We start from the raw sequence: 576,716 nt of genomic DNA, 5'->3' as shown, positions 1-576,716 counted from the left end.
TTCTTCCTATTTTTGGACATTTAGGCTATTTTCCAGATTTTTAAAGAATGTAAAGAATACTAGCATGCACATTTTCATGTATTTAACTGTTTGCTTTTTTTTCGGATGAATTACTTAGGCTAATTCTAGGAAATATTACCAGCATGCTGAATACTGTGAACATTTTTACAGTTCCTAAGACATATCACCAGTTGCCATCCCAGAAGGTCTTATTTATTCACTTGCCATGAGCACTGAAAGAATGCACCTCCACAATGCTATGGGTTATCATTACCTTTAATTTTTGTTATTTCATCTACACAAAATTATTACTTATTTATTTATTTATTTATTGAGATGGAGTTGCTCTCTGTCACCCACGCTGGAGTGTGGTGGCACGCAACCTCTGCCTCCCAGGTTTAAGTGATTCTCCTGCCTCAGACTTCCGAGTAGCTGGGATTACAGGCGCCTGCCATCATGGCTGGCTAACTTTTGTATTTTTAGTACAGATGGACTTTCACCATGTTGGCCAGGCTGGTCTCAAACTCCTGACCTCAGGTGATCTGCCCAACTCGGCCTCCCAAAGTGCTGAATTACAGGTGTGAGCCACCACACCCATCCATTACTCATTTTATTCCATTTCCTCCATAATGAGTACAATAGAAAATTTTCGGTCTGATTCTTATCGTAAAATCATCTTTATCAATATTAGATATTATCCTTATTTATAATTTTTGCTACTATAGAGGTATACATTTATTTCTCATCTATGCTTATTTCTTTTTCTATAACTGCCAAGATTAACCCAAAAGACAAATACAGGGTGATAATGGGTTTAGTAATTATTGGAGCAACATTTGCTATTCATTTGTTATTCATTTTTAAGGCTATGTGTTCATATTTCAGAGACATGATACCTTGTCAGAGGAGACCAAAAAAAAAAAAAAGATATCAAAGATGTGAAACTCCTGCCCGTTACGGAGATGTTTGGACCAGCCCTTTGTGACTTGACAGGTGAAGGTTGTTCATAATAATCTGCTATCTCGTTTTTTCTGTTTCCCCTTCCTCCTCTCCACAGCTCTATTATTGACACATTTTAGTACCTAGTGGCTTTCCATGTTGTGCCATGGCCATTAAGCAACTTTCTTAGGGATACCTTGCACTTGGCATCACTTCATACCACAAATACTCTTCTCTCTTCATTAAGCAGATTTGCTGGGCAATAGGTTCTCAGTTAGCAATTAATAAAAACACTTCAAGCTCCGTCTCCTTAAGATCTGCATGACAAATAACTCTAATGGCACATGCATTTAAAAACTGGACACGTGGCCGGGTACTGTGGCTCACGCCTGTAATCCCAGCACTTTGGGAGGCCAAGGTGGGCAGATCACGAGGTCAGGCGATCAAGACCATCCTGGCTAACATGGTGAAACCCCGTCTCTACTAAAAATACAAAAAAATTAGCCAGGTATGGTGGCACGCGTCTGTAATCCCTGCTATTCAGGAGGCTGAGGCAGGAGAATCACTTGAACCTGGGATGTGGAGGTTGCAGTGAGCCAAGATCGCACCACTGCACTCCAGTCTGGGTGACAGAGTGAGACTCTGTCTCAAAACAAACAAACAAACAAAAACTGAACAGGTAAATGTGAAAGACTGAATGAGAGATAGTGAAATTTCAGACAGAGGGGAAGAATTAGGGCACAGAGTTGAACTAACCTTGAAGTAGGACTCAGGAAATATCCACAAGCTCATTATACAACAGCTGGCAATTCTCTCTCTTTCTCCTTCTCTTTTAAACATTTTTATTTGCAAATAATTTCAAACTTAGGGAAAAGTAAGCATACCCATTAGATTAATCTATTGTTAATGTTAACATTTTACCCCATCTGCTCTTTCTCTCTTGGCACACACACATGTACATACACACAATTTCTTTTTCTGAGACACATGAAGAAGTTGCATACATCATAGTCTTTCATCCCTGAATACTATGAGCTTCCTAGAGAGAAAGATATTCTCTCACATAATCACAGTAGGGTTATCAACAGTCTAAATTCAAAACTGATACAACTCCTTTTATCTGATCTACGATTTACGTTCCAATTTTGTCAGTTGACTGCAAAATATCCTTTATAGCATTTTCTCCTTTAGTCCAGTTTCCAGTCTATGATCAGGCTTTGCATTTAGTAGTCATGTCTCGTTAATATCCTTTAATTTGGAACATTTCCACGGTTCCCTCTCTTGACATCAGCCTCTCTGAAAAAAGAGGGCATCAGACATATGTGGGTTTCAATCCTGACTTTATCACCTCGGAGCTGAACAACCACAGGCAAGCTACTTCACCTCCCTGAACCTCAGTCTTCCCATCTGCTAGATGGGAATAGTAATATAATGAAATGTGGTGAGAAGTCAGTGAAATCATGCACGATCTGAAGGCACCAAGCAAGGTGCCTGGAACCTAGTAAGTAATCACCAAATTCGATTCATGTAATAAACGTAATATAATTAGTTCTGGTTCTGTCACTTATTTGCTGTATAATCTTGTGAAAGTTGCTTTGCCTCTCAGAGACCTAATGTCCTAGGTTGTAAAAGTGGGGCTTTTAATACCTTCTTCCTGGGATTGAAGGAAATAAACCAGGTAAGGCATCCAGCTCAACGCTGGTGCATGGAAGTGTGCAGTCAATGCTAGTTCCCCTTCCTCTTGCAAATGCTGACTAGCTTCTTAGCAATAAGGCCTCCATTTCCCTTATCAGTGTCCCTTTCATACAGAATTCTCAAAAGGGAAATACACACTTTCTGAACATTAACTACAGGGGCAAAACCCTTACAGGAGGTGATAGCATGTGAGAAGCTCTGAACATCCAAAGATGATAGCTCTTTAAAGGGGAAACCAGAAACTTCACCCTCCCCATGGATGTTTTTACCAAGTGTATTTTGGAATAATCTTTTCTCTGTTGGTCAAACAAACTGCCCTTGTAGGTGTGGTGGGTGTGGTGGAGGTTTGGGGAGTGGGGTGCTGGTGTGCCCAGAGTGGCCATGATTCATTGTTGATTGAAATTAGACTGTGGGCATCCATGTGACCTTTGTGTCATCATGGAAACTCTGATGAGAGTGACTGCCCAAAACAGAGCTCTCCAGGGCTCAGCACCCTCCCTCCTGGAATGTGTCCCAAGGTCTTTCCAGGGCAAGTCAGGCCTCAGCTCAGTGTCACCTCTCCAAGGAAGGCTTCCCTGGGCTCTGCATTTGATGTTGACTTCCTTGTTTTAATGTCTGCTTAGCACTCTCTGGTCTGGCCTATCTGTTTATCTGATTCTTTTGTGTTTCCTCCATCATCTGTAAGCCCCAGATGTCAGGGAAGTTGCCTGTGTTACTCTCCACCGAATGCCCAGTCTAGGTCATGGTGGTCATCAATTTCATTGGTCACCACTATCTGTTGCTTCAATAAATGAGTCCTCTTCACCCTGTTTGCTCTGCGATAATGAAGCCCAGTGAAGGTCTTGAGCCCCATGATGACTTGAAGGGTGGATTGTGAGAGCTCAAGAGTATGTCTGTGGAGGATGCATTAGGACTGAGTTGGGGGGTCGTGACATTTGATCCCTGAAAGCAAGAAAACAGCTTCCACTCTCGGATATGGTTTCCTCTTTTCTTTGATTGCAACTGGTTGTCATGATCCCTCCAGTCCATCTTGGGTGCAGAAACCCTGGGGATTGCCAAAGGCTCCTTTCTGAACCATCTTTTCAAACATGCGGGACATTCCCTGTCCAAGTGAGCTGCAAGGACAAAATAGAAATTTGTGGATGCAAAATGAGATTACTGATGTGGTTGCTGAAACTTATAAAACTCCCTCAGTGATAGGGGGTGTGGTGGCCTGTAAAGGGGATAATGATGACACCTTCAAGCTCTCCTTTTATACCACACAGCTGGTGGAGTCAGGACTTAGGTTCAAATCCAGTCAAGCTACATACATCTGTGTGACTTGGGCAGACACTTTTCCTCTTTTAAGTATCAGTTTCCTCACCTGTAAAATAGGAGTGATAAAACCTACCAAACCTGTGAGATGTCCCCATGACAGAGCACCCAGCACAGGCCACGTAAGGACTTTCCTGATGTAAGCTTAAGCAGGACAGGCTCGGGCTCAGGACTGAGGCCTCTGGAGCCACCCTCCTACAGGCTGGGTGGCCATGGATAATGTGCTTCACCTCTCTGAAGTCTCGGTTTTCTCACCTGTAAATTGGCCATAATAACACCTAGGGTATATTTCCTAGGGCTATTGGGAGAACCAGTTAGAATATATTTTTCACATAAAATGTCATTCAGGTAATTATGGCTGTTTAAAGCCTTATAAACTTAGATCTTGCCCTTGTAGACAGAAATGAGACAATTGCTGTGACTGGGTCTGATATCATAGCCAAACCCCTACACAAAACAACAGACTTATCATTCAAACAAATCAGTGAAAATAATTGGTCTTGTAAGTTGTCAATACCCTGTGCAACAAAAGCATTGGTGGAATGACCTTGAGCATTAAGGGGGAGTTGTAGGGATACCTTCTAGAGAAAAGATGGAGTTGTCACCTCCCATGTGCTCTGCTACATCTTCTCTTTAAGTTTTCCCTTTGCCCAAAGCAACATGGACCATCCGTTTAATCAACCTCCACCACAACTCCATTCCCCAGTAAGCCAAGTCAGCAACTACTCAAACGCCTCATTCTAAGATGTGCTGAAGGAGTGTGGCCTGACTCAGAGGGTCTCTCCCTTCAAATAGGTCTATATTGTCTGGTTTGTGAACAGAGCCAGGTAGGTGCCGTGTGGCTCAGAGAGGTGGCTAGAAGTGACCTTCCATGACTCAATTCCACAGGTTTGTTTGTAAGAACACAGACACACGAGTGGCCACTGACAATATGTGTTCCAACATTATATACGGGGTATATTTTGCTCAGAAACATGCCCTGTTAGTTGTTGAAACCTTTTTTGCATTCCCTGAAACAAACGACACTATGGTGTATTTTCTTTTGGGGGGCAGTAAATAAAAGTTTTTTATGTTGACAATGATAATATTATATTCTACAATCTATTTGCATTTCTCTATCCTGTGGATTTTATTGCTTAGTATAAATCCCCAGGCTGAGGTGCATTAAGCTTCACTCAGAGAGAAACAATGCATTTTATCATAGGGCCGGACAGCTACATGCACAAGATGCTACCTGCAGAGATTGGTTTTTGCCCAGATGTGCAGGAGAGATGCACAGAGAGGAAGAAATGCATACATGTGTGCAGATTTTGGCATGTGCACAAGAAGCCTGGAAGGATTTTCTTTGGATCTACAGTCAAAATGGATTTCCGAGAGGAAGCTGTCTGAACACACACCTCTTCCCTGTGCTACATACGGTCCCATCTCTGCCAGCCAGGTTGTCAGGAAAGTGATCAGCACTGGCTTCAACTCTGGCTAGAGCTCTTTGGCCAATGTGACGGGCAGAAAACTGGAATGAGGACAGAAAAGCACCTCAGAGGTTTGAAGAGTCGCGTCTCTCACCACCTTGCTGTAGGTTTTCTGAATACTTCTGAGTTTAGGAGCATTTTTTCTCAACAGGCAAGTCAGGAGCTGCTAAGATAAACCATGGCAGTAAGCTCGAGCCAGTGTTCGTATTTGCCATTGATCGGCCACCAAGTGCTTGCTATGTGCCATGCATTGTGCTAAGCACTATCTCATTTAATATTTACAGCAATCTTATGAGGTAGATGCTACTGTTATCTCCATTTTACAGATGGGGAAACTGAGGCACAGAGTTCCACAGCTGGTAACTTGAGGAATAGGAATTCAACCACTGGACAGTCTGGCTGGAGTTTTTTGTGGCAGGAGAAAATATGCTGTCTAAATTTGCCTTGGGAAACCATCATGGTGGTCGCAAAACCACTTCTACGGCTTGCCTTGACCTAGCAGGAATGAAGATATAAAGAAAGAATGAGCGCGTCATGGTTATGATGGGATGATGATGTCTGTTGTGTTGTTTGGTGTCAGTTTCTGTAACGCCTTTCAATTTCAATCAAGGCTATTATCCTTTCCTCTGTTTTAGTGAAGTTTCCTAGAAGTAGAAAATGGGAGTGTATTGGGCATCTCAGAGTTTTCAGCTGAACTGAAGGGTCTGATGGTAACCTTACCCCCAAATCCCTGAGAGAAAAGCAGGGAGTCCCTGCTTCAGCTCTGCTCAGAAGAGCCTCCCTCACATGGTGGTTTCTGTGTCACTAGACTGGTTAACCAAATGGTTCTTCTAAATACCCAACTTTTAATAGAAACTTCTGTGGCTTGGATTATTAAAGTCCAAACATGCTTATTTAATCGTGTTTCAAGTCCATCTATCTTTTTTGAGTCTAAGGAAGACTCACTCGGTCAGAAGGAGTAGAGGGAAGAGGATTAATACATGATTTTCTTTTTCCCCTTTTTCTTTTAACTTAGGCTGAGACTTATTTGAATGCCTGTTTCATATGGAGCTTTTAAGTGTAACAGTTGTGAGTGAAATTGCCCCTTTTATTTTCAAGGTAATTGAATTCCATTTTTCACTTTCCATTTCCCTCTAGAAAAATCAAAACGTTTTCAGAGCTTGGCTTCTTAGTGGGTGATTTTCTAAGGTGGGAACTTTAGAACCGTAAAACATTCTAGTGTGGCAAAGGCATTCAGGAACCGGATGACCAGGCCCCTTCTCCGCAGGTGAACAGCCTCCACCAGCCGGTCTTAGAGAACATGTTGATTTCACTGTGTTTTTATTTGAAACACCAAAGAAATGCCCATATCTTGTCCTTGGGCCAGGGCTGTGGGTTAGGGGAGCTGGGTTTCTGTCCAGAATCTTGTCATCTGTAGGGCAGCTGAGGGGCATTATTACCCAGAGGTCCCTGGAAACCTGTGCTAAATTGGTTTGGATCAGTGTCCGTGAAAATGTTGGACAAAGGAGAGTCGATTTTAGCTGACACCTGGACACGACTTTAAATAACACTGTATCACAGAGTGACATAATGATTGTCCTCCCAACTCTTTTTCGGTCTTTCCGATTATGTTAGGGACAAAGTCTCAGTTTGGTGCTGTTGTGGTCGAACTATCTTCTCATCTCTGTTTTTTAAAGACAGGCAGATCAAGCCTTACTCCTAGGGCTTTAGAAGGTAATAGTTTCTGATTTGGATTTAATCACATTGTTTTATTTCCTTTTTAACATTTTTATGACAACTTTTGCTTTATAGCAGTTTTAAAGGTAGGAAAAAATTCTCATTTGAAAACAAGTTGGTTTGAGATGTTTTTCACTCTTACATAAAAGACCCACCTTCACAGCGTATGAGCTTCTAAAGTTGGGGAAGCAGTGGCTTAGGTGGGCAGGCAGGAAATTCAAGGAGGTTGGTTTCTGCCAAAGTCAGAGATGATTGCCACTTACTGGAAGGCTGTGTTGGAACAGAGTGGGCACAGGCATTGGGAGCAGAGCTGATTTCCAATCTTCCTGCTGCCCTCACTGCCTGTGTGTGCCGTGGCCTTCTTGAGCTTTAAGTTTTCTCACCTGTGGAACAGGTTTCATGAGCAGTTGGAAGAAAGCAAATGAGCTTCATTTTCTACAACAGGGTGGGTGGTGTAGTTGATATTCACCCCAAAGGTGCAGGATCCCCACTTCTGTTTATTGCCAGCACTCTGAGTTTGCTTCTGGATGGAAGGGGAAGATGGACTAGAGCTGATGCCTCCTGCACCCTGGTGAAGAAATGCACCCTGAGGCCAGAAAATAGTACAAACCCATCTGGCTGCAACAGCCCAGCAGCATGAAGATCAAAGTCACGTGTGAGTTTTGTGCACGGGCAGCCTTTCCTCTTCTCAGGCTGCAAATCTTTGGCAATCGGAGGCAGGCTCTGAATTAAGCTTAATTAAAATTCACTCTTAATTAGGGCCATTACTTAAAATCAATTCTACATAATAAAGCTGTGTAATCGTAATTAAGCCCCAGAAATGGGATTAGGAAGCACAGAATGCAAAAGCCAAACATGGGTGAGCCTGGTGCTGGCAGAGGCAGTGGCAGAGACTTCTCGAATTAACAGAATTTTTAAATAGCCAAGGCCCCGTGAGTGCTCTGATGAGAACCTGGGTGGCAGGCAGCACAGTGAGCTAATCAGAAAAAGGATTTGAGATGAATGCGCCCCGAGAGGCAAAGCTCCGTGGTGTGGTGTTACGGGCAAGAGAAAGGAGCGGCATAAAACAGAGGGGACCAGATGAGTCTCCTCTCCAGGCCCTGTTTCCCCAGCTGTGAAATCAGGGTGGAGGGCAGCTGTTTCCCAAACAAGGATGTCTCTAATGACTGTCTGCAAACTCAGGACCCCTGATGTGGGGCTCTCTTGAGGGGATTTCATGGCAGCAAAGTCAGGATCGATGCCATCTGCTTGTAGCATGACAGGGGTCCTGTGGAGTTGAGTTTTGTAGTTGTTGGCATCATTGAGGTGGTGGTTGTCTATTTTTTAACTAATGAAGGGGGGGGTGTGAAGTAATATTTGACAATCTCTTACTTCCACACTCATGAGCACATAACAATTAGGAGCTTGGTTTTGGAATGAGCCAATCAATTTTGAATTTTGGATGTGCCAATTATTGGCCAAGTGGTCTAGGGCAATATTTACTTCACTTTTCAGTTTATTCAACTGTTGTATGAGATTATAATAATAGTAGATACCTTGAAGTTTGTTCTGAGAATCATGCATATGTGTATAGCACAGTGCCTGCCAAATAACAACTAATTTTATATTGTTTCAATGTATTTATAGTGTTAATTATATTTACATTTTGAATTTGCTGTGCATCAAGCACTGTTCTGTTTTATATGTATGAGCTAATTTTATTTTCACAATGGCTCTGAATAAGCATTATTATTTTCTCTGATTTCTAGATAAGGAATCTGAGGCTCAGAAAGGTTAAGTTCCTTGCTTAAGGGTGCAAAGAAAGTAACTAGTGAATAATAAGAGCCACATAAATAATATTATTATAAGGATACTATCTATCTGTATGTGCTCAGAAGCTACAGTGAAATCCCCGGGGAAGTCGCTTACCTGCACTCATCCCCCAGAACCCAAGCCTGTGCTTCTAACACTGCCAGAATAAGGCCAGGCATCTGAGTTCAGAGCGAAAGGGTCTGCCAGGTGCGGATTCCGGAGCTGTGGAATTGGAGCCGGGAGGGAAAGCCAGAGAGAGCTCCTCCCCATATCTGTTTTTCTTTAATTATTTTATTTTGTTTTATTTTATTTTATTTTATTTTACGTTACGTTACGTTACGTTACGTTACGTTATGTTATGTTATGTTATTTTAGAGATGGAGTCTCTCTATGTTGCCCAGGCTGAACTCAAGCTCCTGGGCTCAAAGGATCCTCCTGCCTCCGTCTCCTGAGTAGCTGGGATTGCAGGTGCACGCCACCATGCCCAGCTCCGTATCTGTTTTTTGATTTAGTGTTTTAGTTCAGAGGGTGCCTCACACCTCTCACGCCACATATGTGAGTGCTAACTGTGTGCCTAATGCTGAGTTGGCCTGGACATACACTATCTTATTTAGTTTTTACGACAGCCCAGCACGTCAGGAAGTATCACTCCCATTTTGCAAATGAGGAAACTGAGGCTCAGAAAAGCAAAGCTCATTGACAAAAGTGAAATATATCATTTGACCCCAAATTGGCACAGAGCTGGAAATTGGGTTTTCAATCCATTTCATCAAACACTATGCAGTTCCAGAAAAGTTGCTCAGGCTGGGGTGCCTCCCAGACTCTGCCTCTGCTCACAGCCAAGTCAGCTCAGCTCAGCAGGAAGGATCTTTTTTTTTTTTTTTAAGATGGAGTCTTGCTCTTATTATCCAGGCTGGAGTGCAGTGGTGCAATCTCGGCTCACTGCAACCACCTCCTCCAGGGTTCAAGCAATTCTTCTGCCTCAGCCTCCTGAGTAGCTGGGATTGCAGGCGCACACCACCACACTCAGCTAATTTTCTCTATTTTTAGTAGAGACAGGGTTCCACCATGTTGGCCAGGCTGGTCTTGAACTCCGGACCTCAGGGGATCCACCCGTCTCTGCCTCCCACAGTGCTGGGATTACAGGCATGAGCCATCATGGCCTCCCAGGACCTCTCTACAACTAGATTTAGAACCAAATATGCCTTGGTGCTGGAGATGTCCTGCAGTTCACATTTCCCAGACAGCCTCAGGCCTATGCAGGGATTGCCTCAGTGGTATCCATTCTGCTTACATGCCTCCAGTGAGGAGGACATCACCTCTTACTAAGCTAAATTCTCACTTTCTTTGACAGAGTAGAGCCAGAGAGAAATTTGCCCTGGGCCTAATATTCATGAAGCCTTTCCAATTCAGACTCGGTATTATTGCCAAGTCGGTGTGTTTGGGTGAGTATATGTTGAAAGCATTAAATTGTTAAATGCAGAAGTTTCAATTGTATCACAATTTTTGCAAATCTGTATTAGAATTTCCTCATTTGTTAATATGTCAGGAACATTAATTGAGAAAGAAAATAGGATGGGGTCTGGTCCATTGTCCATGCCTGGGGGTCCTGAGAGTTAGCAAAGACATTCCTCGTTGAGCTCAGATTTGTACGTTTGTGACATTTCTGCTCCCTGGCAAGGGTCCAGAGAGGACTGGCTCAGGGAAGGCATCTTGTGCCACTGCCACCTTTGACTCAGCTGTGTGGGAATGAAGGGAAGTCTTACTCGGATAAGGAAGAGTACACCATTACTGCCCAGTGCCAGCCTGATGCAGCCAAGGGCCCTCCAGTGGTTGGGAGGAGGGCAAATGGTGGACAGTAGGGGACCTGGTGGCCAATTCAGGTTTCCTAGGATCCCAGAGGGTCTGCTTTGTAAGCAAATGGTGACCACTTCCTTGTGCCTGCACCAGGCACCCTGCTACACAACTCCAGGGGGCACCATTCCCATGGTATTTTATGTCCATGCCTCTCTGTGGGGTTGTGCTACACGAAGCCCCTGAGGCAAACCCCAGCTCCAGAGAGCTGAACCCCACATGGAAATGCTGGGCTCCCAGTGCCCACAGACCTTGACTGCTGACCAGAGGAGGCTGCCGGCCCTCTCCCTGCACAACCTCTTTGTCCTTCAGCAAAAGAGTATTTGCCTCTATTTACACTAAATAGAGCCAGCTCCGCTTGCTGGTTCCTGTATTTTGGGCAAGCCGAGCTGGAGGCCCCTGAAGCCGGTCTGAGCAGGCAGCCGGCGTGTCCTGGTGGTGGTCATGCGGATGGCTCTCCAGGCCAGGTCCTCCTCCAACAACGTTTACTAAACACCTTATCTCCCTGAAAACACGTGACGTAATGTTTATGAAACATCACCCTGTCCCTTCCACCAGGCGGTGGGGGAGCCGGGGGGCACTCCCTTACCTTCCTCGCTTCCCTCTGCCTTCTTCTGCTCCCCTCATTTGGGTGAAAAAGTACGCTGGGTCTTCCCTCACTGCAGGCCTGAGCAGAGAGCAGCACCCTCCACGGGCCTTTCCAGGCCTTTCCTTTGGCGCCATGTCTCCACTTACCAGGGCACATTCACCGCCCCCGGAAGTGTTGTCGGCCTCATTTTACACAGGAGGAAACAGGCTGAGAGCAGCAGTGGGTTGGTGGTGAGCTGGGGACCCAGGCTCCTACCTCCTAAAGCCCCCTCTGAACTGCTGTATTTGGGATAACTACCCATTTAAACATTCCTGATTTTTCTGCAGATGGATGACTGGGTGGATCAACAGCTAGTTACATACACACATAGAAAAAAGATAGCTGAACACACGAATAGGTGGATAGAGATGATTGTGTGAGTGGATAGATAGAGAGGTGACTGGGCAGACAATTCTGGAAGAAAACAGGAGAAACGGTGGGCAACAGCTGCCTCTAGAAGGGAATAAGGCATCTGAGGAAGAGAGAGAGAAAGAGAGATGGTTTTTTTCTTTTTTGCTCTCTCTAAACTGTTGGGATGTTTTTTATGTGCATCAATTTGTTTTTAAAAATCTCTTTTTCTATTTTTTGCCCTCTATTCTTGTGTGTCTACCTACAGGAGAAATCAGAAGCCAACACACTAGAAAAGTTGCAGGAGATTCCTAGGGGAACCCACAAAGTCAGTTCCTTGCCAGAAACCTGCTCCTCCAGGTGAATCCGGTGCATCGGATGGGCTCAGATGCACAGGTGGCGCAAGCAGACCTCTACTGAGAAGAACAACAGTGGAAGGCAGATGAAACTCACATTTTGGAGTCTGAGAGCCATGCGGGCCCACCCCAGTCACGTCTACCCCTGGTCGGTGACCAGAGAATCCTTTAGCAGCAACAGCAGGGATGTTTATTTCACTGGTATGTATAAAGCGACTGATTGAAAACAAGCTGTATGCCCAACAACTTGGAACTGGTTAAATGATTTTTGGTTCAGCCACACGGTGGAATATCATGCGGCCATTAAGAATAAATAAAAAATCCTATACTTTCCATATTCAACTTTAGACTGCAAACAACTGAAACAACACCTTCACAATTAGGCTTCCTCAGATTAGAACGTGAAGTCAAGTCAACGTGTGTCAGAAAGCTAACAACAGCTAACTGTTTGTTGTGGTGTTCTGAGTAACTTGTATTATTTTTCAGTTTTTTTTCCCATTCCTAATGTGCAAATGTACTATTTTTATTGTAAAAAAACACACACATTTGTAAAGAGCAATAACATAAATCTCTGCATAGGCAAATTGAAAGGAAATCAGACAAAATGATATCTTTTGGTAGTGGAATTCTAAATCATTTTTTTCTTCATTAGAGTTTCTGAATTTTCTGCATTTGATATGTTTACCTTTATAAAGCGTCAATCATATTTAAGATGATTTTTTAAAAGACAAGTAGACAGGGAAAGAGAGGTCTGCTGTTGCAAAACCAAAGCTGGAGGCTCTCCAAAGCCCACTTATGTTAGTCAATTGATATTTCATGAAACTCTAGAATGTGCAAATCACTTTCCACGGGGATTGGAGGGGTGAGAAATACAGAGATGAAGGAGATGCAAACACTTTAATCAAAGAAATCTGTCCAGTTGGGAAGAGAAGGTTCTGCGTTATATAAGTTGCAAGGTCTTATCCAAGAGGTTAGTCTGTCAAGAGTAATAGCAATAATTACACAACAATATGTCAGAGTGGCTGGGAGCTCCAGCTTCAAAGCCACCTTGCCTGGGGGGAAACTCATTTCCATTTCTTAACCATATTGGGCCTGAGCCTCAGTTACCTACCTCTTCTGTAAATGTAAACTACCTCTTGGGGTCCTTGTGAGGATTAAATGAAACATGAGCCTAAAGGGGCTGAGCTAGGTGCTTTGCAAATAATCGAACCTTAGCATGAGGCACGTTATCATCATTATGGCTGTGGTGTTTGTGGTCACCTATCTGCAAGTCATGCTTTCATAGATATGGCTGAGCTGGGATTTGAACCCACATTGATCTAATTCCAAAGCCAATGATTCCACCCCAACCAGACACTGCATTTACTCTCTATGCCTAACTGAAATTTGTTCTAAACCTCACCCTAAGGTCTTGCCAGAAAGAAAAGCTAAATTTTCATTAAAAGATGAAAGGAGAAATGAATCTGTTTCAAAGGACATGAGAGGAAGAAGGAAATATCCCTTCATGAAGGATTTTGCAACTTTGTCCATGCTTCTGCAGGGTGTAAAAGTAAAAATCCTATACTTCCCATATTCAACGTTAGATTTTAAACAACTGAACAAGCACTTTCACAATTAGCCTTCCTCAGATTGGAATGCGAAGTCAAGCCAACGTGTACCTCTTACTGCAGATTTCTGCACTGTGAATGTGATAGGATTTGCCTCCTTAACCAGAGGGTGCTGGTTTTTCCTGGCTGAAGGGTAGAAGGTCATGAATAGAGGACAAAGCACAGGGAAGGGGCAGCATGTGGGGAAGAGCCCCAAGGATCTCAGTATGAAAATAAAGAGGTGTGAGCCAACTGCCCGTAGGTTTGGGCTATGAGTCTGGGGAAACTGTTTTAAAATCAGTGGAGGCCCAAAGGCAGAGAGAAAATTCTGTGTATGGACTTCCATGTCATTCAGAAATGTTAACTCCTTGAAAAGAGTTAATATATTTTTTTCTTTTTTAAACATTTCAATAGGTTTTTGGGGAACAGGTGGTGTTTGGTTCCGTGAATAAGTTCTTTAGTGGTGATTTCTGAGATTTTGGTGCACCCATCACCTGAGCAGTGTACATTCTACCCATTGTGTAGTCTTTTATCTTTCACTCCCCTCCCACTTAGAATAACGGTCTCCAATTCCATCCAGGTTTGCTGCGAAGGACATTATTTCATTCCTTTTTATGGCTGAGTTGTATTCCATGGTGTATATATATATACCACAATTTCTTTATCCAATCATTGATTGATGGGTATGCAGGCTGGTTCCATACTTTTCCAATTGCAAATTGTGCTGCTATAAACATCCATGTGCAAGTATATTTTTGGTATAATGATATGTTTCCTCTGAGTGGATACCCAGTAGTGGGATTGCTGGATCAAATGGTAGTTCTACTTTTAGCTCTTTAAGGAATCTCCACACTGTTTTCCATAGTGGTTGTACTAGTTTACATTTCCACCGGCAATGTAAAAGTGTTTCTTCCTGTCCCTCTGGTCATCTGTTTTTTTAAGGGATCTACCTGAACTCAACCATAACCCATTCCATCCACCTCATCTTGCCTCAAGCTAAGAAATAGGAGTGCGGAGAAGAAAACAGTACAGATAAGAGTGCTAGAAGGTTGTGTGTTTGAATAAGAAGGAACATGGATCAGGTTTCAAGTACAGTACCTGAGGCAGGTATGAGGTAGTAGCTAATGGGGTGAGGTAGGCAGAAAAGGCTTCTAAAGAAGCAGGTACTTGAGTTGGGTCTTCAAGGCCATAGTGAGTGGTTTCCCGGTGGATCTGAGAAAGGAAGGTGAGTTTAGAGAGAGGGAAGAGCCCGCAGTGAGGCATGAAAATGTACACTGTGCCTTCAGCGAGCTTGGTGGGTGGCAATGTCTGGATCCAAGTGTGTGTGGAGGAGACTTTGCACAATAAGGCCACTAGGCAGGTAGGATGGCCCCCAGAGGGTTTTGGCTGACAAGCTGAGGGACATGCTATAAGGGTAGGGGCCAGGGGAAGAGATGGCTCCCTGGCAGTGGGTCCCCTGTGTGCTCAGCAGCTCATGGATAACAGAGGATAACAGGCCCGTACCTCCATATTGCCCAACATGTTATCACATCTTCAGTTTGGAGAGAAGAATTAAATTCGTCTGAGTTTATAATTTACCAGATGACTTTGGATAAGCACATATTTGGAACCTCAGATAATTCATCCATTCATTTGCTCATTCAGAACAGTTCTTGCGCATCACTTTATATTCAGTGCTGCTGAAGTTTCTTTGGGGGCTACACAGGTTAGTAAGGCTTGGTTTTCATCTCAGGAACCTTATAGCCAGAATGAGGGAGAGGTGAGTACTAACTCCACAGTGTTATCCCAGTCGCTACTCATTTCCCTTACCACCACCCCTTCAAACACTTCAGTGTACTTTCAGCTCTCAAGAAAAATGCAAACTTTCATCTGGGCCTAAGAATCTCTATATGAACTACCCCTGCTCACCTCTGGAGAGGCATCCCCTTCCACCACCCTCCCCTCCTTCTTCTCTATCCTTATTGCTCCTTTCAATAGTCCTGACAGGATCCCTTTCAGCCACAGGCCCTTAGCAAATGCTGCTGTCACGGCCCAAGTCATCTTCCCTGGTTCATGCCTACTTCGGATTAAAGTTACCCCTCCGGAGAGTGTTCCCGATCAATCTGAATTGACCAAGTCCTTATTACACACTCTCGAACTCCATGAGATGTCCTTCATAGCTCTCATCCAAGTTATAATTAGTTTGCATTTATTTACACAATGGCTGTATTAATGTCTGTATTCTCCACCAGAATGAGAGCTTCATGAGAGCCAGGATGTGTGTTTTCTCAAAATCTGCTTTATTGTGGTCTAATTTGTGTATAATAAACACACCCATGTTAGGTGTACCTATCAATGAATTTTTAGAAATTTATTTAAAATGTCTATATTTGTGTAACCACCAGCACGGCAATCAAATACTGAACATTCCCATCACCTGAAGAGGCTCCGCAGTACCTCTTCTCAGTCTGTCCCCACCCTCAGACAACCACAGATCTGCTTTCTGTCCCTATAGACTAGGTTTGTCTTTTCTGCTGCGTTGTATGAATGGAATCATATGGCAGGCATTCTTTTGTGCCTGGCTTCCACCACTCAACATGGGGTTTTGAGCATCATCTGTGCGGTGTGTATTAGTAGTCTGCTCCTATTTATTGCTGAATGATACTATTTTCTGAGTGGCTCATGGGGGTTACCTCTGTCTCTTCATGCAGGCCATCAGCTTCCTGGGGGCAGGGGCCACATGTGCTGATACTCTGACACTTGTTATGAGTCTGACACATAACCAACCTTTGAGGGTGGCACAGTCCATCTTCTGTGACCCAGGGTGTGGGAGTGACTCTGTCCCCACACTCAACAGTCACACACAGCAGCCCTTCCCCCTTCCCTCCAAACCTCACAAGTTAAACCGCTGGGCCCAGCAAGCCCAAGCACATCTGCCTCCCTTCAGAGTCATACTGATGCTTCCAACAGCCACAGGGAGAAGTTCTGGATCGGCCATGGTGATGAGGGGGCAAGGCCGGGTGATCATGGAGGATTCCCTCCAGCACTGTGAATTTTGATTTCCTTCTTTGTCAAGTGGAGACACCAATATCCACCTCACAGGATCATTAAGGGGGCCCATGTGTGTGAAGGTGCTGTGCAGAGTAGGAAATACAATGTGGTACATTGATGGTCAATTTGATCACTTAATTTCACCCCGTCCTGAGTTAACTGCCTGTGTTACCCTTTCTCTCCTGGACCTTCAGTTTCTGTTCCTGTCAGGTGAGGGGTTGAACTAGAGTTCTCTAAGCTGCCTTCCATCTTGGACCCTCTTGGATTCTAAGTTGTGGAGCAAGAGAGAAGGGGCCTGTCTGGTTTTCCAGCATTGGAAAAATTGGGGTGATTTTTTCGAGAACAACTGACTGCTTTGAAAATTCTCTTCATGGGTAAAGGAAGTCAGCCCCTAGTTTCCAGATCAAGCCAGTGTTTTGCATCCATAGGCCTAAATCTGTAGCTATTTCCAAGCCCATTAGGGACAATAATAGAGCTCCTTATTTCCGGGTGTGCTGGCTGGTGCGACAAAGCATGTGTTTTGCTGGGAACTGGAGCGTTACGGGGGATAAATGTGTCCCAAGTCACTGGCGGAACAGGAACAGCATTTCATTTTGGAAGCCAGTAGTTAAGTTAAAACCACCTCTATGTGGGTCTATTCAACAGAAGATCCCTGGATACCTACTGTGTGTTAGATGCCTTCCATATATTGTCATTCTCAAAAGCTCTATGATAAGGACATTGGGCCACATTTCAAGATGGAGAAATGGGCTCAGTGGGGCATGCCTTTGCACATTCCCTCAGTCAGTAAATGGCCAAGTAGGGGCCAGAATACCAGGTCCTTTCCACTGTAATAGGCCCTGGACTGGACACAGAGGCTGTAAAAATAATTCAGAGACACTTGAGTTCTTTGTGGCCAAGAAGAAAAGACAATAGTTTAATATTTACTAAAGAGAAATCCAAGAATGTCAGGACATCCATAACTTGACCATCTAATTTAACTCCCTCATTTTACTGAAGAGCAGATGGAGGTCTAGAGAGGTGATCTGACCTGCCCAGGTGACAGGTGGCTGGCCACAAAGCCAGAGCTGTTACCCAGGGCTCCTGACTCCCAGGTTAGAGCTTTTCACTGCTGCAGTGCCTAACTCCAGGGACAGACTGGGGGACTGTTGCCAGAACAAGGAAATGGAGAAGTAGGAACAAGGCTAATTCCAAGTCATCTGTCTCCGTATTCAGAGTTCAGAGTAAAGAAAAACAGAGTTCCAGGAAACCGTCAGTGGAGACAATTTCATAACCACACTTTTAAAATAGCAAAATACCATGTTCTTTTCCTGTGACCTCCTGCAGACTCAAGGACAAATTTCAGAACAGCCATTTAGTGAGATTCTGGTTCCTTACTCCCGACCCTTGGACACCCTCACTTATTAAGACCCTAAGAGATCCTCACTCACTAAGACCCAAGTACTTCTGAGCAGAAATTCCCATTTTGGAATTTTCCCATTTTTATTCCCAGTGGCACCAAGGACTTCATTTACTATTTTGCCCCAAACACCCTTTGTTTTGAAAGTGTAATCATTAAGTTGTCTTTATTCATCAGTCACAAATCGTTTTTCTCCATTTTATCTTAAAGACAAATAGAAACTTTGGATCAGTGTGAGATGGTCAGGGAATTGATGGTTCTAATGATAGCTGCCCTTGACTGAGCCCCAACCACCTGTCAGGTGTTCTGCTGAGAAAGCATCTGACTGCGCTTAGCTCATTTGACCTTCCCAACAACTCTTGGAGGTTAGTACCATTATCCTCATTCCACAAATGTAGGGACCAATGTTGAGAGAAGGCCATCTCAATAGGAAGTTGCAGGGCTGGGGCATCTGAGCCACTGAGCTATACTATACAATTTTCTTAGTCTCTGCAACTTGTTGAGGCCAAAAGAGCACTTGCAGACACATTTGGAACCTAGGGCCCTTGACTGCCTCTGAGCATCCTGAAAGAGTAGGCCTCCTCTGAGAAGCTGAGGGGGCTTAGTTGCTGTAGAGGATGAAGGTAAGATTCAGGTGGATCTCAGCCATCCTGGGAGCACTTGGCCAGGGCCCACTGGGCCCCTTAACATTGTGCACAGTGACTGCTCACTAAACCAGGACCCAAGCATCCCACAAGTGGGAAAGGTGGGTTGCACGACACATGAGGCAAGATAGATGGGTTTGCATGCCAGGCAGACCCCCATCTGGTCTGAACCCCAGATTCTTTTACTGGAGAGCTATGTGATCTTGGGCAAGGGTTTTCATCCTTCAAGCCTTGGCTTTCTCACCTGTCCAATGGGGCCAGTACAACCTACCTCAGTGTTACTGCAGGGGATTCAATGACAGCAGACATTGTCCGATGCTTGGAAGACAGCAGGTGCATAATAATTGAGAGCTGCCATCCGTGCTACTTTCCAGGTGGTGCTCCAAGAGCCCCCTTGACTCCACACCTGAAATATTCTATGTCTGCCTCACCCAGAGTCTGTACTGCACTGAGACTAAGCTGCGACTTTAGTCATCTCTTACACCAGCATCCAGGGCCAGAGCAGCCCTCTGGGCATCACTGTTCCCCACTTCACAATCTGGGTAGTAGCTTGCCTCCTCATGCAAAGACTTGGGGCTCTGCTGTCCAGGACAGTGGTGCTGGACAGTGACCTGGAGACGCTGACAAGCAAATCAGTTGGAGGCAACAGAGAACGGAGAAAATATGGAAGAGAAGCATGGGAGAGAGATGTGGGGAGCAATCTGAACTCCGGGAGGCAGGACACTGTGGTCAGTGAGGGACAGGGGTCTGGTGTCCTACAGACCTGGGTTGAAAGTCTGGCTGTCCTCTGCATTAATGTATCTCTATGGACAAGTCACCAGCTCTCTCTGAGTTTCAGTGTTCTCATGTGTAAAATGAGGATACTAATAGTTCCTCCTTCAGAAGTTTGTTTTTCAGGAAGATTTAATGAGATAATGTATGCAAAGCACAGTGCCTGGCTCATAGGACGTGCTCAATATGACAGCCATGATCATCACAATGATGATTATCTCCTACTAGTCCAGTGATCAGTCAGTTTTCTGAAAGGCTGTGTGTGGGCGGTATCATCATTCTTCCCATTTTACAGATAGGGAGGTCAAGGGGAGGGGCAGAGCCACTCGAATAAGTAGATCCTTTTGCTTGCACGTGCTGCCACCCAGGTGGGTTCTAGCTGGGCTCTGGGTGCTTGTTGGCCAGAGGTGCCATGTGCAGGAGCAGAGCCATTCCCAGCCTTTTGATCCCCTTCCCTCTGGGACTGTCCCACACTGAGAAGAAAAGCTGCAGGAGCTGACCTCAAGGGGGCAGCATGAGCTCTGGAAACTCCAGGCTGGCTGCAGGGACTGGGCTGAGCCGGCTGCAGGCGGGGAAGCAGGTGCATCCAAAAGGTGATCCAGGGAGCCTGGGTAGGGGCTGGCTGGCTGGGTCCCAGGCTGCTTGTGCTGGGAGCTGAGGCCAGGGCTGGGCTTTGAAAGAGAAGGAACCAGAGGGGCACTGAATTAGGATGCTTGGCCCCCTGCCTTGCAACCCTCTCTCCCCACTATTTCTGTTCGGTGAATAGAGGCTGAACATGGCCAGGCAACATGGGGGATTGAGTGGGACGCATTCCCAGACCTTCAGGGAGTGAGGGAGCCTGGTGCAGCCTGGGAAGTGGCAGGGCGGGGTGTCATGCTAGATGGAATCTGGCTGAAAGAGTATTTCCCAAGCCACTAAGGGCCACGCAGAGCCCAGGACAGGTCTTAGGCCTGCACTTGGGCCCCTCTGGCCTCTGCTCACCTTGGGGCCCACTGAGTGCCCTGTTTCTAGGCCCTTCCCAAGTCCCTGAGTCAGAATTTCTGTCTTTTTGGCCAGCAGTCCAGAGGATTTCTGTACAGGTTCCTATCTAATAACTGTGCTGATGACAAAAATACCTGATAGAAGGGCCAGGAGGGAATATTGGGACTATGTATTGATCACTCCTTGCTAGGCCCTGGGATAAGTGCTCCACAGATATTGCTGTTTGCATTTTCCCCTTCATGACAGTCCTTCACCTGCTCCTTATGACGATGGAATGCACTGGCTCAGAGAGGTGAAGTAACATGTACAAGGGCACACAGCTGCCAGACCTGAGGCAGATCAGAACCCAGGGCCATCTGGTTCTAAAGCTTGGGAGCTTTCACTCCGAAGTAACTGGGTATGGGGCTGGAGAGGGCAGCAAGGCTGGCATCTGGCCCACGGCCTAGGAAAGAAGCTGGGATACCCCTGGCCTTCAAGAGCGGTGCCTGTCACGGACCCTGCCCCTTGCATCCTGGCATTTGTTGAACACTGAAACACGTAAAACTTAAAAAAAAACAAAAAACAAAACAAAACAAAAAAACCCCAAACAACAACAACAAAAAACTGATTAGACAGAAGAGCTGAGCCTTCTGTTTTCCCCTCCACCCTGGCCTCTTCCAGAGATGGCTCAGCCCCCCTGTTCAGACCAGAGTCCACATGGCTCTTGTACCTTGAACATTTTGGCAGGAAAGGGGCTGGGAGTGGGAGGAGAAGGGCTGGGTTTGAGGATCCCTGGTAATTCTGTCTTCAGACTCCTTCAGCCTGTCAGATGCTGGGCCTTCCAGTTCTGCTTCCCTTTGCCCTTGGATTTTCAACCGTAGTCTCCTTATTAGTAAAATGGGTCTCCTGCTTCTGGCTGCAAGGGCAATTTGCAAGGACTCTGTGAAATCATGTGGGAGAAAGGAGCTCCGGGAACCCGAATGTGCGGTATGAACATCAGTAATTACTTGGGACAACTGCTGAGTGCGTCTGGCTTTCAGAAATTGTGATCAGTTCAGGGCAATTCTCTGCACTGTCTCTGGATCCTGCTAGTCAAATTAGGCTCAATTAGTCTATTTAAATGATCCCTGTGCACGCTCTCTCTCTCTCTCTCTCCCCCCCCACGCACCCCATTGTGTCTCCCCATCCTATTCCATCTCTAATCTGTCTCACTTCTTCACTATTCAAATTAGTGATTTGAATGACTAGAAGCCAGCAGTTTCTTCCCAGGCCCTGTGGACCAGAACTTGTTGAATTTTCAATCAATAGAGGCCCCTCCTTCAGGCCTCTATTGATTGAGAAAAGCCAAAGTTCTCCCTGCCTTCTTTCCAGTGCTTGCACCACCTGAGATTTCAGCCAGTTCATGCAGCTTGTCTACAAGGCATCAGTGTGCTCTCCAGCTTGCAGAGAGAGGAGAGAAGGAAAGAAGCCTTATGAGCATCCCTCAGAGTTGCAGACAAGCAAATTGCTTCTTTTGGTTAAATGTGCCATTTAGCCAGAATGTTGATGGATTAGTAACAGGGAGAAAAAAAGACAGCACCGTTAATAACACTGACCATTCCTGAGGAGGGGTGGCCCTCCAGTGCTATCTACTTGCCCTGACACCAGACACCTCTCATTTTTAAAACTGCTCTGGTCTTCCCACACAAGATATCATCAGCATATGGCTCAACCCACAGCAGCAGCTGTGAGATGGCGATGGCTTTTCAATTCCATGGAGTCAGGCTGAGCTCTCAGAATCCCCCAATTTGGGCAAGCGCTTTCCTCTCTCTGAGCCTATATTTCCACTATATCTGTATAATGGGCACTTCCCATCCCTGTTCCCTAAATTTCAGGGTTAATGGAGGATTTGATGAGATAATCCTTAGAGGCAGGGTGCTTGGCACTCAGTAGATGTGTGGTCTTCCATCCTCCCGACAAACCTCCAGGCTCCCTAGAATGTTGTTGCATTGTAGGCAACAAGTTTCTGACTCCTCAAATAAGGGTACAAGTGGTACTGACATTTTCACTTGAAATGGCACTTTTGGGACTCTAACCAGAAAAAAATGAAAGCTTGTAAGAATGCATGTACATCGATGATGATAATTGCTGCATTGATTGTATTTGTCAAGAGGGAACTGGAAAATCTCCCCAAGACTAATATGCCTCAATAAGGGAGAGACTGAATAAGCTGAATACACTATGGCACTCTACTGTATTGGACTAAGCAGTTATGAAAAATAATGAGGTTTTTAAAATTGATCTGGAGAGATGGGCATGATGCATTCAGTGAAAAAGTATACAAATAAATATATATTTAGTGTGATTTTTTTAGAAAAAGCAAACCACCTTTTGTCCCCTTCTCTCCTATGTGTGGACATACATGTTTCCATGACCCTAAAGAGAAGTACGGAGTGATTCACACCAAGTGTCAACCTTGCTTATCTCTGAGTGGGCACAAAAGGAAGAGATGAATGGGAGAAAGGAGGTTTAAGAGTCTATTGAGACCGGGCGCGGTGGCTCACACCTGTAATCCTAGCACTTTGGGAGGCTGAGGTGGGCGGATCACGAGGTCAGGAGATCAAGACCATCCTGGCTAACACAGTGAAATCCCGTATCTACTAAAAACACAAAAAATTAGCCGGGCGTGGTGGCGGGCGCCTGTAGTCCCAGCTACTTGGGAGGCTGAAGTAGGAGAATGGCATGAACCCGGGAGGCGGAGCTTGCGGTGAGCCAAGATCGTGCCACCGCACTCCAGGCTGGGCAACAGAGCAAGACTCTGTCTCAAAAAGAAAAAAAAAGGGTCTATTGAATGTATTTTTTGTCTTTGAATTGTTCACTTTTTTCTAAACACATACATCATTTTTTTTTGTAATGAAACGAAGTTGTTAGAAGGCCACTTCACAAACAAGTCCTCAGTGAATGAAATGAGTAAATGAATGAAATCTGATAATCCTACCATTTGCAATTCACTCTTTTGAGACAGGAGGTGTTTTCCTGTTCCAGATTCTTTACCAATATGCAAATACCCCTGGGTGGAGCTGATAAAGCCGAAATTGTCACTGATCACTAATCTGCGGCTTGTCAGCCTCAGGCCAAGATCAAAATAAGAGTGTGTGAGTGTGAGTGTGTGTGTGTATTTGCGGGGAGGAGGAGAGAAAAGTATCAAGGTAGACATCTCTGTGTGCCTGGCAACATGCTGGGTGTCTTCACACACACCTGTGCACTGAATACAAAAACAGTCCTGCAGGGATTCGATTCACTTCTTTTTATGAACAAGGGCACTAGAGCTTAAAGGGTTTATGAACATCTTGCCTAAGGTTCCATAGCCAAAAGCTGAGCTGGATGTGAATGTAGGAATCTTGGAGCATCAAGACAGAGTAGAAAGGTTCCAAAGTCCCCTGATATGAGCAGACTTCTGTTTAGTAAAACACTCATGATCATCATAAACGTAGTGATGACAGCTCATATCCATTGAGTCTTAGCTTTGTTCCTTGCTGACCCTCTGCTGAGTACTTCAAATGATTTATTTTAATTAATCCTTACAAGGACCCAAGGATGGGAACCATTATTATTCCCATTTTATAAATGAGGAAATTGAGGCACAAGAAGATAAGTAATTTGAGGAAAGAAACAAACTCAGAAAGTGAAGAGAAGGATTTTGAACGCACACAGTCTTAACTGTACCACCTGCCCTTTCAACCCCCAGGAGGACAGAGCTGTTCATTACAACAGCCCTGACCCTGGAACTGAGGCCTTGGAACTCTGGTCCAGGGCTCTTTGCACTACACCAGACTGATGTCAGTCCCCAGGTCTTGCTCAGAAACAACAGAGCCATGAAGAGGGAGGCTGAGAGACTCACTCTGTGTCCTCGAGTTTGCCCTGACCGACTTTATGGAGATTCCAGGAGTGACTCTGGTCTTGTCTGGGTCATCACAGGGCATTTTGGTTTCACATTCTCCTGGGCTTGCTGCTGCTCATTCCTCATAAATCCAGCCACTGTGCAGCTCAGGCCTGATGCCGCGTGCCTCCAGGGTGGCTGGACAACCTCTTTCAGGGCTTTGTTAAGAAGGCCATCCTCAATACAAAAAATTAGCTGGTCATGGTGGCAGGCGCCTGTGGTCCCAGCTACTCAGGAGGCTGAGGCAGAAGAATGGCGTGAACCTGGGTGGCGGAGCTGGCAGTGAGATGAGATCACGCCACTGCACTCTAGCCTGGGCGACAGAGTGAGACTCGGTCCAAAAAAAAAAAAAGAAGGCCGTCCTCATGTATCTAAGACAGCATGTGCCGGAATCCAGCCATCTCCTTCCCAACAGAATGATTGTTGTCATTTCTGTCTATCACCTGAAACATTATTTATTTACTATTTTAATTTAAACTGAAAAAACCCTCAAACTTTATTTCTAAGAGGAAATCTCTATCACTGGTTATAAATGGACAACCAGCATGGCCATAAATAGAAGGCTACTGTAAAATGAAGATGATAAAAACAGAACAAAGACACTCAATTATAGCTAGGCATTGCGGCTTGCAGAAGTGCTATGACTTAGCAGGCCTGCCCTCTGCTTGTTAAAATGAGAGAGCAAGAGTTGCAGAGGCATTGAGACATCCTAGCAGCTCTCAAGACTTTTCAGCTTGATACTACCTGAAGGCCTGAGAAAGAACTAGAGACACCTCCCTCTGCTTGGGGCTGGTGGTTCCGACCTAGCCGCAATGGGAAGCACCGCCTTGGGACTTCTTCCTTCCTGATCCTCGGGTGTTATCTACGCAGCTCTCGCAACCTCTTGAAGGCCTTCTATGGTCATTGGCTTCTTGGGAAATGCTCTTGGCCAGAGGGCTTGTCTTGCCCAGTGATGGCCGGCTCAGCCGCCCTGTGTCTCAGACCAGCCCAGGCCCTCAGCCAGCTCCTGGGGCAACTTTGAGAGCTTTCCAAAGGAAGGGTCCATAAGGGCCACACACGGTGGCTCATGCCTGTAATCCCAGCACTTTGGGGGGCTGAGGTGGGCGGATCACCTGAGGCCAGGAGTTCGAGACCAGCCTGGCCAACGTGGTAAAACCCCATCTCTACTAAAAATACCAAAAAAAAAAAAAAAAAAAAAAAAAACATCAGCCAGGTGTGGTGGTGGGCGCCTCTGTAATCCCAGCTACTTGGGAGGCTGAGGTGGGAGAATCGTTTGAACCTGGGAGGTGGAGGCTGCAGTGAGCCAAGATTGTGCCATTGCACTCCAGCCTTGGCAACAAGAGCAGAACTCCAAAAAAAAAAAAAGTGCGGGGGTCTATAAGGAGGTGGCATTACCACTAATAATAGTATTGCACCTAAGAAGGGAGTGGAATTAGAGACAAACTCTTTATCTTTTCTGTCACTTGATTTTTTTATAATGACAAAATATTTATATATTGCTTAATAATAAAGACTTTTCTAAGAAAGACAGCCCGAGATTCTTTCTTGTCTTGCAAGGGTTAAGGTGTCCTCTTTGGGCATTTGGGAGACAGTTCAGGTGAGCAGGCAGGAGCAGTGGCTGCTCTCCATGATGTGGCAGAGTGGGTCTCATGACAGCAGTGCCATCCTCACGGGGCAGGAAACAGGTGTGGGTTCCAGTTTTTTCAGTGCTAAGGAGACAGTGTGACTTATCCTGGAATTTGAATCCAGGCTGGGAACTTGCCAATGGGTGACCTTTGGCAAATTGCTCGACCCCTCTGAGTTTTCGTGGGGATTATACAACCTACCTTGAGGAGTTGCTGTGTACATACATGATGCCCTAACCCACAATGCGTGTTTTGGTGTCTTGGCAGTCAGTACTGTGCCAGGTTGGGCAAATCACTTTTCCTTCCTGGTCCTCAGTCTTCTCATTAACGAGCTGAGGATGTGATTAGATCTGTGGTCCACAACTAGGGCCACTGGTCAAACCCAATTGCCAGACTTGTTTTTTATAGGCCACAGGGTGTTTTCTGGTTAGCTGCCAACATTTACAAATCAGGAGATTGTACATAGGAATCTAGGTTTTGTGTGTCTCCTGAGAAATCTACAAATCTGGCAGTGTTAGGCCCACATTATGACATTCACTGGGAACTGGCTAGGGGCTGCCCCCAAGACAAGACTCACCTACTTGAGCTGTTTAGCTATTTAAGTTATTGGGTGTTCAATATTCACAGCAGCTGCAATTAGGAATGAGGTTAGATAGCTGGCCCCAGGTCATACAAATGTGAACAGGAGAGCCGGGACTTGAACCCACGCATTCTGGCTTTGTGTGTATTTATCTCCCCATGCTGCCTCCTGGTCAGGAAGCCAAGAACTGTACCAGGCACTGCAGAGACAGAGGTGGAGGCAGCCTGAGGCTCTCGGGGCTTTCTGCAGTCCTTTCTGTGCTGGGGAGGTGAGGGTTAACCTTACCCTCCTATCTCAGGCCAGAGGCTGCCAGGATGAACTGTGCAAGAACTTGCTGGAGGTGGATGAAGCAAAGCCTCCTTTTCTAATGACAACTGGTGTTCACCCTGATAGCAACCGCTGGCCCTCAGCGGCCCCCCAGGGTGTGCGGGAACCCTGCACTGGCTCTGTTTTGCTTTGGCAGTGGAGCACACCTGCCTCCCATTGCTCCAGCCCTCCTGTTTACCCTGCAAACAGCCAAGTGCTCCACACCATCATTTAGAGGCCAGGGGGTGGCTGCCATGGGGCACCAGGCAGTCCAGTCCTGTTTGAGCTGTCCTGGGACCTGAGGGCTGCACGCGCCCAGAGCCCATTTGCCTAGGATTTAATGGGCCCCCACACCCCTGCTAGCTGCCGGCAGGAGGGAGGTAAAAGGGGAGGGTGCTGCTGGGCTCTGGGTGACTTGGCTCCTACTGAGCCCCATGACCTTGAGCCTCTGGGTCTCAATGCCTCAGTTTCCCCAATATAATCTGCCCTTCCAGGGCTCCAGAGAGCAGCAAGCTCCTGGACTCGGAAGATTCTGGTGCAGCATCTCTTGGGAGCATGGCCGTAGGACCCTGAAAATTAATAGCATTCATTGTTGTTAGCAGAGCTCAACAAGAGGCATTGGACTAAGGCTTTCAAAACTTGTCATTGAAGTATAACATACTTTCAGAAAAGTGTGCATATCATAAATGTGCAGCTCAATGAATGTTCACACCCCAAGCACACCTGTGAAATTAGCACCCAGATCAAAAAGCAGAATACCCCTAGCACTCCAGAAAAAGACCTCATACTCACCCTCCAGCCACAGCCACCATTTGACTGGCATCGTCTCTTTAGTGCTCACCACAATTCCGTGAGGTTGATACCAAATCACTCCCATTTTATAAGTGAAGGAACAGGGCCGCAGAGTGGTTGACCACACCTGATAGTGATTGGGCCAAGATTTGAATCTAGGCCCTTTATCTCCAGAGTCCACACCTGAACCACTGTGCTGGGAAAAGGGGCAGGCCTGGGTTAAGGTACAGATAGGGCCTTGTCACACACCCACCCTTGCCTTCTAGGAACTTCCACGTTCAGGGAACTGAGGTAGAAACTCTTAACCACCCCTCACGTGTGTCAATGTTGTGTTATTTCTCACCTGTCTGTTCACATTAATAGGACAGGGACCGTGTCTTGTTTGTTTGCCACTCAAAGCCCTGCCAGATGCCTGGAATGCAGCAGGTGCTCACTAAATATTTATCACACAAGTGAATGAATGAATGAATGAGGGAATGAATGAGAAAGAAGGGAAGGAATGATGGTAGAAGGGAGAGAGGAAGTGGGGGAAGAAGACTGAGGGCAAGCTCTTTCTCCAAATTTTAAGCTCTGCCTCTCTTACCCGCCCGATGCTCGTTACCGCAAGTGAAACTTTGTTATAGGCTTCCATTTCTAAAATGTCTTCTCAGCTCAGCCCTATGCCCCCTAAGCCCACAGTGGCTATTATAATGTTTTCTCCACCTACCTGATGGTGGGCATGGGTCAGAGAGGGTAATGGAATCAAGGTCACCTCCAAGGGCCCCCTGAGCACAGTCTCCCCATTGCCGCCCCCACACTTAGGCCTCCCTCTTCCCTAGCTGTACCCCAGGCGTCGCATCCCTCACCTTTGCTCCTGCTCTCCTTCTGCCTGGAGAAAACTTCCCTCTGGTCCTTACACTTGGCAGGAAGGGCCACACTTCTTTTTGTTTTTCTTTTCTTTTTTTTTTTTTGAGATGGAGTCTCACTCTGTCGTCCAGGCTGGAGTGCAGTGGCACGATCTCAGCTCACTGCAACCTCCGCCTCCCAGGTTCAAGCAATTCTCCTGCCTCAGCCTCCCAAATAGCTGGGATTACAGGCATGGGCCACCACGCTCAGCTAATTTTTGTATTTTTAGTAGAGACGGGTTTCACCATGTTGGGCAGGCTGGTCTCGAACTCCTGACCTCAGGTGATCCACCCGCCCTGGCTTCCCAAAGTGGGGCCACACTTCTCATCATTTGAGATTCCACTTGTGTCATCTCCTATCTCTTTTAAAAATATATATTATTATTATTTTAATTTAGTAGATTTAAGGGGTAGAAGTGCAGTTTTATCACGTGGATGTTTTGCATAGTGGTAAAATTCGGGCCTTTTGTGTAACCATCACCCAATCAGCATACATTGTACCCATTAGGTAATTTCCCATCCCTCACCCCCCTCCTCAAGACCATCCCACATTTCCTCTCTCCTTGATTCCCTTCTTCTATGATCTCACCTCCCCAGAAGCAGAATGCCTCCCTCCTGCACCACCTTCCTCTGGTGCTGTAAACACACCCCCATAATCATTCACATCTAGTGAGCTCCAGTGATGGATTCCTGAGTCTCTCTCCCTCATTAGATTCTGTGCTATGACGGCAGGATGCGGAATCAAATTAATTGTCTTTACGCTCTGTGTTTCTCATAGTGCTGGGCATAGAGCAGATCCCAATAGGCATTGACTCCACCAAGTAATTAAAGAGTAGCTATCTGACTCAGATCCTTGATGCATCAACTTCTACCATTCAAGCATATTCTTTGTAATACACAAAATTCAAATGCCCACAATCTCTGCAACTCAAATTTATTCTTTTCTAAGAACAGACATTAGAGGGTGCATAGGGAGAGGATATGGGTCATTTAGGAGAATGGAGAAATTGACACTAAAAGGGCAAGAAGAAGAGAAGCTCATCTTCACATCTTCCCCAAGGACTGGCCCCAAGATAGGCTTAGTGTTCTCCACCCCCTCCTTCTGCTTCTCTTCCCAATGTTTTACAGCCAGAAAACCGAATTGTGTCTATTCCTAACTCTTGACACTTTTGTGTTAGGATTGTATTACCTGGGAAGTTAGGAGATCTGGGCCCCTGTTGTGTGACCTTGGCCAATGCCAAGCTCTTCTCTCTGACCTTCTGTTTCCCTGTTGGTGAAATGAGGGGGGCAAGGATCAAGATGCTGTTTACAGGGCCCTCTGCTCTGACATACTGACTCCCCTACAGTTTCTTTGGATTGTGGAGATATTCCTTCCTCCGCTACTGGAAGGTATAAGTGTGTCTAACTCTTAAGTTAAAATAAATTGTGTCAGGAGGGTTTTCTGAGGCTTTCATAGAAGATGTTTCAACAAGACTGGAGATTCCCTAACAGTGACAAAAACAAAACAACAATAAAATAGCTATTATTTATTGTTTGCTCGTGCCAAGAGTTCACCATAGCTAAGAGCAGTGAATCCTGATAATGCCCTGTGAGATGGGTGCTGTGTGTTCCCAGTCATACGTGTGAATACTGAGGGCCAGAGAAGTAAAGTCAAATTTGTCCAGATTTACTCGGTAAACAATTGGCAGAGTCAGCATTCCAAACCAAGTCCGCTGGATTCCAGAACATGGGACCTTAAGGATGAAGCTAGACCCCAGCTTAGACCTCCCTCTGTGGTAGCACATTTCTTGAGGGAGGGCTTTTAACACCATGACTGCTTATTGATTCTTAGCCAGAGCCAATGAGGCCACCTGACGAAATTTAACTAGCTGCTGTCTCAGAGAAGGAAACTGAGACATAGAAAGATTTAATGACTTGCACAAATTGGTGGTTCCCAATATTTCTGCATTCATGGACTACTTCGGAATATTGAAGCCTGAAGGGCATATTCAGAAGGATGACAAAGCAAACATCACATTTTATTAAAATAAGTTTGGGGGATATTGATGTTTTGGGTAAGTGTTAATTAAATACATGAATGAACACATGAGCAGAGACATGCATTTTTAGCTCTGCCTCCTCACCACCTTCTCCAGCGCTGGCCACTCTGTAGGCCCCAGAGTCTACTTCGTTGATGGAAGAAGTGACAAACACACTGAACGACACCCGAGATCTCAGTGACTCACCAGTTTCTGCCTGGAGGCTTGAGATGCTGGGATGTGAGGTGTGGCTCAGACCCAGCAACTTTCCATGACTTCCTAAGATTTGCAGTTACCACCAGGGCCAGAGAAAGGCAGTGGGAGGCCCTAAGAACACCGGTTTCAGAGCCCCAGACCCACAACTTTTCAAAATGTCTTTCTCAAGTTTAGAAATGCTGGAATGCTTTTTGCTTCAAATAACAGAAGGCCTGCCTAGAAGTGGTTTAAGCAGTGAGTTCATTTACCCTCCCACGTTACAAGAACTCTGAGCTACGAAAGTTCCAGAATATCCCTTCCATCTTTCTGGTCCTTTGCACATTGGTGTGATCTTGGCTTATCCCCTCATGGTTGCAACGTGGCAGCTGCAGCTTCCAGCATCACATTCCCATGTCAGTGTCTGGCATGGGAAGGTTGTTGGGAAAGAAACAAAGAAGGTTGTTTGTTTCCATGAATAAATTACATGCCCATGTGTAAGGAAGCCTGGGCAAGACAGCATCTACCGTTTTCAGCTTCTAAGATGGAAAGCGAGCTCTGTCTGCAAGGAAGAAGTGCTTTGAGTTGCGGGAGGGTGGCTGTTGGTTGGGTAATCAGTTGTACCCACCACAACTGACAAAGAGGAGTCTATTACCCACTCCTCCAGTATAGCTCTGCAGCCACCTCTCACATGGGACAAGGAATGATGGAGGCAAGCGAAGCTCCTCCTGGGGTCACATGCCCCAGCAGTGGCTTGTTCTCCGTTCTCCCCACTTGCCGCTCATTCCAGGCTGCCCACTTCTCCCTTGTCCCTACTCTGTGTGAAGATGGGGAGTGCGGGCAGGGATGATCTCTTACTGCAAAGACAAAACAATCCATAACATGCCAGGTCCTGGGCTGAACATCTAATCTGTTGTCTCATTCATCTTCACAACAATTCCCATTTTACAGATGAGGAAGCTGAGGCTTGGAGAAGTGAAGGGACTGGCTCAAGGTCACACAGAGTAAGGGAAGAAACTGGGGTTGGGACTCAGTTGTTGACTCCAGAGCCTGCCCTCTCAGAAGTTATTATTGAATCACCTTCACTTAAAGGCTCCAGGCTCCGATTCTAGAACCAATGAGCTGGAGCCCTAATTTTCATTCTGCCAGCATCTCCTTGGCTCAAGACCAAGCTGGCAGTGCCCCTTCTTTCCCCACCTGGACTGGCCTCAGCTGGTCCCTAGTCTAGGCTCTGTTGCTGGCCTGGCTCCTTTGCTCCTACCAATTATGTCTTTGTATGTGTCTGTCTGTGGTGGGGAGGGGGGCTAAATGGGAGTCACATCCACCTGCCAACTTCAGGAGAGCTCTCTCCAGACACCTCAGGCCCACAGCCTCCCCAAGGCCCTGCTCTGCTCCCAGGCAGGCCTTAAAAGGTATGCAGGCAATCAGACCCGATCTTGGAACCACCAGTGTGGAAAATCCAGGGGAACAAATCCTGTTGACTCTGGGCAGGTGCAGCTGTCACCGTCCCCAGCCCCAGGTTCTGGCTGGCTGGTCCCCTCCCTCAGGCTCAGGGACAGGCAGGGGAGGGCAAGGGTGCTGCGGGAGGATGAGGAAACAGGGTGCTGTGTGCCCTTAATGGCCATCGCCATGCCAGCCCCAGCAGCCCCTCTGCTGGAATGAACCTGTCCCCCACCCTAGAGGGAAAACCCACTGAACAGAGTGATGTTGCACCTGCCAAGTAAACACAGTGAAACATCTTGTCACTGTTCCTTTAAATAAAGTCCGTCAGATGCTCCCAGTCTCCAGGGTCTTGTTCTTTGGGAAGTGATCCCCTCCTCTAACTAGTTCCTGTAAGAAAAGTCTGGCTCAGAGGAGAGCTGTCAGGCACATAGCAAATAATCTACTGTATCCTGTCCATCTCACTGTGCACATCCCTGCCTCAGGATGTGAAATGCCCATATAGGAAGGGCATTGATCTTCCTCTTACAGTGGAGAACCCCTTGAAGTTGAGGATAGGAATCTGTCTCCCCACAAATATTTCCGGAGCCCTTGCAGGGGGCTCAGGATGTCCTCCCTAGCTTAGAGCACTGCACAGGCCTGCACCACTCTCCATCCATCTATCCATTTATTCATCTGTCCACCCAGTGAGTGCTTGCTGAGTGCTGGCTGTGTGCATCCCATGCTGCACACTGAGGGTCCAGGGACCAAGACATCCCTGCCTGCACAGGGTGTACCATGCAGTAGAAGAGACAGACAGGGCAACTCATGATCAGGGTGCTAAGAGCCTGGAGTGAGGCTTATCCCCAGCTCTGCCTGGGCTTAGAGTTTAACTGGGCTTTGCAACATTTCAACGCTTTCAGGAGTGGAGGATGCTCTCAGAAAACACCCAAGGTAGGGAGTGATCAGATTTGTGTTTTGGGAAAACCACCCTGGACTTGAGAGGCGGGGTTGGAGGCAGACATTGTCTGAGAAGCTGATCCAGAGGTGAGACACGGCGGCCTGAACCGAGGTAGGAGAGGAGAGGGAGGGAGAATGGAGGGGATGGATTTGAACAATAATTAGGAGATAGTGCCAATAGGACTGAGTGAGAGATAATAAGGTGAGGGTGGTGAGGAAGAGAGAGGGTCAAGGGTGATGCCCACATTTCTGAGTTGGGCAGTTTGGTGGACATTAGTGCCCTTTGCTGATGAGAAAAGGGATCCTGACAGAGGAGGTTGACTCACCAGGTCATTCTCAAGTCAGTGGAAATGGGACAGAGCTCAGGCTTCTTCCCAAGGTACTCCTGTCTCAGGAGACGATGGCCTTGGTATGCCCATGGGAGAGGGCTCCTGTGGGTTTGGGAGAGGGAGAGGGGAAAGGTGGTTTTCAACCCAGGGGATGTTTGTCAGTGTCTGGAGTCATTTTTGGTCATTGTGACTCTGGGGGCATGGGGAGGTCATGGCATCTAGTGGCAGAGGCATGGATGCAGCTACACAGCCTACAGTGCATGAGACAGCCTCCCACAGCCAAGAACCATCTGGCCCACAAGGTCAGCTGTGCTCAGGCTGAGAAACTAACCGGCCTTAGGGAAGCTGAACAGTGAAGATCAGTCGTGGCAGCAGTGGAACCAGATGCTTGCATTCAAATCTCAGCTCTACTGATTAGTAGGTGTCTGATCACGGGCAAGTTACTTGCCACTTACAGGAGCCCAGGCAGGTCCTGGTGTATAAGAGGTTGGCACTTAGTAAACGGTAGGAAGTCTCCAAGCTCATCCATGAATCAGCTCAGATGGCCACACCCTGGGAGTATGTGGAAGCTTACCTGCAAGCCCTGGACACTGGGTCAGAAACCTTTATGTAAAGTAGTTATGATCACAGTTGTCATAATGGGGCCCTTACGAAGGCAAGGCACCATGCAAAGTGTTTCACATATGTTGACTCATGTTACCTTCAGAAACCCTGCCAAGTAGGGCTTCTATTTCTAAATAGGGGGAATAAATGGGGGAAACAGGGACTCAGAGAGGTTGAGAGTGTGCTAGGCACTGGGAATACGTGGAAGAATAAGGCTCATCTGTGTTCTCTAGGACCTCAGTCTAGTTAAGGAGACAGGAAAATAAACCACTACTATTAACATTACAACAGTGAGTGTCATTTCCACTCAGCCTTGTCTGACACGTCCTCAACAAATAACTGATGAGCATCTACTACGGGCCAGGCCCTGTCTTGGTCACCCGAGTTCCTGCCCTCGAGTAGTTCACAGTCTAGTGGGCAAGACAGATTATAGGATGCCCAGGCGATGCGTGCCCACCAGCAGCTGTGTGACTTTGCATTTCCCAAGCACCAGATACTCACAGGCTTTGGCTCATTTAATCTAAAAATGTATCATGATGAGACATTATTGCTAGGCTCATTTTGTAGTTTGGGAACTGAGGTTGTGAAAGATTAAATAACTTGCCCAAAGTCTTACAACTGGTTTGTGGTGGAGCCAAGTTTGGGCCCCTGAACTTTTATACCCCAGTGTTCAAAGTCTCAACCCCTCCAATGGATGCCTGTCCTGTTCTGCTGGGAGACCCTGCTCATGCTGCACCCAGCAGCTCGCCTGCCACCCGAAGTCTGTTTGCTCCAGATGTCCCTTTGAACTCCATCCTTCTGGAAGTGACTGGCAATCAGCCCTGGGCCTGCTTAACATTGGGGAGAGGAGCTGTTGCAAGGTCCAAAGGCTGTGAGATCCTAAGAGATGGCAGCCAGAAGCTTGCTCCTGTGGGGCCCAGACGCACGATAGACATCTCCTGGGGCACTTTCTACTCATCCAGACAGGATGTCCTTGCACTGATGTGATCTTCAATGAGGAAAATAGGGGTTCAATCTGTTCTCTGAGGGAGGCTGTGGAAATGTGTGAACTAAAACAAGAGGAAGAGGAAACTCGAAATGACAGTCTCATAAAAGGTGCTCTCTGCAGGAAGCCAGGGAGGCTAATTTGCCTTCCCCAGTTTCCTTTTTCAAATGTCCTTCAATGAAACCCAGTCAAATGGATCCAGGGAACTCATCTTTTCACAAAATACAGACCAGGGGATCCCGCCGTCCTGGAAACAGACCCTAGGGCCACATAAAAGTTGTTGCTGGGCACCAGCATCCCCCTGAAGCCCCAGTGTTGCCTGCACACAGAAGAATTAGCAAGTCCTGCACATTTATGTTCAACTCTTTTTGGATTCTATTCATTCCACAAACAGTTATTGAGCATCTCTCGGGTGCAAGGCACCCCACAGCAAACTGAAGACACAGTGGTGAGGCAAGGTGGTGTCTGTCCTCAGGGGCCACACTGAATGGAAGCTATTTTCAGGGCTCCTGTTATTCTGGGGTCTTGGTCTCTTACCTCCAGCAATAGGCGGTGCTTTTAGAGGAGCTAAAGAACGGGTACACCTAGCTAGGACGTGGAACGTTCTGGAATGAAAGTGTCAGGCAGGTCTCTCCATTCAGCTGCTGGGTTCCCACAAAGACTCTCAGAGTTGGTGGCCATTGGCCAGACAGGATTTTCACTAGTGGAGTTGGAGAAGTTCTTTCAGTGAAGAAAAATTCTCAGGCTGATATCATGAAGACTGATGGAAACTTGGGAAACTTGGCACACTCTGGTGTCAATATGAGCTCCACAAATCATGGATGAAATACAGAGTTTTAAATGGGGCTGGAGCTGAGTTGCCTCCCAATCATTCATTCCTTCACTCACTCATTCATTCAAAAAATGTGTTGTATGCCTGGCACCATGCCAAGTGCTTGACGTGGGCTATCTCACTGAAGCTGCAGAGCATCTCATGAGGTGGTATTTTTAGTGCCACATTGCACAGATATAGAAACTGAAGCCCAGAGAGAGGAAGGATGTTACCCAAGGTTGCACAGCCAGAAAGTAGTGAGCAGAATTGGGTCAAACCCTGACTCTGCCACCTTCAGTGGTGTGACCTTGGAATAAGATAACTTTACAGGGTCTTTTTCTTTTGCTTTTTTGGTGCAAATTGGCTATAATGATCTTTACCCCAAGGCCGCTATGTGGCTTAAATAAGATATTGTTCCCAAAGGACCTGGTCCATAGACACCCTTACTACACTTTAATTCTCCTTCCCTCTTCTGTCTCCAAGGGGTTTGAGCTGCAACTCCCTCTAGAATCAGGCAGGGTTTGCTCTGTCTCTGAGAATTGGCCCTCGGACCTCAGCCTACCCATTCCTGGCCTTCTGGGGGAATCTGGGACAGCTGCTCAGAGAGCACTGAACAGGCCCGGTTCCCTGCTGGGTAAGTGCTGGGGGTGCTGCCCTACAGAGCAGTGTGTCGGAAGGGCGGAGGCTTCCCTCAGCTGAGAATGTAAGGACCCAGCAACTCTAGTTCCCATATCTCTGTGCCTGGGCACTGCTGCCAGAAACTAGCAAGGTGATACATGTTTTAAATGTAAGATCATCAAGATTTGGGGAAAAAAAATTTGGAAATCCTGCCTAAGTGCTAGCTCCTGAAAGGGCCTGCTTTTCCTACATGGAGCCCCATGAACTGGTTTTCTTGGAAATGCTGGTGTCAGTCAGAGACTTGGCTGGGCCAGAGAGGGGCCCAATGGACCCCTAACTACTGGGGTCTCAGTGTCCTAATGTCAGTCGGGAGATGGGGTGGGGAAGGACACCTTGGGTGGCAGGAGGAAACCTCCCTGGGCCCTTTTGGGCTAGAAGACTCAGAAACCCAGCTTGCAGGGCAGGAATCAGATAAAGGGGTAAGAGATGAAATCAGGAGGTAAAAAGTTTCCTGTGACTTTGCACTGTCTCTTGCCAAGTGTTGCACTGGATGCTTTAATAAAAGCATCATCTCAAATCCTTGCAGCATCCCTGTAAGAGAAGAACGTGAATTATGACATAAACCACACCTGATAAAAGTTATTAGCTCTCTGATGGGACTGGCAGGAGGGTGAGAGAAGGAGGGTACCATGACCACCATTTAATGAGACCTTTGCTCTCAAGATTGTGTTATTACCAGGCCATTTTACAAATCAGGAAACTGAGGCTTAGAGAGAGAGATCACACAGCTAGTAGGCAGAACTAGCTTTGAAACCAGGCTAGCATGAGGAGTTTAGAGTGAGATAGGGATGAGATGAGGCCCTTGAATTGAGGCCTGGAGATAAGGTGAAAAGGTAGGACAGCTACAAGTTGGCTTGGACTAGGTTGGCAGCAGCGTTAGAGCATTACTGTCAGCTTCTGGGTCTGTCATGAAGGTATAGTGAATGTCTTTGAGAATGTGATGGAAGCTAGCAACCATCTCCCCAAAAACTGCACCCTTCACACTCACATGACCTGTTGCATACAATCTCAGGGTGCTTATGAACCTCTCTGGAGCCGTCCTTGGTCTCCACATGAAAGACGCTCATGAGTTTAGGTGTTTTATATTGCGTGGGTGCAGTGCAGCGTGAGTCCTGGCCCATCACTTTTTATGCCCAGCTGTGCTCACAATGTATGCCTATTGCCCCCTCTCCCTTCTCTTCCCCTTGCACTGCCCCTTATCTCCCTGCTTGGATGAGACATGCTTGGATGGGAAGGCAGAGCCACTGGAGGTGCCTAGGGTTTCCCAGTTCTCCTTGCTCCCTGCTTGGGACACTGCTTCAGTGAGCCGAAATGGCCCAGTGGAGATTCCCCTGTCATGAGCTGCACCCTGGCAGCTCCTCCTGCTACGGGCACTGCACACACTTGTGGGTCAGCTCAGGTTACAGAAGTGGAAGTGGGTAGTGTAGAACTGGCACGTACCAGGAACCCAATAAAAGTGTGTAGAATCTGCACATACTTTTTTCCATGGTCCTGATAATAGAATGTTGTAGCTATTGGTATATACCCTATGCCTTCCTCATTAGACTGTAAGATCTTTGAGGACAAAAGATAGCAACCTTACCTTATTTACATTGGAATAAGAGGTGGAAAGAGGGATCTAAGGAAAGAGAAAGTGTGTTGTGGACATCACAGTTTCATTTGGTTCAGGTAGAACCTTTTTTTTAACAGGTTAACTAGGCTGAGAAAATATAAAATTAGAGCTGAAGACTCTTAGATGCAATCTGGTAGGAGAGGATGATTACAGCACAGCGGGATGGAGAAAGCAAGCATTGACCATATCATTTGAACCCCTGGATCTAGCCAAACCTGAAGCCCCTTCTTGGTTTTGTAAGCCACTAGCTTTTTGTTTTATTCTTTTTTTTTTTTTTTTTTTTTGAGACGGAGTCTCGCTCTGTCTCCCAGGCTGGAGTGCAGTGGCACAATCTCGGCTCACTGCAAATTCACGCCATTCTCCTGCCTCAGCCTCCCAAGTAGCTGGGACTACAGGCACCTGCCACCACGCCCAGCTAATTTTTTGTATTTTTAGTAGAGACGGGGTTTCACTGTGTTAGCCAGGATGGTCTCGATCTCCTGACCTCGTGATCCGCCCGCCTCTGCCTCCCAAAGTGCTGGGATTACAGGCGTGAGCCACTGCACCCGGCCTGTTTTATTCTTTTATATTTCCTCCTAATGCTAGTTTGTGCAGTATATCTGTCACTTGTAACTAAGAGTGTTGACTACTACAGAAAGGTAGAAGAAGTCAAGTGAACAGGAGGGAGGGAGAGCAGGAGGAAGGGTTGTCACCAATATGGCACAAGAAAACTTGTGTCAGTTCAGATACAGCAGATCCATCCTAAGACCTCTGCAGCTCCCCTTCTGAGGATCTGGGGCAGCCTCCAGGGTCAGCCCTAGAAGAGGGCTTTAGGGAGAGAGGGAGGCTGAAGGTGGCCTCCAGGAGCTTTGGGCCAACAGAAGCCCTGGGAGGTGGAGAGAGGGTTAGTGGAAGCCCGAACAGCAGCTCCTTGTGTTTATAGTAAACAGAGGCGGGTGGCCCAGCCTCCCCTTGGCCCTGAGAGGGGAGGGGAAGAGTTGACGGAAAACTCCTCCCTCCCGCCTCCTCTGGGTAATTGAACAGGGGTTGGGTGGCGGGGTGGAGGACACATGGGGCCATGAGGTGGTGCAGATTCTACAGTAGGTAAGAGTCAATGGGGCTGGAGCGTGGGCTAAAGAAGAAAGCACCCACTCAAAGGCAGGCACTAATGACAACCACAGAGTGGCTGGCAAAAGGCTGCCCCTCCTCCCTTGGCTTTTTTATGTTCTCTTGCTACTCAAGGTATGGTTCCTGAACAAGCGGCATCACTTGGGAGCTCATAGAAGTGCAGAATCTCAGGCATCATCCCACACCTAGTAAATCAGAATCTGTCTTAACAAGCCCCAGGGGGTGATTCTTGTTTGAGATGCACTGTTATACTCCAACGAACAGCATGAAGTAAGGACAGGTGGTTCTACAGCAACACAAATTGGCCCAGGGTATGTATTCAGATGGGTTATGAAATATTTGGTGTCAAATGCATTTTTTTGCAAATTAGATCTTATTGGAAATCCACCAAAGGAATTAACTTGTTAGAACAACAGCCGCAGGAACAAAGAACAACTTCCTCTAGGAAGTTTATATTTTTACAATTAAATTTACTTAAATCGAAGCATGACTGTCGTCTAATGTTCCTCACTTGTCATATAGTTTGCATTTGTGGAGCTCTCGTAGTTACAGGAGCCACGCTACGCATTTTACATGCTTGACCTTAGGAAATCCTCACCCAGCCTTAGGAGGTAGGGATTATTCCCATCCAGCAAATGAGCAAATTAAGGAAGACACAGGTGACGTCACTTTGATTTTTGCATTTCATTTTCCCTTTCACTTTTGTTTTATAATCCTTTCCCTATCATCTCCCCCTGACTCCCCACCCTCATCACTGCCAGGTCCTGATACTCAAGTCTTAGGGCCTGCAGGGCTATTGACTTCTGGTGGTTACCAGAGGCTGATTGTGCAGTGCCTACCACATGCCTGGTGTCTGCTGGAATAAGAGGCCACTGTACTCCCTGTTCTAAGGTGCTCCCAGGACCTTGGTTGTCCTGGACTTGGACAAGGTGACATATCCAGTTAGGTGATGTGTGTAAGTCTGAGGAATTCTAAGCATTAGGAGACATTTCTCCATGGGTCTCTTGTGTCTCTTACCAGCTGGCTGCCTTTGTCTTTTCAAGGATGTTTATGTAAGGAGCAGCCTTGGAAGACAGAGACAGATACAGTGTCTTTCTCCAGAGCAAAGTGCAGATTTGTTTACTATCCAGAATGTCTCCCTCTGGGGTAAAGGTCAGATAGGCTTACTGCTCAGTATAAAATATTTGGTTTCTCTCATCTCGGTATCCTCTCCTGGAACACACTACCCTCTGTCACCTATATGTGCAAAGTCACCCGGCCCTTTTCACTTCATTCTGTGGGAATTGGGGCAAGGGAAACTGACATAAATATGAACTCATGCTACTTGCTGTGCTTTGAATAATTGTCTTTTGTCTCTGACCCAGGAGTCTTGTATCTTCTGACAGCATCCGTGAGACTGAAGTAGATCAAATTATTAGCATGAAAGCAGGTTAAAATCTTAGATCCTTCACAATTCTTGACACTAGAGTCTTTTGGTTCATGGACTTAAATATATAACCCCTACTTGGAAGACCAGACTCAATCCTCTCACTAAGAAGGCTAAAGAAGCTGTCATGGTAGTAGAGAGTAGAAAAGCAAGGAGTCTGGAGCCAGATGGCCTTGGTCGGAAATCTGGCTCCTGACTTAAGGTGGTGTTTCAGCCTCACTGAGCCTCAGTGTCCTCATAGTAAAACAGGGCTAAAAATTACTCCTGCTTTATAGGACTGTGGTGAAGAATAAGTGAGATAATAAGATAATATTAAAGAGTAAGTGATCTACAAATGCCGGATGCTGTTGTTGCTATTGTCATGATCATTTGGAATCCTCTAGCCAGCCATTCCCCTAGAGGCAGTTACTGAGGGTGCATGGAGCTGGGGACAGTGGCCCTTGACCATCAAGATCCATTCAGACCAGCTGTGAGGCGTCACCTGCTGCGACCCCAGTTGGTGGTTCCAGGTTATAGTAAACCACCTCACCTCTGTGCTAGGTGTTCTCTGTGGGTCCCTTGCCCCCGTTTTTACCATACATATTAACCATCTCAGCTGCCAGAACAAAATACCATAGACTGAGTGGCTTAAACAACAGCCATTCATCTTCTCACATTTCTGGAGACTGGAAGTCTGAGATCAGGGTGCCAGCATGATCAGGTTCCTGGCTCATGGTGCCTTCTCATGGTGCCCTCATATGACAGAGAGAGCACGCACTAGTGTCTCTTCTCATTAGGGCACTAATCCCAGCCTCATGACCTCAACTAAACCCAGTTATCATCCAAAGGCCTCACCTCCAAATACCATCACATTGGAGGTTAGGGCTTCAACCCATGAATCTAGGGGGACACCATTCAGTCCACAACATTCTCTCTGCTTCCCCATCCTGCTCAAGCCCCAGGAGGCCAGCTTCCTTGGACTGCACTGTCAGGATCCTTTCCCTCTGGCTTCTGGCTGGGTCCAGCCAACTGGTGGCACCAAAAGGAGCTTGAAGGGCCAGAGGAGAGAGAGTTTGGTGCATTTATTATCTGAGGATTTTCTAGGCTACAGGTTGATAGCAGTGGTGCTTCACCATTCAAGGCCACAGTTGTGGCACTGCAGGTCCATTCTACAGCTACAGACCTGGCTCGGTTCAGGTGATCACCCCCTCCTTTGCCCATTCAGGTCCTGGGGGGGTGGCAATGGCATCACACAATTAACAACCTGGGTGCCTTCTTACCTTTCTTGGTGTCTGTCCTTAAGCCTGGTCCAGACTTTAGTATGTAGGCCATTAGATTTTCCTGAGTGAACTCTTCTGAGTCTGCCATCTGTTTTTGGCCGGGACTCTATGCAAAGGAGCCTCCAGGTGCCCCCATCACAGCCTAAGCCTGGAGAGACAGACATTTACAATCCTGAAAGGGTCTGGGCACAGCTGGGCAATACCGGAGCAATGCAAGCCTCCCTTCTTTACCGTTGGCAGTGGTTCTCAAATATTTTGGTTTCAGGACCCCTTTACATTCTTAGAAATTATTGAGGCTCTCAAAGAGTTATTAAGTGAATTATACGAATCCATAGTTACTATATAGAAATAAAATTGATAAATTTTAAAATATGAATATATTCATATGAAAAATCATAAACATGATACATGTTAAGACAGTGTTTTATGAAAAATAACTTGATTTTTCCAAAACAAAACAATAACATTGTTTTACATTTTGCGGATCTTTTTAAACATCTGGATTACCGGAGGGTAGCTGGATTCTCATTGGCATCTGCATTCAATCTATTGTAATATGTGGCTTTGGTTGCAGTATAAGAGAAAATATCAGTGGTGCTGCACTGAGTTAGTTTGAAACACTGCCTTGTATAATATATTTTTTTAAATAGTTAAGAATACCCATAATGTCATCAGGAGACTTTAAGTACAAGCTTACAGTGGCAGAAAAATTTTTCCAAAAATCTATATATATATTGCACAAAAGCTCAAATTTTGTCAATGCAACAAATTCTGTCAGGTTTTCTTGAGTTGGCAAATTTATTTTGTTTCATTTTCAGAATATGTCTGGAATACTCAAGACTGAAAAACCATCGTCATCTGCCAGTTGTTCTTTCAAAGTAAAAATGATGTTCCGCTGAAAGAAGTAGCAAGTCCAGCTTGCAACTCAAGTCATGGCAAATGTACTTTGCCTACAGCCAAGCCAAGTATGCAACGAAACTTCATATGCAGCACGAGTGCTTTTTGCACACTTCCTGTTTCATTACACAGAATATTAAAAACACATGAACTCTGACTGCTTCGTTAAGGGCATTCTAGAGTGAAACTAGCTTTTTTCCCATTTGCGTGAATGGTGAAGAATACAGTGATCACTAGTGCAGTTTGGTGCCACCACCTTGATTCCTGCTAAGGCTTGGCAGTTTTACCTTTCATTGCTTTTGCACTGTTAGTGCAAATGTCAGTACAGCAAAAAAATCTTATTATTATCAAAATAACATTGATCCTGCAGATCCTCTGCAAAGGTCTTGGTGCCCCCAGAGGTCCTAGAACAACGTTTTGAAAACAACTGCTGTACAGTATAGAATATGAAGTAATAGGGAGTGTTGAGCAAACCTTTATTTTGCCCAAAGACCTTTTCTAATCTGGAACTCACTTAAGCCTCTGGAATCTAAGCTCTATGAGAGCAGGAAGTCTTCACTCTCAGAATTTGTCGGTGCTTGGATGTGAAATGTCAAAAAAACTTATTGACTTAGAAAGAGGATTTAAATTCAATATAAACCAATAAATAATATGGTGCTTCTTATTTTTTAAAGGCTATGTATCAGCTAAATGGACATAACAATGCTTAATGAAAACAGTACCTCTGAGCCTCAGTTTTTTTCATCTGCAAAATGGACTTGATTTAATCCACTGCTTATCACAATTTTCCATTGAAGAACTTTAAGGAGCAAAAGGAAATGAATGAATATTTCTTGGGGGAGCCAGGAGTAATCTGTATCCAACCTATTTTCTTTTTTTGTTGGAGTACATGTGATAATCTAATACATTCATATAATTTGTAAAGGACAAATCAGTGTACTTGGGATATCCATCAGCTTGAATATTTGTCTTTTTAAAATGCCAGAAACATCCCCAACCTATTTTTTGAAATCGCTTGTATTTTAATTTCTACAATTTGGGGGACCTTGTAATTCTAATCCATAAAATATCAGTGTTTACGTTAATAGAAAGCAATGTTTTAAAATAGCAACAGCAAGTTTAAAAAGATCGATGCTATATTTATCCAGATGCAAGGTTGGGTCTCAAAGGTTATGGTATGTGAATTTAAGTAATAGTCCTGAGTTCTGGTGTTGGTTCTGCCACTTCCTCTTTGTATGACCTTGGGCAAATTATGTTCTTTTCAGTCTCAGTGTCCTTACTTCAAAAAATGAGAATAATGCTGATCGCAATTACAATAGTAAAACTGTAAGGCAGGGCACGGTGGCTCACACCTGTAATCCCAGCACTTTAAAAGGCCGAGGGGGGCAGATCACCTGAGGTCAGGAGTTCAAGACCAGCCTGGCCAACATGGTGAAACCCCATCTTTACGAAAAATACAAAAACTAGCCAGGCGTGGTGGCACATGCCTGTAGTCCCAGCTACTTGGGAGGCTGAGGCAGGAGAATCACTTGAACCCAGGTGGCGGAGGTTGCAATGAGCTGAGATCACACCACGGCTCTCCAGTCTGGACGACAGAGCAAGACTGTGTCTCAAAAACAACAACAACAACAACAACAACAAAAATAGTGCTTTCAACATGGTGAAACCCCGTCTCTACTAAAAACACAAAAATTAGCTGGGCATGGTGGCGTGTGCCTGTAGTCCCAGCTACTCCGGAAGCTAAGGCAGGAGAGTCACTTGAACCCAGGAGGCAGAGGTTACATGAGCCAAGATCACACTACTGCACTCTGGCCTGACGACATAGAGAGACTCTGTCTCAAAATAAATAAATAAATAAATAAATAATAATAATAATAATAATAATAATGCTTCCAACTCCACAGGTGGAATTCCTGAGAGAAAAAGATAGCAATGTACCTCTAAGTGTGTACAGAAGTTCTAAGTGCCATGAAGTCATCTCATCCCTGGCTCCCTACCAAAACCCTTGGATTCTCAGAGCAGGAAGCACCCAGAGATTTTCGCACAGTGTTGCTGGTAGCCTAGGATTCCTTAGAGATGTGTCAGAGTCCTGGTGAGCTGTGTTAGAGAAGAAAATTATTCTGACACATTAACGTGGTGAGGAAGACTTAAATACAGCAAAGACAGAGAGATTTCTAGCCAATGAGCAGAGTGAGGGGTCATTGAATGGAAAATTACTAAGTGGAGACATCAGGGATAGGGGATTCTTGCTAAACCAACTTAACAGAATTTCTGCTGAAGGCAGGCCAAAGACTTAAACATCAAAGATGGGGAATGAGGAATTTGAACAGATAGTGAAGGTGTCCAAATAGCAAGCATGTGGAGATTCTAGGAAAACTGACTTAGCAGGATTTTTGCTACAGTTGGACCAGGAAGGCCAAAGACAAGGCCTAAGGATGAGGCCTGGTTTAAAAGAGGGCACAGAGGAGCCTGTCCGAAGTTTGGTCAAGGACAGAGTTTTAATCAGCTGGGCTTGGACACCTCTTCTCGCCACCTCCCATTCATATGCACCTGATCAGCTCTGTTTGAATCTGTTTTAATTTGAATTCATGGTTCTTCAGGGAAAAACACATTAATTACATAGAGAGATATTCTATGTTCATTGAAAGAGCGTCCCAATATTATCGAAATACCAGTTATTGCCAATTTGATCTATAGATTCAATGCAATCCCAAACAAAATTTCAGCAAGTTGGCCAGGCACGGTGGCTCATGCCTGTAATCCCAGCACTTTGGGAGGCCGAAGCAGGTGGATCACCTGAGGTCAAGAGTTCGAGAACAGCCTTGCCAATATGGTGAAACCCCATCTCTACTAAAAAAAATACAAAAATACCTGGGTGTGCTGGTGGGCATCTGTAATCTCAGCTACTCGGGAGGCTGAGGCAGGAGAATCGCTTGAACCCAGGAGGCAGAGGTTGCAGTGAGCCGGGATTGTGCCATTGCACTACTGCCTGGGTGACAAGAGCAAAATTCTGTCTTAAAAAAAAGATCAGCGAGTTATTTTGCAGGTATCAGCAAACAGACTTTAAAGTTGATATGGAGGAGCAAAAGGCCCAGAATAGCCAACACAATATTAAAGGAGAAGAGCAAATTCAGAGAACTAACACTATCCAACTTCAAGACTTACTGGAAAAGGATCATAACATTGTGGTATTGGTGAAAGCACAGACAAATAGATCAACAGAACTGAAAAGGGGATCACAGAAATAAACTCACACAAATATAGTCAACTGGTCTTTGACAAAGGATCACAGGTACTACAAGGGAGAAAAGATAGCCTTGTCAACAAATGGTGCTAGAAAAGTGGATATTCACATGTAAAATAATAATAATAATAATCTAGATGCAAACCTTATACTCTTCACAAAAATTAACTCAACCTTGATCATAAACCTAAATGTAAAATGCAAAACAATAAAACTCCTAGGAAATAACACAGAAGAAAATCTAGATGACATTGGGTTTGGTGATAACTTTTTAGATATAACACCAAGGGCTCATGGTAGGGACTACATGGCTATCTATTGGGAGCAACTGTTATTCAGGGGCTCAAAATGCAGGCCTAGTCTTTCCAGATCTTCTAGATATGTCTAGATCCTTTTCAAGCAGAAGCAGGAAATCTCTTTTGTTATGTGAAACCCCTTGATTTTTGAATCATGACAATTCATTAAATATATTTAAAAGACCATATGGGTCAAAGGCAGTGTGGGGGCCGCCATAACGCCTGAACGTGCCTTCTTCTGAAAAGTAGGAAGGATTTATGAATTATGCTGTAGAGATAAATGAAAGCTCTTGAAGATTATGACAGTCCCAGTAAGTGAGGAGTCTTTGGTCCAAAGCAAACTCCGGCTTTTCCTTCTCTAAAAGTAATGTTCAAAAACATTTAAACAAATTTAGTAACTGGGTATGCCCAAGGGGATAGATTTCAATATTCAGGCTACATCAGACTACAAACTAGGCTTTGATCTAGATAGAAATAGGAAGAGCTTGAGAAACTCAAGTGAAAGTTAAAAGGCCTTTAATTTAGGGTAGAATTAAAGCTGAACAGCAAAGGATCCAATGCTGAGGATTTTCCACTCAAACCAAAGCAAATGGCTGAGAAATGGCAAACAAAAGCAAGTCAGTCTCTGAAAGTATTGAGGAAAGTCCATAGAAATAAACCCACCAAAGAAACTTGAACATGAAGAAGAAAAGTTGGGTTGGTGTAGCCCCTAATTTAGCCAAGCAACTCCAGCAAAGCTCTAACCCGCTTCATCCTGGCTTTTAGGGGAGGAAGGTTCAAATCCCAGCTCCTCCATCTAGTAGCTGTTGTGATCTATGGCAGTGTCTGAATCTCACTGACCTCTGGTCTCTAGCAGACAAAACGGGAAAGATAACACCTACTGCAAGGGCTATGATGAGAAAGAAGTGAGATAAACACTGAAACTCTCCATTGCTGCATGCTTACTGTATGTTAGGCACACGATGTCTCACTTAAGCTCATTACATCAAGTCATCGCCATTATCGTTGCCATCAGGATGTGTAGAAGCCCGCACATACAAGAGAAACTAAGTTAATGATAAGTGTGATGGTGTCATTTATGGCATCACTATCATTTCTATTACAGGTGATGTGCACACCTCACAGTCCTGGGGTAGGTGGAAGCTTCTCTGAATCACATTATCAACCATCTCGGGTAGCCTGCCGTGAACAATTCCATGACACAAGAATCATCCTCTAAAACATATATAGGCTTTCTTGTCCTTATTCTCTAACCCTTGAATATATTAAGCAGTTTGAAATGAAAATGGATTGTCCTTGTTTTGTAAGCAGATTTGAATATTTTTCTTCCATATCTATTACCTCTCACACAGTGCTTGCCCAAGTACTGGGCATGTTAATATCTCATAAATAAATTTTGTATAAAATAAGTTTACTGTGTTTTCCCATTCGAAAAGCAATTTAGGCTAGTTATAATGAGCTTGGAACCTATAGGCAGGCAGGAAGTGGAAATAAGCTCTGAAGGGCGGTGGGCAATGCTAAGTTGTTCAAGGGTCTTTGGAAATCAAAATGCAAATCCCAACCTGCAAACTATATGACTGGAGGGGTGGCTGCTTTCTTCACAAAACCCCAGCAAGCTGGAACACGTGACTTATTTGGTTTTCAACTACATCTTGCTCTGCTCAGCATGACCTGGGCCTAGCAGAGCAACTGGCAGAAAGGAGATATTTGGTCTGAGCTAACCTCCCCAGCTCAGGGTGAGTCCAGAAATGCTGGGAGCAGGGGAGCTTCTGGTTGCCATAAGAATCTGAATGTGACACTGGCAATTCATGAGTAAGAGGTCACTATGTGAGGGACAGTCCTACACACCCAAATGCCAAGAATGCTGCCCGTGGAGAAATAGCACGGTTAGTGAAAGTGGCAGTAAAAGGAAACCAGTTGCCCGGGTGCAGGGGCTCACACCTGCAATCTCAGCACTTTGGGAGGCTGAGGTGGGTAGAACCCAAGGTCAAGAGATCATGACCATCCTGGCCAACATGGTGAAACACCATCTCTACTAAAAATACAAAAATTAGCCAGGTGCGGTGGCGCATGCCTGTTAATCCCAGCTACTCAGGAGGCTGAGGCAGAAGAATTGCTTGAACCAGGGAGGCAGAAGTTGCAGTGAGCCGAGATCTCACCACTGCACTCTGACCTAGCAACGGAGTGAGATTCCATCTCAAAAAGAAAAAAAAGAAAGAAAGAAAGAAACCAGTTAGAAAGCAATGTGCTTGAGAGTAAAACAGAGTTCCATGTGTATGAATGCACGGAGTGAGTCTGGAAGATCTTACAGCCCCAAAAGTTAATGGTGGTAACCCTCTGGGCAATGGAATTAGGGGAGCTTCAGAATGATTTTTTTTCACTTGGCAAATCTCTATTGTAATTATTTTTCCTGCAAAGATGTTTTGTGATGCATATGATGTGATAAACAAGAAAATAAAGATTGTATTTACTTTCAGATTTTTTTTCCCTAAAGATAGGTATTATTTGTAAAGACAGTTGAACTATTGAAGGAAGAAATGACTGAATGGAGTGCTTAATGATTAATGGAGTAATGGATCCACTGAGGGAAACCCTTTTTAGGGGCAGCAGCACCCTCACCCTTCTCCTCATGCTTGAACTCCCTGGGATCTGGAGGGACATAAAGAGTCCTCTATCTTTCTCCAGGCCCCACCAAGTCTCCGAGTTTCTGCAGGTGGCTTGTTAGTCACAGAGGTGCAGGTGAAATGGAGAAAGCTGCTTATCAGCCTGGGCCAGTGCAGATGCTATCACTGAGGTCCAGAGCCACACAAGAGCCTCAGTCTGACCTGTGTTTCTCTCCTGTTCCCCCTAAGATCCCCCCACGGCCATCTGATAAGACACATTTAGCTGTCTAGTTTGCATGGTCCTGACAATTTTCATTCAAAACATATGCAAATACTGAGGGCAGGTTGCTGAGGACAGAGGTTGTGGTGAAATGCTTCTAAACTTTTAACCAAATCATTCTATTAACCCCAAGAAGAGGAGCCTTTGATTTAGGCCTCAATTTGCATCAAAAGGACAGTTAGGCCTCTGTTCATTTCTACCTCCATCTGGCGGCTTATCTCCTCTCTGGGAAAGGGGAATTAGCAACGAGACACAGTGACTTTCCCAGAAGCACTGGGCTTGTTGACTCCTGGCGAGGTGGCCACTAAAGCCTCCTTCACTCACCAGCTGGGCCCTGTATGAGATGGAGCCTGGGCAGGCTCCAGGCAGGTTCCCAAGCCACAGGCCATTGGTCAGAGTCTGCACTTGCCAGAGGCAGTGGCAGGGTCAGCTGGGCGGGCAAGGCATTAGCAAAAAGTGCTGCACTAATCCAGCTGATGAATGAACGCTCTGAAAACAGCACCTTTGGAGTGGTAACTGGATACCTTACCAAGGGAAGCATGTGATCTCCAGGAAGGCCACAGGGAATTCTGCAGAGGCATTTCCTGCTTCCTCACCCAGGCCTGGTGGTCTCAGGCTACCTTCTTCTAAATCCCAGACAGAACATCTGTTCAGACCAGTGGTCCTGGTGGCACCTGCTTCATGGGCACACAATTTGTACAGTCACATGGGGACCTATGTTTACAAGAACTCTGTCCCCAGTTTAATGCTCTGCTGTTGCTGTCTTGAAATTCCTAATAATCTTTTTTTAAAAGGAACTCCAGATTTTTAGTTCGCACTGGGCCCCATGAACTATATAGCCAATCCTAGACCTGGGTTACAGCATGGCACTGACACGGTCCTCCGCAGTCCTGGGGAAGGCTGAGGTAGCTGCTGTGCCTGAATTTGGCATTCAAGGCCTTTTCCAGCTTAGTTTTCTGACTGCCTTTCCAGTTATCCCCATATCCCACACTCTTGGGGACATGTCACCTTCTGCCAAAGATTCTGCCCCGCTCCTCCCTGCCTTTGCGCTTCTTATTCCCTGTGCGTGGTTAACCTGTCCCTCTTATCTCCGTGCAGACCCTCTCTCAGCTTTCTTGACCACAGAGGAGAATCTTTTTCTTCCTGAAGATTTTTTTTGACAACCTGCAGGCAGAGTTAGTGGCTCCATCTTCTTGACACCTCCGGTTGGAGCTCTTAGTGAATTCCAGAATGATCGTGCATCTGTCTCCAACGAGTCTTATTAAAAGTATTTAACAACTGGTATGGCAAAAGCACCAAACAATCAGAGCCAGTGGAAGGAGGCCAGGCACAGCCCTGGAGCAGTGTCGCTGCTGGATTTGGGGAATCAGGGTGCCCTCAGGGCCCAGAGTAGGGGCTGTATACCAATCATTAAGGAGTATTTCAACTTTGAAAAGCAGGTCCCACTCTCCGGGTGTGGCCTGGCTGACTGGAGAGCGCCCCACTCCACCATGACCCTCAGCAGGGGTCGTGTGTGGTTCCTCTGTCTGTCCTGGTGTCTAAGACAGGGCTTGGCCAGAGTCAGTGCTCAGAAAAGGAGGATGGATGGGCTGGGGAAAGTCTATGATAACGGGTTTCTTCCTGGCATCCTTCACAGAGGGAGGGAATGATGAGACTGTTTGGAAAATCTGGAGACATTCGTCTCTCCAGTTTTCCCCAAGGGCCCTTCTCAGCTAATGAACCCAGCATATTGCAAAGTGTCCTGCAGTGACTGGGAGAAAACAAAAGGAAAAGGAAGCAGTCCCAGGCCACACGCATCCACACAAGACACATAAACACATGTTCACACACAAGCATGCCCAGTATGCGTGCAAACTTGTATGTACATACCACTCAAACCCACCACATACTACACACACCACATACTCCCCAATACACCCTCATGCCTCCTAAAGCCAGGAGCAACCCATGGGAGCCAGCATGTGAGCCAGGTGGGCATCTGTGCTGGGTTAGGAGAATGGCCAGGGGGTGGGGGCTGCATGGATGCTCTAGAGGGAGAGAGGCCGTGGTGCTGGGAGGATTTGGAGAGGAAGAGAGGAGGGAGGCCAAGGGCACAAAGGAGAGAATGGGGCAGCAAGGCTTCATCTGGCTGGGGCAGAGAATGGGTCTTAGGAGGCCAGGAAGAAGGAAGGTACAGACAGGCAGGTTCTTGTAGGGGGAGGAAGGAGGAGACTCATGTGTGGAGAACCTTCTGCGTGTCAGGCATACGCTAGAGGTACTACAGGTATCATCCCTGCTAATTCTTCTACCTACCCCATGAGGTAGATGTACATCCCTCACTGCAAGGGGGATGATCCTCTTATTTCACAAATCAGGCTCAGACCGATGAAGTGACCTGCCCAGGGCTCCACAGCTGAGGAATGGAGCCCAGGTGTAGACCCAGGTCTGCAGGATTCCAAATCCCCTGTTATGTCCCCCTTGCTGTCCATCTGGTAAAAAGGTGTGTCTTTTGGCCTTTATTCCCACCTGCACTGGGCCACACTTCTTGTCTTCCTAAAGGATGCACCTGAGCAGCCCATCCTCCCATTTTACATTTCCATGAACTCTAGCTGGGAAAGCGTGGGCACTCGATGCAGGGCAGGGGATTGAGGCCAGCCCCCGGCTTCTCAGCCTCAGCACTACTGACAGTTGCAGCCAGATCATTCTTCATTATGAGGAGCTGCCCTGTGCCTTGTAAGATGTTTAGCATCTGTCTTAGGCCATTCGGCTGCAATACAAAAACATATTCGGCTGCAATACAAAAACAATATAGCTGGTGGCTTCTAAACAACAGAAATGTATTTCTCCCAGTTCTGGAGGCTAGAGGTCTGAGATCAGGGTGCCAGCATGGTCAGGTTCCCACGAGGGCCCTCTTCGGGGTTGCAAACTGCTGACTTCTCTTTGTATCCATACGTGGTGGAGAGAGAAAGAGAACACTCTGGCCCTTTCTTATAAGGGTACTAGTCCCAGTTATGAGGGCTCCTTCTCATGACTTAATCACCTTCCAAAGGCCCCACCTCCTAATACCATCACATGAGGGGTTGTTAGGTTTTCAACACAGGAATTTTGGGGGGACACAAGCATTCAGTCCCTAGCAACAGCATCCTTGGCTTCTACCCACTAGATGCAAGTAGCACCTTCCCTTTTCTAAACACCCAGTTGTGACAACCAAAAATTTCTCTAGACATTGCCAAATGTCCCCTGGAGGGAAATTCACTCTCAGTTGAGAACTGCTAGGCTGGATAGATAGCTGGTTGGGAGGACACAGAGGGGATTTCCAAGTCTTTGGCTCCTTCTACAAAGATTTGTCAGCTCTCAGATAAGCACCTGTCCTTCTGGCCTAGGTGCTGATGAGTCAGGCCGAGTGGCAGGGGCTGGACAACGTGACCTCTGGAGGGCCTTCTGCATGGGCGCAGCAGATCTGGCAGGGGGCCAGTCCCGCCCTCCCCCAGGGGTGACTGGGGCCCCATAGAGATACTTTGTCCAACAGCTCCCTTCCGCCAGTATCCCCAGGACATGCAGACCCAAGGGCCAATTATAAAAATGAAAAATCCAGGTCTCGGCCTCAAATGAGTAGTTTCCTTTGGCACTTTGATTCTCTTGTAATAAGTGCCTAGTCACCAAGGAATCCCAGGAATGTGGCCTTGATAATGAAAATAGGCGCCTGGCCCAGAGGGGCCCACTCACTGGACTGGCAGGCAGGCCTGAGCAGGTAGCCTCCAAATCTCAAGCAGCAATTCCCCTGCTGGGCAGGGGCACTTGCTGAAATTGGCTGTCCCCATTCGGCCCTGGGACTGTTTCCACATCCCTGTTTCCAGCTGCCTGGCTGCAGCACCCGCCTCCTGAAGAAAGCAAGAATCCTTATGAATGTCTGGCTCCGTATCAGGAAAAACAAAACATAACCCAGCCTCCAACCTAACATTTTTGATTGTTTACTCTTTCATTTAATATCCCAACAATGATACTATTATTATCCCCATTTTACAGACAAAGGAGTTGAGGCACAGAGAGGTTAAGTCACTTGCACAAAGACTCTACTCTGGAAAGTAGAGTTGCTGAGATCTGAACCTGGGCAGCTGTCTTTGGAGTTGGTGCTCTTAAGAATTGCACTTCTGGGATTACAGGTTTGAGCCACTGAGGCGGGTGGATCACCTGAAGTCAGGAGTTCGAGACTAGCCTGACCAGCATGGTGAAACCCTGTCTCTACTAAAAATACAAAAATTAGCCAGGCGTGGTGGCAGGTGCCTGTAATCCCAGCTACTCGGGAGGCTGAGGCAGGAGAATCGCTTGAACCCAGGAGGAGGAGGTTGCAGTGAGCCAAGATCATGCCATTGCACTCCAGCCTGGGCGATAGAGCAAGATGCCATCTCATAAAAAAACAAAACAACAGACCTCAGTGTGTGACGTTCCCCTTCCTGTGTCCAAGTGTTCTCATTGTTCAATTCCCACCTATGAGTGAGAACATGTGGTGTTTGGCTTTTTGTCCTTGCGATAGTTTGCTGAGAATGATGGTTTCCAGCTTCATCCATGTCCCTACAAAGGACATGAACTCATCCTTTTTTATGGCTGCATAGTATTCCATGGTGTATATGTGCCACATTTTCTTAATCCAGTCTATCGTTGGACATTTGGGTTGGTTCCAAGCTTAAAGTATAATAAATATATGTATATTTATTATACTTTATACATTACATAAATATATGTTATATTTTACATTATACATAAATATATGTCATATATATGTGCATATACATGTGTATATATGTGCATATACATGTGTATATATGTGCATATATATGTGTATATATGTGCATATATATGTGTATATATGTGCATATATATGTGTATATGTGTGTATATATGTATATATATGTGTGTATATATGTGTGTGTGTGTGTGTGTATATATATATATATATATAAAACTAAACTAAACAAAACTGCACTTCTACTGCAAAGTGACCAAGGTATTTGGGCCCCCAGGGCTAAAACCTTACTATATCCTGTGAAAAACAAGGATCTTGGAGGAATTGAGGAAGAAGAAGTGCTACTTGTCTGGCCTGGTCAGGGAAGCCCACCTTCTTTGGGGCTCCTCCTGAGGCCCTGAATCTTTTGTTTTACTACAAAACAGCGTGTCCCAATTTCAGGATGCCAATCCCCAGAAATCAGTAGAATGAGGTGGTTTAGGGCACCGGCTTGAGTCCCGAGGGACTAGAGATGCAGGACCACCTCTGCTAGCCAATGTGTGCCGTCAGGCAAGTGACTGAACACATCAGCGTCCTCATCTATAAAGTGGAGAGAACAGTACCGACTTCATAGCATCGTGACACTTAATGAGAGAGTGAACATGAAGCCTGGTGTCCGGGGGCTCTGCAGACATCTTGACTACTATTTTGGCGAATGATGTGGGGGATCACCTAATGCCCTTGGCAGTGAGATGCTACCGCGTCACCTAGGGCAGGTTGTCAAACTTCTCTGGTACTCAGTTGGCTCACCTGTAAAATAGAGGCAAGAAGGAGATCCCATTTCAGGGCCCAGGGCTGGAAGTGGAATACGCAGGGAGCGTCAGGGGGTGAGGATGGCAAGAGCAAAGGCTCAGAGGTGAAAACAGCATTGGCTGGCTCAGGATTCCAGGCAGTTCAGGATACTCAGAGAGGGCAGCAGTTGGGCACTCGTGAGAGCTGAGACTACAAGATGGGCAGGCTCCAATTTTGAGGATGAATCCTCTCCTGGCTTCTGAAGCGCAGGGACGTTGGAGGGACAAGAGGTTCTGACATCAGCTGAAATGATTATTGACGGTGCCCTTTTGTTCCCAGCACCCCTGGGGCTTACAGCTGGGTTTTCAGAGGACTGAAGGTTAGCAGAGGGAAGGAAACAGCTTGACTGGGCTGGGAGGAAGATAATTCGAGGGTGCAAGGCCCCAGGGCAGTACCTCCTCCTCCTCCCCTGTACCCTGGTCCCTTCTCACACACACACACACACCATTATGTGGCACTTACAGTGGGCTGATTGTGAGCGCCAAGGTCCCAGGGCAGGGGCTGGGCTAGAGCAAAATTCTACTAATAATAACCTCTCTTCATTAAGGGCTTGCTGCACACCAGCCGCGAGGCTAAGGACTTCCCCAGCTTTATCTCACTTAATCCTTACCAGGGCTCTGCAAGGTATGGATGATGCTCCCTCTTTCATGAGGAACTAAGGTTCAGAGAGGCTGAGCACTCTGCTCAAGGTCACACAGCTGCCAAGTGGCAAACCAGGGTCCAACCACGGGTGATCCAATCCCAATGCCTTCACTAGTGTGCTCTCTGTAGCTCTTTCAAAGGGCTGTTCCCCTTAAACAGGCGATGGAAGTAGGGTGGGAACTCCCCAAACCTCCTTTTCAAGCTCCCTTAAGAGTTGATCGCTTTTCAAGTCCAGTTAGTTCAACATTTAAGTGAGTGATTTCCATAAACACGGTTTTTTAAGTTCAGTCCTCTAAGATACGTCACCTATTTGAAGATGCACCATTGGTTTAATGATGACTTTCAGAGAGGAAATATAAAGGAAGAGCACATTAGCGTAATGTGCTCTGATTTCTCCCACTTTACATCATGGGAACACGAGCATCTTAGAATGGAGGAAATGTTGGGTCAGACTCTGTTAAACACCAGCGACAAAAATACGAAGAATGAGACTCATGGGCAAATTCATGCTCCAGCTGTTCTTTCAAATAGCCAATACATTTGGTATCTACTTTTTATTAAAATGTCATTTACATAGAGTGTAATCCACACATATTAACAGAGTTCTTTCATATGTCTACACCCACGCAGTCACCATCTCTTCATTGAATATTTATTAAGCACTATTCTTCAAAGGCCAGAAATACAATTAGGAGCATCATTGGCAAGGTCTCCTCCCTCAATGCAGTGGAAAATGCAGGGAGGCAGAAGGGTGAAGTACACAAAGACCTCCACAAAATTATTGCAATTGTGCTGGTATAATGAGAAAACCAAGCAGTGCGCAGAGATCGAGAAGAAAGAAAAGGAGCCCGCATTTTAAATAGGGTGGTCAGAGATAGTCTCTCTTGTGCAGGAAGCTGGAACCTGAAAAATCAAAGTGTGGTGTCCCCAGGAAAAAACATCCCAGGCAGAGAGAACAGAAAGTGTGCAGTTGCTGAGAAGGCAGAGAGCTGACGCTGGAGAAGACTTGTGTAACTGGTGGACATGGGCAATGGTGAGAAGCATCTAGAGAGACGGGCATTGGCCAAGTCAGCCGGATACATGGGGGCATTGGGATTTGCTTCTCTGCCAGGTGTGTGCCATAGGGGCATTGGTGTTACGGGCAGGAGATCAGAGAAGGCTTCATTAGGTGGTCACTTCCCACTGCCAGGTCAACTGGACATGGGAAGGGCATTCCAGGGAGGGCACTGTGTGTCTGAGGGCACAGTGGTAGAAAGTAAGGATGCTTGTTCAACTGCCTCCCCAGGGCCCTACCTGGCTGGAACCCAGAGGAAAACGGGACACAGAGGGGAGCCGGGTGGGAAGTGTGACCAGTGACGCAGAAGCGGCACCCACAGACCTGTCCCTGGTGGGTGCTAAGGGAGTTCAGATATTATCCAGAAAGCAGTGCTTCAAAAAGATCCTCCATGCAGTATGTAAAGCGAATTGGAGACATCACAGATGTGGCATAGGATTAGGCCCTAGAGGCACCAGGGGGTCTCTGAAAACTGCAGTGGATGGGTCTCCTGTGAGCATCGCAGTGTGTACAAAGAGTCCCATAGCACTTGTGTCTGTTCCTGCTGCCCTATTTGAGGAAAGGTACTGTGTTTTCTTTTGAGATCCATGGTGCCTGGACATAGCAGGTGCTCAGGAATAACTGAATGAGTGGATTACCATCTCACATGTGCTGTTACCATCCCCTCTCCCCAGTCCATCCCCAGATGCAGTGTCTCCTCCCTGAAAGCACTCAACACCCCAGATGCCCAGCCCACCCCCACCTCACCCAGGTGTACAAAAAACCCTTACTGGCCACAGCGTTTAGACACACTTCTGCTCAAATCTTGGCTCTGTTGCATACTTGCAAGGTAGTGAACCTCTCTGAAGCTCAATTTTCCTATTCTCTTAAGTGGGGGTAATAATAGTGCGAACTCCCAGAGTTGTGGAGAAGATTCGACAAGTGAATGCACACTTCCTGGCCACAGCGAGCTCTTGTTAGGAAAGAAAGATGCCAGGGTGAGTTGTAGGCCTCCCTGTCCAGTCCTGGCCTCCCACTGCCACCCATAACAGAACAGAATCCACCGGAAAGGCAGAAGCACAGGCTGTGGACATTGGTATATGATATCTCTGTCTCCTGTGTCTAGTACTACAGGCTGGCAGTTTTTCCAAAACTGGTATTAATCTGCAAATCAATCCAAGTGATATAATAAGAATGAGACTATCTATACACCCCCAGAAGCCAGGACTTAATCAAATCCTTCTGTTTTTGAAAGAAGCCCTCTGAGCAACTTTTCTTAAGACTATATTAAGACTAACAGGCTGGTCACTCCTCACCATCACCTCCCACAAGTCCTTGAAAGCCTCCCTGGCCTGAGGTGCGTGATCCAAGATGTGTGGGTCTTCCTTGGGCCAGTAGGGGGGCCCAGGGCTGAGCTGCGGTCACCAGAGATCCAGAGGTGGGAGAGAAGGTGGATCCTCACATGGCTTCTGCATACAAGTCACATGAAGGGTCAAGTGATGGACTGGTGCTAAAACCCTCAAAGCTGAATCCCCAGCTCATCCAAATACATGTGCACATTACAGAGAGGGACATTTAAGCGTCCTTTGGGATGAGAGAGGCAGGGTTTAAATACCAACCTTGCCCCTTATTTGCCACCTGATTTTGGAGTATCAGTTGGGATTAAGGTAATGTGCAAATTAAAAGAGGCCCCAAATAATAGTGACTAAATAAGATAGAAATAAATGTCTGACGGGCAGCTGTCCATGACCAATATGGCAGTCCTCAGTGCCAGGAACCCGGGCTCTGCCTTGCATAGATCTTTCCAAAGATCTTGCCCTTCACAGAGCATGATAGCTGCTGAAACTCCAGCCCTTATGCTCACAGTCTAGCAGGCAGAAAGAAGTAAGGAACAAGAAAGGGGAAATCTTCCCCTCCTAGCTCCTTTTAAGGATACTTCCTGGAACCGTATACATCATCTCAACCCAAACCCCATTGGCCAATCTTAATCACATGACCACACGTGGATGCAAGAGAGCTTAGGAAAGGTCATTATTCTGGTTAGCCATGTGTCCAGATAAGAATCAGAGAGTCTAGTCCTAAGGAATAGGGAAGATCATATATTGAGGGACAGCTGGCAGCCTCTGCCACCATGGGGCAAAATCACATCCTCTCTGATCTCTGCTTTTTTAATCTGTAAAATGGGATTAATAATAGTATTCATAGGGTCATTATGAGAATTAGCTGAGATTCTGTAATGTGCCAAGCACATTGCCTGGACTATGGTGAGTGCTCACTATCTTTCAAGAGATACTCACCTTATTGAGTCATGACTCACACCTTTGAATATCTGCAATAAGAACCGGCAGAATTGCTCTTTCAAAACTCATCTCAGGCTGATTTAATGTTGTGTTATCTTAATGGCAATACCTGGTTTGCAAGAGGGAAAGAGAAGGAACTCACGGAGGCATCACTGCTGGGTTGTCATTATCCCTCTTTTACAGATCAGCACAGTGAGATGCACAAATGTAAAGGACAGATGCAAGGTTACCTAGTTAAAAGAAAAAGCTAGACTTTGAGCCTGGTCTTCTCTCAAGCCTGGGCACCTAACACTGCATTATACTGCCACTCTTCTGTGAATACCATGGGCAAGCATCCTTGTGCCCAGGAGATCCCAACGGGAAAGACTTGTCTTGGAAGACCATGTTTCATGCTGCAGGAACTTTCATAGCCAACCCTGTGGGCTCTAACAGGATGCTGCCCAAACACCCTCCACCTGCAGATGAGCTCGGGCGCCACATCCAGCATTCTCTGTGGAAGCCTGCAGCCCCTAGGCCATGGTGGGAGCTGCGCCTCCCAGTGGGATGGGGGTCTTCTGGTGGTCACCAGCCACCATGCTCCTTGGCACACAGTGCTGCAGTGCAGGTTTGCTCCAGTCCCAGCCTGAATCTTGTGTGGGTAATTGCTCAGCACTAATGTTAGGGTGTGACATCACAGGGCCTTACTTTTTCACAATTGCTACCTGTGGGTGCTGGTGCTGTGGCTGAAGTTCCGGGTTGGCTGAGATACCCAGAAGGAACCACAATTGCTCAGGGGCCTTCCACCTACAGGAGCCAAGGAAGCCAAGCCAAGGAGCTCTGCCAAGCCTGGCACCAACTCTGTCCACGAGGAGGGTTTGGTTGAGCTCTGGACACTCATGCGCCATGAGACCTCAGCCCGAATGCAGAGGGTGTGGGCCCAGACTCTCTTTGCAGTTGTGGCCTAGAAAGCTCTGAAAGACCTGCAGGGTGGTGGGTTAGAGGGACTGTAGGGGTATGGAAGGAAAGGTCTGCTTCTGAGAGTCCTTCCTTGGGCTCTTGTCCTCAACTATCTCCTGGCAGCTCAGCCCGGCTGAAGAATAAGGTGCCAGGAGTGGGAGGGAAGAGGAGTCCCAGGGAACTGGGGAAAGCTGAGGCTGAAGCATCCACCAGGATTCCATTGTGTGTGTGTGTGTGTGTGTGAGAGAGAGAGAGAGAGAGAGAGAGAGATGTATTTAGGCAGGATTTGATGCTGCAGGCTTGGGGCAGGGAGACATCTTCTATATGCTATGATGTGTACCCACAGTCCCTGGCATCTAGAGCTGGTCATGCTTCTCAGCTGTGGGACAATTTCTATCCAAAGCCAGCCTTGGTCCGGGCTTACCTACTCCTTCTGTGCCCCCCATCCCACCTCCTTTCTGTGTCCTGCACCCACTCTGGCCAGCACTCATCAATGTGTCTTCACTGACCTGGTTAAACTGCAAACTCCTTGAAGGCAGAGGCCATGCATTAGTGCAGCACCTGGTGTGTAGTAGCAGCGGCTCAACGATGGCAAAAGAATAAATTATCATCTGGAGGCTGTCCTGGTGTCATGTGTATCTCTCTTCACCCTCACCCTCTTGACCCTCTGGCAGATCACATACCCCTGCAGGACAGTGGTGCTGACAATCTTTGGTACAACGCAGGCCTGGGGATGAATGGTGGTTCTGACATTTGCATGCAACCTGTTTACAAAAAAAAAGTCGTGATTGATTGATAGTGTCATTCACTTATTTTTTTTCTTCACTTGCCCATTCAATGAATTTTCATGAGGTACCAATGTACCCAGGCTCAGGTGCTGGTGCTGGCTTCACACAACAGAGAACAGGCTATGATCTCTGCTTGGAATGAATTCGCCATCGGAAAATGACCTCACAGCACATCTCAAGGGCAGCGACTGCAGGCTATGAGACGAGCAGGGCAGGGACATCTAACCCAACAGGAAGAGGAGCATGTGGCTTCTTGCTAGACATGGCAGCTGAGCTGAGCCTGGACGATGTGTGAGAATCATCCAGGTCACGTCCAGGGAGCTGAATGGGGCTGGCAGGGAGAAGACAATATGGGAAAGCGGTCTGTTCAGTCCTGTCAGGGCAGCCCTGGAGTCCAGTGTATGGCAGGGGAGAGATGTCCCAGTGGAACAATTCTTTGACGCTCTGGCTGGGAATTGGGTATTTTTCCTCCATGACTTTTCAGCAACCAGGCCCCCTGCTCATCTGGTTCTTGCCATAAATAGTTCACCTTGTGCCAGGTTGAAATGAGGCCTCCCTCCTCAACTCCCCCCATTCCTTCCCTCTTTCCCCCTGGTTTGGCACATACCTCCTTCAGGGAGCCTGAGCCGAGTAGGGAGGGGACTGAGGGAGGCAGGAATAATGGTGTGAACAACCACAGCAACCTGGGAGATGCCAGGTTCTCCTCGTCCACAGAAATCCATGCCTGTCAAATGCAAGCTTAGGTGTTCTGCCCTGCTGTTCCCATCTGTAAAATTGGGGTTAGATAACCACACTGCAATTAAATGCAATCTAACACCTATTTATTGAGCTCCTTTTACATTCTAGACACTAGGTTAGTTTCTGAGGGTACAGAAGTGAACACAGACGTAGTTTCTACCCCACCGAGGTCTCAGTGTATCTTCTCCTAGCTCACTGCTTGGCCAAATCCTATCATCTTTCAGCTTAAATGTTTCTTCCTCAAAGGGGCTTCCTGACCTCTAATCTACAGTAAAGCCTTGCTTCTCTTTGGCGGCACTCCTTCTTCCCATCAGAGTTTGTAGTTATATCTTGATTTTGGTTGAATATTTTTACAATCCTGTCCCCTTCAGTAGGCCATGTCCCATGGGACATTGGTTTAACATTTCATTTCTTGAGCTTGGCACATAACTGATCCAGCTAAAAAATATTTGTTGAATAAAAGAAAGAATTGGGGAAGACAGATGTTAAATATGTGATTTCAAGTGGGAAGAATGTTCTCTCTGCAAAGAAAACTTCCCTCAGGCTGCTTGCCTTTAGGATCTCCTGAGGTTATGTTCTCACCAGTGCTGTGGCTAGCTTCTTCTTTAGGGCAGGGACTGTCTTATGGGACCCAGCAAGGTGCCTAGAAGAGCCAGTATTCAGAATACTGACTGAATGCCAACATGTGCCAGACACCATGTTATGCCCTTTTTGAAACATTCTGTCTTTTAGTTTTCACTCAATGGCCCCTTGCACAGTTGAGATATTGAGGATTTTCCATAACTGGCACTCCATAGAAGTTTACAGTTTGATGAAATCACTAGGGTTGATCTAGTCTCGAGATTATAAAAAGTTTGGTCGGCAAAGCCTGAGTGCTGTCCTCTCAATCTCCTTCCCAGACAGCACGAGATTCACCACTCGCTTCACCTTCTCCACCAACTACCGGTCCCTGGGCTCCGTTCAGCCTCCCAGCTATGGTGCCCAGCCGGTCAGCAGCGCAGCCAGCGTCTATGCAGGCGCTGGGGGCTCGGGATCCCGGATCTCTATGTCCCGCTCCACCAACTTCCAAGGCTGCTTGGGGTCTGGGGGCCTGGCTGCGGGGCTGGCCGGGGGTCTGGAGAGAATGGGAGGCATCCACAAGGAGAAGGAGACCATGCAAAGCCTGAACGACTGCCTGGCCTCCTACCTGGACAGAGTGAGGAGCCGGGAGACCGAGAACCAGAAGCTGAAAAACAAAATCCGGGAGCACCTGGAGAAGAAGGGACCCCAGGTCAGAGACTGGGGCCATTACTTCAAGACCATCGAGGAACTGAGGACTCAGATCTTTGCAAATACTGTGGACAATGCCCGCATTGTTCTGCAGATCAACAATGCCCGTCTTGCTGCCGATGACTTTAGAGTCAAGTATGAGACAGGGCTGGCCATGCGCCAGTCTGTGGAGAGTGACATCCATCGGGTCTGCAAAGTCACTGATGACACAAATGTCACTTGGCTGCAGCTGGAGACAGAGATCGAAGCTCTCAAGGAGGAGCTGCTCTTCATGAAGAAAAACCACAAAGAGGAAGTAAAAGGCCTACAAGCCCAGATTGCCAGCTCTGGGTTGACCATGGAGGTAGATGCCCCCAAATCTCAGAACCTCACCAAGATCATAGCAGACATCCGGGCCCAATACAAGGAGCTGGCTCGGAAGAACCAAGAGGACCTGGACAAGTACTAGTCTCAGTAGATTGAGGAGAGCATCACAGTGGTCACCACACAGTCCGCCGAGGTTGAAGCTCCTGAGGTGACACTCAATGGGGCTGAGACATACAATCCAGTCTTTAGAGATCGACCTGGACTCTATGAGAGATCTGAAAGCCAGCTTGGAGAACAGCCTGAGTGGAGGCCGGCTATGTCCTGCAGATGGAGCTCAACGGGATCCTGCTGCACCTGGAGTCAGAGCTGGCATAGATCTGGGCAGAGGGGCAGCTCCAGGCCCAGGAGTACCAGGCCCTGCTGAACATCAAGGTCAAGCAGGAGGCTGAGATTACCACCTAACGCTGCCTGCTGGAAGACGGTGAGGAATTCAGTCTTGGTGATGCCCTGGACAGCAGCAACTCCATGCAAACCACCCAAAAGACCACCACCCACCATATAGTGGACGGCAAAGTGGTGTCTGAGACCAATGACTCCAAAGTTCTGAGACATTAAGCCGGAGAAGCAGGGTCCACTCTGGGGAGCAGGAGGCCAATAAAAAGTTCAGAGAGCAAAAATAAATAAATAAATAAAAGGCCTGCATTTCATGGGCCATCATCTTTTTGTGTGTGTGCATCAACTAATTTGAGAACTGTGCTGAGAAAGATTCTGTGGTTGCAGTGGGCTGGAGGTGGCCCCCAGGACATATGTCCATGCCCTAACCCTTGAAGCCTGTGAATGGGACCTTATTTTAGTTTATGAATTGGAAAATGTGAACACTCGCATTTGCAGATCTAACTAAGTTAAAGATCTTGGGATGCACTTATCTGGGTTACCCAGGTGGACCCTAAAATCAATGACAAACATCCTTTTAGGAAACAGAAGAGGAGAAGACACGGACACAGAGAAGGGGAGAAGGCCACGTGAGAAACAGAGATGGGAGTTATCAGCCATGAGCCAGAATGCTGTGAGCCACCAGAAGCTGGAAGAGGCCAGGAACAACTCCCCGTGGAGCCTCAGGAGGGAGCTTGGCTCTGTTGACACCTTGGCCTTCAGAACTATGACAGAATAAACTTCTGTGTTTCAAGCCACCCAGTTTATGACAGTTTGTTAAGGCAGATCTAAGAAACTAATCCAGTGGCCTCTCAGCTTGATGGGAAGAAGCGCCCTGGTAGATTCTATGCCTGAGTGGGCAAGGGAGGCCACATGACAGGGCACGTGCTAAGGATCGAATGTGTTTGACTTGGATTGACCAGGTCTTCAGGCTGGGGCTTCCTCTGTGTAAACAGACACCAGATCACTCCATCACCGAGTGATTCAGCATAAAATGGTGCATAGATGGAGCAGGATAGAGTTCCTTTGTGGGAGTGGGAGGAGGGGTGTGGGGAGCAGTGGCAACACCAGTAGCTTTGTCATCATTGGCTGAATAATAATGAAGGGGGACAACATTTGGGGAACTTGGGGAAAGTAAAGATGGTGGCTGGTCATCTTTTTCATCCCCGTGCCTGCTGCCTGTAGGTAGGATCACAGTGAATTGTGACTCATCCAGGAAGATGATGGGGAAGTCATCCTGGCTAGGGCTTCTGCTTCTGTTGGAATCGCCCATTCCAAGGTTTAACGACCCTTCCCATCAGGGCTTTCCTATCACATTTGAGCCATTCACTGCCCCATTTGAACCTTGGTTTTCCTGCCCAATCTACAACCAAATATCAACCAAATCCCATCCATCATGTAACAAGAGGGAGCCCAGGGAGGAGACAAGCAGCCCAGGACGCTGGCTCACATCCTTTCTTGCTGTGTGATTTTGGAGAACTTCGTATCACTGGTCCTTAGTTTTCTCATCCGCAAGATGGGAAGAAATTAACAATGCCTACTCCAAGAAGTTGCTTTGAGGATTCAACTAGATCACAGGTATAAACAAGACCAGTGCACACATTTAATAACTGTGCAAAATGTTCAATTTAAAAGCAAAATTTTGAGACAAACAAACAAAAAAAGCAAGCAAAATTAGCTGTCCCATTGAATCCCAGACCCTTTAGCCTTTCCTCATGGGTTTTCTTTAGTAATCACCATTTATTGAGCACTGACTGTGAGCCAGACACCTTCCATGTCATCTCATTCAGTCCTCGCAACAGCCCAGTGAAGTCAGTACTATTGTTATGCCCACTTAGCAGGTGAGGAAACTGAGGAGAGTGACTTGCCCAAGGCAAAGTATTAAATGGAAGGTCCACCTCTTAGCTATCATATAACTGAATCTCTGCACAGAATACTTCTCTCCTAGTGTTCCTTTGCTGTGTTGGTTTGGAAAGTGGACCCCATTGAATCCCCTTAGACCACAGACTCTTCGAGAAAAGGGAACACAATCCTTGGGGTGTTCTTACACCCCAAGCACTGGTGTGAGAGTCTCGTGCAGGATAAGTATCACTGTGCAGAAAACATGAATAAGTGAGTCAATAAATTAATAAATAATGGAGAGTTTTTAAGGACAACTTTATACTAAGATGAGGGATATTGACATTATCGTCTACCTTCCTGTGTGACACTGTGTCTGACAGCTCTTTCCTTTGTAAAATGGGGATAATAATATGCCCTCTGCCCTGTCATGGACCCTGGGTCAAGGGACTGTTCAGCTTGAACACAGCCAGATGACATGGCTTTTGCCTGTGTATATCTCCATCAGTGACTGGGTCAAGGGAATGTTCAGCTTGAACACAACCAGATGACGCGGCTTTTGCCCAAGTCTATATCTCCATCAGTGACCAGTGTAGAGTAGGTATTCCCTGGTTATTTGCTGAATGAGTAAATGATTCAGTACTTCCTCCCCCCCACCCCCAGCCATTTCTAAGTTATTAAAAGCTGCCAACCCAACTTTACATTGGATACACAATGAAAAGGTGGAGTTGTCCTGGTTTGGAGCAGGGTTCTCCCCCATCCTATAGGAATCAGCTGAAAATTGTGGTTTGGTTAGGGCTGGCCCTTCAGTTGGAGCCATGTTTATGCATTCACTTGCTGGAGCCTGGAGCCTAGAGAGGGTTAAACATAGGGCAGCATGGCCTGAGTGTTCTCCAACCCTGCCTTGCCCCATTACCTTGCCTCCAGCTGAGATTAGGCCATTAGTTTACTCATAAACATGTGGCACACTTCACCTGTGCATCTGGAGATAAGGGCCACTTTGAAGCTGTAGCTCTGAAAGCCACACTCTGCACCCCCAGGCCTACCCACCGCCTTGGCCTCAGCAGTCTAGGAGGTTGTTCTCTGCAGGCAGCTCTGCCCTGTCCTTTGGAAACCCCTGTGCTTGTATCAAGACCTTAGGGGCTCAGAATGGCCACACAGACAGAAATGGAATCCATGACGGGGCTTAAAGAATATAAAGAGTCTTGGACCAAGAGGGCACTGGTCAAGTCCTGCAAACCCCAGTCAGGGGGAGGCTGGAGAACCCTCATTCTAGGACTCAGGCTGGAGTCTTCCAAAGGTGAAACTTAAGTAACACCCTATTTCTAGTCCCATCTAAACTCTTTGGCCTTCCTCCTAGGTACTTCTTCCTCACCAGGCAGATATTAGGAATAACCAAACAACACCAGATTTCCTTTGACAACCCTGACTATGAATGGCTTAACTTGACTCACTAAGACACACTAAGCCCGTGGGACAAATCTGGTTTGCTCCTTGTTTTTGGATGGCCCATGGGCTAAGAATGGTTTTCACATTTTTAAATGACAGAAAAAAAAAGACCATTTTTGACTTGTGAAAATTATGTGAAAGTCAAGTTTCACGTCCATAAATAAAATTCTGTTGGAATAAGCAAGGCTCATTCACTTACATATGGTCTATGTATGTAAACGATACATACATAAATGTATGAGTAGATCTCATTGCTTAGCACTTCTTCCTGGTGCACTGAAAATCACAATGATGCCACAACTATCAGCTATCAGTGTGAAAGACATTTTCAGACACAAAATATGGTAAATCCATTACAGATCAGCACTAACAGATAAATATTTACAATTGATTTTGATGTGACAAAATACTAACTTTGAAATCCAATTAAATGAAATATTATTCCCCCGCCAAAAAGAATTCCATCTTCTCATTAGCAGACCTTTATTTCAAAAAAAAAATTGACTCAGTTATTATTTTTAAATTTTCATCAATAAGAATTTTGTGGACTTTTTTTTCTCTCTTGCATCTTCATAATATCCTAGATTTTGCCTCTTGGTCTACAAAGCCTAAAATGTTTACTATCTGGACTTTTACAGAAAAAGTTTGCTGGTTTCTGACCTAGGCCGTTGAACTATGTCAGAAATTTCATTATTTCAGTCTCCCAACTCCATGTCCTCGATGATCCTATATCCATGGAGAGGCTAGAAATCCTTTAAAGACCACGATCAAAATTTTTGGATTTCCTGCCTCATCATTCTTAGGAAACCATGAAAAATTAACAGGAAGACCCATTCAAATGCATTTCTTGTCCTGGTTTCCTGGTCCACTCATCTCCCTTCCTGGCATAACGAGTGCCCCCTTGATACTCTCAGAGAAGTCTCTCTGATCCATCTAGGGCTCATTAATTTTCCTCTCCTCTGCTCTAACTTCCCATAGGAGAAATTTAATTAATCCTGGCCCCTTGATGGATCAACTGATACCAAACCAATGGAAAATTAACTCTCTTATTCAAATATTTATCAAGCATGGTGCTAGGAGCCAAATCAGTGACAGATCCTACTTGGCATACACCCCAACCCCCAAGAGCAGGATGGCTTGGGGGCACTGGACTGGAATCAGGAATCTTAAGCCTACGTTGAGCTTGAACTCCACACTTACTGTCTGTGTGACCTTCTTAAGTGGCTTGATCTTTCAGCCTGCACTTCCTCATCTGCAAAAGACAAAGCTTAGGCACAGTTACCTCCAGGCTAGCTTGAAGATTTATTTTAAACTGGGTAAGTTGGCAATGAGGCACTCATCAGCAGGAAAGGCACTGAGGGTTGCCAATGGCGTCTTCCCTACCAAGCACTGAAACCCAGTCCTCTAGATTTCCCCATCACCAGTCTGGGACAAAATGTCTCTTTAAGCCTTTGCAGACACCATCCCCCCTCCTTCCTGCTGGCCCTTCAACCACATGCCCCCAAGGAGTTCTGGAGCAGGACTTACCTCCCACAGCCCTGGGCTCAGCCAAGCCCCATTTCTTCATCCAGGATCAATTATTTTTTTTCTCCTTAACTTAAAGAATAATAATGAATCATACTGCCAACCCCATAGTCCTTTCTATTATTCTCTCTGTCTGACTTTGGATTTCCTCTTGGGTTGTGTAATTTGGCCTTTACAATATCCTTTCCATGCTAACAAAAACGAAGCACTTGGAAGGAGGTGTTAGAGGAAGGTTTGGTCTCCAAAGCCAGGAGTTTGGTGATTTCTTGCCTCCCACTCAGCCACTTCAGTCACCAAATCCTGCTGCCTTTTTCTCTCTAAATTTCTCAAGTCTACCCACTCCTTCCAAGGCCCTTAACCATTGTCTAGATTGATTGAACCAGCATCTGTCTCTTAGTTTCTTGGGACTCCAGTTTCTTCTCTGCTCCTCTCAGCAGCCACAGATATCTTTCTCAGTGCAGGTCTGGTCACATGTCTCTTCCCTACTGCTTAAATCCTTCATGGCTCCCAATTACCTAAAGAATAAAATCTAAGTTTCTCATGTATTGGTAGCTTACAGCTGAATCTCACATGGTTCGTCCAAAGGAGTACTTTGTATGAACTTTATTTAGTAGGACTCATGCTCAGCCGGCCCTGAATCTGAGTTTAGAGTCCCTGTAGATTGTTACTCTGCTCACCTCTTGAAATGGACATTTGTCATGTGTTTGCCAGCCATTCAAGCCCCATTTTCTTTATTTCTTTTTTTTCTTTTTGGTAAGAATTCCATGTGAATCTTAAAAAGAGTCAGGGCTCAGATACCACCTCTCCTTACCCAGGCAGAGTGGAGGTGTAGGACCTCCACCAAATCAGTTGGATGTGGCACCTTGGGCTTTGAGTCTTGAGGGCAACATGCAGGCACATGTAGAGAAATTTCTGCTGAAGGAGTGAGAAGAAGCCAACACTGGGGTTCTAACCACAGTGTCCCAGTGGTGTGGTGCAAAATATAATTCCTGCACCTAGTCTTCCTTGGCCCTCACCTTTTTCTGAACACTGTTTTACAGCCTTACCTTTGAACCCACGAGACTCAAGAGCCTTCCCTTCTGTCATTTTCCACTTATGATTATCTAGAGTGACTTTCTGCTGTTGCAAATAGATGCTGCCATCTCTGTCTCCTCTGTTCCTTGAGCTCAAAGCTCTGACCATCCTTCTTTGCATTGCTATAGACTTCTACCTACTGTTGTTGGTGGGAGAGCAGCCAACCCCATCATAGAAATGTTTTGTTACATGAGTCAATTAAATTCTCTTGGGTAGAAGTTTCTATCATTTGCTACCAAGAGTCCTGAACTAATACAGTCATTAAATAATAACTGTTGTTAAATTTAGCAAACATCTGCTGAGTACCTACTATAATTTAGGCTCAAGGAGAGGCCAACACTGAACCTCATTGGCCATGAGTAATTTGCTCACGCTGGAGCTGTTTCCTAAGGGAAAAGTCAGGGTGCTGTTACCACAAAGAGGAGGTGGGCTCTAGACGCTGAGCAGACAAACAAAACAATCTCAAAAGCATGTTATCGTCATTGTTATTTTATTAATTTTGAAATGAAGAAAATGTGCTTTCATCCAGAGATAAGGAACCCTGGAGTGGTAGCAGATAGAAGCCAAGCTGTGGATGAGTTTTAGGCGTGTGCCTTCCCCAGGGGAGGTTAATGCCAAATTCTCGGTGCTGGGAAGAGAGGATATGCTTGGTAATTCACTGTGAGGTCTGTCATCAGCCGACTTTCTGCTCACATCTACTTGGATTGCCCCACTGTAGGAATATTATCAGGGAGGTTTGGGAAAAGAGAACATAGGATTGCTTTTAATATCCACTTCCTTATACACCTTCCCACACTCCATTTATTCATTGATAGATTCAGGTTGCTCTCAAGGCTGAAATGCAGAGTTAAAGACCTTGCCCTGTCTGGCCAAGTGGCTTTTATCAAGCCTTCCCTGTGTCCCTGTGCCTCAGTTTTCTCATCTGTTGCCTGAGGGAGAGTTTGAACTGCACTATTGACCTTGCAAGATTGCGTGAAGATCAAATCTGAGATTTCAGTTTTGAACACACTGAAAAATATAACAGCCTCATAGAAACATCAGCCAAAGTGATGTCTAAGGATAAATGTACTCCTGTCTCCACTGGCTGAAACCATCTGGATGGTATCACATTGTCTGTAGAATGAATATGAGTACTTCCTACGGTCCACAAAGCCCTGCCTGACCTGTCCCCTGCCAAGCCTCCAATATTGTTGTATGTCTCTTTCTCCTTCATCAGCCTCCTTTCTAATCTTCAAGAAATGCTACTTTCTTAGGGCTGGGTCTTGTGCTGGCTGCTCCCTCTGCCTGGCTCAGAGCTTTTCTCTGTTCTCATCTCTCAGGCTCAGCTGAAACCTTGTTCCCTCACAGAAACCTTCCCTGACACCTGAACCAAGTCAGATGCCCTGATGGACATACTCGTAGCATCTGTGCTTGTCCTTCTTAGCTTTGATTTCCATTGCAGTTAATTATTTGTATGATGAGTTAATGTATGTCTGTCTTTCCTACTAGAATTTAAGTTCCTTGAGGAAAGGGACTGTAGGTGACTTAACCAATGTTGAGTCCCACCTTCCAAATGGAGATTCTCAATAAATATTTACCAAAAATTAAATAAATGCATTACTTAAGGACATTAATTTAATTCCTTCTCCATAGTAAGTATTGGGATAGATACTAGCCAATGTCATCTATCTTGTCCAAATTAATAGATTGGGTAGAAAATTCAAAGGCAGGTGGGATGAGTTAACAGGTTCACAGTCAAATGTGCACATTCAGAGAGAAACTGACATGGAAATAACCATCCCCTACTCACCTTCACACAGACAAATCGTGCAGTAGCCATTTGGGCCTGACAGAGAAAATTCCTTTCTGGTAACATTCAGAAACTAAAAGTTCCTGAAGCCATATCCAACATTCTATCTGCAGATGGTGAATAATCAGATGCTCTTTATTAATTCAGCAAGTGATTATTGAGCACATCTACTGGGTGCCAGGATCTGTGTTCTGTCCTGAGGTGGCTGCAATGAACCAGATGGACAGGACCCTGGTCTCACGGAGTCTACAGGATGGTTGGGAAAACAGAAAACAAACAAGTAAATACATTAACTGGTCCTGAGCAAAATGTTTTCAAACAACCTGATCTTGATTAATTATCATGGGCCTCCCTGTAAATTAGGCCTGGGTAGCCCCCTTGTACAGAGAAGGGTCTGAGGCACAGAGAGGAGAAGGGATTCATGCAAGGGAATGGGTGAATGGCAGGGCTGGAATTTGTCCACTTTGTCACTCAGGGACATTGTTTCCCTCTTTGTCCAGCACATCCTACAGCCTGAGATTCAGATAGAATGAGTCAGAGGCTTTGGTGACTGAAATGGAGCTGAAATTTTGCATAAGCAGGATTTATTGAAAGCAGACCAGATGTCATCACCATCCTGCTGGAAACCAGGCTACTGCCATCTGTATTTTGGAAATAACAACCACAATTAGAGCACTGCTGCCTGCACTTTAATTGACACACTATTCAGAAGGGTTGCCGGCTGCTCCTGGGGTTGAGTGCTGAGCCCTTTGGTTGCCCTTCAGAGAGCCCTAAGCTTATTGTCTCCCATCTCTCCTGTGCAAATTCTCATTCCCCAACCATTATCCCCATTAGATGGAATAAAATCAATCTCCTTCCCAAGGACTGTGAGGTCCTACCAGCTTCTTCTCCTTCATCCTCCTGACCAGAATAGTCTTTTGGTCGTTCCTCAAATGTGCCCAGCTCATTTCCTCTCCAGGGCCTTTGTACTTTGCTGTTCCCATGGCCTCCAGGAATGCCTTTGTTTCAGATATTTCCATGGATGGCTCCTTCACATGTCTGGCTTCACATGGCTGGCTGCTCAGATGTCACTTTTTCAGAGTGCCTTCTTGGACCTCCCTATCTTAAATAGTGTCCCCAGTCACTGTCTGAGTCTTTACCCTGCTTTGGTTTAATTCATAGTAATGATCATCACCTGGCATCAGATTACATTTTTATATAATTGTATAACCTGCTTATGTTTTTATTGGTTGTTTCTCCCATTCGAAGGTAAGCTCCATGAGGGCAGGGAACGTTTTCATTGCTGTATCTTCTATACCCAGATCAGCACATGGCATAAAGTAAGTGCTAAGAAAATGTTGTCGAATGAATCAAATCAGAGCTAGAAGAACCCTCTCCCCTCACTCCGCAGATGAGCTATTTCATCCTTTTTGTTTTATAAGGAGAAACTTTCCCTAGTTAGCATAAAAGGCCGCCATTTGCATTGTAGTGAATGCAAGTGGCAGCTCCTGGAGCCCACACAGCTCAGGGGACTACAATGTGAATGGCTTATGGAGTTGTGCAGAAGGGCATCCTTGGACAAGCACAAGCCCTAAAATCAGACAGTTCTAAACTCAGGCAGTTTAGATTCTGACTCCACCACTTATTACCAATGGGGTATGAACTTCACCTCTTTGTGTGTCAGTTCTCTCATTTACAAGATGGGGGAAGTGGTAGAACTTGTTATGTAGGATTGTTCTAAGGATTTGATAATATACACAAACTGCTTTGCAATGCAACTTACACATAGTAAGTGCTCAAATATAAAAATAAAACTATGTGTATCTATGCCTGATAAGAGTGTAAGTCAGATGCTGAGAGATGCATGTAGAAGCAATAGCAGGTAAATTAGTAAGTGGTAACCACTACTAACCCTCTAGCCAAGTGGTCACAAAAACCTTCAGGGCCAGATGGGTCACTAAGTGAGGGAAGCAGGCAGAGTGGCCACGGGGAGGGAGTGCTCCACTGAATGGGTTAGCTGCTGCTCAGCTCCTGCCATAGTTTGCCAGGGGAAGCTTTGTTCAGCATGGCCAGAGCTGCCTACTTTTCAGAGATGCCTAAGTCCTGAGAGTTGCCTGAAATCTCACAGGTTTGAAATATTGGCGGCTAATTCATTCAGTGCTCTGGACCAGCCCCAGCAAATGTTCTAACCAGCTTTGTCACTTCCTAGTGTGAATTCCAAACATCTGCTTTTATTTTAATCAACTTCACTGAGGTGTAATTTACCTGCAATAAAATGCATCTACTTTAAGTGTACAGATCCGTGAGTTTTGGCAAATGTATATACTCATGTAATCATCAAAATAATCAAGATATAGAATGTTTCCATCATTCCAGAAGGTTCAGCAGGGTCCTTTCCCAAACTATTTTCACCTTTGCCCCCACCCCAGCCCCAGACAACTACTGATTTACTTTCTGTCACTATAGATTTATTTTGCTTACTCTGGAATTCAATGTAGATGGAGTAATACAGAATGTACTTTTTGTGTTTACTTTGTTTTACATAGCATGATGTTTAAAAATTATTTTTTGATCTAATAAGACTTGTTTTATGGCTCAGCACATGGAGGATATACCATATACCGTCGAAAAGCATATGTATTCTGTACTGTTAGATGTAGTGTTCTATAAACACTAGGTCAAGATGGTTGCTAGTGTTGTTCAGATTCTCTGTCTTTACTGATTTTTTGAGCTATTTTTGTTCTGTTGATTGGTGAGAGAAGGATGTTAAAATCTCCAAGCAAGTATGTGAAATTGTCTACTTCTCCCTTTCATTCTGTCAATTTTTGCTTCATGTATTTAAAGTTTTTCTGTTTATGAATATAGGCCCACCTGATGAATTGATCATATAATCATTATGAAAGTCTCTTTTTGGCTCTGGTAATACTCCCGGTCTTGAGGTTGATTGCACTTGATGTTAACATGGCCACTTCTGACTTCTTATGTTACTATTTACATCGTCAACCTGTGTCCTCTCTGTTTAAAGTGTGTCTCTATAGATAGTATACAGCTGAGTTGTTTCTAAAACTCTATTCTGAAAACCTCTGCCATTTAATTGTATTGTTTAGTTCATTAACAATTAAGGTAATTATTGATATGGTTGGATTTAAGGCTACTATTTTATGGTTTCCTCAAATTTTGTTTTTTTACTAAATCATTGATTTATCATCAGTTTTTAAAAAAGATTATTTGGATATTTTTAAGAATTCTATTTCCATTTATTCATTAGCTTTTTAGTTACACTTTTTTGCCTTATTTTTCTGTGGCTCTTCTAGGGTTTGCATCCTTAAGTTTTCACAGTTTATTTAGACTTAAGATTGTACCGCTTTACAAAATATGTACACAATAACCTTGCACTCATAGAGATCCTTTTACCTTCCCACCCCAGCCCCATGTTTTATGAAATACCATAATTTGTACTATATCTACATACATATAGTGTATGTAATTTGTATTTTATCTACATACATTATAAATTCTATGATATGATGGGTTTGTTGCTTCAGTTTGTGTATTTTTTAAAAATTAAAAAGAAAAAGTAGACTTTCATATTTACCCAGACTTTTTTTTCCATTTCTGATGTTCTTCATTCCTTCTGAAAGATTTGAGTTTCCATCTAGTATCATATCCCTTCAGCCTAAATAATTTTCTGTAGTTCAGGTCTGCTGGTGACAAATTCTTTAGTTCCTTTTATCTGAAAATGTCTTTATATTATATTCCTTCTTTTTCAAAAAAATCTTTATCAAGATATAATTCACATAACATATAATTCACCTATCATATAATTCACCTATTTAAAGTGTACAATTCAATTTTTTAGTATATTCACAAATACGTGTAATCATCACTATAGTCAATTTTAGAACATTTTCATTACCCCAGAAGAAACCTAATTCCGTCTAGTTATCACCTCCACATCCTTCCAACCCTCCTCAGTCCTAAGCAACAACTAATCTCTTTTCTATCACTATAGATTGCCCTATTCTGGGCTTTCATATGAAAGGAATCATAAAATATATAGACTTTAGTAACTGGCTTCTTGCAGTCAGTATAATGTTTTCAATGTTCATCATACAGGTTGTAGCATGTATCAATGCTTCATTTATTTTTATAGCTCAATAGTCCATTGTGTGGATATACCACAGTTTGTTTAACCACTTGCCCATTAACGGAGATTTGGGTTGTTTTCACCATTTGATTATTATAAATAATGCTGCCATAAATATTGGTGATACAAGTTTTTGTATGGACATGCTTCATTTCTCTTGTGTGATATCTAGGATCTCGTTCATATGGTAACTCAATGTTTAATCATTTGAGGAACTGCCAGACTGTTTCTCAAAGTAGCTACACCATTTCACATTCCCACCAGCAGTATATGAGGGTTCTGACTTCTCTACATCTTTGCTAACGCTTGTTATTATCTGACTTTTTGAACGTAGCCAACTTAGTGGGTATGAAGTAGTACCTCACTGTGATTTTGATTTGCATTTCCCTGATTACCAATAGTATCAAACATCTTTATGTGCCTACTGACCATATGTATATCTTTCTTGGAGAAATGTCTGTTCAGAGACTTTGCTCCTTTTTAATTGGTTATGTGTCTTTTTAGAATTGAGCTGTAAGAGCTCTTCAGATAAGCTACATGCAAGTCCTTTATCAGATATATGATTTGTGAATCTTTTCTCTCCTTCTGTGCATCGGTTTTTTGCATTTTCTTTTTGTTGTCCTTTGATTCACGCAAGTTTTTCATTTTGATGTTGCTCAGTGTATTAATCTTGTTGTTATTTCTTGTCCCTTTAGTGCTGCATATAAGAATTCTTTGCTAAATGCAAAGTCATGAAGATTTACTCCTATGTTCTCTTCTAAGAGTTTAATACTTCCAACTCTTACATTTAAGTCCTTCTTCCATTTTGAGTTACATTTTGTACATGGAGTTATATAAAGGTCAAATTTTATTCTTTTGCCTGTGACTTTCCAGTTGTCCCAGCACCATTTACTGAAAAGATTATTCTCCCCATTGAATGATCTGGGCACCCTCGTCAAAAATCAGTTTCAATTAGATGTATAGGTTTATTTCTAAACTCTCGATCCTATTCTTTTGGTCTTTATGCCTTTCGTTGTACTAAGAGCTTGCTGTCTTGATTATTGTTGATTTCCAGTAAATTTTTCAATCAGAAAGTGTGAGTTATTCTACTTTGTCTCTCTTTTTTAGAATTGTTTTGGCTATTCTGAGACCCTTGCAATTGTGTGTAAATTTTGGGATTGGCTTCACAACTTTTACAAAGGAACACCTAGGATTCTGGTAGCGAAGACATTGAATCTGTAGTTCAATTTGGGGAGTACTGGCATTTACCAATGTTAATTCTCCTGATCCATGAACATGGGATTACATTCATTCTTGAAGGAAGGATAGTTTTATTGGTTATAGAATTCTGAGTTAACGGATTTTTTTTTTCTTTCAGAACCTTAAAGATGTTGTTCTACTATGTTTTGGCTTCCATAGTTTGTGCTCAGAAGTCACTATTCATGGCAGGGTGCAGTGACTCATACCTGTAATCCCAGCACTTTGGGAGGCCGAGATGGGCGGATGACGAGGTCAGGAGATTGAGACCATCCTGGCCAAAATGGTGAAACTCCGTCCCTACTGAAAATACAAAAATTAGCCGTGCTTGGTGGCACGCACCTGTAGTCCCAGCTACTCAGGAGGCTAAGGCAGGAGAATTGATTAAACCTAGGAGGCAGAGGTTGCAGTGAGCCAAGATCGTACCACTGCACTCCAGCCTGGCAACAGTGAGACTCTGTCTCAAAAAACAAAACAAAACAAACAAACAAACAAAAACAAAAACAAAAAAGAAGTCACTATTCATTTACATAAAATGTGCTATTTTCTCTGGCTAGTTTCAATTTTTTTGTGTGTCTTTAGATTTCCAAAGTTTGACTATGATGTGCATAGGTAAGATCTTATTTGTATTTATTTTGCTGAGGTCTAGAATCTGTAAATTGATGTATTTTACCAAACTGGGGGGAAAATTGGCTATTATTTTTTCAAGTATGTAGTTTTGGATCTACTTTCTTGCTTTTCTGCTTCTGAGACTCCAGTTATACACATGTTAAACCTATTGCTATTTTTCCATAGGTCTATAAATCTGTGTTCATCTTCTCTCTTCACCTGTTTCTTTAGATTGGAAAATTGTCTTCAACATTGAATTAGATAATTATCTTCAAATTGACTGATTCTTTCTCTGTCATCTCCATCAGATTGTTATGCCCAGCTAATGATTTTTAAAAGATATTTTATATGTTAGTTCTAGAATTTCTAGAATTTTGGTTTTTCTACCGTTTCTCTTTTTTGTGTGTGATGTCCTAACTTTCCATTCATTACAGTCATCTTTCTTTTTACTTGAGAAAAATTACTGTATTAGTTTTCTATAGCTGCTGTACCAAATTACCACAGACTACTTGGTGTCTTAAGAACACAAATGTATTATTTCACAATTTTGAAGGCCAGAAGTCTGAAACCAGTTTCATTGCACTGAAGTCAGTGTTGGCAGGGTTGGTACTTTCTGGAAGATCTTGGGGAAATTCCATTTCATTGACTTTTTAAACTTGTTTAGCTGCCTGCATTTCTTGGCTCATGGTCCCTTGCTTATATCACTTTAATCTCTTGCTTCTGTCTTCGCAGTTCATACTCTCTCTTCTGTAGTCAAATATTCCTCTGCCTCTCTCTTGCAAAGATACGTGTGATTGCATTTGGGATGTACGTGGGCAATCCAGGAAAATTTCCATATTTTGAGATTCTTTACTTAGTCATGCCTGCAAAATTTCTTTGCCAAATAAGTGATATTCAAAAATTCCATGGAACAGTCTTTCCGCTGGCCCCTAATAATTCACATTCATTCCACATGAAAAATACATTTATGCCATCTGAACATTCTCCCAAAGGCTATTATAACCACAGTTACAACAGCTACTTATCAATTTCAGTTTAATAATTCCATTATCGAGTCATATTGGGTCAGCCTTATTTAATTATCTTTTCTTTTTAGAGTGAGTTACATTTTCCTGTTTCTTCATGTGATGAGTAATGTTGGATTGTGTATTCTGGACATTGGAACATTGTGAAAACCCTGCATTTTGATATATTCCTCTGAAGAGTATTGAGATTTTGGTTTTTGTTGTTTGTTTGCTTTAGCGGGCAATTAACCTGGTTTGGCTCAAACTGCAAATTTTGCATCTTGGGCTGCAGCTAAAATCCAAGTTCAGTTCTTTTATTCTCATCTGTCTAGAGCCCATCCTGTACAAACGTGGTTCAGGAACCAGCCAGAGATTTGGGTAAAGATAAAAGATAGAGTAAAGGCCTATGAATACACCACAAAACAGGTAACTCACCAAGCAGATCCCTTTTTAAAATTACTAACCCCACTTGAGAATTTGCCTGTTGTTTACTCTTCAGAGACTTTAGATCGTGGTGTTGTTTTGTTTTTGTTTTTCTCCACAGAGTTTATAGTTTGTTATCAATTCAAAGGTAGGATCTGGTAAGAGCAATTTAGCCGAAGCAGAGGTGCGTAGTGTTTTTATAATTTATCCATGTCATTGCAAATATCAGTATTTTATTCCTTTTTATTACTGAGTAGTGTTCCATCATATTGATTTACCAATATTTGTCTATTGTCATTTACCTGTTGATGGACATTTAGGTTATTTCTATTTTATGGGGCTGCAATGAATACAGATACTCTAAATATTTGTTTACAAGCCACTGTTTTTGAAAACCTACTCTTCTCCAAGCACTTTGCATGATAATTTGATCTTACTAGATATGGGAGGCCAGGATTATTACTCTCAAGTTACAGATGAAGATCCTGAACTCAGTGGAGTTCTCATTGATCCAGGCCACACCCTCATGCTTGACAGAACTGGGTCTACCTGGTTCCAAGGTTCATGCTATTCCTGCCACATCTTGCCGATCTAAACGGCAGGTTATTCTCTGAGCTTTCACTTCATACTTTGCAGGAAATGGAGGGGTTGCAGAGGAGGCAAGAGTAACAGGACCAAATGCGATATTTTCATTTAAACACTAAATAGTATCTAGTGCTTAATATTAGGTTGGCAGAGAAGTAATTGTGGTTTTTGCCATTACTTTCAATGGCAAAAACCACAATCACTTCTGCGCCAACCTAATACCTGCTAATTCCCTTCCCCTTTCCGATTTCTTTATGTAGTGGGGCCTGGGAGTTTCACATTTCTACTATACTTGTACACTGAAAAACTCTCTTCTGGAAATAGGTAATCCTAGCTAAGGAATCAGGACACAAGAATTCTTGTGCTAGCTCTGCTGCTAACTTGCTGTGTGGCTCTGGGAAGTCCCTTTCCTTCTCTGGGCTTGGATTTTCTCCTTTGCACAGAGAGGGCGTTGGAAACCCTCGATAGTGCCTGCCAGAAACTGTGTTCTGTAATTCCTGGAGACTCCATTTTTTGGCCTCTGAGGGAAATCTAGAGTCAGGCAAACCTGCTGGGACAGTGGGACAGGTGGCCCAGCCACCCAGGCCTTGTCTTTTCAGTCCAAGCAGCCCAGTCAATAATGCCAATGGTGTGCTTTGCCTGGACTGGTCAGAAAATGGTGAGTGGGGCTGCTGCAGACCTTTGGGGTGGTTAGAGTCCTTAGGGTGGTTTGAGCTCTCAGCTTTGAGCATGGCCAGGAAGACAAGGTCTTCTCTGTAGTCTCTTACTGGGGACAATGTAAACCACTTTACTCAGGCCAAAGGTAGACTCTCTACAGGTAACAAGGGACCAGCCTTGCCTGAGGGGAGAATCTAAGCAGCTTCATTCCCCCTTACCTCTGTCAGCAGCATCTCCCATAGGTGCTGGTCAACCAACTCCTTCCAGAATGCAAGTCTCTCAGCAGCCCTGATGGAGCAGACACCCGGAAGGCCTCACAGGAGGGACCAAATGCTCCAACAGAGGCCGATGGTGCTGTCTCCCATGGAGAAGAGAACAGGCGGGATCTGCCTTTTCCAAGTAACACACATTACTCTTTCTAGTAATTTTTTTTTTCTGGCTGCCCATGAATTTTTATAACAGGAGAGAACACTGTTTGGAAAGCATGGGATTGAATGGATCGAGGACTGGATCTTGAACACAAGATTATAACTCCAGAATAGAAACTGTTGGCTGAGCAGTATACAATTGTATATACGGTTGTGTAATGTGCTTCCATTTCCTTACTACACCCTCATGAAGTCCTGGTTGCTTGCAGGGAGACCAGCCTGGCCTTAAGAATTTGCTTCTGCTAGTTCAGATGTGAAGTGATTAATGTCTATCATATACTTAAAACCTCTTTACAGTGACTGATACAGGCAGTTGTTTTCCTATGTACACAGAATGTATCAAGAAGATCAAAGAAGTCTAACAAGAGACCCCATTTCCAGCTAACAGGTCTGAGTCTATTTGTGTTTAGATTGTAAAACTTCAGGAAAATCTAATGTGCTTGTTTCCCTGAACAAGAAAGGTGACTTCCTAGTAATATCCCATGATTGCTAAGTGACAATTAAGGTAGCCGAATACATCTTTTACTTATGCTTTACTTTAAAAGTTCAAAGAGAGGTGTGGTCAGATTTATCAATGTGATTTCCTCTCTAAGATTCTGTCTTCCAGGGGAGATTCCTTTCTCCTGTGATTTTCTGCCTAGGGGAACCTCAAGATATCTATGGTACAAAAACCAGACATCTGTTTTAGCAAATAGCTAGATATCACAGTGAGGAGTATGTAAATCATCTTGATTATTTTACCATTCATCAGGGCAGAGATGGAAACATTGTGAGTTGGGAACATTGTTTTATTTTTACCAGTATCCTTGCCTTTTAGAAGGTATCTCTTAGGAGTACTTAAAGTAAAATGGATTGCTTCTAAAATTGTGAGATGAGCTACAGGGCAACTTTTCTACTTAATTAGCTTTTTTCATTTTGTATTTTCTGTTGAGAAAAGCTGAGTGGGACCTAAGCTATCCATTCATTGAAGCATGCAGGTTGCTTAGAATCCTTTTAGAAGTTAGCTAAGAACACTGTCTCTAGCCATTCCAAAAAAGTATAGCTAGATAATTTGTAAATTCGTTTTCATGTTAATTATGATCAATTTCTTGTGTTCCTTTCTGTACTATGGGTATTTACCAAGCTCAATCATAGTTTATACCTCCAATGAAAAGATTAACAATTAAATTTTCTATGTACAAGTGAGGGTAAAAACCTCATTTTCTTCCTTACTCCACCCCCAGTGCACCCAGGCTTCAAAATCCAAACTCATCTATTCATTCTCCACTTCCAATCTAATATTAAATCATATTGATTATGTCTCAACAATATTTTTCTATTTGTTCCTTATTTTCTATTACCATTGTCATTATCTTAGCTCAGGCTCTCTTATTTCATTAATTAAGCATTTCTTTATTATGCATTAAGTTATTAATTCAACAAACATTTATTATTCACCTAGTAGGTACTAGGTATTAGCAGCTGGGAATACCTGCAGTAATCAAGATGAAACCTTATGTTGGGTATAGTCTTCTCACCCAAGTCACTGAAAAGCCTTTAAATAGGTCCTTTATGTATTTTCTGTCTCTAGCCATTCCAAAAAAGTATAGCTAGATAATTTGTAAATTCAATGTCATGTTAATTATGATCAATTTCTTGTGTTCCTTTCTGTATAGGTCCTTTATGTATTTTCTGTCTCTAGCCATTCCAAAAGTATAGCTAGATAATTAAATACCATACATTAAAAACACTATTGCAAAATTAATGTTATTTAATGCTTCATTATAGCTTGAGATAACCTAACAGTGTGGTCATAGTCTTCTTTCTAAGGTTATCTCACATTATTTTCTTAATTTTCCTACATTTTAAATAAATGCATCTGCTAGGTATACATCACCATGATCCCCGGCCTTTCCTTCAGTAGTTATGTTGTTTTTCTTCTTCTTCTTCTTTTTTATTTCAATAAGTTTTGGGGAACAGGTGTTTGGTTACACAGATAAGTTCTGTAGTGGTAATTTCTGAGATTTTGGTATACCCATCACCTGGGCAGTGTACACTTTAGGTAAGGTTAAATCCTCCTTGGGTGATCTGGATTTTCAAGTTCCCCAGTGAGGATGTGTGTTCGGAGGTGGGCTTTCGCCCCTCACATTTCAGGCACTCACCGTTTTTCAGCTATCTCATGGCTTTTGCAGTGAGATAACTGAAAAAGGTCTGTGTATTCTTTTCATTTTTCTGGTATGCTCCTGCAGTAATTGGAGCAAAAGTTCACGACATGAGTCTCCACATGCTGTTCTGTCTGTCCAAGTGGGAGCTGCTAGTCAGTCCTACCTCCCATGCCCATTTTTTTCTCTCTGGGTCTGGTACTTTCTCTCCAGCAACAGAGTTGACCCAAATTCAGTCACTCAAGCTTTGCTTTTGCTGAGCAGTTTCTATTGGTTTGTTTGCTTTAACCATAGTCACATCTTACCTGCACTATCATTCATTTACTATTACTCATTTAAGTCAGCTCTTTCTTTCTAAAATAAATTTATTTGAAAAGGAAACTTTATGTCATGACTTTAAAAAGTAAACCAGCCTCACTTGCTATATAGAAAAGATAATCGTAAAAATAAATGCAAACTGTTCTTCAGTTATTGTTGGATACTATTTCCTGCAAAGGGCTTGAAGCCTTTCTGGAAAAGGGAGATTGGCAGGTATTAGGGGGTGCTGACGACATGTGTGCATCAAACTGGACTTTTCTCTTTGGATGAAAAGAGAAGGCCTGAACCCAGTTAGAAAAGAACAACTTTCTTCTCTGAGTCAGTGTTGTCTAATACTTTATCCACGAGTCACCTAAAATTATCTGTGTATGTCAGTGCCGTGTGCCCCACATGCTTGGAAACTCGGCCGTATCTCATTTTGTCTTCACAGCTGCTTGATGAACCCGTAGGGAGGGTCTGAATACCTCTTATTTTAGACATGAGAAACCCAAGGCCTCTCGGACACTCGCCCAACAGCGTGGTAGTAGCCAGGGTTTGAATTGGGAAAGTCACTCTCCAAAATATGTGATCTTTTCATTGTCTGCTATGTCCTGTTTCCCCTAGAAGTCCAGTTTTTGGGACTTGCACACAGAAGAGCTGCATTCAAGAACTTCCTCTCAGGTCTGTTGGCCCTAAGTTCATGCAATGTTTCTTTTGCACTAGTTCTTTCTCTCCTGCATAGCCACATGCTGTAACCTGAATGGTGTCCACTCCCCCACCACCTTGGCTCATTCATCTGTTAAAGCTCTAGCCCCAGTGTGACCATGTTTGGAGACAAGGCTTCTGGGGGGTAATTAAGGTTAAATGAGGTCATAAGGATGTCCTCCTAATCCCATAGCATTGGTGGCCTTGTAAGAAGAAGAACTCTCTCTCTCTCTCTCAGCCATGTAAGGACATAGCAAGAAGTCTGCTGTCTTCATGCCAGGAAAAGATCCCTCACCAGAACCTGACCATGCTGGCATCCTGATCTTGGATTTCCAGCTTCCAGAGCTGTAAGAATATACATTTCTGTTGTTAGGCAATCTGGTCTGTGGTATTTTATTATGGCAGTCCAAGCTGACTAACATACCAAATTTGGGGAGTTTTTAAGTCTACGTGAGCACTGACTTGCCCTCACTGGCACTCCATGACATTGGAGACAGCTTACAGAACTACACCTGGTCCCCAAACCTGCTGCGTCACTAACATAAGGCCTCAATTCTGTGTCTGTCACCTGGGGAAGGGAGATATTGCCTGTCCTCATTTACTTCTCAGGGTTCTTTGGGGCATCAAAATATGACCACGGGCATAAAACAGACGGTCAACGCTAAAGGAAGCCCAGCTTTCATTTTATTCTGCTGTTTCCTCTTCCAGTCAAGTCCATAAGTGCCAGGACTGCATTAAATAGTGATAGGGTCAGCACTCAAACACAGGGCATTTGACTTCCAATCCAATGCTCTCTCCAAGGCACCAAAAGAAAGGAAGAGCCACTGGAGAAAGCGACATGTGCCCACGCACAGTGGCTCACGCCTGTAGTCCCAGCACTTTGGGAGGCCAAGGCGGGCGGATCATGAGGTCAGGAGTTAGAGCCCAGCCTGCCCAATATGGTGAAACCCTGTCTCTACTAAAACTACAAAAATTACCAGGGCGTGGTTGCAGGTGCCTGTAATCCCAGCTACTTGGGAGGCTGAAGTAGGAGAATTGCTTGAACCCAGGAGGCGGAGGTTGCAGTCAGCTGAGATCGCGCCACTGCGCTCCAGCCTTGGTGACAGAGTGAGACTCTGTCTCAAAAAAAAAGAAAAAAAAAGAGAAAGTGACATATGACTAGTTTGTTTGTGGTAGCTGAAGAAAGATCATCTATGTCCTAACTCACCCTCCATACATTAAATAACGCATGGTATATTTTCACATATCTAAGACATTTGACATCCTGTTTGGTGTCTTTCTCCCTGTCCTCTGTGCAGTATATCATTGATACCGCTTCGGTTAGTTCTGCTAAATCTCTTTCATTCCTTTTAAATAGCTACATAGTCTTTCATCAGAATTATTATAAACCATGTCATGCTTTATTTATTCCATTTTATTTCATGGTAGACATTCAAGTTATTCCTGCATTTCACTAATATAAACTTTGCATTAATATAAACGTCTCTGTGAGGCACATTCTTGTACATACATCTTGGCATGCCCAGCCTCAAAATTAAACTTGTAGTAGAGAGATCCTTAAGTCAAAAGAGATAGACATTAGACATTTCCATGGTCATTATTGAATCGCTCTTAAGATCATTTTGCCTTGTTCTTCATCCGAGAATATATGAGACAAGGGCACCTATTCCCTCCTATCCTTGACAGTTCTAGGCTTTGCTGATGTGTCAGTGGAAAGGATATAATATCATCTTGGTCTATTTTCTTTGATCATTAGTGAGACTAGGCTTCTTTTCATGCGTCTATTATCTATTTGCATATCTTTGTTGGTGAAAATAGATTTGCCCATTTTCTACTGGGAAAGTCTTTGTCTTACTAATTTGCTAGAGATCTTCCTACAATACAGTTATTAAATTTTTGACATGTATGCGGTAACATTTCTCTCCCTTTGTGTTTACTTCCCTACTCTGTTGATGGAGGCTTTGCCGTACAGAAACAACTCATTTGTATGTAGTTGACTTTGTGAATTATTCTTTCATAGTTCCTGCCCCAGTTGTAAGCAAAGAAGGGGCTTCCATCTCAGCTAGCTTCTAGGAACTCAGATTGCCCCTGAAGGCAGGAGGGGTGAGGCACCAGCCTTTCAATGTCATCAGTGTGACTCTCAGTTTTGTTACCCACCTGCTTGCAACTTTTGCAATGCTCCCTGATGCCTTGGGAAGAAGAAATGAGCTTCTCTCTGGGATTTAAGGCTACTTTGCTTCCTGCACTTACTTAACTCCTGCCATCTTGAATCACTTGCATTTCTCTCTCATCTCCAGGCATTTGTGCATACTCTACCTCTGACTGCATTATTCAGCCCCTCACAGACCTCTCTCAGGTGTCACTCCAAGGAGCCTTCCTTGCCCCCTCACCTGTGACAGGTGCCTCCTTTGTGCTGACCCATCAGAGCGCATGCCACAGGGAGCCATGCTAAGATGTTTACCTTTCTGTTTATCTAACAGACTATCAGCTCCTGGAGAATGGGACCATTTTTGTCTCACCAGTATACAGTGTCTCTAACTCCTAACACAGCGCTGGGTACATCATAGACTTCTGATGAACAAATGAATACTTGAATGAGTTTTCAACCCACCTATTATCAACGTCCTCCAGCCAAGGGCTACTAGGGACACCCCTGTTGTTAAACAAGTTGGGTTGGTCCCTCACTGCAGTGATGGGGAACATGTAACATAAAGAACAGTGAGCATTTCAGTATAAGGGTATCAGAGAGGACTTTAAAAATGTGGGCTTATGTTAGGTGTTTGGAGGAAAGCTTAAGGAAGAAGGGCTTTGCTTGGATTGAATGCTGTTGGGAAGTGAAGAAAATTCTAGAATTGGGCACCACAATAAATCATATTTGGAAGGAGGGAAGCATGGAGTGAGGCTAAATCTGGAACAGGCAAAAAAGCAGCAGCCCCTCATATTAGCTAGGACTGGGGCCATGTGGTCATATTGCAGCTTGAGGAATGCTTATGTTTTCATCTGTGTTCACATATGATTGTGGAGTGGTCTTGATTTTGTCTTGATCCATGTTGATGTTCTGAGAAATTGTTCGTGTCCAACAGACCAAAGGCCTAGCTGTGAGGGCCTAGCTGGCCCCTGGATTTCTCCCCAGCTGTTCACCGGGTCACCCATTCAGTCCCCATCAGCACCTCTACCTTCCCCCACTGCCATTCCCTGCCATCACCTCCACTCACCTTCTGCTTCTGCCCACATTCAAACCTGCTCCCCGAGGGGGTCTGTTGAACACTCTCCATGGGCAGTGTTGAAGTACAAAACCCCCAGGCCCCTTGGGAAGCTGGCACATTTGTACCTGATTGTATGTCTGGCATTAACAATGAGACTCTGGCCTAGGCCTCTTCACTTTGTGAGATTCAGTTTCCTCGCCTTTGAAGTCATGGCCTGAGTTCCAGATTCCAAGAAGCCATTTTGCTTCACTCCTGAGGGATTGAAAAACTGTGTCTTGCTCTCACCGTGGGTGTAAGTTCTTATTCCCTGTGAAAATGAATCGCTTCTGGCATATATGGACACATGGTGAGTGTGTGTGTGTGTGTGTGTGTGTGTGTGTGGTGTAGCATGACTTCCTGGCACTTCCAGACCCCACCATGTAGATTACCACTGCCCCTCCCCCTGTCCCGCCATGTTATCCACTCCTAGGACCACTTCTCTGTTTGGGAGTTTGGGAGCGTGAGCATGGGAGGAGGGAGAAGCCAAGTCTTTTCATTTCTGGGAAGGCACCATGTGCTTGTTACCAAATCATGGAGCTCTCAGGGAGGTCAGGTTAGGACAGGTGTGTTGGGTAGAGGGCAGGGAGAGACCTCATTACCCCTGTAAGCTGTAGTTCTCCCAGGTGTTGTGTGATTAAGCCTTCGTTTCTGAATATACTTTTAATTTTTTTTCCAAGAAGAATCTATAACAATGACCCAGTGAGAGATCAATGGCTTATTGATTTGCATCAAATTGATAATTAAGAGGCATTTCCTCTGGGCAAGCTGCTTGGCAGGCTTTTTCCACATATCCTAATTGATGCTCATCAAAATCCTGACATTGGCTATATTCTTTATCTCCATTTAATATATGATGAATTGGAAGCTCAGAGGGGTGATGTCACAGGCCCAAGGTCTCCAGCAGATAAAAAGCCAAATCAGGATTTGAACCTTGCTCTGTCTAGATCCAAAACCTGGGTTCTTATTCTTATTTAGGGAGAGGGGAGTCTAGGGACAGAGAGTTTATACCAACGGTGTCCTGGAGCTTGCTCAAACTGGCTCAAAACAGCTGATTGTTAGCTTTTCAGGAGCTTTATGTTAAGCACAGCTGTTATTAAAAATTAAATAAACTTATAGTTAAATAAATTATATTATAAACAAAGGTAATAAATAAATATTTAATTTTTTTTCTTCCAAAGGCTGGCAGTTTGTTACAGTATGAATTTTTTGTCGTGGCTCTAAAAATAGGGCAATCCTTCTTCTCCTTCCCATTGCAACATAACTTTACCTAAACCAGCCAGGGCCTGGGATCAGGACAGTAATCAGTAGCTTTTTATTATTTTTGTCTTTGATCCTCTCTCTGAATCAGGGTTAAACCCAGTTATCATTGGACAAAGGGGCACTTGAGCATCACAAAGAATAGCTGGGAGTAACTGGGGAGTGACCAAGGTTAGTCTTGAGAGTGCCACCCACCCCAGTGCCTTAGACAGAATTAGGAGTGCTAGACCAAAGTCTGCAGGGATGGGGGCTGAAGTGCTAAGGTCTTAGGAATTTCTTCTGGGGATAAATAGGTGCAAAGATTAATGACTTGTACGAAATTGTATCCATCCAACCATCCATCCATCCATACATCAATCCATCCATCCACCCACCCACTCATTCATCCATCCATCCATCCATCCACCCACTCATCCATCCATCCATCCATCCATCCATCCATCCATTCATCCACCCACTCATTCATCCATCCATCCATCCATCTATCCATTCAACATTCTCCAAGCACATTCACTATACCAGGGACTGTGCCAAGTGCCAAGGGAGCCACTGACACCTGGTTCCTGCCCTCAGAACTCAGTCTACAGAAAGCCAGACAAGCAAAGAGAAAATGGCAACACATGGGTAAGTGTCCCATACTGTAAGAACACACATGATTGGACCTTTGCTAGCCAGGAATGGCTTCCTGGAGCAAGTAACTTCTTAGATGAGAATTGAAGGCAAGGGTAAGGAAGGAAGGCCTTGGGGAAGAAGAAAGGAGACCTGGCAGAGAAAACAGCCCCTGGAAAGGCCCAGAGATGAAGATGGCAGTAGCAGGAGGGTGTGACAAGTAGTATTTTAGGGAGAGGGGAGTCTGGGGACAGAAATTATGGGTGTTTATACCAATAGTGTCCTGGAGCCTGCTCAAACTGGCTCACAACAGCTGACTGTTAACTTTTCAGGAGTTTTATGTTAAGCACAGCTGTTATTAAAAATTAAATAAACTTATAGTTACAATTATATTATAAAGAAAGGTAATAAATAAATATTTAAAACTCATTGCTTCTTGATTATTTTACTACATTTGATTATTTTCCATGCTCTGGGTGTTATTTACACCAATTGTGTGTATATGGTGGAAATATGATTTAATGTTGTGCTACTGCACGTATCTTCCCAACTCTGTCTTCAGTTACAGTGCATGGGAAGCTTGAAATCAGTTGTGAAGGGAGTATTTACACCACGGAAATGGGCAGACATTACAAATCTGGGGGAGCCTTTTTTCTCCAGCAAACCCATTGTTAAACATTTATCAGCATATGACTGAGTTAATGTGCATATATAAAAATGCAGAAATCACAAGTGTAATCTCAATACATTTTCCTAAAGTGAACACATCTGTGTGACCAGCACTCAGATAAAACAATAGGTGATTACCAACCCCACCTCATGCCCTTTTCCAGCCAGTAGCCTCTTCTTCCCCCAGAGCTAATCACTATCCCCACTGCCTCCATGCCTCTTAGAAACTCTCAGGAAGGCTTCTCCCTGCCCCTCATTCTCATAGCCCCCCCTTCTGAATTTTGGTGCTAGAATCTGGGTATTTATTTTCTCATGATCTTGTTTTAAGTATTTTAAAATTACGCTAAGAATACAGCATGATTGGGGAAAAAAAATAAAACATGCTAATATGATTTGGCTGTGTCCCCACCCAAATCTCATCTTAAATTGTAGCTCCCACAACTCCCATGTGTTGTTAGAGGGACCTGGTGGGAGGTAATTGAATCATGGGAGTGGGTCTTTCCCATGCTGTTCTCATGATAGTGAATACGTCTCACCAGATCTGATGGTTTTTTAAAGGGGAGTTCCCCTGCACAAGCTCTCTCTTGCCTGCTGCCATGTAAGATATCCCTTGCTCTCCTGCCATGATGTTAGTCCTCCCCAGCCATGTGGAACTGTGAGTCAATTAAACCTCTTTCCTTTATAAATTACCCAGTCTCCAGCATGTCTTCATTAGCAGTGTGAAAACCGACTAATATACAGGAATATGCAGGACATCTCTTGAGGCCACTTCCTGCTTACATTGACTCCTCTGGGCAGGTAGAGGGGATCTGAATCCAATTGAGTCTGATGCTAAGCCTGAGGCCCTAGCCAGAGAGATGATGCCAGAGCACGGGCTTCGAGAGCCATGCACATTAGTGTGGACCCGAAGGATAAGAGGCCAGTGAGGGGCTCTGAGGAGGGCAGAGGCAGGCGTGACCAGCTCTGTCCCTTAGGAAGTTCACACTCTGTAGTGCGGAGGCAGAGGCTGGAGGCAGAGAGACCAGCCTGGAGGCTGTCGCTGATCAGGAATGCAGAGATGATGGTGCCCCGAGCTGACACAACATCTTCCTGATAGCATTATCCCACATTTGATTGTTCCAAAATCTGTGGAAAAGGAATTGTCTCCTTGTGGGGATACTGTCTCCAAATTCCCAGTTCAGGGGTTTTCTCCTAGCATTTGGGTTAAGAGCACAGGCTCTGGAGATGGGGATACCTGTGTTTGAGGTCTACCTCAGGTGATAGCTGCATAGTCTTGGAAAAGTTACTCAATGTCTCTGAATACTGGTTTACTTCCATACCAAATACAAATAATGATAGTGTCAGCTTTAGTAGCATTGAGATTGTTAAGCAATCTATAGGAAGTACATAGGCCTGGCAAGGTGGCTCACACCTGTAATACCAGCACTCTGGGAGGCTGAGGTGGGCAGATCACCTGAGGTCAGGAGTTTGAGACCAGCCTGGCCAAAATGGCGAAACCCCATCTCTACTAAAAATACACAAATTAGCCAGGCATGGTGGCACACCAGTTACTCGGGAGGCTGAGGCAGGAGAATCGCTTGAACCTGGGAGGCAGGGTTTGCAATGAGCCAAGATCATGCCACTGCAGTCCAGCCTGGGTGATGGAGCAAGACCCTGTCTCAAAAAAAAAAAGAGAAGTACATAGTTCATCCTAAGCATGCAATAAACGTTAAATGCTGCTGTTACCTCATCTGCCTGAACCGAAAGAAAAGCAGGAGAGTTCCCCCCAAATAGTTATACCACTTTCATGACAGACCCTGCATTTTGGCCTTCTGCTTGGGATTCCAATGGCTTCTGCAAGGGAGGAGCATATGTCCAAGGGGTCATATGGGGGCCCACAAGTAAAAGGAAGCAAATGGTGCCTTCAGCATTGCAATATTTCCGCCCCACAAGAACCTCAAAGAAACACTGAATAGAGAGAGTCAGAGACAAAGGCCAATTTCATTGTGTTTTCACAGCAGCTCCTAAGGAGAATATCAAAAGGCAGGTCAGCAGAGAAAGCAGCCCAGGTCTCTCTCCTTCGGGGCTGAAGGAAAGCAGGGGGCAGGCAGGAAGTCGGTGTATAGGGCAGGGGGCTGAGCTAAGCCTTCCACAGTGACAAAGCTTGGGCCTCCTGTGATGTGCTGGCCGACACAGCTTTCCTGATATGGATGCTATGTCCCTGTGCTCTCTCTAGTAAGCAGACTGATGGTTCTCTTGATGGCAGGCCTCACAGTGCCCATTTACAGGGGAGTGGGGGAGCCTGATATTTAAAGCATGTAGACTGTGGTCTGAGATCTTGAGAGGCTGCTTAAACCCTGGGTGTCCCAGTTTCTGCATAGGTCAAATGGACAAAATACTCCCCAGCACCCACAGCGTTGTGAAGATGACAGGAGATAAATGCATGCTCCAGTCCCAAGGGCCTGGTGCATGGCAGGGGGCTCATAAATGCTGGCTACTTCCCTGCAGCCCCTCCGCTCTCTCCTCAAACTCCCCTTCCTTTCCAGTCTTGTGCTTGATCTCTGCTGGACTCTCCAGGAACTCCGAGGAGAGCTTCTGCCACCTTTAAACTCCCATTAGCTTTTCAACAAGTCTGAACATTTGTTTTTCTGACTCTCACGTTTTATTTTATTTTATTTTTTTGGAGACAGAGTCTCACTCTGTTGCCCAGGCTGGAGTACAGTGGCACAATCTCAGCTCACTGCAACCTCTGCCTCCTGGGCTCAGGTGATCCTCCCACCTCAGCCTCCTGAGTAGCTGAGACTACAGGCACACGCCACCACACCTGGCTATTTTTTTAAATTTTTTGTAGAGATGGGGCTTCATTGTGTTGCCCAGGCTGGTCTCAAATTCCTGGACTCAACTGATCCTCCTGCCTCGGCCTCCCAAAGTGCTGGGATTACAGGTGTGAGCCACCACGCCCAGCCTGGACTCTCACGTTTTAGATAAGTTGTTGTTCTCACATTGATTCCCCTTTCTTTCAATGGTGGCTGCCTAAGAGCCATGTCTGTGCTAAGGGAACTCATTCCTCAGCCATAGCAGAAAGACCTCAGCTTGGGTCAGGGGTCCCTCAGGATCAGTCATCTGTGCTGGCGGGGGGATCATGGGACAACATAGCAGGTCTCTTGCACCCCTGTCATTGGAAGCAGTGGTATGTAGCTGCAGTGGCCTGGGATGACAATATGTCCACTGTACACAGAGATAAACACAATGACCAAAAACCACACCTAATATTTTATTAGCCACCAGACAATGACTGCTAGTATTTTATGTATAGTATTTCCCAACTTTTCCTCTTGCAACTTTGCCTATTAAAATAATGGGATTATGAAATGTATTTATATTATACATATATATTCTGCTTCCAGGCATACATCCCCCAGCCTCCGCGTCACTTGGAAATGGAGGCACGCTAACTCAGGGTTTGGGGGGGATTAGAGTTTGGCTGTTGGAAGGTGAGGGTATAAACTAGTGGTTTGAATCAGCTCACTTTCGCCATCCTTCAGCTCCAGTCGCATCTCCTCCAGGCAGCCTTCCAGGTGGCCCTTTTCTCAGACCCTTTATGGATGCTGGACACCATGGCTTCAACGTGGAGCCAAAGAGCAGGAGGCTAATCATGGAGTGTCCATACACAGCACGGCACACAGGATTAAGTTCTTGGTAAATAACCAGTCCTTTACCCCTCCCTTCTTCCATCTCACCTTCTCCTCCCTCCGTCCCTCTCTCCAGCTCTTATTTCTTTTCAGAGGAAGTGAACAAAAAGAGGGACAGGCAGCCGCCAGGGAAGCTGCTGGGAGACCCCCTTCTTGGCCTGCGACTCCCCTCAGCTGTGCCCTTCTGGGTACTTGCAGAGTCATGCTTCCCATGAGCTCCTGGCGCTACTACCAGGAACTCCCTGCAGGACCACAGGCAAGAGTTGGCAGGGTCTTTGTGTTGTCAGAGCCCTAAACACTTTCTCCTTTCTGCTTGTGCCCATCATTGAATTTTGTGCTGAAGAAGACTGGAGACTTGAGGTTGTGGGCCTTGGTTCTAAATGGCTGGCTCCCCTCCGGGTTGGCTTGGGCTCTCCCTAGGCCCCTTCACACCTCCTTCCTGGCCCAGGCCCTCGCCCATTGCAGACCCGCCTGGGGGAAGGAGTAGGAGCTGAAGAGCAGGCAGTGAGCTGATCAATGGAGAGGGTGGGGTTTCAGGGTTTGTTTGGGCAAATTTGGTGACAGAGGGATCTAGTGTGATAAAAAATCCTAGTCTGGGCTTCAGGGACTTGCATTTTAATTCTGACTCTGACCTCACTGTCCTGGTGACATTTGTGGAGTGCCTTCCCTCTGAGCTGTAGGCTTCCTTTCTCTGCAGAAAGGGGCAAGCCTATCTTGTGTTTTGTAACAGTCTGACAGTCTGACACCATGTCCCATCCTTTTACTTTCCTAGGCCATGTGGAATCTGCCAGAAGTCTCTCTGCAGAAAAGGACTCCCAGGGAAAGGGCCTGAGGGGTTCTCAGGCAGCCCTGCTTCTTTTACTCTTGGTTGTCATGATTTTGCTGTCCTGTGGTAAGTCCTGGGCTCCCCATTGCTAGATTCTGTGGAGAAGCACTTTAGCCACGGCATCAATGGATCTGCTTGAGTCCTGGCTGTGACTGCTTTCTATCAAGGTATGACTCTCCCCAGGCCTCAGTTTTCTTACCTACACAATGAAAATAATGGTATTGAGTGCACTGGATTATTTTGAGGATTAAATACAATAATGCAGTGCCTTGCACATGGTCAACCCATGATGAATGCTCTTACCATCATCATCACCATCATCATCATCATCACCATCACTATCATCATCATCATCATCATCATCATCAATAATCATTGCCATTGTTGTTGTTGTTATTTACCAGCTCCCTCTGTCACTCTGTCACAAGGAAAGAGAGCCCCCAGGGTTTGAGTAGGCCGCAATGCAAGTGGCCAGCTATTCCTGGTTTAAGCCCTCTCTGTGCACACCCAAAGAGAGAACCCCTAACAAAAAATCCAGCTTCAATGAACAAGTCCTGCAGCATGCATTGTGTCAGGGACCCCAGGGGATCACCAGCGTACACACTTATAGGCTGCTGTAAGGATAAAAAATGTCCCACCTACACAGCACTTGACCCAGGAACTGCCCATAGCCCTCAGTGAATCGCAGCCCGTAGTACTGTTGTTACTGCCTCTAGCATTGGTTGCATCTGAGACTACACTGAAGCATGATGAGGTGCAGGGTCAGACAGATCTAGGTGTGGACTGGATGTGGACTTCACGCGAATCTCTCAACCACTCGGACCCTCAGTTTTCTCTTCTGTATAATGAGACTAGTACCCCCCTCTTCGCAGGGTTGTTAGAATTAAATGATCATAGCACAGTTAGGAGGTTTGCATGAACTGTAAAGACTGGGATACGCCAAGTCCATATTGTGTGTTCAGTACCAATGGATTCCTTCCATGACCCTACCCCCCCTTCCCAGACTCCCCTCTTTTCCTTGGGGGCTTTTGTCTGGGCTCCACGCCAGTGAAGAGGTGAAAAGAGTCTTGATATGCATTCTTTCTCTGCCTCCTGTCCCAAATGCCTTCAGCTCCAGGCAGCAGTTGGCCCCCTGTTGAACGCACCAGGCAGCCGAGAGACAGAAAATCTCATAAAGAAGCCCCACGCTTCTGCACCACATGTTTGTTTGTTTTTTAATTAAAAAGAAAATAAGAAAACAACACTTCCCAGGTACTCACAAAAACAAGGAGAAATCCCAAGAGATCACGCAGAGACCCCCTGTGAGGGTGGGCCCAAGGCCCCTCCCTTGAGGCCATTGTTTTCTCAGACAAACATCCACCTCTCCCGGGCTAAAAAAAAAAAAAAAAAAAAAAAAGGAAGCGCTTATCCAACCTTGTTTCTCTTGGAAGATTCAGCCATCTCCAGCTCACTGGTCCATGACATGCACGCAGGAAACTGGGCTTTACAAGATTTTACAGATGGGCAGTGCTGGGGTGGGAGGATTTAGGGGTACACACCACTCCTCTCACTGATCCCTGGATCTGCTCAAGGTTTCTGGAGGGCTGGGGAGCAATGCTGTCTCTCCATGGGGATGCATTGCACATGTCAGATGCATTGTTCTGCAGGGCCACCAGGGCTGAGTTTCCTGCACTAAGGCCACTGGTGACTTCCTTCCTTGAGTGGTAGCAAAAGGAGTGTCTGCAGGTAAGTTGGGGCAAGCAGAATAAGGACTTGGACCAGGACAAGTTGTGCCTGGGCTGGCACTAAATGTTGGTGGACAGAAGGCAGTGGAGAGATTTCACTATATTTGCCATAGCAAGCTTTTCACACTGACCTTCCTTGACTACTCAACCAATTCTCCATCCTGGCCTCCAATCTCTGAGGATCACATAGACCTGGATTTGACTCTTAGCTCTGCCATTTACTAGTTTATATAACCCTGGAAATGTTACTTAACCTCCTTGAACCTCAGTTCCTCATCTGTTCAATGGGGTGGTTTGTGAACCTTACGGGGTGACTGTCAATAGTAAGTGTGGCCAGTACAGAGCCTAGTACAGCACCTGCCACTGTTATTGCTGCTCTGCAGGCACCAGTATTTCTATTGCAAAGTTGGTGAGTCTGTGTGTGGGCCTATGTGTGATAAACAGAAGCCTTAACCAGTGTTCTAGAAAGAGGGTGGATTCCTCGGAGGCTCCTGCTTATGTCTGGGCAGTTCCACAGTCATGGACCACCGTGGGGCTGGCATGGAGGACCTCTACTGCTTTTCTCTCTGGCATGTCCACCTGGCTCAGGAGCTGTTCTGTACCTAGACCTCGGTGCCCTCCCTGGGGTAGAGGACACCACTGGTGTTGACACTGTTGTAGAAGTGAGGGCTGAATTGGCTGAGCACAGATCCTCCGTAGCTGAGCGTGTTGGTGGGCATGGGGTTCGCCCAGTCACCCCCACCGCTGTGGTTGCTGAGGTTGGTGAGCGGGGAGAAGGAGTTGAAGCTCAGTGAGTTCTGCCCTGTCTTGTCACTGGGCTCAGGGCTCAGTCCTGGTGTGACCAAGGGGCGGCTCGTGGGGCTCCCCCCGCTCACATAGGCTGTCATAGAGGAAAGGAAGCTGTTAAGGCAAGGGGTGCCTGATGGGGGAGGGGAGGGCCGCTTCTCTGGGGAGCTGGTGGTGCCCCCTGGTGAGGCTCCATCCAAGATGTCCTGAGGCTCCGTGGTCTTGGGGCTGTCCACCAGGAGACTGCTCTCTGTCTTCTCTAAGGCCAAGGAGCCTGTGCTGGAGGAAACATCTGATTTTCTCTTCCTTTTCCTGCGGAAATTTCCATTGTCGAACATTTTCTCACAGTTGGGGTCCAGGGTCCAGTAATTCCCTTTGCCTGATACAAAAGTGAAAGGGGGTAAATAGAGAGGTGGACAAAATGCTTTGCTTCTGTTCCTCCTATTGTCATAAACTAAAAGCCAAGGTGACAGATGCAGGAAGACAGAGACCGACAGGCAGGGACTGAGAAATGGAGGAATTCCATCAACTGATGAACCACACCACCTCCATCTTTAATTAAGTAGCCCATGACAGGGCCCTCTGGGACTGCAGCCAAGAGGCATGAGCATTAAGGAGTTTGCAATGTAGGTCTCTTTAAGAAGGATGAAGAACTGGGAGCAGGGATGCTGAGGGATTGGGGGGTTGGGGGTTGGAGGGATTGGGAGGTTGGGGCTTGGAGGGCTTTCAATGCTGAAGGAAAAGAAGACTCAGGAAAACTCCCTAATAGCCCTAGGCTTGGAGTCTGAAGACAGACTTGAGTCCTGGCTTTGCTCCTCACTGACTGAAGGGCTTTGGGAGAACCTGTTTTCTAGTCTGAAAAGTGGGCCCATTGCCCCTGTCTTCCTCAGGCCCACTGAGAAAGGATCCACACTGGATATGGAAAGGAGCGTTGCAGCTGGAAGGTACCTTCCCGAGGGAAGGCCTGAACTCTTCCTGCTACCGTCTCTCAGCCTGAGGGTGATGGCAGTCCTTGGACAGGACACTTGCCCTCTTCTGGGGACAAACAGGCCTGGTGTTTGCCACCCTCAAATGGGGCAGAGTTGGGGTTCCTTTGAGCTATACCTTGGCTTCCTGCGGTGGAACAAAAGTGGACTTTAATTCTGGGAAATGGATGCATGAGTATTTAATACATGCCTCTCTGCAGGTGTCTGAGTTTTAGAAATGCATCATTGAAAAGGAAAAGCTCACAATTTCTGATGTTAGAGAAAACTGAGTTCAAATTCAAGCTCCATCACTATCACTTCATTCTGTGTCACCTCTGAGTGTTATTTTCCTAATCTGTAGAATGGGTTTAATAAGAGCTACCCTGCAGGGGTGTCTTGGGGTTAAAGGAGGTTACATAAGTAGAAACAAGGCAGGCAGCAAAATGGGCCATTAGTGGCTGTTTAACCCAGGTCAGATCCTCTTCCTGGCAGTCTTGGGATGCCCTTGGGCTTTGGTTGGTCCAGTCATTCATTCACCAAAGACTTTCTATGTGCTGGGTGCTGGAGATGCAGATGAATCGTAATTACTGCCCGCGATTAAGCGCTTGATAACACCAAAAACCTTGTGTACATTATCTCATCACCTCCACTGCAGCCTGCAAAGCAGATGCTGTCACTATCCCTGGTTTTCCGATGAGGGAACTGAGGCTCTGAGGTCTAACCTGCCGGAGGTCACTGACTGGGCAAGAGTACAGCCAGGGCTGAAACCCAAATCTTCCCCCAGGCCCATGCTCTCCTTCACTGCTGAGCTCCCCTCTGTCCTGCCTGGTAGCATCCCCAAGTCTTGGGGGGCACAGCCCTAGTCAGAACTTTCTAGAATGGGGTCTTGGGGAGGAAGGAAGTGAGTCTTCCTTGGGGACACCCCCCACACTCAAAGCCTCCTTACCCGGGTCGTCCTCGTCGCGGGGCACCTTCTTGAAGCAGTCGTTGAGCGACAGGTTGTGGCGGATGGAGTTCTGCCAGCCGGCCTTGCTCTTGTTGTAGAAGGGGAAGTTGTCCGCCACGTACTGGTAGATCTGGCTGAGAGTGAGGCGCTTGTCGGGTGCCCCGTGGATGGCCATGGCGATGAGAGCCGAGTAGGAATAGGGTGGCCGCACCAGCTTCATCAGCTCCTCCTGCGAGGGGATGGGCAGCCAGCCCAGGTCGCTCCCCCCAAGCCCCGACACGCTGGGCAGCAGCGGCCTCTGCACTCCATAGGCCTGGGGCAGGAAGGGGCTGGCGTTGGGGCCGGGCAGGTAGGGTGGCGGGGTCATGGTGGGCCCGTTGAACCAGAGGTAGGGGTTGGGGGTGGCCCCATACTCGCCGCCCCCCTCGAAGGAGGGCCGCTGAGGGCTGGGCACGCCCTGTGGGTGGAAGAAGTTCTCATAGTAGAGGTTCATCTCGGGGGGCTCCTGGCCGATGCTGGGGAACTGGGGGCTGCAGCGAGGTGGGGAGGGCGCCGGCAGGTCGAAGGAGCTCATGCTGGGGCTGGGCTGGCCAGAGCCACCTGCCTGGCACCTGCACCCCGGAGCTGCCCCTGACAGGTGCTCAGCAGGCCGGGCCTCCCACTTATACCCCTAGGGCTTGGCCGGGCGGCCCCACCCAGGGGCGGCCACCTGCCTGTGGATCCCAGCCCAGGGCCCGCCCTCCCTCAGCCTCCAGCCCACGGGGAGGGGACTTTCCCGCTGGCGCCTCAGGTCCCCACTAATGACATGCTAGACGGCTTACCAGAGCTGACACGCAGCGCAGCAGGAACGCCGCTCTATCCTCTCTCCCGGCTTTCTCTCCTGTCTTTTCTCACCATCCTCATGATTCCCTTCTTCTTTTTCTCCTTTATTCTGTCTTGCTTCTCTCATTTTTTTTTCTGTCCTTCCCTTTCGTCACATTTTTCTACCCACCTCGCTTTCCTTCTCTCTCTCCCTCCTCTCCTCTCTGCATCTCATTCTGTTTCTTTCCTTCTTATTTTCTTTCCTCCCTTCTGCTCTGAACTGTGTTTCTTTTCTATGAACTGATCTGGCCACATCACAGCTGCTCATTCCCGTTCTCTCTCTCTCTCTGTCTCCCTCCCTCCCTCCCTCCCTCTCTCCCTCCCTCTCTCCCTCCCTCTCTCCCTCTCTCCCTCCCTCCCTCCCTCTCTCCCTCTCTCCCTCTCTCTCTCTCTCCCTCCCTCTCTCCCTCCCTCTCTCCCTCCCTCTCTCCCTCTGTCCCTCTCTCCCTCTCTCTCTCTCTCCCTCTCTCCCTCCCTCCCTCTCTCCCTCCCTCTCTCCCTCTCTCCCTCCCTCTCTCCCTCTCTCCCTCCCTCTCTCCCTCTCTCCCTCCCTCTCTCCCTCTCTCCCTCCCTCCCTCCCTCCCTCTCTCCCTCTCTCCCTCCCTCTCTCCCTCTCTCCCTCCCTCCCTCCCTCTCTCCCTCCCTCCCTCCCTCTCTCCCTCCCTCCCTCCCTCTCTCCCTCTCTCCCTCCCTCTCTCCCTCTCTCCCTCCCTCTCTCCCTCTCTCCCTCCCTCTCTCCCTCTCTCCCTCCCTCTCTCCCTCTCTCCCTCCCTCTCTCCCTCTCTCCCTCCCTCTCTCCCTCCCTCTCTCCCTCCCTCTCTCCCTCCCTCCCTCTCTCCCTCTCTCCCTCCCTCTCTCCCTCCCTCTCTCCCTCCCTCCCTCTCTCCCTCCCTCTCTCCCTCCCTCCCTCCCTCTCTCCCTCCCTCTCTCCGTCTGTCTCTAGGCTTCCAGTTCTTCTTTCCACTTCCGTCTCTCCCTTCCATTCTCATTGTCTTCCCGGCTTCTCCCCTTTCTCCTTCTCTTCCACTCTGTCCCTTTCTCTCCACCTCTCATTTTCTCTGCGCCTCTCTTCCCATCCCCTCATTCTCCCTCCTCTTCCCCCCAATGTCCCTTCATTCTCTAACCAACTGCCCCTGCCGGGACTGGGTGGGACACTTTATCAGAAACCCTGTTTCTTGGTCTTTTGAGGTGAGGAGGCACTTTCTGGAGTTGCCAGGAGAGAAGCGGCCCTGGAGACTCAGAAGAGGGCACAGAGGGGCCTGGGCTGGCTTCTGGTGGGGTTCAAGGGGGCAACCAGTCATAGGCACCGCAGCCTCCCCCAACACACACATACACGCACACACGCGTACGCACACACGCGCACACGCACACGCGCACGCACACACACGCAAACACGCCCACGCACGCACGCGCACACACGCACGCACACACACACGCATATGCATACATGCTGCAGACGGGCAGAGAACCTGAGAATTTGCCTGGAGAGCAGCAAGGCTCTTAAAAATAATAGCAAAAGGGGAAAATGGGGAATCAGTCTTCAGGGAAAAGTGAGAGAACTTGAACAATTCAAGTTTCTTTCCAGCTGCAGGGCAAGCAGGCTCCCAGCTCCTCTCTGATCCAAAGACCTTTCATGTTTCAGCTCGCAGAGGCCCCTGGCATGGAGGCAGCCAGGGCACGAGGAGAGCCCCCGACTCACCATGCCCCAGGCGTCCTCTCTCTCTCTCCCTCAGGCTCCAGAAGCAGGAGCTGCAGCCCCTGCTGGCTTCTCCCTGTGGCTCAGCCAGCTCCTCTCCTATCTGGGCTCCATCCTCCATCTTGTCCCAGCCTCCCCTGGTGCCCCAGGTCAGGCCCTCAGCTTGGGCCATGGGTGATGGTCTCCCTACTCAGAGGGTAGGCGCTGGCCCCTGACCAGGTTCTGGTAGCAGCTGAGACTTCTCTCTGTGATGAAGCAGATGGGAGAAAAGTTGGGGTCAGCCCCTCTGGTCACCACCTCGCTCCCGCTTGCCTCCTTCTACTTCTTCTTCCCATCCAGCTTCCTCCCACTTCCTGCATGCCCTACTTTCTTTGAGGCAAGAGAAAGAGGTCACTGACTGTCCCAACTGGAGAGGATGCTCCCCAAAGAATTCTCCCCCTCTCTGCTCCTCTTTCATGGTTATGTGGGGACACATGTGGCAAACATGAATGAGACTGAATAAACTTCATTTTCAGCATATTGGTGCCCAGAGGATGAGTTCCAGGTAACTGGGTAGGAGGGGTCATGTTAGGCCCAGAGGAACCTGTCCCCACCATAAAACAGTGATGAAGTGTGACTCTCTGAAAGGCTCTGGCTGTCCAGATGAGGCTTAGAGTAAGGCACACTTTGCAGAGCCAAGCCAGAGGCAGAAGTTTTGTTTGGTACAGTTTCTGTATGAGGAGGCCTGGCTTGCTGAAGGTGGAGCCCTGACTTTTCAAAGAGCAGTCACATTGGAGTCCCCTAGTACAGACTCAAAGCCTTACAATTAACCTAGCAATTTCACTTCTCAAAGCTTATCTTACAAAATTCAACAGAGCAAAGAATTAGCCACAGGGATGCCCACCACAGCATTGTTTATAGCAGTGAAAAATTGTAACTAATCTAAATGCCCAACAGTAGGGGATTGGCTAAATAATCATCCAAATGATGTAATATTATGTAATATTATGCAACTATGAAAAATAGATTCTGGAAGAATAACTAATGATATGAAAAGATGTTTATGTTCTCATGATATTATTTGGAGAAACAGGTTGCAAAATGCCATGAGATTTTTTTTTAGTACAAATATGTATTTATAATTGTATATGAAATCTAGAAACATAAATATCAAACTGCCAATTATTATTTCTGGATGAAGAATTGGATGCAATTTTTGTTGTTGTTTTTCCGTAGTTTCTGATTTAAATGATTAGAGAAAGGCAAGCACACAGGTGACTTGCTTTTGGGGTTAAATTTGAAAGGCTAAAAACAGATAATATAGCAGAGACGTAGCAAACACGGGCTCTGAGATCAGGAGGAGCTGGCTGCAAATCCCAACCTTGGGATTGCAAATCCCAACCTTGGGATCACTGCAGGCCCTGACAAGTGATCTAGCTTTTCTCAGCCTCAGTGTTTTCTGGTGAAAAAGGGAACGATGCCAGTACTTAACTCACGAAGTTGCAGTGAGCATTCAGTGAGGTAGTCAGTGTAATCAACGTCAATCGTTTCACATGGCACATAGAGGCTCACTCAATAAATATTAGTTATTATAGATTATAGTCAGTATACATTTGCTGTGTACAATCAAGCACACCTATGTTTGCTACACTGAGAGTTAATCGCATGCAGCGGGGATGTGACAGGGATTATGATGCAAAAACAGAGGGAGAAATATTCAGCGTAGACACCGATTCTATAACCAGACTCTACATTTACAGATGACAATCAGAGAGGGCCCAGAGTCACACAAGTTCATGGCTGGGTCAGGACCCACTCTGCCCCACTTTGGCGTCTCCTGCTTTAGCGGCATTTTCTGAGGAATGCTCACCTGGGTCTCCCTAGCTGCACGTGGACCCTAGTTCCTTTCCCCCAGTAGATCAGAGAAAGCCTGGCCTGTCTTAGGAGGCCTTATTCACCGGGAGCCTCTGGCACCCAGAGCCCAGTAGCTGGGGATCACAGCTTCTCTGCACTTGGTCACAAGGTTAAACCTTCGGGCCAGGGTGTCCAAAGCATCCCAGAGGACCCTTCATTCCAGATTTGTAGGAACACTGGCTATAGCCCTTGGGGTGGACAACAGGAGCTAGCTGTTCCCACCCCACAGTGAGGTTTGAGAGTTATGGTCCTGCAGCCCACCTTGACCATCCTAGGGCCTCCGGGAAAAGAATCAAATGTCTCTAACAACTAGGGTCATTTTGTGAATGAAATTATTTTAAACTTTTTGAAATTTCTAGAAGTGAAAATTCAAACCTGAGAAGATGTGCTCTGCCCAGCTTCAGGGAAATAATAATAGAATAATAAATAAAAAATAAGAGTTGGGTGTGTGAGGGCCTGAGCCTGCCTAGGGAATGCTTGGGATGCAGTTTGCATACTACAGTCCAGAGGGAGGCCTTCTTGGACATGAAAGACCATATATTCTGTATATTCTGAACCCCAAATTGTGACATTTGGGACAAAGCAGTAAAACATGAAACACGTGGGCCTGAGGATTGCATAGAACTGGGTTCAAATCCCAGCTTCGCTCTTTGGTAGCCTTGTGATCTTGGCCAAGTTTCTTAATCTTACAAGGCCTCCGTTTGTTTATCAATAAAGTGAGGATGAAACTAGAATCTGTCTCATGTGGATTTGGAAGGAAAAAGTAATATAAATGTGTAAGTAAAATGTGGAGCCCATGATCTGCAAAAGCTGCAGATCATGAGGATGATGATGAATGCAAGGGTACCTGAGGCCAGATATTGACACGGGAGAGGGCTCTGGGCAGGAGGCCTGGCATCATAGCCTCCTCCAAGCAACGTTCAACCATTTGCTTTCCCCTTGGGAAAATCCTGCCATCTGGGAGCCATGCCCCCGAGGACATGTCCCAGCAGTCAGCTGTGGATATTGCTGGGTCCAGAAGCCAATGCTGACTCAAGTCCTGCAGAAAGGGTAACTGTACACAGGCCCCCAGCCTGACTGTGATCAACCAGCACTGCCACTTCTGGCCTTGACTTTCAAAGGTGGAGAATCATACTCTTTTAGAAGTCAGATCTCAGTTCACCTGTCTGGTAGGAGGTGATGCACATTTTCACAAACATGAACTCATGTAGGACCACAGTGCGGTAAGGATTCAGTTTCCCTGTTGAACTTTGAGGAAGCAGGTACAGAGAGGATGATCAGCCACCGAGATGAAGGAGGCAGGTGGGAGCCAGCCTGGCTGCTGCTCCACTGTGGCTGGAACTGTATCACACAGGCAGTGCCAGGAGCAAGGAGCTCCGGCCCTGGAACCAAACTTTCTGGGTCTCAACCCTGTCTCTACTCCTTAGGCACTGTCATACCTTAGACAGCAACCATTTGTTTTGGACCTCAGTTTTCTCATCGGTAAAACCAAGTACTTCCTGGTGCTGCTCTGGGCGCTTCATGTCAGGCTTTACTGTACAGTATCGTACCTGCTCAATACAGTTAGCTCTCATTAGGGACTCGGGAGTCCGAGGTGATGGGAGATGCTGGTGGTTCACCAGTTGGGGCTACAACATCCCCAGCTCTTGGACCCTACATACCTCCCCCAAATTCACATTTGATTAGAGGCTTGGCTTCATGGATTCTTTCCCCCCTCTCCACATAATACACAAATAGTTTCTAAGTTCCAGGATTCCCAGGAGCCTAGCACAGTACAAAGTTGTCTGAGGCGGGGAATCAGGGGATTAGGGACCAGTTGGCCTCTAGCTTAACTCTCTGCACCAGGTTCCTAACCTGTAAAATGGGGATAAAAATTGCAGTACTACCTACTATCTATGATGGTTCTCTGTGAGCGGCAATGAGCCCTCGTCTGTCCTGCCTGGGCAACAGGGTTCACGAGAGTCATGTCTTGGGGTATTTGGGGCTGACATGGGGATGGCTTCTTCATCCTGAGCATGGGCTTTGTGGAAGTCTGGCTGGCTGAGGCATTAGCCAGGCTGAAGGTGGTCTTGGTGCTCTGCGGCTTTTTGGCTTCTGATGTGCTTGTCTGAAGAAATGTAGATCAATACCCCCCTCTGGCGGCCGTCTCTTTAAAAGCGGGAAGTAGATTGCAGGGCTTGGGTGAAATTTCAGGGCAAGCAAGAGTTTTCTCTCGGTTCCTTTAAGGACAGGAGACAGAGAGATTTCAGCGTCAGGTTCCCGGGAGAAACAGTGGCTTAGAGAAAAAGACCTTACTTCTGCTGCAGTGGGAATAGTGAGAGCTGGGTTGGAGATGGGGAAAGGTGTCTTAGAAGGCAGCCCAGCAGCAGCAGGCAGACTGACCTGAGTCAGAATCAGCCTCCTCCAGCTGTATTTTCTGAGTGCCTTGATGTTTAATCTCTGAGTCTGTTTGCGCTTATGGAAAACAGCTGCTGCAGGGACTGGATGAGGTACTATAGGAAATGCTTCTGAAACAATGCACGGCTGTAATTCATTCCTTCATTTATTCAGCAAATACCAGGCTGTCTTCCCAGTACCAGTTCTGGGCTGGTGTTCAGGACACAGTGACAGCCACACAAGCTGAGGCTCCCTTTGCTTGTGGTGTTTGCCATCTCTGTGTGGCACCTGAAGTTTTGATATACCATACTTAAAAGTTCTCATGGGCTTTCTTGCTCTGTTTCTGATTTTTATTTAGTGAAATTGTTTTAAAGATAGATTCCTTATAAGTTCTGGAAATGGATCATCAGTCGTCAGGATCACTTGCTATAAATAAAATAAGAAGTTAGTATTTATTTAGTGCTTACAGTGTCATGGGCACAGCCTGAGTACCTTACCTGTGTTATCTCATTCAGCCCCCACAGCAACCCTAGGAGGCCCGGATTGTAATTGTCCCCATTTCATAGATGAGGACACTGAGGTGGCATCAGTTGTCTGCTGAAGGCTCTGGCCTGAGTGTGCTCACTCTGCTCAAACATGAGGTCAGCAAGTATTAGCAAGGTGCCAAAACACTCTGACCAAGAACCGAGACTTTCTTTTTGGAGAAGGCAAAAGGATTGAAACAAAATTGGAAAAGAAGAGATGTTCTGATCCTGAGGGTGGTAGGTAGAGTAGTGAGCCCCTCCCTCTCCAAAGACTTCAGTCCAAATCCCCAGAATCTGCCAATAGGTCATCTTCCAAGGTAAAAGACACTTTACAGAAGTGATTAAATCCATGACCAGTTGGAGAGGTTATTCTGCATTATCCAAGTGGGCCCAATGTCATCGTAACTCTCCTTATTAGAGGGAGACAGAGGGAGATTTAGTGACAGACAATGAGCTGTAAGAGTGAAAGCTGATGAGTGATGTGGCCACGAGCCAAGGAAAGCTGAATGCCTTATAGCCTTTAGGAGTCAGAAGAGCCAAGGAAACAGATTCTTCCCAGAACCTTCAGAAATAGCAAGCCCTGCCAACACCTTGATTTTCACCTCATCTTATTTTAAACTTCTGAACTCAAGAACAGTAAGAGAATACATCTGTCTTGTTTTAAGCCACTCAATTAGTGGTGATTTGTTACAGCAGCCATAAGTAACTAATACAGTGGGATTCAATGTTGTGTGTGGCTGTGATACCATGCACTGAAGGTCCCCTCCCACACCACCAGTGGCCTTCATCCTATACCTAGAGAAGGTGTCTGCTCCATAAAGAGCTCCTCCTCCCTCCCCTCTTCCCCCTCCCTCTCCCCGCTCTGGGTGAAGAATGCTGGCTGGGGACAGTGTCTCTAGGCCGGGCACCATTACTTTGTCCTCAACTCACTCACGAAGGCTTTGGTGGGCTGTGGTGCCCCTCTGGGTCTCAGTTTCTTTGTCTGGCAAATGGGAGGCAGAGCTGAGTGGTTTTGAAGGACCTGCCCAGCAGGCCCCGCCTTTGGAGCTTATTAAAACACACTCTCCTGGACCCAGGCCTCCAAGATTCTGACTTGTGAGGCCCAGGTGAGGCCTGACAGGGGCTCCAATGCACAGCCAGCTTAGAAACCAAGTGATATGGGGATCCAGGTTCTGTCCCCAGAGTTATCCCTTGGAAACATGCCGCTTGATTGCCTTCTCCTCAGAGCCTGCAGCGGGAAGTCCCTGTTCCACCACTTCCAAGCTGTGTGACTTGGGAGAAGTGTCTGTGCCCTCTCTGTGCCTGTGTCCTCACCTGTAAATTGGGAAGAACGATAGTCTATACTTCAGAGGGTGGTTGTGAGCTTTCAGAAGGTGTTAAGTGTAGCTTGCTAATGACAGTGTCTGGCACACAGTAGGTGCTCATAGGTGCTGCCTGTCAATGTGCCAGCTTCTCAGCCTGGCATTCCAGACCCTTATGCACTAAGCCCCAGCTGGACCTCTCCTATCAGTCTCCCATCGACCCTCTGCACCCCCCAGGTCGTGGCTGCGTGAACTTCTCCCTGGTGCTCCGGTCCCTGCCTGGCCCCTTGCAGGACATCCTTTGTCAGGAGTGCCCTGCCCCCTCCGCTTCCTGGAGGACTCTCGCTTATCTTCAATGCCTGCTGAAACGCCACTTCCCCAAAAGCCTTCCTCCTGGTTTCCAGGCCACTCTCCGCATTTCCTCCCTACTCTGAACACCCTTCGGGCCTGTAATGGGTTTCATTTTGCTGCTATCATCAGTTTCTTGCCTGACTTCACAACTAGATCTGGAGTAACCCTGAGGGCAGAGGCAGTATTTTCTCCCAGGCTTTGGACAATGCTAGGAGCAAATTTTAAGTTCTTAGTGCATTTGTGAGGGAGGGAAACAGGGCTGTGTGCTGTTCTCTTCACTCTGCTTTGTCCTGTGGAAATCAGGACCACAGTGGTGGCTATCTCATGTGTCTCTATTCACTGGACGTGGGAGGCCATCTCTGTGAACCACAGTCAACTGCGCTGCCCCATGTCCAGCTGGGTGGATTTCCGTGTGACCAGCCCTGTAGGCAGTTCCCAAGATCATGGGAATCACACCTATTCCCTTGTAAATGTGCTCAAAGTTGAACGCCAAGCAGGGACAATTCATAGAAGCCGATTGATTTTTCCAAATGTTCATTGGTTTGCACTTTTTGTAATTACTGTTAGATTTTCCACACATTTAACACCAAATATGCTTTCTATTTTTAATTTTAAACTTTTAAAGATCAAAATGAATTTTGGGGGTCTGTCATAGGGGCATGCATTTCATAAAATTTACTTTTCCCAATTTCATAAACAGTCATAAAATAACTGTGTATGCAACTCTCAAGGATTTTCTCACCAGAAACATAAAGAGTGCAATCTAAGAAAAACAATATGGTTAAATGTGCTAACTATAAGGGTTTGAGTTATTAACCCTTACTATTATATGGGTCAATTATTATAAACTTCTAAGCATATGATATTTGATAAACCATGATTAAAGTCTTCCAGAATAGTACCTGCTCTGTGTATTGGGTGGGTTTCAACTCTTGCCTTTCCTGTGCTCTGTCCTGACTCTCAGTGAACAGAAGCCCACACTAAACTCCCTGCCTCACGCCCTCAAAGGGGACGGTTTCCTTTACTGCCAATCCCTCTATTCTTCACCTAACCTGCACTCTGCCTTCTAAAATCTACCTCTGGCAAGAATCCTCTGGAGAGAAAATTTGGCTTTGGAACTGGTTTCTTCCTCTGCTATCAACCCTCATTAACCCATTTTGAAACTTCCTCATCTCATCCCACCAAAGCATTTAAGCTTCTCAACTTACTATTCATGGTACTGCAATAGCGTGTTCCCCATCTTAGGGACATGGAACACATGTCCCTATGTGTCCCCATGGAACACAATAGCGTGTTCCCCATGTTAGGGACATGTGCATTCTGGAGACCAAACTAATGGATGCTGTGTATGAATAGCTCTGATGTGTCAGATTCCGAGCAGGAGGTTTTCCATTCTTGAGCCCTAAATCTCAGGATGATTTATAGGTGCAAGGATGGGGAACTCTCCATGGACTCTTTCTGGATTATCTTTCCTTTGGAAAAGGGAAAATGACAATTATTCTGGACCCAGTGGCCTTGGCAGTACTCCACTTTGCATTGGCCAATAAATGCTTTCAGAAAAAAAAATGTTTTAATTCCTTCCATTAGTAAACATTGTCTCCTTAAGCAAAGGAAAGCAGTGGAACCAATGGCAATCTGGAACCCCTTTCTACTGGGTGGGTTTTAGGAATGAGTCAACCAATGATCATTAAGCTCTCACTTGTGCTTCAAGTGTGAGGATAGAGATTGCCTTGGCTGTTGTGGTATCTCTAGCATCTAATACAGCACCAGAAAATGACAGGTGCTCACTCAATGTCTGTCAGTGTTGGAGTGGCAAGGCCTGGAGTCGTGGACCTGGGGGGTACAGTGGGGAGGTAGCATACACTGTGATAGTCTGGGACCTCTGAACAGGACACACTCCTCCTCTTTGCTCAATGCCTGAGATGTAATACGTCCCTTTAATGTTCTCTGGAAAATGCCTCGGCTGGGACTCGGTGCAGACAGGTCTAGAGCTAAGGTCTGTGTGTGTCTATGTGGGTGTCACTGATCATGAAGCTGCCACCAGCCATAAGCACCCTGAGGGAGACTTCTCTACCCCAAGCACACGCCTCCTCAGGATGAGGGTGGGAGACTTGGGAGGGCAGGGAGTGGTGCCACTTCCAGGGCTGTCCACTATAACCATTACTAGAGAGCCCCTTATTATTAAGAGAGCTCAATGTGATCAGTCTATGGGGCTGACTCAGGGAGAATTGGCAAACACCATTGCCCCACATCCTTAGTTCCTCTGGTTGGCTTAATGCCCATCTGTCATTGTCCTTTTTCGCATATGAGGAAATTGGGCTTAGAGAGGTCACATGCTTTTCCAAAGGTCACAGTTATCTGATTACATCTCTGCAGGAACTGGAGATTCTTCTGAAATGATATGTCCTCATTAATGTCTGCAGGGATTTCTGGGTGCTTCCTAGGTAAAAGGCAGAGAGAAAGGAGGTTGTCTAAGCCATCTTCAACTTGGGGACTGTGTCCCTCTGCACATCAGTGGGAATTTGCCCTCACTCTGCAGAAAACAAATCACAAACAATCAAGCAAACAAAACATGGCAGTGGGGATGGTCTACCCAGCCTCTTAGACCTCAGTCAATGCTCTGAACACAGGGCTCAAGGCAAAGAGGGAAAGAGCAATGAGGTATGAGCCTGGAGGGGTCATGCCTGGCTGGGATGATCCAATGCGTTCCAGTGAGAAGGGGTTGAAGCTACTTTACTTGGGTCTTCGTGGTGCACTACCTAGGGCCAGTGAGTCATTTGGGTGAGAAGGCTGGACCACTCCCCTGCGGTGCTGCTGCACAGCCAGGCCGACCAGCTGCATTCCCTGAGTTTCTTCCTGAACCTGATTTGAGCAAAAGATAGAAGATCTGACTTCCCAAGTGATGCCAAAGGGGCTGGAGGATGCAGCCTGGAAGTGTAGGGAATTAGTTAATTCTCCCTTTGGCTGTAAGAAATAGGAGATAGAATACTCTATATATCCTTTCCAGGGATGTCAAGAGTAGACGAGCTGGCACCTCTGTGACCAACCAGCTGGCCCTTTGCAGCTTGTCATGAAACAGTGTCCAGCACCATAATGCGTCACCTTCAATTGCTCAACACCTTTCCCTGCCTCACTTCCATTTCCCCTCCGGACCTGCACTCCCAAGTAAGCCATCAGCTTGTAATCTTTGGGTTGTGTTTTCATGGCCAGTGCTTTCAGATCTTTTTTTTTTTTTTTTTTTTGCAGAGTCTTGCTCTTGTCACCCAGGCTGGAGGCTGGAGTACAATGGCACAATCTCAACTCACTGCAACCTCTGACTCCTGGGTTCCAGCAATTCTCCTGCCTCAGCATCCTGAGTAGCTGAGATTACAAGTGCCCACCACCACTCCTGGCTAATTTTTGTGTGTGTGTGTGTATTTTTAGTAGAGATGGGGTTTCACCATGTTGGCCAGGCTGGTCTTGAACTCCTGACCTCAAGTGATTCACCCGCCTGAGCCCTCCAAAGTGCTGGGATTACAGGCACAAGGGCTGTAGAGGTTTTGTTTGTTTGTTTGTTTGTTTTTGAGACGGAGTCTTGCTCTATTGCCAGGCTGGAGTACAACGGCGCAATCTCGGCTCACTGCAACCTCCGCCTCCCGGATTCAAGTGATTCTCCTGCCTCAGCCTCCCAAGTAACTGGGACCACAGGTGCCTGCCACACCTGGCTAATTTTTGTATTTTTAGTAGAGATGAGGTTTCACCATGTTGGCTAGGATGATCTCGATCTCCTGACGTCATGATCTGCCCACCTCAGCCTCCCAAAGTGCTGGGATTACAGGCATGAGCCACCATGCCCGGCTGGGCTGTAGAATTTTAATGTGCATTTGAATCATTTGGGACTATGGTTCAAATGCAGAGTAGGATTCAGCAGGTCTAGGGTGAAGCCTGAGATTCCGTATTCCTAACAAGCCCCCAGGGGAGGCCCACAGTGATCTTCTGCAGACCACTCTTTGAGTAACAGATTCTAGGAGACCCAGGGTATAATCAAATTGGAAACGGAAGAGAATTTAGAAAACAGGCTCTCAGGATGGGATTTTGGAGTTGCATTGCTCATGTCCCAAGGCAATAGAACTCCCTGCTGCTAGTAGTAAGTGGGATGGAAATAGCTCCTCACACATGGTGACATCATCGTTCCTTATGCTTCTACCTGCAAAATGAGGTGCAGCATGCACTGGGTGATCAAATAGCTGAGGTGCTCAACTGGTTACAGGATAATAATAATTACAACAACTGTGGAGTAGGATGGCTACTTGGATTGTCCTGGAGGTCTTTCAAATAGAAACTGCTAGGCTGGGACAGCCAAAGACACGCTGTCAATATCAAAGGGTCTCTCTGTTTCCTGTTGCCGTATTGTGCTACAACAAATGATCACCCACTTCATGGCTCAAAATAACACAAATTCATTATCTTAAGTCTGCGGACCAGAAGACTGACATGGATCCCGCTTGGTTAAAAACAAAGTGTTAGCAGAGCTACGTTCCTGTCTAGGGCTGAATCTGTTTCCTTGCTTTTCCCAGCATCTAGAGGCTTCCTGCATCCCTGGGCTCATGACCCCCTTCCTCCGTCTTCAAAGCCAGCAACAGGCAGTGACTTCCTCTCACATGGCATCCTCTGATTCTCCTCTGCTGCCTCCTCTTTCCGCTTTTAAAGACCCCTGTCATTACGTGGGACCAATCTGGATAATCCTGCATAATCTCCATGATCTTAAACTCAGCTGATCAGCAAACCTTAATTCCATCTGCAACCTTAATTCTCCTTTGTCAGGTAACCTAACATATTCACAGGCTCCAGGGATTAGCATACAGCCATCACTGAGGGGTTACTATGGTGCCCGTCACAGCTGGTTTGAAATATTTTAGAGACCTCATCTCATGCAGTTGCTGAGCAGACTCTGCTGAAATTGGGTTAGAGTCTGGTTAAAAGGGTGAAAGACTTGCAAAGACAGGAATGCAAAGCTTCAATAGCCTCCTCCAGTAAAGTCAGCGCCCTCACAGGAAGACTGCAGCCAAAGATCTGATGTAGAAACCTTCAGCCCTGTAAGCCTGAACATTTTGAATCCCCTAAACATCCTGCCTGGCAGAAGCAGGCCCTTCTCTCTTATCAGAAGGGAATGGCCTCCCCTTTCTTGGAGCTCTTGCTTGAAACACATGCTCTGCAAGTGGATGCTTGTTCCTCTGGAGAACTGACTCCACCGCCCCTTACTGCCTCCACCCAGCAACCAGAATCCGGTCTGAGAGGGGAGCACAGCCTGGGAGGGGAGCTGTGTCTCCTGCCTTGGGAAGATACAGCTTACATAGAATTGCAGGATCTAGCTGGTGGCACTGGGAATATGCATGGGAGTGGATCTGAGGGTGCCAAGGCTTAGGAAGTTTTTGGAAATAAGATCAGATAGAGGAGAATTCATTAGCATGGGGCGCATGTTCCTGGCTTGGGATTCAATGTTAGGGCAGACGCCCAGTGCTGGTTTTGATAGTTTTCCAAGATAGTTCCTTGAAGCTGGGACTGAGGGTGGCCTATATTGAATGGAGTAGACACACCGGAACTTGGTTTATTCAACACTGTTAGTTCAGAAGGGATCAGGCAGCTTAGGGAAGTGGATGTTTTAGAAGAAATTTATTATGCCTGACTTGAGATTATGTTCCCTGGGAGAGCCTAAAGGACATATATATTTTTTTCATTTAGGACAAAAAGTAAAGGGTACCTGTATTATGGGTTGAATTGTGTACTCAAGAATATATGTTGAAGTCCTAACCCTGGGTAACCTGGGAATGTGATCTTACTTGGAAATAGGGTCTTTGCAGAGGTAATCAAGTTAAAATGAGGCTATCCTGAATTAGGGTGGTCTAAATCCAATGACTGGTGTCCTTATAGGAACAGGGAAAATTAGAAACGGAGAGACACGAGACACAGGCACACACGCAGAGAAGGTGGCCATGTGAAGTTGGATGCAGAAACTGGAGTGATGCCGCTGCAAGCCAAGTAACACCAGGCATCGCTGACCGCCAGAAGCCAGGAGGAGGCAAGGGAAGATTCTTCCCTGAAGCCTTCAGAGGGAGCATGGCCCTGCTGACACCTGGATTTCAGACTTCCAGCCTCTGGAACTGTGAAGGGACACATTTCTGTTGTTTAAAACTCCTGAAGCTTTTTGTTTGTTTGGGTTTTGTTTATTATTTGCTATAGCAGCCACAGGAAACAAATAGAGACACCAAGCATGGGAGTGGCCATCCTCTCTAGGTCAATGTTAATGGCAGGTGATGTCAGCATGGAACTGGGCTCCCTCATGTCAGTGGGGATGATGGACTGACGGACTCCTAGTTTAGGAAAGGCAGGTACCTACATCTGACTTTCAGGTCCTAAGTAGAGGTAATTATCACAATGAGCAACAGGGTGAGAGAGACAATCAGCGTGCCTTAACCCACAGGGACCTGTAGGATCTGTAACCCACACTGACCACTGTAGGTGATGGTATTTCCAGAGGCCAAATAGATGAGAAGCTATGTAGATTGTTGCTTGGTTTACATAATCAGAAAATCAGCCATGGTTATGGGAAATTGTGACCCCTCGCTCAGCTTTCAGATCTACATCAAGGCCCATTGATTGAAGGGGAGGCTGATTCTTTAAGACAAAACCCTGCAATGTACTCACAAGTATCTTCAGGAAATAGTTCTCTAAATTTTCCCAAAGGGACTTATGACTATTTCCAGGGTGACTGTGAACCAGGGAAAAGGAAATATCTGGATCCCTCAAAGCCAAGTAGATATGAGATCTGAATTAACACCAATATCAGGGGATGTAAAACTCCATGATGGTCCTCAGGTTGGAGTGTGGACCATTGGAGAACAAGTGATAGGGGTCTTGGCCTGATTCCTGAATGTAGAACACACTCACTTATGCATCTGTTTGTTGACCTGGGCAGTTAGACCCATTACAGTAGGAAGGTCTGAGTGGAAGCCTGTTTTGTCAAGATCAGACACAAGAATTGCAGAGATAAACACAGCTGTTGAAGATTTGAAGAACGTAGGGCCAGTGGCCCCTATAATATTCCCATTCAATTCACCTGTCTGTCTCTAAATATGAATCGAATCTTGACAGATGATAGTGGACTACCATCAATATCACTAGATGCTAGGTGGACTTTCGTGTCTTTACAGGAATGGGTCAGTACCGCCTCTGCTCCTTGGGATGTGGTTATTCGTTTCATGAATGTTTTCTTCTTAGCATTCATATGAAAGGAACATGAAAAGCAGGTTGCTTTGCTATGGCAGGACAACAGGGTATCTGCACTGGGTAGACTCGGTGCAGTGTCAACTCTCCTTTTCTCTGTCCTAAGATAGTCCATAGAGACCGTGCTTATACTGGTATTTCCAGAAACATCACACTGTTCCTCTACATGCATAACATCATGTTCATTGGCTTGGTGATCAGGGAGTGTCAGGCACCCTAGATTCCCCACCAAGACACATACATGCTACAAGGGTGGGTTGATAAACCTGAGTGATTTAGGGGCCTGATATATGTCACCAATGTGACTGTTACCAATTTTTGGGCTCCAGTTGTTAGGGCATGCTGGGACATCACCTTTAATATAAATAACAAGCTGTTGCATCTTACTTTTTTTTTTTTTTTTTTGAGATGGAGTCTCGCTCTGTTGCCCAGGCTGGAGTGCAGTGGCATGATCTCAGCTCACCACAACCTCCGCCTCTTGGGTTCAAGTGATCCTCCCAACTCAGCTTCCTGAGTAGCTGGGACTACAGTTGTGCACCACCACACCTGGCTAATTTTTGTATTTTTTAGTAGAGATGGGATTTCACCATATTGATCAGGCTGATCTCGAACTACTGACCTCAAGTGATTCACCTGCCTCAGCCTCCCAAAGTGCTGGGATTACAGGCATGAGCCACCGCATCCAGCCTGCATCTTACATTTTGTTTTACTAAAAAAGAGACATAGAAGCCGATGAGTCTTTTTGGATCTTGGACAAAGAAAATGTGGACTACTGCTTCCAATTTGTTATCAGGTGACTCTGGAGTATGCCAGTTTGAGTGAACCTAGAGACAAATGCTCTGAAGCAGGTCTAGGCTGTGGTTCTAGCTGCTCTGCCTCTGAGGCCATATCTGATTACCGTGGAGATATTCACGGCAGATGTGGATGCTGAGTGGAGATGCTAACAAGACCCTATAGGATGATTACAGCACATACCTCTCAGAATCTAAATCAAACTTATGTTCTCCTTGACTCTCTGTCTGAAAAATAGCTCTCAGAATGCTACTGGGTCTCCTCAGAAGTTGAGCTCCTCACTATGGGACACCAAGGGACCATGCAACCTGAGATGTCCATCATGGGCATCATGGTTGCATCCACATCATAAGGCAGAGCGTGGCAGAAATCCATCATATTATGAAAGTGGTATCTTTGGCATCAGGCTCAAGCAAGTCTTGAAGGCAAGAGTAAATGATAAAAACTGATGACCCAGAATTCCAGGGTACCTACTTTTGCTTAATTCATGCCTGTCCTTCAACCCATACTTTTGGACTTATGGAGGGATTCTACAAGGCCAACTTATGGAGAAGGCATACTATGTTAATGCTAGCTGGAAATGGACTGCAGCTGTGTTGCAGCCCAGTGATAGGGCTATGAGCAGTACATTTGGCTGTCTTCCCTAAAAAGAGGGGAACATGAACTGAGATAGACATTTATTCTCCTGGGCAATAAAGAATGGCTTTGTTGATTGGTCAGAGGACTGAAAAGAATAATACTGGAAGATTCATTATTGGGGGTCTGGGCAAGAAGTATGTTCATGATCCAATGGGAGCAGACTCAAAATTTGCAGATCTGTGTTTTACTGCTCACCAGAAAGACCACAGATCAGTCTTTCAACCATCAAGGAAGTTGGATGATCAGTCCTGTAGCTCAGCTTTGCTCCTCTGCCATCCATTGCATGCGCAATGGGCCTGTGATCAAGTGGTCATGGTGGCAGAGACGGAGGCTCTACCTAGGTTCAACAATATGGAATTCCTCTCACCAAGTGTGGTATAGCTATTTCTACTGCAAAGTGTCCACCTGCTAGCAGCAGAGACTGACACTGAGTCTATTACATGCACCATTTCTTAGGGAAACATGGGTCACTTACACTGAGACCTTTCCACCCTGCAAAGAACAACAATTCATGCTTATCATGATCAAAACATCCTCTAGATATGGGGTTGCCTTCCAAGGCCCATGATGTTTCTGTCTGCATTATCATCTAAGGGCTTACAGAAAAACCTTATTCATTGAGTTGGGATCCCACAAACCTTCAGCTGGAACAAGGGACCCATTCTCAGCAAGGAACTTAACATAATGGGTTCAAGGCCGTGGGATTCATCAGCTTTACCATGAAGCCCATCATTCAGAAGCAGCCAACCTGATGGAACAGAGCACAGCCTTTTAGAGGCTCAGCCAAGGTTCCAGTGGGGGACACTACCTCCCAGGGAGCTGTCCTCCAGTCTGTAGAAAATTCAGTGGACAGTGGGTGATGTATAATACTATGGGCGGTGTATAATACTATGTCTTCAAAATCTCCTAAAGCTGGGGACCTGGTGTGAGAGTACAAAAGCCCTTCTCACTCTCACACCAGTGACCTACTCATGGGATTGATGCCTCCTGTCCTTGCCATCTTGGGCTTTGTAAGATGTGAGGTCCCGGTCTGTGTTTGTTTGCTAGGGCCACTGCAACAAATACCACAGACTGGGTGGCTTAAACAACAAAAGTTTATTGTCTCACAGTTCTAGAGATCAGAAGCCTGAAATCAAGGTGTTGGCAGGACTGTTTTTTTTTCCTAGATACTGAGAGAGAGAATCTGTTTATGCCTTGCCCCTAGCTTTTGGTGGTTTGCTGGCAATCTGGTGTTCCTTGGCTTGCAGATGCATCCCTCCAATCTGTGCCTTTATCTTCACATGGCATTCTCCCTGTGTGCCCATCTTTCTCTAAATTTCCTCTTTTTATAAGGACATCAGTCATGTTGAATTAATACCCACCCTAATGACCTTGTTTTAACTTTATTACCTGTTTAAAGACCCTATCTTCAAATAAGGTCACATCTTGAGGTACTGGACGTTATTATTTCAACATGTGAATTTTAGAAGGACACAAATCAACCCATAATATGATCACAAGGTAGGGCCAGAGTGATGCCCCCATTGAACTGGAGGTGTGACGACCACTTGGCCACTTTGGCTTATCATGCTCATGGAACAGCAACTGACCCTGATTACATGAGGACCTCGGATGTTGATTCAATAGGCGCAGAGAGGAGCGTGCCTGGAACCAAGGGGGTCACTGGGCCCTTTCTTAGTACACTCATGCCCACTGGTAATGATCACTAGGTAATTACAACAACCACAAACCAAGAAGGGTGGAGCAATTAGACTCAGACCCTTTGGGGATAAGAGGTCTGAGCAGCCCAGCAGGCAGGCAACCCAGTTCAGATGAAGTGTGACCTGTGGGTCAGAGACACTTAACTGGGTGGTGGAGGAAGGAGATAATGAGTATCTATTATAGTCTTGGTCCAGCTGCAGTAGCTATCATGGCTTCTTTCACAAATCTTCTTGCTGTAGGTTGTGTGGGAGATCACAACTAAATGCCACCTTGAAATGGACTCTGTGACTGCTTGGACTGGGACATCCCTTCTTGGGAAAGGAGAAAGCACATGAATTTGGACATCTCTTATTGGGAAAGAAAGCATGTGGACTTGGACATGTGGAAAGGAAAAAGCACATGGACTTGGACATCCCCTCCTAGGAAAGGAGAAAGCATATGGATTTGTTCATCTTTTTGTAGGAAAGGAGAAAGTACATCTTATACACACACACACACACACACACACACAGAGAGAGAGAGAGAGAGAAGATTCACAAGCTATAATAGGAGCAGGAGATAACAGAAGGGGCATGTGAGGGTCTGAATGTCTCAGACAATCTCATATGCCTTTTCGGCTCCTTCAGAGGCCATGGTTTCCTGGGCCGCCAGCTGTCTGCTCTACCTCAGAAGCCACTGCAGCCAACTTAGGTTCACATGGTCCTCCCACCTGGAGTCCACCAGTTGCTTGTCCATAAGGCCTTGCTCTTCCCTTTTCTTGCTGCAACAGAGCCCAGACTACTGGCTTATTCCCTGAGTTGCTGGTTTCTTACACAAATTCTGCCCTTGGATGGAATGCCACTTTGTGGGGCATGGGATCTAGCTTCCCAAGCAGCTACTGAAAGGGCTAAATGATGCAATCCACAGGTAAAACCATGAAGGGTTTTACCATACCCAACAGGAGGAACTTACTACTAGAAACAGGAGACTGAGGTAGGGGCAAGCTGGGCAAATACATTCCCTTTTCTTCCTCTTTTTTTTTTTTTTGACAGAGTCTCACTCTGTTGCCAGGCTGAAGTGCAGTGGCACAATCTCGGCTCACTGCAAACTCCACCTCCCAGGTTCAAGTGATTCTCCTGCCTCAGCCTCCTGAGTAGCTGGGACTACAGGTGCATGCCACCACACCTGGCTAATTTTTGTATTTTTAGTAGAGACAGGGTTTCACCATGTTGGCCAGGATGGTCTTGATCTCTTGACCTCATGACCCACCCACCTTGGCCTCCGTAACTGCTGGGATTACAGGCGTGAGCCACCACGCCCGGACTTTCTCCTTTTTACAGACTCTTCTGGGGTTTGATTTCTCTATTATACCCTGCCCAAAGATACCCTGCTCAATGCTGCCTGACAAGTTGAGTCTCTTTGTGGCTTAGTGTGAACCAGAGACAAGTAGAGTTAATACCTCAACTTCCATTGCTTCCAATCCCTTTTCCCTCTTTCCTTCACCCTAAGATTGCACACCCAAAAGAGCATGGCATTCAATCATTGCCTGAGGATCTGTTTCCTAGGGAACTGAAGCTATGGCAGGGAGGCAGAAACACCCAGGTTTCAGCCAGGAGAGGCATACAGATGTGTTACAGGTTAGCATGTCTGGAAAGCAGAGCCCAGCCTGATTTTGGATGCTGGGAAGGCCATTTGTTTCCCTCAATTTCTCTTCTACTTGCTGACATAAGCCTGAAAGCCTAGAAGAAAGAAGGAAGACTTCTACTCCATGCTTAGGAATAAAGGCTAAAAATACCCCTCCCTTAAGGAAAGGAAGGGAATGTAGTGCTCTAGATCAAACTAAAGTATGAATGGCAGATATCAACCCTGTCTTGGAGACAGAGAACAAGGGTCACTGGGTGCTTAAAGAGAAGGTGAGAGAGTTCCACTGATGGGAGATTACCTGGAAGAAGACCTGGATTCCAGATTGGGTCCTGCTGATCACAGCCATTGGAGAGATCACTTAACTGTGTAAAATGAGAGCACTGGATGAAGTGGTCCCTAAGGGTCCCAGAAAACAGCATCAAGAAGGGAAGACATATAAAGAGATCCTTCCTCCAATCCCATCCAATGCTACCTCCTGGAAATTCTGAGGCATACACCCTTCCTTGAGATGACTAGCTTGTTTTGGACAGAACTTGTATACAATAAGGGAACATCGGTGGTACCAGGAGGGCTATGCCAAATGCCTAACCCCACCTTCATTTTTCCCAGGTGCCACCATTGGCATTGTAGGAGAAGACTTGCAAACAATCATGGACGGTGAAATAGAGTCTGACATTGAGCTGAGGTCCCAGGTATAAAGTGAATGTGTGGATTAAGATCACGAGGCTTGGAGTGCATAGAGATGGCTGTGTCCCTTACTAGTCGGGTGACAAGGCCACATCACAAACTCCTCAACCTTGGAATTGAGTTTCACATCAATGTGATTGGGACCGTAGTTTCTAGCTCATAGGATTGGTGTGAGGATTTAAGGAAATGACATATAGAGTAAGTGCCTGGTAAGTGGCAGCTGTATTATTATTATTGCTTGTTATTGTTATTACTACTGGCATTGTTGTTCCTGCCATGTAATGGCAGCATCTAAAATTTTTCTGGCAAAGGATTAAGTGGGCTGTCAACCTGATGACAGTCTTAACTGAAATGAGATTTGACTTTCAAACCCTGTTTATGGGTTTAACGTCTTGCTCCATTTATATAGGAAAACAGGGAAGTGCCAATGGTCCCCTTCAGACTTAATAAGAAAACTCATAGATATTGATAATCTTCAGAAAATAGAACTCAGAAATATTATTACCAGGGTCACACAGTGTTAAGCGAGAAGATCAATCAGTTACAGAATTTTTAGGGGTTAAAGCTTACTTTCCCGGGACGACATAGCAACAACCTCTGAGTATGGGTGTTTTTCAGTACTCCCGAGTGAGGGTAACATCTGTAGTTTCAAGGCACAGGATCATATCTGTTTTTCTGTAGTTGTGGGAAAAGGGAGAACCATTTTCTTTTCCTTGTTGAGATTTGCCCCCTCCTCCCTGGCCCCCACTGCCCACTGGTATTTGGAAGGGCTTACATGTCAAAGCTAAACAGTAGGATTTTATCAGTTCATAATAAGAGAAAAAGCAGGCATGAGAAGCCCACGCTTGTAATAGAGTCCAATCCTCCAGGTGCTGCCTACTCACCTTAGGGAACCCAAAGGTGTTTGTTGTAGCCCAAACCCCAACAATCATCGCAACAGGACTTTTTAGACTGTTGAGGAAACTAGAAGCTGAACTAGGCAACACGTCTTCAAATGGGGCTTGCAGCAGGGACATAGAGGCCACCAGGGACAGGCTGGGGTGGATAAAGGCTACCAAGACTCAGGATATTCTGTGCACTAAGGTGTCCCAGAGACAATGTAGGGTGGTGCCTAAGAGTCAGGCTTCCCACCCAGCTGTCTGGGTTTGAATCCCAGCCATTCCATTACTAAGCGTGTGATCTTGGGTCACTTCATGCTTCTGTGCCTCCATTTCTTCATCTGGGTAGCAATCGTATCTACCTCCTAGGGCTGCTGTCTAGACTTAGGAAGTTCATTCTTATCATGTCTATAACACTGTCCCAGAGACAGTCAGGGCTCAATAAATTTGAGCTACCATCATCATTCTTTCTCATCTCTTACTATACCCCAGGGACCCAGCCTGTAAACGAGCATCCACCCCAAGGTTTCCAGATGGCTCTAGTTCTGAAACCTGTGTTGTCATGCACTTACCCAGTATTAATTTCCTTCTCAAATGCAGTCCTCTGCCTCCTTCTGGACCCCTCCCCTGCACAGCTCCCTGCTCTCTGTAGGATCCAGACGTGGGGACTTTGCTCCCATCCTCTCTTGCTGCTGCCTGACAAAGCTACTCACCTCCTTTGGGCCTCATCTGAAAAACCTGAGAATTCCTCCAAGAAAAGCCACCACTTGGGAGCCGGTGACAAGATCCAAGAGCTGGACCATAAGTCCACTGGACCTCAGACCCCTCTTTTCCTAACTCTTTGGCATTATGTTTGGTCTTTACTAGAGTGACCTGGCTTGGGTGGTCTTGCCATCTCTTTCTAAAGGTGGAGAAAGGAGGTATGACACTCCACTATTCAGATTCGTGAGGAAGACCAGGGCAACTTTTTTAACATGCTGGTAGCCCAGGGTTTGGCTCCTAAGGAACAAGAGTCATGGAGATTCTTGAAGAATCTTCTCATAGATGAGGTGGGGAAATTTGGCATTGGGCAAGGGCATCACCAGGCTCCTTCACATCACTGCAGCCCCTGGGCCTGCCTTCCTTCCAGGGAGCTTCCTGCCCAGTCCTGGGCCCAGGAGAGTCAGCCAACAGAATCAGGCAACAATTATTCGAACCAAGAGAACATTTTTTATTGTCAGTAGGAAACAGCAACTCTTCAGAGATGATTGGCTAGAAAAGAAACTGGTTGGTTGTATAAAAAAATGTAAAGTACAAAACTGTTAATCTAAAATAAAATTAAAAAGAATATTTAAAAGGCTTCCTTTTCTGTTAAGTTCTGAGACTTAATAAATGAGATAAAAACAGTTTCTTACACCTAAGAAACTGGGTTATGAAAGCTGTGCCTAGGATGTTGGGGAGAGCACACTGGGAGAAGGCATTCTTGCTGGTACCTTGAGTTCAGGAATCTACATTGAGGCTTCCTCATCCACCATGATCACAGCCCCAGGGGATGCTGGGCTTGTTAGCACTCAAGCTCTGGGACCTGATTGGCCTCTCTGTCTCCTCTAAGTAAGGACAACTGATGGGGACAGTCTCCCACTCTCTGAGGCTTCGATGTTCCACGCATGGCTTTCCTCTTCCAGAAACTCCCCTCCCTGGCTCTCCCATGCAGCCCTAGTCAGCAGCAGCTCACAGGTCCGTGGACAGCGAGTCTGGGATCTGTTTGCCTTCTTCAGCCGATTTGCTGGCCAGCTTTTGAGAGAAGAGAATAAACAAGCACAAAACCAAGATGCGATTATCAGATTAAGCACCAAAATGGAGCTTCCCAGTCCTAATCACAAGGGCCCCAACACTGACCCCTGCCCAAAGCCCAGTGAATGTGAGCTGCTATGTCCTTGGCTTTGGCCAGAAAGGCAGTGGTAGACAGTAGAGTGAGCCCAGGCTCACTAGCCATGTGGACTTGGGCACCTCACTTACCAAACCCTGTGAGCCTCCCATATAAAATCCTAAGAGTGGGAGCTCAAATGGCACCATGCTTGGGAAGTGCTTAGCATGGTGCCTGACTCATCGTGTGCTCACGGTAAACTTGAGATATTTGTAGTAGCAGAGTCCTGATTTCATATTACCTTGAGGATCAGATGTGTTATGGTACCTTCTTGATCTTGAGCAAAGGCCAACAAGTAACAATAGGAGATGGGACTTGCAGAATCAGCGCTTGGAAACTAATGTTCAATTTGTAGGATTTTGTGATATAGGTTGAATAGAAAAGTGCTGGAGCACTAAGGGGCAGTTTAGGCGAGGGTAGGCCACCTACTGCTTCTGAGGTCCCTGGGTCCTGCACATCCCTAGCTGGGGTCAATCCTGGTCAGAGGAGCTGCCTGAGGCCCCAGAGGAGAACTGCCCTCTGGGCATTGCTGCACAGTGTCCCAGAACTCAGGGCCTCCTGACTATGCCTCCCTAGGAATGACCACATATGCACACACAACCCCCCATTTTCTTCTCTCTGCATTGCTCTCTTCCCCTTCTCCTCCCAATGCCTTCCTTTCCTTCCACCCTCAGTGTCCTCACCATTGTCTTGAAGAACTGATTGACCTTCTTCCGTGTGAGTGTCTTCTTGTCACCATCTGAGAGTTGGAGGAAGGTCTGGCTGAGGCGGGGAGATGTGTTGGCCTCATCCAACCCAGGGATGCCTGCCACTGAGAGCGCCAGGGCTAGAAGGAGAGCAGAGCTGGGGTGTGAATGGGTGGGTAGAGGAGGGGCAGTGCCTTGGGGGAGGTAGACAGGGGGAGGGCTGGGGGACAGAGCCAGCATCCAGGGATCACACATTGTATGTGCCAAGCAGGAGGCAGGATGCCTATTTCCTGCCATGCCAGGGGACATTGAAGCTGTCCTCTTGAAGTGAAGATTGCCCACCCTACAGACAAGGGTTCAGCCTCCTGGCTCCTGGTCAAAACCTTGCCCCAAAGCCCTGACATCCCCGGGAAACAGAACCTTCTGCTCCAAGGCAGGGGACAGTGTGAGCTTACTCTTCCTCCAGCTCCCAACACCAACACCCTGGATTTCTCTCCCCATTGCAGGAGACAGTGGGAAGAGAGTCTCAAACCCACGTGTCACCTGGTGGAGGGGCCAGATGACCTAGTGGTTACAGCCCCAGCTTGGCGTCACAGAGACATGAAAAATTAGTTACTCTCTGACTGCTGGTTTTGACATTGGCCAAATGGGAGAAAGAGCCCAGACCGCCAGGGTGTGGTGAGACCTGCTGAGCAGATACCAGTGAAATGGCTTGGGCCAAATGTTGCAGCTGTGTTCAGGCTATCCTGGGGGCGGTGGCGGGGCAGTGGGTAGGTGCCTGTTCCAGGGAAGAGGGCCTGGGTCTGAACTCAGCCTCTGCCATTTGCTGGCTGGTGATAGGCAAGAGAGTGATGTTCTCAGTGCCCCAGTTTCCTCATCCATACAATGGGGTGGATAACATGAACTACTTCCTGGGTATGCGCAGTGGAGTAAATGAAATAATGAAGGAGTAGCAGTTGGCGCAGGGCCTGGCACCCTCAACGTTCAGGAAACAGCAAGCGTCTTCACCATGATCGGCCTGCTGAGTTCCACAGGGCAGCACTGGTCCTGTCTTGTTCCCTTCTGACCTGGCCCTTAGCACACACAGCCAGGCACATAGCAGCAGACGTCAAGGACTTCTGCCTGCCAGATGGAGTGCTCTCAGGCATGCCATGTCCCCTGTTAGGGCCTCAGATTCCCTTCTGTGAGTTAGGACCATCGGTTGTGCTCTAACCTCCTCACTGGACAGTGAGTGAGTGACGACGGTGGCAGATAGGTAGCATCTATGCACCCAACACTTTGCAGCTATAAGATGTGGTGGCCATTTTCGTAAAGCCAGAAAGAGTCTTCCAGGTCCACAAAGAAGCCACAGGTCTTAGGGACATACCAAGGGCAAACTTCTGGCCCCTGGGGAGGCCTGGCTAACTGAGAACAAGGGGCCACCTAGTGTGACAAATGGATGCTCAGTGAATCCTGAGGGCCCAAGGGACAGCAGGCCTCTCCCCTGTCCCTGCTGGAGCTTGCTGGGATGGTGTCACCCCCAGGAAGTGGTGGGTGTGGGGAGAGATTAGAGGGTGGGTGGCTATGAGCAGAGCCTCTCACTCCAGGATGCCTGGCCCACTTTGTTGTGTAGACACAGTTCCCATCCATCCTCCACCCACAAGGCTGGTGGCCTGCACTATCTGTACTCCCTCATGCTGGTGGCAGCAGGGGGCATACCTGGGATGGTAGGCATGGACTGGCTGGCAAAGCTCATTTGAGAGAGGACAGACGCCTTGAGGGGGATGGCCGCATGCTCCGAGAGGTTGGTGTCACTCATGAACTCATGCTTCCTGGAAAGCTGGAGGAATACACCAGACACACACACACACACACACAAAGACAGAGGCTTAGCATGAGGCAGATCTGGGCTCTGAAAGATCAGTGAGGAGGGCGTGGCATGGTTTCTATGAAGCTGGCTCCAAGTTCATTTATTCTGTATTATACCATTCCATGCCAGCCTGCCACATATGGTTGCACAGGTTGCGCACTACACAACTACAGGCGGGGGTGGGGGACATTCATTTAGACTATCATGTAAATGGTGTCCCCTAGAATCGACAAACACAGAAGACATTTCCATTCTTATCCATCCACGCAAGAGTAGCCTGCGAGGCCCACTGGGAAGTTTCTGGAGGGCCCTTTCTTCACCAAGGCATCTTGGTTGGCCCCTTGCTCTTTCATCTGGTACCCCTCCCTTGCCAGGGCAGTTAATCCATCTCCCAGTCCCAGGTTCCCAGAACACTTCCAACAAACCTCTTTTCCAGGGGGAAACTAAGATTGAATCCAGGGCTGTCTGAAACCAAGTCTCATTTTAAAATAATCGTTAGTTTACAAGACCAACACTCTCAAAGCCAGGACAGTGAGATTTCATCTCTGTATCCCCACCTGGACTCCTGGCACACAGGAGGGGCTTGCAGGGGTCTGAGACGTCAGTGGTTAGAATAGGCCTGGGGCTGGAGGCTATAGAAACACCTAGCTCAGTACCAAGTGGGCTGCTCTCCCTTTTGATGGGAGAACAGGTGGATTCTCCCCAGCCTGGAAAAGCCCTGTGTGATGGTGGAAAGGATACACACAGGCTCTGAAGTGCAAAGGTCAGGGCTCAACTCCCAGCTCTGTCATGTCCCAGCCACCCCAGCTGCCTGGGCACGAGTAAGCACTTCACCTCTCAGCTCCTCAGGTGCCGCCTCTGCAATACCCATAGCACCGCAGTGGCAGGCTTCAGGAAGCCCATATCTGGAAGCCCTGGGTTTTGTGCCCAGCATGTAGTGGAAATGTGCTAACAGCGCTGGAGAGGCAATCTGCCTCAGCCACTCACCCGCTTCAGGTCCGACTCTGCAGCTGCTTTCTCATCCGCAAACACTACGCTGCTTCTCTTTGTCCTCTTCTTGGACCTCCGCAGCTTGACCTCAGGCAGGGTGCTCCCCGGGGAGATCGGTTCCTCCTGCTCCACTCTCGGCGTCTTGGGTGATGCTAATTCCAGGTCAAAGCTGAAAGGCCAGAGGGGCAGCAATAGAAACTGCAGTTAGAGCTTCAGTAGAACTGCCTTGCAAGGACCCAGGAAGCTGAAGGGGACCTTTGGGCTGCCTGAGCTGTCACTACAGGGTCTGGAGTAGATCAGCAAATCTGGCAGAGGATTTGGGGAGCAACTTGCTCAATGCACAAACACTTAAATGTGATGAGTAAAGTTCACTTTATTTTATTCGTGGTAAAATGAAATTGAAAGAAGTGAGCCATAGAAAAGAAACTGGTGGTGAGGAGAGAAGACTGGTTGAAAGCATGAATGTGGATTCAAATCCAGGCACGGCCAGTTCTTAGCTGAATGAATAACTTTGGGTAAATCACTCAACCTCTTCAAGCCATCATTTCCTTTTCAGTAAATGGGGGTCTTCGCAGAGACCTTGCAGAGTGGCCATGAGATAATGTCTGAGGAACCCTTGGCATATTCTTGGCATATGGTAAGTGCTGGGTTGCTCATGTATCTATGATTAGAACAGATGAGTTGGACAGGGTGAATGGTGCCCCCTAGAATTGTGAATGATGCCCCCTAGAACTGTGAAACAGAAGACGTTTCCATCCTTTTCCCTCTGGGCAAGAGTAACCTCTGAGGCCCGCAGGGAAGTTTCTGGAGGGTCCAACAATGATGGCCAGAGGGCTCCAGGAAGGTGGAAGGGGCAAGGGAGGGAAGACCCCCGACAGAGGGGTGGGTAGGTGGTGCAGGAGGAAGAGCTCTGCAATGGAGACATCCCATCGTGGTTGGGAGGAGCTTCCTTGAAAGGGAACAGATCCCTATGAGAGGTGACAATATTCCAGAAGGATGCAGGCTTGGTGAGGAGCTCTGCCTGGCTGACAGAGATCACTGGACTAGAAGTCTGGGGGCTGCAGGTGAGTCCTGCTGGGTCCTCAGGAAAGCTGCCTTGCCTCTCTGAGCCTCTGATAATCCCCTAAAAATGGTACTAACAATGAGCCTCCTAGGGTAGTTGTGAGACTCCAGATGGGAAAAGGCTTTTAAACTGAAAGGAGGAAGGGAAAGGTAGAAGGGATGTTGCCAGAGAAGAGAGAGAAGGAGGGGGATTGAGCCAGGGAGGCAGGGGTGTGGGGGGCTCCTTGGGGTGCAGGGACTGACCTCTCTGAGTTGGGCTTGCTGGGGGTGCTGCAGTCAGAATTCATGGAAGCCAGAGAGATGATGGACATCTGTCTGTATGAGCGCAGCATAGACCTGGGGCGGCCCACTCTCCTGTCGTCAAAGTCAGGCTGTGGTGGGAGAACAGGGTGGTTAGCAGCTGTAGCCTGGGGAAGGTGGCCCCAGCCTTCCTGTCACCTTCTTCCTCCACCTAGGCAGGGCAGAGTTGTGGAGCTGAGTGGAGCATCAGCACAAAAGTTCCTGGCTGGCTGAGGCTAGGGGGTTCTTGTAGAATAAAGAATGTGGCTGACCTTTACTCCTGGTTCCTGGAAGGTAATATCTAAAACTTTGGAGTTTCCTATGTGATAGTAGTATCCTCGTTATTATTCATGGTGGCCCCCTTGACCATACTTGATTTTATGCTAATAAGATGGCTCCTGATGGCCAGAAAGACCAGCTCTATGATTATAGGGCTGGGCTGGGGCTTTAAGCCATGTGATACCAGCTCAACCTCTAGGGAGTGGACAGGCCCAGAGACTGATTTCCATCACGTGGCCAATGGTTCAATCTATCATGACTACATAATAAAACCCCAATAAAAACTCTGGACATTAGGCTCTAGTGAACTTCTCTGGCTGGTAATCATACATCAATGTGCCAGAAGGGGGATGCATCTGGAATACGTGGAAACTTCATGTTTGGGACCCTCCTGGACATCACTCTGTGTCTCTTTACCTGGCTGGTCTTGATTTGTATCATAAACTGAAATCATAAGTATCATGCTTTCCTGAGTTCTGTGAATTATTCTAGTGAATTATGAAACCTGATGGGGTAGTGGGAATCTCCCAGTTTGTAACCAGTTAAGCAGAAGTGTGGGTGGCCTGGGTCCCTGAAGCTTATGGTTGGTGTTTGAAGTGGGAAGTGTCTAAGACTGTGCTTCTAACCTGTGAAATGTGACCTAACTCCAGGGAGTTAGCACCAGAATTGCATTACAGGGACTTCATGTAGGGAGTATTGAAAGTGACAAACTGCCTCATGGAAAAAAATCTTTGAATCAAAAGAGACCTGAGTGCACCTGTAAGTTCTTCCAGTAATTCACTTTTCTTCTCTGGGTCTCAGTTTTACCATCTGTAAAATGGGAAGGCTGGACCAGATGGTTTTAAAGGAATTGCATGGCCTTGACATTTTATAACACCAGTTAATAAGGAAAAGGATGAAGAAGCACCCTGTAAGCACCAGGCTCATGGCCTCTTTAGGCCAAGGAGCTCAGCGGTCAAAATCACTGGCCTTGAACTAACAGAGCCAGATGCAAATTCTGCCCCACATTCATTTGCCACATAGCCTCTGGCAAGTTGCCTGACCTTCTGAACCTCAGAAGAAATACAAGGGATTAAAAATCATTCCTGCCTCTCAGGCTTGTGGTGAGGATTAAATGACCTAGTAGATGTCAAGTGCTTAAATCAGGCCTGGCACATAGTAGATGCTGCATCAATGTAGCTTTCATTATTATTACACAGTCCCTTGAGTAGTTGGTATCTGCACAATCCAGTTGTAACTGGAGTTTGTCTGGGGGTTACTTTTGCTGGACCAAGTTTCCAGGAGGGTTCCCCTGGATGGGATCTAGCAATGCTGGCCATCATTATCTTCTCTTTGGAAGCAGCTTCCTTTGCTGGATCCCCTCCAACTTCAGCCTCCAGCATGCTTCCCTGCCCCACCCTGCCCAATCCCACCCCTCCAAGCCATAGGAACCACCCATACCATCTCTCGGACACCGTACTCCTTCTCCACCTTCATTTTCAGGTTCTTGAAACATTCCTCCATCCGGTCATGGAAGGGTCGCAAGTTATCTGACACCCTTTTCTCATGGATCTTAATCCCAGCTCCTAAGAAGGGGATCTGGAGAGAAAGTGGTAAAGAATGAGCCAGAGGCTGACCGGTGGGCCTCAGCCTGGCACCCCGCCCATCAAGGCAGCTACAGTCAAGTCTGCCTGCTAAGAATTCATCAAGGGCTTCAGGGTCCTCAGAAACCTGCACACAGGGTCCCCAGCCATGGGAAATGGGGAAAGTTGCAAACATGAGGTTTGCTCTGGAAAGGAGAGAAAGACCCCCAGCTTCCCTTGCCTCATAGGAGGGCTGGACTCCCCTCTTCCCCATGAAAGGCCACATGGTTGGGAAAATTGCCCCCTTAAAGAATTTACTTGGGGGCAGAGTGTGGGGATCAGAGGAGGGGAATCTCGGTTGCATTGATTGAAAACCTTGCCTAAGATGTTCTTGGCAATACTAAAGTGAAAGGATGAATGTCAGAAGCTGAGAGATAGAGGAAGGCAAGAGCTGAGAGAAAACAGAGGAGGGGGCATAGCCTCATCTTACCACATGGAGCCAATTGCACTTCATACAGCTGCTGAAGAAGGATATGAATGTGCTAATATCATAAAGTTAACCCCCCAGTAGGGAGCTCTGAAAAATGATAATAAAAGCCTTAGGAAGATGAGGGAAGAAGAGAGGATTGATGTGAGGGAGTTGAAGTCTTATTTGTCCCCATAGGAGGTCAGTGGATACTGTCTAAGTGGCAGCTACCTTAAGGGAGAGTAGCAGAGCCATGGTGGGCACTGTTAGAAAGAGAACTGAGAACTTTAGTTGTGTGGTCTCAGGGAAACATAACCAGGGGAGCAAAGGGGTAGATTATGAATTACTTGGGGGAAAAAATGCCTTCATGATGGTGACATAAAGATATTTCTGCTTACTTCTATTGGAGGTCTCCCAGAAATGACAAGGTGAAGGAGAAACTGAAATCTTCAGTGAAACTTGGAGACATTCATAAACCTGCCACACAATATGTGTGCCAGGAGGTGGGAGGACATAACTGACCTTCCAGAGCTTCCAGAGCAGAGGAGGGAGGTGGTGATAAGAAGCCAATCTGCCTACATGAAGCCAGGAGGGCCTCAGAGATTGGAGGCACCAGGTACTACAGAGAAGGCGGGTGAGCTGAGGGGCCAAACACAGAGGAATGTGTTGAAGTTCTGTATCAGGAGCAGTTAGATTGCCTGACTGCCTCACCCTGCAGCCAAGTGTTCTTTTTTCCCATTTTCCCAAGAAGGAGGAGCTTATCCTCTAGAACAATTAGAACAAGGAGCTCTGGGCTTAGGGGCATCAGGCACAACAGAAGGCAGAAGCAGGAGCCAGACTGCAAATAAGGAGTTGAAGAGAAAGTCTGCATTTGGGTCCTGAGAGCTCCACTTTCCAATTCCCAAATGGCCAGCAGTGTAGCAGCTGGGATTATCTTTCTATATAACAGCTTGAAGGGTCTGACTCTGGAGAATGTGAATGGTCCCATGTAGAGAGAGACGTCTGTGGGTCATTCCGTTGCCACACAGCAATGCTACCCAGTTGCCAAGGCCCTCTCTCATGTACTCAGATTTTCTTTTTCTTTAGCCTTGCTCTTAACTATGAAGAGAATGCCAAGTATCACCAGACACTGGAGGAAAGTCTCCAATAGGAAAGACAGAGACCAGACCAACAGATAGGGAAGAAAGCAAATAAGGAAGAAAAGAAGGAAAGAATAAAGGAAGAAAAAACAGAATGAATTTGGAAGAAATAGAATAAAGAGAGCCTAAGAAAACATGTTTTTCTAAAAAATTTAACTAATATATAGGAACAGAAAAGATCCTTCATTCATGAAAAAGACAAAGATTTTATATACAAAAGGAAGCTAATGGAAAAACTACATATAAATAGTAGTGAGATAAGGTTGTAAACGGAGATACATTTATGGCTTTAGTTTTACATATTAGAAAACACAGAAAATAAATTAGCTAAGCATCCATCTCAAGATATTAGTAAAAGAACAGCGAACTAAATTCAAAGGGAGAAAAGGAATGAAAATAATAAAGGTGAGAGTGGACACGAATAAAAATAGAAAACAAATTTACAACAGAGAGGATCAACAGAGCCAAAATTTGTTTCTTTGAAAAGATACAACATTAACAAACTCCTAAGAAGACTAATCAAGAAAATACAAGGTACTAATAACCAATATTAGGACTGAAAAACATAATTACAAGAAGTACAAACATAAAAGATCATAAGATGAGTGTATTACAAAAAGTTAACAAACAGAAAATAAAATTTAAAAACAATACCATTTACAATAGAATTTAAAATATCAAATACCAAAGAGCAGATCTAATAAGATATATGAAAGAAAATAAAATATGTGAAAACCACAAAATTTTGCTGAGAGAAATTAAAGAACTATATAAATGGAGAGCTGTTCCATGTTCATGGATGAGAAGATAGCCATTCTCTCCAATTTAATCTAATAGTTAATGTACAATTAATCCAAATCTCAATGTGTTTTGGAGGAGTGTGTAAACATTGGCAAGGTTATTTTAAAATTTATAGAGAAATACAAAGGACTTAGAAGAGGCAAGACACACTTGATGAAAAGCAACAATTGGGGTACACTGACTATTAGATTTCAAGACTTAAGATGGTGTGGTATTGGTATAAGCATGGACATAGACCGATGGATCAGAATAGAAAGTCCAGAATAGAAAAACACATATATGGTCAATTTGTGGGGTCAAAAGTGGGGGAAAATAGTCTTTTCAACACATGGTGCTAAAGAAATTGGAAATCTGTGTAAGAAAATAATCTGCCTCTTACTTTACGTCAGTCAAAATGGATCATACACCTAAATGTATAAGACAAAACAATAAAAACTCAGAATAAAACATAGGAGAATATCTTCATGATCTTGGGGTAGTTGCGGTTTCTTAAAGTGGACACAAAAGCACTAATCATTTAAAAATATGATAAATTAAACCTGACCAAAATTACAACTGCTGTTCATCAAAATACATCATTAAGAAAGCAAACAGACAAGCCAGACTAAGAGAAGATATTTGCAATACATGTATTTGACAGAAGATGCATATCTACAATATATAAACTCCTATAAATCAATAATAAAGAGACAACTCAATTAACAACATAAGTAAAAGATTTGAAAAAGTATTTCACAAAAGGGTAATCCAATTAGCAGTAAGCATATGAAAAGGTGCTGAACATCATTGCTCATGAAGGAAATGCAAATTAAAACTAAACTGAGATATCATTACACATCCACCAGAAGGACTAGAATTAAAAAAGACTCCCAGTATCAAGTGTCAGGGAGAATGTGGATCAACTGACTTAGAAGTTGTGTGGGAGTGAAAATTGATTTAGCCACTTTGAAAAACTGCTTCTTGTGTCCAGTAAGGTTAAATGTGCATGGCCCAGCAATTCCACTACTGCATGTATACTGAGGGAACTGAGTGCTTAGGTACACCAAAAGGCACAAACACGAATGTTCATAGCAACTTTACTCATAATATACAACACCTGAAAACAACCCAAATGTCCAACAGAACGGATAAATAAATTGATATATTATTGGTAATTTAGATACACATACAATAGATGACACTTAGAAACAACAAGAAAGTCAAACCTCTAGTATGTGTAACAACCCAGAGGAATCTCAAAGGCATTATATTGAGCCAAAGAAGCTACAGATACAGTAGTACATACTGTACTGTATAATACAATTTATAAGAGGTTCAAGAACAGGCAAAATAACCTAACCTATGGTGATAGAAGATTGGCAGTACCTACGAAAGCTGAATATCCTCACATGCTATGTCCAAGCAAATCAATGCATAGGTATATACCCAACAAAAATTTTGCATATGTGTACCAAAAAAACACACAAGGTATTTCAGAATAGCATTACTTATAATAGCCCCAAACTGAAATAAACCCAACTCTCTATTAGTAGAAAAATAAATAAATGCATTTTGGTATAGTTACATAAGCCAGCTGTATGGACTACTATATAGCAATGAAAATGAATGTGAATCATAGTTATGACTCACAAACAAAATGAATGACTTTCACAAACATAACATTGGGCAAAATAAGTTAGATACGAAAGACTGTATATTATGTGATTCTGTTTATATGTAGGTCAAAATTAAGCAAATCTAAACTATAGTGTTTAAGAATGAGTGTTTGGGTGGTAAAGTATTTTTTTTAAAGCAAGGAAATGATTACTATAAAAACAGAACAGTGCTCACTCTTAGGGAAGGAGGCCTAAGATAGGATTAGGGGAGCTAGCAGAATTCTATTTCATCTGGGTGGTGGTCAAACGGATGTATGTTTTTGATAAATCAGTGGGTTATATATTTTTATGTGTACTTTTCTGTACATAATATTTCACAACAAAAGCTTTAAAAGAAGAGCATACTATAGACATCTTTTTATGCCAAAAAATAGAGAGAAAGTCTTCACAAAGAAAATAAATTAACATGCTATCGATCTTGAAATCTGCAAAAACGTTGAACACCAAATGTACTTTGAAGGCTTCAGCATTTGTTCGGTTGCTAGAGGTACAAATACATTCACTCCCCTTGAAATCTAACCTTCTCGTGTTTTAAGTAAATTCAAAGTGTATTTGGCTTTGCAAAACCAAAATCCAATCTAGAATTAAGCTCCAAGTGAGCAGGGAGCAGGCCCAATTTTGTCCATCACTATTTCTGTTGCCTAGGACACAACAGAGGCTCAATAAATGTAAGTTGCAAGAACAAACGGAATGAAACAGGTAGGGACGAGCTGACCTGCTGCATGTGATCATGTTAAAAGGCTGCCTTCACTATGAGCAGGGCTGCATCTTTTGCATGCGGGTGCCCATAGTTAGGGTGCCTGGGCTCTGGGTGGGAGGGATATGGCTGAGGTCAACCTCGTTTGGGGGTTAGGTGGGCCTCTGTATAGGTGGTCTCAGGAGCAGCGGGTGGTGCTGAGGAGAAGGCGGCCACTAGGGGGCGGTGTCTGAAGGCGCCTAGCTAACGGTTCTCAGAAGCCGTCACATCTAATAAGAGTACGTGCTTTCAAAGCCTTCCGGCTTTGTTGGTAATGTCCCTCTAGTAAGCTCCAAGACAGTAGTAGAATTTTCTTGGAAGGTACAGCTTGGTATTCGCTGTGCTGTGAAGCTGCAGTTCATTCTTTGGGTACAGCAAACACAGCATGGAGAAGCTGTTTCCAGAGGAGAAGAGGTCCCCAGTGGAGAGGACCAGGGCAATTGTATATATTCAGAGTGACATCCAACAACTAAGCAAATCTGTATGACATGTGAGCCTTCCCTGAGGCCTCCCAGCAATATCTGAGGATGGGAACGAATCAAAGCCTGGCCTTCCTGCTTCCCAAATTGGGGATGCTAAGGGAGAACATCATTATTTGAATAATAAAGGGCATGATGACCCCAGAAGGCTGGGGACCTGGGGGATATTTGGGCTTCACAGGTGGCACAAGGTAAAAAGAAAGAGAAAATTCCAGACAGACACACAACATGCATTCGGGAAAAGCGCGTCTGTGCAGTGCTTGGTGTTTCATTTTTAAAGCCCCACTTTGCATAAATTGGCAGAGGCAGAGAAGGACCTGAATTAGGAATTCTTATTTTAAGAAAAGAGGCTGCACCCAATGCTTCTCATTCCCTGATTTCCCTAGAGTAACAAAAACTCCCAACCACAAAAGCTTGCTTTTCTTTGCACAGTGACTGGCAAGAAGAAAGCGAGGGAGGGCAGGCAGCTGCAAGCTGCTACCACCTGCCCCTGCATCCACTGCTCACCTCCCGCCAGCTCCTGCCCTCCGGAGCCCACCCCTGTGTTCTGCTGGGTGGTTTGCTGAGAGTCCAGAGTGGGCGAATGTCTGAGGAGGGGGCTGCTCTGGGCCTGGAGGGAAGCCTAGCCCTGTGTAAGCCTCTATGAGAGGGATCTAGCCGACTGTTGCTTCTGCAGGGAGATGGAGAACGAGACAGAAGAGGAAGAGAAGCCAAGAGAGGAGTAAGATGTGTGGGGGTGGGGGGCAAAAGACAGAGAGGCAAGGAATAGAAGTGCAGGCTTCTAAGAGAGAGAGGGAAAGACAGACAGATGCACAGAGAGAAAGAGAGAAAGGAGGAAAGACAGAGTCCACAGGAAGAAGAGGGATGCAAACAGAGAATGGAAGGAGAGGCAGGTAAGTGGCCAGCCCGAGACAGCAGGGTGGTACCTTCTAAGCCCGTGGGCTGAGCAGCGGCTTGTGTGGGATGTAGACCCTTTGACTCACAACCACCCACACAAAGGCCTCAATTATTTTCAAAACCTGATATCCATCTGAGCATTATTGCAACAAAGTGGGTCAGTTCTAAAAGGAGAGAAGTGGGAGTAGGGGCTCAAGTCTTCTATTATCAGATTGGCCTGTGCTGGGTGTCGGGGGAAGGTGCTGGTTTGGAGTGTGGGGGCCTGGTGTTCATTTGCATCCTGCTGTGAAAAGCCATCCCCTGAATTCAACATCAAATAAGATAATCTTAGCACCATCCAGCATAGCATTGCTGCCTGGCACCATGCAACACCCAAGAGTGTGGTGCCCCAAATCTCTGTTCCAGGATGAACCTGCTCAGGTGTGATACAGAGTTGGAAGAGGGGCTGAAAAGCAAGGGACAGGAGGGCATGTGAATTTAGGCTGTCTCAGCTAGAGCCTAGCGTGGGGCAAGTGAACTACGGTGGGGGGAGAGGAAGGAGGGCAGCATGCTCCCCTGGCCAGCACTGCCTTACCTGCCATGCAATCAGGTCCTTGAGGTGGGTCAGCTTGTCCTGGTCCTCAGGGTGGTCCCTGACATACTCTTCAGTGAAGAAGGCCTGGGGAGGACAGACAGGAGGTCAGGGTTTCCTGTTCATGTGGCATTTCAGAGCCAATCTCTTTGGCACTGGGAGAAGATTCAATTTGAGAGGGGCAAGGATGAGGTCACAGGCATGTGGATGGAACAAGAGTGACAGGTCTGGAGAGACTGACATTGTTTTATCTGCTTTGAGGCTCAGATCAGCACTCAGTGGGAATGGGCTGCAAACTCTGGGGAAGCTGTTCTCAAAGTCAGGTTCCTGAGCCAGTAGCAGCAACAGTACTTTGGAACTTGTTAGAGATGCAAATTCTCTAGCCCCAGCCCAGACAGCCTGAATCAGAAACTCTGGGGGTGGGGTGAGGACCCGTGTGTCAGGAAGCACTGTAGGGGATTCTGATGCTCCTTTCAAGTTTGAGGACATTGCTCTGTGGAAAATAATTCAGTAAGGAATCTCACTGGTGGGTGTTCCAGCTCACCTCATGGCCTCCCTCATTGCAAGTGACCCTGGCAGCCCCTTTCTGGGGCCCATGTCCTTAGTGTGTGCGCATGTATAAACAGACATATCCCATCACTGCTCAAGGCTGAGCAAAGGGTTACCAATGATGACTGCATGGGTATCTGAGGGTAGCTGGAAGGATTGATTAGGTGACTGGAATTATTGTCCCCAAATTATACTACTGTGTGGTATTCTTAGTTTTACATCAATGGATAACATAGGAAAGATAATAGGGAATTCATCAAAAGATTTGTTAGAATGAGGAGTTCATTTTTCCTTCAGTGTCTGCTAGGTGAAAACCAAGTAAGAACTTTCTACTCTATTTCAATGCCAAGAAAAGCTACGTCTCCTTACTGAGAAATGGGTATTTTTCCTTCCAGTGGATAATGTAACTCACATAAGTGATGCTATTTCCTTTTTTGCCGTGAACACCAGGAAGCTCAAAAATAAATCTGTGGCTCAAACATATGGGGCTCTCTGGAGGGACCTTATGACCTTGATATCTAGATTATAGCTCCCCTTTTGGAGTTGATCTCTTAGTTTTTATGGCTTTTCACAGATTCTGAGTTTCATTTCTTTCCATTAGTATACATCATTTCACATCCTCTGTGGAAGAGGTGGGTTTATACAACTGGCACGTACTTTTATGGTCTGGCTCACACTCATCCCAGAGCCTTTCCTTAATAGAGCCACCTGAATCTGCCCAGTGAGATAAGGGGACCTTATGACCCCTGCCCCTTCCTGCCCCTCCCTGCCCCAGCACAGGGTATGGAAAAGAGGCTGGGAGGAAGACAGGAGTTCAGCTAAGACATGAGGCTATAGAAACACGAGGGCCAACCAAGCTGAGGGTCCCTCTGGGGACAAGGACAGTCAAAGTAGGATAAGTGACATGTAGCTGCATCTGCCCCCTGGGTCCTCCCACCACTGCTCTGCTCACCAAGCTCCCCTAGACTTGGAGAACAGAAATCCTCACCTTCTCATACTTGGCGAAGCCTCCCATGACAGCAGGGTCCACAATCCCATTCAGGAGCATGGAGAGTGGGTTGATGGGGAGGGTCTCATCACTCTGGTACTGGTTGATCATCATCAGGATCTTCTCATTGGCCGTGGACATGGTTTCTATGGCATTCTCCAGAGGACTAATTGTGGTCTGTTGAAAATGAGATCACCAAGAAGAAAGGGCCTTAGTTAAGTCACTTTAAAAACAGATATTATTGGTATTGATTTCACTTGGGGTGGGAATTCAAATGAGGCAATGCTCCCTAAGGGGCTGTAACAGGATCTTGTAATTACTGAGCTCTGGGGGCTGTCTGCTCTCTGGGGAGAGACAGGCTGGCTTTCTGCTTAGTGAGAAAGGGATTTCTTTGGGGAGGCAGAAGCAGGAAGTGTCAGGTACCTGCTGAGGCATCAGATGCTGAGTGTGCCCCAGAGAAGGTTTTCTCTTCTTATTATCTGGGTGAAACACATGCCAATTCAACCCTTTCAGTATTGGTTGGGCAGATACTATGTGTGAGTTATTGGCCAGAGAGATTAGAGCAGCTTGCGATGTGGGCACCCAGCCTGGCACATAGTAGGTCCTAAGACTGGTTGTTAGAGGGGTTCACTGTTCCAAGGTAGATTCACTTTAGTTGGGAAAATTAAACGGAACACCTGTCCAACACCTCTTAGAAGGCGATATAAACAGAGTGCCATCAAAAGCTAACCGGCAAAAAGTGCAGTTTGCAAGAGCATGAGATCTGGAGTAGAAACCTAAAGTAGAGGTCGGCAAACATTTTCTGTAAAAGGGCCAGATAGTAAATATTTTAGGATTTGCAGGCCAGATGGTGTCTGCTGCAACTACTCAACTCTGTTATTGTAGGGCAAAAGCACCTACAGGCAGTATGTAAATGAATGAGAATGGCTGTTCCAATAAAACTGCAGAAATAGGTGACGGGTAGAATTTAGTCCATGGGCCACAGTTTGCTGACCCATGAACTAAACAGAAACAAACTAAATAAAAATCTTAAATTTGTTAAGACTTGTTTTGTGGTCTAACACACGATCTATACTGAAGAGTGTTCCATGTGCACTTCAGAAAAATGTGTCTGCTGTTGCTGTGGGGTGGATTGTTCTGTATATGTCTGTTAGGTCCATTATGATCTAAAATGTAGGTTAAGTTCAATGTTTTCTTATTGTTTTTCTGGCTAAATGATCAGTCCAATGTTGAAAAGTTAGGTATTGAAATACCCTACTATCATTATGTCTCCCTCCAGATCTCCTAATGTCTACTTTATATATTTAGGTGCTCCAACATTGGGTGTATATGTGTTTACAATTTTTATATCCTCTTGATGAACTGACCCCTTTGTCACTATATAATGACCTTGTCTTTTGTTTTTTTTTTTTTAATAGTTTTTCATTTAAAGTCTACTTTGTCTGAAATAAATATAGCTGCCCCTACTCTCTTTTTAAAAGTTTTCATTTGCGGGAGGCCGAGGTGGGCAGATCACGAGGTCAGGAGATCGAGACCATCCTGACTAACATGGTGAAACCCCGTCTCTACTAAAAATACAAAAATTAGCCAGGCGTTGTGGCGGGCGCCTGTAGTCCCAGTTACTCGGGAGGCTGAGACAGGAGAATGGCATGAGCCCAGGAGGCGGAGCTTGCAGTGAGCTGAGTTCGCGCCACTGCACTCCAGCCTCGGCGACAGAGCGAGACTCTGTCTCAAAAAAAAAAAACAAAAAACAGTTTTCATTTGCATGGAATATATTTTTCCATCCCTTTACTTTCAGTCTATGAGTGTCTTTAAAGGTGAGGTAAGTCTCTTGTAGGCAACATATCTGATACAGTTTGGCTCTGTATCCCCACCCAAATCTCATCTTGTAGCTCCCATAATTCTCACATGTTGTGGGAGGGACTTAGTGGGAGATGACTGAATCATGGGGGCAGGTCTTTCCCATGCTGTTCTTGTGATAGTGAATGGGTCTCACAAGATCCCTTTTTTAAAGGGAATTTCCCTGCACAAGCTCTCTCTTTGCCTGCTGCCATCCACGTAAGATGGGACTTGCTCCTCCCTGCCTTCCTCCATGGTTGTGAGGCCTCCCTAGCCATGTAGAACTGTAAGTCCAATAAATGTCTTTCTTTTGTAAATTGCCTAGTCTCAGGTATGTCTCTATCAGTAATGTGAAAACGGACTAATATACAATATCATTAGGTTTTTTGTTGTTGTTGTTCAGTCACTCTATTCCTTTTGATTGTTGAATTTAATCCATTTACATTCAAAGTCATTACTGATAGGTAAGGACTTACTAATGCCATTCTGTTCATTGTTTTCTGGTTGTTTTATAGATCCTTTGTTCTTTTTTTCCTTTATTGTTTTCTTCCTTTGTGATTTGATGGCTTTCTGTAGTGATAGGCTGTGGGTCTTTTCTTCTATCTTTTGTACATCTATTATAGGCTTTTGCTTTGTGGTTACCCTGAGGCTTACATAAAACATACATGTAACTGGCTATTTAAAGCTGATAACAACTTAACTTTGATCACATACACAAACTTCAATTTTACTCCCTCTCCTCCCATGTTTTATGTTTCAGATGTCACAATTTACATGAAAAATAATTTCTATCTTTAACAAACTGTTAGAGCTTTAGGTGTCTTTTTATAATTTTTTTGCCTTTAAATCTTTATATTAGATAATTGATTTGCCCACCATCATTAAAGTATTAGCATGTTTTGGATTTGACAATGTACTTATTTTTTAACAGTAAGTTTTATATTTTCATATTTTCACGTTACTAACTAGCATCCTCTTCCTTCAGCTTGAAGAACTACCTTTAGTATTTCTTATAAGGCAGGTCTAATGGTGCTTAACTCAGCTTTTGTTTGTTTGAGAAATACTTTTGGGTCTCTTTGGATTTATCTGATTTGTTGTCCTTTGGGCTTTCTGGATCTAGATTTCTAGTTTCTTTTCTAGATTTGGGAAGTTTTCTGTCATTTCTTTGGATATGTTCTCTGTTCCTTTCTCCCTTTCCTATTTTGGTACCCCAATAATGTGTATGTTGTTACACTTGATGGTGCCCCATAATTCTCTTATACCAGTCTCATTCTTTTTCATTCTTTTCTTTTTCTCCCCAGGTTATATGATTTCCAGTGATTTGTCTTCGAGTTCACTAATCCTTTCTTCGCTTGATCTAGTCAGCTATTGAACCCTTCTATGGCATTTTTCAGTTCAGTTATAATATTCCTAAGCTCTATGATTTCTGTTTGGTACACTTTATGCTTTCTCTTTGTTAGAATTCTCAGTTTGTTCTTGCATTGCTCTCCTGTCCTTGGTGAGCATCTTCATGAGCATTACTTGGATTCCCTGCTGAGTAAATCACATGTCTTGACTCCACACATTTCGGTTTCTGGAGATTTATCTTGCTCCTTTACTTGGAATATATTACCCCGTTTCTTCATTTTCCTTCAGTGTCTGTGTTGGTTTCTCTGCATTAGATAAGACAGCTCTCTCTCCCAGTCTTGTCAGACTGGCCTTGTGTAGAAGAAGGATCTGACCAAGCCATCCAGTGTGAAATGTTAGGGTTCCTCTCAAATCTCTCTGTTTGTCCAGACTGCTGTCTCTGTTTTTTATAGACCCCTATAGTTTAGGATGTGCCACTTCCTGTCAGTACCCCATGACAGATAAGGTAGGGGCTAGACTCTCTAGATGTAGCTGGAAAGGTGGGGGTATTAAATGTGTGTTCCAGTCTTTTCCATCTTCATGGTGAAGCTGAGCATGGGCGATTACCTCTCACTCTCTCTGCCCTAAGCTGGGGAGAGAATCTGTGGCAAGTGACTAGACTCAGGTTCAGGCCGCACCCTCTGATTCTGGGGATATAGTTGTTGAAATTGGACCCATTGTATATCCACCTCTTTTTGCTGTGGTCTAGGGCCACTCAGGAAGACAAAGTCCCATTGACTCCCAGAGCAACATCCTTAAGAGGACAGTCCCTTGGGTGGGAGCTCTAGTGTGGCACTTGGTATGTGGCCAAACTCCTTGCAGGAAGAATGGATAGACCTGGATTTATCACTAGGTTGAGACAGAGGAAAGGCTAGTGAAGTGCCAACCTCTGGCTCTGGCTGCTGGAGAGCTATTGTTTGTTTGCCCTATTAGCTTCCTGATGCAAGTTTGTTAGCTGCCAGGCCATCAAGTAGCCACTGGAAGTGTGTGCCCCTTCCAGAAAGAAAATGGGAGCTGTTAATTTCTGCCCACTTTCTGCACTGCTCCAAGGGGATGTAACCCCTGGAAGTGTTTGTGCACCCATTTAAAACCATCTCTCTGTTCTGTGATCTGGGGAGACTTGCATATGCCTGCTTCCTTCTGTTCCCAGAGCTAAGAGGTTTATATGGAGTCCTTTTAGAAATAGATCTAAAAGTTGGGATACTCAATGCATAGCATAAACCTCATCTAGGGAGGAATAGGGGGTTGCAATTTTTTAAGCCCTTTCTCTGCACCAACTCTCAGGGAATGAAGCCCTGGAAGTGCTTTCATGCCTGTTTAAAACTGCTGCTTTTTTTTCCCGTGGTCTTTGGCGACATGCATATGCCAGTCCCCTCTGCTCCCAGAGCTAGGGTGTTTAGAATATAGCCCTTGGGTGGAAGCTGTAAAAGTTGGGAAACTCAATGTGTGCACAAACTCCTTCCAGGAGGGATTAATAAACCTGTAGTTATTGCTAGGGTGAGCCAGGAGGCAAGGTTTGAGAAGTGACAGCCTGCTTCTCAGGCTGCCAGTGGGTTAATATTTGTTTGCCCCTTAACTCCTCAGTGGAAGTTATGTAGAAGCCCGGCTGCCAAGTAGCCACTGGAAGAGTGTGTCATAAATGCCTTCTGGGGAGAAGCAGGGGATTCCATTTTTAAAAGACCCTTTACTACACTCCTCTCAGGGGATAGGATGCCTGAAAGTTCATGTGCACCCATATAAAACCACTGATTTTTCCTGTGGTCTAAAGAGACTTGCATATGTCTAACTCTGCACAGTCTCAGAGTTGATAAGTTAAGAGCCAACCCATGAAGAACCTCAGAATTAGAATGGTATATGTGAGGTCCAAGCCCTCCTGGGGAACCTTAGAATTAGGGTAGTATATGTGAGGTCCAAGCCCTCCTCTCCACAGGGAGAGAAGATGAGTACTGGGAATTTCTTTCCTGATTTTATAGCACAGTGTCAGAGCAGGGTGCATGCCTGAGTGTGCCTCAGCTTTTCATATCGGTTCAATGTGGATGTTTACTCAGTGCCTGGTAGGTAGAAGTCCCTCACTTCATCTCTGAGTTTCTCTCAGAGGGAATTGATCCATGAGTAGATATTTATCTGGTGTGTTTGGGGGTGGAGGGAGACCCAGGAGCTTCCTAGTCTGCTATGTTGCTAATTGTCTTCTTGGTCATCTTTTAAAACCATTTCTGTGAAATTATAGCCTCCTTACTCCCTTACCCTGCGTCTGGATGTTTCTGAAGATGACTGATCTCTACAGTGAGAAGGCCCTGGGAATTGACTGACTCACTCTCTCTGTCTCTCTCACACACACACACACACACACACACACACTCATAGACATACACACATAGATACACATATACATGCATCCACACATGCACACCCTGGGCACACCCACACACCTTACACCTGCACATGTATGCACACACATAATGTTAACTGAAGGAGAACAATGTCCAGCTTGGCTGCAGCCATAGTCCTCCAAGGTGAAACCCACGGTCTAGTATCTGTCAAGTACACAGACCAACTCTGTGGGGGCTCTGAGGGGCCAAGGTGTAGACTGAGTTGTGCTGAAAATCTATCACCACCGCTCAGATTGAGCCCAGCAACACACCTGCATTTGAACAATAGACTGCCATATCTGAAAGTCTCAGGCTTTAAGACAAGTCATTAAAAATGGAAAGAGCAGTTGATTGGCTTTCCTCCTTGCTTTTGAAACTATTTTTAGATTCCCAAAGTGTTATCCTCATTATAGCCATTAGGAACAGAGAAAGAGAATGAAAATAATTTTGGCTTCTCGCCTACGGGCATTTGTATAAACCAAATATGTAACTTTCAGGTCATTACAGGGGTTGTATAGTTGGTGGAAGGCCTAGATTTCAGAAGTTAAACCCACGGTTTAGCTAATAACAGGAATACAAGTAATGATCATGATAATGAAGATGACTTCACTTATCAATTGCCTCCTATGTGCCAGCCCATGCTGGCCACATTACACCCGTGCTCATTTCATTCCCCCAGCAATATGTTAAGTCACTTATCCCTGAGCCAAGGGGCAGAGCTGGAAAGACAACTCGGGTATTTGTGATTCCAAAGGCAGGCTTCTTCTACTACACGTAAATCAAGCTTTGATACCACACTTGCTATCAACGGGCTGTTGGGACTTAATCTAGCCCTCAAATCTCTGGTCTTTTCCCTAAGCTGAGCCTCAGTTTCTTTATCGACATAGTAACTCTTGCCAGGCTTGCTGTGAAGAGAAAATGAATTATCAGGGGAGGGTGCTTTGGAAAAAAATGTAAAAGTGTGTGTGGATGGGCGAGGGAACATAAGATGAAAGAGAAAGTGATCTCAATCCCTGGCAATTACGTGGCATTTCATATTTTTCTTTTTTTAATTTTTTTTTAGATGGAGTCTTGCTCTGTTGCCCGCGCTGGAGTGCAATGGCATGATATCGGCTCACTGCAACCTCCGCCTCCCGGGTTCAAGTGATTCTCCTGCCTCAGCCTCCTGAGTAGCTGGGATTACAGGTGCATGCCACCATGCCCAGCTAATTTTTGTATTTTTAGTAGAGACGGGGTTTCACCATGTTGATCAGGCTGGTCTTGAACTCCTAACCTTGTGATCCGCCCACCCCAGCCTCCCAAAGTGTTGGGATTACAGGCATGAGCCACCACGTCCACCCCAGCATTTCATATTTTTCAAAGCCATTTTACCAATATTGCCTTCTTAAGTCTACCCAGGAATCCTATGAGCTGCACAGGACAGGTGCTCTCTCATTACCTCTGAGTTCTGCCACAAATTGCTTTAGCAGTTCAAGTCCCATTGCTAGGCCTCAGTTTTCTCATGTACAAAATAATGCAGGTAGACAAGAACCAGGAAGAATCAGGACAAAAAACTTGGAGAACTGCAAGCCAAACCAGGCTGGCGGAGGTCTGTCACTTAGCTAGCACATTGATTCTAGCCTTTAAAAATGTAATTCAACAGAGATGGAGGAGGGGGCTGTTGCTACTGCACTTTGCCACAGCCCTTACTAGGCTATGAAGGTATTCCAGTTTATAGCTTTAGGACTAAAAGACACCTAAGGTCCCTTTAAGCTCCCTAAAGTTCCATCATTTTGCAATTCCTATTTACAGATGATTAAAACTAAGACCCAGAGATATACAGTCCTTATCTAACATACATAGCTCATTAGTGACCACGTTGAATTTGGATCTCTGACCCCTAGATCAGGGTTCCTTGTAAAGTCTCCATTTCTCAGGGCCAAGAACAAGAACAAAATAAAACCCCAATAGGCATAACTTATACTTGAAGCTCATCAGAAAATGCCTCTCTATATAAACATTACTGTAGTCATGATAATTTATGGAGGAAATAACCAAGAACAAGATACAAATTCATATAACACAAAAACAATCTTTGGAAATGAAGTCACTTAGAAGAGCATTCAACTTTTGCATCTGAGACACCCTGAAATTCCTGGTAACTCATCTGAGAGAGGCCATTAAAGATAAATTCACTCTGGCCAACTTTTTGAAGGTTTCCCCAATGCCATCTATGAGAAGGCATCGGGATGAAAGAAACAAGCCAAAAATCTTGACTATTTCTTTCCTAACTTCAAAATGCTGAGTTTATAAAATAAGGTAACCGGTTTAGACATTACGGGTGTCTGCATATTGATTGACTGATTAATTTATGTAAGTATTCTTTAGTTAGCATCAGTTGTGGGCCAGGGACTATTCTTAGCACTTGGAGGTATGGCAGAAAATAAAATAGACAAAATATCTGTCTTCTTGGAATTTATATTCTAGTGGAGCTTATGGTCTACTGTTATATTTAATATTCTCTTAATATTAAAAATAAACAAGAAAATTATGTAGGCTATTAGGAGATAAGTGCTTTGGGCTGACACACAGTAGCTGAGGGAATGGGAAGTACAGGGATGGGCTCTCTCAGTTTGCTACAGTTTGGCAGGAATGACTACAGAAGAGGCGCCTTGCTGAGCACCACCAGGTGACAGGGCTCAGTCAGGGCTAATGGGCAGAGGCTACAGATTGACAGAAAGTTTCTGATTCCTTACCTCCTAAATAGGGCTCATAATAGTATGTACCTCACTGGGGTCTATGAGAATTAAATGAGATATAGCTATAAACCTTTGACACAGCACCTGGGGCACTTGTTGAAACTTATGTGCCATGAAGCAAGGGCACAGACACTTCCTTCCTTTTTGGGGTACTACTTGCTGGGGTGGGCTGGGGTGGGCTCTTCTTTTTCTTAAGGAAAAAAAGATAAAGAGTCCAAGCCAGGTGCCTGACAGGGGAGGTTAAAGTCATACCCTATCTCTTTTACTAACCTTGAACAATGCACTAATTAACTCTGCATCTCAGTTCCCACATCTGTAAAATGGGAAGAATAATAATATCTACCTCACAGGGTTGCTGAGGGGTTGAAATGAGATCATGCATATGAACAGTTGAGCCCATACTCAAAACAATGTTTTTTGCCATCACCATCATTGTTATACTTTTCCAAGGTCTAGGTCGTGCCTATAAAAAGGAGGCTGAAGGGCTACTGAGCTGCTGGGTTCACTGAAAAGAGAGGGGCATTAAGGGTAGAAGTGAAACGGTCTCAATGCTATCGTCTGATACAATAGCTTGAAAACGCAAGTCAGACCACGTCCCTCCTCTGCTCATGGCTCTGTGTCGCTCAGTGGGAAAGTCAAAGTCCTTATGGTGGTCTACAAGGTCCTACATGATCTGGTATCAGATGACTGTTACTCACCCTCACTTGTTCTGATCTGGACACAAGCATACTCTGGGCCCAGGGCTTTTGCACTTGCTGTCTCCTCTGCTGGAATGTCTCTCTCTTCAATGTCAGTATGGACCCCTTCCTCATTTCCTCCAGGCCTCTCCTCAACAGCCAGTATAGAGGGAAGCATTCTCTGACTACGCTACTTAAAATAGCAATCCCTCATACATCACCTTTCTGCTTTAATTTTTTCCATCACAGTTATCACCTGTCATATATTTACTTTGACTTTTTAGTCCGTCTTTCCCACTAGAATGGAAGCTCCATTGCAGAATCTCTAGGTCTTACAACAGTGCCTAACATGTTAGGTACACATTAAGTATTTTCTGAATGAATAAATAAATAAATAAGACATCCTAAATATGTCCATTTACAAGGTTTCCTCACAACCACACTGACCGTTCCTCTGTATCTTGGGGACTGCAAGATCTTTAGCTGTCTGAGGACGTGGAGACCCTAAGCTGTGCTGAGAAGCAAAATAGGTGTTATCTGCACAAAGGAGATCAAACATTTGGATTCTAGCCAAATGATCTCTCCCTTCTGAGCCTCAGTTTTTCCAACTATAAAATGGGTTTATATTGGGATACTGCACAGGTGCCCCCAAGGGGGTGCTGTGATGAGAGGAGTATGAGGGGGAGATGGAAATGATTGTGTTCCAGGCCCTCTGCTACACCCCACCCACCCAACAGAAGCTCCCCATTCGTCAGCTTTATTACTGGAGGCCATGGAAAGTTTCATTTGCAGGGAACAAAAAGGTTATCTGATGCTTAAAAAAAAAAATCTGAAAGGCACTATTCTGAATGCTGCCTGCATGGGGATTCTGGGACTCACACAGCAGCTTCAAAGAAAAACATGTCTCCTTTTTAAAGTCAAAGGGGCCTTTGGAGACTGGCTGTGCCCTGCCCATCGGAGGAAGGGTGGCCCTGCCATGAATGTCCCAGACTCACCTGCGACATGTGCACCACCTCAAACCAGCGCAGGATCCCCGGCAGCTTGTATGCAGTCACGAAGGAGGTTCTCTCAATCCACATGGACTGTCCGTGGGCAGGGGGGTGGCAAGGGCAGGAAAGAAACAAACACATTTATGAAACCTGGGTATCAGAGAAGCTTGGCAGAAACCCAGCCAGGTCCCCAGGCCTCCCATCTACCCGAAAGCAGAATAAATATTGCAAGACCCAGAAACACGCTCTCACCTTACCCTTAAGAATTCTTTCCCAACATTAAGTGTAAGCTCTCCCTGGACTTAGGCCAAGTAAGTTTTAACCTGGGTTTATTAGCAGTCTGAATTTTTAGGCAATATTGAATGTGTCCATTTGTTTTCTCGGGGAAGGGCCCCCAGTGTTCATTAGACTCTCAAAGAGGCAGTGGCTCCAAAAATATTAAGAATTACAGTCCAAGGCAAAGAGCTGAGACTTGGAGACACCTCCTTAATCCAGTCTTGTTTGAATCCTAGCTGGACACACACAGAGGAGACTAGCACTCAGGGGACAGTGATGACTAAATTGCTGTGGCTTCTTACTGGTGTTTGCTGGAAGGTTTGATTTTATCAACACCCCTTCTTAGCCTGAGGGTTTCTACGTGCTGGCAATGCCTGAATGCCCTGTGGTTGAAAAAGTGCCTCTGACATGAGGCCTGGGTTCTGTATTAAGGGGAAAAAGGCTCAAGAAATAAGGACACAGGCCCTAATGGAAGAGATTGGGGAACGGACGTCATGGTATCCATGGAGGTTGGCTTTATTTTCTCTGGCTTTCTATCAAGTTCCTTCCCATTCTGAGGCTGGCCGATGCATGGTCTGGTTCCTCCAGGTGGCCCCAGGGAATGATCAAGGGTAGGGAAGATACTCACAGCAAACTCATTCTCTGGGTCTACGGTCCCCCTGCGCACGGGCCGGGAGTAGTGGAACCTTTGCACGTAGTTGGATTTGTAGAAGCTGAAAGACAGGAAGAGGCTGAGGCTCCTGGTAGCCATCCCCGGCTGCTGACACCCGATCTGACCCTGCACTGTCCAGGGAGGTTCATTACAGTAAACTTCAGGCCTGGCAGAGTCCCTTGTGGTGCATTTAAAATCAGGGTCTGTGTTCTGGGCTCCATAAGAGTGGCTTTTGCACAGGCTTTCCTGACAAGGCAATTTAGAAGGTAGACTGGTCTTGTGCCCCTTTGAGAACATAGTACCCCTAGAGTATCCAGGCAATTGGAATTCTAACATTGATGGCCTAGGTCATGATTTCCTGTGATCTGCAACAAAGGAGCTGAGGTCTGAGCCTAATTTCCCGGAGGTGTCCTCAAAGGATTTCTTTAGGTGTCCCAGCCAACCCCCTAAATCAGTCTCCCTGAATCGCTGGCGAGATTCTAACTTCAGGGCCAGCAGAACACCGTGCTAGCTGCACAGTTATTGTCCCCTGCTCATGGGTGCCTGTCTGAGAAGGTGAGAAGGTGAGGGGAGGCTGAGACCCAAGCTGAGCTCCACCTGCTCTGCTGTGGCACTTCGTGAGGCTGCTGGGAGGGGCTGCCTCTCCCTGAAGGGTCCTTCATCTTGCAAAGCAGATCCTGTTTCTGACTGTCCCATCCAGAGGTGAGGACCTACTCTAAGACACTCAAGTACTCCATTACAACCTGGGCATGGGGTAGGGGGAATGAGCTGGGCAGCTGGGAGGCATACAGCCTTGGGTCCCACAGAGGCCCCACCTTGTGGCCTCATCGGTGACTTTGCAATCTGATCTAGAACAGGTGGACATCAGCCTTCACGGCACTTCCTCTACTGTTCCTTTATCAGAGCCTGAACACACCATTGTCAATGTACAACCTTCACAAATGCTGAGGAGATGTCCCTCTGGGAGCATGTGCTCAGCATGGACAAGGCCCCCTGTCTCCACTCTGCCTATCACTTGCCCAGCCACACTCTGTCTGTGGACTCCCTGGGGCCACTCTGAGATCAACCTGAGCAACAAATAGGCTGACTGCATCCAGTTGAGCAAATGCTTGATGCTTGCTGAGGATTTGCTGAGCCATAACCCTGGCTCTCCCATCCTTCCTGGCTTCAGCCTTGTCAGGGGCAGAGCCCAGCTAATTGGAGGGTGATTCTTTGCCCAAGAGGAAAAGGGGGGAAAAACTGGCTAAGATAGAGAAGGAACTAGAAAGACACTGGGGTCTGTTCTGCCACCAGCTCAGTTTGGTGGCCCCAATGAGTTCTCTTCCCCATCCTTCTTCCCTGTGGACAACGAGTCTTACTTTATAATCTGGTCAGGCACTGGCTTATTCTTGAACCTGGGATGTTCATCCAAGACAGGCTGGACAGTGAAGCACTGGATATCTGGAATCCCTGTAGTTAAGGACTTATATCTGTTGGCTGCGGGGACAGTTTTAAGTATAGCTGGTCCTTGATGAGACCTTCCAGGCCAGCCTTTATGGGGCCACATTTTTACTGAATGATGAACCTCAGGTTGCTGGCTGCCCACTAGGCACTAATGACTAGTTAGTCACTGAGGTCCTTATCAGTGCTGTCACCCTGCAACCTTATGCCAGGGCTCAGCCCCTACAAACAGAGTTGTCTAGTGGTGTTTAATCATCATCGTTGCTATATTATCATTAATAATAATACTATTGAATGAATTTATAGCTCTCAAATCAATTGCAGAGTACATCTTCCCATGATCTCATTTGATCTCCTCAATTCCACTGAGTTGCCTTATTAACCTAAATTGTCCCCTTCGAGGCCAGAGAAGCCAGGCCACTTGTTGAAGGTCACACAACTTGTAAGAACAGATCCAAGTTTGTATTTAGGTCTTCTAACTCTAAGCTCAGAATTCTTTCACTCTGGACTCACTACTCAAAGGCGGCCCTTTGACCAGTAGTGTCAGCATTACCTGTAAGTTTGTTAGAAGTGGAGACTCTGGACTATCTGAGAACCAACTGAGTCCGGATCTGTAAAAGATCCTTGGGTGAAACATATGCATGCTAAAATTTGTGAAGCACTGCTATAGAATATGCAAATAAATGTCATTTTGCACCCCAACTCTGAAAATTTGAAAGCAACTGCCTATGGCAGGATGGTAAGGAGCTGTGTTCAGACAGTGGAAAAGAGTCCCATGGTGGATTAGTGATGCCTGCAACAGGCATAGATATTGGAGAGGCACTATGTGGGTCAGACCCTTGTCATGCCTCTTCTAGATCTGTCTTTAGTCCTTTTAAGCTGACAATATGGCAAACTGAATGAAAAAAGTCAGCGGTCACTGGTCCCACTCCTGACCCCTCTTCCCTTTCCCTACCTCCCATTTCTTCTTTACCCACGTCTTTTATTTAGGTATTCAAGGTCTTTCCTCCCTCTATTCTACCCAATGACCACCATGACTCCAAAAAATCTTTTCCTGGGCCTGACATGTCTGCCAACTAAGGAATCAAGAACTCCTCTGGCTAGCATTCAAAGCTAGGCCAGTATGGCCTTCACCCATTTTTTCATCATTATCTGGATATCCAATGGATCCTACTACTTCCTTTCCTTGGAACATTTTCCCTTATCAGCATCCCTCTCTTGTGAACCCTTTGGACAGATGTCAAATACCACAGTCCATGAAAACAAAACTCACCCCCCAGTTAGGAGTTGTTTTCTTTCCTTTGGCTTTCCACAGCCTTCGTCTGTGCTTCTCTTAGGATCCACCCTCCAGCTCCCTGTAGGCTTCCTCATCCCCCCAGCCCACCTCACACCCTCCATCCTGCCCAGATTGTGAGCTTTTTCATGGCAGAGGCTATGGTTCTTTCACACATAAGAAATGACCAAAACCTAGTTCCAAATTAAATTGAATTGCCTCTGTCTGATGAACTTATTCTATGCTAATAAGTTAGGTGTTTCATTGATTTACTTCTGATGCCTATTTCTGCCTTAAATAGATTTCTCTTCTTAAGAGATAGCAATGTTTAACACGAATGAATAAATCTCAATGAAGGTATTTCTATGATTTTCAGGAAAACCATTTTCTTTCTCAAGCCATGTGGCCAACAGCCTGCTCTGGGAAGAAAATCACTCTGGATTAAGTCTAGGGCAGGGGTTGGCAAACTATGGCCCTGCGGTCAAATCTGGTTCACTGCCTGTTTTTGTAAGGCCCAGAGGCTAAGAAGAGTTTTCAATGGAGGGAAAAAGAGTATTTTGTAACGTGAAAATGATAGAAAGTTCAAATGTTAGTGTCCATAGAGTTTTATTGGAACACAGCAATACCCGTGCATTTTTGGATTTTCAGTGGCTGCTCTCCCACTACAACAGCGGAGCTGAGTAGTTGTGACAGAGACTGCATGGGCCACAAAGACTCAAATACTGCCCATTTGATCCCTTCCAGAAAGTTTGCAGACCCCTGTTTTAGAGAAGGTTCTAGGTCATGTTTACTGATCTTAGCCACTGGTGTTGGCCCAAGAGGAGAATCCAAACCTGTCCTAGGGAAGCCCGTGACACAAGTCCCCTGAAGTTGTACCAGGAGGATGGCTGGTGAGGTTGTTATGCCACAGGCTGAATGTATGCGCAGAACTGGGGCCCCAGAGGGCTGGGCAACTGCAGACTCCCTACAAAGAGACTTTGGCTTTCAATTATCATTTCCTACTTGGATACCTAAGTGAGAAATGAGATCTGTCACCCTCTCAGACTGCTTATCAGCTTTTTAACAAGTGAAGGCAAGAGAAGAGAGCATTAAGAACTCAATATTTTGTCAAAAAGTAGGCCTGAGTTCAAATCCAAGCTCCATCACTTCCTAGTTGTGACCTTGTGCAAGCTGCTTAAATTCTGTGAGCCTCAGTTTTCCTATTAGCAAAATGCAGGAAAGCAATAATACCTAACTTGTATAAGTATTGGAGGGTAAAACAACAATGCGTGTAAAATGCCTAGTACATGGTAAACAGTTAATAAAGAGAATGCTGTTCATCAATCTTTTTAAAAAGGATGATGTACTAGAACATAGTTTTTGAAACAGACAGATCATGGGGTTCAAGTACCAGTTCCATCACTAACTAGCTTTGTAACCTTAGGCAAACCACTTTACATCTCTGCCCCACATATTTCTTGTCCATGAAATAGGGAAAATTAACACTCCCCTTAGAGGGTTTTATAGGATATAAAGCCCTCAGTCTCAAGAAAAGGACATTTAGCAAATATTAGCCCTTCCCCTTTTCTTTTGCACCTGCCTCCTGGCACTGAACCAGGGGAGATGTTATGTCCCAGGAACACGTACTCTCTCCCTTGCCTCATGTTAAAAGGCCACAGAGCTGTTCAATCCCAGGAGGTCCACTTAGAAAAGCCTTAGAACTAATCCTATGTCTCGCCTATAACCAAATTCATATTTGTAACCAGCCCAGCCCACCACCAGTTGCATTTGATCCTGCAAATAACCATGGTAGAGCAGGTACGCAGGGCAGGCAAGCATAATGAAAAGGTTACAGATGAATATTTACCACCGGAGAGAAGAATATTTGGATTAAAGTACAGCAGACTGAGCAGACCAGACTTGCAACCTGTCAACCCCATTTTAAAGGCTGTAACTTAATTTGTGCTAAACGGTGCAATGCTGGGAGCTAGGCTGAGTTAATGTGCTCCCTGGCTCAGCAGTTGGCCCTATCCTTGCATTTATATGCTCCCTGCCATGCGAATCCTGTCTGTTGCCCAGCACTGGCTGCTGGCCCACTAAAGACCATGCTTGGCCACACTGACACCCACTTATACGGCACCCTAATATCACCCCATGTGACTTCTGTGTACTATGTACTTCAAGTGAGCTGGCTACTTCTCTGCCTCCTTCCTCCCTTTCTCTATTTATTTATCTCTTTTCTTCTTTCCTCTTTCTGTGTTGTTTTCTTTTTATTTCTATTAATCAACAAATATTTACTGGGAGTCACTTTGTACCAGGCACTAGGGAGTGGGGGACTTAACTGCAGGGAGCAAGCCAGGGCAAGCATCTTCCCTCATGGAGCCGACATTCTAGCTCACCTCCATGCACGTTTAAAAAGCACCAGAGATAATGGCAAATTGAGACAGATTTTCCAAAGAAAACGGAGCTTGAGATACCAGGGTCATGAAGAGTTCAGAGAAGGCCACATTAGACAATAGAAAGGCCATGGCAGGCCTCTTCCAGAAGGTGACGCCAAGCTAGGATCTGATGGGTAAGAGACAGCTAGTCATGTAAGGAGCTGAGGAAGGGCATCCAAAGCAGAGGGAACAGAGAACATGAATGCTCAGAGGCAGGAACAAGCTGGGCATATCGCAGGAACAGAAACAAGAACCTTGTGGTCAGAGGGATGTGAGAAAGGGAAGGAAGGATGGGGGTGGGGGTGACGTTGGACAGGCAGGCAGGGGTCAGATCATGGATGGCCTTGCAGGCCTTGCTTAGCAGTTTCGATTTTATTATGATGGCAATGTGGTGTCATTTCAGTTTGTGGAGCCTGCTATGCTCCTTCCTGCCAAAGGCCTCTGCACACAAGTGTTCTTCCTTCTGTCTGGGATATTCTCCCCACTTCCTGCTAAGCTTTGGTTGCTTGTAATCTCAAACATCACCTTCCTCAAGGAAACCTTCTCTCCTTTCCCAACCACAGTACTCTGCATGGCTTCCTCAAGGCACAGATTATATTTTTGTAAATAAATATGGAATAGTGCAATTAGTCACTTAACGCCTCTTTTACTTGCTACACTGTAAGCTCCCTGAATGTAGGACCACTTTGTGAATGAAAATCTCCAGTCCCTTGCACCTTGCTTAGCATAGAGTCAGGGCTTGAGAGTATTCAATATAAGAATGAATTAGTGAGTGAGTGAATTAATCAATGCATGCAACATTTACAATGTATTGAGATAGGTTCTTTGGATCTCATCTCAAATATTTACTGGGAGTCACTCTGTACCAGGCACCATGGGAGATGGGAACTTACTGCAGGGAACAAGTTGGAGCAAGCCAGAGCAAGCGTCTTTCCTTATGCAGTTGACATTCTAGCTCACATTCATGCACTTTTTGAAAAGCACCAAATGGAGACAAATTTTCCAAAGCAAACAGAGCTCAAGATGCCAGGATCATGAAGAGTCCAGAAAAGGATCCAAAGAACATGGATCCAAAGAACATGTTGCATGTTCCTGCAACATGGCGCCACTGCAATGATTCTGGCAGCAGCCCTGAGCTCTAAGGTGGGTCTTTGTGGGCTGCAGCCCTGGCACGGCTGCTCAGGTCTGGCCCCTTGGCTAGGGCATTCTCCAAGGATACACTGGCCTGGGGCATTCTTCACATCATCTCCCGGGGCAGAGGTGGTGTTCATCTTCTCTGCATTGGGGAACTGGGTCATCAGCTGCATCTGGAAATCTTCTCTTCGCTCATATTCCTTCCCGCGGTAGATGAACACTTTGTTCTGCAGAGAAAGGATGCTCATTAGAGATTTGGGGACCCAGGTGTGAAGAAAGGGGCCAAGCAAAGCTGGGGAGCTTGTAAAATGACCACGGTCCATGGGGATGTCCAGTGCATCACTCTCCTCTTGGTTGCCCCACAGGGAAAGGAAGGGCTCAACTCACTGACCTAGCAGAGGCCATCACTACTTTAAAGGGTCTGGGTCTAGAGGAAGGGAAGATCATGGATGCTGAGAACTTTCTTCTTCTTACCATCCTATGTACAGCTTCCAGAATAATTACTCACTCAGGTTTCACTGTGTCACACCAACTCTCCTATATACATGGCCACAACATTTCCCCGTTGCCTGTAATGGGCCATGTGGGCTGGACCTGTGGGCTGGAAGGGCTCAGCATTCATATCCTCATCACCTGGCTTCTGGCTCTAAGCCTGTGAAAACACACTATTTATCCTTCCTGACCATGTTAGTCTCTATAGATCAGTGGTTCTCAACTAAAGGTGATGTTGTCCCCCAAGGGACATCGGCAGTATCTGGAAACATATTTTGGTTGTCCCAACTGGGAATGGGAGATGCTACTAGAACCTACGGGGTAGTGGTTAGGGATGCTGCTAACATCCTACGATGCATAGCACAGCCCCCACAATGAAGAATTTTCAGGCCCAAAATATCAATAGTGCTGAGGTTGAGAAACTCTGCTCTAGACATCTGTGCCACCCATACTGCCTAAAATGGCCCCTAATTTCTTCTGTCCAAACACACATCTGTCATACATCTCTACATATCAGTGCTTCCAAACCTGGCTGATCATCCAAGGAGCCTAGGACACTTTTAAAAATTAAGATTCCCAGCTGGGCCTGGTGGCTCACGCCTGTAATCCCAGCACTTTGGGAGGCCGAGGCAGGCGGATCATGAGGTCAAGAGATGGAGACCATCCTGGCCAACATGGTGAAACACCGTCTCTACTGAAAATATAAAAATTAGCTGGGCGTGGTGGCACATGCCTGTAGTCCCAGGTACTTGGGAGGATGAGGCAGGATAACAGCTTGAACCCAGGAGGCAGAGGTTGCTGTGAGCCGAGATCAAGCCACTGCACTCCAGCCTGGGCGACAGAGCAAGACTCCATCTCAAAAAAAAAAAAAAAAGAAAAAAATTCAGATTCCCAGGGCCCATGCCAGACCTGCTGAAATGGAATCTGTAGATCTGTGGGAGTGGGGCCCAGGAGTCTGTACTTTTAACAAGTTCTCCAGGGGATTCTGACATACAGCCGGGTTTGGGAAGCCACCTCTACTTCCTCCATGAAACCTGCACCCCTCTCCGCGGCTCACGGTAATCACTCCTGCAGGCCCACTCTCACTTCCACATTGATTGTTGATTAATAATTGTGAGTGATTTATCTCCTTGACTAGACTAAATCAAGTGAGGTTGGAGATCAGATTTGCCATTTCTTTTGTATTTCCCTCACCCCAGAGTCGAACCATAGGCTCACAGACTGAAGGAAGCCTACTGGTGACCTAATCCAATTCGTCATGTGATGGGTAAATAGGCCACTACAGTAGCGGTTCAGAAACTGTGCTCCAGGGACACCTGAGGTTCCCAAGACCCTCTCAGGAACCACAAGATCACACTGTTTTCACAATAACATGAAAGCTGTTATTTATCCTTTTCATTCTCATTCTCCCATGAGTGTACGATGGAGCTTTCTGAGGCTGCATGATGTGTGATCGCAACAGATTGCAGAAGCAGACATGAGAATCTAGATGTCTTCTCTTAAGTCAGACATTAAAGAGATTTGCAGAAATGTGAAGCAATCTCATGATTTTCACCGATTTTTTTATTGGAAAATAGAGCTATTTTTCCTAAAATTGCAGTTTATGTTAACATGTAATGGGTTTATTAGTGCTATTTTTATTTTTAAGATTTTATTTATTTTTTGAGACAGGGTCTCTCTTTGTTACCCAGGCTGGATGGAGTGCAGTGGCCCCATCATGACTCACTGTAGCCTCAACCTCCTGGGTTCAGGTAATCCTCCTGTCTCAGGCCCCAAATAGCTGGGATTATAGGTGCGCATCACCACGCCCAGCTAATTTTTGTATTTTTTGTAGAGGCAGGGTTTCACCATGTTACCCAGGCTGGTCTCGAACTCCTGAGTTCAAGTAATCTGCCCACCTCAGCCTCCCAAAGTGCTGGGATTACAGGCATCAGCCACCATGCCTGGACCATTATTGTTATTTTCAAATAAATGAACACTTCAAAAAACATTTTCTTAGTTTTAATTTCTCATGTAGTAAATGTAGATAGAGATTATCTTTATACACACAAGTTCTTTGGGATCCTCAATAATTTTTAAGAGAGAAAGAAGGTTCTGGAACCAAAAAGCCTGAGAACGACTGCTCTACAGTAACTCCTGAAAGCAAATCTCTGCCAGCAAACATCCTCCAGCCTCTCTTTGAACACCTCATTCCAGTGACGGGGAACTCACTACCTCACGAGGCAGCTGTAATTGCTGTGTAGTTAGAGAAACACAGTAGATGAGAAATGCTGGTGATTATGATGAGGGCTATTGACTGGGGAGTCTCCTGGGGATGGGGGCAGCACTCAGACAGAGAAGAGCACCGCTTCTGAGCACAAGCAAATCCTCAAAGCATAGAAGGACCGCTGAGATGCCGAGGCCCTGGGGCTCTCGCCTGGTGTCCAAGTCACCCCCAAACTCACCCGCAGGAAGGAGGGGAATCCCTGGCCGTAGTATCCAACAGCAAAGTAGTCTGGTTTGGGCCTGAGGATTTTCATGATGCTTTCATAGAATTTTGCCTGCTGGATCTAAAGGAAGAAAACAAGGTTTGTTGCAACACAGATGTGTATCAAAGGCACATTCAACTCAAAGAGGCCTTGGTGAAGACATTTTCATTATACCAGAGCCAATGAGCCATGTGCACATATTTACATATCTGTGCTATGTCTATAATCACAATAGTAATAGCTATATTTACAGTATACCAGGGACTGTGTTAATCACTCTACCTGCACTAGTGTGGTTACTTGAATCACCCTTGTAATAATCCCATGAGTATCTCCATTTTGCAGATAAAGAAATGGTATCTCGTAAAGCAGCCAGTAAGCATGGAGCTGAACCCAGTTAGTTGCATTCAGGGTTCCCATCATTGCGTCTCTGCTCCCACCTCCATGCACACTTGGGCATGGATTTGTGAGGCTATGGAATGAATAAATGCCCCCTGATACAGATGTTTTCCTGTGCATGCATACCTAAGACATTTCATCTATTCTAAGAGGTGTGTGTTTTTCGTATTTTAACATCTCTGGAAACAGTCTGAATCTTACTTTACACCTAATGGCATCTTATAACTGCAGTTGGCCCTGAAGGAATCATGACATGGCACAATAAAGAGAATGGTGTATGATCGATGGCATCTTCCATTTGATACAATCTGGAAGATATATGTGGATCTAGACGGGGGCCTGTGTGATGTGGACTCTGTGCAGGCAAGTGCACATACATTAGTGTGTGCTTGAATGTATCCTGTGTGTGTGTGTGTGTGTGTGTGTGTGTGTATGTGTGTGTGTCTTGGGCATAGGCATTGGCAAACATCTATGTGGAGGTACACGCGGGGCAGGTATCAGGTGTCTCTTGGTGCAAGCACATGTGCGTGTATTTGTGTATTATCTTACAAACAGTGAAAACAGTTAACAGCTCAGCTGTTTTTAACAAGATCACTATACCTTCCCCCCACCAAAAGCTATCAATCCTCTCCTAACATTCTGACTCTGTAAGTCGCTGGCCTGGCCTCTCTAAGTGGGCTAAGAGGGGTCCCTGGGGTCCTGCTGCTCAGGCAGCCAGAAAACATGTGGGGAGGATGGGCGGGAGGGAAGCAGCCAAAGAGTTCTGCATTTCCCTGCAGAGTCCAACTCCCCGCCAAACCCAGGCTTCTGCAGTACAAGCAGGATTGGCTGGGCTGGCTTCCCCCACTCTCCACTTCCCCCACCAAATCCTGAGCATGGAGATGCTAATGGGAGTAACCAGATGGGGAGCATTTTAATGTGATCTATCTGTTAATCAGAAAGCACAAATTTGTGTTTTTATTTAATTGGTTTAGTGATTTGTGGAACTTTTACTGCAAACGTAGCACAGCGTTTATTGGGGCTGCAGCAGCGGCGGCAGTTGCAGCCCCTCGCAGGTACTCAATGCTCCCTCTGAGGAGCTGTCACCGAAGCATTTCCCCACGACATTTCTCTTTGAAAATACTCCCCACAGGAAGGGAGATGCTCAATACAGCCTCTCTCAGGTCCTACTTCCGTTCATTTTCTATTTCCCTAACCCCGCCTGGCCCTCATCCCCATCTCCCCAGGATCTGGGGTGAGCTGAGGCCCTGAGCACCCAGCCTGCAGGGCATTCAGCCTTCCCAGGGGATGCCTTACCAGGTTCTGGCTGAGCAGCTCATAGTCAAAGATCTCCATCTCGTACTGTTCCGCCAGCTCCTTGCACAGACTTATGGCCTCTTCCCACATCTACAGGAAGGTCACAGGGACAAAGGTGAGGTGGCACCACCGGGTTTGCAGAGCCCTTGCTGAGGAAGGGACTCAGGCGTAGCTGTGCTTCCTGGGACTGAGGGGAAACCTTGCTCTGACCCAGATCCACCGCCATACGGAGGGGCCGGGGGCTTCCTAGAGAGGACGACCTTCCTCTGGCCTCTCACCGGAGTTTCTTGATAAACAATTGAGTAGGCACAGATGAGGCTAAACCCTTTATTTATGTGCTCTGATTCTTCACAACCACTCTGAGAGGTAACTGACAGCATCTTCATTGTCCAGGTAAGAAACAGAGGTTCAGAGAGGCCCAGCAACCTGTCCCGGGTCAAAACGCCTCACTAAAAGCAGGGTCAGGATGTAAGCCCCCGTGTGTGTCTCCAGGGCCTTGCTCTTCAGTCCCTGCCTCCCACGTGCTCATGTTTAGTGAATGAAACCTTTGATTCCCTCAGCCTCCTCAGGGAGGTGTTGGCCCCCTTTTCCAAAGATAAATGGTTCACAGAGAAGTGAGCAAGGTGGCTCAAGGTCAGAGTTTCCAGGGACAAAGTTGGGACCAGGCCCCAGTTCTCCTGATATGCAGTCCTGGGATTCTTCTACTCTGCCAATCCTGTCACTTTTTAATGGGATTATTTGATGTGTGGAAGTAGAGTCAGGTAGCACAGAGGTGGAAGGGGTGGTGCTAGAATATTAAAAAAAAATTAAGACTTTTCTTTAATAGTAGGTCTTCTCCATCTTGAGAGAAAAAATTCTAAACAAAGAAACCCTAGACATAGTGGATAATTCTCTCCTCTGTCTTAGACGAGAGTCAATAGATCACCTCACTCTCTTAGACTGAAGGAGGTCAGGACGGTCTGCAGAGTCAGGGGAGATGCAGGGTGGACCGGAGGCTGGCAATCTCTAGGGATACCCATTACATTTCACCTTCAGTTTAAAATGGAAAATGCACCTAAATGGAGAAGCTGGGGGAGGTAGGAGGAGGAGAGAGGGGAGGTTGCCAAAATGCAGTGTGAGCTGTGTAGCAAAAGTGCTCTCTCTGCATCCAAGCATAAAAATAAATAAAACCAAGTGCCGAGTGGAGAAGCCACGGCTGTAAACCCACGGACAGCTTAGCAAGCAGCATAAAAACGCTTTATGTGCTGGGAGGAGGAATCAAGTATATGGGCCAGGCTGGGGTTTTCTCTTCACCTTGAACCTGAAGTTTGGGGTAATCCCCCTGGGCTGGGCCAGGGGACTGTTGGGCTCAAGTATAGGTCTTTGTCTACTTCTCACCATAATGTGAACAGAGAGAAGAAACGCTCTCCCCATGGGTTAAGAGATCACTAAGAGACCAGGGAAAGGGCGGGGCAGGAAGTCAGGTGCCTGGGATTTCCTCTCAGGTCTGCCTGTGTGGCCACTGGGACCTCCAACAGTCACTAATTTCTCTGAGTCTTACACATTCATTACTAAGCACACGGTGGGTTCTGGGCATGGTGTGGTGTGCAGTAATGAAACAGATATAAAGATGGACGAGACACAGACTCTACTCTCATGGAACATAAGTGGACAAAGGATATACATCAATAGATGAAATCGTTTGGTTTTGAGGAATTTAGAGGAGTCTATCGGGTGATGGCAAGATGAACTTATGGAGTAGAAAGCCAGCATGTGTGCCTGGAGCAATGAGCCTCCCTGAGGAAGTATAGGGAACGAAAGCTGAGGGGGCACTGAGGAGTTTGGGCTTCCTTCTAGAAGCTTCCATAGCAGTGGCTTTCAGGGTAAGCTGTACCCATCTGCTCCCTCCTCTCTGCTCTACTTTGGCACCACCCTGTTCCTTTGCCTTTTTCCCCATTATTGCACAATGCCAAAGGGCAATGCAAAAAATATTATTATTGGCATGTCTGTTTTGCCCACTAGACAGTAAGTTTTTGAGGTTGGGGATCATGCCTTTTTCCTCTCTGCTTAGCACAGAGTGGGCTGAATTGAATATCTTGCTGAGGACAAAGCTCAACGTGTACTTTTAGGCTCTCACACTGCAACATACTTAATCAGCTGATAAACAAATAGTAAGCTCTGACTTGACACCCAGCAGGGCAGGAGGTTCAAGGGATGGCAGCATCTCTGCCCTCAAGAGGCTTATAATTGTAAATTATGAAAACAGTGCTCTCCAACTGCTTGAGCCTTGGGAATTTATAAGCCCTTCCACAGACATTACCTCATTTTATCTTTCCAGAGAAGGTAGAAGGGTCCGACTAAGACAGATGCAATAAACTACAGTGACAGGACAGGCCCAAATTAAGTGCTAAATTATGTCCTGATGAACTGTAAGAGGTCTTGCATTGCAGAGGAGAGGGAGGGCTGCAGGTAAGCCAGAGGACTCAGGAAAGGCTTGAGAAGGAAGCGGTGGAGTAGGATAATGATGACGGTTACTGACATTTCACCAGCTATTACTACGCACTAGGTCCTATGCAGGGTGCTCTACGTGCATTTTCTCACTCTATTTTCACAGTACAACTAGAAAGAAGGTACTATTAGCATCTCACTGTTATGGGTGGGGAATTGGAGTCTCTTAGGTCAAGGGAAGAGTAGGTGGTAGAGGAGCAAGGATTGCAGATGGGCCATCTGGCTCCAAAACTTGAGCATGTGGCCACCGAGCAATGTTCTCTATAGGGTGCATGGCAGTTTTGGGGCTGGTACTTCCTGAAGGTCCACCAGAGGCTGGAGCTGAGCAGCAGCTGGTCTGGCCAATCTCCCGACCAAACCCAGCCAAGCATCCTTGCTGTTTAAAGATCAAGGATGACACTGCATGTCATTTATCCATTCAGTTCATTCATTTATGAATGCCCAGTGATTAGAACAGAACCTAGGACATAGGCCTACATATTCACTGGGAACTTCCTAGGTTCTGTCCTAGTCACTGGGCATTTAGCAGTGGGCAAGACAAGTCTCTGCTCTCATAGCATTCTAAATTGGGGAGCCAGAAAATAAACAAGTAAAAAGAAAATGAACAAGATGATGTCTTATAGGAACAAGTGCTTTGAAGAAGCCATAAGGGTAACCTGGGGCAGTGGTGCTGCTGGTTTGTCTAGTGGTGGTCAGGGAAGGCCTCCCTAGCATGTGACATCTGAGTGAAGCACAGCGTTCCAGTGGGCAGCTATGGTGGAGGAATGCTTCCAGCTGGGAAAAGCAAGTACACAGTCCCTGAGTTTGAAAAGAGCTTGGCATAGAGCACGTGAGCAAGAGGGACCCCAGCAGGGATGAAATGAGAGAGGCAGCCAGGGCACAGCTCATGTGGGGCCTCATGGGCCATGGGAAGGATTGTGTAATTTGTTTTAAGTAGATTGGGAGAGCCATTGAGAAACTGCGAGTGGGGGAATGGCATAATCCAATCTATGCTTTATGATCATCCTATCTGCTATATGGAGGATGATCTGTTGGGGGTAGTGGAGGAAGCAGGAAAGTTGTTTAGGATCCATCGCAGTGCCCAGGTGAGCAATGTCGGTGCCTTACATGGAGGTGGAAGGAATGGAGATGGAGAGGAAGTGGAGAGAAGTGATCAGAGTTAGGATTTGCAGGGATATCTGACAGAGCTGAGGATGGATTGGATGTAAGGTATGGGAGAGAACCATCCTTCCAGTGGCTAGGGTCCCCACGGGGGGTGGGCAGGGACAGATTACCTTTCCTTTGTCAAAGTAGCCTATGATGGTCTCGTAGAGCGTCTCCTTGAGCTGCCGGTGTGTCTGGGGGTGCTGCTGGCCTGTCTGCATGACCTGTGATGCACACTGCTCATCCGACCACTGTGAAGAGAAGACACAGGAAGTCACACAGGGCCGAGAGGCTGCCAAGAGCAGGTGTCTTCCTAGGATTAAAGGCAGGAACCACCCCCCCCAACACACACCCTGTCCTTTCCATCTCTCCTCCTTTCTTGAACTCAGCTTATTTCTGGAAACTTGGGGTACCACTGGAGAGGCTGCCCTTTTGAGGCATGAGTACTCAGGATATTTGGAGGTTGCCCTCCAGGCAGCACTAATGTCCCAAGTCCCAAAACAGACAAATGAGGGAACATGAAATATTAAAACCACAGTGATCAGGAGTCAGATGAAGCCCTGCAAACACCCTCCCCTCTGCTAGCTTCCCCCTGCCTGTCCTGGGTGCCAGTGTCAGTCAGAGAGATGCTGGGCTGCAATTTCCACTTGTGAAGCCTCCTGGTTTTTGTTGAGTTGCACTTATCTTACTCTTTATTGGCTCTCTGTGTGTTGTTTGTAGATATTTACATTGAACCCCTAAGAAACATGCTCCCAGCTCTCCCAAAGCCAAAGGAAATCATTCTGATTTTTTTCCCAGCTACAGCTAAGTTCTCAACAGAAGGAATGCAGCTCAGTGGGCATGCCAATGATTTACCGTTAATAGCAGTTTGGATATTATATAAAGCTGCAAAATGTATCTCGAAGAGGGGTTGTTGTTGCTAAATGTAAAGATCACTCAAAACCACATGTGACCAGGGAAGCAGTGCAAAAAGTATCCTGCCAGCTCAAGAGTTTGGAGACACAGGGCAAAACAAAATGTTTGGATTCTTTTTCTTTTTTTTCTTTTTTCACTCTTCAACTTGCTGTGAGGCCCTGTCAGGATCCCAGCATAAATGCCCTTCACCCAAAGTGACTGTACCTTGAGAAGCCAGGTGTGGAGAAGGAGCGTGTAGGCAGCCTCTGTGTAATTGTCACAGTCCAGGTGAAGATCGCGGAGTTTGTACAGGTACCTGTTTGAGGGAAAATATGCAGTAAGCTACCAGGTGCAGTGAAAAGGAGACACCTGGCAGGGACAAGCAGGAGCCCAGAGAACAACTGGGCACCTCTCTGGGTCGCAAGAAAGTCCTCCTTCCGGGATAACCAGAACTTTGAGTGGGTAATGACAGCGCCTAGTGCATGTTGGTTACTTAGTGCATGACAGGTACTAAGCTAACTATTTTAAATTTCTTAGATTACTTAATATTTATGGCAACCCTATGAGATTAGTCTCAGGAATTCCTCTTTTCAGATGAGAGAACTATTGCCTGGATAAGTTAGGTGCCATTCCAGCTAACATGCAACTTGATAATGAATGGTCTGGCCAATGCAATATGACAAGCAAGAGAAATAAAGGAAGGAGAGAGAGAGACAATTTATCAGGAGTTCTGTGCTAATAAACAGAAGAGTCAGGACATGATGCCTGCTCTTAATCACTGTGTCATTGAAGGAGTATGAACAAGCCACGGCAGCTATAAGGGGCAGTTCCTACCCCTCTCTGCAGAGTTCTCTGGGTGTAAGTAAGTGCATTTTTTGGTAATAAAAGGAAATGGATCAGGGGCTGGAGAACAGATATTCATATGTAGACCTTGAGCTGTCAGTAGGAAGAGTTAGCTATTTGACTGCAGTCACATTTTAACTTCCTGTCCCTTTGAAAAGTGAGATCCCAGTTATGAACCATGAGATGGCAATATAACTGACGGGTACTGAGGATGAGAACAAGGACAAAGGAAGGGCGCTTTGGAAAATTCTTAGATAACTGATCCATAATAGGTATTAAGGGGCAGTGAATTAACTTCTCTGTGCCTTAGTTTGCTCATCTGTAAAATGGCAACATTCACAGAACCTATCTATAAAGTGACTGGGCATATAAAGGGCCAAGGAGACCATGTGTGTCTTACAAAAGGCTCAATACATGACAGCTTGCATTGCTGCTAAGAAATGCAAGTATTCACTGAAAGTGATTAGCCTGTAGCCGGCACTGAGCAGTGACAGTTATTACCTATTATCACTGTGAACTAGATTCCTCTACAAAACATTCTCTCCTGCCACCGTTGGAAACAGAATCCAGAGGCAATGAACCACTGCATCGGTGACCTGCATATCATTAGCAGGATTTATTGAAACCCAACTCTAAGTAATGTGGTGAGGGGATATGCTGATTTCTTCCTGTGAGAGGAGAGGCAGGGAATGCCTGCCATGGTGCCAGCATTCTACCCTGACCCACTGTCTCACACCAGGGAACACAGGGTTTCTCGGGCATCTCCACTCAATGCGTGTCTCAATGCTCTGGTTTATTTTCCTTTTGGGAAAAAGGCTTTCTGCACGAAGCTCACCAAAGGAGAAGCGAATGTTCAGTGTTCCTGCCACATAAAATGGGTCAGTGGGTCAAATGTAGGCTGCCTGAAATCAGGGCAGGGACCGCCAAAGATTTTGAGGCGAGGAAAGGTCACCTAGTGGTGATTTGATAGCTGCTGTGCTGGGATGCCCTGGCAGTCTTTTGTTCATTCACTTATTCATTCAGCAAAGCTGTACCGGGCATCCAGGCTATACCAGGCCTTAGAGATAAACAGTGACAAACGCAGGCACTGTTCTCAGGGTTTGGGATTAGAGTCTAGGAGAAGAGACAGGCATGAATCAAATCATCAGATACATAACAGCAAGAACACAGCGATGATATGTGTTGTGAAGGAGTGGTCTATGGTACCAGGAGAGCACGCTTTATCCAGGTGGGGAGAAGAGGGGCTTCTAAAAAGGTTCCCATGGCATAACAGTTGATCTGAAGGGGAAGGGGATGAGTTGGGAGAGCTTCCCAGGCAGAAACATTTGTTCATTCATTCATTCAAAAAATGGGTGTTTTATTATCATGTATTTTTATCAATTCATCCTTCCAATAACTCTGTTAAGATGAGAAAACTGAGATCCAGGTTAAAAGAGCCAGAGCCAGAAGCAGATTTCAAGCTCAGTGATTTCTGCTTTCACAGACACAGCCTTTCCACTCTCCTCCCGCCTAATGTTCTGCTAATCAGAGTTAACCGTGAAATTGCACATGACCTCCATGTAGAGAGTTTGGAATTAAGAAACACCTGTGTGTGCACACATGGCTTAATTCTGCCTTATCTCCTCCTGCCCATCCTCGATGCCTTAGACCCCTAGATGGCTGAGTTCAAAAAACTTGGGGAGAGCAGCCCAGGGGAGAGCTTCCCTGCTACTTTCAACTCCTCCTTTGGCACCCTCTCCTCTTCCTTGTTAACTCAAGGGTCTGATGATCTGCTACAGAACCCAAAAGAAGGCACCCTAGTAAAAAGAAGACATCCCTCAACCAGGGATACCAAACTCAAGCACCTCCAGATGGCAGGTGCTTGAGCGAGGTGGACGGGGAGTAGCACAGTAGGGAATAGAGATGATGTCCTGATGACAGTGCTCCAGGCCTGTCCAGAATGGCTGCCACCACCCGGTTCGGCTAACAGTCGTCAGAATAGGACGAGGGCCCAGTGTTGTCACACCTTCTGAGTTTTCCAGGAGAAAAGGGAAATTTTGATTTTTATGTAAAATCTCCAGATTTTTAAATGTTGGCAGCCAATTAAAAATGTTTTTAAATATTCTGCCTGCCAAACAGAACAGATTTTCAGACTATACCCTGTTTGCAGTCTGGTTTAGATAAATATGGTTTTCTTAGATTACTACGGGCCTCAAATCTCCAAAGCTTGTGGAGGTCTGGGATTTGCCGTCTGTGTTTCTAAAATGAGAAGGGGAGAAACAAGGTTGGAGGGAGGAAACCATGTGGCAGCCATATTACCTATAGTACTTCATTTAATCCTCAAAACAGAAGGTAGGATGGAAACATTCTACAGGTAGGAAAACCTCAACCCAGAAAGATTGAGTAATTTATCCAAGGTTACAGAAAAAGTGAGGCGAGGACTGAGGTCCTTCAGACCCCAAAGCTTTGTGCTGCTACAATAAGGTATGACTAGTGATGTTATAAATATCCCAAACTCAGGACAACCTATAAAATTATTTTTTCTCCAAATGATAGCTCCTATTTCTGGAGTAATGCTAAACTAGGTACCTAGATATATCTGCCGTAATAGCAGAGTGAGTGTAGACTTGAAGTTTCTGCCCTCTGACAGAATGTGACAAAAGCCCTGTAAATACCTTGCTCCTCAATCTTCTGGTTGACTCTACCTCAAGGGCTCCAGCCTCATAAGGATGTGCATAAAGGTATATGTCCAAGAATTTTGTTGTTGTGGCCGGACGCAGTGGCTCACGCCTGTAATCCCAGCACTTTGAGAGGCCAAGGTGGGTGGATCACCTGAGGTTGGGAGTTCGAGACCAGCCAGGCCAACATGGTGAAACCTCGTCTCTACTAAAAATACAAAATTAGCCAGGTGTGGTGGTGCAGGCCTGTAGTCCCAACTACTCGGGAGGCTGAGGCAGGAGAATCACTTGAACCCAGGAGGCAGAGGTTGCAGTGAGCTGAATAGGCACCACTGCACTCCAGCCTGGGCAACAAGAGCGAAACTGTCTTTAAAAAAAAAAAAAAAAAAAAAATTTGTTTTTGTGCTTTTTATTGTAGAAAAAGTTGGAAACAATCTAAATGTTCAACAATATAGGATTGGCTATATAAATGATGGTATATTCTGGAAAAAATTTTATAGTTTCATTAAAAATGATGTTGATATACATCTGTCAACATGGAGTTCTTGTCAAGTTAGAAAAAGCAAAGAATAAATTACAAGTAATATAAACCCATTTTTGCAAAAAATACGCATGCATAGAATTCATTGTATATATAAATATTAAAAAGTCCTGGAAATATGTATGGATTATGGGAATTTATTTCATTTTTTGTGTTGCTTGCCCATATTTTATAAGTTTATTTTTGTTTTGTAATAAGTATATATTTTTTATTATAAATAAAAGTAACAATAATTTTTAAATTGCAGAAAAAAATATGAGATTCTGAGAAAAATTGGCAAAGGAGTTCTTTGCTTCAGGCTAATGTCCCCAAAAAACCTTCATGATATATTCAAATAATATCATTTAAATGCCTACAAGGATGCAGATATCATGCATCTTAGTATCTTTTTTTTCCCTTCAAAACTGGGCTAGTCAATGGTCTTACTACATGTCTGGACTCAGGCTTCACAGTAATTTATCCAAGGTCAGGCCCGCAACAACGCAAATGCACCCCAACAGTTCAAATCACAAAGTATTCACTCTTAAGGAAAATATGATCTGTGGGAACAACAGGACAGCATGGAAGGCCAGACGATTTCACGTGGTTTTATGGGGCTGACTGTGGGAGAATGAAAGGAATTGAATCTGGAGAAATTGACAGGAATCAGAACACACAGGGCCTGAATGTCAAGAAGAGAAGTTTAAATTTTATCCTGAAGGCAGCAGGGAGCCATCGATGGATACTGAGCAGGAAAGTGACACAGCAGGTCTGGATTTTAGAAAATATGAATCTTACCTTATGTACATCTCCTCCCTGTTGTTATCTTTGTAGAAATTCTAGGTAGGGGAGGAAAAACAATGATGAGTGTTGTTCTTTGCAATATCACAGAGGTCAAGGGTGTGGTGATGAAGATGAGAGGAAGATTGCTGTCTACTATCTGGGTACCCTGAGATAGGAATAAGAAACTTATTTTCCTGGATGCACCAAAGATGCATCAAACAGCCTAATTGGAAGATTCTGCTTTGAAAATCACTTCCCTGACCCTTAGACTATAAAGGAACAGAGAGGACTTGATGTGTCTCAGCCATCACATATCAGGAGGTGCAGTTCAGTGTTTTGCTGCATTGAGAGGTGGGCTGCCAAGACTGGGGTAGTCTACTTTGACCAAGCCCACATTGAAAGGCAGCCCAGCTTGATGTTTCAAAGCTCAGGCCTTGCACTGGAAAGAACCTGAGTTGGAAAGTGAGTGGTAGCACCTCGGTAATAGTAAGAGATCAGAATTCCTGATAGTGCAGAACTATCAGGAATTATACGGGATTCTGTCGCCAAAACATTTAAACTTGGCAATACGTAGGAATCTAGGTCCCTATTCCAGCTCAGGGGCCATTTAGATTAGTAGCTGCCCTGGACTTCACCACCAGAGATCCTAATCCTGTGGCATTTTTTAAACAAGTCCCTACAGATTCTGAGCCAGGTGGTCCTGGTCCAATCCATGAGCCACACCAGGTGTATATCCTGGTTTAATGCAGCACACCCACGTGCACCTGAGGGTCAGAGAAGGGCGGTGACATGTTCCAGAGCACACAGTCAATGGGTGGCAAATCATACTGGACATCATTTGTCCTGATACCACCTCCATCCCCACCCTCCTCCTTGACACCATATTTAAGCAATGCACTAAAAACTAGTGGTGTCTCAGTGCTTGGAGAACTGTCTGTCCCAAGCATTCTCCCTGATCTTAGCTGGCTGTTAAAGGTCACTTTCCTCAACCAACTCTGTCTCTCCTTAGAGAGAAGCTTCTCAGCTCATGGAAAACACCTCTTCATGATCTTTATGTAAACTGGGCCTGGTGGAGTTATTAGCAATGAATTCCTTTCTGCTGTCATCAGGATTTTTAAACTCTCCTTGGCATTCTGGAAAATCAATGGCAATATCTAGGCTGTTGAAAAAAAAAGTCTATTTAGGGTAAAGGGAGGCCACACAACACAGCTCTGGGGACAGGTTTTGTGTTTCAGGAGCCTTGGGAATGGTAGGGAGGTTGATGTGATGGATGCCACATGGCCTTTTGGTCAACTTCATTCTTTTAAACCACTTTAAGGTGGGATGACACGGTGAATATGAAGCATTATGGCTGCTTACCTACCTGTCTCCTGATCGAATCACAGAGCATGTGAGAGAGGCTGCTTGGCAGCCAGCCCATGGGAGCTCATGGAATATAGGGGTTAAGAACTTGGGTCTGGGGTTAGCTTCTCTGGTTAACCTGGTTCATAGTAACAGCAATTCTAGTTATTAGTGTGACTCCATTCTATAAGAAGAAGGAAACTAATACATAGTGAGCATTTAACCATGGGCCAGGACAACACAACCTAATGAAATTGGAACCATTATTTTCTCCATGTAATAGATAAGCAAACTAAGACTTCAGAACATTTCCTTAGCTTGTCCATCCTATTAATTATCAGATATAGGATGGAAACCCAGAGGCTGTGTGACTCCAAAGCTCATACTCTTAGCCAGTCTATACTGTCATCTTCCTTCCATGTGATGTGTTGAGTGCTAAAGGGAATATGCATTAATTTCATGTTATAAATAAGGAGGCAGGCATAGAAAGGTGAAGTGACGGCCTCAAGACACAAAGCTAGCAGAAAGCACAGCAGACGTTCCATTCCACATTTGTCTGCTTTCCAAAGCCCTTAAGCACTGCTTCCCTATGAAGAACAATCGTGAGACCCAAAGCCAAGCCCAAGCCCCCCCACAGGGTTCTGGTCTGACTTGGACCCGCCAGCCCCACGCACCAGCAGGTTCACAGTGCAGCTCATGCGGTTGTCTTTGCTCTCATCTGTCATCACACCCCGGTAATCCAGCAGCTTCTCCAGGAGGCCTTTGACCAGGTTCACGAAGTTCTCCACCGACTTGGCAATGGTTGGGTGCTCTGCAGCACACTCCATCAGGCTGTGGCAGAGACCAGAGGGCAGTGAGCTCATGGCTGGGGAGAAAGACTGTGCTGGGGCCAGTGGGCGGTGGGATGGAGCACATGCAAAATCAGTCAGTCAACCCAAGTTCCCTGACTGCTCCTTTTGTTCATTTATTCGTGTATTTATCCATATAGTGCAGCAATTTTTTTTCTAACATCAGAATGGGAAAAAATAAAAATAAAATAGTTTCCAATATAGGTAATGATGGTGGGGGAGATGGTCACTTTTACCCACCCCTGCTGAGAATAAATCAAGAAAACTTTTTTGGGGAAGCAATTTTCATAGTATCTGTAAAAATTGTAAATGCACATATCCTCTGACCCCACAACTCTACTTTGCAGAATCTGTTCTACAGAAATATTCTCAGAAGTATGCAAAGATATAATACTCACAAATTGTGTCTAATAGTGAAATAGATGGAACCATCTTAAATGTTCATCAATTGGGAAAGGCCTAAATAAATTACAGTATATTCACCAAATGGAATTCTATGAAGACATTAAAAATATTGGAGAGATTCAATATGTCTGGGCATGAAAAGCTCTATAAAATATAGAGCTAGGTGAGAAAAGTAAGTCTCAGAACAATATTTGTTTTTCACTTAGCCAACTAACATAGAGCTTAGCATGGCCAGGGTGTTATTTTAAACCTCATGCAAATGGTAACTCATTTAACCTCCTGTCACAATTTTATGAGATGGGACTTTTGTAGATAGGGAAACGAAGGCATGGAGAGGTCCACTAAGCTGTCCAAGGTCACTTGGTCAGGAATATCAAAAAGTCTGGCCCCAGCATCTATGTCTCTACTGCCAAACACTGCATGTGTGTGCAAGTGTACATGGCCATCATGTGTCTCTATGTGCTTATAAAGTGCCATGTACAGTCAGCAAGGATAGACACCAAACTCGTAGTGATGGCTGTTTCCAACAAGGCTTTAGGTGGGAAAATAGGAAAGAAAAGCCTCCATTTTTCTATTTAAGTATGTGTAAATTATTTTTTAAAATTATAATATTTGTTTTAGTATTTATATTCTAAATTTTAAAAACAAAAATAAAAATATAACATCTTTAAGCATCTATTAGTTGCTAGGCATTGTGTGGTAGAGAGAAAGACATCAATATAGAAAAGAACCACACCTACTGTCTGGCAGCCCACAGACTAGGTGGGGAGAAACAGATGGGTTAAAATTTTGTTTGATGACTATTTCTTCTTAATTACTTATTCTGTGCCAGACACTGTACTAGTCACTTTTCTTAAGAAATCCTCACAGTAATTCTGATAAGTGAGAATTATTTCCCCCATTTTGCAGGTGAGAAAATGAAGGCTGAGAAAGATTAAAGGACCTTCCCAGTATCAGTGTGATAGTAAGTTGAATCAAGCCAATCATTGTTAAATTTAGGGGAGATATTTTTCCCACAGAGAAACACCACAGTGTGTTCCCAGGCATCTCAAGTAGACATTATGCAGACCACATGATTTGTATCTGTCTCCTCTCCCCATGGAACTGAAACTCTCCAGGGGCCCTTAGGAGGGTAAAGGTAAGAAAAGCAAGGACTTCTGAGGGTCATTTCCTCCAAGAAGCCAAGCCAAGCTGCAAGAAGGCGACGTCTCAAACTGTTGCTGTGATAAGACAAATCCATCTTCACTCTGGGAGAAGCACCTGTTCCCTGGCTCTCAATGGGAGATGCAAATGGCCCTGTGACTTAGACCTGTCTGGCTCAGCCACAGCTGTGCATGCCTCCTCCTGGGACAGTCACTTCTAGCCCTGTGTGCCACCCTAATGACAATGCAACAAAGCTTCTTCCTAGTGTTTGGTGTGTGATTTTTTAAAGCTTTCCAGGGCAGGAGACATCTCGGGGTCTAAGCTTGGCCAGACCTGAGGTTCTCAGCCCTGGTCACATGATAGAATCACCAGGGGAGCTTTTACAAAGCCCAATGCTCAACTTAGGTCAATAACCTTAGAATCTTTGAGGGTGGGACCCAGGCAGCAGTACTTTATTATTTACATTCTCTAGGAGATTCCAACATGGAGCTAACATTAAGAACAACTGGGGCCAGGCGCGGTGGCTCACACCTGTAATCCCAGCACTTTGGGAGGCCGAGGTGGGCAGATCACAAGGTCAGGAGATAGAGACAATCCTGGCTCCCACGGTGAAACCCCATCTCTACTAAAAATACAAAAAATTAGCCGGGCGTGGTAGTGGGTGCCTGTAGTCCCAGCTACTTGGGAGGCTGAGGCAGGAGAATGGTGTGAATCCAGGAGGTGGAGCTTGCAGTGAGCCGAGATCGTGCCACTGCACTCCAGCCTGGGCGACAGAGCAAGACTCCGTCTCAAAAAAAAAAAAAGAACAACTGGTTTTGTCCAAGACTTTGCAAACTTCCATGTGCATGGGGATCACTGGGGCATTGTGTTAATAGATTCTGATTCATCACATCTGGGCTGGTTCCTGAGCAGCTGCCTTACTAACAATCTCCCAGGTGATACCAGTGCTGCGGGTCAATGGACCACACTTGGAGAAACCAGGGTTTAGAAGAAAAAGGTCTTGGCTTGCTTTCTTTTCCTATTCTTTATGCATGGAGCAAGAAAGGTGCTCAAACCATCTAGGATTGGTGAAATGGATGGGAAAATTGGCTAGAAATGACCCATCCATCCACTATCCATCCTTCCACTCAACATGTGGCATTCTAGAAACTAGGGATTCAGAGTTCCAGGAGATCACAGTCTAGCATGGGAAACATAGATAAAAATTAATCATAATATATAATGATACTACCACTTATTGAGTACTTCCTGTGTTCCAGACCGCATGCTAAGCCTGTTTAATTGTTTACCTTGTAATCCCACAACAGAGTATGACAAAAGCTTTGGGAATCATAAGAAAATATAGGTAATTCCTCACGCAGTGGAATGAAGGGTGGTGGACACTTGCCACACTGCTTCTGCTCCTGTTGTGGGAGGACTAGAGGGGGCTCACTCCTCCCTGCAGTTGATTTTCACTTGGCATTGGAGGCTTTTAGAGGGAGGATCCCAGACTCCCCCTCTCTGTCAGTGCTAATGAAACTGGACTTTCTTTCATTCCTTGAAATGAAATGAAATGAAATGACCTGTGACAGGTCCTTTTCCAGGGATTGAAAGGGTCTGGGTAGGATAAAGGCCCAAGAACATACATCTATCTGCTTCAACCTTCCGATTCCCTCACCACTTCTAGAACTATTCGCAGGAATAAAATACAGAAAGGCAGGGGTGTGTCTTATGAATCCATTCAATGTGAGACTTACACTTTCAGATATATGTGGATCAATGAGCGTGGGCTCCAAAGAGAGCTCTGAGGGTAGGGAGAACTGGAGTGCTGTGTAAGGTTATATAGCTTGCGCACTGCACAGAGCACATGAGGACTGAAATTCAGCCCCACTCCATGCCTTAAACCTTGTGTTCCTATGCAAGGCTGCAGTTGCCACAGGGAGAGTAGCTCTGTTCTATTCACCAAGGCCCCATCCAAGCCATGTGCCCACAGGACTGTATCTGCCCAGTGGGGGCCCTATGTATCAGTGAGGCCCTGAAAGAGGGGCTGGGAGGAAAGGCTGGAGGAACTGAGATGACTAGCCTAGGGGAGAAAAGATAGGCAGGCTTATGGCTTCAAAAAACTACAATGCTATCCACCTGTAAGTAATACAAATGGACTGTCCTCTATGTGAAAATGTGAAATTCATACTTTCTGAGCACTAACATGACACTCAAAGGAAATGCTCACTGGAGCATTCTGGATTTTGGATTTTCAGATTAGGGACACTTAACTATTAAGTATAATTATTTCAAAATCTGAAAAACAAATCCCAAATCCAAACTACTTCTTATCCCAAGCATTTCAGATAAGGCCTAATCAATCTGTACTACTAATAATTAATATTGCTAGACTCCCAGCAAAAACTCTAAGGGCTCGATAATATTTTATCCCCAATTTTCAGATAAGAAAACTGAGACTCAGAGAGGTGAAAGGAAGGAGCAGGCACAGGGGCCCCATGGATGTTCTGATGGGGACCTGGCTCCCTGTGTCAGGCTTGATTTGTTTTGTGTAAAAATCATTCACACCTCTGTTTCAGGAGAAAAATAATGAGCTGTCTTTAATTTCTTTGACCTCTAAGGACTCCTTTTATAAATAATCACTCAGGAAGGATTTGAAAACCCTGCTGATCATCTGAAGACCGCCGCAGAGCCCCATCTGCTTATAAAAATGGAAATTGCCAGCACTGTACATGGCTTCACTTCTGGTCAATATTTTGATTTTCTTGTTTAGAACTTTAAGATAAACACTGACTCAGCCAGAACATTGTTTATTCCCCCCAGATACATCAGTCTCCATATCCACCTGAGGGGCAGACAGTGGGTTTCTCCTTCTGGCCAAATGGCATTTGCATTCTAAGTGTTTAGTGAGGGCCATGCACGGTGACAGGAAGGGGACAGGGGCCAGCTGAGATGGCACTACCTGGGGTGCCATCCTGTCCTCTGGGCTCTGCCTGGTTGGGCAGGGTCGAGAGGCTCATTGTAGGGGGTCAGAGCAAGGCCTTCAGTTTGCCTTTCTTATTGAATTTAAAATATTCAAAAAGGATTGAAGAAAGAATCCAAACCAGAGTGATCTCAGAGAATTATAGAAATCAGAGAATATACACTTAGCGAGAAGTGGGGATGTCTGGGTCACGTTCCTAAGCCTTAGGAGAAGGTCTCGCGGGAGAAGGGGGCAATTACCAAGCTGTCAAAGACAGAAACTGGGAGCAAGTCCTGGAGATGGAAGAATATTTATGAAGCATTTACCTGCTGTGTGCCAGATGCTTTATAATTATTCAGTTCTCACAATAACCACAGGAGCTTATTATTCCCATTTCAGAAATGGGGATACTGAGGCCAGACTCATGTGATTTGTGTGAAGTCTTGCAGCCGCTAAGTGGTAGAGCCAGGATCAAAACCCAATGTCTTTCTCCAAAGATATACAAGCGACCCATAAGCACATGGAAAGATGCACAGCCCTGTGAGTGTACTGAAAATCAATGAATTCTACACATCGCGGAAATGCAATTCAAAACCACAATGAGATATCATTTTACACTCGCTGGGGTGGCTGTAATCAATAAGACAGATATTAACAAGTGTTAACAAGAATGTAGAGAAATTGGAACCCTTATACATTGCTGGTAGAAATATATATGGAGCTGCCACTTTGGAAAATAGTCTGGTTATTCCTCAAAAGGTCAAATATAGGTGCCGTATGATCCAGCAATTCAATTTCTAGGTATATACCCCAGAGAACTGTAAACGTTATGTCCACACAAAAACTTGTACCTGCATGCTCACAGCAGAATCAATACTAATAGTAAAAAAGTAGAAACAGCCTAAATACACATTAGCTGAGAGATGAATAAACAAAATGGGGTACATCCATATGGTACCAAATATTTTAATTACCAAATATTATTTGGCAATTAAAAGGCATTAAGTACTGAAACATGCTACAACATGGATGAACCTTGAAAACATTATAGGCAAGACAAAATGCAGAGTAATGGTGGCCTAGGGCTAGGGGAGATGGGGGAGTGTTTGGGTGTGTGTGCGCGCACGCGTGTGTGTGTGTGTGTGTGTGTACGTGTGTGTGTGTGTTGGCAGAGCAGTGGCTAAGGGGTGCAGGGTTGCTTTTTAGGAGTAATGAAAATGTTGTAAAATTGATTGTGGTGATGGTTACATAGCTCTGTGAACATATTAAGAGTCAATGATTGTACACTTTGGGTAAATTGTATGGCATGTAAATTACATCTCGATAAAGCTGTTAAAATGATGTCCTGACTCCAAGTCCAGTGGTCTTGGGCACTGTTCTCTGTCCACTGTCTGCCCCTGGCCTGGACGCTGGAGTCAGGCAGAGCCAGGTTCAGGATGCAGCTTGTCCACCCCACTAGCTTGTCCTAGTTTCCTTGAACAATGTGCTTACTTCCCTCAGCCTCAGGGCCCACCTCTGTGAAATGGGCATCAAAGGGAGTAAGTGTGATTAAAGGAGGGATTACACAGCACATTGCACAATAGCATGCTAAGTTATTAAGTGTGCTCAATAAACGTAGGGCATGACCAACATCTGTCAAAAATTTAAATAGAAGGAAAAATAGCAACCACATTCCACAGTTAAGACATAATGAAAGTAGACATTTTGGTAAATTATTTCCCTCTTCCCAACACAGCAAAGATTCTTTTCACCTGGCCCATTCTATCAATTCCAAAGAAATGGCCACTCCAGAGAGAAATGTGAGGTTTCTTCCAAAAATGGAGTTTTGCCAATACCCATGAGCCTCTAGATCCATCTCCAGGGGAGGACAGAGCCACTCGGAGCCCCCTGGAGTTCTGAGCCCTCCCGCCTCACCTGACCTTCACAGGCTGTTCCTACACACAGGGCACTGAACTTACATTGACTCCAGCAGCTGCATGTACTGCTCGTCGCCTCGGCCCCCTTCTACCTCGTGGTCCAGCTTCAGGATGATTTCGTTTTCAAACTGAAGATGTAGGAGACAAAAATCAACAATAACGTTAGAAGGCTGAGGGCTGAAATTAGTCAATTCATTATTTCAACCAAAGCTTTAGGGAGCGCTCTTTATCTCCCAGGTTGAGTGCTGGGATCTGGGAATGCAAATTGGAACAGAATACTATGTCTGCCTTTTTGGAGTGCCCAGAGAGTGAAGGGGAGCCATGGGTGATAACTGCTAGAGAGAGAGAGAGAGAGCACGTGCGAGAGCGCGCGAGTGCAGGAGAGGGAGAGAGGGAGGAGAGTCAGGGAAGACTTTTCACAACTCATGTTATTTGAGCTTGTTTTCAAAGGTTAAATAGAAATTTCCCAGAAACAGAAAAAGGGAAAGGACATTCCAAGAAGACAGCACCACATGTGCACAGGCATGGAGATATGTGACGGAACACAGAATCTTCAGGGAATGCCATGTTTCCTGGACAGCTATTGTTTCTGCCCGCTTGGCATTCCTTCATTCCTTTCTCCATATTTTGGTGATCACACCAGTCCTAACCACAGTCCTTGGGGCTCTGGTGGGCTGAGCATCCCTCCCTAGTTCCAGATGTGGAAACCTGACACAGGCCTAGCTCCTAATCAGTATATTTCATTGCCCAGGTCCCAGAATTAATAAAGGTCTGGACTGAGACAGTGAGACTCTAAATCTGAGGCTTTATTGGACCTCTTAGCAAAATGAGTTGCTCATTTTGCTCAACCTGAAGATGGAAGTTCGTGAGCCTCAGGCTGCTGCTGACCACAATGAAATAGTCTGTCTGAGAATTACACCAATACAGAGGCAAGCAGAGAGGGGAAGATACAGAGAGACAGAGACCTGATGCCATTTGTGAGCCCCTGCATTCAGCCACACCTGACACTTTCCCATTCATATGAGCTCATCTGTGTATATATCAGCCAGTTTGAATTGGAGTTTTGTTCCCTGCAACCAAAGAAATGATGAAAAATACTCATAAAACATGGAGCAAATGTCAGGTCTCAGAGAGTCAAGACTGGTGACAACGGTAATGATCAGAGATCAGATTAGGTAAGTGATCTGAAAGCAAGTATCCATTTACAGTTCCACCAAATCTTGTTGCATTGAAGCCACAGAATGTTTTGTCTCCCTACTTTCCATGTTAAGAAGCATTTCACCCACTGGAGTGCATGGCTTATTCAACACATTGTTTTGAAGTCACCCAACGTCTTTTTAACATGATTTTGTTGCAAAATGGTTTGTACTGTTTTAGTATTATACCCTGAAGAGTCCATCCAAATTATGCAGTCCACCCTTCCCTCATTTTACCATTAAAAAATAAACTGGCACCTGGAGAGGGAAAGGGGAGCTTGGCAAAGGTCACCAAGACCAAAAGAGGACTTGGGGAGTCCTGACTTCTAACTTGACCTCTTTACACCCGGTCTTCATAATACTTCATGAAGTCTGGAGGTCACGGATCACCTTTAAATGTGACAATGCATGAAGAGCAGCCAGCCCTTGCTTGGTACAACCCTCGGTGCCAGTTATTATTACAGATGAAGAAGTAGAGGCTCAGGGAGTTTAAGTGACCTGTTTAAAGTCTCAGATGAATGGCAGAGACCTTTGGCAGGCTCTTTCCTGGGCATAAAGGATAGAGCTCCATGGAGTTGGAATCTTTAGGTGATGAAAAGGCAGGGACCACATTTGCTCTTCCCTCTGGTTCACACATCATCCATGATGCCATCGTTCCCTCACTTTTGTGCACAAAGGATCTAAGGGAGGGACCAAAAGCTTGTGCTGATACAGCACAAATGCCAAAGAATTTCCGGTGAGTTGCCTCAGTTGGGGAAGACTTATTGAAGGAGATATACCGGGCCTGGAAAAATGGGTAGGACTGTGATAAATGTGAAAAGGAAGGCATTCCAGATGGGGGAAATGGTGTGAGCAAAGCTGTCGAGGTGGGAATGTGGAGAAAAATGAAGACAGCAGTTCAGCTTGAGCAGAGAAGAATGGATGGACGGACAAATGAAAGGAAGGAAGGAAAGAAGGAAAGAAGGAAGGAAGGAAGGAAGGAAGGAAGGAAGGGAGGGAGGAAGGAAGGAAGGGAGGGAAGGAGGGAGGGCGGGAGGGAGGGAACAGACACCTAGATGAGACCCAGTGTGGCAAGAGTCTAGACTGCCAGTCTGCAAATGAATCACGTCCCTTCTATGGTGCATCCTGTCAAGCATTATGTCTGTGTTGAATATTATCCAATGTCAAGGGTTGGGGACTATCATGCTTAGAGATGTCTTCTCTGCCAAGCCTAGAGCAGGAAGAAATACAGCTAAGGGGCTATACAATGAGTCTGCTGTGCGGCTGTCTGGCTTTAAATCCCTCACCGCTTCCCTCTGCCATCTTGGGAAAGCTGGTAGGTCTTTCTAATCCTCAGGGTCAGGATTTAGATCAGGGACTGGCAAACACTTCCTGTAAAGGGCCAGACAGAAAATAATTTAGGCTTTGCAGGCCAGATGGTCTCTGTGACAACTACTCAACTCTGCTGCTGTAGCACAAAACCAGCCCTAGACAACACATACACAAATTGGCATGGCTGTAGTCCAATAAAAGTTTATTTACAAAAGCAGGTGGAAGGATGGATTTGGCCTGTGGGCCAGAGTTTGTCTACCCCTTATCAATACAATGGGCATAACAGTAGCACCTACAGTGTGGAGTAGCTATAGGGCACAGAGATTTTATATGTAAAGCACTAGCAAAGTGCCTAACATTAAGTGTGTGCTGTGTCCCTCGACTTGTCATCACCACTAATGTTATTGTTATTACTGCCGAATGTTACTAGAAAGCAGCGCAGGGGGAGAAAAGTGCATTTTTTCTTGTCTGAGTGGTTCACTGGGAAATGCTGGCATGATTCTTCCTGGTGAGCTGAACTTTTCTTTGGAGCACAGAAGTGGTTGAGGTAAATAAGCACTTGTCTCAGGGTCACAAAAGAGCCTGCCAGGAGGGAAATTACAGGGTTCCAGGGAGTGTGTGAGACAAATGATACCATACCACCATGCCTGAGCCCTTGGGGTGAGCTGGAGGGGTAAGGTCTCAGTCAGGCATATCCTAGGGTCAGTACTGTGCTCAGAAATGGCTATGATCACAGTCCGTGGCATTGAATAGACTTGGTTTGAGTCTTGCTTTGACTTTTTTCCCAGCCCTGTGACCTTAGCCAAGTTAATAAACATTTCTAAGGCTTAATGTGCTCATCTATTAAATGGAGATTTGAAATAGCATCTCCTTCATAGTGGTACTGTAACAAATTAAAGGGCAAACACACGTATAAGGCACTTGGCACATAGTAAGTGCTCAATAATTGTTAGCAAAGCTCATCATGCTATTGTCATTGTCATCATCACAGGCATCATACTCTCATTTAATCTTTACAACAGCCAAGGGAGAAGAATGTCATCATCCCCATGTTACAAATGAGGAGGCTGAGGCAACGTAGGACCTTGGGTGCCAGAGTGTAAGACTCTGTCTCAAAAAAAAAAAAAAAAAAAAAAAAGGCTCTCCCAAACATACACTCCATCATGATGCTGCAACAGTCCTTACCCCCAACACTGTGACCATCCAGAGTTGAGGATGTAGCTCTGGCTTCTCCAAATTACTTCCATTTTCATCCACAGCTACATGACTGCATCACATCATTGATTCCTTACCCCACTGCTGCGAGGTGGATGTTTGCTAATGAGTATCCATAGATTTGTATTGAGCCACTACAGAAGTCAGATTCTACAGAGGCCCAACACAAATCTTGAGAAGCTCTAATCGAGAAAGGAGGAGTGGACTCCAGGAGCCCAAACCTTCTGCCTGGGCCTCCCTCTTCCAGGAGACTGGCCTGATATGGGCCTCGTGTTTGCTTCATGCCTTCCCTGCATTGCTTCTCTTGCCTCTCCTGGCTGCTTTAGAACATCTTGGCTATTTTTATCATCTTGTTTTCCTAGAATGTTTTCTGATTGGAGTCCAGCCCTGTAGAAGTATGAGATTTGGGGAATGATTGCTCTTCCTCACACGTCTGGTGCTGACTTTGACATGGGAAGAGCAGAGATGTTATTAGAGGTCTGGATGTCAGGAAGATGACAAGGATGACATCAACACCAGTAAGTCTGCCTTTGACCTCCTCTGTTATGAAATGCCAGTTATCCTGGGTGGAAAGAAGTAGAGTTGGGAGGAACCTGGAAAAGAGAATGTCACGTGAGAAGGGGTGTCTGGAAGTCAGCGCAGCTTTCTAATTTTGAGTTGTCTCTAATCGTTCCAATTCATCCCCCAAAAGAGCTTGGGATGGGAACCTCTAATGGCAGTTGGATACCCACTTTACAGATGAAGAAGCTGAGGCTGAGAGAGGTTAAATAACTTACCCACATTGATTCAGCTTATAAGTAGGTCTATCTGAATCCAAACTACAGTACTGAGAACGCAGCAAGCACTCAGTACAGATTTATTGAATTGATGTAATCTTTTCCACATTATGTTCTAAACAATTTAAATCACCAGCTTACTCCATGCCAAGATGCAGTCTCAGCGGAATCTGCTAACATGGCTATCTCCGTCTATTAAGTAATTTAATGAGCAACGATTGAGCTCCTACGGTGTTCAGGCACTGTTCTAGGTGCTGCTGTCAGATGCTATCCCCTCTTCTTTCTCTGAGAGAAGAATTCTCTCCGGGATCTCCTGCCTGCTGAGGGCTCAGATCCCCATGCTGACTGGTACACAGTCCTGTTCTACAATCTGCATCTAGCCAACCAGTCTCCAAGGTCTCTATACCCCAGGACTCCCACTCATTCCCACCAATAGCATCCAGAACACCTACATCCCCTCCTTCCACAAAGAATTGGCCAGCAAGACAGCTGGTCTACTCGGGGCAAGGGGATTACTCAAGCAGTCATTAGCAAGCCCCATTATTCTAGGTTATAAAAACATTTGCTGGAATGCACCTCCCTGTGCCAATGTGGTTCCCCTGAATGACATGGGATGGGGGTCTAAATGCCTCCATCCATTCATTCTGGGAACACTGACATGGTGCCCACCACGTGCATCTCAGGCACTTGACAGGGACTGGGAGTTCAGGACTGAGAGACCAGCTTTGGCCCTCAAGAGCTCACAGTCTGCTGTGGAACACAGACCTATGAGCAGGTAATTGTGCTGTGTGGGACAAGTGTGATGACCGCTCAATCCAGGCAGGATAGGATACGTTTCACTCTGACTAGCATGTGTCCTGGCCAAGCCGGCCACAATGGGGTCCACCTAAGGCCCTCTTGCTGAAACTGTCCTTCCACAACCCCACCAAGGGAATCATGTGGTGTACCAGGGGTGGGACATCCAGTCCTAGACAATGGACAGAGACCCCCGAGATGGTCTGGGATGAAGTGCTGCACTCATGAGGCATAAATGTCATCAGTCAAACCCATCAGCTGTCTATGAAATTTGGGTGAGAGGTGAGACAGGGAAATCTGGCACAGAGCTTATAAAAGAAACCCAGAGCAGAGAAAGAGATTGCCCTGGGGTTGCCTCTTGTTCAGCCCCCAGAACCGTGAGCCACTGAGAGTCTAACACCTTCCTGTCCTAGTTCCAGCCTATGTATACTTGGCTTGAGAAAATCTTTGTCTCTTGTACCCAGATGAACCACTGCCCCAGGAAGCAGGAAAGCCTTTCCCAAAAAGTAAAGCCTCAGCTGAAGGGTGTCTAGGATCTCTTCGGGCAAAGATATAAAAGGAAGAGCCCATACAAAGGCATGAGAGCTAGAGAACTTCAAGAAACTGGCATCAGGCCAGAGGGTTTGGTATGACCTGGGAGCAAAGCCCCTGCTCAGTTTCCTCTTGGCTCTGCTATTTCCCTTAAGCAACCCACATTTTAGAAAGGGAACAATGTGGTCTTCTGGGGACCTGGTTCTTCTCTCATGGGATTATTTTGGCATCATGTACTAATGCCACTTTGCACACCAGCCCTCCTGGATTCTAGACCCCAGTCCTGGGGTTCACTCTCGTTCTGGCCATCAAGGCTGCTTGGGATTCAGCAGGGTGTCACCACCTCCCTTTCCTGGAGACACCTTCCATGACTGCTTACTCTGAACCAAAAACCATGCCTGGGCCGGCATATCCCCCAGCTGAGCTCCTATGAAGCATGCCGGCTGGTTTTCACATGGGCATCTGCCTCATTAGTCAGCCTGATTGTCCTGTCTCTTTTGATAAGGGAGCTGCGAGGAGAAGTGATTAGGGAACATGCTCAGAATGAATGCACACTGGAGTGAGGAGCCCAAGGAATGACTCTATACGGAGAAAACAGGTGGGTGCATGCCACAGAGAAACCAAGATACGAGAATCCTTTAGGGAAGGAAAATCACACTAGAGTGAAACTCTCTGAGGCTGCCAAACATCTGTCAGGTCACAATCCAGGCAACGACCAGGTCTTATTTCTTTTTGGGACATTGTACACCATCAGGCACTTGGTGTGTTTCTTTTGCACACCTGTTCCCAGGAACTCTTCTAAGGCACCCGCTGGCCTCAGAAGTGGGTCTGAGGGTAAGTAAACTGCCCTTCATCTCATGGCGTGTGCCCTTTATGTGGTCCCAAGCTGCACAGACCTTGCTCCCACTTAAAAGGCAGCAAATTCCAAGCTGCCTTCAAACACTCAATCCAAGCTTTCACCTTCCACTCCCCTTATCCCAACTGCTCAGATACGGCCTCTTTCTCCATTTGACCTACTCAGCTAGATTTCTTTTCAGGCTCTTCACAAAAAGGCAGCTGGCCACTAGCCCTTCTGGCACTAGAGTCCCTATAATGCTACCTCTCACAGTGATATCATCATAGCAAACTAGTCTCTTATTCCTCTCAGAACAACTTTCTCCCATGTGAGATTAATAGGATGGAAAATCCAGTAGATGTTTCTTGCACAAATAAGTTTAAGAAATGACAGATCTGTTTGCCATGGAATGTCTCAGTGCCTTGACTCTATTAATATGCACTGGGAATCTCTAAGATGGGTTCCAATATGCAGTGATTTCCAAAGGTATTTAACCTTGAAACCCTCTTCCCTGGAGCATCTTGTTGGATCAGTGCTTCATGGACATATTTAGGGAAAGCACTGCTCTAGCAGATACCATTCAGCCAGTATTACTGGGAGATACTGGTGGCTGGATAGTACGGGTTGCAGCATGGGTTTAGGAATCGCAGTGACCTGCTTGTTGCAGCCTTTGTTCTGCTACTTTCTTGATTGTGACTTTCAGCAGATGACGTCAGCTTTCAAAGTCTCGGTTTCATCTTTAAAGTGGGTAAGATAAGATAATGTTACCTACTTCATAGAGTTGTAGTTTTAAAAGACTGCATGAACTAATACATAGAAAATAGGTGTCATATGCCTGATATGTAGTAAATATCTAAAGTCAGTCATTATAATCATCATCATCATCATCATTAGATGCAGATGAGGAAGATGAAAAATGCACAGAAATGAGTATAAAGCAAGGCAGTAGATAATAGTCATACCTTAGACATCAAATAACAGGAATGGGGAGAAAAGACCTTCTAGGTGACATGGCATTTGGATGGGCTTCACAGGATCAGTAAGAGTTTAGAAGGTGTTGAGAGGCAGGGTTGTGACTGTGCAGAGACGTAGCAGGAAGAAAAAAAATGCCCGAAGGACACCCACAGAGGCAATGCCATTCAGGTGGGCTGTGGGGATGGTGGAGAAGAGGTAAGGTGGGGAGAGTTGGAGAGGATGGCTGAGACATTCTTCAGAAGGCTGGAGCTGGGAGGGCCGGGGATGCTGGCTAGAGGGTGTGAGCTTTATTCTGTGGGGATTAGGGTATTAATGGGTAAAGGAAGGGAAATATCCCTGAGGATCTTAAGGAAAGGCAGTTTGGAATCTGCTGCCTTTTAAGTACCCATTTTAAGGCAGGATATGGTAGGAATAAGAGGTAGATGCACTGGGGGAGAGAGGAGGGTGAGAAGCTCAGTTAGAGGTAAAACTGAGGATGTGGGGCAGAGAGGACAGGGGGTGAGACCTGAGGGAACGGTTCAGGCAGCCTTGATGGGACTTAAAGACCAACCTTCCTAAACAGGGTAATGTCACTGAGCAGTGCCGGGAGCCAATTGTGGCAACTGGTGCTTCTTCCACTGCCAGAGCTCCCAGTGTGACCAGGCCCGGGAAATGGACCTCATTGTCCAAGTTTGACGAAATATTCAATGACAGTATTTGGCCAATGGCTCTTGTGTTTCACAGAGGTTCTGGAGCCCTCCATGCTGGGGCCAGTGTCCCATTCCCTCACAGATCCACAGGTCCCTCCTGAGCAACACGTCCCTAACTCCATCTGCTATCAGATTTGGTGTGTGGACAAGTAATGACACTCAGCAGGGCCGGCATTTTCTAGATAATGTAGATCCGCAGAGTCAGCCCAGAAGATGAAGTACTAGACAAGAGTGGGTGAGAGAGTGGGACAGGTGGGACGGGTGGGCCCTGGGAGCACATTTTTAGAGAATCATTAGGTAGAGATGTGGGGTTCTTAGATTCTTGAGAAAGAGGCTAAGCAAATACACAGCCAGAAACTGCATTTTAATCTTGTCCTTGGACGGAAAAGCTTGATAGAACACCGACCAAATCTGATCTGCCAGCTCATTCCGGACCCATGAATAAATGTCCCTATCCTGCCGCCGAGCCTCTCAATGAAGCTCAGGGAGATGGAATGAGGATATCATTATGGGGAAATGGGCTGGGGATTAGGCATGCTGGCATGAGTTTCCGGCCTCATTTTTTACCTTTTTGAAATCCCCACTTCTTTGATATTCACACAGCATCATGTCGAAGAAGATTGGTATGGTGGCTTTCCGGAGCTCAGCCTCAGGGATAAGTGTCATCTCTAATATAGGTCCTACCATGCCTGGGATGAAGCAGATTTTGTTCTGACCTGAAAGAGAAGAGGAACATGAACACATAAAACAGTTCGGCGACGCACAGGTCCTCCTCTGACCAAGCCTGGGGAAAGAAAAAAAGGCAAGCATAATAGTAAAAACAATAGTTAACACTTATATAGTTGTTTACCATGAGCCAGGCACCGTTTTGAACACTTAACATATATTAACTCCCGTTAGAGCGCATGCATTATCCAAAACAAGCCCGATTATTAAGGCTAATAACACGGGCGTGCGTGTAGAAAGCACTTCACTGTTTACAAGGGTTTTCACCTGCAGCGTCTGCTCTGCAAATAGGGCCATGATTGAATATGTTAGAGATGGCAAAGCACAGCACATTTGAAATTATGTCTGTCTGAAATACATGCCGTGTTGCTGAGAGTTTTTAAATGGGATTTTACCAACTGTTTTATGAAATGAGAAAAGCAAAATTTGCTACTAAGGACCCGCTATAATAGTGTGGTCAGTGGAACGTGGAGATTTAAAACATAGCTTGAGGATCAGATGAACCACAACTTCTCGTCTCTTCTGCCTCATTTCAAGGCATTCCCTCCGTCCCCTCCCCTGGCTCCTGGCATTCTAGCCTAGCTGGGGTGGCTCAAATGTCACAATTTCACCTTGCTTCCCCCACAGCAAGGCTTGTGCACGTTATGCCCCTTTCCTGAGAATACTTTTCCCTGTCTGCTCCCTAACCCAATACCCATTACCACGCAGCCTCCCCCAGATGGGTGCTATCTTAGCTTAAACACTCCTTCCTCTGGGAGAAAAGCCCCCTCTCTACACCTCCCACCCTTAGCTAGAAAAGATTCCTTGTACTGCCTCTATATGTTTTGCCAGTTTTGAAATGATATCTTTATATGTCAAATCGTTTGATTAACATCTGCCTCCCCCACTAGAGACCGTGTCTGTTCTCCTCACTGTGTCTATAGCACTGAGCACAGGACTTATTAGATGATCAGTAAACACCTGCTGAATGAGAAAATAAATTTTCCAGCTCCTACATTCCCTGGCTATGGGACTTGTATAGATGTCTCATAAAAATGCAAAAGTGATACCCAGCTGTTGAGAAGATCTTGCAAAAATATGTCCGCATGTACTTAGCACAGAGTGCAGAAGAATCAGTGCCAAGGGCAGTGTTGCCCAGTGGTTAAGGGCACCAAATCTGGAGCCAGACGGCCTGAGTGTGTAAATTGACTCCACTATCAATTACAGCTGTGTAATGTTGATCAAGTTTGTCTCCCTTCTCGGGGCCTCGGTGTCCTCATCTGTAACTTGGAACAATAACAGTATTTATCTTATAAGGTTATTGTAAAGAATCAAAGAAAAAATGAGTGATTATTTAGCAACTGCCCAGGACAATGCTTGGTACATAGCCCACTCTCTACAGCATTAGCTATTAATATTTTCTTTGTGATGTTTGGTCAAAATGAACCATAAAGGGGAGCCTTATTGAGCAGAACTGAGCAGAATCTTCAGAAAATATGCATCAGAAGTAGCAGACAGGGAATAAAGAGGAGCACTTAGGAATTGCAGGGATTTCCTGGGAAGTGAGGGTCAGCATATTCAAGCAACCCTATTATTGAAGCTCACACCTCTATATTTCATCAGCTGCTGCCTCCTTCTCCTTCTGAGTTTTGGCACCCACCCTGGTTTCATCCATTGTCAGGATGAACATTTGTGGTCTTCGCCTGGGGCAGAGAGCACCTCAGGGTGCAGAAACTCAGGTGGTATGGCGTGTGGCCTGGCACAGCTGCTTGCGATTAAAGCTCAGAAAAGGAGCTGAGAGGGAAAGCAGTAAGAAAATGAATTTTCTTTCAACCTAAATGAGGCTTAATGTTGGAGTAGTTGCCCAGGATTCAGATTAAAATAAAATAAAAAAGGCATCATCCTAGGAATATCCTCAGTTAGTGAGAATGAAATGGTGGAGTCAGGCAGAGTGGAGTGAAAAATAAAGACCCTTTTCCAGGATATAAGCTTCATTATATGATGCATTTGGATTACACTTAAGCCTCAGAGTCTTTGCTTTGGCCCAAATAGAAAACAATAACAACAACAACAGCTTCCTTTCTGGCAGGTTTATAGTAATTGCTAATCTACGTTTCTGATTTCATCCTTCAAGATCCTTTAAGCCTTTTTCAAACCACAGTGGGGTTTTAAAATTCAAAATCAAGTGCAAAAATAGGTAGAAGGTAAATGGGAAACTGTCAGATAAGCCACCACGGAATGGAGAAATTGCTTATGCAACAAAGGCCTTTAGAATACTGGAGGGCATTGGGCATGATAAGGATAAATTTTAGATGGTTTAAAATAAAGGGCAGACATGCTGTAGACCCGTGATTTCTTAAATACTTTTGATCTGCATTCTTTACAGTCAGTTGAGGAGATATTTGGCAGAATAGGGAAGGCGGAGAGAGAGATGGTGATCTCCAAATACAGTGTGACCTCAATGGCCCTTACAATGCTCCCTTCAGAAATGTTATTCATTTACATAAAAGTGGAATTTCAGCACATTGGATTTTGTGTTCAAGTATCCAAATGCATATGTGTTTGCATATCTTTACATACATAGATGCATACACGTGCACGCAGAACACATTTGTGGCTAAGTGAATACAAACTCATTTGGGAAAAAAAGTGCTCATGCAAGAGACACACCTGCTGCTGTATTCGAGAAAAGCCAAGGAAGGGCATTTACTAAGAGGGTCTTTTTCATGTAATTGAAGCTGAACTTCACTGGGAACAGATACCAATGAGAAAAGGCTATTAAAGTGCCAATAAGCCAGCAGGAAAAATCCAAATGCCAGATTACACAGGCTTTGGGAGAGGATCTGCTGATAATGCAAGCACAGAGAAGAGCTCAGGGGGGTGTGGGTGGAAAGGGGTCCCATGAATTCTCTGGTCTTGGTTTCTCATCTGTACAGTGGCCTCCTCCATCACTCCTCCCAGGAGTGGACTGTAGGGTGAAATGCAAAGGATCTGAGGGCACTGAGGAGATGACCTTGAAAGAAACAAGAAGGAAGGAGGGAAGGAAGGAAAGGTGAAAGGAAGGAAAGAAGGAAGAAAGGAAGGAAGGAGGGAAGGAAGAAAGGAGGGAGGGAGGGAAAGTAGAAAAGGAGGGAGGGAGGGAAAGAAGAAAAGGAGGGAGGGAGGGAAGGGAGAAAGGAGGGAGGGAGGGAGGCTTTTGTGAACTTGGCTGAGAATTAATTTGGGCAAGCCATGGCCTTCTGAGGCTGACATGTAACAGAAAGGTCTCTCCAAAGGCTGGCACAGACCCTACAATGAACAAGGATGAGGGCAAGTTACGACTCCCTGGATTTCAGAGTCCAGCAAGCCTCCGGGGGAATTTGAAATAAAGCTGAGCTGATTAAAAACAAAAAAAAAACCTAAAATCAGTTCAAAAGGGGAAGACAGAACACAGATCCACCGATCTTTGCTCCTCTGTCTTAGGCTTGGAAAAGCTCCCTCCTGGCAATGCTCTGAAACAGGCAATCAATTCTCTCCTCATTATTCAGGACTTGCCCAGCCTCAGCTTCCTTCCAGGCCCCATAGAGTCTTCAAGTCTGACAGCCTGGGTCAGGTCCTGCCACTGCCACTCCCTGGTTGTGTGGTATTGTGCTTGCCATTTACCTTTCCTGAGCCTCCATGATCTCATCTGTAAAACGAAGATAATAAAATCTGCCTAATAGAATTGTCGAAGCTTAAGAGTTTGTGCAAACGAAGGGCCCTGCACAGTGTCCGGCACATTGCAAAAGCTCAGGAAGTGTTGATGCTGTCGCTGCTGCTGCTGATGGTAAGTACTTTGGGTTCAGCTCTATGCCGAGTTTTAGATTAAGCAATATGAAAAGACAAGGCCTAACCTCATGGAGCTCCCTGAAGCATTTCATGGAAATTTTCAGGCTGGTCATTTTATTTGTTCACTTTTAAAGCAAACAGCTGAACTGGGGAAAGGGTCAGATGGATTTATCTTCCCTATCATGGCTGACACTCACAACCCTCCACTCTTCTCTGTCTCATTGAAATATTTTCTCATTTGTCCTCAAAGATGTTTGAAAAGCCCCAGTTGGATCATGTTTATTCACAGCGTTTTTTCCCTATGACTTTCCTTGCTCTCAGGATAAACTACTGGGAGCATGTCTGGTCCTGTGCTGCCTCCCCATACCCACTGTGTGCCTCTCACCTAGCCACCCTCCCTCCACCTGCCTACCGCCCACTCCTCCAGGGCACACTGCTTTTCCTGCCTTGGGCCTTCCTCCGCCAACGAGCTCTTCTTCCTTCCCTCTCCTGGACGCCCCCTCCAAAGTCTACCCCCCCACACGTGTCTCTGCAAGTAAACCCTTTCTCATTTTCTAGGGCTGTGCTATTCTGTATGGAAGCTGCAAGCTGCATGAGTCTTTTGAGTCCTTGAAATGTGGCTAGTCCATTAGAAATGTGCTGCAAGTGTAAAAAATCCACCAGATACCCAAAAAAGGAAAACAAAATCTCAGCAATATTTTGTATTGATTACATGTTTAGTATAACACTTTAGAATAAGGTGTTAAATGTATTGTTAAAATTAACTTTATTCTTTTAATTTTTGAAAAATAAAGACACTAAAGCATTTATAATTAGAAGGCTTGTATCCTATTTCTAAACAACAGGTAACATATTCCACAGGTTCTGGGGATTAGGACATGGACATCTTTGGGGAGCCTACCACAGTGCTCGATGTTGGTTATTACATGAATGAGTAAACAAATAGATGGATGGCCACTCTAATCCCATTTCCTATTTATTCCCAGCAGCCTCTCCCCAACCCCAGGAAGCCATGCTTGCTTGCGCTGGTTGCTCCCTTGTAATATCTGCCCTTTCCCTGTCTTTCCTTCAGCCCTGACATAGTCCTCCTTCCAATTCAGGGGTTCTGGCTCTTCCTCATGGAGGCCATCCTTGGCTTACTCACTAAGTAGGAGTGTGTCACCAATTCTCTGGGTGCCCCAAGTTTCCATTCTACAGCTATTTCCCCTTCGCAACTGTCATTAAATAATGCTGCAGTTAGTATGTAACTATTCAGTGCAATGATCACCAGTCCATGAAGTCAGGGGCTATATCTCTAACCTGATTCGGGTATTAACCCCAGCTACTGGCATAGTACCTGGCATGTAGAGGATGTGTGTGTTAGTTTCCTACAGCTGTTGTTATAAATCACCACAAACTTAGTAAATTAAAACAGCACACATTTATTTTGTAATAAGTGTAATACTTCTGGAGATCAGAAGTCTGAAAGGGGTTGCATGGAGCTAAATCAAGGTCTGGGCAAGACTGAGTTCCTTCTGGGGATCTAAGGAAGAATCTGTTTCTTTGCCTTCCCCAGCTTCTTTTTCCAGCCTCTAGAGGCTCCCTGCATTCCTTGGCTCGTGGCCCCTTCCTCCATCTTCAAAGCCAGCAACACAGCTTCTTTAAATTGCTCTCTGACTCTGATTTTCTCCAGCTTCCGTTTTTCATCTATAAGGATGCTGTAATTGTACTGAGCCCACTTGGATAGCCCAAGACACTCACCATCTTCAAGATCTTTAACTTTATCACACCTTAAAGTCTACTTTTCTGTGTCAGGTAACATATTCCACAGGTTCTGGGGATTAGGACATGGATATCTTTGGGGAGCCTACCACAGTGCTCGATGTTGGTTAGTAAACGAATGAGTAAATGAATGGATGGATGGCCACACTAATGCCATTTCCTATTTATTCCCAGCAGCCTCTCCTCAACCCCAGGAAGCCATGCTTGCTTGGCTGGTTGCTCCCCTAGAATACCTGCCCTTTCCCTGTCTTTCCTTCAGTCCTGACATGGTCCTCCTTCCAATTCAGAAGCCATTTCCCCACATGGAATCATCCTTATAGTCCTCACTTATATCCCTTTTGCCTGAACTCCTGAGTCCCCACTACACATTTCACTTTGTCACTTTTCCCTACTAGATAGCTCCACTCCCTGGACCTCCGCACCAAGCTGAGCACTCTGTAGATGCTTAAACAGTAATGGACAAATTGCCCTCGAGGCTTGGCCAGGCCAACCTCCCTACATGGGAGGCCGAGATGCCAGGCGCTAGAATGTGTCCTTCTTTCCCACAATGAATGTTAATACAGCAGCTCAGTGTTAACCCAAGTGAATGTGGGAGAATTAAGTGCAAAGTCTTTTGAGCAAAATGTGCATTTCTTCATGCCGAGCAGAAATCAAATGTTACGATGCTACACTACTGGGAAAAGTAAATTCCATTTGGCGTCCGCCCAGGATCCAAAACAACAAATGCCATTAACCCCTGAGTGGCTGGCTCCTTAACCACATGTTGTCTTTCTCCCCATGAAGACCTCCCTGCCCATACCTCCTCTCCACACACACACAATTTGTCTAGATTTGCCCCTGAAGAATGTTAAATAATCTTCAAGCCTGAGATTATAGCTTTGCAATTAGCTATCTTATAATCACAGGGTTGCTCAAGTTATTCTTGATGAGAAGAAGAAGATGATGATACTGATGATGGTGATGATGATGCCCTGATTGCTTCTGGCCTTAAAACAAAATTTAGAAAACTAACATGCATTATGATTTACTCATTATCAGTCATCTTTGAAAAAACGTAGATCGTTGGTTATTTCACACCCTTTGAAACAATATGCATACAATTTGAAAAAAATTATTTGTAAGAACATTGCACTTGGGATCAAGAGACAGGCTCTTTTAGCCTCAATTCAGTCACTGGCTTGTTTTTGACCTTAGGAATGTCCTTCTGCTTCTCTTGGCCTCGTTTGGCAACTTTACCTACAAAATCAGCAGGGTTGAATTAGATGATGTATCAGTTAAGGATGCAACAGAAATCTGACTACCATGACTAAACTGAAGCTTTAATTTTCTTGTTTAACAAGAAGCCAAAAGATGGCCAGTCCAGACCTGCTCCTTCATTCTCAGAATGTAAGTTTTGTCCTCATGGCTTTAAGATGGCTACTGCCCCTCCAGCCATATTGTCCTTTTCCAGAAAGAAAGAGAGGGGAGGGCTGTGGGCAAAAATGCGTTTTGTTCATTCAATCTGTCCTCTCCTTGCCTCTTTTTTGTCTTGTTTTGTTTTTAATTGGAAAAAAATACTTTCCTGTAGCCCTAACAGGTATGTTTCTGCTGATTCTCATGGGACAGACTTGGGACACGTGGCTGTTAACTGCTACAAGGCATTGTTAATTGAGCAAATTGCAATCCTAAAACACTGAATCCTGGGTTCAGGTAGCCAGGAACAAGAGAAGCCTGGTTCTTCAGCTCTTTCTTGCCCTTCTAATAAATACCTTCTCTGATTAAGGCAGCTGCAGTCAATGCCTCTTTTTTGCAACCAACCCTCAACCCTTGACAGATATATCTTTTAATTGCATTAATTCATCCTACAGGTTTTTGCTAACAGCAGGGAGTCTGTGATGCTTCAGAGCAAACACTCTGGCTAAGGTGCTTGACCAGTTTCTGCCTCTAACCCACTACATGATCTTGTACAAACCCCTTCTCTATGGACTTCAGTTTCCTCATTAGTAAAATAGTGAATTGGACCAGATCAGTTGCTTCCAACTGTTCTCTGCAGTGCTCAGGGCTTCCCCCTAGAAAACCCTCTACAAGAGAAGTTCAAGAGCAGCTTGTTATAATGGGCTCTGGGTCTCCCACCTCACTTCAATTATAATAGTTCTGCTTTCATCCAATTTACTTATTAAGCATAAGAATTTTTTTTATTGGTCCTCAGCTAAAAATAAATGTTTGAAAAATGCTGGACAATATGATCTTTGAAGGGCCCTTCCAGCTCTGATGTTCTGTGATTCTAAGCAGGTGGAATATTTGGTAACATCTTTTCATTCATCAGCATAACTGGGAGTGCAGGAATGCCTGCCAAAACATAATCTATATCTACATAAAATCTTCTGTGTGCAAAACAATGGCAATGAAGGACATTCAGAAAAGAGCAGGCCATGTGGAAGGACTTGAAACAAACAAAGCACAGATCCCTGTTTTGCAATTCTGGCAGTGCCTGGGGTGTCGAGCTGGGGAAGGAAGCCCGCCACAGCTTTCTCCAGCCTCTGCTGTTGTACAGCAACGAATGCAAACTTGGAAGTGAACTGAATCTGGGTCCATCATGTGTTGAGCACATCTGATGTTTTGAAAACTTTCAATTAGTTTTCATTAGTATTCATAAATTGGAAAATACATTGAAAAACCCAGTCTCCTGGCTTCTTTTGAAAAACTGAAAGGTATGACAACATTGGGATTGCATTTCAGTAGGACAGCTATTAACTGGAGAGGAACAGTGACTGTCTTTTTTCTCTGCATGGGCATGTCAGCTTCACTTTGCTGCAGGCCCTTATTCCTTCTCATATTCCTGACCCTGAGGCCAGGTGCCGGCTGTCATGTGGGCCTGTGCTTGCACCATGTTCCCCCATTCCCCTACCATTGCAAAGCAATGGTAAATGAAACGTCAATTATTTCCTATATCCCAGTCCTTACCCAGAGTGGAGAAACAAAAGATAGACTGAGAAAGACATGCCTTTCTAGAAAAACAGGGTAGACGTGGCACCCCCTTCTCCCAGGGGATATTTGGCAATGTCTGGAGACCTTTTTGGTTGTCATAACTAGGGAGGGTGCTACTGGCATCTTAGAGGGTAGAGGCCAGGGAGAACAGAAACATTAGGTTCCATCCTGATGGGGCAAGGATGATAATAATGATAAAAACTCTGATGTGGGTGTGGTGGCCTCCATGGCTCCACTTGCCCCAGCTTGTGCTCTGATGACCCTCATAAGCCCCCTGTGAGGGTGCTTATTTCCCCAACTTAGGCCTGGTGATGCTAGGCCTCACAGCCTGTAAATGTCAGAGCAAGGCCCAAAGCAAAGATGTGGCAGTCTGTTCTGGGCTTGGGTCCTTGGCTCTGCCTTGGGCTTTGTGAACCAACCTGCAACCTCCTTGTTATCCAGCATGTACTTCTCTTAGTTCGAGTCTGATGCTATCAGCAATCACAGAACACAGACTGATCATCTATCCACTGCTCTATGCTTCCCCCACAGTGGATAGAACTCGCTGGAAGGGGCATGCAACTGCTGCCTAAAAAACCCATGGGAACTGGGAGATAATAAGAGGTCTGGGGAAGCAAGAAGCGTCGTCTGAAGAGGGAACAAAACTTAAATCCAAGAGATGGGCACAAGTTAGTACTTGTAGGAAAGTCAATATCCACACCCAGGGCAGAGCAATTTAGAATCAGAGAGTCAAGGAGGGACAGAAAAATAAAAAATTCATTACTGTTCGTTCATCCATCCATCCATCCATCCATCCATCCATCCATCCATCCATCCATCCTTTCAGCACATATTTATAGAGGAGGATTCAGGCCATGAGCAAGGTTTATGGCCCCTGTCCTTGTGGAATCAAAACCACACTTGGAGGCTTCCAGCTGTTTGATTTCAAGCAAGTTACTTCCTCTTCTGAGTTTCCTGATCAGTAAAAGGATGGGGGAACAATTCCATCTTACAGGAGGTGATGTGAAGATTAAATATAATCTTCTTAGCGTGGGCCTGACTCAGACTCTCAATAAACGTCTCCTTCGTTCCACCTCTCCCTCCACAGGTATCATTCAGGTAATCACACGGAATTCCTGCAGCTCCCTGAGGCAGAGACAGCTTCTGGGGTCACTTTTCAGCTAAAAAGACCCTCTCATCTTTCAGAGAGCCAATTCTCCTCATGAGGTTGGAGTATGTTTTGTGGACCACGCTATACAGGATGCAGAATGACCCTCCAATCAGCAGCAAGCATCCGTGTCATGTGTGAGCACGTGAGTTCCCATGACAGTCCTGGTCCCTCTTATAAATTTCCATTTGGATCTGTAACCCATTGGGGGCATCAAGCGGAAGCATATTCACAGCTGCTTGCAGGGCTGGGGGTAGAAGTGGGTATGGGGACCCCCTCTTATTCAGAGTATAATCAGGCACTTATTAGGAACTGGGGTACACACAGTAATGAACTGTTATTTCATGCTCCCACTGCTAAAACCCCTGTGGCCCTCCAACAGATGGTCTTTAAGAAGGAGTTTGGTGCATGCAGATGTGAGTATCTGGATGTGTGTGCCTACTCACCAAGCTTGTACCACATATCACGGATGGAGAAGCCAATTAGCCGTCTCATGTCCCCATACCTAGGAGGAACAAAAACCTCTGCTTCAGGCACCATCTCAGAGGATCTCATGGACCTCCCCCTCTTCAGGAAATCCAAAAATGCAACCTACTTATTCAGGATTTTGTTGTACTTGGCGTGTGAGAACTGCTCCAGCTGCAGAGAATCCTGGGTGATAAAAGCCACTGCCAGATGAAAATAGTTGTTCCACAGCTGTAAATGAAAGAGCAGAGAACAGTTATGGAGAGGGTCTGAAGTGGGAAGGCATAAGCGCTAGGTAGTGTGAATAATTTATGAAGATGGCAGAAGACAGAGGCAGAACCAGTTTAATTGTGCCCACTGCAATTTTCTAACTGGCACTGACTCTGAAATTAACATCCTGGCCAAAGTGAGGACAATGGATGGATTTCTCTAGGCGCTACCACATCCACTCTCAGACAACAGGATTTGGGAGAGGAGGAGAATTTTAGTTTTGTTTTGTTTTGTTTTGTTTTTTGTTTTTTGTTTTTTTTGTCCTTGTGCTTTGTTCTGTTTTTTGAAAGACAAATAACTTGCCCTAGCTGGGTGCTGTGGAGAGCTGGTTCTTGCCCTGGAATTAGAGGGTGACGAAGGGTAAGATAGTTCAGGGATTCACAGACTCTCTGGAAGTCCTCCCTAATTCACCTGACAGCTTGGAGGACCAACCTGCAATCCATTCTGTCTTAAAATATTTTGCCTTTACTTTCCCCTTAGTTGAATGGTTTCAAAGTGTGGTTGCCAGATCAGCAGCAGCACCTGGGAACTTGCTAGAGATACAAATTCTCTGGCCCCTGCCCAGACCTACTGAATCAACCTCTGGGGGTGGGACCTAGAAATCTGCAGGTTAATAAGCAGTCAGGTGATTCTGATGCACGTTTCAGTTACAGCCCCTGCTGGCCCAGCTGAGATGCAGGCTTGTAAGGATTTTTGCATGTACCTGATATGTTGGTGCTAACCCACTCCATCAGCTTGCAGTGAAATCGAGCAGGTAAAGGGGTCAGCACATGGTGACTGCTCAAAAGATTAGCCACACTGATGGCAATATTGATACAGGCTACAGAACCAGAGATATTATAGGTCCAAACCATGGATCTACAATCCATGGATTCATCATGGAGCCTCGGTAAACCTGTCTGCAAAACTGAGGTGACTCTGGTACCCACTGCAGAAAGCTGTGATAAAAATGACACAAAATGATGTGTTTAAAGACATGAATCACAGTAAGACCTCAAAAATCCTTGCTAGCCTTATTGCTGTTGTGCTTTTCCTTATTCCAGTGGTTTCTTTGGTACCAAAGCCAGTGATACAGCCTAGGGTTTTGGTGCTCAAGGGCAATTGTTGCAAGATGCCAAGGTCCTGCAAGGAGCATGTGGGAGACAGTTTTGCTGAACAAAGCCCACTCACTTTAGGCCCCTCTCAACAGTGTATGTAGCAAGAGGATAGGCAACATTAGCCAGAGAAATCATACTGCCATTGAGACCTTCATCCTTAACTCAAAGACGTTCATTCGTGTTTGCAGATGGCCAAGACTATGAAAGAGGCAACTCTTCCACTGATAACATAACATCATCATTGCTGCCCAGAGTATGACTTTCAAATCGGTTTGCGGTTCCAGTCTTTGAAAGAAGCAAAACAAGCACTCTAATTTTACTATAGGCCAGGAACTTTCTCATACATCTTCCTTTCATCTCTCAACACTTGACAGCTCTTATTCCTCTATTATAGATGAGGAGACTGAAGCTTGGAGAGGTTAAGTATTTTGCGTAAGTCTCTCGTCTTGATATATACACAGCAGAGCTAAGATCTGCACCCAGACCTTCTGATTGACATTCGGGGTTCTTTTAACACACCATGGTCAGTATTCAGCTGGGGATGCATTTAACAAATATTTCTGGAACATCTGCTAGGTGCCCTGGCATTGCCACAGTGTGGTGACAGAGCAGCGGTTACACAGACAGTGATCCCTGGCCTCACACAGTTTACATTTTGTTGAGTGAATGCTTTTTTCTTTACTTGGACCTTTATCACCCAGGGCCCAAAAAAACAAACTGCTCTAGGGATGCAGTTAAGTGGCCTCTTGGCTCATGGCCCCCTTAAACTCAGCTCTCCATGCAGAGACCAGAAGAACCTTTTAAAACACATCAGATCATTCGAGACCATCCTGACCAACATGGTAAAACCCCATCTCTACTAAAAATACAAAAATTAGCCGGGCATGGTGGCACACACGTGTAATCCCAGCTACTCAGGAGACTGAGGCAGGAGAATCACTTGAACCCAGGAGGCGGAGGCTGCAGTGAGCTGAGATCACGCCACTGCACTCCAGCCTGGGAGACAGAATGAGACTCCATCTCAAAACAAAAACAAAAACACATCAGATCATGCCACTCCCTTCCTCAAAGTCCTCCAAAGGTTCTTGTAACATTTGGAATCAAATCTCCTTGTTTCCGTAGCAACGTTGCTTATGTAAACACATGTGGCAGGTTGGGTCTCCTGTCCACATCCCCTCAGACTGCCTTTCCTCCCGGCATCCCAGTGACTTAGCAGTTTCTCCAGGGCTTTGCTTTGAAAATGTGCAGCTTTGGTCTGCTTATGTCCGGAGCTTACACCTTCTCACATTTAAGACGGGAATTTGAAACAACAAGCCAGGGCAAGAGAAAACCGTGGCCACAGGACATGGAAATGAGTGTTTCCATGAAAGTGAGAAATCTCTGATTTTAGGGGATAGCAAAAGAGTAATTAAGGTACATGGGAAATAGGTATCCAACAAAGCAAGTCAATTTACAATTACTTGTGAGAATAATTTCAGAAATGCCCCCTAACACATAAGACACGTCAAATATGGTTGAGCCTCTTGCCAGTATCTATTCTACCCTGAATGAATCCATCGAAAAAGCATTTTCTCTGTCATCCCATTCCTGATTTTCTTTTTTTTAAAAAAAATCTGAGATATAATTTATGTACCATAAAATTCACTTTTAAGTGTATGATTTAGTGTTTAGTATATTCACAAGGGGTTCAACCATTACCATTGTCTAATTTTGGAACATTTTCATCATGCCAAAAGAAACCCTCTACCCGTAAGAGTCAGTCCCTCTTCTCCCCACCAACACCTTCCCCTACCCTGTCCCTGGAACCTATACAAGCATGAGGCATCCACCACAGGCTTGGCACACACTGAGCACTCAGTAAATGTAGTGGTGGTGTTGATGGTAGCACTGGGTGTAGAGTATTTGTATGCCCTGTCTTCTCCAACTGTAAGCTCCACAAGTACCCAAATCCTGTCTAGCATTTCATTGTATCCCTAATGCCATGCTCAGCACAATGACTTGAATACAGCTGGGTTCCAGAAAATATTTGTTTATCAATTGCTATATTGTCACAGAAATTCTTCAAAAGGTCCCAGATTTTTCTGTCTGCCCTGCTACAAACTGCCCGGAAACTGTGAATACTAATGTACTGTCTGTCTCTGTGGATTTGCCTATTTCGACAGTTCATATAAGTGACATCATAAAATATGTGACCTTTCACGTATGATTTCTTATACTTAGTGTAATGCTTTCAAGGTTCACCCATGTTGTAGTATGGATCAGTACTTCATTTTTTTATCGTTGAATAATATTCTATCATATGGATATACTCATTTCGATTATCTATTCATCCACTGATGGTCATTTGGGTTGTTTCCAGTCTTTGACTATTATGAGTCATAGCATTGATGCTATGCTGCTATGAACATTTTTGTACAAATCTCTGTGTGGACATACGTTTCAATTCTCATGGAGTGGACCTGGTTTTGTTTTGGTTTTGGCTTCCATTCTGGAAGACCTTTATGAGCCATGAGGCCGTAGCTGTGCCTCATCTTCTTAGTGGATCAGAAATGGCACATCCAAGTACCTCACCCACAGCCCCTGCCCAGTTTTGGCCATAGGGCTCTGTGGGAATGACTTCTGGAACTCAGAGGAGGTTGTCACAGTATGTGGCTCTGTGCAGCGCTCTTAGAGGCAAGCAGTGGTCACAACTAGATATTGCTGAATACTTATAAGGCCTCTGCCCCAAGCCTTTCTTCACTCTTGTTCCCAAAGAATCAGATCCAAATGAACCCACCTGGCTTTTAAAGTCTCATACAATTTCCATGGTCCCCAGTGCTGTCTCCTTCAACAACTGCCCACCTAGGTGGCCTGGTCTGCTCAGACTCCACGGAGATCACAGGAGCATTTTGGTCTCCATGGCTTCACTCACTGTGGTTCTCATACCTGCAGGGACTGTGTCCTATTCTTACATCCAAGCTGGGTTCAAGACCCGCTTCCTTCATGAAGCCTTCCTAGACTGCAGGGCATATTGGGTCTGCCTGATCACTTCCTGATTTGAGGAGCACTTATTGTGTGCAACCATGGATGTTAGTCCACTGTTCTGCACCTGGCCTTGTGCTCCATTTGTTTCTCATGACAGCACTGTCTGGTAGTCAAGAGCACATGTGTCAGTGTCTTGCAGACCAGGGTGTGAAAACCAGTTCTATTGCTTATTAGCTGGGTTGCCTTTGGCTAGTGACTTGACCTTTCTGAGCCTCATTCTCCTCACTTGTAAAATACCCAACATAATGGTACCTACCATAAAGGACTGTTGTAATTACTGGATCAATAATTTGAGAACGAGGCATCCACTACAGGCTTGACACCAAGTGCTCAGTAAATGGAATGGTGGTGTTGATGGTAGCATTGGTTGTGGAGTATTTGTAAGCCCTGTCTTCTCCAATTGTAAGCTCCACAAGTACCAAGATTTTGTTTCCCATTTATTTGTATCTCTAATTCCATGCTCAGCACAATGACTCGAAAACAGCTGGGCTCCTGAGAATATTTATTTATCTATTGCCGTATTGTCAAAGAAATTCTTCAAAGGGTCCCAGATTTTTCTTTCTGCCCTGCTAGAAACTGCCTGGTGATATTTCTACTAAGTGCCTAGCTCAGCTGACTAGGGGAAGCTACAGTGTGTCTTTAGCAAAATGCACAGGTCTCTTTGCCCTGGGGAAGACATGAGGTGATCTCCGATTGGGAATTTAATATTTTGAAATTATAGGACAATAGAGAGTTAGAACTGGAATAAATTTAAGTGTCATCTGTTCTGACTACCATATTGCACAGAGGTAAACAGTAAAGTCCAGATAAGGTAAAAGACCACCCAAAGTCATACTGCTAGTGGGTGTAATGAGAATTTAGTTACTTTTAATTAACTCTCAAAAAATTATAAAAGCAATATACACACATAGTTAAAAAAATAAATGATAGAAAAGATTAAATGGGAGAAAGTTATTTTCCATCCTACCTTGGATCCAAGTCTAATTCCTCAGAAGAAAATGTTAACAATTCCTTGGATAGCCTTTCAGAATTTTTTTATGCATAAACAAATGTATGTACAGACATCTTTTTTAAAAGTCTGCTGCACTTGGCTTTTTTCTCTTACCAATATATCTTGCAAATGTTTCTATATTAGCATATACAGATTGCTTCATTCTCTTTTATTGCTACATTGTATTCTATGAGGATGTACTTTAATTTTAACCAAATTCCCTATTTATAGACATTTAGCTTGATTCCAATTTTTTTTTTTTTTCGCTAGCAACAGTGCTGTAATCAACGCCCTTATTTAAACATCTTTATGCATGGGAAACTACATTTGTAGTATACATTCCTAGAACCGGAATTTCTAAGACACAGGGTCTATGCATGTTTAGTTGTTGTTTGTTTTTTGTCTTTGTTTGTTTTTATAGATACTGTCAGGTTGCCTTCCAGGGTTTCAGTTCAATGACCAGTTCCATTATCATGGACAAGGTACCCTACCTTTCTGAGTCTCAGTAACTTCATCTAGAAAATGAGGACAATAGTATCTAAAGGGTATGGTTGTAAGGACTAAATGAGGAAATCACTGGCTAGCAAACTCTCAGTCTTGCAAAAGCCTTCTCCATTCATCCAAGCAAAGTAGATTCACCCATCATTCACCCATATTATACCCTGTTCACAACATCTATGTCATATTTTAAACAAAATTAATTTATTTTCTGTCTCCTCTACTGGCTGTCAGCATCAAGCAAGCAAGAACCTTCTTTTTAAATTCACTCTTGTTTACACAGTATCGCACATCACGTCTGAGCCAGCACGTGCTTGGGAAATTATTTTTTGAATGAGTTCATTAATGAACCAAGCACACTGCATGCATTCTGGTTAAATCCTCCCTAAAAAAAAATATGAGATTTGTATAATTATTCTCCCCATTTTAGAGATCAGGAAACTGAGGCCCAGAGAGGTTCAATATCTTGCCCGACATCACAGAGCTACAAAATGGTGAAGGTGGCATCTGAATCCAGTTTATCTGACTCCAGGACTTGCATTCTTCACCACCCTGCTCTTCTGCTGAAATCGCTCTTCTCCTTTCTCAGTGTCCTTTCAGCTTTGTTGTTGGTTAAGGTTGTCACTGGTCCATCCGATGTTTATAAAGACTATAGTCTTTATAGCAGAGAGATCCAGGATTTTTTAATCAGAATCAGGATTCTTTCTCAGTGACCTTGAATCATTATTTATCCCAAATTTCAATAAAAAAAAAATTAACCAGCACGCAGTGGTGCTGAAATGCAGTCAGCCTGCCCTCCTCTGCAGAGCAGAGGCACAGCTGTCATGATCACTCTGGGGATGCTTCTGATTTGGGGAGTGGAAGGTCCCAGGTGTGGACTCAGGTGAGAAATATCAGACAAGAGAATGTCTGGGGCCTAAAAGCTGAAGCAGGCAGGGCTGGGGAAACTGCACCCAAGCATGTTCCCACCGTTCTGCCTGGTGGAACCAACCATCCCACCATGAGTCCCCCTGTGGTGGCGCTATGGGCAGTTGCAAGGCTTTGATGACTGCTCCCTCTGTATGTGTCTCTCCCTCGCCTGTTTTTGGCATCACTGTTTACATTTCCCATTATAAAGACCAAGGTGGCCCTCATGCCTCTAATAATGGCTAGAAATAGTCTAGAAGTTTTTCATTTCACAGGATATCAAAACTGGTTCCCAGGATAGGCTGGTAATCCAAAAATGCCTCAAGGCCTAGGCAGAAATGGCCACACCTAGAGCCAATTAGAGCATCCCCAAGGAGAGAGAATGATCTCAATACCAAACACAGTGCTGCCTAACACAGAGTCTTTCTGGAGCCCAAGTATAATCTCTGATTCCAGGGCCAATCAGAGATTTCAACATGGAGAGTCTCATCTTCCAGCCAATCATCTCAGCGCTCTCTATCCCAGTGCCAGTAAGAACTAGAAAGGGCAGAGAGTGCTTCTGGATCTAAATAGAGCTGTCTCCTGGAATCCAGAGGCACCCGGTTCCTAAGAAACAGCAGAAGAGTGAAAAGAGGATGTGCTTTGCAGACAGGCCTGGGGTTGAATCGCAGCAGCCCCATTTATTGGTTAGATGACCTTTAACAGAAAAGTCAATCAATTCTCTGAAGCTCAGTTTATTCACCAGTGAAATGGGTATATCACAACCTGACAAGATTATGATGAGAATCAAAATTTTCTAAGTAGATGCCCAATAAAGTTAGTCACCCTCTTCAAAAGCCTGGATGCTGGAAGATGGATTTGTACAGCCTTCTATCAAGATTCCAAGATCCTTGAGGGTAGGGCAGTGTTCTTTGCTTCTGAGTTCCTTGAAGCATGTTGCAATAGTCTGGGCCCATAAGAATTGCTCTTAAACAAAAATACCTGCTGATTTGAATTTGAAATCCTCTCTTGGTCTTCCCTGACCACATGAACTGATGCAGACACCAAGGACCAGCATCCTGAATAGGGCCTGGAATGCAAGTGATCTTAGCCGCAACCAGAAAACACCATTTTTATAATTCCCAGTTCTTGTCACCTACAGAGTGGCAGTCACCAAGCTTCTTACTTTCTGCCCTTTGAATCACAAAACCACAGTTCTGGGAAAGATATTAGGGATAATCTCATTGCACCTGCTGCTCCTCTGGTCAGTGGCTGCCAAGACAGGCAGCAGTCAGTGATGGATGCTGTTCCTGCTGATATTAAATGCATAATTAATGAGCCCGTAAGAAGGAGACAAGGCGTGTTCCAGGCAGGGTACAGAGAACAAATCCATTCTTACACAGGGGGAGGAAGAGGTAGGAGAACAAAGATAAGGTTGGAAAATGATCCTGTTCTTGGGTACTTTTCAATAAATAGCTATGGAAGCCTCATTAGGAAAAGAGACTTACTTTATTTTGTAATGTTGGCCACTCTTCTGTTTTACAGAATCTCGTGGGTGTGACAGCCCCAGGCAATGTTGTGGTGACCAGAAAGAGGCCTCCTGTCCTGTTTATCAAGGACTGACATGCATTCCCAGCCCTGACACATTTAGGGGCATGATCATCATAATCATTATCCAAATAATAAAATTACTATTATTATAATGAGCTAACACTTACTAAATGGCTGCTATGTTCCCAGCACTGTTCTAAATGCTTTACGTGAATTCACTTAATCCTCACAACAATCCAATGATATAGCTGCTATTAGTATCCTGATTTAATATTGAGGAAACTGAGGCACATAGAGATGAAGTAATTTGTCTAAAGTCACTCAGCTTGCAAGCCCGTACTTCTCATGTATGAAACCCTCAATCTCTGAGCATCTCTCAAATACAGATTTTCTTTCAGGAAAACAGGATATAAACCTAAAGGAATGCCCTGAAGGACTGAAGTTGAGCTTTTCTTGGAAAATATCCATCTAAGAGCATGGAAAAGAGTGAAGTCAGGAAAGCAAGTTTGAGGCGCAATTGCCGATACCCACGGAAAGAGATGAACAAACTAGCTCGCAGTTATATGGACCAAACCCTGTCACCTCTGGCCCCTAGGTATGGTGTTCCAAGTTGCCCCTCCCAAAAAGCAGAAACTTCCCTAAACATACCCGTGACCAGAGCCTGCAGGCCTCTCGGCCACATTTGGAAGGGAATCAAATATCTCTCCTAATTCAAACCAGCTAAAGAGATATGCTTTGTTCCCGTGTCGAAGATTTATAATGCCAGGAGAAACTCTCACCCAGACCCGGTCAGGCAGTCAACCCACTGCAAGGGTGAAAGTCTATATCAGGCACGTGGCTGTAGTCATCTAGGTGGGCTTTGGTGTCAGCCACCACTGAGTTCTGGTCCCAACTTTGCATTGATGTGCTCGGTGACACCATGCTATCTCCTTATTATCTCTGAGTCTTACTTCCTGCCTCCTTAGAGCAGAAAAAATATTAGTAATAGTGGCCGACTTGTAGGGTGGCTGTAAAGACTGCAAAAGAGAATGCCCTTAAAGTGCTTCTCGTGAGATCTGGCATGTATTAACCATCAGAAAATGGCAGCTACTCATTTTATTATCGCTCTCATTGTCACTCAGTTGCCTGATTTGAATGCAAGGTAGTTCAAGAGACTCTTGTTCAAAGATCCTGTTCATCCTCTCAGCAAATACTCATCTACTCATAGGCTGGTGCTCTCAGCAGGGTGAATCTCACAGGCCTCAGCCCAGACATCACCTCCTCAAGGAGACCTACTATTTGCCAGGTACAGAGCATAGAGTTGTTGTGTGTTCAAGGTCTTTATACTCACGAGGCTTAAGTTCTATGGGAGGAAAGAGAAAATACGCACGTAGACAAGAAAGATGAGTTCTAATGATATTTAGTGCCATGAAGAGACTCCAGGAAGCCACATGGTTTTGCATAATGACTGTGGAGTGAGTGGGGGTGATCCTCAGGGAGGAGTCAGGAGGGGAGGGCTCTTTAAGGAGGAAGTATTTGAACAGAAACTTATGGGACCTTACAAGTGGATTCTCCCAGCAAGCCCTTCATCACATTCCAGTTCTGGAAAAACCCTATGAAGTAGAAAGGGTAGTTGTTGCATTTTACAGATGACTCACTTGAGGCACGGATACAGTCCAGGCCTTGCCTGAAGTTGCTCAGCTTCTGAGAGGCGAAAGCCCAGAGAGGAACTGAACAACTTATATGAGCAAGGGAAAAACATCATCATTCCAGTTCATGAGCTCAGTGCCTCCTACCCCCTAAGCCCCCACTGGAAGAGATACTAGGGATCGGAGACTTCCCTGGAGGGGATCCTTTTGTGGGGGGCCTTCCCTCACACATCTCCAGGCAGAGGAAGCAATCGGACTTTCCCACAGAGTTTGTGCTTCTTGGGCCTGGACCTGGGGCAGGTATGTCATTCTGTTTGCCCCAGGCACATACTTTTAGGACCCTGAATCTCTTAGAGGTCCCAGTTCTTGGCTGAGCACTAAAAATGACTTTCGAAGGAATCAGGAAACCACAAAGTTGTACTGGAGAATTTGATTGTAAATCATTTTTCATTGTCAATGACTGGCTGCCCTTTTGGTTCCAGAGAATAGAAAAGTAAAAAAAAGGTGATACATTTTTAAAAGGTGGTACAGACTCTGACAATGAATGAATGCAAATCTCCTTGTTAATATAAGAGGCCATTATACAGTCACATTTGCATATGATGATCAGTTGATGACTATTTAATCAAGGCCCTGGTTGAAAGCCTGAGAATTTTCTCCCCAGCCATAACCCCCTGTGGGAATCCCTGGAGAGACTGGGACAGCTTCTGTGGCCTTTGGGATGTGTCTGATGGAGCAATCAGCCCAGGATGTCAGAGACGCCCTGGGCAGCTCCAAGGGTAGCTCTGGTGGCTTATACTCACCTGGAACTCAAAGTTCGTGTGTTCTAGGAACTTCTGGTTCATGGTTTCTGCAAACTTGTTGATAGCTCTCAGGAAGACCCTGGAAGAGGGCAGAAAATTACCAGACTGTCTGAGCATGATCCCTTAAGTTCCTTCGTCCTTATGCCAGACTAAAATTCCCTTACCCTCTTTGGAGAGAGGCTCAAAGGCCAAATTACTGATTTAGAGAGGTCAGCTAATGCAGATTAACAACTATTCACACTCTAGACCCGGGGCTGTTTGCCTTGCAAGAACTCAATAACTGTTCAACTTCTTTTTGAAAATTTGCATTGTCTTATGTTTAAGATATTACAAGCTTATGGAAGAAAATTCATGCTATCCAGAAAAGATCTAAAGAGAAATCACCCCCCCCATCCCCAAACAAACAAATAAACAACCTACTACCACATCGTATCACCTAACGAAAACTGTCATCCACGTTTTGATGAACATAATTTCAAGGGTCTCCCTACATGTATATACATGAATGATATTTTAGGGTATCATTTTGATAAATGGGGCTAAACAACAAATGCTGTTTCACAGCCTGTCGTTTTTACTCAACAATAAATTGTGTGCTTCTTTCAGGCCAATGAATGTAGATATATATCATCCTTTTTAATCACTGAAGAGCATTCCACTGTATGGATGTATCACAGTTTGTTTAATCCATTTCTTATTGATGGATCTTTTTGGTTTTTTTCTCAGTTTTTTCTGTAATAAACAGTGCTCCAGTGATCACTCTTCTCTGTATATCAAATACCTCCTATATATACCCCTTCTCCACTGTTCTCCTCCAAGTAATAATACTGTTCAAATGGACCGGGTGCGGTGGCTTGTGCCTGTAACCTCAGCACTTTGGGAGGCTAAGATGGGTGGATCACTTGAGGTCTGGAGTTCAAGACCAGCCTGACCATCGTGGTGAAACCCTATCTCTACTAAAAATACAAAAATTAGCCGGGCGTTGTGGTGCACGCCAGTAATCCCAGCTACTTGGGAAGCTGAGGCATGAGGATCCCTTGAACCCAGGAGGTGGAGGTTGCAGAAATCTGAGATCATGACACTGCACTCCAGCCTGGGCAATAGTGAGAGTCTCTCTCAAAAAAAAAATAAAAAAATAAAAAATAACAATACTGGTCAAATGTCATGCATGTTTAACATTTTGGTACTTGTCAATTTGCATTTCTCCTTAAGTGTCTTCCTCTCCATGTTGTTCTCTCCTTCCTCCTTGCCAAGCCCTTCTGACTGGTCTTGCAGCCTCCAGTCTCTTCATCCTGAAAATCTCCTTCCCCTAAAGCAGCTCCATCATATCAGTCACTGACTTCATGGCTCTCCACTGCTTACAGGGTGAGTCCAAGCTCTTTCTCTGGACAGTATCTCCCCTCATGATGGGACCCCAACCTTCTTTTCTAGGCTTATTTCTTGCTAGTACCCTGTGTTTCTGGTATTTCCCAAATCCCTCTCTATGTTCTTTCTTTGTGTAGAATGTCCCTTGCCTTCTCATCTCTGAAAGTCAGGATTCTTCATGGTCATTATCCTTCATGGTCCAGATCGAGAGCCTTCTTCATTTAGTTTTCCACCATCCCACCAGCCTTAAGTGACTGAGACCACCCCCATTCTCTGAGGTTATTTCTGGCACCCCTCCTATGAGCACACTTTATATCCAGCTGTCTGTGTGCAGCCGCATCTCTAATTTCAGACTATGAGCTTCTGCAAGGAAGGGTCTGCTGCACCCATGTGTACCCCAAGGGATCCTCATTGCAACTCCCTTTCCCAACGTTCATCATGGTCTAGGATGATTTACTTGTATGACTCAGTAACATCTCTCTCCTTTGGTAGATTCTACTCTTCTGGGAATCACAGACTCCCTCTATGCTCTCACATACTCCCCAGTCCACATGACTTTAACTCCTAAATTTGTATATCCATCCAGGCCTCTCCCCTAAAACCAGCTTGTACTCCAGCTCTGTGATCTATACCCATACTTGAGTAACTTTTAGGCATCTCAAACTTACATGTCAAAAACTAAACTCTGGCCACCTGCCCTCCCTACACCCACCCTGAAATACTGCTTTCTGTAGTCTTCCCAACTAAGTTAAGGACAATTCTATTCTTCCAATTGCTCAGAGTGGGGGGAAAAAAGGAAACAATTTTGGTAACGTCCTTGACTATGTCTTTCTCTCATATCCTACACCTGGACTTTACAGAACACATTTGCATATAAGAAGTGTCCCCTCCCAGGGAACAAGAAGGTTGGGTTATTTACACCTTAGCTGCAGCCCCTCACTGATTGAAAGTTGCTCCAATGAGCAGGAAGTCCCTGGTACTTCTGGCCTGTCCTGCAGGTGAGCTGAGCACTCTGTAGCCAGACAAAGCCCAGGGAAAGAAAGAAGTAGGAAAGCCTCACTGAAGCTGCCAGTGGATTTTGGGTGGTCCAAGAGTCGGTGGGTGGAGTATCTGCAGCATTTGCTACAACAGGCACTGCAGGGCCAGGTGTTCATTAAAATACTTTCATGACTATTGAACACAGAAGACAGTGTATCCTGGCACTGGAATCACAGGATTTGGACACACACACACACACACACACACACACACACACACACAAATGGATGTGATTTCTGGCTTTGTTACTCTCCAGCTGTGTGGAATTGAAGCATGTTAATATAACCCCTGAAGTTTCAGTCTCCTCCCTTGTGAAATAGCAGTAATGTAACCTTTTTCACAGGGTCACTAGCTGAGGTGGCTTCAGACCCCTCTGGACTGCTTCATTCTTCTAAAGGCAAGAGCCAGACAACAGGGCAGACAGAGGACAGGGATCAGTCAGCAGACAGTTTTGAGGCAGGCAGCACCATACAAAAACAGAAATAAAAATCCCACAAAATCTGCCACCCCATCAGGCTGTCACAAAGTGAGATTTCTTTGGTTTTGTTAGTCTGTTATTCACCAATATGTCTTTGAAACAACATTGTATTTTGTGTTCTCTCCTTAAAGATTAGTTATCTGATCCCCCAGATGGAAATGCACTGAGTGCCTGTCACATTATATGTAAACATCTCAGAAACTTGAATACAATACCAAAGAGGGGGCTTTCACACATTCTCAGCACCAACAAAGCTATCAGTCATTCCAGTAACAGTCATTATTTTGGTTGTCAGCTTAAACTTGTCTCCAGCCTCAAAGGCCAGCCTAATGACCACGAATTGATTTGCCCCTGTGCTGATGATGGGGATTAGTAGCAGGTAAATCAAAGTTCCTCCCTTTCTCTAGAGTCTTTCATAGCCACACACTGGAAATCAGAATATCACTTAACTTTGGGTGCCCATGTTTGGGTTTGGAAAAGTAAGGCATTTTTCTTCTCATTTTTCTTGTTTTTTTTTAAAAACAGTAATTGGCCGGGCACGGTGGCTCACGCCTATAATCCCAGCACTTTGGGAGGCCGAGATGGGTGGATCATGAGGTCAGGAGTTCGAGACTAGCCTGGCCAACATGGTGAAACCCCGTTTCTACTAAAAATACAAAAATTAGCTGGGCGTGGTGGCGAGTGCCTGTAATCCCAGCTACTCGGGAGGCTGAGGCAGGAGAATTGCTTCAACCAGGGAGTTGGAGGTTGCAGTGAGCCGAGATCACACCACTGCACTCTAGCCTGGCAACAGAGCGAGACTCCGTCTCAAAACAACAACAATAATTGTACTTAAAGCCTAAGCACTCATATGGTAAAGTGGGTTAGGACGAAAACACACTCAACTCTATTACTCTCAACAATGAACCTGAATTGTTGAAAACAAAGTTCGTTATCAGATCTCAACCTAGCACTTGCTGTGTCTCGTCTGTGTTGCTTAGTGGCTGTATAGGAGGAAGAACAATCCCAACCATGGTTTTCAACTGCCTGCCAGGCTCCATGCTAGGGCTTTGCATGGATTCTTTCCTCTGTTGCTTTTGTTTTTCTAATGCTCACATATCTCTGAGTTAGATATGGTTTCCACTTTAGAGACGTGAGTTTAGGTAACTTTCCCAATAGCCCAGCCAGTACATGTAAAATCAGGATTTACATGAAGTTACACAGCCTGCAGAATCTAGGTATTTAACCACAGGGCAGTTCTGTCCACAGGGACATCTCTGTAGTTCTGTTCAATCCAAGCCGTGAGCTCACTTTATTAATAATGACAATGATGGAAGCATCAATTGCCATAATTCATATGGCCTGTGCTAACAGTTCTACAAACATTATTTCATTTAATTCTATAAACTGAAATAGGAGCTACTGTTATACCCATTAAACATAAGAGGAAACTGAGTCTTAGAAAGAGCAAATAATTTCCCCACATTCAAACAGCAAAGAAGCAGAAGAGTCCAGACCCAAACTCAGGTTTGTCTTTCTCTAAAGTGTTTTCAGTTAACCAGAAGGACACACTGGCTCCTTGAACTTCCGGCACTGGCATGCTTCCACTCATGCCTGCCATGCACGCAGCCCTTCACACTTTGTCCGCATCATTCTGCTGCCTGCCTACAGCTGACTGGGTCCAGGGCCAACACGTGACTCAAAGCAGTCTTGTATGGGCTGGCCAGCAGCCCATGGGTGGTCTTATGGATATAGCACTGTGCAATGGAAATACCCAAGCCTGGACAGAAGTAGATCCATCCTTTCAAACAGCCCACAAGGAGGGAGAACGCAGTCTGATCCTTGAGCAGAAGCCATGGGCAGATGATTCCATGAGGAACCAGAAGCCATGTGCAATAGAGCAGGGAACAGATAAGTCAGCTGTTGTGAGTAGGAAGAAGCTGGCAGAAAGAGGAGCCAAACCCAGGCTTGCTACCCTCAAAACTGTTCCATGTGAGGCCTCACAGAGCCTGCTGGCTCAAGTCCCCAGTTTCCTACTTCTCTTCATGTGGCAGAACAAATCCTGGTGTCAGGAGGCAGCCGAGAATAAGCCTATACACACTACATGTACTACTCCCTGGCCCAGGCCCAGGAATGGAAGGTGCACACAGAGTCCTACAGGCGCTGCAAGCCTGCCAGGGTCACCTTCCCACTCAGCCACTCTTCTGAGCTGCGGCCGTGGGCTGGGTGGTTGACCTCTGTGAATCTCAACTGCCCCATCTGTAAAAGGAGCCATGTGTGAAGACTAAATGAGCTGCAGTACATGAAGCAGGGGCCCAGTGACAGGGCACACAGATGTCCTCAGTACATGTCAGCTGTTGTTGTTATGGTTATCCTTAAATGCCCATGGCCTCGAAGTTCTGGGGCAGGAGGATATGAGGCTGATAATACTCCCATGTGACAACACAGCGTGGACCATGCCCACAGGCAGTATCATGTGAACAAAAGAGGGGAGAGGAGGCGGACATGCCCTATCTGGTGAGATTCACCAAGGGAGAGAAAAGGCCACTCCAAATCCCAATCCCCTGTCATTCACGGGATGTAGTTGATTCTACTGGTTAGAACTAAAGATAAAAGCATTGGCTGGGAGACACAGACATCCCTCCTCTTGAGCCGCTGGGATACCCATTCTCCCACAGAGCATTTCAGTGCCTCCTTTACAACACACAAAATGCTCCATGGGCCAAAAGGTTCGAATGAATCAGCATATTCCAGCTCAGTGACAGGACACGGTTCACCCCAAGTGCCCGGAAACATTTTCTGCATAATTTGGGATTCCAGTTAGGGATGCAGCAGGCTCCTGGGATCGGGATCCTGCAGCCAGCTGGATGTCAGGATTAGGTGTTCTTTGCTGATTAATGAAACCATGAAGAGGTAAGCTGGGCATAGTGGCTCATGTCTGTAATCCCAGCACTTTGGGAGGCTGAGGCAGGTGAGTCACCAGAGGTCAGGAGTTCGAGACTAGCCTGGCCAATGTGGTGAAACCCTGTCTCTATTAAAAATACAAAAATTAGCCAGGCATGGTGGCGTGCACCTGTAATGCCAGCTACTGAGGGGGCTGAAGCAGGAGAATCACCGGAATCTGGGAGGTGGAGGTTGCAGTGAGCTGAGATCGTGCCATTGCACTCCAGCCTGGGCGACAGAGTGAGACTCTGTCTCAAAAGAAAAAGAAGAAGAAGAAAAAAAAAACATTAAGAGGGTTCTTTCTTTCTGGATTACATGGATTGGAGGAGGTGGGGACCCCAAAAATGAATAATCACTACAAATTAAGGTAGGTAGGATGAAGGGAAAATGGGTGTCAGTGATTCATCAGCACACTGATGGAACCACCATATGAAAAGGTAGACAAGATCCAGCCCAGATTTGCTGCTTCAGTGAAGTAGTTTGGCTATACCCAAACCATAGAAATAGAAATATAAAATAAAAATAACTAACATTTATGAAGCGCTTGCTATGTGTCAAACACTGTTCTAACTACTTTCTACATATTACTTCATTTTAGTTCCCACAAATATCCTTGTGGTAGGTATCATTATTAGCCACATTTTACAGTGAGGAAAACAGAGTCTAGAGTGGTGAAGGATCTTGCTCAGATGGAATTTGAATCCAGGCAGCCATAAGTCCTAACTGCCCTGTTCTGCCTCTGGTCTCTGTCTGAGCTCCAAATTCATGACAGCAACTGCAGCTTGCATTTCCATGGGAATATTTATTGTTTCCCCAGCTAGACCGTAAGCCCTCTGCCTTCTGGGACCACAGCTTAAATTGGCCTGTCCATTGCCTACAACCCTGGATGCCCATGAAATTCAATAAATATTTGGTGGTTGGCTGCATTTAGGGTAACTTTAGGGATGTGCATAAATCCTAAGCCTCCTCAAAATGTTGGATTTCTAGAGTGAGGTGCAGATGGAAGAGAGGTAAAAGAGGTTTCTAGGCATAATCTTGTTCATTTACAACATTATAAAGAACTTGATCATTTAAAAATTAACAACATCATGTAAATCAGATCTTACTCAGTGTTGCAGCTCACCAAAAAGAAAAACGCTCTAACAGGAAGTATTTCTTGCAGGAGATGTGTCACTATGTCTGCATACACAAACAGTACACAGCTGGGGAGACATTAAAATCTAGAAAACTCCACTCCCTTTTCCAACAAACAGATAAGTAAATAATAGACGACTAATGCATACATAATACAGAAATCATAAGTGATAATAGAAAAATTATAAAAACAAGCCAACTATCATAACATACAGATCATGGAAGGAAGGAAGAAAAGTTAGTTGGAATGTCCAGACATACTGACAAGTGAAGTTGGCCCTGACCACATGAATAAGTTGCACCTTTTTGGAGAAAAGAAAATGGTATTCTGGGGAACACTGGCCTGGCATAAGTCATGGTACCTGTTCTGTTTATCTAAATTGGGTTGAAATTGTTCACTAGTGGCATGACCTTGGAGAGTCATTTCACCTCTCTGGGCAAAATGCACTTAATAATATGGAGATTACTTTGGGAGGCCGAGGCAGGCAGATCACCTGAGGTCGGGAGTTCAAGACCAGCCTGACCAACATGGAGAAACCCCTTCTCTACTAAAAATACAAAATTAGCTGAGCATAGTGGTGCATGCCTGTAATCCCAGCTACTTGGGAGGCTGAGGCAGGAGAATCACTTGAACCCAGGAGGCGGAGGTTGCAGTGAGCTGAGAGTATGCCATTACACTCCAGCCTCAGCAACAAGATAGAAACTCTGTCTCAAAAATAAATAAATAAATAAAACAATAATAATAATAATAATAATAATAATACAGAGATTAAGAGCATTGGTTTCAATGAAATGGCTTCTGTTTCTTTTCAGCAATGCAACAGGAAGTATGTTACTTATCTATTCTGTACCTCAGCTTCCTCTTATATAATATGTGGATTATAGTTGTTCTACATTATGAAGTTGTTGGGAGGATTAAATGAACTAATTTCATGTAAAGCCTTTGCAACAGTGATGGATCTCGGTACTTAATAAATGTTATCTATTATAATATACAAAATGCAAAAATAGTGAGAACATTTCATGTGTTCTATAAACATAAGAGATCATTTTGGCCAGAAGATGCAGGAAATCTTCGAACTAAGCTATGTGCCTGCAAGCAGAAAAAAGTAATCTTTTCTGGTTGACATTAACACATGCTTCTTTAGTCTAAGGCTAAGTTTGTTGTCATCACCTAGTGATGGCAACGCTATTATTATTGAGATTTTCCTTGATCCTGGCACTGTGCTAAGGAGTAACTCATTCTATCCTTGTACACACAAAGCAGTTTTCATGAAATAGAAACTACCATTGTCCCCATTTTACAGACTAGGAAACTAACACTCCAAGAGGTTAAATGACTTCCCAAGAAAGAGAAAGTGGCAGAATTAAAGAGTCTGAAGCCCAGGCTGTATTCTAGAGTCTAACTTTTTTCTTTAATGTACAAAACATAAGTACTTGGCTGACCCTTAAGAGATACAAATCTATGATTTCTATTTAGGAGAGATTTCCAATGTATTAGGTCTGTTAGGAAATTACATTCTACTTTTCTAGGTATAAAGAAATAAGGATTATTTTTGGGGGGCCTCTCCCAAAAATGACTAAAATTTGAATGAAGCTGGGATTTCAGGAGGAAATATTCCTTCAAAGCACTCCCACGGGACCCAGCACATGTTTCTTCCAGAAGGACCGTGTGGACAGCTCAGAAGGGGAAGTTGCCTGGCCAGGGCTCCAACCCCAAGACCCTGGATCAAGGCTGGACATCTGTGCATTCACTTGCCTATTATTTAGTCCTCTTTCTGATAACAACTTCTAGATTTTCCTTTGAAGGACTACTCTCTCTGCTTCTTTCCTTATTCCCTGACTTTGTGGTTTTGGTAGAACTGACCACACCACCCACCCCCAGTTCCAAAGGCGGGTCATGAAATCCAAGCCTGACTTAATAGCACATTTCATTTGGCTGGCCGCAGAGGTCTATGGATGGGCATGTAGCTCAGGCCAGACCTTTGAAGAGTGGCCTCAGTATTTTTTCTGTACCTATAGGAAAAGAAGCCTTTTCATTCTATTGTGGTTGAAAATACAACAAGGAATATATCTGCAACTTCTAGAGCCCATTTTCCCCACTAAGAGAGCATCTGCCTGAGAATCAAGTAAATAGAAAAAGCAGAGAGAGACACACACACAGATTCCCTACATTGCTATCTGAGCACCTAGATACATCCATGCCTGAAGCCACACGTCAGGGCTCTTTCAGTTATCTGTACCAATACATTCTCTTTTTGCTTGGGCAAGTTTGAGTTAGTGTTTGCTCTTTCCCTTCCACTTCAGAGAATTCTGATTTCGTCTTTTTAACTTCTCCCCTTATTCTGCCCTCTAGAGATATTTCTATCTTTGCCAGACAATGCTTAGTTTTTTGATATAAAACAAGAACAATAGGTAGAGGGAGATAAAACTAGACACCAGTATAAGATGAAGGGCTTTCCATGAAAGAATCTAAAACAAATAAAATAAGCCAAAGGAAAGCAGGGAGAAAGAAAAGAGAAGAACCAGAAAGATGCTGTTTTAAAGGAATTGATAGGCAGGATTTGAGAATCAGGTTCTGAGAGAGGCTTGGGGAAATCCAAGGAATATTAGAAATAAACCCAAGGGAATATTAGAAAAGATTAATGAATGTTATAATTTGGATTTTACTTTGGTGAAATGATATAAGAAACCTAGCAGCAGAGACTGAAATTGTTTAGAATTACTTTTATCTCTTGTTGTGTTGGGCCACAGGACATCTAAGCTATACTTGGGTTACACTGATAGTCTAGGAGATGTTAACGGGTATTATAGATACACACATAGACACACCAAATGCACATCCTATGTGCAAATGGATGGGCAAATGGAATGCTGTACCCTAAATCCTCCTCTTAGAAAAAAATCACATTAGCATATTAAAAGCTTGAAGAAGTCCTGCAGCATGGAAATCTGTTCAAATCTGTTTAATTTAATGCTTCCTAAACTTATTTTACCATGTCACAGAATATATTTTATTATTTTTTAAAAATTAAAATAATATATTTTTAAAATGCTTTTCTAAGATCTCCTGTCCCAAGAGTGAACGAAAGGCTTCAGAGACGAAGTATGATATTCTAACTGGGATCTGAAAAATGGAGAAGTTGGAGATGATTTTTTGAGTAGCTTCAAGATTGGTGAGGAGTCCTTCCCTGGGTTTAAAGATAGAAAGAAAGCATGCCTTAACACTTTAATTTCTTTTCAGCAAGGAGAAATTGTCCCTAATTTAACTCGAAATAAGTGATCTTTGAAGTGAGGGCTGGGTAAGGTAGCTTTACGGAAGCAGGTAGCAGCTCACCTGTTTTGAACCATGCTCATGGCCATCCAGTCTCCAGGGTACACGTTCTTTCCAATGAGGTCCTTGAACATGATGAAGGTCTCCATCAAGAAGTCCTGAAACAATGAAGCACAGCACACATGTCATCCTGTTTTACAGGAACTCAGAGCTCGTTGGCTCTTTAAATCTTTTTGCTATTCTATTTTGGAGGGAGGAAAAGGAAGAGACACAGCCTTTCATTAACTAAATTAAATGGAAGCTTAAAGATTGAATGCTGGAATGCTGTTTCCCAAATGTCAGTGGAACATGAATATGGGATGTGAAAATGCTCTCAAAATAAAGCACTATTAATTCCATCTTTGGGAATAAAGAAGTAAATGTACTCATTGATGTGGCAATTTTATAATCATTTTCCCAAATATGTATTTGAGAAGGAAATAATCTCACTGTATGAAAGCATCTCAGGTCATTGAGCAAATAAACTCTTATTAAAATGAACGTCTAATTAGCAGTGCTGTAAATACAGCTAATTCATATGTCTCACACACACACACACACACACACACACGAGCAGATTAGCTGAGACACAATGACAGGAACTCTTCCTCTCCTTTGAAGAGGTTCTTAGTGGACTTCAGCACCCTTCACTAGATTTTGCAGTGAGCCATACTTTTTCTCCATCTTTGGAAAACACAAATTAAAGCAAAATCCGGAGGCCAGGCACGGTGGCTCACACCTGTAATCCCAGCACTTTGGGGGGCTGAGAAGGGTGGATCATGAGGTCAAGAGATTGAGACCATCCTGGCCAACATGGTCTCTACTAAAAATACAAAAATTATCTGGGCGTGGTGGCACACACTGTAATCCCAGCTACTCGGGAGGCCATGGCAGAATAACTTGAACCCAGGAGGCGGAGGTTGCAGTGAGCCAAGATCGCGCCACTGCTCTCCAGCCTGGTGACAGAGCGAGATTCTATCTCAAAAAATAAAAAATAAATAAAGACAAATCTGGATAGCTAAGACCAGAACCACTGGCACTGAGACCCTTTTGAGCTGGAGGTAGTGAAGACATACCACCAGTGTGCTTTAGGCAAAATTTAAAATCTAGAGGAAATCTGTTCAGAGTTGTTTCCTTAAGTTGGTGGTTTTCAAATTATTTTAACAGCAGAATTCTTTGTTCAAAGAAAGCCTTACCTGGAGCCCAATATATAAAATATATAAAGGTAGAACAGCTCTGGTGGAATTGTGTGTGTGTGCACGCGTGTGTGCATGTTTATGGTAAAGCATAGTGAGGATAGGAGGAACATAATTTGAAAATCACTGCTTTTAGCTAAGTTGCAAAATTCTGGAAATAAAATTTGTTCCTTTCCAGCAATCTTTGTTGCTAGGGAAAACTACCTCAATACTTTAAGTCCTAGTTTCCACATCAGCAGAATGGGAATAATATCTACTTCAAAGGGTGACTGTGACGGTTAAGTGCATACTGCCAATCGGATGCTTAGTACAGAGCCTGGTCTCCTACAAATTCTCATTACATGTTGATGATGATGGTGAGTATTGTTATATTATTCATACTTGATGTCACCTGCGGAAGTGTGGATATCATCACAGGCACATCCCCTTCCTATGGAAATGAAGAAGGCTCCTGGCTCATAGATGGGAAGAGTGGCTTCTTAATGAGGAGATAGTGTGGTATAAGGGTTACAGTCAATGTCCAGACCTTACCTCCACCACATACTAGCTACGGGACCTTGAGCAAGCAGATTGTAGAGTTGTGAAATGTGACTCCTAATTTCCATGTCATACTTTTGTGAGGGTTATGTAAGAAAATGTGTATGTTCAATCATTAAGAATTCCATTTCTTACCTTCTTTCCCCAGAAACCTTTCCTTCCATACAGGATCAAAAATTAGGAGTCCAGTTTTTCTATTTCCATGTCTTAAGACATAGGGAAATTGGAGGTTGAGGGAAAAGTTCCATTTCTTGCCAATCTTACTCCAAGGGAGAGAACATCTCACTACTGAATGGATGAAGGGGTAGGGCATTAGTTTTCTAATGATTCCTTTTTTTATGGGCCTCTCTCTGAGGTTGATCCAATTTTGGTGCCCCTGGTCTCTCCAGGGAGAGTTGAGAGTGACCTTCAGCAGTGGGACTCCTGAACCTGGTAGCAACAAGACAGAGAGAAAGGAGGCCACACTGAGGGCAAAGTGTGCTCTGCTCCACCCTTGGGGCAGTAACAGCCTGGGCTGGGCTCTATGTTAATGAAGTCATCAGCTGCAGAGATACAAGCCACAGGCCACGGGCAGATGCTCTTGCAGCAAATGCATCCTGAGAGGCTAGAAGAAGGTGGCCCAGAGACCAACTTCCTCTAGGCATTTGTGATCTTAATAAGAGCTATATTTTACTGAGCACTTACTACGTGAGAGCTATTGTGTTCTCGTGCAACCCCTTCTTAGCCCTATGACATAAATGACATTATCCCCACTTTACAAATGGGGAAACTGAAGCATAAAAGGATTCACCTGACCATGGTCACACAGCTAGCATGTGACAAATCCTAGATGCAAACCTAAGAATGTATGACTCTAAAAATCATGCTCTTAAACCCCAAAATGTCTGTGATTCATCAACAAATATTGGTTAAGTCATATCTAGATTATGTGATAGACAAGCAGGTCTCTCTGACAGGGACAGAAGCCATGTTCCAGAGATGGAAGAGTTCTTCCTCACCCCCAGCATCCTGCAGACTCACCACAAGTTCAGAGCTGGTCTGGAAGGTCTCAATGTAGAAGGAGTAGTGCTGGTCACCCATCTGGTTTAAGATGGCTGTCATACATGCCACAAAGTGACTCTGCAAGAAATGAAGAAAAATACTATAAATAGTTGAGAGAGGACCATGGAAAACTTCCCTGTGAGAAAATGTCTCCTTATGGCTCATTCATCAAAAAAGTATTTACCGAGTACTATTATGTGCCTGGGACTGTAATAGCAGTGCCAAACATAAACATAACACCTGATCCATTACCTCTCCTGCTGTTTGCACATTGGGGAAAGAGCACTGTACTTGTGTCAGGAAATCCAGCCTATTTCAAAATCATGGAGACAGTTTCATTTTATGACAAATAATTTTACATGTGTAAGTCCCAATCGTCTCATCTGTCAAATGGGACAATAATTCATCTGAATCTACCTCTAGAGCAGTATCAAAAGAATCAGGTGGCTCCTTTAGCACCTTGAAATGCACTAAAGTTCTCTGCAGTAGAATCTGTAGTTGGATCACCAGGAATCAGCCAGTGGCAACCCAGCACCTCCTGGGACCTGCCACTTGGTAAGAGCTGAGAGGGATGAAAGAAGTGAGAAGAGATGGCCCTTGCTCTTTGTGAGTTCATGATCTAGTTGGGAAAGCGAGATTAATCATGAGAGAAAAAGAGTAAGACCCTCAATTGGCAAAGCCAACTAAGTACCAGAAAGATTCAAAGAAGAGGGAAATCAAGGCAGGGACACAGAGAGGAGACCCTCTGAGCAGAGGGGGAACCACACCCTTTCATGCACCGGAAGACATCAGCATAGCCTTTTCTGCTTCCTCTTTCCCAGATTTTATCAGTCCATATCAGAGTAAGTTTTCTGTGTCTGCAAGCAGCATTCAGGGAGATCTATTCTGGAACCTGGTAAACAAAGCACTGGCCACGAATCCACCAGGGGTGAGAAGTCATTCTTGACTGTCTCTTGCAAGTTTCCACTGGGGCTGCCATCTTGGCCAAATGAAGTTCCACTGTGGTCCAGCCAAGCCCGGGCTTGTGGAAGATGGCCTGGCTGGAAGTATTATGTTTGAACCAAAAAAAAAAGCATTTTTACCATAAACTGCTGCCTTTTTTATATAAAAAATTCCTCTTTTGTTAATAAAATAACAAATATGAAATATATACAGGCATACCTTGAAGATATTATGGGTTTGGTTCCAGACCACCGCAATAAAGTGAGTATCACAATCAAGCCAGTCGCATGAATGTTTTGGCTTCTCAGTGCATATAAAATTTATGTTAACACTACATTGTAGTCTATTAAGTATGCAATAGCATTATGTTTAAAAAAATACAAATTTTAATTTGAGAACATAAACCTTAATTTAAAAATATTGCTAAAAAACTCTAATGATCATCTGAGCCTTCAGTAAATAGGAATCATTTTGCTGGGGGAGGGTCTGGGCTTGATGCTGATGGCTGCTGACTGATCAGGGTGGTGGTTGCTGAAGACTAGAGTGGCTGCGGCAATTTCTTAAAAAAAGACAACAGTGAACTTTGCCATAGTGAAGTTTGTTTATGGTGCGCTGAAACAATTATAATAGTAACATCAAAGGTCACCGATCACAGATCACTATAACAGGTATAATAATAATGAAAAAAGTCTGAAATATTGCTTGGATTTCCGAACTGTGATGCAGAGATACGAAGTGAGCACAGGCTGTTGGAAAAATGGTGCCAAGAGACTTGCTCAATGCAGGGTTGCCACAAACCTTCAATTTGTAAAAAACAGTTATCTGTGAAGCATTATAAAATGAGGTATGCCTGTACGTATATCTACATGTGTATATATTTCCTCCCAGGTTTACAATTTCGTTCCAGTGGTAGAGAAACAGGAAGCCTTTTGGAAAACTGTTTCTTAAGTTTACACTCCCAAAAGTAGCTCCCATGATATGGATTTTCATTTGTTTCTAGGTTCTTTTCAATTGGGAAGTTAGGGATAGCATGCTTTCCTTGTCAGCAGGAACAGCTATGTAATTAGTGAGTCCCAGAACAAAGTACAAATGCAAAGCCCTTGTTTAAAACTATTCAGAATTTTGACACAGCCACGGAGCCCTTCTAAGCAAGGGGCCTGTCATGACTACGAAGCTTACAAACCCAGGAAGCTGGCTCTCCCTGCCAAGTGACCACCACACCCGCACACCATAAATGACTAGAAAACATGCAAATCCGGCGGAGATCACAAAGCTGGGACTCTCAGGGACAATGGCTGATGATGCTTTGTTGATGGGAACTTGTAGCCTCTACACTGGGTGGCAACTCCTTGAAGAGCCAGAGTCAAATTCTTTTTCCTGCTCAGGCCCCCAGGGGGTGGTAGTGAGTGTGTGAAATTATCCCTTTCAAACTAGGCAGAACACCGCTGTCACTGCTAATTTAACCAGCTCCCACTTAAATCAAGAAATAACCATTATTCTCGTTTCCACCTCCAGCCAGGCCAAATGCAAGAAAGGAGAAACCTTAGCATTTGTGGGGTGTAGGAGTGTGTGTATGTGCATGTGTGTGTGCCTGCATATGTGTGTGTGTGTGTCTATACACACACAGGAGCGTGTGTTTCCTCTGCTCCATCTCTCCTCTCCCTTCCTTAAAGAATTCAGCCTGTGGCCACTAGAGGTCTTTTCTTTTCACATGGTAGCTGCCGAGCAGTTTGTTCGGCTTTTTATTTATTCCTACGTGAGCAGACCCACTACACTTCTTGCATATAAACAGTGAAAATTACAATATGAAGGACTTATTATTCCTTCTTTTGGAGTAATTTTGCTGCTGGTCAAAGCCTGGCTCATTGTGCAAGGAAGGGGGACCATCCTCTGCAGGTAATTCCACTGCTTCAAGGTAAGAGATGTGGGTAGGTTTTATTTTTTATGATCGATGATCCTCTAAGAGAAAATGCGATCGTCTCTTGGACAATAGTTTACTTTCAAAGCTTTGGCTTAAATCAACAGTGAGACTGGGAGCTTGTATGTGTGTGTGTGTGGTGGTATGTAGTGGAAAATCCACCATTGTCAGAACTGCAGGCTGCCCCAAATGCATGGATATGGAATGCTTGTTATTTCAAATGGCTTGATTTGAATTTGAAGGGGGAAAAAAAGCAAAGAAAAACAAACCTTGGATCTCAAGTTGCCTGGAATTGCCTTGAAAAGGATGAATTGTCTTAAGCCTTGTTTAGAGAAACTTCCATTCTTCATTTTAAAAGATAAAAAGGGAGGGGGATTCTAGTCCCCATCTAGAGAGAGTGGCTGTTTTACGAAAAAAACCATTATCTTTTCATTAGGAGTTGGTCGGTGTGTTGTAGTTCACTGGTCAATCAAAATTACTTTTACCAGCTTGTTAATTTCTTAGTTCTCACTACCACGTAGAAAAACCCGGTTGCGTGCCTTTTGGTACGATTTGTAGTGCAATGTGACTGAAGTTTGGACAAGTTACCTGCATTTGGCTGTTAATGAAAAATGACAGTGTTTTACTTCTGACTAGAAGCATCTTTCTTTTCTGCTATGGTGTCTAGCCCCCTTTGGTATCAGATCTGTGGGAAATCACACCAATGTGAATGATTGATAACCTGAAATGGAGTGAGAAACGAGCAGCAGCTTCATATTCAGAAAAGTCTCCTTTCTGTCATTTGGATTTTAAAAACCACCTCTTTTGTCATACAGCGATAGAATCATGGAATAACATTTTGCTTCTCTGATGTGTGTCTCTTTTTCAGTAGTTTCCTTAAAAATGGCATTTGTGTCCTGCCCCTCTGTACAAGTTTGAGACCTTACTTCCATATCCACCATGTCTTAAATTTTTAGGGGACATAGGAATAGGGGTGGGGGAATGTTGAGCAGACTGCATTTGCCCTAGCAACTTAGACAGCCCTAACACTGACGTTGTTCAAACTTTACAGTGTAGGAGCTCAAACTCCCAGCCCTGTCAGAAACCTGGAAAAGCCTGAATACTGCATGGGGAACAGAGGGGTGGAGGGATCCCTTGCAGTCTCCAGGCTAGCAAGAATCCCCCTCTTTTCATCCCTGGCAGAAATTCTGTAATCGACATATTTACTACCTAGGAATGAGGCAGCCACTCATCCATATCCAAGCAGCATGCCAGGATGGGAAATTGCTTCTTAAAACAGAATTCCAGGGAGACTTGCATATTAAATTCCAGTGAGAAATTGTATCCGAGACTCTGGCACAAACCAGACAGTGTCACCTCGCTCCGATTGGGATGGTTTAAAATGTGGCTAATGAATCACAGCATGAAGAGACACGGTTTGAAACTAGGTCAAACGTGTAAAAATAAGTGCAATCATCGCAGGCACTTGGCTGATGAGGGACTACTTAACACCTTGAGTGGCAGGGCTTATTTGCTGTACAGAACCCTCTTCAGTGATCCAAGACAATCAATCCTCTTAATTAATTCAGCCCATTGGGACGTAGGGAGGTCTTGCACACTTGGACGCTCCAAAGGAAAAGAGTGAGGGTCTCTTCACTGTGTGATGGTGAGAGAGAAGAAGAGAAACCCAATATTGTGTGATCAAAATTAATTAGCTGGGATACTAGGTGATTGTGATCAGGAGATTAGCGCTCCCCAAATCATTCCACTCTTTTGCATTAAAAAATTCATCATCATCATCATCATCATCATATTGACAATGCCAATAATTTTAGTGTACAACATTCAACTTAAACATATCTATTTAACAACCTCTAATGCAAACACACCTACACACACACACACACACACACACACACACACACACACACAGAGCCAGGACCCCTGCAGTGCCAAGTGAATTGAGGGAAAGGCTACCAGTTTGCCCTGCCTTGGGAAACAAACAAAATAGGGGCGAGGGGCATGGGTGCTGCCTGCCCATGCAACCCCCACTCACCTAAGATTAGTAGGAGTGATGAGATCGCAGAGGGAGTGAAACAGCCAACTTCGGAAGCTTGCTACCTAAATGCCAACATTACTATGTGATACCAGCTGGTGAAACGTTGCTATAGTAACTTCAAATAATGCGCACGACCAAAATAAAATAAAATATAGAAAGCACCAGCGAGAGGAGATGAAGGAAAGTTTGCCGAGGGAGGCTCAGAGACAGATGAAAAGTTCTTTCTAGGAGCTGTCCTTTGGAGACTAGGAGTGGCCGAATGCACTCACAGGTTGCTTCTCTATTCACCCCCATGTCTGCCATCTGGTTATGTAACAGATTTTATTCTTGGATGAAATTGGTGCTGTCTGTGTGGTGGGTCCAGGACTGGAAGTGGGAGGCTTTGGTGTCAGGAAACACAGGGACTCTAAAACCCATTCATTTTTGAGCTTTATCAGGCAGTTCAGAATTGTAATTGGGAGCACTCTTTGGGAAAACTAAGGTGTGCCGTCTGTCCTTGCGTTCTGGGCTCTGTGCTAGGTGCGAGGCGTGGAGCAATGAGCAGGATGGATAAGGCAGTACTCTAAAGAGCTTACATCTGGTTCTGCCAGGATGCAAGCATGAGAGTGGGGGCTTAGGAGCCAGAAAGCCTGAGTTCAAATCTCAGCTGTATCTCTTACTAGTTTTGTGACCTCGAGCAGGGTCTTGTGCCTCAGTTGCCTCATCTGTAAAAGGGGATAAAAATATTCCTTACTTCACACGGTTTTGGTGAGGGTTCAATTAATTTGTGTAAAGGACTTAGAATACGGAAAGCCCTCGATAATAGCAGCTATTATTAGTATTGTCTTGTTGCTGACTCAAGTCCAGAGAAGCTATGCAGATTAGCTCATTGAAATTCCTGACCTGGACAGAGGAAATGATGACTCCGCCTACCCGTGACTATCTATGGACACATCAAGCACTCCCGATCACAGCTTGGGATGAACAGCTAAGAGCCTCTGCCTCTGAACATGCTTTTGGTTAACAACATGCCACTGTTCAGTAAGTCCAGTGTGTGCCTCTTGGAACAGAGCATGCTGGGAGGGTTCTTTTATTCAGGAACAGTTGCTGGCAGGTAGGAAAAGTGACAACAGTGTCCAAATTGTTCAGAAGCCTGAAAAATAACTGACTTCATCGAAAACTTAGTTCCCCAGTTGTTTGGCTTTAAGAAGGTGTCTGTCTTTGCGTGCAGTGACATTCTTTGGTTACCCAGGACATCCTGCTGTGCAATAGAATAAACTGAATCACCTTCTTTCCTAAGAAGCTTTTTGATCCACAAGGTTCATGTGGCCTGCTACATGTCAAAGGCATAGCATCACAGGAAAACAGAAAGATGCCACTTGGATGTTGCATATGCTGGGTGTGCCCTGACATGTTCCATCTGTACAACGTGGCAACTCCGGCAGAGTCAGCCATGTGCACCCCTGCCTGACGCTGTGGGCATTAATGACAGATCAGCTCTCAAGCACAGACAAGGGGCCAGAAGCGCAGGCTGCTTTGAATCAAGGCTCGAAGAGGGACCTGAATTCATTACACACTCTTCATTTGAAACTAACACCTTCTGATCCTGGTTGGAGCCTGTGCTTGTGGCTCTGTGATGTGAAATCACTTTAAATTTTCTTCTTTTTTTTCTTTTTGAGATCACTTGAAAACTTCTAAAGTATATGATGAGATGTTTAATCACAAGGGGAAGTGGAAGGAAAGAAAATTCCATTCATTCATTCCTTTTGCCCAGGGCCCTACGTTCATCATCTCAATAGCGACCACCAAGTGCCAGGTGCCAGAGGCACAGCAGTTACTGAATCCTGTCAGTAATCTCATGAGGTCAGCTTCATGCCCATTTTATACAGGAGGAAAGTTAGATACCTGGAGGTCAGGTAGCTTGCTTATGCAGACTTTTAGTATATGGTGACATAGGACCTAAAATTTAGGCCTTTCCGACTCTAAGCCCTGTGTTCTCTTAAAAACCCGCCATGTCTTCCACATCAGCACCCTCATGGGCAGAGATTTGTGTCCATTTATTCATTGTTCTTTGTCAGAAGCTAGAGTTGAACTTGCATATTGCATGGGTTCAATAAATATTTGTTAGATGGGAGATTGAATTTATTATAGAATTTCCCATCTCCAAAAGAAGGTTATAGGGACCACCCCCTCCATAAAGGCTGAAAAGTTAGGGTCCTGTGTTGACTACCTTTGCCTTAGGAGAGGCCAGAAATGAAAGAAGTTTTGTTCTACCTCTGAACACATCCCATCTTAAATTATATTCTAGCAATCCAGAGTGAGATAATTCTTTCACCCATTTCTTAATTCAACAAATATTTCTTGAACACCTACTATGTGCCAGGCATGGTTTTAGATGCTGGGGATACAGCTGAGGTTACCAAAGGCTTTGTTCTTAAGAAGCTCACATCCCAATTGGGAAGAGCCAGGAACAGAGGGAACACACTTTAAACAAGGAAATATATATGTAAGATCATTTTAGATAGTGATATGTGCTACTAATGAAATATTACAAAGCAATAGCATGGAGATGGAGTATCTGCCCTATTTTCAATAGGATGGATCATAGTGGCCTCTTTAAGAGTTGACATTTGAGTAGAAACCTGAATGGTGAAAATGGGTCATGCAAAAATCTGGCAGAACAGTAGATGCAAAGGTCCTGAAGTGGGATGTGCTTGGAGCATCGGAGGAGCTGAAAGAAGTTCAGTGTGGTAGAAAGGTATGACTGAGGGAAGCCTCCATATATGATGAGGTCAGAGAGACAGGCAGCAGTCTGATCCCATGGGCCCTTGGAGGCCCATGGGATCAGTGCAAGAATTGGGATTTTCTTGTAAGTACAAAGAGAAGCCATTGATTTGGACTTTGAGAAACATGCTGTGGCTGCTGTGTGCTGGAAAGCTCTCCTCTTTAGAGAAGCATTTTCCAGGTCTTTCTACACCAGCCCATCTTCAAGGCACTAGACTGGAGTTGTTCCTAGGGTCAGGAGTTTGTGAAAAGCACAAATTATGTTTTAAATGTTGACTCTTCCTCATTCCTGATGGTTGTCACTCTTCAGCAAGCATTTCTTGCTAAATGATTATTTTCTAGCAGAATCTGGCCCTCCTTCAGCAGGTGTGGGCATGGACTTTAGTTTTACATTGATTCCACTTATCTTTGAGTCCAGTGGGCTCATCTCCCTGTCATGCAGAGTTGAATGAACAGAAGCCTACTTTTGGAGGCTCCCAGTCTCTGGTTAAAGCCATTCAAGTCTGGGGGCCTACCTGAGAAGCCTGCTTGCCAGGAGAGGGGTTATCATTCAGGATACCCCAGTTTTTAATGGCACAGAACATAATTATCCTGTTTCTAACTCTCTCCATGGAAACATGTGTGTGTGTCGGGGGGAGGGGGGTCACAAATATGATTGCAAAAAGAACAGGTTCAGAAACAAGGATTTATTCTCCATGTATACAACAACGATGGGCTTCTGTGCCTCACACTGAACATCTCAGGAAGGGCTGTGCAGGAAAATACGGTATATTCCTCGGTTCACAGCTCCCTGAGAAAAATCAAAACCAGGAGCATTGCTAGGATATGGAGCTCTGGATAAGGATCCTAAGCAGCTCCCACTCTTTCCTGCAAACATGTGCATCCAGGGTAAAATGACACCAAGGTCAACCTTCTATGGTTAAAAGTGTCCCAAAAGGATGTGAAGTCTCTGACAGGAGGTACTGTGGGCTAAACAACAGTAATAATAATCACCATTTCAAGGGCTAAATACATGTTAGATACTATGCTAAGCCTCTATTTCCCATCTGAAAGGACTTTTTATAGGGTCATAACAAGGGAAGAAAAAACCAGAAGAAAGAGAAGTTAGTATTAGTCAGATGTTTATGTGTTAGACGCTGTTAAAAAGTACACTGATGATCGTAATAGCCGACAGTTATAGGATACTTACTATGGGTCAAGCACTCACCATGTATGCTTTATCTTAGGTAATCCTCCAAACTTTCAGTAGATGTTGGTAATACCATTTGTATTTTAAAGAAGAGAAAACCAAGGAACAGAGAGGGGATATAGGTTGCCTAGATCAGCTTGACTTCAGAATGCTTTCATTTAATTTAGAAAAAAAGGAGACTATAGTTTTTGCAAACATGATGTGATCTTATTATCATTAAAATTAAGCCATACCTCAAAAGACAATGAAGAAAGGAAAAGTGTGTGATCGTTCACCTCACCACCTCTCCCCCTGCTGAATTAACCTTGAATATTAGGAAACATCATTGACATCTCTTGTGCCTATATAGAAGAGGAGGAATGGATGATGGACGGATGGACAGATGGATAAATTAACAGATTGAATGAATGAATGAATGAATGAATGAATGAATAGATGGATATATGGACATGTGGATAAAGCTAGCTAGATGATATACACAGATAGACCAATTGGTAAAGTTACACAGTTACATAGACAGAACCAGCCCTCTTAATGACTATTCTCTATGGCTGAGGACACCCCTCCTGTTTTCTGCATTACTTGGGATTTGAAGGCTAAGAAGGGTTCTGTATGAGGTACCAATATCGCATACTAGGAAATATATCTAGTTTCTCATAGATGTAGCTTTTCCGGCAGGCACTGGACACATCCTAAGTCCTGGGATCAATGCCAGCTCTCCTTGACATGCTCTGGAACTCTGGACAAATTGTTTTACCTCTTGGACCCTCAGTTCTCTCTTTGTAAATGGGGATAACCATGCAGGCTCTGTAGGACTGTAGTGAGGATGAAGGTAGAAGACACATGCAGAGGGTCCATTAAAAAGCCTGGCACACACTAGGTATTCAGAAAGACTTCTTGCAATGCTCAGCCTCAGTTCCATTCCTGATTCACCAGGAACAGTCTGTGATCAGCCGGAGATGTGTAGAGTTTGCTTCTGGTTCACTCGTAGAGGATGATTTAAACCCCCCTGTGGAAATGAGGGCAGCTGCATTGTGGGTGAGGATTTATAGTTTCTTCCATTTTTCTCCCTTTACAAAGCCTCTATTGTTTAAGGGAGTGGAGGGGGCAGGCAGATAAATATGTTCACAGAACATCAGGTGACCAAGCCAGAGAGCTTCCAGGAGGGAAGATTACTTTGTGGATAAAAGGATTTCTTCAGTTTACCTTGTTTTCCTTCTTGAGGAGTGAAGAGGAGTGAAGGTCTCTCACATCATGTATTAAACTTCAAGCCAAACCTATCATCCAGGCCTCTTTTAGCACTTCCTCCCTCCTCTAGTTGTTTCTGCTGCAAGAGATCTGCTAGTCACAGCACACTCAGGTATTAGGATCTGCTAACAGCTTATTGGGGAGGGGGGTGGTTGCTTGGAGGTGGCCCCTTTGCAAACTCTGCATTGCTCAATTCCGCAGTGCTTAACTGCAGCAAGGACACACTGAAGGTGTAATTCTTAGTCCACATTGGAGAACATTTTTCCCGCTTCCTAGACAATTCCTCAGTCCTCACTCCCAATCAATCAATCAGTTATCAAATATTTATTTAGCACTTATTGTGTGTAAGGAGTTATGTCAGGTATGATGATGGTCCACACGGTGAAGGTCTCAGACTTACAGGGGAGATTTTATCCACCTATCATCTATCTATCTATCTATCTATCTATCTATCTATCTATCTATCTATCTCACAGTGGCTCTTAACTGGGGCAATTTTGTCCCTCAAAGGGCATTTAATAATGCCTTGAAATATTTTTCATTGTCAAAAGTGATGGAGAGGTTGCTACTGACATCTATTGGGTAAAAACTAAGGATGCTGCTAAAATATCCTACAATACATAGGATAGCCCCCACAAAGAAAATGATCCAGCCCCAAATGTCACTAGCACTGATGTTGAGAAGCTCTGATCCATAAAGAGGAAGATACATTATGATACTAAATGATAAGTGCAAAATGCATGCTATAGGTAAGGTTTGCACTAGGCTTTTAATAAGCAGGAACAATCTATGAGGGTAGAAATATTCAGGGAAAATTTCATAGAGCATGTAGGATTTGAGAAACTACAAGATTGATAGAGATTGAGCTAAGAATGGGAAAGGACATCTTAGATCAATAATAGAAAATACATTTTATTTTATAATTTGATTAATTTAATTGATTGGTAGTGACTCTCTGGGGAGTTGTGTTGGAAATAACTCTAAGGCCAAGACCTAGCTCAGCAGGAAAGAGTGTGGCAATGAATTAGTGATGTCTGCCATGGGCAAGGGCAGGGAGTGGTAGTATATATACTGAGAAATTGCTGCTTCATATTTATATGTTGGAACAGGATGAGGAAAGTGGCAGAGGTGGAAATGAACGAGGTGCCTGGGTACAGCAGAAGTTCATGGGTAACTTCGAGAGATATTTAGAGGGGAAGAATATGGAAGGGCCTTGGATGCCTAGCTAAGGGCTTTGATCTTCAATTTGTAGGTAATAGGATGCCATGCAGGCACCTGCCTACTGTGTTGCCTTCAGGCCAGCTCTGCTGACGAGGTCTTGAGAACTAAAGAAAGCTACCCAAAGTCCTTGCTCTTCATTTCTATAAAGGGAGTACTATTTCATCTGTTAACAGCAAAAACTGGCAGAATCATCACACTCTGGCTTTTATGAAGCTGATCCCCATGATGAGAAAAATCCTATGAGGCTGAACTCAGAGATAACTGTTTGAAAAGCTGACCCCGAGGGTTCACATTAATGAGCTCCTGTAAAGCCCTTTTGGATAGAGCATTCCTTCTGATGTCTTTCGTTTAAAAAAAAAAAAAAAAGGCTCTAGGAGGAAAGGGGCAGAAGGAAGTGGAAGTCCATTCCTAGGGCTCACGTGCCAGCTGTGGCTGACCCCTGGCTAGGGCACTGCATAGCCAACCCAGCTTGTGCTTCCTGTCAGGCCCCAGCTCCCCGGCAGGCTGGCTCCTTCTCTGGCAGCTTCCTTCCTGCTCTGGGAATGATACTTCATTGATTCATTGGTTTGCAATTTTCCAGATGATGTCATACTCATTTTTTTTTTTTTTTTTTTTTTTTTTTTTTGCCTTTCTTTCCCTCTGTTCACCTCTTGCCTCTTAAATTCCCATTTGTCCCACTTCCCTGTCCTCTGGAATGGTAGCAACACCTCCCGATTACCATCCTCTGCAGTCCGCATTAGCTGCTGCTGACTCCCTCTCCCCGTCATCATTAATAAAGGTGACACTGCAGCTTGGCATGAACGCAGGTCCTCCCCCACCTGCCCCACCCTCCCCTGTCTTGAAGAGGATGGCTCCCTGACTGCAAAACCCCTGCCTTTGAAGGTTTCTTCCTGCACCCAGCTCCCATACGTATATTCTGATCCACACTCAATTAAAGAAAAATCAACTGACACAATGAAAAACGCCATTCAGAGAGCTGGCCTGGTGGAGCCCAGATATCAGATCAACTTATTAAAGCCCCATATCTACTAATTCCATCTAGAAAAGAAAAAAGATGTCACAGTTGTCTGGACTGATTTTTTCTTTAAAATCTCCCCTGACTATTTCACCCTGGCAGGGCCAGAGAAATCCCAGCAAAAGTCTAATCAAAGTTAAAGCTTAGAGTTAGAGAGCTGATGGGGAGGATGATTCTTGGGAACTATCCTGCAAGCCAGCCTCCCTGCAGCACAGCTGGGGAAACCATGGACCAGAGAGGTTGGGTGGTTTCCCCATAGTCACATTACAACCCAGTCATATGATCACAGTGTTGAGTTGACTCTATCACCCTCCACCACCTTCAAACAGCAGTCCCCTGACCTTCCAAGTTTCCTACAAACAAAGTGATTGTTCTTTCCCAGCCTTATTTCAGCCAGGGGGCTGTCCAGATGCCCAGGATAAATGAACCTTAAGGCTGATATTTGAGAAATACATTCTTCTTTACTTTTCTGACCAAATAGGTATCCAGGTTTGGGGCAGAACAAGCCATTGAGCAATTATTTTGTCTTTCAAAAAAAAGATGGAATGCATGTCCCTATTACCACTATTCATTGCCACTTTGATCCATTACATTCTGTGCACGGCATCCAAATCTGGTTAAGAACATCAAATTAAAAACCAAATGATTGATCACTGAAGTCACTCTGCATAATGAAAATCATCTGAACATGCCTTTAAGGGGCCTCAGGGCAGTAACAGGGTGGGACATGGGAGGCTTCACTTACATCACTGTAGCCAGAGATCCTCAAAAAGGCAGCCTGTAGGCCTCACATAGCCCACAGAAATGCTTGGTTTGACCGGCATCATGTTTTTAAAACATTTGAATTTGTTGTCAACAATTAAAAACCAGAAGAACTTGCATTGAATTTTGGATATTCAGTTTCTCTTGGACATTTGGAAGATCCAGCAATCCCAGTCCATATTTCCAAGGAGCTGCCCCCTGAAGAGAGCAGGCCCTTTCTAGGCAGGCAAGGCCTGGCCTCATTCTAGGGTAACCAACTCATCTTGGTCTGCTGGGAGACTTTTCCTGGGAAACCCCTCAGTCCTAGGTAACCAGGACAGTTGGTCACCCCACCTAGTTCTCTCACTGTTGTTATCTGCCTGGACCCTGTAGGCACTGCACGTGTGACCTCTTTCCTACAGCCTCCGCCATTCCCCTCTAGGGAATGCCTCTGCAGAATGGCATGCAAAGCTGTCCACTCTGAATTCTCCCCACTCTCCTACATACCACCTACTCTCAACTTCTCTTCACTATTTGGCATTTGCAAAAGCCATGGATGCTCTCTCTGACACAAATGAAGTCCAATTCATTTTTTTCTTTTTTCTTTGTTTTTTGAGATGGAGCCTCACTCTGTCACCCAGGCTGGAGTGCAGTGGCGTGATCTCGGCTCACTGCAACTTCCACCTCCCAAGTTCAAGTGAATCTCCTGCCTCAGCCTCCCGAGTAGCTGGGAATACAAGTGCCCCACACCACACCCAGCTAATTTTTGTATTTTTAGTAGAGATGGTGTTTTACCATATTGGCCAAGCTGTTCTTGAGCTCCTGACCTCAGGTGATCTAACTGCCTCAGCCTCCCAAAGTGCTGGGATTACAGGCATGAGCCACCACCCCCGGCCATTTTTTCTTTTTTGAAACAGAGTCTCACTCTGATACCCAGGGTGAGTGCAGTGGCATGATCATGGCTCACTGAAGCCTTGACTTGCTGGGCTCAAGCAATCCTCTCACCTCAGCCTCCAGAGAAGCTGGGACCATAGGCACATGCCACCACATCAGGCTATTTTTCAAAATTTTTTGTAGAGGCATGGTCTCACCATGTTATCCAGGGTAGTCTCAAACACCTAGACTCAAGTGATTCTCCTGCCTTGGCCTCCTAAAGTGCATAATTCATTTTTAAAGACTCACACAAGTGCCATTTCTTCCCCTGGGAAGACTTCTCTATTCTCCCTGTGCCAGGTAGAACAGGGCAGTCCATCTTTGTGTTCTAACCACACTCAATTCTTCCTCCTTTTATTTTGCTCATCACCATTAACACAGCATCAAGTGAGCTGACCCAGGGAGTACCCTTCCTAATAACTAGCAGGAGTCAAAATTGTGATAAAATTGAAAAATGTGAAGATTTCAAAGCTTAAGTTGAAGCCTCAGTCTCTCTGCAGTTGTGAGCTTTGCAATCATTCATCAAAATGAAAAACGGAAACCATCTCACAAGTATCTGCACAAGCTCCATAGCGATATTTACCATGCTGAAGTCAAAGAACACTTGGGCCCCCTGAACACTGACCCCCCCCCCCAATGTTTGTTCCACCTGTAATGTGGTATCTTAATCATATGCTCATGTGTCTGCCCCCACTGGCCCTGGAGAAACTCAAGGGCAGGAACCTTCTTCCCAATCCTGTATCCTCAATGCCCGACACATAGAAAGCACTCAGTAAAAATATCTCAAGGAGGGGAGTGGCTGGACTCCCATCAAAGAGGTTAAAAGGACTGCCTCATTTGCTGTGATTTTAAAGGACAAAGGTCTTCTCAGCTATCCCAGTGCCCACAGGGCCACTGAAGCTTAGCTGAATGCCTTGAGCCATATTACAAGCTGAAACAACCAGCCCATGACTGGGGTCAAGCTGTCATTCTTTTGGCCATTTCTCATGAGATTACAAAGTGTTGTCAGCTTTGGGATCTTTTCTGATAAGTAAAGAGAATTCCAGGAAGGTTTTCTCTCCTTGAAGTTTCAGACTTATGCATCCAGCATCCAACTTCCTCCTGGACATTTCCACCTCATGGGCAGCTCATATTAACATGTCAACATGATCCTTCCCCTCTCAGACCTTTCTTCCTCCTCCCCCTGTGCTCCTTCTCAGAACCAGCCGCTTTGGCCAGGACAGTAATCCAGCCATAGTCCTTTGTTCCACCCTTTCTCTCGCTCCTCCCACATTCAATAAATCACAAGCCCTGGGGATTTAGAAATTTTTCTTGAAAAAAAAAAAGAAAACAAATTTGTCTTGAGTTTGTTCAATTCTCTCCCTACACTCTTACTGCACTGATTGACGCTACCATCATCAGTACCTGGATTATTGCAGTAGCCTCCTAAACGCACCCCCTGCTTCCCACTCTGGCCCCTCTAATCAATTCTCCCTGTTGCAGTCAGAGTGTGATCTCTCTATAACGGAAATGAGACTAAGTCTCAATCCTACTAAAATAGATTCCACTTACTCACAGAGTCAAAATCCAAACCTCTTAGCATGGTGTTCAGTTCCCTGCATGACCTGGTCCCTCTTCCCTTTTCAGCCTTATTTCTTCCACTCTTCCTACTCTTCCCTTTAAACTTTATCATCCAGCCACACAGAACTTATACTAATTCCCCTCCAACCTGCACATCCAGATCATATTCTGATCACCTCTGACAGCCTGACCACATGCTGTTGCCTTTACCAGAAGCATTGTTCAGCATCTGAGCCAACACATGTATCTACCTACCTTTTAAACAATTGACATAGTCACCTCTACTGAACTTCAGGTCCCGTATTTGAAATCACTTCATCTGGAAAGGCTTCTGGGATTCTCTCCACCACTAGCTGGGGTCAGGGCCCTCCTCTGAGTTCTCATGTCCCTGTGCATATCACTTTCATGGCACTGATGGCAGTTTACAGGAACCCACTTTATCTATCTCTGTCCACCTCTGGACCAGGAAGGCAGAGACTGGCTCAGTGTCCTACTTTCTCCTTATCTCTTTATCCCTAGCACCTGGCACAGTGCCTGGCACATAGGAGGTACTTCACCATTAATTGCTCAATGAATGGATATATAATATGATCTCAGATGGAAGAATCAGTGGGACACAGATTGGGAAAGTAGCTATCTACATAGCATGTGTTAATTTAAGTCTAATTTGATGGGGCATGGATTGGTGAAGGGCTCTCTTTCATTGAATAGGTTCCTCAAAAACATTAGACCAAAGTCTGGTCTGTATGGAAAGTAGCCTCCTCATTGCATGATGGCTGGAGCCTGAGTAGGGAGGGGAACAGCTCATGGAGTCCTGGCCATTCTCTCCGGCCTCATTTTCCATGGAGGTAGTAGGAAACAACACTTGTCCCAGAGTGAGGAGACCAAAGTCTCAGCTCTGTCCTGCCACTTGCTGTCCCTGTGTGCCAGGATTGCTTTTCCTTCCTCTTCCTCACCTGTAAAATACGGGTATGGAGCCAGGTCCTATGCTGAGTGTGGTGATTTGAATTCACCCACAGGTGAATTTGCATCCCAGCTCCTCCAATTATTGCTGTGCAGGCCTCTGTAAGTAATGCTGACTTCATGGGGATCTTATATAGATTGAATGTGATTACATTCCCTAAGTGGATAATGCCATTCTGCTCACAGAATAAGTGCTCAATAAATGGTTACACTTAAGCATACCAGCACATCATAGGGCTAAGTTATCAATGGGTTATATGGTAAAGCTACACAGGCACAGCTAAGATTTGGGGCTTTTAAACTCTGAGTCATGCCATTTCCTCAACCCCCGCCCCCCCAAAAAATCTTACTGTACACATTTGCAGCCCATTATATCTTCGTTATGAAGCAACCAACCAATGTACATTATGTTATGATTAAAACAATAAATCCTTACTGTACTAAATCAAGCCACCAATTATGCTCCTACCATAATGGGACTATATATTTCATCTTGGAATTTTAAAGGCCTTACAACTTCAAAGTATGTTCTGTTGCACACTGCCATTTCAAGATTGGCAGAATATTGCAAAGGAACACTTCCTGCTCTTCTGAGGGCAGTGGATGTTTCCCTGGTTCATCCTAGGGAAACCTAGGTCTCCTTTGAGTCTCCAAGGTCCCAGCTGATGGAGGAGCATGGAGAAGCCTTTTTCCAGTGGATACTCTGTTCCTGGATTCCTCCTCCAGCACAGGAACCACGTCAAAGGTGAGAGCCCAGAGGCCTGAGTTCTAGTCCTAACTTTGCCATCAATGAGTTAAATGATTTTGGGTGAATATTTTAACCTCTATAGGCCTCAGTTTCCTCATCTGTAACATCAAAAGAGGCCTAGACCTCCAAATTCTGAAAGTCTATAATTGGTTCCTGAAATTAGAGAGATGTCAAAATTCTTCTCCTTTCCTTTCTTGTTCCTTGGATGAGGTTGGACTTTGAGGCCATGGTTCCTAAACTCTGCTGCACATTAGAATTACCTGCCACCAGCTCTCCCGACATTGGGATGTTTAACGCTCCCTGGGTGATCTTAATATGTGGCAAACATTGGGAACCACTGCTCTTAAGGGTGAGTGAGCTCAATAGACAAAAATGAGCCATGCTGACCTGACTCCAACACTAGCCAGCTGTGTGATCTTAAGCAAGCTATTTAATCTCTATGAATTCTCATTTCTAAGCTCATCCCATAATGTTTTGCAAACAATAAGTGACATAATGCAAAGGAGTGTCTATCTTGCTACTCAGAGTGTGGCCTGTGGACCAGCAGCATTAGCATCACCTGGGAGCTTCTTAGAACTGAAGAATTGCAAGCCCCAGCCCACAGCTGAAGAATCAGAACGTGATTCTAAGATCTGCAGCTGGGTATTAGGCCCATGGAAATTTAAGGAGCACTGCCTTAGCACACAGTAGGTATTCAAGAAAACGTATCTTTTGTAAGCCTTCTCTGCAATCCTCCCCTTTCACTCATTAACCATCAAGTAACACTTACGTACTATGTGCAGCAATGGATGATGAGCCCCTAGCACAGTAAGTGGCACACAGTAGGGCTTCAACAGATGTTTGGCGATTGAATGAATTGATTCAAAAGGGAATCAGACCTGGCTCCTTCTCTCAAGGAGCTCAAAGTCCATGAGCAAAACAGATATGAATGCCAATATGCAGAACAGGATAATAGTCATGAGCGACGGAGACTCACCTTTATTTGCACATGTGCTATGTGCCAGATACTAGCTAAGCAATTTACATGCAGTTCCCCTTTGAATCCTCCAAGCAACATTGAGAAGTAGATGCCATTATTATACACCTCTTACAGATGAAGACACTTTTGCTCAGAGGGGAGAAGCAGCTCATCTGAAACTACACTCAGCTACTACATGGCACCAATAAGATTTGAAGACAGGGCAGCTCCAGCCTGATCACCTGGTATAGTACTGCTACTGGGAGATGAGGCAGAAGGGCTGACTTTTGGCTTACCAACTTTGACCACGGCCCCTTCAAGGGCGGCCCTTTCTCTGGGCACTGAGAAAAGTGGCAAAAGGAAGCCCCCCAGGTGGAGATGCTGGGTTTCTATTCCAGCAGAAGAGCTGGCCAGAGGGCCGCCAGCTCCCATGAGCCAACTGTCTGACACAGTTTACTGCATCTAGCTGCCCCCTCCCAGCCCTCTCTCCTGCTGCTTGAACATTTTACTTGCAAATACATGCTGCAAATGATGCCAGTCTTCTCAATGACAGGCCCAGGCAACAGAAAAGAAATTTATAGTCTGAGCTTGGGGGTGGGAGCGGAGCAACTTTCTGGAAACTGCCTGATGGGGGCCAGAGTCCTGGAGTCCCAATCCAGAAGTCCTGAACTCCAGGCTAAGAAAAGGCCTGTGGTCACCGAGGATAAAGCACAGAATGTAATTCTCCTGGGTCTTCCTCTGCACACAGATGAGTTCCCCCAAATCTGCATCTGAATCATGTTCTGGTAAGTAGAGTTTCATCATTCAACAGGAGGTGGTGGATGGCAGGGAAGCTGGTGGAAATATTTATTTGTACTTCAACCTTTCTGTAATTCTCCTCCCCCTTCTCCCTCCCCTAATCCTGCCACTTCCATGGGGGTAGGACTTTTGCTCCCTCCCCTTGAAGCAGTGGTTCTCTCTGTGTGGGCCCTGGAGCAGCAAAAGCAGCAGCAGCAGCAGCAGCATCTGAAAACTTGTTTGAAATGCACATTCCCAGGCTCCACCCCACACCCACTGAATTAGAGCATCTAGGGGTAGGCCCAGCAGTCTGTTTAACCAGCCTTCCTAGGGACTCTGCTGGGTGCTCAAGGATAAGAGCCAGGGCCTTAGAGAGCATCTGTAGTGAGTGAATGATGCTAGGGGGAAGGAAGAGGGAAAAATGCTGCTGGTAGGGAGGAAGAGGCAGAAACTGAGGCAAAGAAAGGGTGAAAAGAGACTCCCAAGACTGGGTGAGGGGGTGGGTTAAGATTCTGGGTAGCAAAGATCAGTAACTCCTGCTTTGATGTGCACCGGAGGGGAACGGCTGTGTAAGTGCCCCTGTGATGGCTGGTCCCTGGGCCCAGCACTACCAAACCAGCAAAGCCTCCAGCTCTAAGGGACATGCACAATTGTACAATGAGAATATCAGCAGTGACCACAATGGGCCTAGGACCAGAGGAGTCACCATGAATGCACTGCTAAGCATAGGTCCCCAGGGACTTTTGTGTGACTCTCTGGATGGGGAGGGAGCAGAGAGGGATGGAGGCCTAATCAAAGGCTGAGATTGAGTTCCTGTCAATGCCAGCCAAGTCAGGTCGGGGCTGCTGTGGGTTGGATTTAATTTGATTTAGAGAAAATAAGGGATCTGTCATCATCCATCTCATCAGTTCATGGACATAAACTGATACCCACCCCATATGGACCATTTTAAAGAGGCAACATTATGAAGAGCATCCTCAGGCCTTCCCAAACTCTCTTTTGGTGGCAGCACCTTATGAACACAGAGCAGAGGGATGGAAGGTGTCGTTTCCTGATACACATATTCCAGGGGAACCCAGTAGATATTTCAGGGATGGGAGCTGTAACTGTAAAGAGAGTCCCAAAGCCCCACTTAAGCATCAAAATGTCAATTCTTCCACCCTTGGCTTTAGCCCAGCTAGAGCTTCCACCCTTACCCTTCTACTTCCCATCCTATACCTGGCCTAGGGGTATTTGCAGAATATAGCCAGGCAGGCACAGGGGAGCTAAGGCTTTCTCTGTTCTGGGCAAGGAGAATTCTGCCTCATCCCCAGTCTGGTCTCGATACCCTTTCTCCTTATTTTGACGTCTACTTTGACACTTGCCATCCCAGCGGGAAGTGCTCTCTTCCCCTTTCAACTCCTATGGTAGGCGCTATTTCCTTCTCTTTCTCTCTAAGAGTTATCATTCCCTACTTTTTATTGCCATATTTTCCAGTACGTCATTTCAAGCAACAGACAATACATTCCTAGAGGTTAGGAATCTTGTCTAACCTCTTTGTCTAACTCACCATGGAGCCTGACACAGATTAGGCTTTCAGCACATATTTGCAGATCTAGTGATAGACACAACTACCTGTCTGACAACTCCAGGTGAATGTTTGCAGGCATCTCAAACTCAAGATGCTCAGTTGGAATTCTTCATCTTCATGCCTTTGCTCACCCCAAATCTGGTTCTCTTCTTTCTCTTGGGAAATGGAACCTCCATCCTCCCCCAAACCTTCCACTTTCCAGTTGCCTCTATGGAAACCTTGGCATCTTTACCACTTTCTCCAACTGGCCACATCCAACTCTTGACCAAGTTCTTTCTGACTGCACCTATAACATATGGCCAGACTCTCTCCTTTTCTCTCCACCCCAGGTCAGTCCACCATCGTGTCTCCCTTACACTACAGCAATAGCCTCCTAACTTTCCTCTGCTTCCAATCTTGCTCCCTTCCCTCCAGGGAGCAACCACAGTAGACTTTTTACTCCTATTACTCACATCTCTACTTAGCCACAATAAAGCGTGAAGCCCTTAGCTCAGGTTCATCAGCCACCACTCTGCTCAGACACACTGGCCTTCTCCAAGTTGGACAAATTGGTTTGTTCTAGTAAGTTCTGGCCTCTATTCTTTTTCTCCATTTTTTTTTTTTTTTTTTTTTGAGACAGAGTCTCACTTTTTCACCCAGGCTGGAGTGCAGTGGCGCGATCTCGGCTCACTGCAACCTCCGCCTCCTGGGTTCAAGTGATTCTCCTGCCTCAGCCTCCTGAGTAGCTGGGATTACAGGTGCCTGCCACCACACTCAGCTAATTTTTTGTATTTTTAGTAGAGATAGGGTTTCACCATGTTGGCCAGGCTGGTCTTGAACTCCTAACTTCTAGTAATCTGCCCACCTCGGCCTCCCAAAGTGCTGGGATTACAGGTGTGACCCACTGCACCTGGCCTGGCTTCTATTCTTCTTAAAAAACTTTATACTTGTCCTTCTTAGCACTTGTCACAATTTTAATTAGATATTTATTTATTCAAGACTTGTTTAGTGCTTGTCTCCTTTCCTAGGTGGAGCTCCTCGAGGCAGAGAAATGTCTGCTTAGTCCACCATGTTTTCCCAGCATCCAACACAGGGCCTGAATGTAAAACGTGCACAGTCAATAGTTTTAAAATGAACACATGTTTAAATTTCAAACATTATGCTCAGCATGCTATACTTATTCTTGCACTGTTGTTAGAGTTGATTAGCAGGCAAAGGTAATACATTCCCCTGATGCAAGGCAAGACTAGGCAATTCAATTTAATTCTGTTCAGTGTAGTTCAAGTCACTTCAATTATATTCCATTCATCTTAATTTAATTCCACAAACCTTCACAGATACCAGAACTCTGACAGCCTTTATCCTAGGTGTGGAAATGTTAGAGATGATGATGATCCATTAATTGCCCTTGGGGGGCTACCTATTTATGCCCCCTCATCTGTGGCCAATGTCAATTGTAGGACATATGACTGATCTCCCTACATGCATGAAATTGCAAATGGGCAACAGGTTGACCTAAACAGTGTCTCACTACCATCACTCACTCATGCAATATACTGGGGTGTTTACCGTGGTAGTTACAGTCGTCTTTCTTAGTCCTCAGGGATATGTTCCAAGACTCCATGGATAGTGAACCTATATATACTATGAACCCTAGTATATATATTCAGTTCATAGCTTATACTGAACCCTATATATACTATGATTTTTTCCTATGCATGCATACTTGTACAGTGTGAATATACTGGACAAAGGGATGATTCACATCCTAGGCGAAGAGAGTAGGATTTCATCACGTGACTCAGAACAGTACACAATTTAAAACTTATGAATTATTTATCTGTGGATTTTCCATTTAATATTTTTGGACCACAATTAACTGCAAGTAACAAACCATGGAAAGTAAAACCATGGATTGTGGGAGGAGGGGACAACAATATAGAGACCCGAATATTAGCACACCAGTACAGGTGACTAATGATGGCCAAGAATATTGAGTCAAATGGCTGGCCCTCCATTATTGGTCATTTTAAGTGATAGAAATCCTCCAATCCATCTTGAAAACCTATCTTAGAACCTCATGTTTCTTTCTAATCAATAATTTTCCTTTTTATTCCATTTCATCTTGAGTATATGAGATTTGAGCCTACTCACTTCCCAAAAGATGTGAGATGAATGGCAGGCTGAAAAACAAGACATATTAATATTATCAATGGCCTGAAATGAGTTCATCTGCTACAAGAACCAGAAATAGCACCTTTCAGGCACCATAAATGAGCAGATATAAATACCCAAGGATCTGTCTCTGAATTCTCTAACAGCTAAGAAAACAAAGATACCCATGTACAGAGGTTTTATCTTTTGACATGGAAGGTATACATAGCTTTCTGTAGGAACCACATTATTTTCTCCTCTGGAACTATACACTGGTGGAAATTTATCATGGGTACTTATAAAAGAACTCAGAGAGGCAGGGTAGACCTTGCCTTAATCAGTTTCACAAAAGCATAAAATGCTCCTCAACCTGACCATTCCCTCATCCACCTTCAATAAAGGCAGTTCTTTGAGGGATTGATAGCCTGAGATCCGACACTCTGCCTCTGATGATCTAGCTTTACATGGTCGAATTTAATGTAACCTATTTACTCTTATCTGGACCTCAACAGAAACCAAACAAGCTGTTTGCACCCCTTCCAAATATTGCAGGCTTAGCTCTCTAAAGTGCTTCTGTTTCCTCTTTTCCTGGCCAAACCTCTTTTCCATCCTATTGTTGTATTTCCTATTTCGCCCTCTGAGCATTCTACCTGGTTTCCACAGAACTACTTCTAGATCTTTCTAGATCTACGATGACTCTAAGGATGTGGAATAACTAGGATGGCACCTGTTAGTAAAATATCTAGTCAAGGCCAAGTAACACACAGTCGGGGACCTGAGAACTGGACGGACTCTCTAAAGTCCTTTAGTCCAACACTTACCCTTATGCATGATCCTCTGTGAAGCATTCCCAATAAAAGATCCAGTGACCTCTGCTTGCAAGATTCCAGAGAGAGAAATCTCTACCTAATCAGAAATTCCGTCACCCTGTGGACTATTAGAATTGTTAGAAAGTTCTTCCTTATGTTGAACCATAAACTTCTTTTTGGTAACATCAAGCCATCAAACCAGTTCTACTTCTGCAGAATGATCTTTTGGATTCCCCTAAAGTTGTTGGGAATAGTTTGTGCCTTTTTTTTTTTTTTTTTTTGAGACGGAGTCTCTCTCTGTCACCCAGGCTGGAGTGCAGTGGCGTGATCTCAGGTTCAAGCGATTCTCCTGCCTCAGCCTCCCAAGTAGCTGGGACTGCAGGCGTGCACCACCACGCCCAGCTAATTTTTTTGTATTTTTAGTACAGACAGGGTTTCACCATGTTAGCCAGGATGGTCTCAATCTCCTGACCTCATGATCCGCCCCCCCTCGGCCTCCCAAAGTGCTGGGATTACAGCCATGAGCCACCATGCCCAGCCAGTTTGTGCTTTTTATACATGATTTCTACTCATCAGAATATTCTTCAATGCTACCTACATTTTCATATGTTGTTTCTGCCCAGTCCTAGGCTTAAATACTTTATAAGTTAGTAATTTACTAACGGGAGCTGTTTGATTTGGATTCTAGGAACCTGCCTCATTCCTTAACCAACTATGAGTTGCTAATGCTGATAAAACACATTGTCTTTGAGAGACACAAAGCGTACTAGGTTTTTCCCCCACTCTCTTAAGTAATTTTGGCAAAACAGAGAAGCATGAAAAGGTGAGACCCCTTTGCCCTGAACCAATTATGAGGGTGACTGGGTAGCTGATGAATGACAGCCCCTCCTGCCTGAATGCCCTCTATTGCTGGGCATTGCTGCACACCAGCTTTTTTCCTGGCCTTAATACATACTTAACCATCTTCAAGAGAGCTCCACGCCTAACACTGAATCTTAAAATGTGACATTGTTCCTATACAATCAATATTTAAACTACATTTTGTAAATTTATACCAAAAAAAAGAAACCCAGGAAAAGAAAGCACCCCTTTTGTCCTCTATTTTAATAATAAGACGGAAAGGGGGCTGGGCTAATGGTAACAGCTGCCCTTTCTGTGTATGGAAGGCTGTAATTTAAATATGCACACCAGCTTTTCAAGCAGAACATTCTAAACCATCAGCCCTGTTATTCGGATGATGGAGTTTGCAGATTTTCTGTTTGCCCTCCTCTTGCTTTTCCCACCTTTGGGGCTTTTCACTGTCCCCAGAAACCCAAGCTTAGAATGGAGAAGGAAGGCAAAGACCATATCTAATAGATTCATAAGCTTCTTATTAATAACAGTGCAGTAAAGTATAAATGGGGTAGGTGCCTTTTTTTTGCAAAACAAAGTTTCCAGATTATCTGTGTTCCATTTAGCCAGGCCCTCATTTCTCACCACAGGGTAGATAATCAAGTTGACAAAGACTGTGTTTTGTCCTTCTCTGTGCATGTGGACGTCATGTTTCACACTTGCACTCATGTTTGCTTGGTTCCACGCAGGGAACGTAAGCCCTGGGTGCATTTTAAATGTTCTTGCACTGCTTGCGTTTTCAAAAGCACAGCACACGAGCATCTCGGTCAAGGTGAGCTGGTAGGACCTCTCCTGACGCCCTACTCCCTCGCGGCGGGCTGCCCACTGGAAACCTCCACTTTTGCTGCTTAGCTCAGTGTGTCTCTGCAAATAGGCATGTTTAAAGAAATAATAAATGCCTAAGGCAATGCAGGTGGGGAGCAGGGGAGAGTCAGGGAGACAAAGAACAGTAGCAGTACATGGAGCTCTACCAGCTTTTGGGCTAACAGGGTCATGAACAGATCAGCAACCTGAGACAATCAAAGGACTTCACCCCACAAAGCCAGGGTACTCTGGGGAGCTGAAAAACTCAGAAGGGTTCCCAAATATTCCTGAGGCTTCCTCGCGCATTGCCTCTAGTGTCCCATTACCAGGAATGAGTCATTCTGTGATTTCACCAGACTGTTTAGCAGTAGAAAGAGGCAGACCAAGGAGTCCCAGTCCCACCTGTGACCTCGGGCAGTCACCTGACACCTCTGAGCCTCAGTTTTCTCATCTGTTCAGTGGGAATGGTATACTTCTCCTTACAGGGCTGTGGAAAGGACAACATAGTTTTACATAGAAGAAGTAGTACTAAGCTAACATTGGTTGAGTGCCTATTACGTTCTAAACAATGTGCTAAGCACTTTGTCTATTTTGTCTCATTGAATTCTGATGACAATCCTACAAAGTAGGAACTCTTACTATCCCCATGCTATGGATGCAGAAACTGGGGCTCAGAGCAGTTAAGTCCCTGGCTAAAGGCCAGAAAGTCAACTAGAATTGATGTGTCCATTTTAATTCATTCATTCATTCATTCATTCGCCATTATTTATTGAGTACCCATTCCATGCCAGGCAATGAGAAGCAAATCACACATAGTCCCTGCCCTCATGGCACTGACAGTCTTATCACTGCAAAGTACAAGGTGCAGAGTAAATGGAAGTCAAATGGGATTCCAAATTCTACTCAACATCTAGTAGGCCCCAGAATAAACTCTCCAGAACAATGATACCATTGTATTGCTCCTGTGGTTTTGCCTGGTGTTCATGATTGAGACATACTCAAGGAAGACAGTGCTGGCTCTGCAGGCCCTCCAGGGACAGAAACCAGGCATGTTGGCCAATACAGAAACATCCTACACATTTTCCTTATATTTGATGCATTCCTGGACCCATAGGTCTGAAAGGAACCTTGAAAATGAATTTATTTTTCTGCCTCTGAGAAAGATTACATTTGAACTTTTTGTGAGAGAGATCCAGCTAGGGAAACTTCACTTTAAAAACCTGGTTTAACAAAGCTTGTATTTATAAACAGGTGAATTTAAGGGCATCCCCATGACTTTAAATAGTGAACACTCCAATGCATTTTAAGCAAGATTGAGTCAATGTATTTTCTTAGCAGATAGCTTTTCAGGAATGCAAAATATACCTGTGCCCAGCATCTTAAGGCTTCTAAAAGGTAGATGATACCTTTCTCTCCGTTCACTTACAAGCTCATGTCTTTAAAAGCATTTGTTTGGAAGTCCCTCCTTAAATCTAACCTGAATCCAACCTGTTGTGCTTAAAGTCGCTTCAGTAATCTTTCTAATACAACCCACGAGACAGGGACTGGAGGGAAGAATTTAAGACCCCCATGAGATCAGGAGCAGCCTCTTAAGTTAGTAGTATCACTTGTGGCTAAATCTTGGTGTCATTTCCCTAATTTTTTCTAGCCGCTCCCAGGCACTCCAACTATCTCTGAGAATGTTCTTCTTGGACACACTTAAAGAAGCATCTGAAAGTTGTGCTATGCAGCTTAGCACTTGCTCAACCAGGATGAATCTTAGAGACCATCAAGTTTTGCCCTTGCAGGACAGAGGAGGAAACCGAGATTCTGAGAACTGCTGTGACTTAATCAAGGACACATAGCAAATTTGTGGCAAAGCCAGGAAGATAACCCAGACTCCAGACCCCAAGCCTGGTGCTCTTTTTTTTTTTTTCAAATCTATGTCTCCCCCACATTTGACTCTTTGTTTCCCTGAGCTCCAGAGCCACACCCTGTTCCTTTTTAGGACTCTCATGACCCAGGCTTAGGCACATTAGTTGCCCAAAGCACACTTGGCTTGCTCTGACTTGAGCAGTACAATGAGCCATGTCTTAGTTTCAGGCAAGGCCACCTTGACCATGAGACATGAAAAGGAACTGAATCGATGGAGACTCTGCTATGTACCAGGGACTGTGTTGGCACTTTGCTAAAGCCCTGGGAGGCAGGAATTCTTAGTGCCCATTACCCAGATGAAGAAACTCAGTTTCAGAGAGGTTAAAGAATGTCTCTGTAATTCCACAGCTATATAGTGGCTAGGCTGGAATTCAAAACCAGGTTTGCCTGCCTTCTTCTCCTGCATGATACTGCTTCATACACGGTCCTCAGAACCTTAAGGACCAGGTGGAAAGAACAAACAAGGTCATACTGAAATTTTGCATCAGTGCCCTAATGACCAAGAGAAAATACATTTCATCCAATTCAAAGGTATAAAGATGTAAGGTAGAAGCCGCAAACTGGCCTTGGGGGAGACTCAGAGTGACAGCACCTACTGTCCAGGGGCGCATCCTCCTCCTTTCTTCCCTCCCAGTCTCTCTCTCTCTCTCTCCCTTCCTTTAACACTTATTGAATATGCCAGCTACACAGTAGGTGCTCAGTAAGTGTTTGGGCCCAGAACCTTCCTATGGGAAAGGCACTTCACTTTCTGAATATGGCCTGGCACTGTCCAGATGCCCTTCTGTCCTGTGTGGTCCCGGGCAGGGGCATCTCCCCTTCTCCTGCAGGACCACTCTGAACCCTAACTTGATGGCAGCTGCCTGGCGATCTCGTCATCCTCCTGACATGGCCATGTAGCTCCTCAGCTTCCATCATTCCTGAATCTCTGCAAGGTTATGGGGTTGCCTTGCTTCAGAGGGCACAAAAGTGCTTAGCTCTGCTCAGGTTTGCTCTTGGCTGGTGGAGACCTGTGACTGCTCTTCCAATCCCTTGAGCCTTCCTCATGGAGGTTTGCCAAGTCACAGGAGGCACAGTCTGCGATTGATTCCTAATGCCCCTGCTAGGTTTCAACAGCTGGTGAAAACGTCTGCTCATATTTCACCCATGCTCCCCTGGCTGTGGGTTCAAGTCACTGTTGATTTGGTCATTGGGTTACACACACTTGCAGCCTGGGTGGACCTGTATGAGCCTTCCCAGCATCAGCTGCGTTGACCTCTCATGAGGTCACTCCCCTGGGTTTTGAGAGCCACTCCTTGAAAATCATCTTGGAACATGTAAAAACAAATAAACAAACAATAACAACAACAAGTTTGAAAGGGCCCAGGATTCTGCATTCGGAGAACCAAACTACACTATATTCTGGGCAAGTCACTCCCCTCCTTGGACCTGAGTTATCCCTTTCATAAAATAGAAGAACAGGGATGGATAAGCTTATGGGTCCCTTCTGCACCCAGGCTCTGCCTGGTTCTGCTGAACCACAGCTTCAGGGGGGTGGCCAAGAGGTCTTTCTGGTCCCTGCCTGACTGCCTTCATCTATTCCCTTACCTGAGGTCTGAAAACACATTTTTTGGGGCTTCAAAATACAAAAAGAGAAAACTGAAAAATCGAAATAGATAAAAGTTTAATTAAATGTCTACATAATGGAATGTTATATAAACATCATTAATTGTTAAGTTTGATGTTCATAAAAATTTTATTACACTTAAAAACAATTTGTTCCTTAGAATCACTCACTTTGAAAGGATTTTCAAAAATGTCCAGCGATTGCTAAGGCTTCATAGCCATGAGTTAGTCACAGCCAAACACTTCTAAAAGCAAAATCATTAAAACCTCTTTTAAACATACTACAGCAAATAATAACAATAATAATTAATGTGAAATGTGGGTGACTTTCAGTATGTTTGATAAAATGTGGGGTGAAATCTCCAAAAGGAAGAGTGTTCAGGGTCTTTGGAAGTCTTAGGATTGCTCTAGAACCAGAGTATAGAATACGCACTCATATTTATAAATCACTTACTCTGTGCCAGGCTCTTGTGAAGCCTTTGCCATGCATTAACTCACTTAATTGGTGAGACAATTCTTGAGGTAGATACAATTACCATTCCTATCCTACAGATGAGGAAACTGACTCGGAACAAGTAAGTGGCACAGCTAGAATGCAAAACCAGTGGCGCCAGGGCTCATGCTCTCAGCCACCTTACCATATACAATGCTTGCCATCCCGGGTGTCTCCCGAGGAGAAAACAAGTGCTGGCAGGTTGAGAAGGGAGGGAGGTGCATCTCCCTAATAAGGAGTTCACTTTGTGCTGCATTAAATGGAACCCATTCCTTGCTGGCTCTACCACTACTTGCTACCTCCTCTGTGCACTCTTCTGCCCACAGAGGTCTCCTCTGTAGCTGACTCTCAGCCTCGTCTAATGCTATTAATAATGCAAATAATAATAATGCAAAGCTGATGTTATTGACAGCTCCATCAGCATTTTATACAGGACTTAATCTCATTCAATCCCCACGACCTCCATTTCATAAACAAGGGAATTGGGGGTTTAGAGATCTGAAACAATTTGCCCACAGTCACATAACTCTCAGAAATAGAGGAAGCTAGGACTGACTCACACTCCAGTCTTATTCTAAAGCCCAAACTCTCTCTCTCTCTCTTTTTTCTTTTTTTGAGATAGAGTCTTGCTCTGTCGCCCAGGCTGGAGAACAATTGTGTGATCTCGGCTTACTGCAACCTCCGCCTCCTGGGTTCAAGTGATTCTCCTGCCTCAGCCTCCTGAGTAGCTGGGATTACAGGCACCCACCACCACACCCAGCCACACCCAGCTAATTTTTTGTATTTTTAGTAGAGACAGGGTTTCGCCATGTTGGCCAGGCTGGTCTCGAACTCCTGACCTTGTGATCCGCCCACCTCGGCCTCCGAAAGTGCTGGGATTACAGGTATGAGCCACCGTGCCTGGCCCCAAATTCTCTTTTAATTAGAAAGATATACATATTATTTAAACAATTCAATAAATAAGTATATTGAATAACAAAGTGAAGCCTTCCCTTTACCACAATCAACCTACTGTTCTCTCCCTATCTGAGGCTCTCTTCCTATGTTCCACTGTCCCAGACTTCTGCAAAGTATTTATGTATCTATCTAGGTATCTGTCCATCTTTCCATTCCTTTCTCACTTATGCATTCTGGTGGCTTCACTCTCCATGTGGCAACTCTATACCCTGGATTGAAACGGCATCAAAGAAAGCTTGGAACAATGACAACCCCTACCTGAGATGTCTCCATTCCAGGGGCAAGGCTGGCTGGAGCATGATATCCACGGGATTAGGAAAACAGGTGGGGTGCTGTGCACCCCTTCTATTCCAGAGCTCTTAGCAGGGATTCTGTGGCTAACATGCCAGTTGTATTGACTCCTGTACAGTCTCATGTGCTGAAGTGCCACACTACATTCTCAGCCTGGGAGGTTTCTGGGCTCAGCTGGCTCAGATCCCATGTGTGGGGAGCATTAAGAAAAACAGGTCACCTGCATAAGACCAGCGGCAAAAATCTGACTCAGTGCTACTTCTCTGTTTGTCCTTTACTTAAAGGGGAGCCATAATTAAAATGATCCAGGAAGAGAACCAAGCAGGAGATTGAGTTACTTGGAGAAAGGACCATGCTGCATTGATTTTTACATACCCAATGCCAGCAGTGCATCGGGTACACAACAAGTTCTCAATAAATTGTTATATGGACGAGTTGATAGAATAAAAAACAAGGTCTCTTCCCAGTGCTGCATGCAAAAAAGCTCAGTTAGAGTGAATTCTTATTTGCAAAGATGAGAGATTTTCAGTCTTCTGATGGCTTTTTCCTCCTTTCTGTTTTCTTAGTCACAGTTCAGGGGCAAAGTAAAGCTTCTATCTCTCTGAAATGGTAGGAGAAACCCTTGCGGCTTAGGTAACAAATCACAAGGCTCTCTCTTTCACATGTTGTGAGAATAGAAATATTTAACCGTCAGCACCAACAATGTCATTTGTATAAAAGGGAGTGACTTCCTGGCTGAGAGATGGTCAGAATAACATAGAGCCTAGGAGTCAAGGTAGTGAAGTTTGTGAGCCTGGGGCTCTGGTTCTGGTGTCTGCTTCTTGGCTGTGTGATCTTGGGCAAGTTTCCTAAATTTTCAGCTTCTCAGTTTTGTCATCCATAAAATGATGATAATAATAGTACCTACCTTAAATAGTGTGTGGAAGAGGCTTAAACAAGCTAATATAAGTCAAATCTTGAGCACAATCCTTGGTGTAGCTATACCTATGTTTGTGTATATAACAGAAGCTCAAAATTATACCATTATTATTAATAACATACTCTGGACCCTCATCATAATGCTATTCTCAATATCCAAACATTTGATTTCTATTGATAACTATCTGTTGAACGAATGGGTGCACTGGACTGATCAGGGTGTGATGCCAAGGCAGGCATCCATGTCTCCAACTCTGAACCTCCAGAACTGAGCAGGCAGCACACAGCAGGCTCTGAGTGAATTAGCCAAGAATTTCTAAGCCAGAAGACTATGTGGGGAAGGGGCAAGGGCTCTGCAATGGTATCCAGAAGATCTGGATTCAAGCCCTGACTCCACCATGTGTTGTGTTATTTGGAAGCATTAAGAATCCTCTGTCTGGGGCCACATATGCAGCATCAGAAGGAATGTCCATGAAACAAACAAGAGGACCAAAGAAGATAAGCTGGGAGAACCCCTGAGACTGTCCACGCTAGGGAAGGTAAAACCCAAAGTCTTCCCACATTTGATAAAGGAATGAGTATAAGAACCATTCCCCTTTTCTCTTGCCCTGACTCTATCCCTGCAAGAGTGAGAATGACAGAGCAGCCAGGGAGGGAAAGGGTTGGTGGGGACCCTGTCCCAGATAAGGCAGGCAGGTCTCATCAGCTCCAGCCAATCACTGTGGTGTGGGAATGCAGGACCGGTGATGCTGGCTAATCTGACTTCGGAGCAGCTGGGAATCTAAATGTTTACATTCAACCGCCCAATTTTATATAGTCTCATCAAATTCAAATTAATTTTATAATTTTGAGTGAGCCAACATCATGAAGACCAGTCAAAACATCACAGGCCACATCTGCCCCGTGGGCTGCCAGTGTTTGGCTCAGCCTCAGTAAGAACCTGCAGCCCAGACTGTGAGAGGAGGCTGCTGAAGCTGGTGGTTCATCACATAGAGCTGGGGACAGAATCTGGTCCTGATACACCCCAATCTTAAGAGATCAAATGATGCTGTGAAAGAATGTGGCTGTTACCAGGAATAACGACAAAATTCCCAGAGGAACACAACATTGGACAAAATACTTCACAGGGGAAAAGAGTACACCTGAGGCCTCCTGTCACATAGAAAATCTGTAGCATGATCCAGCTGCAAGAACTAAAACCAAAAGAGAAACTGACACAACCCCCAGAGAATGACTTCTTTGCTACAAGAGAGGGGCCATGTTGTGTGGCCCAAAACTCAAGCCTCTCAACCCTGGTTCACACAGTGATCTCCACTTCTGTTTACCTAGGTTTGTCTTGAGAAAGCTTCTGTTGTTTGAAAGTCCAAAAAGACTGTTATGCTGAGATAATACTACTGTTTTTTGAGTGCTTAGTAAATGCTAGACACTAAGCGCTTTGCATATATCAATGCTCTTAATCCTAAAACAACCCTATGAGGAAGGTCTGGTTGTTGTCTTATGAGGAAAGTGAGGCTCAGAAAGGTTAATAACTTTCTCTAGGGGCATGGAGCTAGAGCTGGGGTTTGAATCTGACAGGCTGGCTCCAGTGACCAAGCTTCCAACCACCTTCCACGATGGTTCCTGTCTCATCTCATGATAGCAGAACAGAAAGAGGGAGAGAAAGGCCACCACCATATACTGAGAACGGTGCCAGATGGGCTTGAACATGCTTCAGAAGAGATGGCACTGGATCCCTCAGTGGGAAGCATCTGTGATCCCCTCAAACGCAGAACCCTCCTTCATTGCGAGGTTGTGTTTTTCTGGTAAATGTGAATCCTGCCGGAGGATAATCTAAGCCAGTATTAACTATAAAAGAAAATCGAGAAAGAAGAGTTACTAACTGATATGAGCATGTATGTATGGTGAAGAGTCTATTTGCATTTGCCACTTCAAAAATGAAACCTCTGGCTCTTCCATCAAAAATTCTTAAATGACAGGGTGACAACCTTCTCAGTTGGCTCCTTTAATTAAATGAATCTGAAATGCTACACCTCTGTGTACACTCAGAAACTCTCCTACTCTGTTCCCTTTTGATCTCTGTAATTTATTTTAAAGATCACATTGAACATGCTATTTACTCTGTGAGCCACAGCCCAAAGAAATCAAATTCTAACCTGATCATGGCATTCCATTTCACATCACCCCCACCATTAAAAAGCTGCTGTGCTCCCCCGCCTCTGGGTACCAATGCCTCCAAATTCAGTCTCCATTCAGTATAGAGTTCCAGGCTCCAGCTACTTTTACAAGTTATTTCTCACTTTTCATTGATTCCTTCTTCCCTTCAGCCAAACTGGGCTAATGGGCTATCTCCTTCAAGAAAAATCTCAAAAACCATCCCTTCAGGCAGCCTCAGGAACATGGAATGGGATCTCTCCTCTCATGGGCCTCCATGAGGCTTCCCAGGTGCCTCTATTTACAGTTCTGTCCACATTATTATGATTTCCCTCCTGGGAAGTAAAAAACAGGAGGGCAAGGATTGTATCTTCAATGGATCCCTACCACATTCTGCACATAGTAGTCGTACAGCAAATGCTTGTGGAGTTGAATTGATAATCAGGGAACTGATTCATAAATGGGACAGTCTTCGACTTTTGCATGAATATTCAAAAAGATGCCAAGGAAATTCAAATACAGGGCTATACACCTTTATCCACATGCTCTGCTTTTCCTTGTTCTGAATCCCTCTACTAAAATATAAGCTCTGTGAGAGCAGGGCCTTCATCTGCACTGTTCCCCACAGTATCTTCAGAGCCTAGGTCACAGCAGACAAATAACTATTTGTCAAGTGAATGAATGAAGAGAAGAGGTTGGATGAAATTTTCACACCTAGATTTTAAGCTTAGAAGTGAAGAGGGTGTGTACCGAATGGTGGCCTGGCTCTTCTCTCGGTGCCTTACAAGAGGAGCTCTCTGGGTCTCCTGAAGGTGGGATCAGCCCCAGGGGAAAGGCCTGAGAGGAATAAGAATGACAAATCCTGACCCTGCTTCTGGCAATTGCAAGGACCCCTGGGTGAAGCTTTGCAGAACGCAGCGGCACTGCATGGTGTGACATTTACTTTTTATTTATGGAATGCCTGTATGCTCATGCTCACCCAGCAGGCACCATGTATGCTGTATGTATTTATGCTGTATGTATTTATGTATGCTCATGCTCACCCAGCAGGCACCATGACGGTGAAGGATCTGGTCCTGCTCCTCCCCTCTAGGTAACAGGTAATTTGAAGAACAATACACGCATGCTGACAGCCCGCCATTCCCTTCACCCTAAAGCAGGTGTGCACTTACTGTTAAGATTTTTACATTTTTGGGGATATTCATTTTCATTTTTGGAGGGAGAGGAATAAGAAATAATGAGACAAAAAAGAAGCAGCTTAATGTGGAGGGTCAGAAAGGCCCAGATGCCAGGGCAGATGCCCTGAACCCTTACTTGGTCAATCTGATATTAGTTGCGTGGCCCTGGGCAGGAAGCTTCACCTCTCTGAGCCTGTGCTTTCACCATCTGTAAAACAGAGCTAATGAAGTCTACCTTGGAGGGTTGGGATCAGAATAATGGATGAGAAAGCATGCAGCCCAGTGCCTGGCACTCAGCCTAGGCACCATCAACAAATGCCAGGTCCCTCCTCATTCCCCTTGGAAAATGTTCTGTCCTATTCCAAGACCCATCTCCTCTTTGCAATCTTGGAACATTTTGTTAATACATTCAAGTGAGCTTGCAGTGACTGTATAATGTACAGGTTAAAAGTACAGCTTCCCCTATCAGACTGCTTGAGTTCATATCACAGCTCTATCACTGATTAAGTGTGTGACCTTGGAAGTTTGCACAATCTCTTTGAACTTCAGTTTCCAAAATGGTAACAGGGAGTCATATTGTTGTGTAAAGATAAACGTATGTTGCAGGTTAGGCATTAAGAACAGTTCCAGATACATTGTAAACTCACTCCAGCATGGGTATACTCAGCGCTCCTCTCCAAACCCCCTGGCCTTCATTCCATTCCTCCCATATGGCAAAACTCCATCCTGACTCAGGGCCTTGCCCACGCTCTTCCCTCTGCCTGGAACACTGTCTCCCCAGATCTTTGCATAGCTGGCTCCATCTCGATATTCAGGTCCAGCCTAAAGGCCCTTTCCATGTCACTGCCCACCCAGTTTCAAGTAGTCTCCCTCAGCCCCACGTCACTCTCAATGACAGGATCCTACTGTGTGACTTTCAGATTGCCTATCGCTGTGTGAAATTATTTTTCTATTAGGTTTGTTTATTGTCTGTCCCCACCCCATTAGAACGTAGCTCCAGGAGACTAGGAACTGACCTATCTTATTCCTTGAAACAGTGGCTGATACACAATGAGTCCTCAGTAGACTGGTGGAATGAAAAAGTGAATGAATGAATGAATGAATGGATGAGTGACTATGCCAGATCCCCCAGTTCTTTGCAGTGTTTTGCTGGAATTCTGCCCACCTAATGCCCAACACAGGAGCTGGGGTAAAGATCAATTTCCAAAACACTCCTGCCTTTTCCACCAAATATGAAAACCAGCTAAGAACACACATGAAGAAACATAAAGGTAGCTCCCGGAAGAGCCTTCTTGGACTTCCTGTGACTCGTCCCCCTCAGTCGCCCAGTTAGAGAGCAAACACATCACTTCCCTCAGATGCCTGCCTCCGGATGCCCCTGGCTGGGCTGGATGTGGGGGGCTGGAACACTACTTTCTTCACTGTGGCAGTCCAGAATAATCCTACAGGGCTGGAGGCTTGGCCTTCTCTTCAAGTGACTGGGAGCTTGAGGCCCCTCCTCTGTCAAGGGCAGGGAGACTGTTAGATCACTCCTTCCTCATATTTGCTGTGCTGAGATGGCCTGCCAAAGTGAACTGGGGCTTCCTGGGTAAACATAGCTTTGGCTCTGAGGAGCTTTGCTCAGCTGATGGTCTGTGAATGGATGCAAGGGAGCAGGGAAGAGGGGATGGCACCGGGGTGTTGCACCAGGGCTGGAGCCTGCCTGGCCTGCTCATGTGGCTTCCTGGAGCCAGCAGTGTGGGGGATGCTCACTTTTCTGGAAAAGAGCCACATCAATATTCTGGGTGACTCTTATGCAAATAAGGACGAGTCTTAGGGCCTGAAGCCAAGAAAAATCAGGCTGCACAAAGGACGGAGGCCATGGACAAATCAAAATAATAAGCAAAAACCAGAGGTGCTGGCTGCTGAAGAAAAGCCTTGGGGGCTGAGAGACCCAGAGGCAAGTGTTCTGCAGGCTGAAAGAATGAGTGATTTTTAAGCGGGAGGAGCACATCCAGACTCCCTTCTACTCCTTCCTAGTACACGTGTGAAGAGGCCACTGCAGATGCAGCTCAGCCAGTTAGTAGCTGTGAGCTCTGGGCAACAGACTTCACTTCTCTGAGCCCTGATTTTCTCACCTTCAAAATGAGCATAATAATATCTCCCTAATTAAAAAAGAACACCTGGGAAGATTGCATGAGACAACACACACAAAGTGTTTGGCACTGTGCCAGGCACAAAGTAACAGCTCAATTAATAACACTTGTTAGCATTTCTGTTGAGTTTATTCTCACTGATTTTTCACTCTGAGACCCAAAGAGTTCAAATTTGTTCTAGTCTCTCCCCTTGAGCTCTCTGCCCAAAATTATATATGTCCTCTAACTAGAGGAGAGAAGAGAACTACCACTCGGTATATGCCTGCTAAGGCATTAGTACGGTATTATTGACCCATTGTATGAATGATAACAGTCCTGGAGAGGTTGCATGACTTTCCCAAGCTCATACAGCTGCAGCAGAACCAGCCTGTCTGCTTTTAACCCACACCTTTTTAACCATGTCAGAGGATTCTTCTGGGGTCAAGAGAAAGAAAATGAAACCACAGTCTGTTCCCTAATCTGAGAATTGAGGGTCCCTGTGAATGCTCTTTTGTCCTGGTCATGCTAAGAAGACACCTCTGAAGTTGTAGTCAGGATTTAAATCCTCCTAGAGGTATTTGCCAGCCATTCTCAGGTTGGATAGACCCCAAAGAGGATTTCTGAAGGGAGAAAGAAGTTAGAACATGTAGCAGACAAGAGACAGGGCAAGGAAACAAGATGTCTGGAAAATGAAGCATTCTGAGCAACCGGAGCCCACCAGGCAGATGGAGGAGGAAGGCTGCTCCCATGGTCAGAAACCGTTCAGCTTTCCGATCATCACAGACAACAGCACAAGGTGCTTCTAGAGCTCTTCAGAAAGGGCAAGCAAGGTTCCTAGCACTGGTGAGAGCCACCACATATTCAGCTGTTTACAGCATCCCAGATGCTTTTCATAAACCTGTTTGCTCCCAATCATTGTGAAGTGGGGATTGTCCCCATTTCTCAGATGAGGAAACCAAGCCACAGAGGTGTTAAAATGCTCTCCCAAGGTCACTCCATAAGGGATGGCTGGGATTCCACTGAGGACAGGGGAGTTTCAAAGCCTCCCTGGTATTCACTGCACAGGCCTGGCTGCTCTCCCTCCCTCCCTTTCCAAATCTCCTGCCTCCTTCAGCATCTCTCCAGAGTCACGGCTGGCTCCTTGCAACTGGGGCTGGAGAAGGCCACGGCTGCCATGTTCTATTTTTGATAATCCTTACTGTTTCATAGAACATGCCTCTGCCTGCCTTGAAGGACCTGCCAGTTTTGTTCTGAGGTGCCGGCCACACTGCCATCATCACCTTTCAGACACCTCTGTGCATGGGCAGGTCACAGGAGATAGAATATCAGGGAGTTGGGGCTCACCAGCTCTCAGTTACATAAATCCAGGGCACTCAAAGGCAGGGCCTTTGGTGTGGCAGCTCACCCCCCTGAGCCTCAATTTCTCCGTCCATAAAATCAGTCCTCAAAGGGAGAGCCATGGTTAGTGTTAAATGACATAATCCAGGTAAAGCGCTTACTCCCGTCCTGGCACATGGTGAGCACTTTATAAATACTAATTCTTAGTCCACAGACCTGGAGAATTATAGAGTCACACCATGCTATTAGCCCACCCTTACCACTTTACAGAGACAGTAAAAAAGCAAAGTGGCTTTTCTAAATTTTCCCACTGAATTAAGTGGCAAAGATGACATTAGAAGCAGTTCCCTTCATTTTCCAGTGCTCATCCCTTACCATGGGGTAAGGATTCTCAAACTTAATGAGCGTCAGAGTCACCTTGGGGGCTGGCTAAAACACAGGTCCCTGGACCCTACCCTCAACTGTTCTGAATCAGTAGGCCTGGGAAGGGCTTGAGAATGTGCATTTCTAACAAGCTCCCAGGTGATGCTGATTCCACTGATCCCAGGACCACACCTTGAGAACCACTGCCCCCAGATCTGCAAACTCTAATGCCTGATGAGGCCAGGCAGATAAATTAATATAATAGACAAGCCAGGAGGTGAGGGTAACCAAATAGCATGTGTAATCTTGTGAAAACAGCTACTCTCCATCAACGTGGGATGGACTTGTATGGGAATGTGGGACCTTCTGTTTTCTCAAGAGAAGCCCTAAAATCTTTTTATGTGAAAACTCCTAGAGTTTAAATGTTAGAAAGGATTCACATTTTTTAAAAGTCTGGGCCATATTCCTATGTAGAATATGGCCCTTGGGCCACAGGTCCAGGACCTAAGTATTGCCTGTCCACAGGGCCTGGATCTCAGGGTGGGATCAACCTTTAGACAGCTACTGCTTATTCCTCAAGATAAATCCAACCCAGAATCCTGGGTTTTCTTCAAAGGAAATGTACCGATGAATATTTTAAAACCTATTCATCCAATTCAAATTCCTGAAGCATGCTCCAAAGCTGAAACTCAACTTCACACGGGTACTTTAGGAAGCAGAGACATTGATGGTCTGGGTGTGGGGAAAACTCAATGATATTTCCATTGAATGGAATAGAGAAGCTGCCGAGTGTTCCAAAGACCTGCAGGTTCCTCCAGCCCAGCCCAACACATTCCTATACTTATTCCTCTTTTTTAGCTATTGATATCAACAACCATGTTTGTCCCATGCATACGATTTGCCAGGTGTTTTACATAGAGTCTCTCATTTAATCCTAATGACATTGTGAAGGGATTATTGTCATTCTTTATTTCAGCTGAGTAAGAAAATCTGAGTTCAGAGGAGAGCACACACAGTGGTCAAGGCTGAAAGGAAGAGTTCAGACCAAGCCTTGGAAGCAACAAAGACTGAGGTTCCTGACAGTTAACCTTTGAGCAGGCTAGTTGGTGATCTCTGTTTCCTGAACCCTCGTGGTCTCTCCGACCGATGTGGAGGGCAGGAGCTGTGTCCTCTATTTCTCTGTATTGCTTGCAGGGCCAAGGCCAACTCCAGACCGCCCTGCATCCTCAACTCATAAAAGCTGCTTCCAGCAGAGCCAGCACCATCTTGGTGAAAAATTCCTCCTCCTCACAATGGAGGGAACTTGGGAGGAAAATTACAATTTTCTGTAAAATATGGAAATAGATCCTTGCAAATGAGTTCGAATTTATGATAATTTCCCAATACCTCAAGACAACCCACTTGAACATCTGTGTGGCTCATGGACGAGTGCATGAACTGTTGCTAATTAGAAATGAATTGTGTCAGCTCCACAAACTTGTGTTTCTGGGCATCATTACATATTTCTCCTCTTACCCAGTCTCCCTCTAAGTTAATTAGACCATGGGAGAGGCATGGATCCACTTCATGATTCAGAGAAGTCAGAAGTCATTGCAGAGAGAGAATAGACCAAGGAAGATAATATTTTTATTGCCTTGACAGTTGATTTTTAAACTCCCTTCTCCATCACCCATAAATCCACCCATAAATCTCCATCACTGCCATAAATAAGATATGCTACAGACTTTCTCAGGTGTCAACATCTTAATGAGAGAATCTGCTTCCTGATACCTTGGAAAAGGTCAATAAAGAAAAAAGAAATTAGAGACAGGCCCACATCCTTCTCATGTCGAACTGTTTTCATTCAGGCTAACGACAGCAGTGGAATTGTTATTTTGCAACTACAGAACAGATGTGAAACTGAAATGATATAATACAGTTTTACTTCTGAATGGTGTGTGTTTTTTAAATTGGGAGAAAGGATGGGACTTGACATTTATGGGTGACAGAGCTCCTGATGCAGCGTGACCCTGCTGTTAACGCAAACCAAAATTGGCAGCCCCAGGGAAGTGGGGTTCTATTCTGGAGGGGAATGTCCCTGTCCCATCCCTGCAATGCAAGAAAGTGTGTGGTATTCAATGTCTGCTGGTTCCCTAGGGCCACTCTTGCTCCATCCAGTTTGTTTTCCACATAACAGTCAGCGTGATCTTTTCCAGTTCCAATAAAATCATGCCATACCCTGCTGGAGGAGCCCTCACGGTCCCCACAGCTCTTAGTTTAATCAAGTCCAGATTCCTTAAGACGGCCAAAGTTCTGCCAGATTTGGTTCTTCTTTCCGTCACTGTGCAGCCCACCTCTGGCACTCTCCTTTCTAGCCCACAGGCCTTCCAACAGACACTTGCCCTCGTTCCATGGGGCCTTTGCACCTGCAGTAACCTTTGCCTACACCACTCCCGCTCCACCTGCCCTCTGCCTTCAGACAGAAGCCTCTCTAACCAGCCTGACCAACTCAGTCTCTACTAAAAATATAAAATTAGCTGGGCCTGGGGGCACAGGCCTGTAATCCCAGCTACTTGGGCGGCTGAGACAGGAGAATTGCTTGAACCCAGGAGGCAGAGGTTGTGGTGAGCCGAGATTATCCATTGCATTCCAGCCTGGGCAACAAGAGCAAAACTCCACATCAAAAAATAATAATAATAATAAATAAATAAATTTAAAAAGCACCTTTCTGGAGCTCACAGACAAGGGATCCTTGTTATCTGCTCTCACGACACCCTGTGCTTTCCCCTCGGGGCGCGGCTTCAGTTTGTGAGATTAAAGACTCAGCGTGGGTGACTGGATTAATATCTGCCTACCCCACTGAAGCACACTTCATGAGGGCAGGCTTTCTGTCTGTTTTTCTCACCTCTGTTTATCTAAGAATTAGTATGGAACAGGGTCTCTCAGCCATGGCACTATCGGCATTCTATTAGACAATTCTTGCTCACTGTATGATTAGCAGCAGCATTCCTGGCCTTACCCACTAGATCGGGGGTCCCCAACACCTGGACCTTGAACTGGTACCAGTCTGTGGCCGGTTAGGAACCGAGCTGCACAGCAGGAAGTGAGTGGCATGTGAGTGGGTGAAGCTTTATCTGTATTTACAGCTTCTCCCCATCACTCACATTACTGCCTGAGCTCCCCCTCCTGTCAGATCAGTGGTGGGATTAGATTCTCATGGAAGCACAAACCCTATTGTGAACTGTGCATGTGAGGGATCTAAGTTGCGTGCTCCTTATGAAAATCTAATGCCTAATGATCTGTCACTGTTTCCCATCACCCTCAGAGGGGACTGTCTAGTTGCAGAAAAACAAGCTCAGGGTTCCCATTGATTCTACATTATGGTGAGTTGTATAATTATTTCATTATAAATTAAAATATAATACTAATAGAAATAAAGTGCACAATAAATGTAATGTGCTTGAATCCTCCTCCCGGTCTGTGGAAAAATTGTCTTCCACGGAACTGGTCCCTGGTGCCAAAAAGGTTGGGGACCATTGCATTAGATGCCAATAGCAATGCTCAAGTTGTGAAAAACAAAAATGCCTCCAGACGCTGCTAAATGTCTGCTGAGAGACAAAATTGCCCCTGGTTGAGAGTGATCAGAGTCTGGCACACAGCTGGCACTCCATAAAGACCACCAACTTCTCAGCACAGTTCTACCTTCATTGTTAAAGCAGCAGGTCCCTTCTAAAGATCTGTAGAATACACACACAGAAAACCGTGGAAGAAGGCGCTACTTCAATAGAGGGAGGGGACCATGGGACCCTAATCACCCCTCTCCCCACCCACAGCCGTCACCAGGGCTCTAGATGACACAGTGAGAAAACTCCCAGGGGAATGGGAGGTGTTGGGGTTTGGAGGTAAGATCTGAAAGATGACTCTGCCTCTTCATAGCCAACTATCCTTGAGCAAGACACTTAAACACTCAGAATCTCTGTTTTTCCACATATAAAATGGGAAATGATCAACTCTTGTGGTAAGAAATTAATGAGCTGAAGAGGGCAAAGTACCTTATTCAGTGCCTGACATAGAGAAGGAGCTAACTCTAGGTTGACTTTTTTTACCTTTCTTATATTTTTTAGGGACCTTAATATAGAGCTGAGTTCCTTATAAGAACTTTAAGTATCATATTAATTTTATATGAAAACATATATATACATGCATAACGATGTCTCAGTCAATGACTGAATGGAGCTGAAAAATTCCTACCACCTAGTGGCATCGCACCCATCCTAATGTCATAACACAATGCATCACTCACCTATTTGTAAACTAACATACTGTGCTGCCCGTCATATAAAAGTACAGCACACACAATTACATACAGCACATCATTGACAATAATAATAAACGACTGTTACTGGTTTATGTATTTACTATATCATATTTTTTATCACAGTCTAGAGTGTATTCCTTCTACTAATAAAAATTAACTATAAAACAGCCTCAGGCAGGTCCTTCAGGACATATTCCAGAAGAAGGCATTGTTATAGGAGGTGACAAATTCATGAATGTTATTGTCCCTGAAGACCTTCAATGAGACCAGATGTGGAGGTGGAAGACAGTGATAGGGAGGGTCCTGACCCTGTGTAGACCTAGGCTCCTGTGTGTGTTTGTGTCTTAGTTTTTAACAAAAGAGCTTAAAAAGTTTAAAAAAAAAAAAAGAGGCCGGGCACAGTGGCTCATGCCTGTAATCCCAGCACTTTGGGAGGCTGAGGTGGGCGGATCACGAGGTCAGGAGATCAAGACCATCCTGGCTAATGCGGTGAAACCCCGTCTCTACTAAAAATACAAAAAAATTAGCCGGGCGTGGTGGTGCATGCCTGTAGTCCCAGCTACTCCCGAGGCTAAGGTAGGAGAATGGCGTGAACCCAGGAGGCGGAGCTTGCAGTGAGCCGAGATCACGCCACTGTACTCCAGCCTGAGCGACAGAGCAAGACTCCATCTCAAAAAAAAAAAAAAAGAAAAAAAAGAAAGAAAAATGCTTGTAGAATAAGGATATGAAGAAAGAAAATATTTTTGCACAGTTACACAATATTTGTGTTTTAAGCTAAGCGTTATTACAAAAGAGTAAAAAGTTAAAAAATGAAAAGTTTGTAAAGTTACACTCTGCTATGGTTAATTTTCTACTGATGAAGAAAAAATATTTTTAATAAATGTAGTATAGCCTAAGTGTACAGTGTTGATAGTCTACAGTAGTGTACAGTAACCATCCTAAGCCTTCACATTCACTCACCACTTACTCACTGATTCACTCAGAGCAACTTCCAAGCTCCATTCATGGCAAGTGTTCTGTACAGGTGGACCATTTTTTATTTCATACCATATTTTTGGCATGCTTTTTCTATGTTTAGAAAAACACATTACATTTACCAATGTGTTCTAATTGCCTACAGTATTCGGGACAGTAACATGCTATACAGGTTTACAGCGTAGGAGCAATAGGCTCTACCTTATAGCCTAGGTAGTAGGTAGGCTCTCATCTAGCTTCGTGTGAGTACACTCTGATGTTCACACAATGAGAAAATTGCCTAATGATGCATTTCTCTTAACATATCCCCATCCTTAAGTGATGTGTGACTGTGTTTGGACACGGACATCCCAGGAAGAACACATTTACTTTTGTGCTAAAAAAAAAAAAAAGAAGAAATAAAAAGAAAGATTTCTTTAAGGTGGCAGCTGTGCGGTAGCTGTAAACTTTTCTTGAATAGACTGCAAGCTTTAGAGAGGCAGGGAGCATTTTGTCTTGCAAGTATAACCTCCATGGCTGGTGCATGTTAGGCACACAATAGATGTGTACTGAATAAATGAATATGTGGCTCTTTCAAAACTTAATGGCTCCCAGGATTTCTGAGTTTTTACTGGCCTGAGTTTTCACTATCTGTCTGGCCATACCTGGGGGTGATGTCCACCTCCTTTTACACTGCAAAGGCCTGGAGAGGATGTGAAAGACAAAGAAGGGAGGCTGGGAAGGCAGAATGGAGAAAGGGACCCACCACTCACGTGAGAGAAGAAATATTTGATTTCAGTGTTGTCAGTGACCAATAGAATGATCAATGCCTTTAGGTCTAGGGTCCAGGGACAATGAGGACCCTCAGGACCTTCCCTTGAGCAGCTTGCCAGCCAGGAGAGCAGTTACTACTGGGCAAAAGTGTTACTAAATGAGAATTTAGAAGAATAGACAAAATAATAATAAATACTCTTTCTCCATTTGTAAAATTAAAATAATTATAATATCTCCCTCATAGGTTGTTATGGGATTAAACAAGTTAATATAGATAAAGAACCGAGCACAGAGTCTAGAACATATAAGTACTCAATAGATGTTCCTATTATCATTGCTTTTACTAATCTCATTAGCCTTTTATTGAACACTTACTATGTGCCAAGCACAGATAAGCATGCAGCATCTTACCTAATTCTCACAGTCTCAGGAGATAGTCTTTGTATCATCCCTATTTTACACTTAAGAAAATCATAGGCCAGGGATGTGGGAAGTATCTATTCAAGGTTGCACACCCAGGGAACCATAGACCCAAGGTGCAGCCCAAGTCTACGGGTTGGCAAACTTGTTCTCAAAGGGTCAGATTTTTTTCTTAAAGGGCCAGATAATAAATGTCGAAGGCTTTTCAAGCCATAAGGTCTCTGTCACCACTACTCAACTCCTCAAATTTTTGATGGTGGTTTGAAAGCAGCTCTGGACAACTATACAAAGAAATAAGCATATCTGTGCCACAGTAAAACTTTATTTACAAAAACAGGCAGCTGGCTGGAAGTTTGTTGAAGGAGTCACCTACCAATTACTCTGCCCAGAAACTGGTCAGCCCCTCCCTCCTCACCAAATACCCAGCCTCTCCTCCACAGTGTTCAAGCTACCATTTTTGCAAAGCAGTGGCAGGAGAGGTGGTAGGAAACCCAGTCTGGGATTGAGAAGCTTTGTTTGATTTTTCTGTAAGTATGTTTGAATTATTAAGTGTCTGGCTCATTAAGTGAAGGGTGTCGTTATAATTCTATCACAAGAGACAAAATTGTTATTTAAATTGAGTTTTGTCAATTTAGTTAATTTACTAAGTGGGCATTGCCATGTCTTAATTATTATCCTCTGATCAGAGATTATTCATGAGGACAGTGCAGTGTTGGTGCACCAAATCTATATAGGCTGGAGCACGCCCCCCAGGAGGAGGTTTTTGCTCTCTGGGGAATGCTAGATTCTGTAATGGATCAGTAGCCACACTGGTTTCTCCAGTGAAATCCAAGGATCTGCTAATTCATAAAAAAAAAAAAAAAAAAAAAAAAAAGGAGTCTGAGAATCACCAATGATTCTCCCCAACATGCCGATCGAAATACACACAGGATAGAATAGATGTGTTTATTCATTTTGATTATCTTATAATCAGCTGTTTCCCTCCCTGGGTACTGGATCTGCTATTGACTAGCTGTGATACCTTTGAGAATCACTTCACTTCCTGGATCCTCAGTTTCCTCTCCTAAAATGGCCAGATAAGTTCAGAGTTTGAGGATGAGGAATAACCGTCCTAAAATGTTTTGCCCTAGGAACCCACTGCCCTTGCTGCAGCCTAGCCCCATATCTGTCGTTGAAGCACGGACATTATCTTGTCTGTAAAACCATGCACGGAAGTGTTATCACGCTTGGGCCTCAAAAATGCCTCTGCTTCTATGGATTAATTCTGTGTGTAGTCAAAATGCAAATATTGTTGATTTTGTTCTCCATCTCCTCAAGGGCAGAGAGGTGGTTTTGTTACATTTTCTAACAAGTGGGGAACGATTTTGTTTTTATTGGCAAAAATACTTAGGAAACAGAAACAGACTTCTTTAAAGTTGTTCCCCCCACCGCCATGCCACCTCCCCAAGAAAAAATTTATGTTAACTTCCTAAAGGCTGTGTACCTGGCCTTTTATTAGTTGTGGTTAGAGACAGGAAACTGTAACCATTTGAGGATGTAGCTGATAGAGAATGTTGTTTTCTTCCCGCTCTGTGGAGTAAATGCCATTCCTAATTATTATTTATCTGTAGGACTTTTGAGTTATAATGTCTCGTTCTACCAGAAATGTCTGATTTTTTATATTTTTACACAACGCGTTTTTTCTCCTATGAAGTCAATGTACTGTGCACAACTTGACAAGTTTTAAGACATAATGTAGCAGTTGAAGCTCTAAGCAAAATAGCACGGTGATGAAGGATGACTTCGCCGCATCGGCAACGTTCATCACCACCTCACTATGAAGACCTTCATTTCACCGCAAAGTAGGTAGGACGTGATAAAACTCCGACTTCTCCACCAGCATGTCTTGGTGCTGGCTTCTTAATAGTCTCCCAAACCTTGACCTGATATCCGAATGGCTGCTGTCCAGAGGTGGCGGTGGTTTTAGAAATCAGCTCTCAACCTGAACTCCACCATTAAGTTGACAGTTCAGCATGTCAGATTTTGGTGACTTAGCACACAAGAAGAGAAAGAAAGCTAGGGCAATCTAGGCCTCTGCGATGGTTCCATGGGAGCAGAAGGGCACTAGTGAGATTCAGTTTCCCTACACAGGCATGGGAGATGAGACCTTTTTTTGGTCGAGTTAAAGCTTTGATCTGATAATGTACAAAAGAGAGGATCTTGGCAGTGACTCACAGATCTTAGTTCCTGCAAACGGTGTACAAATTTACTCAGAAACGGCAATGGCATGCTGCTCTGCAGACTGTCTTTATACACAGCTGCTCCCTCCAATTAAGAGGGCTCTCCACAGTGCTGGCCAGTCCTTCTATCCAAATCTTGCCACGCTGTCTTCACTGCTGCTTAGCTTCCTGCCCACGTGGACTCCCTCTCCAGTGCTCTTTCTATTAATTTTCCCGCCTTCCCAAGAATCTTAGATGGCTACAGTCAGTATGTTGGCTGCTAACGTTTGCATTATAGCTGATATTGTATCCAGCATAGCACAATCACTTTCTGTACTACTTTCTCAGGTCACTGTTGTTTAATCAGAATAAATATCAAGTCTAAGGTGGTTGAAGTTGTTTTGGCAATGTATAATGCTTTATTTACCTATTTGCAGATGACACTACAATCAATTTATCATACAGATAATAATGAAACTAACAATAAGGATTGCATGATAACTAGCATTTACTGAGCACTGATCCCGTAAGCAGCCCTGTGCTAACCCTTGGCAGAAACTATCACATTTAATACTCCGTAGCACCCAATCGGTTCAGTCCTATCATCAGCTCCATCCTAGAAAGGAGGGAGACAAGACTTAGCAAGGGGAAGTATCTTGCCCAAGGTCAGACAGCCCGGAAGCAAAGAGAAGGATTTAGATCCACATGTGTGTGAATGTAGTGCATACAATTAGGCTGGAAGAAATGTGGGTGCTGATAAGCATTCCATCTCCTAGCATATGTGCACGCACCTCTTACTACAAAACAAGTGTGGTGTGGGCACTGGGGACACCCTGCCCTTGAGGGTTTGTGATTCACAGGCATGCGGATAGGTAAATTAGTGGGAACAACACAGGGTGGTATTGGCTATGATCCACTCCGGGGACAACTACCAAAGTACCTAGGAGGGGAATGCAAATCAGCCCAGGAAATCAGAGAAGTCTTCCCGGGTAAATACAGTAGAAGGGACTCTTCTTGTTCCAAAGAATTCACAATCCAAGTCCACTGTTATTACGTGAACAATAAAGCAAGTGGCATAAGCCCCGCCCCAGTACCTGATTACTGCCAACCCCTAATTGGGAACACTCAACCCCCTGCCTCAGCAGTTCTCAACCCCACAGCTACCTCCCACAGACATGAGGTGTGCTACAAATGTGACCACTGATCAATGAGCAGTATGGATCAAGGGAAGATTGGCATGCTCTGCCCTAAATGCTTAAACCTAACATTAGCAATAGATGCCGGTCCTGCTGAGTGAAGAAAAAGACAAAAAGGCACATGAGGTTCCTAAGTCAGCAGCATTAATGGCGACACCAGTAGTTTGTTCAGGAAGTGCTGCATGTCCCCTGGAGCACGCTCTGTTCATTTCTCTCTGGTTACAGGAAGTCTGGACGCCAGCCACCCCTCATGCATTCCCCGCCTCATAAATCTGCATGTCGAAAGAAATCCAAGAAGGGAAGGCAAAGGTTGGCAGCTGCCTGGAAGTCTGAGAAGTGGGTATCTGACCCCAAAACTGCTTGAAGGCTGATACACACAGGTACTCTCTTAGTGTGGCCAGTAAGGTCCCCTGACTTCTACAGCTGTTACTCCTCACAAGGAAGGAGGCCGAACGAAGGAAGAGAAGGGAAGGAGCTGGACAGAAGATTCATTGTTTCTGAAATGTGGGCAAATAAGCAGGCTCCTTCCCCAGGTGAATGCAGTATCAATATTAACAACAAAACACAGTTCTGAATTTATTTATGCAGACTCTGATGCTCAGGATAATGACTGATTTACCAGAAAGAGCTCTTCTATAGCAGCCACTCTCAATCTTTGCCTCACATTAGAAGGACCTTGGATGCCAGCCCATCTCACAAACTAATGAAATCATATCCTTAGGGGTGGGGCACCGGTATCTGTATTTGATTAGCCCCAGGAGATTGCAATGTGCAGCCAGGGCTGACAGCCACTGTCCTACAGGCTAACCTGATGCACTCCAAGTAGAGGAAGCTACTAGTAAACAGAACCTGATTTCCATGGTGACATATCATTCATCTCCTCTCTCTTTCAGGGTACACCAAAAGGTGAATTATTTAGTTTCTACACCCTTCTCCTTACCCTGTTTCAGGTGAGAGGGTCGGGAGTAAGGGCATCTCTCTTACTTAATGACTGTAGGATAGGTGGAAAGGCAATGATATAATTTTGCCTGCCAATACCTGCCGGAGAAACCATTTCTTTGCAGAGAATGGCAGACAGAGGCAGAGTGTGCTAAGAAGTTAGAAGGGCTTGACAGTGGGAGGAAGAGATAGGCTTTTTTATAGAACTGCTATAGTTTGAGGATGCAGGATTGGTACTAGAATATTCTTGTAGTTATTTTTTTTTTATTTGGCCCCTGGGAAATTATGATATCACATCTCTTTTTTAAAAAGACAAGGAAGCCACTATTTATTTGTAAACACTATGCATAGGTGGGTGTTTGTATATTTACAGGAAAGGATCAGAGAGGATTCACATTTCCCTTCTAATATAAGTCACTTCTGGAGACTGGAATATAGGGAACAGGGAAAGAGCCTTGGGTTTTCTCCTTACATGTGTTTATAAGGTTTGGATTACTTAAAACAACAAACATACAAATCCAGCCTGGCCCTCACCTTGTGGTCAGTGTCAAGCGTCCCAGGTCTAAAAAACCCAAAACTGACGGCAAAAGCATCAGTGAGACATGCAGATTGTTCCTGAGGCTCCATGAGGACACCCAGAAGCATGTTCCATCAACTGAGAGATCTCCAAAGCCTCCCTCTCTCTTGCCACATGGCAGCTGCCATCTTCCTTCCCCATTCTCTCCCTACTTCATGTCACCTACCTGGCTTTTCCCCTTTTCTTCCTCAACTACTCTGCAGCGGGTATAGTTCCAACCACTTCCCACCTCTTAGATCCCACTCCATGCAGTCCCTTCATATGAGTGAGTGTCCCCCTCACTCAGTGCTCCTTCCTCATAACAGGGCTCTGTAAACTCAGGGACCCACCCTCCTTACTCTGTGTGTGTGTGCAGGTGATGCTAAAAATCAGATACTCACTGTTGATGTTAATAGGCTTCTGTCACCTCCATCATATGCTCTTACACCACTTTATCTCACTATATAGCAGTTATCGCCACTGGATGTTGTATCTTCTTTGTTTACTGCATCTGTGCCTAACTCCCCACTAAAATATAAGCATCATGAGGTCAGGACTCTGTTGGGCTTATGGCTGTATTCCTAGCACCTAGAGCAGTTCCTGGCAGGCAGCAGGCTCCAGAGGTATTTGTTGAATATATGAATGAGTGAATGAATGCATGATATTTTCCCTGACCCACAGTGAAGAAAGAGGAACAAAGAGAAGGGCAGGCAGGAGGGAAGCAGTTCAGAAGGCTATGATCCCTGGAGGAAGGATTCCTGTTATTTCTGGGGCTAGCTGGGAATTGTCCTCTGGGCCACTTGGCTGTGCTTCCATCTCCTGGAAGCACAGTGCCAGCCACCTTCTCCCATGTGAGCTACTGTGCTGGGAACTTCACCTTCCTCACTTGTAACCCTCACCACCATCCCACACAGCAGCATTAGCCCAGTTTCACAGACAAGGAAGCAGGCCCAGAGATCTTGTGTCACTTTGCCAAAGTCAAACAGCGAATAAGTAACTGAAATGAAATTAAAACCCGAATTGGTCTGACCTCCCACCCCAAAACAACTTTCCACAAAACCATACCACCTCATAAAATAACCACATCTAATTTTATATGCCAGGAACTTAGTGCACTTGGATAGGTGGAAAGAGTTTCTTCAAAGAAGTCTGAGGGTTCAGGCGAACGGGAGAAGTGTTCAATTGCTGAGAGGCGGCAATATCAAGGCAAGCCCTTTGAGAGACGCTGGTGTTTGTGTTCTTCCCACTGACCCACTGTTGGAAGTAAGACCTGTACTTTGATGGCTTTGTCAGCAACTGGGCTGGGTTGAGCCAAGCCTTCCTCACTCTCCTGGTCGTCTTTGGGATGCACATGTATTTGTAAGATGGTTTCCTAGAGCTGGGCTCTGTAGGAAGGTAACTTTCATGACTCAAAATATCCCAGACAATGCTTAATCCTGAGATCAAGGGTGTTAGTAGCATCATTAGTTTGGCCAATGAGTCAACCAGTCAAGCAAAGCCACTTTATCTTTACCTGGAGGAAAACAACTTCCCACAAATCCACTTTTCCTAGCTTAGAAACTCCCCTCTGTCTGGCACACACATGAGTACCTGCCATGGCTGTGCAGGAGCACCTTGTAAAAGGGACGGGCCCATGACATGTGATGAGGATGCTTTTCCTTGGGACAGGTCTCCTTTATTGTATTTATGTGTATGGCTAATTTGTTGTGAATGTGAGAAGAAAATGAAGTGCAAACCCCAATGAAGAGCTGAAAGCTTAAGAAAAGAAACCAAGAGAGATGGTTTCTCAACAACCTGGAAATGGAGGCTCACCCACAGTGCCTTCCACCCGACTCTCAAAGGGTGAAGATGTAGACTGCAGTGAGAGAAGCAACCCTTCTTGAAATTAATAATTCAAGGCAAAATTACAAAACTTAATTGCTCCCTGTCAGCCGCAGCTCATCCTTGTCTACCGTTATTTTGCACAAATTGATTTGGCGCCACCACATTCATTTTTAAAGGACTTTCTTATTATCTATAGCCTGTTAATATGTTCATTCTTCACCCTTGTAAGTAATTCCAGGCAGATTTTTACTCATTTACCATGAATGAAGCTCACATTTCAGAGGAGAAGGGAAATTGTCCAAGAAATGTCATCCCAGAGGACACACATTACCCTAAGAGGCTCTGAGGTCCCTCGAGCCCAGACAACCCCAGTCGTGAGTGCATAAGGAGAACTAAAGCCAGAGTGTCTTCTGAAGTCCTGCTTTAACCATCACCCATATGTGGTTATTTAAATTTAAATTAGGCCAGGTGCGGTGGCTCAAGCCTGTAATCCCAGCACTTTGGGAGGCCGAGGCGGGCGGATCACAAGGTCAGGAGATTGAGACCATCCTGGCCAACATGGTGAAACCCCCATCTCTACTAAAATGCAAAAAATTAGCTGGGCATGGTGGAATGCACCTGTAGTCCCAGCTACTTGGGAGGCTGAGGCAGGGGAATCACCTGAACCCAGGAGGCAGAGATTGCAGTGAGCTGAGATCGTGCCACTGCACTCCAGCCTGGTGACAGAGCAAGATTCTGTCTCAAAAATAAACAAAATAAATAAATAAATAAATAAACAAAGTTCTATTCCTCAGTCACATTAGCCCTATTTCAATGTTTAATATGTTTAATATGCATATGTTTAATAGGCATGTGTGGCTAGTGGCTACCATATTGGAGCACAAAACAAGGAGCACAAAACAAGATTTCTATCCTCATATAAGGTTCTATAGGAAAGTGCTAGGTCAAGCTTTCAGACTCCAGCAGGATAGCTTCTTTCTCTCTCTCTCTCTCTCTCTCTCTCTTTTTTTTGAGACAGGGTCTCACTCTGTTGCCCAGGCTGGAGTGCAGTGATCCCCTCTTGGCTCACTGTGACCTCCATATCCCAGGCTTGAGTGATTCTCCTGCCTCAGCCTCCGAGTAGCAGAGACTACAGGCATGTGCCACCACACTCAGCTAATTTTGTTGTTGTTGTTGTTGTTAGAGACAAGGTTTCATCATGTTGCCCAGGCTGTTTTCAAACTACTGGGCTCAAGCAATCCTCCCCCCTCAGCCTTCCAAAGTGCTGGGATGACAGGCATAAGCCACCACACCTGGCCACAGGATGACTTCTTACCATCTTATCTCATCCCATGGCAAGATAAGCTAGGAGTTCTGTATATCGTTTGCCAGGATTCACTTTGTGGAAAATCTAGGTGTAAAAAGCTATGGGATTTGTCTGAGTCTTACCCATGTGAGATGATCTTGTTGGTGTCAATGGGGAAAGGAAAGAGAAATGTTTACCATATGGCCAAGGATGGTGGAGGAAGAGATTGGAAAATACTGGCCCTTGGGGCTTTGGCTTATAAATGTGTCATGACTTGAACTTGAAAACACCTTTAATCCCCTGCTATGCCTAAGTGCTATGTGCGTGGGCTTCCTGCATAGGCACTCTGGTTCCCTTTCAAGGCAGGGCATGACAGAACTTCAGTCTACCTGGCCAGCTGTGGGCCCAGGTTGACCTCAAGCTTTCCATCTGCTCTTCTCAGGGCACAAAGATGAACAGAACACATAGCTCCTCCTCATCCTACATGTTTGGCCTTTTAGTCTATCTCAAAGCAAGCTTTGGCATAATTAATAGCGCAGTTATCTGCTAATTATTCCACTATTGAAGCAGGAATAGAAACACCCAGGGCATAGAGTGAGCATCATGTGCACAATTAATAATTTTCATCACTGAGTAATTACTTGTGTAGTATTTAACCTAATAACATTAGATCTGCATTATTGGGCTGTGGTTGCTATTTTCTTCCACCCACTCATTCCTGTATAACTGTTCTCTATGAAGGTGTCATAACTTGTTGAGAAATCATATTTTTTTCTAATGCTTTACGCTTCAACAGTTTGGATGTATTTAGATCTCTCTGCCTCTTTTAAAAGTTTGTCTCCCGCTAGGCCTCCATGACACTGTCCTTTCCATGGTTTCTTGGCCTCTCTTTTGGATGGACGATGCTTCATGTCACTCACTGGTTTTGGCCTCCTGCTCAGCAAGGTTACTCCCGTAACTTGGATTCACTCTCAGCAGCACTGATGCATGGGGAAGCGAGGAGGCTGGCTCTGGTAGAACTAAGGCTGGGGAACCTGCCTGACTACATGAAAACGGCGGGGCATTCTGGGGCAGAGCAGTGCAAACCCAGACCTGGTTCATTCAGGTGGAGATAGGGCATCCTTGGTAAGGCAGCACTGCCACTGGTCAGAACAGGGCAAGAACAGGCTGGGCAAGAACAGGCTGGCCCACCGAGGGCCATCTGGTGTAAGACCTGTGGCAGCAAGAATAACTGTAGACCCCTCCTGCTGGTGCATTGAGGCTGCTGTCAATATTGGTTTGGCCTTGGGTGGGGCAAATCAATGAGGTGGCTGATCCTGAGTTGCAGGGGGAAGGGTCTGGCTGGGAAGGCCTGAAGGAACCCCAGGTTGACAGTATCTTATCCTGCTTCTGTGGACTTTCTCCCTGATATTTGTACCCTCTCTACCACCTGTTTAAAAAAAAAAATGCACACACACATGGATCTGTGAGTTAATTCCCACATCCACTGAAACCCAAGGAAGATTCCTGCTGGTTATACCATCTCATCATCCAGCCCTGAATAAAGAATTTTCAGGCTGGGCACGGTGGCTCATGCCTGTAATCCCAGCACTTTGGGAGGCCGAGACAGGTGGATCATGAGGTCAGGAGATCGAGACCATCCTGGCTAACACAGTGAAACCCCGTCTCTACTAAAAATACAAAAAATTAGCCAGGCGTGGTGGCGGGCGCCTGTAGTCCCAGCTACTCGGGAGGCTGAGGCAGCAGAATGGCGTGAACCCAGGAGGCAGAGCTTGCAGTGAGCCGAGATTGCGCCACCGCACTCCAGCCTGGGCGACAGAGCGAGACTCCGTCTCAAAAAACAAGAAATTTTCCTATATATTTTACCTCCTGATCACACTGGACTGTACCTTTAGAATTATCTTTGATTCTTTTCCCTCTTTAACCCTACACTCCACCAGTTACTAAGTCCTGCAAATTAATTATATGAAACATCCTTCTGTTAGGGTTCTCACTGCCTTACAGCAGTGGTTCTCAAAGTCTGGTCTCTGGCCCAGTAGCATCGGCACCACATGCGAACTTATTAGAAGGTCCCCATCTCTAGGGATGGGGTCCAGCAATCTCTATTGAATCTCCAGGTGATTCTGATTCATGATAGAGCTTGAGAACTCTGCCTTGCATTACAACGCAACCCCCTTACTGTGGCCTACAAGGCTCTAGAGGATCTGGCTGCTTCTACCTCTCCGAATTCATCTGAAGCTGCTTCCCTTCTCTCATGACTCTCCAGCCAGGGGCCTTTCTTCAAGTCCTGGAAAGGGCCGAGATCTTCCCATCTTGAACTTTTGCAAATGTTTGCTCCTCCAGCTGGAATGCTCTTCTGCTCTTTTGCTCTTCCCACTCTTCATGTAGCATATTTATGAAGTATATACCATATTGGTCTGGCACCCCGGGAAGCACTTTATATGGCTTTAATTCTTAACACAAATGTCAGAGAGATGTTATCCTTGGCCATCCCACCTAAAGTAGCCAGCCTCATTTCTGCCCCAAGCTTTAGTTCTTCCCTATTCTGCTCCTTGTTTTGTATCATAATTTACAATTATTTTTCATGTACTGGTCTTTTTTAGAAGACCTAGAGGGAGGGACATTGTCTAGTTCACCCTGTGTTTCCACTGCAGTGCCTGAGATGCAGTAAAAGCTCAATAAGTAACTAGTTGCTAAATGAATGCATCCAGCCAAACTTCACCTCTAGTTACAGAGTCACAAGCCTTAAAGGCATTGGTTTGTTTTTCTTTAAATAATCTTTGAGGACCCCTCTAGTCCTATGCCATTGTAAGTGGGTGACGTATGGCATAATGCATTCTAATGCATTCTTTGCTTAAACCCTATTCTGTCCTGCCTGGGGGAGCTGATGTGCCACATCACTGCCCCCACCTTCCAACCTCATGCGACGCCCAGATTCATCTTTCTCAGTCATCATGTTCACAAAGCTTTCTTTGAACATGGCCACCTGAGCTCACAGAAGATCAATGCAGACCATAATCCGAGGCTCATGTGATCAGGGAAAAGGGCCTATTTGTTAACAGTAATGCCAGCATGTATATGGCAGTTGAAAAAGGTAGAGGATAAGAAGTTCATTTTTCAGACATTCATCAAAAGTAAGAACAGTGCCCTCCTATGCAAAGCGACAATATTTCCCAAACAGCAAGTAAGGAGCAGGGTCTGCAGGTGGCAGGTGAGAGACAATCAGGTGAGTGGCTTCCCCGTGGTCCCCAAGTCAGGCACTGGGCCTGCGTCTACCTATCCACATCCATGCCGACTATAGGAACTCCTAGTCCTGGATCCCTTTGGCCTGACTGGCTTCCTAGATCTATGTTTTCCCAGAGCATCCCACTTGTCTCTAAGAGAGAAATTCTCTTTTCTAAGCTCAGCTCTAAGCAATGGACTCAGAGACTAACCAGAGCTGACGACATCCTGCCATGGAATGAGGGGCGTGTTGCGAGCTCCTGGGCACACAGTTATGCTCAGAGATGATACTCACAAAGCCCCTTTAAGAATTTCCCAAGAGTCTCTGGGGGAAACACAAGACCTAAAACAGGCCCAGCTGCCAGGGAACATCTTCTCCCCAGGGAACCAGAAATCGTTAAATTCCAGAAACAGTGATAATAGCAGCAATAGATAATATGTATGAAGGACTCACTATTATTGGTCTGGCATCCTGGAAAGCGCTTTACATGATCTCTTTTAATGCTCCCAACACAACCCTATATGACAGGTGCTATTGTCACTCCGTTCTACAGATGAAGAAACTGAACTACAGAAGTCCCACAGGTCACACAACCAATCAATGGCAGAGCTGCTGGGATTACACCCCAGGACAATGCTTTTTTTTTTTTTTTTTTTTTTTTAGACAGAGTCTTGCTCTGTCACCCAGGCTGGAGTGCAGTGGCCTGATCAGTGGCCACTAAGATCAGTGGCCTGATCTTAGCTCATTGCAATCTCCACCTCCTGGGTTCAAGCGATTCTTCTGCCTCAGCCTCCCAAGTAGCTGGGATTACAGGTGCACAACACCACGCTCAGCTAATTTTTGTAATTTTAGTAAAGATGGGGTTTCACCATGTTGGCCAGGCTGGTCTTTAACGCCTGACCTTGTGATCTGCCCACCTCAGCCTCTCAACAAGACGATGCTCTTACCAGGACCCATCTGTCCTAGGGTCTTACCTGCAGGGTCACAGTCATCTGCCCTCAAGGCAGGTTTGACTTCTCCACTTTACAGATAAGGAAACTGAAGCTAAGCTAGGGCTGCCTGACTGAACTAGTCCTCAGCTCCCTACTACAGAGTCCCCTTTCCCCTCTTTACCATGTATTACACTTTTTGGCCTTCCATAAAAAGAACAGGTGAATGGGGGGTTGGGGTGGATAGTGAAGAGAAAGAATAATAGAGAAAGAAAAATTAAAAAGGAAAAAGGGAAGTCTAATATTATTGATGATTAAATTACTTGAGTCAACACTCTGAAACAAAACTGAAAACTGGTTGACAAGATTGGAACATCCCCAGGAAGACTGGGAGAAGCAATTGTGCCTGGACACACACTCCCATTTTCATTTCTGGGGACTTCTAGAGGAAGTAGTTATCAGGGAAGTCACAAATTGAAAAACTGCAGTTCAGTCTTTGACAATATGCCTACCTACCCATGTGCCAGGCCAAAGAGCGTCCCAGGATACTTCAAATTGATGAAAAAAGAAAAGAAAAGAAGGGTTGGAAAAGAAATGTCCTGTTAATTATTCAACTTTCAGCCCTCCTTCAAAAAAAGCCTCTCAGATCTGCTTTAATGGCAGAGGGGAATCTCCATTTTTTAAGCAGGATGGGGTTGCTAATAGGAAGTCATAGTTTGTTCAAATGAACTTCAGCATGATTGAATAGCTCTGAAGAGATGAGATGGCTGTTCAGTGAGAGTCTAAATTGCTACCCAAGAAGCAGCCAAAAGATCATCAAGATTCTCAGATTCCTAATTCTTCTCAGGAACAAATAAATGAGAAAAGTCCTTTCTACTGGAGAAAACACAACAGGGAAATGTGATTTGCCGACAGGATGGTTGGAGGAAGTAAAATGGGCCTTTGGATACCAGGAAACTGACTAAAAAGAGGTTAGACTTTTAGGGAGCAAAGGTGACAGGGAAAGAGTATGAGGACAGAGACTTCCTATTTATTTTGAAAATATATGTTCGAAGCTCGATGTCTCTTGGCCTGACCTCATTTACTCCCAGCTCAGGGCCAGAGCTAGTGTGTGTGGCTGGTGTAACTCAACCCAGTACCAACTCGTCAGATGGCTGTGGCCCCCTGGGACTTTCCAGGCACTGTGCAGGGAGAAGCAGACTGGGAGCATGCAGGTGCCTCTGCCTCTGGATTCCAGGGGGCACAGCAGGGCAGGGAGGAAGAGGGTGGCAGGAGGAGACAAGGGGCATCAGCTAATTACCAATTACCAGGCCCTTTGCAAACACAAAGTCTCCACCTGAATGATAAACGTTATTACTCCAGCTCCATTTTGCCAACCGCAATGTTTCTACTTGCAAATTTAGAGAATTCTCCAAGGGAGCAGCAGATTGCTTATCCCACAAAACTTCCATCTTAGCTCATATACTGACTGGCTGAGGCCTGCAGGATAAAATTCTCCTTGGCAAACTATCTACAACACAAGTTGCATAACATCTATGCAAATAACAGAGAAGAGAAACTTTAAGAAACATGCCATATACGTTTTTACCTAAACACAGTCACTCACATTTTTAAGGCATTTTTAAACTTATAAAATACATGCACATTCAGTGCCTTACTTAGTCCTACTAACCTTCTTTGCTTCTTTGAAGCAATATTATCCTTCTTTTATCAGATGAGAAAACAGTGGCTCAAAGAGGGATAGAGATGTGCCCAAGGTCACAATAGAAATGTGCAGAAAGGAATGAATATGGGCCTACAGATCAATTTCTGGCTCAAAATTCCCCTGCAAAGTGTGTGTGTGTGTGTGTGTGCCCACGTGCGTGCACACGCACACATGTGCTGCTAACAAATAGGTTGCTAATATGTCAGCATCAACATCTATAAAGGCTGAAATCCTATACTAGAGCCAATGTGTTTTGTGCATATGCCCCTTCATTATTAGGAAAGTAACACATAAATATTGTAGGAAATTTAGGAAATATATGAAAGTACAAAGAAAAAAGTAAAAACCATTCATATAAGCTTACCAGCCAGACATCTCATGTTTACACCAAGAAAACATCTCAATCTGAATCACCCTCCATCCAGTTTTTCTACCCAGTCCCACACTTGTGTAAACAGAGAATTTAGAAGGAGAAGGAACCCAGCACAGAGGTGAGGAGCATAGGCCCTGGAGCCTGAGAGCCTAGGCACAATCCTGGTTCCACGAGGTGGTGGCTCTGTGCCCCCCAGGGAATTATTTAGCCTCTGATATTAGTTTCCACATCTGTGAAATGCGGTAAAATTATATCTGCCTGTGGGACGGATAAGAGAAATTCACAATTCGATATTTACAAAGTGCTTAGAAGCTTGCCTGTAATGACAATAAACACTGTACTGTACAGGTGTTTGTTAAATAAAGAGGTTATCTAACCTCAACATACAAATTTCAAGCTCCCTTTCAAAGAATTCCCCTTGGAAAACCACCCAGAATGTATCAGATACTCAAACAATGTAGGTTATATCCAATCAAACAGCTTCGCCTGAGGAGCTCTGTGGAATGAGACAGCACAATTTAAGGGAGATACAAGGGGTTAGGATCTGGCTCCAGCTCAAGTATACATTAAGCTGTGTGACCATATACAAATCACTTAACCTCTCTGAGCACTATAAATCTGTTAAATGAGGTAACACCACCAGCTTAGAAAGATAATGTAGGTGATATTCTCTAAACTGCAAATCCTCAACCATTAAGGGTTATTTTTCTCATTGTTGGTATTATTCAAAGGTGATGGCCAAGATCTACTTTACTTAGATAATTAAATGTATCAAGCCCAGTCTGGATACAATACCAAGGGAGTTCAGAAAGCTCTAAACTGACCAGGTGAACCAGTTCCAGATCTTCCAGCTAACTGCTGCAGTGCATAACATGATTTACATTACATTATTTTTATGTATTAACATTATTTCTTGGTATTCCAGATGAATATTATCATGGGTTCTGCATAAATTAGGGCTCATCTTCTCTGAGCCTTCATCTTTTCCTCCATAAGATGAGATAATTCATTCTTTGGAAGCAATAAATACCTTTAGGCAATGTGCACACTGTACTGTAATTTTTTCTGGAGAGCTTCTTCCAAAAGCTGCACCCTAGCTATGCAAATATTGATGAGTGACATTACTGCAGTTTATGTTAACGTTCTCTCTCAAATGTGGAATGGCATTAAGGCTAGAAAGAAAAGGAAATGAGCAGAATAGAAAGAAGGTATTTGAGTCATGGAAAAGCTCTTAAAATAATATTTGCCCAGGACCAGGATGTACATGGGATTCTGATAGACACAGATAAAAGTAATTCTCTCTTCCAACCTCTCTGGAGCATTTTTTTAAAAGATCATCTTTCTACTGTCAAGGGGCTATCACAGTATTATTTACTATGTTCCTTCAGTAAAAGGGTAAAATATTGTATTTGTGCACTATTCAATTGAGAAACTTAAAAGTTCGATTAAGAGCTCTGGGAGAAGACTGTCATAACACTGCTTACAGCCTGTTCTTATCAGTGGGCCCTAATCCTCAAGAAAGCAATCATTTCAATGTACTCCTGGGATGCAATCCCATCTCCAAAACTGGCTTCTCCCAAGTGCTCCTCTCCACAGCTCTGTAAGGGCTCTTTGATGAGGTGAAACTGGAAAACACTGGGTTAAACAAAGTTAAACAGACATCTTTACTGGATGCAGGAATGCTTAGAGCCACAGCAAATTCCTAAGAAGAGGAGGAAAGAGGCAACATTTTCCAAATATTTGACTACAAAACTGTTGATCCACGTGCTTAGTGTTCCATGGAATGTGTTTGGGAAAATTTGGCTTGATTACAGTCTTCATCTTTAAAAGAATATCACAGCAGTCCTCAAAAATCTAGACTCATCGATTTTTCTGGAAGACCCCTATGCTGAGAAAGAACAATAACATAGTAAATACAAATAAAGATTATACAGATTTCCTATTCCTATATAGATTATGAGATTTCCTATATAATATTAGGAAGTGATGATCTTGAATATTCTAATCCAAAATCTTACATCAGGAGGAATATGGACTTAGTTCAAATCACAAACACAAACACAATTTTCTGAGTACTTTCCCTATCCATCCAGACACTTTTCCAGGCTAACATTGCATTCATTCCTACTGACCATCACCCTACGTGCTTTTCCCTTATGGAAGCAAAACACTGGGATTGAGACTCTTTAATCCAGAAGGAATTGGAAAATAACTGAGGAATAAAACATATTCTTGCAAAGGTAATTAGGAAAGTGCCCCCGTGGACTGAGGGAAGACCTAACAATATGAATCTCAGTTCATCTAATAAACTGTTTAACTATATTTTTTGACAATAAGAGCTGCTGATCTCTAGGAAAACAACTGCCCACTACTGGGCTTGGAGGAGATACAGGTGTCCTAGGGTGGAGGTCAGAAAGACGAGAAGAGCCATCCACATAGATCATGATAAGCTCAGCCATTCAGCTCTTAGGCTTTCCTGTAAGTCCAAAGGAAGGGCCAAGTTCCAGCTATAAATTAAATCTGCAGAGACGGGAGACGGGAATGAGCACAGAGCTGATGTGCTCTCTATGGCTACACTGTCCATCACCTGCCACTGGGGCTGAGCTATCACCTTTTATGACATCGGTGGAATTCTTGAGCTGAGTTACAGCCATGCCCTCTTTCCAAACCCATCAGTTATTCAATAAGTGATGTGTGACCTCTGGGAGTGGTGTGAATGGTGAGATCTCGGTTTGCATTTATCTCCCAAGTATGAGTGGCAGCCAACAAACTGTTGAGCCAAAAAGGAAGGGAAAAAAACCACCTTACAAACTTTGCCAAACCCACCTAGTTTCTGGAATACTATCAACAACTCTCAGAAAGTATTTTGTTTTCTTCCCCTTGGTGTTTCTGAAATCAAAGTATGCAAATGAGTATCCACACTGCTAATTGCATATAATTATATCTTACATAATATTATATTTTATTGTATTTCATTATATTTTGAACAGCATAATAACTGCATAATCATTATTATGGTGCCAGCAATATGGCATGGTGGTGAGGAGCTGAGTCTCTGAAGATGGACTGCCTGGGTTTGAACCTAGCTCTATCTTCTACGTGTTACCCTCCCTGAGACGCTAAATCTCAAAAAGCCAATCTCTTGGTGTTTCTTTAACTATTCACTGGAGATAAAATCATTATCTCACAAAGTTGTGTTGTGGATTAAATGACATAATTCATGTAAAGTGCTGGGTTCTATATTCAACAACACGGACAACATGTATCACTAGAATATGTGTTCATTAACACAAAGTGTAGTTACTTGGCATAATTTCAGAAAAATTGGGAAGGCAAAAATAAGTACAGTAAAATCCTTTCCACTAATACTAATCTGCTGGTTAATGTCTAAGTTTCCACCTTTAAAGCATCATCAAATTTAACTTCAGGTCCTGATCTCTATTAATATGCAAATACTCCAGGGAAGAATAAGGGTTTAGCTGCTTCCAGTTGCCCCCACATTAGCAGGTTTCGCAGGGACTCAGAGAATCGCCAGGGGAAAGGCCATGAGTGCACTGCTTACCCAAGGAAAGGCAATGACACAAACCAAAGCAAGAGACCCCACGATAACTGTCACAAAAATACGCCAGGGAAACCCTTCTCACCATACACTTACCACTTTTTCAAACCATTAATGATCCGTTTAATGTCCACATCAAAGAAATGCATGCTGGAGAATTAAGGTCAAAACAAAACCCGATGGTAGACTTCAGAGAATAAATCAGGTGGCTGCCAGCCTGGGGTCAATTAATGATACTGGCCGTTACTTTTTAGTTGGGGATTTAAGGGGAGTAAAATTTGATGAGTGTGAATTAGTTTGTGTCCAGCCATTTATTTCCATCTATGGAGGGAAGGCAACTCAGTAAATCTTCATAAACCTTCAAGGACAGCATTGTCCAGACAGTGAGAAAGAAACTGGGTGTCAGGAGACTCATTTGGGCCCCACCTCTGCCCCATATCGATGGTGTGACCCTGGAAAACTTATGCAGCTTCTCAAGGCCTCAGTTACTTCAATTCAAAACAATGAACTGAGCAACATCACCTCTGGAACATAGTTTTAAGTTTTAAATTACATTTAAAATAAATGATCAATTCCACAAGCAATCAAAGATTATAGTGTCCTTAGGAAAAGGCTGAAATATTATGGTTAAAGTCACCCTTGACCACCATATTGAATCCAAACCCACCACTTCTATCCAACATAACCCTTGTTACTGGTTTATAAATGTCTTTTCATTTTTCATCTTACGTACTCATATATCTGGCCCCTAAAATATCTTTTAAATTAGTTTGTATTTTTTTGAGACAAAGTCTTGCTCTGTCGTCCGGGCTGGAATGCAGTGGTATGATCTTGGCTCACTGCAACTGCCTCCCAGGTTCAAGCAATCCTCCTGCCTCAGCCTCCCGAGTAGCTGGGATTACTGGTGCCTGCCACCATGCCTGGTTAATTTTTGTATTTTTAGTAGAGACGGGGTTTCACCATGCTGGTCAGGCTGGTCTCAAACTCCTGAACTCAAGTGATCCTCTCGCCTTGGCCCCCCAAAGTGCTGGGATTACAGGCATGAGACACTGCACCCGGTCTAGTTTGCATTTTTAAAGTAACCTAAACAGTATCATATTGGACAATATTCTAAAGATTATTTATTTCCCCTCAGGACACGTCTAGAAGATTTGTCTATTTCACCACATATGGATCCATCTCAGTCTTTTAACTGTGAGATGATGCTCTCAGCATGAATATTCTGTAGTTCATTTGGCCATTCTTCTAGTGTGCATGCATGTGGTTTCCTATGTTGTGATTTATAAACAGTGCTACAGTAACCTCTTTGTACATGTGTGTGAGTAATTTTCTAGGTTGGATACTGAGCAGAAGAATCGCTGGGTTATATATAGGCAGAGTATAATTTATTACTCAAACCAGAACATTTTGAGAGATAGTAATAATTATACCAGTATCACAAATATAAACTGGGACTGTCCTAGACAAAACAGGATGTGCAGTCTTCCAAGACAAGGATCATATGTGGTTTCTGTATTTTTAAAATTTTAATAGTAACAAATGCCATCCAAAGCAAATTGAACAGGATATTTTTAAGCTTTCAAACTCTACTAAGGTTTGACTTTTTCCCCCAAAATAGGAAGGGTAGAATATCAGAAGTTTATGCTAATCCTCAGATCCCAGCTAAATACCTTTCCTTGCTGAAAGGCAGAATTCTGTAACAGAGAACACACATTAGCTCAGGGTTCCTTTCAGTCCTGGTTTTGATAGTTTGTAAGTCCCTCTGCCCCGAAATGAGACACCATTCTTTATTTAATGTCCCATTTCAGTTTCCAGAATGAAATACCAGTGGAAAGGAAAGACCAGCTTTAGCACAATGACTCCTCCTTAATTACCAGTCTTATCTCTCCACTGCAAGGTCATCATTTTCTGTGTGGTAGGGCCAGAAAAAATCCCTTTCTGAGTGTGACATTATGTCTTCTGTCATCTTCAATTATCTTCCCTGTGGACCTACCCTAGGGACATGTTCTCCCCTTCATTTCTCTTTTTATGCATGTCTGATTCCTTTGGGACTTTCTAGTGTTTCGCAATCACCAAAAAACAGCAAGCAATCCATTAGAAAATCATCAATGAACAACATTCAATTTTCATTTTATCCTACACTTCTCTTGATGGGAAGTCAAAGGTCTTCCACAGAGCCTCAGCTATGATGATTTCATTATAAAAAAATAATCTGCTCCACTGATAGTCACAGGAATTAAAAAGCACTAGAGCTCAAACTTTGCACCAAAGGAAACTCTAGAATCCCTATTTTTACTACTGGAAAAAAATCTCTAAGCAATGAGGGCTATTGGTGTCAGGGTGCAAAGCAAACAAATGGAGTCAATTCATTCATTGGTATTTATTGAACCTCTGAGTGTCCAACACTTGGGTGTCATGGGAGATGAGCAATTATATTGGCCTGGTCTACTAGGAGTTTATAATGTGGTTGTGGAATCAACCCTAGTGAGAATGACTGAGAATGAGGTGGCAAGAATCACCTGGAATCCCTACCCAGATTGGTTGCTGTGAATTTTCCTTCACTAAAAAAGGTTGTCTTTTCTCCAAAGAAATGCTGAGATTTGGTGGCTTGATCATATGTCAACTCCACTGACTTTAAGCTGTGGGTAGTAAGAGAGGCATATAGGTGCCCATTTTCTGCCTCAGGCTCTTTGAGATCCACCATATTTGCAATGAACGAATTCAGTCCTGGATTTGGAAGAGTAATGACGATGGCTGTTTGCATTTCTTTACAGCATAGTGGCTAAAATTATGGGTTCCAGAGATTGTTGCTTGCTTTCAAATCTAGGCCCCATTACTTACTAGCTATGTGACTTGGGCATATTACTAACATTTCTATACTCCAGTTTTCTCAACTGAAAATAAAGGTAATAATATTACCTCGTATATTCTGAAAATCAAATGACTTATATATGCTAAATTCTTGTACTGGTGCCTGGCACATAAAATGGACCAAAACACTGGTTGTTGTTATTAAAAACAGTATCTCATATTTTGAAAAGTTACTTACCAATCCCTAACCTAATACCTACTATGTGCCAGGTACTATTCTAAGCACTTTAAATATATTAACTTGTTTCATCCTATGAAGGAGGTACTATCATTGTCTCCACTTTATAAATAAGGGAGGCACAGGAAGGTTGCCCAATAGCTAGTCAGTGGCAGAGCCATGGTTCCAATTCTAGCGTCCATCCCCTTCACCACTTTGCTATGCTGCTCTCACTCTCTAAGTGCATTTGTCCCCATGGCAAGGTTTCTTCAGCTCCAGAACAGGGGTGATAGGAGGGCCAGAAATTGACTAAGACATTGATGAGCCTGATGAAAGGCCACCTGTCAAAGTGGCTGGTTCCTTAGATCCATGCATGTGCAGACACAAATCCCAAGTCACAGGCTCCTGTTGGACAAACACACCTAGAATTATTTTGTCCCACATTTCAGAGGTAACTTGTTTAGAAGAGGTTCTGTATGAATCCCACACTCTTAAAAGACTCTGTTTTCAGAATTTAAGCAGCTTCTGCTTCTGCCCGGTAGAGTAAATCCCGGGAATCAGGAAGACCTCAAATCTAGTTTGAATTCTCATTAACTGCCTGGCAATCCTCTATTCAGCCCTCTGAGTTCCCATACTTCTAATCTAAACATGAGAAAATGAGAAAGGGAGAATCTGAGAACATTTGTAATATTTCTGGTCTAGTGTGACATGTTTTTTATCATCTTACAGAATTCAGCATAACATTTCTTAAGAGCAGGATTTTCCCTGATACATTGTTTTTCTAAACCAATGTATACACTTTAATCAGATTTGCTATGGGGATCAAATCCCAAGACATCAATCTCACACCTGCATTTCTTAGATTTATGTACCAGCTCAGTTTTGGGATATCATTGATTTCCATATGTAGACTCTTCAGTAAAACACTTTGCTCATTGGCCCTTGATGGTTTAAAATGGCTGAATTGACCATGCTGACAATTGCCTTTAAATGTTGAAAATAGATCTAAATAATGAACATCAGTGGAGAAATAATCTGTTCAGTTTCTGTCTGTCTCTGTCTCTCTCTCTCCCCTCCCTCCCTCTGTGTGTGTGTGTGTGTGTGTGTGTGTGTGTGTGTGTGTGTGTTCCCTGTCAATTCCTCAAATATTTTCTCTATATAGCCAGGCAAATTGGAAATGAGTCAAAATCATTAAAACATCTGAGATTCAATATATTAGTTACATGACCTTGGGTAAATGACTTAATCTCTTTGGTTTTCAGTTTTCCACCAGCAAAATGGGAGCAGTGGGTTAAATGAAATAGACAAACACAATAAGCCTGCAATTCATATTAGTGGTTACTGGTGCTTTTGCTGATGATTTTGAGTAAAGATTTTCAAAGTACCAAAAACTAACTTTAAAATTGGTAATAATTAGCATTATTCCTCCAAATATTACACAGCCTTTATTTGCTTTTACCCAAAAGTTCTCTCCTTATTCATTTCTGATTTGTTTGGCTTCCACCAGAGATAACTTCTGATTTTCTAGTTTTGTTAGTTTTATCCACTTGTGCTAAATCTCTTGAAATTTTCAAGTAGTGGGGCCTCAACATCAAGGCCTAGAATTGATTCTAAGTGGCTCTGAGGTGAAGACAGCTGGTCGCTGTCCAGGGACTGACTGTGCTGCGAGTTTGCCTTGCAATGATGGAGCCTCCTCTGGGGTCAGGCAGATTCTCTTTGTCTGGCTGCCAGCTCTGGGCAGGCGCTGCCTGTGGGAAGAGGCCACAGCAATGCACAGGAAGCCAGACAACAACAGTTATGTCAGACTGTGAAGGGACTTTGTAGATCATTTACTCCATGGGATGCAAAAGTGTCTATAGAGGTCAACAGATCATGTACATGAGTGTAGCTGGCTGGACATGAGAAGGCATGGTTGAGGCAAAGGTGGCTAAAAGACCCTGCCCCACCAGAAGGCTACAGAACTGCTCCTCCTGCAGGGATTGATGCCTTAGATGGGGATGTGGGCCCAGGTTACTACTAGGATGCCAGAAATCCAGGTTGTTTTCTATGTGGAAACTCTTGATCTTAAAATGCTACCAATGAATTCAATTTTTAAGACACTGTGCAGGCCAGATTAGATATAACCATTTCCCATATCTGCCAGTTTTAACATTCTGATTTAGCCTTGGTCTTTTGAATCCAAGTTCAGAGTTCTCCAATAATCAATCCCTCCACCCAAAACTAAAAGCCCCATAAAACAGGAGCCTGTTGGTCTGGTTCACGGATATTCCCCAAGAGCAGTTCCTGGCTCAGAGTAGGCACTTAGTATCGTATTCTTTTCTGAATGAAGGAATCAGTGAGATTAACCAAAGAAAGGTTTAGGAAGAGAATATCTATATGGGTTATGAAAGAGTCAGAAAGAACGGGGTAAGGTGAATTGAGTTTTAGAACATAGTATGAGGAAAGCATCAAGTTGAAAAATCCACAAATTTTGGGAACTGGGGAGAGTTAGGTCAAAGAGAAGAAAGGAGCTTTGTTAGAGCCAAGGTTTGCTTTGAAGGGTTGTCTTCAGGATGTATAATATCTATACAAAAGGCATTCTGAGGGACCAGAGCATGCATATTTTTTCTTCAGTCAAAAGCTTCATTTGAAAGGGCATCTTTAGTAAACATCTTTTGGTGTCCATCAAAGTCTATTAGTAAACTGCTGTGTGATATGGGTCAGGACACGTGAGTTTTCTGAGCCTATTTCTTCATCTGTAGAAATGGACACAATCTCATTTTCTTTATCATCTTGGCAACTGGAATTTAGGATTAAAAGAGATAATGTCCTCTAAGCTTCTTGCTCAGTATACAAAAAATTCTTAAATGGGATCAACATTGTAGTTGTTATTCTAATAGCGAAGCATCTAATTCCTCATTGATAAAAAATAAGAGGGTTAGACCAACTAGATCACTTTGTAGACCTAATTTGGCTAGAAAATGTCCAGGCAGAGGGCCTGGTAAGACTGCACTTTCCCCATTGAATTTCACAACAAAGTGTGAAATAGCTCTGCTCATAAGCTGCATACTCCCAGAAAGCCAAGAGCATACAAACCACTGCAGATATCAGGGAATTTCAATATGTTTATTTTTATTTTTGTTTTATTTCAAATTTTCTAGAGCTCCTTTTGAGTAATGCATTTAAACACCATCTCCCAACAAGTCAAAGAAGCCAGTAGAAAATAGGACCAAACAGTACTTTACTGCCAGGGAGTTTCCTTGGCAATGAGCTTGTTCTATTCCCAGGGTGTTTTTGGAGAAAGAGGAGGGGAGGTGAATTATAAACAGGTTCTAGGGATCTTCTATATAGTTCTAGCCATAGATCAGGCTGATAAATAAAACTCAGGCAGAGTGGAATTGAAGTGAACCAACTTTCTGTACAAAGAGAAAGATTATCTCTACTCTTGGGATGAGTAGAGCCGAATAGTTTCCATCAGGAACTGCAAAGCTCTATAAACTTCAATAGCACATTCCGACTCCGCTAGAACACTAATGAAATTGTGAAAGTATAGTTGTCCTTTAAATGTTTGTGCCTGAAGTTATGACCTGTTTCAAATGACAGGAAACTAGAGACAACACTTTAATGGTTACGAATGCATTTAGAAAGAAGGCTTGCTGTCTAATGAGTGTTGAGAAGGCACTACAATTGAGGAACAATTTACTACCAAGAAATCAATTTGAAAATTCTATACAAAATTATCACCCATTAAATTGTCTTTCTTCAAAACTGCAGACCCTAAAATGTTACTTCTAGACAAGGAATTTTACAAACAATAAATGCTAATTAAGTAATCTATTCAAATGAGTTGATTGAAAAAAAAAAAGAAGTACCTCCTAGAAAAAAAAAATCTCAACACTCTGGTTATACTGCTGCTCCTGCTGCTGCCACCCTGCTATGTTTGATCCTCCTTTCTTTACCAAAAACTACATGGCATTGGACAATAAGCTGGACCACTCCATTTTCCTACTACCTTCATACATTATGGGTATAATGCAACATGAATGAATGTACCCACCTGCATCACACACACACACACACACACACACACACACACACACACACACTCCACCACACACAGTGGCACATAAAGAATTCTGTTTACAACGTAATGGTTTTAAGTGGAAAGAAAGTTATGGATTGGAGTAGTTATTAAGACAGGGGAGAATGCTGATGTCTCAATAAGACCCTAAGAAAACACATATGTGCACACACACATACACGCACCAAAAGATGAATTTGTGTGTGGCTAAGACTATTAAAGACCCTTCACAAGTAGAGCAACAATCCTGAAAGCCAATAGACAATGATAAGAAACGGCATGTAAATAAGAGCCACCCTTCAACCAAGGAACCCAATACACTTGTAAATCAAACATAAATAACAGCTTGGGCTCAGGAGTTTGACATCAGCCTGGGCAACACAGTGAGACCCCATTTTCTAAATAAATAAATAAAATAATAAATAAATAAAAGCCTGGCCTATAACTGAAAGACAAAACAAAAGAAGAAAGAAGGAGAAGAAAAAATAATAGTCGCTTTCCTTTTTTTATACCCAGGGTCCCTTGTATCACCAAGAGTGGCTCAGTGGATGCCATTGTCTCAAAGAGCAAGGTGCTTTGGTTGTTCAACAGCCTGATGTGCATAAGTACGCAGTTAGCCCATGCCCTCTAGTGTTAGGGATCTTGGCTTATGCAATCATTCTAGAGAGAACAATTTCAACCTAGGAAACATCATGGAAATGAAAACAGAAAGATATTTAATAGCCCCATGAGACTCTGGTAGTGAAGATGACAGTGGGGCATTATTTTTCCCAGCACTTGGTAGAAAACACTTCCCTCCCTTTATTTTCTTTCCTGGCATCTAGGCTTTCCGTGGAACTTGCTGATGTAACTTGGTGACCCAATATGCCACCTGTCTTGTGTTGGTTTTGCACAATCAGATAAAGGGTTTGAAGTCAATTTTTACCATCTCTGTAGCACCAACTTCTTGGCTAATTATAGGAAACTTTAATATTGTGGCCTTTAACTTGAAGGCAGACAGAAAAGAATTGAGTATGAGTATTGATTTAGCACCACGTGAAATTAAGCCTGAAGGGTATTATGTCCTCATAAAGTATAATTACTCCTAAAGTTTTATCTCAAACTGTCTCAGGAACTCTCACCAGCAGGTAATAAACAGACTTGGAAAAATGTCACTGGCCACATTAAACATCCCCAGTCTGGACATGGAGGGCAATCTTATGTACAGCTCAGTGTAGTGGGAACAGCTCTAGGTTCTAAAAGCTCCGCTGGCTCTGATGTCCTGTGAACGCCATAACATGAAAAGAGAAATGAAGGAGAGTTCTCTAATAAACAGAAATTCGTACACGATTGGTATGTGTGTGGAATGCAGCAGAGGCTTAATAAGGATCTGAGAAAGGCATGAAACTCTAATAATGATCATCCTTTTTTTCTTATCTTCTGTTTCTAAGCACAGCGCATACCTGACCTGTTAAATCAACTGGCCGACTAGGGGCCATTTTGTCAGTGAAAAATAACAAAATAAAATAAAAACATTAATGAAGAAATAAACCTAGAAAAGAACTGATGTCACTGAGATTTAGTGGCCAGAACAACAGCTGCCTGCTAGTGGACCAATGAGCATCAGCAAAGGTAGAAATGCTTTTCCTGGGGCCTTGGAGGCACCTGAGGGTTTCACTTATTATTCTCACTTCCAAGTGGCTCATACCCCAGATATATGAAGGACTCAGAAATTGTGCCTTGTGAGGATAGTGTTCTGAGGACAAATGGTTAACCACCCCCCTGCATGAGAAACCAACTAGGTGGGCTGGAGAGAGCCTACTGGGGCCTGGAGCCAGTGACTGACCTCACCAGAAGCAGAAGGGGCACCTGCCATTTCTCAAGAAAGCTGTGACCTAAAAAGTTTAGTCATCAGTCCAAATTCCTCCAGGAGACCATTAGAAACTGCCTCTCTGTTTCCCTGAGTCTTGTAGCTAGAGATGTAACAGGTCATTTTAGGGACTTCATTGCCGTGGCCCCTGCTGGGTCATCTGCTGCGAACATGGCATATCGTTTTCACTCAGTGCCAAACACTTAGTGCAGTGAACCTCGGAGGAGCTCCCTGGGCACACAGGGAAAGGACGCTGAAAACAGGTCAGTCATGTTTTATGAATCAGGCCTGAGAAAAGGTAAGCACGCCTCCAACCACAGGCGGCACAATCAATCTGCTGATCTTTTTTAAAAAAGTTAAGAGAGTAAGCAATAAATCAGCACTGAGGGGGTAGATCCTCTGCCATCGAACTGTCTTGAGATGCAATTTTAAATGACTTTGTAGTGACCTTGCTTACCTAATTACAGGGCTCAAAAGAGATTTTCCTTACATATTCCATGCGGTGGTGACCGGCTTGGAACAATGTCCTGTTTGTCTCAGATGGCCACTTCTAACATGAAAGGCCTGTCTGATGACTGTCCTCTTCTTTGCAAATGGACAGACTTGGGATCTGGATCTGCGGTACTAATCATCTAGAACTGAGAGAGCCATCTGGGCCAGGAACATATGGCTCAGCTAACACCAGGCCACAGACATGGAAATAAGCCTGGCTTTGGTGCCATTCAGAGTAAACATTAAGTGTCCTCATGGCAAATTTGTTCCAATGGCTGAGAGAAAGGCACCCTGATGACTTGCAGAGTCATTAAAAAAAATGCTGGTGCAGAATTTGAGTGGCATTTTGTGGCTCAAGCTGCACAAGGGTCAATTGTGGGACTGAGAAGAAAAGAGAGGATTAGCCCCAAGTAAACAACTCAGTGATATTCACCATAAAGTATGTCTTAGGTGATTTTCCCACTGTTTATCTACTCAGACCATTCTAGAAGTTCCAAATCTGGATGATGATAATCCTTGTAAGTGATCATCTTGGATTGTATTTTATTCACAGTGACACTGGCTTTGGGATAGAACCAAAATTCTGTTTGTTGAGGACTCACGGTGCAGAGTAAAGTAGATGTATATAGGTTTAGAGGGCAGATTTGAGTTTGAATTCTTGCTCTGCTACTTAGAAGATATGTATGTTGGTCAAGTAACTAAACCTGTTTCTTAATCCAAAGAAACATTTTGCAGATAATAATACTCACCTTGCAGGACTGACATAAAGATAAGCACAGGGAAATATTCCCACCCTGGTACCTGATGGAGTGTGAATCCAAAACCAAATATTTAGACTTTCTTCTTCAAAAAGAAAAAACTTAGATTTTTTTTAATTCATTGCAAATTGGATAGCATCTTTCCGAAATATTCTATGTCCCACTGATTTCATTTCCTTAATCACTCTGATCCAGTGCTACTGAATAGAAAGAAATGTTCTATACTGTTGAACATGGTAGCCACCAGCAACACTGGGCTATTAGCACTTGAAATGCAGCTAATGTGGCCCAGGAACTAAAATTTTAATTAATTTAAATTTAGGTAGCTTCATGTGGTACATGGTTCCCATATTGGACAGCACATCATAGCTGAGCCCTGATAGATAAAGAATGAAGGCTTTAGAAATGGAGGCACAGCAAAGGTGATGAAATCATCCACAGACTCTCCTCACATCAGCAGCAGCTACTGAAAGCAGGCAGACTGGCTCAGCCTCGCTCACATTCACTCTAGGGGCTGAAAATTATGACAGAAATAGCACCAGACAGTGGCTCTCTCTGCCAGAGGCAAGTTCTGTGACCTTGGACATAATTCCTAATTTTTCTGAACCTGTTTTCTCATCTGCAAAATGGGGCTAATGCCTCAGGGTTGTTTTGAAGGTGAAATGCAATAATGTAGTGGGGGCCTGTAGTCCCAGTTACTCAGGAGGCTGAGGCAGGAGAATTGCTTGAACCTGGGAGGCAGAGGTTGCAGTGAGCTGACATCACATCACTGCACTCTATCCTGGGCGACAGAGTGAGACTCGGTCTCAAAAATAAAAAAAAATAAAAAAGAAAAGAGAAAAATGCATTGAAACCTGTAAAATGAAGAACAACTACAAACATAGTTCACTGTATCCTTAGTTTTGCAACATTGGTCATGATTCCATATTGCAATATGTTGCTTGGCATTTATAGATAGACAAAAACGTCCAGGACCCATATGCTTTAAGGATTTATTTTCCTCTAGCAGGTGGGAACCTATTTGTGTTCATTTCTCTATTCATTCCAATCCTTGCCCATCTCATAACTTGGGGGCCATATTCAGAAGACCAAATGTCATGATTTGGGGATTAGTTTTAAAACATGGAGCAGGGGAAAGCATATTCTTAGGGCATATATGAGTATGCCTGTATGCATGTGAGTAATCAGAATTATATTTGCAAATAACACAAGAATCGCATGTGCTTATATACTTTATTGATTTGCCTCAGCTGTTAAAAATGTCCCAATAAATCTAGTTGCCACCAAGGGACCAGCTATAAAAATAAAACTGAGCTTAAATTAAAGGTGAAGCTATTAACATTTGTCCTGCAGCCTGTAAGGCATTAATGAATTCCTTTCTGGCGTTAGTGAACTTGAACCTTAACTGAAATGGGGCTGCAGAATACATTGGGCTTTCCCTTGCTCTGTTGTTCAATGAAAGCTTTTCCTGGGGATGGCTTGATCTAAATTGTTCCATCACAGCTTCTAGATGAATGCAGAGCAAGAGAGGAGATAAAGACAACACTTCAGTGGAGACTGGGAATATTGTATAAAATGTAAAATGTTTTGGCAAGAAGTGCCTGCACAAGAGATGTTTACCAACAGGGACTTGCCAATGGTTCCTGTGTGTTGTAGGATGTTTAGAGCATCCCTGTCCTCTACCCACTAGATGCCAGTAGCACCCCCTCCCAGTTGTGGCAAACAAAAATGTCTCCAGACTTTTCCAAATGTCCCTGTAAGGTTGCAGAGTGGGGGCAAAGTCACCCGTAGTTGAAAACCACTGCTCTAGAGAAAGTCAGGCCTGGTTCATTTCCCCCTCTGCCATTTTCCAGCTGTGTGATCTTGAGCAAGAATTTGACCTCTCTGAGCCTTAATTTTCTTGTGTGTAGAACAGAGGTAATTGAACTTTCCAACATACTGGGTTGTTTGTGAGGATTCAATTAGATAATGCCTGTAAAGCCTCTGCCACTATGACTGGCAACTAGTCTTCGCTAAGTGGTGGTTACCATTATCATTAACTACTTTGACTTTCTAAAATGTTCCAAGCAAACAAGACACAGATTTTAGCTGCTTCTCTGCAGGAGCCCAATTATCAGCCACTTAAACCAAGCAGAGAGTAAACAGCAACTAGACTAGAACTGGCCAGAGGGTCTTTCCAAGAGCTCCCTTCTAGAAATACATGGTTACTGCCTCCAGATGAAAGCAGAATCTTCTCCTAAAATTGGGCGTGTTCATCTGACTTGGGCACATCGCTGTATCTTCAGTATCCCTAAGAATGACGCAAACCAGATGCAAAATCAAGTTGCCTGCCAATAAGCAGAAAATATTTCACTGGTGACCAAAATGCCTCAGCAGCCATCAGATATGGGTCCCAAATGCATCCCCGGCCATATCTTTCGATTGATTTCAATTGGCGTTCCTAAAACCTCATATTTATGTTTGGCATCTTTTCACCTACAGGATTGTGACAGACCATAAGCTCAGTGAGAGCAGGGACCCTGCTCTGTTCACTGCTGTAGTCCCAGTCCCTAGGACAGTGCCTGACTCATAGCAGAATTCAATAAATATTTATTGAATGATAGTATTTCCCTCTAGACAGCACTTGCTTTCTCAGCACCATCAGCACCAGCCTCATGCACATTTCCAGCAGGACAGAGGCGGCTGGCAGTCTTTCTACTTCAGGCCCTAATTTCCCTATAGACTTTCCAGAGCTTAAACTAGAACCACCCTTCAATTCTTTCTGACGGTAAAGCAAGGAGGTCAGGAACGGTCTTCCCTGTGATTTGGCAGAAAGATAATGGGCTTAGATGACTGGTCAATCCCAGCTCCAGCTCAGGTATGTGACTTTCATCAAGGTAATTTGTCACAGCAAAACTCAGTTTTGGCCAGGCATGGGTGGCTCATACCCGTAATCCCAGCACTTTGGGAGGCTAAGGCAGGAGGATAGCTTGAACCCAGGAACTTGAGACCAGCCTGGGAAACATAGGGAGACCCTGTCTCTACAAATAAAATGAAATAACATAACATAACATAACAAAATAAAATAAATTTTAAAAATCTAAAAATCTCAGTTTGCTCCTACGTTAGAAGTGGGGATAACAGTACCAAGCCCAAATGATGGTGGTTTTAATTGAGATGCATGCTCATTTGCTGGCTAATGCTTATTGAATGCTGGCCATGTGCACACACTGGCTTGGGAGCCTTTGAAATAATCAGTAGTCAGTACTATGATCATACTCATTTTACATATGAGGAAACTGAGGCTCTCTTAGCTGACAGTAAAGCTTGCGTTTGACGTCAGAAAGAACTTTCTGACTATCCACGGCCCCGGGCACAATGCCTGGCATGTAGTAATCACTCATTGAGTATTTACTGAACGAATGAATGTAAAGAAGGTCGAACTCAGGACCGTTTGGTAACTCTTAGTGTAAGAAAAATGTCTTTGCATTAATTTATAATTAGTACCCCATCTACTTCCAACCAGTCAACACCTGCTGAGATATTAAACCTTGTGTAAGAGAAAATGTTTATGGGTAAAGTAGAATAGAGGCTTTCTGAACGAAGGCAGCAGACATTTTAGATACAGTCAGGTTCAAGACAGCTGTTTTTAGGAAATCGGCTTGACTGTGAATGAATGTTTAGACATCCTCTTGTCAGAAAGCAAATCTTCCTGGCTGCTACATCTGCCCCAAAGTGTTCTCACTTTGTTCAAGTCCAAAAAGGACAGAGGACCAATCGCAGCTGTGGTGAGCCCTGCACAGCTGGGTGGTTTGCAGTTCCTGGGTGCAGACGCTGCCATTTAGTGGCCCCTCCCAGGGGTGCTCTTTGACAGCACACAGCCTGGATGGTTTGTCCAGTCCCTGCCTACCCCACACCCATCCCTCTCTATTTCAGTTCCATTCTGGACATCATTCAAGCCCATATACAGGACTTGAAGAGCGAGTGACATTACCCTCAGAGAGGTGGGGGCATTAAATTATTTTGCCACAAACTGTCCTCTCCCAACATACTCTGCCTGGCAGCCTCGAGCTATTTATACTGAGGACCCAATTTTAAACCACTTCTTGCAGAAAGAAAAAGCAAGAGGTTGCCAAGGGGCAGCTAGCTTTCAGATGTGTTTGGTTTGCCCCCAGATGATTTTAAAAGCTTAATTCAGTCTCCAACGTTTAAAAGTAGGGATATTTAACACAGAGTTCTGGCTTCTCCTGAAAAAAAAAAAAAATAACACTGGCTCTAACAGTACTGCTCCTGGGTTTCATTCACCAACTGGGGCTGCAGCTGACAGCAGGGGTCCCCTTTGTGGCACATTTCTCTCTGCCTAGCTTGCTCCCAGCTGGCTTCACCCACTTGTGTCACCCTGAAGCCATGTGAGTTTGCAACCCTTCCTAAACCCACTGTAGAAAATACATGCCAGCACCTCATATTTACTGAGCACTCTGCACAGCCTCCCTGAATCCTGACCTCAGCCCCATGAGAGTGTCATGACTACTATCTTCATTTTCAAATGAGTGACTGAGGCTCAGGGAGGTTCAGTTGCTTAGTCAAGGTCACACAGCTAGGGAGTGGCAGAGCTGGGATTCAAACCCGGGTCTCTCGGGTTCCAGAGCCGGTTTCTTCCCTCACACTGAGCTGCTCCAGCCATGGAGCAGTAAAGGTGCCATAGTCTTCTGGGCAGGCCCTCCCACACAGAAATGTGTTGCTACTAGGAGTGACTTGGGGATTAGCAAACCCACAAATTAGCTCCATACAGTGTCACTGATGGAAATTCCAATGTAGCTAATACAGTTAATGCTCGCTGAGCTGAGGCCACCCTCGGTATCTGTCAGACTTATTGTCTGTTTAAATGATGGGAAGCCTTCTTAAAGGACTGCGGGGCCCTCACTAGGGGGAGAGGCTGGTTGGAAGGCCTCCATGTGAATGAGAGAGAATGAGATGATGGTGCTGCTGAGGTCGCCAGCACTCTAAAGGCCTGAGCTCTCTGCCAACCCCTTCCCACCTCACTCCCTCAGGCCCTCCCCTGCCTGTCTGCACCCTTCCCCACCACCCCCATTAAAGGGAAGCTGCCCAGAAGTGAGACTTTGGAGAGGTGTTTGAACACACTGGTAGAAATTCCATAGACAGGTAGGTGATTTAGAGAGAACAAGTTGCTCTTTAAAAAATACAACACATCTCAGCTACTCAGCAAGCCCAGCGTTGCAAGAAAAAGGAAGGGACAACTAGCATTAAGACTGAGGGGAAAGCCCTCCTTGCTTTCAAGTACTTGCTTGAAGCCAAGCAGTACTGCCTCTTGGGAACCAAATCATCAGGCTTCTTGCCAAAGGCTAGGTCAGTATGCTGCTTTTACCCAAGAAAGTACAAAGGATCTAGGCAGCCCCAGAAAATGTCTTACCTTCTCCTCCCCTAAACTTTTTTTTTTTTTTTTTTTTTTTTTGAGACGAAGTCTTGCTCTGTTGCCCAGGCTGGAGTCAATGGAACGATCTCGGCTCACTGCAACCTCTGCCTCCCAGGCTCAAGCAATTCTCATGCCTCAGCCCTCCCGAGTAACTGGGATTACAGGCGCCCGCCACCACGCCCAGCTAATTTTTGTATTTTTTGTAGAGGCAGAGCTTCGCCATGTTGGCCAGGCTGGTCTCGAACTCCTGACCTCAGGCGATTCACCTGCCTCGGCCTCCCAAAGTGCTGGGATTACAGGCATGAGCCACTGCGCCCAGTTTCTCCTCCCCTAAAACCCACTGGAGGCTTCCACTGCTCTTAGGGTTAAGTCCGAACTTCCTGCTACAGTGACGGAGCTCTCACCCACCTTTCTCCAAACTTACTTCTTTTCTCCCCCTGCCCTGAGTAAGTTCGACCCTCTAGGAAGTCTGAACTTCTATCAGTTCCACAAAAGAGCCCTGCTTCCTCTTATCTCCATACTTGGAGGCCTTTGTACCTACTGTGTCCTGAAGTGACTTCCCTTCTCCCATCTCCCCACTTGTGCCCACCCGAACGCCCCTCGCCCCCCGGCCCCCGCTGGCTCCTACTCTCTTCCAAGCTCACAATAGACAACCCTGCCCTTGAGGAGGCTCCCTTAGCCACCACCCTTCACACTCACACCACCACAGAAACATATCAGGGATGCATGCTGCTCCAAGGGACTCCTGCAGCACCCCGACTTCCTCTTGGTGGGTATTTACCACCCTGCTCTTAACTTTTTCCTTTTCCTTTTTTTTTTTATTGTTGTTGTTGTTGTTGTTTTTTAGAGATGGGGGTCTCACTGTGTTGCTCAGGCTGGAGTGCACTGGCTATTAATAGGTGCGATCATAGCTCACTGTAGCCTCAAATTCCTGGGCTGAAAAGATCCTCCCACCTCAGCTTCCCCAGTAGCTGAGACTACAGATATGCACCATGACCACCTTACATTGAAATTCACCCCTTTCTTTCTTTTTTTTTTGAGATGGAGTCTTGCTCTGTCGCCAGGCTGGAGTACAGTGGCATGATCTCAGCTCACTGCAACCTCCACCTCCTTTGTTCAAGCGATTCTCCTGCCTCAGCCTCCCGAGTAGCTGGGACTACAGGCATGTGCCACCACACCCAGCTAATTTTTGTATTTTTAGTAGAGACAGGGTTTCACCATGTTGGCCAAGATGGTCTCGATCTCTTGACCTTGTGATCCGCCTGCCTCGGCCTCCCAAACTGTTGGGATTACAGGCGTGAGCCACCACGCCTGGCCTCACCCCTTTCTTTTATGTCTCCCTCACTACTCTATGGGCTCTGGGAGAATGTCTGAGCTCACTGCCGTGTCCCTAGTACCCAACCCATTTTCTGCAGATTAAGGGTGCTCAGAAGGATTTGAGGAAAAAATACAGTCAGGAATGAGGCTTCCCTCTCTGTGGAACACTCAGCATCATGCCAGGAACCCAGCTTCCCAAATGGCCCCAGGGAGCCTCAGCGGGGTGCAGTCTACAAAACAGCTGATCCTCAGTATTTCCCACTTTTCTCAACCCAGGTCAAGGCTGTCCCTTCCAGAAACCACTCCACTTGACCTTAATAGCCTGTGGCCTCTGGCTACAGAATCACGTAGTGGATAAGAGCATGACCCCTGGAGCACAAGGCCCTGCTGGACTATTCACTACTGTGGTGGCTTGGCAAAGTCACTAAACTTCTTTGTGCCTCAGCTTTCTAAAATGGGGCTCACTGGGAACATGAGGATCATATAAAATAGCACAGCCTTAAAAAGATGGCCTCGTCCACAGTCACCACCAAGTGATGCTGGTTATGATTGTGCCTCTTTGCTCCTGTGACAGCTTTTCTCAGCAGTTCATCAGCTCTTTTGTAGGGGAGTTAAACACGACTAGACTAACTGGTTATTCCCCTCCTGGACTTTCCTTGACCTTTTCGGTGTTTTTGTGGTATTTCTGATAGATGGCATTAACCCTACAGATCAAGATGCAGCCTCATTTGTGTTTTTGGTTTCTGTGGTTTCCTTGGCACACAGAGAGGGAGAAACAAACCGTCTGACTGATTGGGCATCTGGGTGGTCTCTTACTTCTGAAGGCCAATGCCTGATATGGTATGGTGTACACCACTCATGCTCCAAACTTGAGGGTAGGAGAGGGCACCATGGTCCCCAGAGCCATGTGTTCTTGCAAGGCGGCCACCATGCAGAGGAAGGGGTAGCTTCTTCTCCAACAGATGCAAGCAAACATGGTGGTAACACCATAGCACATGGCTGAGGGTCCAGAAAACCCCTCCATTTGGCTCTGGGAAAGCCTATTAGAAGCCATCATTCTAGGTGTCTCAAAATGTTGCCTTCTAAGTCAAATCCACTCAAATCAAATTAATTTCCTTTCTCTACATCTTTCCGCCTCACACTTCAACTCTTAACTAATGTAATACTCAGTGTTTTTGAGTTTATCCAGTTCTCATCATCTTACTGTTACCACCTTGCCATCATCACGTGTCACCTGGACGACTGTTACAGCCTCCCCACTGGTTCATCCTGCTTCCACTTTTGCCCCCTCCAGTCCATTTTCTCAGAAAAACCAGAAAAATCATTTTAAAATGCAAACGTGTTAATATACCTCTCTCCTACACACACATGCAGGCATGCATGCACACACACATGCACACATGCATGCCCACACACACACACACCCTTCGTAAACCTCTTGAAGTCATTTTGTTTTCAAAAATCAACCAAAAGACTTAATGTGGCCTTCAGGACCAATATCATCACTCCTGCCTAACTCTTCAAGACCAACTGTGGCCTGCTCTCTGGATTCCATCCAAGCTGGCCTTTCTTTAGCTGTTACAAAGGCCAAATACCTTTCTTGCATCAGAGCCAGTGTGCACAATGTTCATTTGCCTGGACACCCTCTTTTCATGCCCATCCCATCACCTCAATCACACCCACCATCCCTCCTAAATGCAAACATCACTTCTTCATAAGGCACTTCCCTTACCCACAATGTAAATTAGGACTCATTATTCTCCCACCGGCCTCTATTTTTTGGTCACAACATTTAGCACGTTTTATAAATCCATGTTTACTTGGATGTTTGTTCACTTAATATCAGCCTTTCCTACCCGTAACTAAGTTCCAAAGTAGACAGGACCTTGGCTGTTTGGTACACCAGTTGTATCTCAAGGTGAAGACAGTTCTAGATATATGGTGAACTCCTAATCGATGATTTGCTGGGTTTTATCACTTTACTTACAGTCAATTCCAGGCAGGCTATATCTGTATCTTGGTAATAGGAGGAAATATTTTTCAGTTTTTTCACCACCAAGAGCTTCTTTGCGGCTCTCCCTCTCCCCACTGACTTGGTGTATTGAAAGATAGTGGGTAACAACTCTACACATTAAGTCATAATTAGCTTATTTTATCATTTTGTTCATCCAAAGCATGTAATACTGCTAATCAAAGCTTCTAATTAGAAGTAGTGCATGAAGGAGACAATACTCTTAATATTACAGCCCAAAGGAGAGAGACTCGATATTTAGGTTTGCTTTGTAAATGTACAGCTTGCCTAAGCTTTAAGATGTTGAAATCACTCCAGAAGATCTGTTTGGCCAACAAGGTCCTTCATGCCATGCCTCCTGCCAGCCAGTCTTCTCCTGACATTTGCCACTATCCCGCCCAGCCACGATAATTAAGTTTATGTGGAAGGAAAAACTTCCATTTCACGTCTAGACTCAAGGCACACCTTTGAACCTGCTTCTTCCTTCTTTCAATGACTTGAACTCTCAGTCATCATAGAAAGCCTGGCTCAGATGTCCCCTCCACCAGGGGACAACAGGTTAGGGTTGTCTAAAGGTCCCAACAGGTTAGGGCCTGGGATGGTGGATTTCTACAATACGTGACCTTGCTTAAAGCTTGCTTCTTACTGTGCTGCCTATTACCTGCCCATCTCCTCCTTTAGATCTGAGAGCTTGGAGGTGTTCCTGATGCCCAGCACAATGTTTGGCACATAGTGGGTGCTTAGTAGAAGGAAAGGAAGAAAGGCTAAATGGAGAGAGGGAAGGAGGAAAGAAGAGAAAAGACAGCTTGTGGTTTCGAGTGCTGGAGACCCTGAAGTGAATACAATGGACAGTTTGTGAGACTCTCATGATCTTAGTGGAAGGAAATGACATAACTGAAAATCAGTATCAAGTAATATATGATTAGGGCAGATGCCTGATAGCATTAATTAGGGCTGTAAGAGTCTGTTTAATTTTTTTCTGGAAAATCTGAGAGTAAAGAAAGTAAGAATAAAAACTTATGGAGTCAACAAAAGGCACAACACTGTGAACACATTGGGGAAATTCATGTGTTATGCAGTCTTTGTATGCCAACAAGGAATGGAAAGGAACATTGAAAGTCTCACTTTGGATGGCAATACCATCTCCCAACAAAACGTGGTATGTAGAGAGGTCTATTTCCAGGACACTAACATCGAACAAAAGCAATTCAAAGCCCAGGGCCTTCCTAGTCCTGCTCCAAACCTGAGTGCCCAAGCAGCTCTGCACAAACATTTATATTCTCCATTATTGATCTTTTGGCCCTTCTATCTTCAAGTCCATTTGAGGCAAGCAAGACTGAGAAACCAAGGCTCATTTTTGACCTGCAATCATTGATGCTGGTGCTGACTTGCCATCCTATTTATAGGTAGGTGGTAGGCAGGCTCTCCCTCCAGGGTCTCATTGAACCTGATTCTTGGCATGAAGAAAGAATATGAATTGGCTGCACTTTACAGAGAGTGAGAGAAGTCTCAAGGCAGGAAGTCAGGCACTCTGAGGATCTAAGACTCTTGCTCTTCCTAATGAGCCATACTGTCTGGGCATGCTGAAGGCAAAAGGAGGTTGTGGTTCAATTCAGTTTAGTTCACTTCAGCAGCCACCTTGTCATCATTCTCCTCTTTGCTAACATTTTTTGAGCTCTTACTAGATGCCTGGCACCATGTCTAATATCTCTTCTAATCCACAAATCAGCCATTTGAGAAAGGTCCCTTTTACTTGCCATCTTGCACTTTATGTATTAGGAAGCCAAGTCTCAGAGAGCAAACACCATTCACCAGCCAGGTTTGAAACCAGACCTGTTCTACTTCACAGACTGAGTTCTTAACTTCTGGATGCTGCTGTTGAATCCACCATTCTACCACCTTTTGCTTCTTCACTTTAGTCTCTGTGGTTGCTCATTTCCATCTGGTTCTCTGACTTGCTGCTTTACACAACGGCAGCAAACTACAGTCCACGGGCCAAATCTTGCCTGCTACCTGTTTGGGTAAATTCAGTTTAATTGGAATATCACTATGCTTGTTCATTTACATATTGCCCATGTGTGCTTTCAGGCTGCAATGGTAGAGTTGAGAACTTGAAAAAAGACCACATGGCCTACACAGCTGCAAATATTTACTTTCTAACCCTTGATTGAAAGAGCTTTTTGACCCCTGATATAGTAGATAAGATAGACACTATGTTAAGAGCTTAACTGTCATTCTTTCATTGAACTCATACTGCAATCCGGTGTGTGGTGTTGTTGTTGTTGTTGTTTTGTGTGTGTGTGTGCATGTAGAGGATACTCCTAGCAATCCCATGTTGCAGATAAGAAAACTGAGGCTCAAAGAGTTGAAACATCCTGACCAAGGTCACAGAGCTAGTAAATGAGACAGCTGGATTTTAAACCCAGGCAGCCTGGCTCTAGAACCTATGCTCCTAACCATACAGTACACCTGGCTACTGTGGGCCCAACACTGTGCAGGCACCAATCACATGGTGCTGAGCAATATATGGCCCTTCCCAAGTGGAGCCCCCATGAGAAAGGAGACCATGGCAGCCAGTTGATGGGCAGAGGAGAGCTGGGGTAGAGCTGTGGGAGCCCCAGGGACACATACTTGTTCATGCAGCCTCAGTCAGCCCCAGAAGCTCAGAACGTACTGATGAAAGCTGGGACACACAAAGGAAGAACAACACACAAGAAGGTTGGTGGCAGGTGACAGAGTCACTTCTGACAGGGGACTCTCTCCCCAAATCCACTGACAATTGCTCAGCCAAATTATTTCCTAATACTCTTCATCTTAAAGAATCATTTTAAAAAGTGATTTGATTGCTCTAGCTAGCCTGCTCCTTTATTTCTAGGGGAGCAGCTTTGTAGGAAATGGTTTATATTAGAGTTGTTCATCTGCGTTCAAGGGAGGAAAGCTCAGCTCTTCTTTTGAGAGTCCACTCCTCTATTACATAGACCTGGAGAAAATTAAAGTATCCTGGGATGAAGGAATCATCTCTTTGCTCTCTAAGAATGCAGTGAGAGCTTCCCCATGTGGCTTTGACGATGGCCTTCTAGACAAATGCTTGCATGGACAGGGAGCTCACCCCGCCACAAGGCAGAGTTGCATTACTTGAGTTTGAGGGAACTTCTGTCTTTAGCTGAAACTCAGTTTGCATCCCCAGGCTCTCAACCATGGGGCTGTGGTTCTGTCTCTGGAAATATTACAGGGCCACCCTACTTCCCACTTGATACAGTAGTGAAGTCTTTAAAGGGACCATCATGTCTTTCCGTTTGCTCTTCTCTTGGTTAAAGAGCTCACATTCCTGGCCGAGTACGGTGGCTCACACTTGTAATCCCAGCACTTTGGGAGGAAGAGGCAGGAGGATCATGTGGTTAGGAGATCGAGACCATCCCTTCCAACATGGTGAAATCCTGTCTCTACTTAAAAAAATACAAAAATAATTAGCTGGGTGTGGTGGTGTGTGCCTGCAATCCCAGCTACTTGGGAGGCTGAGGCACGAGAATTGCTTGAACCCAGGAGGTGGAAGGTGCAGTGAGCCGAGATCATGCCAATGCACTCCAGCCTGGTGGCAGAGCAAGACTCTGTCTCAAAAAAAAGAGCTCACATTTCTTCAACCATTTTTATTGTGATACTTTCCAAATCTCATAAGGATTCTTTTTCTCATAGAGAAAGCCTAAAATTTTAGATGTGTAAATAAATTCATAATAAATATTCTTATGATAATTTTCTCTTAGAGTTCAAGGCTACAAAAGAAGGTTGTTACTCATGATGAAATGTCTAGCACTAAGCACTAAGTAATGATAAAAATATGTCTTACTATGATCCCTTTCTGCCTTGGTTTACTAGGAAGCTCACGTCAAAGTTGATGCTCAGTTTTTCTCCTCTTTATTAACTTTATTTTTTACCTCTCATCTTCTGTCATCTACTAATTGCTTTTAGTTGTATGGCATCTGCATTTTATTATAAACATTTATCCTCTTCTACATTATCAATCGGCTCCCACACCCACTGTAAGCAGCGGGTAGGGACTATATCATAAATATTCCTGCTTCACACAGATGAGAGTTTGAGTGGCGACTAGTGAGTGATGGAAATCTTTGCTGGTTCTCACACTTTGATAATAATAATGATGATACTGCCTATAGTAATAATGCTAGTAATCATAATAGGAGCCAAAGTTTATTAAGTGGTTCCGGCCTGACAGGCGCTTTTCTGAAAGCTTTATGAGTGTGTCACCTCATTTAAATCTTACAGCCAGCTTCTTAAGTAATATTATTAGCTACAGCTTCTTAAGTAATATTATTAGCCACATATTACAGATGAGAAAATCATAGCCCAGAGAGGTTAAGTAATTTACCCTCCAACAAAGATGCAGAAAATGGCAGAGCCAGCATTGAAATCTAAGCCGTCTGTTTTCAGAATGCAAGCTCTCGTCCACCATGCCACACTACCTAAATTACCAGACCACCCCCAGCCACTCCACATGGGATTTAAGGGGTCCTGGTACTTCAGATAAACTCTGAACCCATAAGATTCTGGATCTCATCCAGAATGGGGAATGTTGATGTGAGCTTTAAGAAGTTGCTCACTGCTGACTGCCTCCCCGCCCCCCAACCCCAGGAGCAATGGTTTCTGGCTCTTTCACCATCTGCCTGCATGCTCTGGGAGCTCCTTCCAATCCCTGTGCCCCAGTGCAGCCAATCAGGCTCAGACATGGGACTGGGAAACAGAAAGGCTGTCCTAGTCGTTGGCCCAGAAAGGATCATGGAGGGTGGCCAAGGCCAGGCTTGAGATCATATCATTCACATAAAGGTCCCTGTTCAGGCAAGACAAGGGTAGTGGTAATCAGGGACATCTCCAGGCCAGAAAATAGGGAAGAAGGAAGGAAGGTTGGAAGCCAAGAGGTCTGCTGGCTGATTCTTACTATATCTATTATGTGCCAGGCACTGCGTTATGTGAGCCAAATGCTCCTTTCATTTTCAAATGAGGAAACTGAGAACCCAGATATGAGATGACTTGTCCTAGGTCATTCAGCAAGTTTAGGTGTAAGTGCATGAATAACTCTTTGTAAGAGAAAGGCTTTGCCAAGTCACGATAAGTATTTCATTCCAGGAGATGGAATGTCACCCTGCTCTCGGGGGCTGTGGTTACAATAGGTAACATGGAGGGAAGGTGGAACCCCCAGTGGCTGGAGTCAGGGTGAAAGCATGGGGCACTGAAGGAGCTTTAGGGAGTGTGATCCTACCCCCAAAAGAAGAGGATGCATGAATGCTGGCTGCTGGCTGCTTTTCTCTAGGGGCAGGGGAGAAGACTCAGGTGAGTACAGGTGATTAGGAGTGAGACCACCCCCTGTCCCCGGATCTCCAGGAAAGTTCTCCACCCAGCTCAGTGCCTTTCCTAGTCTCCTATCCTGGAGAGTGAGAAGTGGGGTTGAGGCTGGGTGGTTCTCTCTACCATATGCTCTTCCCTTTGCAAGAAACAAGAGAGGGAAGGAGGAGGGAGAGAAAGGAAGGGAGGAAAGGAGAAAGAAGGAAGGGGGACATTAAACATGAGCTTTTATACTTCTGGATTTGACCAGCATCCATGAGAAAAAGGACATCCTTTGTCATTAGGCAAACACCGTGAGCCCATCAAGTGAGAGGCAATTAAAGGTGTGCTACACAGCCTGTGATTTGCATGGGAGGTGGATGGGGCTTCACAGCTTGTACAGGCAGAGAGCCTAAGTCCCAGAATGCAACATCGATTCCAGCAATGGTCTGAGATTCCTGCACGAGAGGAGGAAATGAATGACAAAAAGCCACAGAGATGTTCTTGGCCCCTTAAGAAATGGCAGACCTCACGGGGGGCCACAACACCAAAACCAGCAGACAGGACATTTGACAGCATTTTCTCCTTGAGTTTCGTTTTTATTACCTCTGCCTTTTAATGTTACTTGAGATTTGCCACAACCCCCGCATGGACTCTCAAAACCTGGGATTTTGTCCCGTCTCTGTGTAACCTGGGGCCCAGTGCATAACGGTAACCATGGTAAAGATAAGAACAGTGGAAGTCACCATTTACTGAGCACCTACTGTGTGTTGCACATGCTGCTGGGCACGCTGTTTACTCATCTCAGAAATGAAGAGTGGGCTCTTTAATGGCACTGGAGTCATGCGCTTTTGCAAACTGCTTGCTGCCACCGAGTTCTCTGTTCATCTGTGATTAGATCAGACCACAAACTTCCCCCCTTCTCTTCCCCTCATGAAAATTCTGCAGTGTAGGCAGGGATCCAGAAGTGGGAAAACCTTCATTGCAGCTGCCTGCCAGTGCTTTGCTGTACCAGGGTGGATGGCGCACTGCAGAGTCCAGGGCCCGACAGTTGTCCTTGGTGGGTGTGCAATGTGTATCTATGTCAGGAGAAGGGGGTACTTCCAAGTCATGCTGTGGGCCAATCCTGCCAGCCCCCACCCAAGGCACCTCTAAGAGGCACCCAGCTTCTTCTGGCCTCCATTAGAAGCTCTCTGATCTAATGAAATTTCTGCTGTCCTTTTGGTCCTGCCAGACCACCTTCATCTTGGGCAAATCTCGCACCTCTCTACCAGTTCCCTCATCTGCAAAATGGGAGTGATAATGCCTAGTCTTGGCAAAACTTGTTGTGAGGTGGAAAAGGGCTAGTAAATCTAAAAATGCTTTGAAAACTTTGGCAGTGCTATTGACAAGCAAGGGGTCACTGGAGTCTGTCGTTTTTAGTACAACGACTAGTATTTTAATCAGCCAAATGTATGTGACTGGTCTATACTGGAGCATAGGTCCCTTCAGAATGGAAAGACTTTTTCAATTTTATTCATAATTTCTTTAGACAATCTACAGGAAGAGATTGTCCAGTGTAAACAGAGTTTCCAAGTACCACAAAACCACAGAAAGTGATGCTGAGATGGAAAACGATTTTCCTGCCTTCTTCCATTCCAACTGGATCCCTCTCCCACGTGGAAAATGTTGACACGTCAACATTGAAAAATAACTTAGAAGTGGCCTGTGCCAACTCTGTACCCTATGAGTAAATCTGTTCACAGCAATGCAAATCATTGGCTGTCTGGCTTCCTGTTGTTTTTTTCTGGATGGAGCTGATGGAGAAGAGGGGTGAAACATGACCACCCACTTCTGCTCTCTCCCTTCCATCTGACACACAGAGCTATTCCTCTGACAACAAATCAAAAAGATTCTAGATTCTTCTATCTGTTTGAGCAGGCAGCTCCCCCAGTGTTTGACCCCAGGAAAAATAAATCAAATTATTTAAAGTCAAAAAGTGGTATGACCTAAAAAAAAAAGGGTAAGAAAATGTCCCCAGTTATGTAGTGAAAAACAAATGGATTGAAAAATATCAGAAAAATCTCTGGAGAGAAATCAAAATGCTGAGAAATACAGAGATAATATTAAGCCAATGCTCTTTCTTCTATGAGAAGCTGGATGAATTGACCAGCAGTTGCATCTGGTGGTAGTAAAGGTTTTCCCCTGGAGAAAGCAAGCTGGAGGTGACCTTTCAGATTCAGCAGCAGCAGCAGCAGCAGCAGCAGCAGCAGCAGCCAATGCCTCTGGCTAGAGGGGTGAATGTACCACAGAATTGTCCCTACAGGGCAGGTGCCCTGAGGCTTGCAAAAGAGGAAATTCAAGAGATGCTGATTCCTCACCCTTGACATAGAATAGCCAAAGGAATGAATCACTGACCCTAAAACATTTATAAAGATGCAAGAGAGAAGGAGAAGGCAAGAGAAGGGGCTAGAGAGGAACAAAAGAAATGAAGGAAGAGGAAGGGCAGGGTGTGGAAAAGAGGAGGGCAAGAAAGGTGGTGAGACAAAGAGCAGGGAGGAGAGGGGAGAAATGAAATGGGGAGCCATGCCGGAGAAAGCAGAAGAGAAGAAGGGGAAAAGAAGGAGTGAAGACAGAGGGAAACACTATAAAAGAGAAAGGAGAGAGGAAATCCAGAGGATAATCCAGCTAGATTTGTAACCTTTCATGTCTTAGGCTGGTCATGTTTGTTATGTTCACTCTACTGTCCTCTGTGCTGTCTTGCACACCTGAAACATTTTATTATGTTTTTGAAAAAAGAAAGAGAAGGTAGAAGAAAGGATAAAAATGAAGAGGAGGTAGAGGTAGATGGTAGTCATATCTCCCTGGGTGTCTGTGACAAATGCAATTAGAGGGCTGGAGTGGTAGAAAAAAATAGCATTAGTGGCTTGCCCATCCATCGGAGAGGCCTCTGGGATCAGAAAGCCTGTCTTCTCCACCAGGTCTGGTTCCAAATGAGGCACCTGAGCTGGAACCAGGTGGGCCATGGCCCTCAACCTTTGTCACTGGTGTATTGGAGAACAGGAGAACCTGGATTGACATTAGTTCCACTTCTGCCTTCAACTCAGTGTGTCACTTGTGCAGTTCCACAAATGTTCCCCTAGCTCCTGCTCCATGCTAGAAGCTGTGCAGGGGTAGGGGATACACATCAGCAAGTTTGTTCTTCTTGAAGCATTTGCAGGTAGAAGACAGCTGCTCAGAGTCTCAGTTTCCCCATCTCTATAATGAGGGGGGTTGTCTTCGTGGTTTTTAGGTTTGCTTTGAGTCCCCTACATTTTCTAGAACAACTCCACTTTATTGTGTTTTAGATATTGGAATTGTGCTTAAGCTTGGATTTGGAAGGCTGATTTTACTGCTAAAGGAATTTTGAAAATCATTAAATAAGATTCTCCCCAAGGTCTAAAGTTTGTTGTAGTTGTTGTTGTTGTTGTTGTTTTTCTTTTCTTTTTTCTTTTCTTTCTTTTTTTTTTTTTTTTTTTTTTGAGACGGAATCTTGCACTGTTGCCCAGGCTGGAGTGCAATGGTGCAATCTCGGCTCACTGCAACCTCCGCCTCCCAGGTTCAAGTGATTCTCTTTGCCTCAGCCTGCCAAGTAGCTGGGATTACAGGTGCCTGCCACCACACTCAGCGAATTTTTTTGCATTTTTAGTAGAGATGTGGTTTCACTATGTTGGCCAAGCTGGTCCAAGCTGGTCTTGAACTCCTGACCTTGTGATCCACCTGCCTTGACCTCCCAAAGTGCTGGGATTATGGGTGTGAACCACCGTGCCTGGCTGACTTTGTTTTTTTTGAAGCACTTGCAGGTAGAAGACAGCTGCTCAGAGTCTTAGTTTCCCCATCTCTATAATGAGGGGGGTTGTCTTCGTGGTTTTTAGGTTTGCTTTGAGTCCCAGGACTGAGTCCCCTACATTTTCTAGAACAACTCCACTTTATTCTGTTTTAGATATTGGAATTGTGCTTAAGCTTGGATTTGGAAAGCTGATTTTACTGCTAAGGGAATTTTGAAAATCGTTAAATAAGATTCTACCCAAGATCTAAAGTTTTAAACTTCTCTGTTCTATTTCTAAGGTTGTATGATTCCTTGAAGCCTCTAACTATAAGAATTTACTCTATTCATTCATTCAACAAATACTAAAGTTCTTCAATAAATGGGAGCAGAGACAGATAATAAACAAATAAGCTAATAGGACAGGGTTTTGCTGCACAGAGGGACACGGAAGGGGAGAGGGGGTCAGGGAGTGTCTCCTGGAGATGACAGGCTTGGAAGGATCTGGGGAAACAGGAGTCCTAACAAAAGGAATAGCAGATTTGAAAGCCAGATGATGAGAATGAATCTAGCATGTTCAGGGCCAGGGACCATGTCACAGAAAAGGGGGAAAGTGGCATGAGATGAGATGGGACAAGGAAGGTAGGCAGGGGCCAGATGACATAGGGTTGTGGCTTGTGTTCAAGGTTGTGGCCCTGAAAGTTATGGAACTAGTTTGGATTTTAATTTAAATGTAGTGGGACACCTTTGCAGGGTTTCAAAGAGGGGCCTGATGTGATCTGATTAAATATTATCAAGATTACTGTGGCTGCTGTGTGGAGGACAGATGGTAAAGAGGACAAGAGAGGGGGACACTCACAGTGATACAGGTGAGAGATGATGGAGACCTGGGTGTGAATACCAGAATTTGTGCAAAAAAGTCAAACATGGTATATAGAAAGATGAGAACAAGATTTCACAATCAGTACATATCCAACATCTTTCAGGGTCCCAAATATATAAGTCTGGATCTTAACCTCACCTTTTGGTGCCCAATTTTTTCCTCAAGTCAACCCATGTGCTATAAAGAAAGTCAATTCCCTTTGTTTCTTTGACCACTTACAACAGAATGTAGATTTAGGCAGACCCCCAAAATATACCCTTTTCCTTACTGAGAAAGCTGCCGGAAAGGGGTATATTTTTGGAATATATAATTTGGAAAATTAGCTTTCCAAATTTCAAATTGGAAAGATAAGTGGATACTTGGACCTTGATTTCAGATGAGTATGGAATAACCCTTACCAACAGATTTGACCAAGCAATTAACTGAAGACAAATGGAAGGAAAACAAACTTTGAACCACAAGGCCCAGAGGTGAATGATCAACAGTAAATGGCTCCTTAAAGACTCAGCACTGTGCTTAGGACTTTGGAGGATAGAAAAAGAGTGGAAGACATATCCCTACACTTTAGAAATGCACCCTGTAACTGAGTAAACAGGACTAACACATAAAGTAATTAGATGTCTGGCCAGCTAAATGGAGGAAGAGTCGGGGTCTCCACCAGAGCCCCGAGGCTGGCAGCAGGAAGACAGGGTTCCAGTCTACCTCTGTGACTTAGGACAAGTCATCGAATCCTTCTGGATTGAATTCCTCTTCTTTAAAAGAGGGATAATGCTTCCCAGCCTCCCAAGTGGGGATTACATGGGATTTGAAAATGCTTTGTAAGTTGTAAAGTGTGGTGTAAACAGTAAAGGTTATTATTACTAAGTTCAGAGAAGGGAGACGGCAATGTGTCAGCAAACAAAGCCTCCTCTGAAAAACAACCTAATCAAGAGCCTCCTGCTCAAAAACCACCAATGGCTTCCCAGTGCCTAAAGTGGAGGTTGTCAAACTATGGCTCCCAGGCCAAATCCATTCAGTTGCATATTTTATAAATAAAGTTTTATTGGAACACAACCAGAGCCATTTGTTTACATACTGTCTATGACTTATTTCTTGCCACGATGGCAGATCTGAATGGTTGCAACAGAAACTGTGTGGCCAGCAAAGATGGAAATATTTACTATCTGGCCCTTTAAAGAAAAAACTTGCTGACTCCTGGCGTAAAGGATAGTCTGAACCCCAGTTAACATGTAAAGCACCCTGTTATGTAAGGCAGAATTTGGATGCATGAAATGAATCAGATACCTTTCTCTAAGTCCTCCCCTACCCTGTACAACGTTTTGTAGCAATTCTTAGGAACAGATTCCATATGAGGTTGGCATTACAAGGTCCTTTCTTAGTGCTACAATAGGGATCAGGTCTTTTTCCTCCTTGGAATCTCCACAGTATTTATTACAGTGCCCACCTCACAACAGAATCTAAATAAAGTTTAACCAAATTAAAGCTGCCGTAAATAGAGAAAGCATAGTAGACTAGAGAACAGACATGAGACCTACTGATAATAAATCTTTGAAAGGAAAAAAAATGTTGGAAGTGAATTAATTCCTTCACTCTTAATTAGTTATGCAAATATTTATTCCATGCGACTATCCAACTATTCCATGTCATAGAAGCTAAGGCAAATTAGATAATACAGGATTATATTCATTTGTTTTACAAGAGTTTATATAAGACCCTCTCTGTGTCAAGCGGAGGGGTAAGGACTCGGAGTAGACCATCACCACATGTCTCTCAAGGAGCTTAGAGTCTAGTTGAAGAGGCTAGAAGTCAGCAGATCATCACAATATAGAGAGACAAGCACAATGCTAAAGACACAAAGTACAGAGACGGCAGGGAGATAGGACTTCTTGCACAAAGGAATGCCATCTTTGTACATTCCTTCCCATGAATGCACCTACAGTTTACTATCCCAAGGGAAAGAGGAGAGACAAAGACAAATTCACAAGTATCTCATGGCTACCAGCTGGGTTCTATCTGAAGAGTGAACACTGACTATCCTGACCATTTCTTATAGATTATTTCATTTAATTCTCACAACCAGTTTAGGCGGTTTTACAAAGATCAAGTCATTTGTTCCAAGTCAATAGTCAGAAAGTGGAAGAGTCTCATCTACGCAGATCTTAAGCAAAAGCCTATGCACTTAACCCCTCACTGTATGGTCTAAATACACTGAGAAAAGAGGACTGGGCAGGAATTCCAGAGAAAGCCTACAGTTTGCAACCTACAGAGATACTGTCCAATGTTTCTGTATCTACTGAATGGACACTGATTCCATGAGGACCATTTGCTGTGGGCCAAAGGCATAGATGGAACATAAACAGTTGGTTCATGTTCACTAAAGTCAATAATCAAGGGAGGACAGAATAAAGTGTTGCAAAGATCAGTAATAATTCCAGCCGTAGGGCAGCTGTGACCACCTCTGGGGAACGATTCTGGATCCTGGGCCAGGATATTAATTTAGCCCTAACCACCAATGCCTAGGGAAATGTGAATTAATGGACAACTGGGAGCCCATAAGACTTAAAGGCCTCCAGAGGGTGCTTTTAGCCAGGTGTATTCCCCAGGATGTGTCTGTGCAAGGGTCATGGTGGACATCAAGGGCAGAAGAGTTCGGACACAAAATATTTTTGTCAAGAGAAAATTTTGTATTTCCTAAACTTCCTAGGTTCTGTCTAAAAACACGAGAGTTTCCACATTCGTTTGACTATTCAAATTTTCATTTTCAACTTTTCAGCCTTTATTTGTATCAAACGTTGTGTAAAACCAATAAATGTGTGAAAAAATGTCCACTCATATAAATTCCATATCGAGAATAATGAGATACAATTTCTTTTCTACTTTATTGGCAATGATTAAAAACAATCATCATAAATTGACCAAGCACAGTAACAAAGAGGTTCTGGTGAAAGGCCTTCTCATGCAGTAATGGCAGAGTTGCACGTTAGTAGAACTTTATAGAAGGATGAGCGGTAACATGATAGTATCAACAAAATGTAAAATGCACAGCTACTTTGACTCACTAATTCTTCTTCTAGGCATTTATTTCAAGGAGATAATTAGACAAGAGCTCCAAGATTTACATAAAAAATTTTATTTATAGACTTTTAAATAATACCAAATATTTAGAAACAACCTAAATATCCACAAAAATACTATTTAAATAGAGAATTGTATAACTAGACAAATTCATGTTAGCCTACTTAAAAGGACAGTGTGATCTGTACACCATAATGTGTAACTTTCTCCAGGTTGCTCAGTGAACAAAAGGCTTTCTGTCCATAAGCTTGTCTGTGTATGCAATTTCTGTGCAAGCATTGCACAGGGAGACGGCTAGAATGAACGTCACCAAATTGTTGGTGCACTGTGGCTCTTTCTGGGTGGTAAGATTTCAGGTGATTTTTTTTCTTCCTTTTGTTGTTTATTTGTATTATTTGAATTTTTACAATGAACAAATAATATCTTTATAAGCAGAAAACCAATTGCTTTTAAAGATCAAAAGAAAACATCTAAAGGATACATAAACTTCCTGGAGAAAAGGCAGGGCTAACACCAGAATAATGACTGACTTTCAGAATGAAAATGTGGAGGGAGTTTGAAACCTGCTTGCTAGCCTTGCACAAAAATATTAATCTTTCCAGTCCTGAAGAAGGCAGGAAGGCCCAACGGTGAGAAGCCTGTGCTTCAGGGTCAGTCTGTGGGTCCAAATGACAGCTCCATCACTTAACAGTGTGAATAACTTGGTATAAATATATTCATCTTCTGTGCCTCAGTTTCCTCATTTATAAAGTGGGGAACTGATCGCACCTGCCTCTACGAGTGTCATAGGATTAAGGAAGAGAGTAAATGAAACATACCAATCACAATGCCTGGCACATAATCAATGCACTAGACATTAGCTCTTATGAAAACCAGCCTCAGACAATCATAGCCTGTGTGAGTTATCGTTCCCAGAATGAAGTGCTAATGAGCAGTTAAGAAGAAAGCAAAAAACAATTAGTCAAGGAAACCCTCAAAAGTAGACATATAAATACCTAGGCTCTGCAGTACAAAGATGAAGAGTATGAACTGCATGTTTTCAAGCATGTGACCATCTCTCAAATTTCAACTGCTTACTCTGCAAAACGGGGATAATATACAGGAGGTTATTTTGAGGATTAAGTGCCAGGTGCTAACATAGCATTTAACAGTGAGTTGTTAATACATATTTGTTACTATTAATGAAAATAACTATTATGGACTAGGGAATTGGGTACTGAGCTCCCCATTATCATAGGTATCCAGGCAGGCTTAATTATTATCTGAGGAGGAAGATGCAGAAAGGATTTAGTCATGGACTGAGGAAATTGTCTCCGGGATTCTCCCAGACCTAAAAGTCCTACACGAAGTCATTGAAACATAGAACCAATTCTAAAAGTTGCATTGTTTGGAATTTTTATGTAAAGCAACTTGGGACCAGTAGGTTCATCTCCTCAGAGAGGTATGTGACAATGCCACTCTCAGAAGCCAACCCTGCTCTTCAAACAGGCAAGGCAAATGAGGAACCACCTGCTCATGAAACTCTGCTCATTCTGTCCCAGGATGGCTCATTTTGTTCTCACGCCACTAATAAAGACATACCAGAGACTGTGTAATTTATAAAGAAAAAGAGGGTTTTTTTTCTTTATAAAGAGAGATGCAGATCTCTCCAGATATGCAAGGGTCTTTTACCCTTGTTCTTAGCAACTGTCAACATATCACGCAGATCCCAAAAGGGCAGAGTCATAACTTCATAGTTAAGAATGCAGACTTCGGAATGACAGACACCTGGGTTCAAATTCTAGCTCCTCTACTGAGTACTTACCCTCTCTAAGCTTCAATTTCCCCGTAAGTCTAAGGGGGATAATGGCACCTCATGGATTTTTTGTAAGGATTAAATGAGATAATGCAATATTGGAAAAGCAGTAGGATATGTTTAGGCAAGTTACTTAACCCTTCTGGGCCTCGGTTTATTCAACTGTAAATGGGGACAAAAATATTATCTACCTTATAGAGTAGTTTGTGATTAATGAATGAGTTATGGCTTGGAAAGCGCTTAGAACAGCATCTGTCACATTAGTTAGTACTCAGTAAATATGAGTTGTTTTAATTAATGCATGTAAAGTCCTCAGCATGGTAAGTATGTGCTCAATAAATGGTGGCTATTATTATTATTATGAGGTAGCTGTTCCTCAGAGAAGTTCATGCACATTTATCTCCTGAAAAGCAATAAGAAATGAAGACATCAGGGGAGAATTTTGTCCTTAAATAAATGTTGCAGTCATAGCAGAACGAGTTCACAGGTCCTGTTGCCCTAGCAGGATACCCTAGGACCTTCACTCCTCTTCATGCCCAGGCTCTCTTTAATTCACAAGGACCTGCCCTTCATACAACCATCCACTTTTTCAACAAATTCTCCTTAAGCACCTATAGTGAGCCAGAAAGAGGGCTAGGAATGCTCAAGCAGTGAATGAGATGGTTCCAGCCTCTGCCCTCCTGGAGTCTACAGGGTAGTGGAGGAGATGCACATTAAATAAATACATACACAAATGCTTATTTAATAACAGTTGCAATTTGTATTGTGAAAAATGTGACAAGGATGTACAATGGGTCCTGATGTGGTCTTGGCACTGGGTGTGTGAGTAAGAGGGAGACATTGTAAAGGCTGCCTGAGAAATTGCTGGGACTTGACTGATGAACAGGAGTTGGCTGAGTGCTGTGCAGAAATGGAGAGAGAAAAGGGTCCAGGCAGACAGGCATTTTGTTCCAAGGCCCTGCACCCACAAAGCGCCTGGTTCACAAAGAGAACCGAGAGAAAGGCCACGTGGTTGACTTATTCCTAGACCCTCCACTCAAAATACTCAGCTAGGAAGTTAGAATTTGAAGAGAAATCCAGGTCCACAGAAACTGCCTTCTCATTGGCCACTGTTGTCTCTTCCCTTTCAGGTGCTCCTCGCCTGCTTGCAGATATCAGACCCCAGCTCGTCTCAGACCTCAGCCCCTGAGGCCAAGCAAACATACGTCATCATGGAGGCTGCAGACGTAGCTCACCGTGCCCACATGTGAACTTCGGCCAACACACCACAACAGGGACTCTGCCCACTGAATCCCCTATGATTCCTCAATCCTGTCCTGGTCATACCCCACTGGGTTTTGTGAGGCTATTTAGGAAGATAAGTTTCCCTCACTGAAGAAAAGAGAGACAGCATGAAAGAAAACAATGGCCCCAAAGGAGGAATTTGTGATTGACATAAATGGGAATGTTCCCTTGGGAGCATCATGTATCATCAAACAAGCAAACCTCCAGGTCATTTATTTCTCCACCTGTTTACCTGCTGTGGAAAGAAGATGCATTTAAGTTTCCTGCAGTTTCACCCTGGAAATTAATGCTCTGGGAAACAAAAAGCTGTATGTTCTAGATGTAGCAGCTTTCTTTTGGAATTCACTCATTGGGAGTCTGGCACTACCCCCTAAATGGTACTTTTGTTGTCTTTTTGTTCAAGACAGCCAGCTTCCTCCAAGATCAGAACCGCGTGCCAGCCTCCCTTGATAAACCGCCTACCAGCTCTCTTGGTAGATCAGATGTTTAATAGTTAGCCTAACTCATTTGTTTTTCCAAGGAGCAATTATGACTACAATGAATTAATATTTTAACTGCAGGGAAAGCATTACAGATAGTTCCTATGTAGACTCTAGAGGCTGGGAATGGCCAACAGGATTTCCCATACTAAGAGGAGAGGACCACTCCATCCTGGCCAGCAGTTCTCTATGATTGAAATACTATCATTAGATACTGCTCCAAAGACCTAAGGGGAGATGTGCCTAGGAGAAGTGTATGGTCCTGATCCTTCCCACTGAGGCTCAATGGCCCAGCAAAATATGAAAGTGAGACCTGTGCTTCTAAAGCGTAACAGTCTAGAATCAGTGGAGTTTGTGAAACAACCTCACCACCGCAGGAGCAAATCCCAGCAGGTGAGATTCAAGGAAGATGGGACCACTAAGAATCCAACTGGCCTAGCTGAGGTTGACGTCCAAACTCCAGAAGACCCGGCTGTGATGGGGAAGACTCAAGCAACCAGGCACCATCATCCCCCCACCTACTCGCTCTCCTTCCCCAGGTCCCAGAAGGCAGGGGGCTTTCGCAACATTGCAATCCAAACTTCCCCCAGTCTCAGGAAGCATTTCCCAGTTTTCAAAAGGAAGAGACTCACAGCCAGTAAGTCCCTGGTGGAAATGCCAACAGCCTCCCAAAGTGCCATCCAGGTCAACGGCAACCTCTCTGAACAGGACATTGTGTCTTCCGACCTTGCCTACTTAAGGTTGGCTCAGCATCTTGAGGATGGGCCTCGAAGGGTCAAGGTGTCCCACGCATTCCTCCCAAGGGTCCCCAAGGTGCAAAGCAACGGTCCTGTTAGCATATGCTTGGAAGCAGGAACTTGGAGGTCCTTAGAGAAAGCCACAGCTGCCATTCAGGTTCCAGATGATATTTATCACAGTCCTTCCTGGGAAGCTAGAGAGTCTGCTCTCAGCCCAGACAGGTCAGCTGAAGTAAGTAACTCCATACAACCTTTGGATGACACACGTCCAGGTGATGGGAGAAGGGTGACTCCACTAGATTCAGAAAAATCCACCTCCTGCTTAAATGCCACCAGCGTTGCCAGCCACACACCAGGCAGAGAGAAACTGAAACCTGAATTGCTTTTGCCCAAAGACAACTCGGATGACAAAGACCTTGGCTCACTGTCATCTCAGTCAAAGGAAACGTGTGTTCCTTCACCTCCACGGACTCACAGTTCCCCCTCACAAGGCTCCCACAGCCAGCCAGCCCACCCAGGAAGAGCCTCAGACTGTCCTTCATCAAGTAACAATCACCAGAATCTGGTGTCACTCAAAACTAACAGTGCATCGAAATCTGCCCCTGGGTGTCAGGAGCAGACGGCAAACAACCCCACCGAGTCAGACACACTGGAGTTTCCAAATTGTCCAGGAAGTAATCATCTCCCATCCTGTCTTTCAAGGAGTGAGACCAAACTTCAGAGCAACAGGGAGATTAGTGACATTAATCAAATTCACCTGGCACGGGGTGAACTCTGCGACCTCCAAGGCCGACTGCAATCCGTGGAGGAATCTCTGCACTCGAACCAAGAGAAAATTAAAGTCCTTTTGAATGTAATTCAAGACTTGGAGAAAGCTCGAGCTCTAACTGAAGGGTAAGGAGATTTTTTTTTCATAATAAAAATGACTGGGTGAAGTCATTTGCCAACACAGGGGCAGAGACAGCTTTGGTTTCTCTTAGTAAAAATGTCTCCAAAATGTTTGAAGCACTGTTGTTTCTCCAAATCATAACCACAGACCTCCCTTTTCTCTAATGGAATTTCATTTAGTTCTAGGCTTTGGTGGATTTTTGGGGATTTCTACTGCTGTTTGTTTTCATTTTCAGGTGTTAACAGAATGGGGAAAGGCAGCAATGGAGCAGTAAGATCAAAAATGATTTTTATGAAGATGAGGGTTCCACTGATACATGATGGGGGAAAATGATAGCAGGAAGGCACTTCCCCATCCCCCTCCTCTTAGCAAGTTACTGCATTTGTACAGTATTTCTGTTCTTCATGTCATTGTGACAAAGGACTTGAGATGGCCACTCAGCTTACTATTGACCTTCCCCTGTACTGACTACTTTGATGACTTGGGCTGGCCCATCAATGACCAACTAATTGGAACTGAAATGAGATCACAATTCATTTTGCACAATTCATTTTCGGCAAAGAGAAAAAAAGTCACAAAATGCTTTCCTGGGTGACTCAGCACCAGTATAGGAGGAAAAGGCAGTTATTTGTTTAGATGTGAAATGCTCGTCCCTCCAGAAAGTGCTCTCTAAAGACAAAGAAGAAGCAATGGCTAAAGCTCATCAAAAATGGTAGGAGAGAGAAGTCATTAACTGCTGTTTGCTGTATGAATCAGAATCAGCACTGCCGTATAGGAGAGAAACACTGTGATGATGCAGAATGAAATGTACTGAACTAAGAGGTCAGGAGTTTTAATAACCTCCCTTCCACTCACCTGCAGAATCCCTCATCTCACAACAGGATTGTTGTCAGCATGAAAAAACTCTCAGCTTGAGAAATCTTTAACATGTATAAAGCCTTCTAGAAATGTGAGCTCCTATTGTCACGACTTTCTTGTTTCCTTATTTGTAATGGCCGTGCAACTTCAGAGCACCGTGAATGCTGTGCTATAGGGACTAAGGGACAAGTAGGTTGAATGTTTGTGGCCCACGTGACTTTTGCCCATAGATTTATCCAGCAAATGCTCTGTCTTGCAGGCGCAACTTTTATCGAACTGGCCAAGATCTCAACAATTGCAGTACCTGCCAGAACACGGCGTGCATCATATACAGGTACCTGGCCACAAGCGAGGCCTGCTCTGTAGACCATAAAGCCATAGGGTCCGCTGAACACTCTAGCAAACTTTTAAATGCAAAAAGTCAAGAGAGGCAAAAACAAGGTATTTAACTATGAAATGTTAACATCTGGTTCCAAGGCAGGGATTGCTTTGTTTCCTTAGAACAAAGTCTATGAGCATACCCTTTTGATGTAATCATCCCTAGGCTTATCAAACACTAAGTGCAGGCATCATGGTAAGCTTGGCACGCACATTTGCATCTCATTCCACCTTCAGGAAAGTTAAGGCATTCAGTCTCGCTCACATAGAGCATTTTCCAAGAGCAGAAAGGGCCAAACTCAGGACTCACATCCAGACTTTTCCAAATCCTAAACCTGTGATCTTAATTATTCCACCACACTGCCTCTTCCTCAACAGTAGCTATGCTATGCCAAGCACTTACTTAGCACAGTCAAGAACCATGATAAGAACTTTATGTTCATTTCTAAGTATGTCATTTCCTTCTCGCACAGAGTAAGTTTGCTGCAGTGAATTTTTATAAGTGGCAAAAGGGAAACATGATATACAGTGTAAACTTGGAGTCAAAGATCTGTGTTTTAATCCCCAAGTCTGACATCAGCTAACTTAATCTGGGCTCACTTTCCTTATCTGAATAGGGAACAATTATCCCTATTCAGAGTTGCCATGAAGACCAAATGAAATAATATATGTGAATGTGTTTTGTAACTGCAAACCTCTGTACAAATCCAAGGGTTTACACCTGTTTTTACTAGAAAGATCAATGCCCCCTTAGCTGGAAGCCCACTTTCCATGGCATAGTAGAAAAGTGGTCAAAAGCAGTAATTTCCGTTGACGACATCTAATTTTGTTGACCAAAGTGAACAGTTTTGCTTTCTCTATTACATTTCTCTTTTTGTTGAAAACTGGCAGCTTAGGGCCTGAGCAAACTGGAGCCTAATTGGGTTGCCTATGTCTTCTTTTAAAACTTCTCATTCTCTCTGGCAGAATCCTGAAATTTCAATGAGTAAGAGACCATATGCCTGGAAGGCAGAAGGTGCTTGCACTTAGGCAGGGCCTTGAGCATCTTTTCATTGAACCTATCAGCTCCTTACAAAGAGGAACCACCTGTTTTTAATCAAATAACAGAAGAGTCAGGACTGCTCACAGATAAATGCCTTTCACCTCAATGTGAAGTCTTCCTTTAAAAAAGAGGGCCCCAGAAGAGCCCTGCAGCATTGGAAGGCCTAAGCAGAAGTTTCATCAATTGCTCTCTTTTTGCTGCTTCTTTTTTTATATCTTCTAACTTGAACAAATTTTCTAATCATTAGGAGGACAAAAATTATTAAATGTCTAGACAGTTAGAGAGGACAAAACTATTCATCATAAACAAGAAGAATTAATTTGAACTAACCTCCATTTAAATTTTGGATAGTCTCTCTTCTTTTCCGGAGCCAGATAATGTATTTTCTATTACCTTAAAATGATTTTATATTTGGCCTATATAAGTAAAAAGGGCAAGTGGTGATTTCCAAGTCTACTATGAGTTTCATGACCTGGCCTTGGGCAAATCACTTTCCCCATCTGAAAAATGAGGGTCTTTAATTAAATGGCCCCAAGAGTCCCTTTTAGTTCTGACATTCTGATATTCTAAACCGAATTAAAAGTGACAATATTTGGCTAAACTATGACCTTCCAACGTGTCTGAGAATGTTTGCATTTTTCTAGCACTTAATTCAAACATCTCCAGCAAACATTCTAAATTAAGTTACACCCCTGGTTGGGTTAGCAAACCTTCATGCACACCATCCTTTCCAGAAGAACAGCAATTGTATGCATATATCCCTCATTACCATTCAAAGCCAGACTGTTCTCCCAGACAGAATCTATATCCTTGTATCTAAGCCATTGCAAGGGAACGGGCAATTAATTTGATGAAAGCAAAGAGATCTGAACAACAGCCCCATCGTAGTAACAGTGGGAAGATGAGAGTTGTCTTTTTTTTTTAGAAAACATTCAAATGACTTCAAACTTGCATTGTGTTCTGGAAAGTCAGATCTTAGAAACGAATGAATAAGTGATGTGAAATACTCATCCCCAGGCCTTGTTAAGCCGTGATCTCTCTCCCCAATGATGGATGCGCTCAGTGCATGTCACTGTACATAAAGCAGCATGATCCAGCGCATGATGGATTGCCCACTGGGTCTTCTTCTCTGGAGATGTTGCTGCTAAGTTAGCCATGCATACGGTTTCCTAAGTGGTATTTCCCAGAGGCTCCAGCAGCTGGAGGCTATGGCTATGCTGCTTGCTCTTATCAAGACATGTGGGGTCATCTGGTTCTATCTAACTCGTTCTCTCTGCTCCCTAAGCCTCCTTGGCTCTCCTTTTACCATTGAACACTTGGATACATCCTATCTCACCAAGAGCACAGACCCAACACCAATGCCTAGAGATTCTATCCATGGCTCTCAGGAGCTTGCAGGGATTTCCGTACATCAAGGTGAATGGATCCTTTGGTTTTGACTACTGTAGACTCCACAGGAAGTGAGTGGCAATTGGCTCTAAACCACAAGCTGATTCCAGGCTGTTTTGGCCCCAATCACTCCCTTCACTTCTCCTTAGCATTAATCCTAGCACAAGTTACCCAAAGGGTTGAGTAAATGCCACCATAGTATCCAAGATTAAATAACATTAAATTACTTAGTAAGAAAGTTGTTCTCTTTTCAAATTTATTTCAATCCTTCCAATAACCTAGAGGGGAAAATCTGAGTTTGGTACTAGAACATCTTTAAAACCTTCCTAATGCTGGCTTATCACATTTCTCTGCAAAGAAAGAACAGGTCTCAGTTTCACAGCCCTGAGCAAGCAATAGTTATCTAGCTAGAATGCAATCATTTTTACTTTTTTTATTGAAGGCTTTAACTTTTAAAACTAGTCCTTTTAAATACTTTTTGTAATTGATGCAGGTCTGCATTTCCAAAAGTGATATTGCCTGTTTTACATAAAACATGTTTTTAAATTTAAAAAGCGAATGGATTTAGAGAAAAAAAGTGAAGTGAATAACCGTGTAGATGGTATGGGGAATCTTGCAAAAACCATGAAGGTGGAGAATGAGTGATTGAAGTTTGGGAAATGGTGCCCTAAGGAATCGGCTCCTTTTCACCTTCTCAAGGGCACAAGGTCCCTCTAAGCCACTTGCTCCTCCTTCCCTCACCCCCTTCTCTACTTTTCCAGTCATATCTCCAGCATTCATCTTTATGTTCATGCTAAAAATAGTCAGCAGTGCTTCTTTAGAGGTCTTTGACTACAGAGATCATGCATTTCTTTTCTAGACATAACTCCCAGGAAAAAACTGCTTGGTTTCAGTTGTAAAATGTCTCCAATATGTTTTAAAGGAAAATAATAAGAGGTCTTTCCCAGAAAACTTTTCATCTCCCATCCAAGCATGCTGCTCAGGAATTGGAAAGACAGAGTTGCAACCTTACGGTTTTCGGTGGGTGAAGAGAGAGATCAGCCATGTAGGATTTGAAAGGTGCCAGAGAGGTGAGAGAAATAGAAGAGGTATTGTTTGTCCAGGGTCCACCTGGACAGGCTGCTCCTCTTCTTATCCTTAGTTTCTTCCCATCACTTCAACTGCACTCATGGACTTTATTTCTGCGGCACCACTTTCTGCTACCTTTTATCTGATATCTATATCAATCTATCTATCTATCTATCTAAAATTTTCAAGCAACTACATGCAGACATTTCCACTTCATATCCCAAGGCAACTCAAATTTGTCATATCCCCAAACACACCTATTTCACCACAAAATTAATTTTCTTCCCGTATTTACTTTGTTCAACACCACTGACCAAGAGGCAACTCCATAAAGATATCACAATCCCTCTTGACTTTCTCTTCATACGCCAAATAAGCTACTGATTCCAACTGCTCAATCCAACCCCTTCACTCCAATTCCTCTGCCGCAGGTTCAGAAAAGGCTCTCATCATTTGTCACTTGAACATGAATTGACCTTTTTGACACAGGTCTCTTTTCCCTTATCTCAAGTAATCCTCCATGCAGATTGCTAACTTGCACCTGAAAAATAGAATCTGACCATGTCACTCCCCCGCTAAACAATCTTGTCCTGATTCAGGTAGTCTGTGGCTCCTCTCCAGCCATGGGGAACTAGGTGCTCAGCTGGTGGTTCTGTCATTCCTCTGTGCCTTTACATAAGTTCCTTTGCTTTCCTGGGATGTCTTTTCTGCCCTGCTTTGTGTGGATATTTCTTAGTCTTGCAGCTTAAATGTCAGTTATCTGGACAACCTCACAATCCAATCCTTCCCCAGAAGGACCCCCATGCCATGAGCCCTCGTCTGCTAGGTCACTGATCCTATTGCATTATAATACGATGTTTATAAGTTTCTTTCCTTCAGCAAATGGCTAGTCTCTCAAAGTCATGGATCAGTGTCTCATACATACTTGGTGCTCAGTAGGTTCTTATTAAAGAAAGAAATGACTGTATTAACTAGGAGAGGAAGGAAAACCAGTAGTGGACTTGAGACAGCTGTTTAAATTGTCCAGAAGTAAAGTCATTGTTACTATTAGTGTACACCACCACTCTTGGGTGAGGAAATGAAGGATTAAGCAAATATTCTTATTAGGAAGGAGGGCTTCTATGTAACTGGTTCTCAATGGGTCTTTTTAAGCTGAATGTAAGCCCGTAGATTGCCAGTTTCAAAATAACTGGAATGCCACATACTTTCAACAAGAGAGAACCTTTCTTTGATGACTCAGAGAGCTTGCTGCACTTTCATAGGACATTGAAACCCTTGTTCTTCCAGGCCATCAGACATTATTGCCCAGGACTTCTGTCCTGACTGTGGTGGGAAAGGCAAAGTTTGACTGTGGGGAACCACAAAACTCCCTCCAGGTGAAAATATCTCCCTTCTCTGGTATCTGAACTGTCCCAGTGATCTCTTTGGGAGAATGAGTTAGAACATCAGATCTTCAGGTTCTCTTGCTAAATGTCTAATGCTAAATATCAAAACCCAGGCTTGTAGGCACAATAATGCCTAAGGTGTCCACATCCTACGGACCCTCTGCATATGTGACCTTATTTGGCAAAAGGGACTTTGCAGATGAAATGAAGTGAAGGACTTCAAAGGAGGAAAGCAGGGTGGGTTGTCTGGTGGGCCCAGTGTAATCACAAGGGCCGCAGAGAAAGAGGGAGGCCAGAGGATCAGAGTCGGAGAAGGAGATGTGACGCCAGAGGCAAAGGTCAGAGTGCCGTGGTCACAAGCCAGGAGGCATGGCAGACCCTAAAAGTGAGAGAAGGCAAGGGATGTGTTCTCTCCTAGAGCCTCCAGAAGGAGCACAGCTCTGCTGACACTCTGATTTACAGCTCTGGAGGACTTCTGCCCTCCAGAACTGTAAGAGTAAAATCTATGTTGTTTTAAGCCATTAAATTTGTGGTAATTTCAACAAAGGGACATAAGTACACTCAGAATAAATCCTCATAATTGGAGGCCAGTTTATTTGCCTTTAACTGATGATTTTTACAATGATAACAGCTGACGAAAGAGATCTGTTGGGCTGAAACTTAAGGGAAAGAAAGAAGAGAGCTACCACTTACTGAGGATCCATTATTTACTGATCACTTGAAGTACCTTTTGTTTTCACACTTAATCCTCACAATGATGAGATTGATTAAAGTACCCCCATGTTACAGATGAAGGAACTGTTGCTCAGGAAGGGTCAGGCACTTGCTCAACATTCAGATTAGGCAATTGAAGCTGAGAGAGGCGAGGCACTTGCACAATTATTCTGGAAATAGTAATTGCAACGGCCACAGCAGAACACAGTTCTGTCTTCCAACAAGCCAGATTCCACAGCATGCTGCCTTCCAGATGCCAGACTCATCTGAAGGATATTAGGTCTCAGTGGAATGTTCGATTGTCACTGAGTTCCACTCAGCCAAGGGCATCGTGAGGGTTTACATTGAAGATGTAGGCCCTAGACAGTGCTCCCAAAGCGTGGTCATGGACCATCTGCATCGGAACCTCCTGGGTGTCTATGGAAACTGGTTGCTGGGTTTCAGCCCCAAAGCCACTGAATCAGAGAGTGTGGGGTGGAGGATGGGAATCCGCAGTTGCAGCAAGCTCCCTGGGAATGGTTGGTTCAAATAAAGCTTGAGGATTTTTTTAGGTAAAAAATCAGGGTCTTGAAAGAAGATAGTTGATTTACTAGAAAGTTTTGTGACAACCAGCCCATGAATAAAAAATACTTGCTTGTAAAATAGCCCAGAGAGTAGCTTTAGTTCTTACTACATCTTTGGAAAGATGAATTACCTTTCTGCTTGGCTTTGATTTTAGGGTTAGATGATCATATATAGACCTAATTATATATGTTGGGTAAAGGTGAGAATGGAGGCAAGGGCGAGGGAAGGAAGAGAGAGGAGATGATTACTCATGGAGCAGGCATATCTTCTGATGCCTCCTGTTTCCAATGAGAAGAGAAAAGGAGTCCCTCTCAGGCCATTCTGGGGCCCAGGCTTACATTATGCAATACTTGGGAGATTCAGCTGTAACCGTTCCTTCCTCCCACCTCTCTCAGTCCCTCAGGCCTCATCTGAGATCAGAAACTGATGGGCAATCCAGGCTGACATTTTTCCTCCAACAAAGGTTGAGAGTAATTAAAGCCTAATTCTGCTCCCTGGCCAAGGGACCAAACGCTAAGAACGGCCCTCTGGTGGGTCCTAGAGGGTCAACAGCAGACACGTGTAAAAGGTGGGTGTCCAAATGCTGACCATTACCACTACATTCCCACTTCAGGATAGGGGTATGGTCACCCCTTGCTTGGGAACCAAGGACCATGCATGAAGCTAAATGCCACGCAGAATCTGCCACCACCACCCACTCATTTTCCATTTTCTCAAACTCCACAGACCACCAATTGCTTTTTTTTTTTTTTTTTTTTTTTTGAGACAGAGTCTCACTGTTGCCTAGGCTGGAGTGCAGTTGCACAATCTCGGCTCACTGCAACCTCTGCCTCCCAGGTTTAAGCGATTTTTCTGCCTCAGCCTCCTGAGTAGCTGGGATTATAGGTGCCCGCCACCACACCCAGCTAATTTTTGTATTATTAGTAGAGACGGGGTTTCACCATGTTGGCCAGGCTGGTCTTGAACCCCTGACCTCAAGTGATCCCACCCACCTTGGCCTCCCAAAGTGTTGGGATTACAGGCGTGAGCCACCACACCCGGCCGCTTTTTTATTTTAATCATTATTGATGCATCCACTCATAAATTCTTCTGGACCAGACAGAGAAGAACTTATGGATTCTGTAAAGGAGATTCTCTGCAAGAGCCTCCCTTTGTATCTAGCAACCAGCATTCTCGTTCCTAGCACGTCCCCCTCACAGTTTTCATATTCAAAGTATGACAAGGAGGCTCCCTGGAATGCAGGCCAAAGCCTCACAGCTGTGCACCCTGCAAGAGAAAAGCAAGGGCTTCACATCACTGAGGAGAGAGAGGCTCCAGAGAGCTGTGTGAGCCGCTTGAGGTCACACAGTTGGTGGTCTGAGAGTGCTTCTGGGAGTTTCCTTCTTGGTTAAGCGATTTGGCCACTGAGCTCTGGCCTTGCCTGCCACTCAAAGCTATTACCTAACCAGAGAAAAAGGCATTTCTCTAGAAATGCAATATGCACTCAGTCCTATGGGTTTAGCAGCCAACTTTTCACTTAAATTGTTTAGTATTTTCCTTTCATCTGCTTATGACAGTGTCCCAGCGTGGAGCCAGGTGAACTCTTGAGAACCTTGTCTTCCAGCCACAGTCCTCACTCTGGCCAGCAATGAAGTCCACAGTAAAAAATAATGATAAAGGCACACAGCATATCTGTTATTCTAGTAATCACAGATGCATTTGCAGCTCTCATCAAATTCCAATATGGACTGAGCCATACTATTTCAAATGCTGGGCCGTGAACGTCATAGCAATGCCCTTGAGCATCTCCAAAACAACCAATAGCAAACACAGCTTAAATGTCTCTTTGGGAAACAGCTATGAAGTTTGGGGTACATGTAAAATGTAAAAGGTAAAATTTCTCTGAGTCCCAACAGGAGATTCCCAAGACATTTGTCTCTATTCCCTGATTCTCTTGAATGGCTTTACCCCTTTCTTTTTCTCCCTAGAGTATAAAGGAAAAGAAGTAGGATTTACAGCATCAGCAATTTATCTGTAATAAAAAATGAAACCTATTTTAATGCATTAATAGCAAAAGAGGCTGAAACATGCCATAAATATAAAATTACACGAGTTGAATATTTCAGAGGAATAACAAATGAGTGGCTGCTGGCACAGAGGCCACAGGTGATCACAGAGTGATCCGATCTTTATTTCTCCATCAAGTTAGCGTAATAATCATTACCATTTGTTGAATCAGCCACTGCACTAGGCATTTTGCCCAATACTATATGTCTATCGTTTCATTCCAGACTCCTAACCATCCTAAAATGTGGATAGGATTAACATTCCCATTTTACAGATGAGGAAACTGAGGCTCAGAGAGGTTAAGTGATCTGCCCAAGATCCCAGGAAGCCAGGGCTCAAAACTAGGTCCTACTTTCAGAAGACTTTCCTGTCCCTTCCCCTCTTTCCTTGTGACCTTGCATCGTCAGTGAATAAGTGTGTTAACTTTCTCGGAGATGATCTACCCTTTCTGAGGGCTTCACATGCAGATCTTACTGGCACAGAGTCACAGAACCCAAAACACAGATTTCTTTCAGATATAGCTATCAGCAGAGATTTCTGCAGCTTGATCCCATTTATATACATGCCAAGAAGAGAACCTGTGATTTTCTGAAGACCCAACAGCAGATAGATGCCCCAGGAGAAGGGGTAGACTTGCCAATTTGAAATAGCTGCAAGTTGTGAAGCACAAAATTAAACCCTATAAAAAATGAGCAAACTTGTCATTAGGAGAAAGTTTTAGGAACAATATCCCTTCCAGGCTGGGGAGAGAAAAACATACAAACTAAAGTTCCTGTGATCCGAGACTGTAATTCTTCCCCAGAGACGCCTTCCAAAGTGTCATGATTTATCCAAATGGACAAGAACCAAACTACTCTCGCTGCATCCATTGATTCTTACAGCTAATTCTTTAAAAGAGAAAGTTGCAGGAGGTCAGTAAATCAGTGGTGCACCTGGGTTCTGTAGAAACAGGGACCACAGAAATGTTCCAACAAGAGATGAAGAAGTGGAGGGGAATTTGGAAGATGGTTTGTCTTCAGGGAGACACCATGAATCATTCACTTCTCGGCCAACTTGCTTAGAGTGTAGTTGATGGCAGTGGCTTGTCGGCATGTCTGTTTATAAAAGAGCAGGACCCACTGCTGAGAAGGAAGTGCAAAATGGCTCACTGGAGACATCAGCAGGCTACACCAGACCCAAGATTGCTGACCCCAGATATTATCTCCAATAGGCTGCCTCCTTAGAAGGTGATCACCTTTTTTGGGTATGCAGCCTCCCTCTCAAGGCTGCCCTGAAATTGAGAAAGAGTATTCCAAGGTGGACTGGTCAGCTGGTCCATAAAGCGTCCCCCATGCACCCCAGCCCCAGTTTAGGTCTGGTTCCACAGGGGACTGTGAGGTCATCCAGGAGCACCAGGCCTTGGCCACCACCTCCACCCCCACCACCCTACGTATTTTGCAATCAGAATTTCATACAGATGCAGATTACTATGTTCTTTCAGTCCAGTGCATCTTAGTGTAGAAGCTTTGGGGCTAGACTGTCAGGGTTCGGATTCTGACTCTGTCACTTATATTTACATGCCTTTGGCAGAATATTTAACCTCTCTTTGCCTCAGTTTTCTCATTTATAAAATGAAGGTAATATTATTTATCCCATGGGATTGTGAGAATTCACGAGAGAAGGAGTGTAAACTTGTAGCATAATGTCTAGCACATAGATTTCATTCCATAAATGACCATCATTCTTTTTATCATAATTATTATTTTTGCCCATTTAAATTACCATGTATCCTAATCTAATGTGGCCCAGGTACTCTCTTTTTGTTTCTTCTCCTTAGAATAAAATGCTGGAAAGAGTTAGGTCCATGGCTAAAACATTTGGTCCTTCTTTAAGCAGAAAAATCAAAGGACTAGGTATCAGGAAACGAGGTGAATAGACTGAATGTTTGTGTACCCTTCAAATTCAGATTAATTCCTAATGCCCCATGTGATGATATTTGGAGGTAGAAACTTTGGAAGGTGATTAGGTCATGAACTTGGAGTCCTCGTGAATGGGATTAGTGCCCTTATAAAGAGAACTCAGAGAGGTCCCTCTCCCCTTTCTGCCACGTGAGGACACAGCAAGGGAATACAGCTGTCTATAGACCAGGAAGAGGGCCCTTACCAACTAACAGCACTTTGATTTTCAACTTCCCAGCCTCCAGAACTGTGAGAAATAAAGTGTATGTATGTACGTATAAGCCACCCAGTCTGTAGTATTTTGTTATAGCAACCCAAGCAGACTAAGACATAGGGTTTAGATTCTGCTTGTAACTTACAGTATGACTTCCCTTTGCCAACTTGCTTGTCTGTTTAAATGGGCAACAACCTTCCTATCTTCCTGGGCTATCATGAGGATAAAATAAAAACACAGACCTAATGCTAAATGACGAGTTAATGGGTGCAGCATACCAACATGGCACATGTTTACATGTGTAACAAACCTGTACATTGTCCACATGTACCCTAAAACTTAAAGTATAATAATAAAATTTTTAAAAATTAAAAAATTTAAAAAAGAAGAAAAAAAACCACAGATCAAAAATACTTTGCAAATTCAAAAGTTATATACAACTGAGAGGCTTCTGTTATTTCTTTCTACATCAATTTTTATCTCCTTTTGGCTCACCCAACTTCAGTTTACCCAGCCAAGATCCTGCATCCAGAACCTCGCTCTGTTGTTTGCTCATGAGCTTATCTATTTTTTGCTATTTGTTACTCACTGTTTCTTCTTCCAGCCAAGTCATGACTTGGGGCTCTTGCTGCTTCCAATTACCTAGAAAAACATCTTTCTGCTTTTCAGCGAGCATGATGGCTGGAGCACTGATCTGTAAGCCAGATTAGTGAGGTACCCCCAAGAGGGAAACCTGAAGGTTCTTGCCATTTCTGGTTTACACATAGCTTACTCTCTAAATGGAATGTGGCTCCGTGTTCAGACATCTCCTTGGATGTGAAGGGCTCTAAGGCACCTCAGGCAGTTAACTGAGCATCCCTAAACCACAGGTCCCATGTCCCATGCATCCTCAGGAAGACCGACTCACATACCATGAATGCCCTGGACTATCTCAAGGGCTCGTGTCCGGAATTTTGCATTGTAACAATTTCTTAACTACTATTTGCCCTCCACTGTAAGCCAGGGTTCTGCAAACTCAGCACTCTGCACCTATCTTCCTTCTTACGATCCTGCATGGAATATACAGCATATGTGAAATATGGTTGGTGGAAGATGGTAAGGATGGGAGGGTACAGAGAGTAGGTGGAAGCAGTGAAAGCGAGGTGAGGTCAGAAAAGTTATTGGTGTGCTATTTGGATCCTTGGGCTGAAACCCAAAGCAGAGAGTCTCTCCCACTGTCTGCAAACAACGCTCTGCTAAGAATTAACTTCAATTTTCACCAAGTTGGCAACTTACTCCTTTTTGCAAGGGGTTGCTGAGCATGGTGTAGTAGCTAAGTAAGAAGTAGAAATGCATCTTCTCTTTTCTACCCAGCCTCAAGATAAAAAGCAGATGAGAGGGCTCTGTCCCTCCCCATTTATAAGGCAGCTGCCACCAAAGCAAAATATACTCCCTCTCCTCCCTTCCAAACTGTAGTGTGTCAAACGGATGAATAAAAAGAAAAGTGGCAATTTTCCTTTATGTTAATAAATTGCTTTGGCCTAAAAAACATTAATCAATTTCTTTCCGAAGCACACACACTTCTCCATATTCTGCTATTTGCCTGGCCTTGAAAAGAAAGTTACTTTCAATCCCCTTTAAATTGTTCAAGACCAGTGGGGGCAGTCACAAGAGGGGAGTGGGGAGCTCCCTAAATCCCAGTGATTATAATGAAACCCTGCTGTGTTTCCATAGAAACATAAAGAGTGTGTTCTTCCCTGAATGTAGATGGTGGGGAGGGGTGAGGAGTGATGCTGCTGGTAAGGTGTGCAGCTACTGAAGAGCTGAAGGTTGATGCGAGGAGCTGAGATGGGAAGGCAAAGGACCTAGTGAGGAAGAGTGGAGTGGGCCGAGACAGTGTTCCATGTGCAGTGATTTCAGCTGCTATTGCATCCCATCTGCACAGCCAGCCAGCGAGGTAGCTAGTGTAACTCCCAAGTTCAACTGAGCCGTGGGAAGAGAAGAAACTTGCCCAGGGTCACCCAGCCAGGAAGTGCTGCAGCCTCCATTCAAACCCAAGAGCATTCAACTCTGGGGCCCTCACTCCATCCTCTATGTTGGGCTGGGCTTCAAGTTGTGACGGTGAGATAAAGTTTCCGTTCCATCTCCTGGTCTTTTCTACCCAGGCCTGCCAGTTCCATACACATTCTGGAATCATCCAGAGCATTAATATCATTTTCTTTTTGAGATGGGGACAACTCAATCTCTCACCTGGGCTGGAGTGCAGTGGTGCACTCATAGCTAATTGCAGCCACAATTTCCTGGGCTGAAGTGATCCTCTCACCTCAGCCTCCCAAGTAGCTGGGATCACAGTTGCACACCACCACACATGGCTAATTTTTTACTTTTTGTAGAGATGGTGTCTCGCTATGTTGCCCAGGCTGGTCTCAAACTCCTGACCTCAAGGAATCCTCCCACCTGGGTCTTTCAAAGTGCTGAGATTACAGGCATGAGTCACTGCGCCCAGCCTATTTTTATTAAACAGGTATTAGGACACTTGTAAATCTTGTCAAACTCAGCTGGTTTGTTGTCATTGTTTGTTTATTTGAATTATGAAGTCAGAGACACTTCACATATAAGGAGAGGAAGGCAGTTGGTGCATGTGTGTATTCATATAATTTGGTGGAAGCATATGGATGAAGAATTGGAAAGTAGGAGTAGTTGAGAGAAATAAGAAGTACATTTTGAAAGCAATTGTTACTTAATCACCTATATCAAACACACTGGGGACAGTATCCACATCTGTCTAACTTACTGTTGTGTTCCTGGAACCTGGTACAGTGTCAGGCTCAGAGCAGGATGGACTGATGATGGATGGAATGTTTTGTACAAGAAAATCTTAGACTCCTAAAATCTTAGAGGGGGTACCCACTCTCTTTGACTCTATCTGGTACTCTATGATGAAGATTGTTTTTCTGTCACAGTAGGGAGGGCAGGGCTATTTCAGGAGCTAGGAGCATTGTGAATATAGATGTTCCCTATCTGTGAACTATGTGTGTTCCTGGTGCTAGAGGGGCGAGAATCAGAGCTTGCAACTCACCATGTTAAAGTCCTTCCTTGCTGCAATGCAGGGGTTGCCTAGGCTCTCAATCCATCTCCTTCAGTTTCCACTGGGGAGAATGAAGTATAGGTGGTGCAGACAGAAACCCACTCCACCACACCCCAGACAAATAGGGGTGCAGTACCAGGTGATGCCTCCTGGAAGAAGAGACTGTGATGTTATGATTATATATGTGTGTATGTGTGCGATCTATGTGGGTGGGGGGATCAATAGATAGAGACAAATAGATGCTAGCAGTAGATAGATAGATAGATAGATAGATAGATAGATAGATAGATGATAGATAATGATAGATGATAGATGGATAGATAATGATAGATGACAGATAGATGATAGATAATAGATACTGATAGATGATAGATACATGATAGATGATAGATAAATAGATAATAGATGATAGATTAGATAGATGATAGATGGATGGATCAATAGATAGACAGACAGACAGATAGATAGATAGACAGACAGACAAACAGATAGATAGGTTTTCACCCATGGTTCCTGGCTCATAACTCCCATAGCCCTTGTTACAATCTTTTGTTATCATGTTGGGTGAGTTAGGCCTCAGGAGCAGGCCTCAGGAAACAAAGTCTCTTTCTCTGACCTTCTCCTGTCCTCCTGTCACCTGCCTAAGGCCGGAATCTAATCTGATTGTGGGTCAAGAGACTGATTCCAGAGTGGGTCCTGCCCATACCCTGGAGGAATGAGTGCTACACAGGGGGCTGAAGCCCCCACACTTCGCCCCACGCATCCCTTCATCTGTATCCTTTGCAATATCCTTTATGATACACCAGTAAACGTAAGCAAGTGTTTCCCTGAGTTCTGTGAACCGCTCCAGCAAATTAATCAAACCCAAAGAAGGGGTTTTGGGAACCCCAACTTGAAGCTAGTCAGTCAGAAGTTCCAGGGTCCCGGACTTGTAAGTGGGGGGAACAAGGGGGAAGTCTTGTGGGATTGAGCCCCCAATCTATGGAATCTGATGCTATCTCTGGGTAGATAGTACTGGAACTGAATTGGAAGACACCCAACTAGTGGCCACTGCTTGGTAGTGGGGAGAAACTCCCACACATTTGGTCATAGAAGTCTTCTTCTGTGTTGATGGTTGTTGTGGTGTGAGAGCAGAGGAAAAACATGGTTTGAGAGTTTTTCCTGAAATAGAGACTCCTGAAATAGACAGTCAGTATGTGAGTCTGCACATGCCTCTGCCCACTGGCCTGGCAAATTCTGGGCTTTGGCTAGAAGGTCTCTAACAGCTACTGATGCCGGCACTGAGGACACAGATTCACTGGATTAGCAGTGCCAGGAGGCCAGGGAGATTATCTGCCTACCATTCCTTCCTCAGCAGCCAGAACAGGGCCTGCCACAAAGAAGATGCTCAATAAATGTTTGTCGAGTGACTGACTGGATACTTGGTGCCTACTCTATGCTGCGTGTTGTATATGCACATGACATTTAAGCTTCACTGAGATCCTTTGCGTAGGCACTACTCATTTTGCAGATGAGGACACAATAGCCTGGAAGTGGGAAATGACTTCCCCAAGATCTCACAGTGAAACTGTGGAGCTTTGCTTTAAAAACCACAGCCTATGTTTCATCCACAATATAATAATTCTAATTTAATATAATGATGGCCTATAGGTCATCCAGCCAGGATTATGTCCCCATAGAGAGGGCCAGGGAGAACAGAAAGAGAAGGCATGTAAGTGGAGGAGAAGCAAGCCTGGATGAAAAATACAGAAACAAAACAATCAGATACCCTTTCCTAGTGCTCCCTAAGAACTAACCCCCCATCAGTCTTGCTATAAAACAGGCCCCCTCGCCCCTCTGACTCTTCAGCCCTGCCTCTTCCATCTCAGAATGCTCAGGGACGAGGCACTCTTTGGGGCTTCATTCGTCATGCATGGCAACGGCAACATGCCTTTGCAGCAGCATGAACTCGGGTCCCCGGCCCTGGGAGGTGACATGGGGAGAGTAAGCAAGGGCAGATGTCCCTTTAATGACAGCTGTTTTCCAGCCCTTGCTGGGTATAAAGGCACTGGCCAGTCATGCCACATCATAAACCAACATGGGGTCTTTGGTCTCCCAGATGCAACATTTCATTTTCCTTCTGGCTAAACAAGGAGAATACACTGTTTTCATGACCACGTTTCCTCCACTTCCCACACTCCCACGCTGGCTCCTCATCCTTGGGCCTTCTGAGACCCCTGGTATGAAACCAGGTAACAACCACATCGAAAAGCTTAAGAGCTTTCTTATAAGCATCTTGGCACTGAAAACTCCTCTGTAAGTAAATCCTCCTCATGGAGGAAAGACAATTAAGGACAGAGGGAACCCGTGCTCAGCCCACAGGGATGTCTAAGAGGATTCGTTTTGTCTGCCCCGGCTCTCTGGGTTCTGGGGAGGGTGAGCCAGAGTGAGGAAGCAGGCTGAGAGTCCCTGAGGTCTGCTGGCCTGACTTCCAGACATGCAGAGGTCACAGACAGCATCAGCACCCACTCCCCACAGGCCAGGCTTCTGTTCAACGCCCACCTCCCCTGACCTCAGGGACCCCTGCTCTGCGACAGGTTCACTTTTACCTCCTCAATGTTTGTGATAATCAGCATGGGACAATGCAGTCCGTATGTTAATGACACCAAAACACACAAGTAAAATAGCCAACAAGAACAACGAAAAAGAGGTTGGGAATGTCCATCCATCAGTAGAGGAATATTTAAATACACTGTATTAAGGAATACTACAAGGCAGTCTTGCATGTAAAGCTCTCCAAGATACATCTTGAAGCTGAGATGCAATTCAAAGAGCAAGGCATAATATATTGGTAGAAATTATGTTAATGATGATGATGATAGCGGTAATAGAAGCTAACACATACGGAGGACTTAGCGCACGCCAGGCACTACTCTGAGCATTTCATTTATATTATCTCAGTTTACACACATTAATTCCAAAGAAAGCCTTTGAGATAGGTGCTCTTATTACCTCCATTTTACAGATAATGAAACTGAGCTGTCAGTTTTCTTGTCTGTTCCTCTGCATTATCTCAATTTTTTAATAATGAGACAGTTTTCATGCATAACACATGCCAAAACCCCATTAATGATTAAGAGACAGACTGGAGCCAATATTTACAGAACACTTGCCATCAGGTCTCACTGACCCTTAATAACATCCCTGTGAGGAAGGCATTATAGGTGCCAATTCAATCAATGAAGAACTAGAGGTTCAGAGAGGTGGCATCACTTTCCCAAGGTCAAACAGCCAGTAGGTACCTAAGGATCTAGGATTTGATCCCAAAGCTCATGCTCTTCCATATGAGTTGGGGCTGAGTGATGCTAAATCAGTCTGTGCTGATTCGAATTCACTTTCCTTCCTTCCTCTCTGTGTTTTTCAGTGTAGAGTATGATTTTCGGCAGCAGGAAGGCAGGTTCCATGAAGTTTTGCAGAGTCTGGAGGAAGCAGAGCCAGTTGAGGAGGCATCGCCCCCACCAAAGTCCCCAGCAGAACCCCCAGCCCCGGAAAAGCAGGACTTAAGGCGGAAAACCAAGAAGGTGAAAAAGAAATGCTTCTGGTGGATCTGAGCTGGTTGGGACCATCCCCCAGCCCCCCAACTCCACGTACTTCCCTGAGATGGGAAATCCACTGCACTTAAGGCCTGCCCTGCTTCTTTGCAAAGGCCCTGGGCTGTGAGCCCCTTGGCCTGTGAAACAGAAGAGCCTTGGAGCTGATGTAGCCGCTGCTGGACACCTGACCACCATCCTTATCTGAGTGCGTGTGACTGCTTGCTGAGGGCTTCACGGACACTAGAGTGACCACTTGCCAAGTTCCCTGTCACACTCAGCCAGAACTCATGCTGAGTTGTAAGTCCAGATTCCCACCACGAGCAAAACCCCACACTACACCTTCCAACACCTCCAAGATGCCAAGCACTTCCTTCCCATCCTGGGTTCATAAACCCAAAAGAAAAAAATAGTGTTGTGCAGAGCCAGAAGATAGAGGGAGGTTATAGGTTATAAGCAGGTACCATAGAAAAAAATGAGAAAAACTGGCAGTTTTCTAAGATATCAGCATACATAATAAGCACAAGAGAAGTGGGCAGGGCATAAAATGCTTATGCAAGATCACCCTGGTGTGTTGGGTTGTTTTCCTTTTTAATTAGCCCCTTGATCCCAAATTAAGGCTCTGTCATCTCATGGTGCATGCACCTTTCTGCCTGTGGCAGAGTCAGGCCACCCCAGGGTATAAACTTGTTGGTGTGGCTGTGCTGGATAAGTGTAATTCAAAGAGGATTTCAGCAGTTGTAGCTGTTCCAGGGCCCACCCTAAACCATCATGCTTCTTCTCTGCCTGGGGCCTGAGACCACCTGGCAAATGGGTGGAATCTGTTTTCGGTGTGAACTTTTAAGACTCCATAGTTAACTTACCTGCAATATTTAAAATCATGAGATCCAGCAACCTGTCCGTCAGTTACATCTTATGAGTAACATAGATAAGGCTAAGATAAAACACAATACTGTTTCTCATCCCTTCATCCCAGAAACAGCCGTGTAGATAGGTTCAAACATATATTAATCGACACAGTCTCCCTTCCTGGTGACCAGGCAATGGTCACCTGATTGAAAAACTAGCAGGACTATGGATGAGGATATAGTTTTTTCTATTTGAGGTTTAAATATCTTTCTATCCCAAAGTCTGAGTTATTCAAGGTCTGGCTCATTCTGTTGACAAGACCTACATACATGTGGATCCAGTCAAACTTGCATGGCTGAACAAACTACTAAAGTAATATAATTAAGTAATTGCTATATACTCTTGTGGATGAGGGGTAGGATGGAAAGGCTCAGATTCCTTCTGGTTGAATTAAATTCTCTATCAGCATGTGGTTAGATTGACATTGCTAGAAAGGGAGCCTGAAACTAAACATACATTAAACGAAGAAGGTATTTTGTAATTCCCTTGGCTGAAGATTCAGTGTCTAAGCTAGAATCTTTGCAGAGCACAGCATCCTGTGTGTTCGTGGGATGTACCTACCCCACTGCAAATTGAGCCTAATTGAGCAAACCACTCCGATGGTTTCACCTTCCCCTGTCATAGTGATGCAGTGCACAAAGCTATTTCAGTGAGAATGAAAGGGAAATTTGGCAAGGAATATCAGCTTGCACTATTTAAGTCTTGGAATGTCATTCAAGATGTTCTTGTTCTGTTTCTAGTGTAATGTTTAAGCCCACAGAATCAGACCGGAATATAGAACGTCATGTTAGAATTAAGATAAATACACTTGTCATACTTAAGAAGCCACATTTCAATAAGATATGCTACCACTGGCTAAAAGCCACAGATTTTTTTTTTCCTGTATCCATACGATCAACTGTCAGTTGGCCCCAGCAATGGAAAAGAACAGAATAGAGGATAATCCAATAAAGTGAAATCATTTGGGACCTCTTATGTAATTTTATCTTGTAGTAGAGCTTCCAACTTAATTTGCTTTGCTTACGCTAATTTCATGTGAATTTATATTCTCGGGCATCATGCTAGAATGTAAATAACCCTGTTCCCTGAATTAAGAGATCCAGGCAACCAAGCAGTCTATACCACTAGCCTTTGGCAAATGGCTTAAATTTCCCGGTCTGTTTGTCCATTCTTGAATACAGATAAGAACATATGCTTTCCTACTTTATAAACTCTTAGCACGTTCCACCTTATGTGAGCTGAGTGACTCAGAGCTGAGCTGGATTACTGGCCAAAGTTAGCCTGGGAAGATAAAGAGATGTTTGAGGTACCTCACACAAAATTAATAAGCTCATGTGGTCATAGATACGTTTCCAGTTGAGGCCCTCACATGAACCCTTAACTGAATTAAATAAAACTGGGACTAGAAAATGTTGACATTTTCTGCACTTCCCCAACAAAAAAAAAAAAGAAAAGAAAAGAAAAGAAAAAAATAAATAAAATGTTGACATTTCTAGAAATACAGCCAAACAAGGCTGTACTGATTCTACACCAAAGCACAACACCGCATTGCTTGGGCCACTGACCTGAAACTGGGAAGGAGTTCTCTTCTGAAAAATTGATATTTAAAATCATTATGAGGAAATAGGATTCCAGAAACATTTTCCTGATGAATAAAAATGGTCGTCTCTATGTTTAAAACACCACACACACATATACCAAAACTGCATACTCACTTATTCATGTGAAAATCACTGCTTCTTTGTAAAATATTACGTAACATCTACCATGATATTCTACAGAAATGCTGTACTTGAGGTTATCTGGTTTGCTGGAGAGATATTAACTTAGCAAAAATTACTTTTATAAAATTGAAAGGAAAAAGACCAATACATCAACTTAAATTGCAGGAGTTTATGTAGCTGCTTTCTCTGTAGTTTAAAAAGCAATGCATAAATGCGTACTCACTATCCTTGGAACTTAATACCAGCTCATCTATAGAGCACCTTCTTAAAGACGATGTACTGATGTAAGGTTTTGTAAATTTCTAAACTGTTTTAAATGGGATATTATCTTTTGCAATAAACTTACATATTTTTTCTAGGTTTTAAGACTCCATTACTAGCTTGGGTTGATTTCGGTTATAAAATGTATGCTTAAGAAGGACACCTCAATGGTCCTAAGGGCAAGTATGGCTTTCATTATAATTGCTTCTATATATTTCTAAGGGAAATAAATAAAGAGCAGATTCAGAACTTAGTGTCACGATGATCACATGAAGCCCCGTGTGTCCCGTGAGTGAGGGAGGCAGCATGAATCAATGGAGAGCTGCTCCCAGCCTCATTCCATGGATGCACAGGCATGATTTGTATCATTATGCTCAGACACCTGAACTCTAATTTATCCAGTACTTTTCTTTATTTCCCCCTTAATTTTTTTCCTTAAAAGGCAAATTTATATCGCCAATGTGAAGAAAAACAATACCATGTTCCAAAAATAGAATATGAAATAAAAATATCTTATTAAATTCTTGCTAAACCCTGTTGCTATTGAGGCTGCTAAGCCTGAGACCAGCTCTCTGTTAAGACGGGATATTAGCAAATATTCAACACATACTAAAGCCACATTCACACCAAGCCCATTTTCTACTTGACTAAACAGGATGTTTGAGAGAGAACTGAAAAGAAAACAACTTTCCTGTCGTGTGATTCAGTATTCCTTTTCCTGCCTTCTCCACGAACCATCTAAAACCAGCTTGGGTTGACACCTGGAGAGTGAGTCTCCCACTTTGGGAAACATCAATTTAGAGAAACAATAACAAAAACAAACCCTGGACATAGAATCAGAAGTCTTGGGTTTGACAGCAGTCTGCTACCTTATTTTTGCTGCATAAACTTGAGCAAGTTGCTTAGTTTCTGTGAGCCTCTGATTCCTCTGATATACCCCCTGCCTCCCAAGAGTGCCTTGACAATGAACTGAGTGACAGCCAAGAACACAATGTAGGGTACACATTGGGCCAGGTGCTCAACAAGCACATATTCAGTCATTTGTGGATTGAAGTAAATTGGGAGAGAGAAAGGAAGATACCTCCGTGAAGCTGCAGTGGTTTTCAGAAACAGGTTTTTCTCGGGGCAAGGGAAGAACACTTTCTGTGGGCACGATGGCTCACACCTGTAACACCAACACTTTGGGAAGCCAAGGTAGGAGGATTGCTTGAGCTCAGGAGTTTGAGACCAACCTGGGCAAAGTAGTGAGACCCCGTCTCCAAAACAATTAAAAAATTAGTCAAGAGTGTGGCTCGCACCTCTGGTCCCCACTACTCAGGAGGCTGAGGCAGGAGGATAGCTTAAACCCAAGAGGGCGGGAGTTAGCTGTGACCACCATGCCACTGCACTCCAACCTAGGTGACAGAGCAAGAGTCTGTCTCAAAAAAAAAAAAAAGAAGGATCCACCAGAAACCACGACAGTGAATGTTAAGTAAGAAAGTCGCCCATGATTCAAAAGAGCACATGGGCACATAAAATACAGCACAGCACTCTGGGAATTAAAGATTCTTGTTGTGTGGAATCAAATATCCTAGAGGTGAAAGAGACTTTAAGAGCCAGGTCCCTTCCATTTTAAGCACAAGTCAATTAAGGAAGGCTAAATGATTTGTCCAAGGGCTTATAGCAATCCTGTGGGGAAGTAGGTGTTGGGAGCAATGTGGTCGGTGGGTGGAATGTGTGAGGGGCCAGGGCCATTCCAGGAAGCATGAGGCTAGACTTGAAACCCGTTCTTACCTTCATTAGCTGAGCTGAATCCTCAATATAACCTTCACTTGAAAAGGCTCTCATTTTAAGCTGCTCAAGGCAACTTGCTGTATGCTAAAAATGTATTTCTTTTTATAAATGCCAAGAAACAAAGATGTTTTATGATCACTACGCCCATCAAGCATTGCTTGCAAGAAAAAGTGCGGGGGACAAATCCTAATCCAACACTGTCAGCATTCAGCACAAACCACATTTGACTGGTTTAATGAACATAATCCCATTTTTGAGTACTTTCACCTCAACTTCCTTCCCATCTTCTTTTCACCAATTTACAGCCTAAATTTCGATGGACCATATCATACCACCCCTACTCCTGAGGTTTTGCAAATGTCTAATTTCTCTCTGCCTCCTACAGAACTCTCAGCCCATAAAGAGCAGGGATGCATCCGTTGGCAACACACAGAGTTTGGTTCTCTCATTGCCAGACTAAGCCAAGTTCTCAGGTCAGCGTGCCTCTCCACTGTGGGCATCCTGTTCTAAACCCACTTCATTTCTCAACTGGCCTCTGCAGGAACCTCCCCAACAGGTCTCCCCACACGCAATCTCTTCTTTTATACTTACTTTTTAAATATATTTTGAAACAGGGTCTCACTCTGTCACCCAGGCTGAAGTGCAGTGGCACTATCATAGCTCACTGCAGCCTAAAACTCCTAGGCTCCAGCAATCCTTTCACCTCAGCCTCCCCAGTAACTGGGATTACAGGTGCTTACCACCACAACCCACTAATGTTTTTTTAAAAATAATTATTTTCTGTAAAGACTGAGCCTTGCTATGTTGTCCAAGCTGGTCTCAAACTCCTGGCTCAAGCAATCCTCCTGCCTCAACCTCCCAAAGTGCTGGGATTACAGGTGCACGACACCGTACCCGGCCCCTCTCTCACTTCTCAAATATCTTCTCCACATAGCAGCCAAAGCAATCATTGCAAAATTTGGATGGGAATAACATTACACTCTGACTTAGAACTGTTCAGTGGCTTCCCAATATACTTAGGAAGTAAGACTAGGTATGTTGCTCTGGCCCGAAGCCCTGCACATCCTGCCCTGCCTCTCCTGTAAGCTCCCACCAGAGGCCCTTCCAGTGTTTGTCTTCCAGTCTCAGCCAGCCTTCTTGGCTTTCTTGGACCTACCATGCCTTCAGTCCCTGAAGGCTCCTGTTCCTCCTGCCTTCAATACTCCCCACCTACACCACCCTCCCTGCCCAGCAGCTCTGTTGGGGTTTCCCGGGTCATGCCTCCCATGGCTACCACCAACTCAGCCCAGACCATGCCAAATACCCCTCTTAGACATTTGCCTGGCACAAGGGACCTTACCATCGAAGTCCTTGGCGCAGTTGTCCTTGTACATATATCTGCGTCATTCTTTGATCAAGGTATCTATCTAGACTGAAGTCTTCCTAAGGAAGCCATCTCGCTTATTCTTGCTTGCCTTTGTATCTCCATCATGTACCACCATGGGGTTTAAATACTCATTGCAGAAATAAATTATTGAGCACATTAGATTCAGTGGGCATACACCAGTTTATCCCTGGTCCTTCAGTCCTCATATTAGGATGGTACCATAGTGAGTACAGTCCCAAATGATATATGGTATAAATCTATACATAAAGAAACAATTCTCTCTATCCTCATTCTGCTCCCCACCAAAACCAAAAGGATCTTCAGAAACTTAACATTTATCAAATATAAAACCAACGTATATAAACAGAATACTTATCTTTTTAATTGAGAATATCTGCATTCAAGTTATTTCATAGTATATTCCCAAAATGATTGATGGATTATTTAATTCCTAGAATTAAATGATCTATTATTGTGGTTTTGGTTTATGTACGTGTGATTTTCTTTTTTCTTTTTTTTTTTTTTTTAGTTTTGTTCCCAGTACAAATAACCAGTCTTCTCAAAGAGAAACTTAAGTCCCTGAGGAATAGAAAGAGCAATTTTTCCATCTTCTCACCATCATGCCCTAGTCTCAGCTCTTTATAGAAATTAGGGTCTGCCACTGGTAATATGCCCAAGGCTTCTAACTCTCCTGAGGTCTACATGGCATTCAGGACCCAGGAATAAAAAGACACTAATGTTTGCTCCCAGTACCCTTCCCCCTGCCAAGATCTTTGTCCTGAATATTGATGGTCCAGTTTAACATTGTTTCAGAATAAATTGTCATCATAAGTAAATCCCAATGCATTCTGCACATTTTACCAGATACTGCCTTACCATATCAAAGAGTAAATGACTTTTGAAATTAAAGCAGATTGTTGACTATTTTCCCTGTAATGTTTCTATTAAAATGCCAGAATTTATTACATGTGACCTAGTCCATGCAGGAGAAAATGCAATTTAAGAGACAAGTTCTAACTAAAGGAACATTTTGGGCAAAGCATTTTGCCTTGGCTCAAAGCAGAACTAAAATGAAAAGACAGTAAAATCGCACCAAAAGATTATTTGCTTGGAAGCAAATAAGAGTTTTATTATCATAAATGGCTTTCACAAATTCTTAGAATCCGTAAGTATACTATATTAGATTTTACTCAAATGAAACCCATGTTTGCTCCTGACAAAAACCTTTATTTCTTAAATCATTAGTTAAACATGGTGACCTCTACTTGGTGCTTCATCTTGGTTTCCCAGGTAGCAGACACACTGCTATGATACCCTGGTTATGCTGACAGAAAAGCCTTCTTGCTCATGAACCAAGTGCTGAGTCATGTTAACTGCTGAACTTGAGAGTGATTCACACAGTGTTTCCACTGAGCACACCAAGCCCGATGAAATTCAATTCTACAAACAGAAATCACGGATGGGTGATGGAGGTGATGAGAAGTTACTTGCTGGTGTCATTGTCTTTGGTGTGCTTTTTTGTTTTAAAATAAAAAACAATATACCTTCAGTAGCTGAGAGTCAGGGATCAAAGGGAACAAAATCAAAGCAACACAAAACATCAGCACTCATAAACTCAGGCTGCTGACCTGGAGTGGGTTTCAAGGATTGAAGCTCTACCTCATCTCCACTAATATGCACCCCTCGGCTCCAAAAATCTCAGATGAACCTCAGTCTGTATTCACTTTTTTCAGTAAACAGTCATCAAGCGCCTTATCTCTGCCAGGTGAGGTGCCAAGGACACTGAGGGGAAAATGCAGTGCAGACACGACCCTAGTACCAAAGAGCTCAGGGGCTGGTGGGCAGCTTCTGACAATAAGCAGGTGTCTTTTTCTGATTCACCCCACCTGAATGTCACATTGCCTCCTTTTGAACCCATCCAAATGCTATTCTTGTATTCTGATATGGTTAGGCTTTGTGTCCCCACCCAAATCTCATCTTGAGTTGTAATCCCCAGATGTTGACAGAGAGACCTGGTGAGAGGTGATTGGATCATGGGGCCAGTTTTCCCCAGGCTGTTCTCATGATAGCAAGTGAGATCTCATGAGATCTGATGGTTTTATAAGAGGCTCTTCCCCCTTCGCTCCTCACTGCTCTCTCTCTCCTGCTGCCATGTGAAGAAGGTCCTTGCTTTCCCTTTGCCTTCTGCCATGATTGTAAGTTTCCTGAGGCCTCCCCAGCCACATGGAACTGTGAGTAAATTAAACCTCTTTTCTTTATAAATTAGCCGGTCTTGGGTATGTCTTTATCACAGTGTTAAAACAGACCAATACATATTCTCTTGTGGCTCTTTCTCATTACCTTCCCCTTTTCCCACCATACGTTAAACTCCGAGAGTAGGAGCAGCTTTCCTCATCTTGTAATGTCCAAATCCAGGAAGTGTTGTTTAGTTTAATTGAAAGACTTCACCATTGGGATCCTTGGTCTCTTCCATGTAGACCCCTGCACTGTTCTTCAACATCTATGTTCTCTTACCATTTTCCACCCCCTCACAGCTGCCTGGGGCCTCTCTCTAAGACACACATCTAGCAATGTCATTCCCTGGTTTTTATATCTCTAGTTGCATCCCACTACCATCCTAGAGCATAAAAATTCCTTCCCCTACAAATAAGTCTCCTTATAATCTAACGCCATTCTAGTGCTTATAGCCTAACTTCCTACTGGTCTACTTCCCCCAACCCCGTCTCCTTGCCACTTTCCAAAAAGTCAGAGGCTGCTACATATCAGTAACTTTGCAAATTCTGTTTTCCCTACCAGGGACACTATTTCATTACCTATCTACCACAGGAAATAATTTTAATTTAGAGGAAAGAAAAGGAGAGTCGCATTATTACTACTGATAGTGATAATAAAAACTCTAGTTTCTTGAAGTTACAATGAGCTGTTACTAAAGGCTTTGCCTGCATTATCTCATTTATTCTTCAAAAAAATTACCACAAGGTAGCTTACGATTACCCCCATTTTCCAGAAGAGCAAATGGAGGCTTAGGGGGAGATAAGTAATCTGTCAGAGTACACAGGTAGGAGGTGGTGAAGGCTGGAGTTCTTTGAGGGTCTGCCAAGCTTGGGAGCCTGGGCTCCTAACTCCGATGCCAGACAGTAAGTTGCAATTTAAATGTCACCTCCTCTCTATAACTTTTTCTGGTCATCCCCCGTTGCTACCATGGAATTAGTCACTCCATCCTCCAAGTACCCAGAGCACATTGTGCAGGCTGCCACTTTTCATATTATATTGACATTTCTTTTGTCAATCTATCATGCTCATCTCCACCAGAAAGAAAATTCTGGAGGGACACAATTGTCATTTCCATCTCTGGGACTCTCCAAGGGCTTCTCAAATTGCCTGAGATGCTGTAAATGCTTTGTATATGTTTATTGAATGAATTGGGAGAATATATGACAATGGAGACGTTTCAAGGAAAAGCAGTCCAGGGGAAGAGAGACAGACCAGGACAGGCTGGGGGTCCTGACTTCTGCCCCTGACTTTCTGCATAATTTTGAATAATATCTTCACCTCCACACATCACCTCTATCATTAAAATGAAACCCTGTGCCTCTCTGGCTTTACAGACTGTTCAGAAGAAAAGCGAAATTATATACATGGAAGTGTTACAGGGCTGGGCATGGTGGCTCACACCTGTAATCCCAGAACTTGGGAGGCTGAGGCAGGCAGATTACTTGATGTCAGGAGTTCAAGGCCAGCCTGGCCAATGTGGTGAAACCCCGTCTCTACTAAAATACAAAAATTAGTAGGGCATGGTGGTGGGCACCTGTAATCCCACTTACTAAGGAGGCTGAGGCTCAAGAATCCCTTGAACCTGGGAGGTGGAGGTTGCAGCGAACTGAGATCATGCCACTGCACTCCAGCCTGGGCAACACAGTGAGACTCTGTCTCAAAAAAAAAAAAATGTTTCAGTAAGTTTGACTGTCTCCTTAATTCCTATTTTTAAAGAAATAGTGTCAAAGTTGTTTTTGGCTGGGTGCAGTGGCTCACACCTGTAATCCCAGCACTTTGGGAGGCCGAGGTGGGCGGATCACGAGGTCAGGAGATTGAGACCATGGTGAAACCCCGTCTCTACTAATAACACAAAAAATTAGCCCAGCATGGTGGTGGGCGCCTGTAGTCCCAGCTACTCGGGAGGCTGAGGCAGGAGAATGGTGTGAACCCGGGAGGCAGAGCTTGCAGTGAGCCGAGATCGCTCCACTGCACTCCAGCCTGGGTGACAGAATGAGACTCTGTCTACCAAAAAAAAAAAAAAAAAAAAGTTGTTTTTCCTGATTATAGAAGGAAAGTGAAATTGTTTTAAAAGTAAAACTCCAGAAATATGCAAGTCATGTTCCCTTTAAGCAGAAGATACTAACACAATGTGAGCCTTAGAACATGTTCTGAGCTCTGGGAGATCGAAGCCCTCTGGTGAGGGGCCATATTTCTTTCCCTTCCTTGAACTTCAGTTTCCTTGATGACTTTATTGTTATTATTGTTGTTGTCGTTGCTGCTTCATTCCTGCAACCCTCTCTCTACATAGAATTCACAGAATAGTCTTGTGTTGTTAAAAATCATCATAAATATCATTTAATGGCTACACAAATGCATCACTGCATGAATGTAACATAAATCTGGAAAAATGGGTTTTGATTTTGAAGGATCATTTGACAGAATTGATTCCTTTGAGTCACTTAAAGCCAGTGCCCTGGACGGGGGCGATGGGCCTGAGATTTGTGAGAAAGCCTATTTCATTAGCAGTTGTTCCAACAGGATTTTCCCAGGGGCAGTGGATTAGTCCATTTTCCTGCTGCTAAGAAACACATACCTGAGACTGGACAATGTACAAAACAAAGAGGCCTATTGGACTTACAGTTCCACTTGGCTGGGGAGTCCTCACAATCATGGTGGAAGATAAAAGGCACATCTCACATGGTGGCAGACAAAAGAGCACTTGTGCAGGGAAACTCCCCTTTTTAAAGCCATCAGATCTCATGAGACTTATTCACTACCATGAAAACAGCACGGAAAAGACCTGCCTGGCTGATTCAATTACCTCCTAGCAGGTCCCTCCCACAACACATGGGAATTCAAGATGAGATTTGGGTGGGGACACAGCCAAACCATATCAGGAATTGTCAGACCCTCAACAACACCCCCAGGGAAGGACACTCATGATAGGATTTCTCCTTCCAATGTGTGTTCCAGGCCTTCACAGCAGACACAGTGTGCCTTATTGTATTTCACAGAGGCTTTCTTCACAGCCCAGCCATAGCAACAGCTGAACATTACTTCACAAATCCAGGAAAGATTGAAAGGCAGGCCTGTAAAATAATTTGTAATCTTATTCCTGACACTTGTGTCAAAGCAGGGAGACGAGCCCACAAGAGGAATAATAATGGCTATTATTAACCAAGGGCCTACTATGTGTTAAGCCTTGTGAAGTGAGCTTCAAACATGTTTTTATTCAGTCTTCACCACAAGCTTGGCAGGTAATGACCATTACTAGCCCCACTTTACAGAGAAGCAAAATGGGGATCTGCACTGTGAAGAGACTTTCTAGCTGTGGAATGAGGAGACCTCCTCCCTTCTTGAGGAAAGGAGGACACTGGCTCCCAGCCTGTCAACTCCTTTCAAACCACATAGCTTGTCCCCAGTTCCACAGCACTTGGAAAGCAATGTCAGGGATGGAGGTACTCAGCCAACGCCCAAATGGCAGATATGCTGTTTCTCGAGTTCTCCAAGGACAAGAAAAAGCTGGCCCCTCTTCCACTGCCAGGAAATAGGACAAGAGATACAGTGGAGTCTTACCTTTAAGAACACGCTTAAAATTACTTGTCTCAAATCAGATTTGCCCAGCTCCACTAACAGAAGCTGAAAGGCACCGAGATATTTGGAGGTAATTTCATTAGGATTTGATGATGGACCAGTCATTCTTCTGTGTGACTGCATTTCCCAGCTCTTGCTGAACAATTTCCAAACTCTATTTCTCTCTCTTTCCCTCTCTCTCTCTGTGCTGACAGCTGCAGTCCCTATGTGGCCAATGAAGGCCCCAGCTTTGGCACCAGCTTCCCCAGGGCCTGAACTTACCTACTCTGCAGAAACACGAGGCATGGTGATATGGTTTTGCTGTGTCCCCACCCAAATCTCATCTCGAATTGTAATCCCCATAATCCCCATGTGTTGAGGGAGGGACCTGGTGGGAGGTGATTGGATCATGGGGGTAGTTTTCCCCAGGCTGTTCTCATGCTAGTGAGTGACTTCTCATGAGATCTGATGGTTTTATAAAGGGGCTCTTCCCCCTTCTCTCTCTCTCTCTCTCCTGCCACCATGTAAAACGTCCCTGCTTCCCCTTCCACCATGATTGTAAGTTCCCTAAGCCCTCCCCAGCCATGAGAAACTGTGAGTCAATTAAATCTCTTTCCTTTATAAATTACTCAATCCTGGGCAGTTCTTTATAGCAGTGTGAAAACGGACTAATACACATATGTACTGAGTCAAGTGAAACTTTCATGGCAACAGCAGCAGCAGCAACAGCAATGGCAGCAGTGACATCATCATCATTATCTAGGAGCTCTCCCTACCCATAGCAAAGGTCTGCTCCATTGGACACAGCAGGGAGAATGCAGTAGCTATCTTCACAAATCAAGGAACCTCATATTTCCTCTTAATTCTCATTTCTGCAGCAGCTAATCATGGGATGGAAGAAAGATTTGGAGAATGAAGCATACTCCTTTATGCTCCAGCTGTCATATTTTAGTTTGCCTGAAAAAATTCTGTCACCCAGAGCTAGTAAGGTATTTGGGGATTTTATATTTTAAAAAATCTTTACAGGAAAGATTGGCATGAAACAAAACTTTATTCACATTATTTTTTAAATTGAACTTTGTAAAGCTTGTCATTAATTTGTTCCTTCAATTAGTGTGTTCTTTCCATTAATTTACTGCCATAGCTTGAATTGAGTGCCTGCTACACACCACGGATGGAAGGATGAATGGAAAGATAAAAGGAAGTGGTCCCTTCCCACATGGGTCTCACTTTACTGTGGAGCACAGATAGGTAAAGAGAAAATTCCAATACATGTGGTAATGTTGTAATGTCCTGAAACAAGGACAACGAACAACCGGAAAGATGGCCTAGCAGAATGACGAGAGTTTCGCAGACTGCAAGAAGGCATAGGGCAAGAAATGCTCCTCCCACTTAAAATGTACCAAGCCTTCCTCTCCAGCCATTAAAGTTTTTCGTGGCATTCAAGACCCAGTTCCAGTTCCGTGAAGTCTACCTTGATAAATGACTTCCGTCCAGACGTGCTACAGGTCCTTTGAAAATTGAGATATGAATCTATGTTTTGTATATATATTTTAGGCCTAGTATGCCCTGATATGTGTTCACCAAAGTCCTTATTAAGGCAATGCTTCCCCCTCCAGAAAACTTGCACACCATCCATATTACCATATTAAGCTGCAACCAAGCTACCCCAAGCTCACGATGCCACCTTTTGGCTACAAACTGTCATTTCAAGTCTCTTGTCTAATTTTTTTTTACTGTTTTCTTTCTTAACTTGATTCTTTCCCTGATCTCCCCTTAACACACATACACATACACACAAACAGGTACACATATATATGACACAAACATACCCTTGCACATACACTTTCAGGAATTTTCTCAATTAAATTAATTTTACCTCAGGAAAACAAGTTCCTAGACACATACAGTGAGCTGCTTAAGAAGATGGGCTTTGAGCCCTGGCAGACTCGGATGGGATACAAATCCTAGCTTCCTCCTTCCCAGGCTTGCAATGCTGGGAAGGCGTTCAAGCTCTCTAATGGCCATTTCCTCTTTGAGATGAGACAGTAATTATTGCCAACCTCACTGACTAAATTAGATAATGCCCTTAAAGTGCTTGGTACCACCTTGGTCACATAAATGGTCCATAAATGTGAACTGTTAATACCAACAGTGCATTCTGTGGAGGGGATGCTTCCACTCCCCACCCCCAGTCTTGTCTTTTTCCACTCAATCCAGTTATTCTGCAACAACCCTTACTCTCGGCATCTAATCATGACATAAAGTAATAACACTTGCATATTGAGAAAAAGAATGATGGTTTGTGTGGAAATAAAAGTAGACAGTAAAAATCTTTCATTCATTTAGCAGGTGTTCATTGACATTGTCCTGCAGGCCAGGGACAACCGTAAGAGGTGGTTGTGGCTAGACTCAGGCTAGCGATCTCAATGGGAAGGAAGCATTTAGAGTTGAAAGGTCTTTAGGGACCAAGATGAACCATGCCTGGAGATGAGCTAAAGGCAGAAGGAGAAGGAGAAGGACACTTTGCCTCCAGAACCCTTTGGAAACTCCATGCCAGCCTTGTCCTCTTCTGTTAAGCCTGCTATTTCATAAGTACCAACACTCACATAAAGAAAAAGTTCTCTTTCTAAGTTTAGAGTTTTTGTGGTTTAATTACCAGAATTTAGGAGATCAACCCTAAACATATCATTGTCATCATAAAACCACCAAAAATTCTGTGCCATTTTATATGTTTCTGAAAGTTGCCACATAGGTGATCTCATTAGATTCCATGATCTAGGCAAGGTGGCAACTGAGTTCAAAGTGCTCAATTATTATCCTTAAAATATTTGATTCCTAAAGACTAACCTTAGTTATTCATCGCATAGGAGTGTACAATACACTATTTAAGGGCAGCGACTCCAAAACAGTACTCCCTAGGTTCAGATCCTAGTTCTTCCACTAACAAGCTGTGTGGTTATGGGCCAGTTGCATGACCTCCCTGTGTCTCAGTTATCTCAGTAAAATATGAGCACCTGATGCAGATGAAGTAAGGTAAAACACACCAGGTGCTTAGCTATTTGCCTAGCATACAGGGTGTGTGTGCCATTAAATGACAGCTTTATTATAAATATTATTTTTCAACAAGGTAGAGGGGTGCTGAGTGAAGGCCAAGAGCCAACTAACCACTCCTGGCTGGGAACCACACCTCCTCGTATCCTAGACTGTCCTCCCTCCTGCTTGCCACGGACTGGGGTTGGGAGGAGTTGGTACTGTCCTGCTGCAGTCCTTGACTCAGTCTCTGGGCTCATGGTCTGGCTCAGAGTAGTTGCTTAGATGGGTCATTTCCAATTTGGTGTCCCAGGAGTGAAAAGTGAAGTCAGAGCTTTGAAGTCCAGTCTCTGATGACACAGATGCCTCCTGGAGTCTCCAGCACTATTATGAGGTGAAGCAGCAGAGGACAACGTGACTTCCAATTTCCTTCTTTTTTCTTTTTGAACAAACTACTCTGAATTTCTGGAGCTGGTATGATCCCAAGCATTTACCTTTATTTAATCACTCAATAGCCTCCTCTCCTCTGTGAAAACCGGGGTAATTAGGCCCAAAATATATCACCCAGAGGCTTATTTTAACTACCCAAAATAAAGGCTAGATCCCAATTTCAACAAAATCACCAGATTGTTTTCCTTCCAAGAACTTCTGGCAGTGTTCAAGTTCCCTGGTTGATTCTCCCTATGGGATTGTTCGTCCCCATCACTGGGGTGGCAGGAGACGGGACAGCCCTCTCTAGAGCAGTCAGTAACAGGATGCATCAGCCAGGGAGGGTTCTTGAGGCACAACCTCACCACGCACAAACAAGCCTGGACATTTTTCCTCAAGCTGCTCCAAGACCTGTGAGACAGGACAATATCTTCCTGGAAGGGAGCACAGATGACTGGAGACATACGCACTCTGGTGTCCCTGGTTCACATCCTGCTTATTCCTACCAGCAGTGTAACTTTAGGCATGATGCTTTCATCCTCTGCTGCTCAATCTGTTCCCCTAAACAACAGGAGATAGCAATATTGCCTACCTGTGTGTGAGAGCTCAAGGTGCAATCCATTACACGGTAGGCATTTTGAGTCAAACTTTTCAAAAAATATATTTTAACCTCTCTGAAGATTACAATCTGTGTCACATTATAATTGGTAGCAAGTTTTCTTTCTTATGGGCACATAAAATCATGGAGTATCTTAAATTTGATAAAATACGGCATGTAGCCTGAGGAAATTGTTCCCCAGGAAAGGCAGGCTCTCCAAGACGGTTTTTTCCATTACTCTTCTGCTTTTATACCACAGCTTTTTTAAAGGAAGCAAGAATATGTGCAAGAGAATCTTTTTTATACAAGAGTTTTTGGACTGGGCCAGAAAAACACCAACGGTTGCAGTAAATACATAATATTTGCAAGTATCTTGCATACATCACTGTTCTCCAATCTCATGCCATGACAGACAGCACTAATCAATTCCCAAGTTCTTCCCACTGAGCCAACGTGTAGCCTCTGCATCCTCCTCAACACAGTTCTACAGGCAGCCATCCCCAATCAGCCAGGGCTGGCACTTGAGCAAAATCTATTTTAGGTCTCTGATTCAGGAGCTTGGGAGATAGAAAAAGAGAATAGGAATTGTCAGCCAAGTCAGGAAACTCAGATATCAGAAGAAGATTTCAAATATGGTATAGTTTATTGCATTAAAAAAACAAGGTCTAGAGAGATTAAATTGGCATAAAGTCACTAGCCAATTATCTGCAGAAAGAATGTAAAATTTTTTTCCTGTTCTCCCAGATAAGGGAGAATATTCTATCTAAATTCTCAACATCACTAATTATCAGGAAAATGCAAATTAAAACCACAATAAGATACTGCCTTACTCCTGCAAGAATGGCCATTATTAAAAAGTTAAAAAACAATCGATGTTGGCATGAATGTTGGGAAAAGAGAACATTTATACACTGCTGGTGGGAATGCAAATTAGTACAATCTCTGTGGCAAACAGTATAGGAATTCCTTACAGAGCTAAAAGTAGATCTACCATTCAATCTAGCAATCTCAATACTGGGTATCTACCCAAAGGGAAAGAAGTCATTATGTGAAAAAGACACTCGCACATGTATGTTTATAGCAGCACAAATCGCAATTGCCAACATGTGGAACCAACCTAAGTGCCCATCAGCTAATGAGCAGATAATGTGGGATATATGCACCATGGAATACTACTCAGCCATTAAAAGGAATGAAATAATGTCTTTTGCCACAACTTGGATGGAGCTGGAGGCCATTATTCTAAGTGAAGTAACACAGGAGTGGAAAACCAAAAACCGCATGTTCTTACGTATAAGTGGGAGCTAAGCCATCAGTATGCAAAGGCATACAGAGTAACGTAACGGACCTTGGAGACTCAGAAGGGGGAGGGTGGAAGGGGGGCTAGGAATAAACAAACAACATATTAGGTACAATGCACACTACTCATGTGATGGGTGCACTAAAATCTCAGAATTCACCACTATATAAGTCATCCATGTAACAAAAAACCACTTGTACTCCAAACGTATTGAAATAAAAGCATATATCTGTGTGTATATATATGTGTGTGTGTATATATATATGTGTGTGTATATATGTACATATATGTGTGTATATATGTGTGTGTGTATATGTGTGTGTGTATATATATATATACACTTTCTATCAAACCATGCTCCCTTTCTCAGCACAAAAGCTAAATTCCTTAGCACTTAAGTAAACAAGAAGTTACCTGACAAATTAGACTGTGGCAAAGAGAGGATGAAAGGGTACTAGTCATGTAAAAGTCATTTGCTTTTTATTTTTGCAAAATTCCCTTTTGCTCATTTGTCACCAACAATTCATTGCTCAGGGAATTGATCTATAGAAAAATCAGGAATGGTCATCGCAAAGCCCTAAGCCCAACAAGAAATCCATCCTAGCCCCATGGTTCCTGTGATTTTAGTGGCTAAAACCTTTTACTGCAATGTTCCTATCCCTGAAAAGAAGAAAAAAACTGTCACTAATCCCGTATAAGAATGAGAGTTGCAACCAGCCATCCTATACCCATTTGGGGCCCTCCTGGGATTTCAAAAGTACTTGACATTTATGGTGTTTACCACAAATATTGATTAATATTCCCAAGCAATGGAAACTAACCAAAGAAATCACATCTGGAAAATTAAAAGTGACAGGTGGAATGGGGATCTCTCCTCCTTGTCAAATTTCAATTCAAAATTAGATTGGGGCCTTCAGTGCTAAGACAGGGACCCTTGACCCCTGAGTAACTACTTTCCAACATCATTTTCTTTAATTTGGAGGAGATATTTCTATTCTAGGAATTGCTGGAAAGGCTCATTTTATGAAAATGAAACTATATCTTAAGAAAACCCTGTTTGTTGCTTCCTTCTATTTCAGGTACATTTCTGCTTCTAGTGAAGTATGCTTGCCACAGGCCTCTGGCTCTCCCCTCTCAGCACTCTTAGCATTGTAATTACACTAGCAAACTCAAAAGTCATTGAGACTAATGACACAGCTTGCAACTTACAACCTTTGCAAGGCTTCAGGGATGAGCCAGAAAGTCTGAACAGGCAATTCCTTACTCCCTGAAATGTGGATTCCCACATTTAGAAAACACATTTGTTGAATAAGGAAAAGCAATCTGAGGCAAAAGCACATCCAAGAATATGAAGGTAAGAAATGACAGCATTTTCAGGGATTATTTCACTTATTCACTCATTTCATTTCATTAGTGCCTTCATTTGCTCAACAAACTTGGGTACCCACTGCACGCCAGGCACCCTGGTGGGTGTTGAGGATAAAAGAGTAAAACAGGGTGCCTGACCTTGGGGGGTCCACTAAATGTGGGCGGAGCCTACAAATAGAGAATTACCTTACAATGTCATAAGCACAATGGGCACAGTGACCTAAGTATGCACAGGGCCTCGGAGAACACAGGGCAAGGGACAGAGGCAGGGTAACTTGTCTAGCCCAAGTGGGGAGGGAGTGGGGACAGGTGGGCCGAAAGCAGCAGGACTTGGTGGGTGAATGGAAGTGGCAGGCAGGTGACAGAGAGGGAGGGGCAAGGGCAGCTTGAGATCTAGGATGGCAGTCCCATAAACTGAGATCCCGAATTCAGGTGGAGTGTGGAGTGGGCTTCAGGGACCTGGCAATGAGTTGAGTTTGGGGTGCAGTGCATTTGAGATGCCTGAGAGACATCACATCAGAAGAGGTCTCATTTTCTCCAGGGCACAGACCATGCCTAACTCATTTCTGAGTCTTTGTGCTGAGTATCTAAGAGGTTCTCATAAACTGCTAAAGGAATAAATGAATACAGTGCATAAGAAGCACATGTACAAATGCTTATCCTGTATTATATGATTTAATTCACACAGGATCTCTATGAGGAAGATCTATTATTACTCCATTTATTTCACAAATAGGCACAAGCCTTAAACTCTTACAGTCTGAGAGAGGAGCTGTGACAAGTTCATAGATAAAAATGACTCAAAAAAAAAAAGAGGCAGAGCACATGAAAATGTGCTCAATATCATTCATCAATGGGGAAAGGAAAATTAAAACCACAGTGAAATACCACTAGGACAGTTATAATCCAAAGGGCAGACAATAATAAGACCTGGTGGGGATGTGGGTAAACAAAACCTCAAACATTGCTGGTGGGAATGTGAAGTGGTACAGCCACGTAGTGTGATGGGTCACCCACCGGGTGACTTAGGAGTGCATGTCCGCTGCTTGTCTTTAAAGACTGGGTGGTGAGCCAAGGCCAAGGTGCCCAGCTTAGAAGCAGGTGTCCCTGATAACCTGAACATCCCAGAGGGTAGCTGAGAATCTACCAAGGAAAACAGCCCCATCACGCCCACACAGTAGGCAAAGCACCAGAAAATTAGCTTAAAAGCAGCTTAGGGACGGGAGGTTGTGCTGATCTCTAAAGCTGTCCTGCCAGCATCCAGGAGTACTTCGTATGTAAGTCATAATAAACTCATCTACTGGTCAAGCTGGACTCATCCAAGTCATTGTTTAATCTCTTTGCTCCCTCCTAGTTTCAGGGAATGCTTTTTAAAATATATAATTCCAGGTTTTTCTCATTATGGCTATTATGGAAAATAGTCTGGCAGTTTCTTCTAAAGTTAAACATACACTTCCCATATGCCCCAGCAATTCCACTCCTAGATTTCTACCCAAGAGAAGTCAAAACACATTCATACAACACTTGTTTGTGAATGTTCAAAGCAGTATTATTTATAATAGTCAAATGTTAAAAACAATCCAAATATCCATCCACTAGTGACTGGATAAACAAAACTTGGCATGCTCATATAATGCACTATTATTCAGCAATGAAAATAAATGAAGTATTGATATATCCTAAAATATGGACAAACCTCAAAAACATCATGCTAAGGAAAGAAGACAGACACAAATGACGTCGAGTTGTATGATTTCATTTATATAAAATTTTCCAGGAATGGTAATCTATGGAGATGAAAAGTAGATTAATGGTTGCTTAGGGTTGGCGAGAGGAGGGAAAGAAAGTGACTGCAAATGGAACTTTGGAGAGTAAAAGAAATACTCTAAACTGAATTACGGTGATGGTTGCATAACTATAAATTTTCTAAAACTCGTCAAACTGAACACTTTCAATGGTTAAATTTTAAAGTGTATAAACTATACTTCAATAAAACTGCTTTTATTTATTTGTTTATTTGTTTATTTTGAGACGGAGTCTCACTCTATCGCCCAGGCTGGAGTGCAGTGGCGCGATCTTGGTTCACTGCAACCTCTGCCTCCCGGGTTCATGCCATTCTCCTGCCTCAGCCTCCCGAGTAGCTGGGACTACAGGCACCTGCCACCACACCTGGCTAATTTTTTGTATTTTAGTAGAGATGGGGTTTCACCGTGTTAGCCAGGAAAAACTGCTTTTAAAAAAAAGGTAAAGAGAGCTTGGTGATTTAGAAGACGGAGCGGTCACAGCTACAGCAGCTTCATACATTTGTGCTGGACCTGGAAAACTAGGTAGGATTTCAACATGTTGAAAGGTACAAGAAGGAATTTCAGGCAAAGAAAGAAGCAGAGGCTAAGCCTGCATGTAAGACAGTGCCAGCATGTTTGGGCAATATCCAGACATCCATTTTGGCTGGATATTTGGATGGAAAAAAGTTGATGAAAAGACTGAAAAATGTGGTTGTGACCAGATCAGATCACAGAAGCTGAAAATGATTGGGCTAATGCATTTATGACTTAATTTGGTAGGCAGCAGGGAGCTACTGACCATTCCAGAGTAGGGAAGTGTCCTGGTAAAGATTGATGGGGCAACAGTGAGGGATGTGTGTTAGAAGAGCCAGCCACAAAAGCCATCAAACAAAAGGCTCATAGGACTGGCAGTACTGAGTAGTTACTTGCCTATGTTGATAATGCAAAAGACAGAGAGCCTCACTCTACCAGATAGAAAGCAAAATAATAATATACAGCACTTATTTAGTGCTTCTTATGACCCAGGCCCCATTTAAAAGAATCACTGTTCTACAGGAAAGGGAGTTAAAAGCCTGCTACGTACAGAATGAGCCAAATGGACTGATGATCATCTTTAGGTTTACTCTAAAGAGAAGGAATAAAGATAAAGGAGGTTATAAAATGCTTCACTTGAGGTCAGGAGTTCGAGACCAGCCTGGTCAACATGTAGTAAAACCCTGCCTCTACTAAAAATACAAAAGTTAGCTGGGCATGTTGGCGCACGCTGGTAGTTCCAGCTACTTGGGAAGCTGAGGCCAGACAATCCCTTGAACCCAGGAGGTGGAGGTTGCCGTGAGCCGAGATCACACCACTGTACTCCAGCCTGGGCGACAGAGTGAGACTCTGTCTCTCAAACACAACAAAACAAAAAAGAAAAAAAGAAGAAAGAAAAAAGAAAAATGTGATACTTCAAAGGTGGAAGGATGGTAAGTAAGACAAATGACAAAGACCAGTTTACATGGCTCTCTGGCCCAAAAAAGCAAGAGTATCTGGCACCATTGATGCTCTCCACGGATGTCACCACTGTGTAAAGCAGGAATGTCAGGGTGGCTTTCTGAAGAGAATCCAGCTGTTTGGGAGTCACAAAGTGTTTATAAACATTATTTTTTAAAATAAACTGCCAACACTGAAATATCAGAAAAGTTCATACAAAACATGGAAATTTTCAGTTTCTCTTGAAATACTGGGAATCCTAGCAACTATATGGTCCAATCCCACATGGTATCAACCAGTCAGGGCTGAGTAGCCCTCATCCTTTTTTAAACATTAGAGTCCCTGCCTGGCACATGTCATGCATTTATTCATTCAAATGTATTTACTGAGCACCTGCTATATGCCAAGTGCTGTTATAGGACCTAGAGACACAGCAATGACAAAACAGAAAAACATGCTTACTTTCCTGGAGCTCACATTCTCATGAGGATAGCTAGACAATAACCAAATAAGATAATGTATATTTCCGATTATACGTAATTAGAAAAATAAAGAAGTAAGGTATGACTTTTAGTGGATGGAGAGGTACTGGGAATTGTAGACAGGGTGATCAGAGAAGGCAAGCCTCTATGCTTAGGTGATATCAGACTCAAAAAAAGGGAAACAGCACATCTATCATGTTTTATATGTGGGAGGAACACATAAATAAATAAGCATGGGGCAAAGTCATTTCAGGCCTGGCAATGTTTGGATTTTATTCTGAGTGAGATGGACAACCATTGGCAGGTTTCAGCAGAGGAGTGACATGGTTGGGCATACTCATTTATGTTGGTGACTGGCCCCTGTAAGCATTTGAATTTTGGTTACTTGGTTTAAAGCACGATGGGCAGAGGTTAAAGGGTTCGAGCTGGGTTCTGTGTCTGGAGAAGGAAAATAATCAGATGACAGGGCAGAAATTTCCTGATCTTCAGAACATACTGTTTATGCAGAAGAATAGCTCAATTTGTAGTAATGACCTTGAATAACCAGCATCTATGGGCAGAATTAACACGCAATGAAGCCCCTTAGGAAACCAAGCTCACAGGACCCTGAGACTGGGCACCATGTGACTGTAGGTCAGAGGAAAAATTTCCTAGTGGACATGCATCTGGAATGTTCCACCTTGTTCACTTACAAAAACTGCTCTCCCTTCTCTGTCTTCAGCAGTGATAGTCCACCCTTGCTGGTATACTCAATTTAGCGCTGGTACACTCAACTAGACAAGTGCTAAGCCCTGTTTTATTTCAACAACTTGAGTTAATTCTCAAGTCCTCCCAACTCAGACAGGAAAAATCTGGTCATCGTACTCCAAAACAAAGCAATGATCAATGCTGGGAGTTCAATGTGATCTGCCTTTTCAGAAAATCCATTTTTAGATGCTGAAGAGCTTGCAACATTTGACAAGAAGAAATAATCCACTCACAATCAGAATGTGATCCCGGCCCATGGTGATGACTGTCCGGTTCACTGTCCGCAGCAGCTGGACCATGATCTCCTGGATATGGTGGTAGGTGAAGGCCTGTAAAACAGTCAGAGACATCTATGTGACAACCAGGACACTGCATCTGAACAATTGTACAAAGGACACAGACAACAGTGGTCAGACATGGTGATCTTCAACACCATCACCAACACCACCACCACCACTGCCATCATCATCATCATCATCATCATCATTGCCATATCTCCATCGTCATTACCACCTACACTGGGCATAAAAAATTCCACTAGTCACCTGAAATATAAGTTAAGATGGCTTAACTTAGGCTTTGGAATCAGGAACTTTGGAGCTAGAATACTAGCTCTGACAATAATTAGTACTGCATTGGTTAAGTTATTATATGGTTTGGATCTGTGTCCCTGGCGAAATCTCAGGTCAAATCATAATCCCCAGTGTTGGAGGTGGGGCCTGGTAGAAGGCGACTGGATCATGGGAGTGGATTCTCATTGTTTAACACCATCTCCCTTGGTGCTGTCATCATGATAGTGAGTTCTCATGAGATCTGTTTGTTTAAAAGTGTGTGGCAACTTCTCCCCTCTTTCTCTTCCTCCAGCTCTGGCTACGTGAAGACTCCTGCTCGTGCCTTGCCTTCTACCGTGAGTAAAAGTGTCCCGAGGCCTCCCTAGAAGCCTAGCAGATGCCAGTATCGTGCTTCCTGTACAGTCTGTGGAATCAGGAACCAACTAAACCTTTTTTCTTTAAAAATTACCCAGTCTCTCTTTGAAGCAATTGTGAATGGGAGTTCACTCATGATTTGGCTCTCTGTTTGTCTGTTGTTGGTGTATAGGAATGCATGTGATTTTTGTACATTGATTTTGTATCCTGAGACTTTGCTGAAGTTGCTTATCAGCTTAAGGAGATTTTGGGCTGAGACGATGGGGTTTTCTAGATAAACAATCATGTCGTCTGCAAACAGGGACAATTTGACTTCCTCTTTTCCTAATTGAATACCCTTTATTTCCTTCTCCTGCCTGATTGCCCTGGCCAGAACTTCCAACAAAATACCTAGGAATCCAACTTACAAGGGATGTGAAGGACCTCTTCAAGGAGAACTACAAACCACTGCTCAAGGAAATAAAAGAGGATACAAACAAATGGAAGAACATTCCATGCTCATGGGTAGGAAGAATCAATATCGTGAAAATGGCCATACTGCCCAAGGTAATTTACAGATTCAATGCCATCCCCATCAAGCTACCAATGACTTTCTTCACAGAATTGGAAAAAACTACTTTAAAGTTCATATGGAACCAAAAAAGAGCCCGCATCGCCAAGTCAATCCTAAGCCAAAAGAACAAAGCTGGAGGCATCACACTACCTGACTTCAAACTATACTACAAGGCTACAGTAACCAAAACAGCATGGTACTGGTACCAAAACAGAGATATAGATCAATGGAACAGAACAGAGCCCTCAGAAATAATGCCACTTACCTACAACTATCTGATCTTTGACAAACCTGAGAAAAACAAGTAATGGGGAAAGGATTCCCTATTTAATAAATGGTGCTGGGAAAACTGGCTAGCCATATGTAGAAAGCTGAAACTGGATCCCTTCCTTACACCTTATACAAAAATCAATTCAAGATGGATTAAAGATTTAAACGTTAGACCTAAAACCATAAAAACCCTAGAAGAAAACCTAGGCATTACCATTCAGGACATAGGCGTGGGCAAGGACTTCATGTCCAAAACACCAAAAGCAATGGCAACAAAAGCCAAAATTGACAAATGAGATCTAATTAAACTAAAGAGCTTCTGCACAGCAAAAGAAACTACCATCAGAGTGAACAGGCAACCTACAACATGGGAGAAAATTTTCGCAACCTACTCATCTGACAAAGGGCTAATATCCAGAATCTACAATGAACTCAAACAAATTTACAAGAAAAAAACAAACAACCCCATCAAAAAGTGGGCGAGGGACATGAACAGACACTTCTCAAAAGAAGACATTTATGCAGCCAAAAAACACATGAAAAAATGCTCATCATCACTGGCCATCAGAGAAATGCAAATCAAAACCACTATGAGATATCATCTCACACCAGTTAGAATGGCAATCATTCAAAAGTCAGGAAACAACAGGTGCTGGAGAGGATGCGGAGAAATAGGAACACTTTTACACTGTTGGTGGGACTGTAAACTAGTTCAACCATTGTGGAAGTCAGTGTGGCGATTCCTCAGGGATCTAGAACTAGAAATACCATTTGACCCAGCCATCCCATTACTGGGTATATACCCAAAGGACTATAAATCATGCTGCTATAAAGACACATGCACACGTATGTTTATTGCAGCATTATTCACAATAGCAAAGACTTGGAACCAACCCAAATGTCCAACAATGATAGACTGGATTAAGAAAATGTGGCACATATACACCATGGAATACTATGCAGCCATAAAAAATGATGAGTTCATGTCCTTTGTAGGGACATGGATGAAACTGGAAACCATCATTCTCAGTAAACTATCGCAAGAACAAAAAACCAAACACTGCATATTCTCACTCATAGGTGGGAATTGAACAATGAGATCACATGGACACAGGAAGGGGAATATCACACTCTGGGGACTGTGGTGGGGAGGGGGGAGGGGGGAGGGATAGCATTGGGAGATATACCTAATGCTAGATGACGAGTTAGTGGGTGCAGCGCACCAGCATGGCACATGTATACATATGTAACTAACCTGCACAATGTGCACATGTACCCTAAAACTTAAAGTATAATAAAAAAAAAAATTACCCAGTCTCAGGTATTTCTTTATAGCAGCCCAAGAACAGACCAATGCAGTTATATTAACTTTTCTAATCCTTGGTTTCTTCATCTAATAGTCAGGATCTAAGCTGGAATAAGGAGGAAATTTAATGCAGGGAATTGGTTATACAGGTAACGGAAATGCCAACACACCAAACAAGGTAACCTAGAGTCAGCCACAGCAGGAAGCCACTGTCACTTGGAGGCTGGAGGGACAAATTGAGGAGGCAGTGTTTCTGGAGCCCCGGGACTAGGGTTATATAATGGAAACTAGGGTTACATAATGGTAACCACATGGTGCTTGTATGGTAGAAGCCACATTACCCACCTTGGGCGGAAATTTACAGTGAGTCAGGTTGTAACAGGTATTGGGTTCTGGCTACTTTAAATACAGGTCCCTAAACTTTCTGTAGGATTTGCCGATCCTTTTTGAGCTTTTGTTGTAGTCGGCAAGGGTTTCAAGCATATTCATCTATATCTTGGAGCATTTTACCAGCATAGCATTTGGGCACAGAGTTGCATACCATGCATACGTGAGGGTGGCCATGGCCAAGTGGAAAGGCCTAGGAATCTTAACTTCAGAAGCTCTGGGTCTGAAGTTCAATGCTGTATTTGCCAGGTATGCAACCTCACTTATCACTTCTCTGAGCCTCAATTCTCTCATCTACAAAAATGTAGAAGGTTCTCTCAAGGTCGATGTGGACCTAAAAATGACATGTGCAATTCTGGAAGAACTTACATGCCTGGGTCCTCTGCTGGAGATTCTGTAGTCTGAGACAGAGCCTGGGCGTCAGCAATTTCTGAATTTTAGGTGTGTTATTCTGATGGCTAAGAACCATGATGTGACATGCTGTTTAGCTCTGGAGATGGGGGCTTGGGAACAGCCCTGTGTCTCCAGAACCTAGCCAGAGCCTGACACAAAGAAAGTGCTAAATCGATAGTGGCTGAAAACGTGGATGACCACCCATGCTCATTTACAAGTACTCCAGCAAGCTTTACTGCATTAAACTTAAGTGTGGTTTTGTCACTTAATGTAAGGAATTGCAGGGAGTTGGTTATACAGTGAGAGAGAAGTAGATTTGCAGTTGGGGTAGGGCCAGAAAAAGAAAGAAGATGTGCTTATTAAAAAATGTCCTCCCCCTGCCCCAATGACTTTCAGTGACTTTTGGCATCTGGAGATGAATAACCCAGAGCTTTCTTTCTCTGCGTTAGACTCACTTCTTTGCTACTTTGGCTAGTCCCAGACTCTCTAGCCCTGTGGAGCCACCAACAGAACCTCTGCCACTGGAGCTTTTGTTAGAGCATTTATTTTACAGAAACAAGTTCCCCTGCTTCATCAAGCGCAGCCAGACTTCAGTCTCTGCTGGAGACTGGCTGGTCTCTCCCCACCAACCAGCCCTTTCTACTCCTGACACTCAAGGCCAGGGAAGACAGATCTCCCCACATTTCTGGCCCAAAGGTGAACCTCTCTCCTGATTTCCTTCTCCTTTATTTCTCCAAGCCATTTTGCTGACTTACAGTCTCCTATTTCTTGTACTACGTGAACATGATGTTCATGGTTATAACAACAACCACAGCTGACAGTCTTTAGTGCTTCCTAAATGCCTGGTACTCTGCTAAGCACTTTATATCATCTCACATCAAGATGAGCAACATTACTCTCTCCATTGTTCAGATGAAGAAACTGAAGCCAGAGTGGTTAAGTAATTCATCCAGGGTCACCCAGTGAGGAAGGGAGAAAGGATTCAACCCAGCAGCCTGTCTCCAGAGTATTCTCCTTATCCAAACTCACCCATGCAGACTGGAACACGATCAGAGATTTCTGGTGGCTGCTTGGGAGGTTTCATCATCCACCTTCCATCTGTCAAGATGGATAGACCCTGCCTTCAATTGGACCAACTTCTACCTCCTTCAGTGACTTTTGATCTTTTCTCTGCCTTTTATAAAATCTTCAATGCTATGTATTCCCCCTCCCTTATATTTTCTGCATTCCTTTGCAATTTCATCAAATTTATATAATGGTTTTCATTTTGATGCTATTTTTTTCCAGGATTACATCTCTTCCCTTGTGAATAGAGATATTAAAACCCACTTTCTTGACCTCCTGCCCCTTGCTTCTTTTAAATAGCCATTTCTTCTTGTTCCAAAGAGCAGCAATTAGACTGCTCAGGAAGTTTGGTATTTAAAAGTAGAAAACTGTCAAATTCAATTCATTTCACTCTGAAAGCTCCCAGTATTGGGAGGTTGTATAGCAGAGTGTTTTGAGATGAGAGATACTTGAGTTTGAATCCCAATTCTGCTCATTTGAGCTGGGTGACCTTGGGCAAATTGCTTTTCCTCTCTGAGTTTCTGTTTCTTTGTTTATAAAATGTGGCAAATAATAGTAACCTCAAAGTTACTGGTTTGAGGAATAAACAAGGTAATGCAGGTAAAGTCTTTGATACTGGGGGTTGGTATATAGTAAGCCCTCAGTAAGTGGTGGCTGCAACTCACGTTCCCCTTGGTTTGCATCAGCTCTCTGGTTGGGCTTGCAGATTCCCAGCATGTAGAAGAAAGTGCAGTACAAGGCAATGCATAATCTAAACTCTGGGTGATATCTAAATGTCACCCAAAGAATGTATAGCATATATGCAAATGGAAAACTTTCAAGATGATAAACCTGTGCTAAGCAGTAAAAGTGCAGCCACAAATCACCCACTGTTAATTGCTCCAGTGCCAGGCAAGTGGAGGGAGACTCTAGGAAAGTGACTTCCGGGCTCAAACTAAACGGTAGCTTGTAATTGAAATGACAAAATCAGTCTTCCCATTATGGCCTTGGCAAAGAAATTAATCCATCCAACCTAAACACACTGCAAATTGTAGTGATTTTTTTTTTCTTTTAATAATTATAGGCTCTGGTATCTGGAAGGGACTTCAAATGAAGTCTTATGCAGAGCTCACTACATAACACAGCAGAAGGTGAGCTGGGAGTGGATGGGGACCAGGCAGGGTCGGGGCTAAGGGAGGCAAGCCCTCTCTTCCTGACTCACTCTTGGCCCTAGGCCACTCCTAGGACTTTTCAGAATGCAATGCGAAACTACTGATCTCCTGCAGGGTTTCTAGAATAAGAAAGCACACCAAATATGAGAGTATTTTAAGTAACAATAGACAAAGCATTTCATAACACTAAACCAAATTATATAAAAAATGTGGCCTTTTTTTTTTCATTTTTCTTTCAACACTTTTCATGATACCAAGTAGAGAAATCTCCTTTGGTGATTATATGTCTTTAATACCTCTCTAGTTCTTGTAAAAACACCTTTTCTAACAAAGAGGAAACTCTTCAGGTCAGAGCAGGCAGCAAACAGTATCTACTTAGAACTTAATGACATTGTTTTGTTTTTATTGTGTTTATTTTTTGAAGTTGGTTATATTTATGGCAAGTGTGCAAGAAAAAGCTCCAAAACTTGGAAATAAAGCAAAATGAGGATGGCATGACATTTTTAATAGAACATTTGGAAAAACCACACGGAAGGTCCTTTTACCCTCTCAGGAATATAACTTCGTTTGGATTAACCATCCACAACTGATTAGAAACTAGAAATGTTATAACCTTGCAGAGTTAGTAGTTAACTTGCAGAAAAATGATAAAATGTGATGTTTGCTGCTTTGTTAAAACTCATAGTTTTATTACTCTGGAGAAAATTTACCTGTTTTATACCTAATGATAATTTTATACAAGTATCTCTTCTCTCACAAAATATCAAGAAACCTGAATACTTTTGAACCAGGTTGTTGTTGTTCAGCTTGTTCCCCGGTTTATCAGTTAAATAAAACTTTGATGTGCTCAGTGTCTAATTGCATAGGATAATATTTTTAATAATTTGAGAAATCTAGTTTTACACAAATGATGCTACTTACAGTTTTGATATGAAATTTTATTTTTATCAAAGTTGTAAGTGTATATAGTTCAAAAAATTCTTCAAGCTTCATTTAAAAACAAAACAAGCTGGGCACAGTGGCTCATGCCTATAACCCCAGCACTTTGGGAGACCAAGGTGGGAAGATTGCATGAGCCCATGAGTTCAAGATCAGCCTGGGCAACAGGGCGAAATCCCATCTCTACTAAAAATATAAAAAATTAGCCTGGCATGGTGGCGCACACTTATAGTCCCAGCTATTGGGGAGGCTGAGGCAGGCTTGAGCCCAGAAAGTTGAGGATGCAGTGAGCTGTGATTATACCACTGCACTCCAGCCTGGGCAACAGGGAATGAGACCCTGTCTCAAAAAAGAAAAAGAAAATCCAAACTCCCAAACAAACAAAATACAGCAGTCTCTCATGATCCCCTTGCCAGAGGAACTTTTGTACCTCTTTAAGCTGTTGTAATTGTTATTTTGGCATTTATGAACATGATGCCAATAATATGCTTTGTTACTTCTTTTTTAAACATTTCTTTTCACTTTTGGCATTGTCTATTAACTGTCCACCATAGAAAACAAGCATTTTGGCCAGGCCCGCTGACTCATGCCTGTAATCCCAGCACTTTGGGAGGCGGAGGCGGGCAGATCATCTGAGCTCAGGAGTTCGAGACCAGCCTGGCCAACATGGTGAAACCCCGTCTCTACTAAAAATATAAAAATTAGCCAGGCATGATGGCGCATGCCTGTAGTCCCAGCTACTTGGAAGGCTGAGGCAGGAGAATAGGTTGATCCCAGGAGGCAGAGGTTGCAGTGAGTCGAGATCGCACTATTGCACTCCAGCCTAGGCAACAGAGCAGTCTCAAAAAAAAAAAAAAACCAGGCATTTCACTCTTTCCTCCCACTGTCCCATGAGGCACATGCATCCTTCCCATTTCTCCTCCCTCCCATACACTTACGGTATAATTTTGCTTTGATCAATATTTATTACTTAAAATATTTTGAATATGCAAATGCCATTCTCATCCAAGTTGTAAACTATGATGGATTCCCATTTCTTGCACACTCCTCATTTCCTGCCACCCCCCCGCCAAAAAAAAAGCAATTTGGAAAAATCCAAGATTCCTTTTCATTCTCTGAATGTTTAGTTTTTTTAAGTACTATCTCCCAATTTACAATGGTCTCTTCTGCTATTTTTCTAAGTTCTCTCTGCCTCTTTTCTAAAGTTTGCTTTGCCTCACAGAGTCTGTGTCCTCCAAGTAGATTTGCTTCTGTTTGCTTGTTTTCACTCTCTCTTCTATGTGAGCATTGTTCCTTAGTTCTCTTTAATCCTTGGGGCTATGTTCTCATTTCATTGTGTGTGATGCTAAGGTGATCACCGACTGAGCATGTGAGTAGGGCTTGTGGTCTGTGAGCTTATTGCAGGGTGATCTGGTTGGGACATTTAGCTGGAGAGCACTGACTGAGCATGTGAGTAGGGCTTGTGGTCTGTGAGCTTACTGCAGGGTGACCTGGTTGGGACATTTAGCTGGAGAGCACTGACTGAGCATGTGAGTAGGGCTTGTGGCCTGTGAGCTTACTGCAGGGTGATCTGGTTGGGACATTTAGTTGGAGAGATGCCAATATCAATATATGCAAGTCTTTCTTCTTGGACTGCTAGGATTTCACAAATAAGAATTGTCTGATCCCTACATGATGTGTGAAGGCCTGGCCACCAGTGTGCTAGGAGATGAACAGGAGGAAAGTGCTGGAGGTTTTAGCCTCCAGGATGCACACTTTGATTGAAACCTGCTTTTGAGTAAGGTATCACTGCCAACACTTCTGTCTGGCATCTCCTAGGCCAGATGTCTTCTGTTTTTTTCTTCTTTATTGAATACACCTTCAATAACTCAGCCCCATGGAGTCAGACTGCTTCTGGAACAGGCTCTCAGCTGATCCTCCTTATTTGAGGTCCTTCCTTTCCTTCACCCTGATTTGCAGGGGCACCTGGTACTACCATTTCCGGCAACTTTGTTTTAGATTGGATGAGTCCTCAGGGTCCTCCACTGCTGGCTTATGAAATACTTTTCTCAGGTCTGCTATGTCATGTACTAACTTTCCGTATGATTCCTACCTTTCTTTCAAAGAAATTCTATTTTTTTAGGAGGTTTTCAAGAGGGAGGAAAAATATGTACCTATTTTAATTTACCATCTTTACAGGGAATTCTGCCCTAAACTTTTCATGTTTGAATATTTAGAAGTGAGGTGATTTTGTTAAATATATTAAACATATACCTGATAGTGATACACTTTTAAAAATATGATTGTGTCATGTAAATGTCTAAGGTTTCAAAAATAGTGACAGTGCAATCCATTTTACAGAAAGAAAAACTTAGCTTTAGGATGGGGTTTGCACAAGGTAATACGACCAGTGTTGTGTGACAGGAAATGTCATCAGAGCTAGAATGAAGGACCTATTCTGCTGAACGTTGTGGGGGCCACTGCTTCCTCCAGTCCAGCACACAGGCAGCCTTGGCCCTGTGTTTATGCCAAGGACAATCTCACCTCCTCTGCCTGCTTTGTCTTTAGGCCTTTTCAGTGCTAAGATGAAGATCACAAGGTTACAGCTACAGAGTGAAATCCAAAGGCCTACATTTTTTTTTAAGCAAAAGAGAAAGAATGTATATTCTTACAGTGAAAACAGCAGCAATCTATGGCTGCTACTGTTTTGTCCATTCTGTGTTCTATGGAAGAGGTCTTTTCCATTTCTTTCTTATCTTGAAACTACCACAAACACCTAGAAAGGAAATATCTAGCTTTGAAAAATAGTAACAGATATCATCTACAGTACAGTCACCCTCTCTCTCTCTGGCCCTTAGAGAGAATGTGATTTTTGCATGAGTTCTAGGTTTAGTGCTGTCTTCTTTCTTCCTGTTTGAACTGGTTTCCATCCTGAAAGATTTTACTGCATTGACATCTCATTGCGTGAAGCAAGCTTCAGAGGCAGCCAGGGACAGAGACAGCTCAGCGAAGGGGAGGCAGGGTAAACAAGGCAGGGTGGGTGGCACTGCTGTATCCCATCATCTCTGCTTCTCCCCACCCACTGGGTGAGTGTCCCCACCCCATTTGCCAGGCGGGACTTGGGCAATGCACTCATGTTGTCACACATGTCTTGCACTTTGTATTAGCCTTCACTAGAAGACAAGCTCCCTCCCTCCCCACATGACTTTCCTCCCTTTTCTCCCCCATCCAATGGCAAACTAGTGTTTCCTTTTATTTATGCCTCTGCATCATCATCAGCCCTGAATGAGAGCATTAAAATTCTGGACTATAATCTTCTCTGAGGTAGGGAGTCATAAAGTAATCCACTCGGAGCTGCCCCCCCTTACACTGTTAAACAAATAGATTGTGAATCATTGGTAAGCTACTTGAGGACAGGGATTAGGTCTGTGCCACTACTTTGGGCTCAACACCTAGCACAAGTACCTGTCACAGAATAAGTAATCGCCATGATTTTATTAAGCGGATTTAAGTTCGAATAGGAGATGTCACGTAACTGTTGCAGAGAGAAAGGAGAGATTCTCAGATGAGGCGTGGAGCTAGAATAGAGGATCTGGACGCTTCTGGGCACAGATTTCTTCAACTGTCCTGACAACACAGCTTGACCACATACAAAAGACTAAGGGGTTATTTGACAGGAAATGAGAGAAACCAAAAAATATATACAACATTCTATCCTCCTTCCTACAGTGAAAATACCCTTAATCATCCCACCACCCTCCAGAGAGAGAACATAGACATCAGAAGCTCATTCAGTGATGACTCATATAGTTTCCTCAGCAGGAAATCAAATCAAATGTCTACTATCCTCATTTTTCAAAATGGACTTCTCCCACAAATCCCTTCCAAGTCAGGCAGGCGCAAAACCAAGCTGGGAGGCCGATCTCATGAAACATACAGCATCCTATGCCTCAACCAGAATTCAAAGCCCACTCTCACTGACCGCTCTGCTTAGGGATTAATTCTACCAGAAACTTTAGAAAAATTACTAGCAAAGGGAGGTTTTAAAATCTCACCCTTGAACCTCTTTTCCTTTGCTAAGAAATGACAGAGGAAGTATGTCGATCTAAAATGCAACAGAATTGGCCAGAAAAGACCAGTAGATCTAAGGAGTGAATTTGTATCCTCTGATCTACGCATGCAGTTACACAGACATCAGGGTTGCCTTTGTCAGTTCAGATTGGATACAATAAAAACTCTCCCCAGAAACCTATCTGTATAAATAAAAAATAAGCAAGAGACAATGTGTGCCCTTCTCCATGGTGCTGGCAAAATCACTGCCTCCTAGAACAAGGGCATTTCTCCTCATCTTGGGAAATATGGACAAACTCACTCTCTCTGTCAACCCCCACCCACGCCAACAGAGTGTGTGCCTCGGTTTTAATGTTGAAAAACCATGTGTGTTGTTTTTTTTTTTTTAATGTTTTCTAGTTGTCACCAATGATTTCAACATTTTTAAAGTTCTATCACATTTCTAACACCATCATCCCCAGCTCTTTCTGGAAAGCTTAAGCTGTGTGCTCCCTTTTCCTCCACTAAATCTCCCAGATCCACCTATACGACTACAACAAATTTGGGCGAGGGAGAACTCATTTATTTTCCTTGATTTATTCCGAATTCCAATCTATAGTTTCTGGTGGCTTTTCTGGATGGTAGAAAGATAGCCATCTCATTTTCCAGTTTCTGTAACACACTCAGTGCCCCCACCTTTAATCCATAGACCTGATCCTTCCCCAACAAGCTGGTGAGCAGGAAAGCCATTTCTATGAATGCTCAGTCACTTTCCATTCTCACCAGTGACAGCCTAGCTTAGCTGTTTATTATAACCAAGTCATCTTGAAGCAAATCCATGCATGTATTCCTGGGAGCACATTAAGGTTTTCTTTCAGATAAGTATGCAGCATCTAGAAGTAGTCATCTGCTCCCAGGTTTCTGCAGCCTAGAAGGAACTGAGATCCTTGAGAAGCTGCCTAAACAGCAGGTTGCAGCTCCTCCCCAACCCCCTGCCCTACCAAAAAATGAGATGGCCAGGATAATATCTGTTATAGTCCAGTACCTCAAGAAGCATTATCTAAGCATCTGCTTCAGTGGTCTATAACTATAGCTGCATTTTTAAAACAAGCTGGGGATTTTCCATATATATAAATATATTCATGCCCAGGTTCCACCCAAGACAAATTCTAAGTCTCTGGTGATGAGACTCAAGTATTGTTATTCTACAAAAGCTCTCTACATAAATTTCAATACGGAGTGGTACCGACTCACTACGTGCCATGCTCTGTCCTGGATTCTGAGGATTCAGAGACAGAAAATCTAGACCCTGCTTTTAAGAGACCACAGTGTATTAGCAACGTAGGACTAGGGAAGAACCACATAGTAAAGGAAGGATCCTGACAGTGCTATTACAGGGAGCTGAGAAACCTCAGAAAAAAAGTCGTCACCCAATCTAGGACAATGTGAAACGGTGTCCTGAGGGAGGTGCTGCAGAGTCAGCTGGCAGAAACATGCAATGTAGTTCTTTGCAATGCAGTAAATAAGGCTTTATAATAACACTGCCTCTCCATATTAAGAGTGTAGCCAATAATACATAACCAACTCTTATATATTCTTGCTGCCAACCCCTTTCCTTGAAACCGTATCAAGTCTCACTTGCAGTGAGTCAGACCAACCACTCTTGGATTCCTACCTTCTCCCTGGAATTCTGATTATGATCTTCCCACAATCATGATGGGAAACAGAATTCACCACACCTTCACCTTGGACTACAGGCATCTTCTTCAGAGAATTGAGTCCTTGGGGTCTGGAGAGGTTTCATTTCTCCCAGGCCCTACCCCAACCAGTCTTGGTCAGCTCGTCCCCCCCAGAGATGAGAGCCACCAGAGATGAGAGCATGTTTTTCTCTGTGTCTGAGATGTCCTTCTCCCTTTGATTATCTGCTAATATCCTGTTCACCAGGGAAAAACTGAGCCCAGTCATCATCTTTGGGAGCTCAACCACTCCAAACTTCCACCTTACCCCAGGCAAAGTTGCTTGTTCTTTTTGAGTACCCACAAAACTTTGTTCATATTTCTTTAGATCACACCTTTCCATTTTGAAAGTCCAAAGCATATCATCATGCTTGACACAGAGTAAGCACTAAGTACATGTATAAATACACAAAATGAACATGTCAGTGGAGGGATGGATGGATGGTTGGATGAAAGAATGAATGGATGGGTGAGTAACATTGTCTAAACTACTTTACATCTTATCAATTCAGAATTTGATGAAAAACAATAGATGTGCTAAGTCATCTCTTCTCAAAAAACAAAGACGCTGGCAACTTCTTTACTTATTCCCCCTGTATGTACCATCTCCTCTCCTTTCTTCACTTTTCACCATATAACCAAGAGGGTGTAGTGTTGTGACTCGTCTTCCAGGAGAGATTTTTTTGTTTTGTTTTTTTTCTTTTTTTTAATGTTATGCAAACATTTCAATATTTTCTTTTTATATATATATAGATATATTTTTTATTATACTTTAAGTTCTAGGGTATATGTGCACAACGTGCAGGTTTGTTACATATGTATACATGTGCCATGTTGGTGTGCTGCACCTGTTAACTCATCATTTACACTAGGTAATTCTCCTAATGCTATCCCTCCCCACTCCCCCAACCCCACAACAGGCCCCAGTGTGTGATGTTCCCCACCCTGCATCCAAGTGTTCTCATTGTTCAATTCCCACCTATGAATGAGAACATGTGGTGTTTGGTTTTTTGTCCTTGCGATAGTTTACTGAGACTGATGGTTTCCAGCTTCATCCATGTCCCTACAAAGGACATGAACTCATCATTTTTTATGGCTGCATAGTATTCCATGGTGTATATGTGCCACATTTTCTTAATCCAGTCTATCACTGTTGGATATTTGGGTTGGTTCCAAGTCTTTGCTATTGTGAATAGTGCCACAATAAACATACATGTGCATGTGTCTTTATAGCAGCATGATTTATAATCCTTTGGGTATATACCCAGTAATGGGATGGCTGGGTCAAATGGTATTTCTAGTTCTAGATCCCTGAGGAATCGCCAAAATGTCTTCCACAATGGTTGAACTAGTTTACAGTCCCACCAACAGTGTAAAAGTGTTCCTATTTCTCCACATCCTCCCCAGCACCTACTGTTTCCTGACTTTTTAATGATCACCATTCTAACTGGTGTGAGATGGTATCTCATTGTGGTTTTGATTTGCATTTCTCTGATGGCCAGTGATGATGAGCATTTTTTCATGTGTTGTTTGGCTGCATAAATGTCTTCTTTTGAAAAGTGTCTGTTCATATCCTTTGCCCACTTGTTGATGGGGTTGTTTTTTTCTTCTAAATTTGTTTGAGTTCTTTGTAGATTCTAGATATTAGCCTTTTGTCAGATGAGTAGATTGCAAAAATTTTCTCCCATTCTGTAGGTTGCCTGTTCACTCTGATGGTAGTTTCTTTTGCTGTGCAGAAGCTCTTTAGTTTATTTAGATCGCATTTGTCAATTTTGGCTTTTGTTGCCATTGCTTTTGGTGTTTTAGGCATGAAGTCTTTGCCCATGCCTATGTCCTGAATGGTATTGCCTAGGTTTTCTTCTAGGGTTTTTATGGTTTTAGGTCTAACATTTAAGTCTTCAATCCATCTTGAATTAATTTTTGTATAAGGTGTAAGGAAGGGATCCAGTTTCAGCTTTCTACATATGGCTAGCCAGTTTTCCCAGCACCATTTATTAAATAGGGAATCCTTTCCCCATTGCTTGTTTTTCTCAGGTTTGTCAAAGATCAGATAGTTGTAGATGTGTGGTATTATTTCTGAGGGCTCTGTTCTGTTCCATTGGTCTATATCTCTGTTTTGGTATCAGTACCATGCTGTTTTGGTTACTGTAGCCTTGTAGTATAGTTTGAAGTCAGGTAGCATGATGCCTCCAGCTTTCTTCTTTTGGCTTAGGAATATCTTGGAAATGCGGGCTCCTTTTTGTTTCCATATGAACTTTAAAGTAGTTTTTTTCCAATTCTGTGAAGAAAGTCATTGGTAGCTTGATGGGGATGGCATTGAATCTATAAATTACCTTGGGCAGTATGGCCATTTTCACGATATTGATTCTTCCTACCCATGAGCATGGAATGTTCTTCCATTTCTTTGTATCCTCTTTTATTTCATTGAGCAGTGGTTTGTAGTTCTCCTTGAAGAGGTCCTTCACATCCCTTGTAAGTTGGATTCCTAGGTATTTTATTTTCTTTGAAGCAATTGTGAAAGATAATTCACTCATGATTTGGCTGTTTGTCTGTTATTGGTGTATAAGAATGCTTGTGATTTTTGCACATTGATTTTGTATCCTGAGACTTTGCTGAAGTTGTTTATCAGCTTAAGGAGATTTTGGGCTGAGACAATCGGGTTTTCTAGATATACAATCATGTCATCTGCAAACAGGGACAATTTGACTTCCTCTTTTCCTAATTGAATACCCTTTATTTCTTTCTCCTGTCTGATTGCCCTGGCCAGAAATTCCAACACTATGTTGAATAGGAGTGGTGAGAGAGGGCGTCCCTGTCTTGTGCCAGTTTTCAAAGGGAATGCTTCCAGTTTTTGTCCGTTCAGTATGATATTGGCTGTGGGTTTGTCATAAATAGCTCTCATTATTTTGAGGTACATCCCATCAATACCTAATTTATTGAGAGTTTTTAGCAGGAAGGGCTGTTGAATTTTGTCAAAGGCCTTTTCTGCATCTATTGAGATAGTCATGTGGTTTTTGTCTTTGGTTCTGTTTATATGCTGGATTACATTTATTGATTTGTGTATATTGAACCAGCCTTGCATCCCAGGGATGAAGCCCACTTGATCACGGTGGATAAGCTTTTTGATGTGCTGCTGGATTCAGTTTGCCAGTATTTTATTGAGGATTTTTGCATCGATGTTCATCAGGGATATTGGTTTAAAATTCTCTTTTTTGGTTGTGTCTCTGCCAGGCTTTGGTACCAGGATGATGCTGACCTCGTAAAATGAGTTAGGGAGGATTCTCTCTTTTTCTATTGATTGGAATAGTTTCAGAAGGAATGGTATCAGCTCCTCCTTGTACCTCTGGTAGAATTTGGCTGTGACTCCGTCTGGTCCTGGACTTTTTTTGGCTGGTAAGCTATTGATTATTGCTGCAATTTCAGAGCCTGTTATTGGTCTATTCAGATATTCAACTTCTTCGTGGTTTAGTCTTGGGAGGATGTATGTGTGGAGGAATTTATCCATTTCTTCTAGATTTTCTAGTTTATTTGCATAGAGGTGTTTATAGTATTCTCTGATGGTAGTTTGAATTTCTGTGGGATCGGTGGTGATATCCCCTTTATCATTTTTTATTGTGTCTATTGGATTCTTCCCTCCTTTCCTCTTTATTAGTCTTGCTAGTGGTCTATCAATTTTGTTCATCTTTTCAAAAAACCAGCTCCTGGATTCGTTGATTTTTTGAAGGGTTTTTTTTTGTGTCTCTAGCTCCTTCAGTTCTGCTCTGATCTTAGTTATTTCTTGCCTTCTGCTAGCTTTTGAATGTGTTTGTTCTTGCTTCTCTAGTTCTTTTAATTGTGATGTTAGGGTGTCAATTTTAGATCTTTCCTGCTTTCTCTTGTGGGCATTTAGTGCTATAATTTTCCCTCTACACACTGCTTTAAAGGTGTCCCAGAGATTCTGGCGTGTTGTCTTTGCTCTTGTTGGTTTCAAAGAACATCTTTATTTCTGCCTTCATTTCATTATGTACCCAGTAGTCATTCAGGAGCAGGTTGTTCAGTTTCCATGCAGTTGAGCGGTTTTGAGTAAGTTTCTTAATCCAGAGTTCTAGTTTGATTGCACTGTGGTCTGAGAGACAGTTTGTTATAATTTCTGTTCTTTTACATTTGTTGAGGAGTGCTTTACTTCCACCTATGTGGTCAATTTTGGAACAGGTGTGGTGTGGTGCTGAAAAGAATGTATATTCTGTTGATTTGGGGTGGAGAGTTCTGTAGATGTCTATTAGGTCTGCTTGGTGCAGAGCTGAGTTCAATTCCTGGATATCCTTGTTAACTTTCTGTCTCGTGGATCTGTCTAATATTGACAGTGGGGTGTTAAAATCTCCCATTATGATTGTGTGGGAGTCTAAGTCTCTTTGTAGGTCTCTAAGGACTTGCTTTATGATCTGGGTGCTCATGTATTGGGTGCATATATATTTAGGATAGTTAGCTCTTCTTATTGAATTGATCCCTTTACCATTATGTAATGGCCTTCTTTGTCTCTTTTGATCTTTATTGGCTTAAAGTCTGTTTTATCAGAGACTAGGATTGCAACCTCTGCCTTTTTTTGTTTTCCATTTGCTTGGTCGATCTTCCTCCATCCCTTTATTTTGAGCCTATGCGTGTCTCTGCACGTGAGATGGGTTTCCTGAATACAGCACACTGATGGGTCTTGACTCTTTATCCAATTTGCCAGTCTGTGTCTTTTAATTGGAGCATTTAGCCCATTTACATTTAAGGTTAATATTGTTATGTGTGAATTTAATCCTGTCATTATGATGTTAGCTGGTTTTTGCTCGTTAGTTGACACAGTTTCTTCCTAGCATCGATGGGCTTTACAATTTGACATGTTTTTGCAGTGGCTGGTACTGGTTGTTCCTTTCCATGTTTAGTGCTTACTTCAGGGGCTCTTTTAGGGCAGGCCTGGCGGTGACAAAATCTCTCAGCATTTGCTTGTCTGTAAAGGATTTTATTTCTCCTTCACTTATGAAGCTTAGTTTGGCTGGATATGAAATTCTGGGTTGAAAATTCTTTTATTTAAGAATGTTGAATATTGGCCCCCACTCTCTTCTGGCTTGTAGAGTTTCTGCCGAGAGATCAGCTGTTAGTCTGATGGGCTTCCCTTTGTGGGTAACCCGACCTTTCTCTCTGGCTGCCCTTAACATTTTTTTCCTTCATTTCAACTTTGGTGAATGTGACAATTATGTGTCTTGGAGTTGCTCTTCTCGAGGAGTATCTTTGTGGCGTTGTCTGTATTTCCTGAATTTGAATGTTGGTCTGCCTTGCTAGGTTGGGGAAGTTCTCCTGGATAATATCCTGCAGAGTGTTTTCCAACTTGGTTTCATTCTCCGGGTCACTTTCAGGTACACCAATCAGACGTAGATTTGGTCTTTTCACATAGTCCCATATTTCTTTGAGGCTTTGTTTGTTTCTTTTTATTCTTTTTTCTCTAAACTTCTCTGCTCGCTTCATTTCATTCATCTGATCTTCCATCACAGATACCCTTTCTTCCAGTTGATTGAATCGGCTACTGAAGCTTGTGCATTCGTCACGTAGTTCTCGTGCCGTGGTTTTCAGCTCCATCAGGTCCTTTAAGGACTTCTCTGCATTGGTTATTCTAGTTAGCCATTCATCTAATCTTTTTTCAAGGTTTTTAACTTCTTTGCAATTGGTTCGAACTTCCTCCTTTAGCTCAGAGTAGTTTGATCGTCTGAAGCCTTCTTCTCTCAGCTCGTCAAAGTCATTCTCTGTCCAGCTTTGTTCCTTTGCTGGTGAGGAGCTGCGTTCCTTTGGAGGAGAAGAGGTGCTCTGATTTTTAGAATTTTCAGTTTTTCTGCTCTGTTTTTTCCCCATCTTTGTGGTTTTATCTACCTTTGATCTTTGATGATGGTGACGTACAGATGGGGTTTTGGTGTGGATGTCCATTCTGTTTGTTAGTTTTCCTTTTAACAGTCAGGACTCTCAGCTGCAGGTCTGTTGGAGTTTGCTGGAGGTTCACTCCAGACCTGTTTGCCTGGGTATCAGCAGCAGAGGCTGCAGAACAGCGAATATTGCTGAACAGCAAATGTTGCTGCCTGATCGTTCCTCTGGAAGTTTCGTCTCAGAGGGGTACCCGGCTGTGTGAGATGTCAGTCTGCCCCTACTGGGGGGTGCCTCCCAGTTAGGCTACTTGGGGTTCAGGGACCCACTTGAGGAGGCAGTCTGTCCATTCTCAGATCTCAAACTCCATGCTGGGAGAACCACTACTCTCTTCAAAGCGGTCAGACAGGGACGTTTAAGTCTGCAGAGGTTTCTGCTGCCTTTTGTTCGGCTATGCCTTGCCTCCAGAAGTGGAGTCTACAGAAGCAGGCAGGCCTCCTTGAGCTGCGTTGGGCTCCACCCAGTTTGAGCTTCCTGGCTGCTTTGTTTACCTACTTAAGCCTCAGCAATGGCGGGCGCCCCTCCACCAGTCTCGCTGTCGCCTTGCAGTTCGATCTCAGACTGCTGTGCTAGCAACGAGTGAGGCTCCGTGGGCGTGGGACCCTCCGAGCCAGGCACGGGATATAGTCTCCTGGTGTGCCGTTTGCTAAGAGCATTGGAAAAGTGCAGTATTAGGGTGGGAGTGACCCGATTTTCCAGGTGCCTTCTGTCACAGCTTTACTTGGCTAGGAAAGGGAATTCCCTGACCCCTTGCATTTCCTGGATGAGGTGATGCCTCACCCCGCCTCAGCGCATGCTCGGTGTGCTGCCCCCTTGTCCTGCACCCACTGTCCAACAAGTCCCAGTGAGATGAACCCGGTACCTCAGTTGGAAAGGCAGAAATCACCCGTCTTCTGTGTCGCTCATGCTGGGAGCTGTAGACTGGAGCTGTTCCTATTCAGCCATCTTGGAACCCAATCTGTTTTGTTTTTTTCGAGATAGGGTCTTGCTCTGTCACCCAGGCTGGAGTGCAGTGGCATGATCACAGCTCACTGCATCCACTAGCTTCTGGGCCCCAGTGATCCTCCCACCTCAGCTTCCTGAGTAGCCGGGACTACAGGTGCATGCCACCATGACCAGCTAATTTTTTAATTTTTTGTAGGGGTAGGGTCTTGCCATGTTTCTCAGACCAGCTTCAACCTCCTCAGCTCAAGCAATCCCCTAGCTTTGGCTTCCCGAAGTGCTGGTATTAAAGACGTGAGCCACTCTAGCCAGCAAAGGAAAGTTTTGTTGTTGTTGTTTGAGATGGAGTTTTGCTCTTGTTGCCCAGGCTGGAGTGCAATGGCGTGATCTTGGCTCACTACAACCTCTGCCTCCCAGGTTCAAGTGATTCTCCTTCCTCAATGTCCTAAGTAGCTGGGAGTACAGGCATGAGCCACCGGGCCTGGCCAAGGGTAGTTTTTAAGCAGATAAATAATTGGTCTCCTGGGGGTATTTCTGGAAGGGTTAACTACACTTACCTTCGCTGAATCATGTCATTCCTTGTCCCCAGATATAAAAGCGAAGGCATTTCTACTAATATATTTGACGACTGTGGGAAGTCTCTGTTTTTACGTACCCTTTGATGAAGTATAAGCAAAAAGTTTATATTTGGACAAATTAAATTCTGGCCCTGCCACTAACTTGCTCTGTAGCCTGAGTTTACTTATTTCAACTCACATAAGCCTCAATTTGCTCATCAGTAACATGGAGATGATAACACCTTACTCAAAGAATTGTGGTAGAAATAAACTGACTTCTGAATATAAAGTGCTTAGCACAGAGTTGGGCTTATAGCATTCATTAACATGAATAACATTATGTCAGTATTTTTAAAACAAGTACCCACCATGAATTAGAATATAAAGTATGCATGAATAATTAAGATGAAACATAAGACTGAATTCAAATAAATTCAACCTTTGGACTCTGCCCCCCAGAACATTGAGCATTTATATTCACTCACCTGAAATTATTAATATTTATGTGGAAAAGCCTGGAAATAACTGAAATCTCTCATTGCTGTCTCAAAGATATGTTTGCGTGACCTATCTCAGGTCACACAGTCTGTTAGAATTAGAGCTGGAAATAGAACCCAACACTTCCCAAAAGCTGCGGAAAGGCCCTGGCATCAAATATTGCCTTCTCTGTCACCACCACCTTAACAAATAGTGTACTAAAAAGAGACATCATTAATTAATTAATCAGATGCTTTTGAGGGATTAAGGCAGTAAGGAAGGAAAGAAAAAACATTTTGGTATTAACCACATACTCAGCAACTTGGTTTTATGAATTAACAAAATATGGAGAGATAAGCTGAGGCTCAGAGAGGCCCCAGTACCACCCGGCTAGTTAGTGATGGCATTGGAATTCAAATCCATGCCTATGTGTCTCCAAAGTCCATCATCTTTCAACTAGAATTTAACTCAATCCAAATCAACAAATACTTATTGACTGCTCAATAAATGTGCTGGGCACTGTGCTAGGATATGGCAGTGAACAAGACCGATACGGTCTTTGTGCTCATAGGGGTTACTATCCAGATGAGAAAACAGACATCGTAAAGCTGGGCACAGTGCGGTGATTGTCAGGTAAGGTGAAGTGCATATAACCGCCACACTCTTCAGGCAATGAGAAGTACATGTGAGCTCTAATCTCTGCCCCAGAGTTCAAAACATTACAGGTTACGCATGTTCACGTAGGCTGGCCTCGGGGTGTGACCAACCCCAAGGCATTATTTCTGTGGGAAAATGCAGGCTGAATTTTAAACTGATGTATAAACAACTTTGGGAGCCCAGCAGTACTCAAAGTTGGTACCTGCGTTTTATGCGATGTTTTAATGCAAAAGCAGCAGATTTACCTTTCTCACTGGATTCCACTGAGTATAAAAAATAAAATTAGGGTCAGCATGTATTTCTTGAAAGTAGACTAATGAAGATGGGAGGATCAGTCAAACCACGGAGATTAATTATTGAATATCTGCTTGGAGTTCGGCACTATGCCCAGGCAGTGTGGAAATACAGGAGAAACGTAAGACTGGATCAGCCCTGTCCTTGGAGAGTCTGTAAATCACAAACAGGACACCCACAGAAGAGCACTTTCTGTAAATGATGGCCTATGTCAAATTTCCAAGAGACAAGGGTGGACACATGTCTGTGAAACAGACAAGGCAAGGCAAATATAAGGGAAATTGACCCAGGCTTCAAAAGACAAATATGATTTACTATTCAAAGAAAGTTTATTGTAGCAGTGGGAGGAGTGTTAACCAGGGAGTGAGGCTTAGGAAGGACTAGATGTGTTCTGAAATAATGAATAGACCACTGAGGCCAAGTGCTGGGAAATAAGGTCCCAAGTTAGTTTCTAATAAGAGAGGAGCTTGTCTTCAACACCTTTGCATCCCAAAGGCCTAGCATGGTACCTGACAAATCATAGGTGCTTAGATAATGTTTAGTGAGCTGTTGGATAGAAAGATATTACTTCAGTTGAAAAGAGAAATAATAAAAAGCGTTAGGCTTGTCTCAACATGTGCCAGAAAGGCCTACCATGACAAGAGCAAATGTCAAGCTGCATATAATTAAGTGCTAAATTCTACAATAAAGCCAAAAGTTTTCAGAATGCAGGAGAGGTGGTGAGTGAGATGGATCTAAAAGAACCTGGGGTGATTTCTTAATCGAGGAAGAATTGGGCCTATTAGGAAAGGCAGGGTCTGGCTCTCAGAGGTCACAATTCAGATGTCTACATAGGCAGGATGGATAATATAAAAGTGTGAACCCAGTCATCTAGAAAGCAATAGGAACGAGTGGGACTGTGGGTTTTAGGAAATAATTCTGCAAGCCAAACACAATACATCTGTGGGCTAGATTCAGGTTGTAAACCACCAGTTGGAGGCTTTCAGGACAGACAGAAGGGAGAAAAACAGGGTGACTGTAGTCAATAATTTAATTGTCACATTTAACATAACTAAAAGAATACAACTGCATTGACTGTAACACAAAGGATGGTTGCTTGAGGACATGGATATCCCATTTTCCATGCTGTGATTACGCATTCCATGCCTGTATCAAAACATCTCACGTACCCCATAAATACATACACCTACTATGTACCTACAAAAATTAAAAATTAAAAAAAAAGAAAAGGAGGGAAAAAAGAACCCCTTCCAGATGGAAGGAATAGGGTAAATGACAAAGAAAGAAGAGCATGAAGGTTTGGCGGGAGAGTCAGAGTCTGGCTGTGCTAGAATGTAAACTACAGGCGGAAAACAGTTGGAAATGTGGTTGGAGAGGAAAATTAAGCTGAGTTTGGATTTCAGGCCAAAGGCAAGGTAATAAATAGAGGGCAAAGATGACTTTAGCATGCTAGGTTGCTTGCAGAAACTGTGCTGAAATTAAACTTTATTTTCCAACCCAGACTGTTAAACCAATTGTGTTTATCTCTGAGACAAAACTGATCTAAAAACCTCCCTGAGAAAATGTCCATTCTAGAACTCTTAGATCATTTGCTGGAAGCTTCCTTGCTGCAGTCTTTGGCTGCTGCCCCTCAGATTGTACATGGCAGGTGAGGCACCATAGACAGAGCTGCTGATCAAATGCATCCTTAAAAACAGGGCGCCTCCTCCCTCACTTAACTCATTTCACTTAAGGATTTACATTTATACCGGGAGAGTAAATCAAAGTTATAGTTCCCTCAGCAACTTTAACCTGAACCAAACATAGCTATATTTCTCTGCTGCTGAGAGGGCTTTTAACTCATGCCTCCCAACTTCGAAGGGGAGATTTAATTCAAACACTATGCAAGAAATGCTTTTTGGAAACCAAGTGGCTGCCCCAGTGAAGGTTTAGAGTGTAAATGGCTGTTCCTTTCAACTAGTGCTTTTATGCAAGGGTTCCCAGCAGACAGAAATCTTCTGCAGCCCCTCCACAGTCTTGGAGGGTGAATAGAAGGGTACCTTCTCCATTCCTCCAAGCCGCCACGCCATTTATGGGTCAGAGCCCAGCTTTGTTACTGCAGGCAGCCAGTGTTGATGAGAGGACTGTGCAGGGGCCAGGACTAAGGGGAAGGAGTGATACAAGTTAGACACTAACCTAGGAGGCAAAATTGAAGGGGTCCCAAAAAACTCAGTAATCAAGAAAATTAACACTTAATGCAATTTTTTTGTTTAAAAAATTAATGCAAAAACTCATGGTAAACAAAATAACAAAATACTGAGTTTTTAAAATGTCATGTGAAAGTATTATTTGATTTGATTACTGAATTTTTGGTGCCCCATTACATTCTGCCCTTCCTCCCAGGCCATGCCTCACCTCATCCTGGCTCTGAGAGGCAGTGAAGAAGGGTGTGAGATTGAGGATAGGAAGGAGGGAGTGTGTGAGGGCCATCATGCATTTGGCTGTAGGCAAACTTCTTTAAACTTTGGTCATGGAAGATAATGCAATATTAAAGAATACCTTAAGAAGTATTTCTAGCTGGTGCTGATGGAACAGAACCTGGTGGATCATTAACTTTACTAGGGGGAGGTCTAGTCAACTGTGAGCAAAAGCTGTCTTCTTATTTTCCAGATGGATTCCCCAAGAATACACAACCCAAAGACCATCCCTAAGCAATGCCAAACCAACCATTTTCCATGCCCGCCAGGCAAAGATCAGGTGACACTCAAGTCCTATACCCTGGCCTAGGACTTACCACATGGCTAGGGATGTCAAATAGCCCACGTGGAAATACTATAGGCTGCAAGGTCCCTGAGAACAGGACAGGCTCCTATGCTCCTCCATGTTCCACCTCCCCAGAGCCTAGTCCTGGGTTATGGCATGCTAAATGTTGGTTTAGTCATGCAATTACCTAATTATTCATTTGGTAGGAGGTTACATTGGCCTTCTGATTGGTTGAGACAGTTAGGAATTTTGCAAATGGAACCTTCTAGTAAGGCTAGTCCTTTCTGGATTTTGTTGTCTTAACTCATAAATCAGAAAGACCTGTATCTATCAGGTTTTTATACTAATTTCTATGTGTAATTTCCCTTCACATAGAAATAAGTATACTTGACAGAACTGTTCACCTTCAACCCTCATTCTTCATAAGTGAGTAATCATCCCTTAAATACTTCAAAAATAAGCTTCTTAAAAACATTTTAAATTTTGAAATAATGTTGAATTCCTAGCGAGTTGCATAGATGGTACAGAGAGTTCCTATGCACCCTTCACCCAGCACTGGTTAATGTTAACCTCTTACATTACCAGAGAATAATCAAACCAGGAAATTCACATTGGTCCAATGCTATTAACTACACTGTAACCTTTATTCTAATTTTGCCAGTTTTCCTTCTAACATCCATTTTCTGGTCCATGATTCAATTCAGGATCCCACATTGAATCCAGTTGTCATGTTTCCAAATCTGTGAGAGTGCCACAGTCTTTCATGACCTTAACTGTTGAAGAGGACTAGACTGGTATTTTTCACTCCTCAGTTAGGGTTTGTCTAATGTCTTCTCATCATCAGATCGAGGCTGTACATTTTTGGCAAGATTCCCATAGAAGAGATGTAGAGTCCTTCTCAGTGCATCGTTTCAGGAGGCACATGACGTCAGTATGTTTCCCTGCTGGTGGTTTCCCTTTGCTCATTTGGTTAGGATAAGGTCTATCAGTTGTCTCCACTGTAAAGCTACTGCTTTCCCTGTGCCATTAATCAGTGGATACTTTGGGAAGACACTTTGAGATTATGCAAATATCGTGTTTCCTATCAGATTTTTGTCCATGACTTTTAGTAACCATCGATGGTTCTTCCTTATAACAATAAATCTGGTGGTGTTTGTCGAATCAAAAATCAACTTTTCCTAATTTTTATGTCCTACTTAAGGCCAAAACCTACTAGGTAAAAGATGACAAACTCCCTGTCACAATGACCTTCCCCACATTTTGGGATTGGCCATCTAGTTTAAGCATAGCAAATCCATGGTACCCAACTCATTGTCCCCACTCCTCACCTACTGCAGGAACCAAGGCTGTCTTTCTCACTGCCCTGCAGGAGACCTCGACATTCTCAATGCTATTAGGAAAGAAGCCACAGCAGATCAATGAGAACTGTCATGAGAAATGAAACATATCTCCCCTCCTTGGTCTATGTTGGGTGTTTAGTTTTTCTTAAAAACACTACATCCCTGGAGCATACTGGCTTTGCCAAGTCCCTCGAGAACTCTTAAAGGGTGGCAGATTTAGGGTCCACTAGGGGAAGAGAATTGCACAGGCATCTCCCTTGGGTCTCCGGATTTTTCTTGTTTGGGGCCATTGTTTTGAGTCCCTGGCAGGGGTGTGCTGGTAGATGTTTGTCCATTGTTTTTCCAGAAAGAAAAAAATAAAGTCCTGGATATATGCAACGTTTTCCAATTTCTGTGGCATTAACACCCCCTTCCTGGTTGATTTCAAGGCACAGCAGCAGAGCTCGAGACAGTATTTCCACCACACAGACACAATAGATGTAAATAACCTCAAGAGGGTAGATAAAAATAAAATGGAGCCAGCTCATCAGGAAGTTTTTGAGTTTTGAGATCTTATTACCTTAGATTTTAATATAGTTTATTTAATTATAGATTTATAACAATTTTTGATGATAACGGTTATTTAACAATTGCCTCACAAAATTCCTAAACATTTAATACTCGGTTCTTGTGAGCTGGAAAGAGCCAGCTCCAGCTCACCGCCCTGTACAGTGGTGATCAGGAGCCCTGAAGTTCTGGAATTCCCCGCAGGAGCCCATGAAAGGACAGGAAGACACCTTTCTCCAGTCACTCCAGGAATTCCTATGAGGTCCAGATGCCCTGCAGGGAAGGCCTGCCTCCAGCAGCAGCATCTGCCTCTTCCCGGCAAGCCTTCTGTGGAGACTGCGAGGGCTCCAAACCATCTGGCTGCCACCAGGGCTGGCTTGGGGGTTGCCCTCAATACTAATTGGGCCACAGAGTTCTCTCCAGGCTCAGTGCCTGCCTTGCATTCTCCCAGGAAGCCACTTGACCCTGTACTGTCCTTAAAAGAATTATAGGGATGTTTTAGAAGCAGCCTGGAACAGCAGAAAGAGCATATGAGTAAAGCAGAACAGTGAGGGAAGAAGGAAAGCCACGTGCATAGAGTGCAGATTATTTGCCAGGCATAAGGCTGGATGTTTTCACAGGTGCTCTTGTTTACTGTAATTCTGACACACCTGGGAAAAGAGTATCCTCATCATACAGACAGGTTAGAGTAGCCATCCCTAGCCTTTTTGGCACCAGGGACCAGTTTCATGGAAGACAATTTTTTCACGAAACGGATGGTGGGGCAGGTGGTTTTTGGATGATTCAAGTGCATTACATTTACCGTGTACTTTATTTCTATTATTATATTACCTTGTAATATATAATGAAATAATTACACAACTCACCATAATGTGGAATCAGTGGGAGCCCTGAGCTTGTATTCCTGCAACTAGATGGTCCCATCTCGGAGGGATAGGAGACAGTGACAGACCATTAGGCATTAGATTCTCATAAGGAGCATGCACCCTAGACTCCTCTCATGTGCAGTTCACAATAGGGTTCGCGTTCCTATGAGAATCTAATGCCGTCGCTGATCTGAAGGAGGCAGAGCTCAGGCAGTAATGCAAGCCATGTGGAGTGACTGTAAATACAGATGAAGTTTTACTCGCTCTCCAGCTGCTCACCTCCTGCTGTGAAGCCTGGTTCCTAACAGGCCATGGACCCAGGGTTGAGGACCCATTCTGGGGTTGGGAAGTTAGATGACTTCTCAATGTCCCACAGCTAATAACAGCAGAGCTAGAATTTATCCCCTGCTCTGCTCATAGCCGTAGCCCCAGCATACAGAATAGAGCACATGTTAGGCAATTTCTAAATATTTGTGGAATGGATACAAGATGCAGTCTGACTTAAAGCCTGTAGAGGCTCCTCCAGGGAAATGGTGCAGGTGAAAGTGCTGTTAACTGGTGATGTGTAGATGCAGAGTGGGGGGAGGTAACGTGGTGCCTGAGAGGCTGTTGAGTTGGGAATGTCACCTAGCCTCTCTGAGTCTCAACCTCCTCGCCAGTTAAATGGGGATAGTAAGATCTACCTTGCCACTTTGGCACCAGAAACAAACATCTGTGTCGTATAAGAACACACACTGCTAGTTAGAAGGTGCTGGGGAAGTGTGTGGTATACCGTCATCCATGGAAGTTGTGCCATTGGCCTCAGGAGGGCATTTCTAACTCCATGGAAGCCAGAGGAAAAGCAAGGGGTGAAAACAAAGCAGCCTTGGTCACAGCAGAAGGTGCAGTGATCTCATGTATTTCAACCTCAGGTTTGGGGCTTAATTAGCTGCTCTCTGGCATGCACCATAGACAAAAGAATTTCAGCAAGCCTTGTCTCCCTGCCTTTTATTTCAAATACGAGGGAGCAGATAGGTTAGAAGAAAACCCTGCTGCTCTTGCAGGGTGGTATTGATTCCTGGGAATTAAATAGTAATGCAAAGAGGCAGTGGCAGCCTCCCTTCCACCCTGCAGCAGGCAAACTGCCTTGGTTTATCAGAGAACCCAGAGCTCAGAGTGGCCACAGGGGATGCACTTCAGAAGAAGGCGCCCAAGCGTAGACAGGCAGGGTGGACTGCTTTCCCACACGCAGGTCAGGGGCAGGACTCCACCAAGAATGCCCTCTAGTCTGGAGGATTCCTGCTCATGCCGCAGTCCCCTCCCCTCCCATCGGGATTCTAACACAGCTAAGATGCTAATGCCCTTTGCTGTCCATATCTGATCCTCTTCAAAGGAGAGGCATGAGTGTGTGTGTGTGTGTGTGTGTGTGTGTAAACATACATGCACCCAAAACCACACGTGCATATTCAACGCATTAGACAAATCATTCATGGTGGGTGGGGGGCATGTGGAATGGGAGTAGAAGATGGGGATAAACGGTAAGAAATTGTTCAATAAAATCATAGGAGTCCATTGTTTTGGACTGAGCTCCTGCACTAGGCCCAGATCAAACCAAGATGGAGTCGCTTGCGCTAAGTGCGACATACTAAAATGGGAACTTTAAGGAAGCAGGAAAATCCCCCAAAGAGACCAGTCTTTCTTAAAAACAGAAGGTTCACAGCAACCAGTTGGAAAGGGCATGGTCATTTGAGCTGGCATGATAAGGAAGTCCCCCCTGCTTTAACTCTTACAAGGAAAGTAACCTGATGTTAACCAACCCACATTTTTGTATCATCCCATTTCCTTATTCCTACTCAAGCTACCTTACAATAACCAACTGCTTTGCTGCACCCAAGAGAGCTCCTTCTGTCTTTTAGATACGAATGCCTGACTCGTGAATCACTAGTAAGAGTCAATTAGAACACTAAAATCAATTTGATACAATTTTGTTTTATGACAAAATGCACACGCATAGACACACACAGAACAGGGGAGGATCTTGCACAGACCAATGAAGATGATGTGTTATGAACTCAGGAGTGTGATTAATTCAACCCTCTGCACCTGACATCTAAAGAAGGCAAAAAGAATACCCTGCTAGCACTCAGCACACAAGACCCCAGGGAGAAATCAGGCCCTGCCATTAATTGGAGTGAGACATATTCATTCATTTATTCCTTCCTTCAGATAGCTTCAAGAGCCAGGCATTGTGCTGGGGTGGGCGGGGGGTACAGCAGCAAGATCTCTCTCCTCATAGCACTCTGGTTTCTGCAGGCAGACAGAAAAGTCCACAGAGAGTGACAACACAAGTGCCACAATGGAGCAAGCACAAGCTGCTCCTTGGACCACAAGAGACATGGGGAAGAGGATTAGAGAAGCCTTCTCAGGAGAGTCACATTTAACCTGACTTCTGAGGGGAAGGTAGGATTTAGCTAAGCTAAGAGCAGAGGTGATGCATTCAGGCAGTGTGAACGGCACTCCGCCGCAGTGAGAAGTGAGAGGGTGCTGCACAAGTGAGGAACTGAAAGGATTTTAATGGAACCACAGCATAGACGGTTCAAGTGGGATGGGAGAGACTGAAGCTGAAAGCGTAAACTCTGTGAAGTCAGGGGGTATGCCTTGCTCTCTGAGCTTCCCTGAGCTTCCACACTCAAAGCCTCCTGTTACACAGGAGAGAGTAACACAAAATGACTGGCGCTGGGATATCAGGGTGCACACATGGTTCTGAAAACACAGACAAGGAAGTCCCTAATTCTGCCTGGGGGCAGAGCGGAGGAGAAGGAAGTGGGAATGGAATTGAGAAAATCTCAGAAAGGAAGTGTTATCTGAGCTGAACTCCAAACGAGTTTAGGATTCTACCTGCAGAGAAAGATGAGAAATTGGAAGAGCATTCCAAGCAAGAGACACTGCACTAAGCAAAAGCAAAAGCCTCCCAACTGATGTCTAAGTTGTGAACAAAAATATCAAAACCTGGCCGGGCGCAGTGGCTCATGCCTGTAATCCCAGCACTTTGGGAGGTGGAGGTGGGCAGATCACTTAAGGTCAGGAGTTCGGGACCAGCCTGGCCAACATGGTAAAATGCCGTCTCTACTAAAAATACAAAAATTAGCTGGGAGCAGTGGCTGGCACCTGTAATCTCAGCTACTCAGCCGGCTGAGGCACAAGAATTGCTTGAGCCAGGAGGTGGAGGTTGCAGTCAGCTGAGATCGCGCCACTGCACTCCAGCCTGGGCAACAGAGTGAGACCCTATCTCAAAGAAAAAAAAAATCAGAACCCTTAAACCATTCATGACTAAGAGTACCTTGGTAGCCCCCCACCCAGGTTTAGCCAATAGACTCAAATACTTTTTTAAAAAAAGATGATTCTGAGAATTCCTTATGTCCACGATTCAGATACAACCAACACCTTTTCCTCTTGAGAATTAGGAGTCATCTTTACCCATTTTAAGACTGCTAAGCAGAGTAGCAAACAACGACTCTCCTTTTTCTTGAGGAATGAAACATAAAAACAAAAACCCTGTCTTAAGAGGGGAAAAACCAACTCCCTCTGGGTCTGGAGCAATATTAAATTTTATCAGTTACTCGGCAGCCAGCAAAGCACAGAACGAAGCAGTGTGAAACCGCCCTTCAAAGTAACTGGAGTTGACAACTAAACTTGCTCAGTGAGGGGGAGAAAAGGAGTTAATAGAGGAAGAAGTCAGGCCTTTTATCCTTCACCTGAGCTGGTCCCTTTCATATGCTAAGAGACCAGGAGCAAGCTGGGTGAGGGAATTCAACACTATGATTAAAAAAAAATCAACAGCCAGGCTAAGGCAGACATCTCCCCCTGAGTCCTACCATGACACCCAGGGTTTCAAAGAATAAGGTTGGCTTGCTGCTCTGGGCTGTAATTACCCAAACAATGACAATCTATTGAAGACAAGCATCCTGTCCCATTCCCCAAACACACAGCGCCCCCCAAATGGAAGCTTGGCATCCTGCACTGTAATTGCTAAATTTCCACGTGTGGTTCTACCCTGGGCAATGCCTCCAGTAGGTGGACATAGTCTCTATTCTTGGATGTTCCATGGAACATCAATGGGTTGTTCCATGATGCCAACTAAAAGCCAGTAAAAATGGCTATGCTCTTGTCAGCAGAGAAGGTCCAAACAACCGGGAGAAAAATCCAGAACATTTGCTCTGGGGGCCTTTTTTATTAGTTTTCATCTAAGTGTTCAATTTTGAGAAGTTGGTGCCTGTAGAAAGCAAACAGCACATTCTACAGTCTGGATTTTCAAAGTTGGATCTTTGCATATTCCATGTCCCTTCTATCCCATGAAGATGAATTTATGAGTACAAATTAATGTGTTTGAAATATTTGCCATTTTGTGGTTTATTAAATGCATATTGGAAGATGCTAGTTTTTTTTTTTTTTTTTTTTTTGAGACAGAGTCTTGCTCTGTCTCCCAGGCTGGATTGCAGTGCCATGATCTCGGCTCACTGCAAGCTCCGCCTCCCAGATTCATGCCATTCTCCTGCCTCAGCCTCCAGAGTAGCTGGGACTACAGGCGCCCACCACCACGCCCAGCTAATTTTTTGTATTTTTTTAGTAGAGACGGGGTTTCACCGTATTAGCCAGGATGGTCTCGATCTCCTGACCTCGTGATCTGCCCGCCTTGGCCTCCCAAAGTGCTGGGATTACAGGCGTGAGCCACTGCACCCAGCCGGAAGATGCTAGATTTTATAGACTGGACAGGGTTCTTAAATTAAGAAGGTAAAGAACTGAGAATGAGCCCAGCTATTCCTCTATTTCCAGTGAATACTAAAGGAAAAAAAAAGACAGGTCATATTAGAGCAATGGTTTCTGAGCATGGTCTCTACATTGGTAGCATCAACAGCACCTGGGAACTTGCTAGAAAAATAAGTTACTGGACGCCAGGACCCCACCGCCCAGACTAATGATCAGAAACGTGTTTTAACAGCTCCTCCAGGTTACTGGGGGTGCCTGCTCAGGTTTGAGACCTGCTCAACACCTGTGGCTCTTCATGCTGGCTGACAGTTAGCATCACCTGGTAATCATCACCTTTTCATTGCAGTGCCCCACCCACCCCAGACCAATTCAGTCAGAATACTTGGGACAGGGGCCTAGGTATTACTGCTTTTGATGCAAGATTTTTCTTCTCAGTCGCTTTGCAAGCCGGGGAACCCCAGCCAGTGACACCCTGCCCAGGTCTCACTCAGCCCATCCAGCTCACCAACTATGTTATAGCTTGTACCCATATTCAGCAGTTCCAGATCTCTTGTGCCGCACCCAAGAAGAATGAGGATACGTGGGGCATTGAAGGGTGAGGAGGGCGGAGAATAATTTTCTTGAGCAGTGAAAACAGCTTTCAGTGGGGGGGCGGGGGAATGGTGGGGGGTGGAGGTGGGGCACTGGTTCCCCTACCCCAAGATTGGAAAGTTGTCCCCTCCCCGTCCCTCCCCACACCTTGTGTGACTAGGTCTGGGGCCTTTTATAGACTCAGAATGGGGACTGCCGATTTGTTTGCTAGTATGCAAAAAAAGGTTAAAGTGAAGACACCACTCAAAGGTGGGCATGACAGTGTAGAAAACCAATTAGGAAAAGGTAAGTTTATGTAAAATAAGCGAAGGGTGGGGATCAATCAGAGGAAAGTGTGCCAAATGGTAGGACAAGTTCTCAATCCAGTCTGAGGATTTAACATACAGCTTGACTTTCAGGTTTTAAACTCTTCGGCTTGGAGATGGGGTTTCACCAGGGACCCACCCCTATCTTCCTACCCATTTGGCTGACTCCTGCTAGTTTGACTTTTAAAAAGCTCCCCAGGTGGCTTGTAATCCGAGCACTTTGGGAGGCCAAGGCAGGAGGATCACTTGAGGCCAGGGGTTTGAGACCAGCCTGGGCAATATAGTGAAACCCCATCTCTACAAATTAATTAATTAATTAACTAATTAACCAAGTGTGGTGGCTGGTACCTATAGTCGTATCTACTCAGGAGGCAGAAGCAGAAACCTGGCTCAAAAAAAAAAAAAACTCTCGAGGTGATATGACTATGCAGGCAATGAGGCAATGTTGAGAGCCGCTATATATTAGAACATGAGAAATTTAGGTACTTTTGGGCCTCTCATTTTCAGTTTAGCTCAAAGTAATCATGGCTACTGAATGCCTCCTATTCATTGAAGAAGCTTTTGAGAAAAGAAGAGAGATTTCCATCTTCATGAGCAGGAGAGGTGAGATGTGAAGCTCACCAAAAGCATCAAAATTTCTACCAAATTCAATGGTGATAACAGTATTTAATAACTCATCCAGCAAAGACAGTTGCTCACCCGGAGAAAGGGGTGGGTTAGTCCCCACAGTCAGAATTCATTATAAGAGCACTGCACTCAGAGGCGGTAAAGAGTGACACGCACCTCCCACACACCTCAAGTCCAGATGCCACAATCCCCCACGGGGAGCTCAGAGCCTCCCACTCACTTCTTGGCTTTGAAGCCCTAAGTATCGAGGGTGTGTAAGACAGCAGCCTCTTCTCACCAGTGTCTGATGTCAGGGAATGTGCAAAAGGGTGACAGCCTGTCAGGGTAGAGCTCTAGGGGGCCACTCCCCTGGGATGGGCAGAGCCTCAGCATCCTGCTTCACAAATAACTGTGAACTGGGGCCATCTTTCCACCAAACCAGGAACTTGACAATTAGCACATTATAACTGGGTCCCCCAAACTGGGGGCCACTGGCATATTCCCAAGGACCCACATTTTTTTCCCCATTTAAAGGGATCTGAGCATTACTAAAATGTAAAAAACACTGTGGATTGGCTTTTCAACAGAAAGAGGCAAATTTTTTTTTAAGACAGAGAGTCAGGGTCTGTTCTGTCACCTGGGCTGAAGTGCAGTGGAAAGATCATAGCTCATGGAAACCTTGAACTCCTGGGCTCAAGGAATCCCCTCACCTCAGCCTCTCGAGCAGCTAGGACTATAGGTACATGCCACCACACCTGGCAAATTTCTTTTCTTTTCTTTCCTTTTTTTTTTTTTTTTTGTAGAGACAGAGGTCTTGCAATGTTGCCCAGGCTGGTCTCAAACTCCTGGCCTCAAGTAATCCTCCTCCCTGGGCTACCCAAAATGCTGGGATCACAGGCATGATCAACCTCCCTGGCTGAGGCAACATTATATAGGATGTTACCACAGAAATAATAGACAAACCTTCATGTTTCTACACTATGAGTAAGACTGAAATCTCCCTTTAAAAAAACAATTTTTAAAAAGATCAAATAGCTAAGACTGGAACCAGCTCAACAGCCAGCTACTGAATGTCCTTATAGAAACATCATCACCCTAACATCATCATCTGAATGAATCTTGAATATCTAAGCTTTTGGTTATTATACTGTCTTTCCATTAAATGAGGTAGGAGTAGAAAGAAAAAGACCATGCCTTTGTATCCCCTATGCCTGTGATTACACAGAGTCTGAATCAGACTGACCTGTGTTTGAATTTTGACCCTGACATTTATTTGCTCTATTTATTTGGCCTTGAATGCTAATGAAGTCTATGAATTTCAGGTTTTTCATCTCTAAAATGGGAATAATAAGCCTTAGTATCTAGGATCAGGGTGAGCAGAGAGAATGCGCAGATTGCATTTAGCACAGTGCCTAGAAACCAACAAATAAAGTAGAGATATGATCATTAATTATTCACCACTGAACACTAGCTGAAGCTTCACCTCCTTTGTGTAGGCTTCCTTGACAAAAATGCTTACGCGCGCGTGCGCACACACACGCATACACACACACATACACACACACACACTTTGTAGCTCTTGTACCCCAAATATGCATCTAGATTTTAGTCATTATATATTGGGGATAGGTTTTCTTGTTCCCAGTGCCTAGCGCACACCAGGTATGTCATATGTATTAATATTTCTGCATGAATGAATGAAGCAAGCTATGTATATGTAGTAATAAGACAAGAAGCGGCTTAATTGGGATGGTAAGTGTAGAAAGGAAGAGACAGGAGAAGACAGTATGCAAGGAAATTGATCATAATGGATGACTATGGATCTGACCAGTAAAGGAACATTGCTCTGCAGAGTTTTCGAATTACAGTCAATAATAGACACAGTTCATTCAGAAAGCTCTTCTCTGAGGATGTTCTAGGGAGGAGAGAGAAAGGGGCAATGCTCACACAAATGCTTAGAAAAAAATGTATTGGTTGTTTGGGTCTATGTAGTCCTCTGAAGCCAGTCCCATCTAAGGACTGAATACCTCCTGGACATTACTCAAGGACAAAGAGGAGCTGCCAGAGGAACCTGGGTCAGATCCAGCACCCTCCTTCCATCTTCCAATGCTTAAGAATTCCAGGCCTGGGTCTAATCACTACCTCTCAGTCTTCACCACCCCATCTGGCTTATCTTCTGCAGATTCAGCCCTTCGGAAGCCCTCCACTTACTCCCACTGAGACTTTCCTTTGGTTTCCATCCCCAGCTAATCTCTGAATGACGTCTACAAAATACACAGTGACTTCACGGCCACAGGCATCTCCCTACCACCATCCTACTCCACACCCTATCTCTAGAATCTGAGCCCCAGCAATCTGCTCATCCAGGAAGAGGCTTAATCATTTTTGTCATTTCAGAAGGTAACTGAAGAAACAAAACCCAAGTAAATCAGCTAAGAAAGCAGACACGAGAGTTTTCTTGCTGTCTAGGCATAGGAAACTCCTCCTCCCACCCCTGCAAACTAGGGCGTGAGTACGTGGACAAGCCATCTTAAAAGGCTGCAATAATGTCTATACCCACATTCTGAGAAAGCCTGGCCAACAAGACACACAGAGACAAAATGCTAACATGATTAACTCCAGTCCCCTAGCCATCCTTCACAGCAATGGGGGTTAGTCACAGGAAAAGTAGGCCTGCTGAGCAAGCCGTTGACTTTTATCTTTAGACTCCAGCTGCTATCCATCAGTATCAATATTTCACAATGTAATCAACTTAGCCCTAGTCTGAGTCCAGGATATCTACATCATCAGGAGGACTCACCGCATCCTGGTAGCTAAGGACTTCCAAGATGCTGTTGAGCAATTCAACGCAGTACTTCTTCTCCAGGACCTGGTGTTGCATGTCATCCTTCTGCTCCAGCAGCTCCTTCAGCTCTTTGGTGATGACAGGAAGCAGAATGTCCCGGCATTCTGGAATAAAGACAGTTCAGAGTAGTGTAGAATTCCTCATTTTTTAGTTTCTTTTCTTTCATATATGCATACAATGTTTCATTAAATAAATAGTTCATGAAGACATTCTCCTTGTAAAAAATTAAAATATTAAAGATTAGGTTAAGATTTCCTGAGAACATCATTCACAATTCTAGTTCCTTTTCTAACCCTTCCTACCCAGAGGCAACCAGTTATTTTATTCTGTATATTCTAGTATGTTCTATATATTTTATATATACACATACATATAAAAATGTGCCATATGAAATATCTAGTGTTATTTTAACTTTGCATTTCATTTAAGTCTATTACTGTCACTATAAACTTCCAAGACCCTTTTATACAATTTTACTTATGTGTTTATCAGTATAAAACATATAGTTATTTTGGCTTTGTTTCCATTTTATACAAGGGGACCATGATGTATATATTACTCTGAACCTTGATTTTTTTTCACTCACTAATATTTCTTGGAGCACTTTCTGTATTATCACATTTAGGGACCAACTTAGTTATTTTTAACTGTTTTATAGTACTCCTTATCATGGATGTATTTTTCTATTCAGCCATACCTGTACTACTGAACATTCTTCTCTGGTACAGACAGTACAAAATGAACAACCTTCCACTTGCATCCTTCTGCACATTGCTTTCATTTACCAGCATGGCCAACGTGGCGAAAACCTGTCTCTACTAGAAATACTAAAATTAGTTGGGCATGGTGGCATGCGCCTGTAATCCCAGCTCTTTGGGAGGCTGAGGCAGGAGAATCACTTGAACCCAGGAAATGGAGGTTGCAGTGAGCTGAGATGGTGCCACTGCACTCCAGCCTGGGTAACAGAGTGAGACTGCATCTCAAAAAAAGAAAGAAAGAAATTAAAACTTTTGCAGAGAAGGGTATGTCTCTTGACATTGCTGTTTCAGGGAAATTTCTGGAAGGTTCTGAAGCCCTTCGCAGCTTTGTCTCCATATTTCCCTTGAAAACAGAAAACCTTGAGGAAAAAAAAAAATCCAAAAATGTGTCAAGCTGCCCCCACTCAGATGCTGCTTGAGCTGCAATATGAATCATACACACCAGGATATCATTTTAAACCTAACAAATAGATGTTGGACATCTTTAATGTGAAGATACTCTCCTTATCGAGGTACAGAGATAAGATGTGGTTCTGCCCATTAGGTACTTAAAAACTGACAGAGGTGATTATAGGAAAAAAAAAAAAAGCAAAACCAATGAACAATGGCAGAAATTAGAATAAGACAAAGGTCAGAAGAGGTAGAGGACATCTCTTATTCTGTCAGCCCAAGAGCTACACCCACTCCTTCTGGCACAGCACCCTGACTGTACATGGGGGAGTCATACTGTCATGGGCTATAATCCTGAGAAGCTGTCACAGGCTCCCTGCCTTCCCCTGGAGAAGGGCTGGACACCTGGCCCCAATTAGGATGGCCTCCTGAAATCTGAATCTTGAGGGAACGTTCATAATGATAACTGCCAACGGTATTAATACACAGTATTTTGAGTGCTTACAATGTGCTAGGCACTGTTGCAAGTGTCTTGCATGAATCATCTCAGTAAATTCTCCTAGTGACTAAGGGAGGTAGACACTATTATTTCCCCATTTTGCTGATGAGGAAACAAAGGGACTTGTCATGTGTACACAGCTAGTAAGTGGTAAATCCAGCCCGACTGCAGAGACTGTGCTCTTAAGCACTACATGAAATGTGCAGTCTTGGCTGGGCATGGTGGCTTACGCCTGTAATCTCAGCACTTTGGGAGGCTAAGGCAGGTGGATCACTTGAGGTCAGGAGTGTGAGACCAGCCTGGCCAATATGGTGAAACCCCAAGTCTACTAAAAAAACAAAAAAACAAAAAAAACCCCAAAACTATCTGGGCGTGGTGGCAGGCACCTGTAATCCCAGCGACTCAGGAGGCTGAGGCAGGAGAATAGCTTAAGCCAGGCAGAAGCTTAAACCAGGGAGGCAGAAATTGCAGTGAGCCAAGGTCACACCACTGTACTCCAGCCTGGGCAACAGAGCTAGACTCCATCTCAAAAAAAAAAAGGAAAAAAAAAAAAAAAAGAAAGAAAGAAAGAAAAGAAAAGAAAAAAGAAATATGTACTCTCTCGGGCTCCGCTTTCATCACAGAAGTGCCCCAAGGAGGCTGCCCAGGGGCACATGCTGAGTCCCCTCTCCCTCCAAGATTCTGAGTCTCTCCTCTCCGATAACTAGTTCCTCAGCATTTCCTCTGATTCTATGGATTATTCCCTTTCTTCTAAATACATTTGTTTTTACTTAAATTTACCAGAGTAGGATTCTGTTGCTTGAAATCAAAGAGTCCCAACTTATAGAGTCACAAAACAAATTGAATGCTTCAGAAGCCCTCTCATGAGCTCTGGTCAGAAGGTTCATAGAAGACTTTATAGGATCTAATAAGAGTATATCCCTTATCTCAGAGCCAAATGTCAGTTTTTAATTAAATTCCAATAAACGTAATTAATGTCCATTCATCCCACTAAAGATTAAGCTCCATGAGAGCTGAACTAATATTCAAGTGCCTGATACAGTACCTGGTTCATAGCAGTGAGTCAGTAAATCTTGGCTGAATGAATGGAGGAGGTGGCATTTGAGACAGTCCGTGACAAGTGGATAATATTGCAATAGGAAGAGTGAGGATTTAGGGAACACTGGTGGTTTAGAGAACATAAATCTAGGGTTATATTCTCTTGGAAGGAGAATAATGAAAGATAACACTTAAAAGAAGTGTTCTTAATTGCAATGGAAGTGTCAGTTCTATGGAAACAGAAAATTATAGATGACAAAAATTTTGATTCTGCTTTGCTTAAAATTGTAGATAAAATCATAGGCCACAGCTTTAATGACACTTTATGAGAAATTTGGACTGAAGATATTGTTGGGGCTGAGCATGGTAGCTCACTCCTATAATTGCGGCACTTTGGGAGGTGGAGGCAGTAGGATAACTTGAGCCCAGGAGTTCAAGACCAGCCTGGGCAACATAGGAAGACCCCGTCTCTACCAAAAATTTAAAAATTAGCTGGGCATAGTGATGGATGCCTGTAGTCCCAGCTACTCAGGAGGCTGAAGAGAAGATCAGAGCCCAGGAAGTAAAGGCTGCAGTTAGCCATGATCACACCGCTACACACCAGCCTGGGCGACAGAGTGAGACCCTGTCTCAAAAGAAAAAAAAACCAACTCGTTGGCCTAAGGACTTTTCAGAGTACAATACATTGATTAGCCACTACCCTTTGTTTAGAAAGATAAGGAAGAAAGTTGGAGAAAATATATCTATTACTTTATCAATTACCCTATTACTTAAGTTAAATATTTAGTCCATATCTTGCCATCATAAAGTTGAGATTTTCATCCAGATGTATTTATTAAGCAGGGTAAAAAAATGTCTTACAATATTCATTAAAAAGTTTATTTTAAAAGTTATCTTCTGTTTTCTTTTGCCTGGCTAAAAGTTATCTTCGAAAGGATGTGAACTTGTAATTTTGCAATGTTTTGTTTGCTAGAGGGAAATTAAGTGTTGAAATTCTCGTTGTAGAAAAACCAGGTGAGTTCATCTGAAGTGGTAAATGCTTTGTCATTGGGATACGAATAACTTCCCTAACTTAATGATACTTAGCTTCCCAATTATGCCTTCATTGATGTGATAATTAAGCCCAACCAGAAGATAAAAATTGTGCATTATCTTATTAAGTTAGATAAAGTGGTAAAGTCTTCCTCTTTGAAAAGTAAAATAAGAGATTCTAAAAAAGGAGATTTAAAATACAACAGAAAATCTTGTTTTTCCACAGTCCTCTGGGTAAAAGGGAGTCACCAAAAGATGTGCCTTCAGGAAATCTGTGTCACTGCAGTGAAGATGCCATGGTGATGACAATCCAGGTGATGACAATGAGTATAAGAGTGCGCGGGTTGTCCCCTAGATTCCCAGCTTCTGACATAACGTATTTGGATTCTGCTGAAGCTGAAGATTTGATAAACTCTTGAAGCAAGGTAGTAAGAAACAAATCAAGCGTGGTCAATTGCCTTGAGCTTAAAGTACAAGATGACAATGTTTTAAGGCTTAAAATAGCTTTTTGTGGCTCAAGACTAAAAATTATTTAAAACTCTCTCCACCTGTAAAATGAGGTCAGTAGGACCTACAGGAAGGAACTATGTAAAGGCAGATCAAGAGCTAACCCATTCACACATTTAACTGACTCTTTCAGTCAGTCATTCTACACATTTATGGAAGGCTTACTATGTGCCAGTCACTATTCTAGGGTGGAAAGGAATGACCAAGGGTTAACTACCCAGCACTGCACGGAGCCAACAGAGATAAGAAGCAGACTTGAGTAGACAGGAAAAACACTTAGTACCTTTACATCTTAGGAGTGGCAACCTATTAGGAGTGGTCATAAAACAGAGCTGTGGAATAACTGAGGTCAGGGTTTTCCTTAAAAGGTCATTCTGTTAGCACTCCAGTTGAGATACCGCACATAAATCCCATTACTAAGATATGAATCCAAGGAAAAAGCCACTTAGGAGATTTTAGATATGAAAGATCTCCTTGGGAAGTCACCAGACTTTAAATCCCACTTAAAATTGAACTAAGCTAGTAGATTTTTCATGGGAAAGTCTGGCAGTAAGTTCTCCATTCCTAGAAGTATACAAGTAGTAGGTTGCTGTCTATAGATAGGCACAAGGAAGAGGTAAAGTATCAGATGAAGGGATGAACTGAATGATTATTAAGGCCACATGCAAAATTCTAGGATTCTATAAAACATAGGTTCCGAGGAAGTTGCAGGAGGAAGGATATATTTGCTAGGTGGAAAGACAGTGGGTGTTTGCCTTGCTCACAGAGTACTGAGGCTGTGGGAGCTGCAGACCAGGCACTAGGAGAAGCAATGGTTTATCAACCTGAAAGGCAGCTGCTTTACAGATTCTCAAAACCAGCATCCCCATAAGATGGAGGCTCATGGTGTGGAGAGTCAGCAAGATTTTCACTGAAGAGACCATTAATAACATGGCCTGTTTTTCAGAAGGTACTCTGTCTTCTCTTTAACCATGATTTCTCAGAAATGTCTGGCTCCTGTTTGTAGATGAAATAATTTTTCTCATTTGTAATTGGAGCTGTGAAATTATATTAGTCGTAAAGCTTCAGGAAGCAGCATTTCCAAACTGCTGCTTGATTGTCAAGCCAACAAACACAAATGGTTTTGAAGATAAATAGTTCAAACCCTGAAATCAATCTTCATAGGCAGAGGTAATGAATGTCAGAGACCTGCACACCCAGGCTGGGTTCCTGCCTTAGGTATCCAATGTCTGACAAAGGCTGGGAGACTTACCACCGAGTGACAAGTCCAAATTATAATTCAGACCAGCCATGGGGGAATCTGCAGAACTACTCAACTCTTTGGGTTTTAATTGAAAGGGTTTTCTTTGTCCAAGTGACTGAAGAGAGGAAAATGCGGTATTTCTGGGTTCTGGGTCCTCCCTTAGGAAAGTTTTGTCATGTGGAGGTCAGTGCTACCTACTTGAATGCAAAGCCCTCTTGAAGTGTGGTGTGCCTTTGCAATTATTTGATGGCTCAGGGACACTTCAAATAAGAGGACCCTTTTTTCACCTGCTCCTCGCCAGTATCAGCTCCATTGGAAGAACTAAATGAAAATTCTTTGTCACTTTGGAAAACCACCTTGAGGTGCACCCAGCCAAAATCACATCTGCAACCACAGCCACAATCCAGCTCCAGCAGAAAACACTTCTAAAAACCGTATCTGAATTGACCCTCTTCCCCACAAGTCTGTTCTTTCTCCTTTGCTGTCTCTCAAGAGTGAGGACACCCCCAGTCACACAGTCAACCAAGCAAAGAAATCATCTTTCGGTTCTTCTCTTTACATCAGCATCTAATCCATCATGAAGTTATGTCCATTCTACCCTCAAGCCAACTTCCTTCATGTTCTGTGTCAAGTCTCCTAACCACCCTCCCTGCTCCCTGCACAGGAGTCCCTTGTGGTCAGGAAATTCTTCAGTAACTTCCTATTACCCTCAGAATGAGTTTTTTCAACTCTCTGGCATGGCTGGAGGCCATCTGTGAGCAAGCTCTTCCCTTAACTCATCGTGGGCGCTCACCACTTGCCACTCCTCCACCTCCCTCTCTCTGTTCCAACCACAAACTCTCTCCTTCTCCTGAATTTTTGCATGTTATTTTCTTTGCCTAGAATACTCTTGTCCCAGACATCTTCTCCTGACTCCTTCCCTTCTAGCTGTTAACTTAGATGTCAAATCCTCTAGGATGATTTTCCTGACACCCCACCTTTGCCTTGGGTGACTCTTCTTCATTCCTATAGCACCCAGAATATATTTTGATATATTTCCATCTTACTATTTATCACACGATATGGTCATTGTCTACGTAACAGGAAAACCAGTGAGATTCTTGCTGTCATCCCATAAATGAAAGTAAGGCCCAAGCTGTAGTTGGGGTACACCATCATCCCTCCAGGTTTTTTGAGAGGTACCAGTTCAGGACCAGCCCTACACCAATCCACATGCACTCACCCAGAAATAATAGAAGGTCAGCAGTGGCCTTTGGATATAATGCAATTTCCATGGGATATGCCATTACCCCTCTCCTCCATGAAACTCATGTTGAGAGAAGGAGAACCCAAAGAATCACTCATAAAACATAAGACAAGATGGACACTATATCCCTGCTAGGGAAATGCTTGCCAATCTGTGAACCCAGGTACATCCTGGTCCCACCATCAGAATACAGATTTTAGGACATTCTGGAGTGTAGTGCACTGTACTTCTCTAGCCCCTCTCTTAGTGTTGGGGAAGAGGGTTAAACATAAGCAATGCATCTGTGTCAGGGCTCAGTCACATCCTCAGCATGAGTGCCCACGTTTCTAAGCCTGACTGTGGCAGCCTGCACTTGGAATCTCATTCCACTCATAACCAGCCCCTGACTTTTGTCACCAGCACAGGTTAATCGACTCTTCAATCCTGTTCCATTTTTCACAGACTTTAAGGTGAAATTCATTTGGCTTTGGCCAAGTTCCTATTGACTGAAAGTCGAATTCTCCTCAGCTCAACTCTCTCGGAGGACTGGCAATGGGGAAGGGGCGGGGGATGCTATAGATGTCACAGCTCACCCTGCCCTCCCCGTGTAATTGAAATCCAAAATTCTCCCAGGCAGGGCTGACCAGTGTAAATCCAGCTCTGCTCTGCCAGGCTGCTTTTCTTCTGTTCGGTTTGCGAGCATTTGCAGATGTTGAAAGCCACTTGGTTGGATCAACTGGACAGAAAGGGAGATCTCCATAGACATGATTCCAGTCTGACAGTCAGCAATTTGTTCTCACAACCTCCCTCCTCCAGCCAGCATATCACGAAGAAAACTAATTCCACCCACTGGGAAATCAATAACTACCCACAAATTTCATATTCCAGATCAGGTTACAAGCCTTTTACAACTTCACTAGCATTTTCCCCCAACGCATTCTTCAGCAGCTCCCCATGAGTCACTTGCCTCACCCCCCGAAACATGCCTCATTACAACACCCAGAATCATCACCTGCAGCCCTCTGGCGAGCCTCCGGCGCCATCTACGTCTCCACTTTATGAACCCCTCGGGGACCAAAATATATCTCCCAGCTAAACAAACCCGGCCTATTTAGAAATGTTAGAACTCAGCACCTGGTTAAAATTCTCTCCAGGTATCTTAGAAGGGAGAAAATATAGTTAGGCGGTAAATCCTTAAGGAAAAATGTACTTCCAGAACTTTATACTAGATATCCATCGAAAGTCCAAACCAAGCTCTTGCTTTTACCATATATCCTTTATATTGAACGTAAAAAGTGATTTTGCACTAAACCTAATAAGCAAATACCCTATAAGTTGGCTCATGCCATTTAGAGACACAGAGACAGCAGGGAGGGTGGACTGACATGTAACTGATGGAACTGTTACTGTATATATGTGTGTAGGGATGGGGTCTTGGTATGTTGCAGGCTGGTCTCAAACTCCTGGGCTTAAGCAATCCACACACCTTGGCCTCCCAAAGTAAAGAACTTTTTTTTGTGTTTGTTTGAGACAGAGTCTCACTCTGTCACCCAGGCTGGAGTGCAGTGGCGCGATCTCTGCTCACTGCAAGCTTCGCCTCCCAGGTTCATGCCATTCTGCTGCCTCATCCTCCCAAGTAGCTGGGACTACAGGCACCTGCCACCACACCCAGCTAATTTTTTTGTATTTTTAGTAGAGACGGGGTTTCACCGTGTTAGCCAGGATGGTCTCGATCTCCTGACCTCGTGATCCGCCCGCCTCGGCCTCCCAGAGTGCTGGGATTACAGACATGAGCCACTGTGCCCAGCCAAAGTAAATAACTTTTAACAGGATGTGAATATGTTTGTATCCAAAAAAGTCACACTGATTATAAATATAATTTGAAAGCTCTGAGAGTCAACATGCGATATATTTATATCCTTAAACATGTATGTTTAAATATATATACATATATATGCATACACACATAGTCAATACTCACTGTTCTCATGGATATTATATTCTAGTAAAGTGCTAAAGTGCTATAAATAATTAAATAAACAAGATAATAGTTGTCTTAGGTTAGATACTCCAGAAGCAAACTCTAACATGAAGTTTGGATGAAGAGGACTTATTAGGAGATGTTCCAGAAAAATACGCAAGAGGAGTGGGGAAGTGGAGGGAAGGAGGCCAAGCCGAGTACAAAAATCAAGCAAGCCTCACAAAAGGTAACTTTTGAACTCAATCCTATGAGGAGTTCTGGAGACAGTGTAGACTCCAGGGGTGATGAACCTGGAATGTTCAGACCCGGGGGGTGGACAGCGCTTTCGGTGGTTCCAGTTCCCGGGAAAAGTAGGGTCCTGCAGCCCGAGGGCAGCCCTGGGAGGCAGGTGCTGGAGTTGGGGGCCATGAGAGCTGATGTTACAACAATGGGCGCTGATAACTACCAGCAAGGAAATTAACCAGGTGACAGGATGAAGAGAATCTAGGGGCCTGTGAAGACCACTTCATACAGTGCAGTCAAGGAAGGCCTCGCTGAGCCGGGCACACTTAAGCTGAGACCTGAAGGGGGAGAAGGCAGCTGCATGCACTGATCTCAGGGAGGCACACTTAGAGAGGAAAGGGCATGGAAAGGCTCTGGGGTGGAAATCTGCAGAACTTGGAGGAATGATGTGGACACAAATGTGGCTGGATTGCAGGAAACAGGGGTTTAATGTGAGATGATAAATTTGGAGAAGTTGCCAGGGCCAGGTCTCATCAGGCCCTGGGGCCCATGGTAAAAAGTTTGATTCCTGGGTAGTGATAAACACTTTTCATTTTTGTGTTTTTAATGGCGGACCTAGAGAGGAAGGTGGGAAAACACTGAGGAGGCTTTCTGTAGAGGTAAAGAAGGGGTCTTGTACTTATTGCACCCTGACTGTCTACCAGGCATTCTCTCTATGAAGTATATCATTATACCTATTTTACAGATGAGGGAACTGAAGCCTAGAGAGGTTCAGTAACTTGCCTAAAATCACACAGCTAGTAAGCAGAGCTGCATTAAACTCAGGAAATATGATTCCAGAGCCCATATTCATACCTATTAAACTATCCTGCTTCCTTACTATAACAGTGCAGGGGAGAGAAGACAAAAGCTTGATTCATTTGCAGCAGTAGAGACAAGGGTGCAAGTACAGAGGGAAGTCGATGAACATGGGTTATTTTTTGAAGGCAGAGTCGACATGACCTGCTGATGGATTAGATGTGCTACATACCTGTGTAAGCATACGCATTTTGGAGCATTTGAGTAAGACAGCAATAGATTCATTTTAGGGTTTATCAAATTAGGGTGTAATCATAGAGACCATTTCCTGGCCTCAACTAGCAAGTAATGAAAGACTCCCATCAACATCTCTCCGATGGCGGGAAATGGCCACTGAGATAGCCTATCATCACGCCTTCTGAAAGCTATTAGGACATAAATAGTGTGTTCTGAAAGGTACTTGCACCCTTAGTTACCCCACTGCACTTGCCTGCAGCTGCTGGCTGGCCTCTTCATTGCTAGCTTGCTCATTAAATCCAGCTCCTTAGAAATGCTTTGGGAAAAATAAAAAGCCAATCCAGCTCCTTAGAAAGTGCTTTTAGAAAAATAAAAATGCAGATATGGCCAATTGAATTGGGACCCAAAATTTGATTTGTTTCCTAATGCTTAGAATGATTACATTTGCAGTGCCACACCAGATGAATGCAGTTTGGCCTGTTGGAAGACTGTGCACCCACCTCTTCATCCTGGTGATGAAAGGAGCAGCAAATAAAAAAGCTTCTGGCTGACGAAGCTGCCTCTGTACTGGATAATCTTGACAGTCTTTAAAGAAGGATTCCTAGCTGGGTGCTGGGCATGCACCTGCAGTCCCAGCTACTCGGGACACTGAGATGGAAGGACTGCTTCAGCCCAGGAGTTCAAGGCCAGCCTGGGCAACATAACAAGATGCTCATCTTTAAAAAATATTTATGTATATATGCACACACACACACACACACACATACACACACATATATAAAATATATATACACATATACATGTATACATATATAAAATATATATACACATATACATGTATACATATATAAAATATATATACACATATACATGTATACATATATAAAATATATATATACACACACACACACACACATTACATAAATAAAGCAAGATTTTTAGGAAAGTGCTCTACTTCAAATTCATGCAAGAGGAAAAATGAGTCCAGTAACGTTGTGACTATGAAGATCTATGTCTCACATCCTTTGACACCATTTCCAATTCAATGACATCTGAATTCACATTGATTTATAAGTGCTCAGGACACCTATCAGATCGGTCAGCACCTCCCACACCCTTCCAGGGCTATCATCCCCGACCCACTGTCTCTCATTTACATCACACCATACAGAATCCCTTATTCCCTCATGCCAGTCCCCTCTAGAGACTCATAGAATTCCATGGTTTCATGACTCTCAATCTCTACTTAACCAGGAACTCCTACACTTTTATCTCTTTATTAGCTAGTCCATGGTCACATACTCAAATAGAGTCTTCTCAGCAGCCAGGGTCACTATAACATATTTTTTTAAAGGGACAGAAATTATTGGCGTGAAGGGGAGTGAGAGAGTGGAATATTAATTGTGAGAGATATGCAATGTACATTGAACTCCTGCTAGATCCTAGGCATCATACTGAGAATTTATTTAATCCTTACCAAAACCCATTCAATGGATTGCATTGTCCCCATTTTACAGATGATAAAATAGGAGCTCCATGCAGCTCACCCAGCTAGTGTGTCTCCAACAGAGGCAAGGCCCCAGCACGGACCTGTCTGACTCCAACGCCAGTGTTATTCCAGCCCCACTCACTCCGGCTCATGAGTGCAGGGCAATTATTACCAATTTCTAGATTCTGCTAGCTTGAGGCAGCCACCCTCTGAGTTTGTTAACTCCCTTAAGTTGGCCTTAAATAGAAAATCCAAGACCTGGATAGCTTGGTCTGTTTAATGATTGATTGATGTTTGTTGTGGTTTTATAAGTTACAGTCCCAGGGGACTGAAAACAAATCTCAGTCCTAGAACCTCAGAATTAAACAATAATGAGCATTAGTCAACTCAGTGGTTGAGTCTTTAGTCCAACCATTCACTTCTTTCATTTTTTTATTCAACTATAGTCGGTTGGGCTTCCCCATCGCATTGCAGTTGGCTAGCAAACAGCAATCATGACTTCAAGCCATTCGCTACCTTTTCCTCATCAGACAGTGAGAGCCTGGGGTGAGATATCCAATCTCAATCAAGTCATGTCTCCTACAGTTCCTAGCACAATGCCTGTTATCCAGTAGGATCTTAGTAAGTGTTAGATGAATGAGTGAGTGTTTGCTGAAGGCAAATAAGGGGCCCGTATTTAGGGCAACTCACAGAATCGGAACCCTGTTTAGTGTTGGATTGGTCAATACTCATTATTCAGTGCCATCCTTGAGGAAACTAGGTGGTAGCAGCTGGGGGTGGGATGGGAGGTGTAGAAGGAGAACTGCATGTGTGTTTCTTTACCTTCACCACCTCCCCTGAGCCGTTTTACCTAATCATAGAGGAAGGCATGGCATAGTAAGTAGAGCTTTGGGTTAAAGTAGAGCTTTGGGAGACCTGGGTTTGAATCCCAGCCTTACTACCACCAGGCTGTGTGTAACCTTGGATGAGCCATTTCACTTCTCTCCCTCCAAAAATGGAGATGAGAATGACTCTTTCATAAGAAGATCAAAGTAAAACATGATACAAATTCAGTCGCAGTTATTAAGTGCAATGAGGCATTGGGATCCAATGCTATGCAGAAGTTTTTCAGTCCAAAGGAGAGCGTGTTAAAACTTCAGTTTCCTTCCACTGTTGCTAACTTATAAATTTCACAAATGCCTGGTCCAGACAGGCTGGAATAAAGTGGACTTAAAGCTATTATCTGCATCATTCAAACAAACTACACTTTTGTCTGAATACCAAACTCAGAGAATTGAGTTCCAAGAGGTGGGTATAAATTGAAATAATTGGGATATATGCCTCAGATTTCCATTTTCCCTTTTGTATGTGGACAGACTAATGGAGGGCTCAGGCAAGCGTTCTCTGAATGTCCTTTTTAATTTCTGTTTGCAACTTAGAATAATAATGCCACTTACTGACAATCCTCAAGCCACACATGAACAATCCTATATTGCCCCCATCACAACACTTACAAATACCAAAAAGAACAAAAGCCAACAGCAATGTTTTGAATCAATATGAGCAGCTAGCATTCCATTTCTGGGAAAATCATGCATTAAAAGCCTCTTGTTTACATTTTAAGGCTAACAGAGGGGCCCTTCATTTCAGAGAATTAAATGAGAAAATTATCCTGGATTCAAGCATTAGCAAAATGGAATGGTTGTGTAATTGTTTCCAATCATCATCTGATTCTCCTCTTCCCTTACCTTCCCCATATCAGCTCCGAAGAAGAGGAGGCTGAGGCTCCTCTCATTTACAGCTCCACAGATTTAAAACCTAGTGTTGTTTATTACAAAAGGAAAACCAAGAAGTATACTATGTTTCAAATAAACTGAAGAACTGGAAGCAAACTACAAAGAGGAAAGGAAAAAACCACAGCCATTTTTCTCCCTATCAATAAAAATGGAAATGAGAAGAATTTATCCTCTGGCCTGGTTTTCTTTTCTAAAAGCACTCAGCTAAGAAGATAGAGAGATGAGACAGACTTGAGGCAGGGGCTCTTGCCTGCTTTATTTCTTCACTTGTGAAAAAGAGCCAAGGGGAGCCCTTCCCTAAAAGGCCCAAAGCAAAGAGTGATTTAAGAAATGTATCATAAACGTAGGCCCAATATTTAAATAAGAGGATCAAAGAGATTTTGCTTGGACTCTACAGCAATAAAAGAGGAACTGGGGAAAGTATGAGATGGGAGGAAATAAAGATAATAAATATCAGTTAAAGACATGTAATGAGCTCTCTGTGCAAACAGATGACAACATATGCTCCTTACCTTTGAACAGTCCATGTGTACTAAAGGAAAGAAGCAGTCAATTGATGGGAGCAGTAAGAAAACATATGTACAATGAAACATACTACATTTCACAGAACTACCATTTGATCCAGCAATCCCATTACTGGGTATTGACCCAAATAAATATAATTCATTCTATTATAAAGACACATGCACACGTACATTCATTGCAGCACTATTCACAATTGCAAAGACATGGAATTAACCTAAATGCCTATTAATAAAAGACTGGATAAACAAAATGTGGTACATATACACCATGGAATACTATGTGGCCATAAAAAAGAACAAGATCATGTCCAAAAGTATGAGTGGAGACAGGGACATGGATGGAGCTGGAGGCCATTATCCTTAGCAAACTAATGCAGGAACAGAAAACCAGATACTACATGTTCTCACTTATAAGTGGGAGCTAAATGATGAGAACACATGGACACTCAGAGGGGAACAACCCTCACTGGGGTCTATCGGAGGGTGGAGAGTAGAAGGAGGGAGAGGATCAGGAAAAGTAGCTAATGGGTATTAGGCTTAATACCTGGGTGATAAAATAATCTGCATAACAAATCCCCATGACACAAGTTTACCCATATAACAAACCCGCACATGGACCCCTGAACTTCAAATAAAAGTTAAAAAAAGAAACATACCATATTTCAAATTATGTTCAGTGCCCCCAACATGAATCTACAATTGTACTCCTATGAAATTGCAAGTAATTTTGCACATTATTTGTTCATGTGTTTATTATTAGTTATAAGTATTTCTTTATACATTACCTTAGTCCAAAAAGAATGAAAGAAGAAAGATGACATCCCAATGGAAAAGACAACATGAGCTCCAACTGCCCTTACTGGGGCCATAAGGGCAGCCCTCCAAGTTCTAGAGTTTGTTGATCATTAGGATAGAAGAGGACAAATTCCTTGCAGGAACCATAGCTTTTTCTGGCACGAAATTCTTAAAGAAATTTTTCATATTGTGTTTTAATGTTAATGTTCTACATTGAGTTTAGTAGTCATTTGTTGCTTTTGACTCAAATTGTGAAATCTTAGCTCTGAAAAGAACTGGAGAGAAGCTAATGGTTTCAAGTCACTTGACTGTGTTTAGTGCTCTTGTGAAACATGAAAAAAATAAAGGGAGGAGGTTTCATGAGCGTGTGCTTGTCCCTCCATGGCACTTCCATTTCTCTATTCATGTGAAAAAGTATGTGTCAAGCGTCTGCCAAATGCCAAGCATTCCATATGACACACGGGTGTACAGGACCAGCATGCAGGTGATAAAGAGAGAGATGTGACCAGATCCAAGGCATATATGAGAAAGGTTCAAAGGCAGAAAAATCATGGAAGAGCAGAAGGTTTTCTTGAAAAGAATGAGTAAAGTTTTGGAAATAATGAGTTTGAGTATCTATAAGACACTCAAAACGAGATGTCAAAGGAATGATTGGCTAAATATGTCTGAAAATAATCTAGTACAAATGGGTAAGCATCAGTTTAACCATATGAGAGATACAGTGGATGTGGCTGCCCACTACAAAAAAAATAATTTCCCATGGGCAATTACAATGCATTTAGCAGAGAGTGGCTTCTTAATTTTATTTGGTGGTGCTCATGAAGACCATGATAAAATGAAAAGGAGCAGAAAAAAGAGAGGAAGAACGAAGAGAAAAAGAAAAAAGAAGAGGTAAAAGAGGAAAAAAAGACGGAGAAAAAGAAGAAAGAGGAGGCAAAGAAAGAGAAGACAGACACAGAAGAGGAGGCAAAAAAAAAAGCAAAAGTAGAGGAGGAAAAGCATAGCAACTGGGCAAGAATGAGGACTGACTGAGGAGAAATGAGTATGGGAAGCTGGGACAAGGGAGCCACAACAGGCCCAGAAACAGGAGGGATTTTTCACTTGAAATTTTTAGACTATCAAAAGGACAACGTTAAGACTGAGCCCAAAGGTGGCTAAGCAGCCCAAACTGGCAGGGAGCCCAGTGAGCCCACCTGTAAGTTTGTCAAAATTTCAAGTAGTGACAGTTGGGTGGGAGCTGGGGGACAGGATTTGCTGGGAGTAACAGTCAGTGACTACTTCTAGAGCACCTATCATGCATCTGAGTATTGAAGGTAGGGATGGAACCATCTTTTCCCTCAAAGACTCTGCTAGAGTACCATGCACAGCCCGTCAGCCCAAGACAAGGTGGAATGATAAACTGGACTATGAAGAAGAGGAATGGAAGGAAATGTCGGCCATCAAGGAGGCTCCATTCTCATCCCTCTAATGTACTTAGTGAGTAATAGACCACATGGTAAGTGCTATATAGACAACGGTGAGCAGAGTGCGGAAGTGGAATATCGGTTATTGTCTGTGTGATCTTGGAGAAATCACTTAACCTCTCTGTATCTTTGTTTCTGTGTCTGTAAAGTGGAAATAATAACAGCACCTCTCTTAGTGAGAATGAAACAAGATAACATAAAGCACTTAGATCAGCATACCTGGCCCATGGAAAGCATTATAAAAGTATAAGCTACTGTTATTTAGTTTTTAAAATATTTATATGTAACTTTCTGGGTAATGAAAATATACTGTATCTTGATAAGGGTCGTGGCTAATAGATTTACTATATACTTAAGATGTGTGCATTTTTTATATGTAAATTATACTAAAGTTGTATTTAATTTTATATAAAATATAAATACGTGTGTGTGTACATGTATACATAGAGTCCATATTATTTTTCCTGTTTAAAACAGACAGTAAGTCTTGAAAAAGTCAAGTAAATTACCCAAGGGATTATACTGGAACTTGTAGTCAAGTACTTGGACTCCAGAGCCGGTGCTCTTAAAGATTGGGCTGGCTATGTTTCTATGTCAGCTGGGCCTTGGTACTCAACAGGACAGCAAATAGTTGCCTGAAGATGCTGTGCTGAACTCTTCTTGGAGAATCTCCTGCCATCAAGAGAGGGCAGCTCTTTTCTTATCTTTCCCATTCTTTCTCCCACCTTCCACGCTCTTCTCATTTCAGCCCGGTTTCATCATCTCATTAAATATTAAAACCAAGATCCACGCCAGTCAACAAGCTGGCTGGTAATGGAGTACACACATTCCAGCAGGAAAACACCGGCAGACAGGCAGTGATTAAGAGCTACAAGGCACACACCCCAAGCTTCCCAAATTCCTCAGGGGCCAAAGATGCCCCCCTACTAACTGAAGTGTGCCCACTTTAAGTACACATGCAGCCCCTGCCAAGACAAAGAACACCAGCCAAAGAAGAGTGAGTGATCGTAATTTATGAAGTGCTGTAGAAATTAATTTTGTATGCCCCTTCCATTAGCAGTAGGTCTGAATTAACTTTAATATGCAAGTTATCATGTTAATCTTTGATACTAAAAAAGAATGTATCATCATTAACCTTTCTAGCCCTGAACTGGGCAATGCAGTCTTTTTGTTAGTGGTAATAGAAGTAGCATTATTTCTTGGCATCTCTGTACTCTACCCATTTGTATGCAGTTCCACCAGTCACTTTGTAAAATCTCTGCTGATTCAGAAGCCCATTTTTCAAACATTTGACTCTAACTGCCCATAAGTCACCAGAAGTTGACTCCGCCTTCTTTCTTTTGTCACCAGATTCCTTTAAATGAGAATAAATTTTCCAATGAAGGAGCATTCCACAAAAAAAACACTAATGGTCAGCAGAAGAAGCCCACAGGAAGCTGGGGCATGAATGAGTTGTGTGTGGCATTTAGGAAAGGCAAGCTCATCTTAGCCAAACCATAATGGGTCTTCAGAGCTCCAGGATCCCTGGATAACTAAATCATAGCTAAGAAAAAACTTCTGCTTTAGGGAGCAGGGAAACAAATTAAGCAATACTGGAAGAATTGCTATTAAAGATACTGGGAAAAACACTCAAATACTGCAATCTAGTACATCTTTCTTTCCAGGTATTCATTTGATATTGGTAAATTATAGATGAAAGAAATATGTGGAGAGTTCTACTCTCCATTTTAATGAATAACTTTAATATTCCTATTCCATTTGTTCTATATATGCTAATCTCTAAAATGTGTTAATAGTGGGAAAATATTTGATAAATTGCATTTTGCCATCTTTTTCTTCATTCACACTCTCTGATGGAAGAGCAAGATGATCAGAAAGTAGAGAACTTCTTAGGAAGGAAAAAAAGGCAAGAATAAGGTATAAAATATCTTAAAATACAGCATCGGTTCCTGAAAAATGAAACTAGTTTCTGTTTTCAAATGCATTCACATACTGTTTGTAACGTAAAATATAAACAAAACTACCTCCACTCTGAAATTAGATTGGCTGCTGATCCAACTTTTTGGCTTGTAGGGAAGCTACCCATAATGAGGTTATCAACATATGAGTTCACCTCTTATACGGGTAGTTTTTATGATCTTCTTTCAGATCTAATGATTGTTTTTCTGACTGCTGCATAAAAAGGACATGACATGAATAAGAAGGAAACTGGGATTTAGCCATATCTATCTTCACAGAGCTTAGAGCTTTCTAAAGGGCAAAATCCAGTCGAGTATTTTTCAAGCGTTAGTTTATCATTATGTTTTTCAGTGGGAAACCTGCTATGTATTCATCATAATTTCCACCTGCGCTATTGTTTACTTAATATTTTTCATAAAGTAAATTCATTCGAATCTGCTTAAGTTTATTTTGAAAGAAAACTTTGCTACCTCAACCAGAAAACCAATATCCTTTGCCATAAATGGAAGATATCATAACAATCAATACAATAAAAATAAACACTTTTATTAAATTCTAAGAGAAGCTTGAGCCTGATGTCTGCTCCATCTTCATTATCAAAGGAGATTATTAGAGAAAGATAAAAACAAAACAGCAAAGATACACAATCATTGACATAATCAGAAAGATTGAAAAGGAATTGAATGAATGAACTTCCCTTCTGGATACAGTACTCTATTTGTACACACCTGAAATTATCCTTCATGCCAAGGAAAATAGTTTTGCTTACTCTGCAAATGAAAGAAAGAAACTAAAATCTGGATTCCTAACTTTTAATCCCAATTCTGCCACCAACTTGTGGTGTGACCTTGGGCAGGTCATGTCCCCTCAGAACCACACTTTCCTGGGCTGAAAATGAAGAGGTTGGATTAGGCAATTTCTCCAAGGAGCCACTCAACTTTTCCTGTCTGTGTTTTGTGAAATCATTAAACATGCTCAAAAATATCATCATCATCGTCTGAAATGTATGGTTGTTCATTGCATTTACACTGTTACCTGAAAGTCTTACCAGGAAAAAATAGCAAAAGGTTTGAAAAGATCAGCTATTTGGGGAGCAAAAGAGCCTTTTGAAACTGTTGTGTTGAGAAAAAAAAAATCAATGAAATTGACCACAATCCACGCACAACAGAACCTGACTGCCCAAAATATATACCTGCACATCCCTGGACTTTGGAAGCCAGTGGGCAAGACACTGATTTAAATTGGCCTTACAAATCACCTCATCACTTGCCTGGGTCAAACAGTCCTTTATGCTGGTTGAGTAAAAGAGGGTGCTAAATTCAAACCATCAGGTTTATCTCCGCCTTCCTAGGAGACAGTAGATTGTGAAGGGAAAAAACAAATACCTCAATAGTTAAAAATTAGTTAAGTATCTGCAAGCTTGCTTATTGGGAAGAACTGGCACATTTAAGCAGGTTTATCCATCTGTAAAATAGTGATAACAACCTACTTTGTAAGTTTTTATAAAAATTATTAAAAGTAACTAGTATCATAATTATTATAGTATATATGAACACCCTTTCTCCCATAGCTTTTTTTCTATCTTGATATTCTAAAAAGTCAATTTAAGCAACTTTTTATTTTTAATGCTCTACAGTGTCTCTAACTTCAAACTGATAATAAAAATGGGTATAATAATTATTAATGAATAATTAAAATGGAAATAATAATCATACTAATTTCAAACTATCATTTATCTAGCATTTATTGCCATTCAGGGACTGTGTTGAGCATTGTTATTTAATATTCACATTTAACCCCACTATAATCCAGATTTTACAGATCAAGAAGCCAAGAACCAAAAAACTGACATGACTTTTCCAAAGTCACCGATGAATACAATTCAATTATGAAACCAAATGGAAAACCCTGAAATGGCTCTCTGGAACTCTAGACTTTGGTAAGGAGATCAACCAACAAACGCTCTTTGTACATTTGGGGGCCAAAGTCAAGATCATGAAAAAATCAGAGGTTACCAAATCTAATATAATAAAAGTTGAATATTTCCAATTTCTGAAGTTCTTTGGTGTTTCTTGTTCATTTTAAATAATCTTTTGGAGGTTTTAAACTACAAGAATGACTTTAACATCCTCTGGCTCTCTCCTCTGAAGTCTCATGGCGCTTTGCTTATTATCTCTACTATAAAATATTCATTCTGCATTATAATAAAGAATGCCTCATTTTGCAAATAAAGGCAAGCTCCTTGAGGACATCACCATATTTTCATCATCTTTGTATCTTCTAAATGGCTACAAAATGTTTTCTTTATGCCAGAGAATCAATAAGCATTTTTTGAATTGGAAAACCCGTTCTAAACATTGCCTCTCTTCATCAAAAATGTGGCTCCATCTATCACGTGTGGAATTTGATATGTCAGAGAGCCAGTTAAAGATACAGGTCTTGGGATGAAGGTGAAGACGTAGACTAAAAATCAAGTTTTGCAGCTGTAGGCAGCAGGATGGCATTGAGCCAGCAGAGTGGATGAAATCCCCTCTAGGCAAGGATGGGTAAAGCAAACCTCGAATGCAGTTGAGAACCGAAGACCTACATGGCTGTTGAATTTCTCCAAAACAGTTAGGTAGTCCTGCTCTCTGTGTTCCCCCTATTTCTGACCCTAAGGCATAGAAATAAGGACCTGGAGACCTGCAATCACACGGCAGGCATTCTGTGGATGTACCCATTTCCCAGGATGAATCAAGAAATTAAAAAAAAAAAAAACTAAGGAGGAAGCTGCCTAGTGTTCTCCCCCTAGGTTGGCAAGAGACAGAGAAAGGAGTAACTGGTCAGCTTTAGGCCTGGGGATGAAACAGCTGCAAGGAACCTGATCACGAATAAGGAGACTACAACCACAGTTTCCCGTCTTCTTGGAAAAAGAGCAAGAAATAACCATCTCTCCTGCTTGTGCCCCAAACCCAGGGTCTGTCTCTTGATGTATGTGGCTATCTCCTGATAAACTAGAAGAGGGAGCAACACATCTTATGCTCAGGGAATTATTCTCTCCTTTTCCTGCTGAACCACAACATAAGCCAGTCTGCTGTTTGCTGACAGGTCCCACTACCTATCAAGATTTGCAACTCGCTGTAGTCCCCTGAAATACCACAAATTTTCTGAGAGGTAACTGGGACCTACTTAATTTCTCAGCACAGGCCTTGAACAGACAGCAGAGTGCTGTGGCGAACCTTCTGTTACCTGGATTGTAATTGATTTTAAAACCTGCCACTGCACCCAGAGACAGAGCCCAGAATCCCCATAAACCAACAAACAAAACAAAGCATCCTGCTGCAGACGGGGGTTCTGGCAAATCTGGGACATTGGCAGGGATGAGTCTGACGAAAAGCAAATTTTTGAGACCCACACAAACACTTGCATGGAGAGAAACATCCACCTGCAAAGGGGGAATGTCCTGACTGCTGCCCCTCTCTGGGGGGGTGGGAGAGGGGGTGTGGAGAAGGGCAGAAAGTGGTAGAGTTCCAGGTCCCATGCCAAGAAACACAGACCTAGTTCTAACAAGCCTCTCAATGACACACTGGATTCACACACCACGGCCTGTGTGGACAATACCCTAATCTGGGTACATCCAAACACAGTGAGTCCTTCTGTGTCTTTCATGTCAGGCTGACACTAGTGCCCTCAAAACCCCAGGATAACAGAATGCCTTTCAGGCAGTTTAAATAGTACTTGAAGCTGCTGTCTCTTGTTCTATGCTGTCCTGGCAACAGAGACTGGCTGACTGTCAGAGATGAACAGGATCTCAGAGATCCAACATTCTGATTATACAACGTGAAATGAAGCCCAGAGAGGTTAAGTGGTTTGTCCAAGGTCACACTGCTTGTTAGTAGCTTTCCTGGACTAGAGTTTAAATTTTCCAGCTCTTAGCACAGCAGGTCTTGAATAACACCGTTTCATTCAATGTTGTTTTCTTATAACCTTGATGAGAAAAAAAATCAATTCCCAGCTGGGGCCACTGTCTGTGGAGTTTGCACGTTCTCCCCATTTCTATGTGGATTTTCTCCAGGTACTCCAATTTCCTCCCACATTCCAAAGACATGTGCATCAGGTTCATTTAGCATGTCCACAAGGCCACTGTGTGAGTGAGCATAGGTGTGTGTGAGTGCACCTCGTGATGGAATGGCATCCTGTCCAAGGCTGGTTTCCGCCCGGCACCCTGAGATGCCAGCATGGGCTCTAGCCACCAGGACCCTGAACTGGAATAAGTGGGTAAGTCATGATCTTACTTGTTTTTATTATTCTTAAATGTATGTATAGCTCACATTTATTTTAATGTATAATATTAGAAGTGTTTTGGTCTTTATTTAGAAGTATGGCAATATTTTATGGTGATATTTTAAGTTAGGAACTTAACTCTTGTTTATATCAATTAGCCTATGGCAAAATTGGTTTTGTTATACATCATTTCACTTAAAGTTACGGTTCCCAAGAACCTACGGATGACAATAAGTGAAGACGTACTGTGTAGTGTTTTCTTCAATAGACGATATTACCATCTTTCAATGAAGGCAACTGGTCCTTTCACCTTCAAACACCTATCCCAGTGCCAGTTACTGGGAATACAGGGAGAAAACACACACTCTTTACCTGAAGTCAGGAAGCTGGTGTTACGTAAGCACAAGGAAAATCTTAGAGAAGCACGAGAAGGAGGAGAGGCCCCTGAGATCCCGAATACATGGATTCTCAGTGCTTTTGTTTGGCTTATGATGAAACAAATACGAACAGGGAGGAAACCGTCAACCTGCCCAGAAGCTGCCAGCACACAAGGCCCAGAGGTACTTTATTGGATGCCAAATTCTTTTAACACACCATGAGAAAAGAAGTTGACAACTTTCCCATGCATTTTGGAAGGTGTGTTAGAATGATTCAACACACATCCCCCGCCCCCCCCCCCCCCCGCAACACACACATTTATTGGGTTGGGGGAGCCTTAAAACTTACAAATCTAATCAGAGCTGACTCCATCCCTCCTCAGTCATAGAGCTGAGTTTACAGCTAGGGGAAGGTGGCAATCACCAGGGCAAACTGGGCTCACGCTGGATGGGCAAGAGCCAAACGCCTCTTAGCACAGTAATGCCAGGGTTGCTAGATCCAAAAGGATCAAGGCCAAAGCCATGGTGGAAGGGGAAATACATGACCCCCAAATTAGATTAGAAGATGCTGGGTCTGAGAAAAAAATAATGCTCACCTTGGCAAGGTGTGCCTTACTTCTTCGGTGACCCAGAAAGAAAACTGGTTAGAGCTCTCTCTGGGAGGGCAAATGCAATGGGATGAATTCCTGCAGCCTACACTCTCTACAGGGCCACAGCCGGTCACCACACCTCCTCCACACCTGGAACCTGAGGGGACTGAGTGGAGAACTGCCTCCCTAGGAACTGGCTGGTGTCTAAGCTGATGCGAGTTGTTCAGGCTTAAGAAGACAGCAAGGGGAAAGGGGGAGTTCCTCTAGGGATGGGGTGAAGCAGAAGATTTTAAAAAAGGGGCTGCATGGGATGATGCGGGGGTGGGGTGGGGACAGAACAAATGAGAGACAGACAGAGATGGACAGGGAGATGTTTGGACCTGCATAGCTAGAAGCTGGTGGGGCAGAAAGCCTGAACCCATCTGAACCTCAGCCACCACCTAATCATCTTGTGAGTTCCTCTAGAGCTGGCCCTAGGAAATTATCCCACTGTCCCAGCAATGAGCCAGTGTGAGCCATTGGACACCACCACCAACAGCTCACAATCGCAGGCACAGTGATGCCAGGGAGCCAGCAATGGCAGAGATGTCCCCCAACCACAGGCACCACCATGAGCACAGGCAGTGAAACTGAAGCCCCACCACCCCCTCCCTAAAGCACTGAAGTGTACCCTTTAAGCCAGGGAGGGACAGGGCCACACTTTCAGTGCTAACAATTGGTAAGTAAATTGGTATGTGGGCAGAAAAAGCTGAACCAGGGGTTCTATCTTAACTCTTCTACTCAGTAGCCTTAGAAGAGCCACTTCCTCTTTCAGGGCCTTTTTTCCTCCTCTGTAAAATGGATCAGGGGTGGTGGTAATTCAGGTCAATGTTTATACTGCATTTGTTTTTTATTTTTTGAGTAGTTTTGTTTAAAGAGCAGCTTTAGGTTCACAGCAAAATTGAGTCAAAAGTACACAGTTCCCATATATCCCCTGTCCCCACCCACACGTGGCCTTCCCCACTATCAACATCCCTCATCAGAGCCAGATCAATTTTTCACGTGATGCTAACTGAAATAAGCCAGGCACAGAAAAACGAATACCACATACTTCTTTAGACTTAGAATTTTTTTGCTGAAAATTTTCTTGGATATATAGATAGATAGATTGGTAGATCAGTAGATTGACAGAGACATAGATACAGTGAGCTATTCTAAGAAGCAGGGAGAAGTGGGCCTGCTTGTTATACACCCAAGGTGAAGCCCCTTCAGGGTTTCTCTCAATTGCTGAATTTGACTATCTCTGGGCAGCTGGTTGCTAACATTCCTTTCAGCTCAAACATTCGATATGCCCAGTGTGCAAATTCTTTAATGCACACACGCATATACAATCATTCGTGTAGCTCAAAATGACTCTACCAGGCAAGGAGGGCAGAGCAACTGTTTATCAGTCTCATTTTACAGAGAGAGAAAGTTAGACAGGGCTGAGGTAGCAGGAGCTGCCCCCAAAGTCTTACAGGTATTGCCTTCCTGACTTTTGTGCCTACACTTTTGAAAGGACTGAGTAAAAGAGAGAAGAGTGCAATATGAGCACACTGCTGAGTGTCCTCTCCATCCCAGTTCTTCCAAATCCTCGAGTGCAGCCCAACCAATATTTATAAGAACAAAAATATTACTACTCACTACTGAACACTGTGGACACAGAGACCATTTAGTATGGGTGTTAGGAGCCTATGTTTAAATCCCAGCTTCCTATATAAATCTCAACTTTAGCACCTGCAAAGAGGTGATCATAACAGCCCTTGTAAGACAGTGTTGATGGGAGGATTCATGAAGGTAATGATATATGGTTCTCAGCACAATGCACCTCTGTGTGTTAGTAAGAACTCCAGAAATAGTAACTGAGGAGCCAGGTTACCACCATCCAGGAGCACTTGTGGCAGTGGAAGGTGCTGAGTGCTGCTGCACAGAGTAACTCAAACCCTGAACCCTAGGTTACAGTTAGCTTAAGACCACAAACCTCAGGAGGGAATGTGTGCTCACGTATCCCCTCATTCAAGCTTCTCATTTGAGAAATGAGAAAAATGAAGACGGAGGGATGAATTCATTCTCTAAGTTGGAATGCACAGGAAACTGCAGAGCTGAGACTCCAGCTCTCCTGACTTCCAGTTGTACCTTCTATGATGCTATCAGATGACTGCAAATAATAGTAGCACCAGTAATAGTTATTGATGATGAAACTTGGCTTATGAGTCCTTACTAAGGACCAGGCCTCTCTATGCCTCTCACCGGCAACATCACATTCAATGCTCACGGGAAACCAGTGAGGTCAACCGTCTATATTGTTTTCCTTTCACAGGTGAAGAATCAGATGCTTACAGAGGTGAAGTATCCCGGGTAAGGTAGCAAAATCAGGAACTGATCCAGCCCCTTATTCTGAACAACTGTCCTGTGTTGTGCCTACACGAGAAATGGGAAGTCTCTCCTCAAATAATTTCCCACTCTTTAGCTAAAGCTGTAATTAGAGTCTCATTTGCCTTTGGATAATTGGCTCCCCTCTCCACTGTGGCGTCTGGTTCCATGTGGGCAGTCTCTCCAGCCTGGATGGTGGCATGCTCAGCAAATCTACTTTGGCTGCCTAGGACTAATGAGGGCTCTCAGTGTGGTCGCATTTAAGTGCTTGGTATTGCAGGGAACGTCCACACACAGACACACCCCCTGCCATCAAGGATAACGGCGGAGTTGTGAAAACATGTCCCTCCCGAATTGGATCATGTTACTCCAACTCCTTAACTTGAGGACAACACAGTCTGCTCCATGCTGAGTCTATCACACAGGGAGGAAGCAAAATCCTCTGTGTGTGCGTGCATGCACCTTTGTGTTTGAAAAGTAGGGAAAAGGGAGAGTCAAAACCTGGACAAACACTGGTAAGTTTGGGTGAGACTCACATCCAATGGTAAACAAATAATAAGCAAAGAGGACAATGATTTGTCTATTAAGGGTATGAATTCCAGGAAGTTTTTCTAGCATACAATGAAATGAACCTAAATGTCCTTAAAGAAGAAAATATTAAAATTGGTTGTATTAGTCCATTCTTATGCTGCTATAAAGAAATACCTGAGACTGGGTAATTTATAAAGGAAAGAGATTTAACTGACTCACAGTTCCGCATTGCTAGGGAGGCCTCAGAAAACTTACAATCATGGCGGAAGGCAAAGGAGAAGCAAGCACCTTTTTCACAGGGCAGCAGGACGAAGTGAGAATGCGTGGCGAGCGAAGGGGGAAGCCTCTTATAAAACTATCAGATCTCATGAGAACAGCATGGGGAAAACTGCCGCCATGATTCAGTTATCTTCACCTGGTTCCACCCTTGACACGTGGGGGTTATTATAATTCAAGGGCAGATTTGGTCAGGGGCGCAGAGCCAAGCCATAAAATTGACTATAGCCAGTGTCCTTCAAAGAGTCCTGTGAAGCCCTTAAAAATAGAATGGGAAAATGTTCCTAATAATTTTCAGAAAAGAAATCAGATTACAGAGCATGCAAAACAAGATCCCATTTATATAAAATATATGATACAGGCCAAGTGTGGTGGCTCACACTTGTTATCCCAACACTTTGGGAGGCTGAAGTGGAAGAATGGCTTGAGGCTAGGAATTCAAGACCAGCCTGGGCAACGTAGTGAGACCCTGTCCCTACAAAAAATATTTTGAAATTAGGTAGCCATGGTGATGTGTGCCTGCATTCCTAGCTACTTAGGAGGCCGAGGTGGGAAGATTGCTTGAGCCCAGGAGGTCAAGGTTGCAGTGAGCTATGATCATGCCACTGCACTCTAGACTGGGCAACAGAGTGAGACATATATATATATATATTTATATTTATATTTATTTATATATATATTTATATATTTATATATATTAATATATATTTATATATTAATATATATTTATATATTTATACATTTTTTATATTAATATATATTTATATATATTAATATATATTTATATATATTTATATATATTAATATATATTTATATATATTAATATATATTTATATATATTTATATATATTAATATATATTTATATATATTTATATATTTTTTATATATTTATTTTTTTTATATATTTATATATGATATGATTCATCATATCATATATATGATACAAAAGAGAGGAAGAATAAACAATGGTTTCCTCTAAATCGTGAGATCATGGACATTTTATACATTTCCAAATGTCTTACAATCAACTCACGATATTTTGATAATCCTAACTTACATAAAGAATAAATGCCATTTTTCCCATCTCTGGGCCAACATCTCCAGAAGCATGCCTAGCAGAGGTCTCGGTGTGGTCCAAGGCCCCCCTTAGCAAGGAAGCATATCAGGCAAGGAGGAATCCCAAGGGCTGCTGAGGTTGAGAAGCAGGCATCTCGCAGCTCAGACACTCCAAGATCTCCCACAGGCTGTCATCCAGAGAGGGCCTGTGTCACATACACTGGCCTTTCATGTTCGGCTGACATCCTGCCTTCTCCATAAAACTGTCCCCAATGTTCCAACAGCCCTGTTTCCACTGAATTCTGGCAATAGTCATTCTTATAGGGTTATTTATAAACATAATAACTTTTAAGTTATCATATTTATAATTCTATAAAACTTTATTATAAAATTTATTTATAATAAATTAATGAAAACCTTATAAATTTATTAAAACTCTATAAACATTATATTTGCACCAGAGACTGCTATTCTGGGTCCATCTGTAGGTTTTGTTTGTTTTCTATATCATTTGAAAATAAATCAGCAGGTCTCCACTTGGGAGACTTATCTCAAAAAAAAGAAAAAAGACAGACAGACTATCAAGCAGCACTGTGTCTGCATATTGACATGGCCCTGCCTCACTGCTGTCCTGTTTACCCATGGCACAGACTCTGCCCCAGTCCTTACTGCCATCCTGTTTACCCATGGCACAGACTCTGCCCCAGTCCTCACCAATCCCTATAGTCTCTCCTCCCAGAGCTGACTGGCCATTGATTTCTGTCACTCTTTCTTCCTTAGTAGCAAAGAAACATTTCACCATACACTTGTCTCTGTCACACATGGGCATATGGCTGGGTGTGGCGGCTCATGCCTGTAATCCCAACACTTTGGGAGGCCGAGGTGGGCAGATCACCTGAGGTCAGAAGTTCGAGACCAGCTTGGTCAACATGGTGAAACACTGTCTCCACTAGAAATACAAAAAATTAGCCAGGCATGGTGGCTCATGCCTGTTATCCCAGCTACTCGGGAGGCTGAGGCAAGAGAATCGCTTGAACCTGGGAGGCAGAGGCTGCAGTGAGCCAAGATTGTGCCACCACACTCCAGCCTGGGCGACAGAATGAGACTCTGTCTCAAAAGAAAACAACAACAACAAAAAAAAACAGTCATGGGGATATGGATGACTAACCAGATGGCACTGTGTTTTAGGGAGGAAAATGAAAGAAATCAGATTTCTTTGTGAAGTAAAGAAGGTTCCCACATGTTTAATAGGCAAGTAGAAAATCTGAGTTGTAAAAATACAAGTGAAGGTGCCATTAGGACTATCTATTCGAAAAGGAATGATTATCTTAGCAAATCTCATAATAACTATGACCCTGCCCCTTCACTCATTTGTATTACCTGCCCAGCATGTGTGAGCTCAAATTTAAAGAGATCTTTGGGTAAATCTTTTCTTCTCCAATCGTAAGCTCCTGGGGACAGAAACTCTTCTGTTCCAGAAGTCACCCAGCATGGCAGTCCAGTGTGTGCTGGGGAATCAGACAGACCCCAGTTGGAATGGTGTCTCTGCTGTTACTTGGTGTGTAACTACTGGCAAGTTTTAAAACCTCCTTAACTGGCAAGTTTTTAAACCTCCTTATCAGTTTCCTCACCTGTTAAATGGGAATAGTGATACCTACACTTTACATGGATGTCATGATAATTAAATTAGTTAATTATTTTGGGCCTGGCACAAAATAATGGTTAAATAAATGGTGGCCATACATTACTTATTACTGTATTTTGTTAATAGTCCCCACAGTACAGTGCTGCCACAGTTTTATATTTTTAATAAATATTACTTGAAGTGAAATGAATCTGCAGCAAATTTTCAATTCAACTGTATTGTCGTCTTCAGGAAATCTCCTTCTATTCTAAGACGTTGGGGAAAAATAACCTAGCAAAATCGAATTTCAACAGATCAACATAAAAGTCTCAGGACGCTTTTATTAGCCCATTTTCACGCTGCTGATAAAGACATACCCAAGACTGGGTAATTTATAAGGAAAAAGAGGTTTAATGGACTCACAGTTCTATGTGGCTGGGGAGGTCTCACAATAATGGCAGAGGGCAAAAGGCACGTCTTACATGGTGGCAGGCAAGAGGGAATGAGAAGCAAGTGAATGGGGTTTCCCCTTATAAAACCATCAGATCTCGTGAGACTTATTCACTACCATGAGAACAGTATAAGGGAAACTGCCCCCATGATTCAATTATCTCCCACCAGGTCACACCCACAACACGTGGGAATTATGGGAGCTCCAATTCAAGATGAGATTTGGGTGGGGACACAGCCAAACCATACAAACATTCTAAAACCCCACCTCAGCATAATGGGAATCATTCATGATTGCAATTTCACAGTGAAAACAAAATTTTGGAGTAAATGCATAACCTTATAAAGATTTATATAAATGCCCTCATTATGTATGCTTCCATTAATGCAAAGAATCTTTCCCAAACTAGATAAGAATCCCATGGAATATAGATTGAAAGATATGAGAACAGAGTGATTTTGTTGTTCTCTATTTTTAACGAGTTAAATTACACACACACACACACACGAAGAGTTTATTGAGTTTATTTACATTGCTATTAAAGAAGTGATCTGGAATTTTTTTCTCCCCTAATTAAATTGTAGTTCATAAGGCCATTGAAAGCTGCTATTCTAAGTATTTTTGGAAGTTTAAGACAGATTTTTTTCCTTGATTGTATGCCAATTTTTTTTAACTTCAGTGCACCCTCACCCCCAACAGACACTTTCATAAATCTCTCTTGGACTTTTTCTGCAGCACATTAAATCACTGTCTTCTCTGATTCTGGATCTGAAGGTTTCTCTCTGAGAATGAAGTCTGCAATCCGTCACATCAGAACAGGAAGAGAGGATTTGAGGGAGAACCCCTTCTCAGATCTCCAGAGTGTGGAAGGGACATTTTGGTGCTGGCTATGGCTTTGTAACACTGCAGTTGAAACGGGCAAAGTGGGCTCCTCACTTGAAGAACTTTGATGCCTCTAAATGCTCTGATGAGAAAAAACTTGTCCTCAAAATCGATGGTACTTTCTTGAAGAAATGAAACGCTCCAGCACATGAGGCATTGTTAAATGACCAGCTGTGTAACCTCGAATGCATCATGTAATTGCCCTCCATTCACTTCAGGTTCTATAAAATGGCCTCATCCCTTGCCCCCAGCTGAGGCAGGATGCTGAGACGTACTGGGGGAATGCTTCTCAATACTTCTCAACACAGTATTGGGAGAATATTTTTCAATGGGAAGAGGAGGGTTTTTAAGGCACTAAATGGTATTATGTGAAAAAGATTCAGAATTATTATCACTGTGAAGCAGAGGATGACTTTTTTAAAACATAGATTTTCATTGTTGGTGGAACACTACAAAATCTTGTTCAGTGTCATCATTTACAGTTGTTCTATAGAGGTTAAGGGACATGCCCAAGATCTTACAACTGTGCACTAAATGAGATAATATACCTAACTGTTTAGCACAGTGCCAGTGCATAACAAGCGGTCAATAAACGTCAGTTGCTGTTGCAACTGCTGTTGTTGTTGTTACTATGATTCAGGTCTCCTCACTCCCAGTTCAGTGCTGTTATTATCAAATACAAAAAGAAACTACAGGAAGGTAGCTCTATGAGCCCAAGCAATTTCTTACCATAAGGAAAATTATTTCTTTCATAATTGAGAAAGTGCAAGCCGAGAGAAGGTAAGTGCTATGCCTTGGCACATAATTCCCAGGATGCTAACATCACACTGAAGACTAATTCAGGGGCTTGACTGGAGGAGGAGAGGCTACTCCTTTTTCCTAATCCTTCAGCTCTCAGTGAGCGATAGCACAGAGAACCTGCATGTTGTGGACCAGAGACTGAATCCAGTCTACGGCAACCCTGTCTTCAGCACCAGAGATTGAATCTAGGCTATAGCAACTCAGCCCACAGCCTGTAGGAAAGAGCAATGTCCTGAAAATGCAAAATGACACTGGCATGGAGAAAGGAGAAACTGTCCAGCAGATGAAGCTGGGAAAGAGGTGTGGTCAAATGGGAAAAAAACAAAAATGAAAGACAAAAATCAGATTCCTACTCACACTATATATAAAACATAAACTCTGTAGATAAAGGATTTATGTATCAAAACTAAAATTATAGAATTCTTAGTAAAAATAATGAACATCTTTTAGACTTCAGGACTGAGAAAGATTTCTTAAGGCACACACAAAAATTTGACTAAAAAAAGATTGATTTGATTGTGTTAAAATTAAGAACTTTTGCTCATGAAAATGCATCTTAAATAAAAAGACAAGGTATAAACTGGGAGAAGATATTCACCATACATAAAATCAGCAAAAGATAAGTAGAAAGAATATATTAAATATCCTATAGATCAATAAGAAAAATACAACCAATCTGACAGAAAGACAAAAGGCCAGGTGCGGTGGCTCACACCTGTAATCTCAGCACTTTGGGAGGCCGAGGCAGAGGGATCACAAGGTCAGGAGTTCAAGACCAGCCTGACCAACACGGTGAAACCTGTCTCTACTAAAAATACAAAAATTAGCCAGGCGTGGTGGCACACACCTGTAATCCCAGCTACTCAGGAAGCTGAGGCAGGAGAATCGCTTGAACCTGGGAGGCAGAGGTTGCAGTGAGCCGAGATCACGCCACTGCCCTCCACCAGCCTGGGCGACACAGCGAGACTCCGTCTCAAAAAGAAAAAAGAAAAACAGTCAAAAGACATGAAAAGACATAGCAAAGAAACAAAACACGAGTGGCAAAGAAAACAGAACAAAGGATTTTCAGCATTACTGGTGATCAAGGAAATGCAACTGAAGACAGTGATGATGTAGTCTAAGCCCATTTTAGTGGCAAAGATTAAGAAGTAGGGCAATATCCAGCGTTAAAGAGACTGTGGCTACACAGGTCCACTTCGGCATTGCTGGTGGGAGTGTAAATTGGTACAACCACCTTTGGAAAAGAGTGTTCACTATCTCCTAAAGATTCTGATCCCTTATGGCCAAGCAAATCTACTAGTAGTTCTATCCCCAAAGGAGACTGTTGAACATTTACAACAAGAGACATGTACAAGAATGTTCTTAGCAGCAGTGCTTTCAATAGAAGAAACACTGACACAACCCAATGCCTGAAATTGAAAGCATGAATGAACAAATTATGGCTTATTCACACAATGGAATTTCCTACAGTCATCAAAACAATGAACTCCAGCAATCAGTAATATGGATGATTCCTAGTTTAATATTAAGTAAAAAAAATAAATTCCTTCAAATTATCAATAGTTCAATACACTTTTCGTAAAGTTCAAATAACTAAAATACTGGGAATATATATAAATGCAATACAACTGCATGAAAAGGAAAGCAGTGGAATGATTAACAAAAGATTCAAGAGGCTGGGTGCAATGGCTCATGCTTGTAATCTCAGTGCTTTGAGAGGCCAAGGCAGAAGGATCACTTAAGCCCAGGGGTCTGAGACCAGCCTGGGGAATATAGGGAGACCCTATCTCTACAAAGTTTTTTTTAAAAAACTTCACCAGACATGGTGGTATGTCCCTGTAGTCCTAGCTACTCAGAAGCTGAAGCAGGAGGATTGCTTGAGTCCAGGAGCTCAGGGTTACAATAAGCTATGACTGTGCCACTGTGCTTCAGCCTGGGTGACAAAGCAAGACCCTGTCTCAAAAAAAAAAAAAAAAAAAAAAAGACTCAAGAATGTGGTTACCTTAGGTGGGGAAAGGCAGTCATGTGGTTACATGTAAGTGATTGTTAACTTCCTAGCTTCTGTTTTGTGTGGTGAATGCATGGATGCTTCATTTGTTTTTAAAAATAATGAATAGAACATTTAAATAAATAAAAGCATGTCTTGTGTGAATCAATAATAAGATGTATTTTGAATTAATGGCCAGGACTGCTCCAGCTTTGTACAATTGAGGTCTGTTCTTTTCCTTTTCTTAAAGGGACACTGGCCATTGAATAATGCTTTTACTACCGAGGTCCACAGACCAGCCTCTGAGAGCTGGTATCAGTAAGACCAGGCACATAAACATGTGTATAGACCAGGAACGTAAATAAAACAAAGCTTACAACTTCCCTTATCCTTAAGGAGTTCATTCCATCAGTATAGACAGTCCCATAAACAGAGAATGCTAGAATGATATGTCAAGTGTCATGATGGAAGTTTGTACTCTGCAATGGGGGAGCCATGTCCTTGCCCACACTGCTTTCCTTTCCCTCCTCAGGCTCCTGGAGCTGTGTCTCCCATTTGAGAGAGGTCAAGGGCCACCTGCATCCAAAGCCCCTTGGCGGGCTGATACCATGCACATCCCTGGCCTCCTCCCCAGATATTCAGAGTCAGAATCTTTGGAGTAGGGTCCAGGATTCTGCAATTTTAGCAAACTCCTCAGGGACATCTAAGCTTTGAGGTTAGATGCGTTGTTTTGCCCCCTTTGGGAATCAGGGTAATATCTGCAATGTATTCAACCCTCTACTTTCACATCTTTCCCCATTCATCAGGTACCCTGGCAGCCATTCTCTTTCTACCATCCCAGGGACAGAGATGAGGACAGCCTCCTCAGAAAGGAAGGCGATAAGATGGAGAGGAAGGGTCAGCTGCTCCTTCACCTGGCATTGAGACCCAAAGCCACAAAATTTGTGTGTACCAACATCCCCTCTGGGGCTAAAGTCCCAAAGGGAGTCATTTTAGATAAACTGAGGGAAACGTCGAAACCTGTGCCTTTCTTCCCCTTCCTATTTGAGTTCCTAGGAGGGTGGGGACCGTTTTGAGTCAGAAAGACTGGTTAAATCTAGAGCCATAAGATACCATGTATTGAAATTTTTAAGTTGCCACAGCACAAAGTAGAGACTCAAAAAGAAGATTAAATTAGATTAAAAACAAAAAGAAGCAGCTTCATTTTCTTTGCACAGAGATCATGGTGCAGAAGTTTGCAAACTCGTCACAATTGTATCCACATTGCTTCCCCAGGGACTAAATGTTGAATGGAATTGAGCTGAAATGCCTGAGACATCAGGGAGGACTTACTGCAGGCTTGAGGTCTACTTTGGTTCTTAAAGGGATGAGTAGGAGTTGCCTGTTGAGCATGGCTAGGGGTTGAGGTAGGGAATGGGAGGCAGTAGAAGGTATTCCAGGCACTATATGCAATGAACTGAATTTTGCAAGGGCATGTAAGGTACAAAGAGAGATGACAGCCCCACTATGAGGCTAGAGCACATCCTGAGAGAGAGAGGCTTTGTTCTCCTAACTGCCTTTTCCTTCCGAACAGTCTCAGAAGCAGAGCCTCATGTCAACGTTCCAAGTCTTGGGCAGCCTGCTAACACCCCGGCTTGCTGCAGGGAAGCTGTGCCCTGAGAAGCCACAGGTGACACAGCAACTGCTGGCAGCAAGAGCCTCATCCCCCTCCCAGGCAAGGGTCCCTGTGCACACCTGTCAGAGTTCATTTATAGCCTGGCATTTGGAACAGGAGTTGGGAGCAGGGAATGGAAATAAACAAATCCTTCAGGAGGAATGGTGAGGCACTTGTTCTCACATGGAGAAGGAAGCATTACCAAGTCAATACACCACTATTTTCTCCTTTTTAGTCCTCATAAGAATAAAGCATAGTGAGAAAAAGGTGGGTTCTGTTATTCAAGTGACTTGCACTCAGAATCAGCTCCAGCACTTACTACCTGTGAGCCGCAGAGACAGCGCTCATCAAATATTGCATGTGCGTGTGCTTCGTTTACATCCCAGATTCTCTGGTGTTAGCACATGTGATGTGTTCTGGCCAATGGACTGTGGGTGGAACTGGCAGAGCACATGTGATGTGTTCTGGCCAATGGACTGTGGGTGGAACTGGCAGAGCACATGTGATGTGTTCTGGCCAATGGACTGTGGGTGGAACTGGCAGAGCACATGTGATGTGTTCTGGCCAACGGACCGTGGGTGGAACTGGCAGGTGTCACTTCCAGGCCAAGGTCATTAAGAGCCACTGTGCTCCTTCCCTCCCTTCTTATCTTTCCTGCTACAGGGAGGCCACACGCACCAGCTGGCACAACTTCAGGAGGGACAAAAGGCATATGACCTTCATCAGACTTTGCACAGGAGAGAAATAAACCTTTCCATTATCAAACCACTGAGATTTGGAGATTAATTTGTAACCCTAGCATCACATAGTACAAAATATTAATACCCTAATACCTTGTGTAATATTTGATCTCACTGGAATGAAAATTACTTAACTTTCTAGGCCATTAGGTTTTTGTAAAAACTTAATATATATTTATGCTGTATGTAATACCTGATACAGAGCTGGCATTTGATAAATATTAAGTCTCTCCCTTTAAGTTGCTGTTGATGTCATTACTATTGTTATGGTTAGTACTGTTATACAACAGACAAAATAGATGCATTTTAATAAGCAGCAACTGGGTCTCTGGCACTCTGCTAGTTGTTTTTCATAAGTTATCACATTTCTGTAGCTAAAGAAGCTACAGCTCAGAGAGGTTACACAGCTAGCATGCAATCAAGCCAGGATCCAAAATAAGGATATCCTGACTCAAAGGTCTCTTATTCTATGACACTCCTATTCATATTTTTCAAATTTTTCTGACATGGAACCCGAGGCTCAGAGATGTTAAATAAGATCACCAAAGTAATAACCACTAGAATAAAATCAAAAATTGACAAGTGGGACCTAATTAAACTAAAGAGCAAAAGCAACTATCAACAGAGTAAATGGACGACCTAGAAAATAGGGGAAAGTATTTGCAAATGATGCATCTCACAAAGGTCTAATATCCAGAATCTAATGAACTTAAACGAATTAACAAGCAAAAACAACAACCCCATTAAAAAGCGGACAAAGGACATGAACAGACACTTCTTAAAAGAAGACATACATGCAGCCAACAAGCATATGAAAAAATGCTCAGCATCACTAGTCATTAGAGATATGCAAATCAAAACTACAGTGAGATACCATCTCTCGCCACTCAAAATGGCTATTATGAAAAAGTCAAAAATTGGCCAAGCGCAGTGGCCCATGCCCATAACCCCAGCACTTTGGGAGGCTGAGGCAGGCAGATCGCCAGAGGTCAGGAGTTTGAGACCAGCCTGGCCAGCATGGTGAAACCCCGTCTCTACTAAAATACAAAAGCCAGGCACAGTGGTGCACCTCCCAGCTACTTGGGAGGCTGAGGCAGGAGAATCTCTTGAACCCAGGAGGTGGGGGTTGCAGTGAGCTGAGATCGCACCATTGCACTCCAGCCTGGGTGACAAGAGCAAAACTCAGTCTCAAAATAAATAAATAAATAAAAAGTCAAAAATTAACAGATTCTGGTGAAGTTTTGGTGAAAAGGGGATGCATATACACTGCTGGAGGGAATGTAAATTAGTTCAGCCATCATGGAAAGCAGTTTGGAGATTTCTCAAAGTACTTAAAACAGAACTACCACTCGACCCAGGAATCCCATTACTGGGTATATATACAAAGGAGGATAAATCGTTCTACCACAAAGACATTAACATTCATAAACATATGCCTGTGTATGTTCATCACAGCTTTATTCACAATAGCAAAGACGTGGAATCAACCTAAACACGCGTTGATGGTGGACTGGATAAAGAAAATGTGGTACATATACATGATGAAATACTATGCAGCCATAAAAAAGATTAAAATCACATACTTTTGCAGAGCACTGATGAAGCCAGAGGCCATTATTCTAAGCAAATTAACACAGGAGCAGAAAACCAAATGCCGCATGTTCTCACTTATAAGTGAGAGCTAAACATTGAGTTCACATGGATGCAAAGAATGGAACAATAGACACTGGGGCCTGCTTGAGGGTAGAGGGTGGGAGGAGGGTGAGGATCAAAAAACTGCCTATCAGGTCTATGCTTGTTACCTGGGTGACAAAATTATCTGCACATGGAACCCCTGACATGAAATCAATTCATGTAACAAACCTGCACATGTTCCTCATGAACCTGAAATAAAAGTTGAAAAGAAAAAAAAAGTAGTAACTGCTAGAGTCAGAGGGTTGTTTATTCCTAGCCCAATGCTGCAATGATATGTTGATTAGAAAAGATATAGGCACAATTATTTCCATCCCTCTTTTCCCCAACCGTTGTCCAGCCCCTTGTACACTGTGAATGGGGGACCCAGCATCTCCAGATACTGTGGGCAACAGATGAGAGGGAAGAAGGAAGCTAAGCTTTAATAAAAGGGAAACTGGATGCTTTGCTCAAAGAACAGCTTCTCAATAAAGTTCCCAGTGAAAAAACCCACCAGCTGAAAATAAACATTGAAAGAGCTTCCAAATCTCTGTCAGGTGTTTGTCTCTCTCTCTCCCTCTCTCCGCCCCCCTCCCTCTCTCTTTCTGTCAATCTCTCTCTGTGTTTGTTTTGGAAATTTGAAGAGAAATCTCTAGCAATGTGGATCCTAAAGCAGTTTACACTGAACCAGATGGTGCCTCTGATTAGCATCAGACTAAAAAGACACATTTCTTGGAGATGAGGTTCTTGTAGGGACAAATCTGTTTCAAAGGCACAGAGGGTTTGCTTTTCTTCTAGACTCCTCTTGGAGCTTTCTCCAGGCATATCTGTGCATCCTTTCTCCTGTCATCACCACCAGGCAGGTCTGAGCTTGTGTTGGAGAAGACAGCAAATTAGTGTTTGTAAGTTTCTCAGTTCTCCTCTCACTGAAGCCTGAAGTCATCCACATGGAGCAAGACATTCCATGTGGGAACCTGGCTGGTGCTGACTCCTTACTCCTGCAATTCCTAGGCTAACTAGCCACATGTGCCACTGATGAACAAGCAACCCAAGGGGACCCATTCTGTGACTATTCCCATTTTACAGATGCAGAAATTAAGACTTGCAAGGATTAAGTAATTTACTCAATATCACAGGTCAAATCAAAGTTGAGGCTAATTGCCTCCATAAAGAAAACAAGGAAAAAACTGTGTGTGGGGTGTGTGTGTGGGGTGTGTGTGTGTGTGTGTGTGTGTGTGTGTGTTAAAAGAGCCCTGAGGGGTAAATCATCAGAGAGGATAGCTGTCAAGTGTCCAAAACTATGTAACTATGTTGGAGCCTGTAGTAACACAAACAATGAAGTGAGAAATCACAAACATTTCACCTTGACCTCTACTTCTTCCAGGCATACGTAACATGGCCCCTTTACAAAAACATTCTAGGGCAATAAAAATTGAAAACAACAACAACAACAACAAAAAACACATTCAAAGTCAGAATGGAAAGCATGTACCAACCAAGGCCCTTTTATTCATTAGGTCCTGTGTTTCTCAGACCCTGAGGAAAACCATGTAGCTTAGGGTTATGTGCAACTATCAAACGTTAAGGGATGCCCTTATTGCAAGGAATTTAAAGGTCAGCACGGAAACTGGGATCAGCAGGAAAAATAACCACAACACCAATAATAACAATTACTGCTTAGTATGAAACATTATGCCGAGCCCAGTGCTGTGTCAAGTACTTTAAATGCATCATCCATCTCATTAGCCCACACTATCACCCTCTAAGACAGACATTATTGTTCTTATTCCCACTTTACAGATGAGCTTACTGAGAATCAGAGAGGTTTAGAAAATTACCCATAGTCACATAGTCATGTAAAAAGCTGAACCAGGAATTAAACTCAGGTCTAGTGTGACCCAAGAACCACCGTCCTTAACCAGTAAACCCTTCTCCACCTTCTCCATAGGATCCTTCTGATGACAGGCCAATAGGGTAGTCTGCCAAAATCTCAGAAAGTGCTTAAAAGCCTTCTGGTCCCTCCGCTTAATGTCAATACAAATGTTCAAGGCTGTGAGTACAAGCAACTGTCACTGAAAATACTCCAGGCAATTTGCACATCTGGCAGTTAAATGAGTGCAGGCTCAAAGCAAATCACGTCCCCGAGGCACAGGACACTTCACAGGGAGAATAACAGGAGGAATTTCACTACTGCTCAAACTTGGCCAGAGGAATCACACTCACCTTATTTAAGGGTATAAAGAGAGATGCTCACCCAAGGGCAATGGACACCTAGTAAGCATAATGAATTCAGGTTTTATTCATTGGGAACTTGAGGATTTAAGAAAGGGGATGAGCTGAAGTTTCCCTTTGGGATTATTTTGGTAACAGGGCTCACTTAGCAAATAGATGGTGGGAGAGGAGTTACCTTTCAGCTGTGAATAAGGTCATACGACTTTCACATGTGAGCCGAGCGTGGCTACACTAATTACACTTTGCCTCCTCTTTGAAAGGGGTCCCCAAAGGATACTTTGTCTACCTCTAGTCTCTGTATGTATTTAAAGGTAAGAATTTTGCTTTCTTTTTTAACTGTGTACAACGCCAGGGTTGGCCTTCTGTCAGTTAATATTAATCAGAGGGTTTCTACTGAATCTGAAACCCAGACACACAGCAGGACTGAGAAGCAGCAGCTGTCCAGCCTGCCCTGCCATGATGCTAACCCTCAGAGGCCTCCTCGCAACCCTGGAGATGTGGCTGCAGTAAAGGAATTACTCCGACTTCCAAGAGGCTGGAATTGACACCACATGCCCAGCCCAGGCCCGTGCTAGCACTCCATCTGGCCTTGATGCCAAGCCGGGCCCCTGACAATGACAGCAGCTCTGAACAATGAAGAAGAGCCAAGGAGCCCACTCCCTGCTGCCTGTGCCACACCATATGCGTAGCTAGAGTCGTCCTTGTCATGTCTCTAGGATGGGACTCAATTTGCCTCTGCAGTGGCACCACCTGAAATCCTGAGAGGGGCTTCCAGGGCAGGAAGGGGCAGACATATTTCAATGCTTTTGGGGTGAGGGCAATTTATTTGGAGGTGGAAATCAGAACTTTAAAACCATGGAAGTCTCACTTTAAAAAGGCACAGTGACACAAGAAGTGCAACAAGACTTACCAGAATTAGTCTCCATAACCTCACAAAAACCACCTGGCTCAAACAAACTACATATTTATTGGATTAATCTGTTGTCACACATCTGTCTAAAGGGTCAGGAAACCACACACATAAATATTAAAGTCACAAGAACATTTTCATCCCCACATCCTCCTCCTACCCTTAACTCTGGGGAGAGGATACAGACAGCAATTTTGGATGCACCATGTTAACCAGGCATTGGAAAAAAACATCTTTACAGTGAAGTGGTTCCTGAATATTTCTGTGATTACCAGGCAATTTGCATAAATATTCAGGCTTCACTCCCTGAATAAATTCCAGTTGGGTGATGGCTGATCCTCTGAATTCTAAGACCCTTTGTTTCTTGCACAGTTTGCTTCACATTTTATTATTGACACCAGTGTGGATAGAGAAATTGAAAATTGGAGAGGTTGGGTCTTAGGATACAGAAAAAAGTACTGACCCTGAAAAGTCATTTCTTCACCCTTACAGAAAGGAGTGAAGGAATGCAGTTTCTGAACAGGTCATTCTTTTACATGGAGCAAAAGGCATGATCCATTTTGAAAATCTAGGCATGCAGAGCATTCCTAGAGATGAGGTAGAGGATGAATATGAGCTTCTGAATCCTGCCTGATCAAATCTGATGGAGCTATCGACATCCAGTTGACTGACCTTGAAAATAGGGAACTCTAAGTCTTCTGCCAGTGGGGCCCAGTGGTGACCAGTTTAGGGTAAGCAGAAGCTCTGAACATAACTTCTGTGCAAATCCACCGTCATTCCATGATCTCCCAAAAATATATACCATTAAGTGAAGAAAGGCAAAGTGCAGAACAGTTACATACCATGCTACCATTTGCATGATAATAATAAAGAGTATATAGCATATACGTAATTGATTCCACATCCACAGAGTGTGCCTAGAAGCAAACACAAGAAACTGGATATGCCTTTTGCCACAGAGAAGGGACTGGGATTAGCCATGCACAGGGTCTGGAGGGACCATTTCCACATGGTACCCTTTCATACATTTTCATTTTCATCCATGTAAATGCGTTACCTTTTCCAAAATAATTTACATTTTTCTAAAAACTTTAAAAAATGTTAATTCCTACTCAATTAGACTCTTAGAGCTAGGTCTCAGGAATTAGCATTTTAATAAGCTCTCCAGTTTATTCTTACACACTCAAAATTTTGAGAACTTCCCCGTGAAAGGCTCTTTCTACTAAAAGGAACTTTATCCATTTCCCTTTGAGTTAAAGACAGCAATAATAAACCATACAGGGGGAAAAAAAAACCTCATTAAACTTTCTCAAGAGAAATAAACAATGCAACCTCAGCTTTCCTAAAATCAATTTAGATTCTGATATCTAAGTTGTCAGCTACTTTCTACTTTTTGCATTTATGCAGACCAAGGGAGTTGTGAGAAAAGAGATGTTATAGTCACTGGACAGGTTGCCCTCTCCTGCCAAGCTTCCCCAAAATGATGTGGGGTTTATTGGCCCCTTACCCCACCCCAGCAAGGGTGCTGTGTACTCACCTTGCTTTTTAAAGAGGTTGCTCTGGACTATCTCATTCATAGACTGTACTTTCTGCTTCTGGAGTTTCACAGGAGGGATGCAGGTGTAGAACTCATACAGGAGTTGGCTGAGGGCAGGAAAAATAGGAGCTGGTAGAGCAAGGCAGACCCATGTCTCCCAGCTCATAGCACTTACAGTCCATCCCTGGACCTCTAGCTCTGGGAAACCCCCAAGTCCTGGCAGAGCATGAGGTGCAAGGTAAGCCTTCAGTAAAAATGTACAAGTTGTTCTTGGTATAGAATATTCGTAGCATTAAAAGAGACGTAAAAATCTGAAAATACCCATAGCCCTGAGCAGTTACTGTGTACCAAGCACACACTTTGCATTTTGCATTCATTATGCCATGTAGACTTCATAACTCTACAAGCTATATGCAATACTTATCCCAATTTTATAACTTAGAAAGCTCAGGTTTAGAAAGGCTAACTTTTCTAAGGTTATGCAGCTGGGAAGTTAAAGAAACAAGAGTTCAAAACAAGGTTCTGACTTCATTACCGTACCATTTTACTTACAAATGTTTTATGCTTGGTAATGCTTTATGATAAGTCTTAAAATCAAAATCTCTAATTTTTTTTAAAACTATGAAAAATTGTGGATTAGAACCAGTTTGGGACATCGAAAGGGAGATAGCTCTTCCCAAATAGGGTGAGAATCAAAATACCCTGAAACAAAATTATAGTCCTTGTCGGCTTTCCAAAATAAACTTATTGTATTCATTTATTCTTTCAAGGACTTATTAAACATCTACTTAATATGAGACAGGCAAAGTGCAGAGAAACGGGGATATAATGGGAACAGACTGGGTCCCATTTGGCATGGAACTTACATTCTAATAGAGGTCATCAAATGACACAGAAGCAAACAAATCAATACACAGCGATGTATGCAGTGGAGGAAATAAATAGGGAGCTGTGTCAGAGAATAATGGCACAGGGGTTGGGGGAGAAATTTAATTTATTTACAATATCCAGCAGTAGCTTTTCCAAGATAACATTTAGCCTGAGGGTCTGAAGGATGAGAAGGAGCTAGCAAAAATCTTCCGTATGAAGAGAAAAGGACATCCATGAAAAAACTGGTAACATCTGAATAAAGTCCAGAGTGCAGTTAAAAGAACTGTATCCATGTTAATTTCTCAGTTTTTATAAATGTGCCATAGTTATTTAAATGTTAACATTAGGGGAAGCTGGGTGAAAGGCATATGATAACTCTCTGTATGTAATCTTTGCAACTCTCTTCTAAATGTATAAGTATTTAAATATAAAAAGTCTTTAAAGTCTGTTATCTGTAAACTACAATAAATTTTTTAAAAAGAAGAAGGTATATCTGATTGAAATGCCCCTATTCCAACAGCATAATCACATTAAAATAACGTGTTCATCTATGAGCTGAACGTAGTTAAGAAGTAGAAGGCAAAAGGGAGCTGTCTCCATTATCTCTTTAGGTATGCTTGGGCTGGTTCTCCATTTTCAACTGTGGGGTCTACAAGGCAAAGAGTGGAACCCAAAATAACATTCAGGCCCAGGTGAAATGGAAACATTCATCTCAAACATCAATTTTTTTTAACCTATATGATTAATTTTCATATCATCAAAGAGGGATGCTTATTACACAGTTGGTTTTCACCAAAGTCTGGCACAAGGAAACCAAAAGGTAAAAATACCACACCGGAAACCCTGAAAACATCCCCTGCCACAGGTCTTCCCCATCCCCAAGCTGAGTGCCCATCTGGAGCTCCCCATAAGAGCCCTCCTCCCACTCTGAATCCCTGGCTTGCCAGCAGAGCCCAAGAAAGTACAACATGAGCTCTCACCTGAGTAACTTCGCATCAAAGACCGTTTCTACATCATGCAGGACAGATGGGATGTATTTCAAAGCCGCCACCTAGGTGGAATGTAAAATACATATGAGTGATCCTCACATCAACAAGTCTGTACTGGCAAAGAGGGTACTTTGCAGCATGACACAGATTAGAGGAGAATGATTCTGCATCCTGGACATTACAATATTGATGGAAGCCTCTGTATGGACATCAAAACATAAGCACGGACTTCTTTGTATACAAAAGTGAAGTCACAACTCCTGTCTTCAAGGAGGCAATAACATAGACTAGAATGACCACAGACCTTGTAGTTCTATAGATCTGCAAATTCTGTTTCCACACCTTATTAGCCATGAGGCTTTGGACAAAACACTTAACCTCTCAGACATTTACATATCTGTGAAATAGACAAAGTTATATGTATTCTGAAGGATTGCGAAGATTAAAAATAATATATGTGAGGCATCCAACAGAGCACCAGGCCTATTTTAGTGCTCAATAAATGGTGACTTATATTATTAATGGAAGATGGTGTACTTGAATTGCTTTGCTGGTGACAAGTTATTCATATTTCCTCTCCCTGGCCACTTTGTGAATAATAGTGGGTATGTTTTGGTCCACTAACTGGGTTGGGAAAGCTAAGCATTGTAGTGGATTGCTTCCTCTCTTAAAGTAACCGATGCATCCAGAGATAGGAGCCACACTCACCCTCTGCATAGCAACACCACTTGCTAAGCAGCAGGGCAGACTACAGTTTCAGTAGAAAGAACTGTAAGTCACATGAATGGAAAATAATGTTTAAGGGTCTAATGGAAGTATGCATTTTTTATTTATTTTTCTGTATATTTTAGGTGTTCTGTTATTAACACGTATCACCCTTTAACAATCAGACTCAAGTAAAAAATCGTGAAAATTACTTTCCTAAAGAAAATCTTCCTCCTAGCCATATACAACTGAGATTCTTAACATAAATAATGATTATGATTATTCTCTAAGAATTTACAAGAGGGCAGACGCTGTACCAAAGACTGCTAATAGATAATCTTATTAGTTACAACCCTGCAAGGGAAACATTATTTTCATAAATAAGGAATCTCTGGTGCATCACAATTAAATAAGTAGCCTGGGGTTGAAAAGTTAGCAAGTGGAGAGCCAGGATTCAAATTCAGGCAGGCTGCACTTAGAGCCATTTCTTGTAACCCTTAAGCTACATGGCCACCTTACTCAAACAGCAACTCTCTTTCTCTCTATGCCTTCATCCCTTTTTTAATCTTGTTTATAATTTTTAAATTTTAAAAAGTCAATACTCTATGTTTGATGTAAAAACATTCATACCAGATAAGGCATGAGGGTGAAAATTGTTTCCAAAGTCCTATATCGCATCCTCCTCTGGGTCCCAATCTCTCCTCCCCAGAGAGGGGAGGACCACTGTTAGTTAACATTGTGGTGAATTTCCTTCCAGACTGCTTTCTATGCACGAACCTACATGTGCATGTGTATGTAAACATACATGTCTGCAACTTGCTTTTTGTAGTTAACTGCACACCAGTGGCATCCTGCCTTCTCGTAGACTGGATTCTTTTCATTTCTAACCACTGCCCAGCACTGCTCAAATGGGTACATTATACCTTCTTCAGCCCACCCCTGATTATAGGCTCCATGCTATTGTCAATTTTTATTATAAATACGTGGTAAAAAAAAAATACTGTTTGTATATCTATAAAGATCCTTGTAGGATAGATTGTTCAAAGAAGAATTAGTGCATGAAAACATATAGACATACACATTTTAGGAGAGATTGTCAATTACCTTAGAAGATAGAGTAACCAATTTCCTTTAACTAACTGACCATTTCCCCATAACTTTGCTACCATTGGACATACAATCTTATAGATTTTTGTTGATCTGATGTGTAATTTGCGACTCTTTGGTGGCTAGTATGGTTGAGCATCTTTTCCATATTTATTGAACATCTATATTTACTAAATTGCATGTTCATATCCTTTTTCTATTCTTATTTTGGGTATTTTTTTCTCATTGGTTTTTAAAATTTTTCATGCATCATTAATATTAACCCTTTTACAGTAACATATTTTACAAGAATTTTCTCCCACTTATCCTGTTGTTCCATTGCATAGAAAGATTTTAATTTGCAGGCTGTCATATTTGTCAGACTTTTACTTTATTGTTATTGGATTTTGTATCTAGAGATTTATTCTTTATTCTTTTAAATGTAGATTATAAGATAAAACAACATTCCAAAGCCATTGTCTCTGAAACTATGTTCTATTGGAGCCTCTTGTGCCATAGGACGGTGCTAGGTATTCTGTAGGGGAAAAGGGTTCGCAATCAAAGAATTTTGGAAAGCATTGGCTTAAGCAAAGATAAACCAGTGAGTTTTTTTTCTAACTATAGAACTTTTCATAATTTTAATATGCTAAGAAGCATTATGACATTCCTCCAGGCAGTCACAGTATCTAGTACATTCCAACCTAGTTGGTCAAGGACCATCTTTATCAGGAAACATCAAGCAGATGTAGCAAAATCAGATGACTGCAGGGCTAGACAAGCAACAGAAAGAAGTGATATGGAATGAGGACAGGGCAGTGGGAAGTGATGAGGTGTGTGGATTCCATTCTCTGCCTAAAGACTCAGTTATTCCTATCAATTGTTTTAACGATTTAACGCTTTGATTTGCTAGACAAATCAAACACAAATGCAGGCTGCATTTCTCCCAGAGGCTACTAATTTACAACCTCTAAAGTCTAAAGGGATACCATATACTGAGGCACGTGCCCTGAAAAGAGGCTAGTCCAAGCATTTCATTTTTTTTTTTTTTTTTGAGACACCATTTCGCTCTTGTTGCCCAGGCTAGAGTGCAATGGGGTGATCTCAGCTCACTGCAAACTCCACCTCCCAGGTTCAAGCGATTCTCCTGCCTCAGCCTCCTGAGTAGCTGGGATTACAGGCGTGTGCCACCACGTCCAGCTAATTTTGTATTTTTAGTTGAGATGGGGTTTCACCATGTTGGTCAGGCTGGTCTTGAACTCCTGACCTCAAGTGATCCACCCGCCTTGACCTCCCAAAGTGCTGGGCTCACAGGCACGAGCCACCATGCCTGGCCTGGTGCAAGCGCTTCTAGCAAACTGTTTCTTCATCCACTCTTAGGCCAAATAACATACAGCCCACAGGGCCCTGAGCTCTCCACCCAGCACCGCATGAGCCTAGGCTCATTTGTTCACTCCTTGAGCCTCAGCCTCTTCATAATGGTGTGTGCTGAGTTTCTTCCCATCTCATTACTCAAGCACTGGCCATCATACCCCACACCTGGACAGATTATAACGCGTACTCATCATAATTAAGACCAAAGTGAGAAACAGGCACAGAAACAAACCCCTGTGGGGAAAGGCAGGACTTCAGTGTCTGCTGCGAGTTGCTGGCTTTCAAGAGCTGCATGTCATTCCAGGACTTTGGAGGGACACGATGGAACCGCAGTTATCAGGAGTCTCCACAGCACGCACACTTACATGCTTTAGCTATTAGCAGGGAGCTGCACAGGCTGCGGGAGGGGCTGCTCAGAAGAAGCCCATCTTCCCAGCCTCCCACTCCAGGCAGGCCATACAGTCAAATGAAGCAAGTAGCTGTCACCTGAGTCTCAGAGGGTTTTAGCAACATGACAGGAGAGTATTAAATTTGCATCTAGTCCAGGCGGCCTCACAGAGAAGTGGCAGGCCTGTGGTTCTTTTTCCCAATGGGGACAGCCCATCTCTGCCTCCTGAAGTTTGCCAAGACTGTTGTCATGGTCAGCATTTGTCAGAGGACTTCTGTCTATGGTCTTGCCCTGACACACTGGGGCAGGTGACAACAGGCAAGTTCAGGAGGTGCCAGCACCAAACGCTCCCAGAAGGCAGAGCACCTCAACCATAAGACCTATGGGAGACTCCATATGTTACATGTTTCTGTCCTGGGAACTGAGTTTTACTCTTCTATTATTATTATTGTTTTTAATTTATTTATTTATTTTGAGACAGAGTCTCGCTCTGTCGCCCAGGATGCAGTGCAGTGCCACAATCTCTGCTCACTGTAACCTCCACCTCCCAGGTTCAAGCGATTCTCCTGCCTCAACCTCCGGAGTAGCTGGGATTATAGGCACCCGCCACCACGCCCGGCTAATTTTTTGTATTTATAGTAGAGACAGGATTTCACCATGTTGGCCAGTCTGGGTTCAAACTCCTGACCTCAGGTGATCCACCCGCCTCAGCCTCCCAAAGTGCTGGGATTACAGGCTGGAGCCACCGTGCCCAGCCGTTCTATTATTTTTACTCTCATTATTACTACCATTCTTCATAAAATAATATTGTATCATTATTACTTTCATTCCATAGTCTATATTCCTATATTGTGTATAATACTTAAAACACACATACATATATATACCTATACACATAAACATACATGTGATGCATATACACACATACTCATATAATACGATTATGAATTATAGGGTTTTTAAGTGGGAATCATGGCTGGGCATGGTTGCCCATGCCTATAATCCCAGCACTTCAGGAGGCCAAAGGACTGATCACTTGAGCCCAGGGGTTCAAGACCAGCCTAAGCAACATGGCAAGACCTCATCTCTACAAAATATATATATGTAAAAAAAATACCCAGGCATGGTGGCACAGGCCTGTGATCCCAGCTACTCAGGAGGCTGAGGCAAGAGGATTGCTTCAACCCAGGAGCTAGAGGCTACAGTGTGCTGTGTTTTGCCACTGCACTCCAGCCAGGGTGACAGACAGAAACACTGTCTCAAAAATAAATAAATAAATAAATAAATAATAAATAAAATAGGAACCATTTTTGGAAACTGTTTACATGACAAATACTTTACATGCATGATCTCATTTAATTCTTTCAACTACTCTATGAGTGGAAAATGTTAATCCCATTTTACCAATGTGAAAACTATGGCATGGAGAAGTTAAATAACTTGCCAGAAGCCATGTAGCTAATGAGAAGCAAAGCAAGGATGTGTACCCAGCTCTGTCCTGCTGGCTGTTACCCAGTGCATCCACTACTGCCTGTCACACTGTAGGAAAGGCATTCTATCTCTGCAAGTGGGGAGGATTCAGCAGGGGCGAGAAGGCTAATTTGGAGGAGGAAGTGGAAAAAGAGCTTCCCCCACCCTTTGTAAGAATAGTTTTTGAAAATAAAATGCAGTTCTTCTGACATTCCTTAAGTTAAGGATCCTCGTTACCACATCTATAGGGGGTTGCAAGAATGGCCAACAGGAAAATGCTATCTCACTAATTAGGTGATCATGTGGCACTGAGTGAATTTCCTAGATTAAGGGTCCACTCTGAACCCCTCTGCCAAAGGCCAGGTACATCCGTCAAGAAGAGAATCAAACCCAAAGCAACTAAGAGTGGTTTTACTGTCCCAGAGGTAAATCAAGGGAGGACACTTGAGATCATTGCTATCTAGATGGACTTCACCAGAATTAGAAAACAGCAAGTGTTTAAACATAACAGCAAAAATCAAAACCAGACTAGGATGCCTCCAAACTCAAAGGGACTTGTCTGCTGAGTACTTTCAGGCTTTCCCGTTCTCTCTTTCATTCTTTCTCTCTCTCTCTCCTCCCTTTCTCTCTCTTTCAAACAGAGTGACCAGTGTTGGTGCCAGTACACACAGACTTCTGGCCAAAATGAACATGTCTTGAAATGATACACAGTTATGCAAGAATGCTACCAGATAGCTTCCTCATTCAAGAGCCACAGGCATTCAAAACAAGTACTATTCCCCTCAATTTTTAATCCTTTTATTTTAGCCAAGCAGTGGATGATCAAGGTCCATGGAAACTGGAAAAACGATGTCACAGGAATTCCCCATAGCATGACCATAAGAAGGCAGTTTCCTTTGAGATGCTGAGTTGTCCCCGAGGAAAATAAATGCAGCTCTCTCAGGACATTCAGTCTCATCACTAATCTCTCAGGCAAAGTGAAGGGAAAGGAACCAACAGGTTCCAGAATATGTGTGTTTCCATCCTTTCTGTAACTCAACTTTATGGGGTCCCCTGAGTCTTATCCACCTGGCGTTTTGCCAGAAGACTTGAGTCTTAATGAAATTATGCTATTGTTTGGTGGTGATTAAGAACTCAAACTCTGGACTTATACAGCCAAAATTTAAATCCAAGATCTACTAATTTTCAGCCAAGGTAAGTTACTTAACCTCTTTAAGCCTCATTTTCCTCATTTGGAAAGCAGAGATAAAGCCCATTTGTCTTTGCATATAGTCTTTAACTCCACTTTATACCAAATGTTCTCGCTCACAAGTGGGAGAGCAAGAATAAGAACACAGGGTGGGGAACAACACACATGGGAGCTGTCAGGGGGTGGGAGCGGGGGGTGAGGGCAGGGAGAACATCAGGACAAATAGCTAATGCACGCAGGGCTTAAAACCTAGATGACAGGTTGATAGGTGCAGCAAACCACCATGGCACATGTATAACTATGTAACAAACCTGCACATTCTGTGCAGGTATGTCATGGAACTTAAAAAGACTATTTGTCTTATAAGGTTGTTGTTACAAAGATCAATTGAGCTAACAATATATGTAAAGCTTTTAGCTCAACACTTGACACTTAATAAACACTGAAACATCAAACTAAACAAAATGATAGAAGTAATTATTTTATTTTATTTTTAGATAGAGTTTTGCTCTGTCGCCAGGCTGGAATGCAATGGCGCAATCTCGGCTCACTGCAACCTCCACCTCCCAGGTTCAAGCAATTCTCCTACCTCAGCCTCCCGAATACCTGGGATTACAGGCACCCGCCACCATGCCCAGCTAATTTTTGTATTTTTAGTAGAGGCGAGATTTCACCATGTTGGCCAGGCTGATCTCAAACTCCTGACCTTGTGATCCACCCTCCTTGGTCTCCCAAAGTGCTGGGATTACAGGCGTGAGTCACGGCGCCCAGCAGTATTTATTTATTTATTTTAAGAGACAGGGTCTTGCTTTGTCACCCAGGCTGAAATGCAGTGGCATTATCACAGCTCACTGCAGCCTTGATCCCCTAGGCTCAAGTGATCCTCCTGCCTCAGCTTCCTGAGTAGCTGTGACCACAAGCATACACCACTAGGCATGGGCAGGCCCCCATGCCTAGCTAATTTTTTTTTTTATTTTTTGTCGAGACAGGGTCTCACTATGTTCCCCAGCCTGGTCTTGAACTCCTAGGCTTGAGAGATCCTCTCACCTCAGCCTCCTAAAGTGCTGGGATTACAGGCATGCACCATTGCACCCAGCCATATTCATTCATTCATTCATTCAGACAGTAGATATTTGAGCACTTTCTGTGTGGCAGCCATTGTTCCAGACACTGGGGATATAAATGGCAGAGTCCCCTGCCCTCCTGGACACTCCAGGGGCTTCATTAGCATGAGTGGCATTCACAGTGGCCAAGAGAGCATGTCATTCAATACAAGCTGTTCATTTAATTCCACTTGTGCCATCAAATTGGAGCATTATGAAATACCATGGATCGTAAGGAGAGTGGGGCAAATTGGCCTGCACAACATCACCATATGTCTTTTACTAACTTTTGAGCTCTATCTAATTTACATGTGTGTGGTGTTGACCCTCTGAATCTGCCATCAGTTTTATCAACCACACTCACAGGGCTGGCACACACAAGGACTTCTGAGCATGTGGCCCATTGTTGAAAACACATGGGAATCCCTGGCCTAAACCTTACCTGTGGCATAGAGAAGAATAGTGCTTTGGAGGCAGATGACCTGGATGGATTCAAATCCTAGCTCCAGCACTATGAATACATGTAATTTGGGATGAACTATTTAACTTTATGAGCCTCCTATGAACACTGAGGATAGTGGTTCCTTGAAGATCTCTGGCGGGATTTAAAACACTGTATATGAAGATCCCAGTTCCATGTCTGGAACATGGTAGGTACCTGATCAGCAGAAAGTGTTTTTAATTGCTCCTTTCCTCTGAACTACTGGCTTTCAATTCTCCATGGTCTTGGTGAGCTGCTGCCATGCCGACTCAGAACAATAAGAAAAACCACAGAAAGCAACTCACAAAAGCTGGGTGAGCATTAGAGATGGGCAATAACTTGCTTAGGTTTTAGAATTAACAGTGCACACAGCTGAGATTTGAACCAGATCTGCTCTACTCACAATTAAGTTGGTCACAAATGAGGGTTTCCAACATAAGCCGCTACCCAGCTGGATGTGAAAAGTTTGAACCAGGAACATCAACCACGGGCATTCGTATCCTCTGCACCCACCCAGCACTTATGGCTGATGTTACTAATAGCTCACACCCCATGCAGGCTCAGAATCAAGACTCTGGTCACCTCGTACTATTTCACTAGCTGAAACTTTCCCATGCATGTTTTCATACAGTCACTTCTTGTGAGTTTATTCTCTTAAGAATGTATATCTATATTTCTTGATCTAACTGAATAACTGAACGTCCTAACACTATTTAGTCTTGTGTAACAAAATTAGGAACACAAATGCCCGCCTTCTGAATCCTCACTAGTAAAATACCCAAAAAGCTTCTGTTTTATGATGAAGTAAAGGAGGAAGAGGTATAAATGATTAAAAATGATTTAAACCAAACTATGTAACAGGCTTTATACTTCATGTTTCACATACATTACTTTATTTCACCCCCTCAATAATCCCCTAAATTACACATTTGGCCTTCCACGTTACAGAGGATAAACTGAGGCCGAGAAAGCTGAAATGATGTGCCCAAGGCTACATGCCCACATCTCTCTGGTCAGAAGCCAAAGCTCCCTCTCCTGCAGCAAATCTCAAAGTCTATAGAAGAGTCCTTGTGTGGAATTTGCTGACATCACATGGGCTTGACACCTCTGCCCTCATCATTAAGTTCTCTTCATATGGTACTGCTCTCCATATTAGAATGTAACTTTAAATTCTTTTTTGATAACTTTTCAACAGCTATGTAAATAGGTGGAAAGCATCATTGGTTTTATGAAAATCCCTGAGGCTAAATTTGACCCTTAGAGCAAATTGAAAAAGAGATGAAGCCCCTTTCTATGTCTCTGGAGTGGAAATCTATGAGAACAAACCAACAAACCTGGCCCAAATTATAATGAAGGCAAGGTATTTCTAACACAGCTACCCAGACAAGAACCACCTGGGTAAAAAGACTTATGCCAAAACCATAATAATCATATTAGTTCACTGCATTTGCATAGCATTTTATAATTTGTTCTTTTGCAGACAATGTTTATTTGATCCTCACCCACACAATGAAATCTTATAGATGAGGAAACTGAGGCATTGAGAAGTTAAGTGACCAATGTAAGGTCATGCAGCTGATAAAGAAGAGCATTCCTGTTGACCAGGTGTCTTGAGAGCGGCAAATGCTCACTTGTTCCTCTTTGCTTCCTTTCTTTCTCCTTCTTTCTTTCCCTGCCTTCTTACTGTCTCTCTCCCTTTGTTCCTTCCCCAAATATATTTGTAGCCCATCGTAGGGAAACAGGTGCTGAAATTAGAAAGAGTAGCTCCAAAATGACCTATTCCCTCTTCCATTCTTCTCTCCGTGGCACCTCAACTTCTTTGGGGCATCAGCGCCTTTCTCCTCTGGGATGAGAAACTGGCTTTATCTATTGGCTCATCATTTCTGCTCTTTCACACTTCAGCTTCCTTGGAGCTGATTTCACACCTGATTCAACCCTATAGCCTCTCTCATGGCAATTGGTCATCCTTGGCTCTCTCCGGATATCCCAACACTGTGTGGCTGCTCACTAGAAGCTCAGTTGCTTCCAGTGTGATACAGATGCAGTGGCTGGCTGGGGCTCCTGCCGCATCTCCTCATGCTGTCCCCTGCTCCTGTTATCCCCTTTGTCAGAGAATGATGAAGGGGTTAGGAATATGAGGAATACATTTTTTGTTTGTTTGCTTTTTAACCAGGAGGGGGTAAGGGAAAAATAAAAACTAAAAGACTGCAGTCCCAACTAATCCATAGGAAGACATCCATCCCCAGCAGGGACTAAAGAAACAGTATAAAGAACAGGCTAATGCCGTGGTAGTGAGTATGGTCTTTAGAGCCAGGCAGGAACAGATATGAATCTGAGCCATCCCACTTCTCAGCAATGGTGCCTGGAGGAAGCTGTTTCAACTGTCTGAGCTTCAATTCCCTCATCAATAAAATAGAAACCTTAAGACGTATCCCTAGTGTTATACATTAATTAATTCAACAGATATCTATTAAGCATCAACTAATAAATGATTATTTGTTGAAGACACACTAATCATTGTGTTTTCAACACTCAGAATAATCCTAATATTAGGATTAGAGAACTCATATGATTATTATGGTTTTGGCATAAGTCTTTTTACCCAGGTTCTTCTTGTCCGGGTAGCTGTGTTAGAAATGCCTTGTTTTCCTTGTGATTTGGGCCAGATTATGCTGGTTTCTTCCCATAGATTTCCACCTCAGAGACATAGAAAGGGGCTTCATCTCTTTTTCAATTTGCTCTAAGGGCCAAATTTAGCCTCAGGGATTTTCATAAAACCAATGATGCTTTCCACCTATGTGTATGGCTGTTGAAAAGTTATCAAAGAAGAATTTAAAGTTATGTTCAAATATGGAAAGCAGTACCATGTGAAGAGAACTTAGTGATGAGGGCAGAGGGGTGAAGCCCATGTGATGTCAGCAAATTCCACACAAGGACTCTTCTATAGACTTTGAGATTTGCTGCAGGAGAAGGAGCTTTGGCTTTCGACCAGAGAGATGTGGACATGTAGCCTTAGGCACATCATTTCAGCTTTCTGAGCCTCAGTTTATCCTTTTATAACATGGCAGGCCTAATGTGTAATTCAGAGGATTTTTGAGAGGGTGAAATAAAGTAATATATGTGAAGCATGAAATATAAAGCCTGTTACATAGTTTGGTTTAAATCATTTTTAATCATTTATACCTCTTCCTCCTCTATCTCATCATAAAACAGAAGGTTTTTGGGTATTTTACTAGTGGATTCTAGAGGAGGGTATTTGTGTTCCTAACCTTGTTACATAAGACCAAATAGTGTTAGGACCTTCAGTTATTCAGTTAGATCAAGAAATACAGATACACATTCTGAGGAGAATAAATTTTAGAATTATCAGGATTATTCTGAGTGTTGAAGACACATATGAATAAGATAGTTGCCTTCCCCAACACACAGGTTTCCACTGTTTGTTAAATTAAAGGAAGCCATCAGCAGAGTGGTTCTCAAACTTTGCTTCACAGTAAAATCACCTGGGGAATTTTTCAAATCCCCTGACCTGGGTCACACTCCATACCAATTAAATTAGAAAGTCGGGTAATTGTAACCAGGCATCAGAATTTATTAAAGATCCCCACACAATTCTAACGTGCACAGTCTGGAACCCATAGCATGAGAAGCAAACATTCCCCAGGCTGACTTCCGCCTCTGCTTCCTCACCTTCATTCTAGCTAAACACTAGTACCTCATTAATTCTAACCAGTGCCTGGGCATCTCAGGCATAATGGATCTTTAAATTAGCATCTAAAAGAATAACATTGATTTAAAAAAAAAAAGCAGCAGCAATCTGCATTAACTCATTGATTTAGATAAATGTGTTTGGGCTTCGTTTATTCACAACACATCAGGCACTCCCAGCTTCCCCCACCCGCACCCCCAGTGCCTGCAAGTGCATTCTGTGAAAATTCTGAAGTCTCCCTGAAACAGCCTCTTCATTCAGACTCTTAGCTGCTCAACTCCTTCCCAAACACAGGGATAGGCCTCACAGTTTCTCAAAGATTTGCAGTCTTCACAGATTAGCATCGTGGACCACACATGAGAGGACTCATTCTCTCCAAAGCACCTCTTGTTTATTGAGGAGCCCTCTTTAATCCCAAAAGGGTCCCTGACTTTATGTTGTCGAGAATTAAACTCAGTTTAAGAGACTGCTACCATGAACTGTTCTCTCCATTGGAAGTGGATCCGGTTTGACTAATTTCCTTCTAGGTAACAAAAATTTCAGAGCTATTTTAAAAGAAGGCACTGCTAGCTTCATGGGTAACAAACAATAAATACGTTTTCTCTTGTCCTGAGGAGCCCTTGGTCTTTAACCTAGTGGCCAGCCCAGGCCTTCACTGGATACATGTTTGCATATTTCAGCAAAAGAAGATATTATCTTAGCATGCTGTTATTTACTGGATGGCCAAGGAGAAGATAGATTTTATTGTAGCATAAACCAACCTGCAAAAGGATGGTAGTTTTGTATTGACTTTTCATCAGATTGTTGATGGATTCAAAGAGCCGTCTCATGGATTCTTCAAACTCCATCTGTTCTTTGCCTTCATAAAGCCTGAAACAAGATACATCTGGGTCATTTCTCAAGCTAACAGACAATACCTTTAAAAGTGTGTACTAGGCACAAACTTCATTTAAAATTTAAAACAAAAAGGAGTAGGAGGTGGGGACTTCAAGGAGGAGAGGATTCTGCAGATGCTGCGTGCATTATTCTCTCAAGGGAAAAGCCTCATATCCACCATACCCAACAGAAACCCGCCAACTAACAGGGCATACACCTTCTGCCGTATTTTTTTAAACCCCAAGGAAACCCCAAAGGAAGGAAATTTGTCTGAGCTGAGGAGACATTAATAATTTCACCCTTCTGCAAGAATCAGAGGAAAGATTGTGGTCATCAGATTTTCAAAGTATCTTGGAAACATCAAGGAGAAATATTTTCAAATGCACTGCCATTTCCACCACCCATTGTCTGTTTGTCGGATGAGCCCCAACAACCTGTTTTATGTCAGGGGCCATTGCCTTCCCTTCCTTCATTTCAGGGGTTAACTTATTACCTTAAGCCTTTGTTTCTCTGATTATAAAATCCCCACACTGTAAAACATGTAAACCTAACTGAAATACATAACTTAGAAGGTGAGACTCCTCATTAATCCAACCAGGGAGGTTAGCTATTGTCAAAGTTTTAATGGGTCTCCTTCTAGGGACTTTCAATGCCTATAATAATATACAAGTGTAAAATTGCATAGAACCAGTCCCTCATGTAAAACCAGTCTCCAGGTACCTGCCTGTTATCAACCCCTTCCCCCAGCCTTAGGAGTGTTGTTCTGCTCAAGGCTTCTCCAAACAAATGTTTATCACCAACCGTGAAATATCCGCAGCCTAATCTGTGGCATCCAGTGTGAAATGCACAGAAGAGCGCTCCTGTCTCCAATTCAGATAAAGAGAGTCTCTCCTGTCACAGTCCTACACGCTCAAAAAGCTCCTCAGTGTGCCCGGGCCTTGGCAAAGGTGCTTTCCTAGATAAAGCACTGACACACTTAACAGGTTTGTTTGCTCCTCAACCACAGAGCAGGCCAGCCAGTCACAGCCCCCTCAGCACTGTCTCTGCAAAATCCCCATCCTTACCCTCACCCTTCTTTCCTGTCTTTCTACTTCATTTCTGTGGCTCTAAGTGTGTGCCTCTTCTGTTTATCTTCTTGAGTGTTAATCACTCTCTTTCTCTCCTTGGGTTTCTATGTCTTTATATCTAGTTCTCTCCCAACCCTCCCCCTGACTTCATCACTCTCTTTCTGTCTTAGTCACTCTCTGTCTCTCTTTCTTTCCTTCTTTTTCTAACTAACCCCCTCTCTAAAGCCCTCCTGAAGTCAGAATCATAAGTGAAGTCAGTGCTGAATGTTCCCGTTGGTTATGGGGACTCAGCAATTGCTGCTGACCTTCTGGGTCCAGCTCAAGGTCACAGAGACAAGGAGTGTTGAAGTGGCTACGTGCCTAGGGCTCCTCATTCTCTTCCTCTCCCTAGTTCCATAGCTCCCTCTGCTAACTAGCCCCCACCCCGGCTTTTACACAGCTCACTCCTGAGCCTTCTTGTTCCGCCACCAGAGATAACTGCCACAGCATATATATTCTAGAGTCAATCTGTTTTGGGTTCAAATCCCCACTGCCCGGCAGGCACTTTATTACAAACAACAGCAAACATTACAGAGCACTGCTCTGTTCCAGGCACCTTCCTGGATGCCTGTGAAATCACTCACTCCTCACAACCACAGCATGAGGCAGGCACTAGTATCACACCCACTTTACAAATTAATGAAGCTCACGCAACATGCCAGAAAACACCAGGCCAGTGAGTGTCAGAGCCAGAATTCAAAACTGGCCATCAGCTCCTGAGCCCAGCTTCTCAGTCTCTTTGCACACTGCTTTGCTCTACACTTTACTGCCCCCTTAATTCCCACAAGCCTTGGGCAAAGTGTAAACCATAACAGTACTGTGTCAGAGGATTGCGAGGATCAACCCACATGGGAAGTTCTCAGCATGGGTGCCTGGCCCCAGCAGATGTTAGCGCCTGCCGTACTGATGTCAGTTGGAAGAGTAGCATGATTATCATTGCTCTCATCCCCACTTCACAGATAAGGAAACAGAAAAACTCTCAAGAGGTTGAAACTTGCCCAAATGTCATCAAAGTAGGAAAGATGGGACCAGAGTACCCTGTCCTTGACCTGGCTGAAAAGAGAGGATCCTAATCCAGCATGGTGGTGGTCAGCCTCCCCATGAGATCACACAGTTTGTCTTTCTTTGTGCCCACAGCCACCAGCAATCCCTAATGGACTGTCCACTCATCATGCCTTTTGCCTTGAAGTCTGTTACTCTTCCATGAGGTACAGCTGCCTGAAAACACTGAATGAATTCCATCACCATGGCTGCTACTGGTCTAGAGTATTGAACCTGCCCACTGTGTCTCCCACCCACATTTAACACCCCGACCTGGCTTCCCAATCATTTACAGACACATGGGCTCTTTCTGTAGGGTGTACCTGTGTGTGTGGTGGGGAGTTCTGCCCAGGTCCTCCTGGGAACCACCTGCTCCTCCAACAAGGCTGGGCTCCAGCAACACTTTCCTGCTGGTTGGCCTGTCCAATCCTACCCTCCATGACTGAATGGCGCCCTGGCAGTTCTCCTTCTGGAATTTGTCATTTTTAAGAAAGAAACATAAAAACAGGCTTTTCTGGAGTGATCTTAATGGCAGCACTCCAGGGGGAAGGGTCATGAGCTCCTGCTGAAGAGATCCCTGAGGCTGTCCTGGTTCCCAACTTCTCTGTGTCTCATTATTTAACTTTTTTTTTGGATTTTATGAGCTGCACAAATATCTTTAAAATAAACTCTCCTTTTTGCCTAGACTAGCCCCGGCTGGTTTTGTTGCAAACCCTCACTAGTCAGAACTTGGCAGAGTAGAGCCAGCTTCTTCCTGCAGCTCCCCTGAGTTTGAAACCAAGAGCTGCTGGGAAGTCCGGTGAGCATTTAGTTCTTGCTCTTATTGGACAGATGAAGAGACTCAGGGCCAGAGAGGGCAAGTGACTTGGCTTCACCATCTTATAAATATTATGTGACTGAACTGGAAGGAAAAAAGATTTTTAGTCTGTAAGACTAAACCAAGGCTCTGCTCAACTTTAAATTTTGTAGGAAACTAAATTTGATTTTCACGAGAAAGAGAGCAGTGATCTGCTCTAGGTCACAGACTGTGCCAATGATATAGCTTGAACCAGAACCAGGTATTCTTCTTCTATGTTCTCAGCATCTAACAGGGGAAGGCAGATAACACAAATCCCAGGAAGCCATGATTAGGGGCCTCCACTCCAGTGGGAATCCAATCTGCTCCTTGCTATTCATGTCACAAGTTAAGGGTCTTGACACCACACTTGAGTCCAGGGATGAAAATATATCCTGCACCTGCCTAAGTCTTATAAAGGATAAAAAAACAATTCTAGGAGGAAAATGGGGGAAAAGTACATATATATGTATAAAATATAATATAAATCTTAAATTTATAATTTAAATATAAGTTTATACAAATTTAAATATAAATCATAAATTATATATTATCTATATGTCTTAAAATATAAATATATATATCTAAAATATATACATATTTAAAAATATTTACTTTCTTTTTAGCTGAAGAATGGCTGGGAATGGGAAGAAGAGTCACAGGACATGACTACAGCTGGGAAGAAGAAAGGAAAGAAAAATCTATTTCATATAAAGCGCTTTGCTATCAAGCCAGACTCCTCCATATACTTGCTGTGTGGCCTCAGTTAATTACTTTTCTGAAATTTTACTTTTATTCCTGATAAAATGGAGTCCTAATGCTCATTCAAATGGTTATTTTGAGGTGAAAAACATGAGATAATTATTTTTAAGTGCTTAATATTGTAGCTGGCATTTAATCAGCGTTAAGTAAACGTTATAAATTCTTGTTCTTGATTCCTAAGCACAGAAGTGATTATTTGGGCAAACTCTCTGATCTGAGCATAAGAGGAATATTTTGTAAGATACAGGGTCTCAATATGTTGCCCAAGCTGGCCTCAAACTCCCAGACTCAAGTGATCCTCCAGCCTCAGCCTCCTGAGTAGCTGGGACGACAGGCACAAGCCACCAATGCCCAGCTATAAAAAGAAATATTTCAATTAAGGAGTGACTAAGGAAAAAAATTCATAAGGGTTTTAGATTACAAGGAAGAAATAACCTGATGACAGCAGGGTGATTAAGCATTGTGGGACCCCCCCCCTTGAAAAGCTTGAAAAGAAAATAAAAATGCCTCATCTGTCTGCGATTCTTGAGATGTGGCCTTGAAGTCAAGGGCACAGCAGATGTAGCTTCCAGGTTCTTTTTTAGCGCTTGGTCTCTGTTACAGCTTCAGGATGTAAACATTTTTTCTGGCCTAGAACGCCTGGAAAGATACTTCAGAAATGAGCAGATTTTGCCAGGGAACAAATTATTGAAGGGCCCTAAGGCCCTGACCACAAGGAAAACTGGAACAACCTGCAAGGCACTGTTCTGGGGCATGCAAGTCGACCACAGCCAGCACTCCTGCTCCCAGGGCTTGGATAAATATAGCGATGCTCGGCTTGCATGTGATTCATTAAGGAGACACTGTGCACAGCTGAGCACTCACTAAATGCAAATGGAGCCCCATATGTTGTGTACAATGCTCTGTACCACCTCTTTCACGCAGGTACATAAAGCCTCAGCCCAAAACTGAGATGCCAACCTCAGGCTAGCATCCCAGGGGAGCAGAATCTAACCAAAGCAACCTCAGGATGCAGAAAGCAAGTGGGAAGATTCCCTTGAGAATCAGGGGTGGAGGGAGAGCCTCCTAACACCCTGACCCTCTTTTATTTTCTGTACCTCAGTCACTTCCACATTTATAGGCATCCATCCCTCCGATTCCTTCTCTGACTCTTCGAAGCAATAGAGAAGTTTAGGCAGCACTGCCTGGGTTCCTAGCCTTGCTCTGTCGCTTATTAGTTGGGTGACCTTGGCTAAGGTACCTAATCTCTCTGAGACTCAGATTTCTCATTAGTAAAATTGTATTAGCCCCATAAGGTTGCTCGAAAATCAAACAATGCATATAAAGCCATTAGCAGAGTCTAGTACATAGTCAACAATAGATGTCAGCTATTATTACATCATATACAGTTTTTCTTCTGGATACACCCATTTTTGCTTCCTGAACTGTAAGAAGAAAGAAATCAGCATCTTCATAAAGACAACTACCATTTACTGAGCACTTACTACATGCCAGGCACCACACTGCAGATAAAAATGAGTAAAAGGGCTGGGCGCAGTGGCTCACACCTGTAATCCCAGCACTTTGGGAGGCCGAGATGGGCAGATCACGAGGTCAGGAGATTGAGACCATCCTGGCTAACACGGTGAAACTCCATCTCTACTATAAAAAAAAAATTTAAAAAATTAGCTGGGCAGGGTGGTGGGCGCCTGTAGTCTCAGCTACTTGGGAGGCTGAGGCAGGAGGATGGCGTGAACCCGGGAGGCGGAGCTTGCGGTAAGCTGAGATCGCACCACTGCACTCCAGCCTGGGAGACAGAGCAAGACTCCGTCTCAAAAAAAAAATAGTAAAAGATCCTGGGAGATAAGTGGCAGCTAAATAATTTATGACCCCAGGAACAAGAGCAAGTCAGTGGGTAGGGAGGCATCCGTTATCCAGGGGATGACGCTATGGGACTGTTGGAGGGAAGCTAGAAGGCGGGCTCTAAGCTTTTTCTATTCAAGCTCTAAAACCAAGGTGACTTGGCTGGTGTTCCTTCCCCTGAGCCAATAATTTGCCCTATTCAGATAAGTGTAAATTAGTGACTTTACAAAAAGAACCATTGAATCTTTCCTGGTTTCAAAAGAGTGATTACTCTGGGAAAATCATAATACTTTAAGACAAGAGTCAAGGAGTCATGTGTATTCTCTCCCTCTCTCCCTCCCACCCCACAACCTGGAACCAAGAATAATTACAGCTAAACCAGTGGCTGAGTCTGTCTGAAGATCATCCTTGCACTTCCCAATCCTGTTCATAGAATGAGACCCTTCAATGAAATAGGCATGCAAAGGATTCGTGAAAGAGACGGTTCCCTTCCTAATTCATCCCTTCCCTGTAAGGTCACTGCCACCATCCCCACCTCTTCCCCACCATCAAGGTGTATGGACCTGAAATAAATAAGAAATTGCAAAGACACAGAATCTGAGAGCTAGCTGTCTTACTCAGCAATGGTCAGATGGCTGGGTGCAGTGGCTCACACCTATAATCCCAACACTTTGGGAGGCCGAAATGGGAGGATCACTTGAGCCTAGGAGTTCAAGACCAACCTGGGAAAATGTCTCCACAAAAAAATACAAAAATTAGCTAGGTGTGGTGGTGCATGCCTGTGGTTCAAGCTATTTGGGAGGCTGAGGCTGGAGGATCGCCCGAGCCCAGGAAGTCAAGGTTGCAGTGAGCCATAATCAAGCCACTGCACTCCAGCCTAGGTGACACAATGAGACCCTGTCTCCAAAAACAAAAACAAAAACAAAACACATACACAGTGGTCAGAGAAATTCTCCTCTAAAGGGTAACAAAGTTGAAGTGGAAATATTTATTCTGTCAGAAGAGAAAGAGCAAAGCCTCATGAGAAACAGAATATGTAAGGAACGGTTAGGATGACTACAGTGTTGCTAGTGTCAACTGTCAAGCAGCCCTAGAGGCCACAGAGGTGCCTGTGCAGGCTTTACTTCATTGAATACCCCCAGCAGCCAACAGGTGGGGTGCAGATCAGCTCCTGGTGCCAAGTACTTTTGTCAATGACGAGATTACTTCTATTGAGCTGTTACTTTTCCAGAGCCTGACATTTGGGGTGGGATCACTCCTTAGGGCAAATAGCAAAGGAGATTCACTAACATCTTCCTGTAAATAACACCAGGAAAGAATGATTTGTGGATGAGAGAAAAGAAGACAAACTCAACATGTGGAGATTCTGTTTGAAAAATGTCTAGAATGAACACATAAAAATTAATGCAATCACTGAAGAAAAACTGCCTCTGATGGAAGTATAAACAGTTCTAAATAAAAAAAAAAAGAAGTTAACAATATGGGAGAAATGAAAGAAAAACAATCCATCTGAAACATTCACTTTACTTTTAAAATATGGCAACCCTGTGTAATAAATTAATAGTAAGTAGGTAATAAGATGCAGGAAAAAGCCTGAAAAGAACTTTAAGTTATGAACAGTGTGTGATGTGTGCCCATGCCATCCTTCATTCTATTCAGAGGAGCTGCACACTTTATGTAATTTGGCGAGAAAACTAAGTTGCATAATTCTGCACTTAAGTAAATTTCTCCATTAGCATGAAAAATGGTATTTAGGGTTTTTCCCCCCAATATAATTAGAAATTGAATGTTTCCAAAACAATATTCCTAAGGATAGAAAGAAGCACACGCATGCACACTCTCTATCTCTCTTTCTTCCCTGCTTCCAAGACATACAGAGAAATATATAGATTACATCATCTACTTGAAAAAGCAGCTAATATTCAGCACACTCCTTCCAGCTCTTTCTCTATGGCCCAGTTGGTATAAAAGTCTGGGTGCCAAGAAGAAGTTGGATTTTGACCACTTCTTTTATCATTTGTTCCCTCAGTGTTTTTATTTGTTTGTTTACAATCTAGGAGGTTTCCATATAATTGAAAATATATAACAGAAAAAAATGGCTTGCCAGATGATTACGCAGACACACATGCAAAGCTAATAAAATCTGCAAATCTGTACATTAAATTGATAATTTAGCTACCTCTTGGAAAAGGGGATTAGGTATAACATGCCCATTATATACACTTATTTTATATTCTGATTTTTAAACACAAGTGAAATTTTCATTTAACTTTAAAAAGAGAGATCTACTCTTTCTTTGGTGTATTTCTTGCCTTATAGCTCCTTCCTACAACAGTCCATTTCTCCAAAGCCTTTCCTGAAATTTCTCATTCTCATGTGGGAATAAGGCTGGGGCTGGAGAATCTAACTGAAGGTCACATACAACTAGAGGCCATTTTCCCTCTACAATTACAGAATCAAGATGCTGATTTTTCACCTGCCTCCCAGTTTCTGGCATAAACTGCAGCTAGATACACAATGGCCCAAGAAATGCCAAGTTATTATTACTCTAAACTATGGTCATGCCAAGAGCATTGAACTTCATCCTTTGATTCCATGGCTTCCTGAAAAGGATAATTAACCCCAGGCTCTTCCACTGAGAGCCCTGACATTTGGTGTGTGTAGTTAAGTGATTTTTTCTTTTAACATTTTCCTTGCTAATGGTGCCAGTTTTAAAAATGCATGTGCAATAAAACTCTTTGTTTTGAAATTTGGGAACACCCAAGGAATGTGGAGATCAAACACACTGAGGTTTGAGTGCCTGGAGACCTCTTTGAGCAGTAGGATGACCGAGGGCCCACCAGGCTGCCCGCAGAGGACAGGGTAACAGAAGGAGCAATGGTATTGGTCACAGGACTGAGTGAATTCTAAACCAGACTAGCATTTACAGACATTCAGACTTTAGATCACTCCTGTCTGGGCCCTTGTGTCCTCATCTTTAGGTAAACTATTTACCATTGAGGTAATTCTCCAGGATTCTTATCTGGCTTCTATTGTCAAAGAGTTCTTCCTTACATTCAGCAATAACACGTTACATACATGTTCCATACATACTGGCCCATAAGACTTAGTTTCTTTTTTAAGCACCTGAGTTGAAAATGAACACTTCTATCTATTTCAGAACATGTATTGTCCGAAACCAAGCCTGTTTTTGGACAATAAAAAAACACCCTCTAGTTTCCAAGCACAGCCTAAAGGCCCCACTGGTGCCCAAGTCAAAGCCCTGGGCTAAGAAGGGGCTATCTTGAATTGCTTGAAAGTTATTGAGTCATCAAGACCCATTAATTCCACCCCAAAAGCCATTTACCCCTCTCCATCTTCATCAGTACCATGGAGGACCAAGCCTCCATTTCCTCTCACCTGTGGGGGTCTCTGAACCAGTGCCCCTTCCCTCTCTCTTATTTTCTTTCAACCCAGTTTCTACATGATGGTCAGAGGGACCTTTCTAAAAACACAGATGTGATCATAGCATTTTCCTGTTGAAAATCCTTTAAAAATTCCTAAGTGGAAAAAACACACGCTACTTTCCCTCTGCTCCCATGCCGCAACCATGAACACAGAAGACATCTGTAACAAATGTGTGAGAGTCTATCCCCACCACCAAGCAAGCAATGAATTCTGCAGTGGACACAGCTGGGTGTCCTCTAATTCAATCCAAACCCAACATTATCTACCTGGAGAGAGTCAGATCCCATGGGGTGAGGGCTCAGTCCCCAGGACTGCCCCCATTTCCAATGCCAATCATAAGCCCAGGTTGTTTTACCTGTGCCTCTGACCAACTGGCTATTAATTTGAGTTCCCACAACTCCCTCCTTGGGTTTGATTAACTTGCTAGAGCTGCTCACAGAACTCAGGGAAACACATTTACCTATTTGATATAAAGGGTATTTATTACAAAAGATACAGGAATGGGAAGGAAGGTATGCAGAGCTTCCATGCCCTGTCCAGGAATGCCACCTTCCAGGAAGTGCCACATGTTCAGCTGTCTGGAATTGCTGGGTTCTCTCAGAACCCAGTCCTTTTGTGATTTTATATAGGCTTTGTTATGTAAGCATTGGCCATTGGTGATCAAGTTAACTTCAACCCTCTCCCCTCCCTATGGGGGAGGCTGAAAGTCTCAACCCTCTAATTATGCCTTGCTCTTTCAGATGGCCACCCCTCATCCTGAAACTACCTAAGGGTTTCCAGGCTTCAGTCAACTCATTAGCATGCAAAAAGACATCACTTTTTGGAGATTCTAAGGATTTTAGGACATGTATGCCAGGAAAAAGGATCAAAGACCAAGTATACACTTCATAATATCACAGCTCCCCATTTCCCTAAGATAATTTCTAGAGGTCATGGCCTGACACTCAAGGTTCTTCAAGAGCCACCCCTTCCTAGCCTTCTAGGCAATGTCCAGTCATTCTATCCCTTGGTCACTGAATTCCAGCCATCCTAGACTTTCCACAGTTCCTTTGAGTCAAACTCCCTCCTATCTCAGGGAGCTCCCTCTGGCTTTATTTTCACCTACTACACCCTCCTCCTCTTCACCTGCCAACTCCTACTCATCATTCAGGTCACAGCTTAGATGGCCCTTCCTCAGAGAAGTATTCCTGACCCTGTGATGAAAGCTGATCTCTTCATAGCATGATCCCAGGGCACCTCACATGCATTTCCCCTTGATTTTACATGCACCCACATGATTATCTGCTTCATGTCTCTCTTCTCAACTACACTAAAAACTTTCATACCTTTGTCTAATTCCACTAGTCTGTCCAGTTCATTGTTATATTTCTAGTACCTAGCATAGTGGCCTACTCAACATGTGTTGGATAAACATGTGATTACTAATGCAAACCAAAGTTCTACCACTAGACACGTATTTGAACTCATTTTGAGATAGAAACTTTCATTATCTACTCATGTGCTTAAAAAAAGAAACTAAGTTTTATGGCCCAGTATGCATGGGACAGGTATGTGATGCATTGTTGCTGAATGTAAGGATGAATAAATCCTGAGTTAAAGGTGTTTTGGAAGCTATAGGCTTTAAGAGCAATTTGTTAAAAGTTGAGAAATACCCGTATACTGAAAAATTGTTCACCATCTTTAGATTCCAGGCTGAGAAACCCACAGATGCCTTCCAAAGTGGGAACACCATGACAAAAGTCCAGGTAGAAAATCTGGGCATGCAATGCACACAGCAGACAAAGGCTGGAGTGCAAACCAGTGCAGGGCATTTAACGCACCCTTTGTGGACTTCTAGGGTTTAGGAGAGGTCACATTCTAACACTTACTACAATGGAGAGGCACTAGAATATTACATTAAAACATATCAGAGGAGGAAAAGTTGATAAAAGAAGAAGGCCCCTGATCCAAACAGGTGAGCTTTAAAATCCAGGGCTGCATTTCAGCTACCAGACCCTGCTGACCCAGCTGTGCATACCTGGCCTGAAACCAGTGAAAAGAGCCATCACGTTACCCCAGGAAGCAAGCCACGAGAGGCGAAAGAAATAAAAACTCAAAAATCATGGACTCTCAATTCTAGGAGAAGGGCTGTGATATGGTTTGGTTCCACATCCCCGCCCAAATCTCCTGTCAAATTGTAATTTCCAATGTTGGGGGAGGGACCTGGCGAGAGATGATTGGATCATGGGGGCAGATTCCCTTCTTGCTGTTCTCATGAGAGTGAGTGAGTTCTCATAAGATCTGGTCGTTTAAAAGTGTGTAGTACTTCCCACTTGGTTCTCTCTCACTCTCACTCTCTCTCTCCCTCTCTCTCTCTCTCTCTCTCCCTCTACCCCCTCCTCTGCCATGCTAAGGCATGCCTGCTTCCCCTTCACCTTCTGCCATGTTTGTAAGTTTCCTGAGGCCTCCCAGCCATGCTTCCTGTACAGCCTGTGGAAGTGTTGAGTCCATTAAACTTACTCTTTTCTTCATAAATTACCCAGGCTCAGGTAGTTCTTTATAGCAATTGAGAACAGACTAATACCGGCAGCTTTTACTTGGCTAAAGTAGGTGTGCTTAGGGTCTCCATAAGATAAGTTATTCAACTAACAAAAATGTGTTTTTGTTATTGTGCCAATGACGGTGCTGAGCATCTACTATGCACCAGTCACTGTGCAATTAAGGAATTTATACAAATAAATAAAAACTGACATCTATACATGTAAAACAGAAACTGTGATATGTACTTCAAACACAAAATACGTGGGCAATGAAAAGGTAAAATAGGGAGCTTTGACCTAGCCAGAAAATACAGGGATAGATTCCCTGAGAAAGTGATGCTTGAGAGGACACAGGAAAGATAAATAAGAGAAAATTAGGTGAGAAGGAGAGGGAAGAGCAGTCCAGGTTGAAGGAACAGCAAGTGCACAGGCCCCACAGCAGAAGGGAGCTGAGAGAATCAGAGGAGCTGAATGAAAGCCACCAATTCCAGAGTGGAGAAAGACTTCTCCTTTCACCTAGGGAAGTCAGGTCAAAGGGGACCAGAGGGGCTACAGGGCCAGACCAGGAGACCCTTGCAGGCCACATTAGGTTTTGTCTTCATCCTAAGAAGAATAAAAAGAAATAAGAGGATTTTAAGAAGGTGAGTACTGTGATCTGATTTGAACTGTGGAAAGATCACTCTGACTGTAGGGTGAAGTTTAAAGACTTCCATTTCTGACAGTATGGTGAACAAAATATCCTGGAAAACCTGTCAGTGAAAACAACTACCAAAGCTGGATTTTAAATATGAGTCACTAAACTGTCAAGAAAGTAAGGAATCCACAGAGGACAAACACAAAGCAAAGCAGGTATCTGGGTACGTCAGAGCAATGCAGCCAGCTTTGCCCCAAAGGCGTCTGCAAGCCCTCGTGTCCTTAAACTTCTATTTTGATGGCTGCCTGGGGAATAGAAGAAATGAGATCAATCCTAGGGCCTGCATATTGGAGACCCTCATATAAAGCTGGTTTCCCAGTTTGTTGCATCTTCTTCAAAATAGAGGAAAAGAAATAAACCTATTGCACAAAAGGAAACAGGAAGGAAATGCCCTGGTCTTCGATGCTGTATGTAGAAGAAAAACGCAAACACATCTCCAGTGAGAATTCTTAACCACAAGTCAATCCTGACCTGTGTTTTGTTTTTGTTTTCCAATTCATGTTCCTTGCTTGTATCCATAAACAGAAATTTTAACTAATGAGGTATCTGGTTGGTATTGCCCCAGGTGAATGAAAGAAGGAAACTCTGATTTTCTTTGGCGGAAAATAAAAAACTTTAATTAAAATATATACCAACTGATGAAGTTCCAAGGACAATTAGCTTTAGGAAATAATAAAAACAACAAAATGCATAAAGAAGCAGGGTCACCCAAAACAGAGAGACAGAATGAGAACCCACAAAGATTCCCACTACTGGAATTATGCAACAAAGTGTACAAACCCAGCACACTCACTATGCTTCAAAACATTAAAAAGATGCTTGAAAATATGATCAAGAAACAAAATATTATAAAAACAAAAAATTAGATTTGAAAAAGAACAAAATGGAGTTTTTGAAAATAATATTGTAATTGAAAGAAAAACCTCAGTCAGTTAAAGAACATATTAGACAAAGCTAAAGAGAGAACTTGGTAAGCTGGAAAATGGGTTTAAAGAAATTAGGCAGAATGAACCGAGAAAACAAAAAAGATAGAAAATATGAAAGAGAATTTATGAGAACTAGAGAATATAATGAGGTCTAACATATGCTGATTGATATTTCAGAGAGATAATAAAATATATGGAGAAATGTGAATATTTAAAAAAGCAAGAATAATAGTTTTTTTGGAATTGGTATTAAATATTCAAAACTTCAAATCCAGGAAAACTAACTTTTAGCAACATAAACAAAATCATTCCTAAGTACATCATGGTGAAACTGCAGAACATCAAAGAGAAAGAGATGATCTTACAAGCCACCAGAGAGATAAAACCAGAATGCCTATAAAGAAACAATAGTAAGACTAACAGTTAACATTAACAGTAGATGACAGTAAACAAAAAATGAGCTATAAGTCTATATCTAGAAAAACTTCCTTTCGAGTTTAAGAATAAAATCAGATAATTTAATTTCAGGGATTTTACCAACAGAATTTCTTAAAGTTAAGTCTACAAGATTAACTTCAGAAAGAAAGTAAGCAAATATGAAATGTCTAAGATAAGAGAAAGAGTGATGAGCTTTTTTTTAATTGTGGTTAAAAACATATAACATAAAATTTACCATCTTAATCATTTTTAAGTATACAGTAGAATAGTGTTGAACTTTTATTGGTAAAAACATACATACTAACTGTTTAAAACAATAATAATATCTAGTATGTGGAGTTATTTTTAGAAAGTAAAACTAAAATGCTGCATAATTCTAGCATGATATTTAAGAAGGAGGTGACAGAGCCTTCTGAAATCTTATTACTCAGGGAAATGTTAAAAATGTAACTTTAGACTTTACTAAGTTAAATATGTATGATAAAATATGCAGGTAGCCACTAATATAATTAAACACAGAATGTAACTTTCAAACTAATAAAGGGGAAAAAAGGGAATGAGGAAATTGAGAACAATCCCAAAAAAAGAAAGGGAGAAAAAGGACAGAAAAATCAGGGTGGTATGGAGGATGCACAGCTAAAATGGTAGAAATGAATTCAAAACATCAGTCATCACAATTAAACCTCTTATCTCTTCATAACAGACATAATTATTGACTTCCTTAAACTGATGAAAAGCACCTACAATAAATATCCAAAGCACAATATGTATTACCATTTCTATTCAACACTGACCTAGACTCCTAGCCAGTACAGTAAGACAGGGAGAAAAAGAATTAAGATTAGAAAGGGAGGTACAAAATGTTCTATATTTACAGATGCTATAATTGTCTATTTAGGAAATCCAAAAACCTTTATAGAGAATAGACTGTAGGAAGGCAAGAATGGATATAGCAAGACCACTGGAGAAAGCAAATACAGTATTCCACATGTAAGAGGGTGAGAACATGGAGTAGGAGGTTAGCAGTAAAGATGGAAAGATATAGATAAATTGAGATACGTTTCAGGGAGAAAGGTTTGAGACTTGACTGTGGACCATATGTGGAGTAACAGAATGAGGTGTCAAGAATGAGTCCCTCTTTTCTGTCTCACGCTGCATACTGGTTTGTGGGTCAGTGAGATAGAGCACATCATGAATTTGATTCCCGATGTGCTAACTTTGAGTTGCCTTTGATATACTAGAAAAGAAGATATCAAGTGATTGGATATATGGATCTGGAACTTGGTGAAGAGGTGAGGCTGGATTTCTGTGTTATCTGCATAGAAATGATAACTGAAGCAACGGGCATGGATGCATTCAGCTAGGGAGTGGGAAGCGAGTGAAAGGAGGACACCAAAAAGCATTTAGGACCTCCAGAGAGAAAATAACGGTATGAGGAATACAAAAAGAGTTCTGTGTTAGTGTGCCAAGGGAAGAAAAGTGATTCCAGGAAGAGAGAGAGGTCAGCAGAATAAAATGCTGTGGCTCGTGCTATTTAGGGTATTCTTAATTATTAGCATGATAGTATTATCACCTGTGGCTTATTCACAAAATATGGTTATTGGTTTTTGTTTTGTTTTAAGATGGGGTCTCACTCTGTCACCCAGGCTGGAGTGCAGTGGTGCAATCTCGGCTCACTGCAACTTCTGCCTCCCGGGTTGAAGTGATTCTCCTGCCTCAGCCTCCCGAGTAGCTGGGACTTCAGGCTGTGCCACCATGCCAGACTAATTTTTGTAGTTTTAGTAGAGATGGGGTTTCACCATGTTGCCCAGGCTAGTCTCAAACTCCTGAGCTCAGGTGATCCTCCCACCTCAGCCTCCCAAAGTGCAAGATTACAGGCATGAGCCACCACACCAGGCCCCAAATATAGGCAAGCTCTTCATTTTATCACTCCTATGGCACTCAAGACATGCAAGTTTGCCCTACCCCAAAGAATGTCCATCTGATAGGAACTCAGGAAAAAAATAATTAATACCCTTTAGCCCAGCAAATTATACTTTGGAAGAACCTTATTCTGAGGAAAAGTACACTTGTGTACAAGAATGTACCTGGGCACAATGACTGCTAATAATCACATCAAATGGCTTTTATAGCATCTGTTACTTTGAGGAATAAGGGTCTGTATTAGTCCATTTTCGTGCTGCTGATAAAGACATTGCCGAGACTGGGCCATTTACAAAAGAAAGAGGTATAATGGACTTACATTCCATGTGTCTGGGGAAGCCTCACAATCACGGGGAAAGGCAAGGAGAAGCAAGTCACATTTTACATGGATGGCAGCAGGCAAAGAGGGAGCTTGTGCAGGAAAACTACAGTTTTTAAAACCATCAGATCTCATGAGACTCATTCACTATCATGAGAACAGCACAGAAAAGACCCACCCCCATAATTCAATCACCTCCCATAGGGCTCCTCCCAGGACACATGGGAATTGTGGGAGTTACAATTCAAGATGAGATTTGGGTGTGGACACAGCCAAACCATATCAGGGCCTTTAGACCGATACATTAACACAGCATTGAGAAGTGGCAAGGCTGGGTGTGGTGGCTCACACCTGTACTCTCAGCATTTTGGGAGACTGAGGTGGGAGGATCACTTGAGGCCAGAAGTTCAAGACCAGCCTCAGCAACACAGTGAGACTGCATCTCCACAAAAAAATTTAAAAATTAGCTGGGCATTAGTCCTAGCTACTTGGGAGGCCAAAACAGGAGGATCACTTGAGCCCAGGAGTTCAAGGCTACAGTGAGCTGTGATCATGCCACTGTACTTCAGCCTGTGCAACAGAGCAAGACCTTGTCTCTAAAAAAAAGAGAGAGAGAGAGAGTGGTAGCTATAATCATATACCTAAAATTAAAAAATAAACTTGTTCAAAACTGTAACCAAAAATTCATGGTGGCTGAAACATAAATGGCTCTTAAAAATAGTAAGTGTGGTGACTGTAGAACAAAAATGCTTAAGGGAGTTGAGCGATTGCTAGAACTCTAGGGATTGTTCACTGATTTGAGGAAACACAGGATGTCCATCCTCCATCTAGCATGATTAAAGAATGGACAGTTTATGTCCTATATATCTTAAGTGAGGTAACTAAAGAGACTTGTAGAGGTTACGACACACGTGTGGTCCATGACACAAACCCTTCTTGTCACCCAAGTATTATACGTGCTACCTGACATACAAGCGTTTTTAGTTAAATCCCCTCTGAGCAGTTTGCAGTGTGCCTAGAATAATCCCTGCATGGTAGCCTCTGACTCGCTCTCCAAATTCATCTTTCTCCTGTTCTCCCCTATGCTCACCTTACATCCCCCAGGACCAGTTTTCTCTAACTTTCTGAAAAGCTTCACCCTGTGAGAGCACTTGCTCATAGCTTTCCTCCCTGCACCTCCTTCTCCCATCCAGCCATCGCATGGCTGATTCATTTGCATCTATCACATCTCAGTTTACAGGGCCAGGAGCAGTGGCTCATGCCTGTAATCCCAGCACTTTGGGAGGCTGAGGCAGGCAGATAACCTGAGGTCAGGAGTTCAAGACCAGCCTGGTCAACATGGCAAAACCCCATCTCTACTAAAAATACAAAAATTAGCTGGGTGTGGTGGTGCATGCCTGTAGTCCCAGCTACTCGGGAGGCTGAGGCAGGAGAATCACTTGAACCCAGGAGGCAGAGGCTGCAGTGAGTCGACATTGTGCCATTGCACTCCAGCCTGGGCAACAGAGTGAGACTCCACCTCCAAAATATAAATATAAATAAATAAATATCACATTTTCAGAACCCTCACAATAACATTCTGAGGTAATCCCCACTTTAGACCAGGAAACTAAGACCCAGAGGTGAAGTGACTTTGCCCAAGGTCACAGTTACTGGGATTCAAACCCAGGCAGTGTGGCTCCAGAGCCTCACCACTGTGCTATACCCTGCACTCTGCTACCCCCCACCCTCACTACCCCTGTCTCAGCCACACACTTGCTTATTCCTTCACTGACATTTATTACCATTTGAAACAACTTGGTTTATTCATTTCTCTATGTTTTTCCGTCTCCCCCAGTATAATATAAGGGCAGCATGAGGAAGATACTCCATCTGTCTTTTTCACTAGAGTCTCCTAGCATAGAACTTGGCCAAATAGTAAGACTCAAAAGTGACTATTGAATACACAAATGAATGAATGAAATCAATGTGTCTCTGTAGCAGGCTATATGTCTCTCCTGTATGTGGGAGAGTAGATCTGCCAGGTAGAGGGGCCAGTTTAGAGACTTGAAGGACAGTGACCATATGTGCCACATGATGAAGTCCTTTTCAATCTTCCTTCCACCCCAAAGACACAATAAATAACAAGCCCAATGAGTGAGCAATATATTATTTTCTACTAAGGAAACAAATTCTCCTTCGGGGTGATGCCTGCTTCAAGTACATTTGACGAAGATCACAAAGTACATCTAGTCATACCAATTGCACTTAGCATCCCTGACAATTGCGTTAGCATGGCAAATTTCACCCTTCTGGCAAACTAGACCCTTCTTATCCGGTATGTTCATATTTCGTTACAGGGGATTTGCAAATGCAGTTTCTAAATCTACACGTTTATTCAGTAAATTGCTCTCCCACCCAAGTCATTCTCTGAGCAACTGTCAGCCTCAGCATTTGACAGAAACAGCCATCTTTGCTCTCAGGCAAGGGTTCAACCAGCAATCTAGCTCCCAGATTTCCAATAATGAGTTAACAATCAAAGGAAATAGTTTACCAGTTCAACCTAAAAGAATGAATATCTGTGTCCTCCACAGCTTTACCCTTAATTGTCTACTGCACAGGATAGCCTCATTCCACACCATTTAAAGGGAGGTGGAAGCAGACAAGACCAGTGTCTTATGCTTTGCTATGAGTGAAGTATGAAATTTTCCCCAGATTCTGAAGGATGGATGGGGGAAGTCAGTCTAGGATTACACCCTGGAAAAAGACAATCCAAATGTAGGTAATTCACAAACAGATAAGAGGAAATCAAATGCACTTCAAACCTTGACCCCTTGCTCTGATGGCCTTTGTACCAGATATTAGGAAAGATGCTAAGCTCTGGGAAAGGGTTGGCTAACTTAACAATGACCTTCTATTGCAAAATATCATGCCTCTAATCAGTTTCCAGTCCCATGATCTCCCTGTAGCACCTGACACTGCCGACACTCCCTCCTTGAAACACTGTCCTTCCTGGTTCCTGGAATGACAATCCTTTCTGCTTGTTATCCTATGTCCCTAATCCAGCTTTCAGTGGGACCCTTTTTTCACCCATCCCTTCAATGGGCTGACTCCCTGGGTTTCATTCTGAGTTTTATAGTATTACTCACCTTGTGCTATAGCTTCAAATATCTCTTTGGATCAATTTCAACCAAAACTGTGTCTCCATTCTCCTGAACTCCTAATCTGTATCTAACTGCCTGCTATACATTTTCATCTGGTTCTGCCAATAAACACCTCAAACATTTTATGTCCCAAACCCAATACACTATAAAAACCCACTACTCCCCTGTATTTCTCATGCTGGTTTGCAATGCCAGGTCAAATGGACTAGAAAGTCCAGAGTCAGATCATCTGGCTTGGCCCTCTCCTTGAATTCCACTCCTACATTCAATTAGTTCTGGCCATCTCCTCATCTGTAAACCCTTATCTTCTTCCTCTCCTCTTCCCCAGTACCACCGTCACTACCTTAGTTCAAGAGCTCTTGCCTGGATTATTGTGATAGCTTCACCATTGATCACCCATCTCCATCTCTTGCTTTCTATCTCATCTTCCACAAACTAACCTTTCTTCCCCAGTACTCTATCCAAAAGATGAATCTAATCATGTTAATCCCCTGCTTTAGAACTTCAGTGGCTCCCCACCGCCAAAAGCAGCAGTTTCCAAACTGCTCCTTGGAGAAAAAATTTTTTTTTTCATTTTAAGCACGAAACTCAATAGATGCTTATTTATTTATAAATGATATCCATCTGCTAGTCTAAATTAAGTGTTTATAAGTTTAATTTCTTCATGTGAGATAAAATAATTTTAATAGTTTTATCTGATCCCAATAGCTTAGTGTGTACACCTACTGGGGCACTCACTGTGTGCTCTCTAAGAGTAAAAGGTAGGATCTACATCAAAATCCCCCTGGATACAGGATGACGTCAAGCTGCTGGGTCTGACATTCAAGGTGTTTCACAATTCAGCTTCAAGCCACCTCTCCAGATGCATCAGGCCCCCCTCCACCACCACGGCTTCATTCACTAGCTACTCTTCTCCACAAACATGACATTCGTGTGTGTGTACAGCACAACAGCAAGAACCTCAGCTTGAGTGTCAGATCCCTCCCCGCCGACATCTAGAGTGTGACCTGGAGTCACTTTCTGTACCTTTCTGAGCCTCATTTTCTCTTTTATATAATGAACATCATAATACCTATGCTTTGCAGCGTTGTTGTATTAAGTGAGGTGGCGTAAAAAGCAATGCAGGGCCAAGCACAGAGGAGAGGCTTCATAAATGATACTGAAGAGAAGCAGGAGTCATTGGAAGTTCTATTTCACAGATTGTATTTAGAATTAGAGAGTCTCTTTCGTCCCATGGACTGGCTCCTTTTCTTTTCTTTCTTTCTTTTTTCTTTTTTTTTTTTTTTTTTTGAGGCAGGGTCTCACTCTATCACTCAGACTGGAGTGCAGTGGCACGATCTCAGCTCATTGCAACCTCCACCCCCCGGTTCAAGCAATTCTTTCACCTCAGCCTCTCCAGTAGCCACCGCACCTGGCTAGCCTGGCTTCTTAAATACATTTCAATGTCTAGTTTGAAACATCACCTCCTCTGAGAAGAATTACTGATCCTCCCAAGGTAAGGTTTGTCATTCAAATCTGTCTGCTCCCACAAGAACAATTTCCAGGCCTCCACTGTGATATTGCATCACTGATCATTGCTTATCCCAGGCAACTGTGATTTGATTGCTGGGATGCATGTTTATCTTGTCCACTACATTGCCAATACTTGAGGAAGGCTGACTTACTAATTTCAGGGTCCCCATGACTTAACAAAGTGCCTAGCACATAATAGGTGCCCAATAAATGTTTACTAATATTTCCATAGGCAAAGGGAACAGAGAACTATTTAAAAGTTCATGCATAAGACTTCATGACTAAAACACCAAAAGCAATGGCAAAAAAAGCCAAAATAGACAAATGGGATCTAATTAAACTAAAGAGCTTCTGCACAGCAAAAGAAACTACCATCAGAGTGAACAGGCAACCTACAGAACGGGAGAAAATTTTTACAATCTTCCTATCTGACAAAGGGCTAATATGTAGAATCTACAAAGAACTTAAACAAATTTACAAGAAAAAATCAAACAACCCCATCAAAAAGTGGGCAAAGTATATAAACAGACACTTCTCAAAAGAAGACATTTATGCAGCCAACAAACATGAAAAAAATGCTCATTATCACTGGTCATTAGGGAAATGCAAATCAAAACCACAATGAGATACCATCTCACACCAGTTAGAATGGCGATCATTAAAAAGTCAGGAAACAACAGATGCTGGAGAGGATGTGGAGAAATAGGAACACTTTTACACTGTTGGTGGGAGTGTAAATTAGTTCAATCATTGTGGAAGACAGTGTGGCGATTCCTCAAGGATCTAGAACCAGAAACACCATTTGACCCAGGGATCCCATTACTGGGTATGTACCCAAAGGATTATAAATCACGCTGCTATAAAGACACATGCACATGTATTGTTTATTGCAGCACTATTCACAATAGCAAAGACTTGGAACCAACCCAAATGTCCATCAATGATAGACTGGATTTAAAAATGTGGCACATATACACCATGGAATACTATGCAGCCATAAAAAAGGATGAGTTCATGTCCTTTGCAGGGACATGAATGAAGCTGGAAACCATCATTCTAAGCAAACTACCGCAAGGAGAGAAAACCAAACACCGCATGTTCTCACTCATAGGTGAGAGGTGAACAATGAGAACACATGGACACATGGTGGGGAACATCACACAACGGGGCCTGTCGGGGGTTGGGGGCTGGGGGAGGAATAGCATTAGGAGAAATACCTAATGTAAATGATGAGCTGATGGGTGCAGCAAACCAACATGGCACATGTATACCTATGTAACAAATGTGCACTTTGTGCACATGTACCCTAGAACTTAAGATATAATTTTAAAAAAGAAAAATAATAAATAAATAAATAAATAAAAAGAAAAAACAGCTCATGCATATGCACAATTTCATGTTATAATCAGGCAACTTACTTAACAGTTGACAAACCACTTTCACATATGTTCATGAGAAAGGCTGTTTAGCTTTCCCTGAGTACTGCAGCAATTCATAAAATAAATAATAAAGAGAAGTCACTGTTTGATGATATCCTTTCGGTGACAGTTTTCTCTTTCATCCTGATCTGATGCCAAGTTAATGCTATCATAAAATAGTTCCATTAACTGCAATTGTTCAGTTTACTAAGCCATTACTGTCTTCAAAAAGTGAAATTATATTCAAAACCAAAAACAGAGGCTTACACAGAAATAAATGGCATTAACATGCAAACAAATTACATGCAGAAGAAACAGGAATCTCAATGTCACAGGCATTTCCGCTCATGCTCGGCATAAACAGATGATTACATTTTAATATTTATTCATACATGAACAATAAAAACAAATCACACTGGCAAGCACCTCTGAGTTAAATTCATATTTGTTTCAAAAGGCAGAGGCTTATGTGCTCCCTCCGACTGCAAGCTACACTGACTTGCCCTGAGCTTTATTCAGACAATCTTGCTGCCTAACATATTCATGACCTAGAGGGTAAACTACTATGCAATATTTACATAGGAAGAAACTGAGCTGGTGGGAGGGGATAAGGTGGAGGTTGATTGGTAGGGTGGCACGGAATAAATAAATAGGCAAATAAGAAAAAAAAAAAAAGACAAAAGAAAGTACCAGAAAGCCGGTGTCTGGGGTCTGGTCATTGATGCTGAAGGCAATTAGAGAAAGGGCAATCATGTCTGGCCCTGGGTGAGGTAAGCTAGACTGGAGGCGTCACTGAGCTGCGAACCATGCTCCTGAGATGTCCTTGTTAACGTGGTGGCAGCTCCAGTGCAGGCCAGTGGAACTGTGCACACCAGGGCAGCCTTTCTCGGCTCTCGGGGGTAGGGAGCAGGATGAAGCTTCCAGGTGCTGAAGCTCCCATCAGGACACAGAGTGCAATTTTTCTCTCCCCAACCAGTGACTTGTTCCCAAGGAGTGTGAGCTCACCTGGCCTGCCCTGTGTCAACTTTTCTTTATTCATTCCCTGGGGATGAAGATAAAGTCACATTTGCCTGAATAGCTTCACTATAACAGCAAGGATGCCTTTCCTGACCACTCCTGCTCCAGCTCATCTTGTTGTTGTTGTTTGCAGAATTCCTACTGCACTTAGGGATGTTACCATGCTTCCTAGCACTGAAACCCAAGGAGCCATGTGCCTCTCAGCAGCCCCTAATGTCACTCAGTACGTCAGCCCCTCCAGTCAGAGTCGCCCTCCCTCAGGACAGCCCCTCAACATGGCCAGCCAGACTTCACATTTGCATGGCCCAGAAAAATGATCAGGTTCTCACATTTGCTTCATCAGATGAGGCAGAGTGCAAAGCCTCACTCTGCTATATTTCTTAGCTGTGTGATCATTGAGCTTGACTCTAAGCCTCAGTCTCCTTCTTTGTGAAAGGGGGCTAGAAATTGTGTCCAATTTCATACTTAATGAGTGCTTACTACATTCTAGTTGCTTTAGTGTACCGCAGTGTACAAAACAGTCAAAGGTTCCTGTCCTGATGGATCTGACATTCCAGCAAGGAAGGGACAGTCAACAAAAGCATGATTACTATATAGTATGCCATGTTTAGTTCTATGGGGAGAAAAAGACATCAAAAGGAAGAGAGAAATCAGCAGTGCTCGGGACAGGGGTTGCAATTTTAAATAGGGTAGTGAAAGAGAGGTTTGAGCAAAGATATAAAAATGGTGAGGGAGTTAACAAATGGATCTGGGGAAGGGTGCAAAGGTCTTTAAGGAAGGAAGGAGCTTGAGCCACAGCAAGTCCAGTGTGGTTGGCACAAAGTGAGTGAGGAGTAGCAGGAGATAAAGTCAGAAAATGGGGTCCTCCGTAGAATTTTTGTGAAGACTGCTGAAGATGATAAGTGAATAACCATGTATACTGGCTATGTGACCAGCACTGTGCTAAGTAAGTACCTTACATCCATTGGGCTCACTTAGTCTGTACAACAACCCTGTATGGTAGGCACTATTATGACCGTGTTACATATGAGGAAATTGAGCTTTAGGCAGATTAAATAATTAGTCCAAGGTTGTAAATGCTAGTAAATGTAATGGCAAGATTCCAACTCAGAATTCACACTCAAGCAGACTTGGCTCTGGAGACTGTGCCTTTCACCTCTGAGCTGGCAGTTTCTCATAAGCAAATGAGCTGGAGCTGGGGCTGGTGAAGGAGGAGTTTGTGGAAGCAGGAGATCGGGGTTAAATGGAGATGGGGAAGGAAGCAAGACCCAAATAAGCAGGTCTGTAATAAGAGCAGAAGGCAGGATGCAAAGAAAAGCAGGCATAGCAAGCAGGGGCCAGAGACCTGGGCACCACAGCTGCTCTGGCCAGAGGGGCCTGACCACACTCACAGAGGAAATAAGAGCAACACACAGAATCAGGACCACCCAGTGAGGGCTAGCAGTAGACCAACGTGAATTCCTGGGGCCAGGAGAGTAGGACATTGTGGTCCTCAAAAAGCACAGACACCTGGTAAAAGTTATCCCTGCCTCCAGAGAAATAAACTGTAAGAAATGTTTAGGATAGTATGAGTAGTAAGTCAAATTTTAAGCTTGAATCAAGACCCTGGAATTTCTTCTTAATAATTTAAATCTGAGTTTTTGAAAAAAGCACCCTTGCTGTTTCTCCTAAGTGAAAACATGATACCAGCTAACATTTATTAAATTTATGAAATAAGTACCAGATATTGCATGGAGCACTTTGTACCCATAATCTCATTTCATCATTGAAACACAATGAACTGGTTTATCCCCATTTATAGATGAGGATGCTGAGGCTCAGAGAGGCTGATTCAATCACTAACCCAGGTACTTATAGAGGCAGAGATACCACTATACCCATTGTCTATCCTGCATGAACATCTCCTCATAACTATTACTCCATGCTGCCCCCTGCACTCTAGCCTGGGGCAGCATGAGGATCTGTGAGGAGCAGAGACAAGTGGGAGCAACTCCTGTTGCAGCACAGTGTTCTGGTTCCTCTCCCTTTTAGAGAGTTATCCTAACTCTGCAGTCTGATTCTCTGTGCCTGCCAGTAGGACAGGGAGCTGCTTGGTGTCCATCACATGGAACAGGGAAGCATGGTCTGCTCCAAACTTTGTGTAATTCCACAAGCTCAGAAACCTTGGGCATCTGCACAGCTGGTTGTCTGAGCTTCAGGATTAAAGGCACTGCAAGGGGCTTTGTAAAGAAGCTGAATCATAGAAGATTATCACTTCAACTCTTTCTGAATGTTCCTTACAATGCTCAATACCTCCCAGGAGCTCAGTCATTCTACAAAAGCCTAGTGGATATTGGACATACTTATGGCCACCAGCATCTTTCAGACACACTTCCTATAATTTAGGAATTACTCATAAGACTGCCTCCCTGTGGCAGAAGCTAGAACCTGCTCTGCCAGCTTCCTTTGCAGCTACAGCACTGGCATGTGCCTAATCAGAGACACTTGATCCAGACTTTGACTCAGGAGCTAGTGACACAAGAAGCGAGGGACAAGGAACTCACTCTCTTCTTTCTTTGGCTATAGATAAAAATGAATCCTCCTGAACAATATAGTAAAATAAAAATTCCACCCCTTCTCCACAACGACTCTTCTTTCCTTACCCAACTATACATTGCATACTGACACAGGAAAATCCTTAGCCCTTGCAAGTGTTCCTGGGCAGTATGTGCAAAAAATAATGGCAAGGGAACAAATAATGGGAGCTAGATCCGCTGCAGTTATGCAAGCAGGGAAAGAGAATAAAGGATTCACAGGAAACAGACACACAATACCAGATACAATTAGCCCCAAACCAATAATTCGATTCTGATTTCCCAACAGCTGAGTTAGACATCTCAAAGCATTGAAACTTCTGTTTTCTAGTTTCCCACAGAAGATGCCCCCTCGTACGGAGAAATACCCCAATAGCTTCCCAATGCCCTAGAGACTCCACTGGAGAGCAGATCATTGCTAAAGATTCTAAAAAGAACAAGACACAAAACCTACCTTCTCCTAGCATGAGGTCCTAGACCGTCTTTGCAGGTCAGCCTACATTTCTGTTCATGAGGAAGGATTCAAGATTAGGCTTGGGTTGCTTTAGAGACCTCTCCTGACCAAATGTCAGTGATGTGCTGCTATATGCTATTCTAGGGATACAGCAAGGAATAACAGATCACCCTGCTCCTGAATAAGCCAAAAGTCACTTAGCATTTAGCGTCACAGCAGCACTGAATTTACACCAGTTAAAGAGTTAGGGGTTCTGCAAGATTATATGCCTTGAGGCAGAGAAGAGCAAAACAAATGCACAAATGTATTTTGTCCCAGTAGATGGAAAACACAAAAACTAACAGACGTAAGACATGAGAGAGTTATACTGGCTGGGCGCAGTGGCTCACGCCTGTAATCCCAGCACTTTGGGAGGCCGAGGTGGGCAGATCATGAGATCAGGAGATCAAGACCATCCTGGCCAACATGGTGAAACCCCGTCTCTACTAAAAAATTAGCTGGGTGTGGTGATGCGTGCCTGTAATCCCAACTACTTGGGAGGCTGAGGCAGGAGAATCACTTGAAGGTAGGAGGCGGAGATCGCAGTGAGCCATGATTGTGCCATTGCCCTCTAGCCGTGATTGCGCCATTGCACTCTAGTGACAGAGCGAGACTCTGTCTCAAAATTAATAAATAAATAAGAGAGTTATCTTAACAGAAGCTCTGCAGTCTCATCTCCATGTGCCTGCCAGTAGGAAGGGGAGCTGCTCAGTGTCCATCTCATGGAACAGGGAAGCTCAGCCTGCTCCAAACTCTGTATAATTCCACAAGCTCAGAACCCTTGAGGATTAGCGCAGCTGGTTGTCTGAGCTTCAGGCACTGCAAGAGGCTTTGTAAAGAAGCTCAATCCTTGAAAATGGAAGGAAGGAAGGAAGAAAGGGAGGGAGGAAGGGATGGAAAAGGAAAGAAATATAGGAGAGAGGAGAAGCAATAAAATAAATACACCAAAAGGAAGAACTGAAAAGGTCTGAGAAGTAGAAAAGACATATTCTACTTATACATAAAACATTCTCACTTGGAAGATGGGATAAGATATCCTTGACTTTTAAGCTGTAACTGCAATGTCTGAATTCTTGAACTCCTCCAAGAAAATCACTCTTAGATTCACTGGAGTCTCATTGGTTTTCCCAAATCACTGAGAAGTATCTCTCAAACCTAGAATACCCGACTCAGACTTGACTAAATGACAAGCCAGAGGAATCTGAAACAGACACTTCACTTTCAGAATGACCTAAGTGCATTTGTTCTGTCGCATGGTTCAAGACACTCACATCTTTCTATTCATAACCTGAAATCTCAAAGAATGTGTTAAGAGAATCCCAAATGATTGCCTATTTCAGATGCACTGTCAAATATAAAGCTTTAGCAGCCCATCCATTGTCATGATCACAATCACAATGATGGTCTTTTTTTTTTTTTTTTTTTTTTTTTAAGAGTCAGAGTCTTGCTTTGTTGCCCAGGCTAATTCAAGTTTCTTTTGAGAACTCATCTCTCTAAAATAACAAGTCCACACCATAAGTGGCTGACCTGGCCATGACTCCAGTAATGCACACATGACCACAACTATACAAGACCCAAGACAGTTCTTGACATAGGGTTTTGCTAGGACAACAAGGAACGTAGAGTTGCTTCCACTGGTAGAATGTAAACTTGAGGATTCTAGCAGCCTCTGCATCGGAAAACTTGCCTCATAAGACAATCAACAAAAAGAAAGCAGAGTCCAGATCTAGACAGACAGAGACTATCCCAATAACACTGAGCATTTGGACTCAGCCATGCCTGAGGCCAACTACACCCTTGGTTTTTCAAGGATGTGAAATAAAGTCTCATTTCTCCCTAAGTCAGTTTCAGTTGAGTGTTCTTTGTTTGCACTAAGAATCCAGACAATACTTTCCTTGAATGTTTTTCTTATTTTCCATCACACACACCCAACCTGATTACACACAAACAATCCTCTACCTAACTTTGCCCTATGGCCAAGATGAACATGAATTGTTCTTCTATAAATTGCATTTGAATGCCTTCATCTCCAAAGCCCTTCAAAAAGGCAGCTGGCCTCTGTGATACTGACCATCAAAATCTTCTAAGGTACTCTAATGCATCAGCTCACTTTTTGGCTACTAGGATCTCAAGGACAGACAGGTCAACTGCAAATACCAGCTTATTGGCCATGTACAACCTACAAGAGCCAAGTAAATGTCAAACTCCCTGAGTTCTGCCCTTCCTGCTCCCAGGCCCTCTAACATTGGATATAGATTGCTGGAAAATGTTCACCATATTTCAAATCAAATGAAGAATGTTAGATGAAACACAGAAGAGCCTCAAATCACATTTACTGGATAAAACATAACTCTGCAACCTGTTAAGATTTCTTTTTTGTCCCAAATGAACTTAGAGGGTACGATTATTACATATTCATTACTCTCTAGGTTGGATTCTTGAGCTGTTTTTGATTGACAGCTGGTTATAATTTTTTAAACGAGTTTCTCCTACAGTAAAAATACTGTTGTATCCCAGAGGAATTGCAGAGCTAATCAATCACTCTTACATAACAACTACTCACTGTGAAAATAATGTCCTCGACCGAACAATGAACTTGAACACATATTCCAAAGCCTTCAGCGTTCTTAGGATTGGCTCACATTGCTCCCCTCTGCTGGAGGTATCCAAGTAAGTCTTCAGCACTGTCATCAATTTCCTGAATAAGGGATAATATTTTCAAAATACATCTCTTTCATCATGGTAATTAGTTTGCTCAGTAAATTATAAGGCATTCAATCAAAGGTTAAAGGTGGTAGTAGAGCCAAGCTCACTTACTCATTTGTAAGCATAAAGATAACTCTGCATAAAAATTATATTTATTACAGGGAATTAATAAGTATTTCCTGCACATAAAAAGCCAGCAAAGAAAAAGATAGGGAGGAAAAAAAAATCTTTTGACTAGGAGAACTAGTCACAATCAGGCTACAAGTGGGAATAATGGGGAATAATGGTGGCAATAATGTCTTTTTTTTCAACTTTTTCTTTCTATAGAACATGTTCTTGTCATATCACAGAACTCTAAGTTTGCTTAGGAACTTTCTATGTTTCTTCTTTACCATAGGGCAGACTTCAAATTACTTGGCCTGACTTTCAAGGCCCCTTCACAAACTGGTCCCCACCAAACTCCCTGGCATCATCTCCTATCTCTCACCCTCTCCCTACACCCAAACCAGACTGAGCTACTTGGCATGTGCACTTTCTTCTCTGTAGCTCCCCCGCTGTTTTTGTTTTGTTTTGTTTTGTTTTGTTTTGTTTTGTTTTGTTTTGTTTTTGAGATGAGTCTTACTCTGTCACCCAGGCTGGAGTGCAGTGGTGTGATCTCTGCACACTGCAATCTCCACCTCCCGGGTTCAAGTGATTCTCCTGCCTCAGCCTCCAGAGTAGCTGGGATTACAGGCTCCCACCACCATGCTCAGCTAATTTTTGTATTTTTAGTAGAGACAGGGTTTCACCATGTTGGCCAGGCTGGTCTCCAACTCCTGACCTCAGGTGATCCGCCTATCTTGGCCTCGCAAAGTGCTGGGATTACAGGCGTGAGCCACTACACCTGGTCTTCTCTGTAGCCTTTAAGTCCTGGTGTCCACTCAAGAAATGAGAGCACACTAGCTGAATGGATGAATGAGCACTTCCAGGTACCACTGCAACCATAAGGCATTCATCCAAACCTATGGGTATTCCACATTTTTAATGATATCCAAATAACCCAAGCATAGGTTAGATTTTGTTAGAGAATGGAGAGCTCACACAGATTAGTCACAAAAGAAAATTACTCAAGTTCCTGTGCCCTAGGCATCCTGACAGGGCAAGAAGGTGGTAGAGAAGAAGTTCCCTTGTGCACAATTACTTACTTGTAAGCCAAGGTCGCACTGAAATGCTGTTGGATGTAAGCCTCCAGAACGGTGTTGAAATGCTGAAATTTCCGGTCTGCAATGAGTCCTATTATGTAAATCTGAGGAAGATGCAAGGCAGCAGTATTTTCAGGGCAAACCCAGGGCAGGAAGCCATCTTTACCTGGCATAATTCAACCCCCATTAAAATCCTTTGCCCAGGAATTAGCTCACTAATACATAATGAGTTCTCTTTACTAAGGTAGCATCTTCCCAAAGAAAATGTTTCATGAAGTGTGCTGTGGGGTGTTATAAGATGAAAAGGATTTCATGGTCAAATAGGTTTTGAGAAATGTCAGGTTATCATTATTAGACTGTCTTTCTTATTGCAAAACTTTTTAGAATCTTTAATATACTTATGTACATTGTGAATCTCTAAAAGGGTCATGCAACATTCAACACTTCCCTAAATTAATTAATCAAAGTATATATTTGTCATGAAACATCTTTTCTGAGAGCTAGCATTCTAGGGTACTCTCTGGGGAAGCACTTGATTAAGCCACAGTTGTCTCTCAGTAACCTCTTTAAAAATGCAAATATCCATGACACAAGGGGTTAACACTTAAAAACTTTGCTGGGCACTGATTCCCTAATGCAGATGTTTCTTGTGTTTATTTTGACATAACACTGAGAAAATCTGAGTCGAGATAGGGAAAGGACAAAAAGACCATAGGGGAGGACTAAAAGAAGGAAGATCTGGATGGTACAGCATCATGAAAAGTTCTGGGTGGGTAGGAGAAATGTAATGATTAGTGAGCTGGAGGAAATGGGGAGAAGAAGGTGAAAGGAAAGCTAAGAAACATTTTGGGTGCTTTACAACCTAGCCAGGGACTAGCTCCCAACATTCATAGAAAGCAGAAGCAATCATTCACAATATCCAGCCTCATGTACCTTCAGCCAGTGTCAATCTGACATCAGCATTTAAAATTCCCCTTTCACCCACCATGCCTCATGCTTTCAAATGAACTGGCAAGAAGCAAAAGGAAATAGCAGCTCATTATTGGTCTTGTTGCCAAACATTACAACACCTCCAAAGAATTCATGAAAAAGGCCATGAGGGCCATGAGGGTCATGAGTTCTCAGTATTTTCACAGTAAGACATACATTAATGCCTGTTGTCACTAGACACTTTTCCCCTCTCTCTTACCAAGGCATCAAAGACGAGGATGTCATATTCATCACTTTGAGAATGCTCCATCATGATGTTGAAGAGGGCATCCAGAGTATCCTGGAGAAACTGGAAGAAATAACGAAGGTTGCACTATTTCAGAAACAAGACAAAGTGCAGGTGAACCAGCAATCCCACTCCTAAGTATCTATAAGAGAATGAGAGCACACATCCACCACATGTCATGCTCAAAACGTCTACAGTAGTTTTACTCACGAGAGCCAGAAGTTGGAGGAACCCAACTGCCCATCAACAGCAGAATGGATGCACAGATGGTGGCATGTTCACACTAAAGAATACTACACAGCTGGACTAAAGTGCAAACTACTTCCACAGGCAGAAATGAGGATGATTCTCACAAGCATTATATGCAGTAAAATACATCAGGCACAGAAAGTACACTCTTCACTATTCCATTCTTATGAAATTTGAGAGTAGGCAAAAACCCATCTACAATGATGGTTGTCAGGACAGTGATTACCCCGGGGGACTACTGGCTGAGAAGGGGTATGAGGGAATCTACTATAATGCTAAAAGTAGTCTGTATCCTCTTCTGGGTGGTGAGTACACATGATGTGTACGTGTGTAAAAATCCATTATGCTATACTCTTAAGATAACTGCTCTGTATCTATTTCATCATATGTATATCATATTTAAATAACAAACTTTTTTTTAAAAAAAAAAAGAAAAAAGAATGCAAGAGGAAGACAACAAAAGCCTCATCTCTTCCATGACTTCTCCAAGCTACCAAAAGGCTACAGACTTTATTAAAGTGGTGTCTTGGGGAGTTACTCTGCCATTGCTGAACGAGGTAGATGGGTCAGTGGTACACATTTACAGCATCTGGAAATTCTGCCACTGCTTCTCCAGGTAGAGGCAATTAAATAAAACTTGATTTTCCTCCCTCCTAAGGGATGGGTCAATATTTCCTATAATCCCTCAAAACACAGAGCTACCATATAAAGATGTTTAATCTCAGAATTTCTAGCTGTATCAAGGAAACAAGATCTCCAGGACCATTGGGAAACACTTGTCCCAATTCATAAGGCTGGAGAGAAGGGTTGCTTTAATTAGATTTGCACTTCAGACGCTTTCTATTCTCCACTACCATGTGGATGCAATAATACATCTGACATTTGCATTGTTTTCTGCTTATTTCACTTAAAATGTAAGCCCTGATGTCTTTCCCTTTCCCATCTTTAATACATAATGCTCTCCAAGCAGCAGAAACCAAGAATACTTTTTATTTCTAACAATGATGTGTGGGTAGTACTAACAGATCATACTACTCTATATATATGTATATATACATATGCACACATATATATGCTCACACACATACATACATATATATGAATATACATATATATCAACATATGACAACAAAAATAATAATTACCATTTATTGAACTTTGTTTTATATGCTTTGGTTTAATTGTTGTGTACTATGTGTAAGAGACTGTTGAGTAAGTTTTAAATATTATCACCTTGAATGCTCATAACAGCCCTGAGAACTATGTCACTTTTATATTATCACATAAAGTTGGCAAGTGGGAGAGCTGGGATTTACACCCAGGCTCATCTATTTCCAGAGATTGAGCATAACCATTGTTTTCTGGCACCCAACATTCAGTGCCATTGAACCAAGTCACTCCCCTGGATTTCCCAATAAAGATTCCTCAAGGCAACTCGGGAGAGTGTATCCTACTGTTGGAAGAAAAGTTTCCCCATGTCCTTCAATACCTTGTTTTTCCCCTGAAGCCACCCACATGGAGAGTTCTGTCACTAGTGTAAGAATACAAACAAAATGAAGCCCCACTGACCTTCACCACTTCCTCTCCATCCACAATCTTCAATTTTTCTAAATTCTCCTGTAGCAGTTGAGGCTTCATACGCCACTTCAGCAAACCCAGCAAGCCCACTAAAATAGAGTCCAGACATTCAGAAGTATCATTACTGGCCTAACTGTCCATATCAGGACCTCCTTGGGTCTGCAAGCACATGCACACATGTACACACACACAGACACACACACTCCCCACAGACACAACTCTTGATGACCCCATTACCATTCTGAGTGAGCTTTGTGGAGCACACCAGGGTGGAAATGGAGAACACATCCCGGGAGCTGACAGAAAGCCCCCCAACACTGCTGGAGCTCCTGCTCAGCGTGGCCCCCTTGTTTTCCACATGGTGTCGATAAGAAGGAAGGGTCAGGTATGCGCTGGCATCCTCCATCTTCTTGCTGTCCCCCTGGAAACAACACTTGGTTACTGCCCCAAGCCAAGGCTCCATGCCCAATGCCACACAGAGCTTGCAGCAGACAAATTAGACACTGTGAAGTGGGGAGAGTCATAAAGAGTGAAGAAAATCATCAGAGAAGCAATAGACATTGGCTGGTGAGGCAGGACTGTTTTTCCACAATATAGGTAAGAATTCAAAGACACATTAATAGAAAGGGGGTTGATCCACCAGGTGAAAGCTCTGTGAACCTCATTAATGGCAAAATAAAAACAGAATTGAAAATTCCCAGACAGTACATTTTAATTCATCCTTTTTTTGAGACCATAATATCTGCTCACCAGCAAAATAAGGACTCTAGCTTAAAGAGGAATTTAATGGCAAAGGCACTAAGTAAGAGTGTGCTGGGATCTGGACCCTGTTTTGCCATTCACAGGTCTATGCTATCTTGAATACACTATTTTGCCTCTTTGTGTCTCATTTTTTTTTTCATTAGTAAACTGAAGACAATCATCATCCCTACTTCCTAGAATACCTGAGCAGATAATATGGAATAATGCATATAGAATACATAGCAGAGTGATACACACATAAATGAGTGGCATGCTAAAATGAATGACTAGAGGTAGGCATTACAGAAGATAACATTTATCTTACTCCGCACCAGGAGTGAAACCAAGTGTTTTATATGCCTTGGTTCATTTCATTTAAGCCTCATAACAAACATATGAAGCAGACACTGTTATTATCCTCAGTCAGGGAAACTTGGACCTAATGGGGGTAAGTAAAAGAAAATTGACTGCAACTAGGCCTCTGACCCCAAGGAGTTCACATTCTGTCAGGGAAGAAGGGCTTTCAAGCCAAGAACTCTATGTGTGATAAATGAGAAAACAGAGGCTGTACAGAAGAAAGGGGGTTTTCTGGAAAAGTCAGAGAGACTCAGAGAAGAGTACAAGAGTACTATGAGATGAAGCCTTGACGAGGCTGTGTTTGCCATGCATCCCACAGGCAAAAGGGCAATTTCAGCCTACAAGGTTAAGAAAGCCAAGGGCAAGGGTGTGATCCATGTGCTGGCTACTCAACCTTGCTCCACCTCACAGCCATACACTTGCCTCCAGCCAGGTGCTAGTAGATGCATTCTGTTGTCATAAGAAGACATGTGGAAAAGCAGCAGGTAAAAACCAGACAAATGCTCCTCCATGTCTCAAAAACAGTCCAAGTCTCATAATGTAAAAATAAAAATAGTGGACATCTGCACTCCCTTTATAGTTTAGATGGCCCTTTTGCATGGGTCATCCTAGTGGGTTGTCATAAATATTGCCATAACTGCTTAAGAAAAAAGAAACTGAGACTCAGGAAAACATGTGAGATGAGTCCAGGCTTAGTCAGCAGCAGGATCAGGACTGCAGGTTTTAATATTTTCCCATTAGCTACAATGCAGCATCTCTCAAATGTTTATTGTACATCCTCTACACATGCCACAGAGGTCCCTACAGAGTCAAGAGTATATAACAGTCATTAACAATAACCTTTCTGTAAATAACAATAACCTTTTCCATGTATTGAGTTCTTCCATGTACTCATCATTGCTATGTTTACATCCACTGTCTCATAATTTTCACAAATATTCACTGAGGGCACAAAGATGAGGAAACAGAGGCCCAGAGAAGTCAAGAGTTTATAAGAGGCCACAAAGTTGGTAAACTCTGGTGTGTGTGATTCTGGGGTCCCTGCTGTTGACCACTAAGCAATTTTGCCATCACCCCCTTTCTTCCTGCACTCCCCTCAGTGCAGAGCTCCTTCCAACTCATGGTACCTTGAGGACAACTAAGTCATGGAATCCATCGTGTAGAGTAGTCCCATCTTCTTTCATCAGCTTCACATAGGACATGGCAAAGTTCTTTTCTCCTTTATCTTTAGCTGGAAATAGCATTGTGGGGTCAGGAAAGAAAATGATACATGGGCCACCCAGCTCTTCCATTCTTCTCCCCTTAGGGGGAGGTGCAGAGATGCCATTCAGTATGGTACTCACATTCCAGAGATGACCGATGTCGAAACATGAATCGCAGATGGATCCTCTGCATGTCTTCAATAGGGACAGCCACCTCAGCAGACAGAAACAGAGCTCAGAACACAATGAGTTAAAGGGCCCTCCCCACTGCACCCCCCCACACACTTCCACAGCAGCCTGACCATTTAACTGAGAGAGCTGCCTGCTGATTTACAACCCATCCATCGAGGCTGATGAACTGTAAATAAATTACAGAAGAACTAGCTATGAAGAGAAAATAAAGTACCAAATGTAATCCATTTGGCAAATTGCATTCCCAGCCAATGAAAAGAGGTCTGTAAATTATAGTGAGGAAAAATGAGTCTCCCCAAATTGATATAAAAGTCACATAACTTTAGCACAGGATTTGATGCACTGCAAACTGCACAATGCACATTTTCCTTACACACTCCAGGAGTTCTGGCAATTGCAGCAGGGATTAGCAAATTAACAATGGTTGTTAGGGGGTTTGCTTGAGGATTCTCATTTATGCAAATTAATAAAAATGCTTTAATCCAATAATATTTGGAAAAATCCTAGGGCTCATCTCACCCTTGATCAGACACATGTCCAGATGTTTTTGATTCCAAGGACACTGAGCTAAGACAACAACCCACTGGTCACCCAGGCATCCCTGTCCAGTGAATGACCCACTGATACCACTGATTGTGATGCTTTCAGCCTGGCTCTGTGCTGCCCACCTCCCAAAGTCTCACAGCTCCTCTGCAATCTGAGATTCAGGCCAATGCAGAGAAGGTTAGCTACCTGAGAGAAGGACACTGATTTTAAAAAGGAATACATTTGTACTGTACAGATGCCTATTAAACGCCAAAACAAATGTATACTTGGGGGCACTTTCTGTTGCAGAAAATGAGGCTTGAGCCTGAGGAGGTCCACCATCCTGTCTATGTTTCAGGCAGAGCAAAGGAACTGAGGGTCTCATGGGTAACTGCAGCCAATTCATCCTTTCCCTGCGTGTTGAATGTTCACTAGAAGCTACAATCATGTGGGGTGCTGGCCATGCTGATACAAGGCAGAGTCCTCACACTCAAAGAGCTCATTGTTCCGTGTTACACATGGGGCAATGTGTAACAGCCCTGTGACAAGGGCTAGCAAGGAGATACAACTGAGGTGCAAGAGAGAACAGATAAGGGAAACCTGACCTGGTACATTAACTTTCTGACCTCAGAGTTGACCAGGTCATCAATTTGAAGGCATTGGGTATGGGGAGACACACTGAGCAAAGTAATAATATGTGTAATAAGTGGAGAACTGCTGGGGTTTGAATAGCTCTCACTGAAAAGGAAGTCATGTGTGCATCTTGTGTTTGGAGTCAGAGCCCGGGGGGAATAAAGAATGCTGCTAATGATAAGGCAGAGATATCTGAAGCTATGATCAAGCTTCAGTGTTCACTGAATTAATTCCAAATCCTTATTCCAATGCAGGTTATTCCTTTCTGCTTAGTGTGACGATCTGGTAATGTAATATTTGTAGTTAATGTCACTTCTGTCAAGGAATTATTCCAAAAGGGCATCTTTCAGGCATTATACAGCCTGTGATAGGCTCACATTGGCTTGCAAGCTCTGTCACTCCTCATTGCTGAGTAGAATGGTGCAGCTTGATGAACTGGGCACCACCCACAAGAGGACTATTTGACAATTCCACTTTGGTTACATCCTGCACCAAGGAAGGGTGATCAAGGGAACCAGGGTGCTCACCCACCTGGCCTCCATTTCCACTGGCTGACAATACCACCAGACACATGCTAGGGGGTCATTTCAGATTCAGAGAGGTGCCTCCAAGGACCCTAAGCTCTTACAGATGGTGACTTCTGCTATAACCTAGAGCTAAAGAAGTTTTTCTGTCACTCTATGTCCCTCCAGTATGTTCATGACTGGCCTCAGAATTGAGTTAGATATTTCATGAAGAGAAACATAATATATTCTCATATGTTGTTCACAATCACATTGATCCATCAAGCCTCCCACCTGCTTTGGCTAAAACAAAGAATTTCTAAAATATGTTCAACAGAATCCTAGCCCCAGGATATGACACCAGGAAAAAGGAAAATGCTCGGTAGTCAATGAGTTTTGGGACGTGCTCTGCATTCTTATTTCCTTTTGCAGATCTGCAGAGCACATTTACATCTCAAGGGCTCTAAGAACTTGACATAAGGAAGCCTTTAACTTCTATATTTGTTCTCAAGTTTCTCACATTTGACCAGGAAATGTTATTTTAATACATTTAATGTATGAATTTTTTTTTTTCTGAGAAGGAGTCTCTCACTGTCACCTAGGCTGGAGTGCAGTGGTGCAATCTCAGCTCACTGCAACCTCCACCTCCCAGGTTCGAGTGATTGTCATGCCTCAGCCTCCTGAGTAGCTGGAACTACAGGCACATGCCACCATGCACGACTCATTTATTTATTTATGTATGTATTTATTTTTTAGTAGAGACAGAGTTTCACCATGTTGCCCAGGCTGGTCTTGAGCTCCTGACCTCAGGTGATCCACCTGCCTCAGCCTCTCGTAGTGCTGGGATTACAGGCATGAGCCACTGCACCTGGCCTAAAACGTTATTTTAATAAAACACCACTTAGTATTCCACAAAACATTTTGCGGGGAGATGCCATATGAGAAGGACCTGGAGGGAGACTGCATCAGATATCTGGAACAACTATACCTTCCCTCTGCCTTCTCCCCACAACTACACAGAGAGGCACAAAGCTGCCTGCCACTACCAATTAGACTGCCTGTAGAGGGGTGGTTAAAAAACAGGCAAGGGTCAAGTGTTTGAAGGGCATCTTGAAGGAATGCAAAATCTAGTTCAATTTTGCAGACTGAGATAACTGCCAAGTATAATCAAGAGTTGTATTAATTGAATAAGTACTCTCTTCCAAGGACTTGTCTGACAGTATTATGTGTATTAAGTCCTTTTACTTCCACAGTCAACCTATTGCTCCCATTTTACAGGTGAGGAAACCAGGGCACAGAGCAGGTGAATGACTTGCCCAAGGTCACACCATTGGTGAGCATTAGGGCTGGAATACGAACCCAGACTCTCTGGGCCTAGGGTCTATGTGCAGAACTGCCTTGCTCAACTGCTCTCATTAAAAGGAAGAAGGCTGGGCATGGTGGCTCATGCCCATAATCCCAGCACTTTGGGAGGCCAAGGTGGGCAGATCACTTGAGGTCAGGAGTTTGAGACCAGCCTGGCCTACAAGGTGAAACCCCATCTCTACTAAAAACACAAAAATTAGCCTGGTGTGGTGGCACATGCTTGTAATCCCAGCTACTCAGGGGGCTGAGACAGGAGAATCACTAGAACCCGGGAGACAGTGGTTGCAGTGAGCAGAGATGGTAAAACTACACTCCAGCCTGGGCAACAGAGTGAGACTCTGTCTCAAAAAAAAAAAAAAAAAGAAGAAGAATGCTAATTGTTCCAGTCAGTATTCTGCTCCCTCAGCTTGCAGAGATGAGCACAGACCCAGAGCCAGACTGCTCAGGTTTGAATCCCAGCTCTGATATTTCCTAGCAGCGTGGTCGTGGTCAGGCTACTTACCTGTTCAGTGCCAGTTTCCTCAACTATAAAATGAAGGAAATATTAGTACAAACCTCACATGGCTGTTGTAAGCAATACATAAATTATTTAAATAAAGCACTTAAAACAGTGCCTGGTTCATGGTAAGAACTAGACATGTGTTTGCTGCTATTATTAATTATTACCTTGACTGTTTCCATCCAGCGTGGCTGTTTGACTTGATAGTACACAACGGAGCGATACTCATTCATGGGCTTGTCCCCTGCTCCCACGCAAATTGCATTCTGACCCAAGAAAAACAAAGTGAGGGAAAAGACTACAGAATTGTCATTTTCTGTGCTTGTGCAGGTTTGGTCCCTAGGCCACGACCAGCCTTAGGGCCTGGGCCAACCCTGCCTTCCCTAGCCCTCATGCCAGGTGCCCATAATGGCTCTTTCTCTATTACAGATTTACACAGGAGTGCCCCAGCCACAGGACTGACAGGCACTTAACTACAGAAATTCCATTACTTCCATTCTGGAAACCACTGGAGTGCACCAGGGCATTGATGTGGCTGCCTTATTGTAAGTGACAACCAGCCTTGGAGTTACTGCACACTGCCAGTCTTATTAATCCTATTTGTTTCCTAAATGTGAATGTGCAGAAAGTTTACTAACAGGCTCAGATCAGCCAAGCAGCAACTCTTTGCGATGAATTTCTACAGCTAACACGTCAGGGCGGTGGGCAGTGCTGGACCAAAGGAGAGAGCACAGGCTTCAGAGAGACACATGAGCACCTGCCTTAAAGAACAAGTCTGGGGTGAGGGGGTTCCGGGGAGGAGGCTCAGTTCAGGTCACAATAATGGAAACATCTTCTTGGTACTCCATGCTGTGCACCGGGGTATAGGAATGGGTCAGACATTGAACCTGACGTGAGCTCACAGTTTAGTGCAGGAAACATTAGGGAACACATCATGACAGCAATGCAACGTGATGACAGACATGTGTACACACTACTGTTGGGCACAGAGGAAGGACACAAGGACAGGTGAGGAATCAGGGAAGATTTGTTGGAGGCAATGACAGTTGAGAATCTTGAAGAAAGTTTCCAAGTTGGCACACAGCAGAAATGTGGGAGGGGCTTTCTGAGCAGAGACTGAGCACAGAGCACACATGTCCAAGTGGAACATTTATTCCTTGCCATAAAAATCACCCTCAGAGGTTCAGAAAGGAGCTGACTCACAAGGAATGACCTCCTGGTCACATACAACAATGCCTACTTCTATGGTCATTCCAGCCGTTTGGCCGCCAAACAAGATCCAAGCTAGGATTACCCAGAAGGGGCCCGAAGTGTGGTTTTTATATTAGGCCAAACAATTTTCAACCCTCAAATTGCCAGATTCATAAGATTTGGTTTTGGAGCCCCAGCCCCTGAAATTGCAAACTGTGTGCCTCTCGGCATGTTGATGGTGAGCGAGTCATGCCTCTCATGAGATTCAATCAGATTCTCCCGTGGGTCCTTGACCTTCAGCAGGCTGAATCACCAAAGCTGGCCACATACAGGCACTCCGTGAGCCCTGGCCAACCATGCTAACCTGGGGAAAGGAAGACTCGCCCTTCGCACTGGAAATCTCCCCGTGGGCTTCCGAGGTATGGAAAAGGAATGAGCTCAGTTTCAATATTGACTGACAGTACTTGCAGCCAAATCGATCCATTTGAAAACAGACTACACAGCAGTCCTTTCAGAATGTATCTTTAAAAGAAAAACAAGTGTAACCAATGAACCAGAACTGAGTGAAGACACACAACTCTCCTTGTTTTTCCATGGGATGAAGCCTTCCAGAACTTCCCGAGGCACTGAGCTAAAAACATGCTTCCAAAGTCTTTCTAACCATTTAGAGTGGGCTTTGTGTCCAGCATCACGCTAAGCCCTGCACACACACCACCTCGCTTAATTCAGTCCTCATAGCCACCTCTGATGCTTACTGTCAGCATCCCCATTTCACAGCTGGGTAACCTGAGTCCCTGAGAGATTAAGCCACTTGCCCAAAAAGTGGCAAAGCCAGGACAACATCACAGACCCTCTAAATACTCATCCAGTGTTCCTTCTATAAGAACCTAGATGCCTTCCAGCCTACAAAGATTTATATCTGGTGACATTTATGGGCTTAGAGTTTCTGTAGTTACAGTAAATCCCATGTAGCTTACAAAATCAGAAACTACACATATATCTCTGGTGAAAGTAAAACTGCCACATGGCAGGCAACTGGATCTCACAAAACTGTACTGATGATGAAAATTTTTGATTTCCTAAGGCTGGAGAAAAAAGTCTCAGTACCAGTCAGAGAAAAGCCAAAGATAGTGCCATAGGCCTCAGCACTTCAGAGAAATAACAGTGTTGGGAAGTGCACTGAGAGAGCATTGTGACCAGGGACTGAGCCCAGTTCTAGGGAAAATATACACTGGTATATATCTCAAATAACACTGTTCCATAATTTTCTACATTGCCTATCCCCATGGCCCCCAATTAACAGTGAGAGCCCCTCATAGGTGTGGGAGACTTCAGGTCAGTTGAAGAAAATCTGAGTACAGATCAGAAAGCCTGGAGGCGTTCATGTTGGCTTGGCCTTAGAAGAAACATCTCTGCAGGAAGAAAAACCAGGCTCCTAACACATGTCCTGTTTACTTGGTAGGAATCAGGTGAGAAAGAGATGACACCAGGGATGTGAACACACTTTAGGAAAGACAGTGTTCTCCTCTCACAAGACCACATCATGGGATGTCGATTAGCATGCCTAAGGTAGGAATCAGGCTGGGAGCTCAGTATACCCTTCTAATAATAATAGCTAAATTTAATGCACACCTATTATGTAGATTACCTCATCTGATATTCACAAGAGCAAAGTGCCATTGCTGGTCCTATTTTCAGACAGAGACTCTCAGGCTTAGAGAGGTTATGTAACTGCCTCAACGTCCTCTTACTAATTCAGGCAGAGCTGGGCTTTGCACCTGGCTGTCTGGCCCCAGGGGTCATGGTCTTAACCACTATCCCATACTTCCCCTATCCCCTGCCTCCACCGCCTCAAGTTGGGTGGTCTCAGAAGAACAGAGGTTTCTTGGCCCAGCATCTAAGCCTTTCTCTTTCACCAGAATTTGCTTCTGGCTGGATTGCCTGTTTGACTCCCTCAGGTCCCTCAGAGGGCTTCACCCTGCACTTGGTCCTCTTCTCTGAATGTGACCCTCCCTCCTGTTGCTGGGTACTTACTGCAATACTAGGTGCCTTATACCTATGGCGTGTTTTGTCTGTTTGTTGAGAAAGGGTCTCACTTTGTCACCCAGGCTGGAGTGGCTGGGGTGCGATCTCAGCTCACTGCAACCTCTGCCTCCAGGGTTCAAGCAATTCTCGTGCCTCAGCCTCCTGAGTAGCTGGGATTACAGGTGCTTGCCACCACACTCAGCTAATTTTTATATTTTCAGTAAAGACAAGGTTTCACCTTCTTGGCCAGGCTGGTCTCAAACTCCTGACCTCAAGTGATCTGCCCCCCTTGGCCTCCCAAAGTGCTGGGATTACAGGTGTGAGCCGCTGTGCCCAGCAGCATGTTTATTTTTTAAATTTTTTAATTTTAAAATTTTTAATTTTTGTGGGCACAGTGTGTGTATACACACACACACACACATACACACACACACATATATGGAGTAAATGAGATGTTTTGATAGAGGCATACAATGCATAATAATCACATCATGGAAAATGGGGATCCATGTCCTCAAGCATTTATCCTTTGTGTTACAAACAATCCAATCATATTCTTTTAGTTGTTTTAATACCTACTCTTTTGTTTAACCTGCAACCCCACGAGAAGAGGTTATTATTTCTTTTTACACATGAATAAACTTGCCTATGATCACACAGCTAATAAGAGGGGAGGCTGGAATTTGAACCCTGTCTGCCTGACCCCAGAGCCTACCCCATTAGCTTCTCTGCTATGACCCCTCCTGAGCAAGGCCCTTGACACCCCAAGGTGAGCCATGAGCAGGCCTAACCTCCTCTGCCCTCTGGTCCTGCTCTGCCAAAGACAGTATGCATGCACCTAGAGCAGGAGGAGAAATCAATATTTCTAAAGGGGACCATTTCCACAGGAGCCCGCCAATATCAAACAGAAGTGTTTGAATGTACTGACTGACACTTAATTGGGCAGTAATATTTATTTCTACAAATAGAGAAAGAAAAGCCTCCCACAGGCTTCCTAAGCAATTTTCAATAGTCAGTCAACTGAACTCCCCCAGAATTTCCCTAATAGAGGAAACCACAAATCATCACCATGCCCCACAGTTCCCTTTCCATGTCAGCCCCCAGAATACCTGCTTATCTACTCATCTCGGATAAGTGCATCTGCTCAGCCTGCTCAGTAGTGACTTGAAAGGGTGACAAAAGTGGAAGAAAGAATGGTTCAGACAGGAGATAAGATGGCTGCTTGCCTGTTAACTGTGTCTTTTAATTTGTCCTTTGGCAACATGGAAGGTAAGCGTATCGATGTTTCAAAAATGAAGCTGAGGTTAAAAAGTTCTCTACCAGGGAAGCTGGATAAAAGTAACTTCAAAGCAATGGTCTCTACATTTGGGAATTGCAATTTCCCTTTCAGATAAAAACCCTCCGCTCCTTTATGTTCCTTTGAGTCAAGTATTTCTCACTTATTTTACTTTTTGGAAAAGTTTCAGACTGCAACAAAAGGAGGATGCGTTCAATGCTTAGATTTTGTTCAAATAGATACTAATTAACATGACCAGTCTTTATGAACAAAAAGGTAATTGTGAGGATTTCTTTACATTTAAAAAACAATTATGAATCTTCCCAAATTTGCCAGCAGTGGTTATTAGCCTCATTTTTTAAAATGAGCAATAAATTGGAGAATTTTGCTACATGTACAGGCATTGTAGTGAAGTGTCTCAGAGGGCCTGGAACCATCTCTGACATATGCTAACATTATGGCTTTGGGCGAGTTATTGTAAGTGACACGGGTTTTGTTTCCCTATCTGTAAAACGGGGCATAATAAAGGAAATGTGTCATACTATCACACAGCCGGACACATGGTAATTCCCCTGTGAATGTTAGTTATTCTTGGGTACAAAGTATCAGTCTGATCTCCAGGCCCCAAGGACAAAACTGATGCCTCTTCCATCTTCACATCCCCTCTCTGATGAACACACCCGCCCTGCTTGGCTATTTGATCACTCACAGTGGCCTAAGAGGAATATTCGCCCATGCTAAAATTTCTCCTGAGAGCTGATTTTCTTTTCAGCTAACTACTCTGTTAGGAGGAACTGAGAAACAAAACCCTCCTACACACTGGACACAGCACTGACAACCTTAAAGGAAATACAAGCAAATAAATATAAACACACATGACAAATATTGGACAGGACATATGCTGTATAAATATAGCAATGCGCTTTGCATTCCTGAATACACCCTGCTAGCTCTCTGGAGACCAATTTACGAATAAGGCTTTCCACCAGCATTTCTGGCTGAGCGCTGGGGAGTTAGATTAAGTGTTGAGAATGTCTGCTTTGAGCACATCCTGAGCCTCCACACCAGCCCAAGGCACTGTATTGATCCTCTTTCTTACCATGGACTTTGCCTGAATAAACCAGCTCAGGTTTCAATGAGAACATTTTAACTGCAGAAAGCTAACTTATAAGCTGAGACCATGCAAAAGTAAATACATACATACATACATACATACATACATACATACATACATACAAGAAGAAGTTGTGAAAGGAAAGGAACAGACATTGAAAAACTGCTTTGGTGTAAGGAAATATCACAAGGTCTTATTATGGAACACTGCACTAACCAAGCTCAAAAGGTGTTGAACACATTATTCAACACCATCCCAAAGGCACCTGGCATTTAGACAACAGAATCAGGGAGAGGAAAAGTACGTCTTTACAAGCAGAGGCCCCCAAGGGGGACCCTGTCACCCAGAGCAGCAGTGAGTCCCTTACAGGCAGCGTTTTGCCATCCTCCGCGCACACACACATGATGACTTCCACATTCCTCTGTGTGGTCTTGTTGTACTTGTCAAAGTCACCTTGTAAGAGAGTAATGTAGATGTCGTTCCTGACATCCCCTGAGGCAGAGGGAGAGAGAAACAAGAGTTAGTGTGGATTACAGCAGGAGAGACGCTGACTAACTAGAGGGGATGGAGGGTGAGAAGAAGCTCCCCCACCTGGATTGGTATTAATTAAAATCAGAATTGCTTAGAGAAAGCATTTTTCCCTCATCAGGGAGGCTGGAGAAGTAGGTAACAAGGGGATGAAGGGATGCTAGGAAAACAGTTGCAAAAAGGGAAGTAGGGACACTCAAAATTGGCCATGTTTTTCTCAACATTAAAAATCATTTAATTTTCATCCTCTAGTGACACCTTCTGGGAAGGCAAAGGAAAGCTCCAATTGAATTGATCCTGTCCCATGAAAACAACCAAACATATACATCTGCCAATATTTCACTGTGTAGGAGCAGAATAGAGCAACTTTCCATGTGTCCCAGGGACACAGGGTTAGGAAGGAGCTGCAGAGGATCTTCAGGAAGGGAGGCAAGAAAAATAGAAAATCTGCCAGACACAGGTAGCTCATGCCTGTAATCCCAGCACTTTGGGAGGCCAAAGCGGGCAGATCGCCTGAGCTCAGGAGTTCAAAACCAGCCTGGGCAACATGGCAAAACCCTGTCTGTATCAAAAAATACAAAAAAATTAGCCAAGTGTGGTGGCACATGCCTGTGGTCCCAACTGCTCAGGAGGCTGAGGCAGGAGGATTGCTTGAGCCTGGGAGGCAGAGGCTGCAGTGAGCTGAGGTCAAACCACTGTACTCTGCACTCCAGCCTACGTAACAGAGCTAAACCCCATCTCAAAAAAACAAAAAGAAAAAAAAAAGGAATAGAAAATCCTACAAGGGGTTACACAAGTAACTGAAGTCTCAGGTAAAGCATGGACAAATAAATGACAGCACAGGCCCTAGGAGACAACCACCAGACAAATGTGGAAAGAAACAGCAAGTCAGTGAGAGCCATCGTGAACGGAAGTCCAAGACACAGGTTTAAGACACAAAGAGAAGTTTCAAAAGAGTATTACTATTGTCAAAAGACAAAATTACAACAAATTTAGTTTAAAGACCTCACTTGGCTCTATTGCAATTCTAGAATCGGGCAATGCTTCATTCCATAAAATAGAATCAGTATTCCAAAGAGCTGAGCAGAAGAGGTTGGCTTTATAGACAGAGAAGGCCTGAAGGAAGTAGAAGCAAGACAGAGTGAATTGGTTATTTCAAAGTTATTGCCCTCGTAAGGCTGAAACAGGGAAACAGAAAAATAGAAAAGTGACTGATTGTTAACATCAGGTTACTTCAGGAACTTCATTATCATGCCCATTGAAAATTGAAAATGGCCTGTCTGGAAAATAGGCTGTTTCTCTTTCTTTCTTTCTCTCCTTCTTTTTCTTTTCTTTTCTTTCGTTCCTTCCTTTCTTTCTCTCTCTCTCTCCCCGCCCCCGCCCGCCGCCCTCTCTCCCCTCTCCGAATTTCTTGCAAGATCAGATAACAGTTTAGTTTAGGTTTGATGACATGACCCTTTAGCATAGCTGACTCCATTTTGATTTTCAGTCTGGTTTGTTGGGGGCTGGTGCAGGAACTTAGTCCAAAACAATGCCCTCCTATAATTTTTGTTTAATATTACATAAACTCATTTTTTAAAATTATACACACATTTGGAAATGTAGTGGCTACTTCTGGAGACAAAGATATAAAGGAACTTTTAACATTTCACTTTATACCTTTTCACGCCATTTGAATATTTTACAATGAACACGAATTCCTTTGGTAATATAAAAAAAAAAGCTTAAAAATATAAGAGAATGACAATATTCTCCCAGAAAGAGTGCAACTGTTCTGCATGTATAAAATATAAATGATGGCCACAATAAATTATTAAGTGATAAAAACAAGTTGTAGAATACTATATAAAGTATATTAAGTAAAGGAATATAAAATATGACCCCATTTGTGGGGAAAAGGGGTATGTGTTTATATTTACATGCTTGTGTCTATTTTGTTAATGCATAGAAGTTTTTGGATATACAGACATCATTTTTAGTGGTTACCTTCAGGGACAGAAATGGAGAGAGGCAGTAAAAAAGGAAGGAGTTGACTCTTTAGAAGGAAAATGAATTAGACAAGCTGAATTGGCCCCTATGTCCCCAGGGGAAGGTCAGAGCAGCTGTGTCTCACCTGGCATGATGATCTCTGGGAATCCCAGCTTCCTGGCCACCACGGTGGTCCTGTCCACCAGGTGTGGATAGTCCTTGCGAATCTGAATGATGTCACCCACCAGCATCTTCATGGTCACCCAGAGGCCTGGAAAGGAACAGCTCACCGTGAAGAGCCCACTTTTGCAAGTGTCCTCTCAGTTGGCCCTCCCGCCACCTCTCCCCTCTGTCTTTCTGGAGATCACTGGGAACAGAGTCATACAGCCACAGATGCAGCCACCCAGCCCACAGGGCCTCTGGAACGGGTGATCTCTGGGTCTGAATCCCGCTAATTATTTCTAGCAGTGTCAGCCTCTGGCAAATTATCCCACTTCTCTAAGCCCAAAGTGAGGATGACAACACCTATCTCTCAGGCCTGGATTAAGAATGAAATCAAACAAGGTAACTTATTAAAGTGCCCCTGGAACACCGGAGATATTCAGGATGTATCAATTCCTCTCTTCTTTTGGGCACTAGGACATGCCTCCAATTTTCTTCAGGAGATGTGACTTATCCCTATAGATCATATGTTCCCATTCTTCCCAGTGGTCTGTCTGGAAGGAAAGCTAAGTATCCCAGGGTTCAGGATTTTGATTCATTTGCTGAAGAGTTAGGGGCTCCCAAGCTGGAGCAGGCTCAGCCCACTGGCACATTGGCACTATACCTTGCCCTCCACTGTCCCCCTTGGAGGCTATGACTTTGCCCAGCAGGCTGTGTAGGAAGTCATTCTCAGCTGTAACCCTGGAAAGGAAAAGAGAGCATGAAATGTCCACATCGTGTCCTCCTTGTGTTTCAAGGGGCCCCATGAATCTCCCCAGCCCCTCCACACGCCTCAGGTGAAAAGCGAGTTTGCGTATGTCAGCCCAGGGTATATACATGCCATCAAGAGGTACCTCACTTTTTATCACAAAGCAATGTGGCTCTGAAATTTGGGAATATCAATGCTACAGGTAGAGGCCATTTCTTATTCTCCAGGAAGATGCTTATAAAGGTAGGATTCCAAAGCTTTCAACATGCATATCTGCTTAGCAAGGGTAAAGACTTGAGTTGCTCCTGCTAAGTCGTTATCACACGCCTTCAGCAAAGTCACTAGCCTCATTACCTGGACCATCCTTAGGGCTATTAAGTACTGATGATGCTCTCAAACTGGAGCCCTGCTTTCTGGAAGACTCCTTTTGGAACAGGAGAGGAGAGGACATTGACCTCCCTTATTGCCCTCCTCCTAAGTCATGGATATATCTATCCATGAGAACCAGGTTAGGATTCCCTGCCACACGCTCCTGAAATGCTGCTGCTTCACAGCTTCGTGGTTTCTGCTGCACTTGTAATTAATGCATTAATCTTTTGTTGATTATCTGTTTAATTCCCCATCTATACTATGAGCTCCATGAAGACAGGGCCCATCTTGTTCACTACTTCATCCTCCACACCTAGCACAGTGCCAGCCTCTGCCAGGCCACCAATAAATGTCTGTGGCATAAATAACGTCTGATGAATGAATGGCTGAAGAGCTGTTTGGTTTTGAGTGCCTGGGCACTGAGCCAATGATTCTCATCCTGCGCTTCCCTTGGGAGTCTCCACCTGCCTATCACTAACTCAGGGAACTGGTACCCTCTGAGCTCCAGCAGCCCTTGATGACAAAGGGTGTGGTTGAAGAGAATGGAAAGAAATGGGAAATGTCTTACGGGTGAAAAGGAATGAAGTGCTGCTTTTCTTCATCACTCTCTGCTTTCCCCTTGATGATGTCTGTTATATCCATAACTAGAAAGAAGACAGAATGAATTAATAGTTTAACTTCCTCCTGCTCCCATAAGGGATGACAGTGGGATGAGCTTATGGGACAGGAGGTAGAGCCTGGGATGCCTGGGGGTCAGGAAGGCCTAAAATGGCAAGCAAGCCAGTGCGGCACAATACTCAGACAGCAGAGGTTCCTCGCGTGCAGCACCAGGGCAAATACCTCCAGGCAAAGCAGACTGGGAGGTCAGAGGGCCAGGGAGGCATCCAAGAGCACCATGGCTTAGCAGAGGCCAAAAGGAAAGGGTCAGAGCCGTGGCTGTGGAATTCAGCAATTAGGTTTGGATTTGACATGCATGTATTGAATGTCTACCATGCCTACAAAACCAGAGAGCAGTGATTGGGTCTCTGTAGGATCTGAGAATCTCATGAAATATCCACCCTCTTTTCATAAGCATACTCATATGTACAGATACATAACTGAAGAATCCTCAAATCCTGTGATTCCAGAGGTATCCTGGATCCTCTGAAACCTTTCCTTAAATCAGCCACTAAAGGTCCCAAAACCAAGGTAAAGAACTCCTACACTAGAATGGGGATTATAGAAGTGGGAGTGTAGGAGAGGGCTGAGAAAAGCTACTCCAATCAAGCTCATACCCTAGTTACAGAAAATACGTCAAACACTCCAGGCACTGGGCAGGGGGCCATTAAAATTGCTTGGGTAATAATCAACCACTGACTGCATCTAGATAGAGAGGGGAGTCAGAGAGCAGACAGGAGGAGAAACTGAGCATCCATTCTCTATAACTGACTCTCCTCATCCATCCTCAGTGCTGTGATTAGGGCAGGGCAATTTCCCTTTGGCTCCAAAGTTATTCATAGGACCTGGTAGATCAGATAATCATCTCTCCCTGCCCAGAGTAAAGACTATGGAGATGAGGACGTGACCTATATTAAAGCTCCTGGGGCTTCTGCTGAAACTAATGGGAAAGAGGTACATTCTTTCCACTGGTTGCTAAGTTGGTAGGATGCAAGCTTGGAACAGCTGGCTGATAATTTGCCAACTAGCTGGACAACCATCTTCTTAGTAAGCCAGCATGAAGACATAAGGGCTGAGCAAGAAAGAGACAAATTCTTCATAGTAAGCCAGCATGAGGACATAGGAGCAAGAAAGAGACAAACTGATTTGAGTTCCTGGATCCAGCTATGCCTGAAGCGATCTATTCATAAGCTTTTCAGTTACACCAATAAAGTACCTTTTTTTTCCTTCTTCTACCAGTTTAGATCAGATTTCTGTCATCTGACACCAAAAGAGAGGGCAGGCTACAGCTGAGGACAAAGACACACTTTGCAGTAAGGTTGAAGGATCCTCACTGCCTTAACAGAAACACCATGATGTCAGAAATGCCCCCACAAGTAGAATCAGAGCATTTTAGAGCAGTAGAGGATTTCATGAATTAACCAGGTATGAGTCCTTCATTTTGCACATAATAAAACTAAGGCTCTGGGGAAAATGCTTGCCCAAGATCACTGGCTGGCTAGCTAGCCGCAGTGCCAGGTTAAAAAAAAAAAAAAAAACAGTGAGCTCAGTAAAACATCCTCCACTCCACCACTTTGCAAGCAGTGCCAGGGGACTAGTTGGAGAGTAAGCAGGTCTGCGATTACAGATCAGAGCATCTTGAAGTGAGAAACCTGAAACACTGAGGTTAGCTATGGTACATAGGGGTTATACACGGTATACTCTTAAAATTTTATATTTTAATAAAAAGAAAACTGGCATATCAAATTGCCATTTTCACAGGAATTTAAATTGCCTTTGATGAAAAACATACATTATGTAAAGCAGGTTGATTAAAAGAAAATATATTTGGTAAATAACAGTACAAGTGGTAGTCAAACATAACTAAAACCATAAAAGTGGGGCAAGAATGACGAAGCCTTAGAAACCCCAGGAGAACTAAAGCTTAAGAGGAATGCAGAGCTGATGTTGCTGTACAGCAGCCTCATGCAGGGCTCTGCCTCAGGTCACGCCAATTCTCCAAATGTCCGTTTTCATCTGGAATTTAGATGTGTGGTAGGTGACTCATTCTGTGTAACTGCATTTCCTGTCCTAGATGTATTTTTTAAATGATTTGCTCCTCATAATTAGATCCTGCCTGTATTGTTTTTCCTTTTTCACAGAGCTGGGGAGCAAAGGTGTCAACTGCTCAGACGGCCCCGGTCTCCCGATGCTCTACTCCAGACAAGAGGAGCCCATGATTCACTGTGTTCATCATAAATCTGGACTTAGTCACCAATTATTTTGATTTAGTCACCAGAAATGTAGTTATTAAGGGCTGTCTGGCATAAATTTTGCAGGGGTGGGGGCAGCAGGAGGCAGTTGGGAAACAAATCATCATTACAATTCAGCCACATAAAATGTGCGCTCCAATAAAAATTAATGATGCAGAGTGTGCCCCTTACCTGCCACCCCAAAGGGCCTCCTCAGTCCCTGCGTGCACTTCTTTGCACCAGTATCCTTAAGATCCATCTTGCCGACCCGGACTATTTGACAAATCAAGTAAATTTTATCCCTGTTGAGGTCTTTGTTTCCAAGATCCTGTGGGGAAAGAAACAAAAAATTGACCATCATGTGCTGAATGGGGGAAAAAAGGTAGACAAGAAAACCCAGTAATAGTAATTTCTGAGGGATGTATATAATACTTGCTATACATGGACCAATCATACAATAAGTCTGGAAAAGATAGAAACAAGGCTCTCACATCCATTTTACAGATAAGCAAGGTAAGGTTTGCAAAGGAAAATGAGTGATAAAACTCTAGTGTTTAATCCCAATTCTTCCCTCTCAAAATGATAAGGCAAGAGAAGGGTAGAGGTGGAATATCAGCTGTACAGACAGGATTCCCCATATGCCGAGGTGATAGATCCAAAAGTAGCATTTGCTACAGATGACTCGGATGACACCATCGGTCACATCATTGCTCAGAACCTCTGAGAGAGAAGACAAAAGGAAGAGAAAAAAATCATAACAGCTACCATTTCCTGCACATCTAAAGTGTGGCCATCAGTTGGGTTGAGGTAGTGCTAACAACCCCAATATCTCAGTGCTTACAACACAGCAGAAGTTTACTTCTGGTGCAGTCTACAGGGCCAATGCAGAGGGGTGGGGGCTCTGATTACTTACTTACTCTGGGCCCCTGGCTGGCAGCTCTATCTCAGCACGGGTGCGCTCACTGTCTCTGCCACAGGGAAAGGAATGTGGCAAATCACTTCTGGCTCTTAAATCATCTACCCAAGAGAGATGCACATCACTTTTTGCTTGCATGTCATTTGCCAAAGAAAGGCATATGGCCGCACCTGACTTCAAGGGGTCAGGAAACTGCAGTCAACTATCTGTTTGTTTATTTATTTATTTTATTTATTTTGAGACAGGGCTTCACTCTGTCACACAGGCTAGAGGGCAGTGGCATGATCACAGCTCACCGCAGCCTCAATCTCCCAGGCTCAAATAATCCTCCCACCTCAGCCTCTTGAGTAGCTGGGACTACAGGCATGAGCCACCATGCCTACCTAATTTTTTTTTAAGAGATGGGGTCTCACTATGTTGTCCAGGCTGATTTCAAACTCCTGGGCTCAAGCAATCCTCCCACATCAGCCTCCCAAAGTGCTGGGATTACAGACATGAGCCACCAGACCCAGCTCAACTGAGTCTAGAAAAGCCAAAACTGGTGAAACGCACTGTCTCATCCACTGTGCTAAGTGATTCCTGCATCACCATATTCAATCTCTCACATCTCTGAAGTACATACAATTATTGCATCCCCATTTGACAGATGGGGAAACTGAGACACAAAGAAGATAAGAGGCTTCCCCAAGGTCATGACCATAGCCCATGAGACTCTGGGCTTTGAGCCCAGTCCCTGACACCAAAGACCACAAACATAGCTACTACAGTACAGCTCCCTTGCCATCAGAAAGGCATGCAGGAGGAAACTCCTGACTTCATGCTCAAATCTAAAAGCTTCAGTGATCTTGAGGCCCCCTGCCAGTAAGGATCAGCTAAGGAAGAAACAACAAGACATGCTGTTGGCATCAGAGTAGAGTACCCTGGGCCAGGTCTCAAAAGGGAACAGTTTATTCTCCTTCGAGTTAATTCTCATGTGGGCATATGCACTGGGAATAAGCTGTCGGCTCACATCAGATCCAGGACCAAGGCACAGCTGCCATCCCCTGCCTCTCACTATGCTGGTATAGGAGGAAGGGAGTGGGGCTGTGCAGAGTCTCTGGGAACAGGGCAAGGCCCCAGTATGGTCCACACCTTCCTGCTTGGGGACCATGACGGTTAAATTTTGTATGCCAACCTGGCTAGGTTGTGGTGCCTAGCTGTTTGGTCAAACACCAGTCTGGATATTGCTATGAAGGTATTTTGTAGACCTGATTAATATCTACAACCAGCTGACTAAGTAAAGGAGATGACGTTCTATAATGTCCGTGGGCCTCATCCAACCAGCTGAAGGTCTTAAGAGCAAAAACAGGTTTCCCAGACAAGGAAGAATTCTGCCTCAAGACTGTAGTATAGAAATCCTGCCTGAGTTTCCAGCCTGCCAGCCTGCCTTTAGGATCGCAAACTTATATTCCATGGGTTCTGTTTCCCCAGAGAGCACTGACTGGTACAAGGGCTGTTCATCCCACCAGCTGCAGGAATGGACATCTGCTTTTCAGGCTAAGAAAGACCCCCCACCCCATCATCTGCATCCCTTGCCTTCTTCTGCAGGCATTTGAATTTGAGATCCCAATTATTTCACGTCCAGATGGTTGGAACAGCCTTGTCTCTGGCCTGCCTGACTCCTTCCTCCAAACCATCCTGAAATCTCTTATGAATTCATCTTTAGACATCGCATCTATTATTTCAGTTCTTTCCCCCCAACAACATTAATAGCTCCCTATTTCCTACCCTATTAGTTCTACTCTTTCCCAGTTGACATGAAAGGACCTAGACATAATATATCCAGCTGTCCTAGCCCACTGATTCCCCATGACTCTCTGAATATAAGTAGGTTATTTTTGTCACAAAGATTTCTTTATTGCTCCATAAACACACAATGCTCACTTCCAACTCTGGATCTTTCTTCCTAACCACCCTGCTCCCACACTTCCCCTCCAATGCTTGCCTCTTGCTCCTCTACATATCCACATCCTTTCCATCTTTAAAACTTGAATCCTCCTTCCTTCATAATGACCTCCATCCCTAATACCTTCTCTCCTCAAATTAGGATTCTCCATATTTTTGAAATACTTAGATTGGTGGCTTTCAGAGGCATTTCAGAGCGACAGAGGCCCTGGTACCTGAAAGCTTCCAAGACTTGAAGGGGCTGAATTGCTCCCCCACCCCCACACACACACCCCAAATTCATATATTGAATACCTAATCTTCAGTGTCTCACAACATGACTGCATTTGGAAACAGGGTCTTTAAATAAGTAATTAAGTTAAAAAGAGGTTGTTTGGTCAGTATGACTGGTGTCCTTATAAGAAGATATCAGGGCACAGACAAACACAGAGAGAAGACCACGGTGAAGACTCAGGGAGAAGACAGTCATCTGCAAACCAAGGCAAGAGGCCTCAGAAGAAACCAACCCTGCCAACACCTTAATCTCAGACTTCTAGACTCCAGAATTGTGAGAAAACACATTTCTCTTGTTTGCATGAACCAATCTGTGATAGTTATGGCAGGTCTAGCAAACTAATATACTACATAAACCTAGAAGATTCCCAGGTAAGCCCCCATTCCACCTTCTTCTCTTAACAATTTTTTACTTGCTCAAAGGAAGATGTCAGACCTCTTAGAGCTGTCTCATCGGACAGCGCCCCCCCGCCACCCCCCCCCCCACACACACACACCTCCACACTAAAGAATCTTAAAGTGTAAAAAATAGCCAAATGCTATATTCACATTATATTCTCTGGAGGGTGTGTCAACTGGCAATCCTCATAGAGAACTGTGCTCCAATCTATGGTGTCTCCCAGTCATTTCTGCTTCGGCCTTACAAAACTCGAAAGTATTGGGGAAGCAGGGCAATGGAACTTAACAAGCATCACCTGATTTAGGAACTCATTAGTGCTTCTTTTATTGTTCACTCTTGTTTCCTGTGTTAGCAGCCACCCCAAAACTGGGCTAAATCTTAGGGAACCTCATAGTATATGCTGCTTTCTTCTTACATAGCCTTGTGGGGTAAACCCTTACAAAACAGAGGGAAAGGGCCGGGAGCAGTGGCTCACGCCTGTAATCCCAGCACTTTGGGAGGCTGAGGTGGGTGGATCACGAGGTCAGGAGGTCAAGACCATCCTGGCCAACATGGTGAAACCCCGTCTATACTAAAATACAAAAAATTAGTGGGGCGTGGTAGCATGTACCTGTAGTCTCAGCTACTTGGGAGGCTGAGGCAGGGGAATTGCTTGAACCCAGGAGGTGGAGGTTGCAGTGAGCTGAGATTGCACTACGGCACTCCAGCCTGGCGACAGAGCAAGACTCCATCTCAAAAAATAAATAAATAAAAATAAATAAATAAATAAATAAATAAAACAAAACATAGGAAAAGTCAACAGTCAGCTGGACCCACATGCCAGGCTCAGAGAGGCTCAGAGAGGCTCAAAGATCTGGAAGCCTTCCCCCAACATAGGAGACCAGGAAGAGCTAACATCCAGAGAGGGAGGAAATAAGGCCAGCAGGACACATGCTTGCCAAGTCTTATCTCATCTCTAATTTAAACGTCACCTCAACACCCAGTTGAAAGTAACTTCCAGTCACATACCATCACATCACCCTGTTTTAATTATCTGCATTGCTTGGATTGCTTTCTGACATTGCTCTTGTTTATTTGTGCATGCATTTTATTATCTGAATTTAACCCCACTGCACCATGAAAGCACTCACTGCTGTATCGCCAGTGCTTAGCACAGAGCACATGCATAGTAGGCACTCATCGGCTAGCTCTTGGATCGATATAAGAAGTGAGAGCACCATCACCTTCCTTGCCCCCTGATATGGTCTGGATCACTGTCCCCACCCAAATCTCATGTTAAAATGTAATCCCCAGGCTGGAGGTGGGGCCTGATGGGAGGAGATTGGATCATGGGGGTGCTTTCTTATGGTTTAACACCAGGAGAAATAACACCAAAGGTGCTACCATCATGATAGCGAGTTCTCCTAAGACCTGGTTGTTTAAAAGTGTGTAGCACCTCCCCCGTGTCTCTTGTTCCTGCTCTGGTCACATAGGACAAGCCTGCTTTCCCTTTGCCTTCTGCCATGATGGCAACTTTCCTGAGGCCCCCCCCCCAGAAGTCGAGAAGATGCCAACATCACCCTTCTCGTACAGCCTGAAGAACCATGAGCCAATTAAAGCTCTTTTCTTTACAAATTACCCAGTTTCAGGGATTTCTTTATAGCCATGCAAGAATGAACTAATACACCCCCAGATCAAGACTCTGATCATCTCAACAGAGGGAAGCATCCACCTGTTGAGCCTGTTAACCAAGGCTCTCAACTCCACTTGTTCTGAGGAGCTGAGGCGTGGCCCAGGCAGAATTCCATGAAGGCAGGATTACATTCTCATTAATGCTGTGTGACACAAATTTACTGATGCTCTTTTCCCCGTGTTTACATCATGAATTGGTTCTCTGCAAAATGAACCACTAATTGATTCCCCGTTCTTCTCCCTCTCATGCAACATCTGTCTTGTGGTTTAATCAGGAAGGCCTGTGGGACTCTCCTATTTATCAAGAAAATAAATAGGCTCCTCCTTCTAACTAATAACAGATAAACAGGATGGAGGCACATCTATATATGCCAAGAAAACTTTGCCTAAGCAATTAGGACCTATGATCCCATTCCATGCCTCTGGCCCATTTTTTAAAGAAAATAACAAAATTAATCAGCTATTCCTCAATCTAATCACAACATAACATAAGACATTGCAATTAATGGGCTGTAACCAAAAAATTATTGTAGAGCAAGGTAGGTTAATCTAGCATGTCGGTCACTCCTGGATCCAACTCATCTGTTTGGTCAATGCCCAAATCGCTCCCTGGCTCCTTCTCTGTAATTTCCCTAGCTAATACAGGCAATGTAGTGAAAAATCTCATAAACAGTGTTCTCCCCAAAGAAGCTTACAGACAATGCTAAGATATTTAGATGTCTTAAGATCACACTTGCTGGGTGAGGTGGCTCACACCTGTAATTCCAGCTACTCAGGAGGCTCAGGCAGGAGAATCACTTGAGATTCTCCTTGAGAGCCGAGATGGTGCCACTGCACTCCAGCCTGGGCAACAGAGTGAGACTCCATCTCAAAAAAAAAAAAAAGAAAAATCACACTCTTCACACCCTTATGGAAACAGGATGAGAAAGGGGTCTCTACTAAAAATTATAACCTTTACTTATCTCCTTCTTTCCCTTGTTTCCCCTATTCAGAGCTAAAAAGCCAGCTTCGCTCTCAGAAATAAATCATCCAAATAACAATCGATTTCAACATTTCTACGTACATGTCTTGCTCAGTGAGTATTGGTATTTAGAAGGATGATCCTAAGGACCCACCAGATCGTTAGTCATCTATGACTTAATTATATTCAGAATGTCCAATTTACCAAGGCAGTCAATATTCTAGAAAGGTCCTATTTTTTTCTGATATATTTTAGAAAGATTTTTCAGAAAGCCCTGAACAAAGAAAGGAACTCAGGTTAATCATGAATGAACCGGAAAATCAAAATTGCTGTTGTGCTCAGTTCACCTGGGCATTATTGCTCAAAGAAGTTGGTGCTTGTTTATGTAGCATTCTGCATATGTTCTCTGTGTGTGCAGGAGTGAGACGGATAGGGAGAGATGAGGAAAAACAGAGGTGAACATCCATCTTTCCGAAAGCTTCCTCAAGGCACACAATGTCCTTTGTCAGCTTTGGATTTCTGCTTGGAGCCCACAACACAGCTCTGCAGGACAGCCACACTTCACCCTGAGCTCCTGACCAGCCTCATTTCCAAGGTCACATTTTTGTGGTTGGGGAGCCCGGTAACGAGAAGAGGGTGCACACTCACCGTGAAGACCACCTTCAGATTGTTGAGCATCTCAATCTCCTTAGGGAAGCCCCGGCTGCCCCATCGCACTAGGTAGTTCTCACTGTGGGAAGAAGAGTGGCAGCCCGTTACTGCCAAGGGACCTGACATCCATTTAGTCAAAACATTCACCAAGCATCTACTATGTGCCCAACACCATACTGGCTGCTGGGGGTATGCAGGTGTTTAAGATAGACATGGTCCTTCCCTCCGAGAGATCACAGTTGTGTTGGGAGACAGACATTAGACAGGCAAGAGCAAAGGACTATTAACCTATGTGTATTTGCCACTTCTATCCCTCTCCCATCTGCTAAGCAAATTCTGGCACAGCTGTCTAATATTTTTGAGGAGCATCTGCATACTGATAGAGGTTATTGAGAATGGCAGAGATGAGAGGGGAAAGGACTTTAGTATATTTTATTGGACATTAAGAATATATTTACCCTTTCCGGCCCATTCCCCATTCAAGACTGAGTAAAGATCTGAATTATTTTAAGTTACCCTTTGAATGTAGAGCTGTTTCCTTGAATGGAATGTCATACAGTGATGGGTCACATAGGGCCTCAGCCATTATCTAAGATACAATTAAATAACTGTTTAAATGCCATTGTAACACTATTTATATAAAATTGTGCTACAGGCTAAGCACCCTTAATCTGAAAATCCCAAATATGAAATGCTCCCAAACCTGAAAATTTTTAAGTGTCAACATGATGCTCAAAGGAAATGTTCATCAGAATATTTTAGATTTCAGATTTTGGGATTAGAGATGCTCAACTGGTAGATATATATAATGCAAATATTCCAAAATCCAAGAGAAAATCTGAAATCCAAAACAATTCTGGTCCCAAGCGTTTCAAATAAGGAATAGTCAGGCTGTATAAAGGAAAAGTTCAGGATGTTGTATGAATGTGTATTAAATGGGCCTGACCTAGTGGGTGGTCAAGGAAGTCTTTGCTGAGGAAATGACATGAAATAAAGTTGGTCAAGAAAAGAAGGTAGGAAAGGGAAATGCTTCAGGCAAAGTCAACGTGAGTAAAGGCCATGAGGCAGGAAAGAGCTGGATGCATCTAGGAAACAGATTCAAGGGGGCTGGGCGCAGTGGCTCATGCCTGTAATCCCAGCACTTTGCGAGGCCAAAGTGGGCAGATCACCTGAGGTCAGGAGTTCAAGACCAGCTTGGGCAACATGGTGAAACCCTGCCTCTACTAAAAATATAAAAAATTAGCCAGGCATGGTGGCACATGCCTGTAGTCCCAGCTACTAGGGTGGCTGAGGCAGAAGAATCACTTGAACCCGGGAGGTGGAGGTTGCAGTGAGCTGAGGTCATGCCACTGCACTCCAGTCTGGGTGAAAAGGGAGACTCCATCTCAAAAAATAAATAAATAAAAATAAACAGATTCAAGGGAAAGTTACAAGAGAAAAATTAGAGGGAGAGGCCAGACCACATAGGCTTTATAGGCCATTCAAGGATTTTTGCCTTGATGATGAGAGTAATGGAAACCCATTGGAGGGTTTTATGAGGACCAGCTATATGGTTCTAACGTACGATCCTTTGCCATCTCATATCTCCTAGCAGCCGTCATGCTGGTCAGTCCCATCACTCCAGGAAGATAGAGAGGTCTAGCACTTATTTAAGTTAGAAGAAGCTTAATATAGTTTGCTGAGTTGAGTCATCAGATTTTCCACGCCATTTAGGAGCATATAGTTGGTGCTAAATAAGTGCCCATTATTTTAAATTAGGAAAAAGATTTTTTAAAAATTCAAAAATCAAGTTAGCCTAAGAAGGCATAAAGGGATTCAGCAAAATTAAAGGGACTTGACTTCCTTTTAGAGCTTGTTTTATCTCTGATGCCTCGTTCCTCTCTCTCCAGTCACCCCTAAAAGGTTAATGAGAGCAGACTGAGCAGAGTTCAAGCAGGCAATGGGGCCAATAGGAAAAATGAACACAGTCCCAGATTAACCAATGCTTAAAACTCAATCAAGTTAAGTGGATCTTTTCATCTTTTGTGTTTTTTTCAGTAAGATCTAAAAATTGTAGTGGAGTTTGCAGTAAACTAACTAGGAAGTCTCCATGCAATTTTTTTTTATTTTTAATGCTTTCTCATTGGTAATTTCTGTACTGTTGTTAGTGAAATGCTTAGATATATTCCAGTATCTTCCATCATATGTAGCAAGCCCCTCAGTGACCCAGCTTGCTACGTCTAAACAGCAAGCACCAGCAATTTTCTTCCAGGAGAAGCTCAATCATAAATAAGGAAAACAATTTGGAGGGCTGAGCTGGTCCCATCCATCCTCACCCAGGAAGATCTAGGTGGTAGAATCTGAAGGCTCACAGCACCAAGACAGGTAAGACCTCCTCCAAATGACAACCTACTCAGAGGAATGAGGAGTACTATTCCAACTCCTCATCACACAATTTTTGGGCATAAGCCTTACTACTAGCCTGATACCTGAACTGCTTCTCTTTTGTCCTGTAAAAATTTACATTAAATTTCCCAAACAGGATCCCTTCAGGGATCTACTGGGTATCTGATCATGATTCAGTCCAACATTAAAACATCGATCCCAGCTATATTCTCCCTAGTCCACATCTGGGCCACTCTGAAGATGTCTTAACCTTCCTGTTGTTCACTGTATGTCGATCCTGGCTACAGCAGGCAGGAGCCCAGATTTCTTGCTTAGGGAAAGAGCAGCTCTTCAGAGTGAGACTGACATTGGGAGTGTTCCCAGATTCCCCTGCCCTCCTTCCTGCATTGTGCCTCTTCTCTTCTTCCTTTGCTTTCTCCTCTTTTTACAATTGCTGGTTTCTGCCCCCTTTGTCCTCCTCTCTCTGTTCATCCCCACTCTCCCAGGGCTGGCCCTCGTCTCCAGCACTCTCAGAGATGTCACTCAGGCACACCCCATTGAGCATGGCCTGCCAGGTGGCACGGCAGGGAGCACAGCTGCCACCTCACTGATTCATGGTCTCCCTCCACAGAGCTGGTCCAGCCATCCATCACTGAGATGGGGCCAGCCGACCACACTCCCTTGTCAATGTGGCAGGCAGTGAGCACTTTCAGATCTGTTGTGTGTCATAGGCCCCATACTGTTTCCTCTCGGTTGCTTCTAAGGCTCCTGAAACTGCAGCCAGTGAGCCTTTCAGGAACCTTGGGAGTAACTGACAGGGAACAGCAAGGGGCCCCTGCCTCTGACTCCCAAACCATTTCAAGGTGGGCGTAAGGGACCAGGGACACTCATTCTCGGGGTCCACCAAGGCTAAGCCAGGTGAATTGGGCTGACTCTTTGAGGTTAGGGACTTTGGTGCATAATAAAAAATACCTTTCCACCATAATGGTGCTGAAACCCTGGTGAAAACCATTTAGAATATTTGACACAACTCATTCCTTGGTGACAGACTTACGTGGGAAATAGCTTGTCTTTGGAGTTAGATGGGCCTGTATATAAATCCCAGCTCTGCTGTTTACAAATATTTGTGACTTTGGGCAAGTTGCTTGACTTCCCTGAGCCTCATTTTCTCATCTTAGTGACACGGAACCATGAGGATTAGATGAGACAATGTACAGACCCCAGCACATTCTTCTGAGATGGACAGCCCCTCCAGTTTCATGCATGTCTCCAGGAGGCCGCTGTTTACTGAAGCACCACTATTCATCAGGTATGGTGTATTCGTTCATTTAATCATCATAACAACAAGCCAGGAAGACATCATTTTATCCATTTTTCCCACAAAGGCAGAGAGATCATGTTCTAGCTCTTTTCTAATGTGTGCCTCTACAAAAACTTAAAAATTAGCCGGGCATGGTGGCGCATGCCTGCAGTCACGGTCAGTGGCCTCAAATATGAGACCATGTCTTGGGCTAAAACCCCAATGGAGGAGACAGGCAGTGGTCGCCTGAGAGGGAGGATGGTCTAAGCCACAAGTAGAGGCCAGGAGTCTGGCAGTGGGAGCCGGAGGAGCAGCAAAGTCTCTTCCCTGGAGATTCCCAAGAGTATTTTCCCTTCCTTGAGCTGAGGCACCCAGAAGTTCCCTCACTTCCTCCATTCCCAAGAACAACTTATTAAAGTAGTAATAATAACAGCCACTGCCCCTTGCAGTACAGGCAACATGTGCCAGGCCTTGTGCATCACAAACTCTTTCTCATTAAAGCCTGAAGCAAATGACCCTGTGAGGTCAGCACTCGCATTATGCAGATGGGAAACTCAGGCTTAAGAAACATTAACAACCTGCCCCACGTTAAGAAAGAGTAAAGGCTGGGGCCTAGATGTGAACCCAGACAGATCTCAGAGCCTATACCCTTAGCCTATTGCTGCTACAGAGGATTTGGAGCATTCATTTCTTAGCTCCTATTTTGAAAGTAGATATTGGCAGGTAGCAGTGGCTCACCCCTATAATCCCAGCACTTTGGGAAGCCAAGGTGGGAGGATCACTCGAAGCCAAGAGTTCGACACCAGACTGGACAATGCAGCAAGACCCTGCCTCTATAAAAAATTAAAAATTAAGCAGGTGTGGTGGCACATGCCTATAGTCCCAGCTACTCAGGAGGCTGAGGTGGGAGAACCACTTGAGCCTAGGAGTTCAAGTCTACAGCGAGCCGTGATTGCACCCATGCACTCCAGCCTGGGCAACAGAGTGAGACCCTGTCTCAAAACAAAAAAGAAGTACATATTTTTATTCTAGCCAATGCTACTTGTCTGAATCTTGTTATTTCTGACTGCTTTCTGGCAATCAAAATCTATTTTACAAAACCCTACAACCATAAACTCCACTGTGGGAAAAAACTGGTGGTAAATAACACTTCCACTTGACTCCTACAACCTCCAAAGAAGTTATTTCCACATTCTCACTCAGGTGCAGTCTCTTTTCCAGGTGGAGATTGCTCCACAAGTGAGGATGGAAAGAAAAGATGCTCTGTGCACTGCTTCCCATAGTCAGAGAAGTAGGGCAACCCTGGACACACCTACCTTATGACCGTTTGCTTGTTGGGGTCGTAGAGAGACATGAAGAGCTCAGCATCTTCCCCAATTCTGCACACAAAGTTTCTCACAAACACATAGAGGCTATGGGTGGGGGATGAGGAGATCCGGGAATACATTGCATAATCTGGCTGGTCTTTTGACTGAAAGGCAGAAGGAAGAAGGAAAGAAGATGGAGAAAATTAGCCTAGCACCACTTAGAGCAACAGAGAGATAGTCAAGGATATTGGGTTCAAGCCTAAAGTTTGGGCATTCCATCCAGCTCTGCCATCAAAAGCTTCTGTAACCTGAATCAATTCGCTTTGACTCTCTTGGCCTGTATTTTTCTATCTTGGGAAATGTCACCATTGACCCAGACTTCTTCATAAAGTTAGTGTCATAAAAAGCACAAACTATAAAAGAAAAATATTGCTTAAATGGATCTTTTCAAAACTATAAACTTTTGCTCTTTGAAAGATGCAACAGCTAGGTACAGGTTTGGAGAAACTTGCAAAACATATCTGACAAAGAATTTGTATCTAGAACATACAAATAACTCTTACAACTAATTATGAGGAAAATAACCCAATTAAAATGGGTAAAATGTTTGACCAGACACTTCCCAAGAGAAAATACAAGTGGAAATGACAGGAAGCACATGAAGAGATACTCAACATTACTACTTATCAAAAAAAATGAAAATTAAAACTACAATGAGATACAACTACACAACCACTAGAATGGCTAAGTTAAAAAGTCTGATATCAAGTGTTGACGAGGATGTAGAGCAACGAAAGCTCTCATATATTGCTGGTAGAAATGCAAAATTAGGCTGGCGTGGTGGCTCACACCTGTAATCTCAGCACTTTGGAAGGCTGAGATGGGCTGACCATTTGAGCCCAGGAATTCAAGATCAGCCTCGGCAACATACTGAAAACCCATCTCTACAGAAAATAAAAAAAATTAGCCAGGCATGTTGGCATGCACCTGTGATCCCAGCTACTTGGGAGGCTGAGGTAGAACAATCACCTGAGCCCAGGGGGTCGAAGCTGCAGTGAGCCATGATCACACCATTATACTCCAGCCTGGGTGATAGAGTGAGAGACCCTGTCTCAAAAAAACAAAAAAAAATTGTACAGCCATTTTGAGAAACAGCATGGCAATACCTTAAAAAGTTATATATACACTTATCACATGATCCAGCAATCCCACTGCTAAGTATTGCCCAAAAGGAATTAAAACATGTCCGCACAAGGATTTGTTTCCAAATGTTCATAGTTGCATTAGTATAATAGCTATGAACTGAAAACTTACCCAAATGCCCAATAATTGGTCAATGCTATATACCATTGGTAACTGGCCAGTGGTATACTGACTCAGTAATAAAAAGGACCAAAATGTTAATATGCACAACAACATAAACCTCAAAAACATCTTGCTGAGTAAAAGTCAAACAGAAAATTAATACTGCACGATTCCACTTATATGAAACTCTAGAAAAGGCAAATCTACAGTGACAGGAAATTAGGGGTTGCACGGGGCTTGGGGCTGGAGAAGGAGCACAAAGAAACTTTTAGGGTGATTGAAGTGTTCTTTATCTTGATTGTCACGATGTTTATCCAACACAATATATTATTACGATTCATTAAAGAGTAATTTAAAATGAGTGAAATGTACTGTATGAAAATTATATCTTAATAAATCTAAAAACAAAATTGCTTTCAAATAACACAGAGTAGCTAAAATAATTTTTTTAAATAAAAGTCAGACTGCTAACCTTTCCTTGAAATCTCTCACTGATTTCCCATCCGTGGGAATAACGTCACAACTCTTTTCCAAAACCCCTCAGGCCCTTTGAGATCTGTCTCCACCTACCGGCCTCTGCAAATCATTGCCTAAACTCCCCTGGTGTTCACCACACCTCATCCTTGTTTGGCTTTCCTACTCCTTGAATAGTCAGAATGCAGTCCTACCTCAGGGCCTTTGCACCTGCTGTGCCCTCTACCTGGAACACCCTGTCCCAGATCATCCCGGGCCTGGTGCCCTCACATGATTCAGGTGTCAGCTCAAATGTCACTCTTGAGAGAAGCCTCTCCTGGCAGTGCCTTTTAACATAGCTCCTGAGTCACTTTGATTCACATAACCCTGGTTCATTGCCTTTTATACACTCATCTGGAATTAATATTTTCACTTATTTATTTACTTTTTTATCGCCTTTCTTCTCTTCCCCTTCTGGAATCTACAAGCTCCAAGAGATCAAGAAACTTGCCTGCCATTTAACTACCTGTGAGATGGATGTTGAATGAATTACAGATTTGAGTACGAAACCACAGTTAAACACATGTGGTTGCTGATCATCTCAGGTCATAGACAGATGCCCCTTGAATAATACATAGTCTGGTTCATTAGCCCATTATTTTAAGTTTATGATGTGCTAAATGATTGTATCACTTGGCCAAAGCCTATTTAATAAAGCTCACCATTTCTTCTTTGATACGCTCTGTGATTTTATCAGTTGCTTCCTCATGTGCATGGAACAAGCTGATGACACTGGTATTATCAGGGTCCAAGATATTTCCGTCTTCATCTCTGACAATCAAATCAAGCTCAAGGATTCTGTAAAGCAAAAACTGTAGGTGAAGATAAATCAGGGGAGAACTTTAGGTCACTGGTGAGAAGCTTTTTACCAGAAAGTTCAGCTGATTTCTGGGGGTCATATAGTCACACAGAAGAGCTCTACACTGATAGCCTGGGACACTGCTAGTGAGCACATATTGGTATAGTAGACCCCCTTTAGAAGGTACTGTAGTAGTGTGCATTCAATTTTTTAAAAAGGTGTATTTTCCATGGTATTAAACTGAAACACCCAACACTTGAACTAGGATGTGTTGCAGACTTGTTCACATCAGCAAGTATTGAAAAAAAAAAAAAATGTTAGCTGGGTACGGTGACTCACGCCTGTAATCCCAGCACTTTGGGAGGCCGAGGTGGGTGGATCACCTGAGGTCAGGAGTTCAAGACTAGCCTGGCCAAGATGGTGAAACCCTGTCTCTACTAAAAATACAAAAATTAGCCAGGCATGGTGGTGAGCTCCTGTAATCCCAGCTACTCGGGAGGCTGAGACAGGAGAATTTCTTGAACCTGGGAGGCGGAAGTTGCAGCGAGCCGAGATTGCACCACTGCACTCTAGCCTCGGTGACAGAGTAAGACTCCATCTCAGAAAAAAAAAAAAAAAAAAAAAAGGTCTACTAAAAGAGAAATGGCTAAATCAACAGTGATCTATCTATAATGGAATACCACATAGCAGAGCTTTTAAAATATTATATAGTTTTGCTATGTTTAATAATATATTTCAGTGCAAAAATCAAGCATGGAAAGATGCATACAGTGTGCATACAATATTTATTTTTATAAATAAATAACAATAAAACAAATAAACAAAAAATAGGCCAGATATGTTATCTGGGTTCATGTATAAGAATAAGCTTATGTATGAGAGAAAGCTCTGAATGAAAAAAGGACCAAACTACCAACACAGGTTATCTGTGGGGACAGGTAGGGGCCTAGGGCTGGAGGAGTAAAGGGGTCAAAGGTTACATGTGCCTTGTCTCAATTTATTTAATTTTTTTTTTAATGAGTCAGGGTCTTGCTGTGTCTTCCAGGCTGGGGTACAGTGGTGTGATCATAGCTTCCCACAGCCTTGAACTCTTGGGCTCAAGCAATCCTCCCACCTCAGCCTCCTGAGCAGCTGGGACTACAGGCACATGCCACCATGCCCAGCTACTACCGTACCTAGCCTCTTTTTAAATATATACACAGAGGAGGTATTTATATATTACTCAATAAAAATTTGAAAATAGTGGTTGGGGAAAAACAATCTCAGACATGTTGACTGTTACCCACAGCTTGCTTTCAGCTATTTGACTTCCAGGCCACAAGCTTTCCCTGTTTGGTATTGATTTGTTTCAACTACACCTGTCATCCTGATCGGCATCAGTGATACTAATAGCAGCAAACTCACACAGCACTTACAATCAGCTCACATACAATAAGTGTTTTACATAAAATTAATCCATTTAATTCTCATAACAACCCTATGAAGGAGGTACTATCAATAACCCCATTTTACAAATGAAGAAAAGACTGAGGATATGAGGACTAATTAATTTGCTCAAGGTCATATAGCTAGTAAAAACTAAGAATACATCTTTGTCCACACTCATAACCTCTCTGGTATGCTTACTATAATAGATAGGAGGAGCTTAGGAGCAGTATATGGGTTGTGGAGTGGGGTAGGCTGTGTTTGCAGAAACCTTGAACTTGAAACTGCTTTTGCACTTGATATTGAGATGAAGAGCCTCAGTTGTCCATATAAAGAAGGTAGGAGGAGGTGGGGCTGATGGATTCTGAGAAGGCCAACCATACTCCTGCTTGGTTGCGACTACTAAGTACCAGATTCTGGAAGGGTAGCAAGGACAAATGAAGGAAACTAAGTCTTCATCTCTATCAGAGAATCGAATTGAGAGGCGCATCTCTCATCTCATCCAAATGCAGTCAGAAGCGAGCCAAGGTTCACCCATTTGTCCACATTCATTAGGAAATTAACTCCCAACTTCATATGACTCATAATGGTACACGGCCATGCTGCCCAACGGCAATGCTAAGGGGGAAGAAACACATTCAGCTAATGCTTAGCAGAGGCTCTCCTGACCTTGGAAAAGATGGAGCATCGCTGATACATAATTTAATGCCAAGATCTCTCTGGCTGTTTCTCCTCAAAATTTATCAAAGTGGATTCGGTTCTAAAATACATGAATAAAACATTCTCCTAGGTCTGGCTATCTTGGGAGGTGAAGAAGTCATTTGAGGATTCCTCAATCCTTGGACATCAAAATCACTTGGAACTTTGGGAGCTTTGGTAGGATTGACAGGACTCTCATGGCCCAGGGGCAGGAGAGGCTGTCCTCCACAGCCTCTGAATGCAGCCACCATGCATTTTGGGGAGCAGAACATTTAGGCATTCTCTCATCAGGATGTAACCCCAGTGCTCTCTTCTGTTCAAGGAAGTGATAAAATGAAGCCAAGATGAGGGTAGAGGGAAAAGGCCCCACTGTATGCATTTATTTATAATAAAATTTTTTAAAAAGGTAAAATCAGCTGGGCATGGTGGCACGCACCTGTAGTTCCAGCTCCTCGGGAGGCTGAGGTGGGAGGATCACTTGACCCCAGGAGAAGGAGACTGTAGTGAGCTGTGATTGCACCACTGCATATGCCAGCCTAAAAATCTGTGATGGCTCCCCATTGCTGTCTGGACAAATCCAGACTCATTTGGTGCTAAAATCCTCAAGGTTCCAGCCCCAGTCCACCCATGTCTTCCTCTCCGTGGTCATGTCAACCTCTCATCTCCCACATTCTCTCCCTCTGAGTTTCTCTTCTCCATTTCACCTAATAATTCCTGCTGGTCTAGTTAGATTCAGAGTGGTTATCAAACCCACCCTGACTCCCACCCCCATGTCCTCCAACCTTCTTGCCCATGCTTCCTGCACTCCTAATGTATATGACTTCCGACTGAAAGTGGCTGTTTACTTCTCTGCCTCCCTTATTAACTCACACAGCTCATGGAAGGCAGTAGAATACAGCAGTCAAGCACTTGAACTCTGGAGCCACATTATCAGTTCAAATTCCACTGCATCTTGAGCAAAATCACCTGCCGTTCAAAAGACCACCAGGATGGCCAAATAGTAGAAAGTGTAACCGAGGATCTCAGCTTCAAAATGCATTTTAAAACTTTTTTCTTGGCCAGGCTCGGTGGCTTATGACTGTAATCCCAGCAGTTTTGCAGGCCAAGGCGGGTGGATCACAAGGTCAGGAGTTCAAGACCAGCCTGGTAGAGACTGGTGAAACCCCGTCTCTACTAAAAATACAAAAATTAGCCTGGCATGGTGACGTGTGCCTATAGTCCCAGCTACTTGGGAGACTGAGGCAGGAGAATCACTTGAACCTGGGAGGCGGATGTTGCAGTGCACTCTGCACTCTAGCCTGGGTGACAGATCAAGACTCTGTCTCAAAAAAGAAAAAAAAAAAAAACTTTTCTCAAGACTGAAGATGTAACCTTGAGAAAAACTATAGAAGCCTTTTTTTTCCTTAGTCTTAAGTATACCCTTGAAACATACTTTGAAGCTCCATTCCCTTCCGTCTTCTAACATATACTCTCTTACTCCATGCACATTTACTTAACTCTGTGCTTGTTAAGAAATTCCAGGGGCTAATTTAAAACAAACCAGGCATGAGAGCGCAGCTACAGAATTCTCCCCCACTTAAAGACTGCCTCAAGATGGATCATCTACAGCCTGGCCACTGTCAAGATGGCACCAGTCTGTGCTCCAGGTGGACCATAACTCAAGACTGGCATCAGGGCAAGACACACAGCCCCTGCACCCTACACAGCTCCTGCATACCTCCCACATCCAGCTTCCCTTTTTGAAACCCCTGCCCTCAGCCCAGAGTTTTGAAGTGGTTTCCAGAGGGGTGAGCCTGTATGTTTCCCCATGGCTGGCTTTGGAAATAAAGTCACTTTCCTTACAATGCACTTTGTCCCCGTTACTGGCTTTGCAAGCAGCGAGCAGCAGAGCCTGCACTTCATTACAAAAGGAGAACCTTACTGGTTACATCGGTTAGCAAACTTTGAAGAGACAGTCTCTGTCATGTCTGGAAGGTGCTCTCTCTTTGAAGACGGAAAGGACATGTTGGGTTTTATGCCTCACAGGGCCAACATCATACATATTCAGCAGGTTTAGGGGAAAAATTATACATATTTATGGAGACAAGAGCATGCACAATGGGTAAACATGTATGTAACATACATCCCATGTACACTTTGGGGTGGGGTTTATTATTAAAATAAGATGAAACTTGGCACTTTACATCAAAAGGTGAACTACTGGACACAGTTTGTGGGCAGCCTTCAGCTAGCTGAAACTGACTTAAGATTTGCAGTTCTTTATCAAAAAAAAGAATGTTTAGCAGGCCAGTCCTCTGTCCACTTAGAGTTATAGTGGTGTGGATGTAAATCAGACTTAGGAAGGGTCTGATAATTTGCCTGATAGCTCCTATTGTTAGGGAGTTTGACAAGAGTGTGTTTTTCTTGTAGCTGTAGGAATTTAGGGAATTGCCATGCCAGCTCCCCTGAATGCTCAACCTGACCCATAGGCAGCTGTTGTTTCCTTAACCTTAGAGTCCATCTTAGTTGATAAAGAGGCATCTGTGTTGGTTTCTCAGATCACACACCTAATCACTCTTGAGCCTCACTTTCCTCACCTGAGAAACAGGGTGAGAATAGTGCCTACCTCATAAAGTTGTTTTGATACTTCACAGAGTTAATATATGGAAAGTGCTTTAAATGGTGCCTGGTGTATAGTGAGCGCTTCAGAAGTTATCACTGGTTCTCATTGCTTGCTTTTTGATTGTTGTTAAAAACAGAGACTGTATTGTGTATGTGTCTGTACCCTGTACCCTTGGGGCCTACCAGGTGTGCAAAGAAAGTTTGATATCTGAATGAAGGAACGGAATGAATGAGAGAAGAAACAAGCTCATTCTGATCATTTCTCCAAGGTTCAGTTCCACTTTTTGCCACCCCCACCCACTATCCCAGCTGCTGGAAGTTGGAGGTGGGTGTTCCCAGGCTGATCCTGACACTTGGCCCAGACGCTGGGTCTCCTGGATTTGGGGAAGCTGCCCATCCCATACCAGAGCTCTGAGCACCTAAACTATCAGGCCAGTGATAAGATGCCCAACTCTCTCGCTTGCAGCTGAAGAAGTCAGGTGAATAAGGGGGCCCCTGAGCTTGAGGTCTCAGTCTGTGCCACAGAGCATCTCTCACTTCCCCAAAGGAAACTGACAGAACTAAAAGCACAGGGCTATAGGTCAGAGGATGCTGCAGAGGAGGGGCTGGTTTAGGGAGGACCCTCTTTCTTCTTTTTCTCCCATCACCACCATTCGCCCACTCACTCAGTTGTCACTCACTGAGAACCTACTATGTGCAGACCTTGTTCCAGGCACAGGCAGAGAGGTGCTTTAGACAGTCAACATCTATAGGATCTTCCACAATAGGAGGGAAGCCAGGCCAAAAAGGAGGCAATTACTACTCAGGGCCTTCAAGAGCACCTACCCCGGGCCAAGGCGGGTAGTGGAAAATCAGGGAAGGCTTCCTACGAGTGGTGACCACTTCTTCCATCCCTGGTCCTTCTTCTCAGGAGCCCCCATTGAGAAAACAACATTTGAAGGTCGTAGATGTCATTGTAAAGCAGCCCTCAATTCCCATACACTCAGCTGCAACTGTGCTCAGCTAAAGACATCATGGAACCAATGGCAGTAGCAGCTGCGGGGCAAACCCTTCCTGTCACTTTAGGATGATGTGCTTTATAAGCAGATTTGGACACGCTTGCCAGATGCCAATGGGGCATCAGCAGAGGGACTGTGTTCCTGGGATGGAGACCAGCTGTGAGTTGGAGCCATTGACTTTCCTCTCTGAATCCTCCTCCTAGTGCTTATGGCAGGGCAAGAAAGCCTGGCCTGGCTGCTGGGGAAACTTCTTTTTATTCCCATTAAATGGGCTTTTTACTTCCCCCTCAGGCCCTGTGTTCCAGCCTTCAGACCCACTTTGCAGTTCCTTGAGTATGCCATGCTCTCTCATGAGCCCCTGACCCTCCTTTTTTAGCCTGCTTAATATCTCTTTATCCTTCAAACTTCAGCTCAGGGGTCGCCTCCTTCAGGAAGTCTTCCTTGACTTCCTTCTCTAAGGCTCATTAAAAGTAACTCTTGCTTCCTGAGCTATCGAACTTATCACAGTACATATCAGCAGTTTACTTGTGGCTTACTCCTAATTGGAACTGTGACCCTTTAGTGGACAGGGACTTTTATTTCTACAGCCCCAATACCTAGCAGGAAATCCAGCCAACTATAAGTGCTCAATACATGTTTGTGGTAGGAATGAATGAACAAATGAACAGAATGTTTGGAAGCCATTCAAAAGATCAGGAGGGAGGGAAGGTCCTTATAGTTCTCAAATGCTATCCAAGTAGCAGAGTGGTGAGGCCCTGGACTCCACTCCAGGAGGCCCTGTACTCCAGGTGGACCCTGGAGCCAGACTGCCTGGGTCTAAGTTCAGATTCTGTCATTTACTAGCTGCGCGACTCTGGACAAGTTACCTACCCTACTGAAAACCCTCAGTTTCTTTATCTGAAAAAAGTGGGGATAATCAAACTGCATACTCCATAGAGTTATTATAAGAATTAAATGAGACAATGCCTGTAAAACACTTAGCACCAAGCCTGGTGTACAATGAGCTCTGATTAAGAGTTACTTATAATGTTATTATCAGTGGGTTGTCCCACCTCAAATAATTGGTTCATTTTCTCCTTAACTTCATAGCATTCAAATCCAACCAATTTTTACTTCTCTTCCCTTTTGAGGAAACATTTTTGTAATTGTGCATTTGAGTTAGTTGATGGTGTGTGGGTTGGCTACTTTAGGATGGGGGAACAGACATTAAGTCTCACACTGGGATTTAAGGGAGAGTTTTGCAAATGCAGGTATAAAATGACAACTAAGCTGAAAGTGAACCAGCATGACTATGCTCCCTAGTCCATCGGAAGTAGGTTAAATGAGCGTCCTAAATCTCTCAGCCCGGTAATAACACCGTGTTAAGTACAAGCCTTCTCTCCACCTGCATGTCCCTAGGTCCCCCAGGGGTGGTAACAACAGCACGCAAGCACAGCCATTGGTCACAACCTTCTCCCAAACAGAAAGTGACAAAATTGAATCTAAAAATGAAAACAAGCTTCTGGGGAGAGAGGGAAGAAAGAGGATGGCTGGGGGAAGAAACCTCTTTGCAGAGGAAAGAGAGGTTACTTGTTGCCATAGTCAATTTTGGACGTGACTTTCTGCTTCAGTTCCTTCAGCTCATCCTTGGGTAAGGTTCCTGAGAGAAGCTGGGACCTCCACTCCATCAGATCGTACATCATGGACTGCACCTGGAGAAAACGCTCCTTTTTGCTGGCCTAGGAGACAAGAAACAACCCATAATCACCTGTGTTAAAGGGGCATGACCATCTATTTGGCAGGCTGTGCCAAAGTCAGGTGAGTGTGGTCAAGGGCCATGGCCTGAGGCTCTCTCCCTGCCCTACCCACTACAAAAGGATTAGGTGGGGGTCCTAGTCGTTGATGTATTTATTCCCCGTGGACCACAGGGATCTCCCAAAAGCAAAAATAAAAATCTCAATCATTTCTTGGTTAAGGAATGAGTGATTTCTGACTTTATCTAAAAAGATATTTATTGAACAGGAATGCTACGAACATCTGCCCTAATGGAGGTCCCAGAGCTCAGGCCTTTTGAGGCTGGGAGCCAGGGCCATTTCTCTGGTGATAAAGGACTGCTTCTAGGGCAGCATTCTCCAAAGTGTGGCACGCATACCACCTATGGGAAGCAAGATGGCTCTTCATGGTACAAAGATACAAGGTCAAACAACATGGATCCCTAGGTGATTCTCTCCCACTCCGTTTCCATCCTTCTGTGTAAGGGAAAGAGAAAGTTGCAGTTTCATAGTAATATGTCTCTAACACCTCTCACATATTGTTAATGTCTTTTTTAACAAACAGAGAGAAAAGGTCTTGGACTCAGAGCTTTTGACAGGTACAATAGCAAGCATGTTCCGGAGGCTAAGGCGGGAGGATCGCTTGAGCCCAGGAGTTTAGCACTACAGTGAGCTATGATGGTCCCACTGCACTTCAGCGGGGGTGACAGAGCAAGACCCTGTCTCTAAATTTTTTTTTATAAAAATAATGTTATCTTGTTTTCATTGTATTTAGATGAATAATGTTCTTCCAATTGTGCCAAGTACTTTTGTCTTTCCATTTGGGAAAGTGTGGGTGGTATAATTAAAAAAACAAAAACAAAAATATATATATATATACACACTTGGTTTTTGTCCTTGGTTCTTGAAGCAGTGCTCCTAAAACTCCTGCAATGACCAGAGTGATAAGAATGTATTTTGTTATTCCTAACAATCCCCTTTCAATGATACCTGAGTTTATGCTAATGAGGTGATTCTAGGTGGGCCCCTAGATAGCTTCAGGATGAGGGGCTGGTTGCAGAGGAACCAACTAGGAACCAAACCCCCAATCACATGATTAGAGGGTTGGAACTTAGCCCCACTCCCCTCCACCTGCCCCACCCCAACCTCTGGGAGGGGAGGGGGACTGAGGATTGAGCTCAAGTACCAATAGCCAATAATTTAATCAATCATGCCTGTGTAATGAAACTCTGATTAAAACTCTTGGTTAATAACATTTGAGGGGCTTCCCAGAAGGTGAACACATCAATGTGCTGGGAGGGCAGTATGCCGAGGACACGGAAGCCCTATGCCCCTCTATGCCTAGCCCTGTGTCTCTTCCACAAGGCTGATCCTGAATTACATTCTTTATAATAAAACCGTAATCATATGTATAGCACTTTCCTGAGTTCTCTGAGTTGTTCTAACAAATTATGAAACCGGAAGTGAAAAAAGGGGGTGCCCAGGCAGGGAGGGGTAGTGAGAATCCCTGAATTTATAGCCAAGTCCAACAGAAGTTCAGGTAGCCTGGGAACCCAGGACTTGCGACTGGCATCTAAAGTGAGGGCAATCTTGTGGGATTGAGGCTTTAAACCCATGGAGTCTGGCACTAACCCTGGGTAGTCAGAGTTGAACTGAATTGTGGGGCATCTAGTTGGTGACGGGGAATCAAGAACTGCTGGAATGATGCAGCATGCTATCTCATTCTTTATGTCTATAGATTCAGGTTTACTGAAAGGAGATCCAAAGCAGCTATTAAGTAAATATTACACAGGTTGTATGCAGATATGGCAAGAATCAGGAATGTGATACCGAAGTACTAGATGTTGAAGGATCTCCTGACTAGAGTAAATGGACTTACTGCTATTCAAAGATTTCCTAAGGGAAAATGCCAAGCTTCAATGGTAGGTGTGATTGTGATGTTTTAAAAGGGGTAGTAGGCCGGGCGTGGTGGCTCATGCCTGTAATCTCAGCACTTTGGAAGGCCAAGGTGGGTGGATCACCTGAGGTCAGGAGTTCAAGGCCAGCCTGACCAACATGATGAAACCCCATCTCTACTAAAAATACAAAAAATTAGCTGGGCGTGGTGGCGGGCACCTGTAATCCCAGCTACTCAGGAGGCCAAGGCAGGATAATCACTTGAACCCAGGAGGCAGAGGCTGCAGTGAGCCAAGATCATGCCATTGCACTCCAGCCTGGGCAACAGAGGGAGACTCCATCTCAAAAAAATAAAAATAAAATTAAAAAAAAAAAAAGGTCGGCGCGTAGTGGAGATGAACAAAAAATTGCTTTAGCCACAAGGATACTATTTGTCCCCTACACTTTTCTAAAAACTTTGAGAAACATGTAAAATTGAGTGTGCCAATTATATCTTCATATTATGAAATGTCCACATGGGAGTCAACATTTAAGACCACGAAAGGTAAGTCTACAAATCCTGTGCATACACCAGCAGGTGTCCACAGTGCCATAATAAACATGCAGTAAGCCTTGGTTGACATTTTCACTCTCAGCTTAATGGTTTGCTTAGCTAATTGCTTTCATTAGGAGCTTTAGAGCATCAAAGGAGGATTTAAAATTAGATTTGCTTCAAAACAGGGAAAACAAATGCAAAAATATATTCTTTGTTTTTCCAAAGTCAAAACTTCTTCATAGATGTGAGGACAATAGCCATTGGTTAAAGTATAAGAACAGTATTTCTCAATGTGTTATCAGCAGACTAGCAAATCAAATCTGAGTTTATTAAAAATGCAGATTATTAAACCCCTTGGGAGGAAGCTTTATTTTTAACAGTTCTTAAGGTGATTCTTATGCATGCTCAAGTTTGACAACTTCTGCACTAAACACCGAAGGTTCACAGCAGACTCCATTGATTATGGCTCTGTCACTAGCTCTGTGGCTTTGAGAAAGTCCCTGATCCTCTCTGGGCCTTGATGTCCTCATACGTAATAGTGTGCGCTCTGCTATTTCACCAAAGCCACCTCCACCTGCCTGACTCAATGCTAAAATGAAAACTGGAAACAAACTGAAGATTGCAAGAAGCTTCCACCTCAGGGAGCAGAGTTCTGAGTCTCACCACATAGAGTTGTTTCCAGATGCTTCCCCATTCCCAAAGTGTCGTTGTCACTTCTTGTGCCAGAGGAATTTCTGCAGGAATGATGTTCTCAGTATTTCTATTTAAGGTGGGAGAAAAAGTGGTGTGAAATTGAGACCCAGGTGCTAAAAAGATAAAACACCAACAAATTTGCATTAAGCTGCAGCTGCGGAGGGGCCTTCCTGACATTAGACTAAAACACCTCCAATAGCCAGACCAATTACATTATGCAAATACAAGGGACTTGCTTTGTTATGTCCTCCTTCGCTAGGGTGGGCTCATTATTTAGGATTAATCTACTTTAATACAGTTCTAAGGTAGCTGCCAGCAAAAAGTTTGATTCTCCAAACTAATACCCCCTCAGAGTCAGATCTCAATATGAATCAATTTGGATTAGATCTCCCATTGAGTAACAGAAAGGAGACCCACAAATATACACAGGCACAAAGAAGATAAGCTGAGCAACCCTCAGATCTTCCAAGTCAGATTTTCAAAATAAACAGGACAGAGACACCCATGAGCCACTGGAGGCTCAAGTCTGGTGAAGAATGGCAAATACCTTCTTTTCTCAACTGTCACTTCCTTGATGTGGATAAATGACTTAGGAAAAACGCCCTGTTGGAAACAAAACAAAATAAAATAAAAAGATATATCACCACAGAAATGAATGACCCTAGGTCTTTATAATTTTTTTCCAAAAGCTACTGGCTTATAAAATCCCCAGACTTTAAAGGAATAAACCCAGAGCCAGATAGAACAGGGGCTGGATTCTAAATCTACTTGTTTAGATCTGGCTTTCCCTCCAGTTCTCCATCAGTTGCTCTAGATCCCACAATAGCCCTAGATCTCACCATAGCCCTAGATCCCAAGGGATGCTCCAACCCATTATGGCCACTCATCCTGCAGGTGGGCTATAAGACAGTATTGTTTGAAAGACAACCTAAACCACTCACTGACTTTAAGCGAGACGAGGAGCTCTGCTTCTCCCATTGCCTGCCCGATTCCGGAAAGCGGTCACCTTCACAGTCAGGAACAACTGGAAGGTCAGAAATAACTGGTCCTGAAGCAACAATGTTCCTAGGTGCATTTGGGCTAGTTCGATTTGAGACCTATTCTGCCTGCATTTATTCCATTGTTCTTTGAGAGAGCAGAGTAGGACCATCCCTCCCGACACAGCATGTCAGGGAAGAAGGAAGAAGCTTCTATTATTTCCTTACTCCATACATTTGGCTCAGTTAACAAGGTAAGTTTATCAATTACTTGGAAATCCCTTCATAAATGCAACCAATGTGCATACTGGGGACATCTGGTCACTGTGCTAAGTGCTGTGAGAGAAAATGAGACAAGCAAAGCAAGCGCCTGCTCTCATGGAGACGATAGTGAAATGTGAGGTTAGCACAAGGGAAGCCCTCAAAAGTAGAAATCAGGCCTGTCCTTTCTGTGTTGACCTGGGTATACAGATGAGGAGATGACTGAATGCTGCAAACAACTCTAAAGGAAGGCGGTAGAATAAATTTCAAATTTATAACGCACAATTCCACAGAGACTCGAGGAAGGGAGAAATCATAAGTGAGTGGCATATCAGGAAAAGTTGCAGGGAGATGGCACCAGAGATGAACCTTAAAGAATGAGGGAAAGTGGGAGGGAGCTGAGCACAGCGAGTGACAAGGCACAGAGGTCAGAGAGCACAGGGCACAGGAGGGAGAGATGGATTCCCTTTGCTGAGGAGCAATGGTGGGAGAGACCTGCTCAGATGGGATAGCGGGGCCATATGAAGACATCCAGTACTGACACAAATAAAAACCAGGTGACCTTACCTGTAACATTTTGTGCTTTATGAGGTATCCCCTATACCAGTCTGCAAAAAGAAAACAAAGAAACAGGTCCCTCATTGATTACAAGTTTGTTGCTAGTGTTTTTCTGTTTTGTTTTGTTTTAAACTAGTAAAACTACTGCAAATTGCTTTAGACCTTGGGTACAGATCAAACTCTGGAAGCTCATAGTCTTTGAAATCTGTTGAATTGGTTGCCAACATCTCAAAATAACATCTAAAAATAGACTTCATATAAAGGTGCTCCTGATTTTGAAAAATCAGGAGCCCCAGTAGTGCTGGCCAGTGCTCCCAACTGGCTGGGAGGAGAAGAGCAGCAGGGTCCACCAGGCAGAGCATCTGCCTCCAGTCCGCCAGTCTCAACGCAACCCCTCCCTTGTGTCCATTGCCTTCCTGGGCCCTGTGACCATCTGCATGCTTTCAATTCCTGCCTTCGGGACATAGAAATGCTCCTGATTTGGGCAAACATCCTAAAATAACACTGACAGTTCTAACAGCAGCAAATAGTGTCTAAAATGCGATTTACAAAAGTTAGTTGTTACAAAACAAGTAAGTTTAGGGACAGATAAAGGGACAGGGATTTTAAGAGATCTACCCTTTGCAGGAATATTATATTAAAAAATGTATCAATGAGCAGAAATCCAAATTACCCACAGTCCTCAGACAAAATACGCCTGAGTGCAGCAAGTCCTGATAACTGTAATGAGTCCGCTGGCCTTTGAAATGATTCCAACACAGCCAAGGAGTGGCATTTGTCATCTTTGTAAATAAAACGCGTCTGTCAGGAGCCTCATTAGCAGACCCTCATTACCGGGCTGACAGATTGTTGATGAAATATGTTCCCAACAGACATACAACCAAGCCCAAAAACAAACAACTTAAAATGCAAAGTCACCCTTCATAGTCATGAGCCAGCCTGACGGCCAGGTCCTAAAGGAAACTCTGAAGCAACAGGGGGCCGTGATAGCTTCTTTTTGAGTGACAGAAAGTGAGAGGAAGGAGAAAAGGAGAAAGGAAGGAGAGAGGAAAAACAGAAGGAAGAAAGGGAGGTTGGAAAGAGAATCTCAGGTGGGAAATAAAAATACCATTCTAAGCACTCTTTATATATTAAGCCCTTCAATATTCATAACAACCGCATGAAGTAGGAACGGTTATTATCCTATTTTACAAATGAGTGGCCTACCTGAGGCACAGAGAAGTTAAGTGACTTTCCAAGGATCACACAGCTAGTAGGTTGCAGTGTCAGGTTTTCAACATAAGCAACTATCACCTATGCTTCCTATATTATGAGGGAATGATTTGATGGTTACCTAATATTAATATTTCCAACTTCTCAATGTCTAAATCTCCAAAACTAAATCTCCACTAAGCTACTTTCCACCTGAATACTTCCAGTGATGGAAGATGTTCTACTTCATGAAGCATCACATTCTATTTTCAGTGGCCTCTAATTATTTGTCAATAACTGTTGAAAAATAATCCATAATTAACAATACTGCTTATACTTTCTAAGTGCTTCCTATGTGCTGGTAACTCTGTTGACATTTTTTATTTTGTCTTATTGTAAATTAATCTTTACAACAATCCTATTAAGTAGGTACTATTACTGCTTCAGCTCTGCAAATGAAAATAGACAGGCACAGAGATTAAGCAGCTTGCTGATGGTCACACAGCTAGTGGGTGATGCAGCTGAGATTTACACTCAAGCAACACCCTGCTGCGCTGTGCTACAACAACCTCCTTTAGTTGCCCCTTTTCACCGACTAGACAGAAATGCAACTTTGTAATATTATTATTACCTGTCTTTCACTGGTCACCTGCAACATGCAAAGCTGTATGCTAAACGTTGTACAGGCATTCTCTCATTTAATCCTCAGAGCGACACTGTGAGCTAAGTATTATCATTCCCATTTTATAGATGAGGAAATTGATATTCAAGTCAATTGATGGGCTGGGCCAAGATCATACAACCAGAGTTCAAACTCAAGCTTATGTGACTTCAAAGCCAATCCTTAAAGCTGGTTGGCCACATTGTCTCCCATGTGATGGGGTTAGAGTGCAAATAGAGATAGGGTCATCTGGTAGCAGTGACTTGAACCCACATGATGGCTAAGGTCACTAAAATCCACCAAAAAACAGAAAAACAATCGAGGGACCAACAGATGGTCCCTACACAAAACTCATGTCCACATCTGCATCTCTGTGACAGGGACTCCATTAAGGTAACTTGTCTTCCTGGATCCAAGGAGTTTGCCTGCTCTGACCCTCAAAACTCGGTTATGTGTGTACGTCTTATAGGTTTCCTAATTCTCAGAGTTGCACCTCACTCCTGACGACAGGATTCTGCTGACACTTACACTCAATATTCTTATTCTGGCTCCCAGGTTCAAGTTCAATCAATATTAATTGTGCACCAACTATGTATATTGCACTGGGCTACATGCTTCCAGGAATAAATCCCCAGGGATTCATTGCAAGAAGGCTTTATCTCCACTTGCTGGATGGTGACACTGAGATCAAACAGGTGGGGAAGAAATTCCAACACATTCTTTAGCAGAAAAGCAGCCAAACCAGAATCCAAACCCATGCCTAGTGCATCTACTGCATCCGGACTATCCTTATGACTTTTTTCTGGCATTTTTACTTCTGCCAGGTCATTTATCTCTGACCACTGATGTTGGTTCCCTAATATGGTCACAAATCAGCTATATCTATCTATGCTCCAAAACATGACTGGGCAGATAACAACGGTTGGTACAAAAGAGAAAAATTCCTGGACAGTGGACACCATGATCAAAAGCAGGCTCAGTGTAACATGGCATTTACCATGTCCCAGAACCCGCTCCTGAGTTCAACACTCTTTTGAATTCAACAATAACAAGGGCTTTTTTGCTAACCATTTCCATGAGATAACCACTTTCTTTAACATAAAATTCACAGTGTGCATTGCTATGGACTGAATGTGTCCTCCCAAAATTCGTATGTTGCAATTCTGACACCTGATGTGATGGCATTAGGAGGTGGGGTCCTTGGGAGGTAATTAGGTCATGAGAATGGAGCCTTTATGAATGGGATTAGTGCCCTTACAGGAGAGTTTGCTCCCTCTCTCTTTGCTCTCTGCCATGTGAGAGGCTATGACAAGAACACAGCCATCTACAAACCAAGAAGCAGCCCCCACCAGAAACCAGATCCGCTGGTGCCTAGATCTTCAACTTTCCAGTCTCCATAAGTATGAGGAATAAATTCCTCTTATTTAAGCAGTTTATGATACACAGTAGCCTGGACTGACTAGACATGCATTCTGGAGGAAGATGAGAAAAGGAAAAATTTTTACAATTCTTTTGGAAAATTATAAAGTGCCAATTATTCAAATAATCCTCCCTTTTCACATCTCAAATACCAATATCAAATATATCTAGAGTCTCAAATCCTCTAAGAGTCAAGGGAGGCAGGAGATTTAAAATATCCCACAACATCAAAAAAGAATCCAAGGTCTAGAGATCCAGTCCTCCCTATGCCATTTCCAAGCCACATGGCCTTTGGTCATGTCACTTAAGCCTCAGTGTTTCTATCTGTAAAGTGAGGGAAATAACACCTAGCCTCAGAGGAGTGCTACAAACACTATTTTTTTAGACAAAGTTAAAAAGTGTATGCATCTGGCAAAGGTACAAAAAGTTGGATGGGAAAAAAACATACTGATTTCAGGATAAGTGTTACCTACATATGGACAAAAGAAAAAAGAATAGAGGAGGGGTAAAAAGGGATTTCAATTGCACTAGAAATTTTTATTTCTTAAAAACAAATGTCTGAAGCAAGCACATACATATGTGTATATACATATAAACGTGTATATACATATAAACATACACACACATATATAAGTTCTCCCACTACCATATTTATATATAAACATATATAAGCATGCTGATACTTATATATAAACATATATAAGCATGCTGATACTTATATATAAACATATATAAGCATGCTGATACTTATGTATAAACATATATAAGCATGCTGATACTTATGTATAAACATATATAAGCATGCTGATACTTATGTATAAACATATATAAGCATGCTGATATTTATGTATAAACATATATAAGCATGCTGATACTTATGTATAAACATATATAAGCATGCTGATACTTATGTATAAACATATATAAGCATGCTGATACTTATGTATAAACATATATAAGCATGCTGATACTTATGTATAAACATATATAAGCATGCTGATACTTATGTATAAACATATATAAGCATGCTGATACTTATGTATAAACATATATAAGCATGCTGATACTTATGTATAAACATATATAAGCATGCTGATACTTATGTATAAACATATATAAGCATGCTGATACTTATGTATAAACATATATAAGTATGCTGATACTTATGTATAAACATATATAAGTATGCTGACATTTAGATGAGTGATGAGTGCTTAAGAGTGCTTTCTCTTTCTTGTGTGTTGAAATATATAATAATATTGAGATCAGATGGAAGCTTGTACCTATCACTGGTTGATATGATTTGACTTTGTGTCCCCACCAAAATCTCATACCAAATTTTAATCCCCTTATGTCAGAGGAGGGACCTGGTCGGAGGTGATTGGATCATAGGGGTGATTTCCCTCATGCTGTTCTGGTGATAGCGAGTTCTCATGAGATCGGATGGTTTAAAAATGTGGCACTTTCCCCTTGCTGTCTCTCTCTCCTGCTGCCATGTAAGATGTGCCTGCTTCCCCCTTCACCTTCCACCATGATTGTAAGTTTTCTGCGGCCTCTTTAGCCATGCAGAACTGCAAGTGAATTAAACCTCTTTTCTTCATAAATTACCCAGTCTCGGGTAGTTCTTTATAACAGTGTGAAAACAGAATAATACAGAAACTTGGTACTGAGAAAAGTCAGGGACTGCTATAAGATACCTGAAAATCTGGAATCAGTTTTGGAACTGGGCAGAGGTTGGAACAGTTTAAAGGGCTCAGAAAAAGATAGAAAGATGTGGGAAAGTTTGGAACTTGCTAGAGACTTGTTGAATGGTTTTGACCAAAATACTGATAGTGATATGGACAATGAAATCCAGGATGAGGTGCTCTCAGATGGAAAGGAGGAACTTCTTAGGAACTGGAGCAAAGGTCACTCTAGCTATGCTTTGGCAAAAGACTGGCTGGCAGCACTTTTCCCCTGCCCTAGAGATCTGTAAAAATCTGAACTTAAGAGAGATGATTTAGGGTATCTGGCAGAATAAATTTCTAAGCAGCATAGCATTCAAGATTTGACCTGGCTGTTTCTAAAAGTATATAGTCATATGCATTCACAAAGAGATGGTCTGAAATTGGAAATTATGTTTAAAAGGGAAGCAGAGAGTAAAAGTTTGGAAAATTTTCAGCCTGACCATGTGGTAGAAAAGAAAAACCCATTTTCTGTGGAGAAATTCAAACGAGCTGCAGAAATTTATATAAGTAACAAGGAGCTGAAGGTTAACAGCCAAGATAATAGGGAAAATGTCTCCAGGGCATTTCAGAGATCTTCACATCAGCCCCTCCAATCACAGGCCCAGAGGCCTAGGAAGGAAATATGGTTTTGTGGGCTGGGCCCAGGGCCCTGTTGCTGTGCAGCCTCAGGACTTGGCACCCTGTATGCTAGCCACTCCACCTCCAGCTATGGCTAAAAGGGGCCAAGGTACAGCTCAAACTGTTGTTTCAGAGGGTTCAGGCCCCAAGATTTGGTGGCTTTCATGTGGTGTTAGGCCTGCAGGTGCACGGGAGACAAGAGTTGAGCTTTGGGAATCTCTGCTTAGATTTCAGAGGATGTATGGAAATGCCTGGATGTCCAGGCAGAAGTCTTCTGCAGGGGCAGAATCTTCATGGATAACCTCTACTAGGGCAGTGCAGCAGGGAAATGTGGGGTTGGAGCCCCCACACAGAGTCCCCCGTGAGGCACTGCCTAGTGGAGCTGTGAGAAGAGGGTCACCATCCTCCAGACCCCAGAATTGTAGATCCACCAACAGCTTGCACTGTGTGCCTAGAAAACCTGCAGGTACTCAATACCAGCTTGTGAAAGAAGCTGTGGGGTCTGTACCCTGCAATGCCATAGAGGCAGAGCTGCCCAAGGCCTTGGGGACCCATCCCTTGCATCAATGTGGCCTTGCATAGATGTGAGACATGGAATCAAAGGAGATTTTAGAGCTTTATGATTCAATGGCTGCCCAGCTGGGTTTCGGACTTGCATGAGGCCTGTAGCCCCTTTGTTTTGGCTAATTTCTCCTTTTCAGAATGAGAGAATTTACCCAATGCTTGTACCCCCATTGTATCTTGGAAGTAACTGACTTGTTGTTTTGATTTTACAGGCTCATATGTGGAAGGAACTTGCCTTGTCTCAGATGAGACTTTGGACTCGGCCTTTTGAGTTAATGCTGGAGTGAGTTAAGACTTTGGGGGACTGTTGGGAAGGCATGACTGATTTTGCAATGTAAGAAGGACATGAGATTTGGGAAGGGCCAGGGGAGGAATAATGTGATTTGGCTCTGTGTCCCCACCCACTTCTCATCTCAAATTGTAATCCCCATGTGTCAGGGGAGGGACCTGGTGGGAAGTGACTGGATCATAGGGACGGTTTCCCCCATTCTGTTCTTGTGATAGTAAGTGAGTTCTCACGAGATCTGATGGTTTAAAAGTATGGCACTTCCCTTCTTGTTCTCTCTCTCTCCTGCTGCCATGTAAAACATGCCTTGCTTCCCCTTCATCTTCCACCATGATTTTAAGTTTCCTGAGGCCTCTCCAGCCATGCAGAACTGTGAGTCAATTAAACCTCTTTTCTTCATAAATTACCCAGTCTCAGGTAGTTCTTTACAGCAGTGTGAAAACAGACTAATACACTGGTTAAGAGTGTGAATCCTGACTACTAAAAACTTTCTGCATACCAAAGAAAACAACAAAATGAAACAAAAACCTGTGAATTAGGGAAAAAATTGCAAACTATACATCTAATAAGGGGTTAATATCAAAAATTTTATAAAGAACTCATATAACTCAATAGTATAAAAATAAATAACCTGATTACAGAATAGGCAAAGAAACTGAATAGACATTTCTCCAAGGAAGACATGCAAATGGCCAACAGATATATGGAAAGGTGTTTGACATCATTAGTTGTTAGAAAAATGAAAATCAAACCACAATGAGCTATCACCTCACGCCTGTGAAAATGGCTATTATCAAAAAGTCAAGAGATAACAAATGTTGGCGAGGGTGTGGAAAAAGGGGAACTCTTCTACACTGTTGGTGAGAATGTAGATTGGTAGTCATTGTTGAAAAAGGTATGGAAGTTCCTAAAGAAATTAAAAATAGAACTAGCATATGATCCAGCAATTCCTCTTCAAGGCATATATCCAAAGAAAATGAAATAACTGTCTTGCAAAGATGTCTATACTCTCATATTCGTTACAGCACTATTCACAATAGCCAAGATATGGAAACAACCCAAGTGCTCTCACCAATGGATGAGTAGATAAAGAAACTGTAATATACATATACAATGGAATATTATTCACCCTTTAAAAAGGAGGAGATCTTGCCATTTGTCACAGCATGGATGAACCTGGAAGACATTATGCTAAGTGAAATATGACAGACACAGAAAGTATTGCATTATTTCATTTATATATGGAACAAAAAAAAGAGTCAAATATACAGACATAGAGAATGAAACAGGGGTTACCAGGGAGGGTAGGGGATGGGAGGAATGAAATGGGGAAACGTAGGTTAGAGGTTACAGGGTAACAGATATGTAGGAAGAACAAGTCTAGAGATCTAATGTACAACAAGGGATCTATAGTCAATAAAATTGTACTGTATTTGAGCTTTCTGCTAAATGATTAGATTTTAGCTGCTGATGCCACCAAAACAAAAACAAAAAAGAAGGGTAACTATGTGAGATGATGGATATGGTCATTTGTTTCACTATCATAACTATCTTACTACCTTACTACCTATTATGTATCTCATAACATCATGTTGTATACCTTAAACATATACAATTAAAAAAATTTTTAAAGAGTATGAGCTCTGCAATGAAAGTCTGAATTTGTTGGAGATCTGCTACTTAACTGTGCAATCATGGACCTGTTAATACTTTCTTCTGAGCCTCAGTCCCCTCATCTATAAAATGAGAATAATAGTGCCTCACATCTCATGGGAATAATAATAGTGTCTTATCAGGCTTAAATTGGATTAAAAACTCAGAGAGTTTGTCCAGTGTCCAAAAGAGTTAGTAGATACCATTCTTCTAAAAAAATCAATTAAAATAATAATAATGCAGAGAAAGTTGGGCATATTTTCTATTTTATTTTCAGGACCTATGGATTTATAATATCATTTTTTTTTTGCACTAAAGTCATTTCAACATATTTCCATCACAACAAAGCAAATAGACATGCCGCAAATGAAACATAATGGAAGTTTACTGACGTCTGAGCCTCATCCTCACTCAGAAGAGAGGAAAACTTCACATACACACGGCTGATAATGGAGCAGCCTTACTGAAGAAAATGGAGTCCTTTTCAAAGTGACCTGTCACTACAGCAGACCTGAACAAAAGACTATCACCTTGCAAGGTGGTGCTTTAAAAAGATTCCATGTTAAGTGCTTATAATGTCCTCACTTATATTAAAAGCAAAGAATTTGGATAGGTCAAGATCACCCTCAAAGGAGTTATTAGCATGGAAGCCACTGCCTATGGCTCTTGGTGTGCCCTCCTCAGTGAGGGGTACATTCAAAATCTCCTTGTGCCAAGCTTTTGCAGCCAAACCAACAATGTGGTAATAGATATGTGTTCACTTAGAAAGCACTCCAATATTTTCAAATGAGAACAGAAGGTCTCAGAATAGTACATAGAGTATGTAGTTGCATTTCTAGAAAACAGCAACAACAAAAGCAATGCGCTATTTTTTCAAAGCAGAGGATGCTCTATCCATCTCCTCCCTCATTCCTCTGATTTTATTTGTTTATTTATTTATTTATTTTTAGAGAGAAGATCTCACTCTGCCTCTGAGTCTGGAGTGCAGTGGCATGATCATGCCTCACTGCAGCCTCGAACTCCTGGGCTCAAGCAATTCTCTCACGTCAGCCTTTGGAGGCAGGAAGTTGTTGCCTTAGGAGGGCATGATACAGTTCCTCCACCCCAAAACTACATCCAAACACAGTATGAGTGCATTCCAGGAGCTTCACACAAAGATGTCAGGGGCATCTGGCATCTCATTCCCCAGCTACCTGGCTATTTCTACAATGGACAAGCTGATCATAGAGGGCTTATTTCAGTAGAGAAGACAAAGAACTGGAAAGAAAGCACCCCAAACTCCCTCCTTCCCCAGGTCTTGTTCAAACTGGGGAAACAGAAGAAGTAGGTGAGCTGCACAATATATGAGATTGAAGTCTTCTGATGTCATCAAATATCAGGAAAGGTGTCAATCAAATATGACTGGAGGAAGTGACTGGGGGGAAATAAAATAACACTGCTTTTTTTTATGTTTGTCCCTTCTATGATGAATTCCTACTGCTCAATACACTTACCTGTGTTTTCCACATCTAAAACACAGAATGTTTATGCCGCCTCTGGATAAAAGAGGCAGCATGAGAGATATAATATGGGCAATGAAGTCAGCATTTGATGTCTAAGGCTTAGCATGGCCTAGCATGAGTACCATCTTGAACTATGTGAGTTTTTATCATAATAATATATTATCCTTATAATAAAAAGTGAAATTCACCCTTGTTTAAGCTTCCAGTTTAGGGTCCTGTTCTCCCTCTTCATTCAGCTGAGTAAATTTAGTACATAGGCAAGGAAGGGCTAGTCTCACCCATTCCAGGAAAAGATTCAGCTTCTGGGCCATGTTGTAAAAATATACATCTGCCAGTTTCAATACAGCACTACATAATAGGGGAGAGGATGGAATTAACAAACACAGAGAACCTTCTATGAGCCAGGCTGGTGGTAGACAGCTTCTTTACTTTTTCTCATTTTATCCCCATAAGAAGCTCAGGAGCAAGGTGAAAACAACCCACTTAACAGATGAGAAACCTAAAGCTTACATACCCAAGATGACTCCACTAGTGGGTAGCAGAAGCAGGGAATAACTTTCTAATTCAAAAGCCAGTGCTCTTTTCATTTCTTTATTGGGGGTGGTGGGGAAGATTTTAAAACTATTGAAAGCCCGGCAAGGTGGCATGCATCTGTAATCCCAGGTACTTGGAAGGCTGAGGCAGGAGGACTGCTTGGGCCCTGGAGTTGGAGACCAGACTGGGCAACAAAGAGAAACCCCCATCTCAATAATAATAATAATAATAATAATAATAATAATAATAATAATGCAGTCTTGTAGATTGGAAGCAAATATCCTCAGGTGTTGGCAATGATTAATTATAGGTGGTTGGAATGTAAGTGATTGTTATTTTATTCTTCATACTTTTTTCGCCTTATTTTTCAGAGATGGAGTCTTGTTAGTCTTAAACTCCTGGGCTCAAGGGATCCTCCTGCCTCAGCCTCCCAGGTAGCTAGGACTATAGGTATACACCACCATGCCCAACTTAAAGACTGCATTTTTGTTTGTTTGTTTAAAACTAATATATGCTATTATAAAGAATTTAAACTAAACAGAAAAGTACAAACATATAAGCTTAAAGAATTATCCTGAATCCCATTACACAGAAAAACACTATTAATATCATTCCAGTCAACTCTTCGTTTATATTTATATACATAGAATGACAGAGAGATAAAAAGATAAAATATGGTTTTTAAAATACTCTCATAAAAATGAGCATATGGTGAAGATACTATATAAATACATTTTTTTTTTTTTGAGACGGAGGCTTGCTCTGTCTCCCAGGCTGGAGTGCAGTGGTGCGATCTTGGCTTACTGCAAGCTCTGCCTCCCAGGTTCACGCAATTCTCCTGCCTCAGCCTCCTGAGTAGCTGGGACTACAGGCACCTGCTACCACACCAGGCTAATTTTTTGTATTTTTAGTAGAGATGGGGTTTCACCATGTTAGCCAGGAGGGTCTCGATCTCCTGACCTCATGATCCGCCCGCCTCTGCCTCCCAAAGTGCTGGGATATAAATAAAAATTTTATTTAATCTTATTTGTATTTAGCAGAAGAAAAAGAAACCAAGTGAAATTGAGGGACATTTGAACTTTGATTCAATGTTTCTTTATCACTAAAAAGATTTCCTGAAAACTTCTCTAAAATGAAAATTGTTATGAAAAGCATTCAAAGATAGACGTGGTTATTTTTTTAATTCCATGTTTTATTTCCAATTAATATTCATTGACTTTGTTGTGAAAGTGATGTCATTGAGTTAGCTATTATCTTCCATTCTCCTCCCAAGTCTCAACTTTATTAGATTTTTAAAAATATTGTCTAGGTTCCCAACAATAACATTCTTTATGGTAGCCATAAATATCATGATGTCAGGGGCATCTGGCATTTCATTCCTCAACTACATGACTATTTGTACGGTGGACTGGCCAATCATTAGGCTTATTTCAGTAGAGAAGACAAAGAATAGGAAAGAAAACATCCCAAACTCACTCCTTCCCCAGGTCTTGTTTGAATGGGTGAAAGGGAAGAAGTGGGTGAGCAGCACATGGATATAAGATTAAAGTCTTCTGATGTCACCAAATCTCAGGAAAGATGTCAACCAAATATGACTGAAGGAAGTGGTTGAAGGAAAAAAATCACACTGCTTTTTTATGTTTGTCCCTTCTACAAGAAATTCCTACTGTTTTTAATATCAATTTTTATAAATCGATTCATTTGGACCCAATATTAGCCACTATTTCCTTTTATCACAGATTTTTAATCCAATATTCTTGTATTGTGATTCACCTCTCAGTTGGCTGGATTTTGGTTTTGAAGTAGTTTTCTGTAAGAAGGTTTCACGGGTACACCCATATTCTTTCTACTACACAGTTTTGACTAATTTTTGACTAACATTGTGGTTTTCACACCTTTTATATTTTTAGAGGAATCATTTTTTTTCAATCAGAATCGCAGACCACACACCCCATCTGAAAGCAGACAACACCAGACCTGCTCTCAGACCCCCTCCAGCTCCATTACCTTCTGCCACTCAAGGCACCCCAAGAAGACTTTGGATCCCCTATTTGAAAACTCTGCATGGCCATGAGCGTATGCATGAGAAGTCCTAATAATTTGCGTACCAGGAGATATGATATTTCCTCAGATAGCTAGAATCATTCTAGCACACTTCCAAACACTGTCTTTTCAAATAATTAATAAATTATTAGCCATTTACCAATGAATATATCCAGCTTTTTCCAGCAAGTTATTGTGACTAATTTACAAAGATACATTAAAATAAGACTAATTGAATTAGAAATGGAAAACCAGAACCAAAGAAAGGATAAAGGTGTCCCAGAGATGAATAAAGGTGGCTTGAGTCCACCAGAGTAGCCTTCGTAAAGGTCAGGGCACCAGGCCAGGGAAAGGTACTGGCAAGGCTCTGACTATGGCAGCCTGTGTGGGAGGTTTATTCCCTCAAGCTTTCTATTCAGGGAAACTGCATACAACGAAGAGAAAAATACTCATCTGGATTTCACAATGTAGGACACAGAAAATAATGACCAAGGCCTTGTCGTTGTTTTGGCAGGCATGGGTGGAGGAAAGAGTGTGGGCTTGGCTATCAGAAAAGAGCCACTGGGGCCAGGTGCGGTGGCTCACCCCTGTCATCCCAGCACTTTGGGAGGCCGAGGTGCACGAATCACCTAGGGCCAGGTGTTTGAGACCAGCCTGGCCAACATGGCGAAACCCCGTCTCTACTGAAAATACAGGCGTGGTGGCACATGCTGGTAATCCCAGCTACTAATGAGGCTGAGGCACAAGAATCAGTTGAATCTGGGAGGCGGAGGCTGCAGTGAGCCGAGATCGCATCACTGCACTCCAGCTTGGGAGACAAAAGCAAGAGTCCGTCTTAAAAAAAAAAAAAAAAAAAAATCCTCACTGTGCAACCTTAGATGAGTCATTTCACTGCCTCCATTTCCTCACCTGCAAATGTGAGGTCTCGTGTGTGTTTCTCAGGATTAGCATCCAGTAGCATGAAAGAGGCACTCAGGAGAGTTGCTGCTGTTTTTATTTTCATTCTTTGCCTTTGGTAGTCACCTACAGTTTGCTTATCTGCCACTGGCAGAACTAGATTTGTAAAAGATAGGGTTATGCTGTGAGCAGGGGGCAGGGTGCGTGGAATCACAGACCCAATTCAATTCTCTAGGACAGCGTCCCCACCCCTGTCCTCCAGCCTTGTCCACTCCTTGCGTAAAAGGTTTCAACAGGGCCGGAGTGTGAACTTTGCAGGCCCTGGACACTGAAAAGTGTACGGTATCCCCTCATCTACAACCCCAAGTAAAAATAATACTAAAGCATAAAATAAATATAAGGAAGATGAACAAAGTTCTCATTTCCCCCATGACCCCTTTTAAAGTTGTCTTGACATATCAAATTTCAAATTATTTGCCCACAAAATGGTTTTCTGTATGTTTTTTGTTGTATCTACATGCACAGGTATGCATATGTGTATATATGTACATATGTATGTTTGTGTGTGTCTTTGTGTGTGTCTTTGTGTGTGTGTGTGTGTGTATGTGTTTACACAAGCATCCTTGTACAAATCTGCAGACCCAGCTAGGGGCTCTGTTGCCTAGGAGGTTGCATGTAGCTAATCCAGCACTGGAAATGACACTGCCTGTCCTGTGGGTTGTGGTGAGGAGTGACTAGGATCATGTGTTATAAAGAACTTAGCACAGTGTCTATTTTGTGGAAAGGACCAAAGATTGCTACTCCTGCAGGTGACCGCCTTTCCCCAGGAAAGGACTCCTTCACAATGGCACACCTGCCTCCTCCCTGACCCTCACTCCCTCCCCAAGGCCTCCTCTGATGGATTCACTGGGGGCAGAACAGGCCTATGTGCTCAATACACTCTCTCTTCTTCCTCTACCACTCTGCCGAGACACAGGAAGCCCAGGCTCTGTGCCCTCCATGCAGCAGGAGGTACCAGCAGGCCCAGGTAGGAGGGAACTGTGGTAGGCCAATTGGGCCAGTGAGGGGTGGGAGCCTGCCTGACTGCAGGTAACAGATCAGCAGCTCATTTGGTTCTCATGCCCAAGCATGCTCCCAATATCAAGTTTATCAATGACATGTTGATTTCCAACTGCCTGACTTATGAGTCCAAGGCCATTCATCTTTGTGCAAATTTTAAAAAGCACTCCCTACCAGCACACCACCATGGGTGGACACAGCCCAGTAGACACCTGGCTTCACAAGGCAATGGCACCTTTGTGGGAGAAAGAAAGAGATGCCACCACATTGCCCAAGACAGGGCTCCCAGCTTGGGGAGGGGAGTGAGCTCCTGCTCCCTGGGCTGGGTGCCTTCATGCAGTAAACAAACCACACAACTGTGCACATCGGCTCTCCTGGAATTAGAGGTGTGATTTATGGGACCCTTCCAAACCCTAATGATGCTTATTTCCCTTTATCGTGATATTAATACTAATAAAGAACTGTATCTAGGAAGAGTCACAGGCTGAATAGCCACATAGCTGAAGCAAATGGAGAGCATAACAAACATCGAACCACCCAGTTAGGCTTTTGCTATGAAACATACATTCCTAAAATGAGAAAGCATTTCTGTTTAGTAAATTCTAATTACCAGCGTTACCAAAACGTGTTTAAATAGACCACACAGTTGCAGGTTCAGAGAGAGGGCTGAGGGGCCTGGGTGTACTATAGGCTTCCATCAGCCAAGGGTCCAGCACCTGGGGCGTGGGCCAGTGACTCACCTCCACACGTCTCCTGTATTCGCACCACATCGCCGATCTGCAGGGAGAGCTGGGGGGCTCCGCTGCCTTGGAAGTTGTATATGGCTGTGAAACAGAAAGAAAGACAGCTAGGTGAGACCTCTAGATCTCGTTAGTCTCTGCTCCTTCCTGCTATCCCTGCCTCAAGTCCATCCCATGCCCACGCAGCCCACCTGGGCTAAACAAAACCGACACAGAAACCTATTGCCTGCCACAAGAGTCATTTCAGACTCAGCCTGGCTCCCAAGACCTTCTATTAACCAAAGTTGACCTTGCATTGAGCCTGCATTGAGCCTGAGTGACAAGGAGGCTGCTGATATTTACTATGGACTGTCCTCTTACTGTACACCAGGCAGTTAAAATGTTACATCATTTGTTATGCATGTTTTGCTACAATTAAAAAGAAACAACTGCATACTAAGCACCTGAAGTGTGGTGAGGTGCTATGCGAGGTAGGAGAGATGCACTGGTGAGCAGGATGGCAGGACAGCCAGGCAGCTGTGGCCTCTGAGACCCTGAGCCTCTCCTTCAGCCAGGCCTGGGGTTGAGTCCCAGCTCAGGCACCCCAGGGATCTATGGCAAATTATTATGAGAAAGAAAGACAGTCCCAGCATGTGAAGAGCCTGCCGTGTTGTAATGCTCCATAACCAGTAACCAAATGGTAGAATTAGACAGCCAGGGCCTTGTATTCTAATGGGAGAAGCTGACAGGTCCACCTGCAATAACCTGATGGATGGTCTGGGCTCAGGAGGTACAGGTGCTTTGAGAGCACAGGAGATAGCATGCTGGAGCCATGCATGGGGGCCACAGGAGGCTTCCTGCAGGCAGGGCCAGCTGAGCTGGGCCCATGCTCCTCCCCAGCCAGCACAGCACCAATGGGACCATGGAGAGGGCTACGCAAGGGAAGGAACCTGTGTAGGAGATTTACTAGGAGGAAGACCCCAGTGTGAGCTCCAGTCCCTCATGACGCCCTTGGCCCTGCTGCAAGGGCCCACACAACAGGCAGTAGCTACGTCTCCAGACTCCTCCAAACCCGCTCTAGCTGGTGACAGCTACAAAACAGACTCACTTTCCCTCTGAATCCGTTTCCCCACTTTTAAAGTAGGCATTATTGTGCCACTCTTACCCACCCCACAATGTTGGGTGGGGAGCTAAGATAAGAAGATACCACTGTAAAAAGGTTATTATTCCTAAAGAGGAACTAAACGTAGGCAGGCCCCACTTTTCTGGAAGTGGCTTATCAGTGTGGATCCTAATAAGAATGAGTGTGTAGCAATCACTTATATCCCAGACATGATTCTAAGTTCTCCACGTGCATTTACTCCTTTAATTCTCACAATACTCCTCGCAAGTGAGAAGTCTTATTATTTCCAAATTTCAGATACAGAAACTCAGACAGAGAGAGGTTACTTGCCTTGCCCAAGGTCACACAATGCTGGAACTGGGAGTACAGGCCCATGCTCTTTCCTACTCCTCTACTCTACAGGTACACCTCTTCATAATTACCTCCTTTTAACTTTGAGGATATGGACCATAGGCTGATCCATTAAGTGACCAGGGTCTAAATGGCCAATGCTGCTCTGTGTCTAACCCCTATGCAGAAGCTGGGTGAAATGCCACTGGGTTCTGTGCAGATTCTTTTGCATCACAGACACCACCGCCAGTCTCTAACTCTCATTCATCTCTGCCTCTTCCCACTTATCTCCTTCCCTTCCTTCCCTCTCTCTTCCCTCCTTCCTCCTTCCCCTGGTCCAATCTCCCCAACACGTCTGCCTAAACCACATTAAAAGACCAGAGTGGTTCAGAAGGAACCCCAGCTCTGCCACTCACTACTGTGTGATCTTGGGCAAGTGACTTCACCTCTCTGCCTCACTTTCTTACAATGGGGATGTTAACAGTACCTATCTCACAGGGTTTTTAGGATGCTTCAATGGAAAGGAGCACAGGCTGTCCCCTCTACTCCCAGGTGTGCCCCATATCCCTAACCTCCCTTTTGTGTGCATTCAGAGAGATGAAGTCTCCATCCTGAGAGATGATAAAGCTTAGGAGTTAAGAGCTAGTTGTCTCTGGAGTCAGACAGATGTGGCTTTTGAGGCCAGTTCTGTCTTTTCCTGGCTCTGGCCTCAAGCCTAGGGCTGCAGTGTACAACTGCCCAGGCTGTGCCCTGCAGAAGGCCACCCAGCCAAGAGAGCAGTGAAGGCTGGCACCCAACCTACAATCTGCTTGCCAAGGCTTGCACCCTGCCCTGGCACTGTGCCCACCAGAGGAGGGATATCTTTTTGTAATCCACACAAAGGCACTGTAGGAGCCAGGGGCAGCCTGCTTGAGCAAGTGGCTGCATCTCCCTAAGCCTCAGTTCCTCTGACTGTAGAATGCAAGAAATAATGGTCCCAACCTTACTGGGTTCCTGGGAGGCTCAGCTGAAATTAATGCCCATACACGACTTGACTTAATGTCCAGCTATAGTAAGTGCTCAGTAAATGTAGTCACTTTTCTTTTTATTAGCATTATATTATCTCCTGAACAAGGCTCACTCCTTCAGAGCTTTGTGTAGCCTTTAAATCTCCTTTCCTGCACTTTGCAACCAACTGCTCTGTCGACCAACACTTAATCAAATTAATCCTTTGTCCAAAAGCAAATCTTGAGAGGGCCCTCGGGGGATGCTGAGGCTTCTCTCCTCCTGCATAAACGCAGCCTGTTTCTTCATTCCCTCCGCACTTGGCCTGATTTCAACCCCCTTCCCCTCATAGGCTGCTGTTGCTTGGACATACTCCAGTTTGCTGGTGTCCTCACTGGGTAGACTCAGCTCCCTGCTCTTTCAGCCCAAGTGGTCTGCCTGAGGACTTGGCAGTAGAACTGGACAGGATGGTGGAAGCAACTGAGGCTTCCAACAGAAGAAAACCAGGCACAATGTGTGTTAGTCTCTGGAGCACGAGCAAATCAGGGGTGTCCATCAGATATGTGGAGGTGGGGCAGGACTGTGTGTTACTCCCTGACCAGCTCCTCCCTGCTTTCCTCGGGAATCTTCCCTCATCCTCTGCCCAGCAATGTCAGGTGAGAAGGTGCCAGTAGATTGGCTTAAGATGTCCTGGACAGATCTTGAAACTGGGTATTCAAGGTGAAGATCCGTATTCATTCCAAGTACTCACTGATTACAAAAATGAAAGTAACTGACTTTGGCACTTAATTTATAAATCTATTTCTGCCTTTGCATAAGGGCCTCTTAAGGCTCCATTTGAAGAAAAGCAGACATGACTGACAAAGGAAGTGGCTTTGCCTATGAATACACAATTCTGTTTAGTCTTCTAGATGACTAACAGGAAGCTCCGAGCCAGAATGCCCCTCTGCTACGTTTGATGGCTTATCTCTGTCCTTCATTTGCTTCTGACCAGTCTAAGATGGGCCTAACCACTCTCAACTTTTGAACAAGGGATGAAAAAGGCAGAAAAACAAGAGGAAGAAATCATGGCCAGCTCCACCCTGCCCAGTGCCTGTCCACAAAAGATAGACAAATCAGGGAAGCCTACCCACAGCCCCTCAGGCCCTCAGCCATTCCCGCAAATACTCATTCCAGCTTCCCCATCGTGCCAGGTCGCCAAGCCCTGGGGAATACTGACACATTCCCTAGGAAAGACTTGACCTCTCCTTGTACCAAAGCACCATACATAGGAACCAAAACAGAAACTGGCATCCTGACAAGCCCACCCAGAACAAAGCATTTATGGCCAAGGATCAAAGGGATGTTCCCAAGTATGGAGCCATCTTGGGTCACTGACTCCAGCAAGGACTCACATTGGAAATCCCAGGTTGGCAAGCCACTGGACTGCTATTTTGAGGCAGATGGAACTTCTAGCAACCCTGGAAATCGAATCCACTGATTAGCTACCAATTCCACCTAAACATATTGAAGTACTCTATTCATCAGGAGTTCAAATAGAGGGAGCTAAGGTGAAAGTAAACACCATTGCTCTAGCACAGTGGCTCACAAAAACAACTAAAGAAGGGTCTCTGTGCTTTGTGCAATTTTAGGAGATAAGTTCAATGTTTCTCTTTGATTTATATATAAGGAAACTGAGGAAGGGGTGGGTAAACAACTTCTCCACCTAATAAGATATATAGATAGATCTCGAAGTCTAAATTCTAACTACTGCACAACCTGCTTCCTAAGAAAATGGTAAATATTTAGAGCACATTTTAAATGCCAAGTATATACTCCATGGTGTTTTCAACAGATATCCATGTGAACATCTAGTGTGTGCTAGATACTGTCCTAACTACTGTAGACACAGTATGTAGTACCTACTTGGTGCTAGATATTGCTCTGAGTACTATAGTCACAGTGATAGATAAGACAGACAAAATCCCCAGCACTGCCAGGTGCGGCGGCTCACGCCTGTAATCCCAACACTAGGGGAGGCAGGTGGATCACTTGAGGTCAGGAGTTTGAGACCAGCCTGGCCAACATGGTGAAACCCCGTCTGTACTAAAAATACAAAAATTAACCAAGTGTGGTGGGGTGCACCTGTAGTCCCAGCTACTCGGGGGACTGAGGCAGGAGAATCGCTTGAACCTGGGAGGCAGAGGTTGCAGTCAGCCGAGATTACACCACTGCACTCCAGCCTGGGTGACAGAGCAAGACGCCGGCAAAAAAAAAAAGAAAGAAAAAAAAATCCCTAGCACTTTACTTGTATTAGCCCATTTAATCTTCATAGTAACCTCAAGTTATTACTCTTCCTGTAACATACAAGAAAATCAAAGAGATGTTAAGGAACTTGCTCATAGCCACACAGAAAGTGGCAGAAAGCGGATTCAAACCTAGAGTGGAGTCCAGAGTCCCTGCTTCCTCACCAGGCATCACACTCTATTACACATACACTGGGCTTGTTTATATCCTCGTTACATCCAGCCTCAGTAAGGATGGAGACTGAGCCTATCTTGTTGACCACTGAATTCCTAGCGCCTGGCCCACAGTAGAAGTGCAATCAATGTTTATTGAACTTTTAAGAAATGCTCATTGGACGGAAGGGATGTGAATGAACACGAAGGGCAGCTATGTCCCTTCTTCTGGCTATATTCTTTCTTGCATTTATCAAGATTGCTTCAAAAGACGCGTCTTGGCTGCCAATTTTGATTGCAGCCATCGAGTGCCCTGTGACCCTTCAAGATGGATTCGTACCTCATCTGGGGCCCTGCCATCTGCTGACATGTTTGAAAACACAAACTTCAGCCAATACCAAGTGTTAATAGAGTTTGGACAAGTGGCTGTGTAAGAGGAACAAAAGCAATAATGGAGAAAGAATGTAATTGCCCGAAGCTCACTTTGGAGAGTCTCCACTCCAGGGGGAAATAGAACTAGCAGCAGGTCCACTTTGGTGGATTCAAGTGAAATGCGCTCATCAAAATGCGCAAGCAGTGTGCCTGAAGTCTCTGGACAGGTGTTGACAGCCTCCACACTGAGGCAGCATCCTGACATTGCATCCACGAGGGTGACTGCGATGACCCAGCAGAAGCCTCTGGCAGCCACCCCAGAGCTCAAACCCAGGCGGGCGCTAGTCAGCAGCAAATGAGGCAGAAGAATTACAGCCAGAGGGAACGTAGAAGGAGAAGGTGTTCCTCCACCCACCAGGAGAGAGCAGAGAGCAGAACAGCTAACCTCTGCCAAACACTTCCTGCGTACCAGACACTATTCCAAGGGCTTTACGCACAGCCACCCATTTCATCGTGAATCTGCAGTTCTTGGGGTGGGTGTGATTATTATCGTCTCTGTTTTACAGATGAGGAAACTGAGGTAGTGCAAGATCAAGTAAACATCCTGGGGTGAACACAGCAAAGAAGGGGCCAAGTGAGGATTTCACCCCAGACAGGCTGGCTCCGGAGCACACGCTCTCAGCCATGCACCACACTCACATCGCCTCTCACGAGTGGAGATGCATTTGGTCCCAGCACTGTGCCAGGTGCTTTAGGCCTCTTGCTGGATCATGATAACAACCTTATGGGCTGCATATTGTAGTGCACAGTTTTTAGCGAGCCAATGACATGCCCAGCCGACAAGACGAAAGTTAGGATTCCAGTGAATTCTCTCAAACAGTGATCTCAACTGGGAGCGAATTTGCCCCACTAGAAGAGACATTTGTTGATGTCTGGAGACATTTTTCTTGTCCCAACCTGGGGGAGGGGAGTCGGGGGTGTCAGTGCTACTAGCCTCTAGTGACTAGAGGCCAGAGATGCTGCTAAACATCCTACAGTGCACAGGACAGCCCCATAACAAAGATTTTCTTGGCCCACAATGTCAATAGTGACAAGGTTGATAAACCCTGCTCTGAAACATCATGCTGGATTTCACTCTCTCCATTCTAGTACTCCTATAGGCACATTCACACACACATTCTCACACACTCTTGCACTCACACATGCACACACACACTACAGAGTTGGAAGAGAGTTTATGGTGAAATCAATCAAATCAGCCCTCCAGCCCCAAATGCAGAGAGCGTCTGGCACTCTGCAGGATCCTGCAGCTAGAAAAGTGGGGTGAAAGGAGGTGGCTCCTGCTCTCCTGAGCTTCTGTGAAATCTAGTCGAAGAGACAAAATAAACACACAAGAAACAAAGAGCTGTCTTCAGAAGTGAAAGGCTAAACTGCAAGTCACAGCAGCTGTGGACTCTCAGAGGGAAAAAGAGGCCCCACTAAGGAAGTGAGACTGGAGGGAGAGGGAGGGGCAGAGACTGGCAAGGGGAAGAACTGGACTGAGAGCCCCCAAGGAGGTGGGGAGAGGGTGTGACAGCAGGGAAGAGAGGGGGGAAACCAGCTTGATGTGTGAGGGATGAATGGCAGGGCCATCTTAATGGAGTCCCAGGGAGAACTGGTGAGCTTGGTAGAGTGACCATCTGCAGGGGTCCACTGTTTGGAGACGAGTTCAAGAGTACTCTATTTATTGCTGTGCTGTGCTCTCACAGGACCTCGCCTCCTGACAGGGAAATGGATGAGGTGGGAAGATAAAGGCAAGATGGGGCAACTCAGTCCATCTGAATCCTATAGGGCCACCAGAAAATTTTAAAACCTCCAACCCCTACCCTTTACCCATCCTCCTCCCCCTCCACTCATCTACCCACCCACCCATCCATGCATCCACTCACCCATCTATCATCCATCTACCCACCCATCCATCTAATCAACAACTATCCATCCACCTATGAATCCACCTCTTCATCCATCCAATCAACAGCCGCTGAGCACCTGCTCTGTGCTGAAGAAGAACAACAGACATGGCCCTGCCATCATAGAGCTTGCATTCTACAGAGGTGCCCAGATCATTCAACATGAGGCTGCAAGGAAGTATGAAGGGGATGATGGCAGCTCTAGTAACATGAAGCAAAGGGGGCACTGCCCCCAACCTGTCCAATGGGGACATTAGTACTAATAATGGTGCTCTCTGCTGCCTCATACAGAAAGAGAGGTTATGACTGGACTGTAAGCTTCCCGAACTGTTTTATTCATCTCTGGGCCCAAACACCCAGCTAAGGACCATCACTCAGGACAGGCTTACTGAACTTAATTGATCTGAACAGACTGTAAGAATTGTTTTCCGACTCTTGACAAGCTCCTGGCTTCAAGAATTCAAACCTTAGGCAGAATGCTTTGGCTATGCCTATTGTATTTGTTTACTAAATAGTTACGAGTAAAATAAGCACATTTTGCCAGGGACCTTAACTGGCTTCCATGAATGAGTTTTGGCGATATTACAATGCAGAACTGCACATGTGCATATTTTAATGGGAAGAAGTGTGTTTCTAGCTGTCACAGGATTCTCAATGGGACCTATGCTACAATAATGATTAGTTTCTCTGACCTACCACATTCCTGCTATTGCGGTGATGCTGAATGGACTCAAAGTTAACCCTCCATACAGCTCTGCCCTCCAACAATGTACCAGCTAGTGGGGAAGATGACATGCAGTTACCTAACTAAAAGACAAGGTGAAAAGGGGCAACTTCCATAAAATAGAGGGAATTTTCAGAGAGACCTCAAAGATCTATGCCTCAGTTTCCTCACCTGCAAAATGAAGACAGAAGTTATTTTTCTTAGGGTGTCTGTGAGGGCTAAACATGATAACACAAGGGCTTTGTAAATGTACCATGCTATGGGACTGGTACTCAAACAGATATATAGACCAATGGAACAGAACAGAGACCTCAGAAATAACACCACGCATCTACAACCATCTGATCTTCGACAAACCTGACAAAAAGAAGCAATGGAATAAAGATCTCCTATTTAATAAATGGTGCTGGGAAAACTGGCCAGCCATATGTGGAAAACTGAAAGTGGGCCCCTTCCTTATATCTTACACAAAAATTAACTCAAGATGGATTACAAACTTAAATGTAAAATCCCAAACCATAAAAACCCTAGAAGACGCTAGGCGCGGTGGCTCATGCCTGTAATCCCAGCACTTTGGGAGGCTGAGATGGGCGGATCATGAGGTCAGGAGATCGAGATCATCCTGGCTAACACGGTGAAACCCCGTCTCTACTAAAAATACAAAAAATTAGCCGGGCATGGTGGTGGGCTCCTGTGTAGTCCCAGCTACTCGGGAGGCTGAGGCAGGAGAATGGCGTGAACCCAGGAGGTGGAGCTTGCAGTGAGCCGAGATTGCTCCACTGCACTCCAGCCAGGGAGACAGAGTGAGACTCTGTCTCAAAAAAATAAATAAATAAAAATTTAAAACCCTAGAAGAAAACCTAGGCAATACCAATCAGGACATATGCATGGGCAAAGACTTCATGACAAAAACACCAAAAGCAATTGCAGCAAAAACCAAAATTAACAAATGAGATCTAATTAAACTGAAGAGTTTCTGCACAGCAAAAGAAACTATCATCAGAGTGAACAGGCAACCTACAGAATGGGAGAAAATTTTTGCAATCTACTCATCTGACAAAGGGCTAATATCCAGAAGCTATAAGAAACTTAAACAAATTTACAAGAAACAAACAACCCCATCAAAATGTGGACAAAGGATATAAACAGACACTTCTCGAAAGAAGACATTTATGTGGCCAACAAACATGAAAAAACGCTCAACACCACTGATCATCTGAGAAATGCACAATGAGATACCATCTCATGCCAGTCAGAATGGCGATTACTAAAAAGTCAAGAAACTATAGATGCTGGTGAGGCTGTGGAGAAATAAGAATACTTTTACACTGTTGGTGGGAATGTAAATTAGTTCATCTATTGTGGAAAACAATTCCTCAAGGATCTAGAACCAGAAATACCATTTGGCCCAGCAATCCCATTACTAGGTATATACCCAAAGGAATAGAAATCATTCTACTATAAAGACATATGCACACGTATGTTTATTGCAGCACTATTTACAACAACAAACACTTGGAACCAACCCAAATGCCCATCAATGATAGATTGGATAAAGAAAATGTCAACATATATACCATGGAATACTATGTAGCCATAAAAAGAAATGAGATCATGTCCTTTGCAGGGACAGGGATAAAGCTGGAAGCCATCATTCTCAGCAAACTAACACAGGAACAGAAAACCAAACACTGCCTGTTCTCACTCATAAGTGGGAGTTGAACAATGAGAACATATGGCCACGGGGAGAGAAACATCACACACTGGGGCCTGTCGGGGGTGGGGGAGTTGCAAGGAAGGGAGAGCATTAGGACAAATAGCTAATGCATATGGGGCTTAAAACCTAGATGACGGGAAGATAGGTGCAGCAAACCACCATGGTACATGTATACCTACGTAACAAACCTGCATGTTCTGCACTTGTATCCCGGAACTGTCAGTAAAATTAAAAAAAAAAAAAAAAAAGTACCGTGGTACAAAAGGTAAGGCAATGGCATGATTTATGCCAATGTCGATGACTACTTAGATCAAGGTTTTCACTAGGGAAGGCCTCGATGCAGCCCTCATTCTTCTAGCTATTCAGACCAGAAACCTCAGAGTCACCACTGGCTCCTCTCTCCTTCTCATACCCACATCCATTCCAAGAGGAAAACCCCATTTGCTTGACCTACAACACATACATCCCGAATCTAAGCATATCTCACTGTCTCCACTGCTCCCTCCTGCTGCAAGCCACCACCATCTCTTGGCCTGAGTTATCACTGTTGCTGCCTAACTGGTCCCCCTCCTTCCACATTTAATTCCCCCTGATGAACGCACCATAAAACTGCTATGTTCAATCTTCTTAAAACTTAAGACAGGTCGTTCTACAATTCTACTCCAAATCCTGCAATGTCCCCCTCCCCCATTCAGAGTAAAAGCCAAGGACCTCACAATACCTACGAGGCACTGCTCCCTATGACCTCTCTCAGAGAATCCATTCCTTACTGCTTTGCGTCTTGCTTACTCTACTGCAGCCACACTGGCCTCCCACATATCAGAGAGGCTTCCTCCTCTTTACATTGGCTATTCATTCTACTTAGAAGGGTCCTTCCCTGACTGCCACCACCAGGGAAGCCAGCAGCAAAAACCCACTTTCCAGGCAAACCCTCAAGGTTCAGCAGACACTGGGATGGCCCTGCTGCTGCAGCCCACCATGTCAGTCAGGGTGTCTCTAGGCCTGGCATTGCACCATTTAATTCAACCAAACAAATGCCTATTACCCCATTCAGACCCTGTGCCGTGACAGTGTGCACGTCATACTGTCCACCTATGTCTCCATCCATCATCTTAGCTTAGGCTGTGATCCAAGGGGCCATGTGCAGTCAGGGGAACTGAGTGCCCTAGAACAGGGGTCCCCAACTCCCCAGGCCACCGACCGGTACTGGTCGGTGTCCTGTTAGGAACTGGGCTGCAGAGCAGGAGGTGAGCAGCAGGCAATCCAGCATTAGCCTGAGCTGTGCCTCCTGTCAGATCAGCAGGGGCATTCGATTCTCACAGGAGCAGGAACCCTATTGTGACCTGCGCACGCGAGGGATCTGGGTTGTATGCTCCTTATGAGAATCTAATTAATGCCTCATGATCTGAAGTGGAACAGCTTCATCTCGAAACCATCCCTCCTGCCCCGCCCCACCTCCCCATCAGTCTGTGGAAAAAATGTCTTCCACCAAACCAGCCCCTGGTGCTGAAAAGGTTGCAGACCACTGCCCTAGAGTGATGAACGGAGAGGGCTCTGGAAAGTGTCCACACTGGCGGTCATACTTTCTCCAGCCTCAGTTTCTGCCACCATGACTTTAAACCAAAGCAGAAGCTGACCTGGTGGGGGGCAGGGAGACAAGGAATGACTTTCTCCAAGGAGAACTAACAACAGAATAAGACTTAAGCAGCTCACAAACTCAGCCTGACTGTTTTAATTTTTTTTTTTCTTGTATTATTATACTTTAAGTTTTAGGGTACATGTGCACATTGTGCAGGTTAGTTACATATGTATACATGTGCCATGCTGGTGCGCTGCACCCACTAATTCATCATCTAGCATTAGGTGTATCTCCCAATGCTATCCCTCCTCCCTCCCCCCACCCCACAACAGTCCCCAGAGTGTGATGTTCCCCTTCCTGTGTCCATGTGATCTCATTGTTCAATTCCCACCTGTGAGTGAGAATTCAGTTCACACCATTTAAGGGAAGGGGGAAGAAAGGAGAAAGTGCCTATTAAAGGGAACATTTGTGGTGTCTCCGCCCAGACTCCTCTGGAGTTGCGTGGTGATAAGCACTGTCATTCCCCATTTGCAGAACATATGCTGCAGAGCACAGACTGCGGCACCCATGTGTAACTGCCTATTAAAAAAAAAAAAAACAAATCCAAAGGTCCAGAAATCAGCGGAGCAGTATGGTGACTACATTTCCTCTCTCAAAAGACAGCAGCAATAGGATGCTGATCTCAGGAGGAAGCAGAGCTTAGAAAACACAATCTGTCTTCAAGGCTCATTCAAATGCAAACATTATGGTTAGGGGCAAGATGTCCACCGCCTAATGAGGTGCCCATATAACTACGGATTAGGACAATCTCCTTACATGAACTCAAACAGCCAGCCCAGCAGGCACTCCTAAACAGACCCAAATTGCTGAAGCATCTGAAAGTAGGAAGCCCCGGCACCTAAGAATTGGTGGCAGGAAGGAATTAGATGTCTAATCCATGTATTTTTGTTTCACCAGACTAATTTCTGGGGAACAATCCAAAGGTACAGTCAGCCACTGTAGCAAAGATGCATGTATTAATATCCCTCCAAGCATTGGCTTTGGGATTCTTTTCCCCATTGCTCCTGAGACGCCTTCTCACATCATCTAATTCAAGACCATTCCTAATATTCTCACTCATATTAAAATAGCACATATCACAATTTGTAATTATATGGTTACTGATTTATTCATGAAATTCTTTTTCATCTTCCCTATTAGACTACAGGCTCCAGAAGGATAGGGGCCATATTGGCCTAATTCTAGTAATCTCAGTGACTAGCATAATGCCTGGCACACACACCCAACAAATATTTAAGATGTTAATGAAGAATGAATGAGTGAACAAATGGACAAGTTAATGAGTGAGTGATGCTCTCTATCCTTTCAACTGTTGCATTTGGCAATAAAAGCAGTATAATTGGTCCCTCTGTAGTGAAGTTCTGCCCTGGGTGTGTTTGGGATCAAAGAATCAGTCCCCACCCATGGCTCCTGCTAGAGGAGTAGCAAGCCATGTGACCCCACCTCATAGTCACAGAGAATTAGACCTGCCAGGGGCATGACCCTCACCAGAGTGAGGCCCATTATTAGGCTGGCAATGAACTCTGACTTGGGTGGTCTTTCTTACAAAGGGAAATCAAGCTACCACTCTCTTCTGTTGGGACTTTGAACAAATAAACACAGAGAAGATTCAGTGGATGCTTGAACTGCAAGGTTGTGCAGAGACGGGTGGGTTGCATGCTGGGGCCACCACTGTGGTATTAGAGTATCAGTTATGAAGGAACAATGCAATCAGAGGGAGGTGGTGGGGAGAGAAAGGAGACCACAGCTGGCATGCTCAGAGAAGCTGAGAAGCCATGAGAGGAGAGGCAGAGGTTTCCAGGGTTGCCTCAGTTCAAGCCCTTTCCGAGGCCTGGCTCCTCCTGTTTCCTGGATTTCCATGTGATTCCTCTGACCCTAAAATACACCACTTCCCCCTGCTCTCCCACAGATACACACCACACACATTTTCGTTGAACTGGTTTGACTAGATTTTGTTCCCTTCAACAAAAATCCGTGTGCAAATGACACCAGCACACATTGCCCACGCCAAATCTGTCAGTGTGCGTGGATCAGCTCTGTCCAGGGTCCTGGGCTGCGACAGCATCACCCACATCCCTGGACCACAAGCTGGTTATGGATTCCTCCATATTCCCCAACCAAGATGTGAAAAAGATCCCTTCTTTGCTTCTGCAGAGCCTGTTATGGTTTAAATTGTGCCCTCCCCCTCCAAAAAAAGAGACGTTGGAGTCTCAACTCCCAGTACCTCAGAATGTGATCTTATTTGGAGACAGTCTTTACAGAGGTAATCATTTAACTGAAGTCACTAGGGTGGGCCCTAATCTAATATGACTGGATGTCCTTTTTAAAAGGAGAAATGCGGAGACAGACACGCACACAATGAGAATACCACGTGAAGATGGAGGCAGCGATCAAGGCAACGCTTTTGTAAGCCAAGGAATGCCGAGGATTGCCAGCAAACCACTGGCAGCTGGGGGAGACACCTGGAACAGATTTTCCCTCAGCCCTCAGAAGAAACCAACAAATATTCCTCAACACCACACATGGGTGTAAAACCATAGCTAGAGAGAAGCTGCATACAGAACAGCTTTCTGATCAAAATATGCCACTTCCATAGGGCATATTGATTATTTTGAGCTGGATGCAAATAAGAATCAACAGGTACAGCAAGAAGCTTTCCTGGATATTTCTTTATCTGAAGAAACTCCTAAGAAATAAGGACTGTCATAAATCCCCTCTCCCAGGGAAGTTTTATGGCAATGAAGAAGACAGAAAGTTGGCTCCAAGATGAACCTGCACAAATAACCCTTTATCTTCCATTAGATTCCCCATGTATTTCCCTTCCCACAGTTTGCTGCCCTTGGAGGCCTAAAACCCTCCTTTGACTTGCTACTTCTCTAAACCTTTATTGTGCCTTTGCTAAGATGCTGTATAAGCTCAAGTTCAAACCAACCCTTTGAGTACTCCATATGTGAGCAGGATGTACATGCTAATAAACTTGTTTGTTTTCTCTTGTTCATCAGTCTTTTGTTAGTCTAATTTACAGAAAACCCAAGATGCAGTAGCAGAAAGAAGCTTTTCCCTCCCCTACAAGAATAACTAGAGTCCCACACAAATCTGCCTGGCAGGCTCAGCTTCAGGGTAAACAAAACTCTTTTCTACCCTCACCCTTTATCTCAGGACTCCTGCCTTGAAGCCCTCTTTATAGTCCCAAAATACCATGCCAGAGACCACAGATTATTTGTCATGAATTTGTGTCCCCACCAAAATTCTTATGCTGAAGTCCCAGTCATCAGTGTCTCAGAAGGTACTCCTATTTGGAGATAAGTGCATATTCGGAGATAAAGGGGTTATTAAGTTAAAATGAGTCCTTTAGGGTGGGATGCTAATCCAATATGACCAGTGTTCTTATGACAGGAGGAAGAGACAGCAAGGGTGTGCCTGCACAGAAAGCAATCAAGAGGCAGCAAGACAGCCATCTGCAAACCATGGAGATAGGCCATGAGACAAGCCAACCCTGGTGGTGCTTTGATCTTAGACTTCCAGCCTCGAGAACTGTGAGAAAATACATTTCTGTTGTTTAAGCCACCCAGTTGGTGGTATTTTGCTACAGCAGCCCGAGCAAAGTAATATATAATCCTCAATATTCTTCCTCCTCTCCTTACTTATGAAGAGAACTCCTAATTTTTAGCTGGGTACATGGCTGCCTACATTACAGACCACATTTCCTAGCTTCCCTTGCTGCTATAGTCAGTCATGTGATTACATTTTTGCCAATAGGATGTAATGTAAGAAGAAATGTCAAGTGTGCCTTCAGGAAAATGTCTTTAAAGGGAAAAGCCATGACCTTCTTTTTCCCTGCATCCTTTTTGCTGGCTGGAAGGTGGACCTGATCACCGAAGCTTAAGCAGCCTATGTGGCTCAGGAGGCAGAAGTCACATGCCAAGGATACAGTGTGAGATATAGAATGAGCCACCTTACCACCTCTTCACAGACCATTTCTGAGGTTTCCATGCGAGACAGAAATAAACTTGCAGCTTGGTTAGGCCACAATTTTGGAGGTTTTCTGTCACCCTTTGTCACACTTAACCCTAACTGATACTGTTAGTTTCTCTTTCTACCTCCTCCTTTTCTGCCCTTTCCTCTCTCCTGCAAGGAGAAAGCTCTCTTCACTGACAAGAGCCTCAGGCAGAGTGGATTAGCCTAGTAAAGGTTAACAGGCAATGTTGATTATAAGTGACCTCCTGCTAGATTAACCAGGCAGTCAGCAGACAGGTAAAACTGTTACCCATTTTCCTTCTATTCTAAGTCCAATTCCCCACTCCTATCCTAATTAACTATTTAACTTCTTCCAGATGACACTGCTCAAAACCTCCAGTGCTCAGAGAAGGAAATCCAAACTTTGAAGCTTGGCACTCAAAGCCCTTCACAATCTAGCCATAATCTACCTCTGCAATTTTTTTTTAACACTAAAAGCAATACTAAAACCAAAACAGACTAATTGTTTGACCCACACACTTCAGGGATGCCAGTTCCCTGCCTTTACCCATGATGTTCCCCTTCTAGATGCTTTTCTGGGGCCATGCAAAGGGCCTAGGGTCTGAAGACAATTGAATTTAAGGCCCGCTCCATTGCTTCCAAGTGATGTAAACTTGGTTACTTCACCTGTAAGTTGGGAATAATACACTGCCTCACATGGGGGTTCTGAAGTCAGACACAGATTGCATGACCTTTGGTCTTGCAAACCATGAAATACTACAGTCTCATAAGGCATGACTGTCCTGAATCTGGCATTAGGGTGCATCTTGGTGCTGGTGTCTCTTGGTTCTGAAGCTGCTAGGTAAGACCCTGGACCTGAATCACTAATTCTTATTGAGCCAGCACACTACTAAATGCTTTCCATGCATAACCCCATTCAATCCTCACAAGAGTCTCATGAGACCTGCATTATTATTAATACTTCCATTTTATAGACGAGGAAACAGACCCTGATTTGAACTCAGTTCTGACTTCCCAGTCCAAGCCTCTAGCCTTACACATAACTCCTCAAGGGCAGAAGCTGTATCCTTCCTTACTTTGTAACTGCCCCTTGAGATATGAATTATTATTTGTTCTCTGGATGGGGACCATTTATATCAAAATGACCCCACAGTGCCCGGTACCCAGTAATTGAGTGGATAACTGCTGATCTCTCCAGGGCAGTGTTTCCCAAACAGTGGCCTGGGGACCCCCTGCATCAAATCCCTCTGGGTGTTTGGGTCTTCCAATGCCTCACCTGCGAAATACTTATCTCTGAGATGGTGTCTGGTATCCGCCTGTGTAGGAAGCTCCAGAGTGACTTTTTATTTGATATTTAAGTTTAAAAACCACAGTGAGTCCATGGAGATTGCACCACGGATGCCACTTAGAGTAGCAGCACCTGAGGCCTCCCTTCCCCCAGCCACCACTTCCGCCCCTGAGCTCCAGGCAGAGGCTTCTGGGAGTTTAGATAGCTGAGGCTGACAAAGCTAGCTTCTTGGTTACCCTAAGACCACCTGGCGGGAGCCTTTTTCCCCAGAGGCTCTGGGGGGGCTGAGTAGAGAACCCCACCGTCCAGCCCCATCCCCCAAGCTTGAGCTGCCCTCTGGATGCCCTGCCAAATCAGGAGTCATCTGACCCAGGAGGAACAGACAGGGGAAGCAGGCAAATGGGTGTCGCTTTGGAGGGGGTGGAAGTATGCATGGTGGGCAGGCCAAGGCTGAGCCAGGGGAGAGTGGAGCTCCCTCTACAAGGCCAAGTCTCCCACGCGGCGAGCTGGGGAACTCCTGGGGACGCCGAGTTTGGCGCGAAGAGCTGAGTTGTCAAGCGCAGGTCTTGACCCTATCTCGGAAATGTCTAAGGTTCCCTCAGCAGGCGAGAGGGCGAGGGCTGTGCTTAGCCTGCGGGGTGGGGTCCCGCCGTCCTCTCCCCGAGCCTCGGCTTTCCCGCCCCGAGGCCCCGCCGCAGGCTACGCCCTCTGACCTGCAGGCAGCGCGCCCTGCCCACCCCGCGCCGCCGGCCCCGCAGCATCCTCCTGCTCGCGGCTCTCCCGCCACCTGTCCCGCTCCCTGCCGCGCCCTGGGGCCCGCACCTACCCACGCCGTGCCGCTCCTTGTCAGCTTTACGCCAGGGGGCCATGGCTGGGCCGGGGCCTCGCGTCCTCCCGTGGGGAAGCCGTCAGGGGGTGGCTGGGCGCCGCAGGGCCCCACTTCCTTCCTCTTTTCAAACTCCTCTCAGGGCCCGCCCTCTCCTCCCTCGCCGGGGCTCCCCGCTCCCTCCTCCCTCCCGTTGGGCAGGGGCACACTAGAAGGCTGGTGCCCCGTAGGCTAAGACACGCCACCCCACCCCACTTCACGCAAAGCTTGGGGACCACTCCCACCTCGTCTCCTCCCCAGGCGAGGGGGCAGAGGCCAGTCCCCACCTGGGGCTCGACAGACCACCACCGCAAGTGCAGAGAGTTTCCTGATTGCCGTGCCTAGGGACTGAACAAACCTTCTCCTTAACTCCCCTCAGCATGAGCTTTGGTGTCAGATCTCGGTTCGAATCCAGACGGGGACAAATGACTTCATTTTTCTAAGCTTCAGTTTTCTCATCTGTGAAAAGGGATACTAATACCTACTTCATATGATTATTGTGAGGGTTAGAGAGACAATGTACACAGCAGGTGACATGGAAGAGTAAATGTTTACCTGGAGGTGGATCCTTTACAGCCTTTTGTGTGTGTGTGTGTGTGTGTGTGTGTGAGACGGAGTTTTGAGTTTCTCTCTTGCTGCCCAGGCTGGAGTGCAACGACGAGATCGCGGCTCACCGCGACCTCCGCCTCCCGAGTTCAAGCGACTCTCCTGTCTCAGCCTTCCGAGTAGCTGGGATTACAGGCATGCACCAGCATGCCCGGCTAACTTTGCGTTTTCAGTAGAAACGTGGTTTCTCCATGTTGGTCATGCTGGTCTCAAACTCCCCACCTCAGGTGATCCGCCAGCCTCAGCCTCCCAAAGTGCTGGGATTACAGGTGTGAGCCACCGTGCCCGGCCCATTTACAGCTTTTTATCATTTTGGTGCCACAAACCCGTTGGAAAATCTGATGTAAGCTCTAGAAGCTCTACTCTGAAAATACGTAAATACACTATTTACCAACATCACTGCAAGGTGAAGGGTGCTGTCACAGCCAGCAACAGTGGGACCCAGGAAAAGAGCCCTAGAGTTAGGCTAATGGAGACATTTCCTCGAAAAATCTCATTTTTGCTCTGAGAACAGATTCTGTCCAAAAAAAAAAAAAAAAAAAAAGTCTGATCCACAGTGATAAGGCTGAATTTAAGTTTTGCTGAGTTTTCTTTCTTTATTCATGACTCTCACTACACCTTTCTGCCTTACACTAGAGAGTCATTAAGATAGATTAGGCAATATCACAGCTGAACTGAAGCAACAAAAAATTGATTTTGTTTTATCTGCAGTTATTTTCTTTTCTGTTTTCTAGCAGCACAAATTAGGTAATAATGTCTTATACAGTCAGCAGTGGTATTAGGGTTCCACCAGATGACCAGAGTAGATTTTATATATATACATACATATATATACATACATACATATATGCATATATATATACACATACATACATATATGCATATATATACACATACATACATATATGCATATATACACACACATACATATATGCATATATATATATACACATACATATATATATATGAGAGACAGAGAGAGATTGGGGATTGGCTAATGCGATTGTGGGGCTGTCAGGAAGAGCAGTTTGAAACTCACAGGTAGATGTCCTCAGGAGGAATTTCTTCTTTTTCAAGGAACCTCAGTTCTATTCATAAGGTTTGTCAACTAATTGGATCACACCAACCAAATGTATTGAGGATAATCTCCCTTAATTAAATTCAATGTATGGTAGATGTTAATCACATCTACAAAGTACTTCACAGCAATACCTGTGAAGATTGTGAAGATTGGTATTTGATTGAATAACTGGGCCATAGCCTTGCCAAGTTGACTCACAAAACTAGCTATCACAACAATGTTATAAATTGGGACTATACAATAGAGGATGGCAAACATTTTCTGTAAAGGCACAGATAGTCAGTATTTTAGTCTTTGCAGTCCAGAAAGCAAAATCAAGTATATATGTAGGATGCAGGTACTTATGTAAAGAAAGAAAAAAGGTTCTAAATTTTTTTATTAATAAAATTCAAAATATGATGTGAATGAGTATTTTTTGTAATACTAGCTTAGTGAGGCAAAAAAAATACATTTTGGGAATGATATCACATTTCACCTTATTGGAGTTCAAAGTTAATGTGCCTTATCGAAATTGATTCAAATGTTCATATGTTAATGCTGATCTGACAGGATATTTACTTTCTATTTCTGAAAAAAATGTTTACCAAATGGGCAATGGTTAAAAGCCCAGAAAAGCTAATAAAATTAACCTTTGATACCACTGATTCAATAACATCACAGATTTAGATATTTTCCACAAAGTACCTGATGGTGAATATTACAATTAATAATCATAAGCTTTAAATATCTTATATTTTCACCCACCTTCTAAATTTGCTCCAAAAGCCTGCTTCTGCTCCACAGATTTTTTTTTTACCTGAACACTAGCAACACATCTTAGCAGATTCCACTTCAGGTTGTGTTGAATTAGTGTTTTCTCATTTTCTTTTAAAGTAATCTTGCCCATAGTTCTTCTACACAGGCTCTTCATAGAAGCTATTTCTTGATTCACTTCGAACTCAGCATTGACTCCTCAAATAAACAACAACTGAGCTGTATTGGTAATATTTGTCAATAAGAACTAAGGAAAACCACTAGAAGTCATTTTAAAATTCACTATTGATGCTCCTGTCAATGTTCTCAACCAAGCAACCAGTGTCACCAAAAGGCTAAAAGTCTTAAACTAATTTATTTTCACTGGATATATTTCATCTGCTGCTATAATCAAACATGATTTAATGAACTCAACATCAATAAAATATTTTGCCTTGCTTGCATAACAAGCCACTTGGAAACTTATTCTGGTTGTAGTCTCATTTTCACTTTTTATTATTTTAAAGAAATTGTGCTGTGATGAGATATTCTGTTTTAAATTTTCTAATTTGTCTTGTCATTGCTTTTGTGTAAGTTGGAAAAGATGTGATGAGTGCTTAATCTATTATGTTGTTTGGAGTGTCAACATGTAATAAACACAATGCTTTCTCCTCTGCTTTGTTTGTTTTGTGCTGCTATAACAGAATGCTACAGACTGTGTAATTTATGATGAACAGAAATTTATTTGGCTCACACCTCTGGAGGCTGGGAAGTTAAATATCAAGGGGCCAACATCCAGCAAGGGCATTTTTTGCTGTGCCATCCCATGGTGGAAGGTGACAGGGCAAGAGCCAGAGAGCAAGAGAAGCCCAAACTCGCTTTTATAACAAACCCACTCTCACAATAACTAACCACTCCCTCAATAACTAACCCACTCCTACGATAACAACATTAATCTATTTATGCAGAGCCCTCATGATCTACTAATTACATCTTATTAGGCCCCACCTTCCAACACTGTTGTTGTATTGGGGATTAAATTCCCAACTCATGAACTTTGGGGGGGTCACATTTAAACCATAGCGCTATTTAATTTGGTAACAAACAATACACACTCCACTGTGCCTTAGAAGCATGACATTTGGAGCCCACTATTCTTTCTTTTCTTTTTGATGTGCTGGCTATAGCACTGGTAATTTTGTAAAATGTTACCATAGAGAGTGATATGCACTTTAAATGCTGTGGAGGTGTAACCTCATCCTCGTGATTAGTGGGTTGCTGGACAGCACTGTGTAGCATTGAAAACACCATACACAGTCCTTGTTGCAAATAGTCAACTCTGCCATTGTAGAATGAAAACAACTATAAATGATGCATAAATGAATGAGCATGGCTGTGTTCCCATAAAATGGAATTTTTACTTCCTACAGTTTTCATATAGCATGGAATGTTATCTTTATTTTGATATTTTTCAGCAATTTAAAAATGTAAAAACTAGTCTTAGTTGATGGGCCATACAAAAACATGCAACAAGCCAGATTTGATCTGTGAACCACAGTTTGCTATCTTCTGCTATACACAGTTGTGTTGTCTTCATAAACTTGTAGCCAGGTGATCTAAAATACACTTTTTTTTTTCGATTTAGGTTTAAGCTTCTGACATACAAACAGGCAACTTCACATTAACAGTGTGGTAAAGTATCTGATGGGAGGCCAAGAATGGGTGGTGGTGCCAGAAACCAAATAAGATTGAACTTGAGGAGCACTGAAGATTTTTTTTCCCCATTCAACTTGTGACACAACCTATAATAGGAATCTCTTCCTTAAATAATGTTAAACAAACAAATTCAGCATATTAAAAGAGTTGAAAAACTGCTTTCAGTTGAAGGAGATGAAGTTTAGAAATTTTGACTGAGGGTTAATTAACTTCTTAATGGGGTGGCTTTTAGTGTAGAAATCTTTAAACTTCATATGGTTAGGAGATGGTTTTTATGTTTCTGAAATATGGGCTTTTCGTTACAGTTAACAATCCTATGGCATCATAAAAATTTTTTGGCAAGAGAGATCAATAGTCAAACATAAAAATCTGACTAAAACCACTTAAAGAATTTACAATAATCTTGGTCACACAATTTTATTAAACACCATCTGTCAGTTACTTGACTATTATGTAGTACACTCTTGATGACTATAACTTCACATACATTGTGAGGGATGACTGTGGGTAAAAGGACATCTCTAGCCAAGATTTCTGTTAAGTTCAGTCCTGTGTGTCCAACTACCTCCTAGACATCCCCTCCCAGCCCCATCAATGTCTCCATATTTCAAAACCAAGCTCATATCATAACTGTACCCTAGACTTGTCCCTCTTCTGACTGTTTCTACCCAATGTTAACAGATGAAGTGACCAGACTGTGCTTTAATCAGGTGCTAGAACCCCATCTCCATCACTTACCTAGCTTTGTGGTTTGCAGCAAATTCACTGAACACTTTCTGAGCCCCATTCATTGAATACTTACTGCCTTTCAATCCCTGATTTAAACAGTTGGCATGCATTATCTCGTGTCATCCTAAAAGCAGCCCCATAAGACAGGTACCATTATTACCCCGATTTTACCCCCAATTTGCTAATCAGCAAACTGAGGCCAGAGAAATGAAATCCCTTATTGTAGCCAATATCCACTATGATTGCCCATGAGTGCATCATTACCCTTCACTTCACTCGGGTCAGAAATTTAACTCATCCTAATCTTCCTTTCATTCCAAATGATAATCTCAAAAACAGCTGTTGAATCTGCCCTCTTCCCCATCCCACAAACTTAAGATCTTCCTTGAAACTTGGATTACAGATCCCTTCCTCCAACCTTGCCTCCTTCCAATCTCTTCTCCATGTTACTTCTGAGAACCTTTGCCCAAGTAGTTTTGGTCTTCTCAAGCTTCTGGAATAATCTAGGAAAAATATAAGCAAAGCAGGTTTGTAATAACGTGAGAGGTTTAACAACTTTTGTGAAATGTGAAATAAAGACATTCTACAGGAAATAACTATGCAAAGCCTCAAGTATAGCCCAAAGAAATCTAACTGGACTCATGGTTTAGGTAAATTGAAGAAAACTCTTTCCCTAAGGCGCAGCAGAAGGGGAGGTTTCTGATGTCCATCTTTTTCAGAGTTGCATGTATTCAGGTCCAAGATTTGGCTAGATTTCACTAGTACGCCTGTAATGATTATTAAATATTGGAATATTTCCATACAGTTGCTAAATCGCTACATCTCAAGACATTCGAGTGCCCTCCTCCCATTCTTGTGTCACTACAGTGCCCGTCAGCTTGTTCTGAGCAGTTCATGGGGATGGGCCCCCTACTGCATAAGTCCACCAACACCCAGCCAGAGAGCTCCTGGGCCCAGATAGGGGAGAGGGCTACCTGGAGTTAGCATTGGCACGTCAGTAGGTAGATGCCTAGAGGCTTCTGGTGTCCCACTGACCTGTGTCCATCACATGGCTGCCTTTGGAAACTCCATCCTCCACAGTACTAGTCAACATTTTTCTCATTGTCTCTTCTTGTGTTAGCTGTTACAGTCATGGCAAATAGCCGAGTATATTCTCAGCAGCTCAGACAGTCGAGAGCAAAAGCTTGTACTTACCTAAATTTTACTCACCAAAGAGGAGTCCACATTCCGATCAGGACCATAAAAGACTCTCGGTAAGAAGGATATACGCTCCCAAAATCAATTAGTTACAGTAAAGGAAGGAGGCCCAACAACAAAGATGGCATGTAGATAAGTAGGCATTCAAATAATTCTGCCTTCAGATAACAGACAAAACTCTAGAAGTGACTGTGGGAGTGAGGGTTGGCGATAGGGAGAATCAAGAGCTTTCCTGCTTACCTAGAGTTTGCTCTATCAGATGAAATGTTAATAGCCTCATCCAGGTCACTGCGAATGCCACTAATTCATTCATTTTTATGGCTGAGTATTATTCCATCATAAGTATATTCTAAGTGAAGTAACTCAGGAATGGAAAACCAAACATTGTATGTTCTCACTCATAAATGGGAGCTAAGCTATAGGATGCAAAGGCATAAGAATGACAGAATGGACTCAAGGGGAAATGGTGGGAAGAGGGTGAGGGATGAAAGACTACAAATAGGGTGCAGTATATACTGCTCAGGTGATAGGTGCACCAAAATTTCACAAATCACCACTAAAGAACTTATTTATGTAACCAAACACCACCTGTTTCCCAATAACCTATGGAAATAAAGTATATATATATATATATATATGTATATATATTTAAAAATGTTAATAGCCTCAAACCCACTGCTAGTTAATGCTGTAGGCATCTGCCGGTGGGATCTACCTCAACTGTGAGACTAAGACGTCAAGGCCCAGATTAATATCTTTCAGTGCATCCTTCAAATACTTTTGGACACTATTTAAAGTCTTAAGAATATCATGCAGGGCCATCATTCCCCTCGACAGCTTCATTTCCTGCCTCCTCTGCCCCTTCTTACACCACCTCCCTGCACCACACGCACAATCACCCTACGCTCTTACAAGATGGTGCTGTTTGAAGTTTCCTAGAAGTGCCACAATTCTCAGATCTCTGTGTGCTGTAGTCCTTCCTCCAATAGGAATACCTCTTCTTGCCCTCTCGGTTAGGTAGTTCTGGGAAGATTTACTTGGTGACTCTCCCCACCTCCCAATTCCCCCTCCAGTTAGACAACCCTCCTGCGGCAGCCCATGCTCATGAACTACTGGTCTGTCTAGTAGTCGCAATGGCTCTTTCTGCAAAGCTGCCAAGGCTCATACTGGGTGCAGTGACATCAGCCCTGCTCCTTTTCCACATCTCGTTGGCACTGACTCATCTAGAAACAATGATATTTGACAGGGGCCAACTACTAGCAGTCCAAAGGCCAAATCTGGAGGATGACATATTTGTTTAACAAGCATATTTTATTTTACAGTTTTTAATATTTTTAAAAATTGCCAGCAATTAACAATCAAGAGATTTTACCTGAACTTCTAGATTTCTAGTCTCTCTCTAAATAAATGTAGACACTGCATTTCCACACGGCAGGTTCAGTTGGAGGCAGCTTCAGCAGCTGTATTTGAGTTCGAACATGCACTCTAGTTGCCACAATCTCCAATGCTGAGGCCAAATTTCAATGGCTATTTACCACTGTGCTCACACAGTTGTTTTTCTTAAGGTAAAAACAAAAATGAAATACTGCTTGGCCTTGTGTTCTATCAAAAGTGGGAAAATAAGAGAGACTGAAAAGATATATGTTTCAGGAAACATGGGAGAGGGTGTATATATTTACAGATGTGAAGAATATTCTTAGATGTAGGTCTACATAGAACAAGTTCTTCTTAAGTTGCCATAATAACAACAAACCCAGTTTGCTTCACTCATTTAAGTTACCTGCCTAGTCCTCATAGGCACTGAGTTGAGACCTTGGTGGGTGTATTACAAACGAGAAAGGCCAACAGTTTCTGGCCAATAAGGAGGCTTTGTATTGGGTGATAGCAAACCAACCCAGTTAGGTCTTCTCATTTCAGAAGTATAAATAGTAGACATTACTGCAGAAAGCAAATTATTTGAGCCAAGAGCGCCTCTTGAACAATCTCAATCTCTTGATTTTTTGGAGAAATCAATTATCTGGTTTAGAAAGAGACAATAGATTCCTCATAAGGCTTCATGTTCTAGCAATAAGCCTCCAGTCATCTGGGTGTATCTCTTCTCTAAGTCCAATACACATCTGCGTGCCATGTTGTAATTGTGGCTTTACTGGACTTCCACCCATTCCTAGAGGCTGAGTGCTCCTTCACTCCACAAACATCTATGGAGAACTCATCATGTGAAAAGTCCTGAGGATATATCTTGGGGAACAACACAAACAAGATTGCCGCTCTCATCAATCCTGTAGCCTAGAAGGGAAGGCAGAAAATCCATGTACATAATACATTTTAATAAAGAAAATAAATTGTATAAAGAGTACTGTGGGAGAGTGGAAAAGGGGATGGTCTGGGAAGGGCTGTCTGAGAAAGTAATAGTTAAAAAGTGACCCTTGAGGAATCACCAGACTGTCTTCCACAATGGATAAACTAATTTACACTCCCACCAACAGTGTAAAAGTGTTCCTATTTCTTCACAGCCTCGCAAGGATCTAGAACCAGAAATACCATTTGACCCAGCAATCCCATTACTAGGTACATACCCAAAGGAATAGAAAACAGTCTACTATAAAGGCACATGCACCTGTATGTTTATTGCAGCACTATTTACAATAGGAAACACTTGGAACCAACCCAAATGCCCATCAATGATAGACTGGATAAAGAAAATGTCGTACATATACACCATGGAATACTATGCAGCCATAAAAAGAATGAGTTCATGTCCTTTGCAGGGACATAGATGAAGCTGGAAGTCATCATTCTCAGCTAACTAATGCAGGAACAGAAAACCAAACACCGCATGTTCTCACTCATAAGTGGGAGTTGAACAATGGGAACACATGGCCACAGGGAGGGGAACATCACACACTGGGGCCTGTCTTAGGGTGGAGGGCAAGGGGAGGGAGAGCATTAGGACAAACAGCTAATGCATACGGGGCTTAAAACCTAGATGACAGGTTGATAGGTGCAGCAAACCACCACGGCACATGTATACCAAGGTAACAAACCTGCACCTTCTGCATATGTATCCTGGAACTTAAAGTAAAAAAAATTTTTAAAAAAGTGACCCTTGGGAAAAACATGTTCCTGGGAGAGGCAAACACATTTGTATAGATCCCAATGGGAGAACAAGCTTACTGTATTTAAGAAACCAAAAATGGCCTGTGTCATGGGTGTGCAGTGACCATGTGGTAAAATTTAGGTTGGAAGTTAGATAGGAACCAAATTACGTAAAACCTGGAAGATCACACTAAAGAGTTGGAATTTTACTGTAAGTGTACTGGGAAGTGAGAAAGACAGTCAGGTGCTGGCTAGGCCCTTACAGGTAGGCTGTGATATTCTCCCATTGAACATGAACAATTTCTCATGTTGAACATCAACATCAGGCAACGCCAGCCTGTGACTGTGATGAATCTAGACAAAAATAAGACAACTCTGTAATCATGAGTGATCATAGACAAAACATGAACATTGTCCAAACCAAAAATGACCAGACGTCATTATTCTGTCATGGCTAACGTGAATGATTACTGATTTTTCCTTTTAATCAGTTTCAGGCTTAGCCTCATTCTAGTCTTCCATTCTTCTAGATGAGATGTATTAAGTTACCTAATCACAGAATTAACACTGCCTTCTTAAACACTACCCCAAATCACATAACACAAGTCCAAGACCTATCCATAGTAAAGTCCCTTCTAACATACTCTTACTGGAACACCCCAGGACTCCCCATGGTATGCAGCCACAAGCAATAAACCCAACTTTTTTTTACTGCAGGTGCATTGCTGGTGGTCTTTAGGTGGAAGGCATTGACAATGTCACTAGAGGATTTTAAGCAGGAGGTAATATAATCTTTCTAAAAAATTATTTCAATTAGAAAACAAATTCTATAGGTCAAGAATGAAAGTAACAAGGCCAGTAAGTGGTTCAGCATCCAGGGAAAGATGATGGTGGATTGGACCAAATGGTAGGGGCACAGCAGTCAAATGCAAAATATATTTCAGAGATGGTATCCATAGGACTTGCCTACCAAGGAAATGAATATGTAGATCAAGTAGGCAGCCAAAGCCAAAGACCCAAAAATAAAGTAGCCAAAATAAGATAGAAGTCCAATTCTTTTCTGCATAGTTGGTATTGCAGTTCTATGACATTGTGAAGGGTGAAGGCTCCTTCTTTCTTGCTATTCCATTATCCCCCAGGTTCACAATCATTATGTGCATGATCCACAATGACTCACCACCATATTTCCATTCCAGTCAGCAGAAAGGGAGTTAGAGGGAAATAACAGCATGGCTCAGAATAGCACTCAACACTTTTGCTCACATTCCTTTGGGCAAGAATTGGTCCCATGCCCACATCTAGTTGCAAAGAAGTCTGGAAAATAAAGACATACCTCAGATATATTGAAGGTTCAGTTCTCAACTACTGCAACATAAAGCAAGTCACACAAAATTTTGGTTTCCCAATGCATATAAAAGTTATGTTTATCCTATACTGCAGTCTATTAAGTGGCAGTAGCATTATGTCTATGAACACAGATAATGTGCATACCTTAATTTAAAAGTACTTTATGGCTAAAAAATATTAACAATCATCTGATCCTTCAGTGAGCCATAACTGTTTTTGCTGGTGGAGGATCTTGCCTCAATGTTGATGGCTGCTGACTGATCAGAGTGGTGGTTGCTGAAGATTGGGGTAGCTGTGGCAATTTTATTTTTCTTTCTTTCTTCCTTTGTTTTCTGAGATACAATCTTATTCTGTTATCCTGGCTGGAGGGCAGTGATGCGTGATCATGGCTCACTGCAACCTTGGCCTCCCAGGCTCAAGCAATCCTCTTGCCTCAGCCTCCCAAGTAGCTGAGACTACAGGTATGTGCCACCATGCCCAGCTAATTATTTATTTTTTTAAATTTATTTATTTTTTGAGATGGAGTTTCATCCTTGTTGTCCAGGCTGGAGTGCAATGGTGTGATCTTGGCTCACTGCAACCTCTGCCTCCTGGGTTCAAGTGATTCTCCTGCATTAGCTTCCTGAGTAGCTGGGATTACAGTCATGCACCACCATGCCCGGCTAATTTTGTATTTTTAGTAGAGACAAGGTTTCTCCATATTGGTCAGGTTGGTCTTGAACTCCTGACCTCAGGTGATCCACCCACCTCGGCCTCCCAAAGTGCTGGGATTATAGGCATGAGCCACCGCGCCCAGCCTTATTTTTTAATATTTTTGTAGAGACAGGGTCCCACTATGTTGCCCCAGCTGGTATCAAACTCCTGGGCTCAAGTGATACTCCCAACTTGGCCTCCCAAAGTTTTGGGATTATAGGTGTTAACCACCACACCTGCCCGTGATTTCTTAAAACAAGACAGCAAATAAATTACTACATTGATGAACTCTTCCTTTCATTAAAGATTTCTCAGTAGCATATGATACTGTTTGATAGCATTTTTCCCACAGTAGAACTTCTTTCAAAATTAGTCCTCTCAAACCCTGCCTCTGCCTTATCAACTATATTTGTGTAATATTTCTAAATCATTTATAGTTGTTTGAACAATGTTCACAACATCTTCACCAAGAGTAGACTGCATCTCAAGAAATCACTTTCTTTGCTTATTCATAAGAAGCAATTCCTCATCCTTTCAAGAGTTACCATGAGATTGCAACAATTCAATCACATCTTCACTTCAGGATCCACTTCTAATTCTAGGTCTCTTGCTATTTTCACCAAATCTGCAGTTACTTCCTTCAGTGAAGTCTTGAATACCTCAAAGTCACCCATGGTGGTTGAAATCAACTTCTTCCAAACTCCTGTTAATGTTGATATTTTGACCTCCTCTCATGAACCGCAAATGTCCTTAATGCCATTAAGAATGGTGGTGAATCCAGCTAAAGCAGTGTTAAGAGGGAAATTTATATCACTAAATGCCCACATCAGAAAGCTAGAAAGATCTCAAATTGACTCCCTAACATCACAGTTAAAAGAACTAGAGAAGCAAGAGCAAAGAAATCCAAAAGCCAGCAAAAGACAAGAAATAACTAAGATCAGAGAAGAACTGAAGGAGATAGAGACAGAAAAACCCTTCAAAAACTCAATGAATGCAAGAGCTGGTTTTTTGAAAAAATTAACAAAACAGATAGACCACTAGCTAGACTAATAAAGGAGAAAAAAGAATCGAATAGAGGCAATAAAATATTCTAAAGGGGCTATCACCACTGACCCCACAGAAATACAAACCACCATCAGAGAATAATATAAACACCTCAATGAAAATAAACTAGAAAATTTAGAAGAAACGGATAAGTTCCTGGACATACACCCTTCCAAGACTAAACCAGGAAGAAGTCAAATCCCTGAGCAGACCAATAACAAGTTCTGAAGTTGAGGCAGTAATTAATAGCCTATCAACCAAAAAAAGCCCAGGACCAGATGGATTCCCAGCTGAATTCTACCAGAGTTACAAAAAGGAGCTAGTACCCTTCCTTCTGAAACTATTCCAAACAATTGAAAAGGAGGGAATCCTCCCTAGCTCATTTTATGAGATTAGCATAATCCTGATACCAAAACCTGGAAGAGACACAACAAAAAAAGAAAACTTCAGGCCAATAT

The 576,716-nt window shown here is 43.8% G+C and overlaps 3 protein-coding genes, 1 long non-coding RNA gene, 1 other non-coding gene and 1 pseudogene across 12 annotated transcripts; 3 read left to right on the top strand and 3 right to left on the bottom strand.

Moving 5' to 3' along the window:
- Nucleotides 1–5,108: 5,108 nt before the first annotated feature.
- LOC100608330 (uncharacterized) lies at nucleotides 5,109–12,718 on the top strand. The gene is made up of 3 exons (XR_680452.5): nucleotides 5,109–7,788; nucleotides 10,279–10,369; nucleotides 12,023–12,718. It is a non-coding gene; the product is annotated as an uncharacterized LOC100608330 (long non-coding RNA).
- A 49,628-nt stretch (nucleotides 12,719–62,346) lies between these two features.
- LOC107974577 (keratin, type I cytoskeletal 18-like) lies at nucleotides 62,347–63,506 on the top strand (annotated as a pseudogene).
- Nucleotides 63,507–94,686: 31,180 nt separating this feature from the next.
- Nucleotides 94,687–98,554, bottom strand: FOXI1 (forkhead box I1). Its single transcript, XM_527110.7, has 2 exons — nucleotides 97,908–98,554; nucleotides 94,687–96,375 (listed from the first exon to the last, which is right to left on the bottom strand). The coding sequence occupies exons 1-2, from the start codon at nucleotides 98,479–98,481 to the stop codon at nucleotides 95,813–95,815; spliced, it is 1,137 nt and encodes a 378-aa protein (XP_527110.2). The 5' UTR covers nucleotides 98,482–98,554; the 3' UTR covers nucleotides 94,687–95,812.
- A 23,127-nt stretch (nucleotides 98,555–121,681) lies between these two features.
- On the bottom strand, nucleotides 121,682–564,226 carry DOCK2 (dedicator of cytokinesis 2). 8 transcript variants are annotated; one of them, XR_001718032.4, is made up of 52 exons: nucleotides 563,979–564,216; nucleotides 546,632–546,715; nucleotides 531,747–531,787; nucleotides 530,489–530,544; nucleotides 529,912–530,008; nucleotides 526,636–526,784; nucleotides 519,207–519,342; nucleotides 516,736–516,890; nucleotides 511,753–511,834; nucleotides 505,132–505,267; nucleotides 502,620–502,695; nucleotides 501,599–501,675; nucleotides 500,918–501,043; nucleotides 498,644–498,768; nucleotides 492,838–492,936; nucleotides 489,095–489,167; nucleotides 488,879–488,982; nucleotides 486,891–487,074; nucleotides 486,645–486,742; nucleotides 484,800–484,889; nucleotides 483,614–483,714; nucleotides 482,287–482,421; nucleotides 453,601–453,709; nucleotides 441,329–441,399; nucleotides 439,479–439,585; nucleotides 397,524–397,672; nucleotides 361,599–361,694; nucleotides 220,078–220,176; nucleotides 217,349–217,443; nucleotides 207,075–207,153; nucleotides 196,458–196,558; nucleotides 196,309–196,367; nucleotides 186,043–186,191; nucleotides 177,195–177,280; nucleotides 170,574–170,730; nucleotides 168,574–168,614; nucleotides 163,981–164,071; nucleotides 162,993–163,112; nucleotides 159,232–159,321; nucleotides 157,513–157,617; nucleotides 154,662–154,803; nucleotides 149,671–149,752; nucleotides 148,289–148,558; nucleotides 147,391–147,477; nucleotides 137,387–137,563; nucleotides 135,853–135,936; nucleotides 128,984–129,121; nucleotides 127,229–127,356; nucleotides 125,921–126,092; nucleotides 124,783–124,903; nucleotides 123,082–123,224; nucleotides 121,682–122,265 (listed from the first exon to the last, which is right to left on the bottom strand). XR_001718032.4 is itself a non-coding variant. In XM_016954162.4 (52 exons), the coding sequence occupies exons 1-52, from the start codon at nucleotides 564,019–564,021 to the stop codon at nucleotides 122,203–122,205; spliced, it is 5,493 nt and encodes a 1,830-aa protein (XP_016809651.1). In that variant the 5' UTR covers nucleotides 564,022–564,226; the 3' UTR covers nucleotides 121,682–122,202. The 8 variants fall into 8 exon arrangements, 7 of the variants coding, with proteins under 7 accessions (XP_016809651.1, XP_063667728.1, XP_063667731.1 ...); XM_016954162.4 differs by having other exon boundaries at nucleotides 148,289–148,373; nucleotides 563,979–564,226; XM_063811658.1 differs by lacking the exon at nucleotides 563,979–564,216 and adding an exon at nucleotides 563,141–563,518 and having other exon boundaries at nucleotides 148,289–148,373.
- On the bottom strand, nucleotides 176,561–176,668 carry MIR378E (microRNA mir-378e). Its single transcript, NR_106652.2, is given in 1 exon segment — nucleotides 176,561–176,668. It is a non-coding gene; the product is annotated as a microRNA mir-378e (primary transcript).
- INSYN2B (inhibitory synaptic factor family member 2B) lies at nucleotides 222,737–341,283 on the top strand. The gene is made up of 4 exons (XM_003310975.6): nucleotides 222,737–222,955; nucleotides 317,800–320,063; nucleotides 321,176–321,250; nucleotides 338,124–341,283. Exons 2-4 carry the CDS (start codon nucleotides 318,718–318,720, stop codon nucleotides 338,308–338,310), a joined length of 1,608 nt encoding a protein of 535 aa, XP_003311023.4. The 5' UTR covers nucleotides 222,737–222,955; nucleotides 317,800–318,717; the 3' UTR covers nucleotides 338,311–341,283.
- Nucleotides 564,227–576,716: the final 12,490 nt, after the last annotated feature.

This window comes from Pan troglodytes, chromosome 4 (genome assembly GCF_028858775.2).
Source record: "Pan troglodytes isolate AG18354 chromosome 4, NHGRI_mPanTro3-v2.0_pri, whole genome shotgun sequence".
In the NCBI taxonomy this organism is placed as follows: domain Eukaryota; kingdom Metazoa; phylum Chordata; class Mammalia; order Primates; family Hominidae; genus Pan; species Pan troglodytes.
This window is presented reverse-complemented; position numbering and strand designations above follow the sequence as displayed.

Excerpts from the sequence above, each read along its gene's own strand:
- INSYN2B (XM_003310975.6), top strand. The coding sequence starts at position 318,718 with ATGGCCCAGCAAAATATGAAAGTGAGACCTGTGCTTCTAAAGCGTAAC. Across the intron at positions 320,064-321,175 it reads GCTCGAGCTCTAACTGAAGG|GCGCAACTTTTATCGAACTG; the intron begins GTAAGGAGATTT and ends TCTGTCTTGCAG. Across the intron at positions 321,251-338,123 it reads ACGGCGTGCATCATATACAG|TGTAGAGTATGATTTTCGGC; the intron begins GTACCTGGCCAC and ends TGTGTTTTTCAG.
- DOCK2 (XM_016954162.4), bottom strand. The coding sequence starts at position 564,021 with ATGGCCCCCTGGCGTAAAGCTGACAAGGAGCGGCACGGCGTGG. Across the intron at positions 516,891-519,206 it reads AGCGTATCAAAGAAGAAATG|TCAAAAGACCAGCCAGATTA; the intron begins GTGAGCTTTATT and ends TCTGCCTTTCAG. Across the intron at positions 207,154-217,348 it reads ATGAGCATGGTTCAAAACAG|GGTCTTCCTGAGAGCTATCA; the intron begins GTGAGCTGCTAC and ends GCCCTCTTCCAG.
- FOXI1 (XM_527110.7), bottom strand. The coding sequence starts at position 98,481 with ATGAGCTCCTTCGACCTGCCGGCGCCCTCCCCACCTCGCTGCAGCCCC. Across the intron at positions 96,376-97,907 it reads CCGCGACGAGGACGACCCGG|GCAAAGGGAATTACTGGACC; the intron begins GTAAGGAGGCTT and ends CTTTTGTATCAG.